At 39.7% G+C, this 576,716-nt stretch overlaps 1 protein-coding gene and 2 long non-coding RNA genes across 14 annotated transcripts; 1 reads left to right on the plus strand and 2 right to left on the minus strand.

Moving 5' to 3' along the window:
- Positions 1-2,659: 2,659 nt before the first annotated feature.
- Positions 2,660-350,498, minus strand: ZMIZ1 (zinc finger MIZ-type containing 1). Of its 11 annotated transcripts, XM_064662565.1 has the most exons (24): positions 350,254-350,498; positions 301,898-302,047; positions 230,451-230,533; positions 212,803-212,924; positions 160,480-160,589; positions 142,941-143,054; positions 130,119-130,224; positions 54,249-54,393; positions 39,541-39,655; positions 37,053-37,270; positions 35,418-35,616; positions 34,154-34,444; positions 31,756-31,938; positions 29,287-29,461; positions 27,826-28,012; positions 24,443-24,653; positions 23,144-23,249; positions 22,442-22,602; positions 22,086-22,153; positions 20,261-20,329; positions 19,487-19,734; positions 16,569-16,732; positions 10,782-11,030; positions 2,660-7,138 (listed from the first exon to the last, which is right to left on the minus strand). In XM_064662565.1, exons 5-24 carry the CDS (start codon positions 160,537-160,539, stop codon positions 7,031-7,033), a joined length of 3,177 nt encoding a protein of 1,058 aa, XP_064518635.1. In that variant the 5' UTR covers positions 160,540-160,589; positions 212,803-212,924; positions 230,451-230,533; positions 301,898-302,047; positions 350,254-350,498; the 3' UTR covers positions 2,660-7,030. The 11 variants fall into 11 exon arrangements, with proteins under 11 accessions (XP_064518635.1, XP_064518638.1, XP_064518634.1 ...); XM_064662568.1 differs by lacking the exon at positions 212,803-212,924 and having other exon boundaries at positions 34,154-34,426; XM_064662564.1 differs by lacking the exon at positions 212,803-212,924.
- Positions 10,976-14,532, plus strand: LOC135417917 (uncharacterized). The gene is made up of 2 exons (XR_010432265.1): positions 10,976-11,074; positions 14,144-14,532. It is a non-coding gene; the product is annotated as an uncharacterized LOC135417917 (long non-coding RNA).
- Positions 350,499-404,740: 54,242 nt separating the features above from the next.
- LOC135417918 (uncharacterized) lies at positions 404,741-412,070 on the minus strand. 2 transcript variants are annotated; one of them, XR_010432267.1, is made up of 6 exons: positions 411,946-412,070; positions 409,453-409,629; positions 407,308-407,471; positions 406,429-406,550; positions 406,143-406,313; positions 404,741-405,570 (listed from the first exon to the last, which is right to left on the minus strand). It is a non-coding gene; the product is annotated as an uncharacterized LOC135417918 (long non-coding RNA). The 2 variants fall into 2 exon arrangements; XR_010432266.1 differs by having other exon boundaries at positions 406,429-406,594.
- Between the last annotated feature and the right edge of the window lie 164,646 nt (positions 412,071-576,716).

Here is a 576,716-nt window from a genome sequence, read left to right on the forward strand (position 1 = left end):
GTATTTGGAAAGGTACTGGACAAACCAAGCAGACATATTCAACAAACAGGGGAAAGAGCTTGATCTCGTCTAGTCCGCAAAAGAAAAGTATTTTAACAGAAGGCTGGACTTAAATAGCAGAAAACCAATTATTATAATCTAGGCAAGGAGTTTCTAGAAATGCAGATGAACTACCCAGCAAACCAACCAGTCAGTCCACCTGTGCCCTGCCGTGTGCTAACGCCTGTAGCAGTCATGACCTAATTGCTGTCTGCTTGCTTTATAAATGGAATTGCAGAATTGATTAGGTTCCTTGTGGACTACTTTTATATTCCCCTGGAAAATTCTGTAGACTGATGGAGCCAAGACATCTCAGCAGAAGCTTTCAGTGGTCTGTCTGATACAAGAAAAATCCTGTGTTCTTTTTAGAGAGAACAAGTCTGAATAGTGTGTTGAGACAATGACAGACATTAGTAGTAATATCCTACATTGAGTCAGTGGGATTTCAGAAAGTGGAAACCTGTAATAAGGTGACATACTGGTAATAATTCAAAATGTAAGAAAGAAAGGTTCATGACTGGAAGTTCACAATACAGGAAGACTTGTACAGACTTGGAATTTAAGCAGATAAAAGAGAAGTAGGTTCTGGTTAAATATACATAGAAACATAAGACTAGGTACCCAAACATAAAAATACATTTCTTAAAAGCAAACAGAGAAGGATAACAAGTGAAAGAATTCCATATAGCATATCAGGTAAGAGTTGTACAGCTGTTTTATATGCTGTCTAGCTTACTTCTTTAAAGGAAAGCAAGTGGCTCTATGCACAGGACTCCCATCCCCACTGTCCAAGTGGAAAAGAAACAAGGGGGTCCCTCTTCCATGTTTCTAACTGGTTTCAGTCTCTTACTCCTGTAAAAAGCACAATGAAGTGTATGGCAACAGAATACAATGGGCACAAACAACACAATTCAGAGATCCATACTGATGAGGAAGAGTAGAGAAAAAATGTAGGGAAATAGGATTGTTCTGAAGTTGTTCAACAATTGATTAGCACATGGAAAAACACAGAAGTCAGACAGATACTTGTGTAGGTGGCTGTCTGGAAGCACATCCAGAGTTCACGACACACAGAGCACACTGCCAGGATGTGGGACAGGAGATGGAGGAACAACTGGATACACACACTGTACCTGTCCTGAGGTCCTCAGGTGACATCTGGGAGAAACCCCACTTTCAGAATTGTTGTAGCCTCCTCAGACTTCAGAGTAAGCTTGAAAAATGTACAGTGCTTAGGAGATCACTCGAGCTCTTTGTACTTTGCTCCATCTGTACAGTGCTGAAGTGAGTTTGCACTATTTCTTGCTGACACTTCTGGGGAGCATCGGGGAAAACAGAATACCAAACCCAAAATATTTATTAATTATTTTCTGGAATGGATAAATATTTTTTCTGTTTCACTACTGAGTACACTATTTTATTATATTATCCAAAAAGTCCATTGTAATGGGTAGTGCCAGCAAGGAAGGCACAAATTGAGAGTCAGGAACAAATGATTTTTCCCAATTTTGAGAAAATAAATCCCTAGTCCAGATTTTTATATATATATGTATATATATACACACATATATATATTTATATATTTGTGTGTATCTCAATCAACAACAGGTGTGGAATAATTGCTATACATGCTTGCATAGATACTCATATTTTAAAAAGGTTAGGTTGTTCCTAGGAATTTGAATGCATTTCAAAGCTGGATTCAGAAAATGCCATACAAAAATACTGAGATACTTAGTAAACCTCCTTAAAGCAAGTTCTCAGATGCAAAGTGACTGGTGTCCACTGGGACAGGACCTGTGCATGCCATGGCTGTTGTTGATATGACCCTGTGTGTATTCCTCCTGTCAAGATTTAGTCTGCTTACAGCTGAACAGGTAGATAAATTAAGCAGACTTTGTAACTCAAAAGCTGCATTTAGAAACCAAACGCTTCAATGTTAAGATGGAGATGCATTAAGAAAAAAATTGTCTCATTTTAGTCATCTTCCAAGGTCACTCATTCCACTTTAATGACAGCTTCCAACTGAAAGAAAAGTATCAAATTTGTGAGAATGTAAAACAAAGGTGTCGCATGTTTAACCCCTCCACACATGCCAACACCAAAGAGAAGCCCTCCTTTCCTCTTATTCATATCACATAAAGATTTCATTTCAAAGTAATTATTACTTGTTTAGGAGACAGGCAGTGCCCTGCATGCTGAACAGCAAGTCACCAATACCTTGCTCAGCAGGGACTTTCTGCTGCATGATCCCATGCTTCTCAGTAAATTTGCATTCATAATCTTTTCTGTTATTCTCTGTCTCTTCTAGGGTGGTTCACACCTTACCTTTTCTGCAGCAAGTCCAGCTCGCTGACAAAGGCACATCCTGCATAACTGACTTCACACATTAACACAAACCGGGGAGGGCAAAAGGGAAGTTTGTGGTTTCAAAAAGAAACTGAAAATTTACAAAGCAGCTGCCAATTAGCCAGACCTTAATTTTGCAAATTTATTTAGGAAAAAAAATTTAACATGAGCAAATGAGAATACTTCAGTGTTACAACAGAGTATATAAATGTCTAGCAATAGTCAAATAATTTGATCTTTAAATACAAAATAACCACATGAACACCTAATATACAGGTTTCATCTGAATACATATTTATTAGATAAATATTAGGTTGTCACATCATCTAACTACATACAGTTTTGCAAGACTAAAAATCACAATTATTTTTTCTGACCAGTTTAAAGTATGAAATGATTGCATTGTACTGTACATACAATGTACAAACAAAGACAATGGCCATTTTTGCATGTTACCTCAGATTGTACTTTTTTTTTTTTTTTAATTCTCCCTCTGATCGTGATATCAAAAATTGTACAAAGTATGAATTTGGTTACAATTTTTTTTTAATCCCCGTATTTTTCTTCATTATTTCTGTAGCACCCTAAAAATACACAGGTGATAGACTAGTACACGTAAGCTAAATATTACATGTAGATAAAACAAAACAAAACAAAGGATCAGAGTATATTACAGAAGTGAAAGTGAAACAAATGCTGAGACTCCACAAACGCTAACAAACAGGATTCATTTTCCACATAAGATGGAGCTTCAAGCTTTTTATTTTCCTGCGAAATAAAAACAATGCACATTCCAAGGAAAATGAATGCATTTCTGTTAACATGTCTCTATTTGTCATTTACATATGTACAGCTGTCCCTTGAGTCTCCGCTGCAGACACTGGCGTGTATCTGTCAGTCCTATTAGTAATGTCTTGGCAGCAGAACTGTAGATCTCTGTGGGTTCTTTCCCAGATGAACTTCCATAGGGAAACGATTAAAAAGTAAACAAACAAAAAAAGAAGAATAAAAATACTACTGGAATCTCATATAATAATTAAGCTTTAAAAGAAATGACTGTGATTACCCTATTTGCTAGGTTTTTTTCTCTAAACTTTAACATGGCAGTGAACAGATAAAAAAATAACTAAATTTTCATTTAGAAGCTTTTTCATACTGACTATACAGTACCTGATTTTAGCTGACAGACAAGTTTTAAAACTGTCTCAAATGTCCAACATTTGGGTGATGGGTAAAAATTGTATTTTCTCTCTTAAGTTCTGCTTAGAAACCAAATGTTTCTGTAAGTTAAAAATGTCAACTGTCCGCTTTAATTATCTATTACTGTACAAAGCAGATGCCAACGCTGCTCCAAACATATTGCTAATATCTATGGGGTTTTTTTTTCCCTTTACGCTTTCCAACAGGTACTTTTAAATGATACATTTTAAATACTACCAGTTAGCAAAAGATCAATCCTTAACATACCTGGTTTAAAATACTAATGTTGTGTTTAAGAGAAAATTCATTTCAGGTGACTAACTTAGCTGCTCAGGAATCAGTGGAGAATGGAACATTAAATAGAATCAATTAAAAAAATCTGAGCAACCAGTTCCAACTAATAGTGAGAAATCTTCTTTATTCCCAAACCTATGGCTTAAGAAACTTACCCCCCAAACAAAAAAACCCGAACTCTAAGGGCACAAAGTCAGTTTATCATTAGCCACCCCTGCAAATGACCTCAATACCTATATAAAAAATGCAGGAAAAAACAGGGGGAAACTACTACAGTAAAATGGCTACAAAACACATCTGTATCCGCAACTGAAGAACGATCTTTCCTAGGAATTGTGTGATAGCAGGACCACACCACAACCATATTACCATGTATTACACCAAGGTATCTTTAATATTCTGCAGAGATCCTCTACAGGTTGTCAAGCCTACATAAGAAAAAAGACACTTCTAAGCAGAATAAAATATACTATACTGTTTCCCTCCCCCACCCACCAACATCCCAAAGTGTTACTGTGCCCCAGTTTCAGAGACCAAAGAACCAGTACAGTGACATAAATATGGTACCTTACAGATGTGCTACTTGCCTTAGTGCATCTTTACCTGGTCAGACAGCTGGTCCAAGGTGTTTTGCTCACTTGGGCAAACAAACAAAATCTCTGCCATTACCAGCTCACGATCACCCACAGCCAATGAACACAGGTCAGTTAGTTGGGCTTTCTTTTTCCCAAGGCAATCACTTATTATTATGTTTCCACGACAGAGCTGGGCCCTGACTATCCAGGTACTGCCTGATGTATCAATTTGTTCACACATAAATGGATATGAAATTTGGGCTAACTTATCAAAAGAAAACAAGGGGGGCAAAAAAAAACCAAACAAAAACCCAACTCCCTTATTCTGTTAAAGAACCCTCAATTTTCTTTTTTAAAAAAGGACCCATATTTTTCTTCAGACAAGGTATTTAAAAACACCAGCAAAAGTATAACCAGATCATGAAAATGTTGAATATTATCAAAGACGATACTAAAATATTCACAAAGATATTTACAATAGCAATTCTTAAAATAATTGATTTTGCATAATGAACAGCGCTTTTCTTAAAAAAACTTGAAAGAGGAAAAATATAAGTGTGGGACCATCTCTACATAATACGTTTGACAGATTCAATACTCCTACTGGAAAATAAAAGAACTAAACCGCCATTTCCTTTAATATCTACAGCAAGGTGCTGCTGACTAGCATATATATATCACGACGCATGTACAGCAGTAGTGGGAGACGTTAACAAAAAGAGCAAAATAAAACAAAAACCACAAAGAATTTACAAATGTGACTTTGGTGAGGAAAGCAAATCCAGAGTCGTAAGCACAGAGCATGCCATTTACAGCGTTGCAAACTAAACACAGAGAGGGCTAGGAAGCTATCTAGTCAAACTGACAGGAACAAACAAAATTTTGCCTGGCACTTCAGTTTAAAACGTATTGTGGCGAGCAAACGAAAGGTGTTTGATTGGATTTGGGAAGAGGAAAAGGAGCAGGGTCAAATTTGCTTTAGTAACAAAAAGAAACAAAACCAATAACTGTACAGTGGGCAAAAGCTGAAATGTTGCACCACGAGGGCAAAGTTGGCACACATGCACTTCTTACACAGCTACTGTACATCATTTATAAGAGAGAGAAAGAGAGAGAGAGACAAAGAGCACAGAAATGGGCACAGAAGCAATATGAAGCTCATGCAGGAGCAGCAACCACACGAGAAGCACAGATCACAGGGGCAAGACAGTGATTGTGGCAGCAGGGTCTCTTGAGGGCAGTAGCAACCTACTGACAGTTACTTATTCTCCCCACTCCCGGTCCTTCAGGAGAAAGAGCTCATTCCAGCAGCCAAAGTTTAAAAAAAGAAACTGAAGGAGGAGAAAAGGAAAAGGCTGAAGTATCTGTAACAGTCACGAAAACAGAACACAAAGCAAAACAAAAATGAAGCTGCAAAATGTCTGTCCAATGTCAATGCCCCTTCTCGAGCTGATTATTAAAAATAATTATGCAGATAGTGATATTACTCTCCCTCCATCCTGCAATGATTTCCTCGCTGCCTTCAACCCAGCTTGTCTTACTATGCATTGTGCAGTACAGACAGTGACACAAACTCTCGGGGCACTGAAGGCTGTAGGTAATAATCAGGAACAGTTTGGTTTGCATCCCCCCTCCCTCTCTTTTCCATTACAGATGGCATACATGGCAAAAAGATCTGTTACAGCAATCTCTACAGCTGGATGTTAATGCAGCCAGAAACGGTACTGATTTGAAATCAAAACCACAAAAAAATCCCTACACATTGCAAACTCTTTTTTTTTTTTAATTTTTCCTGGGTGTTTCCAATCTGTGTGCTTGGCCAGAGGAATCCTCTGCAAAGAGGTGGTTAAGATCCCTGCGCTTGCAGAAATACCCACACCCACAGCTGCAGCCTGGAGATGCTCAGGACTCTGCTACTGAAGTTGCATTAACTAAACTGCTGACTCCCTCTAACAGGCCTGTATGTCTTCCCTATCTTTGCCACTTGACTGTAGGATTTGTGCTTTTTTGAGCTTTACATATGTTTTTTTTATTTTTTGTGTGTGGCCGGGACAATCACTCCAACGCAAACCTGTGGCTGGAGGGGGGCAGAGGAGAGGTGGGGTAGAAGGAGATACAGTTTCAAAAAAATGGAAGAACAAAGCATTGTAAGGACACTCTGAGACTGGTCAATTAAAGACAGTTCCATTTTGTTGCCTTTTCTTCCCTTGCCAAGATTCGGTTTTGCCAAGATACTTCACACTATGTTTATCACATAACTCTCTCTCTCAAGGATGAACACCAAATGGGGTTTCCAATAGCTGCACAACTGTCTATGCTTCTTTGTCACATGTAGCATGGCAGACTCGGAGATTACTGCATTTATTTAATTTTTGTATTATTTTCTCCCGTCACTTTCGCAGTCTTTGAAGCTAACAAAAGCAGTTCTGAGATGAAGAAAGCAGGGAGTGCACCATTGGATCAAGTTGTGAGTTTTTTTTTTTCTTCTCTTGTGGAAAAGGAGTGTTAAGATTCCTTGCTGTGCAGCCACACACGTGTGAACAAGTGAAAGGGATGGGAGAATACATATGGTTTCAGTTGTTCTCAAAGAGAGACAGAAGGTCATCATTGCTATTGCTTGGCAAATCAGGAGGATCCAGGTATGAAAGCAGCTCATCTGGATTTGTGAGTTCTGGAAGCAGCTATAAAATACAAAGATAAAAGGAAAATTACAGATAACAGAAATAAAACTGAGAAAAAAAAGGGATTAAACACCACACATTCCTGTAAACTGGTTTTCATAACAATATATCATAAAAAATAAATCAGAAGGCAGAGTCACAAACCTAACACCCTAAGATGATGCAGTATCCACTTGTTTGTGAAAGTCTGTATGGCTCGGTTTTCATCTGTGCATTACCTTATCAGCTCAATTAGGGTTTCTCAATCAATCTCCCCATCACAAAGTTCATCATTAAACAAAGTATATTTCCTGGCTAACAATGCTGACAAAAACTTCCAGATAGATGCTCGTTATGTATGTTTTATATAAAACAATATTGAAACAGGCAGTCTAAGTAATACATATTTGAACTTTAAGGTAGATCAGCAAAGACTGGTCTGACTTGCACACGTCAGAGTGATGACCACCCAAAGCCTGCATCTCTACAGAAGGAGGCAGCCCTGTCCTTTCCTCATCTCAGCCACCCTGGAACTCCTCAGTGCACTGACGTAAGCTCTGGGGCAGAGCTGCAGAAAGGAACTCACCCAGGGTTAAAACTAGTCCAGGAAAAAAACCCCCAACCAACCAACAAACCAAGGAGAGTGGTAAAAAAACAGCTGAGGAGGAGTATGGGGAGAGGAATGGCAAGGCAGCTGGGTGAGTCCTTTTCCTTTATGGCAGGGAGTTTACAGTGGTTGAAGTGCTTACCTGACTACAGCATTACATGCAATTCCAGACATTTTAAAGGGTCATAGGCATAACACTCCATCCAACAGAAGATGCACTAATGTACACAATGCTTTAAAGGATCAAAAGGTATAGTTGTGGGGCTTCAATTTTTATTTTTATTAATACTGTATTTCAAGTAGGAAATTTTGTTTCTCCAACCATCACGCAGATTCTTTTTGATCTGACAGATGACAAGCACATCGTAACTCCTGGTTGTGCATCAATGTTTTTTGCTTTATAATGCATCTTGTCATTTCCTAGTCAGAAGTAAAAGTGTCATATATAAAAAATGGCAGGGAAGAGTTTGCAATAAACCCCTTTTATATGCTGTTTTGTGTTGAAGGCAAAAGAATACGGACTGCTTTAACAAACTTAGTAATAAGTACGAGAAATTAATTTTAAATTGTTCTATGTTTTCAAATACTATAAAACTAAAAGCATGACTGCTTCACATTTAGCATATAAATATTGTATTTATATGCTTCTATTACTCTTGTGCATACTCTTGTGCAAATGCAACTTCATCTTCTAACATTATATGGATGAACATATTTTTCAATTAGCTAAACATGAAATGCAGAAAAAAGTTTACTGCTTTTTAAGCATTTTGAAAAAAATGCAATGTCAAATTTACATAATAGGGTCTCCCAGAAGGAATGTGTTTCTTAAAACACTGCCTCCTTTTATTCATGGTAAAAATGCTACTATCATTGTACTAGACTAAAGATGTAAGGCTTTCAAACGTACTTCACCTCCTATCATAATTTTTTATGAATACCTAGTAGAGAAGTCCAAAAGAAAACTACAGCCTTACCAAGTGGGGAGAAAGTAAAAAATTATTGAATTTGTCCTACAATTTTACAACTCAATTCTTAAAAATTTAACGTCTCTGAGACTCATTCCTGTATACAGGGTTTTTATTTTAAATATTTTTTTTCTAAGAAAGGTGACGGTTTTAAACAATATGCTCAGAATCTGTGAAGATGAAGTCTTTTTAAGTTTTGAGGATGACCTCAGCTTTCCTCAGTCAGAGGGGCCAGGTGGCACAGCCTGCCTCCTGCCCACCTGGTGTGAGAAACAGAGACCTCAGGAAGGACTTGCTGGGTGCTGAGGGTGCTGTGCTGCAGCAGGGATGAGAGACAGAGAGACACCAGAGGCTGTGAGGAGACAATGGGGGCAGAAGCTGCAGGAATCTGTTAGACTTAGGGGCAGAATTTGGAGAGGTGTACCCAGTGCTCCCGAAGTGCAAATTCAAGAGGTCTAACCGGTGATTTGAGTCTTAAGACTGCTGTCTGAAGTACAAGTGCAGACCTCCTGTATCTGTATCTACAGGAGGTAGATAGGTTAAATCTTAGACTGCATCACATTGAATTCCTACAAAATTAACACAACTGTGTCAGTAGGGAGTGGACCAAGTTGCCCATAGTACAGTCCCCTGTTTGCTTTGCTGCATAGGACTTTATTCAGCCTGGTTCCAAACACAGCCACTGAGGTTAAACCGTTAAAATAATCCATCTGATCATGACTGAGCTCACAGGAATTTCCAGTAACTATATTCCCCACACTGTACAGCACTTGCCTCCCTTAAGAAATCAGCAATCAGTGATAACCACAGTACTGTGATAACTGTACATGTTTTTGTGCTTTGCTTTGCAGAGAGGAATGGGTGCCTGACCCATAACAGCATACTTTATGCTTCTTAAATATTTGAAGGAAAAAAAGACAAGTTTTTATTTCACCTATTAGTATTGCTCATACAGGGTCCTTAAGGGTTCAGGACTCTTAACTGCCACATGAACTATTGTTCCCAAAAGATGTGCGTGTGACCATTTTGTGTGAAATAGCAGAAGTTACTTTACTGATCACTGTTCCTGTAGCATCCTGGAGCTTCTATCTGTCCCCTAACTCCTTCCCTCCTCTCTGTGAAGTTACTTGCCTGCCCAGTGCTCCTATGTGACTCAGAAGATGTAAGCATACAGCAACAGCAAATACAGATACAAATTCGAGCACAGAAGCAAACATTTCTCTAAGAAAATTCACTGTGCAGCAGCAGACTTCAGAACAGACAGAAGATACACAAACAGGAATGCATGACTCAAACGAAAATCCAATCCTAGATGCTAAGGAATTTATATTCTGGGAGGAAGATGGTTAACCAGAGAGATACCTCAGATAATTAATTTCCAACTCTACTGAACAGATGTTAAGAGACGGAAGACTACCTTTGGCCTTAAAACTAGGCTTATCTTTATTTAGTTGTGAGCTGCCTCCCATAGCAACTGAGGAGGCAGAAGACGCCCTTATTTACTTTCTTGTGTGGCCTACTGGGAGGAAGAACTTGTGCTGCTGAGCCACCTGCAGGGGCAGATATGGATGGCACAGACTGTTTTTGGCTGCAGGGAGCAGGGACAGCACCACAGGGTGGGCCAACAGAGATCCCCCTCCCGCTGGCCAGGGCACGCCGCAGGGCTCGGCACACAGCTCGCCTGGCACAGCAATGCCACAGTCAGAGCCACACACAGCTGTGTCCTTCCTCTTAGTCAGGCACCACGATGGCTTCAGGGTCTAGATGAGCACAGCCCAACCAGCGATGAGGGGGAAAGGACGATGTGGCTCAGCCCGGTGCTGAGCTGCCGCCTGAAGAGATGCCTGCCTTGGTGCTAGGAAGAGGCTCATGGCTTGCACACCATGCAGCTGCTCCAACCAGAACCGTTCTCCCAGCAAGCCAGGAGCGCCCTGTCACCTTGGCTGCAGCACCTGTGCCCATGTACCAAAGCATGAGAGCATGGCATGTGCTGTGGAAGCGGCTCCCCATCCCCACGCCCACCCCGCCCTCCCGCCGCGATGCGAAGCACACGCTATGGCAGGCAGATGAGAGTATGACACAGACTTACATCCAGCGAGGGCTCCGGCATGTCGGGTGCTCCCTGTCCACCAGCCTGACCCTCTAAGGCTGAGGAGGGATTAAAGGTCAGGTCACTGTGTGGATGGTTGCTAGAAGCGGCCGGGGGTGGCTGCCGGGACTGCTGGGTAGGAGGCCCGCTGTGATGTAATGGCTGCCCTGACTGGCTGCTGGGGTGAGGGACGTGCAAACCTTGCTGCATGGAAGTATGGGACTGATCAGTGCTGCCGGGATGAGGGATCTGCGGAGGAGGAAAAAAGCAGGAAAAGAAAGTGAGGCCACAAGGTACAGTGCTCGCGTGCCTGACTCTGTAACTGCATGTTATAAAAAGAAATGAATTAAAAAACAACATACACAACAAAAGAAACCAACAAAACCAACGAACCAAAAAAACCCCAAAAGAAATGAAAAAGCGCAATCGGAAAAGAAAACTCCATATCCCAACGCTGGAGGAAGTGTTTCAGCTTTTTGGAGGTTGTCTGCAAGGGGGAAAAAACACACTGGATTTGTGCTGTTGGTTTGCTTCCTTGTAATGCGGAAAACTGTGCTTGAAGATGCAAAACAATGAACTCCAAAGAGGAGGGAAGGAGGCTTATGGGTGCTGCTCAGCATTAGCAAGGCAGATGCTTTTGCCCTAAAATATTCTGTGAATGAATGGAGAATTTGTTGAATAATGATCCCTATGCCAGGAAACTCATTAACCAAGAAAACGGATAATTTCTGCTCAGCTCCCTTATTCTGTAGCTTCCTGACACCGCAGCCTATTCCTGTTTCAGCTCATTACAAACATCTTGCAAACACCGGCCCTTCCCCACTCCTCCCCTCCTTTTCTTTTCAGAATGCAACACCCCTTTTAAGGGCTGAAGGTTTTCCTTGCTGACATTCATGGGTTCTGATGGCTGACAAAACCAAGTCAGCTCAGGTAGCGCACTCCCCACCATCAGCCAAGCTGCTGTAGGTGGCTGCACACCTGCTGACTGCCAAGTACACTGCCTCGGCTTACACCGACCTAATGATCACACTGCTCTTTTGTATTCATGCCGTGGATGAGTCCTCCAGCAAAAGCTTAGCATTCTTTTTTGTTTCCTGTGGGGAATAAACTACCAAACCACATGCATCTTCCAAACCCCGTTATTGAAGAATGGGGGGCAAAGTCTTTCTCACATGACAGAGAAGCAATAAAAATGCACAAGCCCAATTTTTCCTTCTGCTGCATGTCATATTTAATGCCAGTGGATTCTCTGGGGCTTGACCTTGGTGCCGTGAGAAAGAAGTGTCTGAACACTTCAGAATCAGATCTCTCATGTTAATTGGGTATATGGAGAAACAAAAAATGTAGACATTTTTTGAGGAATGCTACATATTGCCACAAAGTGGAGCTGAAATAAAAGAACAAATACATACAACAACAGCATGAAAATCATCCAGCCAAGCCAACAGAAACCAGCAAAATGCTATGTCAGTATTCACCCTCTCATATCACAGTAAACTGCAAGGTTATCTTAACCTCAGTCTTCAGTTTTAGAAAGCAAAAGGGAGGTTATTACAAAACTTAATTAAAATGTTCCCACAAAAAAAATAGAGAGAAATAAGCATTTAAAAAAAGACATTTCACCACTCTTAGAAAAACTGAATTGTGAATATTGATCCCTTGGGATAGTCAGTACTCGGCAAAACAGGGGTCCTTTTCAATACTTTGGTATTACAAAGGTTTGTGGAAAGAGCAGGATTCTATTGGCAACACGGCATTTGGGTCTTAAGCACTGATACACATCTCTCCATTAGAGTTTGACTACTTGAAAAATATTCTACATCATCGTTGTTACCTTAGGGGTAAATCTGTACGAAATCTGCCCACAGACTATACTTTAATTTAAATGAATTTGCAGCCTAAAAACTATACAAAAGTCCAAGTGTAAGCAGATGTCTCTCCAAATAGTACTGTTTCCTTCCTCACTCACTGAGGATACGTGCAACAGAAAGTGTGGAAATTAAGAAAGTTTATAATAACGAAGAGTAAAAAACAATTTAAGACAGTCTCTTAAATCCCTGAATGCACAAAGGAAGAGTAATACTGGCACGTTTATATCAATAATTATTTAAACCAGGAGGCAGTAATATGTTCTCAGACAAATTTCAAAACAAATAAGGAGGTTAGAAATTCTAGTTTATACAGGCAATGATTTTATATATATATATACACACACACACAAATATTTAGTCGATGAGACAGTCACTTGGGTACTTGGATAACTGTTGTTCCTAGTATTAGGGCCACCATAATCTTTAAAGAGCCACTGCAGGTTCAGAATCCATCTGACTTTGGCCACCAACTACACCAGCCTACCTGGAAAAAGCAAAATGCTCAGGACCACAACATCTTTGCATTTGCATTCAGTAACTAATGATAAGTTTGCTGTGGTGCAAACACATTTTAAGCAACATATTTTGTGCATATTTAGCTTGCAGCTGCAACTCCCACAATTTTATTTTGAAAACACTAACCCACACTATGAATGCAGAGTCTAACAAAGTTGCCTTGGCTTACATAGGTTACAAGGTTAACTCCAGAGTTGTTTTTAGAGGCATAAACTTTGGCACTCTTAAAACATTTACAATCTATAAAAGAAAAGCTTATAGCAGACAACTACATCTTCAGCTTAACAGCACAGATCAACACAACTCTACAGCCCAACAGTGACCTCTAGGAGTGCTGAGATGTACAGCTCAGAGCAACAGGGCCTGCCAGCTGCACAACAATATTCTTTCTGTGTCTGGAGAAAATTGATAGTGGGGGAAAAAAAAATCACCAGCTTAAGTCGATGGTTTATATATCTCTCTCCATTACCAGGGTCATAGCTTTATCAACTTTTTTGCTGTGTTAGCCAGCAAAACCACTAAAAGATACCAACCTGCCTACCCTGATGTTCCCCATCCTGCCCCTGATTTAGTTTTCAATCACATCAGTATGTGGGTCCACATCACTTCATGGCTGCAGTAACACTCATGCTGGTGTGAAAGGAAGGAAAAGTGAAAATAGAAACAAGAGCGATGACTTTTTAGTGGCACCAGCTCACATCACCTCACTGTGTAAATGAAACTATGGTGTGATCATCCATTGCTCAGTCGTGTACCTTACACTGTCTGCAATGAGCACTAAAGTAGAGCTAACTTTGAATTCTCCTTTGTCTAAAACTTGTTTACAATTTCTAAAAACAAACACGGTACTATTGTGGCAGCTATTCTGTAGCAGTCTTGCACTGTTGCACTGTAGCATCTGTTCTATAGTTCTCACAATACTCTATATGCTGGTATTCCTTCTGCTCAGGTCTTGCTTTTTTCCTTCTTCCACAGGAGTGGAACAGCAGTGTTGAGAGAAGGAAGTTCTGACTGATTCAGCCAGGGTTACTTAGCCCAACCTACACTGAGCAAACATCTGCATTTCCTGGAGTGACCTATGGAGAATGGAGGGATCAACTTTCTCTGCCTACCATTATGTAGGGACCACCACATAAATCTTCATAACAGGAAAATTAGGAACTTTCTCAGCAGCATTCAGCTCCAGCAAGAGACACGTCAGGTCTAAAGGGACCAAACATCTGATCCTGACTCACCTTGTAAACATGTAATGGCCGAAGTGAATAGTATGTGCAAACTACTAAAACCTCCTAAATGTGCAAAAATGAAAGACAGAAAGCCAGTCAAGAGCACAGGTAACACCTTAAAACCTTGGTTCAATCACACAGCGTGTTCATAGTTATATTTGTATGAAGATGTGTGTCCAAAGACATTTAGGAATGCGTTAATGGCATGCATTTCTCTAAAAGCAGTGATTTTAAAGATGCCTTTCCTGACTGTCTACTACAGACAAACAGTTCATTTTTGTGAGAGAAGAACAAAAGCAAGAGAGTAAGAGAGAAAGAGGAAAGCAGAGATTTCATACACTGAAAAGGCTGTGTGGGAGCACTAAGAGGCCTCAAGCATGGACTAAAGGCTGCACAGCCACAGTGACAAGGTCAATCTAATTCTCCTGTGCTAAAAGGCTTGAAACCTGATCCTCGTTACAGAAAATCAGCCACTTCCATCATCTAGGTGGAATCTGCTTTAGCACTGCTTCCTCTTCCCAAATGGTATAGCTTGAGTATCATGACAGATGAGGGAGAAGTGAGGCAAAGGTTTTCTTTAATTGTCAGCTATCATAACCAAGCATCAGATTTGCTGCAGATTAGCCCACAGAACCATAAGTCTATTAACATTTGCCCAAATACACTCCCACAGCTCTGGAATATGCACAGCCTTGAGAAACTTCCACCTCTGCTATCATCTGTAAGCAGTCCCATTTTCAGAAAGCCACAAGTTCTTCACTTTCATATTCAACCACTTCAGGTAGGGGCAACTACTATAGCAGAGGTATAGCAGTTAACTGATGAAGTCAAGAGGTACAGGTGTTAGTTAATGGGAAGCAATGAATGATTCCACGTGGTTTTGATTCAAAGCAAAGCAGCTGTGAGTGGCTCAGGTTGGTAGTATTTCCTCTCACTACTATATTCTAATACTGGATGTTGGTTCTGATGTAGAGAATTCAGACCAGATAAGCTGGGTATGTGGAATTTGCCAGTGTGAAATTAAGTTGACAGCATGTTTGTTCTCCTTTATTATCCTGTGAAGTGGTAAAGTCATTACAGTTCCCGGACTCTTCCTTTGCAGATAGTCTTGATACTTGGGCTCTCTCCAAATTATACTAAGAACTCTCTTCTCCACTTTCTTCTATTTCTCACCATCCTCCTTGGAAAACCCACTGCCAGCTAGAGGAGACATTGACTGAGTAGGCTTTTGCTGAGCATCTGCTACCACATTTCCTCATTACATTCTGAAATTGTACTTTCCAGGATTCACTAAAGACACAGCACAGATGACTTGTCAAGTTAAACATCCTTCCTGTGCAGTAACAGCACACTTTAAAGCCCCTGCCCTGTAACTTAAATGAACATAAAAGGATGTATACACACCCCACACACAGAGTTAAAATAGATGACTAGCTATGCCTAAGAGCTAAATGCTGCTGGTAGCTTTTCTATCACCTAGCTACTGCAGTACTGCATTTTCTGGAGATATATAAAGTTCTGTACATCAGTGCTCTAAGCAAGCTGCTTTTCCAAGGCACAGTTCTGCCTCACCAACGGAGACCCGAGGAACCTCTATTTTTTAGTCTCTTATATTGATACTCTCAGACCAGAGGCAGCATCTCTCCCTGAAATCTACAGGCTCATCCTCTTCCCAACAGCATTAAGGTGCCTTTCATGCTACTTGAGGGGTAGAATTCCCTCTCAAAATGCTTTCATGCAAACTTTGCCCTCAGGGAAAAAGCCAGGGAAGATATTGTCCCTGCTTTGAAGTCAGCCAATGTCTTGCTTTAACAAGCTGTCTCCTGGAGATGGATATTCACAGACCTGCTGGCCTAGGGAAAGAAGTACAGGTTTTTTCATGTGTCAGCGCACAGCACAATGATTAATACAAACACACCAAGCCAGGTTCTTTCTTCCAGCTAAACAAGCTTAATTGACAATTCAAAAAGTGCAGAAATGCTTCTCCAAAAACTCAGAACAGCCGGAAACTAAAAAACAACATTTCCGGCATTTCTCAGGACTATTCTCCTTCACAAACTTCCAAAGTGAGGGATCCACAAAAGTAAAAGCAGTTCATAAGAGAAATCCATTAGGTGGATGAGAGCTCCTTATCCCCACAAAGGCAAATCTACGTGCACAGCACCATTACTTACAGATTCCTGCATGGGGTGACTGAGAGGCTTGTCGAGAGCTGCCATGCTGCTTGGCATGTCGGGGGGATGCGACAGCTGTGGCCCATGCATGAAGTCATTCATAGATGTGCCACCAGGATTCCCGTGTGGGAAGTCAAAATTGCCATGACCTTGGTAACTGTTGCCTGAAAGAGAAACAGATGTGATTTGTTTCCCAACATCGATCTCTCAGAGTATCCTCTAAAAGCTGTGTGGTGCGATGTTCTCCCTGCACAGCACAGGGCAACCGCGATGCTGAACGTGACCACGCTGTGCTCCCCACTGCCAAGAGAGCTGGGGGAACAGGGAGGAGAAAGGACACTCAGCTTTCAAATACTGGCTCCTACAATAACCCATGTATGTGTTGTAACTAACTGAAAACTGCTGACATTTTGAAAAACTACTGTCAAGTCACCATGTAAACTTAACCATGCCGAGAAGTAAAACAGGATATTAAATTCTATGGGATATTTGCATTTGGAAGCACCTCAGTGTAACTGAGACTGACTGCCCAAGTCCCAAATTAATTATAGGACACCTGTCTTATTTATGTCTATGCTTCTACACACTCAGTAAGATTGTAGCATTGCTTCAGTTTCTGATGAAAATAATTGACAGAAGTGAACCTGGAAGATGCCACAGTGGCAGTTCATAGTACAGCATCTATTTTACCTCTTCTTCTGTGGGATAAACAGGCAACTTCCATTAAGATAGCACATCTAATTGGAGTCTGTGATGTAATTCTCCTTGCTCCCACAAACCCCAATAAAATTCACATGACTGTCTGAATTTACACACACATAGCCCCATCTACCATCCTGAAACAAGCCACACCACCTCAGCCCAATGATCTTCATTTAAATTCTAAAGCAAGCATGTATCCCAATACAGGCATTTTACTCTCCATATTTTTTCTGTCAAGATCCCTCTCTTAACACTTCCAACTCAGATATCAGTGGCTTATTTGCTACGAACTGCAAAAAAATGAAGTAAAACCACTTTGCTATTTCATAAAAGCAACTGAACCGGATGATACTGAGCTCTGAAACAACAGAATAGCTTTGGAGCTTGCACAGAGAGCCTGCAGTTTGTCAGCTGAAGTACAGCAGTTTTAAATATTCAACTCCAGAAGGGAGTTTGACAAACTGAAGTAGCTGCATCATTTGCTCTTCAGTACAGCTTCACAAGCAGAAGTTTAATCTTGGAGGAATAGAAGTCATTAGCCATGTAAGAGTACTCCTCAAAGATATCAGGACTTTGATCTATCATGTAAATACTGCAGAGCCTTACTAATTCTCATTTTGTTAATCTGCAAACTGGATGAGTCTCACAGAATATAGCTGGTCTTGCCTTGCATCAGGAATAATTAATTAGCAGACAGCTGGAATGTGGTCTTTTATTACTGAGTATTTGTTATATTTGCAAATTAAGCTTCGGTATGCTTCCTGTCAAACTGAAATAAACAGACATAAAACCACAGTAGTAGTACTACTACTACATTGCTTTAAAGAACAGTTATCTATTTGCAATCACTAAAGTGCACATATTAGTGGAGAATGAAGATCTAAGGCAGCATGCTCTTCTCTGTGGTAAGAGTTGTGCCACATGCTGAGGGAGAGACCTGTAAGACATTTAGGATAACCTGGTGTGCTGCACTGATATGCCTGTTGCAGGGGAAATAGGAGAGCGTGGGTTTCACCTGCCATTGATGACTCAGGGCCCTGAGAAGCAATGACTGCCTCTGCTACAGGATCCACAGGGGAAGGCAGCAAAATAACAGCCTAGGCAGCAATCATTACACAAACCCTAAACCCCACACTGTACGTGACTACCCTGCCCGCTCCTGATTATGAGCCAGAAACTCAGTGAAGAAGAGATGGCTCTGTTCTCATGCTCTGACTGCACTTCACTCCTACCAAACAAGTGAAAAAATTGTGATTCTGTGCTCTTGGCTTTGTTATAGTAATCATTCATCTGTTTGAAAACCTTAGAAGTTTTATCATCTGTCACCAGTTTTGAGTCATTGGAGCAAATTAACCGTATTTTGCATGTAATCCATATTTTTCTTCAATGCCTGCAAAAAGCACATGTATCACCTTGTAATCAATTTGGGGATTCTGATGGTGTGAACAGTTGGTCTTTTCCCAGAGCTGAACTGAGTCATATTACTTGCAAAAGAAACAGTCTCTGGTTTCATATTTTCGGAATTGTCACTATAATTGAGTTATTCACAACATACCAGTAATTTGAAAACCTATCTCCACTGCCTGTGTTCAGTTCCCTGTTTCTCAATCTGGTAGCACATGGGTAGAGGAACTAAAAAGTAATTTTCTAATGCAAAGGTGTTTGCAAAGCAACTAAAAGGTCTTTGAAAGTCATCCATTTTCTGGGTTGCCTACTGGATGTCACCCACATGGCCATAAGTTAACCTTAGTGGCCCAAGTAGCTGGGTTAATGGGTCAGGTCTCTACTTTCTAACTTATGTAGTACTGGGAGTCTTCACTTCAGGGTGGAACAGAAGGAAAAAGCACAGAAAAAATGTGGAAATATGTATATTGTGGCAGGCCATGAATATATAAGGTAACATACAATGTTTATTGATTCAGGGAGGGCTACATGGCTATAAATATGACAAGCACCTAATACTTAAAATATAAAATAACTAAATACTACAATATATTACTAAAATACATTACTAAAACATACTACTTACTAAAGTATATTTTTCTTTAAACATATGAATTTTAACTGAAAAGACTAATGCAGAATTTCAGAAACGCAGCCGTATGTTTTTCCTCATGCATCTCTGAGAAGATGCACTGACATACCTGAATCACAAGGCTGACTGAGTGACTGATTTCTAGAGTGACCACCTGGGTGCATAAATCTGTAAAACTAACCTTGGTTACCATATTCAGTGGAGTTGTTGCCTCCTGGAGGAGGGGGTAAGGATGGATAAGGTGATGGGCCAGGACCCAAAGCTGCAATCATCTCCATTACATTTGGCATGATCATCTGGCTTGGACTCATGGTCTTAAATCTTTTTGAGGGAATGCCATCTGGGTCATCTTTGATGTGAATATCTGACTTTATAGGGACCGGCCTCCAACTGCAAGTTGGATCAATGGTAACTTCTTCAAACTCGGAGCTGTAAAATAACGTGAAAAATTTAGCATATGAATTGAATTTTTTGAAATCAATTCTGCTGAAGTTTCCATAAGAAACCGCATGGTCACCAATGTTCTGAAATGCTCTGGTAGAATACAACCTTAAGATCTTTTATTCCTCAAATGTGTGCCGAAAGCAAGTCATAAAAAAGGCAACTGTGAGAGCACATTTCTGTGTTTATCCACACAATGAAATCCAAACATATTGATGTGGTCTGCCACCTGTGAATCAGAGGGACTGCTTGTAAATACAAGAAAGCAGTAAATCTTCCATTCTTGCTCTTCCCTCTGCTTCATTGGTGAGGCTGCCATCAAGAGACAACCCGAACAAGACCTATGAAGTAGATGGAATCTGATTCACTGTATCACCAGCTCCACCAAAGAGCCATGCAATAGAACATCCAAGTTCAATCACCAAGATTTATTTTGGTGTGACTGTCTCAGTACTCATTAACATATCTCCTAGTTGCCTAGTCTGGGATATCAGAAATGAGTAGGATCACTTACTTTTGTATAGCGTTCAGAATACCCCACATATACTGGTCAACCTCCAAGCCCTCCAGAAGAGCAGTTTTACTAAAAACGAAAAAAAACCCCCAAACCTCAGGTTAGAATATCGCTAGGGATGAAAGAAGGATAGATTAGCGATGAAATTAGCAGGCTGATCATGTAATTTATCATCCAAGAATGATTTTGGGCAAACAATTTTAGTTCTGCACTTGCATTATCAGGATAATAGTATTTACATCAAACAGATGAGATAAGGAGACATCTACTTGTATGTGTTCACAAGCTGTTCACAGTCTGTAAGTAATTTTTGTTAGTGAAATACATTGCAAAGTTAAAGTCTTTTCAAACATAGCAGATCTCTCCTGTGAACATCAGTTAGCACTATTTTTTAAATTACATCTTTCTCTTTTTTTTGAGCTACACAGTACTATGGCTTCAAAGTAACTATGTATTATAGCTGTTTTACTTAAGATTGGCACAGAACAAAACAAAACCAGAAATGATTTATTTATGTAGGCACTTAGATCTGAATGCAGGTGCTCATGCTTAGAGAAACAGGACAAAAATTTAGCCTGGATGTATGAATACATGAATTAAGAAAGCAAGACATCCAATTCTTGTGATATTTTTAGCCAAACTTAGAAGACAGAAAAGGTTTGGGTAGTTCAGAGAAAGCACCTGTATGTTAGGATATGTATCAGTCATGGATAGCCATGGAAACAAGCTCATCTCCAGCCTGTCATGTCCACAGAACTGGAGACTGGTGGAGACCAAGTACAAGCTGTTACAGCTACAGCTGCTCGAGCTAAAGAGCCCTGGCTTCTCAGCTGAGGCTGGCACACACTCCTAACACTGAGGACTGGGCTCAGTAGGTCACAGACACTGAACTGGCCTCCAAACATCCCACAATTTTTTGTGCCCAGTTAAACATAAGGATGGACAGTCTGTAACCACTTCAAAGCTTTTTGTTCCATTTCCTCTGCGTATACCAGCTCTCTGGTCAAAACATAAGGTTGAAATTATGCCAAAGACATGCATCCTCTTTTCCTTTAAGCAACAATTCCAAACTTCTGTTCTTTGGAAATTTTTTTACCTTTTTTAAAATCAGCCTTATTCTGAATAGCATCCTTCCTGCTTTCTGCTCTCACTTTAATTTGCACTTGATGCTGATTTTTACCTTGGAGGATCCAAATTAATTTCCTACTTAACTACTACTGTTGCAGTCTCCAAAATTCCCCTTCTCCTTGAACACTGCTGTTTACTGCATATCTATATGACTCAAAGCTCAGTACCTGAGACAGTTATTTGGCATCCTTACTGAATGTTTAGCTGGATGCTGAACGCTATGTACATATTTGAAGTTCAGTAATTTGGGGATTACAAATTAAAATTATACAAAAATAACTCTAGAATAGACTATCCTTTCTTTTGCCATGGCATGTTGTTGTCTAGTAGTTGCTTATACTTCATAATCTAGGAGAAGACAAACTTGTAGTTCATTTGTTTATGTAGGTATCTGCCTTACCAATGTAAATATTTGAGCCTCTTTTGAACTCTACACAACCCACTGACAGCCTGTAATGAGAGCCTGCAGGTTACATATTTTGTGAGAAAATATTTCATTATCTCTTTTTAAATTTCTAATAATCAAGGGTGGTGAAATATTGCAAAAATTCTCACTGGATTTGATGCTCTTAAGTAAATGTGGCATATACACCTTATTTCCTAGCACTTCCTTTTTCTCCCCTTCTTGACTTCTAAAATTATCTGAATTTGGTCAAATTGTGTACAACTGCATTTCATGAAGTATGGTTGCACTTACTTGCATACTGGACACCTCCAAGTTCCTCTTTCACAGTTCAGTTGCAAGTAAGATTCCAGATCAAAGCACTAGGTAGCAGAAAGTAACAAGGAGAAAAACAAACAAAACAAAACAAAAGGAAATAAAGGGAGAATACTGTATTAAATGAATCAGTTAGACAAAAGCAAAACTGACATGAAAACTAAACCAGATAGCTTACTTTCTTCCTCTACACTAAACATATAAATACAGTTAATTATTTAGGCTGCCAAATATAAATGCCATTTCATCAGGCACTCTCACATGATAACCAAGCTAAAGGTACTGTAACAACATGTGTCTCAGGGAATACTGCCAGGCCACTGGCACCTACTCACTTGTACATGCTTGCAATCGTGACCCCTTGCTGGGAGCTGAATCCGCCGGAATGTGATCGGACACTTCAGAGACACTTTAATAGCAGTTTGCTCTACTCCATCTTCCCCATTTAGTGTTGCGTTGCCAGAGGAAGCTGCCACACTACTGAAGTTCCTCTTTACTGTTTAGGAAGAAGGGTATTTGTATGTGTGAGAAAGCACAAGCACACTGTAAATTCCAACATACAAATCTGAAAGACCAACATTTCAACATTGAAGGGACAATTTAATGAACAATTTATTGACAGGGCTGTCTTCTGTGTAATTCAGAACTTTCTCCTGAACAGACACATCATCACACACATGCATATCAGCTATAGCCTCAAATAAATAAAGTGCCACACAAGCACTAAAAGCAGCCCTAAAATAGAAAAAGAATAAATCTATCTTTTAGGTAGGTAAAAAACAAATATGGGGGAAAAGCAGAGATTCTCCTGGAATAGGAAGTAAGCTTGTGTTCTTGGAACTTTGCTACCCCCACCCAAATAGCCCTTAACATTTGAGGATACCAAGGATGTCATCTACCCACATCGTGTTTTGGAAATTCTAGACAATTACAGCTTAAGGTTATCAATAAACAAGTAAATCTTGCGTAGACATAGCTTATCACAACTGAACACAGACATTTTACAAAGTCATCACCCACACAAAATGCAAACTCACTCTTGGTGATACAATGTTCTGCTGGGAGGAGGCGTTTCTTTAGTAGACCTTGAAGTACGGAGCGAACTGATGGCCGGTGTACCAACTGCAACACGAACAAGTGTGACTGCAAGAGAACACATTCTGTTAGGAAAAGAAACAAACACACATGCTAAATACACTCCTGAACAGAGCTGCACTCTTCCCTTGGACACTTGGCTTTCATGAGAGCTTAAATATGAAAGCTGGTTCTGCTCCTCTGCGCACACGGGCTCCCTTATGGATACTCTGCACACTGTGCAGGATGTTGCCCCATGCTTAGGGTATACAAGGGCTTTAAAAAAGTAAAGATTTTCTGCATTTTCTCCCTCCGTAATATTCAGAGTACATAGGGCTGACATATTAATCTCTGACATCAGGGTTTATTTTAAAACCCTGGCTTGTTTGACACAGTCTAGCCTACCTGTCTGCCCTCAGACTACGCTGGAAGTTACGAAAACAATCTGCGACTGATGTGCCTGGAATCAACTGAATCTTCTTCCCCAACACAGAGCTCGTTGTGGATTCACAGGATGCTGCTCCTGCTCTCAGCCATCAGATAAATGATATTATGCAGGGAAACATCAGTGTGAAGTAAAGCAAAATGAGTGGATGGCTTTTTGTCGCTGCCTCACACAGTGACCTTGTGAGAGCTTGCAGCTTACTTTATTGTCAGTGACATGAGGACAGTCAAAGGCTCAGACTGGATGTGCAGAACAGTCTACATTAAAAATACAGTACTCATCCCCAAGGGTAACTAACCCATGGAAAAGGAGAAAGGGGAAAGCTGAATCGTCTAGAGAGTGCATCATAGAATATGAGTTTTTAATCTAAAAAGGTATTTGAAAAATCATCACCAACACCAACAATTATGATGTTGATCTTTTCATGACTAATCAAACACAGTTTAATACCTTAAGTTAATGAAATTAGTACCATCAACAGTCTTCATCCCAGTAACCTACTTCTACACTAATACACGTTAGCCACCTTGTTACATAGCACACAATAAATGGTAGGAGATCAAACTCCCTTCCTCCCCAAAACCATGAACATTGTCAGAGACACTGGAAGGACACCACTACATTCTCCAATAATTAAACAGCAAAAATTTTCATATTAGCACTCTGACTGTTTCAACATCATTAAATAGGAACCTTACCAGAAAAAGATATGGTAAAAAATGAGAGTAAGGCTCCTTCAGCTAAGGCAACATTTGCAAACTGTTCTAAATAGCAAACTCAGCATCAGCAGCTGCAGCCGTGAGCTCAGGGTACTTACGCAACAACATGCTGTGACTGTAATTTGAATCGTGTTTCTTCCTGGCTGGCAGACGTGCTTTAGGTGCAGAGGTTTATGAGATGTCTTGTTGTCACCACGTTCGATGGTAAGTGGGGTTGCATTAACGCTGACCTGGACTGAAGCTGGCCAGTTTGTGTTCATTTGTCTGTCTTCATGGTGATAGCACTTGAACTGCAACTCCAAGTCAGACCTGTACAACAACCAATAAATCTTCCTTTAACTTTGCTTTCACATTGCAGAGGGAGGTCGTTTTGATGCTGGGAACGTTCTTTCTTTCCCAATCAGATTATTTTTCTAGAACTATTGCCAATAAGGAGATAACATGCTTTCTTCATAAAAGCCCTTAACAGAAGCAAGTCATGATGAATTAATGATGGAAGCATGCCCCAAAGTTGTTCATATTTTACACTTATAAAGGACTTTCCAAAGAAACATCTCAAACCTCCTTGCAAACCTAGACCATGGAGTGATTCTGCAGAAAGAAGAATGTCAACATCATGTATGTCCTTTGTGTGTTAAGAAGAAGAAAACAGTATGCAGCAGTGGAGTGTGCTGGAAAACTGGATTCTTCACTACCAAAAGAGCATTTGAATGAACGCTTGACAGACAAAATACAAGTACAGCTAATCCTGACTTAAAGGTAAATCAACCAAGCTAAAATGACCCCTATATCTCACTCCCCACTGAAACTGCAGTTTCTGTGATTCCAAATTAACACAGCTGTGGATTAAATCTACCCAATTTAGACCTTATTTCAGGGCATGAATTCCTCCCACCTCTCCAATAATAATTTCCACACACTATTTAGCTCCTCAGAAATTAGTTCTGTAATGCCTCCAAAAAAGGAAGAGGCTGAGATTACGTTAATCACAAATTAAGTGGGTACAGACTATGACTTCAGTTTCATAAAAGGATGTTAACCTTGTGTTAGGAATGAGTAATTTAAATAAAAAATCTAAAAGAACATGGAAAACTGAACTAAAATGTCAGGATTCTGCGGTTCATGACAGCAAAAGACAGCTGAAAGTTTATCATTCACACTTGAAAATCTGTGTGCTTATTTCTTCATGTTTCCTGAAAGAAGATATCTTTGTAAGATCCAAGAGGAACAGATCATTCAGGAGATCATCACCTTAACTGCCATTTTCCTTACTAAGATTTCAATCTGACTCAACATAATCTTTCATGGATTTCAAAACATCAAGATTTAGCACTGGACACAAACATGTTTTTTTTTAAAAAGAAAATTAGGGAATACAAATTACCTGACCTTTCAACATAATCCATCCATATGAAGCCTTTTCAGGCTTTTTTTTCAATATTTTATTAACCATTTTTTGAAAGCTTTCTCTGCGAGTTCCACTCAGATTCTCACCTCACAAGAACACACCACAGTCATCCAAACTTGGAGGGAAGCAAGGTTTGGTACCTCTGACATCAAACCCAAGCCGACTGGGTGAGCAGGCCTGCTCAGTGTCACAGAGCAGTGACAGGGCTCGGGAGACCCTCGTGTTCTTAGCACGCAGTGTCTCCACCACGGGACGTTATTCATAAGCGAGCAGTGTGAAGGCTGAACCAGCTCCAAGGAGACATTTTCCCTGCCTTCAACCTTTCTGTTTCTCGTAACCATGAAAAGTTCCCAGTGGGGAGAGAAATAGTTGCATTGCTATTCATTATGTGTGTACATGTGAGAGGTTCTGCCGAATATTTTAACTGGCAGAAAAACATTGAGAATTGGCTCGATTCCACCATTCTCTATAAAAACCGAAATCCATCCACACATGTGACTAATTCATTTTTCTGGCATCCATCCAGCCCCCAGTTAAATGTGGAATGACTTCATTACAGGACCATCCGTTCTCCCCACTATTAACAAGCTTTTCAAAACAGCAGACCTGAGCACAGTTTACCTATGAGTCTTCATTAAAATAAGTTTAAATAAAGGCTATGTGTTTGGTGAGCGAAAGAAGAAAGAAAGAAGAGATATTAAGAAACAGCCTCATGCCTCAGTGCAGCACTATAAATCTACTGAATGAGCCAGCACAATCCCCAGTAGTGATTACTTATTAATAAGAACTGGCAAATAACTGCCAAAACTCCCTCTGCTGCGAGTACTCCACGATAATGAAATGCAAGCAAGCAATAACTGACCTTAAAGTTAGGTGTTAATTATTGGATGTGGTCTGCCTGCAATCTGCCTTCCTCCCAACCCCCAGGCTACCTCGGGGCAGAGGGGGCACCAAGGCACAAGGACTCCTGTACTCTACATCAAGCCTCAGAGCTTTAGAGCCAGAATCTGTCCCCAGGGCAGGGAAGTGAGTGCACCTCTCTGCCCACCTCTGCCCTCCACACCATGAGAACAGAAGTCTCAAGTGGATTCCAGTCAGTGGGAAGAAGATTCTCACAGGGAAATAACTTCCATGAAAGATCCCAAGCAACTAACCAGCCTCCACAGTGCACAGAGAAAGGCTCAAACAATGTAATCATCAGGCAGGATAAATACTGAGATACTTTCTGAGAAAAACAGAATGAGGAGACACAATTATTCTGTAGTATTTGTAAATATATAGATTAAAAAAAATTAAGGGTCTGATTGTCATTTGATCTAAGGCACTTCCATGAGCATGGAGGAACCAAAACATAACCTGGAATCACTTACACAGATCTACATTAAATGCAGGAAAGTACCACCAAGGAAAACTATTCTGCGCTGAAAATAAGAACTCACTAAGTGAAAACCAGAAGTCTTTGTATGTGGAAAGCTATGTTCTGATATTTCTGAGCTGTTTTTACTTGTGGAGTAAGAAAATAGGGGGAATTTAGGAAGTTAGTTTCTGAAGTTTGAAGAATTTAAATACTTGTCTTTCCAAATGATTTTACCAAGCCTCTAAATCAGGTCCTTCATTAGTGGGTTATTTTTCATTATCAGATAGTTTGCACCATTTAATTTAAGCATAAGCTGTAAGAGCCCTGCATAGCTACTCCTGCAATTAACATTTCAGAGGCCACAAAGCACCTTCAGAGACTCCGAAATGGAAGTTCATACTCGTGTGGGTCGGGTCACATAAATTGTGCTCCTGTTCCGCACAGATCAGAAAGGATGGAACAGCTGTAGTGATTTTTTTGGACACTGAATGCTATGTGCTACCAGCAAGGAGATACAGTATATATTATGAAGCATTTCAGAATGTGTTGTCTCTTGAAAATGACAGGTCAAAGTACCGGGGAGTCAAAAGGACATCCTCCCCATCCAATCTACAACTTTTGAAGCGAAATTCATGGCAAACCTCCATGGCCCTGAAATTCATGGCCACTCCTCCACCACGGGATGCAAGACTTCTTTGCAGCAAGGCTGAGCTTACCTCCACATCAGCGTCTGATGGACAGTCGGCCGTAAGTGAAAGACATGGTTACTGACTGCCAGGTTGTGTTCCAGCCGGAAGGGCTCCAGGACAACCCCATCTCTCACGGGAAACGTCAGACGCAGCTCATCGTTGTGGTTGGCTGGGATCGAAGAGGGAGAGAAAGCGTGAACTTTCCCTTTAGCATCTGCAGTGCAATAATAATGTGTATATTTATACAGAATAGTGACAATTTGCACAGTGATCTGCTACTGGGTCTAACTTAGCAGGCTTACACACACAAAAAAGAAAATCACAAGTGACTACGTCATCTAAGTGATGCAAGTGACAAGGCTCAAACTCATGACAATGGCAAAGCAGTCTTCTATTCTCCCATGCTTAACATTAGGACCTTAGCATTCCAGCCACAAACCAGGCACGGCAAGAATTCTTGGTTTTTATTACAGGATAGGTTCTGTGTCCAGGCTTACTCTGTTGGCAGAAGACTGACAACAAATCTCTTTATTATGTCAAACTGTGATAATGCTTGTTTTCCCTGCTTTGAACTGGGATCAACATTACCCAATTTGTTTCAACAGTTTCATCAGCTGAAAGTATCTGATGACCAAAGACACTGTATACAATTACTACCTGAGCCCATAAAGGAGGTTTTGTGGTAACTTACAGCTGATCTGTGAAGTCCAAATGGCTTTAAATGCTGTGTTCTTGCCCAAATAATACTGCAGGCCACCTTCTTCTACTTGATTTTTCAGCTATCCTGAACTCCAAACAGAGCTGCAAAGTGCTAATGCAGCAGCAGTTATTTTACAGAAAGCATAAAGGTTTTCACAGCTCCCTAGTAAATGATATCCCCTGTTGTTCATCAGTCACTTCAAAACCTCAAACATCTCGTGCTAGCATCTAGTCAGAGAGATCTTGTTATTCCTGCCCTGTACCCAGCCAAATGTAGCTGTGATGCTGAGTGGCTTTGAAAAGAACATATATCAATTTTTGGCATACTACTGAATATTCTTAAGAAGCCTGCACGGATTACAATAGAGACACCGCTATAAATATTCACATTTTACACTATTCTGCAGTGTTGTTCAATGAATAGCTTTGCCCTTGAACAAAACAGACCACAATGAAAGTTCATACAATAAACAAAGCACTCATAGCACAACCTGAAAACAACTGTTTTACCCTCAAGAAGTGTATCAAAGGAGTAGTTCAGGAGCAAAACCCTTACAAATTTGACCTAGAAGAACTTTTCTGATATTCTGTTTTAGGAGGGGATGGCAATCTTTCTCTTTTCTGTCCCCTGGCTCTAGTGAGCCTACACCGCACGTGCCACCTATTATAACTTACAACTTGAGCCTCTCCCAGAGCAGCAATCAGAGCTAGTTTCCAGACTTTGAAGGGTATGGGGCAGAGAACAGAGGAACAATAAATGACTGTGGGGGCATTCTGTTTGCTACTCACTTGGAGGCGGTGGTAAAGCATTGATATTTGGTTTAATATCAGGTGGGAATGGCGGTTTGACATCCTGGTTAGGTGACAGGTATGGAGGAATATTGCTCCCTGGTGTCATAGGTGGTGTGGGGTTTCCTGGAACAGGTGAATGAGGGTAATTTGCCACAGGTACAGGCCTTGATGGCTAGAAAATAAATAACATCACATTGTTATTGCAGTCTTAAAATAAGAACAATAAGCCTTGTGAGCAGCACTGTTATCAAACACCAAAGACTACAAACAAGGGAGGGAGGCCCCTCTGTTTCTGGACAAGAAACCACAGGATGTCCCATGAGGCCTTCAGGGAAGAGGCCCATTAGGAGAGCAAAGCAGGAACTGAAACCAGCAGACCAGCCAGCTTAACTCAGGCAATGACCAGATATAAGAAAGGCTGCCAAAAGCCTTTCTGCATTCATCTGAACACTCCCTTTCCAAAACCAACCAGCCATTCACTTCAATTTTTCCACACCACCACAGCCCACCCAGCCCTTTATATCTCTTTGCCTTCCTCCCAAAATAGCCTCAGGGCACAGAAGCCTACACAAAAAACAAAATCCAAAGACACACAATTAGACAGTCTGTGTCCCTTTTACTTCCATCTATCCTTTCTTCCACCCCTGTCCAAGTCATCTATTCAGAATTAAAGCTCTGGGGGTCAGGGGATGTTTTTTATTCTGTGTACCTACAATTTGATTCTGTCCCTAGTCTGTTGCTGGATAAGAGAAACTAATAGAAAAAGGATAATTAAATATAAATAGTAGCTACATATTAAAACACTGTTGGTTTTGTTTCTTGTAATTAAGGGGGTGGCTGCAGTTAACAGAATAAACCAATAACCCTGATGTGAAGGAAGCTGACATTAAACAAAACTGCAGCTGCATGGCACTCTCCTGTAATAGTTCATGTACCATAAGCAGAAACACATAAGAGTGTCAGAAGATGAAAACCTTTACAGACAGCCAAAGCATCCTGACTTCAAATATGACTCTGTAACTAAGTGCTGCTCTGCTAGACTAGGATACTTGAAAGTACCTAAGAAGAAAGGTGCCTTCTAAAATCTTAAGCATTTAAATTCCCAGCCATCTTTGTTTTTTTCCTTTAACACATACAGTTACTATCTCCACAATCACTACAATTTAAATGTTCAGGTTCTGTCTGTGGCAAACTGGAATTTTCCCCCACCCAGGATAATCTCCCTTATTAAAAAGAGCTCTTTTTCCCTAACTGTTTCCAGAGCAGTTGATATTTGAATACAAAATAGGAGATACACTGGAAAGACAACAGATTCTCTGTTAAAACTATCCTGTAAATCAAAAAACTTAAACCCATCTAATATAAACACAGATAAAATGTATTTAAAAATCTGCCACTTATAAACTTCAGAGATCTTCTGCTGTTATTTTAGTGTGACTGCACTGGAATTATAGTATAGAGGATCTGTCTCCTGCTTGTGTTCTTCCTGGTAGTGTGCTGCAAAAGCTTCCATGATGCAACAGGCATTCCTTTGGGTACCACAGTGGACAGTGTGGATGCACACAGAACAGATGCTCTCCGGAAAATGGTTTTGCTTTTTTTTTTTTCAATGGTGTTTTCTTTGTGAATCACACCAAACTATTCCAAATCAACACCAATCTGCAACTTAGATTCTTCCAGCCTACATTCAAAATCAGAATGTAGTACAAATACTTCAACAGCTAATGCTTTAAGCAGGTCAGAACATCAATGGTCCTCCCCATTTTATACTCACTGGAGTACCTGTGTGCAACAGGTCACTTTTGTGTGCATTTCAAAGGCAGCAAACCTCAGCAGGCCCTCAGTACAACCTTAGTTTGGAGAATACACAGTGCTCAAGATGTATCCACAAACCGGTTTTAGGCAACATTTTAAGAATTCTAGTTCTTGCCCAAAACAAGCAGCACAGAGGGAAAAGACTGAGGAAAAAAGGAGGAAGAGGTCGGAGAAAGTAACAGAAACTTCAAAGATGAAATCTACAACTGGAACAGCTTTTAAGTTTGGCCCGGCTTAATCCAACAGCGACCACTGTAGGTCCAAAACCAGAATGCTGCAATGTGGTACATGTTTATTACAAATTTTCAAAGCTGTATTCTTGCAGGGTACCACGAATAGGTAAAAATATTACACCTGAATCCCATTAGGTACTTTTTTTTAACAAGTTATTTTTGAAGTAAAACCAACGTTTTCTTGTAAAACCCTCTAATGAGCTGCAGCAACATTCAATTTTCTTTATGAACTGCTCTGAAGTCGCAATGCAACTTGGCTGATTGACTTGATTCTGTGATAGCCAAAACATTAGTAAAAACACTGTGGTTTTTTTCTCTTTCCTTTAATTGCGTAAAAGCGGTATCTATGAAGTCATTAATGTGACTTCATTCAACAAACATCCACCAGAACGCAACAAGATAATCTAAGAATTCTTACCTTGTAATACTGCCCCATGTTGACTGTTGGAGGAGGGTACTGCCCTGTGTTTTGCTGGTTTGGCATCCTCTGTCCAGGATAGTTGGGAGATGTAAGGGGTCTTGGAGGGTTGGGAGTGGGGTACTGACCAGGCTGGTTTGGAAACTGGCTATTTGGTCCATATTGCTGGTTTCCATAATTCGGCTATTTCATGACAGGGATAAAAGAAGACAAAAACATGTTTTATGCAAGCAGCTTTCTTGTACTGATGCCTACATTCATTAGTGGAATCAAAACAAACAAAAACCTCAATACTCCTCAAAAGCATAAAAACCTCACAAACCAAAGTGGGGTAAGAACAACCATGTACCTTAACACACACACACACACACACACACACACACACACACACACACACACTCTCAGCCTTGCAGTGTTGTCAAAGGGCACTGTGTTTGAAGAAACCAGAATTACAACCAGATGGAATGTTCACAAAATTTCTGTGTTTCTGCTACCACCCCCAAGCCTGGGACTCCTTTTCCAGATGTAGAATGGAAGCACAAAAATAAAAAGTAACAAAAAAAAAAAATTCTGAAACAGTCAAGAGAATAGAAGCTGTGTTGCCCATGTCTGTCTTTTCAACCCAACTGCTATGCTGGCGTCGTGCTAGAGTATTTAGCAATACCTTAACAACTAAAGAGAAGTTATTACTAGTCATAAACACTTTGCTAGTGCTAGCAAGGACTGTGCTGTGCTTTTGGAATCAAAGTCATGAAAACTGGAACTTTAAAGGTAATAAAATGTTAATTAGAAAAATTAACTTATTGATAAGAATTTTCCATAAATGAAGCTTTCAAAAACCGATAGGCAAATATCAACTGCAGAATTCCAGGCCAGCAAGTATGTAACATTTATGGATGGCATGGTTCAGAACTGACTCGTTGGAAACATGATCATATTCACTTACAACGAAAAACCTGCTTCTGAAGCAGCAAAAAGAGATTTAAAGTCATCCTTAAAGTATTAAATCTGAAGACAAAAATTATCAGAACAAGCCACATCCTGTGTTTTCTTAACTTAGTTGTGAATAAATGGCAGTATCTACAGAGTGAAAAGCCTTCCCAGAGTAGCAACTCCTGCAAAAGCACATCCCTTTTTTATTTCTGAATAAATTTTTAATTAGAAAATAGTAGTTTGCAGATCAGGAAAGAAATGTAGCTCAGTAAAAAATGTTTTCTATATTTTCGGTATGCCATGGTACTCTTTGTTGTTGTGTTTTCTATAAACTCTTACTACCATAATTATTGTCAGTGCAATATCACAATATTCAAAGCTCTACACCTGTTGCTGAAGTCTCAGTTGAATATAGAATTTCACAGGAAATGATCTCTAAAGTTACTAAGTGGTGGCTAGATTTATATAAACATGTAGGCGTACACAGATGCTGAGAGCTGCTGGGATTCTCAAAAACATCTACTGCCTGATGCACACTGATTTGAAGAGTAAAACACATTGGTGCTTTTTAATTTCAAAAGCTTGTTTGTCTACATATTTGGTTGTCTAAATTTCTTTAAAATTTTGACCCTGTTTTGCCCAAGGTCATATTGCAAGTCAATTATAATGTAATTTTGCCTACAAAGTTATTCAGATCTCCTGCAAGAGCACAGGAACTTACCACACTCCAAATAAACTTGCATTAGACAAATGCTGACAAACAGGGATTTGAGTTCAACATTATTTATATTCATCTCAGTGACCATGAAAATCAACACTCAAGAAGTTTAGAAAGCAATTGGTCTTTAAAATAAATGTTATTACTATTAATAAATAAATAAAACTTTCCTGAAGTTGCTAAGGTCTCAAACGTGTGGGAACTTGTAATATGAAAGAAAAAAAAAATAAGAATAAAAAATAAAAAAGAAAAGAAAAAAAAGAGTTCAAAGGCAGCCAGGCAAGGTAGAAAGGAAAAGATTGTGCTTATACAATGTCTGTCCTGTTATTTCTTTAGAAAAATAAAACCATCCAAGAAAACACAGATCACATGTTGGGCTCAAATGAAGTATTTCACCTTCAGTGTCCTTTTTAAGTTGTCATATTAAATGAATCCACTTTTGTGATGGAAGTCTGTTTAAGGTCTGCGAAGGCATCATGAGAACCTTATAGTGACATTTTGAGTGCTCAGCTGGTTTGGGGCCTTTCTTGAGTTGACTGTCACCTTGACTAACATAGCAAGGGCCAACCTGAATACTTTAGAAGCTAAAAAGGAAGAGCTGCTGCTGCTTATATTTCAATGGCTGCACTCCTACCAAGGCTGGAACAAAGATGCACCTATCTTAAAGGGATGTGTACCACACATCACCCACGTGTTGCAATTTCAGTCAAAATAACAGTGTACACAAAATACAATTTATTTTATTACCTCTCCTGGGTAGGGTCTCTTTATGCCCTGTATAGGCAAAGACTGGGGGCGAGGGCCTGGGTAGGCTTGCTGAGGCATCCTCTGCCCATGGGTGCTGAAGGGACTCATTCCAGGAGGCCGAGGCTGGTTCATGCCCATGGGTGGCCCGCTCATGCTGGAAGGTGTCATTCCAGCTCCCATGCTTGCTGGGTTCATGTTGCCTGGCATAGAAGCAGGACCACGAGGACCAGGCTGGTTCATAAACTGGTTGTTGTAAGCCTGAGTTGGACCCATCTGGAAAGAGGAACAAACCTTCAACGGAAGAAGAAGAAAAAAAAAAAAAGAATAAAATGCGACATGCATTTATAAAATGGGAAGAGGGAGCTGAACATGCTTTTTGGGGGAGGGAAGAAGGCAAGGATTTATGTCGCATTTTCTTTCAATGTTCTCCAGCATTTGATGGGCAGTGATGTTATTTATAATAAAAATTCAACTGGAATTGTAGAAGACAGACATAAGTCTAAAGTGAGAAATTAAATCTTTTCAATTGGTTTGTCTAGTACTGCAAGGTAACAGGTTAGGAAGTTGGCTGTGTAAATACAGCATAACACTACAGTTTCTAAGACACTGTGCTTCACATCACCTGGCACATGGACCCATATACTTCAGAACTCAGAGAGGTAAAAAAGCTAAGGAGGAAAAAACCTGAATTGATCAAACCTTTGTTTATTTTAAGAAAAAAATGGTTACATGACATGCTAGAAGTTATCACCAGAAACGCATGTCTTGCATAGCTGCTCTTACAGACAATATTATTATAAGCAAACCTCTCTTCTACTGTTGTTTTCTTGTTTGAAGGGAAAAAACCCCAATCAAACAACTGTAGTCAGCAAAATAAACAATTATCCAAGCATTACAAAACCTATTTCAAGATTCTTGAACATTTCACTAGGTTCTCAAATTTAGAGGGCTGGCAAAGGCAGCAATAATATATCATGTCAGATGCAGCTGTAATTTTGGGTAATCTTCAATTTTTTTTTAAGGGGCAACCCCTAAACTACAAAATACAGTTAGGCAAGATTGATCATGAAAAACACAGGACACTGACTCATACCTACATACACACATTCCAGCAGTTTCTCATAAGCATTTATAACCATGCTCATGCACAAAAAAATAAAAATAGAGTAGGCACCCTAACAAACACGACAGTAAGAAGGACAGCCCAATTCCCTGTAATGGTCCAGATCAGGCAGGTATGAAAACATAAGGGTTACTCTCTTACCGGTCCATACTGGTTCATGTCCTTATTCTGTGTTTCCTGAAGGGCTGCCACAGTGGCCGTGGCTGTAGCTGTTGCTGTAGCAGCTGCAGCTGCAACTGCAGCAGCGGCAGCAGCTGCAGCTGGCTGGGTGAAATCAGCTGGTGGCCTCGTGTGGGGGGGGATCCCCATTCCTGCAGGGGTATTTGGGCCTCCAGGGTAACTAACAGGGAAGAAAAGGAAAAAAAACGGAAAGAAAGAAAGACAGAATTAAGATGTGCCGGTGGATTTTGTTTTGAATGGTGGTGTGGTCCTCACCTGGAACTGTTCCAAAACCACCTATGAATGACTAATGAAAGCCAGTAGGAGAGGTAACTAGGTGAGTACAGGATACACAAGTGTTGTCCAGGTGCACCAGTCATAGGGGCTGCCACTGGAATTGCAAGGCACTGCCATCAGTTGTTTTGGGGGCAGTGAACTGCTTCACAGGTCCATAGCTTACTGCAAAGTAGAACTGAACTCCTGAAAGTTAATGCTCCATTTCCCAATAGTGTAGGGGCAGATTTCAGAGCAGCATGAACAGAGAGCTCCCTACACTACAGCACGTTCATCTGCCTCAGTGGTGAATTATGGCAAGTGTTCTCAATATAGCAAAAGCATTTCTCCCTGAACCTTAGCAGAAAGGCCAGGAGAGACCCAACGCAATCAACTCTGCTGGATCCCACACAATGTATTTCACAATTCCTACCCATCTCCTCTATTGATCATAAGATAAACTAAGCTAAACCATGCATTTCCCACTCCAAGATATCAAATATCTTTATAAATATGGGCCAGTATACTGTGCCCATTTTAGAGATGTTAATACAAAGCCAAAGAAACTTTCTGACTTGTTCAAGGTCACTCAACAGATTGGTGGCAGAGATGAAAGAAGAGGCAAGTTCCCTGAGTCCTGGGCTTATACTCTTCACACTAGACTGACTATACAAACAGCAGCAGTCTTTTCAGCAGGCTTTGTAGTGGGACCATAAACAGTGGTTTCAGTTAAGTGCCCTTATCACTTGTATTTACAAAGTACAGACACAGAAAGTCAAAATGTAACTAACCCCAGACTATTAGTTTTTGCTTATTTGACTAATGCAGCATTCATTTCCCAAAATAAATACACAGTACGACCATCTTTCTTAACAAACATCTTTGTTCCCAATTCTTTTCAAATTCCTCTTGTGGAGTAAGTCTTTGGGCAGAAATATTCTGTTGCATAGGAACCTCCTTTGCCCAATGCCCAAACTTAATCCTCCGTATGCACGAAGAAATTATACCATCAATACCTTTCACATCCTGGCCTTATTAAATGTTAATCATTCCTAAGCCTGTGGTCTGTTTAACAATCTCCCTTAATTAAAACTTTATTTTGGGGGTTTATTAGAGCTAATTGATTGACCTAAGCCATTTCCATTTACGGTGATGAATTTCTTTGCAGTTCAGGTAGCTGATTTCCAAAGCTGTAAAAACAGTATGTACTTCACTTAACCAGCATAAAATAGCTACTGAGACTTTATATAATTAAAATAAGCCCATGACGCTTCTGCCAGGTCACTAAAACAAGCTTCATCAACTACTTAAATCCATTTTCCGCCTCACACAAGTAAATCTTACCTGCCACCAAAGCCTCCACTCCCAGGATAATTGGGTCGCCCATACATGCCCTGCTGTATGTATGGCTGAGTGGAGCCTGCCTTGGCTGAAAACTGTTGCTGTTGTCCAGCAAACTGAGGGGAGTTGATTCCAGGGTTGCTGGTTGTCATCCCAGAAGCCATGGGATTTCCTGCTGGGTTCATAGGGTTGTTAGCATTTGCCATTGGATTTCCCAGCACCTGTGAGAAGAAAACATGAGAATAAGGGGCCGTATCTTGAATTACTTCAAGTAAATTAAGTTAATTTGCTGTGGTAGTTAAATTAAAACATTAACAACCCTGTACTCTGAACTCTTATCGGTATAAATCTCATTGATGCCTAGTGCACATACCTGGTGATTTCTCCTTTTCCCATTTCCAAACAAACCCAACTGGATGGAACCCTAACATGTTTATGAAAAGATCTGATGAAAAAGATCTGCCAGAACGATGATCTGACCATTCATTTGACTATGAGAAAGGACATGACTTTTCTTTTGTGGTATGGGTTTCTTCAGGGGTTTTTTGTTCGGGTTTTTTTCTCATGTATGGGTTTTGTTTGTTTGTTTGTTTGGGTTTTTGCTTTGTATTTGCTTGTTTGTCTGATGCAGGCCTTTGAAATACCTGGAAGTATTCAGTTCCACTACCATACTGCAAAGGCTACTACAGATGTGAAAACTGTGAAAGAATCTTGAATCTAAGTCTCACTAAAGTGTACAGAAGTCTACTGTTTGTTTTTATTGCTTCTTATAAAAGAGTCCTCTGTTCTGTTTTTTAAAAGGACTTGTTTTGCTTGCTTGAAGAATTTTTTTTCCCAAATTGCTATGATTTCCATTGAGATGTAAGCATGGTTGTTCATGGATCAACTGCACAGAAATGTGCCTCCTACTTGAAAAGAAACTTAGTGGTCACGGTTTTTACAGAAGACCAAGTCATCAGCTTCAGGCATTTGTGAAAAGAAATTGGTGAGCCCAGCTCATTCCTTTCCCTCGATGAGAAGGAAGACTTACAGGAAACCCTGACATTTATTTCAATCTGCTCTGAATAGCTACAACCAAGAGTCACATTCCAGAGTTTCACTGCTCCCTTGCAGTGACTCTGAAGAAGCATTTTCTTTCTTTGTGCCAAAACACTTTTTTCCTTCTATTGCACATTCCTCTGAAGTACCATGAAGAGTTCAAGTAATATTGCAGTTTTCTTATAATAGAACAAAACTCTGAGTAAATTTTTTTTATTCTTTCCTTTTGCCTTTTCAAGTGTGAAAGATTTCCACAAGAAACTACATTTTCATTTTCTGGCCAATATATGGACCAATGTGCTTACTCAAGTGTTTCTCTTCCAGATGGGATATCTTTCCTTTTAATGTATTAAAAGAAATCAACAATAATAAATCATGTTATAGGTCCTGTAACTGTTTCCTCTTGTTATTTTTTGGAAGAAAGATTATGCCACCACCAGTGCTTACATAACTGCCATGTGAGTATCTGTATGACTTGGCCTCTGAATAATTTCTTTTCCAAACAGCTCATTCCATAACCATTTTGTTTTCAAATTTCTTACCAAAATTAAAATAATAACAAAAAAAATCACTGGAAAATTTTGTATGGGATCTACTGTCACTTGGTTTGAAGAAAGCAGAAAAGACAGGTTAGAGTTATGTACAATTTGCACTCATTAAAGATGGTGTTCTGTTTTGAGCACTTCATCTATGGTGTAAGAAAAGGCCAGACTGTCTGAGAGCTTAATTTGTGCCACATCCCTCAGAGTGCACACTATCACAAATAATTGGCAACTTTTTCATAAAAGTTGCTTCTTTTTGTATGGTATAATTCAATATACAACACAGAACAAAAAGAGAGTTAAGAGCAGAGAGAACCAAGTGAACAACCAGGAAGTATGGCTCTCACCTGGAAGCCAGGAGCTCATGCTTCTGTTTCAATGTATATTGAAATATTTTTGCAAAGTCAGGCAGCCTTAACAGGGAGAGACTGCAAAGAACGCAGCCTAATGCTGGTAGTTAGCAACCCAGTGTGGGGGTAGACTTGGTACTAAATTTCACCAGCCCACAAGTACAATACACAGCACCATGTAAAATCAACAACTGTCATTTGGTGAATCTAGCTAATTTTTTTTTTAACATAACAATTCTTCACGTGCAATCTGAAATTCCCAAGAGCTTTGGGATTACCCCAAAACCATGCTTTTAGTGTTGAAATCACATAGAGCAAAATTCAAGCTAAACCCAAGCATGACATTTGCATGCAGCTAAAGGAGTAACTGATGCAAGCTCTCAGACACCTCCTTTCCGATGCCACCAAAGTGGACATGACTTGGAGAAAAATGCACCATGTACAACAAAGAAGACAGACACTGCTATTAATCCCAACAGGATTTTCCAAAAAGCTTTCCATTTTACAAATATTAGCAAAAACGTGTAGCTAGAGGGGAGGGAGCATATAGATGAAGCTTACCTGGCTTTGAGAGGTGTTAGTCACACCCCATACTGTGGTGACCACTGATAAAGAGCCTGGAGGCTGGTTGGTATTTTGTTGCCAGGGAACAGAATCATAAGGGAAAGACCCATCACTGCAAAAACAAACGTTCAGGAGGGTGAGATTTTGGAAGTTTAAACAGTGGCAAGCTGCTGGTGGGGACAAGGGGATTAACATCTGACATTACCTTACCTCTCCACTCCTCTTTCCATCATTAGCCTAGCACTCTCAGAGGCATGAAGTTTCTTTAAGAGCAACATGATCATATCAAACCACACAGAACTAATGAATTCCTTAACTATATCGAAGCATAGGGCTTTCACCATAAAAAAGGTCTGTTAGCAGTGGAAGTACAAATAAACTCGGGGCAGAGTTTCAAACAAGGACACTAAGTTACTCAGAAGCACGTATTTCTGCAATTCATCTCAAACTCTCCAACAATCACTGCTTCAGCTGCCTTATATCAATTCAATTAGATTTTGAGACCAGACTGCAGTTCCACTGTCTGCAGTGGGTCCCCAAATGACCAGAAAAGCCTTTAAAGCAATAGCAGTTCAACATCATTTTGAAAAGTAAATTGAAATTCAGATAGTGTTCTCCCACACGATGGATAAGCTGCATGCCAAAAACAGTATTAGCTAATCAGCATTCTAGAAAATCAACTGCAGATATACAACACATCTTTCAGATGAATATGTGGATGAGAGGATTGGGTTTTTCCATTAGCTTTGTCCACAGATACAAGCAAACATTTCTTACAGTTCTTTTCATTAAAAAAAACCAACGCATTGGTGGTTTCAAAATGAACACAGGATAAGGATGTATCTAGTGTAATTAATGAAGTATGTTAAAACCAGCGAAAATAACTATTAATCTTATAACCATAAAATATATGCCACTTGAAATCTGCTCATTCTCATACTATCAACTTGTAAATTAGATTTCTATTTGTGTATATGTACACATACACACAGGTGATCTTTCCTCATCTAGATATATATACACCATTTAATAGACACACATTGCTCTTTCATTTTCAAACACTATTAACTTGTATTTCATATCAAGAACTGCATTTTTGTCTGGACTACCAGCTATCACTGAAATTCTATCCAGGGCTATTTTGCCTGAAGAATCCATACAGGCTCTACATGTGCTTTATCAATGAGTTTCAAAGCCTGCTGACTCTCCCATGTCCCCAGACAGTACTCCAGGCTTGGACTGTTTCTCCTTCCTTCTATGCTGTGAGCCAAAATCAAGGACTATCTATGTGCTCATTCTTTAGCCTGTACGTAAAACATAGTGTAAATAATTTAAGAACAGGAAGTGCATTGCACAGAGAGTACACATGTATGTGACAAAACCTGCCTCTGTCCCAAGGAACAAATAACCTAACAATAAAAACAGCAACTGTGTAAGGCAAAATGAAACAAAGAATACATTTCACAAACAACTAGGAAATTGCAAACAAATTCCATAACACTGGGCCAGCACAACAGCACTGTATCAGAACATAACTGTGCATTTGAACTGACCTATTTGTTTCAAAATACCCTAATTCAATTAAGCAATAATATCACACAAAATATTGAATTAGGGATAACAATAATTTCCCCTAACAAATAATTAGAGAAAATTAATGGAAAACAGTAATTCTCTGTAAGATGCCTGACATCTAATGTTTACATTGACAGTATCCATATAAACCAGTGTGTGAATAAGGGGATATCGAACACCTTGCAACCACTAAGTCCTAGTAGCCCATGTTTCTTTAAAATATTTTCTCTTAGAAAGCTGAAAATCTTGCCCCTCTCATTCAGAGGCTCAGACAATGGCTTCAGTGACTAATATTTGCAAGTGACGCAATGCTTCAGCAAGTCCCCTCCACCAGCGTGGAGACAAACGATGACTAACCCAGAATTTGTGACTGCTATTAAGCCTTCCTCTTTTATCCTGCTCTGAATGATGCCTCCTACTTTACTTCCTTCTCTGACTGTTTCTGATGATGTCTGCTCTGTGATTTGTTTGGATATTTATGGCACAACTGAGTGTTCGTATACTTGAATGACTACAAAGAAGCTCTCTCCATGACATAAGCAGTGAAAGGACTCACTGCAGACACTCCTCTCTATTCCCCACTGATGTACTGTGGACAGGTAATAAAACCTGAGGAATAAGGCAAATATTTTGCAAGTGTATGAATAAATAAGAAGGGTAATGATAGACAGGAATCAAACCAGTGAGACAGTCAGTGAAGATTCTTCTAAATGCAAATATACAGTTTGTAAACATACTCAAACTTTGAGCTAGCCATGCTTCAGTCTGCTGTTAACAAGTCATAACTACTACTTCACTTTCTTTGCCTCCAAAGCATGTTTCTCTCCTTTACAGTACACAGAAGAAATTTCATATATCATTCATCCATAGCTTCCAGTGGTAGAGTCAGAGCATTTGTTCAATAGAAGGCTACACTGCTTTCTCAAAGACTATACAATCACTTCATCCTAATTATAAATACAGAATAAATCACTCAATTTTACTCTATTACAGTTAAAATGGGTGACACCTTGAGAAACCATATTGTTGATATATGACGAAAGCCTCCAGCACAACACATAAAAGCCAGAAAAAGAGACCAGGTACAGATTTGTTGAGAAATACTCACTGTGCACATTGAATAACATGACTCCCACATTATCCAACACAGGACTTAGCTTTAAATCACAGACACTACTAATATCAGAAATTATAGCAACACTGAAATAGTGATAGATGTGCCTTGCAGAACATGAATTTACATACCCTCATCAACACTTACTGCCCTAGACCTCATCCCTTAAACTTCACCTTAGCTGAGAAATACATGGCAATCTCATGGTTTGCATTCCCCAGGATGATACTCTGGCCCATCACCAATTACATGAGTGTCTCAGGATGACTTGTGCCATACTGAATACAATACCTACCCTCCCCTCCATCACGTGAAGGTTTCTTTGGTTTCAAGCAGTAGGAAGTGCTAAAACATGTGCCACTCAACTAGAGGATTACTTGTCCCTCCACTTCCCTCTTTCAACTTGTGTTTCTGTGCTTAAAACAACCCAAAGGAATACTCCCACCATCAAAGGAAAACCCGTGTAAGTACCGTAATGAAACGTGACCAATCCAATTCTCATTTGCAAACGAGCAGTGGCTTTCCACTGTTATTATACAGAGCTGTGAATTATCCTGAAATCCCTTTCTTTAAACTTGAAAATGGCAGCCAATGGAGAAAGAAGCTTCAACCTCTTCAGCCAAAGCGAAATGCTGCCCATGACATTGTTCCTGTTGAACGGTACAAGGGTAATTAAGTCTCTCACTGCACCCTGGAGGGCAGTGAGTCAGTTTAGGCTCAGCTGGAGTCCACTAAAAGAGTATTGACTAAATTTATAATAGTGCTAATGAACCTATACATACTACTGGTCAGCATTAAAGGCCAAACAACAGAGGAAGCCATAGACCAAAGAAGAAGAGATGGAGGGAAATTACTTCTCCAACTATGATGTAGCAATACTGCAATCAAGCAATGAGCAAAGATTTCTTAGCTACTGGCAAATGTACTGAAACCACCAGTAACACAACACTCATGCTGGAGAAGTACCTTGATAGTTAGGTCTAAACAGCTTCTCTTAAGCCCAGTACTAGGCAAACAGAACCATGCAGACACCCAGCCTCTTAGGAATACTTACAGACTTCATGTCAGACAGATTGACAGCTAATTCCAATAAAAGTTGCTTAACAACAAGTGACCTCCGTAAATTAATACTAGTGAATTACTGTAGTTTATACATAATTTGTGGCATTATTTGCTGTATTTTAAATACGTTTACGTTGTCATTAAAGCAATTTTACATGTATCTGATACTCTGTTTACATGTCCTCATTGCTTAGGAAGGAGATGGTTTAGTGAAGTACACATCCCTAGAGCATTGATACTTTACATGTTGTGGAGGAGGGTGAAAACTGGAATTATAATTTCCTGGTGATTTTCCACATCGCTTGTTGGGAAGGCCAGGTGTCTAAAACACTACCTTTATAAAGCACCTATCTCTGTTTTAAACATTAAAAATCTATCAACTACTGCAGAAAAGCACCAGATGTTGACTTTCTTAAAAAACCTTTTCACTCCAAGCACTGGTATCAAGTTTCCCACAACTGGGCTTTCAGTGGCTAGTTTCTGTTGCTTACCCTCAAGCCAGCTTTACAGTTTTGTCAGGGTCTTTAATGTTTCTGAAGCACAGTCATCCCACCTGATGGGTAGCTGACACACAGAGAGTTCACACAATCCCTTAAATCTCCTGACTCTATCATAACTTCCTCAGCTGACGCCAAGATGGGCAGGTAATTGCCAGTCTAACACTGACTGTCATTTCTGCCCTGTCTCCTTTTGTCACCCATGGACACCTAGACAGGACACCTCATGACAAGGAGCGAGGTGTCAAAGATCTATACAGGCCAAACACCCCTTTGCAATTACACATGGCCAAAAATCAGAACAGTCAAAATACAGCCCAAAACTGGAGCTCCTGATCTGTTCCTGCCCGACGGCATCTCTCTGTGTCTGCACCTTGCTCTGCCTCTGGGTGCATGTGTGCTCAGGGTGCTCAGCACCCCTTGGCTGTATTCTTGGTTGGAGCCTCTAGGTGACACTACTTTAATACAAACGAAACCATAACTGTTTGCAAACAAGGCTCCTTGCTCCCCTCTTTTCTCCCTAAAACCTCATGCATCTGTATAGCAGAAAAATATCACAAATCCCACAGTCAGAACGGGCAATAAAGCCCTGGGTAACTGCAGCACCAATACATGTATTTCAGACCCATACTGTCTCACAAGTTAGGCAGCTTTAGCTTCTTTCACTCAGGTTTAGTTTTTTTTTTTACTTGGACTCATTGTGTGAACACCACTCACATAACTCTAATTGCAAATATGGATTCAGTTTGCAATCCTTCTTGATTAGGCCACCATCATGAACCTAACACTAGAAACTGGAAAAAAAATGGGAAAAAAACTAGCTTAAGTCCTTTCTGGAGTATTGTAGTGTTTCACACCAAAAAGGCAGTTAAAATTCAGTATTTGCACTGCACCATACAAACCTAACAATTTGATAAGCTAGGAACCCCCACCAACATATTCATAAATAACAGATCAAATGGATTTTTTTTTCTTTTCTGTCAAAGGTCCACTGAAAATATCCTTGGCCTTGACTATTAATTTGAAAAAACCCCACTGTGACAACTGAAAATCAAAATTCATTTCTGCTTACTGGCAATCAAAAATATTTTGGAGATCTGCTTCTGTTTACTTTTTAAAAAAACCCAGAAATTTTAAGGGAAACAACCGACTTCTCATTTTTCATTGAGATTTTTTATTCAAGGGAGCAAAGCCAACACCTCCCCATCTGAGATCCATGCACCATCTTCATACACCTACAGTGTTTGACCAAAGCGTTTGAACTTGAACACCTAAAATAAGTTTTTAGTCTAGTTGACAGACTACTATTAAACACATTACTATTAAAAAAACACCTACAAAATTTGACCAAGTTGTCCCTTTTGTGCCATGTTTTCCATAGACTGTGTACACCGCTCTAAGCTATTAATTCTCTTCACATAGAGGAATATGGCAGAGCAAGGAGACCCCCTTGTAGAAAGGACATGAAGACCACTTACAGTCAGCAAGGAAACATGAGGATATATTGTAAAGGAAACAAACAATAAGTACCCCTGTACATCACACACTGACATGAAACAAACTAAAAGCCAATGTTGTGTACAGGTATCCTTAGCTGTTTACATTCAAGATGAGGAAAACAAGAAGGTGGTGTAGTCAGTCTGTATAGTAGTACTGACTTTGGATGGCTAGCAGGAATTCACTTTTGACTGATGCTATCTATGTGATTCATACCTTCCTGAAATATATTCCCCTACAGAGCATTATTATTTGAAGAAGTTTAAATTGTATTGGTAAAAATTAAGACTCCATCCCACATTTCACTAAAAAAACCCCTAAAACACAATCCCATCCAAATCACTGGGTGTTTTTGTGTAATGTTAAAGTGAAAAGCCAATTTGGAAGCATTCTGCAAGACTTTATTTCCCTCAGTTCTTAATGGCATGACTACAAATATTCAGATCTTTCAGAGAAAATACACAGTTCCAAAATATATCCCATCACAATTCTCAAGTCTGTTGCTTCCCTCCACTCTTCACAACTAGATGAATATGTTTCTCTAAACCTTTGGAAAGCTTTGATTCTCCCAACTCTAAATGCACAGAAGATCCACATCTACTCCTTACCTATCAAGAAAGAATTACCTCAAGTGCTGTTTCAGTACTGGATGCTGCCCGTATCATGAAGAGGAAGACTGAAAAGTGGTTAGAAATTTCATAATTCACTGTAAAAAGAAGGATGCTGTTTTATGACAAACTGTGTGAGAACAGAAGCATTCTGAAACCATCTAGGTGAGCAGATGCAGGTGAAGCAGTCAAAAGGTGAAAGCAGCTAGCCATTTATCAGCTCAGTAGTTTGGATGGCACCTGCAGCTAGCAGGTGGCTATCACCCCCTGCCTCTGCTCTTTTAAATATCCACACACACACATCTGTAATAACCATTCATGCAGCCACACACATATGCACAATACAGCCGCTTGCATGGACACTGAGACGCCAAAAACGAGCTGGCAGTTCAGCAGGTGATACAAAGTACCTCTGGAAGCTGAAAGCCCTTAACTTTTTCTTTATAGTTCTGACAAGGCCTGTGAGGCCTGGATGACTTATGACTGCACAAGGCGGGAACACTGCCTTCCATTTCACATTGGGTTGCTACAGATCAGTCTGTGACACACTTGCTGGTGTGCTTCTTGGCGCCCTTACTCTACAGACAGTGTCATCAGTTAGAGCCATGCCTGCAAGTATCACACTGCTCAGCAAGTGTTACTGCATCTGAATTAAACTCCTAAAATTAGAAAAATGCATCAGGCCAAATAATTAGATTAATTCATAAGTTTTTGAACCTGCAAACACCCACATCACCCCTGCATGCACACACAGTCCTGCTGCACTACGGATTTCATATATGTCCACGCACACGTGTGTGCGCACGCAAAGATACAGAGATAACACAACTTATTTCTGCACATGTGGAATAAATGATCACAGCTATGCAGGTAAGAAACACAAATGCTACTGAGACCCACTGCTGCCTCAGAAGAAGCAGAAGGGGTTACATTGTCTGACATGGGGACTACAGCATCCATCTGATCAAAGGAAAAAAGATTAAAGCATCACACCCAGTTCTATTGTCACACAAGTAGACCATGCAATGCATTACTACAGCCCAGATTACAGTTACAAAATCCACCGGTAACAGCCCTGTTATTAACATGCCACCTGTTACCTTTTTCAAAATGCTGAAATTATCTTATGATCGTTTTCAGCTTGACAAATGCAGTTTAATCTTTATTGCATCTCACAGCACAGACCTGCTTCATCCATGTCTTATTTATCTCACGTGTGTCGGAATGCAAACCCGAGCCCTTAGTCCCCCCCCTGCCACCAGGCATTCCTTCTGCTCTGCTTTATCAATGTACCTGGGTTTCCATATCCGACTGCTCCTTTACAATAAAAAACACACCCACCCAGTATTCTACCATTGCCCGTTGCCTTGGTAATCCAAATGCCTGGGTACTCGCTGATTATCGGCGAATGAGACTCGCATTGTTCACACCGCAGCGCGTCTGCTATGTTAATGTGAGATAATGGCAGCCAGAAGACTCCTTTTGTTCCCAGCTTTGCTGTTTATTCATAGTGCCTGGAGGTCAGCGACTGCTACAACAACCGGGGAAGGAACCGCTGAGAGCGTGAGCAGATTCCACTTCTGCTTTTGCCTCTGAGACAGGGGGAAACACGAGCAGCCCCGCACAGCGAGAAGGGCACCGGGAGCTCTGCAGTCTGACTCACGCAAGGTGTAGCAGGCGGCTCGGAGGAAGATGTGATGGACTTGCACTTCCGAGATTTTAGATGAAGCTGATTTACGCTCCCCGACAACAGAAAAAAAACCCGCTTTCTTCGAGAGGCACGGCGGGAAGGGAGGGAGAGAGGGAGGAGGGGGCAGCACAGCACCGCCGCAACTCACGGGAGCGAGCCGGGCTGGGGGCTGCGGGGCTGGCCGGGCACAGGGAGCGGGGACAGCCCTGCCGGGGCAGCGGCCGGGCCCAGGGCAGCGGCTCCCGCAGCGCCCGGCGGGCCGAGGGCGGCGGGCCGGGCCGGGCCGGGCCGGTGTCGGTGCCAGGGGGCGGCCGGGCAGCGCCGAGCCCACGGAGCGGGGCCGGGCCGGGCAGGGCAGGGCAGGGCAGGGACCCGGGCGGTGCGGGACTGCCGGCGCTCCGCACACACAGGGCAGGTCTGAGACACGTCTCCCCGAGCCGTCTCCGCACTCTGCCTGTCAGAGCGGTTTGGAAATGCTGTCGGTGACACAGTGACACGGGCAAACAGACCGTCACATCGCATCTCCCCTGACGCGGTAAGTGGGGACCGAGAGCACGAACAGGCTGTGGTACCTTCCGCGCATTCCCAGCTCGGTGGAGATGAGGACATTCAAGAAGGTGCACCGGCTGGTGCGCTGTTTCTAATCCCTGGAACAGCCCTTTCATGGGAAGAAACCACCGATTCCTGCTAAAGGCACTACCAGTATCTAATTAATGTCACCGACCCATCTGCCCAGGTTGCTGATGTGCTCTGTCTCTGGAGTAGGCTTTGTTGTCATCTGCAGCGAAAACCAGTCAGGAGTGTCTTAGCACGAATCGCTAACCCATTTTATTTTAGGGAAACCATTAGAAAAGCCCTCCATCACTGCAAATAGTAATAACTATTTCCTTTTCTTTCCATTGAGATTCTGAGGGACGTGAGAACCCAGATGCACGGGAACATCAGGAATATAAAAATTGACAAAATTGAGTATAGGGAATTCATGCCTTTTCTAATCTATTTACAGAGAAATCCTGTGGAGGGTGACATTTTTATCTAAGTGAATGAATAACATACACGTAAAGAAAAGGCATCAAGACAAATTACAGGTTTTAGACAAAATACACATCTATGTTCCTGTTGCCAAATTATCCAAAAAAATCAAAAACCTTTTAAAAAGACAAGGTATTTGCCATAATTTACGTCAATAACGATTTTTTTTTTCACTCCACTGAAAACGTTGCCAGACTGTAAACTCCCTCCCTGCTTAGAAGCCATGTCACCTCCTGGCAGGCAGGCTGGAGTGCAATGCTAACAGCGTGGGTACCCAGAAAACAGCTACTCACACTGAACTCACCCTGTGCTGAACCACGGGCTGTCCCCTCCCCCAGCCCTTCTGCGTGTGGAAAGGACTGCTAAACCTCACACGTGGACCTGATGCTGCAGAGGTTGAAGGGCACTGACCTAGTTCTGATGTTCCCTATCCAAAGGTATTCAATCCAGTTAAAAGACTCCCAATGATTTTAATGAGTTTTGCAACAAAGAGATAGGCAAAATATAGCTTTCAGTGTCACCATGCAGTTATCATGCTGACAGCCAAAACGGTAAAAAACCAGGGGTGCTGCCACAGCTGAATGATTTTTAACTCCAGTGCCACACAAATGAGTTGGTTTCCTTGAGAACAAGTGACAGAGGGAACCTTCCCAATACAGTCAAAGAGGATAATCATGTAGACTAAGCACAAATCATCATGTGCTTTTGAGAGCAGACCTCATGCAAAAGAGCATGATACTGTTGTGATTATTACTACACAGTAAATCACAATCAACCAGACATTTTCAGGAATTGGATGTTCAATATGGCCCAAACATGGAAACGATACCTGTCTGTTCAAAGCTGTTAGTTACCATATTTTAAAAACTAACATAAGCACCATGAAGCCTGAGAAGATCAGATTTTGCCTCAATCAGCAGACATACTTTAATAATATTTGCCTAGTTTTTGTCAGGATTTATAAAAATATCAGCTTACACTTTTTAATTAAAGTAAATCACAAACCAAAACCGTAAAACTTTGTCTAGTATATACAACATGCAGAGGAAAAAATTTCTTGTTTCTGAACTTTTCCTTTATTTTTTTCTGATGGTGAATTTTAACGTTGAAGGACAGAAAGGAAGACAGACAAAACAGTGAAGCTCCTCTTGCAGAAACAGAAGTAAAACAGGTTCCTTTACTGGGTATATTCTCTTATATTAGGATTTACCATCTGTTCAGTCCCTAATTATATTTAGTTCACAACTTCACAAACAGAAAGATGAAAAGGCTTTGAAACAATCCTATCTTTCACCTAAGGAGTTATGAATTCTTTTGCAAAGATTGTCCTTGTATGCCACAGCCACATGACATAATTTAGCAATCCCTATTCAAATCGATGTATAAAACATGCACACGATGCTTGTTTTCACATAAGTCTGTATATGCTCCACTCAACCTTTCACTTTAACCATTTTTCTCATCCAGACATTTTTAAAGTGACTATCACTGCTGGTCAAAACCACCTATGAGGGCAAAATGGAAAAGGCAGCAGCCTTTACAGAAATTCTGACACTGTTTCTACCGGTATGTTATAACCAGTTCACTTCTGGTTCTTAACAATGCAAGAGCCAGTCTCAACCACCCAGTAAAAATTCAGACAGAGAATTACCATTCTTTTTCAAGAGCTCCTACCAATGTTTGAAAGTTCAGCTCTTAGTAAAGTTTAAATTGGAAGAAAAAAGGGACAAAACACTAAAAACAAGCACCTTTGTGAAGCAGATCTAGCCAATAAAAGGTATTTATGACGATTGCCTGAACATGAAACAGTAATGATAATAAATAAAGCACCTACCATAATATTGAATTACTACTTAATTTGATCTACTGTTCAATTTTCTCTAAACCTCTGGCACTAAGTAATTTGTGATAAAAATAATTTTATCTTTGTATTTTTCATCAGTCTTGACTGCCCTATTACAGACATTACCACCCTTTGGTCACTAATTGCATGACAGCTGGCAATTAGTAGAGAAGACCGAAATTTGGAGGAAGAGTGAAGACAGTAAGAACCCTACAGATGCTCATGACAACATACCAAACTGCAAATAACAGCTGTCTCTTTCCAGGTGGTTTTGTTGACAAAGTAAGCTTTACTACAAGCTGTGCAAGGAACGAGAAGGCCCCTAGGGCTTGCCTGGGTCAGATGGACCTGAAAATGAACTAGGGTGCAATTCCCACTGGGATTGACTGAAACTGTCTTTCAACCAAGACTGAATTTGATCCACATGTAAAGGGCCACAACTTAATGCAATAAAGTGTTAAGTAGGAACTTCATCAAAGCAAAGGGAGGTGTGTAATGACAATAATTTGTACTTACATAACAACATTTGCCAAAGACCTTAAATTCATTGAAAAGTAAAAAATCATCCACCTTGAGTAGCATCTCTTATTACAGACATTATGTCAGATTGGAAAACTACAACAAACAGAAATTACATTACTCCCTGCAAGCTAGAAAGCATGAAATTTCAATCCTGTGCAGTAGGGCTAGCCCCAAGACTAATGGCTCTCCTTAAGTTCCCCATAAATTCATTAAGTAGGACTTTAATTAGAAGTTACACAAGATTAAGGAGATAGGTCTTACATGATCCTTCAATACAGGAGTGAAGTTCACCCATACAAATCAGTAAAAAAAGTCTAAAACTAAAGTAAATAAAAATCTCACATTCAAGTTTGAGCCAACTATTACACTGCACTGACTTTAAAAAACTCCTAAGATTGGGGGGGGTTCTTTTTGAGAATCCAGTGCTCATTCTGTTCATAAAACACAGGCGTTTGCAGTCCAATCAACTGCCCTACATAAAACAGCAGGTATTTAGCTGATTTTTTTTCCTATATGCAAGACTTGATCATTCTGTTAATGAAAAACTAAATTTAGAAAGAAATTAGCACAATACAGTCTCTACTCTGAAAGCATTTGTTGCATGTGTGCACATCCTTGTATGGTTTCTATTCTGCTCTCTGTAAGTGCATTTGACCATTAGTAACACTATCAAAGCACTCCCTAATCAGTCTATTTCAGATTTTTCTCATAACTCAATTAACTTTCTAAAAATCAAAGACTGTCCTTAAAAATAGGCCAGACCTGAATTCTCAATAGTTTAAGTGCCCATAGTTTATTAAATATGAATCCTCAGATTTAGATTCTTGTGATGCATTATTGAGTCAGAATTTATTTTAAATAGTCGAGCCCTGTTTCAACTTCAGGACTAAGCACTGTGTTTCTGTAGTGCCAGGTACATCAGGATTCTAGTCCCTGACTAGAATTCTGGGCAATTTTGTTGCTAGTAAAAGAGCAGAAAAATCTCTCTGTGAAGTACTCAACACTGTCTGATGACAGGGGAAGGATTTATTTGTGTTTAGTGATATTCAGCAGCTAACATATATCCTACACGGCCTCTGTTAAGTAACGTTCTTGAATATGCTCTTGATTGTTCTACTTTAATATCTAGTTCTTTTACAAAACTTGAAGTAGCTGGCTACATTAATTTTTTGTAGGAAATCCAAAGCATACTTTCTTTTGGTTTGAATTAACAGAAAAGCCTTGTGAATTAGAGATAAGATACTGTGAACTTTAATACTAAGCTTTTGACCGAAATGTAATCTAATGCAAATGCAAATGGTGCTTCATCAACAGCTTCATCACTGGGATTGTACTTAATGGCTTTTCATCTTTTGTTTAATTAAAACAAATAGAAAACTCAATTCTTCTTCAGTGCATACTTCACTTACTGTCTTTTAGACTGATTATAAAACATCCATGAAAATAAGCAGTTCCAGGAGGAAAAAGAAGTTGGAGAGTCACAGGATGTCTCATTCTAATGTACCACCTGAGAGATATGGCAGTCATGGTTATGGCTAAATTACAGACAAGACAACAGCACACACTAAAACAGTGATGCAGGTATTCCAAATCCCTAAGAGGCTGCTCAGCTATTGTAGATAAGAAGTTATGCCAAAGAAATTCTGTTTTTTAGAGGGGCATCTCATAAGTGAAGAGTAGTAATTTAGAAATTATTCCCAGTGCCTTCCCCAGTAAAGGATTTCAAGGTCAATACTCAAGAAAAACTTGCAGGAACTGCTTGATACTGGGCAGGATGTTCTACTACGAGGCAGAATATTGGGCAACCTAGTATTGCCGGGAATGCTGGTATTTAGGTTTAGCAGAAGAAAGTATTTATTTCTTGACATGTGACAGTTTCAGTGAAAAACTGCCATGAAGGAAGTGAGTTGTGTCTATCTTATCTAGTAATGTAGCAAACAGCCACTGTGAGATGGTCTTACTTTAGACTCTAGGGGAAGAGAGGCCAAATGAGAATCAGGCATCTAAAAACTACACCTAAGAGAACATATACACTGAACCACACTTTCTCTGCACACTGACCACTCATTTCACTTTGTCTTCTGACAAGCTTCTCCCAAGTGTAAAATTAGGTTATTTTAAAACGTCAAGTTTTCTGTTTGTTTCTGTTAAGTGTGTTTACAGTCGGTCATTTCATAAGCAACTGAAAAAAGAAGCAATCCAGGTACTCTGAAAAGTCAGTGATTTTATATTAATTATACTACAAAAAAAAGGAGTCTGTTCTCAAGGGCTAAAACAAAAGGCATAGTGATTGCATGGTTTTCCCATAAATGCAACAAAAATAATGAAAAAGAATCCCAACCCCAAAGCCAAAAGTGGTTTTCAGACAAATTCACACATGCAAGTGCACAGGTACAAATATGTCCCTAAGCTCCACTCTAACACAAAAGTTCAAGTTATTTATGCTACCATGGAATCTAGGTACAAGGAATTTAGCCTCATCCACTCTCTTGTCATCCTTTACTAACAAAAATACTCCACACTAAACCAAATTTATACTATTTCTGGTTTCTTTAATGTGATGCTGAGGCTTGGACAAAGGCTTGGACAAAACTCCCAGAAACATAAAGCATGAAATGAATGCTTATCCCTGTCTACGCTTAATCTCCAGCTTTTGCCCTGACCTAGGCTCTGCAGACAAGAAATACAAATAGTGCTCCTCCACCTAATTTGACAATCAAAGGTTTTGCATCTTCAGCTTCTTATAGTGTCTTTTAATGTTCACATTTTCTCTAAATCAATACAAGTGCTTTTTGATCCTCACCTGATATAAGATTATATAGGACATTCTCTGATCTATGGCTACACCCACTGTACACCTGCTTTGTATGCAATACATTTCCAATGATGATTAAAACACAAAACATCAGTGAAATGTCTTCAACAATCAAGAAAAGCCAGTTGTACATAAATAAACATCAAGCGTCTGATGAGAGACATGATATAGAAATTTATCTCTAGGGCACAACTTGAAGTTTGAAAGCCCACTTGAGCTAAGCCCAAATCTGGAGATGGACATGTTACTTCACTATGCACTGGGCAATAGCAAAGACAAAACCTGAGTTTATTTAGTACTTGCTGTAATTACAGATACCCTGTTGTCTGTAGTGCTGAGTAGTGCATGAAGCAGCGTAGCTACCTCTGTCAATGGTAACAAACATTTCAATTAACAGACCTGTCATGTGATGCATCTGTACAAACTGCTGTGGACTGGGCCCAGACTCACCTATGAGAGAGGGTGGGTTTCATGGAGCTCATAGAGTTCATGGGGGGTTGCATGGGTAGCTTCCCTGGAGGATCGTTCTGCCGGCTTTTCTGGTGGCGAAGCAGCAAGAGCCGTCCCAGCTCCTCACACCAGGATGAAAGCAGTGCTGTGCAAACAGAACAAACGACAGTGAGCACACATCTGAAGGACCTGCACAGCCGAGTGCAGGTGAGAGCCACTGAAACAGGAGTCACAGTCTGAACAGACAAACCCCAGGAGTGAAAAGCTTGTCCACGAACCACCTCGCACATTATTATCCTATCAAACTGAGTCTGTAATTGCCCTACACTACCATTACAAAGTTTTTACACAAGTTACAAACATTCTGCACAGCCCAGGAGACATGAGAGGACTTGTCTGAGCTGAGCAGCATAGACACGAAAACATGGGACGCAAGGACATGGGACTGCTGAAAAAAGATGCAGAAGAATTCATTTCACACTAATAGAAACATAACAAAAACATAGAGAAGACATCATTTACAGAGGGGAGAAAAGAACTCTTTTCTGTTTAGCTGTTTTTTTGCAAAAGATTAATTGGAGAGAAACTCATGTGCAGGAATTAATTTCCAAAACTGCTATGAGCTACCAGTCTTGAATAGATAAACAGGAGAATGATGCATGGATACAAAAGTTAGGCACTTAAATCTATATTTGACCCAGCACAACCCCTAAATGTGAATCTCCATTATGTGCCTAATCTTGTAGTCAATGAGGGTAATTCCGTGCTTATAGGAAAATCACGCTTATGAACTATGAAGATGCAGAGATTTCTCAGAGGGAAGCAAAGCTTGCAAGTCCTTCTGAAGACATGAAAGGGGTCATTATCCCTGAAAACGTGGCCTCTCCCGTATGCACCCACACTCAGAAAAGACCAGGTCCTGTCACAGAAACCACCTACTCTGCAAGTAAGCAGAGCCCCAGAAAGTGACTGTGGGTGAAACCTGGCTCCCATGAGTGCACCCAGCCAAGACACCCCACTGAAGCCTCCAGCAACACCTGACTGAGCCTCAAAGCTACCTATTTAATTCCAGCATCAGAAGTGGCACCAGTAAAAAGTCAGCCAGGTATGATGACACAGTCAGGAGTTCAACTGGAACAAAGTGCAGACTAATTGAAAAATCCTGCAGTTGAAGGAAATGTTCTCAAGTGGAAGTGCTTGGGGTTTTTTCTTCTTTAAAGGATCCTTTACAAAACCCTCAGAACAAGAAAATGCTTCATGTTTAATTTTTAACTAAGTGCCTTCCTGAGGTGTTATGAACCGAACACAAATCAACAGATTGCACAAGTAGGTGAGAACCAGAAGACTACTCAAAACCCAAGCTGCCACAGCGGTTTAGCGTGGAAGAGCTCTAGATGTAATTTTAGGCTTGCTTGTTTAAAAGAGAGAAGTGCAGAACTCTCTAAAATTGAGGCTTCTATTTTCATTTCTTAATTTTCTAATGGTTGTCTTTTCACTTAATAACATAAACATAAGCAGTAGCAAACTATCATTTCCAGGTACACCGCCTCCTTTTTCCAGTAGCTACTCACAGGTACTGTTCACACATACTTAGAACAAATTCCAAAGAGACTAATCATAAAGTCGTATTTGTAGGGGAGAAAAAGGAACCTGCTTTACAAAAAACACCCACAAATATGATTTTTCAGTACAAGAAAAAATTGGATTTTCTCAAGTTAAATGGCCACACAAGAAAAATACGTAGAGCCTGGACCATTCCTGTGAATTAATCACACATTTGGACAAAGAAGAGGTAGCAATTTTATTGCATTTATCAAGCGGAAGGTCAAGAGCGGTGTTCAGGGAGGCATTTTAGAGCTCTGCTGTGACAAAAAGGGGACACCATTTCTTTATGTAACTAAATATGGTCACTCGAAAATTGTCAGCCTCACATGTAGCCTACAAAAAGCATTCCCCGGAGCTCTGTGAAATGTTCCAGCAACGTGTGTCAGTCTAAGCTGCTTCTCTATTAGCCAAGGAATCTGTCAACAAGCATTTGATCAAATTATACTCACCTTTTATCCCTGGCATATCATTACTAATGTGCCGGTGACAAAGGCCCCCCTCCCCCTTTTCCAGCCGCCTGGAGATACAAATTCCTGCCTCACAGGGTTTCTTCCCCTGCACCACAGCCACTTGAGCTCAGAGAAATAGGAACAAAGTGTTCTGCCGAACACTTAAGGCAGCCGTCGCAGAGTAATAGTGGATGCTGAGCACTTTCACAGCCGAGTGTAATTACTACGAAATCATCCATCTTAGACGAGGCTATGATGGGAGAAGGGAGTTGCTCCTTCTGCACACCTATGTGCACTTGACAAGCAAGATAAAAAGCAACAACCCAATGGATCTGAGGGCATGAATCTGCAAACAAAAAGCCAAACCCTTCTGGAAAAAAAAGGAAAGTAACTCCCAGAAAAGAAATATGCCAATGAGATAGCATTGCTTTGTTGAGCTGGAGATAAGAAAACATCTCAATGAGTTATTATTACCAATATCCAGTAAGCACATTTATAAAGGTGAAACATAAACTGCCAAAGAACAAAGAGGTCCTCAAGATAAGCTGGACGGTTTCATTCTGTGAGTTAAGTGGAGAGGACTCATGTTTTTAGAAAGTAAGAGACTGCAGCTAAAAATCCTAGCAAATTTACTCATCCCTATCACAGCACTCATTATGGAGAGGTTCAACCTTTCCTCCCCCGGGACATTTCGACTCATGTACCATGTATAATCATCTCTCTCTTCCCTGCGTTGGTGTTTGTGCATGGAATGAAAACAAAGCTGTTTGTAGCCACCTTAGGAGTTACCAGTTCCCCTCTATCCTGTTCAGAAGAAGCAAGAACCCTCTAAAGGAGTCTGCTCTCCCCTGCTGGAAAATACGGGGTGGCCTCCCCTTCTCTCCTGCTTCATCCACCTCCACTGCTCTGCTCTCTGCTTGGTAAGATGAATATATACCCCGCCAACACACATCTGGTACAGCTGGCTTCTGGAGAACATCACTTCCTGGGCTATTCAAGCAAGATGAAACAAACTCAAAATGAATTTACAGATTACACTATTCATCTTTAGTGTACTTAGTTACTGCTTTTTATGCTGACAGTAATAGGCGTATCTCAACTCATTTACACTCAAAGCACGAGAAATTCAGTATCATACTATAATGAACAGATAAAGCAGGAAGCACAAAGGACAGCTACAGATGGTGCCAACAGTCAGTCTCACCCTCTCATAGCACAGCCAAGCAGCTGCTTTTTCTCCCCCTCCGCCCCTCCTCCTTGTACAACAGGAGCACAGATTTTGCAGATGGACCATCCACACCGTCTCTCGCAGCCTCTTGCTGCGGCAGTTTAATGATCAGATTTAAATCGTGTTCCTCTGCTGCATTGCTACAATGTCCCTTGCATACAGTGATGTGGCTTTCCTGCTTAAGTTGAACTCAACTGTTGCAATGAGGGTAAAGGAAGAACCTTTAAATGGGCAACCCCCCCCATGCAGCCCTTTATGCAGCCCAGGTGTAAAATACAACCTGGCTAATACATCGAAATTGACATTTTCAATCCCTGTTCAGTCACAGAGGGCTCTGCTAGCTCATGCCAAAAGATGCATAATAATGGCAATCAAATGACGTACTGACAGTTTAAGTGTATTCACACATTTATTTGGCTTAGAGGGATGCACTCTGGGATGATTGGTGCAATATTTGACCTACTTTTCTCCATTTGTAAAACCTGTATCATTCTTAATGGGATTGCATTTTACTTTTAGCATTGATCTATTTTCATAGGAATAAATCAATACTGATTTGCTAATGACGACTGCGTTAAGAAACCAACGTAGAAATGAGCAGCCTCGGCTTTCACGTTTGTGAAAAGGAAAAACACTGACTTAAAAATAAGAGAAATTTCAATTACAACTAGCCCAAGAGGTTTCCCTAAGGAAGCAAGACAAAAAAAAATCCACTCAGAGATATTCAGCTTGCTGCTATCCAGTCCCATTTTTGTTTCTCCATTCTCTGAAGAGGACTGGACATGGCAAGAGTGTCTCAGCACAGAATGTGACTGACCTCTTTTTAAAATACTCATAAATACTCCCACACACCCAGAGTTGGCCACACTTTATGTCCTGGATGCCTCCAATGGTTTTAAATGCTTTCACTGAAAAAATCATAAGACATCGCAATGTGTCCACACTGGGATCCTGGGGACAAGGAGGAGAAAGAAGGCTGGAAGGCAAAGATTTTTTTTTTTCCCTTCAGCCCGAGTCACATTTCAAGCATTTCTCTGAAACCACAGAGCTAAGTCTTGCTTGAAAGAGAAAGGAAGCAATTGTTATTTAATCCCCTGTCTCTAGGAGGCAAGTCTTTAAGAACATGCCAAATATCACAAGATTTGCGACACAATTATTAGGACCGGCCACATCCCCTGGTACTGTTCCTTTCCTGTAAGGGCCCTTTTGTGCTGAGAACCTGCCAGGCCGTACAGAAACAAAAGCCTCCACTGCCCACTCTGTGGCACCTTCCCATCCCTCATAGCCATGAGTGCCCATCGCCCAGCAGTAGCATCACAACTGCTTTGTAAACGCTGGGCCCTTCCATTAAGAAAACCAAGGAGCTCGAGCTGGGGGATATCATGGATCAAGCCCAGGCTGCCCACACCACTCACTACTTCTTGACAACAAATGATGCTGGCATATCTGCAAATATTACATGATGGATGCTGACAATGCAGCTCAAAGGACATTTTATAGCCATGGCATTGAACAGCCCGTTACAGCCCTTTTCTGGCCAGGGACCAGAATGGAGAAAGAAAATAGGGTGCGTGATCAATGCTACCCCATAGATTCACTAACGCATTTTATTAGCTGCATCCACAGCAGCTCTGAGAGCTGCAATCCCATAACTGACTGGTTTCACTCAGCACGGTGCAAAGTGCCACAGTAAGCACCTCCGAGTGCACGAGCCACTCGGCTCCCTAGAAAGCAAAATACAGAGAAGCATAGTGCTAATCTATTTACCTATTATGATACCCTAGTATTAGTTACAGCTTATCACCTCAGTAAATCGCTGCCTCTTGTTAGGGAACGTGCTTAAAGGTGCAGCAAACTGCTATTTACAGGCAGACACTATATTTACAGCCACAAAGACAGGTGAGGAGGGGATAGGACAACAGCTCAGTAATTTCAATGCCTTCTGCTTCCCGGGAGACTGCTGGAAGAGCACAATAGGATTACAGCTTCCTTGCTGCAGTTAAGCTGCAGTAGATAGTTCAATAGGCAGACTGGCAGACCCGTATTTCTTATTCGCTGCAATGAAAATATTAGGAAAAAAGGAGGAGTTTGATTTGGAGAACTATCTGTTCAGCACCATCTCGCCAGTTTGGTTTCATGCCTCATAAGGAAATGCATTTGGCTGAAAAGATATTTACAGCATAAGTAAGAAAATACATAATTTTTCATCAATCATATCCATTAATTTTATATTGCCTTTAGAAACAAAATCATATCTTTTACATGGAGAATTCTAGATAACCAGAATACAGAGCTACTTTCCTCTGTATAGAATGCAATCTAAATACAGTTTTCATAAAACATCCAGTGAGGTAATTTGGTGAGGAGGGAAGGAGCAGAGCAATGAGAAGCAAAGGAGAGAAGAGGAAATAACTATTGTCTTGGTTATTTAGGAGAGTTATTCTTTTTATACAGAAAAATGAAGACTATATCATGTTTGGAAAATACATTGAAAATGTTAACTACCTAATGCTCAATGTGCTAACAGTATTAGAAAAACAATGTCAGTTGCATTAAAAGGATGGAATCTCTGCTTACAATTTTGTGAAACTGAAAATTGGATGTTTTCCTTGTGTTTTAAAAACCATCTTGCTTTTAAAGAGCTAGGAAATGCAGAAAGAGGGAGAAACCAGCCACCCCAAATTATTTTGAGGATTGATTTTCCTGCAGCTCTCCTCCTCACCCACTCCAGCAGAGCCTGGCAATGGCTACCTAACCTGTGGGTCAGGGCAGGAAAGCAACGCCACAAAGGAAACAGGATGTAACTATCCATTAGAAGAGATTCAGAGTCCATGTGTTTGTCCCTCCTCTTCAGTCCTTTTGAGGTACCTCTACATGCCCTAACCTTGCAACTTCTGGGCCCCACCCCTGTCATTACACAAGCTTCTGCTCAGTGTCTGCCTCAACGCTGAGAGCGCAAAAGGAGTACATACAAAGCCAATTACAGAGCAGAAGTATTAATTTCTCACCAGTCTGGCTGTTCAACACGGACTGCCAGCAGTTCCCAGGGAGTCCACCCCTCCTCCCAGGCCTACATCTCTGGCTGCCAGCACTTGCCCACTTTGCACAGAGAAGCCCATGGCAGAGCCAGTGCTTATTCCCAGGTGTTTGCTTCCACCTCATCCTGGGAGGTTTACACCCCAGCTGGATGCTTTTTTGGAGCAGCTGAGGACTGTAATTGCTGTTCTCCATCAGGTGAAATCAGTGATGTTAGCTTAAACAGTCCAAGCAAATAAGTTGGATTAAACGGACTGATTTTATCCAAAAAGTACCAACACAAACCTGCTCCACTAGTAGAGTAGTGAGAAGTACCACCTCCAAACTCACAGAGATTTAAAAAGTGTTATGTTAGTCCCAGCAACCTCACAGCAAACTGCATGGAACTGAATTCCCCAGCAGAGCCAATGTGGCAGCTGGCTCAAACCCTGCTCTGGGAGGGTGCTGATCACTGAACTGCCCTGCTAATCACAACAGGAACACAAAGTCAACAGCCACGGCTCAACATTGTGAAACATGGTATAATACACATTTCTACCCCTAATATCCAAGTTATGTCCTTTATCTCTAATGCCTCCTTCATTACTATATCTACACCTGTGTCCTGCAGAAATTTCCAGCTTTGCTCCAGTAGGATCTATCATGCAGTTACGTATTATTAAAAAACAAAAAAAACACACAGGTTTGTAGGAAAATAGATAACACAGGGAATGCCTGAATGTTATATCACATAATTAACAAAGGTTTTATTCAATAAAACCCTTTCTGCAAACCTGAGAGTTATCTAGCATGTGCTTTCAAGACTGCTGCGTGAGAGTGGCACCATGTACCAAGTCTCGTCTTGAATATGGGTTCAGCCTGCCTTGGCATATTTTCAGCTCTTCACAAATATCTCTCAGGACACATATATATAGGCTTCCCCAAAAGCTCTTGCCAGCTACGTGTTGAAGACACGGATTTGAATACCCCGTGACTTCAGTGGAACTGGGATTCCCTAATTTCCTTCTACACTTACCAAAACTTGGCAGAGCATCTTACCAGATTCACTACATTAACTTTGAAGTAATACATTACAAAACATAGCAACAATGGCTCAATTTGGCAAGCACAAAACACTCTGCACAGATCCAGATAAAATACGTAAGCATCTCATTTAGGGTTAAGCTCTACCCAAGCTGCTGCATCTAAAAACATGGTCCATTACATAAAGAGAAGACAAAGCTGGTGAAAGGCCACGAGCAAGTGAATCTTGAATAAGGCTTTCCAAAGGAAATGCACTCCAATAGCATTAGACTGCCTGTTTTCCTACTCATCCAATTATTGGTTTCACTGCTTAGATTTCAAACAACAGTGTCTTTCATTACTGCTGTAAGCTTTTATTTTGTAATGTCAGTTCTAGTCATTAACAGATTTCACATATGACAGGCATCTGAAAAATGGAACTGACACACTTGAACCCATCGTTGGCTACAGTCAGACCAGTGACCTATAGGTGAGAGGCTCAGTTTCACTTAATCCATCCTTAGGCCTCCAATTACTACTGTAAACAACTCCTGAGCTAACACCACCACTAACATCCAAAAGTGCTAGGAAGAAACCCAACAGATGAATTTAACTAGAGTTTGAACACAGGGAAGCCATGCACACCCAGGATGACAATGGAAGTCTGGAAAAGGGAAAATCTAGTGTCTGTCATTAAAAAAAGAAAGGAATAAATGTAAAATTGGAGGTCCTATCATGGAAAAATAACCCAAATTATTCAAAAAGACCAAGAGGAAAGTAAAAAATGAGTAACAACCAAAATGGATTTGTCAGGAACAAATCACGCCACACTTCTGTACCTTCTTTACATTAGCAGACAATAGACCTTGAGCATAGGTTAGTTTGATTTTAGCGAGGCTTCAGAGCTGCTTTGTGTGACATTCTTACAAATGAACAAGGGAAATAAGGTCTAGCTGATTACAACACAAAATGGCTGGAAACTTAAGCTTACCAAACTATTAAACCAGCAGTCACTACGAGAAACAAGCTTTATCAGATGGGGTTTTGCAGGAGTTTGCCCCGGGTCTGAAACTACTGAACGATTCATTTTCAGATATTCATGTTGCAGATGGATAAAGGGTTAGAACATGTTCTGGGTCAATTTACAGATGGCACAAGCTGGAAAGAAGCATCAGTTCACTGCAGAAATCTGTTCCTTTCTTTCTACCCCACCACAATGTACAACCACAGAAGGCAGAGAAAAGTCATCAGAATGATTGGAAAAAAGACTGCATGAATTAGGGATTTTGGTGGGTCTAGTTTGAGCCTTTTTTGTTTTTTAGAAGAGGAAAGACTGACAGCAGTATTCTGATTTACTGAGTAACAAAGCGTTAACCACACCCACAGCAGAAACATCAATATATAAAGAGATAAAAAAACCATAGGTTAGATATTAGGAGCATCCTAATGCTCCTTAATACCCTAGGGTGTAAGTTGAGGAATTTCCATGAATGGAGATGCAGAGGAAAGGTCAGATAAAGATCCAGGGAGAACTGATTCTTCAGGCAAGGGGGCATGGCATAGATGAGTCCTTGAAGTCTTTTACGATCAAATGAAATCTATGATTGCGAACAGAGGAATTTCAAACAGTCTGCATTGGAAAAGTATTTAAATCTAGCTTGTATTCATAATTATTCCAAAAAGACATCTCAGCTACAGCGCGGGGAGCTCCTGCAGAGACTCCTGAAGTGGCCATCCAGCTACACAGCTTGCTGGCTGAGTTTTAAAGATGAAAGAAACTGAGAGCAGGTGATGTGCTGAAGGTCACTCCATTTGTGACAGAACAAGTCCCAGAACAGAGAGGATCATACACCTTCCTCTCTCTGCAAGGAAAAACCACAACCACCACATCAAGGGGTTACTGCTCTGTGCCCGCAGTCTCTGTGCCTGCCATGGAACATTTTCAAACAACAACTGTAAAACATCTGGAGAGGCTTTCAAGGAGGGAACAAAAAATTACAAAAACCACACAACCAAAATTTATAGCAGAAACGTGTTTCCAAAGTTAACATTGCACAGCCAGAACTCAGAAGGACCAAAAGCTATTTTAGGATCTTTTGCTTCTTGGTTCTGCATTCTTACTCTTTGCTTTAATTTTATATTATTTTATATTTTTATAGGAAAATAATGTTTTATCAGGTGTCCTCAATTTTTTTATTTTTATACGATTAGTGTAATACAAACTTTGCCAACTTCTTTAGAACTGCTGAAGGAAAAAAGTGTTAGTTTTCAAAGCTGGGGGTTCCAGGACTATTTTTCATACTATACAAACTTTGTACTTGAACAGAACTAAGCTGAAAGCACTCTAACCCTATCATTCCATCTCATTTTTCATTCTGAAAGAAAAATTACAACTACATAAAATAATCCCTATGTGCTGAAAATGAAAACAGTTAAGGACATCAGGAAAGAGAAGCTCAGCCTACAGCAGTTTTAAACTTAATCTGATTTCTGTTCAAACAATACAGGGCAGACAGCTGTGAGCACACACTGCAGTTTCAAGGCAGTGATGTTTCCCATCTCACTGCCCAGTTAATGAGTTAGTTTTTTAAAAGAGTCATTACTTCTTTTTCCCCTTTGTGTCCCACCAGCTCCACAAACCTTGTCATCTTCCTTTACTATCAACCTGCTCTGCTCCTCTGATACCAATCACCTTTTCTTGAGAACTGCCTAATTAATTAACATTCAATTAATATCCCAAAGTCAAATGCCAAATAATTGTTCCCAAGCTGCACTGGGAACTTGGTAACTAATCTGAGCAAGAGAAGGGCTTCTGTATCCTGAAAGTTCCATTTTTTCTAGCTGTGTCCATTGGGTTAATGGACGTTTCTCACCTCAAACACCGTTGTATTAAAGGAGCAGACTTTGTGAGCCATGGATGCTCCTGTTAAGGCATTCCAATACCCTCTAACACTCCACACGCACCATGTTTATTTTATTTATTACCAATAAAGCAAAAATGCAAATCATCTATGCTCTGTTACAATTAGGGCCACATAGAAAACGGAAGTTGGTGTAAACTAAGAAACATCTAAATAACCCTACCCTGATCTTCAGATTATTTTAGTTGTAGTTTCATGATACAAAATGTTCAGAAGCAATACTGCCTTCAGGTAGCCCTATCTTCTGCTGTCAGTGCCCGTGCCCTGATGTAGCCTGTATGCTCCCAGCTACGCTGAAGCATTTCTTTTTATGACTACCCTGTAAACCTGACTAGGTTTTTTCTTCTCTTTCTTCCTTTTTAATGTTTTGGGGGGTTTTGTTGTTTGGTGGGTTTTTTTTCTTTTCCTCTTTTTTTTTTTTTTTTTTTTAATTTGGTTTTCTGTTTCTCCCTCAGGTAGATGAAATCCTTGCTATGGCTCAGAGTCTTGCCCCAGCAGCAAGGCTGTGGCACTCTGCAGAGGTGGAAATCAGGCAGCTGTTCCTTTGCACAGGCAGTACCTGAAGACAGGGCTCCAGTGGACACGTACACACCTCAGTGCAGTCAGCTGAGCTACAAGAACACATACGGAGGTTTGGAACAAGAGACTTTTATTTAAAAACCTAACTATGAACATTAGTTTCAGACAGATTAGAAACTGCTGTTTCCTTGTCTTCAGGGGAATGTTTATCATTCTACATAGGTAGAAATAGGTTATCTATGGAATAGGGGAGAGGTATAAAAATGAACGTGGCTAATTGCTTTTTACAAGCACCTAGGGAAGAAGCCAGTAGTAATCACAGCCCAGACTGATTTTTCAATACCTTTCTTTTCTCTCTCTGAAAACAAAAAAGAACTGGGGAAGAGGGAAAGGATTGTTTGTGACTCCCTCATCTTATGGACGTTTGCAGAAGAGCAGCCTGACTAAATTCTCACAGAGGGCATCTGACCCCCTCTCCCTGCACACAAGTGCTATAATTTCAGGACTGGAGTGCTACAAGATAATGCCATCACTGCTCTTGCCATCTATAAATAACTACATTTGGATCTAGCCGAGTCACGTGGAAAAGCTGGCCAGCGACACGTACATGTGTGTGAGCATGCCTTTGGAAACCCAAATAATTCTAATAATCTTGCATGAAATAAGCTTTAGCTTTCCAAATTTAGCTCTAGTACATGCATTCACTGTGGCTCACAGAGGACTGCTATTATTTTTTTTTTTTCCAGTACTGTTCTTCCCTTGGAAGCTGCTGACTAGGGCATTAGTGGGGTATTGTGCAAAACCGTATCATGTGCTGCTGCGCAGACAGACTGCTCGGAGAGGCAGACAAGAATCAATTCCTCAGGCAGCTTCGCTAACCCTCCCGCCCCTCTCATTGACATCTTATCTCAGCCACTGAAAAGGCGAATGGGCCCGGGCGCGGCAGCCGAGGGAGCGGTGGGCGGGTGAGAACGCCAGCCAGACAGCACAGCGTGGATGCCACACGCTGGAACAGTTTCCCGATCTTGCGCCGAACTGCAGCATGAGTCTTCCCAGCCTCCTGTGAATAGATCGGGCGGAGGACTGGGACGACAGAGGAAGTAATACAGTCTTAATGACACGCGGAACCAGATTTTAGCACCAATTTTCTACAGCAAATCTGTCAGAGCAGTGCAAAAGGATGATTCAAAACCTAAAAAATATATATATATATATATAAATTTGGATGATTAAACAACCCCACAGCATTAGTAGCAAACACAAACAGGAAACCATTTCAAATGAGTTGTATGCAACTCCTCGGGGCATTTTCTGGGGAAATGACTAGAATACAACCCTACATGACCAACAGAGCCTACAGTTTATCCAAGACTGCAATACCCACAAAACATTATGAGGGGTAAGAACATAATTTTCAGAAGCTAAACCTGAAGGGATCATGTACTAAGGAGAAGAGAAAGGAAGAGGGAGGGCAGCAAGGGACCCAGAGGATTTCCCAAGGCTTCAAGGCCCCCGAGTGTTTCACAGGGGCAGGGATTCTGTTTCACTGCTTGTAGAAAAGCAGCAGTTTATAAAAAAGCACTGAGCAAACATCGTATCTAAATAGCAACCACATCTATTTCTTTCATGTTCCCAGAACATCTGGATAAGAAGAATCAAAATGGACATCAGAACATCAAATATTACAGTAAAACACACAGTAAGATGCTATCCAAGCAGATGGAAAATAAAATTCTCCGTTCTTGATCAGAACCATTTTGGATTAGCTCCTGTTCCTACTGAAGTTGGTGGAAAATACTATAAACAATTTTAGTGGTAGGGAGGCTCAATCTCTTACATTATATTTACACAACCTCTACCAATATGATCTTTTCTTTTTTAATACACCATTTTAAGTGTATGTTACAACTTCTCCTTTATACATTGATAAGTACTTTTATGTTAGTCTAGGGGTGTCAAAACCAAGAGAAATTAGAGCAAAAGATTAGATAATATGTTAAAGACAAGATTTCTGAAAGGTTACAGAAGTGCATTTATTGCATAGAGACTGTGCCTGGCTACTTACTGTCCGGGGACTATATAAATTTCCTTTCACAAACACATAAGAACTAGCTCCTTCCACAACTTGAAAGAAGTCCAATAAAAGTTCAATACCAAGACGGCATGGGCAAAAATTTCCCAGGGATACTAACCCAGGAATGTTTTCTGGAAGGAGCTGGTTACTTGAAGGGCTTGAAATAAAGAACAAGTTTGCAGTTAGGAAATTTTCTCTAAGGGGAATAGACTGTGGTAATTTTGAAAACATGAGGGAGGAGGAAGAGATGAGGAGAACCCTCAAGAGCAACAGAAACCCAGGGAACAGGGACAAAGGGAACAAGGAACGGACCTGAGGGTGCTGTGTGTTTAACGAGAAGGGAGAATGGGTAAACTACCTGGGCTCCAAGAAGGTGGGATTTTATCATGTACTCCCACCTCCCCCTCATACTTTTGGTCCTGTATTTTAGTCTGAGAACAAGTATCTACTACATTTTCCTCCTGATTAGAGCCTCTCCAAGTAAGAGAACCCCTCAAAAGCCAAAATGTCCAAATTTGGCCCAATTCAAATAATATCTTTATGCAGTACTCAATCTAGTCTTGTCTACTGCAATATAAAACAATCTGCATTAGCAACCCGCAGTTTGGTGCTATGAAAACTAGAAACTACAGCATTTCAGAATTTCATATGCAGTTGAGAATATCTCATTTGTTCTCTCTAGGATTTCATATTGACTGTTAAGATCAATTGAGGATACCAGCTCCAGTTTTACTGGCTGTCAAGAAGAAAAAAAACAAAACAAAACAACAAAAAAACAATAAAAGAAAGAAAAAAAAAAAAAGAAAAAGAAAAAAAGAGGCAGCTTGGCTGTGGTGTTGGCCAAAAGAAAATGGTAAAAAACCTGATTTTTTAACTTCCTACACAACACAGTCGCTCTCCCTCTGTCTTCTGAGTCATATCTGTTCATGTTACTAAGAAAGCCCCACAGAGCCAATATCGCTAGGGAAGAACAAGATGTATTTTCCACAAGACTGTCAGCTGATTCCAGCTGCTGCAAAACCTTTATTTTCAGAAATTATAGAAGATGCAGAAAAACACTGTGAATTTCAGGTTCCAGCTACTATAATTCATGAACCAGGGATATTTGGTGTGGAAAGGTAACAGCAGACATTGTCTGCCTGTCTCACACGATAACTCTTGAAGGATGGCATTGTGTTTCCCTCAGAGAATAAATTTATACAGTACTTACAGTCATTAGGCCAGAAATATTGTTGACATTTCCAGAATGACCACAAAAATCTTATGTGTCAACACTAATACAAAACATTTTAAAGATAGCAATAATAATTACAAAAGGAGAATAGGACAGAATATTTCCAAATTGCAAAATGCTTTTTAGAGGCAGGATTCACTTCTAAAAATACACACACCTTTGTAACTGTCTGTAACAATTCTATTGTAACATTATCCTAAATCAGATGTTTTTCTAATGCAGACTTGAACACTGCCAAGTGATCAAGACCATGCAGTCTAAAAGATATACATGTAAACAAAGCACTTCTTTTATCTGCAAGCCGCTGATAAACACTAGCTAATCCTCACCTAATCCTGTGAAGAGAACATCATCCTAGCTTCACAAAGAGGGAATCTAAGGTAGTGAACTAATCCTTTGGGGAAAACACTCAGGTTAGAATGCCAGAGAGACTAGTTATTGTCTAAAGTTACAGTGAAAATGCATTTAGTTGCTGCCAGGGTGAGGGACACTGAGGCTACTGACTGGTGGGTCTATGTGACAATTTCTGTCCCATCTGACACATTTTTGCTGCCAAGACTATCCCCACTCCCTGAGGGACTTTTCAGGATAAATGATGACAAAAAGACCGAGAAGGAGAGAATGGGTTTGGACATCAACTTAGAAACAGGATTTTCACATTCATAGACCAGGGTCTTGAAAGGAGAGAGGAACTGCTCTGGAGCAGGATAATGCCAGTCATTAAGGACATACATTCACAGTCATCCATGGCATCCTGAGGAGGAGAGGATCAATACACTCAGCATCAGATGTGGGATTAAAGGCTCTTTTCCTAGCCTGGATGCAGACCACTAGACCATGCTAATCTGACAGGAGGAGTTCCTGCAAGGCAGCTGAAAAAACCAGCAGAGATTCACGTAGCAGAAAATAAAACAGGGATTCTAAAAACTCATTGCAAATTCTTGCCCAAGCAAATGCACTACTGAGTGCTAGAGAATAAACAATAGCAAAGTGGCAAAGGCTAAAAATCTTCCTTTTTAAGTGGACTTCCATGCACATGGATGTGCTGAGAACATGCTCGACTGCAGCCAGTTTGACACCTGGAGCAATGACTGCAGCACCAGTCCAGCAACCTGGGCCAGATCATTAAATAGAGAAAAGAGGGTTCAAAGCTGAAACCTGCGATCAAGCAATCAAAGCTTTAAAGTGAAATAGTCTAGTTCACTGCAGTATTTATAAAAGGTAGTATCTCAAAGCCTTCATGGAGTACAGACTAAGCCCCTGCTATTACAGACTGGAATAAACTAATAGAGAAGGTACATTTGAGGAAGCCTTGTAAAGCAAAAATGTATTTCATCCTGTAGAAATCTAGGAATCAAAAAGGATAGCAGAACACAACATGGGTAAGCCAAAATGAACAGCTCTGTAAGATAAAAGGGACGCATTAAAAGAGGTATAAAGACTTCATAAGCAAAAACTGGAAGAATGTTACATGACTTACAGCAAACATTACTATATGTATCATGATGAAACAAATGACAACTTTCTATCAGACAGGTTCCTGACTAACAAGTTTCTGCACACAGATACTGATTTAAAAAAACAACCAGCAAAACCCACAACCTGGACCCCTGTGCATTAAGGTGAGGGAGAAAGAGTAGATAAAAGTACAGGCACTGTACTGATGAGAGGTGACAACAGGGCAATTAACAAAGACAGTTGTAATCTCTTGCAACTGATACTGCTGAGTTCCAGACATTCTATGACTAAAGTCATAAGGTCTTTACTAGAGATCTCTTTTAGTAAAGATGAGAAACTGCAGTGGATCTAACCAATGGTCTCCTGAGTTCACAGAGTATTTTCATCTATCCTAGGCAATGGAAAAAGCATTTCCAATGTGCTTATTTCATCAGATGCACCTTACAGGGGTCAGAAAAGCCCCTTCCAGTGTTCAGACAGGCAACATCAGCTCAGAAACTTAAGATCAAATAATAATCTTCCACACATGTAGAACTGAAACCACAGCAATCTCAATCCTAATGTATGCGCAGGCAAGTTAATGATATAATTATTTATATATAAAGTCATTAACTCCCAATTCTAAACAAAGCTTCAAAATACAGGAAACATTCCTTTTTTAGACAGGACCACCCAGCAGTGTCTCATTGGACACCGGAGTCTTTCAGTGTTTTTGTCCAATTTGATGATACACTGGAATTTTTTTTTTTTTAATTCTTTGGGAACTTGCATTTGATCCAGATAAAAACTGGCTATCTAATTATCACTACTATTATTACAGAGAAGCACAAGTGGCATAGATATCCATTAGATAAGTGTAACTGAAGTGCAAAAAAAGCAGCATTAAGTAGTAAGGTGAAAGAACTAAAGTATAAATCTGCTCCACTCTTTGGAGCAGAGACTGTCTCTTCAAAGATATTTGCACAGTGCTTAGCACAACGGGCATTCTGATTTAGATATGAGCACTAACCAAATAGTAATGGCTAATAACAGCAAATACCTTAACCTCAATAAAACAGCTCCTCTGTACCTGGCTTTAAAGTAATGGTGGAAAGAATGAGGATCATACACAAAGCTGCCTCATGAAATATTAAGAGGGATAGTGCCTAAATCTGGTGAAATCATATAGCATTCTAAATTACTATCAAAAATATTATGTTATCATGTGCTGGTTCACAATTTGCACCATGGGGACTCAGCAGTTCTGCATTTAGCTTATTCGATTTAAATCTCCATATTAAGGAATGCTTTGGCTAATAATAGTAAAGTACACTCAGAACAAGGCAGAAGAATCCAGTGACAATGGCTACAAGAAAAAGATTAGCTGCTTGATACCTTGCTTAAGACATGGCACATACATCTGGATAAACCAAGGACTTAATCAAAAAAATGTGCAAGAAATATAAGAGTAAACAGAAGAAAGGATGGATCAGTAAGTGAGGGCATGATTCCCATGCACGAAAAACCCAGACAGGAATGGACACAAAATGTAGGAGGGCACTCTTTAACTTGTGTTTGGAAACAGAACACAAGACGTACCAGACCTGCAGATTGGCTCGGGAGAGAAGAACAGAAAAGGGAAGGAAAAGTGGGTGAAAAATGGGTGTGAATGGGCAGTGGGAACTGAAACAGTCTTATATTTTATGACCTGTCCCATTATTCCCCTGCACACCTGCCATGTCCCAGTTTAAGAACCCCTTGTCTACCAAGGACCAGGAAGAAATGAGCTTCCAACAGGCCCTGGCACAGGAGGATGCTCAATTCCCAAACCTGCTAACTGCTGCAGCAGGCTGCAGGCTGAAGAAAGGCTTGGATCAACTCAGGAGGGAATGTAACAATTTGGAACATTAACTGCCCGACTCCTAGGATTTTATTTTAGTTAGACCATGGTATTTTTACATGTGTAGAAGTTACCTATGGTGATTTCTTCTGACAAAGAATAATTACATTGGGTTGTTTTGATGATTTACAATTAACCCAAATTTTCAGTTATAAACAAATTCAAATCTAACTGGTGATGACTGAACTTTAGAAGATTTATGTATAAAAACACAAAACCACTTTGGATACTTGGCCAAAAGCTGATGATACAAGCCTTCTTCTCCCCTTATTCTAAGCAGTTACTGTAGTTCAGAAAGCAAGTGGACCACATTTAGATTTAACTTACACTTCAGTAACTATAAGTCAAGCCAGAAGACAGACATACCACAGACATACCCGAGCTAACCCTTAGTGCCTGTGTAAGAATACCAGCCACAGCCTCTCTGTGTGCACACTTCTAACCACTTAGCTCAAGGAGAGAACAGGGAACTGATGGAATAAATGGCATCACAAATATTTAATCTTCAAAGGAAAAACCGAAATGTTGTTTCATGTTATTCAAGTAAATTCCAACATCTCTATTGCTTACAATATGGTTTCAGATATTACAGATTGCTTGTACTAGAAAAATTAACTATGAAGAACAAAAAAAAAAATAAATCCTATAACTGAACACTTAGGCTGTGTACTACTCCACTACTTATAAATTAGTATTCAATTTCACACAGTTACAGTAAAATATCACATCCTTTTGACAGCAGAACATGCAGATGTCCTGACAGGCACCAGAGGACAAGGGATCTGAAAGGGTAAATGCTGTGATTTTTCTGATAGATATAGTATGCATATGAAATCTAAAGCATTATGACTAGACACTGATAATATGACCAATTTCTGTTTTCAGTGTGAATTGTAATAGCTCCCAAAGAGCTCTGGTGCTGCCTGGGTATTGCCTGCTCAGCTGGTAAGTCGAGCCGGCGCCTGAACATGCTGGTTAGTAGTCAAAGCTGGGAGCAGTTCAAACATGGTCAGCCACGAGGAGGTCTTCTGAGATTTTCTCTTCTACAGCCGAGGAGATCCCTTGTGAGTACTTGCAAACCACAGTTATTCAGCTGTGTATCAACTCAGCCAACTCTGTGTAGGTTTTTTTTTTTAATGGCAAAAGAATCTTGATGACTTTGCTACTCAAAGGCCACCATCTTGCCAAATGGGAAACACTCTATCTAGAAGGAAAAGGTCAACAGATTTTTTTTTTTATAAACAGCCTAGCCTGCTCTCTGAAATATATATATAGTTTTATATAAATACATATACCCACAAATTACAACATATGGTAATATTGCCACCACTCCTCACCAGTATGCCAAAACCAGACTGATTTTATTCCCCATGGGCTTTTCCTGCCTAGTGCAATCACTTATTGACCAGCCTAGTTCACAGAAACCAGCAGGGTCAGAGATCTTGAGCATCTCCCCACCCACTGAAGCCCAGTGCCCTTAGCTGGGCACCAACAGTTCCTGGATGTTACAGCACATCCGGCTGAAAGTCATACATCCCGTCCCCTGCCAAGGGGAACAAGGTCAGTGTCTCATTTGAAAGGGGGTATCAAACTGTTGCCCCAAGTCAAGGGACATCTGACTATGAAGCTGTAGCACTGTTAGTCTGCTAGTGATCTTCCCTTAGTACTTGACAAGTAACCCAGAGAAGAGGTGGGACCATATTAAACATCCAAGTACAGATCCTAAACTTACAGCTGTTAAAACAAGAATGTAATTTCCCAAGTACTTTTAATAGCAGTGCTAGCTTACAACCTTTCAGTACACTCTGCTCCTCCCAGCACTTGCTCCCACATGCATGACCAGCATAACTGCAGAGACCCACTGACCAGAGATTTTCTTTTTTTCATCTGCCAGTGATGCCACCAAAGGATACTTTGTAAACCAAAGAGATAGTTCTTAAAGTCAAGCACAAGAGGGGTCTCTTAATTTTATTTTTTTTTTAAAGTTGCCTCAACTTGTTGAAATGCAATTTTCACTTTTAACAAGCTATTACAATTTTTCATGAGACATCTTTTCATTTTTACAGCTCTGAAAACCGGACTTTACAATGCAGATGTCTTGAGAAATGATCAGTAAAGCTTGTAACATTCATTTGTTTTAATAGCTATTAGAACACCCTGTAGTTAAAAACAGATTACATCAGAAGTCTTCTATAAAGGCCAGTAAATTCTGTCATCTCATTAGATTTTACTGCACATGTGTTCTTAAAGTCAAAAATAACGAATTCTCACAAAACCTGCAACAAAATTGGTTTATTCTCACATGAAAGTCAGGTTAAACCACAAAGACATCAATTCATATCTGGAATAAGTTGTAAGATGAAACAACCAAAGCCAAGCAAGATGACACCCTAAACTAGATCTCCACTGGCCTCAGAAGTTAAAGTTAACATATTTCAAATTGATTTTTCAAAACAGGTTCTGAGGTCGCAGAGGTCCATATACTCATAAGAGACAAGCATGTGTATTACATTAATGCTCTTAATTCAGGATGAAACTGTAAGTTCATAGCATTATTTACAAGGTGCAGTAAAAAGTAAATAATAACAGTCTGAAATCCGAATTTGATTCAGCTTCTGACTTTCTCTGCAAGCATGAGGCAATTCTCAGTGGAAAGATGAAAAGCTGGACCACAAAATTTCTGCTAGAAGAGAGACACTCCCTGCTTGAACAGCTCAATAGAGCCTTGCTGCCCAGAAAGATGATCTGCAATACAGTTACAGTCAAGGCTAACTGGACACTTCATGTTTGACTCAGATCACTTTCAGGCTACCTATCATTATATTTTTAAAATAATAAAAATAAATAGAATAAGTACAGAAAGTGTGCTTTGGAGAAAGGCCAGTTGTAGCAAAAGTTGCTTTGTCTGTGAGTCCAAAAGTACAGCCTCACTCACTCACAAGAGAAACTATTCATGGGCAGAAAGAACACTGCATAATTTGTAGGTCTTTGCAGGGTTCCCCCCTCTCAGCCCCAAGACTCCCTTTTCCTAGAAACAGCATGAGCCAGACAGAGCTTTTTGCCCCCCTACCAGTCTTGAATATTTTAGGTCTTGTATGAGTGAATCGTAAAGAGCTGTGACACAAAGTTCAGTTTAACCAACTGCCAAACAGGAAAGCACTCATTACTCGTTTAAAAGCATTCTTTGTGCAAATGACTACAGTACAGCATGATGAATTAAAAAAAAAAACCAAAAAAAACCCCACACAGGCAACATGACCGGAGTCCATCTATCCAGCACAGTGCAAACAGCAGGCAGACAATACTGTCTCCTTTATCTGCTTTCTCAAACTGACCTTGTTGATTATGATGCCCTGTACCATATTTATAAAAACAAAGCACAGGGGCAGACAGCTGACTTGCACTAGACTGTCAGCAAAAAACCCCTGCTTTTACTTTGCCTGCAAGGCTTTTATTGCTGACATGAAATTTGAGTCTTATGAACAAGATATTTGAAAAGCTTGTTCAAGGAGAGGTGCAGCAATTAGTATTTGTTAATATGGGCAGTTACAGCACCAGACCAGAGCTCCATGAGTTTCATTTACCATGTGCCTTACAACTACAGAGGATATGAATTACTTCCACTCTGCACTGGCAACAGAAACAAGTACTGTCCTTCTCTGCAGTGCCCAGAGTCTAGCTGGCCATTTAATCCCATTGCTCTCTTTAACAGTGAAACAACTGAGGTGTGCTGAGTCCCAGTTTAAAGGTTTTCAGATCAGTTAACCTTAAAACATGGAATTGAACATACGGGAGAGGTAAACCAGCACAGTTCTCCGAAGGTGTCAGTGAAGACAGGCCTGAAGTGAAGCTTGTTCATGTAACTCAATTGCCCTTTTGAAGAGCCTTGGACAAACCCTCTGGCAATAGACTATCAAGAAACTTGGTGATCATGGGATCTGCAACAAACTCTGCTGTCATCCCCTGGAAACTGCTGAATGTGAAGACAAACAGGATCAACGGTTCTGAATATGACAAATTATTAACATGCGAGGGGGGATCAAAATCACATCAAAAATTAAAGGCGTTTAATGCATTCATCCAGTCTCTGAAAAAAGAGTTTAAAAGCAGGATGACAGAATTTGCAGATGGCACATTTCTGGGTTAAAGAAAGATAAGACTGGGAACAAAAAAAAAAAAGTGTATGGACAAGTGGACACCACACTACATTTTGGTTTGGTGAAAATGACCACTTGTACAAGATTAAAACATGAGAGGGTTCTAAACCTGTACAACATTTCAGGATAAAGGCCTAGCACTGTAAAAACTGTATGAAATCATCAATATCTGATAATAAATAGAAAGATGCAACATAAGAAGGAAGTGGCAACAGTGCTTTAAGCATTGTTACTTAAGTCAAAGGCTCATTGTTCAATGAAATAATGGTATATAGTTTTGGTTTCTCTGCCTTAAAAAGCTAAGCAAATACTTAAAAGATTCAGAGATCTGCAAACACAACTGAAGAAACACAAAGATACCTGATTGAGTAAATGGTAAAAACTGTATTATTGATAAAACAAACACCAAGGTTCCTGAAAGTTACACTTGACAGAAAGGTTTCAGAATTATGGTACTAATATTCAGAAATGAATACATGGTTTTTACTACTGATAGTTTTCTCCTTCACACAGTCAAGTTCATTGAAACCCCTATTACAAAGTATTTATGGAACCAAGAACAAAGTGGAACTCAGAGTAAAATTAAGCATTTATATGTAAACATGCTTACTGACATTGGCAAATATAAATGACATAAATGGACAGTAAACATTACCTTATACTTAAAAGTATAGCACGTTTCATACATTTGTCACATGTGACATCTGAGATCAAAAGTGGAAGAAAAAAAGAGTAATCTTCTGAAATGTAGGATACTAACTTCAGAAAAGGCCCAGAAATTCTTCTTACCTAATGATTCTATTCAATGTTTACCTCCACAATGAAAGCAACACACATAAACTTCATTATTAGTCAAAAAGGAAACAGGCTTAGCTCAAAATATAAAAAGACAAGCTGGAAAATCAGGATTAGCAAAACTGAAGGCCAGAAAATAAGAACTGAATCATACAAGCCTGATGCCTATACAAAGCACTGGAGCAGAGCATTTTAAATCAATCTGTTCATCCTAGGCAACATGTGTATTGGGACAATTATTTGTTTTCTTTTCTCCAATGTTTAGTCACCATAAAAACCATCTACATGAAAACAGCTTGTGCTGTACAGTTCTAATGAAGCTCATAAAAAATTAATAGAATGTGAAGAAGGAAACCTGATGATGCACAGAGATTATATGGCCAAAAGACAAGAGGTATGTGCAGGTCTCGATAACATGCTTAGTTTATGTTTGCATCTGAGGCAGCATTTTAAACCTAAAGGATGAATTATAAAATTCATATCAGGAGTCATAAGCTATCATGTCAAAACTAAAACACATATGAATTGCAGAGAATTTATTCAATAGTTCCTCTTTGATGGAGAATGGAAGAAACAAGTACAAGACAATGAACTCCCCGGTGAAGTCCTGAGTGTGCTCAGAAGAATGGCAAAACTGACACCAACTACTGCAAGGATAGGATTTTATCTGTTAAAAATTCCAACTACTTTTCTAGGGCCATGGATGCTGACATTGCCCTCTCTATCACAAAAAACCCCTTTGGTTTCTGGGAAGAGTAAAAGTTACAGATCTCTCAGTCAGGCTTTCAGCCCCACTCTGCACTCCCAGTCCCACACACGTATGTTCCTATAATGGGCAACAGAACTTGGGGGGGGGGCAGTAAACCACTGCAGCTCATCAAGGAGGACATGCCAGTGCTTCATCCCAGAAAGCCAAGTGGGTTATAAAGGAGAGAATCCCATCATAAATTCGCTCCAGAGTATTCCCAGCTCACCTGGGATTTCCTTACCTTCCTCCAGCAAACTTACATAGGATTGTTCTTTCAAAACTGTGTTGAATTGGGCCAGTAGAACTATTTGCTGTCTTCCTAGGAACACATGCTACGGTTTGCTAAGGCTGAACTGGCTTCCAGTGTCTTATTTATGATACACTATTTCCTCCTAATACCTTAAGAAGTGTAAATACACAGGCAGCAGCAACAAATCAGGTTAGAATCTGTACTGGAGAACGTAGTTCAGAACTGCGTTTGATTCATAAATCCTTAGCTTATGTTATCCATGTGGGAATCAAACTCTGATAAGCAACTCTAAAAAAGGTTTTTTTAAGGTTCCTCATTTATCCTCCTTAATCTTAAGATTGCCTATTCTAAAACACATTATGAGAACAGGAAACTATTGTGAACTAATGCTCACTAACACCAAAGGCTGGGGAAGAAAGAAATCAGGTGCAGGTAACAAATAATGAGAATCCCATTCATGTTTAAGAACTGTGTTTGTTCATAACTAGATGTGGTAAATTGCTGACAAGGAAAAGGAAGAAGATGATCAGACATAATAGTAGGCACTGTTTTCAAAGATGCTCTTCTCTAAATGACCAATACCCTTCTAGACTTCAAAATTCAGGATAAAAATCAAAATCAAAGAACTCCTCCCTGACAGGAGAAACGACATCTCTCCACCGCATACACAAAGTGAAAAGTCCTACCCATTCCACTAATGTCCTACTGACACACTCCCAGTATCTTTTTGAACAAAATCTGTGTAACTCAACAACATATCATGTAACTGCTTTTGGATTTCTTGCTATAAAGTAGCTGTCTACATGATTACATTTCCAGATGCCGTTTCTCTGTAATTTAATGTTAATTCCTTCATGTTTATATTTGATGCTTTTAATACTATTGTTTTCTAAGGCATTTCAAAACAGTATTTACCTCAATGAGTCTGTATTGGTGAAATTAAATTAAACAAAACAAAAACAGTTGCATGAGCCTCTCTGCTGGTGAGACTGACTAGGCCATCAACAAAACTAATCTGCAACACTCCTGAAGCGTATTAGTAAGCAACAGACAAGTTGCTAAGCTCAAAAACGATGTAATTACAAACACTAATGAGTCATAAACTGACAGATAGAAACTAAAATTATAAGTTGATTAAAGATACCCTTCCATTGACAGGGACAGTGCAACAAATTGTACAGTACATACTAATTCAGTTCTACTATAAACTAGTTAAGACTACTTGTGTCAAGATCAATCATTTGAGTCTTGTTCCAAATCATTCCTCTGCTTAAGCCATTTTGCTATTCACATCTGTCCTAACTATTATACACCTATTTATTTAAAGAAAAAGAACATATGGCACTAGAGATACTGAGACAGCAAATGCAGACTAATGGGTACAGCTGTCACGCAGGAAAGTCAGGCAGGTACATTCACCCATCTGCCCGTGCACAAACAGTGACCATAACATTAGCCAGCCCCTTCCCTGAGCAAGAGAGAAATCTTGAAAACCTGTTCTTAAAACTGAGACAGAGTTTTGATATCACTTCATACATCAACTCTTCATAGGTTTTGTTAGCTGAACTTTCCAAAGTAAGTCATAAACACTCTTGTCAAGTATAAGCTTGCAAAGCAAAAAGTACATCTGAACTTCAATATTGTTATTGACACTTGATTTCCCCCTCACTCATACCTAGTATCTTCTTTAACTTAAGGAGTTCTTCCTCACCCTGACTGACATCAGATTCTGGTGTGTTGCCTACCATGGTTTGCGTATTGGATTTTGTTATTCCTGTGTTCAAGGACTTCTGCTATCCTGCTTGTTTTGGATGTTATAACTCTTTATTTAGCTGTCTGTATTCTGAAATTGGATTACTAACAGCACCTTTAGTTATGCAGCCCAAAGAGAGCCCATATCATCTTTCCTGCTGACATACAGAATCTTTCTGCAGAGGGAAAACTCACTATTTTTGGAGGGGGTGCATATGGAGAGTCATGTCAGCAGTGTGCAGGGATCAGGACAGCAGCACTGTTACTTGCACACAGCAGGTCCCAGACCTGAGTGCATTTCACCCAAGCTGAGCTTTTTGTAGGATTGCAGCTGTTACAGTTTTGCCTGAACTTACATTCTCCCACTTTTTTTGTTCCAATGAAAATAGAAACTTTTAATGATCATTAATAAAAATTATAGAATTCAGTTTGTGATAACCAGATGAATTCTACAATTACTAAAACCAAGTCAAATTACTGATTTGTTTTTACTGTACATTGTCATTTCAATTAACCAGCATGCAGATGAAAACACAATTCATTTTCAGATGGAAAAACTACCTACAGCAGTATAACCAAAGTCATTGTGGCCACCTGCCTGCACGCTTACAGTGCACAGAACAGGTCAGAACTGACATATGAGTTACACTTCTGAGTTCAGCACGAGCTTCCTCAGGTAGAGAAATGCACTGCTCTGCAAACAGGCTCCACATGGGGACCAATTTTAGCCCCACCTTGGGTAACAGGTTGGTTTCTCTTAACTGCTGCATCAACAGTCAATTACTGCTGGATTAACAAGATATTTAGAGAGGCTAAACATGATATCCCAGACAAGCAATTATCAAATGCTAGAAAGAATTATCACACTGAAATTGCCAGAATATAGAGAGATGTCTCATGTTATTGTCATTTGATCCAAATACTGGTTTATTTGTCAAAACCTAAAAGATAAGAGGGAAAAGAAGAAATGATCACATTTCTACAGAAGCAAATCAACACTGTAAAAAGAATTAGCGGAAATATTTATCTCTGAACAGATCTTTCAAACATAGTTAAAGACCATTTGGCTGGAAAAACTGGAGCAAGCACATCAATTTTGGTGTAAAAGGCATAACTGCATTTTAATTCATTTACAAAAAGCTTACAGATGTGGTTTAGACAGGAGTTGCTCAAGTTGCAAATATGCCTTGCTCTGGGAAGTCCCAATTTCTTTCCAAAGAGTAGGTCAGTGCATGGAAGGCCAAAATAAACACCCCAAAACAAGCAGCCTTGGGAATAAATGAAAAACACTTTTCACTCATTGCTAGAATTGAGTATTTTTATACTGAAACCAGGCTAAACTGCTTCTTGAGGAAATTATCACAGGAGAGACTGTTGAAAGAACAAGAGGGGTTGGGATGCATTTTGGTCAACACTTTTAGGCAACTGCAAATTCAGTGAACGTGGAAGATGTTGCTATCAGTAAAGTCAAACCCACTTAAATTGAGCTCATAATTTCTATTTGATAGTTCTTTGAACCTGAAACTCAAACTGAAACTCAGCATGGGATCAAGTTCTTCTGGACTGAAACCTAAGAATTACATACAGGTCTGCACCAGACCGATCCTAAAAAACCCTCTCAAGGAGTAAAGCCTTATTTATGTATTTCCATAATGCTGAGAAGACTCTCCTGAGTGAATGAACAACATTTTGATGTAGTTCACTGATTACCAGTATTTAGAAGCCACCCTTTTTTACTCCCTACAGAATTTGTAGACTAGGCAGGTTTACTGTTACTCAGGGATGATTCATGACAAAGAAAAATTATGCTTTGGGGAAGATGACTCTTTCAGAGAGATATATCAGAAGAACATCCAGGAGAGAGTCTTTGGAAATAAATTTGTTAGAACACACACCTTAACAAACCTTATAAGCTGTCAATACATTTTCATGCTAACTACACTGACTAACTAAACACACAATCCCAGTTTGAATGTGCAGTATGAGACAGCAACAGAGCATTATCCACGACACAGCACTTAGTGAAAAGGTTGGAAAGTTCAGATAACCACTGAGAGATTTAGTTACTTCCAGGAGTATGGTTATTGCCTCTCCTACTTCTTGCAACCATTTCAACAGATATTCTGCCAGCACAACCACCCTCAAAAGGTTTGATACGTGTGCCTATTGTAAATAGTTCATATCAGCAAAGTGATCTTGCTAGTTCATAGCCTATAGTGATTTCTTGAGCGAAACAAGCAGCATCAGCAAAACACCACTTTTATTGTATAACTATACCTATTCTAGCATTTTTGCCTATATTGAGAGTTGTAAATAAGCACAGTCTTGAACGACATTTCCAAGTTCACACAAGTTTTATGTGCAGATCTCACTCCAGGTGATCTCATCCTCACTCCAGAAAACTCCCTATCGTTGTAGCTCAGTGGCTTTCTTCCAGGTTTCAGAGAAATCTCTGAAATCAAGTAACTATCTCCCAAAAGACGCATGCCTTTCACATCATGCAAAAATGAAATTCAGTGGAGAGCAGATAAATTTTCAGAGCTCAGACTATAAAGGAAGCATATGCAGTTGTGTGGAAAAATGCACAGGAGTGATACAAGGTAGGCAGAAGTTACCAGTCCAGCGGCTAATTTATAGCAGTCAAAGTTTAACTTGAATTTAAAATGTTAAACTACCAAAGAATTGTTGGTGAGGTGACCTTTTCTTCCCCTCTCTCTTTTTCCTCTTTTCCCTGCTTATTTACAATATGTTAAAGCAGAACACAGGTCTATTCTATCCCCTACCCAGGTGGAGCTATGTTCCTGCTTTTAAGAGAGAAATTACAGCCACTGGAGGAAATCTGCTTATGGATTATTTCTCTGCTTGAGTCAATACTTGTACATGTAGATATTACTACTCATGCAGTATGTAACACAACCTTCAATCTCTAGTGTAATTAGGAAGAAAAGGGAGAGTTAAGGACAGACCAGAAATATCTTAATCATCAATGAAAACTGCAGGAGAAACTTCTGGAAAGAGCTACTTAAATGTTTTTTTTTTCCCGTAGGATCCCTTGATTCTTGCAAAACTGATCTCAAAACAGATTAGGAAAACAATGAAAATACATATGGGAAAACTCAACTGTAGACTCCAGTTTTAGAGGGTGACAACTGGTAACATTTCTTTAAAATGCCTCAGTCTGTTAACAATCCAAAGTCCTCTGTAGAAGACTTTGAAAAATTTGCCAAATTCTATGAGTGAAACAGTACAACAGCTTGAAATGGCATTAATTAGAAGGATGGTTCATGGTGGTTCCACTGATAGAAAACTGAAAGCCACAACAAGCCTTCAGTTTAAGGTAACAAGCACTATTTAAAGTGAGACTTTTTAAAAATTATCAGCTGTTTGACACGCTTTGTGAAGATCAACAAATACAGACACATTTCAGTGTAAAGACAATGAATAATAAATATTACTTTCACATTAAGACATGAACTTCCATATTGCAGTCAGACAGACATTTTGACAGTCAGAGTACTGCACAAAAACAGGCACAGAAGCAAAATGTTAGGGGAAATGCCATTATGTGTTAAACACAGAGTTGAAGGTAGGCAGAACTGAACTGCAGAGAGAATACTCAGGCTATTACTTAGGACTCCACTGAAACAGGAAATGTTTAACTCTCATACAGTATTATTTTATGATCAGCCTCTGCGTCATTCAAATAAATTCCCTCATTTCGATATGCTTTGGGTCACCCTGATCCCTTTTGCCATTTTCTACATCCTTAGAGCTGGAAAACCAAACGTATATTTCAACTAAAGTGTCTGTCACCCACTGTTTTGGATGACTTGGGGAAACTGAGTGGTCACATGAGCTAGGCACATGTCTCTGGCTACAGGAGATATTCAACTGAGAAGTAGGATACTCAAAGTAAACAAAATGGTAACAGAAACCATTGCAACTGGGAATCAAGACTGAGAATTAAATAACCTAAACAATGAAAGAGGTCCCAGTTCTCAGTGCATCAGTTTTGCTTGACTTGACACTAAGAAGAACACAGCAGAGAATCAAAACTGATGAACCTGGCCACTGTGGAAAGCTGCTTGTCTGACTGCATAAACCACTTTTTCCTTGCTGTTTACTAAAAACATATTAAAAAATAGATATCTGATGTCTTTTTGTCATCCAGCTAAATAAACAGTAAGTACTGAGAGGAGACATTCATTGCTCCTCATTTTTTTCACACCATTATCATGTCTTTGCCATGACAGTAGAAATAGCAGCAGTTAAGGTACTTCCTCTTAGAACACATAGCTATGCAATCTTTAAAATATCAATTTCCCAGGAGCCAGAAAGAATCCCAAATTTTCACCAACAGTCAGCTGCTGCCTGAGAAGGGTCCTTCTCCTCTCCCTCCACTAAGGAATTAATTCTAATCTACTTTGCACTCTTCCAAAATGCTGTGGACAATTTTATTCAAAAAGAAAATTGTCATTGACATGTCTGCCACTCATATCTCAAGACAAGCACAGAAAAAATATCTGTCTTGCTACCACAAGCTCATAATTTTTGCATCTGCTAGCAACAACTGAGGAGATCATTCACCAGACTGTCATAAAGTAAAAATATTAGCCATCAATACACTCAAGCTCTTGGATCAGAAGAGACAGCCCATCTCATGAGTCTGTCCAGGGCTGCCTGATGCCTGGCTTCATTCCTACATCTCCATTTCTTCTGCTTAGTGCAGTGGGGTCCTGAGAGGTTTTTTGAGATTTTTATACAAAAAAAAAAAAAAAAAAAAAAAGAGAGAGAGAAGTATACCTGTATCTGTAGGAGGGTCAAGATTTTGGAGCATTCCAGCTCAGGACTTAGTATGGAGAGTATGGAGTGCAATTACTCTAAAAAATGTAACGAGAGTTACTTTTTGTGGAGGATGGGTGTTTGTCTATCTGTCCTCCTTACTCAAGAGGCGAATCTATTCCAGCATCTATTCCAATTAATGTCACCTCAGACAACCTCAGACAAATTATTTTTTTTTTAAATAATTTTATTTATGGGACTAATGCCTATACACAGTTTAGCAGCAGGGACCACATTTTCTTTTACCTTGCTTGATTATGCTATATGAGAAGAATGAAGACCCAAAAAGAAAAAAATCTCTGTAATAAAAGGGCTTTTCCTTGCAAATGAAATGGCTGCTCTGTGTTTCCCTTTATCACTTATGTATGAAGTCTCATACAAGACATCATTTTATTTGCTTTACTTTGGAATAGCATTTTATTGGCTTTATTCTCTTTCCTCACCTTGTATCACCCAGTTGGTGCTAAGAAACTGAGTCAGCATGGCACTACTTCAGAAGCCAAAGTTGGCTCATCATTTAAAAAGGCTCACACACAACCACCTCACAAAGACAGGAAACTGCTCTGAAGTGGGACTCAGGAATCAGGCTCGGATAAGGTGACTTGCCAAACTTGGCTACAGGCTGCATGTGACACGCTCAAATTGCCTCCTCTACCGCACGTTTCAATTTCTATTGGATATGACACATGTAATAGCTCTGTGTTAATTAACTCACAGTGTTAATGACCACCAGTCACTGTCCTATAATCGCAGGGAGAACCACTAAGATGCTACGAAATTACTTCCAGCATTTCCCACAGTTAACTGAAAACTAACTAGCAAATAGTAAACCATCTCAAAATCTAGCACTGTCCTCTGCATAAAGGTGGTAAATATGAGTAACTGCACTGTTATTGTCCTTCCCACAGTCACTCTGCAGAGGACATTTGTTTCCATAGGTTCAGCACCTTCTGTGAGCACTTAGGTGAGTCTGACCAACCCAAATCAAGCCTTAAATTCCCTCCTGACTTGTATCAGCCCTCAGTGCACACTCACTGACTAATGCACACAACAAAGCATCCTTATTCCCTTACTTAATGGAACAAGTTCCCACAGAAATACCCGCAGACTTTAATCTACAAGTGCAAGAGAGCGAAAAAAAAAAAAAAGGAAAAAAAAAGATATCTGGGACAGAACTGAGGAGACTCCTCATAAAGATGCCAAAGAAACTAATTTTTTTCCTCCCCTCATCCTCCCCCAGTTTTAGAAGTATTAATAGAATGTAAAAACAAAACAGGCAAGTAAAAACACTTCAACCAGGTCAAATGGGTGTCCAAGTGGAGGTAAGAAACCACTTAAAGCTCTCACAGGATTATAAACCCCTCTGACAGGTCTGATAATTTTAAAGGCCTAATTCCATTACAGTATCTGGCAGCCTGCAAGGGCACATTTTACTAACCATAGGCCACCAGGTCATGATAGATGTTGACAGAAAACACTAAAGGTTAAGTAGATGTAAGACCATAAAACATTTCAAGCTGTACAGTGCCAACAATGTTAACTAGCGACCATGGAGCTGTTTGAGAGGAGAAAAAAATGGTTGTCTTGCCCCCAGCTGCAGTTCCAGGGAGCAGAATCAGGTGGTCAGGATGGCCAGCACCAGGCACGCTCGCATGACATGAAAGTCCTTTGGGCTGTATCAACCCCCAGAGTTCCTATCTTACCTAAAGCTCAGAGTGCAAGATCAGATTAATTAAGGTTAAGAAAACACACCACTGATTTCATCAGTCCTCTTCATCTGGGAAGCACGGTCAGCAGCTGCACGGCCGGCGGCAGCAGCGGTGCCACGGAGGAGCAGGGCCAGGGACATCCTGGTAGCTCAGGTCAGGCAACCTGCAAGTGCCTGTGTGTAACAGTGTAGCACTCTGACTTTGAAAAGTAGCACTCAAGTTCTCACCACAACGAAGATCCAAGCCAACAGTTAAAACAATTTAGTAAGACCCAGCAATTTTGCCTTAACCCCCCCCCAAACCTGTTCAAGCACACCAATGCACCACTCACTTCAACTCCACCTAAGAGTATTTATGCAACACATATATGCAGCTGAAACTCCAACATGTAATTTGGATTGCTTACTCCTGAAAGGTGTGTAGATAAAATGACAATCACAGAGTTCACCTTATTTCAGCCATTAAATATGAAACCTAATATTTGACATTCCAAACTAATGGAAAGGAAGGTATTCCATAGATTATTGCCTCTGTGCACAGAAAAGGCTTGAAAGCTGCTCTCTTCTGCATACTCTCTTTCTACAAGGCATTATGAGAATAGTCACAAATAAAGCTTCTGTTTTTTCTTTCTTCTATGTAAAAGAGCTCCTCTAAGTGACATCTATATGGATAATAAATTGGCAATACCACAAACAATTAAATTAAAAGCTGTTCAATATGTAAGGGGGTGGGAGCTGACTACTGACCAAATCTGACATACAAATAGCTTGCTAATTTGTCAGCAAGCCAAAATAAATGGAATGGGCTGGCTACAGGTGCAGGTAAATGCCTCAGAAATAGACATCAATAAATCATTTAGCTCTCTATAACATTTTAGATTACAGTCATTTAACAAGAAGGACATTTTTGCCTTTGCAACATGATTCATGAGTGCTTCAAGCAAGTCATTTAAAGTCAATACTTAAGATGGGATTTTAAAACTTCCTTCTTCTGATTTCTTAAAACCTACTCTTACACTTAGCAGAAATTATAAACTGTATCTTCTGTTCTGCTTATTGCAAAATACAAAATCCAAGATTTTGGGGTATTACACACTAATGATCAACTAACTCTCTAAAGTCCCAAACTCTCTCTATGAGAGAATAATCACCCCTGATATTTTTTGTAGATACAGAGACAAAGAGGAAGTTTGCTGAATGTCAGGCAAGCCAGACAGCCAGCATCCTAACCTTACTAGATGTGTCAACACAGAAAGATGGAAAGAGTGGGTCACCATGTATTAAATCTGTTCCTTAGAAGTAAAAATCATTTGGTCCTCATAATTCTCCATCTCATATACTTCTTTAAGAAGCCAGTCCATGACTAGCTGCTCTGTCAGCTCAAACACCATCTATGGGGCTGTATTTCTATGAAAATGATACAAGGTGTCACAAACAATGACAGAAGCTTAACTGCATGTTCAAAAGAAGGTCAGACATACTACAACCAGAAACACGAAATACACAAGGACCATCTATGCTTCTATTTTGCAAAGAGCTTGGAAGTATATTCACATGATGTAAAGTCATTTAGTAAAAAGATTAAAATCTTTTGTAACTAGTGGACTAAGAACATATATAAACTTACATGAATGTTTTTGTTTTTAACTTGATTCTAATGCAACTTCTGTCTAATGAAGCATACTCCTTGACAGCCACAAATTATTTCAAGGACCTTCCAGGTAAATCGGCCAATTAAGGAATTACAGTATTTCCACCCCAAGGAATAATTAGAAAACATATATAGCCATTTGGAAAGCTGACTGGAACAGGACAATTTAACAACACTTGTCTATGTGCAAGATGACAACATGGTTCATAAGTTTCTTCCAGACTAACCTCTCAATTGCCCTATTGCTAAAAAAAACAGTAGGGATGCATATGGATGCAGAGGTGTGTAAGAACATGAAGAACTGGTGGTTACTTCCAAAAATATGCAATTTTATTACACCTAGGATAGGAGGAGTTTTTACACACTTACAACCTAACATGACAGCCAGGCACACTGCCAAACACGCATCATAAATCAGAGCTAACAGTCAAATCAGGACAGAACCCCAGTTACAGCACCACAGTTCACTAAGGTGCCTCCAAACTTACCGAAAAACACAACGGGTGTGACACAACTCTATGGCATATCTGTCTGAGCAGGAACTTTGGAGTTAAAACTATTGACAGCAACAAAATGAAAATGCTGAGAAGTATCCATAGCAGACCCCGTTAACAGAACCAGGGAGACCTACAAGCTGCTCAAGGCAGTCAAATAACAGCCTGTGATCAATAGAAGCAAATAGTGCTGGCAGATCAAGCAGGATCAAGACTACATAAGCCACTGCAATCTGTATGAATAAGTAAATCATGACAGGCTCCTCTGAAAGCTGTGCTGTTAGGCTGATGCTTGAAAACCTCAACTTTCTAAAACAGTTGGATAGTGTCAGTAGATAAGACAGTAAAAGTACTGTTAACACCCTTCTTTGATGCCTGGCCTAGAATACGGATAAGTAAGTGGCACTAAGCAGCCAAAAAAAAAAAAAACAACAGTATTTTTGCTTTTCCTGCTACATACTAATGCAGCAAGAAGGTTGTTAATAAAATGTTAAATATATTAAACAGCAAAAGCAAACACTAGGTCAGTAAAACTGGTTAGCAGAACTAACTGAGAACTGAAGAGAGTCCTGTGGCAATCTCCTGTTAGCTCTCTCTGTTACCTTCTTGGGCTTGACTAAGAAAAGGTAGTCAAGGAGTGATTTTTATGAGCATCCCAGTTCTTCCCATCTGCCCTAGTTCTACTTCTGCTGAAGCTCTACTCAGTTCATTTGTAACTAAGTTAGGTCAGAATGATTTTGAAACTCCAGTACAAATAGTTTTAATGATAAGCACAGGAAAGAATGAACCTGTCCAGGTACTACAACATTATATTTAAATAGCATTCTAATGAGCTTGTATTAACCAACAATCGTGGGATTTTGTCTGCTTCCAGGATGTCAACACAGCTTGTCTACCTCCTGAAATTTAAGGGATTTAAGAGATACAAAGGGCACTGGGGAGGTACAAAGAATACCAAGTACTAACAACAAAATTCAGTTTGAGGATTAGAAGTTTATAAACAAACAATAACCGTTATTCATCAAACTGGTGAGAGTTGTACTTCAGTTATAATAAATAACAAAGAATTAGGAGCTTATCTGGGTGTCAGAACATTTTATTGGTGTTAATAAAAACAACTGAGAACAAAATTAACTTTTTTTTTTTCTGAAACAGGTAAAACTGTCATGGGTTGCACTGGATTACTGTCAATAGAATGAATATTGAATATTCTCACAGTGACTTGTAGAAAGAGAGTATGCAGAAGAGAGCAGCTTTCAACAAGCTAAGACTCAGGACTAGCAATGCACTCCAGGGAACGCAAGATTTTTGAGAATGATCCAAGTCAATAACTGGAGAAATGTATAGTATTTATTATAGGTAGGCTGAGTGGTAGCCTTCCACACTGCTGAAGTAATTACTGTCCTAATGTCAGTAATTTTATTTTATAACTATACCTTGTCTTGATTTTAAGGAGAAAATTCTTCAAGTAACTTCCAATTAAAAATAGAAATAAAAAACCTGTCTATGTTCATTCTGTGTTTCTCTTGTCTCCTTGCTGTATTCTCAGTGAAAGAGCTACATATGTGCCAGACTGGCTGGCTGCTTCCTCCCTGATGATGAATGGATGTGCACTCTACACCATGCCTTGAAAGCTATTACTGCTTTGCCTTATTTTGCATTGGTGTGCCTCTGATAATTACTGAAACATCCAATTCATTTGAAGGCTAGCTCATTCTTTCACATGCTGGTTTAAAAGGCTTTGTTCAGTAAAGTCAAATTGTTCTGATATTGAAGAAGTTGATTTTTAGTTACTTCTCGAACAACTGTTTTATATACCTAAACATCGTTTTGCTACAGAATACCCGGGGGTGTACCCGGGGGAATTTTGATTCTTATCTTGCTGTTAGAAGAGCCAAGTGATATTAATACATTCTTTCAAGTGTGTTAACTTTTAGCTATTATAAGGATTTGTTTGTTTTGGTTATTCCAAAGAAAACATCAATAATACCACACTACAGTGAAACAGATGCCATGTCTAGTGTTTTCTTGCAGAAATTTCTGGTTTTTTTCTGCAAAGGCAGTAGTACAAGGAAAACCGCCACAGCAAACTCTAGGAAATTTGGAGGACAGGCAGTGGGGTCATCTGCTACATTTAAAACCCTCAGGATACGCCTGTGCTGCACCACGTGCTGTATCCTGCAAGGTATCAGAGGCAGTAAACCATCCTCTCAGCCTGCACACCTAATCCACATGCTCAGCCAGGCTTCTGAGACTTCGACTGTATCACCCAGCTCTAGCTGGATAGCTCTGAACTACAATGCAGTAATAGCTAAATAATGCGGGGAGGAAGCCACTTTTCCCCACCTTTCATTTTTCCTTGAGCAAAAGCCTTGCTCTCCCAGCTGCTTACAAGCAGTTTCACGGCAGTCTGTTAAGAGCAGCTTCTTTTGCTTGTTCCACCCAAGAGAAAACAGAAGTTCCCCTTGCCAGAGCAGCCTCAGAGGAAGGTATTTCCTGTGGCAGTCTCTGTTCTCAAAAAGAGAGGAACAAAACCAGAGGGCATCTTCACTGAGATCTCTGGAACATCATTTTAACAATGTTCCACATGATAAGGTTTTGGGTTTGTTTTTCCTTGGTGAGCTCCTTCCCTGATTAGCTCTTCTGCTGTTTGTTAATATAATGTACAGTCTATTCTTTTGCTGTGAGAAGAAAAAAAAAAGTTACATTTGTAAAATCCCATGGAGTGACAGTTTCCTGTTGGCTGCATTCTAGTAAGATTTTTGGTTGCTGTTGGTCAGCAATATCCCTTTTGCTGGTGTAATGCTCATGAGAAAGCAGCCTCTCATTGTCACAGTCCCAGTGACAACTGAGGATAATGTGGGAACTTCTGTGTCCTCAGCTTACCTTGTGACACAGAAAAACACTCTTCTCCTGTCTTAGTTACACATCTTTTATTTGGGGGGGGTTGGGGGGGTTGGGGCATTGGATTCAGAGATTCTCTGAAAATAATTGCTATACTAACTCTTACAGCAACACAAGGCCTGTTTTGCCAGACTATTCTCTGTGAACTATCTCACCATAACTAATACAGTACCTGTTACAATAACAACAAATTGTTAATTGAGCCCAAAGTATCCTCTGTTATTCTCTCATTGTTCATTTACATGCTCTGCTTCTTTGCTTTGTAACCAACAGCTGTCCCCTGCCCACTGCACGGGGACAAGCTTTCTTGGGTGTTCCTGGAGCTTTCATCCAGCATAAGGGCCCAAGGACTGAATGCTGCTTTCAGCACAAGTAATATCAATGGAGTGCATGTGTTTCACTGAAATATGAAGAGAGCAACATTTCTGCCAGGATCACAGAGACATTGACACAGATTTGACACCTGCACCCAATTCTCCTGCGATCTACACAGGATTAAAGGCTTACGATTAAGTTTCAAACCTCTCTTATGACCAGTATTTTCAACTGCTAACATGAAACTCTACCTTGCCCATTCTGAAGAATTCTTTAGTAGTAAATTTTCACTGCATTTTCAGACATATTTCCCTATGGATCTTCTGATGGCTCCACCAGAAAGGGGTAAAAGTGGGATGGGTGGGAATCAAATGAACGTTAAGTATTTTTTTTAATCAAACTTTAACCATAAATTCGAAATTGAGCCTTTGGTAGCATTCTTCTGTTAACTTAAACTGAAGTGTTACTGAGTTCTTCTGAAATACATTTACATAAAACCAAACTTTTGTTCACAAGTCCTATTGCACTTTAGCTGCCATCTCAATTTCAGTGCTAAGCAAAAAGAGGAACAAAATCCTGCTAAGCAGATTGGTGACAGCATGGAGGAAACATGCTTTTGCTCAAGAGGAGCTTCTACTTTTATGCATGATTAGATGCTGATAATTACTTTCTTACCATTACACCCGTAATAAACTTCCAACTGGAGGAAAAAATACAGGAAATATTAGGTAACTTAGAGCAATTTTAGCTGAATTTTAATTTTATGTACTTCCATTTCCCTGTAGTGTTTCAGCCATGCTAATTGCTCCTCTTAGGTCACCCCAGCCTAATGACCTGATTAGCTTCAACTGACTGAGACACAACTTCTTGAAAGAAACTGTCTCCACAGTAAGTTTTCTGTCCAAAATCTACAGATTTGCACAACAAACATAATCTCCTGCCAAGTTAAGTTGTTGTCATAAATGTGGGTTCAAACTGAGCAGCTCACCCCCTGAGATGTCTACAGAGAGCAATTACTTTATCAAAAGTTGACAGATAGTAAGGGTTTTTCAACTGGATCTTATAACAGGCTCACCTGAACTCAGGGCAAGCAGTTTATATGACTGAAGTCAACACTTGTTTTGACAGTGGCTTCAGTGGACCTGGAATCACCCACGCCACTTTAGGCAAAGTCTATTTCACCTCACACAGCGATTTTACTGATTGAAGAGCTGTTATCTACAATAGCAAGTCTCTTCCCCCAACAGACTGTGCTGTCAGTGTCTGACTTGCAAACACTGAAGCTGTATAAATCCCTTGCATTTTGGTTTTGGTGTACGTTGATATACGCTATTTTATTCAGTTTTAAGACATTACTTGCATTAATGCAACTAACTAAACTAAATAATAAACCAACGTCTTGAGAAGTCTGACATCACTAGTTTGAAACTTCCTGAAAACTCCAGAAATCATATACAAATTATCTTTTTAGTTTTTATACAGGAAAAGAAATAAACAAGACACTTGTTACTGCTCAACACAAGGGGCAAAAAACTTATCAACTGGAATACCTGAGACTGCCATTGATACCAACACTTCTTTGAGATCTTCTTCGAAACCACTTGCCACAGATGTGAGTTCTGCATGGCAAGGTCTTTCCATAAAGACAGCAAAAATGAAATGGTGGCAGCAGTATTGTCACTGCTGTTTGCAGAACAGCTTGTCACGTTCTGACAGTGCCAGACAGGCTAAAGTTGCAGGAAAGGCCCCTGATAATTGCTGTTGCCTTTTGGTTTTATGACTGCGGATACAGTAAGCGAGATTCAAAGGGTTCAACCCCCCCCCGAAATGAGGACGCTTTGAGCCCAGCCCGGGTCTGGGGCGGGCGGCCGCGATGGCCCGGGCAGGGCGCAGCCCCGCTGCCATCGCTGACAGCGCCGCCGGCCGTACCCACAATGCACCCGCTGCAGCCGGCACACACACGGGCACACACAGCCGGGTACACACAGACGGGTACATACACACACACACACACACACACACGGGCACACATACACACACACACCCCCGGGCACACGCCGCGCTCGCCCCGGGGCGAACACACCCCAACACGCGTCCCCGCTCACACACGCACGGCCCCCGCCCCCCCCGAAACCAACTTACCCCCGAGTTACATCCCATTCACAAGCCCGGGCTTCCTCTGCCGCCCCTCCTCTGCGCGCCTGCCTCTCCTGCTGCAGAGAGGCCACATATGTCTGCAAACACTTCTAGGCAGAAACCAGCCAGTGCAGAACAAAGACAGCCGGGGTTGCCTTCATCTCAGCACAAGGCAGCCAGTAGCTATTTTCAAGCTTGTTCGCTCTCCCCCTCAGAGGGCACCCTGCTCTGTTTCTCCCTCTCTCTCTCCTCTCTTTGCCTGTCCAGCTACTGCACAACACACATCAATTATTCATTGCTTGTCTCCCGGTTTCCAGGCAAAACCAATCACAGATGGAGTCTTGCTAATGGGCTCATGCCGTACTTGCCAACAGGCTATTTGTGCTCAAGCTACAACCCTCTAGAGACAATAAAGAGAATCAGGTTAAGCTTTAAAACTTCACACGTACGCGAACAGACCTAAAACGGCGACAGACATGTAAGCATCCCTATGACATTGCTCAGAAGTACGTCTTCAGCATACAGCATGGCAGAAGGCTGCTTTAAATCTTCTGAAAGGGTTTTAAGAAAATCAAACACTCAGAAAAATCTCACCTCAGCTGCATGTTATTGATATTGATGGTTCTCTTTTCTGTCTCTAGTGATCCATGTCTTGCTTTCCCATTACACCTCTCCCTCCTTCTCTCATACTCGTGCACGCACACATACACACACACATACAGCCACAGCCACTTTGCCAGAAGGAAGAGAGAGAAAGAGAGAGGAGGAAAAAAAAAACCACCCAGGCAGCTCACATTTCAAACTTGCAAGGAGGGGTGGTGCTTAAAACGCTAGGACAAAGCCTCTGTCTCTGGCACCCAGCCAAAATACTAAAATAAATCCCCTCGATCAATTAATTGGAAGCAACACTTGTTCGAGCCCGCGTAACAAACCATTAAGGGCGCCGGGGCTGAAAAGTCTTGATATTTGGGAAATCTTACACCCTTGTTTCCCCCCTACCCTGTTTGCTGAATGCTGTTGACTAAATCCATCAAACTAGTCATGCTAATTAGCGTCCAGGGCAGCCTCGGCGGCGAAGCAGCGCCCGGGGCGGGCGGCCCTCGCGGTCCGGGAGTTTCCTTACGGACCGGCCGCCGCCCCGCCCGGGGCAGGAGGGACCTGCGGTCCCGGCGGCGGTGCCGAGGGTGCCCAGCGGCGGTGCCGAAAGTGCCCAGCGGCGGTGCCGAAGGTGCCCAGCGGCGGTGCCGAAGGTGCCCAGCGGCAGGCGCAGCGCTCCCGCTCGGCGGGGCCACAGCGCGTCCTTCCCTGCCCGGGGGAAACTGAGGCAGGAGGTACCAGCTGGAACAGCTGTCACCTGCGGGACAGCCTCGCTCGGGCTGTTTGCTCGGGGTGTCTTTAGGAGTTCAGGTCTTCACCTCTGCCGGCCGCCCACTGCTCCCAGCGCATCACCCGTTCCCACGCCACTGCCAGTTCAGCGCTGCCCATGAAAGAGTTTTAAACAACTTTCACATGTCCAGCTGTGCCACAACGCAGCCTGTGGTGGTCAGCGTTTCAGCTGATAGTGTCAAAGGAAAAAAAAAAGCACCAAAAACAAACCACCAAAAAAATCAGGAAGCTAATGTGACAATTCTTTGCTCCCTCTCAGAGGGAAAACTGGCAGTTTAAGTTGTGGCCAGCCGAGCACCAGCCTTTTCCTGCCAGCCTCCGCGGTGCAGAGCCACTTCCTTCCCCGCACAACCTGCACAAAGGCACCTCCACCTCTTAAAGGCGCACCCAGCACTCTCGCAGGGAAGGCAGCCGGCGGGCTCCAGCAAAAACCAAACAAAACACAAACAACAAAAAAGGAGGACTTGAAAAAATAATGGCTCTCCAGTAAAATTCTTTTCAGTGAAAAAATGGCCTCAGCTTCCCTTGCCATGCTTACAGTCGCTTAACTGTGCTTCGCAATCACCTTAGCAGAGAGAGTCGGCAACATGACAGATTGGAGCAGCTAACTATCACAGATATCAAAGAGCAGCTCTTCTCTGAAAAATGATTCCACAAAAAAGCATTGTCAGATTTCATGTTCGGGTTTTTTTCCCCAGGGAATCCACTACAAACAGGTAAGAGGTATGTGTGCTTTCACCTAACTTCACTCCTGGCGCAGGATCTCAAGGTCAGCCTGTCAGACAGGCTTTGCTTTCTCTCCACAGCCAACAGACCAAGCAGAACTGCAAATCAAACCCTCCACAATATTTTGTGCAATCTCAGAGCTGCACAAGCGTGACCAAAGGAGCACTAAACAATATGGCTGCTTCAGGTGGTTCAGGACTCAGCGCTGGGCCAGCGCCCGTAGCAGACAGTCCGTACAGCACAGGCGAGCCTTCAGCTGGGTCCTCAGAGATCCAGGTGGACCCACAGGGCTGCTGGAACAAACTCCTACACAAAATTTAGTTTCCACTGCAGTTGATCAGACTTGAGATTCAGTCACACAAAAGAAAAGTACAGAACCTCATACAATTGCCTTTCAGAGTGGACAGAAACTTTACAGAGGTGTAAATTGTACAGCTAGCCTGGCAGAATAGATAATAGCAAGTACAGGTTTTAGAGGACTGTCAAAGCAATTATAAGTATGTTGATAATCCAAAATAAGGACCAAATTCCCTACTAATGTAACTGCACCAAGTTTAGACTTGGTGGATGTGAATGAAATTTATAATTGATTATAATGCTACATGAACTCTAGATAGACACAGAATGAACGTTTCTGTGCTTGTTTCAGGTTTTACTGCATTTACAGAATTTTCAAACTGTTCATAAGCTATCATGGTATTATTTCATATTTTGAAAAAAAACCATAAAGCAGCAACAAGAACATATCAGGCAGTCGCGAGGTCCCAGATGTTGAGACTGGCTCCTTCCTCATACGAATTAATGAAATTAATTTCTCAATGAAATTATTTCTGAGGCGTAAAAAGTAATTTTATTGTTTCTGTATAGAAAACATATACCCCAGTATCCCGGGGTAGTAGTTTTTCTAACTACAATCATAAGTAGTACCTCTCTGCAATTAAATTGCTGTTTCTAGTGTAACAGTGTAAGTTTCTCTTTTAAGCTGCCTGTCTTTTCAGAGGAAGTGGTTTAGATTAGACAAATCACTTATCTAAAAATTATGTACTTACTTCTCCTTTGACAAATCTTCAGCAGGTTTCTAATCCCACCCTGCCACTTGAAATATCACTTTCTGTGATGACATTTGAGTCACAGTTGTCAGAAGCATCAGGCTCTGTAGTTAAATGGATTAAATCACACTTCATAGCATGCAGTATTTTGAAGAAGGAGTGGTTTATCATTTGTAGAAATTAATCATAACAGTTTTTTCTCTAGGGCAAATTCCCAATCATTTTTAAAGATTACTATGTTTAAGCCCCTCTGACAGCAGTATGTCAAATTACATCACAAGGAAGGTTATCTCAGGCAGTGATAACTATTAACAAGACTCACTGAAGACATCTACTACTGGGAAAAGCAGGTCCATACTGGGAGGTACCTTTTTTGTGCAGGAGTGGGAGAGCAGGCTCTTTGGCTGTGCTTTGTGTGGCTCTGTTGAGGCCTCAGGGATCCCCCTGTCTGGTGGCATTCCTGGCTACTCACATCCTGAGCAGCCACACTCCCGGGGCCATCGGGACACTCAGCCCACAGCGGAGGGGAGAGAGGGTGGGACATCACTGAGTTTTACAGGGAGGAAAAAGGAGACGCTTATTTGGACCACCTCTAGCTGAGTAAGGAGAAGAGTTGAAAGAATTTCAGAGAACTCCTGTTTACCTCAAAACAGGAGGTAACGTTTGTCTGTTTAACATACACTGTCAATGCAAAACAATATTACTGATGAGAAACTTCCTGAATCTCGATCCTGTCAGTCACCACTTAGCATAGAAACAAACCACATTCCTATGGTACTGCTCTTTGCTCTCCATGCCAAGACACTTCTTCCTGGAGTGTATTCTTAAAAAGTCAGAAGTCTGTCCATATTAAGTAGTGATGATGCAACAGACCTGCACATCCATGGAACACCAATTTTTTATGGTGAACAGATAATGATGTGAACAGATTCATATGTTCAGGTGCCTTTGATTGCTCAACATAAACAGCACGATGCTTATCTCCAACCAATTCAAGTGAGATAGCCTTTGGGTGTAATTATTGCTTCTCTCCCGCCTTGCCCCTCTTTGGTGATACTGCAAAAAAATGAATCAAATAGATCAACACCCATAATAAAAATGCATACCACCAACATGAAAAGAAGGAGAGGCTGAAGAGAAGTGGAGATCAAATCACCCATTTAGATGCTTCAGTATCAAGCAGGCTGTACAAGGGGGTACATCACCATGTTCTACTGTAATTTCATTATGAGAGGTGTGTAGAGAAAAGAGCAGACAAGTTGTTTAGAGAAAGAAAATATAAATGGGTAAAGAAATTCTCTTCAAATAGTGTAATACCAGTTATTGCCCACTGAGTCATGATATAATCCTTTAGCAATGCAAATTTTCTATGGCCAAAGATTTAAAGGTTTATCTTGGGGACCAATCTTTATTCATCGGAGTTTTGCTGCACTGCTGAACACAGCAGGGTAGTTCCTTACAACATTTGTTTAGAGCAGGTTATTTGCCCAAGAATTAGTTCCCTGGATAGGTATGTATTTTACTATTGATTCGAAGGATTCAAAAACCTCCTTAGAAGGTTTACAATTACATAGTTGAAATACACGGAATACATGGATCAGTGGCCTTGTCGATTTTTCCTAGTGTTTCACAGTAGGTTGAGTCAGTTGAAGCTTTTATAAATCCAAGGGCTGCATCCCAGTCAGAAACCAACCACTTACTTGGAAAAATGAAAATTAAAATCCTTTGACTCTGCATTAAATGTGTTTCATGCATAACCCATTTTCCACGAATCAAATCAACTCCATCCAGAAAGAGGTGTGAAAGGAAAACTCAGTATTTAAAAGCAAACTAAAAAAGAACCTTTCATGTGGTTTAGTCCTATCTTATTTAAGTCAAAGATTACTACATTGCAAAGAATTCTATTACTAAAGTGCATACCCTTTGGTCCCCTTCTGTGTCAGGCTTTATAAAATAAAGGTCGGAAAATTACAAAATGTAACAACACTGCATTTCCTTTTCTCCTGCTGCCCATAACGACTGTTTGCTTATGCCTAAATGTTTTGATTGACCCTCTGTTCTGAACTACACATCTGGAAACACCAAATGCTGTTTGAATGCACACAGCAATTGGACCAAAACACTCAGAACCTTCTGAAAGAGACTTATACCCTATTTAACTTTAAAGACCATGGAAATGCTCATGTTCTTGTTACCCCAATACAAAAAATTGTTCCTTCAAGCCTGTGCAGAAGCTCAGGACAGACCTTTGGGCACTGCAATGAAAAACACCTCTGTCAGTTGCCATAGTATTTGTCTTTACCACATGCAGAAAAACAAGATGACCTATAAGATTACAATCAAATATGGGGGAAAAAACCCACCTAGAAATACATAGCGAAGCCACATTCACTATGTTTATATCTTTGGTTCTCTTCACAGCTATACTTTTACAGAAAACTGATAAGCAAAAGTAACCAAAGCATGCAGAAATAAAGAACAAAGTACACTAAGGAAAAATCACATCCACATAATGTAGGATGACAGTCAGAAGAGAGGCTTCACAGAACTAAAATATTTCCAGCACTATTTCACCTCCAGCAGAGCTACTGCAGCTGCACCCTCACAGTCCAACACCCTGATAGATTTGTCCATCAGCAATTCCAAAGGCAGATGCAACATACCTCACCTGTGATGCTCTGCCCTTATTTGACTGTATCTGTTTTACTACAAATACTAATGAATGTTTTAAAACCTACTTTTCATGACATAGGAGCTTTATTGTTTTTCCAACTTTTAGACACTTCTATTCAAACTCCTTGGTAAACTGGAGTATGGCACAAATGGCACTTTCAGTTGCCTCTTTTGTCACCTGGGCTAGAGCTCATGACACCTTTTCTAGGAAATCAGAAAGCTATCAAAATTAACTGGAGACTTTTCTATACTGTATTCAATCTTTCAGCATGATCAAGTGGATTTCTAAAACATCCATATTTTTCAGTAACTTTTGATTAAATATTTTTATACCACATCTTGCAAACTGCCCAATTCTCCTTTATGTAGTTGAGACATTTTTAGCCTTCTACTACTTTGGGGGGATCTGATGAACTGTTCTTTAGATTTCAAACCAATCTTTCAGCATTCATATGTTCTGTAAAGGACTAAAAACATAGTTACACGTGAAGCAGGCTTTCAAATGCAATGAGGACTACTACCTCTCTTTCTAAGGAAGTTTTAGCATGCACTTTAATAAAACATATTCTGCTGCTTTTTGAGACACTTATTCTCAGTAAAAATATTTGTTTCTATTGAGCATATAGCCATTTGTAGCTGAAGCCCCACCTCTGGCAAGCTGTTGGTTAATTACAGCTAAGCTTTCTCTCTCTCTGATTAACTGTTCAAGGGGATAAGCAGTCAGCTCTGAAGATGGCAACCTAATCAGGTCTCTCACTGAAAGAAGACAGAAAACTAGCAGAACAGGAGCTTGTGAGGCTGTATAGGGCTAATACAATGCAAAAGAGTAAATGAAGCTGAAGTTTGGAAAGCAGAAGCCGTGTTAGGGCTTCTGGACTGTTCCTGGCATTGTAAATCCAGTCTGAGCTGTTTTGACTGTTCACAATATTTTCCAGAAATATAAACTGTATGAATATTCCTCATTAAGATCTCAAAAGAATAAGCCCTCCATGAAAATAGTCAATCCCAGTGACTGTTTTCCTTTGTGTTTTCCTCCTAGGTTATACATGCCTTCATATCCAGTTGACACTTCTCCCAGCCCCATCCAAGTGGTGCTGTGACCAGGGCTGCTCTGGGTTTCTGGCTCAATTTGAGTTGTCCTCCCCTCTGCATGGGGATTCCTCTTGGTCCTGTTCTAGTGAGCTGCCCCTAATCTAAAAATGGGTTGGAGAGGAAACCTAGGCTATTTGCTTATATCCTTTTTATTATTACCTTTTTAAAGCAATCCACTAAAATATGGAAGGTATCAGCTGTGAGAAGGAATATGTGATACAAACATCCTGAGTGGGACATAAATGAAACATGAAAAGATTTAAAGAGAATACATGTCCTTCATTACCCATGGTATACATTCTATACATAGGAAAGTTCATGATAGAGCCCTTTTTCTGTGCTGTGAGTGAGCTGTGAGAACATTCAAATGAGAAAGTTGAGAAAAAAAAAATAAATCTATAAAACCAACGCTGAATGTCGCTTTCTCCAAGTCAATTGTGGAGTGTAGAAGACCACTGAAAGTGCGTACAGATGTTTAATGATACCATATCAAACATATGAGAGGTTATATAAATAATCAAATAGATAAAAGTCCAATGTTACAAATTAAAAGAAAAGTTACAAATTGGTGGCTATGCATCACTGTCTTGGAAAGCTTCCATTCTGGAATACAAAGACATTCATCATTTGGAGGCCAGCTCATGCTTCTAGCTTTGTATTTAAACAAACCCATGTACCATCATCATACACTTTTTATATCAATCTGCCAGAAAGCCATACAGAGTTATTTTTAGCGGACTGTGAGATAAATTGCAGTTTAGCTTGCAAAGTAGCCTAATAAGGCAAAATGCTCTTGATGAAGACCAAATGCAGTCACTGTCATTCTTCCCTCCCCATACTCTAACCAATTTCTAAGAGCATCCCTTAATTTTTCCCACTCACTGTGGAAGATTACTGCATTAGCAACAACAGGATAGAACTAGAGGGATTCTTTATGGTTTTGTCTGTTTTAATAATCAAACATACAGTGATTGCAGAAAAAAGGAAATTATCTGAAAGGAAAGTGGTTTTGCCTAGATTCATTAAAGAAACCTTTTGGTAGACAATAATTTTGAGAGAAACAACAGCTTAATATCAGTTTTTGCTTTCAGAAACCGGCAAACTCTTGTCTCAGTCAACTCCAAATACTTCAAGGCCTCAAAGCTTTAAAGTGGATACAAAGGACTCTCAGAGGGTATTGGTATGCTTAAATATTAGCAAAGATCTTCTGAAAACTAAAGAAGTTCCCAAATCTACTAGATTACTTGCAATCTGAGAAAAAATACTCATTTTGAGATGTTGTTGCTGAGAGGAGGGGGGTGATTCTGTTACAATTTATTAGAACAAGATTAAAACCAGCAATTAACACAGGTTTCTATCTTCAGTAATTATTCATATACCTGTTCAGCTGATTATAAGTCATAGCTCCAGGCTGTCTGCCTGCATTGCTAGGACACAGACAGCAACCTTTGCTAAATTGACTCCAGTGGCTATGCTCACGCTGCAAGAGCTGTTTTCAAGGACAGATGTACAATGTTATATGGGGAAAGAGAGGAGCAAATTAAAGATGGGTGTTCTGTCAGGAAAAAGACTGAAGAACTTGTGTCAGCACTTCTCTACATTAATAGGACCTTAGATTTTTAACCCTTCACTACCTATTACTTAGATTTAAGAAGCACCTTCCTTATTATATAGATAGCATAACTGCATCTGCTCAAATAAAATCATGAAAGTACAACAGCTGAGAACAAAATACGAGGGTATGCACTATAGATAACCATATATCTATATATAGAGGGATTCATGAAGAGCTTTTAATCCTTCTTAAACTGTGATTCACTTTAAAGCATCATAGCTTGTGGGTTAAAGAAGCTGAGAACAGTAGAGCATGAAGTTACCAAAACATGTTATTGCCACACCCCACAGAAGAATCCTGCAATTTGAGATCATCAATAAATATCTGGCACATTCCTACCAAAAAACTACACTCACATTATTTATTTTTCTTTTGACTATCTTAATTCCATATATTTCTGTTTAAAGCATTCTATGGTGCTGAAAGGATGCTGAAAGTCTTTTAGACCTGAAAAATATTCAGTAGTACAACCATAGAAGAGAGCTGTACAGGCAGCTCCTACCAAGCACACAGTTCATACTGGCAAGAAGCTCTGTCTCATATTGCCTTTATTGGGCCCTCACTGAAATTTAATTTACAATTGAGGGTTTATGTGGCATCGCTAAAAGAGGGCTTCTGGCATGCATATAAACACATCCTATTTTAATAGAGGATTTCTAGTACAGATCTAGTCTACTTTGTGACTAACAGCAAGTCTACACCTTGCAATGTTCACATTTGCAGACTTTCTAATAACTACATCCCTCTGTTAAATAATTTACATTCTGATAGAATATGCAACAATAGTATAGCTATGAAAATATACATTTCCATAACCTGGAAAGTAGTCATCAGTATTTATCTCTATTTCTTACTTCTCTCCTGCAACATCACATGGAGAACTTCCACAAAAGTTGTTCTTTAATGATGTACAGGCACCAGAGCAGAATCTTGTCCCAAGAGATGCTTTGAAACAGCTTGATCAAGTCAGGAATCCTTGCACTGTGAGTGACAGGAACTATCCTGTTTTTAATCAATATGCATCAGATTAGTCTCTCTGTCCACTAATTCCTTGGTGGACTGATTGTCCACAGTCAAAAGACTGAATTTTGAGAATTAAATAGTTCAAGGCAGAAGCTTTAGAATGGGAAGTTTGACAGCCAACTATTTTTAATGAGGCTTTCAAAGTAAAACCAGGAAACTTTTGCATGTTCCCTTAGGCTGTAAATGGGGTTTTACTTTTTCTTTCATATTTAAATCCACTGTTAAGTAAACCTTAGAGCTGAACATATTCTTTGGAAGCTTAACTAGACAACTGTATTTTTAATCACTTAATTACTTTTAATTACTTTAAGTACTTAGAGAATACACACTGAAGTATCTCCTTTAACGCATAAAATGAAGTGAAAGTTCAGGTGTAGCGAGACTGACTTTAATGAGAGATTAAAATCTGGAGAAGACACTCAAATGGAAATTTTGGATACTTCAACTTCAGAAAGTGTAATTGGGTCTGATTTTCTAAAAATGCTAAACCTCCTTCTGGTAGAAGTTAAGCATCTTTAACATATTTTCAGCTGAGCATCCAAGAACTAAGAAACCACAGGTCATTACCACAGCTCTTAACTTTTGGCCAAACAGTCACTGTCAACTCTCCAAACTATTTACTGACTACTGCACCTTTATAATCAACATTTTGAATTGAAAAGCGCTGGCAGATTATTTAAGTGAAGCTTGACACACATTAGTGTTACTCTGTAGGCCACTTGTCTTGGCCTGGAGGACTGCTGCCTGGAAAACACTGTGCAGCTTTTAGAATGACTCACATTGAAAGTTTCCTTATAGGAGATGTAATATACTTTCATACCTGCCAAAAAAAATATTAATAGATTCAAAGCAAGTTGCTTTTACCAAAGTTAAAAGAAATAAAGTTACAAAATTTACATTTCTTTTTACTTTGGGAGAGGCAATAGTAGACATAGTTGCAGAAATCTATATCAATGGTAAAAAAGATTCTGCCTTATGCCTGAAGATAATTTCTGTGGTAAGGGATTAGAACAAACCTTCAAGAGGCAGGTACTTTCCAGAAAGAATGACAAAACTCCTACAGTGCCTTAGATCTCATCAAATCCATTTCTATTTTCTAATGTATAGGATGGATGTCCTCTCCAAATTGCCTTTCTCTTGCTTTGAATCGCCATTACCTCTTTGAGGACATTCTTCTGGGTGAAGGCTATAATTTTAATATTTATAGCCCCGACAAAATTAGGGTTTATATTCTAGTACTTACGTGCACTCTCACCTCCCATATCTTTCTGGGATTTAATGGTAGCTCTTATCTCTGCTGACAGAGCGAAGTTTAGTGAACTAAGTCTCCTCACTTCGATCAGATCAGAATGAGAGGGGTCTGCCATAAACTCCTATATCAAAATCAGAGAGGGGGAAATGGAAGCCAGCTTTACGAAACCAGAACAAAGAAGTTAATGAATACCCTTCAATACCACTCCTCAACAGCTTCATCTTTAAGTAGAGAGAAGTCTGAGTAGAGCAAGCTGAGTAGACTTATATGCCTTCTAATGCTCTTGGAAATCTTCTCATGAGTCTGGGACTATAGGGGAGAAAAATGAAGGGAAAGACAAAATCAGTTCCTCACTTTTTTTTACACTGGTGGAAAGGGGCAGATGGGAGAGGGATAATCCTAGTTTATCAAGAACTCTCAATATATCCCTTCTGTGCTCCTAGTGGTATGCCACTGACTGCAAACCATCTCCAGGTACACTATAAGCAAACTCTTTCACGTCTACAGCACAATTTTATTTTTCCACATGAGGAAACCAGACTTTTTCTTGGGTTCTCCATGAAAGCAACCAGGATTAATTTAATTTTTGGTAGTAATTCCTCTACAAGATTCCTCTAGAAAAGGTGTAGGAAGGATGGGTGTAGGTGGTTACTCTTGCTTCAGTTTTTCCATTGTCTTCCAGGGAATATCATATATGATAACACTTCTAACCCAATGCATGCCTGTTGACCTGGACTCACTCCATTGGCCTCAGGATGAAAAAAAACTACACATACACACACATTCTTGGTTTGTTTTTTTCTGTTGCATCTCAATTTATGCTACTGAATACATTTACCAAAATAAAGTAACAGAGCAATCAGGGAAAAAATACACGTCTTTAAATCTGGAGTTATTTAAAAGCAAAAGAAGCAAGCCCATGCAAGTAGTTTCTATACTCTGGGAATAAGCATGCAAATCCTGTCAATTTATGATGAGAAAAAAGAAAAACAAACCATTGATCAAATCAACATTTTGTTTTGTCCTAAGTATCACCAGTGCTACAGGGAGAGATTAACTAGACTGAAGATGTATGGGTTCAATGTAATTAATATTCTTATGACTAATCACTGGAGTTACACTATTGCCCAGAGACCCAAGGAGGATTAGAATATCATCATAATAGAAGTGATCAGTACTATTCGTTAACTTTTACCTTTAAAAATAAAACTAAATTCTTAAGACTTTGACATTGCCTCATGTAACAGCAAGAATGATTTATGGGCATTCAGCAACAAAAAAAAAAAGGCATGAATCCCTGCAGAATGCCACAGGAAAGCAAGTAATAACCCTAAACCTACTGAAATGTGTAACATAATTTACATGATTCTGATAAAATATTTATATTGCTTTCAGACAAAGTATTGACTGAGATATCTTATTTCATCAAAAACTTGAAAACATTCTCTAAATAATTACATCAGATTAAAGAGCTGATATTTAAGCAACAATGCTCTTTCAGGGTAGTCATCTTGCAAGCAGAGGAATGCAAAGGTAAGAAAAAAAGCTGTGGGAAAGCAACATGTACTGTGGTTAACATGACTGAAGATGACTGTCAATCAACTGCAAGATAGTAAGTAAGCTCAAACATGGACTGCGAATCTGAAGGAAAATCTGTACACTCTTTTAACTCTTGCATTAACTCCCAGAGCAGCAAGGGGTGCCCTTGGAAGGAGCAACTTAAAGGGAGCAGCCACCACTGTAGCTGCCTTCTGGGAGACAGCAGCATGGGGAAAGAAGAGCTTTCAAGACTGAGATGTTCTTTGGGGAGGCAGTCACACTGGGGATTCCTCCAAATCAGATGAAATTCTCCCAAGCATCCTAGCACACTTTCCATTCTGCGTTTGTAAATGAAAAAAAAAAAGAGACACAGAAAAGAAGGAACTTTTGCCCAGCAGCTTATGAAATAAAAGCAGTACCTAACCCTCAATACAACTGGTTATATTTACAAAGACAGTAAACAGAGAAGAGAAAAAAGAAAGAAGTCACTGTGTCACCACTTGAGCCTTGTTTGGGAAGGATTCAACATATTAATGGAATCGGTTATACTAGTGCTTAACAGCAAATCCACTACTTGCCTCCTATCCTCACTTAGGGAATAAATGAGTGACGAGGCTGTTGGTATTTCCCATAGGCAGGAGGTGAGGAGGTCACCATTCTCTAAGGGGCACAGTGTCAGGTACTGATACAGAACCTTCAGTCCCCTGTGGCAAGACTGGCTCCCTTCGGTCACTGCATTGCCCTGAACCAGTCTCATAAAAACATGATCATTACATTGACATGTTTGGTTAAACTGGGTTTCTGACTGCTTTCAGACAAGACCTCACTGTGGTAAACTGCAATTAGTCTAAAAGCTCTTGTAACTGAGTTAACACTGTCTATTTCCACAGGAGGCTCATCACTTTTAAGCACATGATGTCAAATCCAGGAGGAAGCCTCGTGACTGTAAACTCCATAAATTCTTTATCTTCTCTCTCAAAAATGGCAGTAGCAGAAAAATGATGGTGTGATGAAGGAACAAGACAGCAGTTCCCAGTTCTCTGACAGGGTTAGCTCAGTTCCCCCATCTCTTCCAGCCCTTGCCTTCCTTTGCTCTCTTTCCTGTCTATCTCAGTACAGAGTTATTCAAAGAAGGGACACTCAGACTGTATGCAGAGTTTCTTGGCACAAATGACCTTGATCTCATCTGAGGTCTTTCAGAGCACCAGTGAGTAACATCAACAATACAACCAACCAACGCTGCATCAGGGCACCAGGAAAACAATGGATTAGATCCTTTGAAAAGTTCTGCACTTTCTTCCTTGGTGACTGTGGCAGAAGATGTCTTCTTAGGACAGAGAGTACTTTGACTACAGCCAGTACTTGGTATAACATATATTTAGCTATCTAATAAATTGATTGGGGCAAAACTAAGGTTTTCAACAACTTGTTTAAAAAGGTGGTATTATACATCTAAGAAGGCCAGGAGTTATGTATTTCTTCCTTTTAAAAAGACGTATCATTATAATCAAGGATGGGACTATAACAACTGAATTTCAGAATTTGTTCACTTGGTTAAGTGGCCTTTTGCTATGGTTTCAGTTGTGATAAGGCCTGGGTTATCTTGTTACCATCAATAGCTGTTCAGCAGCATATACACAATGAGTACACCGGTCACAGTTCAGCTCACACGCCTCCATTGCTGAATTTGTCATCTTGAACTCAGAGAATTTCATGCTTAGGGATTCCGCTTTGAGAAATGTTACATGTTTTGAAAATGTTTCACTTTACATTTACCATCTAATGCTTAATCAGTAGGCTACATTCCTGAAACATTATCCCTTACCTGTTATTTGGAATTCTTTCCCCCCCACACACTAAAAATACTTAAAATAGCTACTAAGCAGCACTGATGCAGCAAAGTACATTATCCTTTCACCACCCGTTTGCACCTCTGAAGACTAAAATGTAACAAAAGAAATCACACACTACATAATGCTACTATCTAACACCACAACAACATACACACAAACTGCCCCCATACGTGTCCTAATTTTAACTTAAACTGATGAATTTCCATCAGGAAAGTTCTTTTTTGCTACTCATTGCTTTTTGTTGGTTTCTACCCCATGACATAAACCCAATATTATTCTCTGACATCTTCATAAAGTCATTTCTTTTAATCTTTTGTTACCTCTACCTAATGTCATCAATATTCAATATTCCACCTCTGTCAATTGATTAAAAAAAAATTTCTACTATTTTCTCCATTCCTCACCCAGATGTAGAACCATTATTATCATTTATTCACAGTCATTTTTGCTCTTGCATCTACCCAGCTGCCATTCCAGGCAAAGACCACTAGGCATTGAGTGTTCAAAGGATGAGACTGGCTACATTAATCCTCATTTGGTACAACAGCCATATTGCAGCAAGTTTTAAAAAGACAATAAAATAGAGGGGTTTTTCCATATTCCTCCAACTAAATAGCAAAGTCACCATATCAGCTCACATCACTGCTTTTTATCTAAAAAGACCCCAAATGGGCAGCAAATAACCCTTAGACAGTAGAGCAAGTGACATCCTTGAACAAGAAATGTCTAAAAGACTTACAGAGAAGATGCAGCACATTTTTAAATGCATACTTAAAACCAGCACTCAAGTCTCCCCCATGGAGTTCAATAAACAGAGCAATTTCTCACTGCCTGTGCATTAAAAGCCGAGGCAAGGGAAATGTTTCTGTCATACCTACTAACAAAAACTGTTTGTGCATACATTGGCCTTTTAGATGCATGTGGTCTTCCACTTCGTCACTTCAGAGCAGATGTTTAATTGGGAGGAAGCGATTTTAAACATCTGTAGCCAACATCTGAGAAGCTGGATGAAGACCACACAGAGCCCTGAGGAAATTAAAAGTCTATGCAATTATGTCACTTCCTAATATATGTATTTAGGATAATTTAAAAAATAAACAAGACCAGAAGTTTCAATAGAGAACTTTCAAACTCCTTCCTCTCCTCTCACTTGCCTGCCTCTGCCTTAGAAAATAATTGCTGCTTTAGGAGATATAAAGTCCATTCACTGAGTAACCAAGGTTTGACCAACAAAAGATACTACATTCCCTGAAGGGGAAAAAAGCATGTGTGGTGGTTTGAAAAACCTTTTCTCTGAGGTAGAAATGGTTTGCCCCACTGATAATACTGGACCAATCAATAGTCCACGTGCGCTCTACGGAAATTACATACTCACAGAAACGGAAGAGAAGGTGGTGAAGATAGTTTAGAAGGTGGGTAGCCATGATCTGAGCCACGAGGAAGCAGGGGGCCAGTGAGCCCCTCTGGGGGCCAAGGGCCCCCAGCCGAGGGGACTGGAGACCTGGTATAGTGTCAAAGCTGGACCAGGTCCCGTAATCAAGAGCTGGAAAAATTTCCTTAATGTCAGCAACAGCAGAAGACACTGAGCAGAGACAGCGATGGCTAAAAGCCAAAAGATAGCCAGTAGCAACGAGATAACGTGAAGCCAGCTGAAAGACCCAGAGATGTTCCTGCAGGAGGGAGAGCTGGCAACAAAACAGAGGAAAACTCAACAGAGCTGGTTTGGGGTAAGACTGTATTACGTTCCCAAACCCCAGAGACTCCTTGAAGAGGAGGGGTGGACTTCCAAACCCTTAGGGAGTCCTGAAATGCAGCAGCAGCTAGAGAGAGAGGGAGAAAGGAGCTGAAAACCCAGAGCTTTGGTAAGACTGAACTGAAAGCTGCCTTCAATGTTCTAATCCAAGAGGAGTGAAGATCTACAAGGAAATTTTCACAAAGTAAGAACAAAAATCCTGACTGCCACACTTAAATCTGCTGCCTTGGGAAAAATGAAGGATACTAGCCAGTGCCACAAAAAACTGAAATGAAGGAACTGTGGCCTGAAAAGTGACAGAAAGACTTTTCTCTTTTCTTCTTGGACTTTTATTGAAGAAGAAGAGAAATTTAATTTAATGTAAATATATGTGTGGGTGTAAATAAACCTTTGTAAATATTTTCCCCTTCCCCCAATAACGAATGGTTGTGTTTTATCTGAAAACTCTCCACATGAGGTGAAAAAGATATCAAGTCCATACCATCACTAAACTCTCTCACAGGGGCAAACTGTGGGAGGGGGGGCTTGAACTTAAAAATTAGATTCTTGGGTGTTTCAAACCACCACAGCATGGAATAAACCCCAATTGAGTATCAAGCCTTTAATCCCTTAGGGAAACAAAACAAACAGAGTAAATATTTAGAAGGTGAAACATTACTCAGTTTTAGCGGGTCTCAAGTGTACTGGCAATAACTCAGGTTTAGCAAATACACCTGCAGTGTATACAACAGCAAAAGTCTTTCACTGAGAAGACCCAGGGGACAGTCCCTCCAGAATCCAAGTCTCCAACTTGCAACAGCATTCCTAGTGGTACCCCTCAGACCTGAGCAACTGGATGCCTCCTGATTTCTAATTACATCATTTAGAAGCCAGGTTCACAGAAGAGCCTAGATGACAAAGAACATTCAGTTAAGGTTTTACTACTTGGGTAGATGACATAGTGGGAGAAAACGAGGTGGCCAAACAGATCAGTTCCCATGAATGTGAGTGGATATGGCTATGAGATTCAGTTTCAGCAGTCATTCAGCAAGACTTGCATTTTTCAAAACTGCTTTGGTGAAATGGAGCATCATCTACAGAAATCAGAGTTGCTAAATTTCTGAAATTCTAATTTAAAACTGCAAACCTCAACAAATCTAAGAACATGTTTAAATAAAAATACAAGTTCAGCTTGGTTTTGCTACCCTCTTTAGAAATCATTTATTACTGTACTGTACATAGGGTAGCATTCTATCTCAACTAGAATGTGAAAGTCAGGATTTTTTGCATTATCCAATATATAAAAATAAATGCTATTTTTCTAGGAAGATTATTGATGGAAAACTTTAAATTTAATTAGGATCAAGACAACAAAATGGTAATGGCTCAGCTCATGCACAGTTTAAACAACAAGAGGAAAATCCCAAGGTTTCACAAAAATTACGTGACCAATAAGTATTTCTCTAAGTCCACAAAATCAACCTCTCAAAATCTTCCTCAAGGGGATGCCAAACTTCTCTGAGAGCAGAGAACTTTTATGTAAAAATCTATGCTATGTAAAAATCATTGTAAGTAGCACTAGTAAACTGCTGGTTCTTAGGAATATCAAAAGAACTTGTCATAATTTTAAACCTATAAAACTGCCAGAGCAGCTCCATGGCAGAAGTGAAAGACCTGGAAAAGGCCAGTATGGCATGTTCTGCCATCTCACATTCACTCATACAGCTGACATGCTTTGGCTTGACAGTAAAAATCTTCCTTTGATTTAAGCTACAGATTTTGGTTTTACAGAAAAAAAGAAAAGGGAGCCCAAAAGAGGAAGATGCATTTCACAACATGCACTGGGGAGGATAAGACTCTGTAGTGTTTTCAGTTCCCCTGGTCTTAAGCCTTCAATGATCTGTTCCTCTGGAACAGCAGGGAAAGCACACTTGACAGTTTTATGAGAGTTTTTTGGACCACAAGATTGTCTGGAAATTTCTATGTACAAATCAATGTGTAAAGATCACCAAACCTGCACACCCTGAGCATCAAATACACACACCACTTCAAAGCACTGCAGTGTCTTTATTCCACAAGTACTAGAACTGGAACATGGTCTTCCTCTCCATGGAACAAACCTTAACACAAGTAGCAACATTTCCAAGGAAAAAATATTGTTAAATCTCCATGGAAAACTTACCTCAGTTCATAGCACATATTTTTTAATTAAAAAAAAGTTAAATTAATAATTGCTATTAGTGAGCGGCCAAAGACAGAAACAAGTATGCTCTCTCATCTCAGATGAGTTATGAGGGCCCACTCAAATCTGACTCAGGAACTAATGTAGTTGTTTCAAGAAACAAAATAGCAAAAGATTCAATTTTTGGCAGCTTTTAAACCATCTGTTCAACACTATTTTAATCACTTCTGCTCAGTACAGAGATTATGGGTTTCAGTTCGTTTGTAATGGAAAAACAAAGAATGCTGCATTTTTTGAGCATGTGGGGGGAAATTCAGAATCCTCCCAACTACTCTGAAACTGGGGTATATGAAGAAAGCAAAAGGCTTACTGCTTGTACGCTTGAGCATGATAAAACAACCCTCCCCCTCCAAGAGGGATTCCTCCTGTGCTTTGAAGCAAACAAAAATTGGAATGTGCCACAGTGACCCGAAAAAAAGGGGGATGTGGGGAAGGATCTCCTATTAGCCACTTTATTACGGCAAAACAATTAGTATCATTCTTTCCAATGGAAGAACCCAAAAGTTCCCATTGCTATTTGTTGTGGGAAATTGCTTATTAATGTGAAGAATGCGTTTCTTCAGCTCAAAAGTTATAGACTTACAATGACTTCCTTGTAATACTAAAAGATCAGTAGAGCAGAAGCAGTAGGTGGGTTTGAAGGGATGAGACCATCTTCTCTGTAACACAGTCATTTCTTGTCCCTTCTCTCCATCCCCAAAAGAAGAGAAAACAGTTCTCCAAGATGACAAGCAAACACAAAAGTTTGGTCCCATAGTTAACTTGAATAGATCTTCACCTAAAAGTGTCCTCCCTGCAGGTGACTGGTGGATAACACAAGCACTTGTGTTTACCTACTTGAGCTACAGGAATGACTATTCCCCTATACCATTTGCATTTTCCCCAAGGGACTATATTGTTACAGTTTCTGCTTCCACTGTGTCCTCTTACCAGTTCAAAGTGGATCTGACACAGCTCTTTGTGCTGCAGTTGAAATGGTGTCACAGTCCTTTCCCAGGGCACTGAAGGGAAATAAGTCTCCCCCAACATCAATCAAAAGCTAATGTGGTCTTCTTGAAAATACTGAAAGACTTACCTAGACATTAACTGATTTAGTCTGTGATTTGAATAAGATGTAGGTAGCCAAACAGATGCAGTAAGAGGGAACTTGAACTCCATCTAACCATGTCAGCTTGCCCAAGCTGAATGTCCCACTGAAAGAGTTCTGTTGTAAAGATTAATTCTTAGTATATCCATGATCAGTAACTCCCATATGTTACCATTTAATACTGATATTAAATGAGCAACTCAACTACATGAAGGTCAGAATGAATTTGGCTAAACAGGATTGGTACATTTGTTTGCATGGCCTTGAATAACTGACAGTGTTTGTTGGAAAATAAAACACATTATCTAATTTTTTATTTTCCTTACCATTTTTCAATCAATTTGCTGTAAATTCACATTTAGTACCTTTTACAGTCATCAAAATTAGCAGGAAATCGAATGCATTCATAAAAATGCCTGATTTCCACATATGAGACAAAGCATGCCCAAAAATAAAAATATAATCAACAGTTCACCCTAGAGTGTAAAAGACACACAAAGGTTTTATTATGCTTCAGAATACACCCATATGTTTGTAAGACCATTATAACTCTTAACTTTGAAAATCAAGGAGATAGAAAAGATCCCCTGGTTTACACAGATTTGTGCAGCCACTTTCCATTGCTGAAGGATCCACTAAGTGGATTAATCATCTCTGATCTCAGCAGACTCAGATTATGCTGTAGGTTTCCACGGGAAACATTTTCTGTACTACAGCAAATGAAAACACAGTGAAGTACTTTCCTTCCTCTTTTTTCACCCCATTTTCCCAGTTTGGAGACTTTAGCATTCCATCTGGCATATCCAGCTACTAAAAACCTGTAAAAATTGAGATCTGAGTGAGTATCATACACCCATAGAGGGTGCCGGTCTGAACCAGAAAGGGATTGTAGTGATCTATTTTTAGGACAGAAATGTCACAGTCAATAGTGAGGCACATATCCTGCTTCACTCTGCCCTGGAGGTAACAGCTTTAAAGGTCAGAAAGCAATGCTTTCTGCAGATACTCCACTTCAGCCTCTCGAACAAGAACATGCGATTAGCCTTTTGAATGAGAAAGTTATCTACTGATAGTGGTAAGACTTCAAACTGCACACACCCTGCATGTATGTGCACGTTGGACAGTTGTTTGCCACTTATGACAGGAGACTTGCATTGTTTCTTAGAGTCCACAGGATGCCTCATGCTCTTGCTCTCTGCAGTGTGAGTATGAAAGACAGATTGTACCACTTGCTCTTAACTGTCCCCTAACAGCTGCCCCAGGAAAAGAAAGACAATATAAGGAATGAAGCAGGGAAATGCTCCTCAAAGAACTCTCTCTAGTGGCTAGCAAATGACTGTTTTCTCTTTTCAAATGATTGTTTTTATACAATCTCAAATATTGATATTTGAGATGCTTCCAAACAAAGATTTCAAAGCCCTCATGTAAACAAGAGATTGCATGATGTCTGTAACAGCCAGCTGGTATCCCTCTGAAGCACCTAAGGTAACTGAAAATGGAAATCCAGATGGATGGCTGTGAAGAAGGGAGACAAATCTTTAGTGAAGCCCCAGTTGAAACTCAAGACTTCCAGTAACACGATCTAATCATAACTAAATCTGCCCACTTAGGTGATTTTATGACATGTTCTACTGTAACTTGTTATCCATTTAGACAAGTTCTATGTATAAAATGACTGTGTCCCCACTTTGATCCTTCTGTTATCATGATACAGTTTCAGATACAGTTTGAGACTTTAATCCTGCTTGGTATGCAAAGTATGGAGATATGGGGGAAAAAAACTAAGAAAATTGGTAAAGGAATATCTTGGTTTAAATTAATTAAATCTTCATCCTAGGAATACACATGGGATGCAGTCAAGGAGCACTCTACATAAAAGGCAGTCCAAAAAATCTACCATTCAGGCTTGAGCTTTCCTTCTATGCTGGCTGAGATGATGTCCCACAATAAAGACAATTTATACTACATTAATGAGAAGGCTGCTTGCCTAATAGGCTGCTTCCTTCCTCTAACTCCATGCTCACAACTTCAGCAGCTGCAGTAGCTGAAGAGGTTATACTCTTGAGCTGGGGGAAAGAGAAGGATAATGTGGGAGGTACCCAACTGAAAGCTGATGCTTTGTCACTGACAGTAGCCCAGCTTCATCATTAAGAACAGTCTCTCATTCACTGTTCAAACAGCTACTCCCCCTCTCCTTACTTTCCCTCACCAAGCAAAGGGAACTAAGCAAAACTGAAGCTCTGACTTGACTTAAGCCACCTGTTAGCCCATGCTACCTTAGATTGTGAATATAGCTGCTAACTGGCATGAAATAAATTACATAATAAAGACAAATATTGACTAAAACGTCACCTATTCTCCATCAAGGCTACCTGCACAGTTTCCAAAATTTTTAATTTTTTTTTTTTAAACCACGAAGATATCAATACACAAATGAATACATGTAATTTTCTGGTATCTAAATGAAGATGATTAAATTTAAGCTTTACACTCATGCAATTACCAGGTAATAGTGATTAGCAGATAATGTACATATGAACACAATGTAGAATACCTTTTAAAACACAAGTCTAGATTTATTTAGCTCTCTTACCTGCTTTTCTTTTTTGAACTTATTCCTGTTGATAACTTTATTAGCTTCCTTTGCAGACCCTAAGTCCCCATGGCGTGAGTTTTACCAAGTGGAAGAAATCTGATCTTTTGCAGTGCACCTTCCTGATTAATCCCTTGCTAGTACATCAGGGTAACTCTACTGTGTTACTTCGGCAGGGAGCATAGGTAAAAGATCATAACCAGCCTCAGCTCATTTACAAAATGTGGCTGAAATTCCCATGTGTGTTTCTGTCTAAGAAATATAATGTTGTCCTTCATATTCCTACTGGGGAAAACTCTTATTAGGCCCTTAATGATTCAAGGCAAACAAATAACAGGTTATTTATTTATGACATCATAAATTAAAATAACACATGAAGTTAAAGGAATCAAAGCTGCTTTTGTATGACAGGCACTCTTCATTTAACACTTTTGTCTACATGCTTCCTTCATTTCTGGTTTTGTTATGAAAATGAGTTACTAATTTGTCTTTCAGAGACTGGACAAAGGGATTCATTTCATACAAGTGGCGTCAGAAAAAACAAAGCTGAAAAGATTACTATGCTGGGCATAGTCCTGCCATACTGCACAGTATACTGCATGGAGGATGCAGTATAAAAAATACCAGAGATCCAACTGTCACGTTTGAAGTATTGTTAGCAAACGCTCTAAGAAACTTTAACATATTGACACGAGTCTTTACCACTGGGACTCAGATAAAATGCCAGCAGGCAGACCTCAAAAGAACTGATGGAGTAAAGGGGGAGTTTAAACTCTTTCCCATCCACAAAAATCATGCTTTGGACCAGCAACGCTGTCCTATTATTCGTTGGCTCAAAAATACTGATTCAGCAAAGAATTTAGGCATGTGCCTAAATTTAAGCAGTTTAATTGACTTTGACGTCAGTGAGCCTACTTCTGTGCTTATAATTAGATATGTGCTTGCTGAAGCAGAGCCCATCTGAATAGAATCTCGTTGATTTTAATTTGGCCCTTTGTCTTTGCCCCTCATTTATTCTTTATAGTGACTGAAGGATTAGTGCTAAGGTTCTGGTTCAGGAATGCACTTAACTCATCTTCACTCCCAACATGCAAAAAGAAGCTAAATGTGTCTCAAAAAATAAGCATAGACCTAAGTGCTTCCCTGAATCATGACAGTTTCATGACCAAAGAACACATGGTGGTCCACTTTTTCTTTTTGTAAGTCAGATTTTTTTTACAAGATAGAAAATTTTTTCCATTTATATAAATAAAGAGCTAAAAGTTGTGTTCCACATGCTATAAATGAAAGTTTACAAGTAAGTAGCTACTTCTTAGAGAAATTAAACATATAGAAATCCTTTCTCAATGTTGTTAGTTCTTGCAGTGTGAAGGAGCCTGCTGTAAAAGTCTTATTTGTTCATTTGAATGATGGCTTCTAGGTCCCAATATCTGGGATATTTTAACATCACGTAAAAACAAGCAGGAAATAATAAAGGATTAAATTATTTTACAAAAACTCAAACCAAACAAAAGAAGTCCCCACACCACATCAAGCAAACAAAGCCAACAACCAAAACTGCATAAAGAATGCAGAGAAATGAACAACACTCATCAACAGAAATAATGGTTCAAGCCCCAGAGGCCAGAACACAGCTAGATGTCTCCACAGCACACACACCAGAGCAAAACAGCAAGATCAAAGCTCCAACTCCTGCCTTGCTACTCTGCTAAACACCTCTAGAGGAAAATCTGATGTCTTTTAACATGCCCATGAATTGTATTCAGCACACAGATAGCATCTTGAACAAGCCTTTTAACTCAGATACTTCAGCCCATTCTTCTGTGTTTATGGCCTTTTAAAACCTGGAATACATGACAGCCATTATTAACTGGAAGCATTCTACAATTAAAGGTGGATTTAGAAGGATGCAGCAGTGGAGGGGGAAGAGGAAAACACTAGGAAAACCAAGAAGTGAGTTCACTATGAAGAACACTGCAGAAAGAGTTATTCAAACAAGGAACCTTGAAGAGTACTTCTTTTGAAGACACTCTACCATCTATCACAATCCTTCTTCAAAGCTCACTGCAGGGTTCCCTGAGCCTCTGTCCCATAACACTGGGTGGGATGACTGAGCTGCACTGGGATGCACCAACAACAGGACCCCTGTCAGGTGCTGAACAACTGGAACAGCAAAAGATTTTTTTATGCAGTTTGCATAACTGGTATAGTCCTTCATTTACTCAAAAACTGTTGGCACATACCTAATATTCTGCTGTAAAAAGAGCACTGGAAGAAAGTTTAAAGAGGTCCAGCCTCAAATTACACTGAAGAGAAAGCTGATGATATAAAGAAATCGACTATCCATCTACTTCATGAGGTATTTGGAGACACGAGAATAGAATAAGAACATACCAGTTGGATTATTAAAGCAATATGCTCTAAGTGACAACTATTAGTTCTTTTAAAATCTACTACCAATTCTTTTAAAGCCATTTAGTTTGTTAAGATAGGTTGACATAATGGGGTTGAAGTAAATGTAGGAAAAAACCCATCTAGCTAGTAATTTTAGTTTTGGGGGTATTATTTGCTTATTAACTTGTACATGTCATAAAGAGAACCACATTATTACCTGCAGATATCATAAAATTTCATTATCCCATTCCCACTACTTTGGATTTCGCATTACCATATGATTGGGTTTCCCTGGATACCTCAAGATTTTTTCATCCTAAAATTTCTATTTTTATCATAAGATTCAGCCTCTCCCACAGTAACTCATTTGTCTACAGTTTGCCAGCTTTGCAGGCAGAACAGGCATTCACTGTCCATTTCCTCTAATCCCATACCGTGATCTCTCCCTTCTTTGCTCTGTATCTTTTTGCTGCATCAGTAAAAGGAGTAAAACTATTTCAACTCCGTCATCTCTACTCTTCTACTGCTTTAAAAACATACAAACTTAGCTGCCAAAAGAATGGTCACTGTTTAAAGTGCAGGACAGATGATGTTTGGTCTGGGCCCACTGAAAACACAGAATATGCAGTTGCTCGTCATTCTGTGCAGACAGAAATCAAGGCTTTCTCTCCAGGAAAGGGGAGGCTTAAGAGTTCATCGCTAACAAATAATGTTTCTAAACAAGGAACCTTAAAAAGTTATTCTAACACTGCAATGGAAGACAGCTATTTCTGCATACATGAGCTCTCTCAGGCATAATTCTGTTTTTTTCAATCTCTTTGTGACCTTTATAGCTTTACTGACCTCATGATAAGTAGAGTTTTGGACTAGAGATGAAAGGCAGATAAAAATATCACCTATGCAAATAAATACAACAATAGAACAATGATCCTGTATAGACTCTTTTTTCACCTTTGTAGACTAAATGGCACCTGCAGAATAAAGTTTCCTTTCATGGGGAAAGGTATATAATTAATATCTGACTATTCCAAGATTCCAGTATGTTTTCAAACCAAATATATTTACTTCACAATAGATGCACTGTATGTTCACATTCCTTCCAGATCCTCAGTTTAGTTTTTTTTTCTTCTCTACAAAATTCCCCTTCAGAATGATTTGTATCACTCAGAGACTGTCAGCTATGTATGTGCTATCTGTTTGAAGACAATCCTTAAAGGTCATCATCGTTCTACAAGTTTAACCCACTGATTAGTTTAAGATTTAATGGAATGTGGGGCAAACAGACTTCCTTCCTCCCTCGATTTGAAAACATAACCCTCCCCAGAGTTGGAGATTGTGGCTCTTCCCCTCTGTCTCAATGAAAGCATACATTTGTCACTGATGCCTGAAGATGTGAATTCTAGCAGATCAAGAAAATAGGAAGAACATAAGACACTTTCAACTGCAGAAGTCTGGCAGTCTGGCTGACTGAACCAAAGGGACTGTGCCAAGTCAGACATGGTAGTTAGGATTTCCCCTCTGTTTTTCTAACATTACTTTCAAAGTTTGCTACACAACACATTACAATCAAAGAAAAAGGGAAAAACGTCTCTGTATACTTAGCTGTTCTTAAAGAGATGCTGAAAACCACTCTGCTCTCCTTCGTAAGGACAGAGGTCTCTTTGAAGCCTAACTCCTACTAAGGATTTTACAGGAAGACTGGCTGCTGAACTCTGCTCAGCTGACTTCTTAGCCCTGACACATGGTTTGGGTTCTCACAGTAGCAATAAATTCACTAACTGTTTGAATTTTGGCATGTGTCACATATATCCTCACAGTATCTTTGGTAATCTATTACCAAAGGATCCCATTGAGCCTCCAACAGTGATTTGATGGTCCACCAGCTTGAGGACTTAGCTCTCAGACATTACTCTTGTTTCCTGTCACAGCTTTCTGTCTCTTTAGAGGCACTGATTGATTCTGCATGGGGGCCAATCCTGCTTACACAAAACAAGCAACACAACACTTCGTTCCACCCTTCTATCAAGATTCTCTAATCATTCCCCAGATCCCACTCCAAGCACACAGCTTCACACCACTGAGTTCATGTAACTGAGTGGTTCAGAGACAGGAACTCCTGGAGTGACAACTACCATATTCTACTGCCACTGCCCTGGCTGAGGAGCCTTCTTTCTCTACCACTGCAACTTGGGAGCAATAATTGGCTGCAAAGAATCAAATGAACACAGAATTTGCCCCAACCAAAGACTCTGTGTTTACCTATTAACTTTTCCACACACTGAAAGAAGGAAAAAGTCTCTCTCTCTTTTGGAACAACATTTTTTTTCTTTCCTACATTCTTACAGTTGCTAGCCCTCCTCCAGCTTACAATGATACTCATCCTAGGTATTGAACGTATATTTAGCTAAACTGAGTAAAATTTAAAATCTGACTTTTAAAACAATTTGCTGTCCTGTAAGACATGCTAGATGTTAGAACAGAGAAAGGAGGTTTACGCAATTTTGGCTCTAACAAAAACCTACCTGAAGTCTTTGCTTCTGCTCTCAAGATAGCTCAGTGTTGACACAACTCCAGTACCTTGTTGCTTTTGCTTTGGTCAAGACACAGTTATTGTAGGTACTGCTAATTATTTCAAACATATTTGGCTGTAATACTAGAAGACCTCCAAAGCAAAATCCCCTTACTGCTTGCAATGGTATCTGGCTTTTTGAGGACCACTAGGTCCACTCCAACAGTCCTACTGGGAGACAGCAACTGTCCATAAATTTCCAACAATTAACATCTCCCATCTCAGTTTAGACCAGTAGTGTGTAATTTTTCACACTGAGACCTTAGAGGTCTCTCTTGTTCTTTGCCTTAATTGAAATTGTATCTGTAGTAAATACTCTAAGTAATTTAATTTTTTTTTTTTTTTTTTTATCATGGAAAGACAGTATCTTCCAGAGTGAGCAAGATTAATGTCTTTTGGGTCTGACCAGGCAATCATAGGGGAAAGTATCACACACAAAACAAATACCCTGCTTTGTACGCAGATGTTTAGTGTTCAGTTTATCTCCTCAGGAGCAGCCGCTCTTCAGCCTTCTATTATTGAGTTAAAAGCCAAGTCACTAATACTTGCCTTTAAAACTGCTTAAATTCATGTTTCCTGTGACTACTTTCTTTACAAGACGTACATTTTAAACTAGTGTGTCAACCTGAAACTAGGGATCAGTGTTTGTGTCTACAGGTTTGAATCTACAGAGGCCTAAGCAGGACTTTGGGAAACAACAGCACAGGCAGGCAGGATTTAAAAATCTGTAATTTTTTTCTATTCACTAAAATTAGTTGCTCCAGCACACTTTAAGTGCAAGCATTTCTCAAAGAAATAAGGAATATCTTGGAGGGGGTTGAATTAATCATTAGTTTGATCACATATTTCACAGAAGCTACCTTTCTGCACGAAATGCTACTACTTTAAGTTTTGCTGAGAGTGAATCTCTAAAGTTGAGTAGACACTCAGTTCATACAAAACACAAAGAAACACTGATTCTTTGTAACAGTGCATGTAAGAAATACGTATTCATAGCAACAAAATAGAGGTACAACCAAGATACCTACTAGACAGACAGGTAAGAATCAAAGAGATTTGCTTAGGACTGTGCAATATCCAAGCATCTCAATGCTTGATAATTTTTTTCCTTCCAGAACATTAGGAAATCCTATCTGTGAACCTCAGCCCCAGCAACAACTGCACCTATGGAGACATCTTACAGGAGCAGACACACTCACCAACATAGGTCTGTTTCTTGGACTTGACATCCAGACTTTCCTAAAAGCCTGTTTTAAGTCATAGAAATGAAATCCAAACCCACTTAAGTTTCTAGTTAGATTCACACCTTTTGGAGTTTATTACTGTTAAGCTACTAAACTTCATTACTTCCTTTTATTGTTGTTGTATGAGTGAAATCTTATTTCTTCCATTTATTCCTCAAGTCAGGTGTTACTGATAACTGTTACAAAGCATGATTCTATGATATATAGAAGTGTAAGGAATAAATAAAGTCTGGATTTATTAGGCTATTCATAGAAGTGTCTCACAATGAGACAGAAATATTGTTGCAGTTTTCATCAGACTACCAAAAAATACAAAGGGAGTTGGCATCCAGAAAACCTGCAGAAGAAAGCAAATTTGATGCTTTTCTTTATATGTGTTATTGAAACTGAAGTAAACTGAGACAAAAACAATCCATAAAATGGAAACAATCCAGAAGCCTTATCAAACACAAATATACTAACTTCTACTGAAGTTCATGGAAAAACAGTATACGTTATAAGGAACAATACTGCATTTGTTTTGGGAACTTAATACTTAATAGCTCTCTTCAAATCCATTTACTTTTATTCTGTGGTCTTTCTTCTTGAATCCCCTTTTATGAAAGGCATACACTAATACAAAGTAGAACTATCTACAATGATGAAACCTTATGATTCTTTGATTATTCTCTAACTCATATTTAAATGAATGTATTGCACCACACAGCACTTATGTAAATACCTTTCTCTCAGCACACTTTTAACAGGTGTACTTTAACACAAGCATTAGAAAAGATGAAACACAAATTTCTCTTTAAAAAGAGAGACACTACCTATAACATCTTGTCCACTAAGCAGTGTGTTTCACAGGGTGTTGTGTCTAGAGTATCCGGAGCAAGAACTTTTCTTAACAGGCTGACTCCATGCTGCAGACAAGCCTGCAGGAATTAGGAACGCATCTGAAATTTTAAGCAGTGGAATCTCAACTGTATTTAGGAAGTGAACCTGCTGTCCTGGAGCTTGATCTGATCTGTTCATACAGTTTATGCTTTCGTTGTTCAGCCCTCCAGCAAAAAAGCTACCAAACCCCATGGAAGTTGCTATGTTACTGTTCTCATAGCTGGACTCCTAGTGAACTTCTCTGAATGCCTCCAAGACACACAGGCTGCTAAGAGAGCACTGGCAGTGAGGTACATTTGGATGCACTGCAGCTCAAAAGGGAATAGGTTCAGGACTGATCGCTGTAAGCTGAGAAAAGGTAACTTGTAAAGGGCAAATGCCATTCTAAGAGTTTGCTTTCTTCTCTCCCATGAATATATGTATGCTTACACAGCTGCCTCTCCTCTTACTCTTCATTTGTGACTTACCTCATGTCCAGAGGGACAGGTAATTTACTCAAAATAACAACAGAAAATATCATAATTCACACAGAGACCAAGCTTTAAGCTGTCTTTATCACCAAATCTCCTGTTGCTCTCAACACATATGGGATCCCTGAAGCAGAAGACAGGAAACACTGACAGAGATCAACAGAAATCTCTGCAGAATGCCAGTTCCAGTCCAAGTGAAAGTGTGTTGTGCACTTTTAGGAAAAGATTCTTCCCAGGAATTGCATGATGAGTTAATGCACAATACATTCAAATCTGCAGCAAAGAGAGCATCCAAGTAAGTACCAGCCTCACAAAAATCCAAGGTACAAACTAAGAAAACAGCAGAATAGGCTTGTTGCTATAGTTCAGTGTCTGCAATTTTCGTAAGTGCTCCAGTAAAGACATTAGTGCAGAAATGTTCCAACCTGGCAACAGTTTTACTGCGACATCTCTCAAAGTCAGAACTGGTACCATGGTAACAAGGACCCAGTCAAATGTCAAAAAGAACAGGCCAGATACACCACCTGGTATTTTGACCAGACAGAATGAAGAAGCAGCTCAGCCACGCAACATCCCTTGCAAACATAGGTGTTCAATGTACAGCAGAACAGTGAATGCCAAAAAGGAAGGGAATTTCCATTCCAGCAAAATAATACCCATCTACATCAATATGTCATGAACTCCTCAAACTCATAATAAAGATGAAGAGGAATTGCAAAGCCAAGAATAATGGAAATCTAACACAAGTATGATCATGTTTCCCATGAGTAGAAGACAGACCAAATGCATCAGGAGCAAACATCTGGGAGGGCACAGGAACAGCTCGAACAAGTAAGGTCTAGTGGGGAAAAGCATCTGCTTTTGCAGGCTCTTCAGGTGCTCCATCCCAAGATGTTTGAGAGCTGACTACAGACAAGTCTGCCATATGCCAAGCCAACCTAAGAGGCTCAAGATACAGGATACCATTTTCCAAACCGCAGGTTTTTAGAGTTTTGTTCTGAGTAAACTCATGGGCAAGAAAAATGGGCAAAGCCTACTATGCCTTTTCTGCAGACAATATAAATGTGGCTGTCACAGAGTACAGACATGAATTAACGCTGCTTGCCACTAAACAGCAGTACTGACTGTGCTTCCCTTTGGTCAAGGGAAGTTGCCAACTTCATTAACAGAAACTAACGAAACTAACCTCATAATCTAAATGAATTATGAATTAATTACTCATTCATTTGTAGTATCCACACTATAAATCTTTAGGAAAGATTTAGTTGCAAAAAATGTGTATCCTGCCAGTATATGTTCCAGAACAGAATTATTTTATCTGTACAACAACAAAGATAAGTACCCAGCTGAAACCATGGCTCCACTGCACTGAAGATCTACCTACAGGGGAAGAGGTAGTTTCTGTACTGCAGGATACTGAATTTAATTAAACCGCATAAATAAAAGTGAGATGGAAGGTGTATTATTATCCTTGCTTCAAAAATATAAAACTATAAAACAGAGAGCAAAGCAGACAAGGGCACACAGTGAGAATCTGTGCTAACAGCTGGGAAGTGAACCTAGAGATCACCTGAAATGCACTCAGTCTTCAGCATCAAAAGCTGTTTCAGAAGGTAACAGCTAAAAGAAAATAATGCCTTTATTTTAATGAGGAGTGTCAAGTGGACAGTTTCAGGATATCAACTCTATGTACCAATGAATCAGACATCTGCATGGATCTGTAGTGAGAATTTAGGACTACACAGACAAAAGGTTCTTAACCAGTTTCCAGCTACATCAAGAACCACATTACACAATTTCATACACTGAGTTTTATCTTTAAAAAGGCAGTTTGACTTTTCCATTTGCCTTTACTCTGCTCCATCCCTCTCCAGTGTCATTCTAACTGAAAACATTTTTCCAATGCCACTGCCCTAACAATTCTGAATTCCCCTCTTATTTATTTTATTCAATTTACACCTATATGTTTTGTGCCAACACCGTACTTCAGTAGCTTCACAGCTCTTCTTGTTCCTAAGTTATTTGTTAGTATTTACATACATTTCATAACTCTGCTCAGCTTTCATTTCATGACCAACCCAAGCCAGCATTTTCTACTCTGCTCTCATTCTTATCAGCCACCTTCCCAAGTACAGATACAGCATTTGTATTTCTTCTCCAGTCATATAAGACCATTTTGACTTCACTGATTTGCTGAAAATCTTTGGTGTGAGGCACGAGACTGACAGTTCATATGCTATTTCTTTCCAAACGCAGGCACGTCCATCATTTGGTCCCTTCAAGTTGGAGGAATCCCTTCAGCCCTGGCTGGAGTAATTTCCATTGAATACTGGTAATCCTTTTAGCTGACTCTTTTGCCTTGTCTCCACAGATAATGTGAGCATTATTAATGGAAACTTAGGCAAAGTGTTAATCTAGCCTTGTGGTCCCCTATAATCTAGAGGTTATCCTTACTTTCTACCTGTTCCTCATTCACATTGCAGAGTAATTTCTTTTCTCATTTTATACAGTTTCTTGAAGTTTGATTTGATAATACACCCAAATACTCTTTGCCCAATCTGTACTATTGCTTTGAAGATTTATCCTGATCAGGACATACCTTAGGTCTCAGTATCTTGTCCAGTAATGTTCTAACACCACCATTTGCAAGTGCTCTCACCACATATACCTTTGTTAGCCCGGGGTCCAATTTATTCACAGCTTTGGTATCATACTCTCTAAGAAGAGTCCTATTATATTAGAATTAGAGTACAATGATTAAAGCTAAAGAAATAAACAAAACAATGTAAAATCCTCAAACACCATGAAGCTTTAGTTTATGCTTCATATTAAGTACATTTTTATGCTTCAAGGTTATTCAGTAATACTGCTCTTGAAAAGTAAAACCAGAAGCACACCAAGCAGAGACTAAGGGGCTGAAAACAAAGCAATATCAAAAAGGGTTGCTATTTCTGCTATTGAACAGCCAACACTTAGCTGCCCATCCAAGCTATCACAGCGTTTGTTTGCTGTAGATTCTCAGTGATCGCTGAAGTACCTTTTCTGCACAGTTCTGCCCTCAGGCTCCTGCCTCCCTGTCTCTCTTTACAGAGATACTGAACACTGTCCTTTTCTGACAAAGCTCCCTGTATGATCTCATCCTGTCGTCCCCTTGTCTGGCCTCAGCTTGGCCTCCTGACAAAAGCAAAAGTAGAAAAGTAGCTACAAGAGCAATGAACTTCAGTAGCTCGATAAAGTATTTTTTCAAAAAAGTATTTCAGAGCAGAAAATTGTTCCCTTTCTCTCTTCCTTCGCTGCCCCTCCCTTTTTTTTTTTTTTTTTAATAAACACTTTAATCAGTGAACTCTATTTTTGTGAATAGGAGACCTTAAAATAAAGCTACCAAATGACTTAAAATCTTCTACAGGAAGGACAAAAGCAGGATATATGCTCAGAAAAGGTCCAAGCAAGCACTATTCAGAAAGAAAGTCTTCGGGTTTAAGGAAGAAAAAATGGAATACACAAAGAGCCATGCACTCACATACTAAGAGCAACTCAGGTTACTGCGGTATGAAAGCAAATGAGCAGGCAGGCAGCCAACCTGCTGGGCCATCCCCTATAGGTGTCACAACAAGGCAAAGGAATTTGCAGTGGAAGGTCTGGGGAGCAGCTGTCACCGAAAGAGACACATATATTTTAAAGGCTTTGTCATTTGTCTTCAGGGTGGGAAATGCTGTATTTGACCTCCTGCTGAGGCAGCAGCCCAGTTGCAGCAGCATGGGCCAGGAGAATAAAAGGCAGCAGCTATTATTTCAGGTACAAACACCAGAAAGCAGAGACAAAAGGCACAGTCATTAAATCATCATTTCTATTTAAAAACACACACGACAACTTTTTAATACTTTTCATACTGCATGAGCCTCCCCTCCAGGCATTCTCCAAAACAATTTGTATCAGCTAATTATTAACCATCTCAATGGCCAAGTAAAACAGGACTAAAAAGCACAACATCAAACACTGCCTTGGCAACACCAAATGGTCCCAGTCCCGGATGGGAGAAGCTGAGGAACTGACAGCTCTTGGTCTGTTCCCCTGAGTTCCCCCAGCTGAGGCTGTGCCACCTGAAAAGGTTGCTGCCCCACCTGGCTCCAGCCTCTCATCTCTCTCTGCTTCCCCCATGTTTGCCTGTACTCTGATCTGCCATCTGCACCTCCTGTAACCACTCCCCAACCTCTTCAGCGTAGCAGGGAGAGGGAGCTACCACCAAATCGGCTTAAACCAGCAGAGATGAAACATCGTGGGGCCGTTTGCATGAACCAGGGGTGTGGATTTCCCATAGAGCTGAGCCAATTTGGCAGCTGGCTGTTCTGCCCTCTAGCCTCAGGCTACAGCCCTCTTCCATTAGGGATAAGAGATCCTCAGGCACTGCCACGGGGACTCTCACTCTCCTATGGCCCTGCAGAGGAACAGCTCAGGGAGCCAGTCAAACAGAACAGAAGCCATACCAGCAAAACCTCTTCTGCCAGTACAGGTCCCTGAGCAAGCTTAGGGTGGGAATTGCTGGAGAACAGGAGCAAGACTACTGACTGCACTGGTTCAGCTGTTTCTGCAAACCAGGAGACTTGACAGACATCAGGCTGGGGTGGTCTACCTGCTCCACACAGCAGAGCTGCAAAACCTGCCAGCCACCACTGCCAGGCCACTCTAGGCTCCCAGCCTGCAGGACATCAGTCAACAAGCCTTGTCCTAGGCTATAAAGAGGTAGTAATAGTGGATGGCCCTTGAAAGGATTTGGGGCAATTATTTTCCCCAGTGTTCACCTACTCAAATGTGTTTTAATTAGAAAACGTTTTTTTCTCCTCACATTTCAGAATGTCAGACACTAAACAACATGGATTAAAAATGTTTCCAGAGTGATCCCGGTGGCAGCATTAAATTCATACTTGGTGGAATGAATTCAAACCGTTGTAAATTCCCCTTAAGCCTAGAGGAAGGGAAAAACAAATGCTTATTCATTAAAATTAATGCCATTTGATATCTACATCAGGGGACTTCTGTAGGAAAGTGACTGGAAGAACTGTTGAAGGTGTCTTTCAACAGATGTAACAGCAAACAGAATGAGTTACTCAAAACAACCTGCAAGCATCCCTGACAACAACTTCAGCAAATCACAAAAGGCAGCTTTCAGTGATCCACACTGTTTGCAAAAAAAACAAAGGACAATCTCAACATTTTTACAAAAATTTAATGAGAGAGCAGAGCCACTGCTACATTAGAAATCAGAAAATGTTAATGCACTCAGATGTGGAAATTAACTCTTTAAAGAAGTCCATGCGTTCTGAAACTACCTCACATTTGTAACCCTTGTCTGTCCCTCTTTCAAGCTGCCCATTCAGTGATGTAGCTCTCATAGATTGCATGTGAATGTGACATCCTTAGAGTAGGAGATATATGTGGCATTTCACAAAATATGTTATGGTATGCCCCAAAATATTAGTATTTAACACAGACAACAAGAGCACGAAAACCATGGTGTAGATGGGCATGATAAAATCCCTGCAATAACTGGTGAAACAACTGTATACACAGTAAAACTTAAGTACTTATGAAACCAAATATTTAAGATCATTGAAAATAAATTATTGTATATGCAAATAGGAAATAGGAAGAAAAGCACAGGACTGAGAAGGATTTTAGAATATACTGAGAGAAGAGCACATGATTTACCAGCTTTCCCAGTATCGTATCAATTAACAATGGAAAGACTGCACCCTGTACAGACTGCTAGGGTAATGAGTTGAAAAAAAAAGCATATATTCCCAAAAAAGCAATTATTGGCAGAAATCAAACACTGACACTGGGCTTTTGTAGGACATGACTGACCAGCACTTTTCAAGATTACCCCCTCATGCAAGCCCTAAAGGAAAAGGACTACAACATGAAAAGATACAGAGACTCACAACCTCACCTTCACCAACATACTGATAAAAAGACATGTCAGGAAGAATTAGTAAGATGGGAGGAATAGCTATATTTTTAAAAAAAATTTGAAAAGTTTTAATATATCACACAATGCACTTATAGATGGAGAGTCTCACTTGACAAGCATTTTTTGAAAAACAAACAAACAAACAAACAACAACAGATGTGATAGCTAGCTAATGGATAAACTTAATAGAAATTCAGAAGAAAGGGAGACTGTGCCTGGTCAACAGAATGTTTTATCCTCCACACAGTTTTTCCGGATGAAAATCAGACAGTTTATTCAACATTTAGTAAGATTAATGATCCCTTCCCATACAAGAAAATAAAACAGTAAGTCCAATGAACATGCTTTGATGTGAAAGCCACTTTTGCACGAGGAACTGCTTAGAACACTTAGAACAAAAGGCAGCCATGAGTAAAGATAAAAGGAACATGAAAAGAAATGTTAACACCCAACCAGTTGGCTACAAATCACTGTTTTGGAAGAAGGTAACCTTTCCTGATGTTCTAAAATGGGGACTGCATACCACTTTAGTACTAAGCAGAAAAGTTATCCATGTTCAGTCTGGAATGGAACAATTATCTTCCTGTTTTCCAAGCCAGTGCACATTATGTTGACATTCATCAGCTAAGAAAAGGAGAACCAGAATTAAATGCTCCAGTTAAATTGAACATGTGAGCAACAGAAAGACCCTCAAGTGCGTTTTCTGCTTTTACTATATAGAGAAACAATGGCCATACATCATGATCAAATACTGCTACTTGATCAGAACCCTGTAACAGGTTATTGCTGTAAAATACTGGAAAAATGGCTACTTAATACTACACCAATAGCATTGCTAACTACTCTTGGCTCAAAATCCTACAGCTAATGACTAGATGTACGAGAAACCATGGTATTTATTTGCACAGACATATAAAGTCAAGGAACTACTTGCAATAGATATATCAGAAGTGCAGAATGAATGTGAAAGATTTAGAGGTTGACACATGACAGAAAATCAATGGTTTACCAAGATGGAGGGGTCTGAGTGTGTTCATTCCCACCACAAAATTACTGAACATCCGTGCTTCTGGAAGCAACATTTCATCCATAAGATCAAACAGGGCAGTGAACAGCACCAGTTGGGGAAAACATAAATTTCCAAAGTCATGTCTCCTCAGAAGAGCATGTCAACAAAATGCTAAAAGCAACAGCACTATTACCACCAAATACGTGTTTGCTTTTGGTTTTGCTTTTTTTTGAAGAACGCAAGAGAGTTGCAGGTGGCACTTATTCAGAATATGACCATCCAAGACTCAATAATACACCAAAAAAAGGCTTTTCCTACCAGCTGATTTTGGAGTGAATTTGTCCCTGTTGGCTGCACATACTGCCAGTAGCCTGTATCCAAGGTCCAAGTCAAATCCTTGCTGAGCTGCCACTCGACTAACCACCTGCAGAGGGAAAGAGAGAAAGCTTCATTAGGGGTTACTTGAGTTCTTTGCAAGGTTACATCAACCTGCTTATCAGCACTAATGTTAGACAACAGAATCTGCTGCAAGAGCCACAGTACAAACATGGTATGAGGCACTGCTGTCCAGTAGTTTCCAAAGCAAGCACAGCAAACTGAACACAGGAGTATTCTGATGATCCAGTTATTTGACCACTCACCAGAAGAAAGGCCTGGTACTTCTGTGAAAGTTGGAGAGTCAAAGCCAGAAGAAATAATGCAAGAGCAATGTATGTAAAGATTGTACAGAATACATTTTACTGTACTTGAGACCTGAGGATGAGAAATCCCTTGGTCTCTGTCTGTGTTTTACAGTTCCTGGCCCTGTTCTCAAAGGCAGTGCCCAGGTCCTTTAGGTCAAAATGCCCTCTCTGCACTGATGGATAGTGTTCTCCCACACCCTGATCAGTGCCACAGTTGCTGCATTTCAACAATACCATATTGGGAAGAACATTTACTACAGTTTTAGAATAAATAGGCCCGTGAAAGAAGCATTTGCCAAACACATTAAATTAGGGAAAGACGATTTTGTTGTTGTTGTTGTTGACTGATCTAGAAGAACTGGCAAAACTAGGCAAATCAAAGACTGGAGTTAAGGATGAAAAGCAGTCAACTATTTCTCCAAGCCAGCAACTCAGCTATCGGCCAAGAACGTATCCTCATGAAAATCTGCACAGTACAAACACAATACCACAGTCCTTCTGCCAAATGATGCTGAAGTTACACACAGCAGAGCTTTTCTATTGCCTTCCTGTGGCACAGGATGACTTCAGACTCAGAGGCACAGATAAAACAGATTATTCTTAACACTGCCATTATTTCTTTGCATTGAAAAAGTGGTCAAGGAACTGCGCAAGAAACAGAACACCATTTCCTTGTGTGAAGCAAAAGAACAGTTTACAATACAAGAAAATACCCTTTTGCCACCCCATCTTCATCTGAAAGCCTCTTTCTTAATTAATGACACTGCAACTATCTGTGTCCAGGACTGGATCCCAGCAAAAAGCCACAGTATAGCATAGAGTGAAGAATTAACATATGTGATAATCTACAAACATTATTCTGAACTTCTTCCAATATGTACTTCTCTAATTTACAATTAAGAACCAAATATTTCTTAAAAAAGGATTAGCATGAAATGAAGTTCCAAGGTAGATTTTTTTGTTGTTTCTCTTGCTCCTATTACTTTAGAAATTATACATTTACAAGACTCTACCAGGTGGGAGTGTCCCCTCCCTAAATTTAACCCTCTCAACCTTAAAACTGAGTAGAGAGCTTCAGGGAAAAGAAATGAGAATTGAGGATAATCAGTAAAATAATACAAAACCCTAGAACACACCTATTGTTTTATCTCATTTCTTTACAATTACAACTTCATATTTCAGCTAGAAAAAATAAAAAAAAGGTAGAAGAAATAATGCAATTATTTTTGAAAAACAAAAAAATAGTTCCAACTTGGCAGATCAGCCTTTAATCCTTTACACCCGAAAGTCTGGCTGTTGTTAATATCATGGCGAAGACTGTGGGTCCAAACTTGCAAAAATAAGATTAAAAACAACCCAAAACAACAAGTGTTCACAAGAAAAAAAAAAGAGAGCAGAACAAGATATCTCATGTTTCATGCTAAATTAGCAACAGGAGTGAAGACTGGTGGGCTGCCATAAAATCTGGAAGACACTTACATAACTTGGAAATGTAACTGTTCCCCTTTCCTATTTCCAATATCACTGTATTTCAGCTACCAACAAGTAGATATTATGGGAGGCATGAGCAGACAGCAGATAAAAAGCTCTTCTAAAAAACCATCTTGTAAAAGGCTCCTGAGAACAATGTCTCATTAGTGTGCAAACATTAATTAAACTCCTTTAGCCATCATCTATTGTACCATCACAGAGGAACAAGTTTCAGAGTGCCAATCAGGTCTGTAAAACAACAGAGAAAAGGTCCTCACATTTTCTGTTTTTAAAAAGCACATAATCACTAAACTATTTCTTTTGAAACTGGACAGGAATGAGGGCAGATACACCTGACAATCAGTGAGCACACAGTAACTTAGGAAATGCATTGCCTGTTTATATGCTTGATTCATTTTAAAACATGAAGCTACAAATACAAGCTACAAATACTGAGACCCTCCTGGCCAGAGGCCAAATCACCACTTTCAACTGACATCTTGCTAATTATGGAAAAAATTCTACTAGGTAACTCAGGAACTACAGAGAACTGTAGAAACCACAAAAGCCAATATCTGCTTGCGATGTCTTCACTGAATAGGCTGCAAAGCCTTGGTCAGTCTGAGTCCTAAGCACAGGCTGAGGCCTTTTACACTCCACTTCTCATGAGTTTCCTTAATTTCCTGCACCTGAGGAAGCAGTGCTGTGTGACTCAGCGTGGCAGAAAGCAGAGCTTTTGAGTGCCAGGGTGCACAGCCCAGGGCTGAGTGCACTGATGGCCATGGCATGGCCTGTGAACACCCACCTCGGAGAGGGTGCAGCTGGACCCCAGCAAGCATTGCAGAAGACTAAGCATGAAAAGGTGGAATCTGAATTTGTGAGTATACAGAAGTCACCCAGTCAAACTACTGTTCTACTTTTTCAAGCAAAGTGCGAGGCAAAACAAATTGCAAATTCATTTTAGTCAAAAAAAAGGTAAAAAAAAAATCTAAATTTGAAAGAACGTGCTTCCACTGACAAACTGCAAAAACACTCCTTCTTCCTCTCAAAAGAACAACAAAACCCACAGATACTTAATGGAAAGCAGACATTTCTAATAAAATTTCCATTTTGCCAAGAGTCATTTTCCACCTAAATTTTTCTTCTATGCACTCTGCGGAAAGGCTCTATAAAATGAACTGGTGGAACCGTGCTCAAGAGGGCTTTCTCTGGTCCCTTCTCCCTCAGCTCTTGGCTTTTGCACACCATTCCTCAGCGATCTCCTTGGTCAACATGAATAGGGCAGTATACGTTTATTTCCAGTTTCTTTACAAGCTTACAAATTCTTGCATTAACCATAATGAAAGTTTAAAGCTTTTCTTTCAATTGTGACAGCTAAAGACTTCCTTTTATTTCAACATTAAAGTTAATGGAATAGATCATATATCCCTCCAAGGATCCTGTTCCAGGTTGTCCACCACTGAAGTCAGACACTGCTCACTTGGTACTTTACTTGTAAGGCTTTCCTCCAGTGAACCTTTATGCAAGGGACCTCCTGGCCTTTTAAATAAACACTGAGAATTCTCAGAAACAAGACGACAAATGCGTCATAGGTGCATGATCCAGAAAACACAAAGAACTAGCTACAAGACATTTGGTAAGTTTAATATATTCAGGTCAGCAGACCCTGATGAAATTTACCTTAGAGGGCCTCAAAGGAGCTAGCCTGGGCAAACTTTGTAACTGCTAATGATTAGCTTCAGAAATTCATTCAAGACAGAGACCTTGAGGGCACATCACATCTCTGGTTTTAAGACAGTAAAAGGTGATTTCAGAAAGTACAGGTATCCAAACAGATAAAAACGATATTATTAAACAAATATTAGGTGAGTAATACCGAACATCATCATGAATCTATCCACACTGTAAAGTTTCCTTCTTTGACAAGTTAACATATCTTAACTCTAATATGCCTTTTGACATTGCCCTATATAACACTGCTGTAACAAAGGAACATAGCCCAGATGACAGCAGTACAAATTTTATTCAGATTATTAATTAATAGTCCTCAGTCAATTCATAACTTGTCCTGGTTACAGGTAAGTTCTATGTATTCAGTCCTGACTTGGACAATGAAGCAGAGTAAACTGCAAAACCTCTAAATGGTTTTTCAGGCAGAAAAGTATGCAAACACTTAAGAGGACAGGGTAAGAATTCAAAATAATACTTATAAACTGGAAAAATGTTCCAAAAACCAGACCAAAGACATATATGAAATACTATATATAGGAAAGAAAAATCAAATGTCCAAACAGAAAATCAGGAGCAGATATTCATCTGGTCAGTGTACATGTGACTTAGGATAAACACTGGGAAAATGCTCGAGGCATTAAGGATCATCAAGCACCAGAATGAGCTACCTATCAATCCCTGGATTTTGGAAGGTAAGGGGATTTACAGCAGACCAGACAGTAACTATATTGCATTCCAGCTTGGAGAAAAAGAGTAGACAGGCTCCCTTAGGTCCATCCCAAGCCAAACCTGACACCTGCTGCTGACGGGAGCCATGCAGCTCAGTCTGAATCCTGTCCCAGGAATCCCACCACGTTTGAAACCTCCTGTGATTTTGATCTTACTCAGGTAATGGTGCTGATCAGATGGAATCAAGGCAACACAGTTTCAATAATCCATTAAACGTAACAGCTAAGTGATGTGGTACCACTTGCAAACATATTAAGTCCTTCTCTAACTGCAAATTCAAATTGAGCACACCAGCAAAAATTCAGACAAAATGCAGCTGGCACCACGTGTTCAACCATGACTTCATTCTGCAATGCTGTAAGCATGTATCTTTGTCGACCTAAGCATACCTAACATAAAATTCCATTGAAAAGTAGTGCATTAAAAAAAAAAAAAAACAGACATAGTTGCCAGTACCACAATCATAAACTGAGATCATCATTCTTTATCATGACTGAGAGAGGTGCTTGGCCAGCCCAAGGTTCAACACTTAATATTTCTCTATGCTATATTACAATAACATTTCAGACAGTTAGATCTTAGAAAAGCTAGCCTATTCCCTAAACACACTTGTAACACCTAGCTTTTATTTAAACTTAGATATGGCACTGGTAACTATTTATTTCAACCTATGTCTTTAAAGGAACATATACCTTATTTGCAAACAAACATTATTATAACACCAACTGCCAATAAGAAAAACAGATCACCCCAGACCTCTGAAATCTTTAATCTGAATAATTCAGATAAACAGCATTTATAAAGGAGACATTCCATTCACCGCCTGTGACACAGCTCTGCTGAGTTCCAGATGTCTGAACTCTCAAGGTCATTGACAGCGAGAAGAAAATCATGAGAGTGAGGTTTTAATTGCACAAAAAGCAAATAAATTCAGCTACCAACATATTTTTTTTCTGCTGAATTTACCTGCAATATTTCTCCCTTCTCTTTTTTCGCCATGGTAAGCTCCATTCCTGGCCCTGCTTGTCATCACACTACAAAGTACTAGAACAATGTACCTCTCAACCTAACAGGCCTGTTAATCAAGAGAGCTATATGACTGCTTATTTCTAAACTCCCTTCCATTATGTTGCACTTTCAATGAATCTCTTAACTAGCAGCAGTCAAGAGCACCCCCCCCTGCTGGCATCAGAATGAATTTTACGAATTCAATTTGCTGGTTGCTCAAAACTAAAAATGCCAGCTGATTGCTAGTTCAGACAGCTCCTTGTTCAGCCACTTGTGCACACTTGAAATTATCTGAATGCAGTTTGAAGACTACAGCAGAAATTTTGTAATTAGAATTCTGCAATGTAGATGGTAATTTTTCCCCCTCAGTAACACACAAAGATCAGATAAACAGGAGGCAAATTGAGGAATTTTGCAACATGAAGAGCGATCTGCCTCAAACAGGAAAAAAAAAAAGGGGTGGGAAAAGGAGGAAGAAATCTGTGATCTGAAGTCCTGATCTGATGAGACTCTTACACTCCAGTTGCAGAAGGGCTGCCTCAACAATACAGACAGTCAAAGCAAGTCAGGGAAGTTATATATCATTAAGTAGTTTCTTGCCTTTGATGCTTGAAAACAGACATTAAGTAGATTCTGAAAATGTAAGAGACTTTACGGAGGCCTTGTATTCAAACTATGGTTTTCTTAAAATCTATTTTCCACCCCATTAGGTGGATAAGAATCATATTTTCAAAATAAAATAAACCAGTATGCCTGCCATGTACTTCTTGACACTTCCTGCAACAGTGACATAAATCATGCAGAATAGGGGTATCTCCTCCTCCTTTACATCCTCTTCCCCTCCTCTGCATGTCTCTAGCAACCATAAACATCAAAGAGAAGGTCACTATATGCAACCCACTCCATCTGAAATTTTTCCCAGAGGAAAAGAGGGAGGGATTGCGCTTTAATTAAGCCAGCTGATCACTGGGTCACTGCAATACTGTTGCCACCTGAGTCCTGGCACACTTTGAACAATGATTTGCATGAAGCATACAGTGGCCACAGGAAGAAAATGATAAGGGAATTCCAAAAGCATTTTACTTTGGATAGCAGCACATCTCAAAGAAATATTTTAAGGCTGTAAAATAATCCATTGCTTGACTAACAAAATTAAGGTAAAAGGGCTTTAGACCACCATGAGGTCATAGGACAATGAACAATACTGAGTGAGCTATTTGGTAGCACTATGAGCTGCTCTGAAGAAGCAGAGTGTTCTGTGCCCGCTGGTTGTACTCTGATGGTACAGCACGTACACAGCCCTGGCGTGCTGTGATGCACTGCAAACACAAAGCTGTGTGCTTGACAGATGCATGGAGAGGATGACGGAAACAGAATTTCTTCCACGTGAACTTTGTGCTCTGGAAGCCTTGGATACAAAGACTAAATGCAATATTTCCAGGGCTCTCGTGGGCACTGCAGCCTCCCATTTTCTGGGTAGAGAGATGCTGAACCAACTCTTCCATCTGTAATTACACACGTTCAGATCTCAATCTGATTTGAAATCTGATTTTTTGAATGTCACATGTTGATTTTTCATTACATACTTTTCTGCATTAAACAGAATGAACCCAGGCAAGTGTGAAGTCAATGCAGCAGCAGATACCTTGTGAACATATTAGCATTAGCTCAACTTGTTGCTTTTGCAGTCTGAGGCATCCTGTTGTGGAAACTTTACATTTCTCGAAGATGCCATTCTTGTATTTTTTTTTACTTTTTTTAGTATTTATGTATTTTTAAAATCAATTATCTTTTCCACAACATATCAGACAAGCTAAAATAGATTTCTGTATCATGAAAACTGAACAAATAGCTTTTTTCCCTTAAAATGATCTAAAAAAATCTCAAGTCTCAATTCTAGGATTTCCTAAAGAGAAATGCAATTCAAAAGATTATTGTACCAGGTACCAGTATCACTAAAACATGAAATTATAGCAGTTTATCACTGATGATTGTTATTTCAGCAACTCTCATCAGCAGTACAGAGATCTAGTAAGAAGTACAAGCAGCACAACAAATTTAAGTGTAATCCATAACCCTTAAACAGAGTACAGCTAGGACTACAGCTTTGTGTGTTATTTTTTTAATTTAAAAAGAAATATTTCTCTCACAAACACAGGTGGAGTTTCACACATTTGATGACTGACGTAGACTTAACATCTGGAGAGGAAAATCTAGAACATTTAAGATGGGGGGGGAGGCTTTTTTAATAACTATTTCAGCATAGTTTTTTGTGGACAAACTGGGGTAGGAAGTGCCATCTTTTGGACGCAAAGAGAGACACAGATCCTAACCACAGTGGTCAGAGACCACAACTTTCAGTAGAGAAACTCTGTTACATGCAGTGCTTTGAGCAGGAGTCAGCTCAGGTAAGCACACCCCGCATACCTGAATTCCTCCCACTGTCCAAAACTGTTGTAGTGTTGGATTTTAATTTCTTAGACTAAGCCCCTAGGTACAGTTACAGAGGAACTGCACACAGCTCTGCTTCTCTCACCCTTTTATTTCTTTGTTGGACACACTGAAGAGCCCTAAAGAACAATAAACTCGGTGTCTTGTAACGCTGAAGCACAGGAAGAGAACAAGGCAGTGCCTTTACTGTCGTTCACTGAAGACAAGTCTGTAAATCTGTCCATTTTGCTCTCAGCTGTCCCCTCATTTCCATTTCTGCTGCAGCACCAACACAAATGTTAGCCAATGCCTCCAGGAAGATCATTTACATGTTAAACTGCTTCGCAAGAGCAGACCCATGGGACGAGACTAGAGTGGACCTGAGAAGAGGCAGAAACAGATGAAACAACCTTGTCCAACCAAAATAGGTTTATTTTTTTTCAACTGCTGTGTATAACTGAACCTGTTTCTTTCAGGAGACCATAAGGTAATGCCATATACAGTACATTTTTAGAGAATGATAGCCTTAAATTTATCAAGACTGTCAGCCTTGCCATAATGTAATCTAGTGCTAGAATCAGAAATTGTTAATAAAAACACAGCTATATCTGGTTTGTGGAAAGTGGAGGCTGTTTTAATTAGCTCCCCATAACACTATGCAAGAAGTAATATTACATACCAAAGAGCACCATATCCATTGCAGTTTCAATAATTTATAGAATCAATGATTTCAATTATAATTTAGTTTCTGGCCTACAGACTGTTGTATTTGATTTGAAGATAACTACTGTCAGAAAATAACACCTAGCTTTTCTTGGCCAGTCAGAAGAGCTTTTATTGTCTCTGAGAAAGATCATAATTCATTTGCATGACTTCAGTAACAGCTGTTTAAGGGAACCTTTCTGTAGCTTGTAGCTTGCAAGGAACAAAACAGATTCAAAGCTTACCACTCTCTCCTTGACTTTTTATTTATCTGTTGAAATGTGTTTTCTTTATAAACTTTTATTACCCACTCACTTTGGTGATTTCCTGTAATGGGTAAGTACAAAAAGTTAAGCTCTAGAATTGGTGTCTGCTAGAACTGTTTGAACATAATGACAATGCATATGCAGTTACAGACGTTTTGGCCAGAAGTGGGCTCTGCTTTTAGAGCTCAGTTCATGGAAAAATATTTTCCTTTTATAGCACAAGCCATTGGCTCACCTGTGTACCCTAAACCTTTTCTCTTTGACTGTTTGCACTGCAAATTACTGAGAATTACTCCAGTTTTATTTGTAGGCCTTGACAGCATTAGCCTAATTTCCTTACCATAAACAGAAATTATTTCACCTCTAAAACAGCAATCATTTAAAGGATCCTATATAACAAACACAAAGTATTTAACTAGTTAAATGAAGTTTACATACCTTAGCTGCTGTAACAAATCCTGAGTTTGTTCTTGAGATAAGAAAAATCACTCCTGTTATGCTGCATACAACATCACTGGAGCCCCATAGTAGCAAGTGTAGCTCCAGTAATATAAAGCTATCTACTGCTAATAGCCAGTATGTTTACTATGCACATATTATTCTAAAAGAGAAAAAAATGACCAAGGAAAACCAAACACTAGAGACATATTGTTGTTCAACACTTGCTGTTTGGCTCATGCATGAAACTTTCAAGTCATCGAGATTTCCCTAAGTGCTGGCATTTAAGAAAACCTTCTATAACAGCCTATATATATATGTGTGTGTGTGTGTGTGTGTGTGTGTGTGTGTGTGTGTGTGTGTGTGTGTGTGTGTGTGTGTGTGTGTGTGTGTGTGTATTATCAAACCCAGCAATTCCATAAATGAAGCTGGAAGCTTTTCTGCTAATGCCCAGGCAGAATATTCCTAAGATCAAACTTCTGCATCTATCCAGGGTGTGTAAGATGCAGGCAACAGGAATAAAAACATACAGGTGTTATTAAGTGAACCAGACATTACTTACAGTCCCGACACCAAGATGGGACTTGGTTGGTTCTGTTGGGTAAACAGAACAACTTTCTAGGAACCAGCTCTTAAAGCATAATTTCAAGACTGTGAGCATATTTTTCTTTTATTAATAGGATTAAATCTAATTGGTTAATTTTTTGCAAAAGACTACAGATAAGACTTAAATGATGCAAAGAATTGTTATACCAGAGGTACCATTTAATTGGCTATTTGTAACAAAACAGATCAGTTTTGATGCTCTGTCATTACACCTGATGCATTTGAACTTTCCAGTGTGTGAATGGATAGCCTGAACATTCCTGAGAGAGCTTGTCCTTCTGCAGTCATGACATATTAATATGTTTCAATTTGGATTAGTATATATTGTGTTATCCACTCATAGGACATGATGATTTCATATCCCTTGATGGTTCCAGAGCAGTTTAGCATACCACTTTTTCCCTGGTCAGAGAGTTAACAGAACAGAATGTCATAAAAAATAAAAAAAAATATTCTGAATACTACAGAAGGGAAGCCTTATAAGCAAGCAAGAATTTTTAGTATTTGTAGAATTCCAAATAAAATGCCTTTTGGAACCACCCAGCTCAAATGTTGTAGTGATGGGAAAGATTACTTGCTTTAAAAAGTATATCCAAATATATGGAATTGTTAAGGGAATTTGGTTTTGAAGCCCATTTCAAAGACTGGCAAAATAAAACAATAATCCTGTTTCAGTGGTTGAACACACTTTCATACTGATTTTTCATTTTTCTTTTAGCATAATCCTCACAAAGAAGGACACTGATAAACCTATTCAGCATTAAAGAAAACTTGTACCTGGTAGTATAGAACAGGCATCTAAGCAAGCTGATGTTAAAGTTACTCATGATATTCCAGTATTTCAGCTGTCTTTTACTTATTTGCAACTTTCTTAATAATTTCTCTGGAAACAGGCTGGAGTTCTATCATGTTTGCTAAATAAAATACATAAACTCATTTTCCTGTAAGAGAACAACAAGCCTGAAAATATACCTTTCAGAAAGAAATTACATACATGCAAACTCAGATAGAAAGAATTCTTGTTAGGAGTAAAATGAAAATAAAATAAAACAAAGGAGATTTTGCCCACTGCACTGCTATTGGATTAAGAAGATACAGGAAGTACCAACTTGGGGTACAATCACACAGTTAAGCCTGTTTGAAGGGAAGCAGGAAGAGGGATGTCCATAGTGAGAAATTAAAGAATATCTTCCCTAGAGGAATTTTAAAATTAAGAACAAGAAACATGCTCATCACAGTTTATATGCATTCTGCAAATCCCATGTATTTATCTAAAACAGAACAAGCCACCTAGTTAAGTTCCTGTGTTATTTCCTCGTCAGGAATATAATGAGATTACAAAATGTGATAAAGATGCTGCTGCCAGTCAGTCCTACACTGCAGATAGTTCTCTCCCACAACAAGCTTGGGAAAGGGGGACAGGCCACCCTGTTCATATTTCAGGGAGAACTATGAAGCAAAGCAATACATGAGGTTCAAATATTAACAGTATTTAGATAGTAAGATTTTTTTTCTTTCCTTTTTGTTAGAAGAAAGATAGTATTTTCATTTCAATACACTGAAAACAAGGTATTGTGTGTTTTACCTCACTAGTTTTTATGGAGCTTTTCCTGCTCACTTTCTGTACACTCCGTGAACAGAGTGAATCACTGGCAGTCAGACCTTATTTTGACCCTGCATTTGGGCAGGGCTGCAGATCTGCTTACGTAGAAAGAAAAGGTTGAAACAGCAAGGAAGTCGCAGGTCAGATTTACACTGTTCTAGCAGGGGGCTGCAGAAAAATACTGTGCACAGGCTGCCTAATTATACTTGAGGTGAATGTCTTCTTTCCCAAATACTACCCTGAAAAATGCTAGCAAAGTTTTAAAAAAGCATAAATAAAATATAGGTATGGTCATATCGGATATTATGATCTTTTCCTCATAATTGATGTTACGGATAACTTTTACTTCAAACAGAATTGTTAAATATCTTATCTTTGGAAAATATTAACATTTTAACTTCCTTTATTTCATTCATTCTCTGACTGGCAGAATGATATGCACCTACTTATATCACTGCATTTATTCTGAATTTTTTGACATAGAAATCTGAGGGATGCTATACACCGGAGCACATTAAGATGGAGCCATTCCTTAACATTTGGATTTCTGGCAACTAAGTCTCAGTCTTAGTGTCTGCTTTACATATATCAGCTATGTAGTGCATGAAAATAATCCACACACTTCTTCCCTCCAAAAAATACGATGATGGTTGCTTCATTAATCATTTTAGAATTTTGCTTTCCTTTGTGGCTATTTATTTATATCAACTTGTTTGGCAAATTGCAGTGAGGCTTTTGAACACTCTCGCTCCAGTCACAATTTAATTCTTCTAAAGTCTTGACTCCATGTAACAATTTTGGACTGCTGCTGCTAGGTGTGCGGGAAATAAAATTTTCAAAACAAAAAATGCTGTTGTGCGCACACAAATACGTATTTTAATGCATTATAACGAAGTTGCTTTAGGAACTACAGTGGTCTTAATAAAAATTGAATGGAAAGAAAAGCACTGAAATCAATAAAACTGTTGGAATTAGTATGTCAGGATTAGACCTGCAGTCAATATATGTAACAAAGTAAGCTGAACAGGCATGTCAGTAACGCTGTTTAGCTGAAAGCACAGCTTACTTAGAATAGAAGACAAGTTCTTCAGTCCTACCAAAAATGTCAAAGGAAAATAAATACCTGAAAAGTCCATTACCTTCATAAGAACATGGCTCACTTAGCAATTTCAAACTATGAAATAAATGTTGTATGTGCATAACAAGTAACCTAGCCTGTGCATTTGTAAGTAATCTAACTAAAAAGGTTTATCCCTTCTATGCTTTAGCTTCTTGTTACTGCATCTTGCTTCCTGTTAAGCAATGGAGTCAAATAAACTGTTGTTAGGGTCTGGCTTCATTTGTTTAGGGTAAAATGAAAAAAAATCCCACAAAACACAGATTCTGAAAATCAAGTTCCCTTGGCCACGACAGACTGCACACAGTATAAACCACAACCAGAACGGGAACCACCGTCACAGTGGAGTGGACATACCGTCAAACAACCCATCAGGCTCTGCTCAAACGGCCTCTGGAAGGCTCTGGGGTCTCCACACCAGTCCAGGAGCTCTGTTGCTGCATTATGGAAGTTTGCCGGGTTCTGTAAGTGCTGGAAAGGGAAGACAAAGCAACACAGTAAATAACACACACAAGGGCTCCCATGTTCCTTTCTACATCACATTATTGCAAAGCTTGGAAAATAGGAACACCGTGTAATTTGAAAGCAAGACTTTAAATTGCACTGTGAATGCAGAAAATCCTACTTCATTCTTGTTAACACAGTCTTCTGACATGAACTCATTAATTAGAGGCAAGCTGTAGCTGAAATACCAGAGCTCCCCAAATTCTTTCCTCCATAGCACCACCTCTCCCACCTGCAAATCATAAGGGATTCTACTTGGAAATCAAAACTGTCTGAGCCCAAACTGAGCAAAATTTCAGTCTTATGATCAGTATCTTTGCTGTGGGCTAACGCCCCACTGTGGGAAAATGCCAGCACAGTCATACCTTCCAATAATCAGCATTTCAATCTTTGCTGCCAGTCGATGAGGCAAATATGACAGTGACAGGGAAAAGCACATTTACTATACTGATCCCTTCTAGGAGCTTTGGTTTCAGTTCCTCATAACATATCATCATGAGCAATTTGGCTGATCAACTTCAGGATGATGAAAAATGGAGGATTATTTCTTAACTAAAGTGTGGTGGGATACTGCCAAGACAAGTGTTTTCACATGCACAGAAGGCACACAGAAATTTCAGAGTGGAACCCTACCCCTCCTGAAGAGGGTGGCAGGATTTTGAGAGAGGAAAAAAAAAATCTAGTTTTGTTCTAAAATTTGAGTGGGCAAAGGAATTTTTTTAACTGTCACATTAATCTCTGCCTTTGTACTGAACAACCTGTAGTCCTGGTTTTAGAGGCATTTAGTAAACTTACCTGATACCATTATTCCCACTGTTATCCCTCACTGTCTACATTACCAAAGTATTCCAACATTTTAGCAGGAGCAGAGGGAGGGCACAGGAAAGAAGGAATTCAATTTACATCAGTTATATTGCTACTAAATTCTCCAGTTCTGGTGATGCTAGACATTTCAGTGAAAACTCCAGAAACAAGAAGAAAAGAGAATATTTATGAATTGTTGGTATCTTTTTAAATAGTAGTTTTATAATTCTTGGAATTGCTGAGAAAAACATGAAAATGATATGAGCGTTTTATCCAGAAGGCACAAATCCCAAAGGCATAATTTTTAAAATATATCATTATTTTTGAATCAGTTGCATAATTTGGGAAAACATGACTACTCATTCCTAAGCATTTGGATAAACTATAACGTTCACAACCTATTTTTTCCTCCCCTAATCCGCTCATGCCTGAGAAGCTGCATATATTAACTTCAAGACAAATGAAAGAAAAAAATAATTCCTCCCATGCCACGTTTTGAGAAGTTCCCGGTTTGTGAGCTTTTGGATCACATTACGTTGAATAATTCTTATTCAATGAAGGCTCTTGGTCAGAGGCCTTGTTTTAACAAGAGATGACTGACATGTGGGGCATGGATTTTTAAAACAATAGCAGAATTTGAAAAAGCATACAGGCATTGTGCAATGCAGTTTCCATCCTCTGCTCTACCAACATGGACTACAGCTCACACTACCATCCAGTGACAGCTTTAGCTGGGCTGCATTTCAGAATGACATTTCTTTGCCAGCTGATCATCTAATTGTTGGAGGAGTCAACCTGTTGTGCATACAAATTAAAGAGAAGAATCCAAGTAAATAAATTTAAGAAGTCATATTTTAAGGCTCCTTGAAAAAAAAAAAAAAGGTCCCATGAAGAGCCAGCAGTTTGGGTTATGAATCGTACAAGTAAAAGGTAAAAGGATGCCTTTCTGAAGGCTTCATTTAAACCTCTTGCCTGACACCAAATCTCTCAGTGAATGCTGCTCCTTCTACTTGCCTGTGCCAAAGCAGGGGTGACCTCAATGACTTGGTGTAACTGTTTGTTCTGTAACCCTCCATAAAGTTATTTCACTGCATCACAACTGAGCCCTGAGGCACAGTATCACAACCCACTTAAATACAGAGGGGATACTGAAATCCTGACTTCTTAAATGCAACTACCCAACTGAAACTCATTTAGAAACTCATTGGGCAAGATAAGCAATTCTGTTAGTTCCATTATAGGCTAAAAAACCCTCAAATAAAGCATAAGAAAAAGTTGTCAGAATACCAGTGGATTGTGCCTCTGTGGAGTGGATTTGAGTAGGTTATGGGATGAGAGAAAAGCCAGTCCTGCAGGGACACTTCTTGCAATGTCTCATGAAGCCCTGTCTGGGATATATTTCTCAGATTTAATGATTTTAAATTAAGGTTCTTCTCCAGCTTTTCTTTTTCACGTTACAGAGGGCAAGGTTATTTTTGTGGAAAACAAGGAGAAGATCCAGCATGAATCAAAGCATGAAGGCAGGTACAATTCCTTCGCTAAGTTTTGCAAGAAGACATTCCAAATGCCTACTGTGATTTTTATTTATTGACAACTTAAACACCGTACCTGTGGCAAAAAAGCTCCAACGTCATTCATATCCTCACAACAAAAAGCCTGCCTGAGAAGTATATTACATCTACTATATTCATTGAACAGGAAATTAAAGAGATTTTCTCAGCTCTCGATCCAAGAACAGAAGCACAAAACAAAGCTTATGCCAGATCCATCCATCAGCTTTGTTGTGAAGCATTTCCCATGCACAGCTCTATCCTCTTCAATTGAAATTATTGGCAGCATTTTGACAGAAGCAAGGCATGTGCCTGAAGAGTCTAGTCTGAAACTGTGCTTCATGTAAACAAGGGGGAAAAAAATCACCTCATTAGTAGATGGTTTAGAAAAAAGTGACAATGAACCGGATCTGGCTATGACACATCTTGGTTTATCTTCAAAGCTACTAGTGAAGGGCCACCTAACACCACCATGCTTACAAGCAGTCATGTTTTCAATAAGTGGAAAGAATTTGTATGAATAAAATCTGAAGCAGAGATGAACAAAGCCAATGAACTGAACAAAGGAGTTATTTACCAGATTGCTTTCAGTATCATCTGCTTTTTAGAAGGCTATTAGTGAAATATAACAATTTCTATAATGGAAAAAATTTAGAAGATTTTCAGTCTAATAATTTATAACACCCCAAACCTAATACTCCCTTAGCCTGAATGGAAATCACAGAAGTACTTGATGCATGTGAGTGTATCATTATTGCAGGGATCACAAGGGACCCCCTCTGAAGGGACAGTCTCTCAGAGTCATTTATTTTAGATGTAAGAAATCTTGTGTTCTTTGTAGCTCTTCAATGAACGGTCTGGTTTGCGGAATAGAGAAAACAGCAGAAGATTTTTGTCAGGGTTGACCCTGGCCAGATACCAGGTACCCACTAAAGCTGCTCACTCACTCTCTCTCTGCAACTGGAGGAGAGAGAAAGAAAAAAAAAAACCAGCTAGGATTTCATGAGTAGAGATAAGGGCTGGGAGAGGTCAGTGACTGATTACCTTCATGGGCAAAACAAGACTCAAAGGGGGGATAGTACTTATATTTATTACTAAGAGGATAAGAGCCAAAGAGTGAGAAAGAAAACAGTCTTAAAAAACACCTTCCCCCCCATCCCTCCTTCCTTCCACATTTTCCCTCCTCCCCCCCAGCAGTGCAGGGGGATGGGGAATGGGGGTTGTGGTCACTTGTTGTTTCTGCTGCTGCTCAGAGAGAGGAGTCCTTCCCCTGCTCCTGTGGGGTCCCTCCCACGGGAGACAGTCCTTAATGGACCTCTCCAGCGTGAGTCCATCCCTCGGGCAGCAGCTCTTCCCAAACTGCTGTCCCATGAGTCACTCCTCCATGGGGTGCAGTCCTTCATGGATGAGCTGTACTGATGTGGGTCCCTGACAGGGGCCACAAGTCCTACCCAGGAGAAACCTGCTCCAGCGTGGGCTTCCCTCTCCACGGGCAGCAGGTCTCCGGCAGGATCCCGTTCCATCCTGGGCCTCCCACGGGGTCACAGCCTCCTTTGGATATCCATCTGCTCCAGCACGGGCTCCTCCATGGGCTGCAGGAGGGTCTCTGCACCCCGATGGTCCTCCATGGGCTGCAGGGGCACAGCTGCTCCACCATGGTCTGCACCAGGGGCTGCAGGGGCCTCAGCTCCAGTGCCTGGAGCACCTCCTGCCCCTCCTTCGGCACTGGCCTTGGTGTCTACATTGTTATTCCCATGTTCTCACTCCGCTCTTCCCTCACTGGAATTTCTTCTGCGCAACAATCTTCTTTTCTTAAACATGTTATCACAGAGGTGTTACTATTGCTCTTAATTGGCTCGGCCTTGGCCAGCAGCAGGAAGTCCATCCTGGAGCTGGCTGGCATTGGCTCCAGGGGACAGGGGAAGCTTCTGGCAGCTTCTAACAGAAGCCACCCCTGTAGCCCTCCTCGCTACCAAACCCAGCCACAGAAACCCACTACACTCTCCATTTTACTATGTCCAAGAAGAGCAAACTGTACCACCAAACCCCTCTTCTGAGGACTGGGCTGACATTTGGCGGTGGGGGGGGATTCCAGGGAAGATGGGAACATCTACTGCTGCTTGTGACCACCTCTGTTCTTTATTTACATAAAGAACAGACTATCTTTGTAAATTTGTGAGGACATAAAAATTTGTGAGGCAGAGGATGCAGGTACATTAGGTCACAAATTCATCAGATTTTGCAGCAACTGCCTGTGCGCCTGTTCCATGGCTTACTGCCCTGTAGTTGCCTGGAGTGAGGACAACAACAACACTCACATTGAGAGTTACACACAACAGCTGACACGTGGCAATTTTGGTCCAAACACTTCAAAGTACAGCCACCACTTGAAATTGTTACTCCCTTCCCATCAAACAGTGATCAAAAAGTCTTAACATGCAATAAAAACTCTGCAATGGGCCCAAAAATATAACCTTCATTCCACATATGAATTCAGACTGCTATGAGTTAAACAAGCATATATAATAAAGATCTTATTTTTTTAGAAGGATACTAAAGCACAATTGAGTACTATCAGTCATCACACCCACACCAAAGTGGGTGCAAACCACTTCCTGCAACCAAAGACTCAATATGATTTTAGAGACAGAAACCAATTATCCACATTGAAACATGGCAAGGACAACAGCCTTATCTCCTCTAAATATAGAAGACTGCAACCCACATGTACACTTGTGTATCTTAGAGCAGTCTAGTAAGTAATGGAAGAATATTAGTCAAAATTAAGAGCAATTACAGAGGCTTAACATTATCTCACACACATCAAGAAATGCTAACATGACAGCAATGGTACGGAAAGTGAATCATTTAAACACGAAATCCATATGTTCCAGTTTGTTACTATAGAAAACAAATGTAGAATTTCAATTTACAAATGACATCTCTGAAGGATTTTTTTCCTCTTTTCTGTGGAATACATTAGACTGAAGGCACAGACCTAATTTGCCACAACTTAACCTATTCAGAATGAGATGTCATGCAAATAAGTTTTTGAGCAGCAAACTGCTTAACTATGCTAAACAAGTTACTGCATTTATTTACGTGATGTCGCAGCAAATTATGAAGGCTGACTCAAGTTGTCTGTTTGTTTTGCCGAGTTACGTCTGCTCTGTGTCTCACTCCTTGATTTAATTGAACTGCTGAAGATAATATAACTTATCACACAGACACTGTGCCATGTTGCTAGATTCTAGGTTAATTAACAGTAGCCTACAGTCACTGAATTTCTCACATGGTTAGCTACTTGGACCCTGTCTACTGTCTAGCTTCACTAATCAGCGAGTCTGGGAATTCTGCATTAGCGACAGAAAACACTGGCAACACAGGGAGCTTTTCAGTGCACAGAAAAAGAAAACACACAGAGATGGTAGGTAGCCTTTTCTTTGCTCTGGAATTAACCCGTTCCTGCACACCATGTGGCAAGGCTGCACGCTTGGCAAGCGTTCTGGTACACCAATTGGGGAAACTAAATCCAGGAGGCAGCTGCTCTCCTGCAGGACAGAAAGCTTGGGCTGCTGTTCCTCAAGCACTGCCAGCTAATGCGAGCAGTGGTGGCTGCCAGCCCTGACAGGCTCCTGTCTCCCACGGCTCTGCCTTCTCCTCCTGCTCTCCTGCACAGCACAAGAGGACACATGGCTGCATGGTGAACTAGCCCCATCCTACATAACAATTTGAGCTGCACTGGCTTCCCAAAAAGGCATGCAGCGTAGGTCCTTGAACCCGAGCACTAGTGGGGGATACAGCAGCAGTGTGAGCTGCTCCAGCAGCAGGCCATTCAGGTGCCCATAGGAATGGGCACAGGTTACAGCACATAATTTTTTCATACCAGTGCTACACTGAAGTTGACCTAAAACTAAGGATACATTTCCTTGATAATGCTTAGCCTTATGGCAAGCTGCCATGAGAGATTCTTTGCCAAACCACGTACTTCCACCACTTTCAGTGCCTCAGACCACACTTACTGTTCTGACCATGAACTAACCCCCCAAATGCTGACTTTCAGTCATCACTTACAGTGAGGCTCCCCACAATCATGTGACCACACAATCATTAGACCTGACTCAAAGGAGGTGGCAGCAAACAAAAGGTAGGGCTTGGAAGCTACCAGGACCCTGCTCTCAGCAGCCGCTTTGGATTAAACGCATCATGAAACTTCTCCCAAAGGTGGAGCTATACCATCAATTTAAGAGGAAGACACAGTTAATACAGCATAAATACTCCTGCCTCAAAACATCCTCCTTTTTTTAAAAATAATGGTACTTTCAGTTATTTAAACCTAGAGAAATATTTTTGTTTTTAATATTCCTCATTATTCTCCATAAAATACAGTGCATAAAAAGAAAGGTGCCGAAAGGAAAAACTGACTTTTATTGTTCTGATATTGTACATATTTACTCTTGGGTTAATCCTCAGCCAAGTTTAGACAACAAGTTAATCTATGTGTTCTCAAAACTTTGCAACAGGTCCAGAATTTCAAGTGATATAAAACTCAGTACCAAGCCCATCTTTTCCAAATGATAAGCCAGATATTCAGATGACGTAAACTTTGCATAGAGCTCATGACATTTGAAATCCACATGTATACAACTCTGAAGTTCACAGGATCTGCTTGCCATTTTCAGCTGCGAGGATGCAGGTTTTCAAGCCTTTCTCCACAACAATGGAAATTAAAATTCTCATATGGTTGTAAAATCTAGGAATTTAATAACAAAACAAACCATGCTGTAGCTATAGAAATTTTTATATAAAAATAAGGATGCTCAAAACTGTAAATGCAGTAACCATAGTTCCTTTGGAAAAAAACCAATTGGTAATGGCTAATGAAGGAGCAGACCCATGCCTACACGACTTTTCTAACTCTGGTGTATATCTGACTCTGATCCTTGAGACAGGATTTTGTGACTAGGTGCTTTGGTAGATTCAGACTATTTTTTGTTTATCTTAATATTCATCCATGCATCCATCCATTCATCTTAATATACATGCCTGCAATCACATGTAATGAAAATACACTGTTGTACTGAAGGGGGGTGAAGAGGGGAGTAGGAAAGAAAGGGACCTGGAAAGAGAAAGGGCGGAGAGAACAGAAAGAGATTACATGCCCTTCAACTGAAATAACCCAGAAGCAGAATTATGGTGGTCCTGCATGTTGGGCAAAGGGGTTCAGCTCCCAGACAAAAACTAATCACCTTTCTTAAGAATGCAAACAGGATCCCGTCAGATGCCCTTGATACAGCATAACCGAGGGGAGACAAGGCTGGTCTCTGTGTATTACTCAGTGCACAAGTATGTTCCCACTAGACTTAAATTTGATAGCTCATTCAGCACCATAAGACCTGCAAATCAGCCAAGGCCATTTGCTTTAAGACATTAATAGAGCCTTTAGTACTTTAAAATCTGAGCAAGCTCTGTGAGTGAGCCCAACCACAGGCCTGTCTCCTCCTCCTATGCACAGGTCTCTACTCCAGATCCCCATCCATCAAGAACTCTCTCTCTCCCTGGCATGCCCTCCACTGGCTGCCACAGAGTTTGGGGGAGTTACAGAAATACAGGACACTAACCAAGGATATGCTTTAAACACTGAAAATTATGTAACCTGAAATAGGTGGTTTCTCTATTTTAATTTTTTTTACAGTCAATTGTGATTACACACACTTTGCCTTATCCACAAGCAGCTATACTCACTATATTAAAAACTCATCTTCAATGAATATTCAAAACAAATGGTCTTTTTCTTTTATAAGAGCATAGAGGGGAGTATTGAGCTATTTTCTGCCTTCTGGGAGTGTGATTTTTGTTTATCTGGATATGGTTACAGATAGTTCAATTCTCTACAGTCCCTTTCAGTATCAAAGATTCTTTTATTTATCAAAAAATTAAAAGGCTCAAGCTGTGCATTTTGTATTCAGATAATCCCCCCCTCCCAATTTAATGTTTGTGAGATTGAGAGATCTCTAATTAATAGAATTATCTTGCACTTACATGGCTCATTCCATCAGAGGCTTTATAAATATTTTATTAAGCTCGCATTTTGAGAGGCACTAGATACACTGAGAGAGAGATTAAAACCATGTTAGCCATGCCTACTTATGAAAAACAGAACAAAAGGGAGTCACCTTTGCCCCCTTTGTCCATTGCAGCTTCTTTTTCAAAACAGTAAATACTGAGCAAAGACCAGCAGACTCTTAACATGAAGAAACACTGGGCAAGATCACATGCTAAACACATGAGAAAAAGAACAAATAAAAAATACCAGCATCACTGAACTGCAAAAAACCCAAGCTGTCCTGTTATGAGCTATAAGGGAACAAAATGTGAACTAATACAGATTTCCATTGATGCTTCTCTCACACACTTTTAGTATAAAGTGTGTATAAATCAGTACTGGTTTCAGAAAAAGTAAATGCCTGGTAATTGAATAGCCTTGTTCTGCTGCCTGACTCTCCTATACAAGCTCTGTGAGGAAGATTGCACATCTATGTGAATATGCTGGAGCAAAGGAAAGATATTGCAACCTTGGCTTGTCTGTTAGTTTTACAAAAGTGTTAGAGATAGATTAAACATCCTGATCCTCAAGCACTATACACAGAAGCTAGAAGAGCTAAAATAAGAATCACTCCCTAGATCTGCTGATCAGAATTACATCTTCCTGCTCTGTACTTATCATATCTACATAACTGCAGTACATAGATTTATGATACACGTAGATAAAACTTTATGTTAAATAAGGGAACATGCAGAAAATTAAACTTCTTTTGTCAGAAACTGCTGTTCCACTCCACCCTCACCTGCCCAAGAGAAAACTGTGACTTAGAGGTGTAAAGGCTGTGGTCCAGATCTGACTGAAGATGGAAATGGGGCATGCTAGTGGCAGTACAGTAACCTATCGATTGTTTGTCCAGTCTTCATACTTCTTTTACCACCAGCACCTGGACTGCTACTCTGTCAGCTGAGAGCATTGGGAATGGTGTGGTTTATAAAGACTGAAAGTAAAAAGAGGGGTCTGAATTATTTTTCCTCAACCACTCACAAACAGTGATTTTACAGGCTAAAAGCCAGAGGACAAAGATACAGCTGTTTGCTCTTTCTCCAAGGCCATGCTCAGTCATGCAAGGCTCCAACCTATCTTTAAATTTGCAAATACAGCTCAACCGAATTACGAAATTGGTTTGCCTAACCAGTTCACTTGCTCTTCTTGGCAAGTGAAACGAGCCATTTTCCATTAGTATCTCCCTATCATATCATCCTAGCATGAGATGTCTCTGTATGTGACTACAGCAACAATGTTGAGGCTTCTTTAACTTTATCATTCCAACAGGCATTGCAACGATACCAGAGCTTTCTCCTCTAATGCCCTTGTGATTTTCAGTCAGTAGTTTCAGTCCTAAATATGTTGACAAATCAAGGAGTTAATTTTCTTCTCAAAGCAGTGGCCATACTCTTTGTTAGAATACTATTGCACTATTAGAATAATAATATTTAATTATTAGAATAATACTTGAATTTTTAATGGTTTTTATTGATGAAAATAGGCTTATTTGTTCTAGACTTGCTTAACAGTCACCCTTAAAAAAAATCTGCTTTCACAATGTCTTTCAGTAGAAGATTAAGTGAAGGATTCAGGCAAAGTGGGGTGTCTACATAAATAATTCTGTGTTATGGACCATTTCATAATTTGAGGTACATATGAGAAGTTGGGGTTGGTGCTTTCCTTTCATGCAGTTCCTACCTTATCAAGGTGTTTTAAAGACATTAATGAAGTATTACATCATCCCCTTTACTGGAAGATTATTGTCAATAGCGCATTCTTTAAAGAGAAATAACACCACCCAAGAGTATAAAGTGAGCTGATGGCAAGGGAGGGGGGGAAGCACCAATTCCTCCAACTTAGGTACTGTATAAACTTTTAAAATTTATTTTAAAGAAATACACTTATTCATTTTCTAAATTTCAGGAGAATAAATTCACTGATTTTGAAAAATAACTAAGTCTTCAGTATACCCAATCAAACAGCAGCACATTTGCTGGACATATTTTGTTTCCCAGTTAATTTTTTTTACTCATTTGAGTAATTTACTTTCTTGTATTGTGCTTTTTATAGCACTTTTTAATCAACTGACTTAGTCTTTATTATTTTAATCTCTTAATCTTTGCAGAGCTAAAATCTCAAGGTGACTACTTAAAATGGCCACTACACAAACTGATAACCACTGTGGAAGATGCAAAATTCATGTAACCTATTCTCACAGGTCCTACCAGCCAGCTAGACATTACTGAGATATTTCAAAGTCAAAAGGAAAGATGCTTCCCCATCTGTCTTTTTCATTTGCATGTGCTTACAAAACCGCCCACAGCACCTGTGGCACCTCTGTGACCCACCCCTGTACAACATTTAGGGCTCTTCTTGTGTAAGCTACAGAAGCAATACAGAGTGAACACCACCAAGGAGGAGATATCTCCTTCAAGAGACAGTGGTAGAAATCTGCATAGCTGAAGGTCTTACTATTAGCAGTACTATCACCACTGCAAACAAGTTTTTTGAAAATACCTCCTGCTTTTACGAACAGGTCCTTTTGTGCAAACGCTGTGTAAGTCATCCCACTATGGATTTGCTGTTGCACCAATGCACACAAGAGCAGGAACTCGAGTAGAAAGTGCACACGTATGAAGGAAGAGCCAGAAATGGCATGACAGAAGCTAGACATGTGTCACATGTTCACTGCACAGTTTGATCCAGCTGCTGACAAAAACGACTCCTTATGCTCAGCTGACACCAAGGTGACACCATGGATTCAACTTACAGATTTCTAGAATTTTCACATATTCATTCTTATTTACCAAAAGACAGTTTTAAACAACAGGCCAGATTAGTTAGCTGCACAGAAAAGAAAAAAATTATACCAAATATTGTGGATACTAGAGGTCTTCAGTGTAAGTTTAAGATGTGTATCTTCCATTTTCAAATGGAAATACTAAGAATAGTAACAAAACTAATATTAAGAATACTAATACCCCAGGGCCCTTGAGGACAGGTGCTGCAGTAAAGCAAGCAACGGAACTGGGGATGGGAAAAGTGAGCCCACCACAACTTTATCACTCTACCTCACAATATGATGGCTTATATTCCTCCCACTGGAATCTTGTCAGATAAACAAACCAGCCAAATACTGCAAACAACAAGAAGGTGCTTTCTTCCCCCACCCCCCTAGAAGTGCTTCTAGCAAATCTCCTCTTTGCTCTTTCCCTTGTGGCTTCCCTACAAGGATGCAGGATCTAATAGGGCAGGAATGTTGACTGACAAGTCTCTAAATGGACTAGAGGAGCCAGGAAAGCTGGTCTGCTGTCAGTTTTTCCTACACATACTTCACTCTAGCAGAGGGATATCCCAACAGACTGAGCACAAAAGAATTTGTGGCTATAGGTCTCAGAAAAAAAACTCCAAAAAAATACAGCTACTAACACGGCACTGATGGACCATTCAACCAAAGAACTGTAAGACTTGAGGCCCATCATATGTCTTTTTATGGAAAAGGTCTTTTTCACCATTAGCCTTATTGTTATATGTTATTTCATATTTAGCTGCTAAAAACCCCTGTAACATTTTAGACTACAACCAAAAAATGTGTATTCTAAATAAACGTGCTCTTCATAAGAATACTTCTCATTTTCGAAGTTCTTCAAGAGTGAAATTTTCATGAAGTTTTATTAAAATCTTTTCAGCTGTAATTTCACAGCAGCCCTTGTTAACCAGTCCAGAGTATACTAAAAATGACATGTTTAGGACTGCTGAGCATTTACATGAGTCTGCAACAATAACACTGAAGAGCAGAAGAATTAGTTCAAACATTTCAGCACGTAAAAACAGTTATGCAAATATACAAAGAATTCTATTTTCCTCTGAATTGCAAGCGACCAAAAACCCAGTTGCTGAATGATGAAAGAAACAGGCCTGCTTGCTTCCAATTTGAGCAAGAAAATATCAACAAAAAACCACACAGCAATTACAACTTCTAGCATATCTCTCTGAACGGCTGGGTAGGCATTATAAAGCCTTGCAACTGCAGCAATTCAGCAAGCTTTCTGGAAGGAAAGAGGGGAGAAATGCTAATCTGTTTCTAGAAATCAGCTGTGTGACGTGTGCCTCCAATTAAGTGGGGTTGCCTGAGTGATCCAGCATCATTTGATGATATTTCTCAATGTGTCCTGATGTACTGTGACACAAGCAGAAGAAACAACTTCCCCTGTTTCCACCACAACCTAATACTTTTGACACCAGAGAGCCTTTTCATACTTCCCCTTAAACTGTTACTAAAATTTCAGCACAGCTTTAGTACAGGGTCTGATAACTGTGCTCAGCGTGGCAGGAAGGTATCACACAATCATTCAGAAAAGGGGCAGTTTCCTTGTAATTTAAATATAGAAAGATTTTTTCCTTCTTCCTCTTTTCAAGAATTTCAGAAGAGAGATAAGGAAACCTTACAAACTGACAGGAAACAGAAACACAAAAGGTAGAAGTCCCTAGATTTAAAACAGCTATAAGTTTTTCAAGTGGTAAGAATAGAGAGACGTAACCCAACTCAGTGATTTTGCCTGGTATTTGCTTACAAAATACCTTACAAAAACACCTTACAAAAACAATGGACAGTGTTTGGTTAAAGCCACACCTGTGGTCTGTTATGAAGAATGGTTTAAGAAACCCAGTCCCTTCTTTTTGGGATTTTCTATGCTCCTTCAGAAGGCTGTGCCTGGGTCCTGGGCAGCAAGGAAGCTCTCAAAATCAGCTCTGTGCCCATCTGAGCCAGCTCCTACTGCCCTGAAGCTCCATGGTGGACACCGTACCAGAACTACCCGAGCCACAGATACTCAGAACATAAACAGATTATTATTGCAGCCTCAAACAGGGCACTTCTCAAGGGCTATCAGACCTTCACTGTGCACAAAAATCATTCTGTGTTTTTGTTTGTATGGACAGAGTTAAAGAAAAAAGCCTGCACCCTGAAGATCCAGCTTCCTTCAACATACCCTGAAGAGTCTCCTGTGCCATGAGAAACTAATTGCATGTATTAGGAAAGCCTGTAACTTTGGCTTTTTCCACTGTACATCAAAAAAGCTATGTTTGATTTTAAAGCACATACACTTACAAATACTGAGGGAATAAGCTACAAACAGACCACACAAGCTGTTCCAGCCTTCCACAGAAGTCTGGGGTTTTTTTAAGCATAAATACACAGCCACCTCTTCGGTTTGCCCTTTCATCTATTCTGGAACACTTCTTAACACACACTTCATTTCCTAACTAGCTGATCATATACAAGTTTTGGGTTTGTAGCTTTAAAGCACTAAAAAAGATGAAGGTAAAACACAACCTTGATCCTGGAACAGAAGTCAGCAAGGATATTGTGGGTGTCTCACAAGTCACAGAGCTGGGAAGAAAGAAGCCTGTCCTGACCCTGTGTTGAAACCTGATCTAGTTAAAGAGGCACATGGATTACCATTTATAGCATTTCTCTGGGGCTGGAGTGAGGGGTAAGAAGGGCAGCAGACAGCTCTCAGTCTGGTTGCATGAGCCACTGGCTGCCAACCAGGTTATAAAACATGCAGATGCTGGGCACCAAGGAAGGATGGCTTTCCTCCCCAAAACAGTGTACCCTCTACACCACTGCTGTGTTAACCATTCCAAAAGTGTACGTGCCTTCAGGAGAACAGCTGTACTGTTTGTTCACAGGCTGGGAAAAACGGATAAAAGATGAGACCAGGAAGAAAAGGCAGACAGATTTTTGTCTAACCCTTCAGTTAAATCCCAGAATTGGTGAAGATACATTTACATGGCCATGCAAGGTACTGCTTTGCTCCCAAAACCAACATGTACATAACAGTATGCAGTCCAGTTCTCAGTGGGTGAATTCATTGAAATTATTCTTTCTATTACCACGTTAACTTTGCCAGCTAATGACCTGTCTCAAAGAACAAGGTAAATGTCTCCAAGCTGCAAATTTATGACCCTGTGACAGACAGGTGAATGTCCTCAAAAAAATCTAGTCAAAGTAAGTTTGTCTCTTTCTCCACTATGGCAAAGGTAACAGCACCAGATTTTAGAACTATGAAAAAGCAAATAGCAGTTTTGATGCTACCTTCGTCAACAAAACAAAATATTAAAAAAATAAAATGAGTCATTCCTCTCCAACAAAACTACAGATATTGCCACTTTCACAAAAAAAGCTTTCTGTGACATATTTTTGGTGTTCAGCCACTGTCTTGGTTAACTACACTTTGTCATGAGCTGAAAACAAGAGTATCCCTCTCCTCTTACTGGGCCTAAACAGAATGGAGGAACCATGCATTCACAAGCAGTCCCAAGCAGGATACCTCCTCATCAGGCATCCTTTGCACTCTGACAGAACAGAGCAGCTTACACAATCATGCCCCTGGGTCCACTAGAAAATCCTGAGCTTTCTTCCAGACAGATCAAACAAAACAGAGAATGCTACACAAATGCTAGGCAGTCTGACCTTCCTCCCTCCCCCTTGGCCTTCATAACTGAAGAAATATCCTAAGCTGCACATGTAAACCAGCACTTTGTATAAATGAAGCTAGTGGTTTAACAGACAGAGTACCCCTTATATAGGCAGAAATATCTCTTTAAAACTGTAAGAAGTGTAATATGATATTCTCTTATCTAATTAAAATAATATAAATTGTGTACAGAAACCAACAGCTCTAGAAAAAGGAACAGAATGGCATCCTCCATTTGTCTCCACATGATGTAAAGGTCTGTTCTTAGAGCTAGAAGGTTAAATTGGTCTGCAATTTAACATTTATTCTTCATTCTATGGGCTAGGATGGCCAAAAAGGACACCAATTTGTGCCAGTCAAGGGCACTTTTTCCTGAACCAGATAGCTGTTCATAAGAAACTGGTATGAAATCCCCAAATTCGTATTTCCCCCAGGCCTCTAAAGGGCCATTAGATGCATTAACTTTCATCATAGAGGGGTGAAAGAGGGAGAGACACCACAGATCAAGGCTGGACTATGACCAGCAATTCTGCAGGAACAGATTCCTATTTCTGCTCTTTGACTTATGAACTGCCTTCGTTTGATTTATTCTGAAATCCTCTCATATAAAGGAAATATATATAGAAAAATTAGCTGGGTTAGGTGTGAGCTATATTTTTTTTATATTACCCAAAGTATCTGCATGGCCAAACTTGTAAAAACCCCATACATTTCTGCATCACCACACATTCTAGAAAATATAAACTTCCACTAATATCTAGGCAAAGCTGGCAAAACATAAGGATGGAGACTGATGAAGCTAAGAGAAGAGAAACATACAATCACAGAATCAAAGAATACCTGAACTTGGAAGGGACCCACAAGTATCAATAAGTCCACCTCTCTGCTCATCAAAGAACTAAATCATATGACTAAGAGCATCATCTGGATGCTCCTTGAACTCTGACAGCCTTGGTTGTGACCACTTCTCTAGGTGGCCTGTTCCAGTGATTGACCACCTTCTCAGTGAAGAACCTCTTCCTAATGTCCAGTCTGAACTTTCCCTGATACAGCCTCATTCCATTTTCCTGTGTCCTATCACTGCTCACCCTTTCCAAGGGGAAATTAGCACCTTCCCCTTCACTGCCCCTCTGGAAGAAGTCGTAGATAAAAGAAAAAAAATAAGTATAAAAATCTAGACTGATACAGTACCATTCCCACGTTTATAATTTATCAATTCCTTTGATTTAGGGTGCTTGTGTCTACAACACAAATCTATGAACAGAGAAATGCTGTACTCCCTCAAGAAGCAATATGCACCTGTCCCAGAGCACAAGTAGGCAGGTAGTTTTTTAACTTAGTTAATACAAATGAAAAACTAAAACAGCAGGACTCTGCCTCTAAACATGTTGTGACCTGAACTGACAGAGAAAACTCCTCAGACAACAGGGAAAAACTATTTGGGAACATTATTGCATGGAATAACATATTTCTGTTTTTCCAAGTAATTCAGAAAATTTCAGCCAGTCTGAAGAGATGAACTTTGGAGTTCATCTCCTGGATCCAGCTGGGATCTTCAAAATACCTATGTGCAATTTGCATGCATGAATGCTGCATGCATGCATTGGTTTAGGGATAAACACATGAACTATCAACACGAGAAATCATTCTCTTGCTCACCTCCTCTACAAAGGACCACTGCTATGAAAGTTCTGTTAGGATTCTTGTACGTGGGTAAGAACATATGTAGGGGGGAGGATACACACTGCCTGCAACCCCAGAGAGGAAAGCTTACTGAGAAGGGTAAAGCAGGGAAAGATGGCCTCTCCCTGTTCCATCCTTGCCTTTGTAGATTCACTACGTTATAAAAGCATTTGCAAGCACAGTTACACTGAGGAAATCTGTAAGTGAGACTTAGATCTCATTGCCTTGCAGTGAATTATAAGGGCCCTTCAGAAACAGATGCTTCTGAAAATTTCACCTTGCAAACACAAGTTTTTACAATCTCCATGCAAACTGATTAGGCAGCACTCTGAGCACTTGGAGCCATGCCAACCGTCCAGGTTCTGAGTCTCCAGGCAGTGCAGGTCTCAGGTCAGCTACTGGATTAAAATCAAAACTGGCCCATCAAAATTGTGGATTCCTGTGCTCAGAGCACTTGTGTGATGGCTGCCTGCTGTGACCCCTTCAGGATAGAGCTGGCAGGACTAGCAACACTCTGCTTCCAGCTGAGACAGATTTGTTGACTCTCCAGGCTGAAGATTTCTTAGAAAGGTGAAAGGCAAAGTTTGGCTTTTGAGGTTTATACACCAGCTCTCGCAGCAGATGTTCCTGTCTTCCATGAGACTTAATGTCCCATTCCTACTGCTCTCCTCCCCTCTAAAGGGCAAGGATGTTCATTAAGCAGTAGGTAACAGTAATGCACAACACCCTGCCATGCAATACCCAACACTCATCTGCAGCAATGACCTCCACCTTCAGCTTACCTGTTTTATGCACTGCAGCCGGTCATTGGTCTGCTGTATGTGCCTGTCCATAGAATTCATTTTGATTGTCTCCACTTTCTTCTACCTGAAAGCCATTAAAATCCCTCGATCTGCAAGACAAAAAGGACAGTAAAGATCACTGAGCATAGTCCATACACACACTTCTACCACCTTAACAGTTGAACCGAGCCGCTTGCAAAAAACCCCTGAGCACACTGGGAGATAAAATAATAGTAATCCAAATAACAATGACAGCCTGGCCTTTGCAAGGACAAGGGCATGGGGATTCTTCCTAATCTTCCTCTAAGAGAAAATACCTCCCATAAATATTAAATGAATCAGATATGGCAGAGTATTACATAGCCAAAAATAGCACAAAATGTGTGTCGTGAAGAATCTGGATTTCCGTATTGAAAATAAAAGCAATGGGTACACTTTGGACTCTCCTCCAACTAGCAGATCTATTTCATGAGCCCTTGAAATGGCTGAGATGACAGTGCAGGAAGGACTGGGATTCACAACTCAGCCCAGACTTTCAAAATGACTAATGGCCAGATGCACAAGCCAGTATATATGGAAGAGGCCTGACGTTCAAACCAAAGGGATGAGCGGTTCCTGCCTTCTAGAAAAATTGTGTTCTTTAAGGTAACTATAGCCAAACAAACTACTTGTTACTTCTGGAAAAACATGTCCTGCAGTCTTTAGGTCCATTTCTAAAAAACCTCTGTAAAAAGGCAAATTAAAGCTTTCCTGTGACTTTAAAAAAAGAATCTAGAAAATGGAAATGAAGGCTCGGAGTGGTGTTTGGAGTTTTAATTCATGTTGCTACAGCTGTATGAAATCATCAAATGAAAACTGGCAGCAAGTTATAATGATCTAAAGAGCAAACTCGCAGTCCTCTGGGTCCACCACTGATGCTCCTCATGCCGAGCAATGTTTGTGGACACAGCTTGGTACACACCAGTGCCATTGAGATGGGCCCTGCTCCACATACTCATTAAATCGTTTTCAGAGCCATGCTTTACATCACACTCCACGATCACACCTAAGTGGCTCTTTGTCAAGATAACAGTGTGTGTCTGGAATCTAGAACCAGGCCTGCGAGATGAGGAAGCGATAGGCGCTAACTCAGCACACACACATCCTGCCAAATTCGCCATTTCCCTCTCTCTTATCCCTTCCTTCAGATTAAGGTAAAGGGTTGGCCACGGCACAAACAGCTCTACTGATCTCAAAGGCAGGGATGGCCAGAATGCCCCTCAAACTTGGACCAAGAACAAGACACTGAAAGTTCAAGTAAGTGTAAGCAAGGCTCTCAGTGTGGGCATGGTTTGCATTTCCCCCCTCTTGCCTTACCCTGTGATTTTCCTTTAGTGGCAGAACAGCAGATCATAAAGACACCATAAACCAACAACTACTCAACTGTTTCGATCCATAATTCATATTACTGAATGGTTTGTAATGTGACTTCTACTTATGTATGTCTTGAGTAGAACTGCATGGGACTCTTGACTCTACCTAATAAGCTGACCAGATTCAAGTGTTTTTTTTCTAGAATTCACTTCTCCAGGGCACAGAGATGTTTCACACATATATATGTATACTCTGCTGTTTCAGTCACTTTCATGGCATCTAAAATGCGAATTAGAATGTACATACTGTACATTTGAAACTTGAAAAAAAATGCCTAAAAATTCCCATATCCTTTTACTGGACAGACTGGTACAGTCTAAGAAGTTGTATCCTTACTTTAATGAACAGTGAGCGGACACAGATTCAGAAATATATACCCAAATGCCCTATTTATATAGAAGTCTATACCAGCACAAGCAAGGTCCCAGACTCACACAGAAACCTCTATCTCATGAATCTCTTCAGGGGCACTGAGCGGTTTGTTATTCAGAGCGCTGTTCATGACAAAACTATTTTCCACTCCCCCCATACACATAAGAGACAGCAAATTTTTCAGATAGTTGTTCGATTAGAGAAGCTGGCTGCTCACCACTCCTGTTACACAACTCAACATCTCTTCAGTTAAACAATTCCAGGACTACTCAACCCCCTGGAGGAAAAGAGTGTTCCCCATGGTGGGAACCCTGACTGCATGACTCTCACAACAAGACAAACTCCAGACCACAGCATCCGTGTGCATCCCAGACACCCAAGCCGCCTGAGATTTCTGTACCTAGCTGATAATGTTCTTCCATGGCTTCTGCTGGATTAGTCTCAGGGAAAGAAATCTTTTCTGCTAGACAGGTCTTATAACAGCAGCTCAAGCTCCTCACCTCCACACTCTAGACACAAGAGGGTTCAATAAAGCACTCCTGTCAATAAATTATAATACTTATGAAACAGAAGAGCCAGTTTCACATACAAGTATTATCTTTTGATTATGCCACTGCCACCTTCTCAATAGCAAATGCCATCCGAAGGTCCTTCAGCAAATATAAATTGATACATTTTATTAAAAGCCAGTAACACAGTCTTATCTGCCTGTAAGACCCCCAAACAGACCCCAGTAGTCATGAAGTTTAATCTCTCAGTGGACAGCAGAGGTATTTATCAGGAGATAAAGCTAGCCTAGACATGACACCACTTCAGCAGTGATCCATCTTACAAGCCAGGACACATTATCTGCATTTTAATTGAACATCAGGACAGATGGAGAAGGGCATGCTGAAAACAAATATATATACATGCACATAGATTTCTCTTGAAATATTTGGAGAGATACAAACTGAGATACTTTTTTTTTTTCTTAAAGAAAGTAATGGATTTTTTAATTGTACATGTAATGCCATCCCAACTGCCTGCCCTCCAGTTAACCATAAACAAAATCTAAGGTTGCTATCAGCTACCTGAACCACAGCTATTGTATTGCTGTACTTGTCCAAATTGTCATTTCTCCCACACAGCATAGCTTCTCAAAGCCCATCTGGAAAACCAGAGGGCAGACTGCACAAAAGTAACTCACTTAACTGAGCAGGAACCCGACAGGGCTCTTGGAGGCAGGACTGAGAACACAATCCCCTGCTCTCCCACACAGACAGGCCATAAATTTCTGTAATAAGCTGATCTAATTTAGTCTCCAAAATAGTTTTGCTTTTAAAACCCAATGGCTCCCATTGAAAGGTGCTCTCTGACTCTCACCCTTCCCCTAGTAGCTAGAAGTATTTTCACTTCCATACTCAATTCCACTTGTTCTCACATCACTAGCACTCTACAGCTCTATCCTTGCCCTGCCAGGCTCCCTCTGCCTCTTCCCCCACACAGCATGGATGGACGGACACCCAGCAGCCCTTTACTGCTGACAGTTTGCTACTTTCACAGCCCAATCTCATTTATTCTCTTCTGGTCAGGAGAAGCCCCTCAGTCCACTAACTCCCCTGGACAGTAAACATTTGATGCATGAACCAAACAGCCAAAATTGTACATGTGAAGCCTCACCACACACAATGACATAACACGTGGTATTTGAAATTCCCCGCCTCACCGCCGCAAGACTCATCATCTTTATCTTTCTCTCAGACCCATCATAAGAGCATCAAATAGAGTAATTTTTTTTTCAGTGAGCATACTGGCTCTAAGTAATTTCTGCTATAAAAAACGCTGAGCCTATTAGTGGAAAACCATTATTATCTGGAAATTACTCTTTCATGGGCCTCAGCAAGAATTAAAAGATTAAATGTGGAAAGTGAAAATTATCATATGGATCTGAAATTTCACCAAGGCAGAATAAGCATTTTGACACCAGACCATTTTGGCTGGAAGAAAAATAACAGCAGAATTAAATTTCCAGTAACTATACCTACTACATGGGGATTGCTGTACTCTGGCCCGGTTCCCCACATGCACATCCACCTGCTGAAATTTAAAAAAAATGCCCTTTCTGTCGATCTCATGCTATTTTAAAAGTAGCAGCAAGATCACCTTACTTGAAAATAATGGTACTTAAGATACAGAAAGGCCGGCAGGGCCAAGTAAGAGCAGACTTCCATTCGGTTAAGTGCTGTGCACTTATCAGGTCACAAGTGAAAACGACTTTGCAGGGTCTCTCGCTGGCCTGTGGTGTCCCTGCATTAGAACCCACGCTAAGATTCAGCCGCTGTGAGCAGCTCGAAAGACAGCAGGGGATGTTGCTGATCAGGATTAAGGGTACTGGCAGAGCGGGATAGAGAAGGGAATTTTACCCACTGCTTTGTAACAAATCCCCTCTGTTTGGTGCACACATTAGCTGGGAAGGTTGTACGCTACTGCTTTACATGCTAAATGCATCCAGTAGGATAAACAAAAAAAGAAGTGTTCCCACCACCTTCTGGTTAATTCAGTAATAAAAAGCCCCACTCTTCTACTATCTTTTCTGAGGCAAAGACCCAATCTCCCTCTCTTATTAAAAAAAATATAAAAATTTATATATGAATTATTCTTTGACTTCCTTCTTCCCTCCCCTCTAGCATTGCGAGTTTATAGCCCTAGGCAGTAATTAAAGAGGCCTCATTTACATATTTATGATGTCTCAAAAATGGAGAATGCTTTTTTTTTTAAAGGAACAGATGTATCGACCTGTTAGCCTTTTTTTTAACCCCAAACATACTGATTTTTTTTTTCTTAAACCATTACAACAAAACCCTCTTCCATATTGAAAATAGAATTAAATCATGCAGTGGCTCTATGAAGCAGAATTTCACAAGCTTCTGCTACACTCTGTGTTGGTTGAAAGTTCAGGTTAGAAGACTGCAATTATTGTATCAGAAACTGAACTTCCAACTAACACAATTAAGAAGAACAATTTAGTAAAACATGTTCCCCACCAGTTCCTAAGGCAGCATGAAGAGCCTTCTAGGGGAAAAAAAAAGTAAATAAAAAAAAGCCCAACATTTCAGCACTGCTTCAGAACATGTCTAAAAATGCAGTTTGAAAGTTAGTGTGGATTCAGTTCTGCTCTGCGATGACCTCTCCTCATGGCCAGAGCTGCCATCCACAGCGAGAGCTCTTTCACACTAGGACCAATGGACCACAGAAATCTGCTCACCTGCAGCCAAGAGAGACCTGAATCACCACTGAAACAGGCCCAACCTTCTCCCTGACTTTAGAGACTATTCATGAAGTGCTTTCAGTGAGTGCCCTCAACATCTGGGCAGAGGTGGAGCTGAAGTGGAACTCACTGGAAACATGTCAGCTGCTGCCCAGCCCTAAGCACTGCCACCCACTCCCTTGCCTCAGCAACACCATGCCATTCCTTCAGAAATCAAGTTTCTAGCAAATAACCTTCCCACCAGAAATCCATTTTGAGGGCAGAGGAGGAAAGGCAGCCCTTGCCAGGAAGCAGGGTAGGCTGCTGTGAGCAGTTCTCAAGGTCAGCAGCACAGCATTACTCAGGTCTCCATTTCCACAGGGGACCAGCACACTCCCAGCCACTTTGCGGCTGCTGGACCAGACAAGATCTAATTTGGAGCCACTTCGGACCACTCAGTGGGAGAAGGACGTGAAAAAAAAGACACAGGAAATACCATTATCGGTTAAGAAATTCTTTTTTTAACAGCAGGTGAGAAGGGGAAATGAAGAGAAACCATTCCTTAAGCAGGGATTCAGCATAGCAGCTCTAATCACCCGCATCCCCTCCCACCACAGCGCACAAGTCGGTTAATGCTATTTATTCAATCAGCTGAAAACTAACAATTTCCTGCATGTCTCCAGCATGCTGGGGGGTCCTAGGAGAAGGCAGACAATCTGTATCTTCTAAGTGACTTTGATCAAGCCAGAAGCCAGGCGGGAGCGGGGCCGGGAACCGGGAACCGCCGACCTCCCGCCCCCGCGCCGCGCCGCCAGGGGGCGCCGCAGGGCCGCGCCACCGCCCGCGCGGGGCCGGGGGAGCCCGGAGGGAGCCCGGGGCTGAGGGGACACAGGGAGAGGAGAGCGGGGATGAGGGGACACGGGGAGAGGAGAGCGGGGCTCAGCCTGCCCGGGGCTGAGGGGACACGGGGAGAGGAGAGCGGGACTGAGCCTGCCCGGGGCGGAGGGGACGCGGGGAGAGGAGAGCGGGGCTCAGCCTGCCCGGGGCGGAGGGGACGCGGGGCGAGCAGAGCGGGGCTCAGCGCTGCCCGGGGCGGTGGTCGCCGCCGGCCCCTCTCCTGCCTCTGCGGAGGCTGCCGCGTCCTGTCGCCTGAAAGCATGGAAACCTCAAGGAGCCGGGTCCGAACCAGCCCAGCAGCTCCTGGGAGCCTGTCGCCTCCAGTGATGGATTTAAGAAACATCATTTCCCTCAGCGCCCCGTCCTGGTGGTAAAATGTGGCTGTCCAGAGACGAAAACCCATCTAAATCCCACTTGACATTGTTCTTATCATTAAACGTATTCGTTGTTTTCTTGAGCTATCGGAACATATCTCCGGGTGTACACACAGGTTTAATGCTATTAATTGCATATAATTGCATCAATTCTCCTCCCCAGCCTCCGCCGGTGCCCTCCCGCGGCACAGCCCCGACAGCCCGGGCACAATGCAGCTCGGCACGTCTGCACTCGCAGGCACAGGCACACGGCTCACACAGCACCGAAAGGGCTCTAAGCCCGCTTTTCAGTGCGAGAATTCTCAAAGATGCTCTCAGAGATCATCTGCTGAGAAAAGTTTAGTATCTATCCACGACAACTAATTTATTTCCCCTACTAGTTATGAAACAAAAACAAAAAAAAAAGAGGTATAAAATGTCAGGTGAAAGGCTGTTTTCATCATTAAATACTTGAAAAAGGAAGCTGTTTTAATAAAGCTTTATTTACCATTAGCTGCTAAATAGCTACAGCCTTTGGCTTTCAGCTATTAAAAAGGGCCAGATGTGAGACAAAGCAGTGTTTGTTATGCTGGGTGAGGAAGAATAGATATTTGTGCTGTGCTGCTTTCCATTGTTGCTCTACAAATGTGCAGTAATCCCCAGAAGACTTTCTATCATCTTTGATTGTGAGAGGGGGGAAAGCGAGCGAGCGTGTGTGCGTGCGCACACCGCCCGGCAGGCACAGCTCCGCCGAGGTGGGAGCAGGTTCTTGTAATTTATGGTGGCTTGAGCTGCAAGGGCTGGCAGTTTTCTCGGGTTTAAGGAAGCTGTTTCCACAGCCGTGTGCTTGGGAACGTTTTCATATACAGAGCCTATTATATGCAGGCATGAACAGCCAGCCGGATACACACAAAAGCAAACCCACACATGCTTTTGAAAAAAAAGACAGCATGACAGCTTGCATAAGCAAGCCTGCTGGACTCCTCTGGGAGGAGGAGCGGCGGTGCACACAAGTTGTTCAATCATGAAGCACATCTGCACCCTGATTACAAAAGCAAAGGTGGTCCGGGGCTAGCTGGAAGCAAGCACATACACAGCATTGGGATATGACCTATACTTAAAGTATAGACATAAAAATATTTAAAAAAACCCTCACTGTATAAGAATGGTGTTGCAGAAACATAAAAATATCACACCTCTAGCTAAGGAGAGTGCTCCTTTGAGCCTGGACAAGTTGGTCTCTAGCCAGCACTAACCATTAAGCACATGAACTGCCTCCTGCACCAGCAGCCCTCACCTCAGCCTGCTGGCTCAAATGAGTGGTTTCCTCAGACCGAGAGCAGCATCTGCAGATCACAGTTTCAGGTAATTGCCCTGCTGCATGCTTATATTACAAGGTTGGTTTCCCTGCATTCCAACTAGCTCCTAGTGTCATCAGCTCTGTCAGCTTGTTACCTTTAGGGAGAGCAAGGAAAAGGGACACTGCAGTTTAAAACAGCAAGAGGTAATAACACAAAATTAAAGGCAAAAGTGTGTAGAAGTGTGCTACTGGGGAGCCAGGGCTGACAGACCTGTTATAGTGCTCTCAGAGGCTTTGCACACTCCAATATAGACAGATCTGCTAGAACAAACATTGACAGTTCCACAGCAGAACCCACTGATCCAGTGGTTTATTATATGTACTGTAGCTTGCAGGTAAGAAATACTAATCCTCATTGGGACAGCTGCAAGTAAATGAGCCATCCCTAAAAGCTTGCAGGGTTGCACTCAAATCATTTCATAACCAGTGTCCCTGATCACTCATACAACAATGCTTTAAAAAATCCCTCCCTGATAAACTGCCGATCTCTAAACCAAAGCAGAATCAAGCACCTCTTCCCACTTTCAGGGCTCAGTGGCAGCATTGCAGAATAAGTCAAGTGAGCCTAAGAACTGAAAAGGATTTGCATTCTAGCATGTGATGCTTGCTTATTTACCTAATGAAAGCCTGTTTCTTTCAAAGGTTCTGTGGAAAGATGTGAAGTATTTGCTGAAAATTGTTTGTGTTTGCCTACCAAATATTGCAACAGGCCTGTGGTGTTGCTAACATTACCTGGCTTACACACCCTTCTAGGGGCTGAGTTTATAGAGCTGCAACAAAGAATGTGTATGAACTGTCAACTTTTTCCTGCTCTTGCTAGACTTTATCAGCTACTAAAGACAGCCAGCCGGTTTGGACATATGTTATTTGCTTAAAACCTGAAAGATGAGCTACAGAAGACAACCTAATATAAGCATTTCCTAAAGGCTTAGAGGAAACAGGAATGACCCAACCAAACCGTACAAAGATGGTCTCAGAAGGAGGAGAAAAGAAGGACAGAGATGGCACTAGCAGCATATATTTTAAACAATTTAACAATAATCTATCAAAAACTGAAGATGCTATTTTGTATTTGCTATGCTCTGATAACATCTCTCTTGAACCAGACAGCCTGCTATATAACAAACAGAGGTCAAAACCTCTTGGGCCAGCCCAAAGAAATGCTCCTAGCAAGAAACATCTCAAGCCCACTGTGAATTAGAAATGAGAAGGATTTACATTCTGACACTGAATGCCCTCTTACTTATCTGATGAAACCAGGCATGTTTTGGAAGTTGAACTGTAGCATTTGAAGGAAATTGCTGATTTCTTCTAGTGATATTGTGCCATCACAACTTCTATTCCTCATTACTGGGTGGCAACAAAAAAAACATAACAATCCCCCATCCCCAAACTATATTGCACCAAATAAAGGAATGAGCACAGATTTGGACTCCTTTTTTTCAGTAAGTTTAGCCTTGTAAAAAAGGCATATAGTCCAAGTGGATGGTAATTTCTCTTTATAGTCTATAAACATAAGATTTATTCACCTTTGCTTTCATTCTGTGAGAATTAAGAAACTCCTCCCAAGACCAAGGATTTCTGATAAGCCACAAGGGAAAGAATCATTCCTCTGGAGAAAATCACTCAGGGAGAGGGAAGGAGTGAAAAAAGAAAAGCAGCATTACCTCAATCAACAAATTCTCTGGAGAACAGAGCAACTGAATAGCTGCCTTGGGAGACAGGCTCTAATAACTTTTACTTCAGCCATTATTCTGGTCATTTTGAGAAAATTTAAATATTTACCACACTTCCTCAAACAGAAGCAAAATAAATTCCAGGAAGACCAGCAAAACTTGTAAAGACTAAATACAGATGAAGTAAGGTTGGATGGCTGTGAATTTTTGTGGCCAGTGAAACAGCAATCACTGGCAGCCAATTATATTGTTAGCACTGCTTTCAGTGGCCACCCAAATGTGTCTTCTCACAAACTCTCCAATTCCTTTGAATTATGACAATTTGGTGCTAGGGGGTGCCATTTCTTTAATGTAATTTTAACTAAAGATACTGGGCATCTAGACAAAACAAAACTACAGTTTTGTTAAGGTCTATAATCAATTTTATTGTCTTCATTTTAAGGCAAATTCACCCATATTAATATTTCTGGACCTGTGGAATACATATCAAACAACAAGGTATTTGGTTTTATGGAACTGTCCTGCAGACAAATGTCCAGTATTTCAAGTCACCACCAAATCCTAAGGTATAAGAAACCTTGTTGACAGTCCGAGTAAAACAATACCAGATTGAACAAGCAAATCAAGTGGTTGTGTGTCCCTCAAGGAATACTCTCCTGTACATATGCAATGAAGCATTGTGTGAATACAATATATTGGGAGACTTGAAATGTGACTGCTATTAATATTACTCTCAACAGCTAATATTCAAGTACCTGAAACACAACCAAAGGGTCAGATTCATTGCTACTGAAACTTTATCAAGGAGCCCAGAAATATTTTTGACACCCTAGAGTTGATTTTGAAAACAACGTAATTTAAAAACCAGTTGCAACTGCAGCGCCTTCATTCCAGTACAAAGCTGCACACATCCCTAGTGTTTGACCATCTGTAATACAGTCATGCTTTTCATGCTAAGTGCCCATAATTCCACTAAGGCAGAAATTCTTCTACACACCTAGAAGACGAAACACTGCAGGAGCTTTATACAACAAAGCCTGCTGCCTTCAAGAAAGATTTAAACTGAAATATCCATGATCCTCTGCACTGCCCCATTCTGTTTTCTCACTATCTTATCATTTGAGAGGACCTTTATATCTAGAAACTGGCCTCTGAGAATTGCCAGTGTCCCGAACCTACTTTACAGGCAAATAAAGAGAATTTTACCTTTACCATGAAATAAGTTTCTCTTTTACTAAGAATCTTAAGAGACAACTTAGTTTTCCAAGGTTTGATGAATTCTATGATTAAAGATCTTGCTCAATTCACAAACAAACCTCTTGGGATAGTCAGGAACAGGTTTCAGTAGCATTTCTTCTGAGAGCACAGATCTCTGTTAGCTGTACCTCCACCGTCACCCTCAGGTGATAGCACGAGCAAAGCTGAAATGGCATTTGGCAGAACACAACACAGATCTGGAGCAGATTTTTTAAAATCCTCTCAAGTATTTGAAAGCAGCAACTATACAAATGCTAAACTGGGCCTGAACAAAAGCTACTTCAACCGCAAAGACTAGGAAGCAGTGTGGCATCCATCCCCTCTTAAGAAGAGGAGGCACAGTTCCCATCATCCCCACTGCTGTTTTGACTGGAACAGGCCAGGAGCGAGCCTGACAACTTGTGAGCGACAACTGTCTTACAAACTGAAGCAAGCAGACTTCCCGTTTATATTACAGACAATGTAAACAGAAACACTATTGCTAATGAATTATTTATAGTGCAGTCCATAAATTAAGACACTTAGACCGTCTTGCATTTTTCATACCACCGTCATTATTACAAAGTATGTGCCCAGAAGCTTTTTCCCATAACTGCAGGACAAAGCTGGCCCTGTGAATAGAGACCTGAGCTCTTCTCCACCACCAAAGCTTCCTTTCTTCAGCTCCTCTGGCTTTCCAATTACATGGAGAGCTCCTCGGGGTAGATGCTATCTCCACCAAATACACATAAAGTGCCTAATGCAAATCACAATTCAGACTGGGGCTACTACAAGCTAGTTTAATAAGAACAATGAAAAGTGATGGAGTAAAATCTTTAATGTATGTATTACTATAATTTAAGGATAAAACATCTATTACCCTTCCTGAAATTCAAGACAACATTTCCAACATTCAGCCAGACTTCAAAATACAGAAATAACATGATAAACTTAGACTGTACATCCAGGCGACATCTGGATAAAAGCAGTTTAAGTCCAGATGGTGTTTTCTTCTACTCACATCCTTCCTTTCTTATTTTTTTTGTTTAAATGGTTATTATGACACAGTGGAACAGACCTCAGAAAGCTCCACACTTCTCTTCTTTGCTCCCAACGGCAACACTACAGACTCCAGAGGTCAGCTTTATAGCCTTCAAGTTTTTCTGAAGCCCTGCCTGATTAGATGTACTCTAGAGTGACTTTCATTATGATCAAACATGATGTGCTGGCGACACGCATACAAAGATGGCAGAGCAGCCACAATGCAAAGCCTTCAGCAGGCAGAAGTCCGTGTGGCGTCTCATTTGAAACAACACTCAGCTCCCCTGAAAACGAAACAAGTATCTCCTTTAAAAAGGTTCTGATGAACTCGAGAGACATGTTGTTGTGACAGTTTCAAACCTTGCAGAGAATAAAACTCTTCTATCCAACATCTCCTTGTCTTTTACTCTTGATTTTTGTCATCCTTGAGCAGCTACATTTTCGCACCTTTCTCCCCCCCCCCCCCCCCCCCCGAGCAACTGGGGTTCATTAGACCTGAAATTTGGAAGGATATCTTTTGAAAGATGGTTCATGTTTTATAAAGCCTAGCTGCTCAGTATGCCACATTACAGGATTAAAAAGGTTCCTTCTTATCGCACAGCTGATCCAGGCAGGGATATAAAAGGACAGGATTGCAAGAAACAAGCCATGTTGCAGGAGGAGCCCATTTGCTCCCTTCCTATCTGGGACAAGGGAAACAATTCAGACAGTACCAGATGTGAGAGTGTAAATTTTTTTTTGGTTTTGCTTCACTTGACATACCCCAAGCCATGAAGAATTATACAGTAAAGAGCAGCTCTTCCTTCCCAACCAAAAAGCCATGTCACTAACTTGCACTACTTCAAATTAAGGACTTCTTTGAGCCATCCTTTCCTACCTTTCCCATAGGTCATAAGTTGAACCTGGCTCTGCTGTCCTTTACAATACATTTAGACACTCACCTGTCCTGAGTAAGGAAACTTCTACTCTCTTAACCAGCTGACAGACAGCATAGGTAAGACCTAGGTACTCACAGTTTTTCCTCCTAAGGTGATGGTGGTATTCAAAACGGCAGACAGTAAACTACTAAATAATGCAGTGCTCTGTCTTTTATCTCTACACTTCCCAGCTTGTAATTTCACCGTTCTGACAGTACAAAGCATAAGAAGCAAGCAAACACCCATGTAAATGTCTTCCTCCAACAGCTGACTTCTTGGCTATTGGGAAACGGCAAAGCAGCAACAATTAAACAAGTCCTTAAGTCAGATGCGGGAAATAATAATAATTTTAAAAGAAAAGTCTAAGAGAACAAAACTCACCAACCTTTTTACAGGTTTGCACAAATGCTGGAGAGGTAGAGGTAAATGGGATAGCCATAATACAAGACAGGACAAAATACTTCTATGAAATATCACAGGAGAAAGTATGATTTCTCAGTTCTTTGTAACAACTACTTCTCTTCTTTAGAAGAATAAGAATTATTTGACACCTTTCTCTTAACAGCTCAAATACAGATATATTATATACTAGGTATTATGACTAACTGTATGGCAGGACAAAATCAGGGCATGCACAAGATTTTGTTTAGAAAGGAAGCTGTAAGCACAAACAAGAAGAAAGCCATACCATGTATAGACAGAACCCTAATCTGAAGAATTGGAGACCCGGGCCTGCTCAGAAAGACACAAAAAATATGTGGATTGAATGTCATTTGGGAAAAAAAAAAAAAAAGACCCTGCTACAAAGTTTGTAGAGTGTAAATTAAGCAACATTAATCACTTTCCTTTGCAATCATTAATGCACTATAATTATCTTTGTATGATTTTCAATAAAAAGATCAGTATTTATTAAGCATCTTCATGAATTCAATCGTAAGTTCATTAAGAACAAAACAAAGAAACAAATAAATGGAAACTCTAAAATGCCAGTTCTCTAACTGTAAAAGTATTATGCGTTAGCTCCTTGTAAGATCAATTCAGTCCCTGAATACATCCCCCGATAACAGTCAAAAGACAGTAGACCTTGGTTCCCCAGAATGATGATGTTCTACCACCTACAAGTGTCACAAATCCATTGAACATGCTGCCTATTTTCAAGCTTCTTTCCATTTTACTTCTCATGAGAAGGGACCTAGTTTGCACATAAATTTCTTTTTTTACTGGCTTCGATAGGCCTGAAAAAATTTAGGGGGATGTGTATGACATTATATAGCAACATTCTGACTTACTTCCACTGCTGAGCAACAAAATCATATACTTTTCAAAAATGGTAAAGGGAAAGCTATTTCAGTCAAAGGTCAACCTTATTCTAGGGACCCAAACTAGCTCCCTACTACAGCAGAGATACACTGCAGGAGCCTAGCTGCATGTTCTCTAGGTGACTTGTCCAAGGTGACAACATAGGCAATTTTGAACCTTTCACATAAGCCCCAGACAGTGTCCTAACACCTAAGTCTTTCCTTCCTTGTCTATTACAAGAAGCACATGATGTTAAAAAATACTGTAGATTGTCCTATTCTACTTCTAGGTGATATTAGGAATACAGATTCATTCTCTAAAATGGTTTTAAACCAATTTAGAGATCTGCTTCCTGGGATGACTCTCATTTATTCAAGTCTCTCAAGTACATCTAAGGTTGTAAATTAGTTTTTTGCTGCCACCCATTCAGACTCAGTCTATCAGAGCTGCCGTCTTTTCTTCCCCCCCTTGTTTTAGACTCTGCTTTGGACTTTTTTAAAACTCTAGGAAGGACTGGTTTACATTACTTTCAAATCAAGTTTCTTTAAACCTCACTATCATAATGCAAGTGCTTTTAATACATCACACCTGCTATAAAGTCAAGAATTCCTAATGGACTGCATAGCACCTGCAGTGCTATTATACAGCTTTGGGAAGAAAATCTCTGAGGGGTCCTAGCAGCAAAGTTCCCAAGAGCTTTCTGTCTGGCCCGTGAAAAACAATTCACCAGCATAAAAAATTTTAATAAGCCTCTTTCCTTCTGAAAGCCAAGTGATCTGCTCTTTATAATGCTTTGATTAAATCAACACATACAAATACATACATAAGCACACATTCACCACATGTAACAGAATGAAATGCTAGGGGAGAAAGAAGTTCTGTTACAAACTCATGTAAATGCTTTCTTGCAAGATCAAAAAACAAATCCCAAGTGTTATGGAACACAGGAGAAAAGTTGACATAAGTGATACTTAGCAGATTTGTTCCAAAAACAGGGATTTTATTCTGCAGTTTAATTCATCTATGATGCAGAACATGCCTAAGCTTTGACCTAGGTTTTTATGAATCATCCCATGAACTAAATTATAAGGGGAAAATACAGGGAAATATGATACATTTTGTTTGATACATCATATTGCCACGTCTCTACCTGCAAGAAATTGAATTTCTAAATTGGTTTAAAACATTCATTTAACAAAACATGTCCAAGAATTGAACAAGCAATTTAACACTCAACACAATAAAGCAGCATTTAGCACTGACAGTGACCCAGTGGGCCCCCTCACAGGTTCAGTGGAGCACGGGCTGCCTTGTCAGTCTCCAAGAACGAAGCGGGGCCGATATGTAAAAGGGAGTCATTTAGGACACACACTGGCAAGGAAAATATCAGAGTTGGAAGGTCATATAAATTGCTAGACATGGAGACAAGATCTGTCAAAAAGACAAACTACCTAACAATTTTAACCTATTGGCTAGGGCTGTCCATGTCAGCATAATGTTAACATATATTATAACCTCATCGCAAAAACATCCACATGGATGGAAGAAGACTGCAGCAAAACTCCCTCCCTTATCTTCTGTTTAGGCAGGAGCTCATTCTAACAGAGGCTTAAGGATGTATTTTCTCTGTTTTTTTCATTTGGCTTATAATATATATTACAAGTGAAAAAAAAATGGTTAGTATGTTAAAAACATAGCTGTCAATTCCTCTACAGAGTTTATCAAAGCATCCGTCACAATTTCTGCACAATGGGAGAGGTTTTAAATTATTATTACTTTTAAATAAAAGCTTTTCTGAATAGTCGCTGAAATATTTAAACTAGAAAAGTGAGCATTTGCTAGACAGGAGATTAACTTTTTTATGTTTTAAATCATCTGCATTTCTCCCAACTGTTACAACTAACTCAATCATAATTAGGAGCTGTGATTGTTCCATCTAGTAGAGACGTTGATGATTCTCCATTTTTAATGTAAAATCAATTCATGATATTGCTTCTGTTCAGACCACTGCAACTTTTCTATGCCACGTGATTTTTACTTGCCACCTCAAAGCTCCACTGCTTTGCAATATATTGCCTGTGTCATCTCTCCCCTGGCCTTATTTGGACTGGCATTACAGAGAAGGCCTTTGGGAAGGCCTGGAAGTATTCATCAAGTTAGTAGGTGGGACACTTCCCTGGGAGAGAGTATTAAGTTAAACCTCCAGGAATACTTTCAGGGAATCCTGATATTGTTAATCCCCCAGGGTTTATGCATGAAATGTGACATTTGAGATTAGTTCAGAAGCATCTGTTCATAATGCCTAGAACTGAACCTCTAAGAACGTACCACACATCCTTTTCAAAAAAAGACACCTCCCTAAAGCTTCATTTCCCTTTTGAGCCACTAAAGCAAAAATCCAATGATTATAAAACTGACCTGTTTCTCACATTATGACCCATCAAGTGACACACGAAACTCAAAGGACAAACCTCCCTCCAAGTTCCATTAGGTGAGACTCCACTTATGGTGCATACCCTACTTCCAATAATTTTTCTTATTCTTGAAGAGTAACTCAGGATGCTAATTCTTACATTTTGATTTTCATAGCAGTTAGTTTGTTGAGCAAGCTGATCAATGAAGAAAAACGTAGTCAGCAAACAGAAACCAAAGAATTCTTGGTTTCTGATTTTTTGTATGTTTGTTTTTCTGGCTGGTTTTTCAGTTTGTTTTTGTGTGTGTGTGTGTGTGTGTGTGTGGTGTTGTTTGTTTTGTGGGCTTTTCTTTTTCCTAAACACAGTACCAGCAGAAGCCAATTCTGAAGGATTTGTAGGGGCAATGTATATTCCCTCCCAGCTATTCAAGCAGGCAGTAGGTATTCATGAGTACTGAGAGATGCACATAATTATGCCTGAATGATTATTTATCCAGAATGAAGAGTAACTGTGAAGCATCTATCACTCTTTGTTCCAGGTCAGAAGTTTCAGCTAGCCATTTAAAAAGAAAAAAATAGCATCATGTGGATGAAGCAACCAACAATATACTGAGCACCATGAATACTGAATACACAAATCAAAGCGTTTCAGAAGCAGAGGCTCTGAAGTTAGAGCTGTTTGTCATGTATTGCTGAACACGAAAAATTAGTTTGGTTCGCAAAAGAGACATTAACAAAACTTATTAATTCCTTTAAAAGATGCATTATGTGCTTAGGGTAGCCATTTCCTACTGATTGTGACATATATCCTGTTTAATTTCTTTTAACCAAACACTAAGCAGGATATATCCAATAGTAGATCAAGTCAACCAAGCAGCCTACACCGAAGCACTGAGCACATGCAACAGCATCCGATACACTGGCAGGGTCTGGTTCCTGTATTGCATCACCTTCAAATGGTCAGAAAGGTGTTGAAGACCTCTAACACTTAGTTTCCCATGGCCTCAGGGTACAGAGCTCTCCAAAATGTGTTCACTTCTACTTGAAAAAAACCCAAACCTTTGGCACACTATGTTTGGTACCATTTTAAATGGTCCTTTCCATCGAACAAGCACAGTCTGAACCAGGGCAGAACAGCCACACCTACACTGGGGATTTTACTTCCCTGCCATTGTCAACATAATTTCACATGGAGATAGACAGAAAGGAAAAGGATATGGGAAAGGACAGGTCTCCAGCTAATACTTTGGAAACCTGCAGCAGGACAGGCAATTTTACTGATGTGCCACTCCAGATGCCTTTGGCAGCGCATGATCAGTTTGCACGAGGGCCTTCAGCCTTAGCACCACTGGGGGGGTACCACCAACTGTGGGCAGTTGCTGCAAAAAATATTTGTTTGAAGTAACTGAACTTAAGCCTTGCCTCATTCTTCCTTGGTTCTGATAGCACAGCACAAATCCTCATCTTCCTTAAAAAACACAAATTAAAAATATAAATCAGCAGAACAAAGGATGGAGTTGGTCTGACTAACTTTGTTTCACTGACTTGATGTGAAGAAAAAAGATCATGGCAGGAAGCTGGAATTAATTCAAACTAAAAAGCTGTTGGTTTCACGCTACCCTTCTATGCACCAGGACAAGAAAGGAATACTAACCAAATCCTAATCTCAACCAGAATAGTTTAAAGCTAAACCACTGCTAATTTTTAAATATGTCATCTAAGAAAACAATGAATAAGTTAGGCTTTAAATTTGTTCTTTCTTCAGGGAAAAGAAATAGCAAAGGTATTTAAAATTAAACAGGACATTCACAATTAATCTGCTTTTTAATTAACTTACTTTGCTGCTGTAAGTGATTCTGCATTTACCCTCATTCTTTTGAAAATTCCAAAGTGCTACTTCTGACCTGTGATTTACTGTTGCCGTACATCTTTATAAGCAGTACTTTAGTTTAAGTGGCAGTTGCATATTAATTACAAAGTTAATTATGTGCTATGTAATCATGCTGTAATTCATTAGTTTACTCCACAGTGTGAAAGGATAATGCTAAATGGAAGACCTGATGCAGAGTATTTTAGTAATTTACATTTTTGCATCAAATATTCAAAATATTACCCAGAAAACATTGTCTGCACTTAAAAGAAGCCTATAAAAATGCTCATGGTGATTCTACCAGCAACTGTGCTAGAACTTTTTCTCCTTAAAACAGTTGCAGAAATTTTAGCAGGGTAAAGTATCTTGTCTATAACCAAGTACACATCTAACTGCTGCTCAGACCAGGGCAAAAAATCAGAAATACTGAACAAGTTCAAGTATCCAAATTTTTTACCATGACTCATCCTCAAAAGACAGGTGCTCTCTGCTTTCTCAAATCAGTGTTTTTAAGATGTTTCAGCTTGAAAACCTAAACACTGATACATCCAGTAGTCTAAACCACAGTCGAAGACACAGGCCACAGGCTTTTATGATTCTTAATTAATGAGCTTTGCATGAAGTACATATAGCCAGATAATTTACTACTGGTTTCTGTCCAAAATCTGCAGGGAAATGCAATTCTTGTTTGCTTGGGTCTCAAAATAACTCAGTTACTACAGATCTATGTTCCCCAACAGAAGTATTGAACATAGGTGTAAATATTTATTTTTAATATAATGATTTTTGGTGAAAAATGAACTAGGAACAATACCATAAAGCTGCCTCTCTGTCCCAGGTTTAATTATCCCTAGAACTATCCAGCTTACTCTGATCAATAGAAATACAAAATCTAATTTTTACAAAGATGCTCTCAGTCATGAAGAATTCCTCTTCTGCTTTCAAGGGCATCTCCTCGCCACCCCCCCCCCCCCCTCACCCCCAGTATTCCAGCATTTACTATTCTCCATCAACCAACATTGTTTTTTCAACACCAATTCTTCACAAGTTGTAATCTTTTTTCCTTCCACTAGCTATCCCTGTGATGCAAATGATGCTCTTCATCTGATATTTAAAAGTCAGAGGTAGGGGTATCTCCTCCTAAAACTAACACCAGAAAACGCACGATAAAAGAGAACTATAAAATCCATGATGAAAAGCAGTTCTGGCACTTAAAATTTGAGAAAGACAAATTACTAGGCAAAGGGCCTATGTTTTTCAGCACATACTTCATCTCTACACTGCAGCTGTATTCACTTACAAAAACAACAGCAAGACTTCTTTAACTATTGATACCTCTGCAGAAAATCGAGACATGTACCATGAACAGAGTAGTTACCTTCTGTGTGGTGTTTTTGATTGCACAACCTTTATTATCAGGCTGATTGCATCAACAAAAAAAAAAAAAAAAGCCCTAACTCTCCAAACAATCATCAAGAGATTACCAAATCCATGACTGACTTTCCAGCACCTCCAAAATTCTGTCTCATGGGCTGGGCAAGTTTTCCTTTGAAGTCATTTGGGAAAAATAAGGAATCCATATTTTTACAGGTGAATTATGACAGTCAAACTACTAAAAGCTTTTCATTCCTTAAAATTCTAAAACCTTTGTTTATAAAAAATCATAGGAACCTCAAAATATAAATAAAATGCACATGGAGTAACTGAAGTTCCAGTGGAAAAAAACCTGAAATAATGGTATGGTTCTACTGAAAAATTAAATACAGCAAAAGAGCATATTGTTTTATGTTACTACAATTTGAGTACTACATAGATAATTATGTAAGGTTTGAGCTGGTTACCTAAACTTTTTTAAACAGTAATCAAGGTATTTGATTACTGCACATGTGCCAGTAGCTTTAAAAAAAATAAACCTGAATCTATGTAAAAACCTTTATGTGCTTTGTAGTCTCAGAAATAGTTCTCTTTCTCTGAGCAGTATGACCATGGATTGTGCACTGAGAAATGGAGTTAAAAAAATTAATTTCAAGCATTACTAGAAAATGCAAACAATAAATACTCTGTCCAATACAAAAGGAAGAAAAACTAATCAGTAGCAAAAGTACTTTTACTTTCACATTTACACACAAATACCACAACAGCTAAAAAATCCTAAAAGCTACCCTTCAGAAGCAACCACAGGACATCTAACTTGGTCTGTAAAGCTAGTACTTGCTGAGCTGTGTAATTAATTTAGTTCTGTAGGGACTGGGTTACAGAACACACAGATCTACCATCATCTCTGGCTTCTATTTTGGAACAGGCATCTAACACGTGTTGTTAAAATGTGTATGATATGGATATGGATAGATCCCTGCATTTTGTGTTCTATAGAATCAAAAAACATTTTTTTTTTTTTGTAATGTATGATGACACATCCAAAATCCAACAAAAATTAAAAAAACTAAACAAACGCAGCTCAAATTCTCAACATTTTAGCCCATGGTAGCCTTCCATTTCCATATGGTGGTGTAAAAAAAGCTTTTAAGAGCAAGTAAAGCTTTCAAAAATATTAAAAAAATTTATTTAATTTAATTAGAATATAGCTATATGGTTGACTCATCCTTTTAGGTTCCTTGGAGATTTCATCACAGAGAACAAGCAAATAAACAAACAAACACCTAAAAAAAAGAAAAAGAAAAAAAAAGGAGAGAAAAGAAACTTCTAGTTTGGTTAGTGATTTTTCTCCTACTTCAGCAAAAGGACCATCGACTTTGGTCTTGATTCTTAGTATTAGCCATATCCTAGAGAGGCTTTAGCCTAAGCTAATTATCCAGGTTCCATCAACAGTCAACACTGAGCAGTACTTTCAGAAGGCAATTTGTCCTATGCTAAGACAAATGCCAAAAATGAGTGGCACAAATGGCTCTCTGAAAATACCTATTTCTGTCCATTGATTATAGAGCAAGTCTAGATAATTTCTTAAGAAGCCAGTCTTCATTAACTTGGAGGATGATGCAGACTCTTTAGTCCCAGCCTCATTTTTGAAAATGAAACTTTATTTCCTTGACATTTCTGAAATTGTGGGCTAATGTTAAAAAACGCATTTACTTTAATTTGGGCAGAATTAAAAGGATCTGAAATGAGAGTCCTTAATTCTTACATGATCCTTGGCTTCTCACTACAAAAATATGATAAGTGTTTCCTAAATAATTAATAAGACCTATATTTAATTGTAAATTGTATGTAAATATGGCACTGCACATTCTACTTGCCCATTAGTAAAATGTAAGAACACTCTTCCAAAAATCGTTAAAAATAAATATGAAGAGACCTTTCCACAGGCTTGAGTTTTGTAGAACATGGATAATTTATGTAATATATTCAGAAATTTATATAAGCCTCATTCTCTACACTAACATGTGCAAATGCACACATGTTTCATACATAATAAAATGGGAGAATTTTTTCCATTATCTGGAGCTCTACACAAGGGATTTGGGAAGGTGCATTCAACTTCCCAGTCACTCCTCCCATGGAAGCCTGGGAAAGTCATAGGTTCTTCTATGCACTTGTGTAACAGCAATGGAATAAAATACACTTTCCCAGGGTGTTATGTTATGAACTACTCAATTAGACCAATCACACAGGTAACGTAAAAGTATCTACATGAAGTATATTGTAATACAAGTGTTTTCTTTAAGTTAAATACATCTCTCTCAGCCATGCATGAAGCCAAATTACAAAAGCTCACTAAGATGAATACCCAGAAAGAATACAAGCCTACAGACCAGTATAATGTATTACCAACTTTAATTATTAAAAAAAAAAATTACGAAACTCTGAGATTACTCAGGCTCTTTGTCTTTATCAGAGATTTTATTCTAAAACAAATTTTTAAACAGAGCACAAAACCCATGACATTTTGAGCAAGACTATTAGCACGTTCTTGTTTACCCTGGTATGGCCTTAATGGAGGAGAGTGATAGTGATTTACAACTTTGAAAGTAAACAGAATTGCAAATCTCTTGCACACACCTTCCTTATCACCCTTCCCGGGACATGCAGGCATGTCATGAATTCCCAGGAACAACATGAGCCACCACCTCGTCTCACCTTTGCTACCATAAGGCTTGCAGTTCTCTTTTGCTGGGGGCTGCCTGGTCAGCTGTCCTTGTGCATCTCTGCTCTTCAGATGGCTCGGGGCTCCTGCACAGGCAGCCTGCAGCAGAGAACTGCTGCTCACAAAGCACTCCTCAGCTTTGCACTGATCACCAACCACTGGGCAATCAAGGTGATACAGTTTTACCTCATCACTGACATCTGGATGAACTGCATTATTAAACCAGAAAAAAAAAAAAAAGGCTCCATTGTTTATCAGTTCCTAGTGAGTCTGAAAGCTCAAAATTTGTTTCCAAAAAAATTAGTATCTCCGCTAATGGCACTCTAAACCTCCTGTTTTCCCTTAGTCATGATTTAAGATGAGCTACAAAATCGGATCTGTTCCCTCCAGAATTTAGCAACTTGGTCTCATTCTTCCATGAATTTCTGTCCACTAAGACCAAGTTTTGGTTACTCCCGTTATGAATTCAACTGTAATAATTATTAACAAAGTAAGAAGGCTGAGTCCTTGCTCAGTGCAAACATAACAGTTCAGACAGCATGCTCAGTGTGAGAAATCATAAAAAATTCCCTTATCTGTTATACGCATCTCTATCACAAATATAGCTAGTAATTCCAGATCTCAAATTGTTTTTTGGAAAAAAAAAAGGATCACAAAATAACATATCCAAATCCTCCAGCTCGAGATGTCTCCATACATTTACACTTACAATCTTTTAAGGCTCAGTTCTCTTTTTCCTATGAAAGCAACACCCAAGACCTCCTTGTTTGTGAGACAATTTTCTTTCAATGGTTTATCAGTCTCAGTGGTGGAGTCTCCAAAGCCACTCAAGTAGCTTGCCCCAGTACCAGCAAAGAAAATGAAGTCGTTAGGAGAATTTTTTAATGCTAAAACCGGGAGTGCCCTCTAGTGAGATTCCACAGGGAGCATGTCAGGCTAACATTTGTGAGCGAGCGCTTCGTCTTCATAGGTGGTCTGATCTGCTGGGAGTATAATTACTGCAACATTCTTACCATAATGCAACATCAAGTGTGGGACAGCATGAGCAGACTGCGTGTGTTTATGCAATGCCGAGGGGCCAGAGAACCGGCACTGAGTGGCTGGTCAGGGAAACCCCAGAACTCCCACAAAGCCCCATCAGGTACCCACTGAAGCGCTACAGGAGGGGTGTTTGCTCAGCAGGGGAGAACACCTAGGCTCAGACACAGCGTTAGTTAACATGAGCAAGAGTTTAATAAACAGACATCAAACAAAAACTCATCTAACAATATTTGCCCTCTTATTATACGCTTTGAAATGCTCGCCTCTCATCTTACAACCTGCTCTATTCTGTTTTTCACATTCAGAAGATTAAAATTACTAAACTGGAAATGATACCTAAATGAAGAGACCCAGACACCACCTAAGCAGACGAAGTGAAGTACACATGATCAAGCAGGCAGTCTGAGAAACTCTGCATCCTCTTGTTTCATACTATAAAACTGATCCATCAGCAACTCAAAGCAACTGTGAATCTTCAAGTGTGCCTGGTAGCAGTGCTTGCAGTGTAAGCCTCAGGGTAATTTCCAACTCATTACAGACCTTTTTTAGTCACCTCATGATGGCAGTTCTTTGTAGGGATAAAAAAACTTGCATATCCATCTTTGCTACATCTAAAGAGAAATATATCCATACTTCAGAAGTCATGTATTAGTAGCAACACTAGTTTCCACTTCCCCCGAACCTTTTTGACTGAGGTTTTCAAGAAAAAAGTGGAAAACCATAATCCTTTGGCCTTCAAAAAATACACAGTTTTTCAAATAAAGAGAAAAGGGACAGAGAAAAAATTATATATTAGAGGCCACAGAAAGTAGTGGCAAAGTACTGAATATTGATAGTTACACACACACACATTAAACTTGAAGAGATCAATAGGTATAAGTCCACCAAAGAAAAAGTCATGTGCTGTAGGTGTGCATGTCAGAGAGTGCATAACAAGAGAATCACAGGTGTCACTTATTAAGAGGAAAAACCATCTCTCAGAAAAACTGCTTACTAAATCTGTGAGCAAAAATGACAGCAACAATATGAAGAGCACAAAAGAGAGAAAGAGAGAGAAGGGGAAAGATTGTATTTTACAACAGAAAAAAAAAAAGAATTGTTCCTGAGATGGGATCTTGGAGTGTGGTTTTTTTGATAGTTAATTTTTACTAACATGATACTCTTTAAACAAGAGGCTGCTAACATGAAGAGTTGACAGAGTTAACTATAACATAAAATAATAGAAGAAGGAACAGATAGAGGAGAAATGTCTTCCTGTCCTTCACATATCTGTGAGGTGTTTGACTTCACACACATCCTAGAGCTACATATCAAAACTAAAACTAAATTTGATGGTTCATATGCCTAATAAGATACAGTGGCCTTCACCTTTAGGTCAAGAGTTCAAATGCAAGCCCAATCAGTGGTGACCAAATGTTGTTACCATCTGCCTGTTTAGTGGCCTAGATGAGAAGAGAAAGATTGTTCAGCTCAGTCCCATTGTTAATGGGCAGGTGTCTCCATCACAGGAACAACCATCATGAGTGTTACTAACTGGAAGTTGAGTCAGAGAGGTCAAGAACTGAATGGACATAAAAACTAAATTAACAGATTAAAGAGTCTGTCTAGATAATGTCTGGATAAAGAGCATTTCAGTCTTCAGGGCTTGCAGTCACATGCCTATCACTGAACCAAATTATTTTTTAAATGGAAACAGAATTGAATGAAATTATTTATAATTTGATTTAAATTTAGCTATTAGACTGCTTCCCATTTTCTTTAGCATCAGCTGGAGCTATACAGAAGCATATGCACATCTTGGGCTTATGCAACTGCACTGCTAAATATCAGTATCCTAAATGCTGAAAAGATTTCAGGTCCTCCAGCTGGACAGGTAGCAGACGTGGCTACAGCCACACCAGGATATTTCACACAGTGCTAGTGTGTGTCATGCAATAGGCTTGAAAAGTCATTTGGGCTCTAAAGCATTGAGATTAGTAGTAACAGCCCTGCAAAGGTGCACTGGGTTTTACTGATATTATCATAAACAAAAAGGAATCGGCATTTTTTTCTCTTCTTGCAGAATTTGATATTTGCAAATAAATAGTGTTAGTAGAGCAATCTTAACTATACTATTTATACTCATAAGAAATTCTTCTTAGTTTTTATTCTGCTGTTGAAATTCCTTCATGTACAATTGTATTTCTTAGCTCAAAATGCTTTTCTTCCCAGTACAAATACATATACTGTTTACTTCCGCTTAGGTCCACTGAAATCCAATGATAATTACCTTGTTTTGATTCTCACACTAAGTGTTGTGCTGGAGTCAACAATGAAGCAGGAATATGTCAGATGCACAGAGAAGATAGCTTGAAGCATCAGCTTTGAAAAATTCTGTACAGATAGTAACTCATTTCTCCCTGCCAGAGAGATAATCTGGGCTCCATGCAATTTAAAGCATGTACGTGCATATGTATCTTTGGGAACATTAACAGGAGCATGAGGTTTGTCCAAGGAGGAGGAGCTAACTCTGGCTTGCCCAACAATTCCCATATTACAATTGTCACAAATCAGATATTTTCCAAAATCAGATATTTCTCCTTGTCATCGTACACAACAACACCTTTCAACATCACTTTGGGAAACACAAGAGTGCTCTTTTCTACCCTGCAACTCCCACTGTTTCTCACTGCTATCTTATTTGGAGCATGCCTTTGGATGCTTTCCATAATTCACAAATATGAATATTATTAAACATGAATACTTAAAACAAAAAACAAAGCAAAAATTCTTATTCACAAAGTTGTTTGAAAAAGAAAAAAACTAACAAAACAACAGGAGAAGGACACAGGAACTTGTTGTTAGTCTCTTTACAAAGTCACAATAAATTGCAGCTTATGTAATTCTCACCCTGCACTGATACACACCCAAGTAAACTATATTTGCTTAAGGTAGAAAGAAAACAATTCCTACTCCAATTATTTTCTTTCATCAGACTTGAAGGCTGTAGTGCAATTGATGGGAAATAACTGTCCTTCATAAATTGTACCTCGGTTTTGCATAAATACATCGGGGGGGTAAAGGTATGAGTCAATATACTAAGTTAGAAGAGGTCTCAGTAAATAAGAAATTTTTTTTAAGTGTTTATCCCCAAATACTATTTACATTCCAAAGAAGACTGAGAAATAGCAGCAATGGGCAACATCTTCATTCTGATAGTGTCAAACAGTCTCCAGGATGAAATGGGCCATTTCAAGGAAATGGACAATTCCTGTATTCCTTGCTTGTTCAGACAACCACTAATTCAACAACAGCATATGTTCATTTATGCCTAGGCCACACCTACCACGTGGCCAACATGCAATATTGCTTTCCTTACAGAAATCTTCCTTTCCATTCGAAAGGCATTCCCATCCCCTTACCCTCATCTTGTCTCATACAATCCACATGTCTAGTAGCTTCTTAACAAATAATTGTCTCCAAATTATTCTCATTCACCATGATGGAATTGATATGTTATGCTTCTAGCTTCATCTCCAGGCTACAATATAGTCTTAGAAAAAAACACTCTTTCTATACACTGGTTATTCAGACTGCCCCTCTGGGACAAGAACAACCCAGTATTTCAAGGCTATCAGATGCAACCCGGTCACAAAATTTTATGCTCTAAACAGAAAATTTATCCTAAAGTTCTCTACTAATTGTTGTATTAGAAGATAAATTCTGTTTCTGCAGAAGGTTAGTTACAATGATCCAGATTATCTCTTCCTATTACAAGGTTCCCGGGGACTGGACACAGCAGTCTGTTTTGAAGAGTTAGGAGCAACTTTCTTCCATTTCAACTACAGTTTGATGATGATGCTTTAGCAGGGCCCCCCTCTTCTTCAGAAAGGGCTTCTCTCTGCACACTCCTCCTAAGTGCCCACAGGATTGAGTGCACTGCAACATGGAAACCACTGAACCCTACAGAAGCAGCAAGGCAACCAAATGAGAATGTCACTGCAATAAGGACATAAAAGTGATCTCACTGCCATGGTTTGGATTGTTTTGCTTGCTATGCCTTTTGAAACATACTCTGCAAGCTTTGCTAAAAAGAATCATTGACTTCATTCTCCAGGTCATATTTAGCAAAAGAAGAAAAAACTTCTAACAGTCATAACTGCTCTAAGTATTCCTTTTTAATATTCTTGCTGCTCATTACCTAAAGCATTAAAACATTCTAAACTTTCTAAAATCTGGTACCTAATTCCCTGTTAAAAACTGAAAAAAGGAGAGTACACAAATGCTGCCCAGAACTATTTTATCTAGTCAAGTAATTTTTCAGTGAAGCTACTGAATTACAAGCTCCACATCTAAGATGCCTCACAGGAAAATGAAATATCTGTCTAATGACTACTTCCAAGGCACACATCCATCATCTTACCCAAGTGCTCAACCTATTACACTACTTCTTTGCACTCTGCCTTTGTATTAGATGCTGCTTAATCTCCCTGAGGTACTAACACCAGAAAACACAAGTAAAAAGCATGAACTGCTGAGGACACAGAACCACATGCTGAACCCTGGTAAGCATGCATACAGAAGGCAGAGGAAAGCTTTGGAAAAGGAAGGCTCTAACTGTGCTGTATAAGCACCATTGCTGAGGTACCTTAAATGTTTCCAGTTTCCAAGCTCACATCACGAGCAATGGTGTGGTCTAGAACAGAGGACAGCCAGCCCATGGATTTCACTTATCTTCCGTGACTACATGTGTAACTTCTCCCAGGATGTGCAAATGATGATGAAAGATATGAGGTATGCTGGTTCTTGGGACAGCTTTGTGACAGGACCAACACTTTGTATGAGAGGTGTGGAGACGAGCCCCAAACAAACCCTGCAGTTATGCTGAAATATCTGAAAGCTGTAACCCTGGTCTAGTAATCACAACTGACTGAACCACAATTCCACATGCACCAACTTACACATCTTGCCTCTAGAACCTGTTAGGTAAAACTTACGTTAGAAGTTAACTTAGGTTAAAAACCAACTCTTAAAATCACTGTTAATTCCCTGAAAGTAGAAGAGAAACACATCATTAATCACAGCCTAGGATAAACATACAAATGTTTGCTGATAAACACATCAAATCCATTCAAACTTCTCATAAAATATAAGTGGAAATATATGTCTGAACTGCCCATTGCCAGTCCCCCAAAAGTCTCATGAGGCCCAGTGCTCACTAGACTGCTAATTGATAACACTGTAAAACAGGGCAAGTCCTAGTCTGTCTACAAAGCTGCACAGATAGCTGTGGATCACTGTGACATTAGATAGAAGGGGATCCAAAGCCTTAGAACACACTGTGCTTTCACAGAATAATAATAGTAACATCAACAAGAAAACAAACCCCTTCATTTATGTGTGCCTCTTGGCAACTTCCATAAACAAAATCAGAAAGAAAGGTCTTGCAGCATTGTATCTTCAGAGCAATCAGAGCCACACCTATTGAAGGTTACAGCTGACAATCCACTAATAGCCTTCCATTACAGAAGTGAGAAACTTTTGCTATCTAGATTTTAGACACAACTTCATTATGTTTAGTGTTTTGCTAAAAAGGAGAAAAATCTAATAGAACTAATGTGGAAACTTAAATTGGTGTGTGTATATAAAACAAAGACTTACACACATACACAAATAAAATTAATTGCTACTTTCTGAGTCTGCCTACCATCTTGGCCTTGCAAAGACAGCATTTTCTATATTGTTCATCACTTGAGTTAGATGTGTTTGTCTTTTGCCTTTCAGTTTCAGCAAATCCATCTTTGTTCTTATGCTATGAAGAGAGACCAAAAGATGTATTGACCTCCATACTATTCCCTACTTCATATTCTCCCCTCCCTCCCATTTAGTTGTCTTCTACACTCTATATGTTGATCTTTAATTTTTCTTCCTCCTTCTGACTAATACTTTTGTTGCCAGGATTTAAATCTTGTCTATTCTCTCTACTCACAACCAGACAGAAAAAGCTTTTATTCAAGGTGAGGTGACCTGTGTTTTATCTTCTAGTGTTTCAGCATTATCCTCCAATATTTCCTCGGTCCAAACTCATGTAACTTCTACGTGAAACACCCTTGTACTTTAAGTACTTTTCCCCATTCTGAGAATAAAAAAAACAAATACCACAACACCACCTAAATTCATTGTATTACCAGAAACTTTACTAGTTAGATATTCACCTTGTGACACCGTTCCCATTTTGTAAGAGTGATTAACACGGGAATATGCCTTTGTGAACAACGTGAAAATACACTATATTGTCAGTGATACGTATTGCCAGTATTACACCACTGTTTAAACGTCTCCTTGACATTTGCAACTGATCACTAATTACTATAACCCTTCCTTCACAGACACAGGGTAGTGTAAACAGGTGAAGTCTGACAGACTCCATCTTCAAGACCAGCTTCCCACGATAACAATTTTCCTATTATTAGCGAAGGGTTTGCTCTCTCTCTCACAAGGGCACCGTGGCTCCAACTCCCCAGCTGGCACAGCACACAGTTTACATTATCACACCACTAATGTGCCGAGACAGTAGCAAGTTGTGGGTCTTATGTTGTAACTAAGTTGCAACTTGCTTTTTCTTTTTTTTTTTTTTTTTTTTTTTTTTTTTTTGAGCTACCTAACATACAAAAACAAATACACAGAAGAATTTTCTCCAGGACCTCCCAGAGAGGGACTCAGCAATCCAGCTTGAGCCTCCAAACCAGAGTGCTCATGTAGGTAAAAGCACAGCCTCCCATAAGCAATCCCACTCCTGAACCTGCTCCTGCCCTTTCCCTCCCGTTGCTGTGTGGACTGTTTGGCACACAGCCTCTGCACATGACATTCATTGTCAAATCCAGTGCAGGGGCCAGGAGAGAGCTTTCCATCGCCCCACCGCTCTCAAGACACCTTTATGCCCACTGCCAACACAATAAGCAACCTGCACGTGCTCATTTTCTTGCCTCTGCCTCTTTGTGTCTCTACACGTTAGACAACACTGAGATCAGAAACAGCACTTTAGTCATAAAATTATTACTTAAATTTTTGTGTAGGACTAAGGAGAAGGAGAATACAATTACACATACCAGACAAACTCACACACACACGCCTCATCTCTAATTCAAGGCAAACATTTTACAGTCAGTTTCTTGGCATTTTATGTGAATATATATTAAGTCTAACCGGGTTTTATGTTGAATATGTCAACCATGTCATACATAAAGCTGCCTATCACAGTCTTTCAGGAGCAACAAAATGGTGAAACAAACATATCAGGGCTCCTGACTACCTTCAGGCGCTGCTGAATCATCTGTGAAGGCTCATGACAGAAGTCATTTAGCTCTTTGATAGCGGCCTCGGACACACAAGACACTGCGTCCCCCCTTGGCATGAGCTGCCACAGCAGAGCATTTCTCCTGAGTGGGAACATGGCCACCTTTGCCACGGGCACTCCGGCCAGACCTGCCCTGCCCTACCCGACCTGTCCTTCAGGAGCTTGTTGCCCAACTGCTGGTGCTGCAAACACTCCACACATAAACTCCTAAGACTGACACTGCTATCCCAGGTTGTGGGCAGCCTGGGGTTTGCCTCTTCAGCTCTAATTTTTTTATTTTTTTTTTTTTTTTTTTTACCTTAAGAATCATCTTTCACGCTATACTACCAGGCAGGAAAGTTTAAGATTATGATAATTTGCTGTTATTCTTCTCTGGCCATGTCTGATACTTTCTTATCTGCATTTCTTTTGCTAAAGACATTTGCTGATCTTAAACCTGGCTTGAATGAATAGCAATTGTTCCCTTCTGGTTTTGAAGGTACTTTGTTTGTCTACCCCATTCACTGGCCTGAAATCAGCAAGGCCTCAGATGGCTGTTGCTATGGCAACTCTGTTCATTCAACACTGGCATATAATGAAGACAATGTGTTTTCCATTTAGATGAGTTTTAGAGCAAAAAAGAGAAGACTCCTGCTTAACAGTCCCTGAGAATGCCAGGGTAATATAATCAGGGTTTCTGTAGTACCAGTAAAACCACCATGTGCGACTAAAAGAGGGAAAGAAAGAAAGTTACGTTGATATTTCACAATAATTACAGCACTGGGCTAATTAATCAACAGTGTAACTGCATTTCTTTACTCTTTAAGACCTTCTCCACCGAGAATAATTTAGAAATAAATGTCTTGCTCATACTTTTTCCTAGCAGAGTGGCAATTTGGACACTACTGCCCTGCTAATAAGACACTGAAAAGCTTCTCTCTCTCCCTTGACTTCCTTAACCAAAGGGGCACTTTGAAAGCACAAATAAGATGTGTGGGTATGTGCTTGTTTTTAAAACAAGTTTTCGTGAACATTGACAGGCAGAATTACTAATGCAACAACTTTCTCTACCTCCTCTCATATGCCAGGTCCTGGCCATGCAGGCTACAGTGATGCTGTGGATCCACGCTACTCACTAAAAAAAGGAACACAATTACTAAAGAAAGAGTTCTCTGAATACAGATATGAGTCATCACATCTATGTCCCAAGTTTTTTTTATCTACCTCAGTTACGTTAAAAACAAGTGTAACTAAGCGTGTGTTTGGAGCGAGGAAGAAGAAAGGGCTCTTGGTCACTGGAAGAAGGCACATAGGGAAGGGCTGCTCCTCTCACCCACGGGGGCTCACCGTGCAATTACATGTGTAGTTACTGAAGGCAACTACTGAAGAGGGTGTTTCAAAGAGATTCTTAAACACACAAACATTTCCAAGAGACATATAGCACAGAAATGTGTTTACTCCTTTGATTCATGAAGTCCAAACATTTCCTCTCTCTCCCTCTTCTCATTCTTTTTCTTTCCCCACAAGCCTTTTTTTAACTTTTTATCTGGTCACCTTGTGGGCTTCACTTGGGAAAAGAAAATAGGGATTCTTGAGATCCCCAGCAATAACAACAGAAAGGAAAATGGAAACTAGTTCTTTTTCTGTTTACAGTGGAAACGTTGACTTGAAAAGATTTCTCTTTTCCACTGTTTTTGCAGAGCAGCAGGGAGGGAGCAAACGCTTCCTGAAGGGAAAGCCAGTTTTCCATACTTAAATGAAGTCCAATGTTTTAAAGTTCTTCAAGTAGGAAACATCACGTTTTCAACTGACATGTCCTTCATCTAATCAGGTTATCTCCTCCTTATTTCACCCTAAGGAGATAAGTGGGTTGGAACTAAGTTCTCTTCTTTTCTTTTAGGAATCCCACTTGTGTAATTTTTTTTTAAATGGCAAAGTGAGAAAGACTAATATCAAGCTGGAGTAAAGATACAGGACCTACACTTATCTACCTTCAAGGTGGTGGAGTTTTTTACCATTGCTGAAGTTAAGATTTCCAGGAGTAAGGAAATGGCTTGTTTTAATACACAGGAGACCCTCTTCACACATGGAAGGGTCATGGAATCAAAGTCAAGAAATCCTGGGTGTTACTGGTGATTTCAGCCTTTGCATAACAGCAGTTTGCAAAATCGTGCACATTCACTGCAACATGCAAACCACCCCAGAATTTCAAGTAGCTGTGCCACCAGCTTACTTAAAATTTCTGACAACAAAACATAACATTCTCCACTTAGACAGCCACACTAAGTTTTCTGATATTTCTAATTATCTCCCAAATAAAAGGTTTACACAGTTGGAGCCAACTAATATTTCTCTGTTATCCAACTGAGCTGGGCTTTGATGGGTTATAAAACTTGGTGATTACTCATATATTTTGTAACTATCTATGGAGATCTGTGTTTGTTCCTTTGCACTTCTACAGCTGAAGAAAGCAGTCATGTTTATGTCTGTCAGATCTTTTCTGGTTTTTCACTTGTGCTGACAGCCTACAGCCTTGCTTCAGTTCCTACAAAGCTCAAAACCTGCAGCTGCACTAGCTGGCATGCCTTTTCTCGTTCCTCCCCTCCACCCCTTATCTCCCACCCTTCATATCCCCATCTGTATTTGTAACTTTTTTTTTTTTTCTAGATCAAAAGCACATAGTCACCAAACCTGACTGGGCTCCATGGGGAGATTGAATTTTAAGGCATGACAAAAATACATTGTATATGCACTCATGCTTTCCTCTTCTAATTTCGAACAGTCAACCCCCCTTCTGAAGACTGGCTCTTGGACTGATCTCACTTATTGCCAGAACACCAAGAAAACAGCCATCATTTATGCAAGGAAGACAGCAATATAAATCAAGACAAGCCTAGGATACTTGAATGTAGATTCATTGTCACTTCAGACCTTGAGACACAGCTCTTTGGCTCCTGTCAGCTAAGTCAAGATTCAAGGTTATGATTCCCCAGATAAAAGAGACAAACCCATTTTGTAGTGTCAGCCCAAACAAAGGGTAGTTTTGTTTAAATCCTGTAACACCATGTTTCTTAAAAACATTGTAAGAAATAACATCAGTTTTTACAGAAATCTCTGTATCACCTACGAGATACAAAACCACAACCAGCTTTTTAACTGCCACAAAGTCTGCATGAAGACCTGTACTGCAGGGTAACCTACTGGCAAATGAAGTTATGTTGAAGCTTTTGAAGCATTAGAGTTAATCATCACAGTAACATTCAGGTCAAATTTTTCACTAAACAATTAATCTGTTTTCTTTCCTCATCTCTCCTCTGGAGACTGTAGAAACAGTGGAGAGCTGGGCAGAGCTGTAAAAACTCAAGACACAAACCAAAAGAGCAGACTGTGCAACAGCAGAGGGTACAAAAGGGAAAATTTGCTGTTTTTCCTAGATCTAAATTTCCTGGTTAACCCACACAGACAAGACAGCGTCAGTAAGCACTACTCCCTCAGAAACAAAGGCAATTTCAACAAGATTCAGCAATGAATCTGCACTGTACTTCAGCGTATCGCTTGTCAGTGTTTGTACCATGCTGGCCTCTCAAGGCTCTCAGCACAGACCAGCACAGAGGCACAGGAGGTGCTGCAGGGGCCTGACTGTAAATGTGAATAATCCCACAAGCATCGAGGGATTATTCTCCACGGTTCAGCCATCTCAGTCTTTGCACGCAAGGTGGGGGAGAGGATAAAGTGGCTCTGCAGCCTGTAACGCAACGTGTACACATCCAGCCTCCAGCTAGGACCACATTCCCTAGTGTGGTTAGTTTAGGTGCAAGCAAGCCTAACCGAATGCAGAGCCTAACCTTGTGCACAGAGCACCCCCTCCCAGGCAGCTGAGGACCCTGTGGTGTGCAGCACAGCTGCTGAGCCAAAGTTTGCAGGGCAGGTTCTGTGCCAGCGAGAGCTCCCCGTGCCACGCTGTCAGCAGATGAGCAAAAGGGAAACAAATGCCAGTAACATCTTCTGGGCTCATTAGCTTACGACCTACACAGGAAGGGGAATCACTGGAAGATGGGGCACAGTAGGGTTGCTGCTCTCTGAGATATTCCAGATTCCTAACTCTTTTCACCTCTCCTAATTCATAAGTTTGTGCCTTGCTCAGCAGTGAACCTGCTTCTGCAAAAGGTGCAGCACGGGTGCATCCCCTGTGCCGAAGGAGGAGGGAGGGGAAGCCCCTGGTACCAGGCTGGCAGTGGGAGATGGAGACAGAAACATGATCTGAATAAACAGAAGCCCCTTGCAGAAGAGGCCAGCACAGAGCAAAACATGCAAACATGGAGAGCTGCTTAGAAGGAAAAGTGTCAGTGAACCACTCAAACATACACTAGGAATTCCTGGTGTAGAAGACACTAAAACAGAAAAAAATCTTACTTGTACAAACAAAAGGAAGTAATTTATTAGCTCATCTTTACTACTTTCATTCCATCTACTTCTATGACACTGTGATTCATATATATCGGTTTAGGATCTGTCTCAAAGTAGTAGGTTTTCAATCTGCACTGAAACACTGCAGGTTCTTGAAAGAAAAAGTATTTTCTTTATATTTTAAAAAGTATTTTTCCTTTTACCATCTAGGTATGCACAGCACTTTGCAAACTGCAGTCAGATCATAGGGGAGGTGCCTCCTGGTAATACCATAAAGAAATGAAAGAATTGTTTCAGCAAAACCAGTATGAACAGTGAAAATAAATTTGTTCTAATTTGCACTAATAAATGGCAACAACAACAAGAACAGAAGCAGCAGCAGACATTTGATGATTCAATATTTACAAAACTACACTGTTTGTAAAAACTGCCAGGGAAGGTTTAAATTCAGACAAGAATAAATGTTTTAATTTAAAAAATTTCAACTGTCTATAACCAAACTGCTCAGCCCCTAAATGACTGGGCTCACCCTGTGCTGGTTTTGTTAGAATGAACTGCTGCATACAGAACACTGTCAGACTGAACATCCACTCAGAATATGACATGTTCAAGGAAAATTAATTAGAAGCACTTTTTCTTTCCATCATATTCACAAACACAGATGTCATTTTCACAACACAAATTCTTCCTCATCTCAGGAACAATTAGTGAGCAAATTGAAAGCTGAGATTTTCAACCAAACAAGAATTTTCATTTAAATTATACAGATACATACAAAAGTCAACAGGATCTAAGTGTTCATTAGGTAATTAAGTAATCTAAAAATTAAGCACAAATTTATCAATATTCTACATTCTTGCTAAACATAACATGCGAGTCACCACTATAATGAGAATTTTGAGCAGAAGATAATTTTTTTGTAGGGAACAGGATTTACTTGGGTAGACGTAGTTCTGTGTTATTCTTTCTGTGCTACAATACAGTGCACTGGCTCACGAGTGCTGTCTAATAAAGATATTACAACACTAGCAAACATCATGGCTAAACTAAATCCTAATGTAAACTCCTGTTAGAGGGGTATTACACTGTTTTCATTTGCTCTGTGAGTTGCAAACTTTAGGATAATAATATTGTTCGGTAATAGCAATAGCTTAATTTCATGTTGTAACACCCTAATGACTTTATTGTTTCACTCCCATTCCAATTCCAATAGCTATTACCATTTAAACACCTGTATTATCAAAGTGCTGTGGTTGAGTACCTTCTGGATAATTTACTTATGTTACAAAAGACTAATTCAAAGGAAGGCTGTATGTTTCTCTAACTCTTGCACCATTTATCTTTGGAGCATTGGCAGAATCCACCAGGAAAGTATGTGTTGATTAAAACCACCAGCCTACAGTTATACTTTGTGTGCAGGATATATCTCTTTCAACACGATGATGAGGGGGAGAGGGTAAAAAAATCTTTATTGGAGGAAGAATGTCTAAAAAATTTCCAGCACAGAAAATTCTTATTACACACAACTAAGAAATTAAATTTTCTCAGACAGAGTTGTCCATGCACTACATGTAGATCAATGGCTTACCCACATAAGGATTAACTGCTTCCTCCATGGAGACAGGCAACAATATACAAACCTTAATTTCATGAGTGACTGTTAAAAGTTAAATTCTTCTACACCCAGTAATTTGAACACAAAAAGATTAGGATAAGTTGTTAAGAGTAGTACACAACTTATCAGATAAAATATACCATTATCAGTCTTCAACAACATTAGATGACCAGACCTGCTCTAGAAATTTTACTCTACTTGCCATTGACAAATATATTCAGTTAAAATGTCTTATCTCCAACCTTTTTCTAAAAAGGTTTTTCAACTTTTTTGTTCTGTGGTTTGTTTTTTTTCTACTTCACCTTAGTCAACAAATATAGTATCTTGAAGAAATGGTAAATCAGTACTAAAAAAATCGCCAATGCTTAAAAAGCGTTTTCAAAATCAACTATTTTCCAAACTACTAATTCATTGAAATTGCTTTCATCACAAACTATGTAATATGGAATGTCTCATGGGAGCAATGTGGCAGTTTAAAATATTTGCACATCAGTGACTTCTAAAAACCAGCTGGTTTGAACTCTTTAACGCTGTGACCCCCATGCAGGTGAACATCCAATACCTACATAGCAATATATACTATTTAGCCTTGTTGAAACACCATGAAAGCTCTACTGTACTGACCACATTATCTTCTGACCTCTTAAAAATTTGGGGATTAAGATTTTTAACCTGTGTTAAGTTGGTTTCCTGTAGTGGTCATGTTTGAAAAAATAAGCTTACCATAACCCTTTCTACTCGATTTTGTAGTTCTTGGTCTTGCTTCAGGACCAAATATTTGACTGTTATCCATATAAATGAACAACCTGCAATTGCTTTCTTTGCACATTACATAAAAATATTGTTCAAGACCTGCAAGGTACCACAAGAAAGCTTTACACTGAGATCTAACAGTAAAAGAAAAAAAGAAAAAAAAATCTCTTTTCCAATACAAAATATTTCAGGCAAGTCTGATAAAATACTGCTCTCTGCTACTTTTCTGAATTTTTTTTCCATTCTGATATTTACCAAGAAATACATACTAAAGCTCTGTGAACTTACTCTGTAAATTGTTACTTATATGCAGTACTTAAACTTTGATATTAATTAGTCAATCAATAGTAATTTCTCTGATATATATTATTATTGCTATAGTATAAAGTATAGTCATTATTTCCACAGTCCAATACCGAGACTTATTCTTAAAACAGAAAAATATTTACATAACATTTTTGAAGGGAAAAAAATTATTTCAGCCTCTTCTAATTAATAGTCTTGAACAAATCATGATGGTTCATTTGTTCTCCTACACAGAAAGCAACTGGCCTCTTGTTAAAAAAAATAAAGTTATATTAGCTTTTAATTTCCATTTCCAAAGGTATGTTTATGAAATATTTAACTTCGTAATAATTTTTCCTAGCACACACAATGACTACTGTGTGTTCTCTCTTGTGCTCCCCATTTGCCTACTCCAACTACTCTCCATCCTGAACCTGCATTACAATTAAAAATATAAATTTACCTTATAATTTAGGTACCTCTGTGAGTGTCCATGTATAATAAATGTAATCACTAACTTACCACAGAGGGAAAAAAAACCACTGAATTTCTCTGCTTGTTCTAAGAAATGCATGATCTTGGTTTGGACCATATGAAAAGACCAGGATGTTGGATGCAGCCCAAAGCTCAAACTGGACAAATGGCTTTTAAAAATACTATTTATACTATTTTAGTAGAAAGACTAACACTGCATTTTTAGAAAGATAACTTGTTTAATAAGGATTTTGTATTTCATTAGAACATTACAAAGGTTCTTAAAGAAATTCATATGCACAGAATTCATTACTTGAAGTGACCAGCACTTAAGCAGGAAACTTCCTAAGGATGCAACAGCAAAGTATACTACCATGTTTAGTGTGCCATGGAGTTAGGCACAAGCTCAGTCTCAAGAATTATTATTCCCTGTGCTGAAATAATTCACATCTTCATGATACATTTCCAAAGGGGGGAAGGGAAGAAGCTCTTGGACACAACACCTAAGCAATTTGGCACCTGAAACCCAGCTGGGATTCAAAAACTGCAAGTCCAAACAAACATCTTCATTATGATATAAATCTAATTGTGAGACTAAGACAGCAACATAAAAAACTAACCCTGATTTGTAAAATTACTTGATGAAAGCACACATGGTATTTTCCACTTCCTGATCTTCAGAATAAACAGCAATACTATAGCACACACCTCCAAAGGAATACAGCCAGACCAAAACCTTTGGGGTTTGTCATTCTCACACACACTCTTACAGCACTTCAGCTCTTGCAAGGTTTTCTTCCCAGCTAGAGCCAGCTATTGCTGGAAAGGAGCCGACAGCTTTTCGTGCCTCAAAAAGCAAAGCAAGTTACCTGAGCTCTCATTAGTAACCAGTCTGATAAAGGCAGCACCGAGGAAACCATGTTCCTCTCTAAAGTAGCAAGGTAGAAAATTTACCTCATGTATACCAGCCAGGGAAGATTTTTGAATACATATTAGCAACACCCAAAGAACAGTTTACTATAGGGTTCAGCGAAGTCTGAGACGACAAGACACTTAAGAGCGCAATTAGTGAATACGAGCAATAGAGCCCAGCATGACATCTGCAGATGGACAGGCCAGTAACCACATGGCAGCTTACCTTGCAGCAAAACAATGCTGTCAGTGAGCTGAGTAACTTTGGGCTCCCAGACTAACTGCACCCTGGGGTGAGGGAGTGCCCAGGAACTCCCTCATCACTGCCCAGAGCAGCCTGGGCAAGGAGCCCTGACCAGGCAGCACATCCTTATCTCCTACTAACAGAAACCTTGTTTGGGGGCCACCAGGCATAACAGAGCTCAAATCTCACTCATGAAGTATTCCATGGTTTCTCACAGAGAATAATAACAGTATTTAGGAGATTCATTTCCCCCTTGATGTCCCAGACTGTCACACAGATTAGTACCTTCAGTGAAATGTTGCAGTTAAACACTTTTCAGTCCAGCTGTTTGTTCCAATCCAATTCTCTAAAAATCACGTGGAGAGTTTTCAGCTGTAAGCACCATTTCTTGCACTCTGTTATTTAATTACTGTAAAGGATCTGGTCACAGACCTGATAAAGTACTGCAGTCCCTAATTCTCAACTCATATCTGGCCTTCCAAGTGAAAAGCTAAATAGAGGAATCATACTTGGTGGTAATTTCCATGATGTTAACAGTTTTGCACAACTTAAGGAATAAAGTCATGATTTTGCAAAACTATGCAACAACATGCAGTCAGCAACAGCATTCACTCCCTACTTATGTATCCTCAGGTTGATTTTACCAATGTAACAATAAAAAAGTCTAAGACCTCTATTTGGCTAAGACTCAAACTAAGATCCACTAGTTTACTTAATTAAATTATAAGAATTTCTTTATTGCTGTTAGATAAAGAGGGCTTTTTTACCAGGAATCACAAAACTAAACAAAAAAGCATTGAACTACTTTAATACTGAAAGTTTTCACTTAACCCTGTGGGAGAAAAGTAACTTAATTTCTCACTGCCTGGTAGTATTTCCGCAGGATATTCAATCTTAACTTCACACTTAGCTCAAAATCTTTATTAATATTGCCAGAAATCAGAGAGGTAGGGGGAGATTGACTTTTTCTTATTTATTTCTCATTCCCAAAGAAAAAAAGGTGGTGACAAAATGCATACCTGTTAAAACAACATGATTTAAAATTTTACAACAGAATGAAGCTCCTGTTGTACCACCTGGTTAATAAGCTGTCAGTTCATTTATTAAGAACTATAGAGACCTGATGGAATTTGGGCAAGCAGCTGACAGCCCATTATATTCCTAATTCTAAGGTACATCCTGTCGTTCAGTAAAGTTTGAATAAAACAATTCCACATGCCAGGTTTGCAAGTGAGCTATACAAAGAACAAAGGCAGTTGGGAGGAATCTTGTAAAGACCTAAAGCTTTGTAGAGTATCTAGAGAAATGTATCTATAATGAGACACTGAATCAGAGTCATTTCCACTGCTACACTCCCCAGTGCATTTTCTCCCATCCCTCCTCCATCCCACACAACATTCCTCACCACAAGGAGGTTTTGAAGCAGGCTTACAAAAGGTAATCACTGTTGGAGGGAGGAAAGGTGGGAGGTTTTTCATTTCCAAGGCTAAACGGATGAGGCTGACCTTAATGGATACCATCTACAACTGTTCTCAGGGTGAGGAGGGGGTTTGGGTGAGCTGAAGAACAAAAACAAGTCTCAGCTTAAGCCTAAGAAAAAATGGTGGGGACAAAGGGAAAAAAAAAAAAAATCTTTAAGAGTTGTGATTCTTAGCTATCCAAAACACCCTTTCCTACCTTACAGGAACTGAAAGTGACAAAAACATAACTTTAGTACCCTTATTGGATGTTTTACTACATCCTCGCCAGGATCTTCATTAAAATCCTACTTAAGATTAAGTCAGTGGCTGGTTGCAATGGTAAAGTGGCACCCCTGGGATGTTGCCCAATGTGATTAAAAAGCACACAGAACTGTGCCACACATTGTAGCGTTTTCAACGTGGATATCCCTGTGGTTTTGTTTGCATTTTTAAGTAGACTTCAACAAACCTTTTGATTAAAAATATACCAATGGCTAGGAAACATCTGCTAGAAAAGGTGTGCAGCATTAGCCTGTGGGACCAGCACTTGCACAAACAGCTCTTCTGCTGTGACAAAACTGCATCAGAACCAACAACATGACAGGTGGAATCAGGGGAACCAGTTCTGTTTCTGACTGTTTCAAGTGCAACTGCAACATTTTTTGAAATACAAGAAAAGCGTAACAGAGTCTTCCTCGTATCACAGCAATGCTGGAAGACCACATGTGAGTAATGTTCAGACATATTTAAAAGACCCAAGTCCATCTGCTGCTGAAATCTTTACAGGCCTCAGCTTTATTTTCAAGATTGTCAACTGGTAGGAGAGAAGTAGTTTTACCTCTTGTTTGTAGTCTTGCCTCTTGTTGGTAGGACAAACAGTAAGTCACAGAAAGTTCCAGTGACTTCCCAAAAACCACATAGGAGAGTCTGATAGAGCCAGAACTGAACATACATATCCTGGCCAGAATCAATCACAAAAATACCTACTTCTGACTCCTGTCACAAAAGACAGTTTTGCCAAGATCCTTTGATTTACAAGCCATTAAAACCTGGAGTTGTAAAGATGGATTAATCTCCATGTCATGACTAGTCCTTTTTTAGTTACTTGATTGACATTACAGCTCTGAGTCAGGACTGCACTACCATATGTAATTAGGTTCACACTAAGTACTCCACAAAATAACATCAGACTTAAGTTAAACACACATTCATGTGCTTTTCTAAGCTCTATTCTTAACAGTGACACATAAATAAATATTTTTATAGCTCAGAAATCTCAAACCCTTTACCAGCTCTTTTAATCCCCACTGTTTTAGGCACTATTATTTAAAGGCATCAAATCTAGTTATTTTATATAAAAACAGAGCATACTGATTTCCTTGTTATCATAAAGATATGAGTATGTTTCCATTTTCATGACTGTAGGCAATGCACCAGGGATCAGAACTTGCAGACATTTTATCACTAAGCATTATACAACAGCACTTTCCAAAATTGCAGTTTATTCCTTCCCTTAAAACCAGAACAAATGCTGATAGAACAAAAGGGAAGATACACCTGCTCTCCTTGAGCTGTTAAGTTTTGGGGGATGGACAGTTTTCAGATGCAAGCTCCATTGAAGAACAAGCTAATTTGCAGAAACATACTACCTCTCAATGGTTTGAGCTTAAATATAAACAAACAAAAAGTGACTGTAAATCCCAGCATAACAGTTAGAACATTTCTTTTGGTAAGTCACTAGCAAAACTTTTCTAAAGAAATGCTCATCAATTGCAAATTTTCCCAAAACAAACAAGCTTGCCAAACAATCTTTAAAACCACTCAGAGGAAAAGGGTGGTAAGAGATGACATTCTTGGGAGTTCCTGTTTTCCTTCTACCTGCTGGGATCTGCAGGATTCCTGCATGGATAGCCCTTCCAAAACAAGGTCAGGTCACACAAAACTGATGTTTCCAGAATGGTTAAAACGGGCCCATGGGACCCTAAACTAAATGGCTTTAGCTTTAACTTTCTGAAGATACTTTTGACAAACTCATCAGAGGTACTGAACCTTCATGAAAATTCCATACAGGCAGGTTCCTGCTTGCATGCAGCTCCTTGTTGGATCAGGACCCAGGCTTAATGATTTGTACTGGCTTTCATGATGAAATAAAAATTCCCTCAGAAAACACTCCTTAAATACGAAATATTTTTAAATACTATGGCTCCCTGCCTTAAATACTGAAAGCTTCAGAGGTCCAATAATTATTGATATCAAGACTTGTTCTTGAGTCAGTGACAAATTTGGAAGACGTGGAATTTCCAGTTCATGTGAGACAGAAACTCAGACTGCCCAAAAAATCCTATTTCTCATACATTTCTCAATTACAAAATAAAGAATTTCCAAGGTCTTAAACTTGTTCTGTTAGGATGACAACATACGTAAGAATAATCAAAACACACTTTAAACATGTTATCATCTCTTACGATATTGAAGTGCTAATGGAGTTAAATGTTAAAATAAATACTTCTTCAAATAAGAGAGGAGAATAGTCTTCAGAATCTTATGCTTAATATGTCTGCTATTCACATGAAAGTGTGTCACCCAGTCTTCTCTTCTTAAATCACTTCCATCACTTCAGTGTTGCAGATTTATTGGAAAATATAAATGGTGTGGGGGAGGAAGACATGGTAGAATAAACCAAAAAAATCATTCTTCAATTCTCAAAATGCTTTAAAATACATTATATTTTATCTATCTCAGCAAGTTTTCCTTTTTCAAAACCCAAAGTGTGCATCTTTTTCGGGGCATCACTGACTGCCACTAGCACTGTGCAAACCTCCAAACTTCCAGAGGTTTGGGCCAGCTTCCAGAAGCTGACATATTTACCAGCATCTCTTTGGTCAAGAAATCTTGGGAGAGTTTCAATTCATCCCAGTTTCCAAATGGTCACAAATATTTCAAGAATAGCCTTTTCTGTGGTATTTCTCTTTCCTCTTCCAAACAAACCCAGCAGGACAGAGGTATGTGAAAAATGATTTAAAAATGCCTCTTGTACCTCCCTTAACCACCTAAAAATGATCAGTGTTTTTGGATAAAGGTTTGCTTTTTGAAGCAGGATACACAACAGTAACCCATGACAAGTATTATGAATGCTCTTTGCAAAAGTTCACCTCCTGTTACAGCCCAAATGGGAGCATCTAAATCTCATCTTCCTGGGGTCACAAAATCTTGTTTGCACTTGCAACTCTTACAGCAAAGGCCAGAATCTACCAGAGGCACACACTATGTTATCTCATTTACAAAAAAAGATATATATTTTTCCATATTTCCCTCACAGAAGTCATTGGAGCCAATAGGTGATTTGTACCTTCAACCTTTTGATAACCTTGCAACAATGCCACTGCCCTGCAAGCAACTGGGCCTTGCTCTCCATCGATTTCAGCAAGCAGCAGGTTTTGCACCAGGATGCATTATCTTCCCAAGACTGAAAAAGATTTATATAATGAAACTTTGATAAAAATCAGCTCTTGAGAGCAGTTACAGGATAAACTCAAAGGTCTAAAAAACCCCAAGTGAGGCAACAAATAGGTTTAAAATTATGTTTGATACAATACCTACCAAGGCCAAAAAATTTCACTGTATCATGACTAATTTCAGTGGATTTATGTTCTTATGCTTGGCCTTCACTACAGACCCCTTGTATTTGAGAAATTAGCAGATAACCTAAACTTTTTCTGACCTCCTAAAAAATCAGCAAGAACCTTACAGAGATGAAATTTGAACAAAAAAAAAAAAAAGCTGCTTAAAAAAACCCCACAAATGCAGAGGCTTTTGCTGCCAGTGGCTCACAACATTATTTTTTTTCTGAGCTGTCCACAAAAAATTCACGTCAGACTGTAATTGTTTTATCCTTTGCTGAAACATGTTCCCACTGAAAACCATCACTGCATCATCATCCTTCTGTAGCAGTTTCAGCTCAAGGCTTAATATATGAGTTATCACAGACAGACCACTACCACAAAGTCTATTCTGTCAGCAGCCCTGCTTTTGGTCTACCTTCATATGTCAAGCTGTCATTCATAGCAGGTCAGCAGCTGCTTGGTGAGCAGCTCTGCCAACCCCACTGCAACAGAGCAGGCTTCTGAGAAAGGGACCAGACAGCTTGAGGTGAAACCAGCTCAGCAGTCCCAAGACAAGCCCTGCTTCCTCATGAATCACAGCCATTAGTCACGCTTACACAACACAAACACCAGTATTTGAACAGCAGCCTGCCTTGCTGGGGACAGCTGCATGCTAACTTTTACAAAGGTGCTCATTAAAGCCCCCCTTTCCTTTTGTCTTTCAGATCTCGTAGTGCTCCCGTGCTCCCCTGCTTCTGAAAATTACACTTATTGCTGCCATGAAAGCTTTGGTTTTTGGAAGAATAAGGTGTGTTGTCTAAGCAACATTTGGGGCCTTTCTGAACAGCTGATGATGCTGAAAGTCAGTGTAGCTGCAATATGGCACAGCCACACTAATACAGACAACCCACAATGGTTTTGTTCCATGATGACAAACATGTTCTAAACCTGCCTGTATTCCAGTAACACTGTGATCCAATGACCAACCTTTTATTTATAAATATACCAAAACCACCCCCACCTATGCTTAAATTCTAGAAAGACAAGAAACAAAGGTATTGCTTCTCTTTTAAACAGAGGGACTGAATGGCTTCCCTGAGGTCTCATAGCTGTTGAAGAAGTATTCTGCTTGTGCCTTAAGCACAAAGACCCCATCCCCAGTGCGATACCACAGGAATCCTGCTTTGCTGGTTTCGGCAACTGGATCGGCGGTCCCTGCTGTCGAAGAACTGCTGCACCAAGTGCTCTCATCTACTTGTTCTGGGAAAATAAAAAATCCCAGGACTGTTCCTAAGCCAATTAGCATCTTGCTAGCACCACCTTCATATTTAATTATATTTAGGAAGTAATTATCAGCAAAGACCTTAGTCAATACCCTCGCTTCTATTAGCAAAGTCACGCCCAAGGAACAAACAGGAACTGCATAGGAATAATATCCAAAGCAATTTGGACCACATGCACACTACATTGTATTCATGTCAGGTATGTTCTCTTTCTACTGTCTTCATTTTTCACTTTTTAAATTACTACATCACATGACATCTTTTAAAGGCTTCAACAAATTAAAGAGCTTGACAGAAATATTACTGGAAAGGAGACTCTTGGCTGTATGCAGGAGCATAGATTAGAATTACATATTTATCCTTTCTGACATTACAAAACAATTAAAAAGCAGTCTTTCTTATGCTATTTTGAATTAAAGTGTTATTTTGTAATTAAAGAGTCAAGTCCTAGAATTAAGTGACTATCACCTGGAAATCTTAATCTCTCTCTGTTTTAAAAATTTGGTAGTGTGTTGGTAGCAAAAACTTGAAAAATGTAATTTCAGTGTCCTGAACGGCATAAAAGAAAACCAAATAAAACACCTCAAAACCCCCAACAACCCAAGAGCAAAACCAATCAAAAATACTCAAAAACTCCTTAAACAGAAAAAAAAGCGCTCTCCTGTATTTGCACGCCTTTCTAGAAAAAAATCTGACAGAGTTCCAACCAGAAGCATGTCAGGTTTTCCTCCCACCGACATGAAAATCCATGAAATTTCTACTACTGAACCCTACAAAAGACAGAGCTGAATTCCCACAAATCAACCAGACTGCTCATCAAACTTATTGTAGGGAAAGAGCTCAGTCTGTGGCCAACCACCCCGGCACAGCCGCCGTGACACGCGGTGTTACACAACGAGCTCTCCTTCCACACAGACCAGCAGCTTCTCCGCACGGCAGCATCTGCAAGTGGCTTGGATGCAAGTCAGTGAACTGGAAGGGAGAGTCTCCCACGTGAACCTCCTTTCCAGCGTCAACGCAAGCATGAAGGATATCAGCTCAAAACAAGAGGTGAACTGGAACGGGAGTTTCATCACATGGAATAAGCCAGTCACTGTCCCAGAGCAGTGTGAGCTGTGCTTGTTAGCATGTTCATGGGTTAACAGTTATCACACTGACTGGCCATTTCTGAATGACAAGTCTTTCCCCAAGGAAACAGATATTGTGAACCACAATTAAAATACACAATTTATACAACAATGCCACAGAAAGGTATTTAGTTTAATCAAAGACAAAATACTGCAAATATTCATGTACTGGGGTTTTTTACATTTTAGAATGCATTTGCAAAACCTTCCAAGGACTACACAGTCACTCAACAACATTATTTAGCTGAATATATACCAAATTTCAGTTTAGGGTTTGGGGTTTTTTGCTGCTAGGAAGACAACAGAGTGAAGGAACCTTTTTGCAGCTGAGTGGGCACCAGAGCAAGGTTAAATAGAAATGCCTATCTCCACCAAAGGCTAGTGTTCCAAAAAAAACCCCCTTTTATCCTTATTTCTATTATTTGTTTTACAATAATATCTAAAAGACTCTTTGCCAGATACAAAAGCAAACTGCGACAAGCATTCTCCCAGCAGAGATTTATAATCTAATAACAGGATATGGCATAGGTGAAGAGACTTGTCCAAGGTCACATAGTAGATACATGCCACAAATAAGAATGTCAATACTTCCTGACACTCTCTCTAGTCCCTTGCCATCTAATTCACATTGCCTCCCTACACCTTTGATGACAAACAAGCAAAGAACCTATTTAGGGTGGCAGGAGGGGGATGTGTGTGATTCTTCAGATGACTGTGAGTCCATTTTGCTGATTAAATAAAAGGTTTCCATTTATCCTTAAATGGAATAGTTGCAGGTACAGTATTTATTTGCTATTACCACAAAATCAGTACAAGTTAAATCAATAAATTCAATTTCTCAACAGACATATGTAAAAATCCTTTTATTTAAAGATTGATTCTTAAAAATAGAAAAATCTACACCAATCTTCCTTCTGTGATATTTGTTGCTGCTAATTTTCAACAGATACTTTTTGAGGAGATCTAAAGCATTAAAAACATAAGCTTAGCTATCTTCCTTCCCTGCCTGCCTTTATTTACCATGTAAATTGCCACCCACACACTTTCCCATATAGAACACAGTGGGGTACTATTCACCAACACAGAGTTTCAGCAAATGCAGCTCCTGTCCCCAGCAGGAATAAGGTTGTGCTGAAGTTCACTCTAAGTCACATAAATTTATCTGGGGGTAACAGGAAAAAGAGGTCTGGTAAGAGTCATCGAGCTAATCCAACTTACTCCTAATGGACTTGAGGGTGGGGGAATGGAGGGAGACACAGAACAGAAAACATATAGAAAATAGATAATTTCAGGAAAAGCAATTTTAACCCCGTGAATTTACATTTTACTGGGGTTCCTTCATGACACACACAACCTACATGCTGTACTACACATCCAAAAAGGTGTCAAAATCAAGAAACCAAAAAAAAGCCCAAGAACTCAGAACTGTGCAGGTTTAAACTCTTCAAAACAACAAAAAAAATGTTGACAAATATGGAGGGATCTTGTCTTTTAGAATATTATTTTCTTCCTTTCAAGAGCCTTAACAAATGCTATGCAATCTCAAAATCCATTTATGAAGTGCTGTCCTACCACTGTTCGCTCAGTGAAGGCACACAATGTTTCTTAGATAAGTATCAACATTTGTATTTTTATGCACTCAACGCCCATCTGCATGTCTGCAAACCAGAGGTTTGTCACAGGGGAAAGGAGCTCCAAGGAGCAGCTCACTGCTCTCCACTTCCTGCAGGAGCTGCAGGAGGGAGAGGAGGTAGGGAAACCTTCACATGCCTCAGTCTTTTCCTTTGGGTAAAGTATTATTAGCCTCTAGAGAATAGAAACTGTGAAATCTCTACATTGCTGTGTACCACAGACTATGGGAGAAAAAACAGAAACACACACACGTGCGAGCTTTGCACAGGGAAAAATATTTTATTCCGAGACCTCAATGCAAGGTTACTGCAGGGGAAGGCAGGTTCTAAACCCAGCAAAAAAAAACAAGGAAAGAGGAGAGAAACAGAAACAAAATATTCTAGCATTCCCATCTGCCTTTTATCTCCTTTTAGAGGTCCACATAGACACATATGCACAATCAAAACCTCTCCTTTCCATGAGAAGACAAGAAAATGCATGTTTTGTACAAACACACATAGCACTACACGTGCACTTTTATTAAAATTATGTTCTTACATTTACAGAGCAAGAAAAAAACAAGCAACCTTGCCATAAAACACACAAAAACTTAATGCAAAGTGTATGCTCGAGGATTTTCAAGTATCACTACTCCAGTTACATCAGTAATAACTTTTGTAATTTTGAATTTCCATGATGGGGGTATCCCTTGCAGGTTTCAATTAGTAGCCTTTACTGTCTGAAAGTCTTTACTTTAATCTAATTTTTTTCTTCCCTCCAGTGAAATGTTTTGCCATTAAGCAAAATGGAGGATTAGGAATAATCACAATTAATGGAGTAAATGTTTGTATAATGAAATCATGCTTGTATCAGCAGGCAAAACGAGAGACTCAGAATAGCCTTTCTCCACTCATGATTTTAGCCTCAGATATTATAGGAAAACAATTTAGAGCAAAAGATTATCCTCTGGCTCCTAATATGGCATTACTAAGGACAAACAAAAGCAATGCTATCCCAAATGATGTGTTAGGCAAGCTCAGAACTTATATTTTGTTTTCCTTCCCTTAAAAAGGTTTTGGGGAATATGGGGTTTTAAGAGGTCTGACTACCAAGGAGTTTTGTGGCTAAGGAATTAAGAAATTAAGTTTCTCACTGTTTAGATACCATATTCTTTCAGGGAGATTGCAGTATGCTTTTAGGTCCCCTTTCTGAAACGTCTTTTAAAAGCTATTTCTGATTGTTCTTGTCTCAAAATGTTTTATTCTAAGCACCAGAATGGATCTACAGATTGGATTATGAGCCTGCCACCCATAGCCAAAGTTTCATAGACAGGATACAGCAGTAATGGCCACTTTCTCACTTTGATGTAGAGAGTTACATAGGAAATACCCAGTGAGACTGCAACTGCTGAAAAATTTTAGTGCTCCCTCCAAACCACTCTTCAATTACTCCCAGGTTAGCTTTGCCCCCAAAGTGCCATCCCCTGCATACAATGTCAAAGCAGGAAGCTGCAGAAACTGCTCAAATCCCCACAGGGGCAGAAGTAAGGAAAGGTTGGTTCTCACTGAGACTTTAAAGCTGTTCTTTTCATTAAGAATCAGTCCTCACAGAATGGATGGAAAACAGCCCGTGCTGTAAGTATCAGTATCTAGTAAGGGCTTTTTTTGTAGTGCCAAGATAACCATCTCTGTATGAAAGAAGCTGTGCTTGGGAGTTTGACTGTTAAAATAAAGATATTAATTTTGAAGGGAAGGAAAAGTCAATAAAAAGCAAATTCAATCATCTTCAAAAGAATTCAGTGCATAGCTCAGAAAGCACTGGCAGAAGATAGATGCCTTTAGTGCAAGAGGAAGACAAATCAAAATACATATTGGAAAGGGCAACAGGCTTTCTTAGAAACTTTAGTGAGAGTCCTTCAGGCTTTTGTTGCCACTTAGTCAGAAGCTGACAAGCTTCAATCCAGCTTGCTACCACTTGAGTTTTAAAACATATTCCAGCGGTCTTTCTTTAAAGGTTAAACACAAATGGTTTTCAATAGTTAATTTCTGCTACTTTGACAGACTAGTAATACGCAATATTGTAAAGTGTGTCTAAAAATAGTATTTTCAAGAGTTCTGCTGGTTTTTACTTGTGAAGAGCCTCTGTCATTTCATTTCTATCCTCTCCCTGCAAGTGAGCAGGTAGCCAACCCAAAACACTGAAATCCAAGGAGACAAACTGTGTGCACTTTGCTATATTTTACTTCTCCGGCCAATGAAGTGAGACCACTGAACACTGCATTTATATAAATATTTGAGCACACTACATTTATTTTAAAAAAATATAACCAGGATGGACTTAAGAGCAAAAAAAACTCCTCTTCCATTCTCTTACTTCCCAAGTGCCTGAAAAACGGGTCACTATGTAATTTCTTCTTGCTGTATTTTCCCAGGAGCTCAAAGGCATGGTATACACTTGGGTCTGTATTTTTCACATGCTAAAAAACTCCAACAAATTTAAGACAGTATGTGTACACATATGCATGCAGTATGCTTTTTTCATTCCTTAAACTATTTTAAATTGTTTTTCTTTCAAGTCCCAAAGACACATCTAGTTTAGTTTACTTCTGCCAACATGTCTGTACAATGTGTTTATTCAAAGCAGTATGTATTGTGAGATTAGGGTTTGCTTATGCTTTTACTTAAGACTGCTAACAGAAATCAAGACTGGTAATTCTGGGGATGGGTACTAGGTTACCCTGCACCTTTACTGACAGAGTTAGGGTGTCCACAAAGGTAAGGTCTCTCCCAAATCCTGACAAATTCGCAGCTGAAGCTTTGGTTTGGACCCATTATATTCTAACTGGTAGCAAAAAAATCCAGCTTGCACACTAGTACACTCACAGATGTTCAGCAGAAGGGTTAAAACATGGACACGTTGACAAAATGAGATCTGTGATTGCTCCACATGTGGGTTGACTCTGGAGCACATGCGGGAAGGTACCAGCCTGCAACTGACCCCCCCACAAAGAGCCCTCACACCCAGCCCTGAGCAGGCAGGCCAACAGGGCAGCTGCCTCCTCTGAGCCCCTCACCCGAGTGAAACCAACTGAGGAAAGCAGGTAGCCAGCTGCCACGAGCTTTTCTACCAGCAAGGAAGCCCATCTCATGGTCCCCATAACAACTTGGCACACAAAGGTTTCTGTTCTATCTTTCATTCACTAGGGTTCTCATGCAACTTCCACAACAAAGGACTTTGGAGCATTTAAAGAAAAATGAAGAGGGCAACAGGGTCTCTAGGGACACCAACTACAAAACTGACTTGTGATAAAATTAATTCTCTCAGCTATACACACAACAGCCTTTCTTTAGCCAACAATGTGGGCCACAACAACATGAATTATTTTTATGGATGAATATTGTTTTATAGTTCGAGTCTTCTGAACAACCCATTGAGTCAAACTATGCAGTGGAAACAAGTTCTTTCACAAATTCTGGCCATATTATGTCTGGTTCTTCTTGAATGGTCCAACTAAAAGATTCATCATTCATAAACACACACTAAAGAGGTTACAAATCCATTCCCAATGGAAGTCTGGGGGCTGTTTACTTTTTCTATGTGCCATTTCCTTACTTAAGGTGTGTGACTGGACACAAAACAAGCTGTTTCTATTGCTACTCCAACTTCATTGCCAGCAGAGAAAGAACAGTAACTACACTGCTTATTCTTCAATTCCCCTTCTCTCTAAGAAAAATCTCAAAACCAAAAACGTGTTTCAACATACAATTTCAGGAAAGCCTCTTAGGCTCAAATCTGCGGGACTCCCTCAGTCCACTGACACTATAACAAAGAAGCCCTGCTCATCCATGTACTTCAGAAAGTATCGTGACCCTAAGCATAATTTTATACTCTAATTTAGTCAAAATTTTTGCATTACTCAACAGCTTTTACCAAGCTAGAGCATATTCTCGAGCACACATACATAACAATGTGTTGTTAATTACTCTGTTGGTGGGAAAGTCTGTCAGGTTTCTTACCTTTTATTTTTAGCCACTTCCAAGTACTTTTTATCCAAGTCTGAACGGGGGAGCAGGGAGCATATATTTCTATTAATCAATCAACGATGGCAGTGGTGGTGCACTCTAGTTTTTCATTCTGACTGCAAAGCAAAATTAAAAGCTATATTTTGCAAATTTACGCATTATAGATTGTAGCGGCAGCTGGTGGACTGCTGCTGAGACAGACCGTCTTTTCCCTTCCAGTCCCCTGTGACCGAGATGGAAGAATTACAGGACAGCACTAGCAGCTGCTGCTGCTGCCCCAGAAGCAGCAAGCCAAGGTCTCTGGAAAAATAATTGGGGAGGCGGGGGAAGGGAAGAAGGGGGACAAAGAAGTTGGGGAGGGGAAGGCATTGCCAAGGCTGGCTGCACAAACAACACACAGCACCTTGCCCTCAAAAGAAACAATTGAGCTGGTTGGGGCTTCCTTCAGTAGACACAAGACTCTTAAACTATTATGAGACTTGAAAACACTAACAATTTTTGATAAGGATTTCTAGAGAATTAAGGAATAGTAAGAAAAGGCAATATTCCTTCTAGTTCGATGATTACAGCAGTTTGCTTTTGAATCCTCCAAAAATAAAGTGTAGCACAATGAACAACACCCTTCCTTGCAGCTTTTGAAAAGCTTTAAGACAGAGTCATTCTGTAGAGCACTCTACCATAGCACAGGCACAGTCTACAAGTCAATTTATGCCCTATCTGTCTCCTATAAAACAGGGGTAATCAAATCCTTTCTCACACACATAGCCATGCAGATAAATAATTAATGACTCTAAGACATCATGTGCAAACACTAAAGATCACTTATTTTTAGATAGATTTTAAAGTGGAACTAGTGGGAATTATGTCCATTTGTGAAAAAACTGCTGAGTGCAAAAATCAACTTGTTCCTGTGTTTGGTCACCTAAGCAGTGGCTCAGTGCAGGCAAGCAATGCTCATCTATGTTATGCAGCATTTAAATATAAAGCTCATCTCAACAGGGTTGAAATGCACTCAGTGACTAAACAACATCTGCCCACACCTGAAAACCTAAAGTTCACCCCAAAGCTTTCACACTTCCTAGCAGATCCCCTGGGTTCAGGCTGACCTCTGGGGCCCTGGTGCCCCACTGGGAGGGACAGCAACATGCCTCCCTCCCTGTGAATGAAGAGAACCCCTTCCAACAGTGACTTCCAGTTTAAACAGAAGAAACCTACAAATGCTCATTTTCAAGAAAGACAGTCTGTTATACACAAACCCTGTAAGGGTCAGGCATGTGTGTCTTGCTCTTCATTGCAACAACAGACTTCAGTGCAAGACACTGGTTGGTCCAGTGAATGCTGCTTCATTTTCACAGCAGTGGCAAAGACTGCCAGATTAGCCACAAAATAGATTACTTGAAGAAACACTGAGCTACTTCAAAAGAAAAAAAACCCAAACACTACTGCCACCACAACAGATGAACCTTTCTATGCCCTCTTCAGAAAGACTAATTAGAAAGACATACAATCACAGTTTTACTCCTGTACGAGAGAATATGCTTCATCTTAAATATATAGCTTATCTTTTAATTGGATGATCTGTTTTCATCCAGTATATTTGGTCATTAAAAAAAAGGGGGGAAAACAAAAGAAAATACTGAATCATCTTTAAATTGATCTCATACACATAAAACAAGAAATGTGCACAGTCAGAAGAAAGTACTGCTGGCTGAAAAAGTTTTCATTGGTTTTGTTGTGTGTCAGAACCCCTTTCAAGATAATCCCAGAACTCTGCATACAAACCCAGCACCATTATAAGCAGACACAGCCTTCTCTCCACGTTAGAATTCCACATTCATTTTGCGAAGCTAAGTCAGTGATTGCTAGCTGAAGAAACAGCTTTTGATATATCATCAATTTCCTGAAGAACACATCAGTTTATTGAGTGGGGGTTTTCAGACTCTTATCTCATTCGATAGCATTATGCCTTACATTTTTTAAAAATTTTTTAAAATTATGGTTAAAGTATTGAGACGCCTGCAAAAGACACTTACGTCCTCAAAAACTAACTAGATACTAACTGATACTAGAGGTATCAGCTGCTTTTGAAAAAAATTAAATAAATCCTTCCTCCTTGGCATATTAGGTCCTACATTGTTTCTAAATCCAGAGAGTATCTAGTCAAAGTACTTGTACATGTGTCTGGGATTAAATCCACCACTACTTTGATTTTTAATGCATTTAGGAAAGAACTCTCAGCAACATTAAACCCTTTCTGCTGCTATAAACACTTCATAACTTATCACCCAATCCCCACTCTTCAGGCCACACCACCTACAAAGCTACCTTATCTTGCAGCAACAACACTGGCCTTACAATGCTCACTATGCAATTTCCCTCAGATTTCATTCTGTGGTCATCTTTGAAATTATGAAGGTCCAAGTTCACTGAAAGCCATACCTACCTAACAGAAAAATCAGTTGTTTACCTCCGTCTGAGTCCTGCTGCATGAGAAACCACCTCACTGAAAACATGTCCAGAGCGACAGAACAGCAGAACGGGTGATGTTTGTGCCCACTGCCTCTTGTCCTGTCACTGGGCAACACTAAACAGAGCCTGGCTCCCTATTCTTTGCACCTTCCCTTCGTGTATTTTTATACATGTATGAGATCCTACCTGAGCCTCCGCTTATCCAAGCTTCAGCTCTCAGCCCTTCCTCTTATGTGACATGCTTCAGTCCCTTCAGCATCTTTGTGGCCCTTTGGTGGTCCCTCTTCAGTATATCCATGTCTTACTAAGAAGCCCAGCACTGGAGACAGCACTCCAAGCATGACCTCACTGGTGCTGAGCAGAGGGGAAAGATCACAACCTGCTGACAATGCTGTGCCCGATGCAGTCTGGGATATCACTGGCCTTCTTTGCAGCAAGGGCACAGTGTCAACTCATGTTTAACTTGGGTTCCACCAGAACACCCAAATCCTTTTCTGCAAAGCTGCTTTCCCAACAAATACTCATCTCTGGGGCTCTTCCTCTCCCCAGGTGAAAAACTTTGTGAGGTTCCTGTCAGCCCATTTCTCTAGAGTGTCCAGGTCATTCCAGATGGCAGCACGACCCTTTGGTGTTAACAGCCATTCCTCCACGTAAGCCTGCTGAGGGTACACTGTGCTCCATCACACAGGTCACTAATGGAGATGCTGAACAGCTTGAAGACAGGGAGGCCCTGAAGAGAGACCTTGACAAATGAGAGGACTGGACAATCACCAACCAGATGAAGTTCAACAAGACGAAGTGCTGGATTCTGCACCTGGGATGGGGCAACCCTGGATGTATGGACAGACTGGGGAATGAGATGCTGGAAAGCAGTGCCACAGAAATAGACTTGGGGGTCCTGGTCAATGGCAAGTTGAACGTGTGTCAGCAGTGCCCTGGCAGCCAGGGGGCCAACTCTGTCCTAGGGGGCATCAGGCAAAGCATCACCAGCCAGTCAAGGGAGGGGATTGTCCCGCTCTGCTCTGCACTGGGGCGGCCTCTCCTTGAATATTGTGGCAGTTTTGGGCACCACAAATATAAGAAAGATATTAAGCTCTTAGAGAGCGTCCAAAGGAGGGCAACGAAGATGGTGAAGGACCTTGAGAAAAAGTCGTATGAGGAGCAGCTGAGGGCACTTGGTCTGTTCAGCCTGGAGAAGAGGAGACTGAGGGGAGACCTCATTGCAGTTACAACTTCCTTGGGAGGGGAAGAGGAGGGGCAGGCACTGATCTCTTCTCTGTGGTGACCAGTGACAGGACCCGAGGGAATGGCCTGAAGTTGTGTCAGGGGAGGTTTAGGTTGGATATTAGAAGAAGGTTCTTCACCTGGAGAGAGGCTGGTTGCTGGAACGGGCTTCCCAGGGAAGTGGTCACAGCACCAAGCCTGACAGAGTTCAAGAAGGTTTTGGATGATACTCTCAGGCACATTATGTGACTCTTGGGGATGGTCCTGTGCAGGGCCAGTAGTTGGACTCAATGATCCTTGTGGGTCCCTTCCAATTCAGCATATTCTGTAACTGTGATTAAAACCAGTTTTGAGCCCTGGGGTACACTGCCAGTTACTGGCCTCCAAATAGACTTGGTGCTACTGAACTGGCATTCTTTCTGGCAAGCAGAGCTGAGGGACGCAAAAATAATGGTCTAGAAATCAAATTACTCTTTTACTCCCACTAGAGGCTCTGCAGATCAGAGTTGAACAGTGTAATAGTAAGGTACAGCTGGAACTAGACGTTTCCTAGCTGGTCAGGTTCTACCAAAGAAAAAAATACAAATCCTTACATAACATCTAGTCCTAAAAGCTGCCACATTGACATTTATCTCTAAGACAAGCATTTCTTACAAGTTACCCAGGTTCTTACTCAGCTTTTATTCCTAGGGCAAGAAAATTGGTAAGGTTCAAAGAGTGTAAATATTCACAGTAATATGAGATAGCAATATTTTCAAACCAAAAGTTTCAGTTTCTCTTAGAAAAAGGTGTTTTGACTTCAGTTTTCTGTAGTTTGACTTGAAAACTCTTGTATCCTTACATTACAAAAAAAAGTTCAGTCATGATACAGTGATGATAAGGACTAGAGCATACATTCAACATTCATGTCAATTTAGAGCTGTGTAAGTGAGGGCACAGCTGAGGACAAGAATAAGGGTTAAATTACACAAGAGCCTTCACTGTCCTCCTAAAAGTCTAGCACAGGTTTTTTTCTCCATAATTCATGAAGAAGGATTTATAGAATGGCTTGGCGGATTGCCACAAGACAACCAAGGCATGTGGCCTCACAAGTCCCAGCATCACACACACAGAAAAGAAGAATCAATAGAAACCAGTAAATAGGGTATAATGACAACCTGCACCCGGAGCAGCACATTTCTGGTAGTGCTATCATGTGTTTCTGTACTGAAAATATAAGCTAAGGCAGGTCTCTTCCTAAGCAGCAGTTCTCTCTATGACATCACAGACACTCAAACGTTATCTGAAGTTACTCATCTCAGTAACTATACTGTCTCTCTCTCCTCCCTCCTTTTTGACCTAGAGCTATTTTTGAACTCGACCTTCTTTCAGTCTCTCCAGTAAGAATGAAGCCTTTGATTTTTCTAGCATTTGGGATTGTGATGGAGAGGTAGGCACCATCCACTGTTCTTTGTGTATGAACACTTTTTGCTCTCCTTATATTATCTCTTTGTCACACATATTTATTCACCCATAATTCACTTGTTTAACTTATTTAAAAGATACCTGTATGTTTCTTCCCCTCTTGGCTAGGAGGTCTCACAACACAGAAACGTAAAAGAACCACTTACTTCATGAAAATTAATTCAGCAGATGTTTCTCCTTTGCAGTAAGTTACCTTCGTGAAAGTGCTTTTACACCTACTAAATATAAACACATATGGAGGTATTTAAGGTATTCTGTCATTCACACTACTTTTAAAGACTGAGAAGTCTAAAGTTCAAGAACATGAAAAGTTTGTTTTGAAGACAGCATGGACTTACCACACACACTTTTTCATAAGACACTGGAAATCACAGGCTGTGCCTGTCCTTCACGTTTCATAAACATACACACAGCTTCTACACTTGAGCCATTACTTCACATTTCATACGAAGGGCATTATATGTATGACACTTGGGCTCACACATTTAGCCTGAAGTTTCAGTCAGGTAAGCTTTGTGTGTGTATGTGTGCACACACGTTGCCCAAAAAAGAACCCATTGCAAGCTTCCAAAAGTAAGAAAGCAGCCATACTGCAAAGTACAGGATCTCCATCAGAGAGCAGCATCACATCTACAAATATTCTGGTGGCTTGCACCCAAAATATTGAAGAACCAGGTAGTTAATTGTTACTCAAAGTCTTTAATAAGATATTATTTGAAACTAACATCTACAATCCTGCACCACACTGTGGATGAAGGGAATAAGCATGGAAATGAAACTCCACTACAAACCCTATTTCTAAATTACCTTCAATTCATCATTAGGATTCATTCTGAGCAAAGGATTTTCATTCTACAAAGGACTGGAAAGCGAACCTGGTATCAGTTCAACTTTAAATAAACACTGCTAATACTTAAAAATACTTTGACAATGACTTAAAAGAAAAGTTCTATTTTTGCCAGACCTATTACTGAGGTTCCCTACTGAGGAGCATAATAATTTGCTGGATGATTACTTTATTGTGTAATTATTCAGAGCTTATTATATACACATCATCTCATGAAATAATGTGGTTTGCCCTACAATCTTCCTATTTTCCTGACCAGTCCCTATAGGAAGCTAGAGGTCCAGGTTGGTAAGTTTCTGGATCAAAACCATAGCTGGCAATGCTTTAAACTGATAGCAATCAAAGGAAGTCACAACAGATGGAATGGCCAAGGACAGTGAAGACTGTACTCCAGATGTCTGCCTTCAGTGAGCTGGAAGGAAAACAGGCTTTAGCAGTGTACTACCAGTGAGAGCAGCACAATTATTTCAGTTGAGAAAAGCAGACGCTGAATTATCTAAAACTTGGTGCAAAAAGTGTTGCAGCATCAGCAAATACACTGAAAAGGCAGTACAAGTGGTGTAGTAACACAAGTGTCAGGCCACTGTATATTGCTAGTATGCATAAACTATAGTGAATACCTGGTACATTTGATATACAAAGATCTCTCTCATCCTAAACTTCACGGTACTGCTCAAGGCTGCACCATGATAACAAGCACATATCCCTTATTTAGGAAAAATTCCAATGTTACTTTGTTCAACAAAATAGCTGGAATAAAGCTCTCTTCACAAGCTCATAGCTTTATGGGTTCATACATACTTCCTCAAGAACAAAACTATTACTTGTTGTGCCACATTAGGAGGGAAAATGTGACTGTAATCTATTTTTATCAACAAGCTTCTGGAGAGCTAGTATACAGATGTACATTTCTTGTACTTACATATGTAATCAATATTTTACATTTTCTATTTTTACTGTAAAATGACAGCTCATAGGAGTAATTGCTAACTGCACAGATCAGAAGAGACATGCTCTGGAGAGTTCTTTGTCTATGGACATTTTTCAGGAAAGCCCACTGCCTTTAGCTTGAAAAAACACCCAGTAGAAATGGTGGGACAGAACTGGCTTCCTGCTGTACATTTTAAAACAAATCTGGAGACAACCAAAGCAATGTCAAGATCAGGAGAGAACAGTCCTCAAAATCTAAACAGAAACTTTATCCTCAGTGAAAGTAAGCTATATATATGAAAATAAAGGTTTAGTCTTTTCTCAGTTTAGCCTTCTCTCATGTAAAAAAAAGAAAGAAGCGGAGTGAGGAGTATTGAAGTAACTTAAAATACAGTGTGAATAATGTTTGAAGTATTGTTATATATGTGAAAGCAACAGAAACAGAAGACATGCTATACTGGGTTAATCCAGTCATCCATCTAACTCAGTATCTGAGCAGAAGATATGATGCAGGCAGGGTACATGAGCCCAGCTATTATCTATAGTTTATTGCCTTTACTCCTCAGCAGCCACAGTCAGATGTCAGTAGGAATATAAGCTTCCCTTCATGTTTGTTTATGAACCTGTTGTCCATAGCCATATTTTACCTGCAGATCTGCCCCAAAGCCTCCTACAGCAGCAGGTCTGCCAAGTAAGGCAAATCTCCCATTCCCAACGCTTCTCTACAAATATAAGTCTTGCACCATTCCCTAGTAAGATGTTAAGGCTACTTTTGGAAAGACCTGTAAAGATAATTTCCGGTATCCTCAGCACACCTTGCAAGCACTGCTATGCAGCAGCAAGCACACCTCTTGCCCCCGAGACTTTTCTAATATTTCCCATCACATGGAGTGCAGCAAGAAGAAAATGGGTATTACCCTGTGACAAATTGGTCCATATTCTAGACTAGAGGAAAACAAACTCTTCAAATATGCAGACTGTTCTTGGGGGTCCCTCCCTTGACCACTTTTGAGCACAGAAAGATCACAACCATGTGTCCTGTTTTCATGATGGCCACTTTGTTGGTTGAAAAGTTAATCAACCCCTGACCAACTACCATGTCACCATCGCCATTCCCATCCCCTGAAGTTAGACATCATTTAAATTCCACTTGCCTCCAGTGATCCGTTTTTATTTTCAACAAATGTTTGCATCAACCCAAAGACAAGGGAAAGACTCTCATGGTGAAATTTGCTGCCTACCAGCCAGCTAGGCTACTTCTGTGATAATTATATGTTTCTTGCAGAAAGAACGATCTAAAGCTATTTACATGTTTAAACTAACCCAGCTCAGTTTGTCTCTAATGGTGCACAGAATAATCATGTGAACTATCTAGCTAGCAGATTTGAATGGCAGCAACTTCTGCCAGAGGCAGCAATGAGCTGCTGAGAACACATGCTTTTCACAGCCTAATCTCTCTCTCTAAATTCAACCAGAGCTGTCTGAACGATGAGTACATTTGAAAAGAGGTATCAAAATCATTATGATGGGCCACACATATGAATTTAGAAGGAATTTCTAAGGCACAAAAGGGAGAGAGACATCCATTTGCCTTGGTACATTCAATTGCAAGAGTGCCCCTGCTTCTTCATAAGGTTAGTGTTAGGGATCTGCTCTGGAAAACACTCATCTTGGGACTCATCATTTTTCATCATTCTGGACGCCCACTGACACCTGCCACAAAAGCCAAATACTTTGGTTTATGCTTATCTATCAATTGCTCTGAATCACAGAGAAAAAAAAAACAACACAACCCTCAGTACACTGCTTTCTCCACTTACATCACCTGCTATTTGAGCCATCTATATCTATTGCTCCCCTTCCCTTCCTCTCTGTTTGTTGACTGTGCAAGTGGTTCACAGGTGATACAGTGGGCAGAGAAGGAACACTGGTGAAGCAGGTGTAATTTATTTTTTTTAAACCCTTAATCTACATATTTGGAGAGGCAAAGAAACAGAGATTATATGATTCACCCTTGACATTCTGCCAGATAACTTCAATCCTGTAAAATGCCCCCTAATGACCTGAATATAATACCTTGGTGTTACAGTGTCATTTAAATACTGCGGGGTTCTTCCTCTGGTAGTGCAGTCTGCAGACTTAATATGTAATGTACAGGATTATACTGCCACTAAAATATTACTTAGTGCTGCTGAAATTTCAAATTAATTCTGGGAGCTAAATCATTATTCAGCTCTGTCTTTGCAGAGATACATTCCCCTGGTTGTTTTAATAACAGTGATTTTAGAACTAGAAGGTTGTTACTGTCTCTTTGAGGCTTGCTCAAAAGGAGAAGTGGCCTCTAACCTGTCAAGCAAGTTAATGCAGCGATGCATGGATGTTTGTGACTAAAAAAATAATTTGAGGAAAATGGGCTCAAATATTAAGAGAGCTCATAGTGATGTGGCTGATTAATCCTTTTCTTATTTCACAATAAATGGACTAACCCAGTTTTCTCTATATTTATATAATACACATTCATATGTTCCCATCCACCACCACCCTCCTCCACAGACAGAAGATTTCTTAATAATTGAGGGGATGAATTTTGCTGAAGTAAATAACACAACTGCTGGTAACTGATGAAACTGATCTATGCCAGTTGAGGATGTGGCTTTCAAGTAATTCCGAGCTCTAGTTTTTCAAACCTAAATAAACAAACTTGAACTTTTTACAGCTCTGGGTTTCTTCTTCCTGTATAATTCCTGTTACTAGTGAGTATCCAGTACCTTTAGGAAACTACAAAATTTCAACACTAAGGTGGGCCAGTCCTTGACACTTTATTATAGTTAATGGACAAACTAACTTATTAACAGATGAAGTAAGGGAAGACAAAAAACAGTGCATGGGCTAATCATAAAAGCAAGTTTCTCTCCTCTGAAATTTTGCCCATATTTGCTGTTAACATTGTGTTTCCCAGTTAAAATACCAGGCTGCTCACTTCTACAATGAAGTTTCTTAAATCCAGGAAACGTTCCCAAGGCATACTGTAACAAGAAAAAAAACAACACTGCAAAACCAGTGGTAAATGAGGAACAAGACAGGGTCAAACACAGGGGCTGAAAACAACTTGGGGCTATGAGTCTAAATTTGGAATAATCAAACCTTCTCCTTATTAAAACTGTTACCTACTTCCTCGTTCATTAATATTGTCCTTGTTTATGTTTGCAGCCAGGCCAAAGATTTTCCCCTCCCTCCAAATATAATTTCCTGCTATTGACAGACACGTTCAAGTGCTGGATGTGTGTATGTCTACATGGCACACTGCAGGCAGAGGCGAGCCTTCCTGGCCACCATCCAAGCCAGCTGTAAATGAGCCAGCTCCAAACTGGAAGCTGTGTAAGCACAATTAGCACAGCAGTAAGCCTGATCTAACACATCCTGCCAAGAGACCGAGCTTATTAGCTCGAGCTCAACACAATGCTAACGATGGATATGGGGCTTCTGGTTTGGCTCCACACAGAACGTGGGCAGCTGAAGATGAGCAGCTCAAGCTCGTATCTGCCCACGAGACTTGGTGTAAGCACACCTTCTCTTGGGGTATATCCCTCTACTGCAAGCACTATTAATTTCCCTCTACCTGAACTTCCAAAATGCTCTGACTGCAAACCAACATAACCTGAGCATTCTGAGCAGATGGAGGGAAAGGGAAGGTCTCCAGGTGACAACTTCAGAGGCAGTATAAGAAAAAAGACACCAGACAGATCTTAGGCACCAGAAAGGCAAAATGTGTGAGGGAAAGGCAAAGAGTCTAAGACTCTACAAACTGATAAAGAGCATTCCATCTCTAGCTTCTCAGCTTCTATCAGGTCCAGGGCAATAATGACCAAAACACTCCCATTACCATACTGTAGATGTTAAACAGACACTCTGCACAGGGAGGCATCCATCCCACCAACCAAGAATCCGCTCTGTTTGGTGGACATTTGAACAGTACAAAAGAGGAATGTGCTCAGAGAAGGAAACCTGTTATCAAATTGGGACCTGAGAAAACAATGCTCTTCTGATGCCATAGTTTGCATTAAAGGAGCAGTGATGGTTTGGTGGTTGGCAATAGTATGTAAGAGAAAATTACAGATTCAGAGCAAAATGAGACAAAAATCAAAGGGTAGCAGTGAAAATCACCAGGGGAAAAAGAAACCATGTTGTAAGAAGAGCGCCTGAAGAAACTGAGAATGTTTACATTTAAAAGGACAGTAATAAAATGGTCATTGCTAGACTACATTTAGCAGCAACCAACCCACAGAAGTTAGTGAGCTTCTGCCCACCCAATAAAAGAGCAAATGGGTAAGACAAAATTCTATTAAAGGGCCCCATTCTAAGGCAACAAAAGAAAACACCTTAACCAACACATAATTATTTTGCTGAGTTCTCTGTCAACAGACTGTTGCTGTGGCAAACACTTAGCGTCTTTGAAAGGTGGTGTTCATGCCTGTGTTCTCTTTTCTCCCACTCCACTGTAAAGGAGTATTTTTAGTTTTCAGTTATTTGAGCTTTCTGCTGTATGGGACAGGTAAAAGCAAAAGAGAGAAGGAACCCCACAAGGTGTGGTAGACACACTCCACATACTCAGATTCTGCAGATTAATTAGGTTTATTTTGACTTCTCAGATTTTTAGATTACATTACATATACATGGATGTTTTCCATTATTTGTTAGCTTAAAATCTTGTCTTTGAAAAGCCTTAGTTTGATCTGTGGAGTAGATATATATCCTATACATTCTTAGCAGAGTACAAGTAGTTTAAATACTTGCACGTGACCATCAGTTTGGGCTATACACCTGCTGGCATTTCACACTGGTAACACAGATCTCAGTTGTACATATCTTTGTGATTCAAGGCAGCATTTCAATCACTGATACTTGCTTCAAAGGAATGTTTTTTCTCTTTTTTCCCTATCCTTTCAGAAATTTCTAAAAACATGACCAATTAATCATACCAGGTTAAGAGATACAGACAAAAGAAAAACTGAGAGCTGAGATTACACTTGCACTGTTCTTTTGTCTGGAGAAGGAAACAACCTTCTCTTTTCCTACTTGAAGGCCTGAAAAAGAAAGCTGTGCTGTCAGAAATATCAAGGCCTAACAAAATGTGTGAAAAAACAGTTATACCTTGAACTTACTAACTTCAATAAGATTAAATAGAGGAATTCAGTTAAACACTATTTAGTAGGAAACATGTCTTAAAATCCTCAACACTGTTATTATTGCAGGTTAATGTAACCTTATTTAAAATTTGTCAGTCATTTAAAAATACATATACAATTGTCAACCGTTGACAGACTATTCTGAAACAGGATCTCAATTTACACACACATCTAATATATCCAAAATATACAATATACATATGTGCAAGCTGTGTAAGTCAAATAACCATTCAGTCCTTTTCCTTACACATGCTTTCAGTGAAAAGATACAAATTCTTGGCTTGTAAAGCAGCTGATCTAAAATACCCTAGAAGAACATATTTCTAATAGTCAGAAGAAAACACTGAGGAGTTAAACAAGATTAAGGAAAAAAGGGAGGGTAGAGAAGTAAAATATTTGCCAGTTAGCTATGAATACTTCTGTATTGAACAAAAATAAATATTCAATTTGCGTATTATTTCTTTTGGAAATACTTCTTTGCAGAGAGGAATGCAAAACAGCATCCTTTATAAGGCCATAAAAATCCTGTCCATATCATCATAAAGTAAGTCTAGTATAGGATACAGCAATCTTCCATGAAGTCACATGATAAACAGAATACTTGAATATGGATTTTATTTGGTCTCTCTTCAAAGCAACACTTACTTTAAAAAAAAATAAAAAAATCAGAAGCCATCTGCCAAAGGAAGTACCTCAGACTGAAAGGCCTGTTTACACTCAGTATGTGTACACTGCTTTTTGTTTAGACAAAATAAAACCAGGATAGTCTGCAATGTGTCTGCAGAAGGACCTTCTATTTTTGACCAATACTGTCCTGCCAGTATCAATTCATCCAGACAGAGAAGCCTTCATCAAAAATATAATTTATTTGGGTTGCTTTTCACTATGCTGAAGTGACATCTTTCCCAGCCACTGTCAAAGGCCATTAGGAACACAGAGCTTTGAGAGCAAGTTTCAACCATGATTCCTGTTGGTCTGCCTAAGCAAGTTTCCTTATAAAACCTTGGGAACCCTTAGATGGCAAGGGGCAAAGCCAAATAGTATGAAAAGTATTATTCAGATATACATATTATCATTACAAAATTATAAAGTCTTTGCACTGTCTCATAAAGACATTTTACTAAAAAGTACAACACTATAGACAACTCAAGCAAGAAGTTACTAAGATTTTACTCAGTTATACACATCTGTGTGCTCACCTGGAAAAAACTTCCCACATACACAAGCAGATAATGCTCAGCTTAAAACACAGTTTACCTTTGGGTCATGGCTTACTTTTACAAAAGATAACTTAAAAAAATTGCAGGGCCTTTATATTTAAGCTGATCTTTGAAACTGTGTTTTTCTATTGGACATACTATAGTCCAATAGTTTCAGGACAACTTCTCAACTTCATCCCATTCCCTCTCAATCAACTGCTCTAGCTACAGGCCAGTAGGTACCACTACTCTAGGCCAGACCAATGCAAAAGACTGACCAGTGATCATAGAATGTCATTTATGTCACAGGATCCAAGAGTTTTCTAACAATAATCACCAGGTGAGCAGTGGGGAATAAATGAAGTTTCCATGCCCCATTCCCCTGCCCCCCAGTACTGACATGAATGAAGCAGAGCATCCAGAAAACAGTGGGAATGCTACCAGTTCAGCTGGCTACCTTCATATTCCAAGTGTGTCTGAGCTCAGCTTTACAGATCTGAAATTGCAGAAATGCAAACAGAAGTGACCCAAGCATCAGTGGCCTAGATGGCAATTGCTGTACCTGTCTGCCCCTACAGCATGGAAGCACTTCCAAAATTATCACTACAACCACCTCAACCAGTTCTTCCCATCTTCTTTTAGACTGTAAGATGTCCATATTTTCTTATATCTATTTTTGTCAGCAAAACAGAGGGACAACTTCCCTTCCTCAAACCTCCACCCTTTCTTCCTACCATGCCTTTGTTGTACTCTTCCTACCCTAAACACCTCGACAGCTATTCAATTGAATGATTTTGCTCCTCTTCCTTCTTTCCCTTCTTCTATTATCCAACATTTGTGTTGCTGTGTCCACACAGGTATGCGGGGAACCCACAGAAGTCAGACAATATAACAACTGTGGCAATCAGATATTACATAATTGATTGTAACAAAACATAGACCTTTATTAAAATAAATGATTCTACACTTCATACGCTTCCACACTAGGAGAATATCATTAAATAACTAGTCACACCTAAAGATAGCATTCAAAATGTTTGGAAGTGGACAGGAAGGATAAGCAAAGAAGACCTGACAATAATGCAGAACCCAAGCCCTTGCTCAATTCCAGATCTACGAAGGCTCCAACTCAGTGTGCCCATTCAGAGCCTGAGCGTGGGAAGGGGGGAACGGGGAGGGGGAAATCTACTGTTTCATACTAAAAGGAAAGCTCTAAGACAAGCTGTGCTGCCTTCTTGTAACTTCTGATGCAATAAACAGTCTGACTCAGCAACAAGCCCATTTTGAGATGGTTATTTACCTCCCACTGACCCTGTCCTGAGCAGCCTCATGGAATACGCAGCCACATTGCTGGGGTGATTTCTCACAGAGGCAATCTGGAACAAGCAGTTCCTATCTCTGGCCACTTGTTACCAGCTCCTGTTGCTCTGCCCTCTCCCTATCCCCCCAGTAGTGCTAGGACAGCTTTATGGTACTGTGTAGAGAATGGAGTTGGTTAACCTAAAAATATTCCATTCGTCCTCCCCCTCCCTCCCCATTTTTGCCAGGTTATTTTTAAAACAGATCAGTTCTCTGCCCTTGCTCAACAGGCAGCTAGGCTGAAAGGGGAAGGGAGAAGGATAAGATGCATCTCTGGCAGCCCAGGGTGTAAAAGGGACTGGAGGGTCCCTTCAGCCCACCTTGCCACTAAGATATAACATATCCATGGCATTACAGGCACACCGAGGTCCTCATAATCCCAGTTTGAGCTGGTGTTTGCAAAGCCTAAAAAGGAGCACATGCTATTCCTACAGCTAGAAAGAAGAGGTTTGCATAATCTTAACCCTCATATCCCCAGGAGCCATAACTAATTCTGTGCTTTTCTGATTTGACTTCGGGATTCTACGACACCACAGCAGGACTTAGGAAATGGCTCTTCACTGTGACCTCCTCTGAGTGCCCATCTTCTGTTTGCATTACTCTAGCGTGCAAGATGACAGCTATCAAGTCAGATTCCTGAATGCCACTAACAATGACACATGCCAAAAGTAAACCATGAAGACCATCTAAACAACAGAGTTAGGCTTAGTATGTAGGTTGCCAGGTGTTACATTTAGTAAGAACTAATTCTAGACAAAATCAGCAATTAAAAAGTTGTTGAATATCATTTAACTTTGTTCTTTAAGAAACAGATTAATTATTAAAATTCACTGGACTGATCAAATAAAAACTCTTCTGAACTCCTAAAAAAACCCCACTTTTAAAGTGCAATGAACTCAGCCTGCAAAAAAAAAAGGGGGGGAAGAATATAATAATTTTTTTTAAAATCCTCCTAACTTCCACTGTTCTTTCTGTGTGTTTATGAAGCCTCCGGAAATACCATGGCAAACATTCCAGCTCTACAGCAGTGAGGCCACATGACCCAAAGGCACAGCAAGGGACTTCTTTCCCAAGTTTCCTCACAGATCAAAAAGGTGATTTTTATTTTATTTTTGAAAACCAGGATTCAAGTCTTGGGAAATGTCCAGGAAATTTTCAAGAACACAGTTTTAAAAACAGTGTATTTCTTGATGTGGTGGGGTTTGGTGCTGAGTTTTCTTTTTGATAATTATTTGCTGCATTTCTATGCCCGCACATATTATTTTCTTATTATCTAAGAGCAGCACAATAGACCTATATTCAGGGGACATAAATACCGTATACTTTCTAAGGCATCTCTAAAAACTATTTGCAATGTCCTATAAATCTACTATTAGAGTTAAAATCAGTGTTGCAGTATTTCTTAATATAATCAAGATTTTATATATAAAATTATGGAACTTAAAACCTCTCTTTCTTTTAGTCTTCCAGGATTATTTCAGTTAGAATTATTAATGAAAGGATTTATGCAAATAAGCTCTGTTAAACATTATGAAAAAATAAAATACTCAAAATGCGAACTAGAATCACAACCTCGTATTTTTACAAACAATCATGTGTAAGTACTTGGAAGTGATTGTTTAAAATGTAAGAGCATGGATGAATCATAATGTAATACGAGAGTATCAGATGAAATTTGTGATTGTCTGAAAACAAAATAAAAGAAAGCATCACCATACAGTCCTGCAGTACAAATGCACAGCAAACGGCAGGCACACACCACTAACTTGCTTTGCAGCCATGTCAGAAATGCTTCTAATTATCAGAGGTAAAAGAGGGATGGCATTTCTGCTGGAAGCAAGTTTTACACTTTAGTCTTTCCTCTCCCATCTCTTTCAGCCTATAAATATTAGTCTTACACATTTTTCTCCCATACAGCTCTTGAAAAGGTTGAGTTTTTCAAGGCTGAGAGCAGACAGAAATGTTCATCAAGAAATGCCTGGAGGTCAACTGTCTGTAACTCATCAAAGTGCAGCACTGAAAATATGGATGAGGAGACTTATACGAGCATGGTAAAGCAGATTTAAAAAAAAATAAAAATCTATGTTCTGATGATCATTAATTTTTTTCATTTCGGAAATGGGTTCAGTTATCGTCCATGCACCCTCAGTGCTGATGGTCACAGGGTACAGACACCCTGCCTTACTCCAGCTGCATTCAAAACAACTACTGATACACCAAAGTGTCTTTAATGCTACTTCCCAATATAAGGAAATGCCACGGGGATGTGACAAGGAGTGAAAGCAGAGATGACCCACATAGCAGTTTAAGGAGAGGCAGCTGGTCCACAAGAAAATTCGATGTAGGCCAAATTCTTGAGAAGCAATGAACTTCACTGGAAATAAGGCAAAGATGAGCTTACCTATGGCTTTATAAAATACTTAAAATATTAAAAATAAAAACCTAAAAGCAAAGGAAAAGCAGCAACAGAACAAGTCTGCAAAGATTATTTTTCTTAATGAGGGAGGAAACAGAAATCCTAGAGTGGCCACTCTGCTTTTTTTTAAATTCTGTACAACAGCTGGACATAAGATATTGAATGCATTATTGAAACTACTGTTCATTTCTACTCAGAGATTTCTGCTTTGTTTATTATAAATACACATTTATTGGCAGCAAGTAGAACATATTACTGCTCTGTTTTATAGCTCGAATGGCTCATGCAAGGAGTAATTTGTTTGTATTCTGTATCAGGATCAATACTGTACCAGGGATAGCCCAAGGAATGTTTATGCTGAGGGCTTTGCTTGCAGCGTTTTGTTGTTGCAATCAATTGACCAAACAGGGCTTCTTCTTAAAACAACAAATAAACTCTGATAGTGACCAGATCAGCCATTCAAGCATAAAACACGACATAGCATCTGTAAAAAGACTGAAGCCCCACAAGTGTTTTCACCCCCCTGATGGTACACACAGCTTTCCTACCTGAATATTTCCTACTGGCCTTTCTTCCTCTCGGTAGCTGGGGACTGTTTCCTCAACGCCCTCACATAACAAGATCCATTTTCCTGCAATAAAAATACAGACACATCATGCTTTTGTTCTCCTGCATAACATGGCAACATTTGAAGTAGCTCAGTGAACAGACCTGAAATGAATGAAGAGCATTTAGGAGTCCCAGGACCAAGCCTGGAAGACCAGATCTAAGGCTGGGTTGGAGTTCCAGCCCAGCTCTGCCACCCCCAAGCTTTTGAGATTTGGTCCAGGAGTTTAAGTATTACAGGTTTTCATGCCTGTAACAATGAAATGAGAAAAAGATAATAAGAATTCTGTTGAGGTTTATAACAAAATTTCCTGGGCCAAATGCTAAATTTTGTTTCAGTTAAAGGTCATGCTGAAGTCTCTTTTATCCTCTTTATAAAGGGTACTCTCCGACTCTTGTGAGCTAAGTGCCATTAAAAAAAATAAACCAACCCCCAAACTTTGCTTAAGAAAATACACCAAAATACCTCAAAACCACCGTCCTGTCTGTAGCAAAACAAAGCAAGTTTATGGATTACACTGGCACAGCACTGTGACTTCTAGGAAATGCTTTTTAATTATAAAGAAAGACTGCAAAGGGAGACAGGGGAATGTTTACAGGCAGTATATATTTTGTTACATGCTGTTTCAGCAGGCAGACAAGGTGTCCTTACAGGCTTATACTAACCAGGCTCCAAAACTCAGCAAATATTGATAAAAGTAACACAATGACTACATTTTGCCTCTCTTTTGACTAACTTCCAAATAACCTCCATGCGAAAGAATTTTCCATTAAACATGAAAAAGCAAGCCCTACTTTGGAAAAAAAAAAAAGGCACACAATTTGCAGCCAGTTCAGGTTCCTCCCCAAGGACCACCTACAGGAGCAGACACTTTCATAACAACACATATGATGCAGAAGTCACAGGTGACTTTAAAAAGTGCAGAAGAAAAACCTCAAGTTATTACAAATAACTTGTTAGTCATATTCAGTGTGTGTTCTGCAGTCATATTTATTTTGTTCAATGATAATTCACAAAGAATAAAAACATGACTGAAAACCCTAAGTTAGAAACAGCCATCCCACCCCATCACATACAGTGTCACCAAGGGACTGTCTGCTTCAGACAGGAACTCTGCTGGTTTTCTTGTCTCACAACAAAAGGCAATTTTACAGAAGTTACATATTGACAGGCACCCTGGGTGAATGATTCGCTTTTAAGGCCTCATTGAACTGTGAATGTTTTTGCCCAGAACGTGGATTTATTCTCATCTACAAGTTTTCCCCAGTGCTTTTGTTCTGCTTATACGAGCCAGGAAAAACATGTTAATTGATTCAGATTTAGTATGTGTTAACATGACTTTCTCAGCTAATGCAGACTGGTCTTTAATGAAGTTGGAATTAGTTATTTTAGTTTGTTCCTCCAAAGGATAAACTTTTGTTGTGCCTGCCTCAAGAGCTGGGTACTATTCCAGGTGTAACTGGATGGGGCTTTGGCAAACCGGTCTATAGCTTTTACTTGGATGCTTAAAACTTTACTTCTCACTCCTCTCTCCTGGACTCTTGCTTCCAACACTGCATTTGTGCAGCTGCATGGTTAGCTGGACTAGGGGAACTAATTTCCTTCAGCATGTTGTCTCATAAACAGCTGTGCCAACACAACACAGGGAGCAGGCACAGGGCAGGAGTGATCAGCCATGATGGCAGAGGGGAGGAACAGAGGCTGCTTAAACCAGCTTAAACTGCACTGCTGCAGCACACGAAGCCAAAGCTTTGCCCCCCTCCTCTGTGCTTTATTCTGCCCATCTGTAAAACTGGCACCACAATTCCTACTTTGTTTTATAAAGCATCTCTTAAAATGAAAGGGTTATCCATTAACATTTCTGTGAATTCACATCACAGACCACCCACCCCCTTCACAAATCAGGTCCAAGCTGATTCTAAGGACACTGGCACTGTCCCCACCAGCATCTGTTCCCTGGTTTCCCCACACAACCTGCTCAGGGGCTGTAGCATGTCCCCCCCACCACTCCAGCCTGCTCCTGTGCCCCCATGCCAGCCACAGCTCTGCCAGCACACTCCACAGGGTCCTCCTGGGAACTGCAATCAGCTTCTAAAAATAAAAGTAGCTTCTTATTAAAGCCCAATCCCTTCTCTCATCCTATTTCTAGGAAGATCCCCAAAACAGTCTCACTGGCGAAGTTTGTGGGTAACAAGCTACACCTGAAAACGAGAATAGATGGGCAGGGAAGAAGCATCAACTGGAAAGCCCTTACAGCTGGCTGGCCTCAGCCACCTTTCCAGGTCTGAAACCATGGCCTTACTGTGGCACAACTGCTTTTTATGTCGCACAATTTCCACCCCTGTCCACATTCACCCCTGGTACACGGCCCGTTGTGCAGCTGCACCAGCAGACTCTGGGAATCACTGAGCCCTTTCCCCAAGCACCGACCGATGACCAGACTGGGAGCTGTGGGGTGGGAATGGGGGAAGGAGGAGAGCCAGTGGCGCTCCAGCTGGGAGGGTTTCCTGCTCTTCCAGATCCAGCAGAGGGAGCACAAAATCGCAGGTTTTTGGCCAAATGCTTTTTTGGCTACGAACCGCTCGATGCTCGCAATCCCGGGCACTCGGCATTAGGCTATTTCTATAGTAATGCATATGTGCTGCATTACAAGTGCATAACAGACAAAACTCGTGCTCAGTGCAGATTACACTGTAAAAATCAATACGGTGAAGGAGACGACCAACACAGGCCAGGAGGGCTGCAGGAGCCGAGGGGAGGAAGGAGAGGCTACATAGCAGGGCTGCCAACTCCAGTGATTTTATCGTGTCCCCTGCAGCAGTAGGAATTTTTCCTAAAGCCAGCTCTCCAAAGTCTCATCATCACATAAAAATTCCAGCTTTCAGCTCTTTGCGTGTTTGTTTTAAAGGATATATTTTGTCTCTAGGCTTCCAAAGTTCAAAAGCAAAGCTGTAAAGGTAAACCCCAAAGACTCAAATAGGAAAAAAAATACAAGAAACCCCAAAATCTGTTCTCTCTACATCGTGGGCAAAACAATCTCAACTCATGGAATTTCACTTAATTTTACTGTATTTAGTGCCAGTTAGCACACTGCTAGTTAGTGTTTCTGAAGCTGAAGGGGAAAAAAAAAGGAGACTAAGCAGTTCAGCAAAGACTGAGGGGAACTCTCTTCCTTCACCTTCCCAAGGCTCAACTTGACTCCAACACCTTTTCTCCCCCTGCTTTATTAGCCTACCTTCCCTTGTTTCTGCCATGCCTGACCCAGCCCAACGCCTTTGGCGAGGCGACAGGCAGCACAGGAGGCCTCAGGTTGTGTGTGCAATGGTTTCTGTCGTTGCTTCTCATTCATCCTTCAGCTGCTCCTTGCTGCTTCACTTCATTTCTCCTGTCCCAGCCTGGACTCCTCCTTCCCTGGTCCCATTCCCTCAAGGAGACCCTCTCTTTGGCCTGGGGTGGCTGGAGTCCCCCAAGGGTGCCCTCATTGCAGTCTGGGGCACTCCTGAAGGGCAGCCCAGACTATGTCCCCCACCCCTGCAGTCTCTGCTACCAAACTCACAAATTTTGGCCCAGTATAGTTGCAGCATTTTTTTCTTTTAACGTGGTGCTCTATTTTTTAGTGATTTTGCCAAGATGAATCAATGGAAAAGGTCAATATACATAAGGGAAACACCCAGGGCAAACTGTGCACTACAACAAGTCTTAAAATCAAAGCATATAAGAAATACTGTAAGGGGGAACTGGAAGACATCCAATAGGGAAGTAACACAACAGTTCATCTTTAAACCTCCTAAGTCTCAGCTGTATCACTGCAACAGACTTGGGTCAAGCACAAAGAACTTTCCCTGCTTTCTCATCACATCCGGGCCCCAGCTGGTGGCTGCCAGATTTGAGAGACAAGTTATTATACATCTTTTTGGGCTATCATAGATCTTCCTGGAGCCCTGTTTCTCTTCCTCAGCCTTACCCTCTGAGAAAAGCAGAAGAGACCCCAGGGTATCTCACTGTCTACACCTCAGCACTCAGCCTGTGCTGGACTTAAATAACTGTAAATAAATCAATTTCTAAGGGTAACCAAGAACAAAACATTCAGTTTCCATACACAAAATATCACTTGGCCTCTATGTACAGACAAAAAAGAAGAGATAGCAAATAGGAAACACCCACACAGAAATTCCTGGAAAACAAAAATACTGCAAAGATAGACATTTAAAGTATGTTGTACAATCTTCCTATGGAAATATATAAGGCAGGTGCACTTCAGGGTATCTTCCTACTTTGACAAATCATTTTCAAGTTCCAGCATTACTCTCCTTGAACTGCAGAATATGTTCTAACTCAAAATTCCTGTAAAACCACAGCATGTCAGCAATCCCAACTTCTCATTTATCCAGGGCTGTAACTGGGTCATAAGTGAAGAACACGAAGTGCTGCTCTTCCTAAATAAGCTTACTGGTCAGCAAGCGTACTTCTGCTATGCAAAAACATTAACAAACTTCTACAGAGTGCTTAAGTATTATATGCAGTCCTTATTAGGTATCGTAGCTCTCTATCAACTCAGGAGTTTTTAGAAACCTGGGCCTTTTTGAAATTCTGAAGCAACACAAAATCAACACTGAGTGTATGACTGACGAGCATCAGACACCATTCTCACTGACTAAGGGATAGCCTGCTAGTTTTATAAGAGAGACACAGAAAATGTTGTTGAAGTAAGCAATGCAAAATAGGTGACGATTTTGGACACGAAAAAAGAGAGGCAGAGAGAGACTAATGTCAATGCAGGTTTGTGTGCTCCTTCCCTGAGCAGAGATGGGATAAGGGAGGGAAGTAAAGCTGGGAAGATCGGGGGGGAAGGAAGCAGAACTGCAGCTTCTGGCTGACAAGTTCCAGTTTTGGCGACACCTAGACTTGGTCCTCAATAAACCTTATTAAAACAAGAACTAAAAAGCACACAAACACATCACACCAAAATGCAGCAGTCACATAGCTGTAAAACATAGACATTCATCTGATGGAACAGACAGGATGAACACTCCTTCCAAACACAAGCAGAAGAAAGTCACAGGAAGCATCCAAGCTGCACTGAAACTCATCATGTGCCTCACCTGGCACTACATAACACATCCTCCTCCCTGCCCCAGCAAGCCCCAGTGCCAGCCTCCTGCTTGCATCCTATTGGGGCTTCCCTATGGTCCCACAAAGTCCCAGGCAAACCCTTGGCCAGCACTCCTGCACTATCCCATTTCTTCATGATACAGTTTGTTCCCAAAACAGAAGCAGGTTCCCATCGGGGGCTGCGATGGAGAAACTTGCCCACACTGAACAGCACAGACACTTAGTCTAACCTGTGGCTCCTGTATCACCCACTTACTGCAACCAGTCCTCCTGGGAGATTTCTCAGGCTCACTCTGCTAGATAGAATGCTATCAGGGTAAAGCAAAGTAAGAGAATCACAGTAATTAGTATTTCCATTTTGCTTGTGTTTTTCCCCCCTTCTTTTTCACTGGAGTAGAAGCAAAAGTTTTGCTTGTTGTCACCATTTTCTCAATTAGTTTTCCCAATTCAAAAAAAAGTTACCTTTAGTTTTTTCTCTGCATAAACAGAAATGAAATCCTTCTCACACTTGTATTTCACATTATTTAAAAAAACCCAAACATAACTGGAGTACACCTTTTCTCATCTGTAGAAAGCTATGAATTTGCAATTTCCTTATTTTGAGATGGAAGGGAACATCTGGGTTGTGTCATACCCTACCTATGTAAGGCCTAACAGCAGCAGTTCACAGTATCATGATCTCCACAACAATATCTTTGCTGTCCTCCTGAGCTGTTCCACAAAAATCTAATTACTGAAAGAACCACTTTTCCAATCCTGCTCTCTTTTTCAGGCTGTATCTGAATTTAAGATGGGTCCAGTCAGTGCACGTAAAAACACCACTCCAAGATTGCTATTATCCATGTCTCTTGCCACAGCCCTGGAAACCCTCAAGTCCCTGGGGCAGTGCTGCACCCCACCCTCCCTCCCACACCTCAGATTTAAGGGGTTGCATGAGAGTCAGCAGGCTGGATCAGGGATCTAAGCAGGAACAGGGAAACATGACTAGGAGAACAAGCACTTCAGCACATCTTTGTGAAACTATAACCCGACGCAGGTGGCTTTGGCCCGAGCTGAAATAAGAAAGATTTGCTGTGCTGGCCGTGTGCAAGGGAGTCAGTCCAGGCGCAGCTCCGAGCCCCCCACCAGGCTGCTCCTCCTCCAGCGCCTGCTCCAGCCTAACAGTGCCCAGCCAGAGATAGGAAAAAATCAGCCTGGGGCAGGTGAATCCAAAACAACTAAAGTTTGCGATTCCTTGTCATTTCACGAGTGCCCATCATAGTCCCGGCTCCTCCCCTGCCCGCAGCAGGCAGCAGCACATCAGACTGCATCCCTTTAGAGCAGAGGACTGAGTTGCCAACTCACAGGCATAGGATAACAAGCACTATTAATCTTGGCTTAAACTGAACCATTGTTCTGGAGATTGGACATCTCTTGTAAAATCCCATTATTAGAGACCATTTGCCATCTACTTCCGTAGCAACTTTTTTAGTTTGTTTTGTTCTATTTTAGAAAAATTTTCCCCTTCCCTTTTCTTTAAGTCCTATTGTACGTACAGAGCCTTAAACAATAATCCACTCAAGCACAACCATGGAAGTGGCTTGAAGGAACAAAGGCTGCTTCTGGCGCAGCCAGTGCATCTGACTCTCCCTGCGTACAGCTGCCTTTATATCCTCTGCAGATTTGCAGAGCACCAGAAGCTACAGATTTCTCTCTGCTTCTCCTGTGTGTTGGATGCAAAATAAACCGTAGGCAGGAGGAACATACTAAAATTATACTTGAAGCATTGGCTAAGGGTGCAGGTAAGTCACAAGCAAGTTCTGCAGCTAATCTTGCTAAACGAATAGGGAGAAGACTGACCTGAAAAGAAAGCAGTAGGCATGAGTAAGATGAATAAATAATAATAATAAAAAAAATCTAACTAGAGGGAGGTGAAGCAGTGGAAGCAAAGCGTCTCAGGCTCTGCTAAAGAAGATTATTGCCACATCTAGCAGTTAGCACCCACCCAAGTAGTGTGCCATCAACTTAATTCTCAAACGAGACTAGCAGAACAGCAAGACAGGATTAGACATGCCTGTTTTTAACCATTCTTTGCTCTCTCTGGTGGAATACTATCAGCGCTGCATTGGCATCAAAATTACCACCCTTCAAAATGCACAGAACACATTTTTAATTTTACATGTCGCAGTCATGTCATATGAGGTTATTTATTTTTTAATTTAACGTGGTAAAACATATTTAATCTGTTTTGAGAAAAGAACAAATTGATTTAGCAAGCAGTTCAGGGCTCTCCCTGGAGACACTCAACCACATTCAGCAATCTGGATATAAGTTGAGACTTCACTAAAGTAATTTTAATTGTAGGTCATAAGAAATGTCAAGATATAAACCACCAAGGAATACTAAAAATTAAGCCATCATCTCCAAGAATAATAAATGTCATATATTTGGCAGCAGAATATTTTTTAAATCTTTACAGCATTACTACTTAAGGACAGTAGCAGAGCAATGGGCTTAGAACTACACATAATATGTGTGCATTATTTTTGCTGGGGGGCAGGGGAGGGGAGTGGAACCAAAAACCTACATTAAGCCCAAAAGTACTGGGGTGAAGGAAACTTAAACCACTACATTTGTATTGGTGGTGGTGTATTTTTTCACTTTGTTTCACTACACTAAACATCTTTTGTTAATAAACAAGTTTTGCTTTGTCTTGGTCTGAAAGTGTTCCTCCCTAGTGCAGTATGGAACAGGGTTGTGTATACAGCACTGCACACGTGCAAAAAGGGAGCACAAAAGTGAGGAAAGCTGTTTTTTAAAGAAAACGTTAAAACCAAACAAACATAAACCCACAAAGCCTTAGAACACTTTCAGGGTCTTTTGCCCAGGTTTTACAAGGAAAAACTCTTCATTTTTTCTTAGCAAAAAAGTACTTTTAAAACAGGTTTTTTTCATGTAAAAGATACACCCCAACTTGTGCATTTTTGAGCTGGATGCCCCATTTACTAAAACCCTTTTGCAGAGCTTAGCTGAAATCCCCAAAATTTTCTTTTGCACACTTGCCTCAAGTAACAATGATAAAAGAGAGCTCTGACCTTAGCAGATCAAAGTGAAAACCCCTCCAGTTTGACTTCTTAAAACAGAGGAAGTTAAAAATTAAGTGCAATCATTTTCAAAACCAAGGAACAATACCTGAGAGCTCTCACTAAAGTATCTAAAGAAAACATATAAACCACCTCCTTCTCCCACATTCTCTGATCTGAAATAAAGCTAAAAGGTCAGCAATGTAAAATCAGGAGCAGATTTTTTTTACCATCTCTGCCTAATAACCTCTTAAACTTGATAAACATACAAATTTCCATTCCTACCTTTAACTTTCACTCATGGGAGTGGAGATGAGAAAGGCATTTCCCTGCTTTTAGTTAAATCAGAATGTAACTCACCAGTAAACAGGTATTTGAACAGAAAGCAGTTCAAGTGATGTGCTGAAGACCCATATTAAAGAAAACAAGTTCACGAGTGGGGACGGAAAAAAAAAAGTAATTTAACATCCTATATTGCTGCCAGTCAACTCATCGATTAAAAATTACAAACATCAATTTTGTTGGTTTTAGCCACTGCCCCCAGCAGGTGTGCCAAAACCTAGGGGTGAAATTCTGTTTCTCTAAATGTGAGGCTCGGCATTTCACACAAGATCAAATCTATCCTCCACCACGCCCGTTTTCTTTACTGCCTTCACATCAGCTCCCTGAATGCTACTATACCCTAACCACTCTCTTCTGTAATATTAAACACCACATACATGCAAACCCCTGTTTGCACGTGGTGTGTGGGGGGGTGGGCATTGCCTGCTTTGCCTGTGTCAGTGGTGCTGTGGTGGCAGGGAAGTGAATGGCAGGAAAGCTGCAAAACCGTGACCCACGTAAGATGCAGGCAAACAATTTCAGAGATCCAGGCCTTTAATGCAAATTAACATCACAGAAATAAAAGCTCTGAAAGGAATAATTGCACAGATGTCTCAGAGAAAGAGTCTTATCTTGGGATTTAATAGCTAGAAGCAGTCTTCCCCCCAGCTTCTCTTTAGGTCATTTGGTCGCAGCAGACAGTGCTCCTTGCTGTCTATCACACAAGCCATTACACAAGTACTGTCAAACTGGTAGCCCTGGATCCTGGTTTTCTGGTGCCCTGGAGGGCTGCAGGGGCCTTCCCTGATGCCAAGCCCTGCCAGGCTGCCCACACTAAACTCGAGGTCATCGGCAGTTCGGAGAGGCAGCGTTACACAATTCATGTTCTGCGTGGACATCTGAGCTGGAAAGACAGTCATTTCAAAATAAGCTGAAGTTTGCCTCAAGATCTTCTAAGTTTTACTGCAGGCTGTTCTTAAACTCTTCCACTGATAGCATTTGTAAAACTCGAATTAATTTTCTGTGACACTGAAAGAGGGAGGGAGAGACTCTAAACAAAACCCCAGTCCTGCCTCACTGACTTCACTCCTTATATCTGCACAAATATTCACTTGCTTCTCTGTTGTCCTCAAAAGCCCTTTCTCTCCAACACACCAAAAGCCATATGAAAGCCACTATCATCCAGCCCTAGCTCCAAACAGGCACTGCCAGGGCAAAGCCACTACTCCATAAGAGGTGAGCCCTGGAAAAGCTCAGACACTTGGAGATGTGGCTGCCACGGACCATCTGCTGTGTCCCTCCAACAGAGACGAGGCTCCCTGCAGCAGGGCTGGCCAGGGGCTCTTATCCACACCTCTGCTTTACACACACACGGGGTGCTTCGGTCAAGGAAAGTGTATTTTTTACAAGGAAGTGGACAGTTTCAACAACTGAGGCAGAGGCAAACATTGCCTTCTGGCAGCTCCTCTCCGGGGGTGGGATGGACATCCGAGGAGGGGTGAATTAGAGGGAGAACAGCTGTTTGCTCAGTGAATGAGTCACAGGACTCAGTTATTAATTCTTCCTCTCAAGAGAATATGCCCCCATGCCAGCCCACCCACCATCCTATAAAACAAACAAATATATAATGGAGGTCAGGGAGGGGGAGCTCAGTAAGAGGAAAGGAAAAAAAAAAAAGAGAAAAAAACAGCCAAGCATTTAGTATTTACATAAGAATGAAATGTTTCATTAATTACATACAGAATCAATTTGCAGCTATTTTCCTTAAATTTCTCAGTCAAACCCACAGATTTGAAGCACTTTGAACTGTGCTGTGCCAGTAATTGTGGATGAATATTTTAGATCAGTCTTGAATCACTGTACTGCACACACCAAATGAACTAATAAGCTACTCATGTGCAGACTACTAATGTATTTTCTTTCTTTGCTAGACAGATGGAGTGCAGTTTAAAATCAGTTGAATTGGCTACTGGGAAGCTTCAGAAAGGCTTAGAAAAATCTTTAGTTCTACTGTTTTATTAAAAATACCACTCAATAGCCTGCATGCATTTAAAAGGAGCCGGGAAGATGCAGAAAAACCCAAACAAGTTTACAAAGATACGAAGGAAGAGTCTGCCATTTCATGCAACTATAGCAAGCTTCAGAGAATGACAGTGCATTGTGAAATGTTATTAAAGAACTACTGAAAAGATGGACACCCTTGCCATCTATATGATATTTATCACAATACAACCGTTTATGGGCAGTCATTTTAAATCACATATAGCAGCATATCAGTTCTGTAATCTGACAGATGTGTTCTAGTTTACAGAAGCATCTGTTGAGTCATCAGGACATCAGAATAGTTAATTGCACTTTGGGGATGCTTTCAGAGATTAAAAGTTGCTTTACTTCAAGCAAATTTTAAGTGTCCTTATAGATTAAACTCCTTTTTCATATACAAAATTAACATATGTACCCACACTCCAGAGAAATTAATGTATGAAATGTAAAGCATAACTTCCCTTAGAGATCATCTGTTTTCTTCCGCCTCCTGTGCATTGCCTCACACTGTGCTCAGCAATATGGAACAGAAAACAAAAATACAACTTGAATCATGCATGATTCTCAAATATAAACTAAGACATGGCCTACACTGTCTGGGCAAAGACTACAGAGCCTGCTTCAGGTCAAGAACTTTTAAAAAACATCTAACAGCTATAAACTACTGGATGATGTCTGCTTCTCTTTTTGGCAAAATGCTTATAATTATATTTCATAAGCTTTTATTACTGTTTATTCTAAAAGGAACACTGTACAGGCTGTATCTTTCACCACCACAAGAAAATGAGACAAGCCAGGAGAACCACCCACAAGATTAAACATGGGCTGAAAGACATGGAGACATCCCCCAGCTGAAGATGCACCAATTGCATCTTATACCCAGCTAAGGACTAGAAGCAAACTCCATTCATACACCTACTTATCCAAATATTTGAATTAAAAATACTAAAACACTTGTGGAAAACTCCTATGAGTTTTTCTCAAAATATGTGAGCAGATGAGATCTTTCCCATGCTTCCAACCTGAATTTCCTTGCAGCCTTCCTGGCCTCCACAGCGGTAGGAGGATTAAGAGGATTATTTCTTAGGAAGAAAGATCTAACATATAAATTTTGATTTAAACAATTTAGCAGTGGAATTTTTGTTTGGTTGGTGTTTTACCAAAAAACCCCAACAAAACAAAATGAATTAGTCAAAAAAAGGTATAATTGGCTGTTTCTCAGACATGATTGAATCCATCTGGTCTGTAGCTCACGAACCACAGGGATCCCACGATTAATTCAATGAACTATTTGATTTCACTCAAGGAGCAATCATAAAGCTCAAGTGCATAACCAAGAGCACCATACAAGAATACAGACACCAGCACTGCATCTGGGCTTTGCTTCCTATAAATCCTGAAGCGACAGCACACCTCAACCTAACTACACTGTTATTCTTTAGTGCAGAGGAAATCAAACTTGAAGTGAGAGTGTAAAACTTGAAACAAGCACTGCAATCATGACCATGCTTTAAAAAGGTCCCATACTTTGGAAGTTATAGCATATTCCCTTGCTGCTAAACCAAACTGAGATTGCTGTCTCAGTGGCATTAAATTATTAGCTAATTAGCCCTGAGTAAGGACAACAGTATGTTGATGCTGGCAAGCTGTGAAAAGAACACTTCAGCAAAGAAGATCAATAGCATTTTTGTCTGGCTTACAATAAGAAAACTGCTGGCCCAGGTTATGAGTTTAAGCCATTTTTCATTTGGCAGACAAGACAGCACTAGTGACAGATCAATACAGTAACTTTATGATAGGCTGCTGCTCCTGCAGATGGCAGGACCATAAACAGGCATCATTTTTAAAGCCTGGAGTAATCCATTACTTGGACAGAAACCACCTGACCTTTCATAATATTTAGACATTTCTACACAAAAAGGAAAATCAGAAAACAAAACACAGGGAAAATCAGGAGAATTAGCTGTCCTGTAAGACAGAAGGGAATATCAGTTGTCTGAAATTCAGTATTTAAAGTAGCAAGCTTTGTGGTATTTGGGAGATCACAGGTTGGCACGAGGTAACTACTCATCTCTTCAAAGAGAAACTGTTACTGGAGATCAATCTAATGATGCAATTTTCTTATCTCTAGGTAATGTGGGACAGGAGAAGAGCCTATTTATAATCTTTGAGGAAAAAAAAAAACACAAACCAATCAACCACTTTATGTGTCCTTAAAACACTAAATGAGTCACTTTTAACACCTGCAATTAGCATTCATTTGAGAGAACACAGCTACAAATGGATGGTTATTTTTCCCATTTTGCAATATACACACTGTAGCAATTGGTTCTGTACCACTATTAGGATTGCCTATAGTGTTCCACTGTTTCAACAAAAGCAAAGTAAAATCAGAGGAAGGTTTTAAAATTCTAATGCTTTTATGGCAAGACCTCCCATTGAAGAGAATGTAAAGGACAGCACCTTAATAAATTATTCAGGCCACATCTTCAGCTGAGGACACAGGTGGAGCATCTGGCCCTACAGTTACAGTCTTCTCTTTACTATAAACATGAAATAACCACAGAACATGGTGAATCAATCATACAACCAGCTTGCCTCTGCCTCCCTGTCTGAGGCTGGTTTGTGTCAATTACTACAGAAATATCTGCTTAAGCAGGAAACTAATTTTACAAAAGCACATTGGGTTCATGGGCTTTCATCAATACTTTTTGGCTGCTGCAAGTAACTAATTAACATTAATGTCAACATAAAGGATAGAAGAAGGAGGAAAATATTAACGAGCATAGTATAAAAACTGAGCTGGCAGCTTCTTCCCCATACAGTACTGCCATGCAACCAGCTCCCAGTCCATGCCTGAAAAATGAGTTGTTATTATTAATTTGGTCGCTAATTTTACTTTGCATGATGTAAGCAAACAGCACTACATTTTCTCCTTAACTAATGCCAATTATACACAGCATTAGTTTAAAATACAACAGAATAGCACACAAACCAGAAGTCTTTTGACTGGGCTCCACTCGTGCTAAGAATAACTTGGCACACACGTACACGATGCTAAATCTGCCAATGATCTGCTTTGCTCCAAAACTCCCCCCTCTGCATCTTCTTCAAGATCCTATATACGTCAAGCTGTGTTAAAGCAAGAAAACTAAGTATTGAACCTATTTTTAAAACAAATTGAATTTCTTTAAACTCAAATGCAAAGGACAGTTTCAACAGTTTCACATCTATAATCTCCTCCGTTTCCAGCATGCACAAGGGCTCTTTATTCCCAGCCGTGCATAGACATGCTGTCCGCCACATCTGCCAGCCAACAACGCTTGGTTTCAACCCAGAGACTGTCAGCCTTCTGCAAAATCACTGGTGCAAACACACAAAGCAGCAGCCCACAATTCTGATTCGCAGGACACAAAATATCCTTAGAGATAACGCTCCCGTGACCGAGCTAAAAAGACACTCAATAAACTCAGTGCCTTGGATTTTGTCATTTCGTTTTGTTTTGCATTGTGGCTTTGTTTATGAGGGGGTTAGTGTTTTTGTTTTTTTTAAAGCAGCATACTAGGTTTCCGGTTGCAACGCCTCCCCAGCCCCCCGGATTCATAAAAAAGTAAAAATTGCAACACTCAGAAATAAATACTGATGCTTCTTTTACAGTGTCTCAATGAGACTCTTTCAATTTTAAGCTAATCCAAAGCATTTCATTCATGTCATGGTGCATGGATGCAGGTAGCAACCTCAGGTTGGCTGTTCCAGAATACCCATTCCAACTGACTGCCACCTTTGGGAAGGAGGGAAGGGGACTGGGTCTTGTGGAGTTTAGCTGCAAGGACACTAGCTAAAAGCAATGTTAGATGGAGTGATCACATAACATGGCATTGGACTACTCCAGGAGTGCTTTCCAAGGGAGGTAAGGGCACATGCTCAGAGTAAAGGGGAAGAGAGCCCCCCGCCCTCAAGCAGCAAAAGGCTATGCTCCTCCTGTACCCTGTGGGGTTATTACTTGCTTTTTGGTCCAATGACTCCTACTCCTTCACTGATTATGCTCCTGTATTTCCATTTCTTATGCTTTTTTCTTCTTTTCCCTACCTTCTATTGCATTTGAGTTTCAGTACTCTAATTCCTGCTCTGCAAGGTCCTCACAACAATGTTGGCCTTTTGTTATTTTTCCTCTATCACCGTTAAGACGTAAACCCTTCAATCCCAGACAGATTCCTGTTCCGTCCCTTCTTCAGTCAAATTCCCTGGACTTTCTGCACTGAGAGAGCTTTAGTCAATAATGCCATTAACTCTCCTTATTCCTATTGTACTATTAAAATGGTGTGACTCTTGTTGGAAGATAGCACCACGTGATCAGCTTTACAGACTTTAGCATCAATGAGACCCCATTAAGGACCTCCACAATTTCTTGTTGAAGAAAGTGTACGGAAGTGACAAATCCACAAACCACCATGGAGCAACTCTGCTACTGTTCATGAGGTTAATTAAGTTGAAGGGAAAGAAAACCAGGCTTCCAATATCATACCAAACTTCCTCGTCATAATGGTTCCAGACTCTACATTAGCTACAAAAACCATAAACAACATCTTATTATCTATTTTTCCTGCCTAGAAAAACCTTGCTTGAGAAGTTATAACTTAACACTTGCTTTACATCCATTCAGGAAAGAAAAAAAAAAAATCAGCTTTGTGTTTTGGAGATTGAATTCATGTGAGATATACCTATTTCAGTATTTCCTACTGTAATAGAAACATAAACTGTAAGTTGGATAGTAAAGCATTTGTGAAAGGCATCAACTCTTCATTATGTATAGTGCCACAATCATATTTAACTCCATGATGGTGACCACAAGGCAAGATCATAATGCATATAATAACAACACAAATAAGGAGACTTAAAATAGTGCATTCACATTACGCATTGTTCATACCACCATCCACCAGAGCCAATCCTTTCGAGCGTAATAAAGCGAAGGTATTATAATTAGAGAGTTCATAATGCCATTTAATCAAGTGTGGAGCTGGAGCACAGTGGATTGTATACCAAAGACAAAACCACATGAAGCAGTACAATGCCAAGTGCAAGAAAGGGCACACACATTCTTCAGGGAAAATAACAAGTTGCTACAAAGCCATGTTTGTTTTCGAGTACTCAATCAAGAGTTTGCATACTAGGTAATTTCACATTATGAAAATAAGTTGTTTCATAAACTGAAAATGAAATAAGACCACAGAAATGCCTTTTGATTCTCACAGACAGAAAACCCCAGTTTCAAGTTCTCAGTCTGTGAATTAATTCTTCTTAGTTTTACTGGAAGAATTAATTATATTTCAACAATATTATAATGATTTTTGTACTACAGTTTATTATTTACAAAGTGGTTTATAATAACTAACCTGTTTCCGTGACACCTCTAGAAGTCTCCATGTAGTGAGGTTGAGAAAGGAGTACCCTGAGCTATTAGCAGCGGAACAGCAAGGGCCAAGTGAAATCAGGAGTAAAACAGAAGACTTTTAATAATATAATAATCAGGCCATTTTTAAAAAAAATCACAATCAGGCCACTTTCTCTGGGGTCACAGTATCCTTGCCACACGTAGCCATGAGAGGCTTCTTACAGTCCAGAAAATGATACAAATGCTCCTTCCCGTGTCTCAAAAGTGGACTGGGAGCTACCCTGATCCTCTCCCATGAAACAAAAAAATGCCTGCTTAAAAAAAAAAAAAAAAAAAAAGGTAGTCAGAACTCAGGAAATCCCCCCCTTGCAAATGAGAGGGATCAGCCACTGACTTGCATGCTTTAGATCAGCCTCCTGACCAACCCAAAAGATCCTGCACATCTGCCTGCCCAGGACTCCTGTCCCTGAAGGCAGGAGGGAACACACCACACCAGGAAGGACCCTCATGACAATGGTTGAAGCTACTATTTACTTCCCTCCTGATACATCAAAGATGTCCAATGCTATTCTTTACAGAAACAGAGTAAAGAGTACTCCTGTCCTAAGCAGCCCTTATTTTAATCACACCATAACATTTTTAGGAAAACATGAAAAATATTTTCCGTTTACTGTACTGAGAAACTTACTTGACAAACACAGTAAGTCAGGAACACAACCAGCAAATGTTCCAGAAAAACATGTGGGATTTGGGACACAAAGTGCTACAGGCCTTAGCTTGATCTTGATTTGGGGCCTTCAGAGCCCAAATGTAATTTTTCATTATAATACATATATAACAATAAATATACTTAATGTACCCAACATACCAGGTATGTGTAACAACACACAAGTAAAATCAGAAAAATTAAAGCAGAAAAATTACTTAGCAGCACAGAACTTCCAAAATTACTTGTGGGCAAGCAAGTCTTCAGACTGAAGCGTTATTTAAAGATTTATTTCATATATAACAGCGCATTATCAAATGACCTCAGATCAAGAAATGAAAAGGTCTGAACTAAAATGGGGTCTGATTTAAGAGCCATTAAGGATGCAAAAAAGATTTCCATTGACTTCAGACAGCACTGGGTTGTAGTCCAGTCACACTACTATGCAACTCTCCTGCTCCTTTCAGCTTAATTGTATGACAGTCACACTGTCAAGCAATCCCAAAATAGCAAGATTCGACCTTTCGTCTGCCTGGATATTCTTTACAGACAACAGCACGACATTCCTAATAGCTAAGAAAGGACTTGCCAAACTAGGAGCCAATTTTACCATACACTGTAGAGTCCCACACAACCTTTGCCATCTCTGTTGAGAAGCATTGGATCAGGAGCCATTTATCTTACCATATTTTCAAAGTTTTACAGACCAGTGTCTTCCTTCCCTGCCCATCATACTCAAGTCCTTTTTCATAACTGCGTGTTCAAAGAAAGGAAGTCATGGAGATCACAGGCTTTTATCACTTATTCCCGAATAGCTCATTAATTTAAGAACTTGTATTGATTTGTTGGGTCATTAACACATTTAAAATACTTAGGTGCTTAAATTCTGTAGGAATGAGCATTCCAAAATGTCTCCTGTTATCATGGAGAGGAATTGAGATGTTTGGTTTTTTTCTTCTTTGAAAGCATTAATTTATGTAAGATATAGGAAAACTTTCCCCTCACCTGCACTCTAAAAAGTATTCCTTTAAATATGGGAGAATGCTTAATATACAAAACAAAAATACAATTTTAAGTACCCCCCCAAAAAAAAGGCAGAACAAATATTTTAATCCTTGCTTAACAGATATATACCATAATTCACAGCACTGAAATGGATGAAATAAAAATCTACTCTTTATTAGTGGAGATAAATGTTTGTCACCCTTATCTCCAATATGCCATTCTTCTATAACTATGTGGTATATTCCCATTTAGTCTGAGGGAGATTCAGGCAGATGATGTTAACCCTAGCACAAAACTTGAGGAATGTGAATCACATCAAAGTGTTGCAGAACACTTTAGCCACAAGCAGTAACTCCTATCAAACAGGACACAGTCAAGATAAAAATCATGCTGTTCTAATATCCTTAGGGCTTCATCCTGCCAGCACTAACTGATAGTTTTGCTTATGAGAGATACTGGCAGAACAGAGCAACAGTAAGGACAAAAAATGTACCTCAAATCCTCTGTTGAAGGAGGTAAGTTAAATGAATGCTTCATCTGTACTGCTTTTGACTGAAACTGTGCCATGATACTAACATGTTTAGACTCCCACTGTTTCACTCTGCTTACATGTGCAGTGTTGATTCCATAAACATCCTAAAAGGCCATTTACACCAAAGAGTACTGATTACAGACTTCAAGTGCCATTAATGTATGTCTTTCAGAAAGTCTGGAGCACCTTGGCTTGAAAGTCAAGCTTTCTACAAAATGCAAACTGGCAAACTCAAATATCAGCACCCAAATCCAAACCTGAAGGTTCCTATTTTATGTATGTTCAATAGAAAAATTTCATTTTATTATTTTCTCTTGCTGTATTAATTCATACCTAAAATATTGCCCCTTATTTGCACCATAGGTTCTTGTTAGTGCTTCAAAGTGAAAACCAAACACAATTGTTTGATATGGACTAAAACTATTTGCCATGCATTTCAAACCAATGAGCATTCCACACCTAAATGCATTGCATCACAGCTCTTAATTTTTTTTTATTCCAGACATTCTCATTTTCCCTAAGGCAAGACACTAAAATAATCACTTTATTGTTACAATTACTGACAATGACCCTCAGAAGGTGATAACATTTTGATCCCATTTGATTACATTACTCTTAATAGATCCTAATGGAAACACAAATAAATCTTCTTTGTTATCACTCATTGTCATTAACTTCAGCAGTCACTATAACTTAACTGCTCAAAGGGCATTAAAGCACACACACAGTACAAATGATAGAACTTGCACTGCCTTTCACATACACCTTTTATCTTGTTCACAGAACAAATTTAGGTAACTGTAAAAACAGAGACCCAGGATAGAGTTGTCACAGTGCCACTGGGGGTTAACACTGTACAACAATGACAACACAGCAGCAGCCCATGGGAGACAAGACCCAGGAAGGCATCCCCCCAAGAGCCCACATTCTAAGCAAAATCAAACAAACAGGATGCTCCTGGAAGCCCATAAAAGAAAATAAATATGACTATTATTATTGACTTCTTGCTGACACTGCATTGAGTTGTTAGGTGGAATTTGAACAGAGCAAGCAGGGAAAGGGACTTACAGGGAAGCGTGTCCCATTTGCAGGAGGTGATGCCAGCAAAGGTGTAAAGACTGTCACAGGAGAAGCAGGTGGCCAGCGCATCAAGCCTCACACTACTGTAAGAACAGCCTTCTGGCAAAGATGGTCACCTACAGGTGCTCACATCCACAGTGCCCAAAATCACTCTGGCAAGAGAAAGAGAAGTGCACAGCTCCAGTGGGTAGCTGTCATTTGTATTTCCCTACCTGATGTCACCTTTAGAAAACAGAGGTCCTGACGTGAGAAATCAGAGTAGCCCACAAATGAGCCAACTGTGCTGAAATCTGGTTTGACTGCAGAGGTCAGGACAGCTCATCAGACAGCTGCTCTGCTATGTAAGTGTGACAAGACACTCGCAGCTTGCTGCCCCTCCAGTGTAATTGCACATCTTGTTCTTTGTAATCATGCTTACCACTTCTATGCTGCTGCAGAGACACAACTAATCCTCCCGGATCCCACTGAGAGGCAGGCAGAAAAGTATTAACGTCCCCATTTTGCAAATGGAGAGAAATATATATTACCTACAGGAGTCAGTTAATGACTGGAATAACCTGATGCACTTCCACAGGCCTGGGAGGATTCGGTCTTTTGCACACCAGTGGCCAAGTTGGCCAGCAGAGGTCAAGACACTTGTCAAAAGCCATACGGTTTTTCAATGAGATACAGGATGAAAACTTAGGGCGCTAAAGCCCAGCTTTTTTCTCAGGCCACTGTACAAACCACACCTAGTAAATACCTGTGGTGGGTTGGATTGGGACTTTTTTGGAGGAGGTTGGTGGGGTGGAGGTTTTCTTGTTGTTGTTTTGAGGTTTGTTTGTTATTAAACCAACCCACAAGGTATTCCTATTAAAAATAAGCCCAAATAAAACTAAAGGTTTTGCTACAGTTTTTCAAGTGGTAGGAAAGAAATTCCCCATAGTTTTATTAATTCTGAAAATAATTACAATAATTATTTCTTTTCTGCAGCATCCAGAAAATACCATGGTAGCTGCTGCCAGAAGAGAGACAGTTACTTATAAATGAAATGCATAATATGTGAAAAACAGAGGGAAGCAAAATACAAATGATGTGATGTATATACAGTAAATAATAAAATGAGGAAGCAGCATGATATATTTTTCTGGCTGTTATTACTACACTCTACACTACAAATGCCCTGGAAGATGGGGGAAAAAATTCAATTGCCTTTTTTTTTTTTTTTTATTTTTAAGCTCTCAGAGTTAAAACCAAGAATGTAATTAGCTATTTCTGTGTTTAAATCCAAACATGATCAATAATAATCAACCAACCATCCAAACTTCCATGGCAATCATGAAATGACATTATTTGTTCTTTATACTCTTCTGAAATACTTGATTTACATTTCAAATCTCTTACATATTTAGCATTGCTAGGAACTTTAGGAACAGAAAAACCTATCATCTTGGTTTAAATCATCATCATCTCACTCTAAAAAGCAAAGTTTTAAATACAATTATCAACACAAGGCCAGGAGCTAGGTTGGGAAATTGACCCTGCCATTATTTTCAGATCCACTGCTATTGCTCAGTCCTTTTCAATGTACAGTGTCCATCAAAACAGGAGTTATATACCTTACAACCCTGCACTGAAGCTGCTTCTCATTAGCAGAAAACATTCACAAAGCCATTTTAAAACACAGACTGATGTTTTAGTCAGGTCCACAGACAGAAACATCAATACAGTGGCTAACTAGATAAACTTTCCCCCCACACTGTCTTTATGCTGTTGAGAATTTTCCCATCCGTTGATAACATTCATTTTTTTAAATCTCTGCTTTAACAAAAAGTGGCAATGTTATTTTTCATTGTCCTAAAAGGAATCCTCTCCAACCATTTTAGGCCTGGCTAAGAGGTGAAAGGAGAGGATTTACCTCAAGAACTAAGCTGAGCAGCCAGGAACAAACCAGGAACAAACCAGAACAGCACATTTCCCTTTCTCAGCAATGAATAAACAGTTCAATACCTGCTCATCTCATGTATCTGTTTTTTTTTTAAAAAAAAAGAAAAAAAAGAAAAGGCATGATGCTTGCTTGTTGGTGTCTTATTTCCAGGACCTCTGCTGAAGGACACACTTAGGTTTCGTGGAAGGCACCATACTGAGGCTTATTTTCTGTTTGAGGATGCCAACAGGATTCATTACTGTAAAGTTTGCTCTGCCTATATTTAACAAAAATATATTTTTCCTTGCCTTTGGACGTGGACATAGGGTTGAATACACCTTACACAACTGAACTTAGAAGACCTGAAGGTGAATTATGTGATGCTATATAACCGAAATCCAACATTAGCGTAAAAAATAACTTTCAGATAATCAATCAAATTGTTTACTAAACTACCTGGCTAACTGCCAAAAGACAGTGATTCCAAGGGGTTTTTATAGATTCACTCAGAAAAACAAAAATCCATTTCTAGAATAGGACTCACAATTCACCAACTCCTTAAGACAAAATAAATGCATCGGAAATGTGCCTTTTTTCAACATTCAGTTACATAGCTTTAAAGTCAAAATACACATCTCAGGATAAACCAACTTGCCTGTTTACATTACCTTTCATGTTTCCACATGCACGATTTGCCTACCAGTTTTTAGGGATTATGTAAATAGTTATTAACGTCATGTGGTTTTAACTACTAGGAGAAAATCCCAGATAAAATTGCTCACCAAATGACCTTTATAGCTTTCCTTTAGCACGCAAAATTAAGCAAGAAAGTCCTGTAATAATTACATGTGCTTTTTAAGTAACATTATTTCAAAAGGAATTTCTTCTTTTTAAAGAAACAAAGCTGAGTTAGCACAAGCCACAAACGCACTCAACAGACAGATCAGAGGACATGCTCAAAAAATCTATTATCAAAGTGCATAAACATAAAATACCTCCACACACTTTAAGGTCCCCCCAAAATTGTAATAGCAGTCTTCTAAATTGATCTCTCCACTCCCACTAACAATCATTCACTACTGCATGAATCTCTGAGCCATAGTGCAGTTGGGTCATTCTTGGATTATATAGCACATAACACATTTTATAAGCTTGTTACAGATATAAGTATATGTATACTACAGGTAATTAGAAGTCTACTAAGATGAAGTCAGAAAATATCTTTTTTTTTTTTTTTTTTTCCAGCAAGCAGAACTATTTTTGGCCAAAAACTGATGGGCGGGGGAGAGGGAAGGGGAAAAGGAAGAAAAGCAAGAAGGCAACCCAAACTCTCACGGAGACCTTGAGACAGCTGATACACATTTTCCAGCTGCAGCTACCATGTAATACCACTGGAAGTTTCATGCTAACAGGATGTCAGACCCGGCAGTATGGCAGGAAAGGGCCAAACTTGTATCTCATCAGGTAAGGTGGCTGTGATGTGAGCCCAAGCAGGCAGCAAGGCAGAGCAAAGCCTGCGAGCTGGCACCCAGCCACAGCCACGCAGGAGAACGGGACACACAAGCCTTCTGCCTCAGTTTCTCCACCTGAAGCAACAACATTTACCCACCTCACACCAGAGCACTGAAAAGGTTAACTCATGTGTGCAAAGTGCCTTTAGAATGAAAACACGCTTTATTTCTCTCCTTTCAGCAGTGGCAGTCAACCTCGCAGAAATCTGAGTAGCCGGGAGCTTCCTATTCAGCCAGTTATAAAAGTCACGGTTCTCTTGATAGCTCTGCGTGACCCAGTTCTCCACCTCGAGCCTGCCGCAGTACTATTTAAATGTCGAGGAGTTTATCAGTATATAACTGAAATGTTAAGGGGGAAAGCGTATTAGTGGGGACAGGAAAAGGCGAAATTTATGACACATAAAAGGCACTGCTTATTCAGATGAAATTTATTATCGTCCGTTTGAGTTAAAATATCACATATGCATGAGACCTTAATGAAACTGTAATCCAGACAGGAGCGCAGCGAGGACCGAGCGAGCTGCGCGCTTGTGCAGAAAGAATTTGCTCCTGGAGCCTGGCAGGCAGAGGCGTAACCAGCTGCCTGTCTGCCTGTGTGTTCAGGGCCAGCAGCAGCAACGTAAAAACAAAGATCCCTACGGCCCTGGAAATTAATGGGAGGAAGTGAATTGTGGAAACAAACCAAAGGAAGACATATCAAAGGTTTCAAATCTATTCAATATTAGACATTGTGGGGTAAAGGCACAATGAATCACAGCTGATTAGTGCTAAGCCTGGCTCTTATTGCCTGCATGCACAGCAAGTAGCAAGACAGAAACCTAAACCCTCTGGGATGCTTCAGGCATTTCTAAGACAAAAATGTGAAAACAACCATTTCCATAGAAAGGGCTCTTCCACAGATTGGTTAAACAAAGTGAGTTTAGTCTATTCCATCCCTTACACAGTGCAGTAATGGAGGCTTTCACTTACCCTTCCTGTAACTGAGGCACGGATACCTTGCTGCTTATTTGCAAGTGAAGGAGCAGGAGGACAGCAACCAGATTCCTGTTTAGTCCCATTAAACATGTAGTGGTATAAGCAGAGTGCAAGCAGTCTGGCCACTGCCCTTTCCACTGAAGCTGCCAGTGACTCACTAGCCAAGACGCATGTACACATACACAGCTCTGTAAAAGATGCACTAGAACTGGACTTCTGTGTCTCCTCTTCAGAGATTTCTTCACACGCTGCTGCCCCACTCCCTCTTGTCCATCTCTGACCAGCACGGGACTGTACAAGGTTACATACATACAAGGTGCATTTACAGCCTGCTGCTGGCATCAGTTACAGAAGTAAAAGCAGCAACATCCAAAGACATCAGCCTAGCTCATTTTAAAAATTTCAAATTCCTGCAATACCATCTTTCCCCCTTAGTTCATTTTGCAAATACAACATATGCTGCACACATCTTTGGTTCAGTGCGTACTGCTACTGCAAGAAGAGTATCAGATACTGAATTAAGGAAGTCGTGTTTCAAGGTGCCTATTATCAGTTGACTTATGTCATCAAGAAATATCATTACTGAATATTTACTTGCTAGATTAAATCATGATTAAATATTTCTGGAAAGCAAGATAACTGTCTTAAGCACCAGTTAACTAGGAAGCCTGAAAGCAGCATGGCAACAGATGTAGAAGCCGCTATTTTGTGAACTGTTCATGCACGATGCTACAGACAACTGAAGCTCAGAGACCAGCAAAGGCAATTGTCGTGGTGATGACCCCATCAACTGCTGTCCTGGTAAGGCTTCTCCTAGAACTCACTGGCATGCTCTACCTCAACTCTTAAAAAAAAAAAGAAATCTTCCTCTATTTCTCAACTTTATTGAGACAATAATTAAACCACAGAGAGCTAGGACATAAATAAAACAGGACATACATTCCTGCAGAACACAAGACAGATGGTCAAGGATAGACAAACTTAACTCTTATTTCCCTCATTTTGAACAAGTGAAAGACTTTCAGAAAATCCATATGAGGAGAAGTATTAAATAAATACACTGCATATGTTTGTCTTAAGTCCTTTTATGAGCCTCATACTTTGTTAAAATTGTAAGCTGATACTAAGTGTTACTGTTAAATCGAGTAAATATATGCATTATTCTTCAAACAGTAAACATGTAGCAAAGTGAATTAAGAAATATATTGTATTTCTAAATCGCATAAAAAATGCCGGAGACATATTTCTGGGCATCCAACATGAACTCTCAGTTCAGAAAGACTCATTTCTCCATACATACACAGATATGTGATTGTAGGTATGGTTAGAGCTCTGTCTAACACACAGGACAGCATTAGTAACAATGGGAGGAATTTAGCAATTGAAATAAATGTGTCATACAAAGACTAGAATGTTGACAGCCAAAGCAGATAACAAGCCTTCTTAAAATCCAAGTTAACAACAGCTAAATTGTATTAATGCTTTACATTATTATTTTCTGAAATATAACATATGCCCCCTGTACTGAAAACATAAACTTTTTGGAAAAAAATTAAAATTCAGCCCAGTGTCAGTGAGTATAACCCAAGAACAAGAAAAAAGATGTCTTGGCATGGGAAAATATTAGAAAAATCCACCAAAACATAACAAAAAGAAACCCAACACCAACCAGCATTAGGCTGTTTTTATCTTTAAGTTCATTAATTCATAATACTTGGTTATAATTGCTTTGAATTGTAATTCCAAATGTACGATGTCATCATGAGCTTCGTTGTAAGCAATGCTTACACCTCCTGGAGTTTGGTGGTTATCTGAGAAGTGCTCCTTTCACTCTCCATTGGTTTTAAGGCACATTTTTACCCTTTCTAGTCACAGACATTGTGTTAAAATGTAACAGCCAGTAGACAGAGTATTTTCCTCTAGATATCTTTCTTGAATTAGCTTGACCTGCTATATACAAACATCTTACATGGTGATACTATTTGGTAAGCAATGCTGCCTCTCCTCTAGTCAAGCACTAAGGTACCATTTCAAAATGCCTACGAAGAGGCCAGGTGTCTGATTCCTGGCCAGACAGGGGCTTGGTGGCCCTACCTTGCGCTCTGCAGTAAAATGAGCAGCTCACTACTGGACTTCAAATTTTCAGCATCCCTTTTAAACTCACTCAAATAAGGAAGTGCCCCCAGATAAGCAAAGGAGCACACGCAGACTCGCAAAAAGTAGACGCTGTGATTTGTGCTAACGAGACAGAAATAGCAGCATGACCGAGACCCAAGTACACGATATGACACGTGCAGCTGTCTAAATAGCTCTGCTGCCAGTGTCACTGCGTGCTAATGGCATTCCCTTCTGCTTGGCCTCGTCTCTCCACTTTACACAAGGGCTTAAAAATTCAGGCACTTCTAGCTCCACCTAGACTGAACTACTTATTCACTTAAGCAAATAGGAAAAATAGCCACACAACTAGTTAAGATTTCACTCACTTTGGAAAAGATTCAATAAAGTTTGGATCACGTGGCAAGAACTCATAGAATTATCTTTTATTTCTGGAGTATTACAAAAATTGTAGCAAATTTTTGTGGGTTTTCCATCCTTATGAAGGTCTTTTCCAAAAGAAAAGTAGTAGGAAATAAAAAAGCATTTACATCTCCTTTATATCAATAATCAAAGCAATATTGTGAAAATATCAGAAGAAGAATCTCTGTTTATCTGCCACTTCCTTAAGATGTTTTACTGGAGAAACAACTTTCTGGTGAGGTACTGCCATGCATTTTGTGCGCTTCTTTCATGTCTGAAATGTCTTAGAACAATTTCAAGCACATGAACACGAGTCAGAAATATCCACAGCAGATGTATGTCATGGTGGTGTATTGTCTCCTAATTTTAAAACCTTAATTTCAAGGAATTTCAAGGGAAGAAAAACACACTTTCTTTATTTTGATATTTATAATCTAATCTAACTCTAAGAGCATTGTAATCCCAGCATAATGTGTTGGATCCAGCACCTCTGCCCCTTCAGTTCCTACTTCATAGAACCCATGCAACCAATAAGATATCAAGAGCTAAAAATACCAGCCAGGAGACCTTTCTTCTCTAAGTGATTATGACAGACATTACTAATTGCCACCAAAATCCAGATCAAATAATTTTGGGAGATTTTAGGAGCATATGTTATTTTGTAAATTCTGGATGCCATCATATGAACTTGGACCTAAGACTTCAGTTTAAGATTCTACACCAGAACAAAATTTTAGATAGACCAAGACAAGAAAAAAAAAGAGAAGCTTATTTGTGATTGGATTGTGGCACCAGAGTATTACAAACTAGCTAAATACAGTAAAATACACACCTCTTCTTTACTAACCAACAAGAAAGGAGCTATAACAGAAAAGTGTTAATCTACCTTGCTAGCGTAAGACGTCTTTAGTGAAAAACAAGTCTTGTCTGGGTCTGTCATCTGCCAAATGGACTCTGCTGGGCACAATAAACAGAAGAGCTCACACCACAGGCATCAGTGATCAGACACTCAGAGCAATCAGTCACCAGGCACTGCTGTGCCTTCTCCTAAAATGTCTACACAGCCAACAGAAAGCATCTTCTCACAACCAATATCATTTTGGGCGTAGGGAGCACTGACTCCAGTCCTCCAGTGAGCTTTTGTAGATGTGAAAGAAAATAAAGATGGTCATCCCTGTACACCAGTGCTTTTGACTAGCTTTAAACTCTCTTCAGAAAATATCATTGTTTCAAAGGAAATAAAACCTAGACATCGAAGTAATGCAGAAAATCACTTACCAAAAGCAAGCACCTCTTTGCCAACATTTTGATAAAGCATTAAATGCATTCAGAGACCACAGAAATCTAGAAGGTTGAAGGTTTAAAGACTCTTTTTAAAAAACAAAACAAAACAAACTACCTTATACATGGCTTAAAAGGGGACTACATATATAGGTATGCCATCAAAGACTGAGACATTCTATGTCAGGCAATTAGGAAAAAAAGGTCATCTTGATGCCTGCCTGCCTGCCTGCCTAATACAGAGCTGAGATTCCTGCTTGGCCTCAGCTGCAGGAAGAGTTTATTTGCCATGCAAGGAGATCCCAGTCACCTGGTCACTGCCCCGTTTGGGCTGCTGGCAGTGCCACTCACCTGGGCAGGAAGGCCAGGGGAGAGTGGAGAAAGACAAGTTTGATGGAAACATTCAACATCTGTACAAATTAATGAGTTCAACTTAATTATCTCCCAACAAAAAGATTAAATAGGGTGCAACTAGTGATATGAAATCATCCTAATGGGTTCCACTGCTTGAATCCACCACTCATCAAGTTGAATTGATTTTTAAACAGTGGAAATTCAAACAACTCCCATGAGAAAGTAACACAATTCCCATCTCAATCAAATACATTGTAATAGTTACATATAAAATGTGATTTTTCAAGAGGGAGAGTCGATTATTTCTTCGCCTTTCTTTTCTATAGGAGACCTGTGAATTGATGGTATTGTCAGACAATGCTGCAATAGCAGCACAAAATGCAGATGGGAAGTGTACAAGCACACTATGAATAGTATTTTGTAAATAACTCAAAAGAGCACTTTTTAATAAAAGCTGTAGCCAGGAATCATGAGTACTTGTATTTCAAGCAGGACAGGTAGCATATTGGTAAGGTCTTTATAATCCCAACCTTCCAGAAATAAATTTGCAAGTATGCAAATGCCCCTAAAGTAGTTTAAGATAGTAGTTAATTTATATTTAATAGTATGTTCCCAATGCAAATATTCCAAATTTCGCTGCTAATTTTGAGTATTCAGATGAGCTACTTCAAGTGTACCTGAATTCAGAATGTGTCACAAATCCTTTACAAAATTTCTACTTGGGCATGAACAATTTTTGAGCAAAAATCACTACTGAATCCAAGGAAGTCATGATTCCAGAAAAAAAAAAAAGACTGTATTTTATTTAGAAGACCTCCACTGTTGTACAAAACTTTTCACATGCATATGAGAAGATTTCTACATAAATACACAAAATATCATACAACTTTTTGAAGAAGCTTTTTTGCCATGACCTCTGAAAACAGACTCAACTTCAACTATTTACACCTAATTTCATCAGAAAAAGAAAAAAAAAAAGATATATCTAGAGTTGAAAATAACATATCTAAAACTGAGATGCTGCCTAACAAGTCCTATCTCAGAAGCGATTAACGTGCTGACAATTTGCCAAAAAAGGGTCCCATTTATCCTCTCAGTGGGCAAGCAAACATTTGTGAGAACAATTGGTATCTATGCAAGGCAGCCACAGACTGAGTGGTCATCAGGTGTTAAGCAGCAACTGACATTTTAAATGAAATCCAAGGGCATCAAAGGTTCACTGAACTGGAGCAACTGAAAGAAAGGCAAAGGGAAGGGGGCAAATGAAATAGCTGGATGTCTTCTCAGTGGCAGTTCTGTCTATTTAATTTTATTGTTGCTAATCAATACCATAACAATAAAGCATTTCCAATATTGGTTTTCTGTAGTAATTCTTCATTAAATCATACTTGCATGAGAGGAAATCAAACCTGCCCAGCTTTAGAGTGAGGGTCTATTCCAGGTGACATCCAAGACTAAAACAGGAGGAGGGGGAAAAAAAAAAAAAAGAAAAGAAGAAAAAAACCGCCCTGCACAATGTTAAATACCTAACAGGAGATGACAAATCAAATGGGAATTACTGTGGTAAAAACATAATTAAAAACTTGATTGAAGTTAAACAGAATTTACATAACACTGCAAATTAACTTTATGCTGAAAGTATTCACTGGGAAAGCAATAAAAAGGCATTTCATTAGTAATCTATATTTAAGCAATATGTACAATAGAGTTGTTCTAATGAGAAATGTAGGGGTTTTAATAACAGTAGTTTCCAATGGCTGCCAAGAGACACTGCTATCATGGAGATTTCTGCACATAAACAATCTTTGGCAACACCATGTGTGGATTGTAGCCCTGAAATGCAGCACAAGTTGGTGCCCCTACAGCTTCTTATTATAAATCAACTGCCTTAAAAAACACTGGTACATCGCCCTGGGCTGTCCATTTATATTGGGCCTCCTCACTTTGTGTGAAGGCACAGCCCAATTCCAGCAGAACTAGGATTTATGTTTTTAAGTTTTCCTTCTTAAAAACGTTTTCAGAAATACACATCTGTTGCTATGACATTTCATTCCCATTTCTTTAGGGACACAAACTATTTGTGATAGCAATGAAGAATCACATTGCCATAATTAACTAAGTCACATAACACTGAATTGCTGGTAAAATAATAATTATGAAAACAGTAATAAAAGCACATTTAAATATAAACTACCCAAAGGTGTAATATTCAGCTACAAATGCTAATGACAAAACACATACATAAGAAATGAACTACTAAAATCCCCAGATGGGAAATTCCTACAATGCATGATGGAGAACATAAATACAGTTTATCCAGATTTCAGAAGGAATCCAGAAAGATCCCATTCCCTTAACCATTTCTCACTTCTTCCTTATATCAAAGATGTTTGGGTCTTTTTCAAGCCTAAGATTCTTCAAAAATTCTGTTGAAAGTTTAAAAGGCTTGTGGCAACAACCCTGTTTGGTCATCTTCTATAAATAATCCTGTTGTCTCTTCAGGTCACCCAACCACAACCTTAAACACATCATAAAACCAATGGGGTAGTTCACATCAGTACTGCTTCCAAATTTTTAGTTTTCAAACTAAGTGGCAAAGTCTATAGTTTAAAAAAAGGATTAAGCTGCCTTCAGGTGCAGGTAGTCACTCATTGTAATTTCTGACTAGAACTGGAGTTCTGACACTTAGATGGCACCTTGTTGCCTTTCTCTACTGAAAACACTTCAGAAAGTCCAGCCCAGGCAACAGTGACTCAAAGAAAAATAATCAACCAAGAGAAGAAAATTAATCAAAATCTTTGTCAACAAGAATGAAACATAAAAGCTTCTTCTGGCATACTTTTTGACCCCACACAACTATTTTTATACCTTTCCTGTAAATATCTGCTGTGTGTTCTGATACTATAAAGTAGTATCTAGTAAAACAAAGTAAAACCTACAAAAGCAAGATTTGTTCTGTGTCTTCGCATGATAAACATCAGAGAGCTGCACATGAAAAGGGGGACTGGATACTATGAAACTATGATGCTGAAATCAATGCTACCTTTGAATGCACTCCAGAATATTCAGAGTAAAAGATTTGATTTCTTTGACATGTTTCCACCTTATAGGGAACTTAAAGGAAATGGCTGTAAGCCAAGTGATTTATTTCCCAAAGTGCCCCAAACACAAGCCCCATAAGCAGGAATCAAGGGAGATGCTCTGCAGTCTAACCTGGAGCCTTTAGAACAAGGAGCTCTTCTGAGACATGGGAATTGGGCTGCAGGCTTTCTGATTACTGCAGGACTACTGCGTTCACTGAGAGACTGTCTACACACACACCCCCCAGGCTTGTGGATCTGTGTTTTAGGAATCAATATTTTTATTTTTCTATGCCATTAAAAAGAAAAAAATCATTAAACAATATAAGCGCCTAAGACATGTTTCCTTATGAAATTGAGTTTGTTTTGGTTCTTATGTCAGTGAAAAAAAAAAAAAAAAAATCAAACAAGCAAATGGTGTTCCATCCTGTTTTGGCTGCTGAACTGCATTAAAAAAGATACACACAGAGATTAATTTCCTCACATTTGTAGAAAGTTTCATACATAACGTTTGCTGAACACTTGAACATCATGCCAGTTTTACTTTTCCTGTCCAAACCTCGCCCAAGTTTTAGAATTATTTCTTTCTCCAAAACATGTACTTTTTTTTTTTTTTTTAAAAAAAAAGAGCAAAAAGCAAAACAAACCAGACCACTCAATCTTGCCTAAGGATATGAATACCAGTGTCAGCTCCACAAATGGTTTTTTCTGGAGTAGAAAGGAGACAACCAGCTTACAAAGCTGATGACACTTGCTAACCCATGCTAACTATGATGAAAGGCAACCTCAAATAAAATACCATAAAGATAAAAGAACTAGCTAGAAGAGAACACCATGTTTAGCCTAGCAGTCACTGGGAAAAAGTATGCATGACATTAGCCCAACAACTGCACAAGTGACTTGAACTGTCAGGTTATGTGTTGCTCCTCTGCTGAAGGTCACACACAACTTCCACATTTAAAATATTTCATGTAAATAGTTGCATTCAAAAAATATCTGACATTATGCATTTAATATGTACATATCCCATAGGTTTTCCATGGCATTGAACAAATTAAGGTCATCCTCCTTCTCATGTCCTGAGACCTACACTCATTCTGCTGCTACATCAAATAGCAGAAATTGTCACAAATTAAATTCCTTTAAAGGTGAGAGGGAGTGGAACACAAATCTCTCAAAGTAGATGGCAAGTCAGGAAAGACGCACAGCGAGTAACATGACAAACCTCACCAGAACCTCTCTCCTGGTGGAACAGATCCTCCCCAGCTTTTTGTGCCAGGGCTGGATTTCTCCAAGTGGTAGAGAAGGGTGGGAGGAGGCACATTGTCCTCGGGCTCACCCAGGAGCAGTGAGCTCAGGAGAAAGGAATTGCCCCATCAGTTCCGAGAAGAGCATCGACACAGTAGAAAGCAGGCTGCACTCAGTGCTTTTCCTTTTTTAACATAGTGTATTTATACTCAGGAGAATGCAGCTCGCATGCAGTATCGACCCAGGATGGAGAGACTGCACTTTCACCGCAGAGGACATAGAGAAGGCACATGTTTCTAAAAGCGTTTTCTATGCCAGTCTTATTTTGTACCCCACGGACAATATGCAGTCTACAGGGGATGCTGGATTTTGGGGCAGAATGACTTAACTAGAGCTTGCAGTGGGGAAAAAAAATATTTAAAAAATTAGTTACAGTAAAAACTACAGGTCCAGCCAATTCCAATGTATTTTACACTGTGCAAACACATGAACATGAAATGGTATTTCAAAAGGCTTGTAATTCAGTGAATAAAGAGAGAAGAAAAATAGTATTTTTTAAGGCTACTTATAAAAATATGAATGCCCAGAAATATACCAGCAGATGGGTTTTGGTAAAGTTGTTGCAAGTTTTATATTTTTCTTTAGATAAGAACTATCAAATTAATTATTCTTACCCGCTCTTTGAAACTGAGGAAGGCTGTGACTTTACGTACTTATGTTAGGAAAAGGGATATTGGAGGAACACAGGCCAATGATGAGTGGAAAACTGGATCTTCAAATACACTCTTAGGATTACTGATTATAAATAACTGACAAGGCAGAAAAAGCTTCCCAAAACCTTTAATGCCTGTACCACCCCAATGTCCACAAAGCAAGTCCATTCTGTTCTCCCCAATTCCAAGGGTGTGCCACGCTGGCCAGCAGGTAACTGCAGTAAAGCCAATAGCTCAGAGCTGAAAACAGGACAGCTGTGGTGTACAGCACCACTAACCACTAGCTCAGGTTTGAAGAGCACCAAGGCAGCTGTGTCTGTATCATGGTACCTTTCATTTCTAAAGCTGGATTTGTTCACACCAAATCAGCTCAGCTGCATCTGCAAAGGCATTCTAAAAACCATAAGCAAGCACTGTTTCCCGTACATCGACAGTCAAGACAGTCCTATTGTAAAATTTTTGCTTCCAAATTTGAGCAATCAACACTAAGCAGTTGGTACGTAAATCTACACCAAGTGAAATTGATGAAGAAGTGGGTAATAACGATAAAATTGCTTGCTGAATGAAGCAAATAAACAAGAGGACATGATGGGCTACGTCTTACAACTCCCACCCCCTTTGAGGTGACATTACTCAAGGTAATTGAGTGATGTTAATTCAGTTTCAAATTCCATTGGAAGATCTCTTTCCCAGACCAGACCAACAAACCCAAATGATTAACAGAAGCCAAGTGTGCCCCAAACTTCCTACTGGCAAAATTTATGACTTCTGAGAAGATTCTTAGCATATGCTTTTTTTTCCTCTCCTGAAGTTGTCTTGTCTGAAATGGGGACAGGGATAGCAGCACAACTTCTTCAGAAGATTCCAGTGCAGCTAGACCTGCTGCACACAGCAATAGCCACTACTGCAAATTCTTAAATAGAGAAGATAACAGAACAGATAAAAGGTAATATGAATGAATGGCTCATCCAGCAAATTGGGAAGGACCCAAAATACAAGTCCTCTGCTCTTCCTGAGCTTGAGCACTGCTGCTGTCCTCATATTCAGTTCAGCTCAAAATAGTGAGCATCTCCAGCCACGTGCCAAGTCCTCTTGGCATCAACTGACTTCCAGAGGACCTCAGAGGAACTGCTCAGGTCTCTGCAGTGCCCAGCCTGTAGCAGTATCAGTGCTCATCCATTCCTGCTTTACCTTGCCCATGGCTCAGTTCACACGACCACTTCTTGTCACTGCAGGGAGCTCTTTTTGCAGTCAAAGTTCTCTGCAGACAGTAGCTGGCAACTAACTCTACACGTGCACTGGTGACAAGGCTAGGACCAGCTTTCACCCAGATATAGCTGTCTTTACAAGCTAACTGAAGTCAAAGGTAAGCTTTCCAAAAGTGTAGAAGAAGTGGAAGTCTAGACAAAAGGTGCTCCTGAACTGGTCCCTGACTGAGACAGGACTGAGAGGGACTCTCTCCTGAAACATGGCCAGGCTCAGCATGGCATCCTGGAATGTAACGCAAGAGCTCAGCAATACTGCTTCAACCCAGCAGCCATGGCAGCCACAGACACAATTTCGGTGAAAAACCAGAACGTACATAAAGAGCAAACCAAGCAATTTTGCATTTTTTTCACATGAGGAGGAAGAAGGCTTTAGCTTTCAGACACGCAGCATTTAGAAATACACTACTTGGTTTAGAGTCACTTGCTGGATGCTGTTGGCAAAACAAGCAAGCTGAGGGCAAACCAATCTTGTACAGTAAATTTGTATTAAAAAATTTTATAAAAAACCCCTCAAGTTATGGTTTGGAAGTAGTTACCCAAAACCTGTTCCTTCAGAAGTCACAATCTTTCTGTGGAGACAATCTATACCCTCATTTGATGACGTGTTGCACAGATAAGATTTTTTTGCAGGAAAACTCACTTGCCAGATTTTATATAAGAAAACCTAACAGGAATCTGTCATCTTTGAAGCTGCTAGTCATTTTAAGAGAGAGAGGCCAGTTTTTTCAGCTGAGAACAATGCTTTTGCTGTCTCTCTCCCCAGCCCAGCCCTGAAATCATCTCGTGCCTACAGTCACCTCCAAAACTGTACCATGACCTGCCATTAAGTTCTTTACTGGTTACGAATTAGCTATGAAACTTTTTTTACTCATACTCTTTGTGCATCTATGCAGTGCATGCATATTGTGTGGATTTATTTTACACAACACCTTCAAATAAAAATATGTGTTAATGATGAGGTAGAAACATCTCGTAAATGCCCTCTTCCCACTTCCAGCAAGCTTTCTGGAAATAAAAGCAACTCAGCAGTCCTTGGCAAGTGAAAGTATGAGTTAGTACATGTTAACTAATTCAAAAGGTCTTCTACAAATCTAATAATTATACTTAATTTTGTATACAAATGTCAGCATTAAATTCTATACCGTTTTCTATTTCAACAGATTAAAACTTCAGTAATAATTTACTTAATATAAGGAATAATACTACAACATTAATTACCTGCAAACAACAGCACTGCACAGATTTAGCACTGGAAGCTATACAGTATTTTAGCTAGTCCACACACACTTCAGCCATTTTTAGACCATGTCATTAAAATGAGAAAAAACTCAACCCCCAAATTCTAAACCTAACAATTTCTTTCGGTACTCTAAGTCAAAATAAACACGATCTAGTTGAAAAGCTGAATAATTTCCAGTTGTGAGAGAAGAGGAAATGAGAACTGTAACTGAGGTTGCAGCCAGCTTAGAGCAACAACACAACAGGCAGTCTGCATAAAAACTAAGGCTCAGTCAAAGAATTCCTATGACACATTACTACACAATTATATCTCAACAGTGCACTGCCATGATGTAGTAAGAGGTCCTCAAGTTTAAGTATGGGTGTGACAGAAGAAGGGGCTATTTATCCCCTAATGATCCTGGTTTCCCCACCTCTAATCTGCAGGCCAGGCTGACAAACCAGAACTGACAGAAACGCCACACGAGATGAAGCAGATTGGGTGACTACAGACCACAAAATGCTGGCTTCCTTATGAAAAGGGGGGAATAAAACCCCAAACCTCAACTCAATGTGTTAGCATCATTGCTAAGACAAAAAAAAAAAAAAAAAAAAAAAAAAAAAAAAAAAAAAAAAAAAGTGCCTGTGCCATTACATGTAAGGTATAAAAGAATACCTAGACACCCAAGAATGCAAGATTAATTTAAAGCAAAACCAGGAAAAAACAATTGCCTCTCAGTCTCAAGTCCAAGTGTTTCAAACTTTGACCCTCTGAGCTCACAAAGTCATACCCAGATCCATTCGTTTCTGTGTTTTCATTGACAGGTTGAAAACAAATACATCCCTTCCCTCCCATTGATCTGAAAAATGCATCCAACATGAACAAAATCACTCAACTTTGATCCTAACCTTCTGGAAATGGAGGAGAAAGTCCCCTAGCTGACATACAAACAACAACCTGAAAGAGTATACCCCTGGCACAATGCTGCCATATCTCTGTTCTCCCTTATGAAGCTGTCGTAGAACTGAATTTTAAAAACCCCATCATATACCAAGCAATTGCTAGCAATGGTTTGATTTTCATGTAGGACAATAATAACTAAAAAAAAAATAATCCTGATTTCACCTTTCCCAGTTGCACAGCAGCTAGACAGAAGGAAGTCTCAACCCCAGCAATGGAGGGTGCAGAAGGTGCACATGGGCTGAGGGTGAGCGGACGGGGCAAGGTGGGATGACAGGGGACATTCAGGAATGGGGAGAAGAACTTGGCTTTCACCAGCCAGATGGGTTTACCACACTGAGATCAGGTCTGGACAGCACAGCTGCGATTTATAAATGTTGAGGCAGGCCAAGGCGAGTGGCATTCCCTCCAGGCTGCCAAATTCCAGGCAACTAGAGCCACCGGCGCCCTCGGCTCCCTGGTGGGTGCCCAGACAGAAGCACAGCATCCAGGAAGAGCCTGTCACGGAGGAAGAGAGAGGAGGAGTGCTGCTTTATGGCAGCATGGTAAATCAATTGCATTTTTTATATCCACTGCTGAATATTACTATGCTCTCTTCATGGTTTTTATGAATGTTTGCCTTACACCATAATCTATTTGCCAGAAATCAATAGTCTCTTGTCCTTGCAAACTAGTAACCAATGTCACCATCTTTCCAGCTTGCAGATCAACTAGCGCTGCCCACTGCATCCAGAACAGGAAAACTGGTTTCCTAATTGTAACATTTCATCCAAATCTTCAGCTAGGAAAACAGAGAAATACACCTATTACAAGGCAGCTGCCGACAGCTTTTAAATCAAAGCCTGTGTCTTAAAATACGCTTTTCCATTGAGCAACTATGGAGGTACCATTACAGACCCTCATTAAAGAAACAGCTCATACCAGGAATACAAGCATTTTGAATAGCCTCATCAGGATGTGCTAGGGATGGTTTACTCTCAAGAGAATTGGAAGGAAGGGAAAGATGCTCTTATACAACTGAAAGGACAGCAGTAAAAGTTACTATTCTGACTGTAAGTAAGATATAGAGGACCAATTGTGAAAGGTGTTGCACACTTACGTAACAGTTTTAAATACAACGATTTTTTAACTCACATGAGGGGAAAGAAAAAAGCAGAAGAGACCCTATACCTGTAATTAAGACATTAAGAAAAAGACATGATACTCTACACATCTCATAGCTATCTATACAAACTCCCTTTCTTCCTCTATCAGTCCTCTGCTGAATCATCCAAATTCCAGTCTCCAGCCTTTGCTCCAAAGTTCAACACAAGTTCCCTAGAAATTATTGTTCTGATTTAAAAAAAAAAAAAAGAAAAGCAAAAAAAAAAAAGCTTGTAATTGTCTTTGGTACAGAACCTCCCAAAGCAGGAGTAACCTTTTCAGGTAACATCTACATATCCCCTTACTCTCCATATTCTTCTCATTTTGCTTGGTTTAAAAATGTTCTCTGCTGTAAAGGGGTTAACAGCTGTCTTTTCACCTTCTCTAACTTATCTCCATTTACTGTTTATCCTCCTATTCTCTATCTCCCAGCAGGCAGCTGACCCCCTCCTGACTCATCTGCAGCTGTGGGGGTTGTATGGAGGAGCTCCACTGTGGCTGGCTTTCAGAGCTTCAGACTGCTCCCTCTGACCAATATTGAAATAAAAATTTATTGTCCAGGTGATGGGCCTCAGGGTCTGCCAGAAGAGCTTTAGCAACAAGGGCTCGCTCATCATGCAGAGTAGAAGGGTATCTCCTGTGGAAAATGGCAGCCTTTACTGGTATGTATGAAACTGTAAGAGGTCCCCTACTCTATGCATGCCAGTAAATCCCTTTTTCTTCCCACTGACACGGACTATACTTTAGTACAAGTTCCTATGACTAACATCAACAGTGCTAAAAAAACTCCAAAACTTAAAATAGCCAAGAAGTCCACACGTAGTGCAGTAGAAACTTCTTTCCTCTCTGTAGCACTGAAGAAACAAACCAAGTGTGGATTTTACATACAACTTCACCTAGGTAGTGCAGCTACTGCAGTTTAATCAGAGATGAGCTACAGCTCCTGCATGCATGGCTGCTGTACCCCCAGCTGCCTCGCTCAAGAACATCTGCCACAAACCCAGTATGGAGGTGACGGTACCCACCAAGCACTGCCATGCTCACTGCCCCCCTTGAATCCCCTCCTGAGGACATCACTCAGCTAGAGCACAAAGGATCACCTTGTGCTCTTGCCCAGCTCTGCAGCAGGTTAGAAATCCATCTGTTTACAGGAATGCCTTTTCCTGTGACCCATCTCTGAACACAAAGTGCAAAATGCAACCTTGCTACTGCACCAGGCAAACATGGGAGGGGATGTCCCGCTTGCTGCTCTTGTGAGCAGCCCCCACTCTTTCTCCTAAAGGGACTCTCTGTTGCTGTCTAATACTCTTCTGCAAACGGGCAACTGCCAATTTCCACTCTGTCAGGACTAGTAAATTTTATGTTTGTAATTCCTGGTTGGTGAAAAGAAAATAATAGGCTTGTTCGTGAAAAGCCCAGGGTTGGTCGTGCAAAACAGCAAACCAGGAAGCTGCTTAGAGCAGCGCTGGATTCATCAGGCTGGGCTCAGATTTTACCTCTGCAAAGGCATAAAACAGCTTCTGTGGAGGAGAGCCATCATTCAAACAACAGCCTGAGATAAACCACAATCTGATGACTGTCACAGTCCCTTTGACACCAACACTTACCATCTCCTAGTGTTTACAGACTAATCAGTTTAGCCTTCCCAACTGGCTGCATATAAGGCAGCTGCTCATCATGACTTGCATTTTCTTAAAGCCTCCCAGAACAGACACCCAGGGCTGTAATTTCCTCCACTCTTTCGTCTCAGACTGCCCGAAAGGAGAAAGAAGAAAGATACATTAATCTGTACAATTCTTGTGTCATTCTCACTTCTATGGAATGCTCAGGATTTGATTAGCTATTTTTTAAAGAACAGCTGTTCATATAAACCCAAAAGTTAACAGCTACTACAGTAACACTTAGTTAATTTAAAATAAATAATTACAGAAAGTATTTTAAAAATACTTACAGTACTAAATTTTAGAAAGGTTTTCTCAGACACTGAAGTTGATATACTTGTAATATATACAGTCTTGCTTAATGTCTAACTTTTTTTTAATAAATAAATTACATAAATAGGCTTCTTTTGATTGCTCAGAGCATCCATCATTAAGTACTGGGGCATAGCTTTAGGCATAATTGTACAACTGAATTCATCAGCTGCCTAATCATCATTCATTTTGCATCTATTTCTGCTAATTAATAAGAGAAAAACTCCTAACAACTTTCCCATAACTACTGTATTTGTTCTTTACAAAGACACAAGGCTAATTTACGAGTGATTACCTGATTATCTAATTTTACAGCTGTCACACTGCAAAGACCAACACCCAGAGCCACCAGGAAAGGCCAAGCGAAGTCTGTCGCCCCTTACCTGCTGTCACTCGCGCCTGTCTGAGACGAGCAGCAAGGGTGACAGCCCTGGCCATGGGCTGCACATGTGGGCTCTGCTGGCCCCACAGATGTGGGGGGTAAAGGACAGGTCCTCGATGGAAAACCTCTCAGCTTCTGTGAGCTCTCAGCCATGTACTAAATGGTGGGAGAGCAGAAACGTGCTGGCCACAAAAAGTATGTCAAGGGCGCTGCACAGAGCGAGAGCTCAGGGTGGTTGTGCAGCCTTGCAAGACTCTCTGCTGCAAGTTGGAAATTAACTTCAGTGTGTTCCCTCTGCCCTCATCCTTTCACCTGAAGTCCAGTATAATGCAGACTGCAGCAGCATCCCCTCTGCTTAAATCCCTGCTAACACCAAAATCTTTCGCTTTCAAAGAACAGCTGTCAGCATTTAAAGATCTGTGATTTTCTGAGAGGGAAACCCCACCAGCTCTCAGAAACAGAGGAAGAACTGCCTCGGGTACCACCTAATTCCTCTAGGCACACGTGCCATGCTGAGAGCAGAACCCAACCGAAAGAACATCCCCATCAGCTACCCAGACCCCAGGGTGAACTGCAGTGCTCAAGAGGTGATGCAGAACAGCCCTACAAGGAGCAGCTTTTTTTTTTTCCTCCTAATCCAATTATGCTTATTTGAGAAATCAAATAACTTGATAAATAGAACTTTAACCTGTGCAAGTTTCAGGAATTTTCACCAATTTCCATGCATAGCTATCGCCAACCTTGTCCTGGTTCCAGAAGTACATACAGTACAAGCAGCTGTTAAAGCAAGAATGAGCAAGGGTAACACCGCCAACATGAATTTTGTAGGCAAGTGCTGTTTAGCCCTCCATAAATTTTCTATTAGAGCATTAATTAGAGACATTACCACTCCCAAACCCTCCACTCCCTGCAGGTGACAGCAGGATAGGCAAATTATTTCCACAGGCAGGGACAGGCATTCAAGATCATTCTGGCACCTTGGATTTTTGTCACTACGTACTTCAGAAGCAGAAGAGGAAAAACCAGCATAGTCATGTTCACCTCTGATAACAGATGAGAAACCAGTTTTAAATAATCCTTGATTGACCAAACTTAGTAACAGCATCAAGTAGGAGAGGAGGTAAGAAGGAGATGTGTTTCAGCTTTGGAGAGACATGAAGTCATCTGCTTTTTTAATAAACTGGACAGAAAGAGACAACTAGGTATTATTTCATGAGGTGAAAGAGACACTCATTTCACTATCAGCCTGATTCCTGGACTGAAAACTACACTCTGTACACAGAAAAATATGTTGTAGCATGTATGCCAAATCTATAGCCATTTCTGAAAACCTTCTTCCTTCCCTAGTTATATTGCTCTTTTTTTTGAGAAACTCTAGGGCGAGCATCCAGACTTGACCTACCCGAAGAATTGATTCAGCTTTCACGACTACTTCTTGTCTTCCTTCCTGCAACAGAGACTGTGCCACCCCACGCACAAATTATTTTGGACCTCTGCTTTTCTCTTCCGAAGCTCCAAAACATCTCTTGCCGTGACTGAGAGCAATTCCCATCCCTGGGACTCAGCACATAAGCACCATGCCTGAGGCATGGGTATAAGGCTATGACCAGATACATTTACTGTGTGATAGTGAACCAAAACACATTATGGTCAAACAATAACCCTAATGTGTTTCCTGACCAGTACTGACTCAAAACATGTCATCCTATACTACTTTTGAAGGCATTACAGAGTCTGTCCCAATTGCAATTTTCATTATAATCCACTAAATTACCCACTTAGGCATATAACAGAGACAAAACAAATAATTTACCTTGGTAGACTTCTTCGGAAGTGGGTAACCAAGCTGAGGGGATGATGTTATTTGAGGAGTGGGAAAACCATTTATCCTAAGAAGAGAATCCTATGAAGAACTGCATGTATACACAACTCTAACTTGATGCACCAGAAAAGGTGCAACTCGGCGTAACTCTCTGAGGAGGATCTGCCAAACAGTGCATAAAGCTAAGCATAAGCATGACTGCACCCTTAGTGGACTACAGAGGAAACACTATTTACAGCAGCAATTTATTGTTCCCTAGTTAATACAGTTGGTGAAAACAGTTTCACCCTAATAGGGAACAAAACCAACTGACACCCCTTCTATACACAAATACCAGGAGCACTGAAAAGCAGAGCACTAATTCTGAACTTCATTAAAACATGGAATAAAGTGGCATGCTATTCATAAAAGCCAACTTCTTTGCCTCCACTTGACACAGAAAGCACTTCAATGCAAATTTAAATATGCAATATTAACTGAAAGTAAAAGATTTTGGCAGCCACCATTTATTTAACACCCCACTGAAATGTGTTCAAAAAGACAAAATGTAGAAAAAGTAAGTACAGGTTTTCATCAATATTTACTGAAAAGACATGCTACAAACATTTCAGACAATATGTATCTACAAAACATGGCACATTGAGCTGACTGTCTAGCCCAACTAAGGATAGATCATAATCTTACTTTAAAACTTCAATAAAAAATAATATCTTAGATATTAACTGAAGGAAACAGAAACAGTCCCGGTAAGTTTATGGCTGAAGGAATAATGACTAAATTCTCATCAAATGAGAGCAGATTGCTTATAGATTTCAAATTAGATTTTCTCCACACAATTTGTTCTATGAATATCCAGTGCATTTTTGAAACTTTAATCTAGAGACATAAAACAACAACTGATACGTAACTTCATACGCTATAGCCATGCACTGCATTTTAAAGATACTGATGTATCTGATGAATGGGATATATACATTTTTGCTCAAGTAGTTCATGATGATTTGTAGGTTGCAGAGCCCTGTAGAAGTGCTCGGCTGAAACAGAGGAAGAATAGTTTTGGTCCATGGATCAATGGAACTGAAATTATCAGGGTCAGAGATGTTTTTCTAAATTTTAAAGCTAAGTCAATGAATGGTCTGGATGCAGGAAATGGGGATGTCAGACTCTAGCTCTGCTATACATTATTACATAAATTACAGCACATTTTTGCACCCACAGCATTCATCCACAAAAAAGCAATTGAATCATTGGATATTCTTTCCCAACTTATTCTGACAGTGAACACTGCAGGCAAAGGCCGCCTGTTCCTGGGTACTACTATGGTTCCTCGAATGACAGAAATCTTGAAGCTGCTGGAATATAAACCACAGTGTTAACCTAAGATTGTTTACATCAAAAATGTAAATCTGAGAGATTGGCTTTATTGCCTCTGGATTAGCTAAAGTGTGTATTTCTAACTGGAAGCAATTTGAGAAGGTGTGAAGCAAATATATTTTACTTAATATAATAATATACTTAATATATAAATTAGACATCAATTCAGACCTGAATTTCAAATCACAGTATTAAACACTGTGTTAATGACCTGAACCTGAATAATACAAATTCTTAAATTTTTGCTGTTCCTCTTTATCACAAATGTTGTAATAATGGCTACTTAAAAAAAAAGTTGTCAGTAAAAAGATACATGCTTATTGATGATGTTAAAATTATATTTTAGAATTATGTAAGATATCTGCATATACACATAGTTGATCAAAAGTAATAATATTCATGAATATTTTATTATGTTATTCCTTAGTGGAAATAATTTCTATTTAATACCATTGTACAATTACAAATTGCATAACAGTGTTGTTAGATATTATAACGGACTGAAAAGAACAATTTAGACTTCAAGAATTTTTGCTGTAACACTTCATGTCACAGCATATTTCTTAATATTCTCATTTTACTACAACTATAATGTTAAAACTCTAGGATTCCCCAACAGTCATGTAGAAAAAAAAGAAAAAAGGAAAAAAAAATCTGAAAACTGTGAAAGAAATAAAACACACACTGAATTTAGATAAAGTTTTCTTCTCTTTGCTATAGAAAAGTGAAACGTACACAACTGGAGTATCTACTTCATCTCACTTATTAAGCAATGTTTTACACCTCTCCCGTCAACTCAGAGGGACTGCCTGGATCTTCTTTTGGATGTTACATTTGTTAGTGAAATCACTGATGGACTGAAGCCAGTGGCAAAATTCCTACAGCAACTTAATGGGGCCAGAAATGTGATTCTTAACATTCATAATCTCCTCTCTTAACTTTCTAAGTGGCAAAGTCATTCCCAAATATGAACTTCTTTTCGAAAGTGGTTGACATCCTCCCACCCCAGCAGCAATAGAGCTTACCACATGCAATCACATATGGTGCTCAAACCTCCCTGCCATCTGAAATCCAACAATTAATAGTCACAAAGGAACTGGAAGGGTTTCTGACAAGGAAACATTGTTGAAATGCATTATTGACTCAGATTTTCATAATCCTTTGAAATGCATGTTTGAATTGCGAAAGAGAGCCACCACAAATGCATACATTTTTCATGTCTTGAAAAACTGTACCACACTGTATATTTCAAATTCTTTACATTTAGCAGGAGAAAGCAATTAAAGAGATGTGGGGAGTAACAAGGATTAACATGTATGCTCTTTATTTAAACAGACTGAATCCCTGTGAGGGTTTTTTGCAGCAATTAGTTCCAGCCTATGAAAGGCTAAGACACCGATACCACATTTTCATGTTCTCATTGCCAAACCAGATACCATATTCCAAGTTCTTCATTTCTAAATCGAGTTCACTTCCAAATATGTCCCGTCATGCACACACACAGAAGACACACACTTGTAGTCCTTTACCACTGATTAGCTCCATTCCTGTGCCAGAGAAGGGTAGCTGCTGGTCTGGGACCTGGCTGCACATGAACACTTCCAGTGATGGGGGCTCATTCCCAAATGCAGCCTGTGAAGAGCACAGACTCATAACAGATGGACAGAAAAGGTCCCTGCATGGGGTGGCTTTTCATTCTGCCTGCTGGCCTCAGCAAGAAGCCGCTCAGTGCTCCTTCCAAGCTGACAACACAAAGTCGTGCAAGGCCAGAATAACCCACTCCCGCAGATTCCCACGTCCACCTTTTCTTACAGACACCACCACCACATTGCAGGAGAGCCCTGTGGCAGCTGTGAACGTGCAGGGAGGTTTCCCTCACACTGTGAGGAGGCGTTACATCGGACTGCATGTGACTTGGCTTCTCTGTTGAACTGCACGAGGGGGAAACTGGAAAAGCCCTCAGATACATTTGGACTGGGTAATCCTGCTCCTGGAGGCCTCTCCATGCCTCAGGCAGATGGCAAAACCAGTTTCCAGTCTGCAGGTGCAGGAGCAGCAAGCCAGAACTCTCCAGACACACAGCAGACATCTAACATCCCTGAGTGGACTTTGTGCTCCGACTGACTGCATGTACCAATAACCCTGTGTGTGCCTCCCCCAGGGCTCCCACTGCCACCCTGCTGGTGCTCAGCTCAGCTGGCTGGAGATGCTGCTGCCCCCAGTTAGTACAAGTCATCAGCTGGAGATCAGCAAACACTCACCCCCACTCTTCTGTGGGAAGAGAAAATGCAAGTACTGAGGCAGACATGCAAAATCAGACAAATTAGCTGAACTCCACTACCAGCTTAAAATAACTTGACTGCCTCTGGAAGAGATTTGGGAGCATTCACAGGACTCCTGCCACATGCAGGCTGTGGGGAAGGTGATATGCAGGAAGAAGAGTGCTGCGCAAAGTAAGTTCCTTCATGTCATCTGTGTTTCACTCTCCTGCAATCTTTGTGCCATGGCCAACCATGCTTCTGAGGACCATAACGCACATATGGGGAAATATGGAGAATGCATACTGTGAAGCTCCTGTTCTTAACACTGCATGCAAAATGAAGCTGAAAGAGTGAGGCTTTTGCAAATGAGACAATCGAATGGCTCACTGCTGTCCTAAAAGCTGGTTCCACTCCTGGCCATGCTCTTCCGCTGCCAACCCTGCGTTGGCTCTGGCACTCGACAGACTACAGACACCTATTTACTTTAACTCAACAAAGACTTAGAAGAGTGGCTGGTTTTGGACAGTTTAGTGAGCTGATTCAGCTGAATACCTGCTCAGAAAGATTTAAGGGTGGGTAGCTAAATACTTGCCCAACTAAGAGAGCTGAACCCGCTCAAGGGACACAGTGCAAACACAGGGGCGGGAGTTCAAGCTTTGTCTTAGTTGGTGGCTTCAGTTATCTCACAAAACTTCACTCCTACGTGCTAGATCACCACCATCTCACAACTCTTTCCTTTACCCTGAGCTGAGGTACTTCCACTACTGAAAATATAAATAAGAATTGAAATTTACATAGGTTTGCTGCCCTTCCCTGGTTCATCCTACACCTCTGCTCAAAGCAGAGACCTGTATTAGAACATCAGCTAAGGTATTTATCTATGTTCTTGCACAACAGTACCCTATTTTTAGTCACATAAAATGACTGACAATAAAGCAGAAAATATTTTCCCATCATTAATATGATATTTTGCAATTATTTTAACCTCTCAAGTCTTCTCCTGTAGACCAAAACACTTAGAAAAGCCACAGCCTTTCTGTACCTGATATTTCCTAACTTGCAGCTCTTAAACTCTGTCAAATTTTGCCCATCTCCTCTGCTGAAGTGGTTGACATCTCAGCTTTTATCTGCAACACCTTTTTTTTTTCCCAAGTAACAGTCTAACCAAACTAGTCAGAAACTTGCTTTTTACATGTCTTATAGATCACCACACAGTCTTCTGAGTATGCAGATTGATAAGAGGGACTGAAAAAAGTCTCCTGCCAGATCCTCATGTTAATTCTTATGAGATTCTGATTTCTCTGGGCACACTGAAGCTCCTAACTCTTGGGAACACCATGCAGACACTGAGGGCAGGGGAAAAAAAGAAATTAACAAAAGTCAGATAAAAATTCACATTTTCTGTAAACTTCTCTATGTCTTTATGTTCTTTCATTTGAACTTTATGGTGAGCAAAATCAGAAAAAACATTTTCCTCCTTGTTCTTTCAACCCTTCACACTTAATCTCAGCAGAAAAACAATTATTGCACAATCCAATACTTGAAACACTAAAAGGTGGCATTCTAACAGATAGTCCAGTGATTTTTAAAATTCTATGGTATTTCAACAAATATTTAGTTGAGAACAACTACCGATTTCAACGGTCCACTATTAATCTTCCCGTGCTGCCACAATTATAGCTTCCCCTTGTACAACATACAATATTGCATGTATTATTGCCAGTGACAGATTGTCTGTACCTTTCCAGTAAGGGTACACCAGGCTTCGAAAATACTGTCACGCTCAGAAAATCTAGCACATAAAAAACTCAGAGCATATAAAAGTTTGACATATGTGGGTAATCGATAGTAGACAGCAAGCAGTGGCCAAAAGCAGGCCAGGCTGCTGCCAGAAGGCACACGGCTGCCCCACTGCTGCTGCAGCAACTCTCCACATTGGCTAAACAAGAATAGTAGTATCAAAGGGAATGGCAGGCGAGGTGGGAAGTTTTCCAGAAGGAGATTTACAATCCAGCTATTTAAATACACCTTGCATAAGAGTAGATGAAAAGGGGTCAGTGCAGGGACAATACTCTGCCAGAATCAGAATGTAAAAATAAAGCAGACAGCTTGAACATGAAGTACAATTTACACACCACTATGGAGGGAATTCTTACTTTTCCAGAACCGTGGGGTTTTTTGTTTTTTCTAAAAACCCTTAGTTCGTTTCCAACCTTCTGCCCCTGGAAAGAGTTATAAAAATCCATAGCAGAGGAGGAAGAAGGAAAAAAAAAAAAAGGAAAAAAGGAAAAAAAAAAGGCAATCTGATGCACCAATTATTCTGACTGCATTTACAGAAGCGAAGTGGTGGGATTAGGCTGTGAGCAGGGCATCAGACAGCCCTGCTTTCTCACCCACCAGCCCTGCCACCCAGAGCAAGGATCTCTGGCAGTTTTGGCAATGATCATGCCCTGGCTAATGGGGCACCACTGACCCCAGCAAGATTATTCTCTCCATCACCATGAGTGCTGCTCTTTCTGTTTTCTCTCATAGGTTACCACCAAATTTCCAGGCTTCTCTTAACTAAAGGACAGGCTTAATGGAAAAGGTTTAGAGAAGCCAGAAAGGAAGGTGGGGAATAGCTACAGCTACTCTCACCAGTCACAAAATTAGTGTCTCCTGAGTCTCTCCCAGCATTATTCATCAACTGTGGGTTTGTTTTTTTTTTTTTCCACAGGGCTGTGAAAAATCAATGAGATTTGTGCTGCAAACTGATCATTATGACAGGGAAAGCTCTGCAATGGAATTGATTTGTGTAACCCTAACACCACTGCTTACACTCCTGCACAACTTTAGGGGGCAGATGCTCAAGAACTAAGACAAAAAGGTATGAGGGCTAAACCTCCTTGCTATGCCGAGTCTTCTTAATTAAACGAAACTGGCTTCCAATCAGTTCAAATGAAGGTAAAACAGCAGAGATGTAGAGTGCAACACAGTTCAGTAAATGAATGAAACCAGATTGATACATTTTATAAATTACATGCAGCAGCAAAGACTAAAGATTCTGATCTGTCCCCTGTGTTTTGTCCTCATTTCACCTCCTCACAAGTGTAGCACTTGACTAGCAATATTTCCATAAAATCTCAAACACTAAATATGGAAAGAGTCTAACATGAATATGGAAAAGAGAAAACCATAATGAGAAACAAAAAAGCTGGCTGTCAGTTTAACCCCCAACTAATAGTTCAGTAGCTCATCCCAAAAGAAATCCACCCTGGAGTAAGAGCCTTGGTGGGTTCACCAGACAGTAGACAGCACTGAAGCAGGAATGGAGAGCTGTTTTCTGTCCTTGACACTTCACTTTTCAGCATGACTTGTGACAAATCACGTCTCCTGCGAGTGTCTGGGTCTCCTTTCACAGCTGTTGATTCAACCAATCAAGTTTTGGGGCACAGATCACCTGCTGCTTTGAATGAGCAGAGTGGGGGTCTACCCACAGGTGAAGATTAATCACTGTTGTAATACCACAAGTAATGAGGGTCTTGTCATCTTGCTTGTCATCTAAAGCACTCAGAGCTGTGACCTATCCTTCATACAAGAAAGTACTCAGGTCCCAGCTCTTTGAGGGAAACAATACATAGGTACCAGAACTCCATGGCTTTTAATATCTGTATTTGTAGTGACATCAAAGAGCAGACATCAGGTAAGACCACAGACACATACCAGCATTTGGAAGCAGGACAGTACAAACACAGAAGTGTTGCACCTGATTAACACATACAGTGTGTATCTGAATGGCATCTACCTATCTGACTTACAGCAACAAACAAGTCCAGACACATGTGCAATTATAGGTACAAAAATCCTCAAAACATCACACAAGAATCACACATTCATTTTACTCTCTTCCACTAACACTATTACTAAATCTCTGCAAATCCTCACCTGAAGCAGTAGAAACTTTACTACTAAACTAAGATACTGTGTAACAGTTAAATAATAAAAGTAATTAGTTATACAAGTTTTTTTAAAAGACCAAAACAAAATCCATCCAGTTTTGAGGTTAAATGACCTTATCAGATAAGCTTTCCCCCCACTACCATTAATTAAGGAGATTCAGAGCACATTTCAGGAACAAAGTGACCAAGCCCACCATAATGGTTTGCTTTGCTCCCAGTCTGTTTATCTGTCCTTCATTCTGGATCAATTTGCACTCATTCCTAGAGAGAAGCACAAAACAGAACCAGAAGAGTAGATATTATCACATGGCATGAATGTCTTTACTATAATTTTTTTTCCTCCTATTACCATACTAGTAGAGCTCAAAGATCGCGCCCACCACTCCTCAAACATCAGGAATGTATTGTGCAAATGTCATCAAGTGAAGAAAAGAGTTCGATTTCCCCAAGAGATACTTCCACAAGAGAAAATGATAGACTTCATAACAAGTTTGCAATGCAAATAAGCAAGTTAAAAGCTTTAATGGTATGACTCAACACCATTTTAAGTGGGCAAAAGTGTTCTGTTGCGTCCCATTGCTAATTTCTTTTTAAACATTAATTATATTCTAGTGAGAGGATTTCTGTATTTGCAAGCAGGTATCAGTGGCCTGTTGAAATAATCAAACTGTGGTACATTTCTTCATAAAACCAGAGGAATTCCTGTTCTCTGAGACCATATTCACTAGTACAAGCACATAATGTATAAATGTATTAATAAATATACAAAATGTATCATATAGACTTTTTGGTCACAAAATTCAGGAACAAAAGAAACTACAGACATGCATGATAGTATTTAATTTCTGCGTTACACATTACATTTCTTTCAGAAATGACTGGATTAGTGAACTCCTATGAAAGAAGACGATTCATTTCCATGGAGAGCTTTTAAGCATATTTATGAAAGTGAGGGTTTAAATACTGCATTTGCAGCAGGTAAAAGTTATAGCAAGCAGCTTAGTGCCTACAGCTCAAGAACAGACTATAATGAGGAACAGAGTGCAAACACAACTGAGCCTCAGAGGCAACGTAAGGAGTTTCTCAGGGACAGACAGGACTGCACAGAGTTTTAGGCAACTCAGAAATTCACTGCGTTGGATAAAATCTGCTCTCAATTTAAGACCCACCTTCAGAAACAGCAGAAAACAGCAAGTTGCTCATAAACTTTTATTTCCACTTTTCTTACCTAGACTGCTTTGCATTTTTTCTATTTGAAAAATCAATTATTCTGTTACTTGCTAAAATTAAATCTTGCTTTCAGAAATTAAAAGCTTTTATGCGGGTTTTGTTTTGTTTGTTTGGGTTTTTTTGAGGAGTTCACTATAAGAAAAGATCTAGGTAAACCACACTCAAAGCTCTGGGTCCTCTTGGTTCCCTTTCAAAAAGATAACATATATAGCAATCTAGCTTGGTCCTAGAACCAAATTCCCAAAGGCACAGTGGCTGAAAAATTTTTGCGCGGTATACTAACCACATGTGTGTATAACAAGGCCAAAATATTAACTCAAATGCTTAAGATCATGACCTTATCTTTATTTCAGAAGCTAAATCATTATCAGACTGGATTTTGCAGTATAAAGGAAATGAAAAATCCTGAGCAGTATCTCTGACCAGGAGAGAGGTAGGTGATAAACACTATGGGATTTCACAACTGAAACCAACAGTTCAGTATGACCAGATTCCAAAGGCTCAGGACAAAGGCACCACATCTTGCTTTCGTTCAATATACCATTCTCAAAACACATGAACGAAGAGTAAGCTGCCCAGCCTCGTGAGATCTACATGAGATGCCGTTAGGGCAATGTGTTTACTCATGCTATGAGAGCTGAAGCACTAACACCAAACACCGGCAAAAGCCAAGTTCTCCTCCTGTAGACCTCAAGTATATGGCTACACTGCTCTGACATGCCTGTGGTATTCCCAGGACAATACAAATATTTCTGCAAAAGGTTGTGCTATGTGAATGTACCAGAGGAGGGTAGTATTTGCTTGGGCATCTCTCTATGGCACTTCATTGTGTTCTTAGGAATGCCCTAAAATAGCAGATCAACCGCTGAACAATATCGTTTATCTACATGTCAGCAATTTACCCAATCTGAGAAGTGTCTTGGTCCCATGCAAGTCTGGCACCATTTTTTTATCTCCAGATGACACTGGAAGAGTATATTGGGCAGTGAACCTTCTTCAGTTCCCTCAACCCCAAAACTTCTGATGGAAAGCTGATTTTAACATACAGCAGAGTATCTGGTCTTTCACAGTAATCTCAGGATATTGAAAGGTATTTTTGACATAGTAATTTCTCTCAATTGTCCCCCCTTACATCCTTGAAAGTCTGTCACCTCTCACTAAAAGATTAGGAACAAATCTTCTTGTGCTACTGTGGAACTCCCCTTTTCCTTCCTATGAAAGGACACTACCATTTCTTATTCTCCTGTTTCCTCATTAACAAGAAATTTAGGGTTTTTTGAAATCTCAGCACTTATAAAAGTAATTAAAATTTACAATCAAAATAAGATAAAAACTGGTTAAACTATTTTACCACACTATTTTCCTCGAACAGGCAAAAGCCAGCAGCATGCTGAAATACAGCATTCTCATCACAGCAGCAAGTGTTCTCTGCTTTATGCTGCTCTAGCAGCTGCAGCCCATCTATTTGTTTTATTTGGCCTTTTGAACATCTGCATAACTTGCATTCTTCAGATACTAGGTTACTTCTTTCTCTGGATGTGGGGGTGGAGAAAAGGGAAGGGTGACAGAGTCCTACAGTTTACCTGGTTTTGAAATCCACCATACCTGAAGTCAGACACACAGATTTACACGCTTTACATATTTTGTATTCAGAGGAAAAATGAGTGATAAAAATTTTAAAAAAGTAAAGCTTTTAACTATTCACTTGTAAGTATGCATGACAAAATTATTGGTAAGAAAAACAGCACAACAACAATGCATTCACAGGTCCAAAAATATTAATTCAGCCAATTCCTATGGCTTAAGGGAAGTTATACTCTGTGAATAGCTAGAAGAATAATTAACAGATCGCCTCTGACCTAAAGTCTGCTAATTATTACAACTAAGTCCCTTAGCACAGTGATAGCGCTGCAAATGGGCATAAAACATGCAGGTCTTGCCATGGATACTGTTTAGGACTCCAAGCGTGGGTCAACCACCACCACCACCTAGAATTACTCATCTTTTTTTTTTTTTTTTCCAGCCAGTACTCCATACCGGCTTCAGTGCTTGCTCAAATGGTTTGTGAGAAGCACAGGAAATGAGAGAATGAGAATTACTGACACCGGTGACAGAGGAGGCCAGGCACTGAGAAGTTTGCAAGAGTGTTTGCTACTGTTATTTGCCTTGGTGCATGAACTAATACTACACCAAATTGTACTAGATCCTACCTACAGTCATTACAAAAACCAACAAAAAGGTGCTCTAACCTGAAAGTCAGTACAACCTACTGAAGGAAAGTTCAAATGGATAAACTACAGATCGAATTCAGAGCCACTATAAACAAAGTTACAGCTGATTCACATCAATTTATATAATTTGTCTTATGAGTCCAAATAATGGTAGTTTACCAAGCCCCTACCACAGACCAGTAAAGAGACCAGGAGAAAACCCTGAAGATAGCGTAGGCAGTGCCACCTCTCCAGGAAAGGACAGGCATAATATAGAAAGGAAGAAACAGAGCTACAGCAACAGTCATCAATTTCAGAAGCAGCCAAGATTAAATAATACATCAAATCAAAACACGTGTAAAAACATGTTATATTTCCCACTACAATGCAAACTCATTCATTTAATAAAAAATAGACTTTTACAATAGGCTTCAACTTCTTTCAAAGTTGCACCTCCTTCCTAGTCACAAAGATCAGATTACAAACTCTTTGGTCTTTTTACACGTTGCAAAACTCATTAAGAACCAATGACTCCTGACCTTGGATTAAGAAATCTAACTGAGGCAGGGTAGATTGTCAGCCTGAAATGAATGACACTTAATTGCTCCATCAAAATATTAAATGTATCTCTGAAGAAATGTTCACATCCACAAAAGTTTATTTTTCTAACTAAACAGATGACCTGATTAAAAACCCTCTACCTAAAAACCTTGTCCTGACAATTAAACAGCAATCTCTCTGCTTATTCCTTTTTACACTAAGTACTAGCTTTAAATTTCTAAATCAGAGAAATATCAAATCCAAATTGTTTCTTAAGGCGCTTTATTTCTCATTTTTGCTAATGTTACTTTAATGAACAAATATAGTCCTCTAAAGAAGGCAGTGACTGGATGGAAGCATTACAACAGCTCCTGTCTCTTTTCATCTGGCAAGAAGGCAATGCTTCAAACATCTTTAATTTCATATAGCCACAGGGGACTTTAAAGGAATTCAAGAGAAACTTGTATACACTACCGAAGATCATCAATAATTGCAGCAGTCTTCTGATTTCATCCGTATTTACCATTCGCATCCTCTGTCACATAAAGAAAAGTGGTTGTGTATGACATCAGACATTTCAACAACCATTTCACATAACTACCTCTTCCCTCCAAATAGCTTGTCTCCATGCATGTGAGAATTGGATAAAGATGGAGGAGCTCTTAAGCAAGAAGATTTCGCTAGGGAACCGGCCTAGTAAAATAATTTACAACTGACTGAAAAATGACTAATCTCAGGTAAACTGCTTGAAATTTCCCACATTTATAATTAAAGAATTCTCTATCTGGAAGATGTTTTTAGGAGAAGGAAAGAGAAATGCAAGAGAAAACATGAATATCTGACTACAGAAGCAACTGATTTGGACCACTTAAAGAACAAATCCAAAACCCACAAGTGGGCTTCTGCCTTCATAATGGAAGTGCCAGTCAAGTTTAGCTGTTCTTGTCCACAAAAAAAACCAGCATCAACATACAACCAAAGTGCGTGTCAGTATTAATAATCACACTTTTGCAATGTGTGATTATATACAATATAACATATTATATACAATACAATATATTAGACTTTCCTCTCTCTGAAGAAGCTATTTTTCTTAATCAACTACAATCTAATCTAGTTGCAATGTCTTGGTACATGAAAGGCATGAAGGATTTTGATTCCATCAGTTTTATTTGCTACCTCTTTTAGGCTGTTTGATTCTGTGTAAAATACTAACAAACTCCTTTAACCAGTCCCAGGCCACTCCACTGAGGAACGTATTATCTACGCTTCTGTTAGCGCAGGCACAAAGCAGTTGATGAGCACAGAGTGCTACAGCCACTGAGGTTATAAATGTTGTTTTATTATCGTGGCAGTAAGTCACACTACGAATTGCAATAAAATCCCTTAACATTTTATTAATATTCACGGTCATATTAGGTCAAGTGCTTGTGAATAAACTCTAGAGGACGGAGGTCTGGCTCTAAGACCGTTGTACATTTTAGTAGATTTATTATCCAGCTCCAATTGTAGAGCTGTGACTTGATTTCATCAGGGACAAAATGTTTGTAAGCTAAGTTTGAAAAGAGCAAGAAGAAGAAAAATAAATATGCGTCTACATAAGTACTCTTAGAGTCACCCACACACATTAGACGAGGAGGATGTTCTGGTAACTGCAACGCCACACTCTAGACATGCCTTAATTACTCCATTAATAACCACCTATTTCCATACAAAATGCAGACCAGTGTTACTGATATAAGCATTTACAGTCTTCAAATAACCAAAAGCAGACACATTTGCTCCAGCTAAAAGTCTTGTAAATACCATTTTTAGTCAACAATGTGGTACAAACACAGCATCTGTATTTCTTGGATACTGAATTTGAAAAGATTGTCAGCTCCTCACAAGATAACCAATATCCTGTTTTTCTGATCCTAATGCTAGCCAGTTTGCTGAAAGTATTATTTAATCTAATTATGGAATATGTCTCACAGCATAAATATTCCAAGCTCTACAGCAGGATTCCATTTGTAACTCAGAGCAGTGTAAAAACAAGAGTTAATTGCCTGTACAAATATTTCAGGGTAGCGTTTACGTAATCTACAGTACATTAAGTACCAGAGTTGTGCTCTACTGATAGGTGAAAGAACAACTTTGAAAGGCAACTGCGTTGCCAATTAGCTTTCAACAAATATGTACACAAGCTGTGCTTGCAGGCTTGTGCTCGGCTTCCTCATTCTCCCCAGATTGCCTGCTTTTATAATGGTGAACTCCTTTCTACTCTTATACCCAGCTAACTTCACACTGCTGGAACACAGGAATATGGCATACTTTATTCAGCTGGAGTTGTAACCCATCCAAATTTAAGATCGTGATCTGTGACCAAAGCCACACTCCAGTGACAAGGATTGAACACAAATTCCTTAGTTAGGTCTGAGCAGGGGGGAAACATAAGGAAATTGAAAAATCTTCTACTGTTAGTCCAAAGGATGAGGCTTTGTCTGTATCACCCAAACACATATAAACATCCCGTAAGTCCCAGTTCCTGTGTGTCAGTCCTCCTCAAGGAGGCTGAGCCAAGAACACGTACACCCACGTGCATACTCTCTGCAGCAACACCATGTTTTTGCCTAACAGAGTTGTACGCAAATTAAGAAATAAACCCAAGTTCATAAAACCACATGAAGAAGTTAATGTTTGCAGTCTGCATGGTGCTCCACCCAGAAGACAGACGTTTTAACTCGGGAGAGCTGCTTACCTTGGGCTGAGTCCTGGTCCTAGGACACTGTGCTGCTTTGCCTTGGGTACCCAGATTCTGTCACCAGACAGTGGTTTGGGTGTCACTGAACAACAATGTGCAAATACTTCGTTTTCTCTTCATAATTTGCTTTGTAGATTACTGCTACAAGCATTATAATAGACTGAGTCTAAAAGAAGTATTTCACAATTAGCTTTCTGAAAAATGTTAAAACACAGCTTTCTGCAATGCTTCCAAGTTCCAGCCCTTTTCACAAAATATTTTAAACATTCCTCCTCCCCGCCCCCCCCCCCCAAAAAAAAGTTATCATTGCAGTTACTAAAATGGAAACATTCTGCAGAAAAAGGAGAGTTAAACCAATTCTGGAATTCTCCTTCATAAATTCCTTTGGCTCACATGATTTATGTTATATAAATTGTAATTTTGATAATAAGGCAGCTGAAAATAAGTCTAGTCTTGTAAGTTGTGTGGGTGTATGGTTATGCTTATATAAAATTTAGTTATCCACATTACTTCATAAACGTGTTTAAGTATGCTTTCATGGATATCTATGCTCTCTGTGGGCATGTTTTGTTTCATTATTCAGGAAAAATACCACTATCACATATAGCGTAAAGCTTGTGAAATCATTTTGTTAGGTAAAAGTGAACAAAACCAGTTCCTTCTGCTAGTACCCTTATGTTATTAAACTGGCTGAAGAGCGATGAAGAAGACACTGTAAGACATGAAAGTACAGCAGAGATCTGTGTGACCTTGCTACTGCTGAGTTAGAAAAGTAACTTCTCTTACATTTTCTACAAAGTGGTTCATATCTGCACTCTGTTAGAACAGGAAGGATTGCCTGATGATCAGTTTTGGACAGCCTAAAGATATCAAAGCATAAACAACTGTTCCTTTGATTCATTCATGTGTAATGGACAGTTTAACATATGGACAATATGTGGTCCTTTGTTTGCTAATACAGTGAATGGCACAAATAAGTCCCCTTACTTCCTTTTCCCTTTTTAATTCCTCTTTTGGAAATGCACTGGTCTCAAATACAGTATGTTACCAAGATGAGATGTTTGTTTTCTGGAGTGGCTTATCTGCCCATAACATTTGCCTTTCTCCAAACAGGCATTTGAACTTCTAAGAGGACATGACATGCATTTCAACAAAACAGTAAGGTAAGCTTCACCTTACCTTCAAGTGCAGCAATAATGAAAAATAACTCAGACCAGCTTGTATAGCTTAACCTGAGCAAAGCAACGCCTCCCTGCTCCTGGGTGTGACAGGCCACTGCCTCCCATTAGGGAGGATGAGCAACAGCAGCCCCGGTGCCGCTGAGCTGGCACAGTGCAAGGGCTTTCAGCACCCCCTCACTTGAGAGGAGAGCAAGCTGAATATGGTGACATTTCCTTCAACAAAACCACATCTGTTCAAGTGCCTTTACGGGGTCTTTAACAAAGGGCTCAAAAGCCCAAGTTCAACTGTAAATAAGGAAGGGGACTTGAAAACTCATTTCTGATGCACCTCTTCCAGATTACAGAGGCCTTGGTATCAGTAATATACCCATACACATGGTGGGTTAAAGAAAAAAAGATAAATACTGCTGAGTATATAAAATTACTTGGAAGACATTGTAGAGAATCAGAATAAAAAACTGAAAATACATATGGTGACTGGACTAAATTACTTATTAAAGGCGGGCCATAGGAGAAAAATTTGCAGGAATAATACAAGCCTTATAAGAAGCTATCTTATCTTTACATATTTTTTTAAGTTTCAAATTGTGTGTGTATATACATATAAACATACAGCTTCACATATCATACTGCAGTCTCTCTGAAGTAGTCGGATTTTTTTTATTATCTCCAATTACTCACACAGTAACATATGTTGCTCTGTTTTAGCTTTCATTTAGATGTATATAATCATTATTCTCCATGATAGCACTTCAAAACTTCCCTGTCCTCCACACACTACACACATTAGACCCTTCCAATTATATCAACTGCAGCTTTATTCCTATATAATGATGGCACAACTTGTAAATGATTTATATAGAACTAGCTATGCACCAAATTGTATTTCCTCCTCCTAGAAAAAGGTCTGAAGATGAACAAAAGATTTATGCTGCTGCTTTAAATAAAACATAGTTGTATCCTTCAGTTTGTATTTAGAATTACAAGTACTTGTTATCTTTAAGAAACAAATGCTTTCAAACTATTTTTTTTAAACTTAATTTCCCCTTCCGTTTGTGTACCTGTCATGTTTGTGATCTTTATTGTAGAGGGCAAAATAAGAAGGGGAAAAAACTCCAGACTTCGGAACTATGAACATCTCCAGTTCTCCGTCATTCCCTCTAATCCTTTAGAGTAATATAACTTCTGGTTAAGACCAAATATCTAGTGATATCCTTGAAGGCAGTACTTAGCCCTATCCGTGTATCTTGACATTAAGTGTAGCCAAATTTCTTTTCTTGCTATCACAGCTTAAGAAAATGAATCCAACGACAAGAGGAAAATGTCAGAAAACTTGATTGCATACTAAGGATGTTCACACATGAGGATCTCTAAACTCCTCAGAGTTATATCAAATTTTATAGGCAACACAGTAACCACCCAAATCCTAAACAGCCAGAAATGGTGCCAGTCGAAGTAAGCAAGGTTTTTTTTCTTCACAGTTCATTAGCTGCCCAACAGCTCATCAACAGAAGAGCCCCTTGGAACCCCACACCACTTTCTACCCTCACAGAGCCGTGGCCAACTCTTCAGGCAGCATCCTGGGCATTCTGCTGCTTCCACACTGATGACAAGGTGAATATGGCAGCATGGCCTCAAAGTATCACTTGAAAAAACAAAAGCACCCAAAACAACCCAACTATGAGACCCACCATTTTGACAGCCTGCTGCAGGACAGAAATCATCATAAATTTAAACACATGTAAGGTGGCTGCTTGCAGATAAAAGACAGGCTTACTTTGATTTGTCTTCCTGCTTCACCACTCCTCCCCTGTGAAAGATGGAATTACTTCACTGTAAAAATTCTGGCAAGGGAAAGCTTGCACCAAACCAGGGAAATTTGTAACAAAACAGAGGCTGCCCAGGCACACGATGATCCCTCTCTGATGTCAATGTGCATGTAGAATATGTGGCATGTTTTCCACTTCCAAACCGAGTTCCCCATCGACCCTGCACTAGGAGTATCCAAAGACAACCTTCTGTGGGGACACACAGCCAGGCCCTGAAATGAGTCCTCAGCCCCATGCCCAGCAGCTGTGCTCTGCTGCTGCAGCATGTGCTCAAGGCTGGGGATTCAAGGCAGGAGCCAGAGCTGAACAGGGGACCTCAGGGCTCTCTGCCCCTGGTGGGGTGACCCCAGTGGCTTCTTTGTCAGGATGCAGAGGGCAAAAACCAAGGAAAGGAGAGCTAATGACAAGAACTGCAAATGTTGGTCACGAATATTTCATGTTCTTTCCATATGCAATTAGTTCATAGACGGAATAAGCTGATTTTAGCACTCTCATCTTCCATGTTTAGTTGCATTCCTTTTCTGCTATTAAACTCCTCCCATCTTAAAAACAAACAAACAAAGAAAAGAACACAGTAAAAAATATCTGCCCAAATATCTGCCTTTTTTTCTAAATCAGGAATACTGCTTTGCTTCAATAACTTCAGGACCCAAAGTTGCACTGTGCTGAATTTTACCTTAATTTCTGATGCATCACATCAGTTTTAGACTGTTAACATCTCTCGATAACACTGATCTCTAGTTGCGCTAATTTTAGAAAAATCTGAGTCAATTCTGAAAACAGAACAAAACTATTGAAGCACCATAGATAAAGCTCAGTTAAAATCCTGTGCTGGCTTTTCTTAACTGATATTTGAAACTATACAACTCATCGATATTATGGATTAATATTGACTTTTACTCTTCAGCTCACAGTATTTCTCCAGCTGTATTTAATGGCTATTACTACAATTATCTGCATTTTAATTTTTCGGCATTCAGATTTTTCTACTACTCTCCCAACAGATTTTTTTATTTTTTTTTTGGCCCACTGCCCTTCCTTACAGTGTCCACAATCCGTGGAGAAGAGATTGCTGATGGCGTTATCACAGGCAAACAGAATGAAGCTAATGGTAACAGGCACTCCTTGCTAGGTAATTATTATAGGAGAAGGAATGCAAATGAGCCCTAATCTGTCTCACACAATGGCAGAGGTCTCGGATTTGCATTAAACCTTTTGCAGCTCTCCCAGATCGGGGACTCTGCAGATAACAATGCATCTGCAGCCCAGGCTGCTCGGGTGGTTATTACATTGTGCCCCCAGCAGGTACAGTGTCCCTGAATGACTCTCCCCTCCCCCTTTTTATCTCCTGTCCCCTCCTCCTTCCCTCCTTCCCCCCAGCTTTGCTGGAAAAAAAAAAAAAAAAGCTAATTGTGCATGCCATTTGGCTTGATTCATGTTTACAATGAGGAAGAAAGCAGTGCTGCTTGGTAATTATAAGAGGGAAATGGACATCAGGAAATCTCCGTTCTATTCCCAGCTATGTCATTCACTTGCCAGAGAACTGCAGGAAAATAACTTTGTTTTTCTGTGCATCCATGTGTTCAGTTAGAAATACAGGGCTGGCATTTGAAGTGGCCCAACAGTCTCATTTTACAGTGGCACCTGCTGAACACTTTCAGGAAGAAAATGCTAGACTTCACTTGAATCTAGGCTGAGCTCATGATAAGCCGCAGTCCTTCAGAAGAACCAATGCCTGGATGTCAATTCCCCTTCTGGTAATAGGTTGTTAAGAATGATATTCTTTTCCAGCACTGTGTCCTGCTATAAAAACACCTAAACCAACACCTGCCAGCTGGGGCCATGCTCAGTGCTCAAAGGTGTCTGCACAATAGCAGATCTTAACAGAAGAAGGTGTAGGAAATATGTTTGAGGTGCTCTGGTCACAAGTCACACAGCACCAGGATAAGATTCCATTTCCCTAAAGCTCATCTTCTCTAGCTTCTTCCTCATGGCTTGTTTGGATCAGGAGCAAGGAAATCAAATGTACTGAACCCTTCCTTCCCGAGAGGAGTCCCAGTTTGAGGTCAAACCTCCTTACCAGGATGTCAGGTGGAGCAGACTTTTTCCAACACTAGTGCCTTCCTTCCTGAACACTCATTTTCTCCTGAGACATTTTTTGTCAAACGGGATAAAATACAGTAATAAATTATTTTCAGAATTGATCTTCAGGAATCAAAGAATCTGCCACAAAAAACACAGACTAGAAAATGGAGACTACCAAACAATAAGTGTGCATGTAAAGTAACTTCTCAGCATACACACGCACAAAAAAAAACAAGACCAAAAGCATACACATTTTATGTAAGGAATGGTTTCAAAAATCAATAAGAATCACCAAATTTATACATCATCACAACTATGTTAGTAGCACTTGTTTAGTTTTTATCTGAAATGCCATATGCAAAGACTTACGTCTTGTAAATCCGTTATTAGGCAGGTATCACACTAACTCAAATTAAAATAATTTCACAAATAATTAAAAGATACTTGCTACTAAATTATTGACATAAGGTATAAAGTAGCTACATTTAATTAAGGTGCACTAAGCACACGGGTACCAGTGATGTCTGAAAAAACCCCAGTTTTCAGATTCCTTATATCAAGGGGGTGGAGAGGAGAAAAATAATCATAACTGGATTTTGCAAGCACCATGTGCAACTCTTTTAATTTATTTTCAATTTAAGACTGTATCAAACAACTTAAATTTGAGTCCTAACCACAGATGCACAGTCCTCTATGCCAGGCCTAGACTGAAATGCTGAGGGAACCCCAAGAGCCAAAAAAATTGGAGCAGTCACCAAAAAATAGCACAGTGTCACATGACTAAATACCATCACTCTCAATTACACTATTCAGAGACGTTAATCATCCACTGTATTTGCTCTGGAGACAGCTACACGCTTTGTTCTTTCTTCCATGAGGTTTTTTTCTTTCTTTCTCAATCTACCACTGCCAATACTGGCAAGCAGTTCCTTTGGAAATCAGCTGTGGGTATTTTTAAAGCCTCTCTAGCTGTCTAGATTGGGTAAATACTGTAAATATAGCCCCTATTAAACTATGGCCAGAAATGAACATTTTTTTTTCTACAGCAACAATAGTTAAAAAAAAGTGACAGAAAGTGTTTTTTTAACACCATGTAACAAGGTTATTTTTCAATAATCAAAGGTTTGCTCATTTCCATCTCACAGAGCAGTAGGTGGGGCAGTGCTACTTCTTTACACAGGTAGTGGAGTACACTATGCTTGTCTCTGAGATTGTCTCAGACTGCTGGTATCCTCAAGCAACATTCATTACACCCAAACAATCAGTAGTTAGTTTAAAAACATACTTATTTTTAAACAATGCTGTGGCTTGTTAGGATACTGAGGTTCTAGGGAAAGAACCTTCTCCCATTTGCACTGACATTTAAGGTCCTTGCCACTTGGAAGGGCTGACATGGTACAATGTTATGAATGAACAATCTTTATATCAGAAAAGCAAAAGCTGTCTTGCACTGACTCGTTCCCATAAAACAAAGAAGAAGATTTTCAGTTATCTGGTTCATAAAGCTGCAAACATTTTCCTATGTAATCTTTGTGCTAACTTTCTAACACTAAAAAGCACTCATTCAGAACACAAGATGGGGGTATTTTTAAATTATCAAGGCATGACAGGTATCAGAATCTACAGTTTACAATTCTAACGTGCTCAGGTTCAGACTTGAGCACTGGTCTTTAGGCTGCTCCTTCCCAGTGACCAGTTACTGTCAACTGGCTACTGGTGCCATTTTTACACGTGCATAAAAACCTTACTCCAAATCCAGATGCAGTTGTGGAGAGCCTGAGAGGCTCACCCTCACGTCACTGCCAGATCAGCAAAAGCACCAGGGCAGAGAGAGTCAGGCAGGACAGCCCAACCAATTTCACTGCCACCTGAACACACCAGACTGACTCTGTCCACGGTGGACGCAGCTATCTCACCCCTCCTGCCTGCAGAGGGTGGTGGTGGGGTGGTGGTCACCCCAGAAGACAGGGAACAGGGAGAACAGCCGTCTTCATGGGCAACCACTGCTCACCCTGTGACCCTTGGCCCATCACCGAAGCTGTGCACTTCAGGACCACTCTCACATTAAGCATTAACTCAGCCAGTTCAGCTGTGTTGCCGAGTAGCCAGTCAAATATTTACAAGGTTTTTAGAAGGTGTGAGATTAACCTCATCCTTTCAGTGTAAAACCCAATGTCCACGATTTCATATGCTGTTTTGCATACCCAGAAGTTACAATTCTGAAGCTTTGAGACTCCCAACACAAAGTCGCTAGAAAGAATAATCCAAACAGGAAAACTAAGAGGGACTCAATGCACACTGTAGACAAAATATTGGCACCACACACAGTGCTGGCAAGAAGAGCAGCATGCTGTGTTCCTAAGGCGGAGAGCAAGTAAAATCCAGCTCATAGAGCTGGTGATTGCAACTTCACCTGAACAGCAGCTTTCCCTTTGTCGAGTTCGTCTCTAGGTCACTTTATGGTAAAGGCAAAAATTGCCACTGCGCTTTCAAGGATCTCAACAGCTTTTCAGCCACCGTCCCCACCACCCCCCCCTTCTCACCAGCCTTTTGAGAGTTTCCCTCTATAGCAGCATTCTGCGTTTCAGGGATTCAACCTTTCAACTGAAGCATGCGAGATCACTTATACTCTTGAACCGGTGGAGCTGCCAGCCTCCCCTTTGTTGCACAGGGATTTACACTTGAATGGCGCTGGGAAGCAAAGTCTTTTAAGGAAAGGCTGGTGGGGGGAAGACAATTTACTTGCCAGGATCCTGTTCTCAAATCACGTCCATCTACCAGCTCCACTTCTCCAGTTAACGTAACTACAGGAACCGTATCGAATCGCCAGTTTGTAAGGAGTTTGCTGTGAGGTGACTTGTATGAAAAAAATTGCTAATTTGAGTTTATTTCAACAAGGATATGCATAGTCATAAGTGAAATTCATTTCAAGCCTATATGTGGGCATTTAGATTAATTTAATTTAGCCCAATTTAACAGACGTCATTCTCTTAATCTGAGACTCATTTATATACTTCCTATTATAGCCCTGCCTTGCCATGCACATCGTACCCCATCTGATGGCTTCTACAGCTTTTCAGGAGAGACACTGGGGAACACTACTACAGCACAGATGCATTGCAGATCATTTGAACAAGAGCAAGCAAGCCTGCTCCAGTTTAACAGAGAATGACACACACTGGCTTCGGCCCTTCACCTAAGTATATACACCACCTTGGTGCATTTCTGTTCCTAAGTTGCAAGTGGGTAGATAACTACTGATTGGTTTCAGGCTATGTTTGCAGTTAACAGGCAGTATCCTATTGCTGCCTTTTCAAACAGCAGTAAGTACTCTCTTGTAAAGCCACACAGTTTTTGTTTGTTTGCTTGCTTGCTTGGAAGCATAAAGCCTGCTATCCCCAAAGAAAAATAACAACATCCGAAGTATGGAAGTTGGCAAATGCTAACCTGGCATAGAGAAAGATCTGTAAGGAACATTTCATCTGTTTTTAAAATGTTATACCTGCTTCTGGTTTGATTCTATATTCTGAATTGGCCATGTGCCAATGTGAAACTCTGTGAAACACACACAGAGCACTGCCTGCAGAGTGAAGCAAGAAGGCCAGCACGCTCCAGAGCTGGTGGCAAACCACAGTCCCCATGAAAACCACATGTGCCAGAGACCAAATATTTTGCATTTTGCTTACTGCTAATAAAGCTGCTTCACTTCATTAAAAGCAGCTTATCATTTTATCTACTCACTCTGATTAATTAGCCCCTAGTTAAAATGAATAAGCACTTGATTCGAGGATTCTATTAATATGTGACACCGGTGAACCACCACTTGCATACTTCTTCCATCCTTTTCCTTTTACTCTCCTCTCCCTATACCAAGTGTCTTATTAGGCTGTTCAGATTGACACCCCCAGCGTCACCTTCGAGGATACCACAAACATTCGGTGAGTAAGGAAATACCCCAAAGTCCCAAACTCATCCAAGGCTCAGTTTCCCTGCTGATTATATCCATACAGATGGATATAATCTACTTCTCACTGTAATTATGATCACAAGCTTGGAAAGAAACAGCATGCAAAGAAGAAAGAGCCAGGGAAACACATTGCGTTGCTGGGAACAGGGGAAAAACAACAGTACCATTGAAACATACAACTCATTTGTCTTTCCAGAATAAAATAATTTTAAGTATGAAGCACAAACAGGAGTCAGTTCCATCAAAAACCTGACTTTCTTAGAGAGCAAAGAACTTTCTCCCAAGCCAAATACCATGTGCTGTATATGCATAAAGACAGCTTCTGCTACAGTATATGCCTACAGATTTCACAGTTGCATATGATCGCCAAAATCTCAATTTCTAGTAGCAAAAAACGTATGTTACCATTATTTAGCCAAGCATCTGAAGACTGAAATATATCATAGCTGCTCATTTTGCTGGCAAACAGTGCTTTGCTTCGTATACCTAATTTTCTCCTCGAGTCAACTGATTTTATGAATGTCACAAATACCCAAAGGTGTATGGGAAGCTTAAAAGAAACGAAACCAAACCAAACCCCAGACTTACACACCTTCCCTTTTTCTTCCTCTACCTTCCTTGAAATGTTAAGCATCCACTCTTCAGCAACAATGCCCACAGGGGACAGAATGATCATGAGCCCTAAAACTGCAACAAATTCGTATTTTGAGGGAGGAGTGGAAGACAGGAAGGTGAGGAGAAGGGAAAATAAAAGTTCCTGGGTCATTCTAACATTTAGGTCTAATTTCCTTTTAATTATAGGTAGAATAATAAGGAAGTGAGTGGAAACTTTGCATTTATGCTACAAGCAATTTAAGAGGTCTCTTTCAAGAGAATAGCTTGTTTAGGTTATGAATCACAGACTATAAGCACAAGCCTGAAATTCACAGTCCAGCCAGGCAAGGCTGTATGTGAGAAGGCACCAAAGGAAGATCTGGTTTACATCACACAGCAGGGCACTAAGTGACCATGAGTCACTGACGCACTTCATCTGGCTTTTAAGGACATCAGCACCAGATAAAAATGTTTCAGGACACATTTTACAAAGAACTTCCCAGTATAAATTTACCTGGCCCATTCAAATCTGCACAGAATTTTCTAGACAAAATTCTTTCATGACAAAGCTTCTAGGATCAAGTATCTTCTGTCCTGCAGTTGGAAAATTATTAGTGCAGCTCTCTACTGTAGTTCCAGGGGTAACTGGAGTCTTCCCATGGGCTAAGCCCAAAAGAGATGAGACAGGATGAATGACCCCCACCACCACCACCTGGGCTGTAAGTAGCACCCAGTCCTCACAACACCCCAGGCAGCTCCACATTAAACCATTTGTATGCCAACACAGTAGAAGGGATAGACAAAACTGGAAAACATAATTTTGAAGTATCAACTCATGATTTTAGGTTCATGCTTTAAAATACTTGGTTTATGGATGAAAAATTCTGCTGGTTTGGATTCGTTCTTTTTTTATGAATGGCCAAATTATTGAAACATATAAGGAATTCACAGGCATCTTTGTGTAGCTGAAGGATGGGGCAGTGTGCACTGAGATGGGTCGTTCCCTAGCAGAAGAGGACAGTCATAACTTGCCAGGAAATAAGGCATTGCTACCTTCAACACGGACCTTATGGCTGATTTGGGCCTTCTGGTTTTCTTTCAGAGGGACTGACAGGTAATGCAAATAAAAGCAAAATACCAAAACCTTCCACCTAGGCTAATATCTATGTGTTATACTTTGCTCCTCTCATTATGGATTAGCACCACAGGCTCTTGCAAAAACCCCTTCCTGTAGACGGGCTGTTTGTACTCCCAGGGCTCTTCAGCAGTCACTGCAAGCCACTCAAGCCAGAGAGTTCCTCCTAGAAGCCCTGCAAAGCTCCAGAGAACACAGGAAGCCACCTCAGTGCTCAGCACAACTACTTACACACCAGGGGTGATGGTGAGCAGATATCTGGCCTCCAGAAGCATCCCCTTCAACCCCTGGGAGTGGACGAAAAGAGGAGTCAACCAATGACCCAACTGCAGTTCATCAGGGTGGTAGGACAGGGAAAGATAGGAGGACTCAGCACAAGAGAACATGCTAGTCCATGTAGGACTTACTCTGAAATAAGTACACCCAGTTCTATATTCAGAAGTACGTCTAACATGTCTCAAACACAATGACTGTGAGGAGTAGCAAGAACTCCACTGCATTATGGACAGCTAAGGCAGACCATAACTTCTGAAACTAGAGGAAAGCCAAGCAACCCAGAGTTAGCTCTGCAAACACTAAGAACTGAAGAGTTTTAACCAGAGACAACAAATGGTCATTGGCATAGCTACACTAGAGGGTGGGGGGCACACACCACGAGGCAGCACCTTCTAGACCTCCATACAGATACAGACACCCCAAGACAAGCCCTTGCAGTGTTCTCACCACCTCTCCCCAAAACCCTATTCACTTATATCTGTGGACTTGTAAAGTCTGCCCTCGGAAAAGGACTGACTCAGACAACTGAGTAGAAAATTGAAAATCATGGTTCTTACTACCATTTTAACCTATCTTCCTGTGCCTAGATATGCTAAATTTTCACTCTGCCTCTTAATATTTTTTACATCTTGTATATGAAAGAAGTGATTTACAAGCAAGTTAATTTCAGCTCTGAACTCTCCACTTTCTCTACACTTAAAACCGTGAAAGATGTTTAAAACCATCTTTTTGGAGGCAGAAAATAAGCATTTTGCTTTCTGAAATCTACATGGTAAATGGATTCTAAACATATAAATTACCTAAAAAATGCACTGCTGGCTGGGATGAAAATTATTTTTCCTTCTCCAATAAATTTGAGATTTAAGTCTTCTCCAATCAGAATAAAAAATTAATACCTGTAAAGTTCATAAAATGAAAATCTGAAAAAAATCAAGGATTTTACTAAAAAACGAGAGAGGGCTAGGCTCATTGTTAACATAGAGTTAATTAAGTACTTAAAGACCTTGAGCAGTTGCAAAGTCCTGATTGAAAGCGGCAGACAGTTAAAGCTTTGCAAACTGAAAACTCTGGAAGAACCTGTCATCCTCTCATAAGGTGCAATATAGCTTTGACAGACGCTTCATTTTACTGGATACAGTTACTGAATGAGAAATCCTGACCCCAAACATCTCAAAGGATTTAAGGGAGAAAAAAATCGAAGACTTGAAACAAACACATTGTTGAAATGCTCTACAAATGCTCAAGAGCTACGAACTTGATTTATATATGAAAAGAGAAATACAAACAATCAGGGTAAGCTTCCCACTGACAGGTAAGTTATTATAGGCATGCTGTTTAACACACACTGCGTCACCCACCCAAAATGTTAGCTAGCAGCAGTGTCACCTTTCCTTTGGAGATGGTTCAGGTTGATACAAATAAGAGAGGAAAACAGGGAAATAATGAGGGAAATAAAAGTTCTTTCAAAAGTCAAGGCAAAATAGTCATACTAGATGCACTGATACAAAACATAACTCCTGAAAAAATCTGAACAAGAGGTATGGTTGCTCTGTCAAGGAACAAAAAAATTTAAAATTATCTTTGCCCAGATTTAGCTAGGAGGAACTGGGGGAGAAAAGCACAGCATTAAAGGCAAAAAACAAAACACAGCAAACTGTGGTCCACTTGCCAGCCTGATCTTTTGTTGCCTTGTCCCTGCCCTGCCTCCCCCTCTCCTTTCTGACCCCTCTTCAACACTTCCAAACTGGGAAGGGGTCTATGCTTCCACCCTCCCTCCACCTCTCCTGAACCTGCTCTACTCCAACACACAGGCAAGAATTTCCTCTTGGTTTGGTTCTCAAATTTCACTGTCACATCCAGTCTCTCCTCCCAAAGCTTTTCACCCCGAGGACTACAGTCTGCATGAATGCGTTTGATAATACAGACTCTGCTGCTTAAATGCCGTACATTTGCAGACAGTTAAAGCATGTTTTACAAAGGTATTGAAAAGGGGTTTAGCAACATACACTTCCTGAGCATGTAAGTCACTGCAGCAGCTGGAAAGGGACCCTGTTCAACATGGGACATTTTCCCTCTCCTCACCAGGATGAAAAGGGGCATACAGAGAGAAGGCATTTGTGCTGGAGCCGTTCCCAAGCCCTGGCTTCAGAGGGACAATTCGTCTGATGTGTTATAACTCAGGAAGCATATGCAGGAAAAGGATGAGGGGAGCAGCAAGCAGGGATTCCCCTCCACATTTCCAATGCCATGCAAGAGGGACAAACAGATGTATCCAGCCAAAGAGAAACAGCAGTGGGCTGTGCACAACCTCTCAGCTGACCCTATGAATTAAGAAGCAGTGGCCCTTGTCTCCACTGCACATCACTGCATAAGACATGTACTGGGAGGGAGACAATAACAAGAAGTGATGCCCACAATCCTGCAAAATAGCTTTGAAAGCTTGTGCTTCCCTCAGCCCCCAACCCAGGGAGTTTGAAGGCATTCAGAAACGGTACAAAAACTCGGCTGGAGCTACGAATCTTAATAGCAGCTTTCCTTCACACCTGCGGCTCAGCCAAGCCTCCCACATCTCAGTGTGCCCCAAAATTTCCCGTTTCAAAGGAATTTTACAGAGCCTTCTCTTGTTTGGAAGAAAACAGGTTCAGAGGCCACAAGGCAGCTTCTGCAGGCTCCTCTCAGCATGCCACAGCATCAGTGGCGGAGGCAATGCCTGCCTGCAACAGCACAGGCAGCTGCATTCTTTAGTCTGGCACCAATGAGGAAAGCTATCATCCATTTTTAAGTTAGATTCAAGGAACCAGCTGGGGACCAGCGATTGCCATTTTTGAAGTGCAGCATGAGGAGTGTAACCAGCCTTTCCATAGTAACGAAGATTAGCGGCCTTGAGTCTGACACTCCTCCTGCATTAAAAGATAGGAGACAAAGAGAGAGACAGGTAATTACATAGAAGGAGCCTTGGGGAAATTGCAAACTCCTTGAGAACTCTTTAGCTGGTCTGTGTGTTTCTTCTTGTCTCTGCCTTGGTTGAAGGTCTCCAAGAAACATTTGCCCATTAGATCATTAGCTTTATTGCAGAAGGTAGCCAGACAGCTGGTACTGGCTGTTCAATAAAGACTTAGCTTTCCTCTGCACCATCAAGAATGAGATGCAGAATGAGAAAGAGAACATCCCAAGGCACATAACCTGTCTGGAGCTTATCCTCGATAAGTTAGTGTAGTTAGTCAGTCTGAGGGGTCTGACAAATGAACTCTGACAAATCTCACTGGGGCAATTTAAGACGTTATTGCATCGCACTGTCATTCCAAACCTTTCACAAACGTTAGCACCACTGAGCAATCTGGCAGAAAAAGTTATATCTGGCATCTCCAATTCAGAACCTAGGAAGTAATCACAAACCACTTCTCAGCACTGGTTCAAGTTAAGACATCAACTGTTAACCAGAACGGCTGAGGTCTAGAGAGAAGATATTGCCTCCACTACAAGGAGCATTAATATCTATCACAAAGATGGAATAGGAAATGACATCTCAAAGCGCTGCAGCTCCTAAGCAAATATGAATCTAAACATTGAGTTTTGATACTAAAATACCTATGCAGTTTGTCTAACAAAGACTTGAGTCTACTCATGCAGCTCAGGATGCTCTGTGGATCAGCACTAATTTTTTGTACTTTACATATCCCTGACACATAAACTGAATTGCTTCAAGTGGAAGGGCAGACATGGATTACATGTGGTTCACATCACCAGATAACTACAAAATTAAATTCCTCTCACTCACCGCATTTTGCACTTTCCCCCAAAACTAAAAAAAGTCTGGAGAGGTGAAGAATTGCCATGTGTTTCCAACTCTTCACAAAAGCACACCATTCAGAGCTAGAGTTGGGGTTCCAGCTAGTTCCTATCTTATCTGTCAGCAGTACAACCAGCCACAAAACCATGACAGACCCCAGAGAAGATGCCAGGTTTAAAACACAAATCAAAACAACTTCACAAGCAAAACAATCTATATTTATCTGGCTAGATGTACATGTATGGTAATAATAAAAGAAGCACTTTGAGACATTTCTTCAACTTGTCTTCTCCAGACCTAACTCACTGTCTTTCCATCTAAGTTGACATTCACGCAAAGATTTAGTCAATCAGTCTGCAATACAACAGTTTTACTTTTTTTTCTCTGCAAGCATTTAAAATGTATCTCATCATCCAGTTTTTCTTAAGGGACTGTATCCTACATTTAGAAGTAAAGCGGGAAGCCCACAAAGCTTCTGTTTGCACTGCGGTGTTAGAAAGGCAATCCACATGAACCAGAAATTTGTCTAAACTCCATGTAGACAAGCTTCTTCTACCATTCCCTTCCTATCCAGAAGGAGCAGAGCAGGCAAGACACCTTGAAAAGCAGATAACAATTACCTCTTACCTTTCTGAAGAGGCCGCCGCCAATTAGCACATTCCTGGAGCTTCTAATTCAGGCAAGAAGAAAGGAGGGGAGGGAAGAGGGGGAAAAAAAAAAAAAGAAAAAAAAAAAAAGAAGAGGGAGTTGTTTTCTTCCTCAGCACAACAGTATTTCCTAAGGGGTTGAAAAAAAAGAAGAAAAACGGAAATAAGTATTAGCATTTATGTTTTTCGAAGTGGCTACAGATTACAACACTTGTCTGGCAGAGCTACTGTGCCCCTCCTTCTGCAGTTCCAAAATCCCAACTTAGGGTGTCCTGTATTTTCTCCATCATCACCTTATCAAAACACGGAATATGAAGGTCAAGTCAGCTACTAGTAAGAAAAGCAAAGTTAGATTCCTGGCAGAATGGGAAAAAGTCCTGTACTAGTTAAAGTCCGATTTGAAAATATTCTTGAGCACTTATTCTATAAAGTAAATATGCTTCAGCCAAGCTCACACCCACTTGTGTAAAAATTCAAATGAGCCACATTTACTATCAAAATAGTTGGCAAAAGGCAAATTCCAACATGCATACTGAACATACAGGTATATACTGACATTCGAGTGCTTATGCACTCTTCTCTGAAAGGATCATACCTGCAATTATGAGGTATTTGCAACTAATCAAAAGTTCTCTTCCTTTTTATGACAAGTACTCTTCTTCTTAAGGCAATCTATTTTCTTATTTTCTTAAAACAACCTATCCCGCTATACTGAATCTTTCAGTAACAGCAAGACAAAAATAATATTTTCTATCAGAATGAAGGAAAAGGGAACCAAAAAAACCCTTTTTGTGACTAAAGATACCATTTAGAAATCCAGCTTCACTCCCATAAAACCATAATTCCTCACCTCAGACCATCTCTAACTCTCTGCCCTACTCCTAACACAACTTTAAAGAGACTTACAGACACTCATATTTAATGGGCCCCTCCCTACCTCCAGTACCTGCCTCTGATGAAAGGCAGGAAAATCAAGTGGAAAATTATTTTAAAGGGTGCATGCAAGACATTAACATATTTGAGGAAATGGCAATCAAGGTTTTCCGTGGGGAATGAGCAAAGGGAAACACGTCCAGTCTGTTCTCCATCACATTTTGTTGGCTTATATTCATACAGAAAACTACCCTTTTCTGTCCCATGGAAAATCTGAACGCAGGTTCTCAAAATAAGGAAAAAAGTCTCTGCTACCTTACATTTCCCCACACACTTCTACATCCCTCAAAAAGATAATTAACCCATTTGCTAACAGCATACGGATTCTAGCCTCCCAGAAGAGATTTGAAATAAGGGGCCCCAACAGAGAGGAAAAAACATAAAAGGCAGCACTCCCATCACAGCATCTCCCTTAAAGCCACCACGTCTGTCCAATTTTAAATGGCCACAGTTCCTGCATTTCTCTAGGGGACAAAAGCTCTCTTTTTCTCTCCTCCTGTCAGCAAGACTTAAAGCTGCAAGAGTAATTCTGTCCAGATTCCCCTCTAGATAGGCAATGATTTAAAGAATTCATGAAGTAACAGTGGCAGTGTAAATAAACAATGAAAAACTAAATAAAGATCACAGAAGACGACACACAGAAAATGTGCACTAAGGAGAGAAAGAACGAGATCAGTGATTCAAAACCTCTTCTGCCTTGTTACATGCACCCATAAATAGGCCAAGCAATAACCTGACAATGCGAAAGAATGGATCCTGACACAAAAATGTAACCACTCAAAAACCTGCCTCCTCAACCTCCTCCCTTATAGGCAAACCTTCCCACAGTGTTTAATTCCACTTTCTCAATGTCTTATACCCCTCAGTTGCACTTCTGCTTTCTGTCAGCTTTCAGTCCTCTTGTACTAGCTGGTGCAAAGAAACCTAAGCCAAAACCTGGAGAACTCAAAATCATTACACTTTTCTAAAAAGAGGGAAACAGTGCTACAGCCCTCATGGTGGAGAAGGAGAAGAAATGACCCTTAGTGAATTGGTCCTGACATGTGTACATCCTGAGGCTATGTGCAAATCAATACTTACTGAGCAGCTCAGCACAGATCAGGTTGCAAAATGCAAGGGAAAAAAAATAAATTGTATCGCCCCCTCAACCACATGCCAGTTTTGTATCCCTAAATCAAATGCATAATTTGCTTTTCTTTTTCATTATCAAATCGAAAGGATGCTTTTGACAGTATTTTTCTCCCTGCTAAGAGAAATCCCTCAAAATCGTCAGATAAAGTCTGTTAAGAACTGAAATACTGGTTACATTTCACGTGCTTAAAAATTTCATGCTTCCATCCTCTTACTAGTAGGAAAAATAATTTAAAGTAGACATACAAGATTTGAAGGAAGCATATTTTTAAAACAAACATAAAAACAAGAGGTGGAAAAAAAGAAGGTTGAGTGCAAACTCCAAGGTTTTTAACAACATTCTCAGGGAGACAGAAATCTGCCTTAAGTACCACTTAGGGACGTAGGTTTGACTCAACAGAACTTGCCCCGAAGAAGGTGAGATTGCTCTGTTCTCAAATTGTCGGGCAAGGAAAAAAAAAAATGAAGTGAAATAATGCATTACCCAAAAGTCAAATTCTAAGCGGACAAACCCAGTGAAATTACTTACTTACAATACCAAAAGACTTGACTAAATTTCTGGCGTGGCCAGAGATAATTCATATGAAAAAAAAAATGTCAAAATGTTTTGAGTATACAGCCACTACAGTAAGAAAACAAACAGAAAACTGGGAAACACTGTATCAAAACCCAACAAATTGTTGACATTAACATTAGATAAATGAAGAGGCATATGTTGAGACAAACACCCTCAGATGGTGTGTGAGTCAACTTTTGCAATGAATTTAGCAGAGCTGCTTTCCTATATCAAGCTTAATAAAAATAATCCTCATTTCCACCAACTAGGTCTGGGTTTTCATTAGATCTTGCATGACGTGAGCAATTCTGGACAGTACCCGAGCTGAAGATTGAATCCTGTACCAGGGATTCTGGAATATGATCTTGACTGGGAATTAACCTTTCTTTCTGAATGATGATGCCAGATTTATTCCTCCTGCTGCACAATGAAAACACAGTGTTTTTTCCAGGCATTACCCAAATCTAGCCCACTTCCTACAGTTCAACGCAAACATCCTACATGACATTTGCCAGGATCTAGGTCTTAACTGATCCAGAGGCTTTTTACATTGAGGAAATAAAATTTTGGGAAAGTAATGCCCCTCACTTTCAGTCTGCAACACACAACTGGCAAAGAACTTGCTCACCTTCTCTCTTCTGATCCCTACAAGGGGCCTCCATCAGCTCTTTGGGGAACTACTGTGTCAACGCGAGCGCCCCTGTATACACAACCAACCTGGAAGATTTTCTAGTTTATTGGATTTTCTAGCTCTATGATGTCTACTAATTCCATTACACCAGGGAATTAGAGCATTGCTGTATGTAACAAAACCCTCCCCAAAACATGTCCATAACATAAGGGTTTAAACGGAGGTTTTTACAGAGAAACCAAAAAGGTGTTTTCAAGGTTTCTTCAATCTACATATAACAAATGGCTACTTTTCTTCAGGTGAATTATATGCACACTCAGTGTGCACTAATAGAAATAGGTCAAGTTTTTATCATAGTAAAAAATTTTTTCCCTTTTTTTCCCCTGTTTAATTTTCAACCTCTTGATCTAGGAGAGGTAATAAAACAACTATTTCATTAAGAGGGAAGTAGCAATCTCCATTTGTCATTGTAAAAACTAAACAAGTAAGTTAAGAAAAAGAGTATTAAAATACTTATCCCTAAATATCATGATGAAACTGAGGGGGGAAAAAAAGGAATACCTTTTCCCATATACCTTATACAACCTGTAGTTAACATGTTTCTCAGAACAGTACCAAAAGTATCTCTCACATTAATAAAATATATTAGTCTGTAGTCTAACTGCCAACAAATGGCAGTGGCACCTCCCAAGTTACTCAGAGCACCCTTCCTTAACTCTCAGGGCAGGACTCTTAACCTTGGCTTTTGAAGCCAGGAACTTCACCTGCCCCTGCCTCAGGTTCTTTCTCCAATCTATTTTCTAGCATCTACAGAATCAGGATGAAATGAAACTTACATGTTTAATTTCATGTACCTTTTCATTTCACGTAACATTTCATTTTGTGTAACATTTCACATAAGCACAATATGGTGTTTACCTACAGCAACATGAAGAGAACAAGCTAGAAATTAGCAAATTCTCATTTAATGTAGTATGAATTAAAAGCGGTTTTATCTATGCATATGTATATTTATCAGTCTTCAACATGGAACAGGTTAATCCTTCTGCCACAAACACCTGTACCGGAGATATTTTTCAAGAATATATACTATTTTTCCAGAACTGTATCTGCACAAAGACAGGAAGCTCTTCTCAAGTATCTATTACAAAGGGCCAAGAAAAGGTAACCAAAATATTGTTGCAGAAGCACAGACAAAGCATAAAAACATTGTAAGAGTCAACGAAGACACAGATCTCATAAATAAATTCTCCAGGTCTTAGTGAACTCATGGCATCCACCATCAAGAGATGTCTAAATAAAAGACTAGGCTTTACTTACATAAAGTATATTTCCTAAATAAGCAGCATAATTTTTGTTAATTTAAACCACCTTTAATTCAAATGCTAAATGTATTGTAGTTCTATATCTTTATGCAGAGGTGTTTACACAATTGTTTTCTACAGCTTTAATGTTATACCTATCTGTACTTTCTCACCTGCTTTCCTTGGATCCTAAAAAAAGCTCTTCCCAAAACAATATTTGTCCATGTGAAAAATCTAAGTTTACAGAAGCACCATTCATATGGATGCATTTAGGTAACACGCTTATTAAAGCATACCAACTTCTGAATGACATTTACCTACCAGTCTAACTGCAATGAGCCCATCAATAATGAAAAAAAGGTTTCCTTTTCTCTTGATCACCTAAAAGGTACATACCCTGTATTTTATATGCAAAGCCTTGAAGAACAAATCCAGTACACCCAAGTACAATGAAAAAGATAATCATCACTTGAAAAATTTGATCCCTTCTAAAGAAACAGGGGGGAAATAATTTTTTCAAACGTTTACCTCTCCCTTTTAAGCTCCATGTAGAAGAAAGCAATTCTTTCTCTAAAAGAAACGCTCATTCCTCAACCTTTCCCAAGTGCCTTAGGTGACACAATGCTGATAAAACAGCTAAAATAACAGTGATGGAGTGGGACTCAGGATCTAGGACATAGCGGACAGGGAAGTCAGGTGCATGACCACATCTGGGAAAGCAGCATCTTCCCAGGGCTCCCTGCTGGGGTGGCAGTGTGGACCCCTGGGTGCCATTCAGTGGGCTACCTGCTGACTTGACAACAGCCCAAAGCAGGCACGCAGAAACATTTGTTTCTCAACAACTACCTCTCTCTTACAAACCTGATTTCATACTTTTCTATCTTATTCTTTTTCTTAATTAAAAAGAGGATACACTTCATGTCGGAAATCTGTATTTTTTGAAGCTTGAAATCATTTAGCCTATTAAACCCGAGCTGTAATATGGGTGTTATTTCTTAAAAACATACAGTAAATGCATTAAATTATTGATAGTCATTAAACAGGAAAAAAATTTAAACAGCTCTCAGCTTTTATCAATCATTAATGCAGTTTCCACTTGCACATCTCACTGGGTTGCTATCATATAGCACAGAGCAAAGAGTACAAATCCTGAAGGCATGAATTCATTTTCTCTTGACGCAGAGTAAAAATATTCTTGGCAGCAGGAGAGAGGCTAAAACATGAAGCAGAACAGTTGAAAGGAGGCTTCTGTCTTTTGCAGTAAACAGGTAGCAATAGGAGGGAGCAGCAATTTTAGGCACCAAAGCCCATCCACTTCTCATCTCCTGTAAGGGCCAGTAACAACATCATCCATCACCTCCAACACCTGGCAGCAGCTACAGCCAGCCCGATAGTGTTTACAAATTTGATCCCAATTTGAAATATATGTTAATTCAGTGGCATATAGGGAAAACAAGGAGCATTGGGGTGAATAGAAAAGCATCCAGGCTCTAGAGCAAGATGAAGATTTCACCCCAAGCTGCTCACCAGCCAGTGAGCCAGTGAAACCAATAATGTGCAGAAAACATCAACTGTCAAATCGACAACCTCAGCTCAGAAAAATGACAGAGACTGGGATAGTCTCTTGAAGCTATTATGGACCTTTAGTGGGGCAAGTTATGACTAGACCAAATGTTTTTATGAGGTCTGAATGACTCATGTCAATATGGGGAATCTGGAGATAGAAGCCAATTGGTGACACCTTGCCTGGCTGCAATCTGCCAGCTAACAGTGAAGTAACATCCCAATTTTTTGTCCATTTTATGCACAACTGCTCTCTCAACTTTCATCCCCAGCAATTTTATTGAAATTCACGAGTTTAAAATGCAACAAAGAGAGAACACAATCCACAGGGCCAAGCCAGGTATGACGGCAGTATGCAAGGACCTACCTGGCCTACCTCTACAGCAGCAACTGTAGGCAAGCCATAGCCATTAAAAATATCAACACAAAACACACAGAAACACCAGCTCTGGCTAAATATTCAGACAGTGAAACCTTAGCCCTGCAGCAGCCCTGCTACTGGAACCCAAATTAATTTGTTTTAAACTACCTTGTGTCTGTTTAAATGAACTGTAATAATAGCTCTGGAGCGCAGTGCAGACACATCCAAAAGCTAAACACAATGCTGAGGACTGCTCGAGACACACGTGCCCACACCCAGAGCCCGCTTGGAAACTATTACCACAAAAAACTCATCATAACCAACTTGTTTCACTCCCAACAATGGCTTCAATTCCTTAAAAAAAAAACAAAAACAAAAACAAAAAACCCCACATGTTCACCCAGAAAAAAAATGGATGTTAAAGATTAGGAAAAAAGTACAGAAAAAAAATCATTGTTTGCTCCCAAAATCTAAGTCCTATGAAGGTTAGTATTTTTTCCTGAAAATGATTCAAGAATGCACTGAGTCGAGCAACTAGATAATTCCAAATGTTGATATGAAAGTAGCCAGGAAAAGCTGCTGTCACTGGAAAACATTTTCTAGCCTGACTGTTTACAGGCAACTACGTTATAAAATACAAAAATATTTATTTCCAACACTCACTAGTGCAAATCCACATCATGTTTAAAAAAAAATAAAAAATTAACTGGGTCCCAAAGAAGGTAACACATTATTTGAAGTAATAATACAAATGCTATTACACCACTGAATTAATTTCATGATATATAAACAAACTAAGTAATTCACAATCAATTTAAGTGTAGTATTAATCCTTACCTAAATAAAGAACTGTAAGAGTAATAGTCTATGTTATTAATGTAACACACAACCACCACCAGCCTTCACACTAGTCCAGGAACCACCAGCAAGCTCAGAGAAAAGATGCTCGCCTGTCCTTCAGGCCATAAGCAGTGCACCACCCCACTGCCTGATGAGGAGAATGGAAATCAGGGCATAGACATCAGGAGCCTGGGCCAGCTCCACAGCTGCCTGCACAAAGCCACTGCTGCAGCTGAATGAACCACAGGCTGAGCAGCCAGCTCTGCCAGGGCTGGCATCCCCTGTCCACTGCCATCGGCCTCTGAGGCGAGACAGAGAAAAGGGTCTGCTTTGGGTGGTGTGGGTGTGTGTATGTGTGTGTGGGTGTGTGTGCAAAAGTATTCATTACTTGTAATGCATCCTTCTTGCCAAACCTTTTCTTTTTTCAAAAGCACTTAATCGTTTTTCTGTTTTTTTTTTTTCTCTTAGACCACTCAAGTTCCCATCTCTTCCCCACATCCCACCAAGAATGTTCACTTCAAGCAGCTACAACTGCTATTAAATTTTGCCTGGCCTGTAAAGCACATTAGCTTTCCAATAAAGCATCTGAAATTTTTGTTTTGACACCACAATCTGGATCTCTAGCTAAGAGATGTGCTGGGAGCATACAAGTCCCTAGCATTTCCCCTTCCCAACCGATGCAAGGCTTGTATATGACAACATAAGCAAAGGCTACAAAATAAACTCAGATCCCCAAATACAAGTCTCATGACAACTGCAGCTAAGTCTAATGAAAGGCAACTCTGAACTAACAGTTAAAGCCTTTCAAATTCTCCTTCATGTTTGTAAGGCACATGTTATCAGAGAAGAGAGCTACATCTTCTATAAGAGAATGGCATGTTTAACTGAACCATCAAGATCCACACTTGAGGATTAACTATTTTGACTTCCGTTAGTTTCAGAGACAGGACCTTTCTGTATTAGATATTTGGGTCTTACATGACAGTATCTGTGCATACACATCTCTTTATTTTTATAAACTGATTCCATGATAAAAGTCGTTTAAAATAACAAAGCCAAACAACTGTCAAACTGCCACTAATATGAGCCTTCAAACAGGTTTCCATTTCATAAATCACTTTGGTGATCTAGTTTCACACCACCCCAGGGAAAGTTACATGCACAACAGAGAAAATTCACTATCAATATGCAGAGATCATTTGGCAACAACATCGCTACTAGTAAAGACCTGTATGTGATTTCAATGCCTTGCACATGCAGGACAGAAGAGCTGTTTAAACCCAATGAATTAGCTCTAGGTTTGCAAAATCATCAAAAGACAACCGGTTCTGCTTTAGGTGTTTGGTCATCTACTCCTCCCTGAACTAGCACACAGCGGGCATAAAGAAGAAACCAGAGCATTGAGCAGTGGGTACCAACTTCCTGCCTCTGCTAGGAAAGTAATTTCAGTCATTTTCAGAAGATTTGCTAATGATCCCAAGGGTTTAGTAAGTTCAGAGACCTCAAAAATGGAAGACATTCCTCTATCATTAAGTGTTTATGTCTCCTGTTCAAAGACAGTGTTAGGAACATCATTATTATTTTGTACACTACGCATATGTTTTCAAGTATTTATTACATTAATGCTTCAATATTATTTTGTAATAATAACCTACATTATGGTGCTATCATTGGTCAACGATTGAGACTGAATATTAGTTTCTCAGAGGAGAAAAAAGAAAAATAAATCAGTGAACCATAATCCAGGTATGCATAGTTAGCTGTATTTTCCACCTCTAGCACATTTCCTTGTCCTGAAGCTCAGATGGTCACAAATAGCTCCTAATTGATACTTTTCTTCTGGAAATCCATCCAAAAGCTAAATTCTCGTTACAGGAAATTCAGCCTAAGGAATTTAATCAGCAACCAAACCAGAGGGCAAACCAACTGTCTCCAAAGAGACCCTTTACAAGAACCATCTCCTGAATAAAACTTTTATTACCGACAATTCTGATATTCCTAAAACAAAAGTATAGCTGCAGTATAGCCTGATAAAATATGATACAATTCATAACAGAGTATATATATGCTCCTTGTGCTCTAAGATCAGAGGCTTTTCCACAGCTCCTATCTCCCATGTGAATTATTTCCTCCTCTAATCAAATAATTTGAAATACTTTCAAATAGGAATAAGTTGCAAGAGAAGTATTTAGTAACTGGTTATCTGAAGTTTCATAACAATTTCAGCTATACATAATGTGAAATGCAGAGCTAGAATTCCAGTCAGAAGGCTTCAGTTGAGCTTCTGTGAACAAACAAGAATCCAGCAGTCAAGAGAGGAAATTCAGCATCAAGGAGAGAAACTTAGGTAACTAACAGTCAGACCCCAAAATGCGTAAAGTAACCAATAGACCTTTCAGCCAGAGGCTCCAAGTCTGCAAACTGCACCACATCAGGAATCACTTGACTTCCCTGGGCTTTGTACAAGCCAGTTAGCAAAAGCAAGGCTTACATGGCTGACCCTGCATCTCCCATTTGGTCCATCCTTACTTTCACATGTCGGCAGTAATGTCTTACAAATATCAGCTGCAGTTTATATTCTAAGAATTCCAATTAACACAGACCAGAACCACTGCATTTCCCTAAAACCTGAACACAAAATCCCCAGCTGTTTTCTACGGTATCACCTGCTCCCTGTGCCCCCAGCCAGCATCCCCACGTACCTGCCACACAGCATCCCACACTACTGCAAAGGTCTTGGTCAGGTGGGACAGGGACAGCTGATGGGCTTGTCACCAACGTCTTGGAGACCGATTTAGAACACAAAACTTAAAAGCTGCATTAGCTACAGGTGCTCTGTTTATGCTGTGTGTCAGGAGCTGAGTCAGTGACAGAGCTTTCAGACAGAAAGATGTGGGGAAATTTTCCAACACTTCTGGCCTTTTGTTGTTATAGTATTGAATGTAACTACAAACTATAGCCCTAAAGTTATGCACAAATATCACTTGTCAATAGTGTGTTAGGAAGAAAAAAGGTGCAATTTTTACCAGTCTGACTGTTGAGAGAATTTCCCATCACGCTGTGGCACGTATGCAAAGCTTCTCAGCAGCTTGTCCCACGACAGTGGATTTGCAAAGCAAGAACTGAGGGGATTATTTGATTCAGCATCTAGTCAAGTGGCCAACTCCTTTAGCAATCAATACTAAGCAACAAGCTAAAGCCTTGTAAGAAAAATCAGACAGATTTTGAATCCTTCCTGCTGCAGCAAGCTGCGCTCTGAGGCCTTATGGTCCAACACAGACACCTCAGATGCTACAATTTTGGAATATGAATTTTGTCTGGGATTTAAAATACACCCCATGCTTCTCTCCAAATGTCAAAACACAAAGCTCATTCAGATAAGAAAAATACATACATGCAACTTGGGTCTAATATCCGTTTATTACTTTGCATTCCAACTGTGCAGAAAAGACCTTAAAATGAGCACAGGGGACAAGGAATAAGAGAAATACATTTTAGAGAAAAACACAGACCATCCTTACACATAAAATTTCTGCACTACTAAAATCAGGAATTTTACGTTTTCCTATTCTTCTTAGGTTTCAGGAGGAATTCGTAAGAGATATGAATTACACAGCTATGACAGTATACACGGGGGAAGTGGAGTGTCAAAACTTTAATAGGAACTTAGGGAAAAAGCCAGCACCCTTTGGGGTCCTTAGGAGAACAAAACAAATAAACAAAAACCAAACACAAAATACCCCACCCAAACAAAAAACCCATACAAAAGGGATTAATGTTAGATTTTCAAATGCCCCTTCTGTTGCAGTTAAAGCCCAGTTTCATGCACTTCTATTTCCTTTGATATTGTATTAAAACAGAAACCTTCAGATCATCAAGCAGACCAGAGGGCCTTCGGCATCTGTTAAGGCCCAGCATTCGAGCTGTATTTTAATAATACGGTCGCTCCAAATCCCATTGCAATTACTAAGTAATTCTTGGCATAGCTGTGCAAGAATGACCAAACCCACATTCAAAGAGAATAAATTGGCAGGCAAGCTGTGTTGACTAGGTGGAGGGGGAGAGCTGGGAACACAGTGTTTCCAGGAGTGCCACACACTTCGACGATAGGGCAGAAACGGGACGATGCAACGATCCAGTAGAACAGAATGGTTTGTCTGTGCTTATCAGGGGACAGCTTGCTTGGATAACAGGAAGCATAATGACTTCAGGCTGTATGAATAGCCAGATTCAGAAGGAAAAGTACTAGGGTTTGGGATTCCTAGAAAATAGCTGCAGAAAAAGGTTGGACTGTAGCGTTGGACTGTTCTGCAGCAGTAAATCTGGCAATGAAGAACAGTTGGGCAAATCTGAAACAAAAATACCAGCTCTCACAGAAATTCACCTTCAGATCCAGCAAAGTTTGACACGCTGACAAAACCAGGATTTTTGTATTTTAAGTAAAGCTCTGAGAACAATTCAGAGATATATTTAAGTTACTGTGAAAAATATATGACCAGACGTTAAATGCTCTGTGTTAAACCATGCTAATCTGCTAATACCCCCAATGCTCAGTTCCATGGCCTACGCTTCATCCACTAAAACATAGAGAAATCATTCCCAGCAGACAGATTCCTTCCACAATCCCTTTAAGACTGCAGACAAGTAAATATAAATGTGTATATGTTACAGATATATTCATGTTTTTAAAAGTTTAATATATAGCTATACTTTGTACCTATTTACATGCACTTTCCATGTACATTCATACTTGTTTATGCAGAACAAAAGCTCAACATTTTAGAAATGACCAAGTTACAGTTTTTGCACTAGGCAATGATGATTAAAACCTGAATATTTCATACTGGTGAATCACACTGCCAAGTCTCTAGGGAACAGAGCAATTTGAATTGGCATAAACGGATGTTTCCCAGTCTTCTGCTGATTCTGTAATGACTTATCTTCCAGCCCTGCCAATCATTTCTCAGAAGGCAGATCCACTCTCCAGCTCTTTAGCTATATTCACCACTTACAACTGCTGGGAAGACTACTTGCTTCCACATGTGCAACTGCTGCTGTCTCAAGAGCAGCTCATCTACACTTTGGACCTTTCAAAGCCATTCATGCACCTCCTCAGCACTTTCCTGACCCATGTCTGCACGGAGCCTATTCTCCCATCACCTTTTATCTTCCCAAATCACCAAATAAAATAACTTCTAGATCAGCGAAGATGGAAAAAGAATGCAAACAAAGCGGTTTCAATCCCTGTACCCACATTTAAACCAGCTGCCCTCTAGACCCAGATCGTGAGCCTTTTCATGCCAGCAGCTCTGCCAACCAAGTCTCTGGAAGCCTGATCTCAAATGTTAACACATTCCCCTGCTGATACAAGTTTAACCTCAAGAGAAGAGAGGAAACGAGCTGCTACACATAGATTAGAGCCAATGAACAGCAGGTAATGACTGGATCTGTGTCAAATTGGGGTTACAACAACTTTTTTTTTGAAGGTACATAAAGGTTCATACACTCAAGTTTCCTTTTGAGCTTACTGTGCAAATACCTGAACTTCAACCAAAACTCTGCCAAAAAAACACTTGTAGGAACCTGTCTGAATGGCATAAGAACCTTCTGGCAAATGCAGGCATAGTTTTGCTTGGGGGGTTCAAACAAGTACACTTGCAGACAACTGAGTAGGAATTTAAACTGTAGACTACCAAACTCAGACAATTTTTTGTCAAAAACTGACATGACATAGCCAATCTACTCTACAGCAATATACTGATTCTACAGTTAATGAAGTTAAAAAGTTTTGTTTCTACATGAACACAGTCAAGACAAATTTTGTCGATTCCTAGGCTTGAACTTTTTTTTTTCTAAATCTCCCACAGGTCCTCAGCCTCCAGTTCTAGCAGAACATTTTACTTTTACCTTAAGTGATCTTATTTAGAAAAATATTCAAATTGCTGACAAGAGACACACTACTTGAAGTTGGCATCCTCTCTCTCTGGCCATCACTGGCTTTTTAGTATCAGAGTGCTGTTATTTTTTCATGTTTTAGCTTTGTATTTGGCCGTTTCTTAAGGACTTTGAGCACAAAATCCAAGGTTCAAAGACTATAGGCCAAAGAACCCACACAGTGACGAAAAGCACAGAAACGTATTAATTTAGTAAGATGTAACAGGTGTCATCACATCATGAAACAGTGATCCCAACTGTATACACATTCCAGTATGTTGGATCCAATGGCTGAAATTAAAAAAAAAAAAAAAAAGAACAACAATAACAAAAAAGGTCTTATCACTCATTCTACCACCACCAATGTCAGCCTGTAAAAATCACTGTATCAAGTAAGAGTTATCAGCAATTGAAGTTTTTGGTCTGGAACAGAGAAAAAAGTGAAAGGGGAACTTGCAATGGAAATTACTAAAGTAATAACCTAGTAATAGATGTAATAGTAACTTATAGAAATAACAGTAATTTATGCCAGCTTCCAGCACCCCAAACGCTAACAGCTGTTCATTAATCCATCAGTCTTGAGGCCTCACAGGCTACCTCTACTCCCTGGGACTCCAGCTGTGCAGAGAGGAAGCACAGTATCTTTCTGAAGGATCACACTGCTAGAATTGCTTTCAACCCCCTAGGAGCAGTGGTCTTGCTCCACCCTTTTTATTACTAATATTATTTTCAAGTCAGTCACAAGATGGACTATTTCCTTGATTGAATTTTCAGAAGCTGAAACTTCAGCAACACTCTGGGAGAAAGCTCAAAACGCCTAAATAAATCAAAACCACACAGAACATGTATCCAACAGAGTTCTGTTGTCCATTTCCTGACAGTTTCTATCTATCCAACAAATTACAACCAATTAAGTCTTTTGCAAGGAAAGTTTTTGTTTACAGTAATGCCGAAGGGGGGGGTGGGGGAAGGGGAAGAGCTAAAAGGCATTACTCCAAATGTATTAAAATAATTAATTCATCCACAAACACCACTGGAAATTGCCTTGGGTTTCTCCAAAGGACTTCAGTTTTGTTATTGCATGTAATTACAGTAATGAAGAGTTCCTAACCAGGTTCTGCAAACATTAGGTCAGTTAAAATAGAGAAGACAGAGAAGATTTAAGGAACTGGATTCTTTCTTACAACTACTAGATCCTTCCCTTTCATTAAAAGAAAAAAAAATATTGACAAGTAGATGAGTTGTTTACTCTAAGATGTTTCCAATCTAAAAGCCTCACATATGACTAAGAAAAGCCAAGCTCAACTCTTATTAGCACCTTACTGCAAGAATGCTAAAAACAAAGCTCAACTTCTCCATTGCTACACATCCAAAAAGGTGAGGAAAGTAAGTTAGAAGGTAACTGGACTAGCAACCCCAAGACACTACTTTCTGAATTTATAATTTTGTAAATAGTACTCAAAATCTTTATAATGCTTTCCCTATTGTAGTATTTCCTCACTGTTAATCTATAGCATTTTGCTTTTCATATGATAAAAACTTTATGTTCCTGAGAAAAACTTTTACTAAAAACACAGTTTAATACTTGGTGATGCAAATGAGCTTTATTTTCCATCTAAGAAAACTCTGGTGACGTTGTTGAATACACAGACACTTAAACCTTCATCTAATGGTCAAATCAGAAAACATTTGCTGAAAAGTTTCATCATGATCACAGGTGAGTTACCATTGATGAAAGCAGGTTACATCATCATTTTATAAAGGCCTTAATTCACAGTATTCCATAACCTATCAAGTTCCATAACGTATCAACTGCATCTTTCTTGAAGAGATTTCAACCTTTTGAAAGAGAGGCACAGCAGAGAAGCAGAGACCAAATCATGACAACTTGCAAGCCGCACCAGAAGTCAGTGACAGAACCAAGCACATCCCTTATTGTCCTGCTTACATTGCTTCCCTTCCCATTGCACTCACCTGTGCAGTGTTAATGGCATTATACATATTAATGGCTCTGTCAGAATCCAGTGCCACATTTTATACTCTCCCACACAGAATGCAATAATCTCTTCAATGTGCATTTGATGCACATAACCCAATGACTCAAGTAACTTCCACTGCTTTTCAGGCTTTCCTGAGAGCAGATCCTCAAAAACCCATAACTGAATCAGGTCTAAGGAGAAAGGCAGAAAACAGTAGCAGCACATCTTGCAGAACAAAGAAGGGTGCTCCAGAATAAACTTCCTTTTCCATCATCTGTGTGTTCCCTGCACTCCATTTAATATGGGCATTTGTCCCTAGCCTACATTAAAGAGAGCACTGCAATATATTGAAGAATATACTTTTCAAAACACTTTTTAAGCTCTCACAGGAAACTTCTACGAATCTTACAGCACTTAAGCACCTGTAAGTAGCCTGTGGGTCCCAAAACAAGGCTAGCTTTTTTAAACAGGATGACCATATACAATTTCAGACAACTCTGGATAAAGAATCCAGAAGAATGTTTTGCTACAATGGTATACCCTGAAATGAAGAGACAGCTGCAGAATTAAGCATTCACTGAAATGCTTTGCGGCGTAGAACAATAGCTAAAAAATTATATATATTAAATTAACAAACAGACAAAAACTAACAAAAACCCAAAGAAACAAACAAAAAAACCCCAACCCATACTGCCAATCTTTTTCATTATAAGTATCATCTGTAAGTAGACCACCAGACTTCAGCTCTTGACTTTCTGACAGATAGCTCTTGCAGTATGTTTCTCCCCTGAAAAATCCTCTGAAGGTTAAAACAAGCTTAACAATAATAGTCAGATGGCATTTGTCTGCACAACAAACTCAGTTACAAACCATCAATATTTATTAGGTATAAATCTCAAGCCCTCTTGCAAGTTACAACAAGTTATATAAATTAATCTTGCTGAAGATACTCATCAAGTTATTTTCCAACTTTAACATCATTAAAACAACATACACTAAGTACCCCTTATCATAGTCAGCATCTGTTTGCACTTAGCTTTCTGCACCTTAATTTTATATTTGGCTAAGCTAGTGAAATTATTATTCTAGCTGCCTTTCTCTTCTACCACTTGAGCTCCAAAGTAAAACTGTGTCAAGTTAAAAATATAAATAATAATTTATTACTAACGTGTAGAACTTGCAAAGATCAGAGGAAAATAAACCATTTGCTGTGTAAAATGCACTGGATATTTTAAAAAATGTAACAAAAATTGAAAGAACTTTCAATTACAGTTTAAACCCTTGGTTCTTCCAAAATATTTGAGAAATACTATAGGAAGTGGTACATCTAGAAAGATATTCTAGAACTTCAATATTGAGTTCTACAGTGCTATGGTATTTTCACCAGCCATTAAGTCACTACATGAAGAATGTAGAATTGCAGACCAAATTCACTGGCTTCCCTCAAACACAAAATGAGACAGCATGATATACTTACAAATTTCTGCTCTACTCCTAAAATTCTTATGCCAAAGATATTCCTATACCCACCTCCTGTTAGGAGATATAGAGGCTGCAATAAAAGCAGCCAGCAGAACACCTGAGGGTTTTCAGAGTTTAACGCAGCAGCTGATGATATTTAAGCATATGGACAATGTAAGCAGTTTTCTGAATAAGGAAAAAATTATCATGTGCTTGACTGAACTTGACCTCAAACAGACTTAAAATTTGACTCAAAACTGGGTGAATTTGTAGTCACACAAACCAGACCCAAATATACTCTGGCTTTTTCTACATACTTAGTTTTTAAAGTAAGCAAAACACTGTCCTGTCTTCTTAGAGGATACCATCAACATTCACCAATTGCCCCAACCAATTTAATGCAAAAATGTTTTTGAAGAACACACTCCCCCAAAGACCTGATATTGAGGATTACTTTGCTCTTCCCAACACAAAAACTGCAACTTGTGAGAAGAAGAAACAAATCCAAATCAACCAACTAAATTATTCTAAGCAGTTTTAGGGTAAGTTAGGTAAGTTTTACTGGTTTAGTATCACAATAAACCTGATTAAAGACATAAATCATTAACTTTTGCTCAGTATATCTTCTGAAGCCTGTAACTGAAACACCCTGAATGCACTCCTGAAAGACTTCTGAAAATAGAGTATGTACACACACACAGTGTATGGGAGCACACAGTGGCTGGAGGGCAACAGCGTAATTTGTGCAGTGCCAGTAAGCTCAGAGAAACAATTTAGACAAGTAAGTGTTATCTTCTGCTCATCAACAATGATAACATAACAGTGTTGCTCATTCCTGAAACACCTAGAGAAAACCAAAGCTAAGTTCCAAGAACAATGATTATATGATGCATTTTGAAAACAGAAACTAGACAAAGACAACTTCATCTTCATCCAGCCATTTATCTTCTTGGAGAAATGTGAACTTCTAAAAGCTTTATCTCTTTGCTTGTTACCATTTTGTCTTTCCATCTCAAAAAAGATATGAAAATCGGTTGTAATTCAAAGCTAATTCAGTCTCTAATTAGTTGGGAATCTTAATGGCCCTGATCCTATGTGTTAAAACTAATTTTTATCATGTCTGATACTTCACGGATGTGGCATATTCTTGCTAATCTGGATCAGCACTTTCGGCAAAATTTTATTATGAGTAGAGTAGTACAGAGAAATTTCAAATATCAGATCATCTTGTGACAATGCACCAGAGAGCAAGCAGATGAAAATAAAGCAGCTCAGCTTATTCAAGTGGTGGAAGTCTTCTTCCCAAAAGGGAATTTGGGAAGACAACCCCCAGTCCTTTCAGAATTCTACCTATGCCTTAAAAAGCATGGAAACATCCACTTCAAGTATGGAACAGGTCAGAGATTTAGATGACAGATTTTAGCCGAAATTATCGTGCCATGCTGAGGCATAACTTCACATGCTCTGGGTGTACACCTCTGGACCAGACTGCATACGATGACTTTCTGAATATCTTCTAACCTACCCACTAATTTTAGAAGAGTAGTTCCGCAAGCTCCTACAAAAGGAGAGCAAGAGGACAACCACATACATTCAGTCTAAGCTGAATTTGTTACTATGAACTGGACTTGAAGCTTTCTTTCATGTAAAACTCAGCCAACTGTATGGTTTTATAAGGTGCCGGAGGAATGTATTTCCTGTTATCTGAAACACATCACTTCTAGAGCACATGAACGACAGTTTGTGTTGAGTTTCTACAATAAACTAAAAGGGCTGTCAAGTCTGATGGCATATTAGTTTGTCACTTGTAACAGGCAAAGCTGTGTGAGCAGATTAGACAATGCTACATAATTTAATAATTTTATCATCTATTCTACTTGACATTACCAGCTATTCCTCATGATTTCATCTACCTATGAGACTATGTGCCAGATGCAGAGCCTTTTTGCTAAAATGAGTATTGTCTATCCATACACAAACAACACTGTTTAACCCATAAAAGGCAAGCCTGGCTTTCAGCGCCAAATAAAACCCTTCAACTTTAAGTCCTGGAAACTCACATGTACAAGTTCAGAGCAGCTCTTCTAAAGAGCTAATGTAGAATGAGATCTATTCAGGTAATTTTACTCATGTTAAAATATATAACATGTACTTACAGATGTCTAATCAAATTCACAGAGGCAAAGCCTTAAATGCTGACCCTCTGCAGGGGATAAAGTGTAAAGAAAAACTGAAAGGTTAGAGAGAAAGAAAGAGAGGAAAAAAATATTTAAAATCATACCATACCAAAAAGCCTCTGACAGCATCATTTAGACAAAGTCAAATACGTAATATATAGAATAACATATAATATATAGAATAAAAATATATAGAAGTACTATACAAACACATGCAAACCCCTCTGTATATGCATACAGTTATCATGAATTAAGGAAAGAGATACTTATCAATGAGTAGAACAAGGGGAGGTACCTACATGTAAACAGAAATGGTGTTTAAAAAACATAGCAGTTAATCAGCCACATGCACATGTCTGTAAGAAAAGCTTGGGCTTGCATTGTAGCTTTCTTTCTAAACACAGCTTCCAGTTCAAAGGCTCCAAGGAAAGTGGGAACAGACAAGAGGTGAACAGATAAGTTTAGGACTAAAGGAGGAGTTAAAGACACATTGAGTGAAGTACTTAAAATGGGAATTAAAATCTTTCCTGGAAATACTGTTTCCAACATATTTTACTCAGCATATTACTCACTTCAAACTTTAGAAGGGATAAAAATCAAAATATTTTGCTCCAATTCTTGTTAACTTGGCACTTCTCTGTCGGTGTTCAGTAAGAAAAACTGCTTTTGTACAGATGCAAGAAATCCCAAGGGAGCAAAATGGGCCAAAAACTTCTGCTTGAACTTTTGTTAGTTGACTACAACTCAAAGAAACATTGTAGCTAAAATGGCAGCAAATACAGGAGTATGGATAAGGCATTAGCCAAATATAAACTACTGAAAAAGCACTGGGTTGTACTGAAAAAAATTCCTCTGATATCAGAGAACGAGCCTATCAATTTTTTAGAGAGTGTTTCTTTTAACTAAACTCCTGTAATACATTTTATGCAGGATTACTTTACTAAAAATTTCCATGGGATTTCATACAGGAAAAGTACCAGTTACATCCTCACTGGAAGAATCTGTGGAGGTAGGACAAGGGAGAAATCATCATCCTTTCAAGGTTTATGTATAAAGCATCGGCACACTCACTTTTTTTCATGTCAAAAATCCAAACAAGAAAACCATTTTACCCCAAAATTTGCTGAGATGAGAAACTAACGACTCTGTACAAGAGGGCATATGCCCTCCCCTGCAAAAGCACAGCTCAAAGCACACACCCTGGTCCTATGTTGCTTGCAAGGAGCTACAACTGGGAAACTATCTCAGCCAACTTTGGCCCAGAGCCACCCAAAACTACTGCTAATGAGATGCAAAGTCACAAACTTATCCTTATAATGGGCAAAGGCTTGTTTTGTGTTTCTAGAAACCTCATTCTGTTTAAAGAGCGTGAAGAGAGAAAAACGCACATCCCAACTTGGTGAACATGTACATCTGTGTAGCCTGTAATGAAAACTTGTGTTCCTCACAACGCAGAAGTGGATAGTACTCAAATTCAAAAGACCTTATCAGTATTTACTCTTAGCAAACTAGTTGGTTTATTTTTCCTTTATGTTGCAGATATTTGTGTCACTTTCCTGCTGTTTATGTAATTCTGATCTAAATCAGGGTTGACAGGGATTTGCAACACCCCCATGTGATTTTTTCAAGTAACTGCCCTGGGAAGTCTTTCAAATAAGTTAATCTAAAGATATAGATAAATCCTGATTTACTAAGCAGTTTAAAACAAAAATATGAAAAAAAAAAAAAAAAACCAAACAAAAAAAAAAAAAAACAGTCAGAAGGACTGCAAAAGCCCCTCAGCTGGTTCTTCTGATGCCTCCTCAGTATAAGTAGTTAATATACTGAACAACTGCCTTGCTATTGTATTTGTGCAAGTTCCTTGATGACGAGTTCTGCTTCCAGTTTCCATTATCATGATTAATAAATCCCTAACAGTACAACAGCTGATCACGGCATTACATTTCTGATGTGATGCCACCAGATACAGAACAATGTATTTAGAAGTGAACTTGGCTCTTCTTTTAACCTCTATCTCTATTACTAAACATTGAAAAGGTGCAGCTATCATTTCAGTCACCATCAGAAACTGCAAGGAAGACCACATATGTAGTGAACATAAGAGACAGAAGTGACAGAAATTGATAAAAACTTCATCACATGGCTGACACCCCATATATCAAAGCCCTAAATCTCATTCTCTGCTTGCCTCCAATTTCCATCAAAGCCTGCCAGCTGCACATTTATTGAGAAGTTTGTGATCTGACAGCCACTGTATTACCAACATTAATGATGCATCAGTCTCCAGAATTACTAGGGAAACAGTCCAATTGATTTTATTATTATACAGAGTTCCTCACATTTCATTTCAGGCAGCTTCCTACCACAAGTTTTAGCAATAACTAAAAATGCTACAGAGCTGATGCAGAAAATGCTAGGGCAAAAGATGGTTACCACAGCTTCATGCCACTCCATTCTCCCTCCAGGAGAGCTCCAAATCACTCAGACACCACTGTGTAACCCATGAGTTATTGGTCCATAACTAAAAGGGCTTACACATTATGGAGCAATAAACAGTGCAGCACTAATATTCACTGTTTTGGCCAAGAAAGCTACAGACAGACACACAATGACATCAGCTCCCCCCACTTCCCCCCAAAAAAGCAGTTTTCTCATAGTCTTCTAAATCCCTGCTATTGACACTAGATAAATATCACCCCAGGGCAGTGGCTGGTGGTGGGGAGCAGAGATAACTTAAAATATATTTCCATATAGACTTAAATTGTTTCTACAGGTACCATAAAAAGTACATATTTTCTTTGCAGCAGATAGCCCACATTAGGTCTGTTCTTTTCATGCTAGAAAGCTTTCTTCACTTAAACAAACAAATAATTATCACAAATATTAAAATGATGCAATACAACAAATCAAGCTTGTAGGGGCTTTTTTGAATCGTAACCAAATATTTTAAATACATATATAATTTGAAATTTCCAATATCAGTTGGGAAAGGATCTCCATGAAATATGCAGCATCTGCTTCCAGAAATTCCCAAAGTTACTGTGGGTTTTTTTGGTTTTTTGTTTGGTTGGTTGGTTTTTTGTTTGTTTGTTTTTTCTTTTAGCAAGCCTGGCTACGACACATAACAGAGAATGCTTCTAGTCACTTCTTAGGTTTGAAAGAGAACACATAAATGCTGTCATAGTTTCAGGGTTCCATAGCTCTCTCTCCCTCCTCCCCTGCCCCCAAAACCCCCAAACCAACCAAACAAAAACCAACAACAAAAACAAACAAACAAACAACCATGAAACTCCAAGAGAGAAATACAGTTCTCCTCCTCTATTTTCAGTCTCTTAACTGCAACTTTTCCAAAGGTCATGAACAAAATATTTTCAAGCACTTGTATTAACAGTGGTTTATTCATTTGGATAGACAAGGTCTGCAGCATAGTGACAACAGATGGAACAAATAAGAACTGCTGAAGAAGTAAGATCCTTTCCCATTTACCTTTTTTAACTTGACAACAGCAATTTAGTGATTGTGAGTTTTGTAAGAAATGATTTTGAGTTATTAGAGGTGGTAGATTTTCAAACCGATCAATATGAGTGCTTTAAAAAACCTGCTACAGAAGATTGTATCTGCTTCTATAGAAACTCCTCTCTATAGCAAGATCTCAAATTACAAGCACTACAGAAAAAAAAGCTAATCACTAGCAAATGCACAGAGTAACAAGCTGCTGCCAGATGTGTAACGCGGCCCAGAGCTCACACAAATAAGTGGTAGGAAATGCTGCTCCATTTTTCTTCTTTCTTGTTTTCTTGCAGTTCCCTCTCTCAGAGGCATACAGCATATTCATTCTTGAGGAACATGCCTGAAGTCAGCCTGCATCCTACTCCCAGGCTCTGCTCCCCAGGCAAAGAGCAAACACATCTGGACACAAGTGTTACCTGTATTAATTACAGTACCACCTAAAATGGATCCCAGTCTTAACTATGCTTGGTTTCACAAGTTCAGAGATGGAGCCGTGCTCCACCTGCCCACCTGACACATGCCAGAGGGACAGTTTGGCTGCAATTAACACCTGAAAACGTGAAGGGCAAACCAAACGGGTCCTAGTTCTCTTCAGTACAGCAAACACTTCAGCAGCTCCCAAACAGGAGCAGAAATGTCGGAGGAAGGGGCAGAGCAGACCAGCCCTTCTGAGCAGGAAATCGAACAGACAAGCCCGAAGCAGGAGGTTGAGTGTGGGTTGCGTTTTTTGTTGTTGTGGTTTTGGGTTTTCTTAAGGGCTATCTAATAATCCACTTAATTATGTATAAAAGTTTCATGCCATCTGGCATCAAATATAGCAGATACTTCATTAGCATTACCTTTTGGGATATCCAAAAGAACGAGCAAACCACTCAGGAAAATACAACTGGTTTGAGGAAGCAGAACTTTCCAAGTATCCTCCTGACAGCAATGAGCATAAGTTTAAGCACTTCAGAGGACAGTCACAACCAAAGCTTTTTACTAACTGGCACAGCTTATATTTAAAAACAAAAGAAAAAAACCCCCCACAATCATCATTTTGCAATACGTGTAACAAACTGAATGCAGGAAACTAATAGCAAATTCATTAACTTGGGAACAAACAGTTCCTATAATTAGTTACTAGAAAATATTCAACATGCATTTACAGGTTTATTCTTGAATCACTAAGTACAACTTTAGGCAGTAAGGTTGAATACTTTTGGAGGGAAGTGAACAAAAACCCCGAAGTATTTAAACTACCATCAGTTACTCCATCATTTTCTAGATCAAGAACCAAGCCACATTTATGCATTTATTTGTGCATACAGTCGGTCCTGTTTGTTAGAAAACTCTTTTTCACCATGCAAATTGACTTCTCCTGTAGGTTGAACACTAGCATGAGCAAGCTGATAAAAATCACGTTAAACTGGGACTTTTATCTCTCTTATACAGCTGGTGTAAATGCAGGCAGTCATACTGCTATTAATGTTTCAGATTATTAAAAAGACTGCTTAAGTGGAAAGTACTTAATATTCATGAAGTCTCTTTACCATCTGATTAGGTTCTTCCCTTTCCTCTGCCTTGTGCTTCATTTATTACATTTTTTACCTGGGCCAAAATATGCAGCTATAAAACCTTTCTTTTGCTTTTAGCAGACGCTGAACATTGTTAAATATAAAGGGGTTTCTGTCCTTTAGGAATTTGGAAAGGAACATTTACTCAGCAGAGAAACATACCCAGCTTTCAACTTAAACCAACAAATGCTTTTAACGTACACTGACTTATGGTAAAAGCAAGTCACACTAACGTAATCTGTTCTGATAAGCCATTATTACATATTATTATATTAATAATTAGGCTCCTGGGAACGGGCAGGAAGTACACAGTAATGGAAGATGGGCCCTGGGAGACTGCACCGACCAACGGCAGCCCCAGACCCCGCGTCCTCAAAGCAAGGGTTCATGACTACCGCACACAGATTACGTGATGCCAAATAAATCATACCTCACGCCAAATAAATCCCCAGGGAAGAATGACGACAGGAAAAACCCATGCCTAACAATGAAGGCCATGATTTGACCAGCATGTAACAGCACGGCAAATTTTATTATCATAGTTCATGCGGCTTTCTTTCCTAGAGCTTAGTAAGTGCATAAATGCCTTTCAAGTATTAATTTTATTTCCTAAAACAATCTTGTTCTATCAAAACTGTGGCTGCAGCAGGCCTCTGTATGAAAATGGACTTGTTTGTGAGAGCCACAAACGTGAGCTGCATCCCGTCAGAGGCCCCCTCAGCCACCCCTTGCCGAAGCTCACAGGCTTCATAGAATAATGGAACGGTTTGGGTCAGAAGGGACCTTTCTGCTTTTCCACTTCATAAGGGGAATACAGGGCTGCTCTCACCCACCCAGCTCCCCACAGCCGCCGTGCCCGGCCGCCAGGGCACGGGGAGAGCGGCTCAGCCGCCCGCCCCTCAGGAGCACACCGCGTTCCTTCTGATCCTTCCACATGACTTTTTTTAATTACTTCCACTGCTTTCATTCCAGAGGTGCTGCGGGGAGCCTCACACCCTCACCACAGGGCTCTGAGGGAGGGACATGGGGTGCCCTGGGGCACCAGCAGCCTCGCCACAGCCCCCGGTGCCCACAAGAGACGGCTCATCCTCCTCACCCCTCTGTTAAAAAAAATAAGCAAACTTTAAGTTCTTTTTAAAAAAAAAATAAATTAAAAAACGTGTCTCAATTTTAAGAGTTAACCAAAAAAAAAAAAGGAGGTGAAGTAGCTAAAGTTCATCTCCTCAGCGGTAATAAATAAGGCCTAAGTGTGGAGGCAAAGTTAACCACAATCCTGGGACTCAATCCAAGTCTCCCATGACAATAGGAAAACATTAGAACTCTAACATTCAAAATATTATTTAACTTTTAAAGCCTTAGCACAGTTCAAAGTCTCCTTTGTGGAACAGTGCTTTTGAAAATGTCGGTTGCCTTCCAAAGACCATTTCCTCCTAATCAGGCCCGGCGTTATTTAAATAGTGAGGAATACCAGCAAGAATAGGAATCGCTTGGCTGAGCCAGGGAGGGAGAAAGTCCTTAAAATGACTGCAGAATTCTTAAAAGCTGGTAAAAGGCCTAATCCTATATAATGATTTACAAAGTGCCAAGGAAAATAGGTTTACTGTGACAGTTTGAAAGGAGACCAACATAAATAAAATTACTGTTCATGTGGTGGCAGCCTCCCTGCTGTCCCTTCAGTGGCCACAGCACCCATAACAGGAGCGCACCACTGCCTGGGCCTCCCTCACAGCCAACACCACTGAAAAAAAACCCGACCAAACTTAAAAGCAAATTGCTCACTCCAAAGTCAGAAATTCTTTCCAAAGCATCCTCTTACCATTCCCAGTGCAGAAGTTCACATGTAACACCCCTTTGAATGGTTACTGCAGATTAAAAAAAGAACAACTCATTATCCCTCTGTCCTCCCAAAAAACAACACCACAAAACTTAGACCTAAGAGTTTTGAGCTTTGGTTTTATTCATTGAGCTTATGACTGCAGCACCACAGCTGCAATATTCAGGGGCAGAACATGAAACCAAGTGGAGACCAAGCACGCTCAACATTTCTCTGGCCAGCAAGTGCAATGTGTGGGTCAGGAAGGCCTGGTACCATTTATTTATGGCTTTTTTGATATACAGATGTACAGCCGTGCTTAACCGTTTCTCTGCTGAAGGGCAGGTGAGGCAGTAGCAGGGCTGCTGGCCCATGTGCCCTCCTCACCCCATCAGTCCCCTGTTGCTGTGCAGTGATCTGCACTGTGTGGTTACATGGGTGCTGAGGTGCAAGTTTTCCTCTGCTGAAGTCAAGCCATTCAGCTTCCACCTGCCTGGCAAAAAGCACCCAAGTGTGCTGGTGAGGGATGAGCTGCTCTTCCCTGCCTCCATAGCACCAGGCAGCTGGGCTGTTGCTGCCACCACTGCTGCACACAGACCCATCCCAAAATAGCCCACACCATGGCCTTTCCCCGACCCCCAGCTTCTGCATCCTGTTTTCTGCATTCTGGATTCTTCTACATCTCTACTGAGAGGGGAACTCCCTCTGAAATGGGGGCACCCTCTTCCTTCTCTTAGATGCGAGGTCCCTTTATGCTGCTTCACTTGCTGCCTCCTCACAGCCAGTGTTGAGCATCTCCTTCTGTAACATGAAATTACTGAATAAATATGACAAATGCCCCCTCCCCGGCAGAGCTGTGCCAAAGACTGTAAGCAGGTCACTAACTGCCAAGGTCATCTTGTTTGTGAAAAAGAAAGGAAAACATTACCATTAAGACTCTAATACGGTAAAACAGCAATGACAGCAACAAGGAAACATAAGCTTAATGTTTCCTTTAACCCGCACTTAAAAACACATTTGAAGTCATCTGATTCAGTCACATGACTCTGCAAATTACCATTCATTGAGCAGGTTTGGGGTAGACTCAGCCCAATTTCACACTTGTACCGCATACGTACATTTTGTGCAGGACCTTATCTCTAAGCAGAAAGCAATGAATTAATCTGGCATTTTGCAATCTGTCATCGGGAGGGGGACCGACCCCCTCACGCCCATCAGCTTTAGGACACGTTACTGAATCTTTGAATGGCCATGTGGGACTTGCCTGGGTGCAGCAGCAACACCCCTGCAATCCCCAGCAGACTCCCCAGCCCCCCCCTTTCCTGCAGGGAGCATATAAATTTTTCTCCATCTGAGTCTTAACTACTGTTTGTCTGCAGACTTGTAAAATACACTAAGAAATGCCTAATGAGACACTGATCTGGCATCCAAATGTTCTCCCCCATCCATTTCCCCAGCGGGCCGTTGCCTGAGCAGCACACACGTTGAGGCTGTAATTTGTTTGCCAGCTCTCCAAGGAAGGAAGGAAGGAAAGTGGGCGGGTGGATGAGAGCTGGAGTCAGTGCAACATCAGCACATGGCTGGCTTGCACATGTTTTCAGTCACTTACTACTAAGAAAATATATACGTATACACACACACACACAGAAAATATGCTGAAAGCCCAAATGAAGACAGCAGGTTGCTAGGATAACATCACTTCCTTCACACCAGGAGCTAATAAAATAAGTAAAAACCACAGCTCTCAAGACAAAGACTGATACACGCTGAGCTTTTGAGAGCCTACAAAAATGAAATCCTTCCCAATTCCAGGTAGCAGAATCTCTGTACTTCCAGGGACCTCACAAATTATTTATCTTAAAATAACACTGTAAAACTAACTTCTGCACACCAACTAGGGAAGTCCAGGCAAGAGATGGAAGATTGCATAATTAACCCTGTTTTATTACTGGGACACACAGGCACTCCGAGTCTAAGCAATCTGTTCAAAGTTACTTGAGAAGTCTGGAAGGGAAGAATTAGCTGAATCAGACAACCGCAGCCTGGAGTTCAGTGACCCAAAGCCAAGCCTCCTGCCCTCTAACTGAACACTTAACTCTTGCCAGAGAGAGTCCGAAGATGTAGACAAAAGTCTCCCGCAGGTCGATGAGCCAGCTGTTACCTTGCCTGCTGCTGCAGGAAGGAGTTACCATGCAGCTGGACTTGCATTCGCTGAACAAAATTTTGTTGTGGAATGAGGTCTTGCAGCATTTTAAAAAAATAAAATATTTTAGAAAGGACTTTAAATATTTTAGAAACCTGAAATAGGTTCCAGACTGCAAATATTTACACAGATTCTTAATTTTGTGCAAGGAGTTTGACTAAGTTTAAAAGACCATTTTTATGTCTAACCTAACTATCTATATAAATATTTACAGGATTGTGACTTTGATTTTCCTCCTTTGTGCTCAGTATATCACCTAGTTCTTGAGTGGCTGGGGTCAAGGAAACGAGCTGCTTTCTCAGTTTCATGCATTATCCCCATCCTGCAATGCCTGGCTTGCTAACAGAGGAAGAGCAACAAAGAAATCCAAAACCTAAAACCAAAGCTGCTTTTAAGTGGTTTGTGTTCTGCAAAAACACTGTCAAAGAACTACACTGAAACTTGAATATTCAACTATACATATTTTGAACACTCATGCAGATTAATTTGAGCAGGGTACTAAATGGATGCTGTAAACCCATTTTGCTCTCTCCCTACAAAAAATTATACAGGAGTTAGTAACGAGGCAGCTCATATGCTTCAGTGGTGTGCTCACAGATCTCTACAAGTAGGGGGTTTTAAATAAAGTTCTAGGATTAAAAACAAAAAACCAAACTGAAACTTTCTACTAGTCTAATCCAGGTTTTATTAACAATTATTAACATTTGGAAAGATACAAAAAGCTTTTTAAGTGTGAACACCACCAGTTCCTTCTTGGATCTCCAGTATAGGGCACACCACTCGGCTCCTGGGAAGCAGGGCTTAGCCTCCCTTCAGCTTCCCCACAAACTCGAAGGATACAGACAAGAAAAGGCAAAAAAAACCCCAAACAAACAAAAACCCACAAAACACCTCAACTTCCAGTAAACAGCATAGTCGCCTCTTTCTTCTTTGGCATCAGCCACAAGAAACATTTAAAAAACATACGTTGATGATGTTAAAATGAACGTTACTTTTAGAGGTTGTTTATGTGTTTGATAGCACTTGTGCTTCACTGCTTTTAACTATTTCCTCCCATAGACCAACTCATCTGCCTGTTTCCTCTGTTCATGTAGAGCCTTTGATAGTGAAATGGGACAGAAAAAAATTTAAATGCTTTAAAGTGTGTGCATTCTCGCTTTAAAACCACAAAGCCCAGTAGAGTGATTCACTAACAGTCAAAATCCCTCAAACAATTTCCTCTCTAAAAGAAAATCCAGTATTTATTTTGTGCTTCAATATAAATAACATCTTCAATAACTTTTTATTAATTTGTAATACACTGAAGTCTCACCAATAATTTCTGAAATCCGTACAGTTCTTGCAGCTACCAGAATACAGCATTCCAACAAATTTGAGTCCAAACTTCCCTAACATGACATTAATGGATGCAAAAAGTCTCTTGATTTGGATAAGGTTAGAGAAGTAAAATCAAATGCCTGTATACAAACTGATTTCAATATTATGCTATGAGAGTTTAATATATTAATGAAAAGGATTTTAAACAATACAATTTCTCTAAATTCAATCAGTGCTGCTCAACAGATACCATTATGAAATATCACAATGAATATTAATGGAAGAGGCTTATGCTGTGTTACTCTTAATATCTTGACACACAGAAAGATTTCAGTATGGTAATTTGTTTGGAATATAATTAAAAGAACCTATCGCAAAATGAAAACGCAAAACCCCTGCAGAAATGAATCTGTGCCCTTGATTTTTAGAAATAGTCTATAAACTTGAAAAACTTCAAAGAATTTGGAGATGTTTGGAAATCTCATCTCATATTATTTGAAAACATAAAATTTTCAGAAATAGCATGCAGTGGAATAGAGGCCTGTTCAAGGCATTTTCAAGAATCAGTTGCTTTATGAAAAAACATCGTTTTTCAAGAACTCAATTTTTAATAAAAACAAAATTTGGAGAGAAAAATAAGGCAAGGCACGTATTGACAGTTTCTGTTTTCAACAAAAATTTGTATTATTTTTTGCTGAGGTCTGAGAAAAATTTTGATTTTTAAAAATTAATCAAAAATTAATTGGAGCTATTAAAAGCTAGTTTACAATAAAGGTTGGCAGTACAGAATATCTGTGTATGAAGCTATCAGTTGTACTCCGATTTGAACGTGATTTTCTTCGTCAAAATCTTTATGCTGTATGGCCCCCTAAACAGCAAGATCTGTTCACAACATCAGGACAAAGTCTAGAACCAGTTCACCTGTATATGTATGTACTTGTTACCTTGAGGTATTACGAATGTTTCGGTAGAATACTTCACTGAGATGGCTTAGACTGTCCACACTTAAATGCACACAAATACTATCCAGTTTAAGGTTCTCACTTGGTTTCCCAAAACCTGAAGATGGTTTATGCATTTCTGTTCAACAGGGCTCTGGCACCTCATTCACATAAGGCACAAAGAGAGATGACATTCTTTAATAACTTACATGAGCAAAATAAACAGGGAGAACATTTAATTCCATAGGACCACAAGGCACCCCACAGATGTAACTCATCTACACCCACGAGCCAGCCAGAGACTTATTCTACTCTCCCAAGGGGATACGGCCACTCGCAGGCTGTTCTGTTCGTTCCAGCCCCCGCGCTCAGAGTAACATAACACCACTAAAAATACAGATCCAAGAAACACGGCACGCCACAGTCCTTAAGAAACATAACAAAAAATACTTTAAAATCACGACTAGCAGTTAGACAACACGCTTAGTTTGATGATAAGGGTTATATTTGTTATCATGGTGCCCAGGAGCCCCAGCCATCAACCAGGGCTACCATCGCACCAGAACTGTACAACATGCAAAAGGCACCCTTTTGGCACCGCTTCTTCTGCGGTGCTTCAGCCCCCAAACAAGGCTCCAAAGCTGTAAAAATTGAGCAGGGAGCAGGAGAGGCACAGAGCCAGGGGCTGCTGCCAGCTGGCCAAGGTGGAGGCCATGGCTCCCGGAAAGAATCCGCCTGCGCTGGACCGCCTGCCCTGTGCGGGCACCAACGAGAGGTCGCCCACCAGCCACTGGCTTCCCTACAGGAAGGGTGGGAAGAACAGATGCTAGCAGGAATACTTCAATTCTGCAAACTGGAGCCTGGCTCCCCCTTCCAGGTTTTAGTTTTGGATCTTACTGCACACTTCGTGACAATACACTGCCGCTTCTTCCTCCAGCAATAGGTGTGCTAGAGGTATCCTTTAGCCATACCAGCCACAGGGGAGGATGGGCTTCCAGCCCAGTGCTACCTCCTGCTTGACTGTTCAGCGTAAAGTTCCCATGACCTGGTTTGACAGAAAAGGAAGTAATCCATTTCAGTCGAAACAGTTTGTCCCAAAGAAAAAAAAGTGTGTCTTCTAAGATCCACGGTAGGGTTTCCAGTCTGTGGAAACCAGAGTCACCTTCTGCAAACACTTCTAAGAGCCTCAAAAGGGGGAGAGAAAATTTGTCCAAAATGGAAGAACTAACCAGCAGGATTTAGCACAGCTGGTTCCAGTGCCAGTTCATGCACTACCTCCCACCTTGCAGGACGTACCAGGGAGCTTTAAAAGGCTCAGGTTCTCCAGCAATCCCAAACTAGCCATCCCAAACCTACAATACCACCAGGTGGCATAGGGAGGAACAAGGTTGCTGGGGGGCTACTTTCTGTGGTGGTTAGCCCTGGCGCTGCCATGCTTCCCTAGTGCCCTCAACCACAGACCAGCAATACAGCTGGAGACTGAGCCCTTCCAGCATCACTTCGCTTCTTCAGGTCATATTGTTGGAGATGGCAGAGGCCTCCAGCCTCCTAAGATAATACAGCTGATGAAGGGTTTTAGGCAGGAGCCAGCTGGAGTAATGCATGAGCACAGCCCTGCAGAGCTAAGCTCCCTTTGTTTGGTTCTTGTTTTCAGGACTCCTGACCAGTTCCAGGGGCTGTACTAACAGACAATGTAGGGAATTTAGGTTTTAATTTACTGAGAATCTACCCGCCCCCAGCAATAGATGCCCTGGTACTAATACAAAAACAAGTTTATGCAAATCAAAATATTGTGGTTTTAATCACTTGATCCAATCTATTTACGAGCTGGGTTTATTATTTTCTGCTAATTGTGAGGCTGTGGATCCATCTGACTTTCCTAGGCAGAACTGCCAGTTAAAGCACTCTTTCCTGCCTCCACCTGCCTGCCACACAGCTCTGAGTCCTCTGCTGCTGCCCATGTGGTGCTCACACGGTGACTGGCGCAGCCACACAGGGAAGCAGACTAGGGAACTGATCCAAGAGTCGGGGAGGAGAAGGAAGAATCTACACAGAAAAGGGGTTTTTGTTTTCGTCTTCATCAGTTCACCATCTGATTCACTGTGCACCTGCACAAATATTTATGCTGCCACAGCATAAGGGTGGGAGTAACACGAAGCAGGGAACAGAGAGGCTTAAGTAGTCCTGACAGCATAAAACCACAGGATGGAAACAGGGATTGTCCATCTTTCTCACACACCAGAATGTTCATACTGGGCATTATGGTACAGCTCACTCAGTATTAATGGGATTGTGTATTCCTGACCTGGAGAAGTGAATGAGGAAAACCATAAAAGATCCTGCCCCATACTAGAGACAGCCACCACAGTGCAGTGAAGGCCCTTTGCTTCCATGTCACCCTACCTTTCCTGATGCCCATCAATCCTGGGTTAGTGGCATGGTCAGCACCACCTCCAGGACACGAGTTCTCTCTTCCTTAGGAAGACAGTGAGAAGTGGCACAGATGGGATGCAGCGTACCTACACATCTTCCCCTCTGTGGTTTCTGCTGGCACTGGGGATGGGGCAAGGCACCACAGTCAAAGCCTTGTATTGCTGGCACCAAAGCTTCCACAGTTCCACATACTCCAGCTTATTTTCTAAAAATCATGGCACCAGCCCATGGCACAACGGCCGATACCACACGTCAGCAAGTTCAGTATTAAATCAAGTGAGGTTGGTAAGGGGTATTCAGTTCAACTGGACTTAGACAAAAAAATGCACAGGAACATGTGTCTGAACACATTATCTATGTTACATAAATATAAAAACTCAGAAAAATAACTTCTCGTATACACTTGTCAACATCAGAAGAATATTCTATAGAAGGAAAAGTGTTCCTGGAAAACCAGGCTGGTGCACTGTTCTGAGGTGTATGAAAATGCTCTTTGTCCTTTGGGGAAACTGGAAGGTGCCTGGAGACCCTGAGAAAAGTGTCACAGAGTGATGCTGGCTGAGCTGAGCCCAAAGGCAGGTCCTGGCCCTCCCACACAGCCTCCCAGTGCTCCTTTCATTGATGTAGAGACCAAGCAGTCATGGACAGTGGTATCAACTGTAACTAAAATCAGCTGAAAATGAACCTTAACAAGAAAACAAACAAACAAACAAACAAAACCAGCCACACAATAGAAAACTAAAAACATCCCCAAAAAAACAAAAGCTTTTTCTCAATGCAGTGATCAAATCCTGCTGCCCAGTGGGGAAAGAGGGGGTAGGGTGTAAATTGGGATACAATTACCTCATATTTAAATTATTCTATTTAAAGCACCATTTTTTTTGAACGCTTTATTTGTATGATTTATGTAAATAGTTTAATGCACCAGAAGAAGATAACTGCATTCTAACCATAAGCATAGCATAGCAAAACTGTAAGCATCATCTCAATTCCTTGCAGATACTCAAGTACAGCTTTCACAGTGGGGACAGGACACCACTGCCAGGCACACTTCACTGCAATGACACCTGCAGCAGTACAAGTGGCAGTGCTTGCTGGCTCCTGGTAGATCCAAGCCTGCTGCATTCTGAAGCTGGGTGCTCCCCAAGGCAGGTGCAGCCTCACACCTCGGCCAGACACCACGGCTTGAGCTGGAGCTGCCCTGCCCACTCTGCAGCCCCAACCACCTCACATGTGCTGGCAACTTTTCTCCCATCACTGACAACAAACTGAGAGCTTATGAATTCAAACAGGTAGTCTTCCAAGACTGCATATTAAAACTATCAATGTCTGCCAACTGCAGTGCCTTTCTAGAGTGGGGCATTGGTGTCACATTCACTTGTCTAAGAAAAGTGGCAGTAACTTCTAGTCGTCAAAACTTCTAAGCCCTTAATTTATCAAGATTAAAGTCTATTACCAAAAACCCAAGAGATTAAGGTTGAATTATATATAAAAAGAGACTTCAACATTTTAAAACATATTCTGACATGTTATGCTTTTAGCAATAATTACATTATAAGACGTGTTTGACACTTATTTTTTAGCGTTCAAAAATATTTCAGTTGCTAGCTCTTTGCCATCTGTTTTCCATCATTATTTCATTAAAATAGTTTTCATGTCTCTTAGAGTAGAAGTGCAAGATTGCTTTCTGGGTGACTAGATTATCATCTCCCTTACTTAAACAGCATCATTCCAGCCTTTTTTTTTTCCTCATTTATCTTTTAAAAGAGGCATATGCACCTCCTCCCAACTCCACCCAGCAAGGGCTAACAAAGCAAGCTAGTTAAAATCAGCCAAATACATCCCCTTCTCTCCACCTGTCAAGAACACTTCTCCAAAGTCTCTGAGGAAACTAAATCAAGTATCTCATAAGCTGCAAAAAGCATGGGGAATTTTCCTCCCTGAAAGAGAAAACTCACACTTGAAACACCTTGGATGAAAACCAAGGTCCGGTGTACAATATGTAGCTTACACCACACAAAACACCATTCCCAGGCAAAATACCAGAGCTTGACATCTTACACTGCTGTGAGCACCCGTGCAGGGGTGAAGTCGCCCACATACAAGGAAGAGGTGGTTTCTGAGCAGTTATCAGGAGCGAGTGCAATAATTCTTACCTGGAAAATGCTGTTTGCAGCTGCTCACCGATTTGTCAGCGCACACGCTGCTCTCGCCTCATGATTTATGATGCTCTTTCCAGCACTGAGACTTCTATTACTGTCCTCATTTATTGCCTGCAGCTGTCATTCTCACCAACAATTCTACAGTTGTTTGTAGGTGAGGTATCAAAGGTATTTAGTGTGCACCTAGAGACGTAATTTTAATCAAACCTACTCACAGGCAGTATTTAAATGTTAGAACAACTGCACAGAGTGCAGCAATTAATGTGAACTTGACCAACCAAAATTATGACAGCCAGAAACATTTACTCATAAATGCCTCAAAAGGATGGATGTCCAACAGGCCTGTGAACACCTGCTGATTTGTAAATGAAGATAAAAATAGTACCCATAGATCACAAAGCCTTCAAACAGGTATTTGAATGCATAATAAATATTAAAACAAATTCAGTGATTTCATTTTCTATGGCCAAAATGTTGATAATGCAGTAAATGCAGCTACATCTTTCTCACCACATATTTTTCACAGCCAGCTATTTTCCCCTTAGACTAGTCAGGTTTTCCAGCATCTCCTCAAAAGCTGCTCAGTCTGCCCAGTTTAGAATTACCACAGTGGAAGGGGAAGCAGACTTTACACCCAAAAATTCCACTTTTAAAGATCTCAGCATGTTTTCTGACATTAAAGTTTTGCACATCAGAAGTTCTGACCCACTGAAGCCCTTACTTAACATTTTTGGGGAGCCACAAGTTTCTCAACGATCTGAAAAGGCAGCAAGCAGTGTTAGTAAGTGTGACTACCACTCTGCTTTGAGAAAGGGTGGCAAACAGCCTCCACAGGTGAATTGGACCTACCACCACCTAACATGGTGTGAAAGTACAACAGAAAGTAAAGTTAGTCCTGGAGCTAAGCCTAATAGTACTTTCATGTGTACTCTAAAGCTCCAGCTCCATAAGTGAACCAATTATAACAGTATCTCTTTTCATTTAGTGAGTTCCTAGCACTCGAGATCCAGGATGAACACTAAACAAGGTCCAAAAGACAGATTTTGCAGAGTGCCAGTTTATTATTATTTAAAATTATTCTGTAGGCCTGGATTCTGGTGGCTGAATATTTTAAGGCTGGCAATCTTAAATTAGTCTCATCAGTACTCTAAGCACCAAAATACACTTTCTGTATTGGAAGCTCTTTTATTCAAGACTATCCACACTGCACAGCTTGAAAATGGCACTCAAGGCAAAAACAACAATTGTGAATTTACAACCACGAGGTAGCCTGAAGGTCATCACTTTCACAGTCAAGCCTGATTTATAGCTGAACAGATAGCGTCAAAATATAAACTACAAATTAAACACAAAACTCTGCAAGTGGAAAAAATGCCGATTTTACTCTGTTGTGATAAAATACCAAAGAACCTCGAGTGTTTGTAAGTTGTTAATACTTGCAATATATACAGATATTGATTGATCCTTTCAGCTCTCCATGTTCCAGTCCCTTCAGCAGAGATGATGGAGTCACATTGAGAGAAGTGTGCAGTCACTAACTGTGAGTGCACATCAGACCATTAGCTGGTGTGCAACAGCCTGCTTTCAGGCTAAGAAACAAGATCTCCTTTTAAATAAAACACTAACTGGAACACATTTCAGAGTTTAGGAATAAATGACCTTGAAACTATTCTGAAAATTCATTTTAGTTATTTAAATCCACAATATACCATTTGTCTTCCCATAACATTTATTAGGAAAATAGGTCTGAGTTGTCATATATACTTGCATCCACCATGCAAAAGCTGACCTCATCTATATTTTTAAACTTTTCACTTTTTTATTTCAGCTTTTACTCTACTCCTTGACCCCCTTCCTATATTTAATTGCAGAATGTGTGTATTTGGGTGGACATAACATATGTATAGAGAGTACATGCAGTATATGCATTACATATGTTAAAGCTGATCACTGAGAAAGCATTTTAAATTTAACTAAGTCACTCCAGTCCTCTGCTGTGAAAGGTCCACCCAAATGGAAAAATTGCATCCACCTACCTGCCACTCACCTGATGTAACTGCAATGAATAGCTGTCTCTGAAAGTCAGAGTCAGAGGACCCTTACTGTTAAAAGCATCCCTGGGGTTCCTCATTCCAGTTACTCAGAAATTGGGCAAACAATAACAAACAAAAGACCCCAAACAAAACCAAACAAATCATCCCTCACAATCACCACACACAAAACCCCCCATACAACCAAAAACTAAATTTAAACTTCCTCCATGAATCATTATCCCCATTTTCTTAATACTGGACAAGTTTTACTGGCAATGGGGAAGAGAGGAAGTGGAAGTTGGTTTTTTCCCCCCAAACTTAACACAGCTGACAAGTCTTTTAAACTGTAATTGTTCTTAGATTCAAACACAGATACACATCCTACCCTTAGATCATGTCTTTAGGATCTGATCACTCAAGCATCTATGTATGGCTCTTCATCGACAAACCACCTGACTCCTCTACTTGTGCAACTTGCATTACTCACAAGAAATCCTTGGCAGAGGCAGACCAACATATGTTAATTACTGGGTTACATTATAATAGGTCTGACATCTTGTTTCTCATCCAGGGTTTTAAAATAAATGGAAACAACAGTCTCTTTGGACATAAAAGTACGTATTTTTGCATCTCTGGCTAAAAATACTCTATGTTAAAAACACAAATAGATCAACTGCCAGAGAATTCCTGCCTCTTCAATGTTCCTTTTGGGGGTTTTGGTCTTATTAAACAATGAAGACAGGCAAAGAGAGGTTGGTGTATGTGCATTCACCTTTCACTTCCTACCAACTGCACTGGGTGGAACAGTGAAAATGGAAGCTTGACTCCCCAATCTTTTGTTTCTTCTATAAACAGTTTTTCAGGTAAAGTTGGCTGCCAGATTCACAACAATATAAAGTATAAATTCATGAACACTGAGGGGCATGACTAGAAGAAATATATACTTGAAAATATATTTTTATTTTTCATGTGATGGGAGATATGTACCGTTTCTTCATTTTATGATTTAATATGCTGAGATATTGCTAGGACAAGATGCTGGCAACATTACAAGTATTTTTTATTTACATTTCTCTTTACTGAGAAAGAGGCACTGGGGGCAATAGCTGCAATTTCAGAAAAAGGACTAAGACTCCACACTGACATGCTGTTTCCTTTTGGATGACCAAATTCAAATGTTTTAAATCTGAATTTCAAATCACATGATGCCATAAAACTGCTAGAAACATTTGAAGTTCTGTTGAAATTTTCAAAACGCTAATATTCTAAAATTAGGCACTGGTACAAGACTTTCTTTCACCAAAGGTTTTCCAAAAAGTTCATGCATTGAATAAATAATTTATACATGCATTTAGGATGCAAAAGCTTTTAGAATACACCGAAAATGCTGTCTCAGAGGTTTTGGTGGGTTTTTTTAAGTGATTAAACAAATCTATCACGCACCTGTGACCAGAAACCTACTGGGCATCAATCCTTTGCTCTTTTCTTACCCAAGTCTCACTGCACTGGGTGCTGCACGGAGGCGGCGCTGGTCCCTGCTCCAAAGGCAGAGTGCCAGCCAAGAAGCTCCAGCCAGGAGTAGACAGATGGTGACCAATAAGGAAACTATCACACTGTCTTAGTCACCATGGCAGAGCCTGGGTGCCGCACAATAGCAGCCCAACTACCATCTACTTTATTCCTCTTTTCAGCTTGTTAATATGTTTACCTGCATATGCCTAGTGCTCTCAACTATGGGCAAACAGACCAGAGCTGTATTTGGTGTACCAGTGCAGTGTCCCATAGGCCTCGCAAGGGCCCATCACAACCAAGAGCAGAGCTGAAGGCAGGTATCCAAAGGTTACTAAATACTGCCTTAAACGCAGCATATCAACCACCATGCTGTGGGAGCAGCTATTCTCTAGGTTAGCTAAGAGGAAACATGCCAAACTCTTAAAAACAGACGTTCAAAGTACCACTTAGTTAACAAAAGAAACTTCAACAGATGAATCCTAAATGTAACTTATTTTTTTGTATTTATTTAGACACAAAACAACCTTGCGTAAGGATAAGACAAGTAGCACAGTCCTGAATTTAAGGTGCCTATCTGCTTCCCCTCAACCAGTTCTTCAAAGATGGGCTTTGAATCCTCCAGCAGCAGCTGCCACCTCCTCCTCCTCCTCTTCCCTGCAGATCCTACACCTCTCAGGTGCTTCTCAATGGACTACTTTACACAGAACAATCTGCCATGAATACAGGTAGAATAAAAATGATTGCAAGTATTTTCAGAACCCATCTTAATCAAAAAGGCTCTGAACCACTAACCATCCACAGCACTGCCCTCTGCAAAGCCTCTGCAGAAAGAACCACTGCTTTGCCCAAGCCTGTGCAGCACAAAGCACCATCTGTGCCTCAGGGGGCCTTTCCACTCTCCCAACCTGCACAGCTCCAGCCAGTGCCACTGGTAGTGGAGTCCAGCAGCTCTGCACTCCCTGATGCACAGACTTCGAGGACAGGGCAATTTCATGTGAGTTTTAAAATGTTTATCTTATGTCCTGTTACTCATTCCTTCTGAAGTACAATCTCTGAATGGCCATCCCTTTATGTGCAATTTGTACCCGAGGATCACTAGGAATGCAATGACTGGTCTCCAAAGCAAGCGTTTATAATGCTTTGACAAGCCTAAGTATGGCATCTTTCATGTCTAAACTGTACCTTTGCTAAAAACTAGGATTAAGTACTTGTTATTAACTAACATTTCAAAGGTTCCCCGGATTCATTTTGCATTCTGTCTCTTGCTGGTCACCAACAGCTGCTGTTTCACTTGTCCTTTGGTAAAGAATAACAAGGCCAACTGAAACAGTGACTCCCGAGTTACACATAAACAAGGAGGTGCCCGCTGCAAAGGTGGGACTTTGTTTAGTGGAGTTTGTTTGAAGTCCTTCTGGGTGTCCACCTTCCCACACAGCTCCTGTCCCCCTGCTACTTCAGAGCCCAGAGCAGCAGGATCACAGAGCCTCCCCAGTTTCTCCTTCCTTCCAGTCCCTCAAAGCAGCTAAGGTTGGGGAGTGAAAGCCAGTGCTGAGCAAGCCCTTCCTCTCCGAGGGCTCCCCACAGCCACATGAATTGCTGTGGCAGAAGTAGGTTCAGAGCCAGTGACACAGCCTGAGTAAAGCTGAGGGCAGATGACTGGGAAAGGACACACCACCCACACACTTATATGCCCAGAAATCTGCAGGAAGAGGATGTGAGCCCAAGTGTTTCAGCTTGCAAGGCTAATTTAACCAAGTCTGAGATGGCTCCGCTAGTGACCCAAAATAACTTCTCCTTACATAATACTGTTATGATTTTAATGTGCGAGATGTCAGAGTTTTACAGTGCCAAAAGCCAAAGCTATGCATCCATCTGGAAAGCTATTGGGCTTCCATCTCTAATGGTATCAAACTCCAGCTGGACTGCAATGGAATACGTTTTAAAACAGTGATGTAAATTTTTGGATTAATATCACACTTGTGAGGACAAGGAAAGACTCAAGTACAGTTCCTGAAACAAACTTCTTTTAGAAGGACTGATAGTTGCTCTAAGTCTCACCCAGTGAGACATATCAGAGTGGGTATCTCAAAAGCAAGAAAGAAGGAACTTGTGAACAGGGTGAAGTTGAACACTAGTTTGCAGAAAAACAGCCTTGATAATGCAACACACATTGAGTTCACCTTTTCAGTCACAGAACTGCTATCTACATTCACCCATATGTGCCCACTGCAACTCAGCATCTTGATGTTCTGTGGAACAGAAAAGTAAGGTTTCATGGTTTTGTAAAACACCTAAAGGAAAGCAAAGCGAGCATGCAGATAGTCAGGATCCCAAGAGCATGTACAGGGTGACAGTTCACTGGCCTAGAGTCCTTTCAGAACAAGCATTCCAGTTTTAAAAATGTTTAATCAAATGTAAAGAGCATCAACCTGTGCTAAGTGGCAAAGAGAAGAAAAGCTTTATTTGAGAAGGCTTAGGGAAAGCCTTGGGTTCCTGTAAGGGAGACCAACATAAGCTGTATACCAGCTGTAAACAAGTTAACTTCTGTGATCCTACTGCTGGGAAAAGGGTTATAAGCATTAAACAAACAAAGAATTTACAAGGACACCAAGAGAATGGAAACTGCCTGACAACCACATCGTTCTTCTTTCCCCCTGCAAACCTGCAGCATAATAAACCCTTCTCTCTTTCGTGTATGGATAGATATATAAACAAACTGGTCTTCTGAGAATACAGTGTCAACAAAGACTCTAACATTGGATTTTAGAACTTTTTTCCTGTCTTTTTTTTTTTTTTTGGAGGGGGTGAGGTAGCAGGACAGGGGGAAATAATCAAATTGGTTTTCCATTCACCTATGAATATATTACAGTTTAAAATTAAAAAGTGACAGAGCTTGTTGTCAAAATACTCTAGCTGTAGGAACATGTATTTTGAGCAAAAGCATTGTATAAGAAATTTTCATGACTGTAAGGGTTTTTTTGTCGTGTACAATAGCCAAAATCTTAGAGAGATGTGCAATACTAAGGAAAACTAAGGTTTATGTGAAAGTAATAACATGTAAGGTATTTCTGATTTCCACACCATCTATGGGGGGATCCCACCAGCTAGCTGCATGAACAGAAGTGCTGCTCAAAGTGGGCACAGAGGCAGCAGGACAGCAAGTCTCTCTCATTTTCTCAAGAAAGTGGCTGTAGCTGCAGAGGCAGGGGTCCTGCAACTGAAAGCTCGAGCCTTTCCTCCCTATGTCTCAAGTCTCTTGTGGTGAGATTTTTCCCCCATGTGTCACTCTTACACCTCTAAAATCACCAAAAGCAGATTGTAACCTTAAAGCTAGAAGATGCCATCTACCAGGTGGCTGTTGGACAATCATGCCAACAGGGGAAGGGTCCGAATTTCAGTGATACACAAAAGCAAAGTTATAAAAGCACTGTACAAGGTTATGATGATTTGTGCCTTTGGTGAGGAGGAAATCCCCCTTGTCAGCGTCAGACCAATTTCCAGTGAAGTCCAATTTCAAACCTTTTCAAGCACCAGCTACCCAGCAGTGTCAGCCTCGGTACTGCCCTGCACTTCCCCACCCCACCCCACCCCCCCCGAACCCACAGTGCCCTTATTTACACAGTAAGTCTGTATTCAATTAGTTCAACTGTTTTTGGAATGGGTGTTCAAAAACAAGAGGGGAAGAGAAACCTGCACTGCAGAATTTACTGATGGAGATACAGAGGTGTATATTTCACAGCAGCCTAAAGGACTCCACTGTTCTCAGAGGAATGTAGCCGAGGAACAAGCAGATACTCATCAAGGGAACTGTTTTTGCTACTAAATGGCCAATTGAAGCCCCTACTATTCTGTCATATATCTATGTCACTGCAGTCCCAATAAATAATGCCTTCTGATTAGTTATGAGACTATCTAGAAATCTCTGAGAGACAGATACCATTCACTTTGCCAGCCAGTCAGTCATTGGAGCCCTGAAGTCTCAAAGGAACAGAAAACTAGATAAATCCAAAAGATAACACAAACTTGTTGTCAAGGTATTGCTTTTTCTCTTACTCCTCAAACATATGTTTTTACCTAATCAGCAAAGATGGCAAATGGTATTTCACAGCGCAAAGAGCTGCAAACAAGGCAGAGTTTCCCCACATTTGTGCATTAGATCAACCAGTCAGTATTCACTAGTTAATGCTATCCAGACCAAGCTGACTACTAAACTAAGTCACTACTGAGAGTTGGGAACATGAGAAAAAGTAAGATTTGAAGAAAACCAAATAAAGACAACAAACAATTTCCATACTGGTTTCGTATGATGTTATCAGATGCACCAATTCTGTGGCTTTCATTCTCATGCTATCTTTGACAACACATATGTATTATCTCTGTGTTAGAGTTGTTCCCCTTTCCGAAGTCAGACCCACAGCACTGCTGCTTTTGCCCAGAAAAAAAAAAAAAAAAAAAAAAAAGGCTTCAGCAAACACAGTCCCTCTGTGCTTGCAGCCAATACTGACTACCAAGAAACCAGAATATGACTCTATAGGGAGAGGATAACACAACTGGCTATGGATCGGGCAGCCGGAGGATCTCCTAGGTAAGTTTCACAGGACTGAAGAAGGATATGTTAGCATGAAGACATGAGTTTTATAAATCAGGTCTCCAGCATCCACTGACATATAAATATTAAGCCAAGAAAAACAAACAATGAATAAGAAACTTCATATAGCCAAACAATGAGCAGTAGAGGTAATACAAATCCACACTTTTATGAAATTTCCACAGGTTTGTAGCACTGTGCATATTAATGGATTTTAAGCAATTTCATTTCCTCCCTCCCCCTGTCCAGTGTTGAGCCAAGAGCCTTCCCGCTTCACTTAGGGAATCAAGTCAAAGCTGGTCTGTAGAGTCAAAACAAACTGGATTACCAACTAAGGGATCTGCTTCCCACATTTATCTTAATGGAATGTTAATATGATAGCTTGTATGTGACTACCTCAATATTAATACACTAGACAAAATACAAACCAGCTTGATCTATTGAATTATCTGTCCAAAGGACAATAGACACTTCTCAAGCTTAGATTTTTCAGTAGATCCTAAACTTTATTTTAAAAAGCATCAACCATCACCTGCTGGAAGGATTGTTTGGCTGTTCCAGGATTCAATACAGGAGTACAAATTACTTCCTATGTCTTCTGCTACAGATCTAAAAAGTATAAGCAACTGAAGGAAATTATAGATAACCCAGAACAAGTGATCATCTATGCGAGCCTTCAGAAGGGCAAGTTCTTTTAAGAATGAGTCATCCCCTGTGGAGTAACTTAATTTCTATTGACACTTACAGGCAAAATTAGATTGAAAGTGATTTTGTCTGTCTAACAATTTTGTTTTTTCTACTAGATACCTAGTACCCATAGAAATCTGTCCTGCTCCACTAAAGGGAAGGACAGAGGCACTGTACCGAAGCCAGCAAATATCATCTTTGCAGCCAATGTAGACCTCAGTGCATCTTAAACTATTAGAACCAAAAATAACATGTAACAAGTGTAAGACCATCTACTACTCTCATAATACACTACTGCCTCCAGCAGTCTAGCTGTGAAGATCCTTTACAGCCATTACCTGGACATTTCACTTGCAGCCTATATTCCCTTTAAAATATTCTAACATTAGCCAAGCTGAATGCTAATAATCATATGAAACCCAATGGAAATAAGGAAATTGAAAATTGCTACATTAGAATTTTCTGTTTCTACAATAAGAAGGAGGAAGGGGAAAAAACAATATGGCAAAACAACCTCTTGTTTTTAAGCCAAAGACACCATTTTAAAGCAGAAATTACTTCTAATACCACTGACAGCCTCAACTTGGCTGACAGCAGGAAAACTTACATACATTTTGAGTGAAGACATGAACTGAGTGAAAGAAAGTGTACAGTATCTGAGCAGGAGGTATATCTGTCGTGGTCTGTATTGATGTGTTGTTTACTGTGCTCTTCCATAAAACAGACCTAACTGGATAAAGAGGGCTTGTGCTTCTTGTCCCACAACAAGCAGTTGACGAGAACAAGCACAACCCAACTCTACACTCTTCAGCAATATTCTCACCGCTTTGCTGTAATACAGGATAGGATTTCACAAAAATTGGTCTAACTAGGAGTGAACAAATCAGCCAATTGCATAGTGGTCAAATTTGTTACCACAGGCATTAACTGCAGTCCTACTTATTTATGAGAAACAGGCTTCCCAGGTAAAGCCCTAACAATCCAAGCTCACTCCTCCTGCAGCATTCGATCACCCACGTTGTTAGAGCAGCAAGGCAGACACCATGAGTTCCTGTCCAGCCACCACCTCCATTTCTCATAATCATATTATCTTCTGTGTGACACTGGAAAAAGGCTGTATTCTGAAACCTATCAACAACATCGTGGAAGGCAAAAGGAATTCCAGCTCCTTTTCCTTTCTCAGATCTACTTTTCTTCCTTTTCAGGAGAGAAACCAGGCTTTCCAAGCTGCTAGTACACACATCAAGTTGCTAAAAACCAGCCAACACTCTCACCAACTATAGTGATCAGTGATGTAACTGCCATCCATGACGGTCTGGGGTGTTGTTTTTGGTTGGTTTGTTTGTTTTTTTTCCTCCAACAGAAAACCTTTGGAGCCCATAAAAGTAGAAGAGATGTAGGGCAAAGGCCAAGCAACTTCCAAGAAAAGTTATGAATGGAACTATGCTACAAAGCCTCCTTTCCTTTCCACTCCTTGTACCTGCTGGTGATCAGGAAAAAATCTTTCAAATGTTGTAGAAACTGATCCATTATCTTTTGTGGGTTTCTTAAAATATTCTAAAACCAGAACTGAATGCCATACTAAGATTGCAGTTTTATTTCATCTCAGAGAGCACAAAACACTCTCTGTACATATACACAGCAACTCACTTCTTTCCTGAAACAAAGTTTTCATTGATCCTTTGCCACAGACTCAATTATTGTTTCTAATCATGATCAACGTTTATTTAAGGTATTGTGGACTGTAAACAATGTAAACAATAAAAGCATCTGTCCATGTTGACATGAATGTCATTGGCAGGTTAGATACCTACACCAACTGCTCCCAAGAGGTTCTTTTTAAATTCGGAAAGCCCAAAGTAAATTTAAATTACAATTTACAGAATAATCTTTAAATCAGCCACCTTTTGAGGTAGTGTTATCTTGAATAGATAAAAATCAGAATCTGTCAATTCAATCCCAGGAAATTCTTCATCGTTTTAAAACATAATCCTAAAGACACTTTTTTTTTTAAAAGTTTCTTTCTTTTTTTAATGCAGTGGATTCGGTAAAATTCCTGGTCCTGCTTGCATCCATGGGAAAAAATAATCCTCCTCTTGTAATGTGGCAGTTATAGATACATACGTAAAAAGAGCAGAAATCAAGACATTTTAAGACAACATTTAAAAAGATAAAAAGAAAAAAGGCCCTTGACTATGGGATACTTAGAGGATTTCAAGTCATGTTTTCCATAGCCTCACTGTAAAAATAAGCGACCTTTTCTTTCTCCTCCTCCCCACCCCAAACTACGAGGAAAACAGTCACCAAATGCACTCAGCTAGCCTCAAAGTCACACGTGCTCCATTGCAGATCTTGCTTTCAATGTCTCTTTTGTTTGATGGCTGGTGTTTCAACATCCTCAACTTGGAACAGAAAAAGGTCAGAGCAAGTCTTCTGGCATTCACAGACCTGCACCAGGCCCCGCCAAGAGAAGATTGATGCCATAGTACATTTCCCCCAGTCAAGAGAAGCGGAGCTCTGAATCTGAGACCAACTATGTTTGTCAGAGGGATCCTTCTCCCAAAGGTGTTTAGCTTTGCTGTATTCCTCTGTGAAACTTTTCTGCTGGTGCTGGTAACACTTTTGAGTTACCCCTGTGCCACGTTACTGCTTCAGTATCACAACCTGAACAGGTTACCACCAGTAAGATGTTTTATCTCTATTCCAGTACAGAACTTTTGTTTTTTTCTTCCCCTCCTGTTCTTGCTTCACCTCTTGGTTACCCCCGGTGCCCTCACGCCTGACTGCTGCCCTGGCTCCCCTGCCTGGGGAGGAGAGGCTGCACCATTAACCTTCCAATGTGCAAGGCCAAGGTCCGTTCCACAGATAGAGAAGCTGTTGCTAAAGATTCCTTAAAACCTCTGGCACTTCAAGGCAATTGGAACTACTCAACCAGACCTGGGAGCCAAAGCTTCACCACAGCATTAATGGGCTTTTGCCCTTTTAAATTTTATAAGCCTGTCTCCTTTCTGATGCGCACAGTTTTATTCAGAGCCCTAAATGGCCATTTCATATTTAAAAGAAAGCTTGCATAGGTAGCACCCTAAAACTACCCCAGGTCATTCATCTCCCCAGCACTCCTACTGTCTCTTAGGAAACCTTTGATAGAGCATTTGTTCAGGCTGCCAAGTTAAATCCTCTTCTCTCGTGTCAATGCATTGAAAAAAGCAGCCAGAACACCAGCTTCACTCAGGCCTGCTGAAGTAAATGGAGAAAACCAATTCCTCTGGCACTACAGAGCCATTAAGCCGTTTGCAGATTATTAACTGAAGCACAAAAACACACACGGCGCACGATCGGACGACAGCGCATAGCTGTGCCTTAAGTTCGCTTCGGTCTCGATAAACTGACGATACGGCCGCGATTTGCACCAGCCCGTGCAGCTGCCGGGGCTGGTGAGCGGGACCCCGGCGATCCCAGACAAAAGCGGCTTGGCCGCGGTGCGGGGTCACGCTGCCACCGCCGGGCAGGTTCCACCTTTAGCACAGACAGGGGCTGCACTTGGAGGGGCACCCCCGAGGCGCCGCCCCGTGTCCCTCATCGCAGCCTCCGAGGCGGCACCGAAATTAAACTTTACACGTGCAAAACAAAGTTTACAGTCTAAAACCCCGATTATAGTAACAACTTCCTCCCCCCGTCTCAGGCTGCCGTACTCCTTCCCCGCTACCGCGCCAGCCCAGAGTGCTATCCTGAGCGGCGGGGCGGGGGGGGGGGCAAGAGCGTGGCTGGATGGCTCCTATTTTTATGTTTACATTCCTGAAGTGTCTTTTAACTGGCTGCCATTCCCCCTCTCCCCGCGAGCAGCTCCGCCGGCCGCCCCTGGAAGCGGCTCCCCCGCTCCCCTCGCACAAAGGCGGGCGAGAGGCGGCCGGGTCGGGTCGGGTCGGGCCGGGCACCCCCAGCCCTCTGCCCCCGCGCCCCCTCCCCTCCGCCCGGCAGCTTCCTGGACAGATGCACCGGGGGGAGGGAGGGAGGGAGACAGAGAGAGCGAGAGGGAGGGGGGCTGCTCCTTCCTCCTGCCTGGTGAGAGAGGCCCCGGTCCCAACTGGCTCTCAAAACCCAGACACAAGGAATTTGCACCCAGGCAAGCTTCCCGGAGCCCGGAGAACAGACGAAAGCCTCCCCACGCGTCTCCCCAGCCCCGCACGGGCGGCCGGGCACGCACACACAGCCGGCCGGGCGCGCACGCCCCGAGCCGCAGCCCCGGCCCCGCCGCGGGGCTCCAGCCCGCCCCGACGGCGCTCGCCCCGGCCGGGGGCAGCCGCCGCCCCGGCCCCCGCAGCCCCCTTTGTGCTTGCGGCGGCTCCGACGCCCGCCCGCCTCACGCCGCGGCCGCTCCAAGTTCGCTCCGGGCCGGGTCCCCCCGCGACCCCGCGGCCGGCCCGGGAAGGGCACTGCCCGGGTAGAGCCGCTTCCCCGCCGCCGGGCCCGGCTCCGCGGCTCCCCGCCCGCCCTCGCCCCGCGCCCTCGGTGGGGACAGCCTGCCCCTTTAAGAAGTCTCCGCACATTTTCTCCCCTTGCAGAATAAATATGTATTATTTTTTTTTCCCTCCCTGTACACCTATTTCCCCAGCGTGGCCGCTCCATTGTTTCTGCTCCGCCGAGACGCAACCCCTGCCCGGCCGCGAACGGGGAGGTGCGAGCAGGGAGCGCAAATAGACGCGAAACTTACCTACGGATTGCAAGGCAGCCTTGCAGCAGCAAAATAATAAGGAAGAAGGCAGGCAAAATCCTCTCTCCCCAACTGATTTGCAGCTCTACTTGGGTATTTTTAAATATATAATTTTGTTTATTCCCTTCCTTTCTTCCTTCTCCCCCCGCTTTCTTTTTTCTTCCTTCCCCCCCCCTTTTTTTTTCCCCTTGCCCACAGACAGTGAAAAGGAGCTCAATGTTAGTGGGTGAGTAAGTGAATCAACTAGCAGAGAGCACAGCAAGTTGAAGTGTCAAATTACATTGGCTATTCTATTACCAAAGGGCCATGCTTTGTGGCTGCTGGCAAAATCTGTCCCAGATTCCTATCTGAAAGGGAGCTGCCTCCTACAGGGATGTTCTTCCCTTCGCCCTCTCCCTTTCCGTCTCCCCCCGCATCACACACACACACACACACTCCCCAAATCACACAAAGTTAAAAATCTTAGATGCGAGTTAAAATACAAATATTGTCTTACAGTGTATTTTAAGGCGGGGATTCTCGTTTTAGTCTTCCTGAATACCAGGCACTTGGAAACCCTTCCACTCTGGAAACTGAAAGCTGGAGAGTATCTACACTCCCTTCGGTGTTTTTGTATTGTTAAATAGGGGAAAACCACCTTGGACCCAACTCACACTCTCTCAAGCATGAGGTGCCTCTGTCTCTGTCGTCTTCACGAGAGAATTTTTACGGGCATGGAAGGAACTACCGGGCGGGCAGGGGGATTACACGGGAACGCCGAAAGATCCCGCTGCTCCGTCTACTGCGCTGTAGACATCCCACCACCACCCCCTCCATTTATTGCCACCACCACCGCCACCCTCAGGGCCGCTGTTATTTTCAGAGCCCGGAGCTCCCGCCACCCAGGTAGGAGCGGGGTTCTCCCGGGGGTCCCCGCTCCGCCGGGGAAGCCGGGTAGGCGGCGGTGCCTGGCGGGGCGGGCCGGGGAGGCGGCCCCGCCGGACGGGGGGCGGTCAGGGGCCGGGGCCCCCCCGCCGCCCGGAGCGCGGCCCCCGGCGCTAACAATAGGGCGTGTTTTTCTGCTGTTTTTTCTTCTCCTGTGCTCCTCAGGAAATCCAGCCCGATTTCCAGGGAGAAAATAAGAAGGAACCGTCCCTGTCTGACAAGCACCAATCTGCTAAAAAACATCTCCCTCGACTTCTCTTCCCCTTGATAAAACACTTCCAGGACAATCAATATTTTATGATGAGTTGTTAATAAGCCTAATATATTCATCCGTGCTCCAACGGGGCTTGTTAGATTATGCAATTAAGATAAGCAATTTAAACAGCACTGTGTAGCTCCTCGCTGGTCACATTCGTCTTGTTGTTGGAGGAGGAGAACGATCGGGACTGTAAAGGGATGTCGGATCGCCTGGGGAGGGGGGAGGATTGCCTTTTTTTTTTCCTCCTCTTTTTTTTTTTTTTTTTTTTCGTGCAGCCGGAACCGAGCGCTACCGGGGCTCTCCCCGCCCGTAACCCCGCGGGGCTACCCCGCTCCGCCGCCCATGGACGCGCTGCTTTGCGCGGGGCCGGCGGCTGCGGGGCTGCACCGCCCGCCCACCCTCCGAGGGCAGTGCCCCCGGGGTGGCCCCCGCCCCGCTCATTTACGCCTCCCTGGCTTCCCCAGAAGAAAAAAGAAACCCTCTTCCTGCCGCTCTCCCTGTGCCTCCAGCCGCCCCCCGCTCGCCTCGGGGCGCCGGGGGGGCCGTGCGGACGCTGCGCGGAGGCAGAGCGGCGGCCGCCCCTCCCCGGCCCCGCCGCGGCTGCGGGTGGGGGAAGCTCCGGGCGGGCGGCGCGGCCCCCTCCCGGCCCCGGGCAGCCGGCGGCGCGGCACGTCCCGCCGCTCCGGCGCGGCTCCGGCTCCGCGTTTTGCGAGCGGCCGCGGTGTCAGCCGGGGAGCGCCGAATAACAAAGGCAAGTTTGAGAGCAGCCGCCGCCGCACAGGCTGCGGTGACGTCAGGGAACAATGCCGCTGCCAACCCTCCCGCCCGCCTCCCCTTAAAGGCGCACCGGGCGCTGCCGGGGGCCCCGCCGCCGGACAAGGGGATAGAGACAGGGGAGGGGGCGCCTGTGCTGGGCCCGCACCCGCCCGCGGGTCCCTCTGGCACTGCCCGCCCGCACGGGGAGCGGAGCCGATGCTCCGCGTCACGGCTCCTTCCCTCCCGCGGCCTCCGCCGCCCTGATCGCTGCCCTCAGCTGCCCGGAAGACGCGGCGGCCGCTCGGGCGGGAGCGCTCGGGCCGGGCCGGGCCCCCCGTCCCCGCGGCTGTGCGGGGCAGGGCGGGCCGGCGGCGCGGCCTAAGAGCCCGCTCCCCTGTCCGCACGGCGAGCCCTGTTATCCGTCAAAGGAGTGTTTTGCCAAAGGTCCGGGCCCTAAGAGGCCCAGGGGGCCAGGACCTGAGCGCTTCCAACGCGTTCGGCCCCTGCTCCAGCGGTGACCCCTCGCCTCTCCCTTGCGCCCTCCTGCCAGAGCCACACCAACCCCCGTGATTGCAACCTGCAGTCCACTGACTTCAACAGCACATCCTGTCTAGTCAGTGAAGCCCATTTCACTCCTGCACAGCATTTGATGTCCATTATTAAAAGAGGCACAGAATAAAACCAGCCTTTTAGGTAACCAACAATGGCACTGTAGCAATATACTCATCTCCTGATAATCATACAGGTGTCAGAGTATCATACCTTAATAGTAAATTAATTTGCAATTAATATATTTTTAAGGCATCACCTTGGTAAGGTGTCAAAACTTTTGTCTTGGACACAGGCAAAGTCAAACAGTAGGTTTGATTGCTAGAACCTTCTTGCAGAAATAGAGGAATAAAAAATTAAACCTATCTTTGCGCAGAACAGCAGTTACAAAGTCATAGCCTGTCCACTGTATTTAAGCATAATTTCCACTGATACCATCCAGGCAGAAAGCAGATTGGTAAAAACACATTTACTTTTTCAAAATTTTTGTAGGTTTTTTGCAGACTACATTCCACATCTGCACATCATGCAGGATTTACCAGCTACATCACCCTGCCTTCTTTCAGAAACCGAGTCACCTGATCCGTACAGTACATGGCTAGGAAAATAAAGGTCTTGCAGGAAATAAGTGTGGTGATTTAGCAGATGCCATTGTGCCCTCTGAACCTGCCTCTTCTAAATCGGGGTTTGCCACACACTGTTCAGAGGCACCCAAGGGGTTGGAGGTGATACCAGTTCACAGGGGATGCGCAAATGCAGCCTTTGGCACTTGCAGCCATTCAAGCTCAGACAGCATTGCAGTGACAGCATGTGTTAACTGGTGTCATGGCCAGATCCCAACTGCTACACCTGCCCACACAGAGCACTTCACCTTCTCAGTCCCTGGAGACATTCCCCATTTCCTGCATTAGTCACCCACAAGGTTTTGGCCCAAAAGTGGTTGCAGCAGTCAGTTTATCTAGTGTATTTACCAGTTTGTTTGTAAATTAAGTTCCCTGAAGATTAGGAGGGCCTTAGTTTTCTCTGATCTGTGCTGATATGATTCAGGAATTTAGAAAGGTGCCACTAATGCATGTTGATGTACTTTTTTTCAGCCAAAGGCTGGACTAATTCACTACAAAGAACTTTTATAGCTGCTCTAATTCACTGCCAATTGCCTGCTGTGGCATAAAGGGTGGACTGGCCACTTGGACTGAAAAAAAGAGCTAGGAGTTTACATGTATGGCAGGACTGGCTTAGGGTATTCAATTTTGTCCCAAGAACAACCTTCCAAACAAAGCCCTCAATTAGGCCGATCAGCCTAATTTTCCAACGCCATTGCAATGTCAGAGCAAAGTAAAAACAGTATTTACAAAACGACCAAGGATTGGGCCCTTTTTGTTTGTTCTAAGAGACCAGGCTGCTCTTTGTGCTCTTGACAATTCTGAGATGAAGAGTTCTTGGAACAGCTTTACAACAGAGGCTGCACAAGGTTCAGTGCCTGATCTCGAATCCTGGCTTAACAGTGTTCTGCTGCTGCAGTAGCAAAGCTGTCAGCAAGCAGGCAGACAGACAGTTATCCACATTATTCCACGCTCTGTGGTGGGCCTGTCCACAAGGGATTAGACCAAATCTGCTAACCTCATTTCTGTTATATAACCTAAGACAGATCTGAACTCTTTTCTCCAGAGGATTGTATGTTAAACCAGAATATCACCTCCCCCTAACCCTCTTCAGCTGTAGCTCAAATTAGGTTTTGCTGCTATCATAACTCATACTGTACCATAATGAAAATGGAATTGATTGAGATGGCATGTAGACATTGTGTCTAGACATACCCAGGTTACTTCTACACTAGCTTTATCAGGTAACTGCTATCAGTGCAGCTTTTGCAGCGTAGGATTTAGTGCAGACCATGGAGGCCAAAGGGAGGGAGCAAGTGCTTAGATCGCAAGTCCACACTGAGCTGTTGGGTTCTACAGCCATTAGTAACTAAGCTGCCTAGTTTAAGGGCTAATTCAAGTAAACCCAATATGGTCTGCAGATGTACAATATGCACAAAAGATTGCCTGTGATCACTGCTGACTTCATAGCGGGGTCTGACATCAGTATTGCTTTCTGGTAGCTGTTTGCTGCAGTCACACCCGTGGCGCCACACCACCTGATGCTCCCCAGGTACACACATTTAAGAATCTTTTGAGCCCTCATGGAACTATTCATCCATCAACACAAATCTCTGATGTGCCCTTCTGTCATAACTCACAGGCTTAGCTCAAGCAAATGCTTACTCAGATCAATAGCTGTGCTGAAGTTTAGCTAATACTACCTCAAAATAGGGGAGAACAAGTCTTTTTCTGACATAACAACAGCGAAGGATGCCAGGAATAATACTACTGGATACACTTAAATTACACCTGTGTGAAAATGAGATTAAGTTTCAGTGAGGCAGCAGCCAGGCTATATATATATTACATTGCACACAGTGACAAATTGATACAGTTTATTGAGGACTATGTCCGTTTTTATCCTTTCCTTAATAGTATGGGAAAGAAAACAAGGTTTATTTGGATTCTTAAAGTAAGAATGAAATTGCTATGCAAAGACATTAAGGAAATTTGCAGTTATGCAACTGGAGTCCTAGAGGAAAAAATAAACAATTTTACTGAGAAAAACAAATGGAAAACAATTACAAGACATGAAGAGGGAAGTAGCTGGAGGTTTGGGCTTTTTCTTTTTTCTCTCCCCTTTTCCTTTTGAGGTCTGAAAACATCTGCATGTTGTCTTAAACTTCATGCTTCTTTGGTCCTCCTCAACCTATACTGCCTGAGTCACATAGTCATTTGTGACTAAAATGAGGGACTGGATTCCTCCAAAGGAGCTTCCATGTGACAGACGAGACAAGGAGCATCATCGAGACATTCTTTAGTCACTAAGGATACACATCTTGTCTTTTCTGGGAATTTACAGTGACAAATCCTTTTTACAGTGATTCTTTCTGAACCAAGCTGCTACTTCTGCAAATTGTTTTCTGTACTCAAAAGTCCAAAACTCTTCTTTGGGGTGCCACAGTAAGGCTACATAGACACTCAACAAGCCTCTAGTCTTGCAAACACAAGACCCAAGTAACTCTGAATGTTGAGTAACTTTGCACCCATGCCTCAGTTGTGCATGGGGTATCTGCTGAGAAGGATCAAAGCTATAGCTTACAGCATTGTCCTCAGCTTTCACGTGCACACTATCCTGGATTAAACAAGGTGATTTGAGTACTTTGACAAAGAGAATAAAACCTTTTAAACTTATGTAAGAAGATATCACTGAAATCCAGGATGTATGCCTTCAAGAGTCAAGGATACAGCTTAAAAACCAAAAATGAGCTGAAAGGATAGGAAGAGAAAGCATGCCACGTATAAACGTAACTATGCAAGCTGAGGAAACGCAACATTGTAAACATGCTATTTATATAGCTCCAAAAGGATACTTTGATGGGGGCATAAACATTAGGTACTGCAGAGTGCAGAATCTTGTCTTTTAATATAAAGACTGCCCTGTTAGAGACAAATTCAAGTCCAAATTCAAGAACCGAGCACATCTCAGCTTTGAGAAATCTCAGATCCAAATTTGGTCTGGGATGATGTCACTTGACTCATGCAAACCTTGCCCATAAAGCAAATAATTTCTAGGCATTGCAACTGAGATTGGTAAATAGGGACTGCAGTCACTTCTGTTGTTATTAAATGCTATTCAAGCTACACTGTTACAATTTCAGGAGGAAAAGTGAAAAAGAAAACAAAACTTTATCCAAGTTTAAACTCAGGGAACATATTGAGGCAGACTATAATTAGCAAAGCTGGAAGATGGTCGGAGTGAAAGGTGCAACACCATCCTCTTACAAAAAAAAAATACCCAAGGATTTTGAGTGACCACAGACATCAGGACCTCATTTTTAATCCAGTCCAAATAATGCAATTGAATAACCTTATGTAAAGTAAGCCCCTCCCCACCACAGACATGCCTATAGCTACCTTGAGAGCGCTTCACTTGGTATGTCAACGGGTGTTCGTGGTGTGGATTCCCATTTCATACATGGCAGAGCAAATACTACTCTGTTTTTCTATCATTTGACTACCTGCTGCCACATTTTGTCAGTAAACAGATCTACTTTTAGCCTCACTGAATTTTAATGGCAAAAGGCAGTGAGATTTAAAGAACAACAACTGTAACCATGTGTAGAGCATGAATGCTGCAGTCTAAGTCCTATTTCTGTTTCTCCCCTTGTCTTCAGTTTTTATCTGATGCAGCCAGGAGATGGAAATGACAAATGACACTAGGACCAAGTGGAAAACTCTTAGGTTGAACTCTGGTCTGAGTTTATGTGAGAGGTTTTAGTCTAAACTAGCCAGCCTGGCAATGTGAAAGGAGAGCAAAAAAACAGTAAAATGTTATTCTCAGGACAGTGAGGACTGCTTCATATCAGACAGAGCTTGCCAGGACACTACAACGCTAACACAGCTAATCACAGTAAATAAAATGTAGCCTTAAACACACTTAGGACTAGATTCTCAATGGGTCCTCCCATTTAGCATGCAGCGTAATTTATTTTTTTCCTAACCAACTGTATTTAGTACCACAAGGGATGGTTAATACAATTTTGAAAAAAGGAAAAATAAATTCATAAAATATGAATAAATAGCCATAAGTTGCTTACACAAATAAACATTCTGGGGCATGGGATTTTATTCAGTAATTGCCATATTGGTCATAAAACATGCCTGAGAGCCCAAAGTATTACTTTATTGCATTTAGCAGCAACAATTAGCCTCTCCATTTTTCACTGCTCTAACAAACAGTATGGTTTTCTACTCTCTGTGAAGAGGTAAAAAAAAAACAACAAACAAAACCAAACCGAAACCCAGTCTCTTCTGTGTGACTATACTCTCCAGAGGCATATGTGCAAGTGGCACAAAAGACCATCAAGGCTTGATCTGTGAGCCATGAAGTGTAGGAAACAAAACCAAGAAAAAGAAAAAAAAGGCAGCAGATTATTTTCCTTGCTATTCCAGGGGACTACATAGGGCAGGAGGAGTAGTGAAGAATTTCATAATAAGGCTCTCTTGCAAAAGTACCACAGGCAACAAATTCCTTACAGCTGAATTGGAGAATAAGGGCAAAACTGAAGACAACGGGAAGAGGTGTGGTCCCTAATGCATCATTTGCTGTATTTTATTGTACGTGAGCCAAGAGAAGTACAAGGCCACTGAAATTCCTAGAGTACAGAAAAGCCCAGAGAACTATGAAATTAGCAGGCTTCCTAATGCTTGGGATATTTATGTTAAATACTTTCCGAAATAAAGGAAGCATATGTTTTGCAAGAAAAAGCTTAAACTCCCCTCATCTTAATTCAAAGATTAATTAAGATAAATAATATAATTAAGTAATTTGGAAACACTTTTTTTCCCCAGTAGTAGACATTCAACTTGACATGGCAGCCAAGGGGCGTGTCATGAGGACTCCAATCATGCTGACACTTGTAACTGGAGGAAGAGTGCAGATGTGATAGAAATTTGGAAATTCTATTCAGGTGAACTACAGATGTGGTAGAGCATATATGAGATCGAGAATGTAAATACTGATGCAGCACAGCTACCTCACAATTTGGATAATTAACCCATAGGTAATCAAAAATTGTCAGCATTGTGCTAATTGCAGAAGCTCTGGCATCCTGGAAACATTGCTGGAAGTATGTCTTGTATTTTCATTTCGCTAGAACTCTAATTTGGACAGCTTATTGACCTACTTTCTGTATGTCACTGCTTTCAGCATGTTAACCCCCCCCCCCCCCCCCTTACCCAAACACTCACGGCTATTTCAAATAAGTGCAAGAAAAAGAAAGACGATAGTGCAGATGTTGTTTGTGCATACAATCAGTGCATCCTCCCCCACTAAAGTTTAATAAGGATTGTTAGTACATCATTGTAGCTGGTAATTGTGTAGGTACACATGGTAATTGCATGTATTTGCACTAATTATGTAAATGCACAATAATTAAAGCTCCAGGGTTTTCATGGTAAATTTTTAAGACACTCATGGATTTGTCATGGCAAAAGTGTCAGTCATGTAACCTAGTGGGAAAGGAGAAGAGGAGAAAGCTCAGGAGAACATGCTTCTTAGGTAAAATAAAGATATTTGTATATAAATAAGTGGATAGAGGACACTACTTTATCATCAAACACAGCTGTCATGGCCAGGCACAGTTTCTTTCAGAGTCTTTTATCGACTTGAAAAAAAATCCAGAAAAAAACCAAAACACGTGGAGATTTTCGTAGTAGGTTAAAACTAAAGATCAAGTACTACCCCACTTTCTCCACATAATGTCCCAGCTTTTCCCATTTAGCCAGTAAAAGGGCAGGAGAAGTGAATTTGTGCTCTCTTTTTACTATTGTGATCACTTGCTGATATTAACAGTTTGCTCCATCTCCCAGAGGCCTTATCACACTCCACTGAACACGTCAGTGAAAATATCCTGACACTGCTTGGATTCGGATCGATCTCCCAGCACGGTGTGCTGCCTTAGTGCAGGAGTCACACACTGGACATTCAAGTTGCTTTTGTTTTGAGGTTTTCCCACTTTTCTACCCTCTCCTAAGACTCCAGCCATTCCCCTCACCCTCAAGTCTTCAGATGCAAACTTGCAGGTTTCCTCTGAGAAACACTGCAATCGCTTTGCTGGCGCACTAGGAAGGAGATGCCCATCCCTACCCACCACCCTATCCTGCAGCTCCTGGCTGAGCATGCCACAGTGCAGCTGCTCACCAGAGCCTTTGCTACCATGCCCCATGGACCTTTAGGGTCTAGGAAAATTAACTACACCATTAACAACTTCAGGCACATGAAGGAAATGCAGCTTTGGAAACACACAATATATATCTCCTCCCAAACCAACAAACAGGGACATGCATAGTCCAGCTGTTTAGCTGTTTTTAATCACCTCTGACAGCAAACCCGTGCAGCTCCCTAGAACAATCCCATTATCCTTATGCCAGGACCACAAGGGGTTGTTCAAGAAGCACGGCAAGGTAACATAAGGTGCTATGAATTCAGAGCACTACTAAGCATTCCACACTAAAAAGCCTTCCCTTTCAAACCACAGTGTTTGAAATTTTAATCACTTAAGCCAAGTGACTAATTTTTTTAGCCATTAAAAGGTGTCTGCATTCATAAGACTTAGACCACTTAGAAAGCATCAATCTGATTCCACTTAATGCAGAAATACTCTGTACATCATTCCCCCCTTTGATTTTGAGTGTGCTTGTTTGTTCCCACAGCACAGCAGCAGTCTTACTGGGTCATACACAGCTGCCCATTGTCATGGACATCTCAGCAGAGAATCAACACAAGTCTTAAGCTACCAAGACCTAATAGTTTAAGCCAAGACACAAAAGAGAGCTTCCTCAGGATCTGCAACAAAACTTTGAGATTTATAGGACTCTCTTTTTGCTACTTATTTAAATCTAACACATATACATGGGTCAAAAATTCTATGTTCATAGCTCCTTACCTCTACTGTACCCTAGCACAACACAAGCTACACTCCTTACCTGTAGGACTGAGGACAGGCCACCGGGGTAACAGAAGATTCAGATCCATCTCCTACAACCTTGAGACTCCTGTAGAGCTGCACTACAAACCTCCAAACCTTCCCCTAAGGCTCCCTGGGGTGTACCCAGCTGCTAATTTCAGGCGGGTTTTTAGTACAGCTGTTTCAAATTGGCTCCTAGGCCACAGCTGAGGGCAATAATGAGTTCTCTCTTTAATACTTCCTGGTCTGGAGGAGTTGTCAGGAACCCAGTTGTTTTTTTAAAATCTTATTTTTGAATGTGCAATCTGCCAATTGTTCTCTGTCTTAGAAACAAAACAAAAGACAACCTAAGGCAAACAACCCCTTCTCCCTGCAAATGTCCTAATCCCTACTTCTAAGAATAGGACTAATAAATATTTCAGCACTTACTCAAAACATAACAGAAACATAACAGAAAGAAATTACTAGAACTACACTTGAACCAAAAAGCATATTTTTCCCAATACTCTAAACAAGTTTCATGTGATTCAGGTGCTTTTTTTTTTTTAATGTGGTTTTGAAGATACTCTTTTAAAGCTAAAATTAAAGCATAAATATAGCTATGTGATAAAAAATTGATCAAATCCAATAAAAATTATTTTAAAAAGAGATTTTACTTGGTGGGGTTTAATTCCAAAAGGGAAGACATTAGGGACAAAGTATTTTCAACTTTGATTCTAACAATAGACATTTTAAAGGTTTTTATTTCCTATATTAATAAAAATTCCTATACTTGTTAGGGATTAAAGAAGGTAAGGTGTCATTTTAAAATTTTCAATTTGCATTTTTTTTAATTACTCTGTAGGAGTACAGAGATTTAACACAAATGCAATCTTCCTGAGAAAAGAGAAGCATTGCTAAAACAGTGATCTGTTGTATTAATTTCCCTTAATTTTTCAGTAAATTCAACTCTTCTTCAGATAATGGATAGTAGATGTCTAAAACCATGGAATATGGGGTTTGAGGGCATGAATGGAAAGCAGATGAGGTGGGTTACAGCTGGAGCACATTTCCTGTTTGTCTGTAGGGAATTTATTTCAGCTTGTCTTTGTTGTACAGCAGCACTGGGAGGCTAAGTTAGAGCTTTAACTTGTGCTAATGCAGGACCAAAGGTCTTTCGGATGTTTATGTCTAGTGGCAACTTGTATGATAAACACTTGCTTCCAGCAAAAGGACTACCCAAGCTGAGTGAGCCTGCAATCCAGTAAGGTCCCCCTTGGACCTGATGCTGCCCAAATACATTTGCATAGACAGGAAAAACCTAATACCTCTGTTTGAGGAAGATTTACATGTCACAAGGAGACAAATTAATTTTCCTGGGCCCTAGGGATTTTTTTAAAGACCTAGTGAATTGAAGGCATTTATGATATCTGCTAATATTATCCATAATATCCTTTTATATATCTCATACTTCAGTCGTGAGCCGCAGCATTAGTGATGCCAGGCCTGGTGCAAACCCAGAGCTCTTCTCTTCACATTGCCTACATATCACTATTGCTTTCCCACTGTGTTTCAAAGATCTTTTTGCCAGTGAGATCAGTACCAGCATCAGAATTTCACAGGTGGGAAAACCGTATAATCAAAAAGCGAAATGACTCAAAAGATGAAATGGCCACAGTCACTTAAAGACTAACAGAAGAAGGCAATGTAGATATTTTAGTGCTAGTCCCGCTCAACCTTTACTGCTCCAGTGCAAGCACCTTCTTTTGTGAAGTATCTCTTTGGTCAGTGCCAGATTTATGAAAACAGTTTTAGTTAATCAGAATAGCAAAAGCAGTTTGTTGGTACAGCTGGCATTCACATTCCTTAGCAAGAAGACTTGCACTCAACTTGTCTGAAAATCATGTCCACAGTTTCTTGAATTGATGGCTTGGACACAAAAATATATGTGGTTAGCAAAAACATATATTTTGAAACTATACATCTGTGCAATTCTTTTAGCCTGCATGAAAAATATGAATAAACGTTGTTAAATACAAGTAGATCTACTAAATACCCATAAATATATGCATATCAACATACATCACAGGTGGTGGTTGTGAAATGAACTTGTTGCTCTGAGATCCTCACACAAGAAATGCTGACACAGCAGGTTATTCAGCAGGGACTGTTGGAATATACAATAGAAACCATGGCTATTTCAAACCTGTCCACTGTGAAAATGTCCTTTCCTGGACATTTGCAACCCAAACATCCCACAACAGAGGATATTCTTGCATGATGATTTACTCAAAAATTGGTGGTAGAAGCTTGACCAGAACCTCTACCTCAACCTGTTTCTGACAGGGAAACTGCATTGTCAAGTGCCTTGTTCCAACAAGTTGGCAACAGCATCTGCATATTTTAAATCCCTGTGTTGAGTCATCATCATTTAAATGGAACTTAAAGCACCTGAGCGTGTCATCCTTACTAACCTCCTACAAACTCTCTGTGGAGTTTTCCCTTTGCAGGGCAGGTACAGCCCCATAAATTCATCCCTGGCGTGAGCCAAAGCTGGGCAGTTATTTCCTAGTTGCTGTACCACAATATATGGCTACAAAGGGAAGTGAAATACCAGTAGTTTGTTTGCTGTTCTTGTTCTTTTAAAGAAGAATAATAACGCTATCGTTCCAAGCGAAATTACACTTGTTCCACTTTCCCTTGCCCTTGAAAATTTGAAAGCAGAAAAGTAATCATTTAAGCCATTTCTTTAGCTGTGGGGTTTTATTTTATTTAATCTCTCTATATACACATTTTTCCAGTATACACGCTGGAACAGCAGCCATTTGATTTCCTGTTATTGCTAATGATTCTACATTTTTTGTGTGTGTTTTGTTTTAAACAATGGCTCATGCAGCAAGTTTGACTTGAATTAATGGCTTTCTGACTTTTGATGAAATTCTTTTTGTGAATGCTACTTTTTTATATTTCTTTTCTGGAGTTTTTTTTTTCTTCTCTTTTGGGAACTGGCATGCAGCCCCTATCTGCTGAGTAAGGGCCAAAATAGTCCCAAGATGTGGAAGTGACTTGAAGACCACTTCTTACTACATAGACTTCACCTTAAAAATCCTGAAAAGTTCCCAAACCCACCTGGAAGCACACATAGCATAGGTTGTATGGCTGCTCTTATTGGGTTTTGTTTAACTACTGAATAAAACTTGTGGATGGAAGCTAGGAACAAAAGTTACTTTGATTCAGACTCCATAAGCTCATGTGATGGGTATTGCAGAGGTTACCAGTGACACCTTTAACATTATGTTCTACAATGGCTTAGTAGGACTTGAAGATTAGATCAGATCAGTGGAGTACAAGGTACCCTCATCAAAGTCCAGAAATCAAAAGGCATCTTTGCTAAAAGAAATCTTAGTGAGAAGAAAATATGAACTCTTATGCTGCCTGTACTGCTCCATCATTTCCACAGATGAGAGGAATCCCAGGTATGGGCAATCCTTGCTGATGCAGCCCATCTTATCTTCAGTGTTGCCTTCTTGTATGATATTTTAGAATCAGTCCTTGGGGACTGAAAGGAGACTTTGGCCCTACTGAGTGGGTAGGAGACAAGCAGAACAACCATCCACCTCTGTCAAAAATGATGGAGATGGAAAAATGCAAAAAAAAGTGATAAAACAATCCCTTATCCTGATATGGAACATCCATCCTCTCTTGTTTTAAATTGATCTGGAGGAAAGGGTAAAGAGAAGTGACTGATCTTTTCAAATATATGAACAATCTTTTTGCTATTTTATAGGTATGTGGAAGACACATCTTGCCAGAGCTGAATTCATGTAATTCATGTAATATTTAGACACCTGTAGTGAGATTATTTTTCCTGTTTTAATTTGAAGAACCTGTACTTCTCAATCTTTTTTGCTGTTGAGACTACCAAAGAATGTAGCTATTTCTCTGGGGAAAATGTATGCCAGAAAACATTGGGCAGTCTGGCCCAACAGTACTTAAATTTGAAGTATTATAAAACATACATAACAAGACGGCTGTTGCTTTCTTTTCAGGGAAGCTGAACAATGAATCCCACAGGGCATCAATGGGAGCAGAGTCAAACTTCTCTCCATTTCAGTGTTTTCATTCTGCTTTTGTGACATGAAGTTAAGGCCCAAGTTATACAAAATACTCAACAGGGAAACTCATGCAGCCCAATGCCTTCTCTGAGGCACCATTTGCATACAATTTGTTGCAAGATTAGGATCAGAGGCTCTTTTCTCTCTGTCCGTCTCCCTCCTTCTGTCTTATTTTTCTGTTATGTTTTTCTTGGTAGATTTTAAATCAGTGTCTACTCTGTTAGTTGTTGGGCTGCTGAAGATCAGCCATGGAGAGTTTAACTTCAAAGCAAGATTCAGGCTTATAGAAAAAGTGGCAATATTTTACTAGATATGTAAGAACCCATTTCTGCAAGACTGAATTAATCCCTGAATGAGCTAAGAATACAGCAAAGCCATGAGACATTCACAGTGAAAATGTGGTATCCAACTTCATCTGTCCTCCTTCTGCAGGGTAAGATCTACCCCTTTTAAATGGTCTTCTACCATCCACAAGTGGTGCTTGATAGCACAGAGGACGTATTTCTGCTCTCCTGGAACAATGCTGCAAGCGAAAGCTGCCTCTCTGAAGTCAGTGGAGCTGCTTAGAGTCTGTCTACCAAATGGTATATGTCTAGTCTAGCTATACATTTTAGTTTGATGGTAAGATTTCTAGTGCAGAATTTGTTTTCATTCAGAGCAAAAAGAAAAAACAGTTGGCACATTGAAGATTTCTTATGAATATTTGAAAAATCATGCTTGTCATCAAAATATTCAACAGTAATATCAATATTGAAATACTTAGTATATCATAACATTGGAATCAAAAGATTTTGAAATGAGTCAGCATAAAATGTCTTCCTTTTAGCAAAATAAACTATTGAAATAATGCATTTCTGCTCTCTGCCTTTGAAAATGTCATTGAAATAAACATATTCTCACAAAATATTTGGATTTCCCTTTTCAACTGAGAAGTGTATGGTGTATGCTGTCCATCAGGTGAGATGGCTGAAAGAGGTAGAAGGGAAGAAAAAATTGGGCCCTCTGGATTTACACGGGATTAAAAGAGAGCAGCAAGTGCTACATGGTATGTGCTAATAGGTGTTAATTCACATGTATCTGCTTAGATCCATGGGCAGCTCTGAACATTGTGATGTGTCCAATTTCTTTCTGTATGAATAAAGAAGAATATGAATACTTGAAAAGCCAAAGCCTGCTCTGGAGTAGAAAAGCCAGCCCTACTACAAAGAAATTCTTGTGCCTCTTTAATTACCCTTCCTCACCTATAGGTGGAATTTCCACTCCAACAGCTTTCGTAAGGAGCCTGTCAGCCTGGGAGGAGATTTCTGTTTGTCTTTGTACAGCAAACACTGGCTGTGTTGTGCAGCGCCAGTTTCTGATTCTAATGATTTCCTGAATTCATTCTCGTTTGTACCTCAGGGAAGGAAGAAGTGATCCTCTTGAAAATTCAGATAATTGCTTTTATTTGATTTTTATTAAACCTCATTCAAGAATAATATGATGGCTTTTTTTTTTTATTACGTTGTTCATCACTGTGGCATTTTTAAATTTGCTTTGCTAAAAGAAAAGTTTACCAAGTCAAAGATTTAATTCTAGGACTTTTGCTGAGAGAAAACTGGGAGTGCTTTTTGAGGTTTGTTTTGATTTCAAAGGCTTTCCTAATATTGATATCTACCTACTACTATCTTTACTTTCTCTCTTTAATAGCCCAGGCTCCTTCCCCAGCCCCAGCAGCCAGCCCATGCTGTGGTTTGTTGTGTGTGTGTTTGGAGCTGGCAGGGCTGGCATTCCCCTGGCTGTGCCGGGCTGCTGCTGAGGGGAGGAGGAGCAAGGGATGCTCTTTCGCCCCCGCTCTGGCTATCGCATCTCCCAGGCAAAGCTGATACTGGCAGTGGGGAAACAACAGGCTTATCTCCATCGGGAGATAAGTGCAGGGTCAGGCCACAGAGCTGCCGTGGGGGTTATCCCTCCACAAAGCAGGGGGAAAGCCTCCCCCTGTGGTTTTGGCTGAGTCACGGGCTCTGGGATCACCACTTGGTGTTTCTGCCAGAGATCAGGAATGTGTGGCAAGGCTCTGATCCATCCATCCACCCATCCTCATAAATCTCTTCTGTAGCTGATATTAGAGGTATTATTCCCATTGTACACATGGTGTGACTGATGTGGAGAAGTAAATGTTTTGCACTTATGAGAAGTAAAAGTAGCCAAGCAATTAAAATTCAGGACTGACAACTTCATGTTGCTAACAAACACTAAAGAATATGGGTTTGAGAAATTTAATCTATTTACCTCTTTGCTGCTAGTGTGACATCATCCACGATCCATTAACAAGTCACACACAGAACTACTTGATGTGAGGTTTTATGAGAGCTATTATTTTAAGAGTTGGTCAGTTAAAGATAAGTGTTTAGGAACATGAGATTTTCATATACTTTTAGAGCTAGTTTTCCCCCTTTTTCCATTTTATCATAGGAAATAACATCTGAAAACACTGCAAAGACTTTGTAAAAGGCTCTTTTTAATCTCAAAGTTTTTAACAAGAATCCAGTCATCTTAGTTAATCCCTTTAAACCATGTCAATATTTACTTTTAAGTGGAGTTTCAAATACTCGATCAGCTACACTCTCAGTTTAATCAGGACAATTCCCATTGACTGGGAATTACAGCTGAATACTGCTGGGGTTTACCTTGAGTCCTCATAGTTACAACTTGTGATGGCAGTAAGGATGATGGGATGTCTGTTGTTAGCATATGCATCTGTCCATGAATGAATGGGTTCCCCCAGGACTACTTTTAGTCAGCTGCTGGGCTCCTGTCGCATCTGTGATGTTCTGTACCCCCCACAAGGTTTCCAGAAGGGCCCATGGTCATTAAAATAATCAGTGTGGGATTTAAAAAACAGCACGTTCACCCTTGTCTGTTCATCCATATCTTTTGGAAGAAATGTGGCAATTTGGCAGCAGCTTGACCCCTGCTCAGAAGGGTGAGAGAGAGGACCAGTCACAAACCCCATCACCCCGCAGAGGGTTACGTGCCCTGAATGAGAAGCTGGTCCCCATCCAGGGCACAGTTTTGTTACAGAAAGTCTGTAAATACAGACAGGACTTGAACAGCTCTTAGATGATAATGGGCAACTACAGTTGGTTGAGCATAGGTATCTTTGACAGATCTAAAGTTTCTTACTAAGCACTACAGCCACTTCCTGTGGTTATCTGCAACCTATAATTTGTGACAGAAACATATTTTTAATGCTACTGGTACCTAGACCTTTGTTTTCTAATTTTGATGGAGTAACGGCAATAGAGTTTGCACTGCAGGACAGAAGGCAGGCACCATTTCATTATATAGTTACCCTATTGCACCTTCCCTTCCTTGAGGCAAGGGACAGGTTATTTCATACCATGTGGAATAGCTTGCTTTTGCTCTTCTCTCGTAGCAGACGTATTTGGATCAGAGGAGAAGTTGCTTGGTCCAAGATGTGGCTGACATTACATTCCTTAAGTTTTCTGGTCAACGTGTCCTAATTACATCTTCAGAATTAAACTGATCACTGGTTTTGTGGGCAATAAGATATTTTTCTTCCATTTAAAGCTGGCTTTTCCTTTGCTCTTTCTGTAACATGGAACACAGTTGCTCTCACAATTGCTGGGAAGTTTAATTCAGTAAGTCCTCTGTTACTGCAGTGACATATGGTATTCATGGTACCTCTGATTCTCTTCTTGTCTGTCTGTGATACATATTTTTTTTTTAACTATAGCTCTTATTTCTCCTGGGAAACACGAGGAAGCATTCCCTTGGTTGAAGATGGAGAGTCATCATTCTGAGGAACCTTCTGTCATGGGATATCTCTGACACCATTGCAGGGATCACTTTGGATGACTTGGGTGTCCCTTTCCAGTCCCACATCCCCAGATAAGGGAGATGTTTCCTGTCTGGTAATATGGTAATAGAGAAAGACCTTGCCTCACTCTCATGGTCTTCAGTGTGGGGCACCAGAGGGATATAGAGAAGGTGACTGAAATAGTTCAAATCTTCCTGGGCTCCCCAGGATAACTTCTGGCCTAGGACACCGTGTTCCTTGTCATTTTCCTGACTGTCTTACTTGGTCTCACACTGTTTGCACTTAATGTCAGTGAGGCGAACTGAAAATTATAAAGCTATGGCAAAGATCAGAAGGCAGAAAAAAGTGAGTAAATATAAACAATGAAGTGAAAGAATGTGACTGGAGAGCAGCGAGTGCTAAATGCTGTATTTCACAAGAATTTGAGCATGTGCTTCCCTAGGAACCACACACGTCTCTGAAACACAGCTCTAAAGTCTGCAGCTAGTCACCTTTTTCCTTCCAGACTAATGCTCATTTTAGAACACTCAGCTTTTGGCTACTACTGGCTCTAAGCTATTTATTTTCTGAGACACTTTCACATCATGTAATAAATTGCTGGGATATATGGTGCATGCAGAGAACTGCTGGGTACATTTCAACTGAAAAACCAGATTGGATCAATCTCCCTGCATAGATATATTTCTTTTTCGGGGGGGGGGAAGGAAAAAAAGCTATAGATGATTTTGTTGGGGAGTTTTCCCCATAGAGAGGAAAAACAAAGTGCTAAAACTCTCTCTTTGCTTTTTGTTTCCTTTCTGGTAGATTTTTGCTTAAATGAAATCTTTTCAGAATTATTTTATGCTGAAATAATTTTAAAGTAGAGCTGGAATTTAATTAAATCAGAAAAGAAAGAAACCTTTTCTCATTGCTTCCTCATGATGCTCGAGATTTTTCATATTATGGTGATGCAGTGTTTTGAGTAGTTGAGTCACCCCATAGAGTGACTCTGGAACCCCCATCCACTGTCACAGTTGTGGCAGTTTCTTCCATATTGAGAACTTTTCTATGTTCTAGCTGCTTTGCAGTATAAATGGGCAATGGCACTGCTTCTTTGCTTGGTCTCTCTGGAATCACTCAAAAATAAACCAGCACATATCAGATAAACCCTACATGTTTTGTCTCTCAGACTCTTTCCCATCTGGAACAGTTTCCTTAGGGCTCAAGAGTTTTTTCCTGAAGATCGCCCCCCCCCATGCTGCTAAAGCATGCTTGTCTCTTCCTCTCTCCTCCCCAAAAACTTCCTTTTGAACATTATGAGTCAGTTACTCATTTCCTTATTATTGTCTGGTCTCATTGTTGGTCAGAAAACAGTCCCATGTTAAGGTCTGTTGCCCTTTAATAGCCCTTGAATAGATGACAATCCATTTCAGTGTACAGTGGATCCCCAGCCATGTTAACATGCAGTAGAGCAGAGCAGCTTTGCTGCAAATCTCTCCATCATTCCCATTTATCCTCTGCCGGTTTGATTTGCTGTTTTGGTGCACATGAATCGTACTTCTTGTGAAGGAAAGTAAACCAGAACTTCTACTTCAGGTGCACATCAGTGGTGCTTCAATCCTTTCAGGGACAAAAGAGATCTGCAGCATACATTTAAACCCCATGGATTTGGGATGTCCAGTCCAGTATATCAAACTAAATGTAACCCGAAGTAAAATACTGAATCGCATGCACTCTAAATGTAGAGCCCTCACCGGCAGCTGCACTGTCCTGCTGATCTGCTCTTACTGTGCCTAATGGCTCACTAATGTAGACAAAGTCAGAGGCACATAAAAGGTACAGCAGCTTTATATCATCAGCTTCCTAAAATCAATGGGTTCATAAGTTTCTGAGATCATTTAAGCTCCTGACTTATGTCTTTAGGCAGCTAGCAATATACAGATAGTATAGTCTACACTACCTGCAGAGCTGAACTCGTTAGATGGTGTTACAATAATTAATGGATTTGTATGTGATAGAAAGATGGGGTGAGCAGAGAGATCATCTATCAATATTTCACCTATTGGGAGCTATGATTAAGTCCTCGAAGCTTTGAGATGTGGTCAGGCTGTAGAGCAGCTTAGGATAACAAGTGAAGACTGCTATCAGGGCCAATTACTCTCAAAAGGAAATTAAGAGAGGCAGAATATAATTACTTGAACTGGAATGTAGCCAGGGTGTTGGGGTGATCATTTGCTGTATGATCATTAATGACTGTGGTAGAAAACTGTGGATTTAATGCCATGAGGTAAATATTCACTCTCATCAAGGAGTCTGCTCGTTAAGAATAATATGGATGCAGTCATAAAAGAATGTTAATTGAATCCTGTGTATGGGTGAGCATTCATCTTCTAAAACCAAGTATCAGCACTAACCACTCAAAATACATAGAAATGTTGTTTAACATCTGTTGGGGATAGGGAATTGAAAGGACTCTATCCTTTTTTTTGGTTCTGGTGATAAGGGATAAGATGAAATTTCCATAGTTAGCACAGACTGGCCTCTTTAGGATACGTTTGCAAACGTATAGGGATGCAAGCAAAAGTGCTAAACAGAATGGTTTTAAGGAATGGCTTATCAGAAACTCTAGATATAAAAAGAAGATTTTGAGGTTGCATGGAAGCCAGTGTTTAACAAATGATATACTGCTGTGCCTTTTGTCCTTCTTCTGTTCTGAAAGTAATAGCAAGATTTTGTATGTCAGTAGTGTTTCATGCATTTAGATTACCTTTCAATTGAGCTTCATAGTACTCCAAAACAGAAGGATAAACACTATATGATAATTGCTTTACCTTTTACTGCAATGCAGCAGATATATAACCACATTATCAATAGAGGTGTGGAAAAAAATCATGCTTCAGGAATCTGAGAAGGTAAGAACCCAGTTTATACTTTTAACATTCGAGAAGAAAAGCTTTAGTTCTATGCCTATTTCTGTGCAATACTTAAGTCATCAGCTACCAAGATGGTTATACATATCTTTTGTACCCAACCTAGCAGTTCATACTCAATTTCCGTTAGGATGCTGAGCACTACAGCAGTTACCAGATTTTGAGGACTTTTAAAATACTTCGCTAGTGAGAGAGAGTTTGCTTAATTAGTGCCCACAGTGGCCAGTGGCTCTGCTTCACAGCTCACCTGAAGGGCATATTTAGCTGCTCTATGTCTCCACATAACACACAGGATCAGTCAGAAAGATCCCTCTGCTGAAATAGGAGAGCTGAATCCACAGATGCTCCTACAATAAATAGCTTAGCTTACAAGGGGCATCTCTGAGTCTTTACCAGCTAAAGGAGCCCTTTGTAATGAAATAACTATTGAGGAAGATCCTAAAATTATGTAATTCAGGTTGAAACTAAAACCTAACCTCCACTAATGTGGTTTATCACAGGTTTCTTCAGTAGAACTGATGTTCCTGAAGAGGCTCCTGTGCTTGCCAATGTTTTGCAAGGAAGTCTTTATGACTATGAAAAACATTAAATACAGCTTGTGAAGCTTGTTGGTAAAGAACTAGCCACTCAAAAATGCATGACACTTGATCCAAAACTCACTGAATTCCATGGGATAGTCTTTTTCATATAGCAGGTGAGGCTTTTATTGAAACCTATGAGCTTGCAGGAAGGTTCATGCAAACCCACGGAAAATGGTAAAGACATTTGTGAATGAGATCAGGGGAGAGAGAGAAATAGCAGTCTCTCCTCTTACTGCTTTCCTGAAAGTCCCACAAGCCTTTTTGTGCTTGTGGAAGAGCCAGAGGTAAGAAACCTGTTTGATTTCAATCAAAAGAATCTTGTTAAAAATATTCAAGCCTCTGAGAGAGCTGCTTATATTAGCATGATTATTTAGTCTGGAAAAAGGACTTCGTTGCAGTCGTCTCTGGGAGGCCCAGAGTGCCAGCTGCAACTCCTGAAAAAGGAAATTCCAGCCAGCACAGAGAGTGCTCCTGTTCCCATTGCCCAGAGTAGCCTGCGAATGGCCAAGGCTTCTGGAGGCTTCAAGACCTCCTCACTTACTGCTTTTCTACAGAGTCAGAAGGCAACTATCATAAACACATGTCCTTTCTGAAAGAAAGGACCAGACCTGCCTTCTGAGGTACCACTGACAACTTTAATCACTTCTCTGGCAGAGGCCAAACAGAGACTGGTTCTGGAACTGTCAAAGAGACCTCAAGGTCAGCCCTGTTTCAGCACATTGCATTTTGTAATGGAACATGAAAAATAAATCCCATCATGTCTTTAATAATTAAATAGTTTACATGCTGGGAGAGGAGAAAGCCTGTAGTGTACTGCATCAAGTTTTATGCCATTCTCTTACTTCTGAGCCTGTAAAGGCAGCTCACAGCACTTAACCTAACACTGCTGCTATTGATAAACAGGAAAACATTCATTAAACTGCATAACCCTGAGAAGAAAACCCTTAATTCATCAAACCATGTACATCAAAGGGGGATCCTTTATAACATCATTACACAAAGGGTATGTTTTTTTCCTTTTTAACTGAAACTACGACAGGTCAGTCCCTCAGGCACCTTGTAATGGTGGTGGCCATCCCACAAGTTGTGAAGAATTTTATTGACCGCTAGCATTTCATACCACTGCCTGGAATGAAGAGGAACTTTATTCTAGCAGAAATATACAGGATATGGTGAGCAAACATGGGAGCTGGAACATGCTGCCTTGTGCAGAAAAAAACCCTCCTGTGTATCCACTACAGTAAGGTAACTGCTCCATGGACCACATTTTGTGGTGTTGGATGCTGTGCATGGGCAGCTGACATGCAGACATGTGCCCCAGTATTTGAAGAATACTGAGTTTATGAGAAGTAGATGATGAAGTAAGACTTGGGCAGGTGGGTTGGCTAGAGGGGAAAATTTCAACTGTCATTGTAGTTACCAAATTTCCTGGTCAGAGCAGCTGAGATGATTAAGCAGAGAGAGGGAGGCATCTGACTTCATTTACAGTATAAGCTTATAGAAAATTGCTTCTTCCACATAATTCTCTGAGCTTCCAAAGGTGCTCTGTTTTATTTCTACTCTATTGCAGCTGAGTACCCATCCTGAGCAAAGCCATGGTCTAGTCTTTATTCCTAGAATCACAGTATAGATCCACAGGTAAGGTAAACCCCCTCATGGCAGATTAATCTTAAAAATGCCTCAGCATGAATAAACTTTTATAGCAAAACTACAGCCCTTTCCTTGCAACTCAAATGAAGCTCATCTGATTTACTAGTGTCATTATGGACCGCAGTGAGAGTGACCAGGTTTCCCCATTTCCTAGCACATAAAACAACCAATGCACAAGAGAGAGTCAGAAGCAGTTCAGTGGCAGTGGCCCTGGTAGTACACTGGCCAAGGCCCTCCCTGCACAGGCAAACTCTGCAGCTGCCTGGGCAAGGCACAGTCACGGCCGCTTGGGGTTTCTCTGCCACCTGTCAAAGCCTGTGGCAAAACAAAGGAAAAATCAAATAGGAAGTAACATTTAAGTTTGGTTTAAAATTAAGATGCAAATCTGCTACACAAATATCCTACAGCAGGCAAGTCCAAAGGGAGCGTGTTTCATTTTGGATCAGCTTAAATTTCTTAAACTAACTTCACTGACATTTGTCTTGTGCCGGTTAATTTACTTATGTCTGCTTTACATGCTCGCACTAAGCATAGATAAAGTTCTCCACACAAAGGTTTTCGCCGGCATGACAAATCTTACGCTGTAACAGAAATGTTTTTGTATTACACTTGCCCTTGTGCCTCAGAACAGCCACCAGAACAGCGCATGGTTATTTGCTCTTGGCGGAACATTTGCTGTGTCACAGGCAGGCTGTGAGGAAAACGGGAATAAGCCTTTTGCCAAGGAAGAGGCAGAGTGGATTTGAACAGCTGAAAAGAGGAATGGAGGCAGTTAGCGCCTTACAGGTAATTTTTAGCTGACCTTGGCTATCTGCTTTTTTCCATAAGATACTAATTTAAAATATTTCATTAATATGAGTATTAAAAATATAGAGGGATTTCAATCACCTGTGAAACTCTTCGTGATTTTAGGAGTAAAAGGATAAAATTACAGTAGAAAATTAATCTAAGAAGTTGTGGATTTTTTTTTTCCCCAAGATTATCCTATTCTAATCAGTTTTAATTCTCTCTTTCTTTATAAAGCTGGAGGATGAATGGGTTTTGTAGAGTATTTTGTAAAAGGTATCAGTTCTCAGTCTTTCTTTCCCAATCCTCCACACCCCAAACAATGCCTTTACTTTGAGAGTTATAGAGTTCACTTATTAAAAAAAAGAAGTTAGAGAGTGTCCATTTCTGATGCACCCTTTAATCCATAGTATCACAGTTCCTATCACTTCTTATGACTGTTTCTGCCTTCCACAACAGATAATAGATAAAAATCAACATGCTCTTCTAGCTCTGCTTTCTAAACCAATAGAAGTACACATAAACAGAACAATACCATCAATAGCTCAGCAATTTTTTCATTCCACTGTCATGATCCAGAGCCTGAGGGAAGCAGCAGTCACCAGCTCCCCATGTCAGTGACTGAGTGGGGTCTGTAAGGGAGGACAAGGGTCAGTCTCCCATCTTTGGGGGCAGAGGAGTAGAAATGCAGAAAAAAGCTCCTGCTGGCTTATGGGCAGGAAGGAGGGCAATTTGTTCTGTTCCAAAGCTGACTGCAATATCAGGTTTTCTCTCAATACCTTTCAAGTGCATCTGCTGTAAAGCCTTTGGAGCTGTTGCTATTTACAAAGTAGAAAGTGCAACCAATGCAGACTATAAGAGCTCTTTTCTAGGAAGAAAGCAAGAGTTATGCACTCTTCTAGCATCTCAAATGCTGGGGTTAAAATTATGGTGATTGCACTTGTAGGCAGGCAAATAGTCATTTAGCATGCTATTTCACCTGTACAGTCATGGTGCCTGCAATGATTAATGGGTAGGTTAATTTTCTATATTTCATTTTGAAGCTTTGGGACTGTAGGGCTCTTTTGAATGTCTCAAAGTTTAAACATTTGCAGCTACCCAGCTGGCAGTGGAGCCTCTTTTATATAAATAAATAAATAAATAGCTTTTCTGGTTAGTCCTCTGCATATTACACTATATATAAAGCCATCCTCATATATACTGTCCCCAGGCACTACACCATGTTAGTTTTCCAACTAACTTTACTCCAATCTTGACCAAATGCATAATTTTTTCCTCTCTAGTTGTGTCCCCAATGTTTTCATTGCCATTACTTTGCCTTTCAGCTGCTGAGCCAATAAGCTGCTGGCACTGTTCAGAATTACTTCCTCTCTCAGTTTTCTTCCTGCAGGCACAATATTAAGTTTTCTGAAAATATTTACTATCAGAATCCTTAATTTTTAGTATTTCAATGCATTTGGGCCAAATTCAGAAAGGAAACAAATAGGTATGGATCTAACTTAATGATTATAATTTAACCTCAAATAATACCTGAATAAGCTGCATATATATATATGAACTATGAAACCAGAGAGTTAATCTGCTGTGCTCTCTAAGTCCACTATAACCATGATTTATTTTAATTGACTTTGGGTAGGGTCACCTTCTTTTAGCACGGCACTATACATGACCATTTGTGCATGCAGAAGTTGATGATATCTGAAAGAGCTGTGGGTGCAGGCATGAACCTGTTGGATTCTCCTAAGGTGCACCTTTAGATTGTCTTCACACCAAGGTTAGTACCAACATGAAATGGAGGCTGTATAAGAAAAGCCTCCAGAATAAAGCAGGAAAACTGGCAAAAACTTCATGTTCACTGTGATCTGGTACTTCCCCAATACAACAAAGAAATCTGGTTGTCCCTATCCCTATTGCTCAGGATGTTCTGCCATGCAAGATCGTGTATTTCACCTGTAACCTTTTTACAATGGTTTACTCAGCTGTGTTCTGTCATTGCAGAAGGATTAGAGGATTGCTGACTTCTGACATGTCCCTTCCTCTAGAGTGCAGACTACTTTAAATGACTAATCAACTTGGAGTTAGACACCAAAAGCATTTATTTCCTTAAACAGTACCAGGCATTGAAGTCTCTCCAGTTACCTTTGTAATTTTGGCCTAACTCTGCACTTGTCACTCAGAAGATCTACAGTTGTGGAAACTGTCAGCAGTACAGTGATATAAAACTCAGGCTCTGTGTGGTGGTGCCTGATAAGTTATTTTGTGATTTCAAGATAGTTTGTCTCCTCTGACAGCTTTCATGTCATTGTTAAGGAGTTCTTGCACAGAATTTGTCTGCATTTTTAGGAAACAAATGTAATTTAGGAAACAGTTTACCCGATATTTTTAATATAATAAAACTAACAATACTGATTTTTAAATGAAATTAGGATTCCCAAGTAAAATATACTTAATATTCAAATATGTGCATTTTACTACTGCATTTCATCAGGTTTCACTCTATTTCATTGAAAAATATTTCATCAGAGAAGGAAAAATTAGATGATACAGCTTTCACAGAAGGACTGTTATTTTTTAATTTTTTGAAATATTGAGAAATGTTAGTGAGGAAGAATATTTTTAAAATTTTAGGTTGTCTTCTTGGAGATCTAGTGTCTTTGGCATGGTGCAGAAAAAAGTAAAATCCCCAAAATAAGACTTTCATTCTGCAGTTTCTTTCTGTCTGGACATAATTTCCTGCTTGGGAAAAGGCTGTACCTTCTCTTTAACAGAGATGGCCCTGATCTCATTTTCTTTATTTTCTGTTTATTTTGGACTAGCATATCTAAGACTCCCATAGAGTGTTACAATCATGAGACCCCAGTACACGCAGTACCTGCCGCAGGCAGTGCCCCTCGGTTTTACCGGTGTCTTTTCTGGGATCAGAAGTTTCCTCTAAGCAAGGTGAGTGCAGTATGACCTTGTAATTCCCTGTAAGACACATTTGCAGAAGAAATCTCGGTTCATACTGTGGTAGTTTGCATTCTTCAATGTATTCTTCAGCATTCAGTCATGCATGAGGTCTCCTGGGTGTCTGTGTCATGAAGTGGAGCCTCCCCGAGCTTTACTAAACTGTGTTCTGGAGCACTCACCGTGTGTGCTGCCCTCTCTGTTCAGACAGCAGTGGTGGTCTCTGCTCTGCAGGGTTCTGCTTTTAAAAAATAGATCTCACTAGGATTAGGGGTGCAATGTGCAAGTAAGGATGTGAGGAGATGTTTGGCCTTGTTCTGATGAAATATTAATAATATCAATTGGAAATCGATGTCAGTTTTACTGCTTGTGTCAGTGCTAGATTTAAGCTAATCTAGAACACTTCTGAAATGCTCAAAAAGTAAAAGCTTTACCTGGTTGCAAGGGAGAACCTCACAGAACAAATGAATTGCCCACACAAACCTATTGCTGAGGTCTGTACGCTCTCTGACAACAGCATCCACTACCACAGTCTAATTCTTATCCTGCTTTATGATCACTCCTAGCAGTTCCTTTCCTCCTACTGCCTGTACAACTGCAGCATAGAATTTTCCCCCACATCCATGCTAGCTTTCCACCATTCCAGTAACCATGCAAATAGGCATGTTAAAAGGCCTGTATTTCAGCATTATCCCACGGGACACAGATAGGACCACCCAGAGCTAATGCCAGCCCTAAGGCAGCAGCACTGCTTGGACCACGCTGCATGTAAGAGCTGGGATAGGTCCTTCCCTGCTGCTGAAGTCCTGGCTGTCAGGCAGAGATGGAGGTGTGCTATAGCTTTGAAGTCCTCCTGAAAATTATGGTTAAAAAGATTAAGAAATTTTCTGTAAGTCATGTCCCTTTCCAATTTTTCTCTGTTAAAGAGAAGACTTCTCTGGGTGTTTTTTTTTCTGAACAGGACACAGCATTCTCTGTCCAGTGGTATATTTTGGAAAGTAGGTTTACAAACTTTTGCTGGCAGCTTAGAAAAATATAACAGTACATTTACATTTCCTCAGTATGGATCCTAACTTGGCTCTTGGGCAGGCAAGTTTTGGAAATTTCGGACAAAAGTATGGAGGGCTGCTGGAATCCATTTTAACAGCTACTATGCTGAACTTCTAAGTAAGTGAGATTGTGTCAGTATATCTTTTCAAAAGATTGAACTATTTTTTATTACATTGAAGATTTGTTCTTTATCAGAATGAAGAACTGAAGAGGTTTAATAAATGCTCTTCTCCCCAGAGTCCTTTTCCTTTGAAATTTTTACCTGCACTGACATCTAAGGGTCCAATTCAGAGACCATGGACTTGGTGACAATGTTCTTGTTTAATATAAGGAGAGGTCTGACCCAGGCCCCTGGGAGAAGACCCAAAGCCATCATTACATGCAATGCTCATCAGCCTTAAGTACCACACAGCAGACCATTTGAACAGGTTTTGTGCGTGAGGTTTTTGTCTTCGGTGTTTCTGTGGTGTGTGACCGAATTGAACTTTTTAAATATCAAATAGGCCTGTGGTCAGACTGCTGTGGCTGCAGCATGTACAAGGGAAAAAGAGAAAGGAGTTCTTTGAAACTTATAATTTTCCTCACTTTGTTTTCTGTGTATTGTACTTTTAACATTTAAATATCCGTGTCTATATTTAGAGGCACCTGCCAGTCTCTGGCTGCAGCACTTCAGAGATCACAGCCATAGTGTGCTGCCTCCACTGCAACTGGTTTTGTCCTCTGGTTTCTTTTGCCTCAGGTAACTTTTGCATGTAAATGTATTTTGCTTCCTTTTCTGTAGAACTGAAGAATGACGGACTAGTCAAAATGGGGAAAATAACCTGCCAATAATAAGTAGATCTTCCAGAAACATGATTTAAGAAGTCTTGACTGGAAATCAATTAAAGTCCATCACGGAGTATTTGAACTTCAAGACATTTTAGTATGAAGCTGAGGCAGGGGAAAACATCATGAGGGTCCTTTATAATGGAAAGATCCAGTGTTTTTATAAAGAGATAAAAGCAGACTTTCCAAGGACGGAATGCACTCCCTCAGACTTTTGCACAGGATTTAGACTAAACAACCTGAATTGAATCGAGATTTTTTTTTTCTCTTTTCACTAAAACCAGCAGTCATGCTGTGCAGATCTTTTGCTGCAAACAGCAAAGTCAAGGTGTTTTCTTGCATTTCTAATAATAGTTTTAACCTCTATTCTGTGTATGTCCTGAGACTGGGGGCATCAGCAGTACTGTAATCTGCTTGTTCCATCTAAGTTATCTTTCCATACGCAATTGTGCTTTTGGTTTTTGATCAAAAATTCAGTCTGTTCATTACTCAAAAAGGTTTATGTTAAAGAACTAGTCATGTCAAGCACATTTGTGGCCTCCTGGCTCATCCTTATCCCACCCTTCACAGTATAAGGCTGTTCTGGCAGTCCAGCCCACTGGACATTCTAGTACAGTCATCAAGTGCAGTTTGTGATCATAATTAAAAGAAAGAGGATTTGCATATGACTGTACAATGGTTATTTTAAGTCATTTATTGTGTAATTGCTTGAAACTCTTGGAGATTATTAAAGCATTTCAGAGGTTTTTTAAGGGAATTCCCTTAAAAATTAGTGGTTAGAAATTAATAAATGCAATGATTTAGGGACCTTTTCCCCATTTTATTAACAAAAACCTAGAGCAATTAATTTTAGCATTTAATCACTGTCTTTTTTTTTTTTTTTTTTTTTTTTTTTAAGAAAGGCCATAATATATTTTATATGGATGCTGAAACACAGTGCCTATGTCAGACTTTCTGCTGTTACCTGCACATGGACAGATATAGTGGAAAATAAATCTTCCATTCTAGGGCTCTCTCTTCCATCCTATATGGACAAATATCTTTTCCCATGGCTTAATATCCTAACTGACTTAATGTGTACTCATGCTCAAGGTCCAAATCCTGGACCTTGTGGTTTGTAGCTTTGGTTTGTGGACCAAACTGGTTTGTAGGATATTGTTCAGTGATAATATAGAATATAGGGGACAATGTATCACATCCACTGACAAAGAGTACAAAACATACACAGGAATACTAGAGTTTGCAAAAGTGATACCAGGTTGCAATACAAAGCAAGAAGCAACATATACAGTTTTATAATGAAACTCTAAATTATCAACACTTATAGTACAGATTAAAAAAAAAAAATAAGGCCAGTTGGGGAACCAAATGTCTGGTAGAGGAAAAGTGCAAGAATGGGAAAGACAGTTCTCTAGGAGGTATCAGATTGCACCTGGAAAAGAGAGTGGCTAAATTTAACCAGAAAAGAGAAATTTGCAACAATACAGTTTGACACTGTGGTTAAGCAATGTAAAAATACTGAATTCAGCCAGAGATTCTGATATTTTACTTCTCATATCCCAGGAGCTGACTCAACAATAGCACAGTAATATTTCAACATACATTTTATGACATTTCCCTTGCCAATGTGCTTAGGCCAATCTATAATTAGATATAATAATTAGGAGGCAGGTAATATATTATTTGAGTTGAGTGTCTTGCAGTAAAGACATACTTTTCTTGCTTGTTGAATTTTCTTTAAGCAATCTGTGTATTTCTTAGAGATTCCCAGTTCACCTGCTTTGATTACTGCTTTTTCAGTTTTCTTGAATTGCCATGGTTCCTGTTTGTCTGGACTAATCTGAGCTACCTACACTTCTGCTGGAGCTAAACCATAGATAAAATAGAAGTTGAGAGTTTGAAATTTTGGTTTTGGTAGTCCCACTTTGTCATAATTATTACACGTGGGGTGTTTTTGAGGTTACAGCTGTAAGAAAGTGAGGTCAGATCTTCCTGTCAGGGCTATCATATAAGTCAGCAGAAACTGTTCTCTTGGCATGTTTAATAGAGGCTACATCACCTTCAGATTTGTTATCTTCTGCTGGCCTCACCGTGATCACGAACAGAGGAACTGCACGTGGATAGATGCAGCCCCATGCTGCCTCTGAGCTCCTTTTCAGATGCATCTGTGAAGCCCTTGGGAGGCATGATGGCAGGGATCTGCCTGTGTTTAGCAAAAGGTGGCCAGTACAATCAGCCATTTTAATCTAGAGTTTTGGCCACCATGCTTAGGACTTCCAGGTTTTCCAAGCTGCCATGGAAACACATATGAATATTTACCAGGAAAAAAAAAAAGGACAGAAATCTAGTAAAGGCAATAGTGTTCAGGGGACAAAGTTTAATCCTCATTGTGGTGTAATGCTGAACACAATTTGCTGTACTGCAGCTTTGTTAGTCAGCTAACAGCTTGATTTTACAACTGTGCTCACATACAGTTAACATTTTTATTTAAGAAATCCCAATAAAGGTAATATGCCTTGTGCTGTAGCTATGGCTTGAAAAATAACTGAGTTAAAGCTGAGTTTCTTTATATGGCATTTAAACTTTAATAGTGGGGTTTTTTTCTTTTATTGATCTTCTGAACACTTCATTTGATATAAAAAATAGAAGCAAGTTGAATCACCCATTCCAAAGCCTTAGGGCAGGACTGGACAGTCCAAAGTCTGAACTGAAATCTGAATATTGAAAGATCACCTTTCACCTATGATGCACTAAAACAAAACCTCCATTTCCTCCTCATCTTTCTGAACTTTGGAGTGGTTGGGTCTTGTCAGCCTGTGTAGAGCCTGTGGAAGAGAACACCTGAATTACAATGCCAACCTTGGCTACAAATTGCTGCCTCTTCTAGATAAGAACATTTTCTTCTGTACTGTGAAATAATTAAAATGATGCAGTAGAATTCAAATAGCACAAATACCCTGTTATTGCCTCAATGCCTGCACCAGCCATGGCTCTGATGGCAGTGGCACTGTCCTGTTGGGGGAACATTTGCTGTACGTGCAGCTGTTCTGCCAGGATGGGCTTCTGATTTCTCACCCTGGCTACGCTATGCAATGCTATTAAATTAGATCTCTTACATTGTTCACTGACTTCTGGTAAATTGCACCTTTGATTTCTGGTCCAATGAAAAGGTGCTAATTATCTTTTTAAGTGCTCATTTAGTGTTCTGCAGTGACATAAAGCATGAGTGCAGCCGCCTGCATGCCCAAACCTTCCAGAGGTTTCTCCCTGGCTGCTCACTCTCATCAGCCTTTTTCATTTTTTCTCTGCTCCTTCCCTCTGTCCCTCCAAGGCCTGCTGTGTGCTAGTTCTTCTGCAGCTGAATAAATCTACAGTGTTGTTTGCTGCAACTGACTCCATTTTAACCCATTAAAAAAAGAAAATCGACATCCTGTCTGGGTCTTATTGCCCAGCTTGCACTGCGATTTTTCTCTTAGATGGAGCTTAGCAGATCTCACTTTGCAAGTCACTGCCCCTACTCTTCCCTTGAGAAAAAGGTTTATCTGGGGAAGCATTTCACCCAGGCCTAAAGCAGCCTGGGCCTATTCATTCTGTAAATAGTTTATAAACTCAACTGTTGACTGTGCTTGCATGATTAGCAGCACTTAGAGGCCAAGGTGCCCAAACCCACCGACCAGGACCTGCACACACACCCATCACTGGGGAGCTGCTGATGCCAGGGGCTGTTATCCCCTGGCAAGCAGCACACAGCCTGGGCTCCACATCTCCAAAGTGGTGAGACTCTGGTGCAGCCCATGGATGTCCCTAGCTCTTGGATGGCTGGGCTAGAGTCCTGCCCTCAAGCTTCTCACTTGAATCCATGTCCCTAGATCTTGACACTGGTAACTCTCACCTCAGCATCTCAGCTGAGTTGTGTCAAAGTTGTGGCTGCTCCCCAGCCTCGCACCGGTTCGGATGGGGACACTGGAGCAGCCCTGAAGAGGGATTTTCACGGCTGCTCTGTGGCAGTTCCACCTCCCCTCCCCAGGGAGCAGCTCATCCCCGCTGGTGGGTCAAGTCACCTTCTGTGCTGGTGCAAAGTTCAAGTTTTTGAAGGTGTCCTATTGCAACGAAAGCAGAGGCTTAACATCCAGTTGTCACTTTAGTGTGTGTAACTACATTCTGTAAAAAACCTGCCAGATTCTAACTGCTTGTATTTAGATAGGGGGCAAACCCAAAACACTGCTTTTCCTTTGCTAACTGCCATCCCTGCTGGTTCTCCCTGGGCATTCTCCCACAGCTGTGCAGGGTTACCCTATCCCTGGTTGGTCCCAGGCTTGTGCCAAGCTGACAGCCAAAAACGTTTCAGTTTTCTTTAGTCCTATAAATGGTGAAAATCCGGCACGGAAAGAGGGTGGCACAAACGGCATCCAGTGCCCTGCCTGTGTGGGACACACCTCATGATGAACCCACACTTCCATTACTGAGGCTATTTTACGGGAGACTTTTCCCTTCCCAGTTTGAGTACCGTTAAGCCTTTTCCATGTTAGCTCTGCTGCAACCTGTCGGCTGCGGCTCGGCAGGGGCTCTGCTCACAACTAACAGGCACAGCCGTGCTCCCAGCCACTCTCCCAGGACAAAATGCATTCACAGAGCACAGCAGTGGCCAGGATCAGCAGGGCTGGCCAGTGTGTGCTCATCTACTTCTATTAGATTTCTCTTTAAAAGCACACTGGCTTATTTTTCCTTGTTAGTTCCAAAGAAGATTAAATATGCCCTAGTTTGAACTTGAAGAATTATTTTGCTTTCACTCAAACATTCAGCTATGCTTTATGAAACCCAGGCTTGTGAGGATGCTGCATGAGAACTGGGTTGGCCCCACCTCCCTCCTGCAGAATCCTGCTGCCAGAGGTTTTATTCCCTAATCATTACCAAGACAAATATTCCCAGGTACTGTAGTGAAGCTCAGCTATTAAAAGAATAAAAAAAAAAAAAGAAAAAAGCCACAAATCAGACTTCAAACAGCAGTTAACTTGCTTTACCTTCACCTGCTTGCTGGGTGCCAGGGGTCCTGTAGATATTTGTGGGAGGCAGCCCACCACAGTGAAGCTACTCCCTCTGACTGAGTGTGGATCTGGGCCATGTACCTGCTTGACTCTGTTTTGTTCCTAGATCTGGTTTCTCCAGTCCCCCCCACCATGACACACCATTTACTACTGCACTCCTTCGTGGAGATGAAGCCCATACAGAGTGGACAGCTTCATTTCCAGGCACCACACCAGAGACAAAAGAGCTTGGATTATGTCAAAGCTTGTTCTCTACCCTGAGGCGGGACAAACAGTACCTCAGTGGACCTTGTGCCCTCAAGTGCCTCTAGAGCTCCTCATTCTGCACAACACTCCTCCACAGAAGCAGGCTGCATTTGTGCCATGCTGGGGGCTGCCAGTGCATCTTCCCATCACTGTGAGAACTTTGAACCCAAACATCTCTTTTACTTGTGTGTGGTGAAGGCATTGATGGTGTCAGTGGACAGACCAGCGAGGCCCACAGTTATGTATTTTGACATGGCCAGTCCATTCCAAAGGACTGAAGTCCAGAGCACTGTGGATATGATTCAGCACAATCCAGTTGACCTGTGGTCCTGGCTTCCCCTCTGTTGTGACCCCTTGGGATGGGGCAGCATGAGAGCATTTTTCTGCTCATTGTGATCAATGTTTCCAACTTATAACTCCATAAGCCCTTTCCTGCACTCAGCCCTTGCACGCTGAAATAGTGTTTCCAGGCATATTCTAATGAGGCCAGGAGGATGTAAGGACATCCAAGGACCAAAGTAAGAATATTTTTTTCTAGAGAAGCACTTCTCCTTTCCAATCTCTTTTAATATGAGTCTGCATTGAACACTAACCAGTGTTGACCTAACCACAGTAGTCTTCGGAATTTAGTCTCTACCAAAACTTTATGCAGTCCTTTATAGCTTGTGTATCTCTTCACAGCTCTCAGATATGCAGAACTGAGAATAAATAAGATTATGTCAAGTGGAGGGATCTACCCAGACAGTAAGAAATGTTATTTTATACAGAGAACTACAGAAAAGACTGATTTCTTTATTTAAATATAAAATGGGGAGAGTTGGCAGGTAGCAGTGATGTTTATGAGCTATTTACGGCCAACTTATCAGGTGAATTGTTGTTTGTTGTTTCCTTTTAAAGAAGGGATACCTCAATGCATAAAAATATAGAAGTGTAGTTCAACTTGTTGGAAGCATAATTGTTCTTGCTTAAAATATGTTCTTACATTTCAATTAATGCAATTTGGTTTAAAGGAATACTGAGAACGTAAGTCATTCTTTCAGAGTAGTAATTATTTTTGTCCTGAGAAGCTGTGAGGTTAAATTGTTAATGCAATATTTTTGACATATGTGTGTGATATATGAATGACCCAATCTGTTCCCCCAAGGAGCCATTTGGTTTTTAGCTTTTTAACTACTTTTTTTTATTTATATTGAGGAAACAATCAAACTCTCATCTGGGACTTTTTTCATTGACATCAGTACGATTGCTTTGGGCTTTTATAAAGGAGAATTAATTAAGGGCCCTGATTCATGATTGAATTGGGTTCAACTTTGGTGGCTTAGGAGGTTGCTGCTGAGGTGATAACCTTAGCTCTTCTAAACCCGACAGGAGTCATGAACCAGAAATCCCTCCTGCTGCAGCTCACAGTGCAGCATGTTAACATAAATTGAAATCAATGGCTATTGAAATTAATACACCGTGCTGTGAACTGGGATGGCCCAAGAGCAGGGAAACTATCCCTTCTGCCACCCCTGCTCCAGTAAGTTCTGCCAGAAGGGTGGGATGGCCATCAGGAAGTGATAGATTTTTCCATGATGCAGAGCCTGCAAATCCCCTTCTGTGTCTTACCATCTAGCTACAGCATGAAAAGCTGAATATTAAATACCATATCGAGCTGGGTTTTTGTTAGACTCCTGCATCCACTTGGCTTGGCTAGCACAACTAGTCTGGTTGATTTCAGAAGGAGTTTTGTGAAGGTTTATGGCTCTGCAAAACAATAAGCTAAATTCTGTATAATTTTACTTTGAAATAAGCCAGACAAAAGATATTCTTTCTAGTTCACATCACCATTCCCTGCACAGTAAGTATTTTACACATGATTTTAACTCAAAAGTGGGAAGAGAGCCAAGAGTGAGTTCTCAAGGTATACAAAACCTTACTAAATTGGAGTGTAATACTATGAAAAAAGTCCACATGCAGATGTGAATTGAACTGATCTTCAAGGGGACCACATTTGCTTTTGCAATCCTATTCCCATTTCTACAGCTGCTGGTGATTAAAGCCTAGACCATTGTAGCTACTGCCAGTAAAAGAAAAGCTTAAATGTAAGTGGTGTCTCCAAGTGAGGAAAAATTGAAAACAAGGTGCTAGTGTCTGGCTGTTAACACCTTAGACAAAGACCAGAAATACATCTGGAGAATTTTTTCAACTGAAGAAGACACTTTCATCACAGAGGAACATTAAAAAGCACAGTTCCATGTCAGCCAAAGTTAATTGTGATTTTGTGTGAAGTTCAGTGAAGTAGGTTCTGCAGATTTTCTTGGAAGAAAACAACATGTGATTACATTCTTCAAATGCTTCTATTTTTGTCTAAAACTTGAGTTAAATGTCTTAATAATGAAGCAGGGATAAGACATCACAAGTAAACTGGATGATTTAGGTACTTTTGGAAGACAGCAGACAGAGATAGGGACCTTTTTTCAACTGCTTTTGTTTTTAGACCCATGACTTATATGCATATAAAGTACCAAATTTCTGCAAGCTGTGCCCCTTTGCCATTCATCTCAATTTCTGACAGCTTTATATGTTAATACATAGCTATTTATCTTAACTGAATTTGGCCCAGAAACTTCTATAGATTTCACCTGATATCTGCAGACTGCATTTGAGCTCATGCCTGCCAAGTAGTCATTTCAGTAAGAATAGGTGTGATGGCAAAAATGTACAACATTCTTACAATTAGACATCACAAAACATTTGTAACCACTACTGAGTTGTAACTTAGGAACTATATTGAAAAGAAGTGAAAGACTCACCCAGAAGAGCATCCTCTGTTGTTCTTCTTAGCTCGGGCCAGTTTCTGTCAGGGATTTGGGTCAGGTGTGGGACTGGCTTGTCATTATTTTATTACTACGTGCAGGCCTCCCTCTGCTCACTTTCACTGGGAAGGGTGAGGTGGATGAGACACAATCTAGTCCTAACTGATGAATGACCAAACCACCACAAGCCTGTCTGGTTTTGCCAGCCTTCTCAAGACTGCAGTTAAGAACCATTCCCTGGGTAGTCTGGTATGAATCACCAAACTTAGTACCACTAAAGCCATGGGATTAACTTAATTTAAGAAATCCTTAAAGTTCTACTGTTTACAGAGGACTACCACACATAGTGATCATGTTTACCTCTGCAATGAGCAATGATGCAATTCTTACTGCTTTCCTGGCAGATGGGGAGCAGTATAAGGAGTGGCACTTCATTTCTTATTTTGGTTATGAGTCATCAGCTCTCACCTTAAATACTAAGGCGAGGTCTCCCCATCGAAATAAAAACTGCTCTAATCATGAAAGAAAAGTGGCCAAGCCATGAGAAATGGCTTAAACTCATAGTTGTGAGCAGTTTAAGTAACCCCCATGATAGTGAAGCCAAAACCCCTATAGCAGATGACACTTTGCTAAAAAAAGCAGAGATTCTATTGTCTCAGAAAAGCCATTGGAACCTGTGAGTGTGTGGCATCTCACAGGATCAGAAAACTACTAGTTTTAAGCTGTATTCTTTCTGAAAAATTAAGCCTTCTGTTTATCTGCCCCATCACCTAACTTGCAGATAATTATAGCAGTACTGGAGTTGCTAATTCTCAGGCTTCTGGAAATAAACTACCACTATTCTGAAGCAAAGATCTGGTGCTTGTGCAGAGCTGCAGACCACAGCCCCTGACCTAGCTCCTCCATGGTGCAAACCCATGCTGAGCTGTGAAGAAGGCAGGAAGGAACGCTGATTTATACCATCTGAAGAGCTGCCCCAGAAGCTGGAGTAAATGGGCTTGATCTAGCAATTCCCAACATCCTCACACTCCAGCAGTATTAACGATCAATTAGGAGGCACTTTGTTTCCATACCGCAGCAGCAATAGCTTTAGCCCTCCCTTGAAAGGGCACGAAAGGGCAGAGGGCAATAGTAGAGCAGAGAGATGACAAAATAAAGTGGGGAGAAACCAGGGACTCTTAGGAACCTAACTGCAAATCTTGTAACAAAATGCAATTGGACAGGAGGGACTTGGTTTCAGATGTAAAGTAAGCTAAATAGGTGAAAGAGTTCTCTTTAAACTGTCATCATTAATTTAAGCCAAACTTAATTAAAAAAATAAACTGAAACAGCTGGGTGTAGGAAGTGGCTGGCTGACCTCAGTGCTGGGGCCGTTTTCCTTTCTCCTTTTAAACCATTGTTTGTCAGCTTCCACTTAAGGCAAACCAGAACAGTCAGACTAACCACAATCAAAACCATAGGGCTTGCTTGCATCTAATATTTCTCTCTGTGTCATGACATCCAATAAAAGAAAGTAAGGAGTATCTTTGGAAAATCCCTTTTGCACATTTGTGTGTTGCCATGCTATGTTACCTGAATGGGGAGACCAGTGAAATATTTAAAGCTTCAAAAGAATAGAAGACCTTTAAATCTGCTTACGTGTTTATAACATTTGAAAAACCTGATTTCTACTTCTCATTCTATGTAAACTTCTGAATAAAAGCAAAACCACTGCTTTATCCCTGCCTCCAACCCTAGCCATTCTTTGTCAGGTTGAGATAAATAGTCAGCTCTTTGGGGTAGGTACCATCTTATGGTGTGTTTTTCCATAGCGTTTCCTACTACATTTCTATCTGGCTTATCCATGCAGAAATGCAGTACAAGTACATTCTAATGGCTGAAAGGCAGCCTACTTCAGCTCCAGGTGGAAAACAGTATATTGCTCCTCTGGAGAGTAATTAAAGAGCATCATACAAAGCATCTAATTTACCTGATTCCCAAATGGTGGGAATATGATAAACCTGCCAAGAAAACTTTCTAGTCTTGATGTCACTGTACTAGTCCAGCCCAATGGAGAGTTCATTCCTGTACAACTACCACAGTGGAGCCCTCTCAGAGGGAAGGTCTACTTATGGCTCACCTACTATTGATTTCCTGTTGTGGGATGTCCAACAGAACACGTATTTAAAAATACTACAGTGTAATTGAAACTCATCAATTCTGCAGTAGGAGGAGATTACTAACATACAGCATGCTCTTGTACACTTCAAATACAGATCAAGTTATAGTTTATCAGAGAAGTTATTCCACAAGTAATCAATTACCCTTGTGAAGGAAACAAGGTCTCTCAGCTTTTTTTCTTAGCTGATAGTCATCAGTGCCCTAAAGCACATCCTTTTTACTCCAACAGGACTTACTAATGTGTCTGAAGTTAATAATATGCTTAAGACCCATATTTCAAGAATCTGAAAGACTTATAGAATGTAAATAATCATCCTACCTTTGAAGGGCTTGTTTTAGCTTAGTTGGAACAGGTATCAGAAAGTCATTTAGGAGCAGTTATGTTTTACCACACAGAGAACAGAACTTAAAAAAATGTATAACACTGCACACAAAATGCCAGGATACAGTAATGTAAATTTTTGTAGTAGTAAGAAACCTTAAACTCATTCATCATGGTAACAAAATGGTGGTTACATCACAGCTCCTGCTGCAGAGGGTAACATTGGTGCATGGTGCCATGTACAGACAACAGATTACAATATTTTTCAGTCTTTCAGTACCATATTGTCACACTTTGGAATTTCTAAAGGCAATTCAAGCCAAATATCCCAATTTGCAAAACTTTGATTTTTAAGACTTTTTTTTTTTTTGGTTAGTTATCATGTCTAGATTCCCAGTGCCACTGTAGCAAAGCAGGAGTTTCTGGTGGTTTTGTGTGAGTTCTCAATCCCTTTTAAATTAGTCTAGTTAATGCATTTTTATCTCAGTGACGCTTGTCCTCCCAGCCCACAGTCTTGATCTACCAGAGTTGTCTAATGGCTTTGATAAACCTACTGTCATCTTTGGATCATTTCACACATTTTAAAGGACCTCCTATCAATCCAACTCAAACCCATGATGGTTCTGTCTGTGGAAAGGAAATAGTGATCTGTCCATCCACAGGATTAAAGTTGCCTCGTTTCTTTCTGTTCTGGTTAACTCCTAAAAATCAGCTGTGATCATTGTGGATGCACTCAGAAATGTGCAAAACATAGCAGGACCTCATGCTGTAAAGGGCAAAGTGTTCCTCGCTTTTGTGTTTGGGCACATCCCACTGTGGGTTGAGGGAGCTCTTACCTGGGGCAGCTGCTGGGCTGGGTCACTGCTGAGCAAATCCCAGAGCGTCTGTCCCCCCAGTGATGGGGGCAGAAGCTGGGATTTAGGCACCTGAAAATGTTGGTTTTGCCTGGCCCTTGCTGCAAGAACCTTGAGATGAGTGGCATGAGCTGCCTTCCCAGGGCCTGCAGCACCTAGCAGTGTTGGAACAGTGGCACAAAAAAACAACCAAGGGATTTTTCCCTGAGAAGCTTTGAAATTAATATTCCTCTAAATCATCAGATTCTGAAGAATAAACAGGTTGTCTCAGGAAGAAGCAATTAATTTGTTTTACTCTTTGACCTGCTAAAATGCAAAAATTGCTGTGGAATTTACTCTGGGGTGACATGTTCTAGCAACAGAGCAGTCTCCATTAGTGCTAGTGTTTTTCTAATTACAGCTATAAATAAAAGCTAACCTCCATCCTGATTCAAAATGGATTCCATGGACTGCCAGGTGCATAGGTGATGCAATGCAGAGAGATGAATGCAGGAGCATTTGCATCATCATATTGACTTACAGCTTGAGGGTTAATTATTGCATTCTTTTGCCATGTACTCAGGCAGCCATTTTTAGTCATTTCTGAAATGCTAAAAAGAAACCTGACAGCTTTTCATTAGATTAGAATAGACAAGGTGCTTGAATCAACAGTGAAATTTTATTAGAGATGCTCAAGTATAAAAACAAGAGCTTTTCATTTTGATATTGTATACTTTATGCTGTATTGATTTGTTTTTATTGATTTTTAATAAAAAAGTGTAAGTGTTTCTCCAAATGGTGTAAATTAATTGTTATGGTGCCACGGAAAACAGAAGACCGCACCACAGTAATTAACATTTCCTGGCAAGGAACCTAAGCAAGCTTGCTGCTGAAATGGGCTTTAAAGCATATTTTGACAGTATCACAAATGCTAGCATATGCCTGTGAGGTGGTGATGTGGCAGGCATGGCAATCACTTCAACGACTCAGATGGGAGCAGATGCCCTTGCAGATACACAAGGCCCCGTGTCCCTGAGCTCAGCTGGGAGATGAACAGGCTACCAGCCCTCTGATGCTCTTCACACAACAGTCTGAGGGCAGCTGTGTGGATGAAAGATAGAGTGTACCACTCACATAGGTATTTTGGAGACTTCTCATCAAACTACAGAGGTACAGCTATGATACCTTTCTGATACCTTCAGTTTTTGGCATCCGCACATTATATTTTGTCATATCTAAGATGCCCTCTTTAGCCACAGGGGGCTTCCAGGATGTTTGGAACACAGAGAGGCCCTCAGGCCCAGCCAGAGCTGCCAGGCACTGTAATGGACTGAGGAGCTTGGTCCTGCCAAACAACAGGAGATGAAAAACCACATAGAGCAGGTATCTCCAGCACCAGCGGAAACACGGAAACTGAAGATAAATGCCTCTTCTCCTCCTTGAGGCATCTTTAGAGGACTTGAACAAACTTCAGTACAATGAAGTCAATACACCCAACTCCTAAAAGATTACAGTTTAACTAAGAAGGAAAAAAAAGCACCTTCTTTCCACGTGATCAGTAAAACAGATAGCTGAACAGATTAATTAGCAGCTGGGAGATGAATACTATTGTGTTAGCTACTGTTACTTAAACCAACTCAATCCCTTCTTTTGAGACCATCTACATTACAGAGTAATTATAACCTATGTGCTACAAGAGAGGAAGCTCTTCTTAAATAAGTTAAAGCACATCAAGTGACACTGATAAATCAGTTAATAAAAAGGAAAGCTCTATATACCTTTTTCAAACAACCAAGTTTTCTTCTTTTATACTAAGTTAAAAGAAAATTTTGATCATGGAAATAACATTTTATCTCAGCAAAATGGCTCCAAACCAACACATCAGCAAAAACCAGGAGCTGGTCTGCATGTACCCTCAGACAGAACGTAAAAACTGCTGGTGAAGGTTAACCCCAAAGCTGGGAGTAGGAGGGCACATCTTTATGTAAAGGAAACTCAATATGAATAAAGAACCTTTGCAGGAAGGGAGAGCCCAGAACCACCCAGCACCAGTGTGGTCCAACTATCTGGAGCAGAATTTAGTTCTAGAGTGTGCAAGAGGCTTCTTTGTGAAGTTTCTATGAAATATGTTTCAATAATTTTGGACATTTGAACTAGATACTGCATCAAAATAAAACGCCCTGGCAAGGTAGCATCTTGCTATATACTCTTCCTATTGTCAAATGTTGATTTTTGCATATAAAAGTCAGTTACTGGTGTACACATATTCCCAAGTAGTTCAGACATCCTGCTTCTTGATTGTTTACGGATGGTCCTAAATCAAAGCCTTAGATTCCCAAACCTTGATATTTCAGATAGATTTAGAAATAAAAGAAAACTTTATTCCATCAAAGTGGTCATTTTACTCATGAATTAGTATAATATAAAATTTATTCTTCAGGAGTATCCTTTTCTGTTGTCAGTCAGTTTTCCAAAAGCCCTGATACTGGATGAATAACTCAGAAATCTTTAGACCTGACAAACATGGTGTATATGTGCAGATGGTACAAGTTAAGGAGGTTGTGCTATATTACATCAGCTGAGAATCTGATGGTCAATTTTTTGTCTCTGTTTTCATATAGCTATATTTGATATTAAGTATTAGCAAGCATATGAGCAAGATGAGACCTGTAAGGCAAGGGCACTGCCCACAAGAAATGAGTGGTGCTAATTCCTTTTGGTACAGTGCTGTATGATCAGAACTTGCTTTAAATTTTAGGAAATTTTATCCCAATGGGCTGGTACAAAGTATATCTATACTGTTAGGTGGATCAAGACATTATGTTGTTAGTCATGCTGATAAGGTTTTCTTACCCTTATGGTGATCTGTAGGAGAAAGAATGTTTTCCTGCAGAGGAGATAAGACAGTAAAAGTGCTCTGCTCTTGTACTCCTGTGATTCGGCGGTCAGGAGCTATTTCCACTACTGAAAAGTTCAGGTCCAACAAATGTCGTCTGGCAGTCTCAGCTAGTGACTTCACGATGGCTTCAGATAAAGCTTTTCACTTGAGATAGGATATGAATTGAAACAATCTGGTGAAGAAAAACACTGAGTCTGTATTCAATAGAAGTGCAAATTTAAAAGTCTCCCCCCATCAGCCATATTTTAATGAATGCATAGTTACAGGGTAACTATGTTATCTCACTTTTCTTGTGTCATTAACTGAAAAGAGAGTTTAAAAAAGTGTCCCCACAGAAATCTTATTCATATGTTTTATTATATACTCCAGCACGGGCACCACTTTAGTTTAATGGTATGTTGGATGATGGTACAAATTTATAGCCAAAGGTTTACATCACAGACAGCTGGAATGAATAACAATAAATTAATTTAAAGTGCTACAAAAGTGCTCCCCATAGTATGCAGTGCTTATGTGCTCAAGACTAATAATTTATAAACGCATGTCTTTTATAATACTGATCTAAAGTCCTGAAAGCAGCTAGTTAAAAAGTAGTCACATGACATAAATTATTTTTATTAATATTTCAAATGCATGATTAGGGTGGGCACCATGGTCATTAGCATTAGATAGCTTTCATTTATGACCAAGTGCAATGAAGCAATAGCCAGACACAGAAACCAGCTAAGCAATGGCAAACAACCATTGGGAGACTGGGAGTGGTCATATGCTGCTGCTTCTTCCATGGGCTTTTTATGTGCTAGTAGTCATCACAACTATGGCAGTTTCCTTTCCTCTTGCTGGTCTATTGTGTTTATCACATTAGCTACTCACAAGGCCTGAAGAATAAAAATACGAGTTACTGAGTGCAGTCAGAAGTAGCTGTGAAAGAGTATATTCACTATTACTAGGGTGGGTAAAGGAGAAACCAGCTCAAATAAGTTGTATAATGTTGCATCTTTTTCCCCAGTGCAGGTCTCTGGAATACCTCACTGCAGGGATGTCACTTGCATTAATACCACCCTTACTTTCTCCAGGCAAATTGGCTGCCTCTCCCTTCTCTTGGTGAAAATCATTTACTTCTTAAATGCAGAGTCATTAATCTGAGGTTATAGAAGGAGTAGTTCATGCTCAAAGAAGGATCGTGAATAATTTCTGTGTCTCTTGTTCTGGAACAATTCAAAATATATTAGACTACATATTTGAGTCTTGGTAGATTGAAAAAATATACACCACAACCAACCCCATTCACTTTGGTGGTTCTTCTGGCAAAGGAGATGGAGTGAGACACAAAGGGGGCAGAAGTATCATCATCTGGTCTCTCCACTCCCTCTTTAAAGAAAAAAAGCTGTTTGTGCTACACAGAATTCAAGCTTCTAAGTAACAATTCCTGATTAATTTCTTTTTAGTATCAAAAACCTCTGCAAACTCATACTCTCCTGTTCCTTTCTGGCTTTCTTTGAAAGTACTTTGTAATGTAACACATTTTTCCAGAAGTCAATGGGGACACATTTGCATTTTGATACACTTCAAATTTTTGCCTGCAGCATGCCACTCAAATGCTCTGTGCTAATCAGAATCCAGTAATGATCTCCTACATACTTCAAGCAGGTGACTGGGTATATAAAAGCACCTCAAAATGCAAAATTTGTGAGAGAGCAATACACAGTAAAGATAAATAAACACGAAAAAGGGACGATGCTGGCAAAAGCAGTTTGGATTTGTGAGCTGAGGGTTCTGCCTGAAATAAGCAGCTAATATGTTTATGTGCACCAGTGAAGTGATAAGGGGATTCTGGGGACTCCTGCATCATCTGGCTGCACTGATGGACTGCAGGTCTCTCTGAGCAGATCACTTGTACGTCAATATACCCAGATGATGTATAGGCATTTCTGAGGGCTTTTTATATCATCAGTGATGCTCCGTGTTCTGAACAACCCAAATCCAAGATTAGGCAGGATTGACAAAAATGGGGCAGCCCCAAAGCATGGGTTTAATCTGTGTGGAGGTCTTTTATTTTTAGCACTAATGATAGATTTACACTGAAATTTGCCTGCCCCAAGTAAGTGTGTGTGTGTGTGTGAAGCTGTATAGGAGAGAAAAAACCCCTATAACTCAAGAGACTATTTAATTTTAATTTTTTTTTTTAAACATGAATATCTTTGACAGACAGAGTTGCAAGAAAACATGAGCTCTCCTTCAGTAACTAGCGCATCAGGAGAAAAACTCCTGATAAGCAGATGTTGCTTAGGCAGCAATCAGCCAGGCAGTGTGTGAGTGTAGGGAGAGAGGGATGGAGATAGAGCCAGGCAGGCAGGTATTAAGGCACTGTGGTGAGTGTGTGTGCGGCTGCAAGGGATGGCAAATGTCAGTGTGAGAAAATGACACATGAGCAAAACCGAGCTGCTCCACTGAGTATTTTGCATGTATTTTTAAGAGAAGACAACAAGAAGAAGCCAGAGAAGAGAGACGGAAAAGTCAAGGCAGGAGTGACCAGGCGATTGCGTGTCTGGGCTAACAGCAGCGCAAGGCAAGAAATCCAGGAATCAGGGAAATAATTTAAAGCCATATTGATTCACTTTGGAGGTGAGAAAAAGCAGATGCACTTAGCTACTACGAAATGGCTCTGGCAGCAGTTACAGCTGCTTGATTTTACTTATTTTTTTAATGAGTTTCATTCACAGAAAGCTGGCATTGTAAACCCAATCCAGCCTGTACCCCTTACTGCATCGCCTCTTCACCCAGCAACCAGAGCTGCCATCAAAGCCTGACCCAGCCAGGCAGCGCCTTCAGCCATCCCAGTGAGCCCTCAGGCAATGCCAGAATGGAAGAGGGAGAACGAGAGGGACAGAGGAAAGGCAGGGGATCAGTGACTGAAATGCAGCAGCTCTGCGCATTTCCAGTGAGCCGGGAGCATTTGGAGGCAGAGCAGGCTCAGAGCCCATCCATCGCAGTGATAGACAGCAGCCCTTCCTCGGGAACGCTGCCCAGCCTCTGTCCTCGGCAGCACACAAAGCAAGGCTACAGAGGAGAGAAGGAGCCAGTGTTGTGTGGCGTTGGTCCTTGCATCTAGAAAATAAGAGGTAAATTGCACATGACATGCATGAAAAAGAGTAGAATTTTTTTATTGCAAATGAAAACTGTTTTAGTGAAAAAATAATCAAACATAGTCCTAACTGGCACTAATTCATATTTTATATTTGTTACACTGATGAGTGTAAATACAGAGTAACTCCCTTGTCCTAAGTTACTTTGACTTTTCTTGTTGCAAACAGGATTGGAATCTTAGTCTGTTTGGTTGGCTCTTGTGATGAATATCTTTGCCTTCTAGGTACATACATACAGAAAAAAAACAAACAAAAACCCTGAAACAACTCAAACCAAGAGACTTACTGGATTCTGGGTCAGGACTGTTGTGAATAGTTCCAATATGCTGTGGATTTGGTTTCAGTACTGCTGGTTGGAACACGTCAAAATGTGTGAATTTATAATTAAAAGTAAGATCATACAGCCAAGTATTTAAAGTACTTTACAACTGTATTTTTATCAGCTATAATTTGAAAATGATCAGTGTTACTCAGAGCTCAATTTTAAAGGGCAGGTACATCTTCCAGTAAATTAAACATATCATAAAATACCTGTAGATCTGATGACAGAGGAGTTTAACAGCATTTTACGATACTGAATCATCTTCATAAGTCTTTAGATTTGTTTGTAGACCAACACATTTTCTCTTTCACTTGCTAAAAAAAGTAACCCTTTGCTTTAGATAAAGAAACAAAAGTTGCAATGAGATAGGGTGAGCATCTTGCCTTCCGAAAGCCACAAACCGTTCCCACAGAAGCCAAAGGCAAAGTCTTCATATTACCAGAAGTGCTTTAGGAACTGGATTATGAGTCAGTGGTAGTTCCACGGATTCAAGTGGAGAAATTAGTCATTAATATGCAAATGCTACTTTTTGTTTTTAATTCAGCTGGTTTGCAGCAGGCCAGATCATTTCGTCTAGAAGTATCCATTGAAGTGATCATGAGTGTTGCACTGCTTTGGAGTGACAGGTATCAACTTGAGCGGGAACTCTTGTAATTGGCTTTAAATGCTTTTCCAAAGGAGTGCCAATTTTTTAGATCCAATAAATAACTAATTTGGGGTAATTCTGTTTTCCAAGTCAAATAAATAAAGTAAAGAAAATAGGATGAGGGCAAATTCATCCTCGGTGTAAACTCACTGACTTCAGTGGTATTGCACTAGAAATACTTGCAGAGTAGGGTTTCTTATGCAAAAACTGGCGTGAATTGTGTTAAATAAGAAGGTACCTTAAATCATGCCTTGGGCAAAATAGCTCAGTTAATCCCAAAATGTTGTTGCAAGAAAATTCCTTCCCTTCCACAGTGTTCTAGGGGAGCTACAAGGCATGTTACATAGCCAGGCTTTTCCAAGGAATTTAAATAATTTCCTTTCTTGATTCAGATCAGCACACTATTTTTGTGAAGCATTTTATTGGTCAATTTTTATCTCTTCCCCCCTCCTAACCACAAAACCAAATAGATTTATAGGGTTACTTACTGCAAAACTTCATAGGTTTTTTCAGTCAACTCTTGCATATGTTACAGAAAATGCCAATTCTGCTTCCTTGTGTATAAGCCCCTAAAACAACATGGTCCCCATTTTACATCTGCTTGTATGAAGTCAGGGACATTTTCCTAGAGTTACCTGAGCATTAGATAACACAATTGCCCAGAAATAATTTTTTTTTTTAAATTTCAACATATAATAAAACCAAACAAAAATGAAGTGAAAATGCCCAGTGCAATGAAATGTTGGCTCTCAGTCAGAGATCAGGTGCTGAGTTTTACTTTCACTCTTCTACTCTACACTTTCTAAACTACTATGAGAGAAAATAAACAAACCCCAAAACATTTCAGAAAAATATGCTGTGATTTTTTTCCCTGCAATTGACATACACACTGGTAAATTTTTTTTGACAAAATAATGTCTACAGGTAAAAAGGATTCTGTCAAATAATTTTCAACCAACTTCCAAAAGCAATACTGCTGTGGAAAAAAGTATTATTTTATCCTGCCCAATGTGTCTGTGTGGTGTGACTGTGCCCATTCATGACTAACCCTGGAGTCCAATAGTTTCGGTTTTGCCCCGGTGTGTATTGCTCACTCTCTTTCCTAATGACTGCTTTCACTTCTGAAAATGGCAGCTTTCACATGAGCAGAGCAACCTGCTTCCTATTCCCTTCACAGCACTTCCATGTAAAAAACAGCAACCACAAAAATCCACTCTGCTTTGCTGATGAGGTACCACACATCAGACCCACTTGCAATGCTGGCAGTCTGAAATATTGCTGAGTAGGGGCAGCAGGGGCTGGATCTTAATGATTTGCCCCCTCCCAATCATTTGGGTTCATTGATTTCTCTAATTAAATATGCATTCCACTTCACCATTATTCCCAATGATAGCATTTAATCTCAATGACAGGGCCAGAGACACGAGGGCCTTTGTTTACAAACTGCTTTTGCAAGCCCTGATATTCTGTAGGGGCTGCTGGATACCTCCAAGTATTAGTCCAGTGCTATTTGGCTACACTCTCCTTTCATCATTGACCTGTGTCCCCCTATCTATTCAGGTCTCTCTTCCTTCTTCCTTTCAATTGAGCCTTCTAGCTTACCTTGGGAGTGCTGGAGCTGCAGTTCTGTCTGACAGTCGTGTATGTAAAGCTGATTTATTTGGCTGGCGTGGCACTGTGCCAGGGAAGAGGCCATCTGAATGGTGAAGCTGTTAAGAAACTAATTGCATGACGAACTGCAGCTACAGGAGAGTCTTTACTGTTTGCTTCATCTAATCTCATTTGCTACCAAGGATTTTTCTTGTTTGCCCCTTTTCCATTGTTTGAATTGGAAGAATACCAGGTTTACACTGGGGATGGGCTTGGCTGATTGGTTCCCCAGCCTTTATCACTAGCTTGTAGGTCTCTTCATTTGTTAGAAGACTCAAATACTGTCACTGCTGCGAGTGTTCCCTTGCTTTCTCATCTCAGATTGGGAGGCTTTGAACTTGCCAAGCTCTAAGTTCAGCACCCTATGTTTGTTCTTGTGCTCATGAAGTCACTAATCCCTAAATGAAGGGCAGGGAGCTGTTTGGGTTAGCAATTTCATCACCTTCAACAGATAAAACAGAAACCCTTGCAATACAGGTGAGTTAACAAGAAAAGGATTTCCCTCTGCCTTGCTTTCAAATGTTTTACTGAACAATGGGTCTGAACTGAAACCTTAGGTTGCAAAATACCAGCCTGTGGGAAGAGCAAAATTATGGAAGACCTTCGTGCCACCAGATCACTTTTACCTGGGCCACGGTCCATTCCTTTGCAAGTAAACCCACCTTGTTAGACACTTACCTAACAGAAAAACAGCCATACTGTTGCTTGTCTTTGCTGTTTCTGCCCACGGAAGGAGTGTTGGTACAGTGTGGACCTAATGACAATTGAAATAACTCCCATTCTAAAACCACAGCTCCCTTGGGGCCAGTGTCAGCCACTCATCCCCAACTGGCACCCAATAGCACCAGAAGGATCAACTCAGATAGTTCATCTCTGCTTGTATTGCAGCATTGATGTTGTTTGCATGTGGTTGGTGATCACATTTTTCGTTTGAGAGGTTTATCTTCAGCTTCCTTATAGAGATCAGGTTGAAGTCAACATTGACTCATTCCAAACCAGAGAAACTCGAGGTGAAGTTTCCCCTGATTCCAGTGCAAAGCTTTCTCCACAGTCACTGCCTGCCTCCAAGGAGATGTGTGCTGAAGCCTGAGCCCAGGCCACATGCTGGCATGGGGGAATGCCTGCAAATGGCATTGTGGATATTTTGCAGACCCCTTATAAGAAATAGTTCAAGAGCCCAGTCTTATTTAGGTCACTTTCAGGTAACCTTTACCTCTTACAAGTACATTTCAAATCGGACATGTAACATTCAGCTTTTGATTCTTAGCTGGTTTTACTCTACCTTTTCCCTTGCATAAAAGAGAATTACTCTGTTCATGTTGGTCCTTATGCCCTGTTCCTTACCTTTTGAGGCCAATAGAAAGTCTCCCAATAACTTCACCGAGCAGTGAACCAGAGCTGCTAAATTTCAACTGTCAGGGCAATTCCCTCCCCTCCTTCCTGGTCTCATTCAACAAAGGCATATGGAAAGGTGTGTACTTGCAGCAGTCTACCTGAACATGATGAGGTGCTCTGTCTCAAAAGCCAAGAGCTTCAAATGGGAGCCTGCATCCAGCAGTACCATACAGCAGGCAAAGGAAAATGACAGCTGGAGCTTAATATAAGAAGTCAGTCTGACACCCTCCCAAAGAACTCGGAGCAAAACTTTTGTCAGTTGAAATCTTTACAGCCTCTGGTGCTTTTTCTGCAAAGATAGAGTAATTCCTAAAACAAGACAGACTGCTGTTTTCTCCATCTCCTAAGGTAGCCACTAGTAAGAGCCCTGCAAACTAAGCAATCTCAGGTTGTTGCAAATTTCTATTTAGTTTCCTCTGTCGTGGATTTCAGCCCAAGCTTGGAGAAGTTCAGCATACACATCCTCTTACGTGTTCCCCATACAATTTCTCACGCAGGAAGCTGGCAAACTTTGCCAAACCCCAGGCAGTTACCCTTCCTCTGCAGGGCTGCACTCTTCTCAGCAATGAGGTGCAGGATGACTTGGCCAACAGAAATACTTCAAAAATGAGATACCATTCCAGATAGTTTTCAGAACTTGGACTTCTGAGTAGGAAAGGTTTGGGGAGCTAGGATTTCTGGGGAAAGTGGAAGAACCAAAATAATTAAACCAGGATGATGAGTAGAGGTTTAGCTCGATATACCAAATCATGAATTATAGTGGAGAAGCAGAGTTTGTTTGTCCTCGTGACATTGCACATCAACGAGCCAGAACTGCTCTGTGATATTCTGCACAAACTAGACCTTGTGTGTCTCTCCTTGCCCTAACCATGAATTTTTCAACTCAAAGAGAGACTTCAGATTTGGTAGGTAGGAAAATTATAAGAAAAAGCTAGATCAGGAAGGAAACACATATGCTGCCTGGTGGAATCATGGTATTAGTAGATGTAGACTTTGTGGAGCCTGAGGACATTCAGAGCATTGTAGAAACACTGCAGAAAAGGGCCAGTGGTCATGCCCCTGCACTGGTGGCAGCTTTGAAGAAATCAGATCAGTGCAGTAGATTTCTTCTACACAGTGAGTACCAGCAGTACAGAATGTGTGGACATACAGAACCCCTTTTCTGTCACTGGTTGTTTGTATCTCCCCCTCCAAGCCCTCGCATAGTTTGAACTGCACGTCCCCCTCACATACCACACTCCCCCAAAAGATTAGCAGCTCTTATCTTGTGCGTGCTGGGCGGGCATGGGCAGGGAGTTACTGTGCAGCCTCCAGTCATTTTTCTGGGTCCTCCTTAAAAGCAATTAGCAGCTTCCCCCTTTAACTTCAGAGAACAAATTCAATGGTAGAATAACTTTCCTGCAATCAGTACAATTAGCAGGAATGCGTTTGACCCCGGGTTCACCTCTGAAATGCAGTTCCTGGTACAAAGTGTTGCAGTGCTCTTGAGAGTGACATGTTATGAGTAACTGGATGTCAGGATCATTGTGTGAAAACAAACAAATCCCCAAATAGCTGGAAAGTCTTGAACCAGCAACTGGCATAAAAAAGGTAGCAATAATTCTTATCTTCACATTTTACTTCTCCTTTCTCATGATACAAAAACAGTGCAGTGCACCACAGCACTCACCTCAAACATGTTCCATTGCCTATAATGTCTTACAAAAGCACAGCCAAAGTCGGGGTTTAGTGGCTGCTGCAATGTGGAAATGTGAATTTCTATCTTCACAGAGAATGCCTGAAACACTTCTCACAGGTATCATGAGGAAAGTGAAAACCTTTTGTTTCATATATATTTTTCCTATGAAACAGGATATTTTTAATTTTTTTTTTTTCTAAGGAAACAGCAACAACAAAAATCTGCCTAGGCTTGCTCTGCTTCTCTATGCATATGTAGATAAGAACCATCTATCTTAGAGCTAGGATGCTGGGATTCCTAACCAAGAAGGAAAGTGCTGCATGCCCAGCAGACTAGCAGTGCTTGCATGCGGCACCCAGTCTCATCTGTGGTTTACTTTGGGAACAATATCCTTATGTCTTGAGAAGGATATGGTGATTTGTGAGGCACTTTTCTTTAAAGGGATAAGGAAAAAAAAAATCTAAGAGGGAGCCAACTTCTTGTCTGAAGGGCGGTTGAGTTCAAGATCACAAAGTATTTCTGTGAGATATCATCATTCAATTATTGCTCAAAGTATGTGTATTCCTTTAAACTAATGAGTGGCACTGCACTCTGTTTTGTCTGAAAAATGTAGGTGCTTGGTTGTAAAATGAGCAAGTACTTCTTGACTTAGGAGTACAGCCATTTCTTCCTTTACTTATTTTTGCTCATAAGAAACCTTGTCTTCCAGCCACATTCACAAAATTATAGTCCTCCTCTCTTTTTAATTTTCACTCTGACTTTTAAAGAATCCTTCCCAGCCTGTGCCACAGCACCCTGCTCCTTCTGTGGTGTCTGTACAATGACCTCGCTTCTCTGTGTCATACACGGTTTAATCCTTTTCCTTGAGCATCGTTTGCACAGTAATCCTCTTCCTTCTGTGACACAAGCACAAAACTCCCTTTCCTCCACTGTCACTTGCAGAACAATCCCTTACTTTTAGTGGCACACAGGAAGAAACCCTTTATGTTCTGTGCCAAACACAAAATGATCACCCTCTAGCTTTTCTCCAGTATAAGCTTGACAATGCAATCCTTATGTTAATTCTATGAAGAATACACCACCGTCCTTCTATTCCCAATTTATCCAAACACTAACATTCATCTGACCAGTGAGCAGTATGAAATATCACAGAGAAAAATGCAAAGCATACAGCCTAAATCTTTTTCTCTGTTTTAAAAAACATCAACTTTTTCAAATGTTTAAAGAAAGAGACAAAATCAAAAATATGGCTATTCTAACATTTTTGCCATTATTTTTTCCCCTTTTGCTCCCCTCTTTTTCAATGACATGAGGAAATAATATCATGGGGTGAGGAACAGGAGGAAGGAATAGAAATCTGGAGGTGTCTCAGAACTTGAACTCAAACTTAATCTTTTAAATAGCTCTGGCTTGGGTACTTTACAGATGAAAGATCTCTTTTTTTAAAGTTAAAAAATGTTTTGGCTTAACAAACATACTCCCACCTCACCTGCATCAGACCAGTTAGCACAGCAAGTCAGAGTGAGAAGGCAAGAGACTGGTGACCAGGACTGCCAAGTGCCATCAACTGAACAAGTCATTTAGCCTGCTTTGCTTTAAGCCCTATCCAAACTCAAACAGATACCTGTTTAACCAGGGCTTTACAGGAGAGTCCTGTCTGTAGTTCATCCCCTGGGAAGCTGCAGCAAGACAGGAAGCTGATGGGGGTTGGCAATGATCACCTTAATTTGATATTCCCTGTACACAGCAGCGTTGCATTTAGTGATGATTTGGGCTTAAAGTGATCCTGTTTGATGCTTTGGGATGTCTATTTCCTCTCTGTTGCACAGGGTGCTTTCAAAACAGAGCTAAATTAAATTAATGCTAAGTTTGACCCTTTGCAAAAACCCCACATTTAGACCCATTGACTCTAAAAGGGTTTTGCCTGCTATTGGAGCGACATATGCCTGCCAGGATTGGTTTGGCACTGTATCTTTGCTTAGCTGCACACAAATTCCTTGTACCAGGACTGGCTGATACCTATCTTTGCTTAGCTGCACACAAATTCCTTGTACCAGGACTGGCTGATACCTGCTCCTGTATTTGTAATATGCTTTGACATCCTGTGTGGCTGGTGCATTTGAAGCATGAGATTTACTGTGTTTGCTCCTGGAATAGCTGCAGTCTGTGCCATTACCTCCTGATTGGTACCAGCCACAATGGCTGCTTGAATGAAATTCAGGGTGGAAAACCACCGCTGCATTTTTTGAACAAAATAGTAATTATGGTAATTGTATCACTTTAGCATACTTCTTGCCTGTGTTTATGAACAAATTATGTGAGCCAACGAGAACAGCAGCTTCTTCCTTTCAAATTAATTCGTGCTTTGGAATAGCAGGATAGATATGATAAGACTTCCAGTTTGGTATGTTTTCTTCTGCATCTTTTCAGTGGTGCATTACACATTCACCACAATTCTTCACCTCGACTGTCACTTTTATGGCAGTGTTTTCCTTTTCCTCCTCTTCAGTCATGAGCATGCTAATCTTTTGTGTCACAAGCAGCACAACCCCTCCTTTTTACGGGCCCCCTCCTGCCTGTGCACGGCCCTGGATTATACAGTTAAAAGAAAAAATCATTTCACCTGCAGAAGGTAAAACAATGTAATTTTTGCTGTTGCTGTTTTTATTTAGATTAGCCACTAAAACCATCTTCGAGTGAATAATTAAGCAGCTATTTGTGTCATGGGTTTCAATGCTGAATGTAACCCATTAACCCCACAGGAGCAAGGTCCTTGAATTCTGAATAATTCTGGGAGTAAACTGTGATGAATCAAGGCTGAGATAAGAGCCAGGCATCTTTAAAAAAATCTGGAGCATGTTCTTGGCACTCAAGGTTTGTTCTGTGTTGCAAGCAGTTTCTACTCTTCCTTTTTTTTTGTCTTCTCTCATTCAACTGACTCCCATGGGAAATGCAAAACGACTTTACTTAGAAAGAGTATTTGCTATAATTCATTCTATTATTTTCTGATTTTATTCCTTCTTCACTCCCCTCCCCCCCAAAAAATATTTGTATGTAAAGAGGACCTTACCATTCTTTGAGGCTCATCTGTTCATACTGCTTATTCTGTGCTTGAAATTGTCATAAATCTCACTCTGGTCTCATTTTTTCCCTCAGATAGAGGCTTATTAGCTGTAACTGGTCTTGCACATGCTCCTCTGACATGGATGCTGCTGACATAACATGGTTTGGTAAGCACAATCAGCAGCAATATTCCTGGCACCAATCTGAGTGTGCTGGCCTGTCTTTACCTAGCAAGCTGTGTGGCCAAACTGGTCTGTAAACTAAGGATGAGCAGCTCTCTCCTACTACATCAGCTGCAGCTGGGAGCAAAGCAATGAATGCTTTTTTACACAAAACAATGCATTTTAAGGTCTCTTCCAGAAGAGGTACTTGGGAGGCAGAATGACAGCTCCACTTGTAGATGCATAGCTCTGCAAAATAACAATTAGAAAAAGAGTTAGTTTCCATTTACGGTCTCCCATCTATGCCTCTGGGCATACATACCACCCTCTCAGGTAAAAATTTATAAAATCATAGAATACTTGGAAGAGACCCTCAGGGGTCATCAAAGCCCAACACCTGGCCCTGCACAGGACACCCCAAGAGTCACAGCACGTGCCTGAGAGTGTCATCCAGATGTTTCTTGAACTCTGTCAGGCTTGGTGCTGTGACCACCTCCCTTGGGAGCCTGTTCCAGTACCAAACCACCCTCTGGGTAAAGAACCTTTTCCTAATACCCAAGCTAACCCTCCCCCCCCAACACAACTTCAGGGCTTCTTACATGAGTAATGGTGGTGAGAGCAAGCCCTGCATTGGGCCTGTTGATTCAGGAAATGCAGACTGTCAGGTTCAGAGGAAGGGCTCTGCCTGGGATTGCTGCTGGTCAGGGCTAACACCACTTCATCTAGCGCTCTGCTATGCTGGAAACTTTCGTTCTTGCTGATACACCTTCCCTTTCTCTGCTTGAGACCACAAACTGCTTCTCAGATTTAAAACTGCTTACCTACTCTGGTTGGAGAGAAGATGAAAAAATAAGTTGCTTATAATTCTTAACATGAAATTGATGAGCATGCCAGGGAAATCTGGAAGTGAAGTTTAGACATCTTTGAAATATCCAGAAGTATCCTTTTCCCTTTGTCTTTCTCTCTCTTCTCCAATATCTCATTTTCCCTCCCTGAGGAAGAAACAATAATTTAATTCTGATTAACATACAGAAAGTCTCCTATGACCAAGATGGTCAACTCACAATAAGACATTTTATGAGCCACAGCTTTGCCTTGACTAAATACCTTCTGTGCAGTTCTGGCTTTGCTTTATGGACCTCTAAGAACATGCTTAGGGTCTTACCATTTAAGCAGGAGCTGTAGTTGATGCTGGAGAGTGAAGGGGAGTCCTGAAGTAAGCCAGTGACCTGTGGAAGAGCACTGGTTTGGGAAAACTGCCCTGGCGTGAAACCTAGAAGAAAACATATCCACAGCAGACACCAGCTTGCACACCTGTAAACTGCCTTCTGCTCCTCATAAAAAAGGGCTGTAACCCCATTGCCAAAGACTGAAAGAGCCCACGAACAATTGTCTAAAAAAAGGCTACTATAAGCAGACCTGTTGTTTTTCTTGTTCAGGAAACCTTGTTTCCATCTTCTCCACAGAAACAGCAGGATGCCAACAGGCTCTGTCCCTGCCATCCCAGCCCACCCATTTGGTAGGGAGGCTTTCAGTGGACTTCAGCCACCCACAGTGTGGAAACACAGATTAACAGAATCAAAATTCTACCAAAATAAACCACTGGTGTACTCAACCCAAGTTGCTAAGGGTCAGTGGCTGAGATGGCCAAATTTCATGTACCTGTACACAGCTTGCAGGTTGGGTCAGTCTCTTTTGCCCCATTAAGAGCCAGCTCGTTCCCTGAAGTCGTGGAAGCATGTGCTGCTGGCCAGGAAGGACCTTGCCTCAACCTTGGGCCATGATGGCAGGTGTCACACTTCCACCTCTGGTGCTGCCACAGACATTGTGCCCACTGGTGACAGTGGGTGTTTTTACCAAGCAGGGATGTTGTGGACGTTACTTGGAATGGAGAGGCAATAAGCTGTGCCTTCACATATGAAAACAAAATATATGTTTTTGAAGGGCTGGAGACTACTAATGAGATCCCCTGTATTTGTAGATTACCTGCTGTAGTGACAGGTTCTTATCTGGCCAGGCATATGTGTGCTTCTCAAGGAGTAAGTAACAGTCTGGGGAGGCACTCTGTGGGCTCGGCATGTATGGGAATCAGCAAACAGAAGAAGGCTGCGGTGTTGGAGAGGAATGATGGCACAGTTGCACAAGTCAGCCTAGTGTCAGAATATTAGAGAATAAACTGCACTACCCCCAACTTTCAGAACTGCAGATAATACGCAGCAATGAAGTTTTATCTGTGCTCAAGTACATATTTTTTATGCAGCTAAAGCTATGTCACAGATGTTCTTCACTAGAATAGATTTTGACTTTGCTAATCCTGTATTAATCTGCTGGTAAAGCTATAGCTGTGTGATTACCACTGGGCTCCTCACAGAGAGGAGCTCCTGATTACTGAGGGCACAGTTCCTCCATATCTCCCTTGGCTCAGCTGCAGCTGAGGTTCAGGCTTCTTGTGCCGGGGGAGCACCCCGTGCAGCCCCCGTTTCTGTTCCCGGTTCGGTGCTCTGCCAGGAGAGGGAGCTAGGACTCTGGGATTCAGGGGCCTTTGATGTTTGTTCACAAATCATGAAGGTGTTACAGCTGTCCAACACTAACCTAGGCTTTGCTGTGTGGCTGGGTGGATATTCAGGGAGCTCATGATTTTCTATGGAGGCCACCTACTGCAGAGGGTTCAGTTCCTGCCGGAACACGGAGGATTCTCATGCTCTAAACTGTGTTTTGAAGCTCTCAAGTCACTTTTTCTGACTGCTTTCCCGGGCGAACTCCAATGGGATATCGGACTTGGTGAAAATGAAACAAAGCCTACAGATTCTGGAATCATGCTGTAGGTTCAAAGCCACTGCTGGAGTGGAGAAGGCAACCAATGGGTGCATAGCAAGGCAACAGCTGGGAGGAGGGAAAATTTTTGGTTAAGACTACCATGTGGCAAACAGATGTCAGACAACATTTCTTTTAATACATCACCCTTCTTCCTCCTACAGTATATGTGTTTCATTTTGAACAAGTAACTGGCAGCTGGAGAAGGTTATTAGAAAATTCTCCGTCTATGTTCCAGCACTTGCAATAGCAGCAGAATTACCTGTTTCCTATTCTGCCCAAGCTTTATGTCTCCTTTCATAGATATTGTTGGCCTCAAGCCAAGTTTTGCTTAAGTTATGTATCAGAAGGGGAATAAGTGGAGCTTCAAGCTTGTTTTAAGTGTAGGAAAGGGAGTTTAAACAAAGCTGGCAGAGATACTGACACAAGTATTATCTAGGTTCTGGATGTGGTTGGGCCTGCTGGGTAAGAAAACAGGAAATAAGTGGGAAAACAACTCTTAAAAATTCGAAAACCAGCCAATTCTACAGGGCTTCACTCTGTGTTCATGAGTCTGTAAGTGCTGATAAAAGAGCACGCATGATATGAAAGTGTTGTGTCATTATCACAGGCCCTTTCACTCTTACTGCTGTTTCAGTTTTCTTTGAGTGATCGAGTCTGGCAAGGGAAGGAGAGTAATCCTGTTTCTTCTTTGACTAATGACATGTGGTCACTGACCAATCTGCCCTCTTTTCCCTGAAGGCAGTGAATAGGGAGTTGTGCTTCCCTCATGCTTCCTACCTGATTTGAAAGTAAGAACAGATTAATTTGTTTGTGACAATTTTGGAGGTTAGAAGAAGAGCTTCTCCAACAGAGCTGGGCTCTGTGAGCCAGGAAGGGGCCAAGCTAGAGAAAATATTGTTGAATACTAACACAGTGTGAGCAGCCACTGGAAATAGTAAATAGTGAGGGAGGCTCCTTCCTAAGAAATGCGTTTTATTGGCTCTGTATGAGTCAGAAAAATCCCGTGATCTGTTGCCCTCATCATAAGTTACCCTGTGGTCCAAGGGGTTGGCTTTGCTTGTTGGCTACTGGGAGGCACCAGCAGGCACTGCAGAGCACAGGGAAAGAAGCTGCTCCCAGAAGCATGGCAAGTGGCCATCGGGGGGCCAGGAGGTGTTTGGTAGCCAGGTCCTCAAGTTTGTGGTTCTTATCATTCCTATCTTTGCAAAGGGCTCTGACTGATAAGGATGAATGGTGTGGAGTTTCGAATGCAGGAGCTGTGGTTGTGACTTCCTATCCCTGCACTGGCCAACAAGTTATTATAAAAATAAATACCTCAGTGGCAGCAGCAGCATCCCCAAGGGCCTATTTACTTCCACTGGCACGAACTAATTCCTGCAGAGGAGCTCAAGCCAAATCCTGCAGAGACCAGCGGGAATCTCTCCAGGCTCTTGCAAAGGCATTTTGCACACTGGAGAAAATGTTAGAGCTTGGACATATTTATTGCCATGTCTGTTAAAACATGTTGTCAGTTAACACCTTTTCTAACACAACATATATTTCGTAAAGCTGAAGGAAAGTGAGCTTTTTTACCTCCTTTTATTTTTCAAGTAGTTATTCTGATTTATTTCTGAAGTTGCACAACACACTAAATGCTGGTTCATGAAGTGGCCAGGGATCAATTATTACCTTTTCATGCGCAAACTGATCTTAAGGCATCTATCAATCTCTTATAGTCCTATCTACAGAAGATATGCCCAATTTCAGAAAACTGAAAACATATAAAGGAAGCTAAGGCAGGGCAATGTTCACTTCCGTTGGCTTGCTCTCTAGATGTTTGACAAGTGAGTTTATTATCCAGAGGAAGAATGAACAAGCCAATACACCTTTTTCAAGGTTTGTAGGTGCCTTAACGTAACTTGCTCATTTAATTTGGATCTATGTACCTCATGAGAAGGACAGAAGATTTTCATTTTCAAGGCCTTATTTAGCCATAAAACATGTATCACATTAGCTAAGAGCAGGTCTATGAATTTCATTTTATTTGGTGACAGGAGAAATAGCGATGTATATATCACCCTTTCAGTAGCTGGTTTTAAAAGGTGCATGTTTCATGGAGAAACAATGTATTCCATGTCATAACATCTTTCATGAAATAAAAGTCAGGGCATTTGTGGCATACGTATATGAAAAGTACCAGTTCACACTTATTTTAAGAGTATGAGGGCAATATAAGCCCCTCTTGTGATTGGAGCTGGTCACACCTGAAAAATTAGGATGGATTTTGCTGCTCCAATGAAGTCAGTAGGAGATTTTCTATGGCCTCAATGGGGCCAAAAATTCTCCTAGATTTCATACTTTTATAGGTACTGTACAATTTAGCCACCAAGGTCATTAAAATGCTATAATCCCTTGTGTGATACATGACGGGGTAAAAGCACTTACAAAGGTATTGCTTTCTAAACTGGTGTAATTATGGTAGTAATTCCCAAAGAAGAAGTATTGCAAATGCATTTCTAGTTCCAATTTCTCAATTTTTTTGTCAGTATTCATTACAGTAGTGATATGCTTGTGTCTAAATCTTGTTGATGTCCTTCCAGAGGGCACTAAAAACCCTAAAGTAAGTAAAGAAAAATTTAGTTGGTGATTCTGACTGGCTGCTGAATTGCTGCCTTTTGAGCCATGTCCCTCAGCTCATAATCTATAATGTTTGCTCTTATATTACACAGACTACTTGCTCTTTGTTTATATTAACCCACTTATAGTTTGTCTCCCTTAAAGAGAATTAGGTAAAAAAAGGAAACTGCACCGAATGTGGATTCTTTGGGGCTAACAAGCCTGGGACAGCTGTCAACACTGAGTTGTATTTTCAGTCCTTGGGAAATCTGCATCTGAGGCAAACCTGCCCTGTGGGGCAGTGGGGCGCTGCTTTTGGTGGGGCTCTGGTGACAGTGCCTAGGGCTCAGGCACCAAAACTCAGGGCAGAGGGTCAACCCCTCCTGGCAGAGGGCAGGGGACAGGGTCCTGACAGCTTCTTAAGGTACCAAAGAAACATACTGAGTCATGAGCCCCCCTTTTCCAGTTTTAAGAAGGGATTGGACATACAGGTCTCTGAATTATGGCAACAGAGAATTCAAGCTGTCATAAACACCATAGTTCTTGCAAGGATTGAGAAGAAGGCTTGACTGTTTCCTGATGGTGATCCTGTCAACAGTGATGAGGTAAATAAAATAATGTTCTTTTTAGTACAAACGAGAAACCTCATCTTAGGGTCAACTTATTTTTAACCTTGAAGTTGCACCATATTCCTCGACAGCCAGGGATGGGGCACAGAGGTGCTCGAGGCTCTGGTATTTTGTTTTTCCCAGGACTTGAAATTAGCCTCCTGTGCTCTATACATGTGTATACATGCATTTCCATCTTGTCTGAAGATGTCTAGCACCTGCACTTCTCTTTGATACATAAAGCCACCTTCTTTCCACTGCTTAACTAAGATCTCAGATGTTATTTGAACAAAGAAGTGCTGTTATTTAGGCAAGAAAACCAGGAAAAAGCCCAGAGTATTTATTCTTTTCCTTTGAGTGTGTCAGTTCTTTGACTAATGATGACAGGATTTCTGTTCCTATTGAGTTGCTAGCTCCTTCACAGGTGCTACCGAATAAATACATCAGTTTGGGAGACGATTTCTTACAACTGCCTGGCAAATTACAGTGACACAGTCAAATCATTTCTCATATGTTTTATCAGATAGATACCAGAGTAAAGACTAAATCAAAAATAGCTACTTTGATCAGATACAAGATTAAAGATCAAATGAACAGTACTTACTTGGGTTAGATTCGAAATGGTCACTTGGGTTCACTGTGATTTTATATCTCCCTTTAGCCCCTGGAACTACCCAGTCACCAATACAACACATTACAACAAGGGTGGTGTCTTCTCAGCTAGAAGGAAACCTGCAAATAATAACATTTTGATTAAATACATCCCCTGAAAGCTGGTGGTGTCTCAGATTACTAGTTTGGGTTTTCAGAAACCATGCAAATCAGCATTTCTTAAATATGAAAAACATACAACATTTACATCCCATGATTTCATACACTCTTTTCTAGTAAATAAACCCAGAAGTTTGTATTTTTTTAACAGAATTTTGTTGATGTATTCTATATGTGTATAGTACACAAACAGTGTAGTATAACCATGTTTACAGCTGTGTTGAAAGTCAACAGTTAACTATTGGAGAGTGGATATAATATTGAGCTGAGATCCAAAGAGCTGTCATCATGCTCTAGAATAGATAACAATAATCTGTCTGTGACAGATCCAGTTCCTCCACGGTTTTTGGATTTATTTATAGATTTATTTTTTTTTTTTTCTTTTTGACTTGTGGTCTTTTGTCTAGTACTGCCAAGAAGCCACCACGTTCTAGAGGCCAAGATCTCCAATATTTATGCAGGTGATGTTGCAGCCCCTTGGTAAATGTGGCAGTTTGTACCAAGGTATAGGAGGCAACTCTGAGGGCCTGGCCACACAACAAAAGTTTAGCAGCTAATGATAGCCATGTGGGTGAAGAGTGCATAAGTCAAGCCCTTTAACTAAGACTTTATGGAACAGAGGACTGCAGTGTGTTTTACTGGTATGAAAGGGCTCAAATCTCACAACTGGTGGCTTTGGTTGCTATAATAACAATTATACTAAAATTACTGCCTAATACATTAAATCATTTTTTCATGATAAATAACCTGACCAGGTCTATGAGAAGGACATAAAACTTGATAGAACAATATGATCTACTGGGACAGCAAAAAGTCTCTGTGATTACTCATGTATCTAAATGGGAAACAAGAAAGTAAGAAAATGTAGTACTTCAAGCATATTCTAAAAGAATCATTGTGCAAAAACATTCTCTCAGTACAGAAATCAAAAGGTTTATAACAGGAGAGGCAGTGCCTACTCTGCAGTGACAGCTTCGTGTTTATTTATTCTAGAAAAAAAATAAAAAAGGAGATACTGAAGTAAAGACAAGATAATTTTATTCCCAGATCAAATAAAGGAACAGAGAGTGTGTTCTCAACAAAGTGATTACTTTAGGGGGAACTAATACAATGAATGTTATTAAATTAAACAACTTTTTAATAGGATTTTAGTGTAAGTAATATTTCTGTCAGGAAAAGTGATGCAAGAAAAAAACATTTTTTATATAGGTATTCCTTAATAAACATATTCTTGTAAAAACGTCTTCTGTCTAGTATACTTCCTCTGCAGCAAATTATCACTTTGCTTAACAGCTCTGAGAAACATGAATGTCAGGAGCAAAGATGACTATTGTCCTTTCACTAACTGACTGAGATGTTTCCTTTTAAATTAGCTTTTAGCTGGTAGTATACATAGAGCTAAGGGAAATGGCTGCTCAGTGCAGACAGCTGGGACAAATCTCCAGCTGGATAGGAGCTGTCTTCAGCGCAGATCTCAACAACTTGCACGTCTCCCTACCATCGTGTGGGAAGCTTTAGGATTAAACCCTTGCAGAGGTGGGCACAAGCTGCAGCTAAGTTAAATTTTTAAAGAAACCATACTTTCTCAGCACATTCACACATATTAGCACTGGCAATCAGGGCTAAGAAATGTTGACATACGGCATCTTTTCCTATTCTGAAATGGACATCCGTATATCAGCACAGTTGAAGACCTACTGCTACGTTTTATTATCTGAGCATCTGAGAGGTCTCAAGGGGTAATTACGTATAAAATGACTAAAATATCTTGCCTCAGGTGCAGGGTTCTGGAAAGCTGTGCCTTCTCTAAGGGTCATGAGAGTGAGATGAAAAAGCCCGACTGCATCATCTTGTATTGTTCCCTCCAGTGCCTTTGCTGGTAATTTATCAAATCTGTATTTATCTTAGCATTTATATATGGCTCCCATTGCACCACTTTGCAATATTCAATGCCTTTATTCTCACAAGGGCCCTATCTGGTATATTCTGCATCACATGTGATGCAGTCTTGAAGAGAAGGATCACAGCAACAGAAAATGACAGGAATGTAGTCCCTTTTACTTATTTGCTACTTCAGTCTCTAAATTGTTTAATACTCACTTGTAGGGCTTCCATTTCTCATATGGGAAATATGAAATGAGTAGGAGAGAAGGAGGAAACAGTTGGCTTGGAGACATGAGGGGCTCAGAGTTGTCCTCTATTTTCTGCTACTTTCTTTCAAAACATTCAGGATTTTCCAGGACCTAGAGAATTTACAGAACATGTCACTGCAATTATTTGGTCAAGATCTATACCTTTTATTGTTCAGGAGGTTTGACTGCAAAATGAACATGTGCTTTTTGTGCTGAATTATAATTTTCTTTTCTTAAGGCATTTGCTGAAGTAAGACCTGCATGTTCTAACCCTAATTTTTTAAAAAATTATTTTAATTTCTGAATAAAAATCGAAAAAAAACCTCCAACAATATCCCACCAGAAAGAAAACAAATGAAAAACCACAACAGAAAACCCTAAACAAGCAAACAGAAAATCCATCCCCTAACCCCTTTATTTGTTTTTGTATTGTGCAATTTTTAAATCTTTTAATCCTTGCTATGACCAAACATTACTAACCCCAAGTGCTGGAATGCCATCTTCAGTGGCCATATGTAAAGGTACTAGGGGTCTCTTTTCCAACTCAACTCTTCTCTGGGACAAGTGATTTTGAATCTCTGTGTTTTCTGAAATACAGGATAACCCCAGAGAGAGGCTATTTGGGTTGGGTGCAGAATCAAGAGCAAATTGTTGGGCAAGCCAGTGTCCACCTGTTTTCTTTATAACTCTTCCCAGGAGGGAAGCACAGCACATTCTGATGGCTATTGATGCTCATTCTGAATTTGCAGAATCATGGATGGACAGAGCTGAGTGTCACATTGAAAAAGAGGGCTCTAGAACTCTACTGCTCTAGGAGACTCTTAATGGTAAAAGCACTATCCAAGAATAATGGAGGATATATTTGGTACAGAAAATATATTTCTGATGGGCCTAGGCTCACTTAATTATTAACCTTAGAATTGCCCAGGTTTTTGTTACCAAAGCACACTGTCTTCAGTTGCAGCAGGTACAGGAAATGGCAGAACCTACTGTCAGAAACCACCAGCTCTGACTTGAGTGGCTTATCAGTCACTTGTACAAGCTATCAGCCATGTACAGTGGGATAATAAAACAGATTATGAGAAAGTCTGCTAGGACTCTTTCAAAAACTTAGAAAGTTACCTACAAATATGGAAAAGGAGGTGCAGGAACTGGCACTTTCATGTCTAACCCTCAAACAGCCATTCTTTCTCTGTTGATCTGATAGTAATACAAGTTTTGAACAATACATTGAAAAGACAGTGATCTTGAGGACTTGTTACAGACATTTTCTCAACAGTCCTAATGCAGGCTGGAGGCTGGAGGCTTTGGCTACAGGCTAATTGTTGATTCTTGTTTACCCTCTGGGCACTTTTCACAGTTCTGGCAGTAGAAAATAGCCTTGAAGTGTTTGTAAAATATGGAATACATTTGCATTGTAGCAAATGAGAAATGAGCCCCAAAGTCTTTAATACTGACGTTGGTATGAATGTAAATTTAATAGACCTGCAGTTTTTCCTTAACAGCCTCCATACTTTCTCTTTGTGAGTCACAAGAGAAAACAATCATTGGATAGAAAACATTTTTACCTTAGAACCATGCAAAAAAGTATTATCATTCTATGGGAAGAAAAAGCATAAATTCAGTGTTATTTTCCATTTAGTTTTTGTTTTACTTTTTACACATAACAGTGTAAGCCTTCCCCTTACTCCTGTTATTAACATACAGAAATGTTCAACAACGAAATTGGCTCCAGTGATGAGTGTCTCTGACTTGTTCTAAACCAAGGATGTTAATGCCAAGACTCCCAAGGTCTATCGTTCTTTCACTTATGAATGCATAATGAAAATTTCTGGGAATACTGAACTGCCTCTGACTACATATTTTGAGATGAGATGAGGAGGACAAGTGCTGATCTGACTTAAACGGTCCCCTTTGCAGCCTTTGTATTAAGGGGTTTGCAATGCACATAAATGCTTTTATTACCAATAAATGCACCAAAATGTATTGAAAAAATCTCTAATACCACATATCCATTTCACATCTTGCATCTTATTTGAACTCGAATTTAATCATGGCAAGTGAAACTGGATAAAACACTTCTCACTAGCTTTGTAGTTTCAGATAGATTATATAATTGACTTTGCTGGAATTTTCTCACAGACAAACTTGAAGGAAATAAACCTGCTAAAACACATAGATTGCCAAATAGTCAGTGAAAGTTTCTTCATGCTAGGTAAAGAATGAACCCAAAGACTTTATTATTGGTCTTAAGGGCAGGTCTTTTCCAGTCTCATTTTCAAAGTCCATTCCTCAATCTAGACAAACAATCATAAAAATAAATAAAAAATTGTATTTAAAGTTTGTAAAATTCCTGTTTTTAAAACATGCAAGTAGTTTAGCCTTGTCACTACTTCAAGATGCTTGAAAGCTGAGCTATAAAGGAAACTAGGCACCCAATCTGCAATGGAAATATATAAGATGATGAAATGGATTTAATTGCTTCCAGTAAATCATAACATTAATGCTCATGCGTGATACTTCACCTTAGCACCAGATTAAATAAAACCCATCTAAAGTTGAAAAACATGTGCTCTAAACCCTCCAAGTTTGAAAATAGAGCTGTGCAAGCCATTTACTGTGAGATCTGTAAGCATACTAAGCACATTTGACATTTGGTTTCAGTACAGATGAAATATGGATGAAATATTCTTAAAAATTTTAGTCTTTAGAATTTAATATAGTATTCGCAGGACTAATGGACCTTTATAGATTAGCATGTTTGCTGCAGTTTTGAAAAGGCATTGAAGAGAACGTCTATTTTCTGGGATGAAGAAACATAACCAATTTCACAAAACCCTTTTATCACAACATCAATCCAGCAGAAAACACAAATATCACACAGAGAAATAATTAAAAAGCATATGAGCTGTGAATACTACCAACTTAAAAAAATTGCAAAGACTCAGTAACTTTATTAGATACATCTATTTTGTCTGAATTTTCTACCTGGAACTCCTATTTTTCCTTTGAAATCACCTATCATGAAAACAAACTAAAATGATAAAACAGGTCCTCATTTGTTTAAAACCCTTTGCAGGTTCTTCAGGAAGTTTTTTCTTCTGTTCTGCTTTTTTTTTTTTTCGAGCATGAATACAAGTTAATTATCCAAAATTTTGGATGCAATAGAAGCTTCTGTCACATGGAATGGAAAGGAAAAAAAACTTTAACCTGGAGTGTCTGTGTTACTTAATGTTTGGTCAGGATATTGTTCCTAAAGTTCATCAGCATGAAAATGAAACCACCTTTTTGGGAACTTCAAAGTGTGAGCATTAAAGGAGTTTCATACAATTTTCCAATTGCCTTTTGAAGGACAAGAAAAGAGTGTTCACTTATTTCTGACATTGACTGTCCCTTCAAAAGCACAGAAGACATTTTTTCAAGCAAGCGTTGCATATATAACTCTGAAAAAGACAATTAAATTGTCAACCTAAGAATGTGGCAAAGAAAGAGATATTAAAATATATGTTTAACTATAACAAGCCATAGAAAGGTTGCAGAAGTGCAGGCACTATTACATAACATGCAAGGTCAGGAGAAAGATAATCCAGAATTCCCAGTTGTACTAAATCTAAATTCCCAGTTGCACTAAATCTACAGACTCAAATGAGAGAACAAAGTAAAAAGCAAAGTCTCCAGAACCAGACTGGAGTGAAACAGAAAATTTCATCACTCCTAAGCTTGTGTTTGGAAGGGCCAGGCACGTGTACTGGTGCCTCCGAGCTCCTCTGGAGCACGCTCAAAGAGCAGTTATGTTTGGGCACAGAGAAGGTAACTCCAGCCTCTAACCATGTAGGCTCTGGCAGTGTTTCTGGTTTGTGGACTCTCCCGGGAGCCACACATCCATTCCTCTCCTCGCTGCAAACCTTAGTGAGTTATTAACAGTCATGTTAAGATTTATTCTCTTCCCCCTTATTATTGGTGTGTGATTACACACTACCAAACACAGAGAGAGAAACAAAGATCACACAAACCTCATGGAGGAGGTTTTCAGCTACAATGAAAGAACCAAAGCCCGTGGAGAGTCTTAGAACATAGGTGTGCACGTGCACATGTTGATTATGAGGAAACACTCAACTGACAGCCGTGTTCTTCGACGAAGCAGGCATCTTTTGGGTTTGCACTTCCTCCAAGGGACACTGAATACCTGGGTCCCCTATAGTGGGACTGACTTCCTGAAACAGCCTCTTTCCAAAGTTTTGAATGATTGGATGTGGCCAAGACAGCATTGCTATTTAGTAAACTTTGCTAAAGGAGGTTGTTAAATAGCCACAGAAAAAAGAGTTTAAGAATTGTTTCTAATTTTCACTAGAAATAGAGAAGTTTCTTTACAATATTTCAGAAAAGGGGAATCTTCTCCAGCAGAAAGGGAATGGGAAATGGGCAGCAAGGACAGAATCACAACAGCTGACTGTCTATGAAATTTATGGCATGATTTTTCAGAGAGAAGTGCCCCATCTGTGCAGACTAAAGAAGCTGCCAGCAGTAGAAACAGGCAAGGGTTTTTTATATACTTGGAGGTGCTGGTGACATTTCCCACTTGAGGCTAGGACAGATATGTGGGGTGCAAAAGGAGTGGTAGAAGTATTCCCTGACCTGATAGTTTTAACAAAACTAGGACCAGGGTCACCTAGGCCATCTATGTTTTTACTGCAACCGGGCATTTGTTTTTAGCATGTTCTGCTGGTCCATACTGCGAATTTCCATACATGCTTCCCCCTATGCAAATGCCAGCCTATTTTTCAACTGTCAATACATATGAGTGGGGAATTTGCACTCTGACTTGTGTGTAGGAGACATACCAGAAAGTGGATGAGTTTTGTCTTTGGTAATGCAGCAGAGCTTTTAACGTGTGGTTCACTTACTAGCCTGACACCAGCTGTTGTTATCCTTTATCCTAAAAATATGATATATTTTCCTACTGTCTTGCTGGGTATGACAGAAAAGGAAATTACTGAGATTTTGCCTTCAACATCTCAATAGTTCAAAGGAGTAAATGGAAAATAATTACATGAAACAAAAGGAAAATCCATAGCAAACCCTATAATTATTTACTCCCACCCAAATAGCATTATTGGCATTTGGAATTTTCTCCTATCATCAGGAGAGCACCTGGATTTTCCTTTCCATAGTAAAATTTAATCATCTATAGTTTTTGCACACCCGGAGCAGAAATAACTGCCTCTATTCCCTTGCAAATACTCTGTAGTAATTAGAAATGACCAGACAACACAGTAACATGATGGCAGTTTCCCAGTGAAATCAAAGATGGGAATTGCTGGGAGGGTTCAGGGTGGGGACCCAGCTTGTGAATGCTGTGACCACACTGGGTTGACAGGACCCACAGAGCATCAATTGTGGGATGAGACAGAGCGAGAGGGAAAGGTGGCTCTGAGCTGGGTCAGAGGTGGGAGCTGGGGTCCTTCTGTACGTGTGTGACAGATACTGCACTCAGCCAAAGTCATGATACTGGAAATGAAAGGGATGTTGGCCATATAACTTCTTTTTTGTGTACCAGCAGCCACAGAGTCAAACCAAGAAAATCCACGCGGCTGGATAAGCTTTGGGCAAGTCAGAATGGTTATCGTGCCAACAGATCATATTGTGGCAGTGACCTTGTTTTAGGAAGACAGTGGTTTCCGTCTGAGTCGCTCAAACACTGAAATATGTGCTTGACTTTAAGCGTGGGACTAAAACCCACTAAAACAGTTTGGGACACAGAATAGTTATCGTGAGCAGTCCTACTTAAAGCCAGAGTAAACTTAGAGCAAAAATATTCACAGCTTTTCATAAATGCAAGTAATGAGACCCCACAGAACTGCAGGAATTGTGTCTGGCCAGATGTGTTTGTGCAGTCACATTATAAGAAAGGTCTAAATTTAGACAAGAGCAAACATAAACATAAACAATATGTAGCAAGTTTATAGCTAGCTCATTTATATATGCCATGCTTTTGTCTCAGCATCCTGATCCCATAAAATCATAGAACTGTTTAGTTTGTATCCCAAAATGTCAATCTGGGTACTGCTGTTTTTTTGTTCTCTACAGGAAGCACTTCATTTTCAGGAGGTGCTGAAAGAGATCTATTCAAATTTATCTTCTGCTGGGCATCCGTAAAATAGGGGACTTCAGCTATGGAAAGGGTGAGTCTATTCTTATAACTTCATTGCACAGACCAGTTCAAATACATATCAGAAGTGAGGAGTTCTGTGATCAGGAGGTATATGTGCATGCCAGCATCATGCATGTAGAAATCCAGATTTAGTCTTCCAGAATTATAAACCCGGCTTCAAGAAAACCTGGCTTTAAGAAACACATATTATCTTCTTTGAGAAACAGATATTTGCCTTGACTATAACAACCCATATAGAAACTGAGATCTTAGTAAGAGAGGGAATGCTGCATAGGTACAAAGAAAGAAAAAACCAAGGCCCAGTTAAAACTATCTTGATACCTGAAAAATGAAAGGAAGAACTGAAAAAAACAGCACTATCTATATTGTAAATATTCTGGATTTTTACTGGAAGAGAAAAAAAAAAAAGAAGAGGGTAAAAAGGCTCTTCTGTAGATATATGTAAGAAGTTGAAGCTTTTGATTTGATCAGTTACTGGCATGATGCCACAAGTGACAAGATTCTTCAATAAGTTAGATTATCCACCACTAAAATCCTGATATATAGGGTTATTTAGATCCAGAGTCTTGCTGAAACCAAAGGAATTTAGGAACCAATCCTTAATTCAGTTTAGATTTACAACGTAGGACTCTCTGTAGAGTTGAGAATAAATCCTGCAGACAGGTAGTTCTGGCACTGTTCCAGCTCTTATAAAAGCTGTGATATCTTTTCTGAGAGGTCCAGAAACCTGGGCAGTTTCTGAAAGTTCATTGTTTTGAAGATACCTACTGCAGCCACAAATGCCCCTGCTTCTCAAACCCCACTGAAAGAACAGCACCTCTTAAAAACAGTCTGCTGATAAAAAACCCTCATCTTAAATGGGGATTTAACTCTAAAGTACAGAAACGGTTTGAACATTCACAGCTTTTACTGTCTCCTTCTACATGCCCAGTACATACAGTTCCATGATATACCTTTTCTTACATGTACAACAAATGGTGTACCCTGTTGCTTAAAACTCACTGTCTGTGTGCTTGCCTTCGTTATGAAATTTTATTGTGTTTGGACTTGGCATAATGATGACCATAACTGACCTGTCAGTGTAGATCAGAACAAATCGTATTCAGCATGGCAGGTAATTGTGATTAAACCTTGGCCCTATTTCATAATAAGAACAAGCATCTCAAGACCTGGCTTGGAAGGGTCCTAATGATCAGACCTCCATTTTCAAAGGCACAGAAATTTTGTCGATATAAGACAGTGAAAAGGAGACAAGAATTTTAAAAATCAAAGGGATTAACATGATGTATATGCTGCAGACTGCAGTTTCATATTTGAGAAATACAGCAACCTGCAGCATTTTTACAGAGGCGTACAGGAGATTTTTAAGGTAATCAACGGGAAAGGCTGGTATAACTTCCTTTCAGAACATAATCCCGTACCTTTAAAATCACTGTTGGAACAAGCCAGTGTTTTCAAGCTGCTCTCTGCTAAAATGCCAAGTGTGTCCTATTATCTGAAAGAGTGTGTGCTGCTCTTTCACAAATCAAAGCAGGTATTTAAAACCAGACACATATGAGTGAAAATTAGAATGGAGCAGGATCTGAATATGGCTCAGAATCATTTTAAGATCAGAGTATTTTATTCTTTTGGAAGGTGTTTGTTGGTGCTTGTTTTCTGTGCAACATGATATTCTCAGGTATGGCTCAGGAGAGAGCATCGTCACATATAGGGACAAATGGATCCATGGGTCAGTTCACTAGATATGGATCATCTCTCCTGGGAATATGCAAGGAAAGAAAAGAAGGATTTTTCCCTTTTAAATCTGTGTTAGGAATTATGCAGTCCTCTGGTAGAGTCCCTAGCTGGCTGTATGTGCTGCTTTGTTTCCTGGAGGGAGAGGGATATAAAAAGTGGAGATAACGAAACCTAACTAGAAGGGTAGGCCTCTTGAAAGTATTCATTGTCTGGGGAAAGAGGGAGGAAGGAACTCACCTGACCTTGACCACCCAAGCTTTTAACACTCAAAAAGACTTTCAAAGCTTTCTGAGGGAGATTTATAGCTGTGAAAGAATGCTGGAATTACACTGCGGCAGGAGGAATATAATTCGCCTTGACTTACTCCCCTCCCCCTGAAATCACCCAAGTCACTTCTGCATTTTTAGGAATTTGAATACATCATTTTAGAAACTGATTGGCAGAATCAAAGGAATTCCTGGCTCAACACCCTCACACAGTCTCTTCCTCTAAATTTATAGCACTTCTCCTGCTTTGGCTTCCTTTGCTGTGAGAATCAGCCTCCACCTCCCATCTATCTGTGCCCTCTGTGACAAAATGAACCCATCACCCAGGATCTGGGACTGCTGCAAGTAACACATTACAGCCATAGTAAGTTCCTAAAAGCACTTTTCTTGCTGATAAAGGTAGCTCTTGTGGGCAGGCCACAGTTCTCAGCCTTCTGGGCTCTTGTTACCAATAGCAGTCCAGTTGGCTCCTTACCAAACTATTGCAATACTATTGCTGACTGTATCTCCAGAAAGTCCAGATAGGGTTGGAGAGCGACTGTGCTGCACACTCAAAATTCATACTGTCTAAATTTTGCATGATATTATTATTGTGCTAATATGTCCATACAGCAATAACCAACAATATCTGCTTCCAGAAGCAGCGAGAGAATGACTCCAGTTTAACCCCCTGTTCAGACGTCCAAGAGAAACTGTTTTTGTCAAAGATTTTTTGAATAGTGGGGAACATAAAAACAAAGATCCTTGAATTCTCAGGATCTAAGGATCCTGTTTCTGTTTTAACTTAACGCAAACACAGGATTGTTCTGGTGGCAAAAAGCGGGTGCTTTTTTATTCATATTATATTTGAACACTTCCAGGGTCTTTGGGCTTTTAGTGCCTAAGTGTACTAAAGTGATTCAGTGCCTCGGAGAATGTATCTCTAATAGTTTCTTCCAGTTAGAGAAGTGGCAAAACCAGAAGAAAGTATTCTTTTTTTACACTTCTTTTCATGCATCAAGAAAATGATTAGAGATTGGGGCAGCTTCTGGGCAGGTGCAACTCCCAAAGGGGTCCTGTACTACTTATCTCTGTGGCAGACGATGTGTCAGATACCACACTCAACTCCCCCACAGAGTCCCAGCCTGTCTTACTGTGCTCCTGCCCAAAGAGATGTTTTGGAGTGCTGGGATCTCTGAATCTGCTTTCAAGTTCTTTACTGAAAGTACAAATAATCATGACAAGCTACAAGGATGTGATCTCTTCCCTTCTCTCTTTTCTCTCTGCTACAATGTATTTTAATGAACCTTCTGGAGCAGATGAGTAGAAAAACCCTGAATATAAGCCTGTATGAAATGCAGGAACTGGGATCTGAACTTTGTAGCTGACCTCTACATTTAAAATATCAAAATCACAGGTATGACTGTGTTCCCTGATTTTTGGAAAAAACGGAACAAATTTGTTTGCAAACTTTACCTCTAGGATCTTCCTGAATTATTTTATTCATTATGTTTCTTCTTTACAGTCAGTATTCATTTCATAAGTCAATAACATATGGGATGTATCAATACACTCAAGTAAAGATGACACATTCATAACTCACACAGCTGTTTTTTCACACCTGAGAAGGAATACAATGCTCCATATCATGCTCATCCACAGCTGTACCACATAAATAAAAAAAGTAGATTGTACAGGAAAAACAAACAATGCCTTAAAAGAAAATTCAGCTGTCTAACTGCACATTGCTGTACTCTTAGGAAAGCTGAGTCTAAGCACAGTTGTGAGAAGTTGTTCTTTTGAGATTAACTCTTTCTCAGGGAGTGCTGCACTGCTGACTGTAAGCTGTGTGATTTGAAATGAAATGTGTAAGATGATGTGTGTGAAAGCACCAGGAGGAGAAATTGCTGTGCCCTGGGCAGGGAATGCCCTGGGACCTGTGCTATGTCCCCTGGCCTCAGAGATTTTTAGACTAGGAGGAAAGGGCTGCAGACTTTGCTGCATAGATTTTGCACTTTACTAAGACTCATTTGTGTCTTCAAGACCCAGTTGCAGCTCTCTAGGGGAACTCAAAGAGCTGAGACCCATCCTCCCATAGCCTCTGTTCCCAGAGCAAAGCAAAACTGCCCTTTTACCATCAGCCACTTCTGACTGACACCAAAGCCTTGCCATCTCTCCCCTCCCTCCAGCATCTCTTCCTCATCAGGCAATGCTCAGAGGCAGGAGCCTTTGCTCACCTGACAGCACCCATCCTTGCTGTGTCCATGGTTGGCACAGCCACGTGCCCGAGCATCCCTGGGGTGGCAGCAGCTCTGCTGCAAGCAGGTGGGCACAGAGGGGACGGTGGCCCTGGATCTCAGCCCCTGCCCAGCTCCAGATTTTCAAAAAGGCTCAGACAGTCTCCCCTTAATATCATCATCTGGTTCATATTTTACTCCATCTTCCTCATGCTGTGTATTTGTGAGGGCAGTAGCCACAGAGCAAATTCTAAGTATTTTGTTCAAAATACTCGAACATGTCAAGATTTTTTAAAATGGTTTCCACTTGTTTCATTTTTTTGCCAGCACTATTTGACTTAAAAAAGATCAACTGTAGAAAGAAAGAAAGAAAAAAGAAAAAAAAAATCTGTCTTTTAAAATGTCTGCCAATTCTGGGACTTTGGAAGAGAAAGAAATAGCCACTGTTTCTATTAAATCTAGCCAGGGCCAAAGCTGTATGTTCCTGCAGCAATTATGTTAATAAATGCCCCAATCCCAGAGAAGCACTGGCCTTTGTTGACCATGTTTGTAAGCAAATAAAGTAGCAAACAAAGCACAGTAATGATCACAGTCCCACAGGAACAGCCAGAAGGGAATAGGTATTTGCCAAATAGATTGAGAGGCAGCTGAAATTCACTTTTTTCCAAACTTTTTTTGGGTCTAACATAATAACGGAGGCAAAAAACACTACTAGTAAAATTCATCTACTTGAGGGAAAAGAAAATGTTTATGAAACTCCTTCCTGTTTCTTGTTCCCTGCTGTCTGTTACAATCTATTGCAGGACTGTGACAGCATTTAGGAGTTTAATGCCCATGGAATAGAGAGTTGTCACAGGTTGATGGGCTCCTGCTGCTAGATAGTGTCCACATCATTAATCATGGACACTTATCTCCTTCGCCTCACAGGAGAGCCAAAGTGACACTTGCTCACTGTACAGAGGAGGACACCAAAAACTATAATCTATGAGCAGTAAATTTACCATGAGATTGTGACAAGGATCATAGACAAATATAGGCTGCCTTGCAGCTCAGGAGCACATTTATCACCCAGTGAGGATGACTCCAGCTGACCTCTGGCCTTTCCTACACATCCCTGCTCACAGGGTTCAGCGTCGTCCCCTGATTGTCCATGTACCAGCATCTCAGTTTGCAGTTTGATCTAATGTACCAGCAAAAACAACAACTAAGTTTACTTCTGAACAGAAGGGAACTTTTTTCTTTGCATCAAAAAAACAAAATCTCCTTTGCTTTCATTTGACACAAAAGAATTTTGTGAGAAATGAATGATTTGCTTTATTTTCTTAAAGACACTCCTGATGTAATTAATTCAAACAAAAATTAAAGACTAAGTTTCCACTGCAATCCTAAGACAGAAGTGGAATGAAGGGTTCTGATTCTTCTTAGAGTCGGTACCTCAAGTATGTAAAGTAAGAAATGAGCCAAAAGATGCTGGAAACCCAGATTAGCTGAAGTTCTAAACAGGACTTGAGTTTACAAGTCCATTTTAAGAAGACTATTGTAACTAATGGACTATAAAATCTTCTAACTGCTGTTAGCATTTTCTCTTCAAGCTGTCCAACACTGTAGGGAGATAGGGAACACTACAGGGTCCAGCACTAGACAGACTCTTGATGAAGAGTCAAGTCACTTTGAGATTTGAGAGATGTGCATAAAAACCAGAGTAAATATTTGAATCATTCTATCAAGCTACCAAGAAAAGATGTCAGCACACACACACACACACACACTATAAAATATTCTGGTTATTTAACACTAGTTGGAACAGAGACTGGAACCCAGGGGAGAAGCTGACACCATTATCATCCCTCCCCTCTCTGTTTTTTGGTGCTAATACACAGAAGTTTTTTAAAGGCCAAATTTTTCTGGCAAGTACGGTTCTCCAAATGGGATGAGTTATCCTGAAATCATAGTTTCAGCAAAAATAATACAGTTAAGAAGAAAAAAACAACCCACTTCTATGACTTATTGAAGAGAAGGTAGACGGCACTGTATGCTGTTACTTGAGGTATCTAAATCTAACTGCTTTTACACAAAACAAACCCATAAATTTAAAGCAAGTAGAATTGAGTTTGTGGGGAGAATTTTGCCACAGGAGGCTAACTATCACCACTCATTTTTTTTTTTTTTGTCATCTAAATAAGAGTTTTTTTGCAGGTTATACTTTTCTGCAGGTAGCTGATAATTTACCTTTGGCACTTCCCATTACATGAACCAGGATTTCCTTAAGAGTTGGAAAAGTGCTAATGAAAGATGACATGATTATAAGCAAATAGTTCTCTTGATATTTGCAGCTCGTATAAAGTGCTGGTCAGTGTTTCCTTTAGTGTCTTTGGAGCAGATTTTTCATTCAATAGTAAGAAACTGGACATCTTGAGTACCAAAGCACATCACAACTGATTACGTAGTCTCAAAGGGATATTTTTGTTCTTCATTATTTTCCTTTCTATTACTTTTACCTGTTTGTATGATCTGTACTGTGTCCCATAAATAGAAAAACCAAGCCAATTCTTATTGCTTTTTAAAACTAAAAAGAGACATTTTCTGTTAAAATAAATAAAAAAATTGTTATCAATAACGATAAATAAATAACACATAATTAATTAATTAAATAAAACGTGTTAGATGTTAATTGTGATGTTAGATGACTGTTCAAACAAATGAAAAGAAGAATACATTGATGAGGATGAAGTACCTTGAAATGATTTTGCTTAGAAGTTGGCATTACAAATACCATAGGTGGGATTTTCATCCCACTGTGGCTTAAAATTGATGTAATTTTGCCGAGTTAATTTGGTTATATTGAGACATAACTGAGGTCAGAATTACATCTTGAAGCTGCTGTGAGTGAATAAAGGATGAATCAATATTAAGTTTGTTCTCTTCACGTTTGTGGTTTTTTGATGGCCTGTAACAATAAGACACCAGTGTGCCAGTATTATCCTTCATAATAAGAACTTGGCTTGGACTTCGCATTTCAGGACTTCCTTTTGATATTTTCAGATAGTTTCTCTGCAAAGATACACATACCAATGATATGCTGAAGGGGAACAACAAGATACTGTTCTAGTTGAGATGCTGACAAAGCTAGCCCATACAATTTATTTTTTTCTCAGTTTTGCCTTCGTGAAATTCACAGTGTTTGATATTATTTTGAAAATGAAGTAAACTCAGTGATACCAGACCACAGAAATAAAAGATCCTTTTCATTCTCTCCATAAACCACTTAACTATTTGATGTATGACATAAAAGAAAAACATGCAATCCACACAGAAAAGAAAAAAGATGAAAAGAAGGTGTATATTCTTGGGTGATTCTGACCTAATCAGTTATGATCACTTAGATACAGCATGTATCTTAATATTTTGTGCCATTGGATATCCACACTACTGTATTACATAACTAGAAACAAAATGAGTGACCAAAGAGAAGTCATTACAGCAAAAATGCAAATATTTAAGCAGAAGATAATCATCAACCTTTTTAAAAATTTTGAACTTATGATTGTGAACACATTTTGAGGTCACTAGGAGAATTCCAGGCATTTCCATATTTTCATGATTTTTTCACTAATTGTAAGCTTTTGGATATATTGGTCTGCTGCAGGTATGCTTCTAAAGAATAGACCTGATGCTTTCTTTCTAATATTTTACTTGAGGTATTTTATTTACTTTTAGTTGTTTTTAGTGCCTTTAAAGTGTGGGATATCAATAAATTGGTACCATAATTTAGGACATTTTTTTTTTACTTTCTTCTCTGACACTCCTTTACTCATGTTTAAGGCAGCTGGTGAAAGGCAGAAAAGCTACATCCCTGAAGAAGGAAGAAATGCAAATCTCTATTTCTCCTGCTCCCCTTCAGCATTTCAAGCTCTGTATATCATTAGGAATATCCTCCCTGCACTGAGTGCTTTCGCTTGGGACCATGGGGGTAGGAAGTTAGTTCAGTTACTGTCTATTTGATTGTAAAACATATAATTGTGTCTGTTTATCATGGCTTCTGCTGAGACATGATCTTATGATCCTATAATTTTTTCATAGCCCGATACTAACTAATATTATGTGAAGCACAACATTCAGTGCAGAGAGATAAAAATTTCATTCAATAGGGTACAATCAGATATTTTTATTTTGAAAGTTCAGCTGCAGCATCCCAGGCAACAGCATTTCTTGTACTTAGCACCAGACTTTCAGGCAATCAGAATCCCAGAGAATTTAGTGTATCTCACAATACTCACTTGATTTCAAAGTTTAAAAATTTACTGTTTAAGAAATCACTACCCTGTATCTGGGCTGTGATAACAAATCACATGAATGTTCCAGGTTCATCTCAGCACAAGATTACTTAAATTACCTTTTCACAATGGGTGAAAATAGAATCACTTTTTAAACAGTTACAGCTATTTTGGGGTAAATATGTGAATAAAGCCATAGCATTTTAGTTTGGAGAAGACACCTGAGACAATTTAGCATCTCAGTTTTATGTCAGTTCTACAGGCCTTGAAAAATGCAGTCATGTATGCTGAAAACTTATCCTATATCCTTCTAGATACTCACAGCAACAGGAAGAGTTTGTATTTTATACAACTCTTTGATGATCCCACTAGTGATAAGTCTGAGGAAGTGTCTTACAGAGAAACCATATCATATTGGATGCATGCAGCCCTCCTTAACATCAGTGTTACATGTTCACAAATGGAAATTTTATGACATCTGTTGTCTTCCAGGGAGACCAAGCTCATTTAAAGTACTTTAATAAGTGTTTAGTTTATCTCAAGGAATATTTTTCCTTAAGGAATAAAAATTAATATGAAGCACCAATAATCTGAAGGTTATTTGTGAAGCCCAGTCACATTTGCATTTTTTCCTCTGTCATTTGATACAGGGATGTTATGTAGCATTTTAAGTTTGCAGATAATTGAAGGGAAATAACCACAATAATGAAATCACTGCTGGATTACATTCAGATAGGTGACAAATCAACTAATTTATGATGCTTCCTTTGTCATACTGAGCCATTTTACTGTGCAGAGGAAACCTCTCCAATTAATAAAACTGTTAAATCCATAAAGTCCTATGTACCAGATAGCACATCATAGAAAAAGTATCAATCATTAAAAGAATAAAACTGATAAATTCTAGTGGGAGATCATTTGGGAAAAGAATCTTGCTTTTGAAAGGATAATGCTATAACAGTAACAAAACACACCACAGTATATATATATATATATATATATGTGCTTACAACATCAGCATGTATACCTCTCTAGATATACACACATGTAGCTATGTAGACACACTGATGCTGTGGGTATCTATTATCTGTTTTGTATTTGATTAGTCCTGCTAGCAGGTACCAAATGGCACCTGCTACAGAGAAAAGCCACAGTGAGTTCCTAAGAGTTGCGTCACAATGTTATTTAATAATGTTTTTGTGGTGCTTTTGATTTTTAAATGAAATATGATTTAATACCAAGAAATAAAGCTGTTATTAGGCTCTTCCTAACATGATTTAGCTCAAATGGGATTTTGTAAAATTGCTAAACTTGCGTAAAAAGGAAAGAGATTAGAGAGACTTAAAATTATATAATAATGTATTAATTCACCCCCCTCCCACCACAGCCTGTGTACATTTGCAAAAGACTCATTCACGTGGCATGATATACTTTAAGAGGTCATAATGCAACTGTGACACCAACCACCTTCAAAGACACTGCACAGATGTCCCTGGGAAATGCAGAATACAAAAAGCTCTATGACACTGACCTTCATATCCATCGTCACTCTTTAGTCAGTTATTTGGTAACAGCAGAAGAACTCTTTGATTTCTTTTTTTTTAAAGACAGTGCAAAGCAACATTGCACAGTGCAGGCTAGGCTGAAAAGCTTAGAGAATTGACATATCCTGAGGAAGCAGAACTTTGAACTGCCAGAAAACTGAAACTGCCTAGCCAATGGGTCAAGACTAACTTTTAATTAACTATTTAATGCATGTTGATGTTTTCGTAGTTTGAAGCCTTCCAAAGTCCACAAGGCAATAATGCTGGTTAATATGTTTCAAAGAACAACAACAAACAACCAAAAAAAATAATAAAAAAAAGCTTTTAGTTCTTTAATTCCAGATTCTAGATTTTCAAATTTTCCAACACTGTATGGAGGGATTTCAGTTTTCCACTTCTTTTTTAAGAAAGTAGTGAATGAGTGGACAGGCAAAATGAGGCTAAGAATCCCAAAGTCCACTCTCAATCCTGACTACACTTCACAGTTCAACAAATGATTAAAGCTGTTAAAACTTGCTCAGCTTCTGAAAATTGAGAAAGTAATGTCTTGGTAAATCTTCATAGCTAATTTCTCTGTTTTTCAGGTGTCCCTGCCTAGATTATTTGCTTAATAAATCACCTGAGCACCAGACTCACCAGCAGTATGAATCCTGCTCGTCCATCTCGCACATCGACTCAAAGGAAGAAGCACGGTGTGAGGAAAGGCCCAGCCACAGCCAGCTCGCCTGCCTGCCTTCTCTTTGAAACCTCAGTAAAGGGTGCCTAGAGTAGTCAAAAAAGGAGGAGAGCCTGTGCTTGCAGCACCCGAATCTCCTCTGAGGTTGAAGGAGTTCCTCACTAAAGCAATACAGGGTCTACTGGACCCTCACCTATGAGATTTTCAACAGAGGTGGGATTTATCCTGTTAGTTGCTTTCCAGCTTGTTTGCAAACCCCTATCATGCAGAGACAGAAATCTGGATGGCAGGGATTCGTACACTTGTTAAAGGCTTTTCATGATCCCTCTTAGATCAGGCATTCTTATGTTACTTGTCACGTCACAGGTTTACCTTTTAAGTACTCTTTGAAACTCATGTCCTATTTGACACTGATGTATCCCCGAGTCGATGTGCATAAGATGAGATAGCAAGAGCAGTATTTTTTATCATATGCATAAAAATTTCCAGAACTGGCAAAAAGAGAAAAGACAATACATGTATTACTACCCTGAATAGGACATTGATTCCCCCCCCCCCCCAACTGGAAACACTTGCTAGAGAATCAGTAGCTTCACAGTAAGTAAACAACCTATAGTTTCACAGTGATCAAATGGTTACAGTAGCTGTTCAGCAGCCCCAAAAGAAGTCTTTTAGTACATTCTGGGCCAGCAAGACCAAATCTTAATCAGACTACATGTTCACTAAATAATGGAACAGCGGAAAAATGAGACATTTCTACAATAATTTTTTTTATTAAATTGATGCTCTGTGAATATGTTTAATGAGTTGCCAAAAGAATCTCAGCCTATCTTAAAAACAGAAGAGGAAAATGTAAACTGTCCTGTGGCACATCTGTTGGTGCTGCTGGTACAGGAGGCTTGGCTCACTGGAATTCCAGGTACCAATGCCAGCCTCCATTTGCACAGACATAACCTTGTCTGTTCAGTTTTAAAACAGCAGAAACATATATAATTCACAGTGAAATATATTTCTGTTTCCGAGTGGCACCAAAACAATGGAAGTGTCTTTATTTAGGTCTTTTTTAAAAATTATTTTTATTTTAAATGGAAGGATATTTTTTTTTCCCATGTGTTTACTCCTAATGAGGCAGTAATGGAAAATGATCTGAATTACTGGCATCTATAGGCACATCTTTTATAAATTCTTCTTGCAAAAGCAGTGAATTAAAAGAATTAAGAGCAGGGAGGTTTTACCTGCATCACTTGTGGCAGCGATCTGATGGGAGGTGACAAATAGGCATATAATGAGACACATGGCTTTATACCTGACAATCTCAAACATAAAAAGAGTGTCAAGTGTATTTGACAGGATGAAATGAAATGAAAATGTTAGCATTAATTGCTACTCAGTGCTGTATTTACCAGCCCCACAATCCAAATCAATTATGAACATGTGTATCAGTTGTGAGACCAAAAAGGTTTTGGAAGCCTGTCAACTCTAGGGTGTCATTACCTAATGTTGATATGACTGCTCTGGGTTCTGCTCACAACAGGGAGAGTCACAACCACCCACTTCCGGGACTGCAACCAAAATGGTACAATTGGAGTGTTTTAAAGGAAAGTTGACAGGTGTATGGTTAAACATCACAGGTTTGAACAAAAAGATGTACTTCCCACACAGAAACCTCAGATTGCTTAGGGGAGTACCCCCCATCCTGCTCCACTTAAGTTAAATGAGAATTAGTTCTGTGCGCTGGTTCAACAGCCATCACATTTCTCTGCTTATCAAAATTAAAACACTGATACACTAAAAAAATATACATCTATTCTTTCTTAATAGTAGATATATTTGGGTACATTAAAGAAACAGTTGTGCAAGAACTTATTTAAGTTTGCTGCCTTGGTGAATTAGTCAAGGGAGTAACTCCTCAGTGGTGACAGCAGAGACGATAAAACCTTACAGCACAGTCCTGTTACATGAACTTCAAGCTCATTTTGTCACTGAGAAAAAAAAATTCCATCTTAAGAGCCACGGCATGGAACTTTTGTTACTTCATTCCATCAGTGAGATCAAATAGATGGTGATTTAGGTAACAAGAAGAATGTTTATGTTAAGGAACAGTAGATGTGGCCCTTTCCATGGGCTGTTCCACTGTGCACACAGAAATATGAAGAGGACTACACTCAAAGGATTCCTATTCAAAACGAAAAGCTTCTTCCATTTTCAAGGGAATAAATTGCTCTCCCTTTACAAGTGCAAAGTGCACAAGGCTATCTAGGAAGTGTTGGCTCGGCCATCATGATGGGCAGCATTTAATCTCTGTGCACAGTTTATTGAACTGCTCTGCATCCCTGGTGTTGTGTTTCATTTGAGAGAAGTCTCTTGTATATATTGAGGAGAAAATATTAAGTAGAGCAAAATATTTCTGCAAAACAAATCTACAGAATGGAAGAAAGACAAAAGTAGAGTTACTCCAAGGCCCAGCTGCCTCTCACTCTCAGGGTTTTTTTTTCTGACTGAGCTGACCTGTGATGGAACAGCAGCAAGGACAGTTGTCACTTTTCACTGGTTATTGGCCTAATGCATCAAATATCATCTAGTTTGAAACTGCAGCTTACTGCACAGTGTTAAATGCAAATAACTAGTTAAATCACACAATCTCTGCATCCTACTAAGAATAACACACCTGCATCCACAGGAGAGGGAAAAGGAGAAGAACTTGTCAGTGAAGCATGACTTCCTGAGTTCCAATGGGTTTTGCTTCTTGTTTTTCTTTTTTTTTTCTTTATTGCAGATTGAAGTGTCTGAGCCTAAATATGTCCTATCTTGTGAACACATTTAAACTATCCCTATCTGTCCCTTCTACATAAAAAAGAAAAAAGAAGTGCCAAAGGAGTAAAGTCTACCGTAGACTGAAAATATCCATTAGAGAAGGATTATAATTACAGAAATAAGTAGCTTAAGGAAAAGAATGTTTAGCTTTTCTTCGAAGTCATCAAAGCATATATTATTCTTCAATGAAAAAATGACAACTACTTTGTTATCCTGTACTTAGAGTTTACCCAGGGTTTACCAAATAGGGATGGTGTTTGGATGGTGCTGGAAATGAAAGCATTAATGTCAAAGCTGAATGAAGCACTGTTTTACCATATTTGATTCTTGCTACAGGAAACAGGCCCTTGATTTGCAGCTTGGGACTGGCTCCTCAGGACTTGTCCCACCCATCAATTATCAGCTTGGAATATTTTACAGATGTTGACACTGTATGCTGGAAGACATCAACAGTTCAGGAAAGATCTCTGAGAGAAGGAACAGTATCTTTCATGTTCCTTAGCACAGAAGTCCACTGTTTGCTTCGTCGCCCTTCACCAGTGTATATAACTGAGGTCAAGAAGATTTAGTACTTTAGGGTATTTTAGTCAGCCAAAAAGACATTAGAAAAGTGAGAGAGAAAATGAAATCAAGAGACATATAACTTATGCTTGGACCATGTTCAGTGGAAAAAAGGACATGAATCCATGACATGGAAAAGCTAGGTTAATGTTTATGCATTTTCAGTGGTTTTCCCTCCATGTGTAGGCAGTATAAAGACTAGTCACATAACAGTTGATTTTTGCCTCTCAAAGCCTTTAAACAGACTAGTAGTACAGAATATTGGTTGTGGAGTCCCTGTGACATCTGGGCTCTGGGTCTCCTACAAACCTTGAGCCTTACTGAAAATTGTGTTTTATTGAGCTTCATCAAACCTGGTTTCAGCAAAGTTTTCTAGTTCTCCTGACTCCTTTTCTTCTGAACTGCAAAATCACCATTAGGAAAATGGAGACAGTTTAAATAGGATAAGTATGGTAAAACTAATAATAAAAAGCAATAGAGAAAAGGAGTAATTGCCTTTTCAATAGCATGAAAATAAGACAGAAATGTGTAAAAGTGGAAGACTTACAATTAGGTCTTCCAAACTGTATGCTACAAAGTGTATTAGAGACCAAGTGTGAAACCCTGACCTTATTAATGCCAGTAGTCAGGGACATAAAATTATGTACTAACTAAAAAGACTTCTGAATTTACAAAATCTTCATAACATCTGTTTTCACTTATATTTCAGAATACTATTAGTAAGATGATCAATGCTAGCTGGTACTGGTTACCTTTGAAATTTGCCTAATGATCAAGACATCAACATGTTTTACATGTGCTAAACTGCACAACACAACTGGTTTTCTGGTACAATTACCTACCTACTCCCTGCTCCCCCATTCCCCCATCCCCAAATTATAATCACCTTTCTGGCATAAATATAAAAAGTTAGTAGTGTTCCTGAGAAAGAGTTTAAATTGTTATCATGTAATTTTTTTGATTATATCTTATTTTGCATGCTTTCAGAGAATATTACAAGGTTCTTAAAAAGAGAATCTAATAGGAAGGCTAAAACCATGTGTCCCACTAACTTTCGTGTGATTATGGGGTATTTTGCTAATCAAGAACACATTCATTCAGAAGTAGTATCTTGTTATAGATTTCCTAAAAAAAGCTCATTATACACAGTTAATTCTTCAGCTAATAAGAGACTGTTCTGGTTTCTTCTGTAATTCCTGAAGTCCTTGGGGCTTCTCTTTGATTACATCTTTGAGTTAAAACTAAAACAAACAAAGCAAGTGCACAGAAGTAGAGTCACTTGGATTTGGTTACTTCTGCCTGCACTACAAGAGCAGGCAGGTAGAACTACCTCAAAGTTTATGGCTTCTTAAGGATAAATTGTGCATCTTAAGGAGTGAAATTCAGAAATGCACTCAGTTCTGAGGAAATGAGCATCACAACAGTGTAAAACAATAGATTCTCAGAAGGATGAATAAGAATCTTTGTTCTGAACTTTAGTAACTAGTCACAAAGGCCTAGTAAAGTGTTGCCAGCAGAGCAACTACAGTTACCTTTTCCATTAAAGCATTTGAGACCTGTGCATCCAAGAATTCCTATTCTTCCTTGACATCTGCTTGAAAACAGCACTGGTTACTGGTGTTAATATCAATACCATTGATAGACAGCATACATATGTGTAAAAAATAAGATTTTTACCTTCATTCACATAGAGCACTACCAAATCCTTTACTGCAATTTTTGATTTTGTAATTTGAGATTGTGACTCATGGTTAATTCACAGGCTCACAGTAATCTACATAAGTGTTTTCCATTGTACTTCTGGGCATCATTTGCACACAGCAGGTGACAAAACTCAGTGCAAGCCTATTGCAGGGAGACCAAGTGCACTGAGGAATCTCTGTGCTGGGATCCCAGTCCAAACCTGGGCAGTGCTGGGACCTGTCCTACAGAGGGACGTGCCAAGGGGTACCTGCAGCAGTGCCCGCTGCTCTCTCCTGGAGCACTGCTCTGCCCTGTCACTGCCTCAGATCACCAGCAGGCATTCCATTCCTTCAAGCTACTGGCTGCTTAAGATATATTACCTCTGAATTTCATGTCTTGTTTGAAAAGATTACTCAAAATCAATGAGGAAGACAGGCTAGGAAAGCAAGTGTAGCCAAGTAATTTCTTAAGCACGGTTATCTTTACGCTGAAAGGAGCACTAGGGAGTTACTAATCTTTACAAAACAAAAAGGATCCCTGAGACGTGCTGCTGCTCTCCACAGCCCTTCAGCTGATATATGAGCCCAAAGCCTCGTCAACACTTAAATCCAGACAGACTCCCTCTTGAATTCTCTGCTCTGGCTTGCTGTTTTTCTGGCAAGTTGCAGTAGGTCTGTATTCAACCCAGACAGCTCTTGCCTTAAATGCATTTTTAATCCTGTTTTGCCACATATTCAGCCTGCATAATTTGAATCCTGAGCCTGGGAAGGCAACTCAATAGAGTAATTACTGAGTCTTTCCTAAGCAATGTGTCAGGCCAGGCTGTTACAGTAAAATCAATGTTTAGCATCAGCTCCCAGTCTCCGCCCTTCCTTCCCCCAGCCTCCAAATCTAGCTAGTTTTTCAATACAAAGAGGCCCAAATAGCTTTTCATAGACAACAGAATTCAGGATTAGACAACAGAATTTACAAACCAAACCTGGGATCCAGTTTGGTACAACAGAAAATGACTAGAACATACAAGCTTTGCTCAGCGTACGCACAGACTGCTCCAAGTCATTAAAAGCATCAGTTCCCAGAAGTAATGCCTTTCCTAATCTGCCATATTTCAGTGCAGCTCATGAAATTCTCCCTTCCAAATCTGTCTGTTTTTATTTCAGTGGGTTACAGTATTTATTTACTTTAGGAAGGAAAATTCCTGCACAAATTGACTGTTGCATTGTATATCAACAGCATTTCCATTTGATTCCGGGGGGAAAAATAGTTACAAAGAAATTCTCTTTGTTCCAGAGTCTTTATACTCTTTAGAAAGAGAAATACTGAACTAAATAATTTCCATTAAAATGGCAGTTGCAAAGAGTTTAAGCATAATACAGGCAGATTCAAGATAAGTTTACCTTTAGGTCAACTAGGTAACAAAATGTACTGAAAAGGTTTTAGTGATGACACCAAAAATGGGCTGAAGAATGGAACATGTTGATGTACAATTTATTCAGCAATCTTATCCTATTAATTTTGAGATAATGTGTTTGTGAATAAATGGGATTTTACCACTTTAGACAATATTTCTTTGTGGATTAAAGTACCTACTGTGTGGGCTATAATTTGAGGTACTGTTCAAATACAGGCAACAACACAATCGCCATCACAAAGGGCCTACAAATAAACTTTTTCCTTCTTTTTTTTTTCCTCCCAAGTGAACCTACTGATTTTTCATCATTTCTATTCTCAGTATTTAACCAGTTCTTGGTTGAATTCTTTGGCAATTCCCATATATAAGAGGAAAAAGGTGAAATTCAAGATTGCTTCCTTATCTCTACTGCTGCTTTTAACATCTTTCTATGTTTCAGAACAGTGGTGGTTAGAATAAGCACAGAACACAGTATTATTTTAACTCAACTCACTAATTATATGCTTCAAAGAAATTAGATATTTCACTTTCTTGTAACAACGGCACGTCTAGTATAAATGATGTAGTAACAAAAAATAGCTTCTAGATTATCATCATAAAATGAAGTTTAAAATCCATTGGAAAATGCAAATAATTTAAAGACCCTTTTGAAAAACAAGAGCTACTCTGGGCAGATCAGCATTGTATTTATTATTGTAACCATGGAAACAATATAAATTCCCATCTGTTAAGGTATTCGTTTGCTGCCTGCAAATGATGAGTATACTGTCCTCAATAGGTGAATGAAATAGTTATAATTTCAATAAGTAGCCAGATATGTGATTTTTCTTCTCTGTAAAACACAGAAGACAGCTCCTGCGTGTGGTTTAAAGCTCTATGAAATGTTTGGAATGAAAGCACAAACCCTGGTTCCAAAGCTTTATGACAAACTAGAAACTTGGATTGTGGGAGGTGAAAAAAAAAGCAAAAGAACAAAAAAGGAGAGGGGAGGGAAGCAATAACTTTTGTGACATCACAAGGTATGTTCAGTCAATCTGGTCTGCTTGATTGAGTCCTGCTTCAAGGTTTGGGCTCATGCAGTGTGTGACTACAGCAGAAGTGTCTGCTCCAAACTCTTTGAACTTTCCACGTGCTGAGAGCCAGCCAGAGTTTGGGATTTGAACTCCACAGCTCGATCTCTCTGTAAAGGGCTGAAATGAAACAGTTAAACTCAGCACTACAGAAGCACATTTGATTGTGGAATTCAGGCCTATTTCTGGCTCAAAATTGCAGTCAGAAATTCAGCTATGCACTTTTTATTGCTCTTTTGTGGGAGCACTTTGAAATATGAGGCACCTTCTAGATATTCAAAAAGGTATAGACTTTGTCTATCTGACAAAGATAGACTGTGTTCATCTGACTCTTTTGTTCTAAGGGAGCCAGAAACTAAAAGATGAGGAAGCTGACAGAAATAAAGAAAAGGAGAGAAAAAAAGTTTATGAAAGTTACCAAATCCTATGTAAGTCAAAATGTTTCTTTGAGAGAGATTCCTGGCAACCTTTGGGATTTTGCAAATAAATTTCATATTATAATACAGGTGCAATATGGGAAAAAAGGAGAAATTCATAAAAGAAGTCCAGAATTTTTGCATAATAATCTGACTCTGTGTACATACTTATTTTTTGTAGTATGAAATAGTGATATAGGACAGAGGTTTTTACTGGGCAGGATTTTTATCTTGAATGTTTGAAAAGGTTGCTATCGAAGTGATCAACAGCCTGAGCTTTGACATGAAGTGCTTGTTACTTCAGGGGGAAATCAATGCTGCCAGCAATGACTCTGCAATAGTCAGAAGATGAAAATGTTGAGAATGTCTGAAGAACGTATTGACCAACAACTTTTTTACTTTTCACAATACCAGCAATTAGATTTAGTATTAAAAAACTACATTAAATATACTGTGTGATGTTATGCACTATCATCTTACAGATTATTTTTAGTTAAGAAAAATACGTGGAATGTCAAAGAAGGTGAAATTGAAAAATTGTTGAAAAGTAACAATGCAAAAATTATAAATCTCTTACATGTAAAGTCTCTTTCTTGGTGTTTTTTCAATCAAATACTCTGAGAGTGATGTCTTAGGATGATAACAGGTAGTTCCATGTAAAAATCACAAGTCTAGACTTGCAAACTGGAATCCACTCTGCTTTTTACATCAAAGGAGTTATCAATGGAGGTTGGAAGTGATAAATATTTTTGGTAAAAATTTCCAATGCAGAAAGAAAATGGAATGGTGTTCAGATACTTTGTGGAGCCTGCACAGCCAGAATCTATGGAAAGAAACATAATAATTGGAGTTTGGAATAGTGTGCGGGTTCTGACAAGCCAATGGAATATAAGCATACATTAAAAATGTAAGGGTTATTAATTTAATTTACTAATTTAAGGGTTGTTTGAAAAATCTTTCTGCTTGATCTTACTGTGTACTGTGTGTCCCTGTATATATACAGATCTTGAGAATCTAAAAATAATAGAAGGAGAAGGGATTAAAAAAAACAAAACCTCGGTAGTGCTGAAATCCACACCCATATTTAGAGTGAGATTTAAATTTAGAGGGTCTTCTCTGAGCAGGTAACTTTGAGAATCATCTGCATCATAACAAGCCAGAAAGTGCACTCAGATCCTCTTGGATTTGGTCACACACATATGCTATTAGGTTAGAAAACATTTGCCTTAAGTAACTGTCAAACTTTTCACAGAATATCTTTTCAAAATTTGTTGAGCATCTATTTGTACATTCTCTGTGAATGCAAATGGGTATTCAGATGCATTAATGTGCAATTTAATGTAGAAAGATGCATTTGGGGAGCAGCAGCAGGTTTTGTGAGCATATTTAAGAATGTTAATTTGAAAATGTGTGCTATAAACTTTGATAATTTCGGAACAGACCCTAGAGAATTCTCAAGTGGCAAACATACAACATTTATTAAAAAAGAAAGAAAAATAAAGAGCACATCCACTCCATTATAGGCAAGGAGGCTGAGCAGAATGGGAAAATTACAGGGAACAATTTTACTGAATACCAGAATGCCTTGAAAGCCAACACCAACCTACCAGACATGACTGATTTATTGTCTGTGGAAGGACATGCTTAACTAATATAGACAGAGGATTTCTTTACATTCCTAACTGCTACAGTAAACATGGGCCAGATACACTGTACATTTTGACTTTCAAGAAACATTTGCTATTCAGTTCCGGATCAGAGATGGCTGGCTTTGGTATGGAGGTATTAGGTAAGGTACAAAACTGCCTGTTGGGTATTTAGCAGCATCTTTCTTGGCAGAAATTCAAAGAGTAACAAAGGATTTAAGAATGGTTCCCTTCTCTTTGGAATAAATACTAATGATTCAGTCAAAGAATGACGCTATGAGCTACGAACTCTGAGCTAATTACAATTTTAATGTTATAAACAAAAGAATATATATCCCAGAACAATATCCTCATGGTGCTACTTATACTAGGAGGGGTAACATAGAGAACTCAATATGTTATGTACTCCCTGCATTGAAAAGTACTTATGCATTTTAAAACACGGACAAGCACGAAACTTTTTCAGTTGTAGAAATTGAAACAAACAGACCAAGTAAATAACAAAGGTAGAATTAAAATACATAGAGGCTTTCTGAGTAATCCTACCTATTCTTCTTAGAAATAATATACCATTACCATTTCTGTCCGACTGCAAATTGGACACCAGATCCAGGTTCATTTATCACAACAGCTGTATAGACTTGGTAGAACTTCCAAACTGAATCCAAGACCTCCAAACCCATTATTCCACCATCTATTTAGAAATCTTAAAGTATATGACTGTTAGGTATAAATAGACATCTTTTTTCAAAGTAACCAGAGAGAGGAAAATAACTTCTCAGACTGTGGAAGAAGGGATTATAGTAAGTTAAAGGCTTTTGTCTTGGCTGCTTTGATCACATGTTCTATAAATTTTTTAAATTTTGTTCAATACAGCAATTTTGTCTTAAATATTTTTTACCAGTAGAATAAATTACTTAATTTTAAAGTAGAAAATGTGGCTAAAAATAATGCCTGCCTTAACCCCAAATATCTCAAATATCTATAAAATATCTCTCTCAGCTGCTTCATAACTTGTAGGACTTCTCCCAGGGATTCTTGCTCTCAGAGTAATTTTTCTGTGCATAGCTAGATCACTGTCTTAGTAAGCTGTTACCTCCTTTTTTGCTCCATCAGGTATTACAAGCTATTCGCTGTCTTTCAGGGTATTCTGAATAAATATAGTTTATGAAATCAGAGATTTTTTCTATTTCATTAGCATTACAATAATTTAATTTATCTTTTGGTTTTTTTTCTTTCAGAAAGTCAGATTTGATTTTTTTCTCTTCCAAAACCCAGAAAAGAAGGGAAAGGACAAGATCTTACACTGCAATACAGAAGTTTCTTAGTGCCTCTAGAAGCCTCTCATTTTTGCATTCTAATTTAAAAATCAAGTCCTCTCTCAAATCTAAGTCTCAGGCACAAAGACCCTAAGCCGACTACAAGGAAAGCAAAACAAAAATTTACTGGGGTTCTCCACAACCTGAGGTCAGGAGCACTGGCAGAGCCTCTGCTGACTGATGGTATTTTTCTGCTGAGCTTGTCTCTGTGATAAAGGTGATGGGTAGATAGTCTCCTTTCAGCCTTCCTAAAGGTCTATTGCATGTTCTCTTTACCTCATCAATTGGCAGAGAAATTAGAAGTTTTTGGTGACCCTGAGTTAGAGTGTGTGTGCAACCTCTGTTCCTCTTGGACAAAATAAAGATATGTGCAGGCTAACATACCTCCACAGCACAATACAGTACTGCAAAAGCCCCAAAATATTACCCAGATGTCCTGACAGCCAATGTGTTCCTTTGAATTGCTAAAGAAGAAATAGGACAAGTCTGGACAAACAGACACACAATTAACTATGAAGGCCAGAAAATAGGAGAAATATAGCTTCTGGAAGGAGGGAAACTCCACAGTCTGATAGGCTCAAATCAAGAGATTTACCCGCCACGATCTCGTGCTTAAATACTCATGTCCCCAGTGGATAACCACTCACAACTTCATTAGCCTGACATGCCAATCCACCTTGAAAATTCTTATGTGTGAAAAAGAATCACTACAGGAAGAAAACTGGAGAGATCTAATACTAGGCAGCAAACCAGACTTGGGTTGTGATCACAAACCCAGAAAACGGTTTCAGGTATCTTCTAACCTGTGAATTACACTACTCTTCTTCTATTCCAGTTGTGAGATATTGATGATGTTAGACAGAGGTGCCACTGAGACTGATGTCTGTACTGTGTATTTGTTTATCAGTGTAGAGTCAAAGAAAAAATACTTGTCAACTTCTTCATTTTTCATCAAAAAAACACCCCAATTCCCAGAAACATAGTAGTTTTTACTCATACCAAGGTTCTGGTATAATTAATCCAGCAACTTAACCAAGTGCCCCAACACCAGCTATGACATCATTTAAAAAAATAGTGTGCAATGCTAACTTGCTGCCCTGGAGCCCTAGTCTGGACAGTAGTGGGAAGCAGGAGACCAACAGAGACAAGCAACAAATACTGTATTGTCCTTCATGACTACTGGCAGAAAAGACTATCAGACCTTTCAGAAAAGACTAGGACAGTATCAAGTTGTGACAGAGAAGCCTGGGGGCTTATACAACACCTCCTGCAACAGGTGCATCTAGCCATGCAAGGGCAGTACACTGACTTATTATTCTTGTGTTCCTGAGAGAATCATACCCAGAATTTTGAAGGTATTACAAAGCAGTAAGGTAGAAGGTAAAGATGTTCAGCTAAAGGACCTAAATGTCCATACAATGGGGACTCTTTTCCTTTAAAGAAGGCCTGAGTACGTGCACATTATCTGTGCAACCTCTCATAGTTCATTATAACTGCCCAGCCAGACATGCATGTAGTTCCTCCTTTTTGGGAGCCACACTTATGGGATCATTGCTTGTCACTAACATGGATAATTCCTACCCCTATAGGGGTAGATCCTGACACAGCACTCTAAAATGATGTCACCTTTCCGACACAAGATAGAAGGAATGAACTAATAATTACTTGGTGCTAGAAATTACTAAAAGTAGTTTCTAGCAACAGCTTCCTCTTGGTACATTTCAAAGCACTGTAGTTGTCTGTTGCTCAGCAATATCATCAATAATTATAATGTACCTTCCTTTGAGAGAAAACAAAACATGACTTCATGTTATTTCTAAAGTAAGATTGTTTTTTTTTGTGTGTGTGTTTCATGGTGAAAATCCATGGTATTACTCCCACGCTGTAAACAATACTTGTACTCTTGTATCGTGCAATAGTTTTGTATCACTGTGAATAGCAATAATTTTATATAACTAAAAGAGGGAGTAATATTGCTCACGTTCTTACGTTCCTAGAAAACACATTCTTTTTAGTAGCTCAAATTTTTAAATGGAGGTAGGGTAAACACAGGTGATTAACATATAATATATAGAAAAATATGTGGTCAAATTCCCGGTAGTTGCAAACTTATGCATCTCCCTCTATACTTCTGCAGTTAGATACTGAAGAAGGATCTACTGCAGTTTGCTTATGCTGTTTTGTTCTGTTAATACAGACAAGATTTACCAATACTATGAGAAATAAGGTCCATTCTCTGCTTCAGGCCAGAGATATTCAGAGGACAGGGTAATTGCTTCATATACAGTATTTAACTGTAATATTAAATATCATATACAGTATTTAAAAAGTCTGTTCTAATAAATCACAAATTGTTGGAAATACTGTGGAGTTTAAGGGCTCCACATCCATTTCATTTAGGTGCTCCTCAAATCTTACTTGTTTTTCTGAGAAATGTTCCATATGAAGAACAGATTAATTTCTTGATTGTACATGAAATTTTTAGCATAAAAGATGATTATTCAGATTATTTAGCCACTCTGTCTCCATGGTGGTGTAATTTCATAACTAAAAAAGAGAGCTATGGCTTTCTTCTTTTTAGGAATATTATATTAATTATGAAAAAAGTGTTAAGATTGCAATAGTGATGCTTATTTGAACCAAGAAATTGAAAATTCTGTGGCCTATCAAAGTTAGACAGAAAGACACTACTGTATTGCAAGAAGCCTCCTGGTATGATGAAAGCTGGTGATGATTTTCAGTAAGAACAAAAATGCAGACAGGGTAGTTCATATAACTTTAGAGTCTCTCAGGGAAAGCTTTGTACATAGCAGAAGTTACAGAAAGATTTTTTTCCCCAATTTACACAGTATCCTGGAATTCAAACATGAAAATTTTTTTATTAGAAAATTAATATTAATTATTAAAATATCGTAGGGTTTTTTTTAATTGGACACATTCAAGCATCATAACTTATATTGATAACTTTTCTAGATGTGTTTGTGACTTTTTAAGACCCTTCTTGGTAAATAAGACTATGGAGACACGAGAAAAAAAAATCACTTAAAGAAAGAAAAACTCACTTTCAGTTGATATCCTTTGAGCATTCCCTATTTCTGTATGCTTTATGCTATGTGGGTGCTACTAAGTCTGTTGAACAAATTGTGAGGTACAACTAATTTCAGTTTCAGTCTTTTAAATTTCCTCAAATTAAATTTATCATCAATAGCTTCAAGCTATTGCCCTATTAATGCCTTATTCATCCAATATTAATCTAATTTTAAGTCTGTGTTTACTTCTTATTGGCCCACAGAAGGCATTTAGCAAGGTTTGGTAGCATGAAGAAAAGGTGTATTAGCAATATAATTTATTACCAACTTTTCTCAAGAACAATTTCATAGACCACTTATCTTGGTCTCCAAGTTGTTTTTGAGGGTAACTCTATCTGTGGAATTGAAAATATATTTCTTAGACTGAAACAACAAGACTGCTGATTCTCTGAAATGGAACTTCTGATTCTGTTCATTTATCCAAACCAGCCCATTACAAAAACCCTCACACGCTAAGTCTCATTGTACAATATTACTTATTTCGTTGGTCTAATCCAGTTTGAAGGATGTTTAAGAGGCTCATGGACTACATTTTGTTAACAAAAGAGATTTAATTCAATAACATTTCAGGAAGATCTTCTGGATGCTTTTTTCTTTCTTTACATCAAATGCCCTAGGATTACATCAGAATGTTCTAAAATTAATGAGAAAGTAGACTGAGCTCTGTATTTCTAGCACAGCAAGTAGAACATTTAAAGTGATGATTATTTATTTTTCCAAATCTGAATTCAATGCATAAACTGGGAATTGCATAAACCAGGAATTCCAGCGTAATTCCAAAATTAACCAAGACTGAAAATTAAGAATTTAAACAGAGTAAATCTGTACCTCTTCAGCAGAGATCTTAATGGATGCCTTGTACTTCGCTTACTAGACCTTCTCCAGGAGTTTGAGCACTATTACACTGGTCCAGGGTAGGTTTTTCTGTATCCCTTTTTTTTCCCCTCCACTTCTTGGAATTCCTGAGCATGAAAGCAAAGAGACGTCTTGCTTTCCCCAGTGCTTTTGACTTTGGCTTTGATGACTAGGTTAACTAGAGAAGAATTTGTATTTGAAACAGATGTACAATATCTACGACTTTGTGAGATCTGAATTCCTTAGGAATAAGGTCCACAGCAGTGGTTTACATCACTGGTGAAGTTCCTGAATTCTTTTGACCACCTTTGCTCAGTCCTTACTTTTGATTTTGTCAGGGGCTAACAGAAGACTCCTAAAGTACTTGCTAAAGCCTCTTTTCATACAATTACCCAGTTCCTTCCCCCTGCCCCCACAGGACCACCTCCATCTCAGTTGCTATATCCCCATTCTCCACTGCTATCTTCCGATCTCATGACCAGGAAGCAATAACAAAATGGATACAGCTGACGGAGTATTTCTCTTTCACTTCCCCCATCTCATGATGACTTTTCCTGAATAACACTGACTGGCAAAGACACAACCACACTAACCCTTGCACTGGGAAATGAACAGCAAGTGCTGCTACAGATGGCCTTGGAGTGGTTACCTCCTTAGCAATAGTTGGTGCACGTGCTGACAAGTGTTATGATTAATTTCTGAGTGCATGGTTAAGGCAGGTCACTTATTGACAGGGGACAGAAAAAGCAATCTCTTGACATCCTATCTCATGGAAACAGTAAAGAATTAAACAAGAAAGGCAACCATATTTCTCTACCAAAAATTCTGAACAAAAACATGCAGATTATCCTTTGCAAAGGGTCAAGGAAGGCTACTGAAGTGATATATTTCCTAAGTGGATGGTTCATTTAAAACAGTCTAATTTCTGTTAGCAAATCCTCTTACATAAGCTATATATTCTTAAAAAGTGCTTGAGGATTTGGGTATTCCTCAGTTTCAGGGTTCCCATTTTAGCAAGCTTTTGAAGAAACTGATTTTTCAGAAGAACAATTTTTTTTCAGCACTTTCTGTTATAAAATAGGTCACTGGCTTTCTGTCAGTCTGAGAGTACCAAAACAGAGCTTAAAACTCCCTACACCGAGCAGTTGTGCAACTGATGTCATTTGAGGCAGTGGTTTCCAATGAACAGGCTGTGATCCCATCACAAATATTTGGGTATATTACAGGAGGGGTGTGGAGCTCCCAGACCTCCCATCCAGAGCGAGGAGATGACAAACTTGGGGCTGACAAGGATTAGAGCTACGGATGGGGTCAAAGCCATGGTGTATGGGTGGGGAGGAGGACTGAACCTGACTGGTAACTATGTAGAACTACTTGTCTTATCCAGAAAGTTAGGAATGACTGGCAGAGACTCACACCTTCTCTCCTTGAAGCTGTTGAAAGTTTTTCATAAGAGGAGCTAGATCTGTAGTCCAGTAATTTAACTTGGAATGTGTAGTATCATTTCTTTCACCCTGCAGGAAAAAGAATTAGCTCCACTATTACATTTTACCATTTGACAGCACTCTGGTAAACAGTGCTCAAAAGTGAAAATAGGAACACTTTTAACTAAAATGATGATTTACAACTCTAGAGTGATAAGTAGCCTAATGCAACTAAAAATCAAATCCTACATATTGCCTTTTTTTCCCCCCTCAAAATTAACAATCTCCATAGCTGTAAGCAAGAGAAATTAATTACGCCTGGCCTTACATCATGCTCAATGTGTACTGATGCAAATGCACCCTATTTTAATTCCTCTGAATGTTAATAATAGAGTAAATGAGCACTAGATTATGTTATACAAAAGCAATGGAAGTAATTAAACTTCATTTAATGAAATCATCAGGGATACAGAAGCATTAATGACTTACACTCCTCCTCTGCAGGGAGTGGAAGACATGTTGGTGCACAGGAGCCTGAGAACCATTGAGATGAGAGCAATGTAAATACATAAACAGCAATGCTAAGGTAAGTAGTGTATCATATGTGAAAAGTCTTAGAGTGAAAGCCCCAGGCTACAATAAATTATTTACTTTAAAGCACCAGGAAATAGTACCATCTCAGGCAAATGACAGCAAAAAAAAATATCTTCCATCCTCTGAGAAGCAAAGCATCAGCACTGAATTACTTTATAAGTGGAAGGCTGGTTAAATGTTGTACTAACAGCATTAGAGAAAAAAAATGCTTGAAGTGTGAATGGTTGTTCACTTTGTACAGCCTTCTGTCCATCTCTAAATTTATATTCACAAAGAGTATTGTATTTGTACAACTCGTCTGGAATTGCTGTTAGCTCTGTGAATGCTCTCACTTGGCCACAAAACCATATATTCATTCTTTATGACCATGGACACTGGCTGGTCACCGTTTCTTCCTCACTTTCACCTATCTTCAGACATCATTTTTCTGTCAGAAAAAATGCAACAACCGTTTCCTCATCAGGAAGGGGGAAAAGTACCACATAACTTAGTTGATCAATGGTGTGCCACAATTGATAAGCTACAAAAACTGCTTATCAGCAAAATAATTTAAAATCAAAAGGAACCAAATTTAAAAGAAAATAAAAGAAAAAAGTCTACCTTAACAAGAAGTACTATTTTTCTTCATTGCAAATGGAATGGAATCCACTTCTTTGCCACAACAGCATTCCCACAAAGCTTCCTATGAATATTAAACTTCCAATGACTGTAAGAATCTGCAGAAAGCAGATTTAAGTAATAATAAATATTTATTTTTCTCTGGATTGTATGGTTTTATTATAAGTGTCTTGACTGCCTACAAAGGATTAATGACAACTGATGGTAGTAATGGTCCTATTTCTGTAGCTTTTGTATAGAGAAAAATCTTTGTATAAGTATGAATCATTCATGGGAGAAAAAAGCCTAATTGGACAGCAGACATTAACAAAGTGCTTCAGATTTTTAAAGGTTCTACATAAGTCTGGTAGCAAATTTTACAATTCCTTTCAAGCCTTTTTCAGAAAGCATACTCACAGTCTAATTAACACAGTGGCACTTAGTTGTGGTGGCATTTCACCAAGAGCTGCGCCTCCTAATTTTTTGTAAATAAGACAGCCACTAGTGACTTGTAATAGAACTCACATTTTTTATTCAAATTCTAGAGAAAATAGCTTCTAGTATTTTGTACAACATCATCTGTCTTTAGACCATTATATTAATTGATAAGGTTTTCTCAAGTCTCTCCTCTATCTCCCCAGTCTTTTCTATTTTTAAATGCACAAACTTTTTAATGTTTATCTCAGCTCAAGTTTAATCCACATTTTCACCTTAGGTATATTATGCAACCCAAACAAAGACTTATCAGCAGGGCTGAAGGAATTTGTCCTGACTTTAGCTATGTCCATATCTGGCACTTTCTAAAAAGAGTTGAAGTGACGCAAAATGAGCATAAAATATCTGTTGCACAGTAAGTGATAGCTGTGTTATGTGATGAGGCTTTCTGGGATTTTCCTTAAAAAAAAAAAGCTTTTATGAAAATTAAATGTTGGTATTAGTGCTCATAAAGTGTTGCAGAAATATAAATACATTCGTCATGGATATGAACATTAAGAAAATGTATTGAGATACATTTGACATACATCAAATGTTTTGCGTTATAAGCATCAATAATAAACAATAATAAATTTTCACTCCTGCCAAATGACTCAGGACTCTCTGCAGCACTGGTGTATTAGAAATACTACTTCTCATTTGTCAAGAAATAAAAGCTTGGAGGCCAGCAGCTGGAGTCTGACTCCAGTTTCACAGACCAATGTTTGGGGCAATGCCTTCAGCTCCCAAGGAGTTACTTTTGGTTTGCATCACTGTGTCTGAAATCAATATCTGCTCCCACAAGTTCAGCAAAGGTGATTTTCCATCACTTGACGTGCAAAGAAAGAGGGGTCATGCTAGGAACACTGTTCTCTTGAGGAAAGACAACAGCAGAAAAAAGTAACAGCAGGGAAATGTTCAATCAATCCCATAGCATTAAGGTGGCACATCAATTTGTGCAGCACTAGTTGTCACTGGGTGGAAGCTGGCATTGGTGCCATTGCTTATCCAAACAGATTTGACTTATTTTGTGAGCAACAAAAACTCTCACATCACCTAAGACCCCCTTCTCCACTATGAGAAAGCTGTATTATCATTTCTATGACAAGAGAAATCTATTTCAAGCTTAAGGCAGGCTGGATAAAAGCAAGTAGCTCAATCAATAACAGGATCCCTTTCCCACTTATATTAAAGGATGATTGAGGAGGAGTTAAAACCAGATTGGTAGACAATTTCAGCAGTATCGCTGAACTGCTGAGACACAAAGCCTGGCTCTTTTACCTCCCTCTGACCAGGAATTAAATGTCTTCTATTTTGTCAAATATGCAGTGCGGGAAACAAGACTGTGGAGGTGTCCTCAGATTTACATCAGTGTGATTGTGATCTGTACTATTATCAGGATAGTGTTTTTATATCCCTGGGCTTCTGCAAATCCAACAAGACATCTGTTTGACTAGGTACAGTAAACAGTAACTGTTTCGAGAAGATCTTTACATTTTCTACTTGAAATATTGATGACTGTTTTAAGCTGTTATAATAGCATATTATATTTCATGAAAGTATTGCAAAACTACTCTTGCAGAAAACTACCTAAAGTGATATTCAAGGTAAAGACTGCAGAGGCTTTCAAGCATAGCAAGAAATTGCAAGAGTTGGTGCCATTGGTATGACTCATTTCAGAGCCTCCTTGCTGAAGGTTCCCTCCAACACACACAGTGTCCTTGACTCTGCCCTGGTGGTGCAACACATCTGGAGCATGAAGCACCCACTGCCTGGAGAACTCTTCCAGTTCAGCCCAACAGAGAGACAAAGGGTGCAATGCTGGAACAAAGGAACACATATTTACTCTGAGCACATAATTCTGTGTTTTTGTAGGTTTGACACTAACATCCATTCTTCTACCTAATTTCTAACTTGTGATGCTACATGTACTACTGTATATTTCAGACATATTGAAATGGTGGGTGGTTTTGCAGACCATATGTGCTGTAATCTCTAGACACATCGCAGCATGTTAAAGATGGAGAATCAGATGCAGTCCTCAGATTGAGGTTTTGGTTCCATTGTTTTGTGCATTTTTAACAGACTCTCTATAAAGTTAATTGAATTCTGCTTTCATATGGCTTAGTGCAGACGTGTAAGCAAGAATTTTTCGTGGAATTCATTGTGATTTGAAGAAAAAGGTGAGATAGGCAGCAAAGAATTTTTCATAATCCAACCAGAGTCAGTATTAATCAAGTGAGTAGTTCTAAATTCACTTTGGAAGTTTCAAAGTCACCATCCTCTTTCATGTTGTGTAACATCAGAGTACAGGACACTTAGTAGATACTATTAATTTCTAGTTTTGTGCACTCTGGCATGCATGATTGACTCATGAAGTAATGACTGTTTTAGACTATGATGTAGAAAGAAATGAGTATTATACTGTGAAGCCTTAGCCAATTTTAGAAGTAATCTGTAGCCAAATCTTCCTTGAATTTTTTTTGTGAGAATCTCAGCTTGATTTTAAAACATTAGCAACGTTAAGAACTTCACATATATTTTAGAGAACTAGCTGAAGTGTACAGAATTCTCTGCATGGATCTCAGCTCATTTATTTTCATATTTGGCTGCATGTAATCATAGAGGGTGGTCTTTTTAATATTTTCCTTTTTTTTACAGTGCTTATTAATAAAAAAAGAGATATTTGACAATAAGTCAAATAATTTTAGATACCTTTTAGTTATCTCCACAGATTTCAAGATAATATCTCTGTAGATTTAAAAAGACCCATGCAGAAACTCTCCTGTGGAAACAGAAGTTCATCTAGAACAATTTCACAAGGCTATTCCCCATCACTATTTTATTGTATTTATTATGTTTATTATATTTTATTATATTAAACATGTCAATGTCATGCAGATATAGCTTGATTCTCTGCCCCAGACTGTTGTTAGTGATCTGTTTTTGTTTTATCAGTCCATTTTGATAGTCTTTACTCAATCTAAGTGGTTCTTTTCTTCCTTTCCAAAGAACTGTTTCCAGAAGAACACCTCCAGTGTGGTTAAACAGGTCTCAGAAGAACATATTTAACATTTAATTTAACTAAGGACTATAAATATTGAAAGAAAGTCAATTTCAGATGAAGGTACAGAAAGCTTCGAAGATATTATCATAAAATTACAACCTGGGCAGATTACAGAAACCAGATGGTTCTCATCTAAATGAATGTTTGGAAGTGTGGTCACTACCTGTTTGTACCAGACCATAACCACCAATGGTCTGAAACAAAAGCCAAACAATTTCAGTTAAGACAAACTAAGCCAGAAAAAATGCAAGCACAGCTTTAAAAGCTGCATGTTGAATATTGTTCATTTAATGTTTTATGTCCAATATAGTGTTGAAAGTTCAATGACTTGACTGGGTTGGGGTGTCTCCCCCTCCCTAAACCTTCTCTTATACTTGTCTCTTGATGAAATTATAAATGGCACATCTTCGTTAGGCTAGCAGCCAGTCAAATTATTGAGACTATTTAAATGATTACCAGTGCAGTGGTTTGAATGAGGAAATTACACCATGAGGATGTAACAAATCTGGGGTTCCTGACGTATGGAAGATGACTGAAATGTATGTTTGAACAAGACTGACAGCAAGCACGCAATTCTCTATAGAAGATTAGGTTTTAGTTTCAAGAGCTTTCATACCCCACATCCCAAAATATCTACGCTGTAAAGCAGAAGATATTATTGGTATACTGGTGAGACATGACATGCTATCATGTATCACATATTATACATCAAATGTAGTTTATTAAACATGACCTCTGCTAAGAATTCATGTGCAGTGTTTGTGTAGTTATTAAAAAACCAAACCCAACTAACCAAAACCCCAAACCACCCACATCTTCATGATCATTACCATTCCCTTCATTAATTGCCCTGGACATACATAAACATAGTAAAAAAATTAAAGTGTGTAGCAGATCTACTCAATGTTACACAGCCACCCCTGTAACACCATCAATGGTATATTGATAGGTGTGTTGGGAGTAGGAACTTAACTTGGATCCTTTAATTAAGATATTAGAGTGCTGTCAGCTGAACTGCTGTTGTATACCAACTAGATCACCTATTTCCTGCCAGATGACAACCACATGCAGGTATTCATAGGCAGAGATTTGATGCTGCTGTACCAGTCTCCAAAAAGTGCTACTAAACAAAGCCCTTAAGCAGTTTTTACCAGTAAAGACTCTGTGTTCTGATGCTCCAACCCACCAAAACATTCATACTTAAAGACAGCACCCACCTAGTTCTTACTGAGCACTGTGGTAAGGGGTACAAAAATGATGATCAAATCTGATATGTGAGGCAGTGATGCAGCCAGTGCCATTTCTATCTAGCTGAAGTATTTATAAGGCATCTATCAACTTAGTGCACAAGCAGTGCTTAGAGATTTGTGAGCCAGTGAGATGTTTGTGGACCAGTGATATTTACAGAAGCTATGGGAGCATTTTTGCTGAATGCATACATTTGGTCAAGACACTTCATAGATATTCTGTATATGAGATAATTTTCCTGACCATGCAAGAGCACTTACAGGAAAATGCCCATTTATATATCCAGCCAAGTGAACAGCTCCCTCCCCCACAGCACACCCCAAGAGATGTGGGAAGCGTTATAACCAGAGAGGAACATCCCTGCCCCCAAATTCCATGACCATTCATATTTGGAAGTTACAGGGTGTCTGCCAGCTTTAAATGGGCTTAAATTAGCTAAACTTAATCTGATATATTGCTATTGTCCCCCTGTCCTGCCCCCCAGCTTACCTGCCCCAAACACATCTCCCTCATACTGTTATAGTATTGTAACAATACAAACTAAAAAGTATAGCCCGATAAGGTGATGGTCTCGGCTTTTAATGTAATTTCATTTTAATATATGACAACTTCAGGGTAAAACTAGTTCCTCTTACTTTTTTCCCCCCCTTTATTAGACAGGGTCTTAAACTAGATGCTAGATCTTTAATTAGTACAACTTGCTTCTCTAGAAAACTACATTTAGTGAGTAAAACTACATTCTGAAACCAGGAGAGTTAAATCAGCAAACCCCTATATGGACACTTTTATTTTAAGCCAAATACCTTAGGAACTGTTTTTGGCTAAGGTAAAATATGCTACTCTTACAGTACAATCTAGGGGATTTACATCTGCTGAAACAATTCCACAGAAAAACATAAAATGCAGCCGATGAAGCAGCAGACGAGTCCTTAGTGCAATTATTTTCATGACTCCCAGTGTTGTTCAGGTGGTTTCTCACAGTGTAACTCTTGTCCCAGAGTACAAAAGCATATAGAAGCTTTTTTTCTGGTGATGGGAAACCAAAGGAAATAAGCCAGCTAAAGAAGATTCATAAAGAAAGAAAAGAATTTCAGGAAAAAAACCTAGGCTAAAGATTAAGTTCTGTGGCTGCCCCTAATACACTTAAACATATGTCTGTCATCTGGGAACTTGGGAACAAGGAAGTTTTAGGTAGAGCATGAAAAGAAATAAAAATCGTAATTGTAAACTGCACCCATTGTAAAGGAGGCCCACTCATTACACTTGTAATCATTAATTCATGAGTGCTCCAGCAGCACATTCAGAAAATTAGCAGGAAAAAAGATCATTCCCTACAGACTTGTGTCTCATGGCTCAGCTGTGTGCTTCTGAGCCCCACAGATCTGATACTTTGACAGAAACAGCTGTGGGTGGGTTTGAGGACTCGCCCTTGCCAACTGGTGCTGGAACTCAGAAATCACACGTCAAAGATCTGGTTTGAAAAACTGGGGAAAAAGGAGAAAGAACAAGGAAAATGCTACCAATACCCTGTACTTCTTGCTTGCACATACAGCACAGTAATTATATTAAATGCAGTAAATTAAGAAAAGTACATATAAATACATAATATGTTTATGGAAAGCAATATATTTAGTCTAAGTTGAAGATACAATATTTTAGAAGAGCCTGGAAGCCCACAGTCAGGAAAGCACTATAGCCTTTAAGTTTAAATATGTGTTTATAATAATCAATATTTAGCAAAGCTGCTGTAACACACGGGAAGTCCCACTGGTGTTAACGTAGACTTTGTAAGTTGCTTCTCATCTAAGCATGTGTTTAGCTGACCTGCATGTAGCTTGCAAACAGGCTCAGGGAACATATCTATTAATGGTTTAGCATGAAAGAACACAGAGATGGAATTAAATTTTTGTTCAGTTTAATATTCTTCACCATAAACCTAAATGCAAGTTATGTCTGTATTAACCAAAAGCAAAACCCAAAAAGCAACATGAATTTGAATTAGAACGTTTCCTTCAGACTTCCCTCCTTAGGGGTAGGTTCTTTGCTGGTGCAAATTTCCATAATTTAAACGAGTTACAACTGCTTACACCAGCTAGACTCAGTCCCATCTATCACCTCTATTATCTAGATAATGTGGAAAATAATCTGTTCAGAGCTTTCATTTTGAAAACAATGTCATGTTATAATTCTCAGCAGAGTCAAAAGGCTCCCCAAAGCCATGCATGAAGAATAAACTGTAACCTTTTAAGATTTCCAAGCCATATGATAAATAATACTGAACTAATAATAACTCAGAGAGAAAGAGAAGCACTGTTTATCTTATTTTTCTGCTTTAGGGGAAAGAATCTAGGTAGCAGATTTTGTCATGATTTTATTGCTCATTTTCAGTTCTGCAGGTTTCTTTCTTTGTGCTCATAGATTGTAATGACTTTTGCAAGAGAAATAAATTGTATTTCCATGGGAGCCAGGGCGTTAGGCAAATTGCAAAAGATGATGATGAAATTTGGACTAAGCTCACAAAACGCTCTAGGTCTTGATGATTTAAAAACATTCCTTTAGCAATAAAAATCAAGTCCTTAAGTGCAATCCTAGCAGCCTGCATGAAAACAAAAACACACGCAGGATTATTCTGGTTTGATTTATAGTTCTTTTGGCTATTGGAAAACTTAGTGCAAGAAGCTTGCCAAGGTCAGTGCTTCTGCTTTCAGATTTCTTTATGAAAAAGGAGAAAGCAAGCTGCATTTTCAATTTTTTTACAGACTCTGGCACAACGCCAGCCACTAGGCATTCAAGAGGTGTTCTGTAATCCATTCAACTGTAACATAAAGTTTTGTAAAAGGTATGCTAGCATACTCTGCACTGGCTGTGCTAATCAGTAATGTTCCATTAAATTGGCCACTGTCATATTAAAGAAAGATCTACACAGTTTGTGCCCTCTTGTAACAATAATATTTGACAATAATTATAGCGATACCAAGGTGTAGGTGGTCCAGTTGGCAAGAACAGCACAATATTTCTCTTTAATAGTGACTTGATCAAACATGTATGGGTGCTTTGTTGAGGCTTGAAGAGGATTATAATAGCTGAAATAAGCTGAGATAATTTGCTGACAAAGTTTTTTCTTCTTCAGGAGAACACATCCTTCTGTGTGAGAGTGTGTGTGTACACGTACGTACCCACACACAACCACCTCCCAGAGAAAATAACCCTTACGCAGCTGTGTGCTGAGAATGCTGCTGGGGTGGAGTGCTGTGCCAGAGGGAAAAGGGAAAGCGTGCCAGGCTTTGTCTGTTCGGGAAGAGGCTTTAACAAACAAGGGCATGGCACTGAGGTTGCTGCCCTCAGCTGAAGAAATGATGGCTGTGACATGGCAGATATTGTTCAAGGACACATTTTGTTTAATACCACAGGGCCACCTCTCCCACCTCTGGACAGTCACGTTTGCCATGCGCCACAATTTGCAATACATTGCTTACACCAGCACAATAAATAATACAAGCCAGAGCACTAAAATGATGACCATTTAAGAAGACAACAAACCTCTATTTCCTCACTGCCCACAGAAAACAGGAGGTATCCACCAGGAGCGAGAGCTCCCAAGCTGGGATGTCCTCCCAAGCACCCAGATTGACCCCTCTCATGCTGAGCTCACAGGCACAGGGCCAGACAGCTGTAACTGGGCCAGACAGTTCTGCAGTATAGCCACACCAGGAGCTTGAGGACAATTCTTACTAACAGCTTAGCTCAGAGTTCCTAATGGTGCTCTTGACAGACCACTGTGTGACAAGACCCTTCTGCATCCTTAGCCTGGCACGGATGGTGAGGGCAGTGAAAAATGGCAAAATGAAAGACTGCTGCTGGAATAAGCAGCATTGAGGAAATGCCAAGTGATGGGAGCTGGAGTTGTGACTTAGTTGTCACATGAAGGTGTGCGTGTGTGCAAAATCTCTGAGAGAGACCTCAGCTTTGGAAATAGATCTTCAAGATGACACAATGGTCATGATGACACAGGAGCACAGAATGGTTGGGGTTGGTAGGAACCTCAGAAGATCATCTAGGCCAATCCTCTTGCTCAAGCAGGCCATCTAGAACTGCCAGTACACTGTTGTCAGGTTTTGAATATCTCCACAACTGGATTCCTCACAAATTTTCTGTTCAGCTTATTCTAGCGTTTAACCACCTTCACAGTAAATAAATGCTCTTTTGTGTTCAGGTGGAGTATCACGTGTCAGTTTGTCCCCATTACCTCTGTCCTGGATCATGCAATCCAAGCCATATGAGTGCTCTGTCGATCCACACTGTGAGTTCTGGTTTCATGGAGGTGTGCACAGACATAGCAATCAGCCTAATGAAGAAACCTGTGCAGTTACAATGTGTCTGAGGGGAAATGTGTTTTCTCCTTCATTGCTCTCTATTCCTTTCCAATATGTCCCCTGTTCAGTTTGTCAGGAAAGCCTAGTATGGACATCTGCAAAGATGACATCTTGAATATATTGAAGTGCATGGAAGAATTGAACTGGGGGTATGGGATGGGGAATATGGATGTGGGATGGGGTAGCTATTCATTGGTACAGCATGGTAGGGATGCTGCCTGGGGTATCTGTGGATGTCAGCATTTCTTCAGCTGCACGTGAAAGGTGATTGTAACCAATCCTTCAGACTTTAACTTGCTTAGCCAGTTCACAGTCTAGAATTGAATTTATACCAGGATGATTTAAATAATTTGGTAATTTCTTTTTGCATTGGAAGAAAAAAATTTAGCATTCTGGCCATTTCCAGATGTTCTATCCTCTTCTTAAAACAGTACCATAGCTAAAACTGACTGCCCTATTTCAATGAAGCCCTGTGTTCAATGGCTGGTAGTGTGTACCCACTGCCTCCAGCCTTTTGCTATGCAAAACAGTCGTTAGCAATCAGAAAAGAAGCCATAGCCTGGACTAGTATTTCCCATTGCACTTATTGGCACTCGCAGCACCTTATGAGGTAATTAAGAGATAGCACACAAGTTCCCTGCCGCTTCCCCTCCTTTTCCTCAGTGTGTCACATGTACCCTTTGTGGTATTCAGAGGTCTGAGTGCACACAAATCCACAAATGTTCACATAACATGAAAGCTGCACCACACACACAGAGTAATACATTGTGACATTGATTCAACACAGATGCAGAGAAAGACAACTGCTGTGTGCTCCAGCGTGCCCACCAGCCTCCGGGCGGTCGCTGGAGCTCCAAGTCCAGCTACTGATCTCCCCGTATGCGAGACCTCACAAGATCACAGCCTGAGGTAATACAGCCACAGGCATGTTTGCTGTGATTGTTCTGTTTCTCACCTCCACCTTCATTTCATGCTGTGAATACTTTCCTTTGGGACAGTGACACAAACCGACAGACCCCGGAAATCACCTGTTGCAGTTTCTGCTCTGACTTTTCCCAGGGAGGACAAGACATCCCTTATGGGGTACAGCTCATTGCTCTGCCCTCCTATCCCCACAGATCTGGAAGACTTCCCTGGATAACTTCCAACAACCCTCCCATATGTCAGAATAGGCTTTTCTCTCTTTGTCCTAGAATATATTGAAATGAGGTGACAATAGCAAATAAACTAATAAAGGAAAGAGAAACTAAAGATAGACAGCAGTTGCTAGTGAAGGAGACTGCAGGCTGGTCACTGGTTAAAACAAACAGACCAAGTTTTAGTTAGCCTTCAAAGATTTAAAAGAAGCACATTACAATACTAATACTATATAGTCAGTAAAATGACTTCTGGAAATTTCTAGATAAATTGGAGACAAAAATTATTATCCCTTCCTTGATTTGTTAATTCTTAATAACCAGGAGGTGTGAACAGGACTGTTATTAAAGCCGTCTGAAAGCACGTAGCTGAATTTTAATAAGAGTATTTTACAATTGTGTTCTAATTCTGACAAATGGTTTGGTGACCTGTTTTTGAAACAACCATAGAAAAAGAAACATTTTGGATCTCTCAAGTTTAGTGTTTTGATAAAGTTTGTCAGCTCAGTAACTCCAACCCATGTTTCTGCTCTGTATATCATCTAGAGAAGACCGTTAAAAAAATAAATGAACAATCATTTCCATAGTTATAACCATAAAATTGTGTGAGAGAGATTTTAGTCACATTAAATAATTTGCGCTTTTTCAAGATAAAACACGTCAACAAAACAGTCCAGTACTTGTAATTTGGAAGAAGTTTTGGAGAGGAACCTGATTAAGAACAAAAAGCAGTTCTAAATTATTTCTTCACTAAAGTTCATACCTGCTTTAGTAGACTAATTTTAAACACATCTGAGATGCTATTCAAAGTAATGAGATCAGAGTTAAAGGATTCATCACCTATCATGAAAATCTCGTTTTTTCTATTCTTAATGGGTGTATGAAAATAAAAAAAAATCTGGATTTTTGTCATCCAAAGAGGAACTAACAGTGAACATAAAAGAATAACCAGTTTTCACAAAGCAGCAGGTAGTCTGATTTGGCCTATCTGACTGCTCAAGACATGAGACATCAGCTAACGGATGCTCTAGCCTCCACTCTTCACAACACTGGATATCTTCTTTGCATAGGTGGTTAAGTTTCATGTGAGGGCTTAACAGTCAGCAGCCAAGGCACCCAGCAGGTGTGAGGCCTCAGCACAAGCAGGGGATCACCCTTCATGTGCCAGCAGAACCAGCCTTTTGCTGGAAAGTGAGAGCAGCTCAGCAAGTGTAAGGCAAAGCTGCTTGGGAAGTTTACACTGGTTATCTCAAAAAGAGCCAGCTGGCCACCATCACTGGAAGCCGAAGCCAACACGTGATTTAAATCAGACCACAGGTAGAGATTTATCTGTGCTCCATCTGTAATATGGGGATGACACAGGACTGTACAGCTTTGTGTTTGAGAAGTACCTTGAGACTGGGTGGAAGGCCAAAAGGGAGTGCCAAAGATTCTGTTATTATGAAAAGCCATTCAAAGATAAGCAAATGTTGATGTTAGCAAAAGCATCAACTTCCAAAGCCTTTTTAAATTCTTCTATGAAGTAAATTAATTTACATATGAAATACACCAAATGTATTTTCTTTGGTAACGGCAAATTATCTTACTACCAAGTAAGTACAGATTGCAGAACCCTAATTGGAATTTAACAACTTGTGAAAAATTATGGATGTTATATTTTATACATGTAAATGTTTGATTTTGTTTAAAAAACAGTTCCCTACCAAAGAAAAAAATCAATACATTTTATGTAAAAGAAGCTAAACATAAATGGCCCTATTGTACCCTCAATTTGTTGTGTAACTTCCATCGGCAGAAATGGATGCTGTGTACATATCCAACTGAGAGACGTATTGTGTTTGCAAGGATCTCACAATTATAGACAATTACCTTGGTTTTTTTGCACCTGGTGCTTACAAGCATTGTTTGTTAGTTGGATTTCTTGAGGAAGGAAAGATTTTCTGTATGTAAATCTCTAATCTCTCCTGAAGTAAAAAACAACAAACAACAAACCAACAATAACAACAACAAAACCCAAACTAGCAGAACTATGAGAAACCACAAAACTCTTAAAACGTCACCATGACAAAAAATGGTGGTGTTCCAAATTTCATAAAAGTGAACAAGTTCTAGGTATACACACCTTCTCTGCTCAGAAAGAAAAAAAAAAAAGGAATACCAAAATAAATATCAGTGTTCTGAGTCTTTGGGTTTATACAAACGTGTACTGCAGGGACCTTGGTTCAAGAAATCTTCCTCCACTCACTTCTCTGCACATGTGCCCCCTGCAGCAGTTTACAACAAGTCAAGTTTGAGTGCTCAGGTAACACAGGAATTACCCTGGTTCTTCAGGGCATGAAAGAGAAAGGTCTGTCAAGAGCCAGTGACCCTTATTCCCTACATACTGTTACACTGGAAATGGCAGCAGTCTCAACATCCAGGTTGAATAATAATTTCTGTTGTCAAAGAAACTCATGGTATTTTTTGAAAGGCTGCAACACTTCCTCCATGTAAGGCAAAATGCTAAAAGTTGACAGTGACAAAATATTTATGATTAGAGAGACATGCTCTTTGCTCAGCCTATATATTCCTCGTCCAGTTTGGATAAGTTATAGACTTCCGAACTTTTCCACTTGCTTTAAACATCTGCTGTATTCTAGCAATTTTGGGTATTCAGCCAAACCCCTAACAAACATTGTAATGTTATGCTCATGCCTCTGCCAAAATAGCAGCAGTGCCACATGCTAAACTGGGAACACACGGACACTGATGCAACAGGGAGAGATAGAGTGAAAAATATAAAATGTCCTCCCACTCCCAAAGCTTCTGCTAACCTCAGTCCACTCTGACACAGCTCCTCCTGTGGGCTGTACTCCTGCTATGATGTAGTTCTCTCTCTCTCTCTCTCTCTCTCTCTGTCTCCCCTTACAAAATGAGAAATTTCTTTTGGATTTCTCAGTGAGCATCCCACATTAGACACCCAAGCCCAGAAACTAGTGGGCCTCTTCACAATCAGTTTCTTCTACCGCTAACCAGTTTAACTGAACTAATTGCAAGTCAACAGAAATCTTTTTCTTTAGAAGAGTATAAAACTACATACACAAAATTATATTTAAAATAACCTTTCTAAAGTAAGTTTAGATACTTGAAATGTACAAAGTGGCACATCAGTCTGGCACTTGACCTCAACTCAGCCCTCTTGCATGTACAGGGTATGATGCAGTCTTTAATTATATGGTTACATAATTATATTTCCACAGAAACCCAGATTTCTTCAGTGGAGTGGGATATAGAATGAAAGCATATGGCTTTAAAAATGTATTTATGGTAATTTAAAGAGATTAAAAAACAACCAGTACTGAAAAGATCATTTATCTCAGCAGTAGCAGATGGGGCTCCTGCTGAGATCAGGACTTCATTGTGCTCTGCTCCGTACATGCACATTAGATCAGACAGCAGTTGTTCCAAAGACTTTGCAGTCTAAGTAGGGCAGTCAGGCAAAACTACAGGAAAAGGAATTATTTCCTTCATGTTACTAACGAGGAACTGGACATACTGAAACACAAATAAGTTAAAGCAAGGTCAAGAAACTAAATTTATTTTTGCTAAGGTGAAACCCATTTTAACCCATTACCACTGGCCTCCTGATCTTAAACTAGTTAGAGCTGCTGGTCTATAAGAGGACGTGTTATTACCCTGAGCTAGGCCAGTCTTAGTAGTTTCCCATTGTCCCAGATGTATACAAGTATCTGAAGGAAGGGTGCCAAGAGGATGGAGCCAATCTCTTCTTGGTATTGCCAAGAGACAGGACAAGAGGCAATGGGCAGGAATTTCCACCTGAATTTGAGGAAGAGCTTCTTTACTGTGCATATGACCGCACACTGGAACAGATCACCCAGAGATGGTGGGGAGTCTCCCTCACTGGACATTCAATAACTGTCTGGACACAATCCCCTGCAATGTTTTTCTAGGATGACCCTGCCCGAGAAGGGAGGTTGAACCAGATGACCCCATTGTGATCCTTTCCAACCTGACCCATTCTGTGATAGGTTGCTGAACTTGTGTATCAGTGTTACAACTGTAATAGCTTTGTTTTTCTCTCTGTGGCCAAGTCAAGCCAAGCTGCTCGTTACAATTACCCTAGTAGATATTTTTGTTATATAAAATTAAAAATTACCAACTAATATTTCTTCTTAGGAGACAAAAATTCAGAAATGGCTTCACAAACCAGAATAACTTCAGCAGTCTTCAAATTAGTAACTTGCCTGGTAAGCATGTTACACAAGTATGACATGTTTTAATTGAATTAACACGTTCTTTGTGCAGGAGAGGCAAAGCACTGCTAACAAACAGAGTGCTGCAGGTCAGGGCTGATCTGCCTCTGTTAGAATCAATCATGCCTAATAAAAGCCACGAAGTGGTCTAGATCTAATACATCAGATTCAAGAATTTCAGGATCTGAAAGAAATTTGATGAGAAATGATCACTGAAGTTTTGCTTATCCAGGAAAAAATTTGTCAAAGAACAGGCATTTCTACTAAAACCCTTCAGTTAACAACTTCTAGACAGTCTGCCAAAAGATTTCTTAGTTATCCTTTGTCTGCTTTCTCTCTCTTGAATAGGCTGAGGAACAGTTAGTTAAAGGGAGCTTTTTGGAAAGGTGTGTGCAGGTTAGAGGAGATTCTGAACAGAAAATCAGTTACTAATGTAATGTTACTGCAAAAGAATTAGTCATTATGCTTGGTTGCTTAGGTGGTTGGTCATGTGACCTGCAAAATCCAGTGTATTTCTCCTGCTTTGGGGAAGCTGGAGCAAGTGTATTTTTACTAAAAGTGTATGTGTATACGTTCCAGGTAGAATAATAAGATAAAACACATTATTCAATTTAATTAGTATAGTAAAAAATAAATTGTAATACATATCTTGTGTTTCCCTTACAGATATGAATTTCCAAACAAAATTTTCATCTATAAACCAGTATAATCTATATAGGTAATATAGAGAATACAGCTACACTCATTTGTTCAAGCAGAAAAATCAGTCTCTTACATTCTGCATGCTTTTGACCATCTGTGTGACGTGCCTGAAGAAATCTTGCCATTGTAATATTTTGAAATTTGTAAACAATACTATATATTTCAAAAGAGAAAATCTGATTCAGTTCATAAGGAAAGCCTTTAGTCAAAATGGATTTATTCAGACATTTTCTAATCATCTCTATCAGACCTTGACTCAGAAAGAGCATTCCTAATGTGAATATCTTAATGAAATTGTTAGAAGATCTAGGGTCAGTCCTTTGAATCTACAAGGGAATCTTGAAGCTCAGCTCTGCTTCTTTCTCATAGCTCTTTGTTATAATTGATAGAAGTGGCAATTTTCTTTTACACTTACCCTGCACAGCTCTGAAAATGAGACTAGCTAGTTTAAACAGAATAGGAAAGGGTTTGGGGAATGGAGAAATTCATGATGTTGGCAAGATCCCAGCATTTATAGGATGGACGTATAAAATTGTTACTTCTGGTGTAAAGTGTTGCAATCAAAAGCAGATTTGAAGAGATATGAAAGTGACAAAATGTCTGATGACTTGTAGTTGATACACAAAGTAAGATTGATATAGAAGAACCAGAAAAGGCAGAGACATTTATGATGCCCAGTATTTCAAAGGACTCCCAAACCCAAGTCCTCTTCAAGCAGCATTAAAACAAACAACACCCCCCCCCCCCCCCCCAAATTAAGTCCCTTATCTGTCTTTTTTTTATGTTTAAAAAAAAAAAGAGCCTGGAACTCTTGTAACAACAGGCCTTCTGTTGCTACAACAAAAATTGTAAGTTTTATTTCTCTGTAGAATTTCAAGACTGGAAATGTCTATAAAATATCAGAAAAGACTGTTCAATTGCTAAAAGTTGCAGAGCGTTACAGCATAGTAATTTTATGCACAATGAAATTATGTTCTACAAGATATTCCTGAACAAGAGTATTTGAGTCTGTCCCTCAAAACTAAGCTAAGCTTGAGTCCTCAGTGCAAGCTTGAACAATTTAGCAAGAAAAACACAAAGAGAAAACAGTCTCCACAAGTTAATCACACTATTTTACACAGACACTTAACCTCCCATCATATAAACAGAAAAGATAAGACATTCTACTTGGAGATCAGCACAGTCACTCTCTTCAAGTAATTTGGAACTAAATTCAGTTACATGTAGAGTATTTACTTATCACAGTGAAACCAATATCATGGTACTAGTTTGGTTTTTACTCTGAAACTTCTGCTGATTAAAAAAATTGAAAGACTGTATTTGTTTTCTCAGAAGCTTCTGTCTTTCAGATTAAAAAAAACAAAATAAAATCTGCTTATTGTTCATATGTGTTTGATTTGCAACTGTGTGACTCCTTAGCAGGTAATTAGATGTAAAACAATAAAGGCTGCTCATCTGGCTGAAGTCAGGAAAATATTACCCTGAAAAAAAAAAGAATTATGACCTCCTTGAATAGCAATACAGGACATGAGCAGAGAAATTTAGCTTTGCCAAATGAAGCAGAGACACAATATCATTATAATGTATAGTTAAATCTTTAACGTAAAGAAATAAACTGGTATCTAATACAGAATCTATTAGGCTGAATATGGTTTAAAAAAAATGTTCTCTTTTATCCTCAGTATAACTTCTGCATTAGATAACCCCCAGCACAGAGATTCTCCTTTACAGTATATTTACTCCATATCTGTACTCTAAATCCACATTGCTTTGATCAGACCCTCTACTAGCCAAATGTTTCAGATGATTTTAAAAGGAACACATCTGCTCAGGAGACCAAGTCACATCTTGTGCTCTCACGAGGACAGTGGTGTTGTCAGAGCCTGATAAGCAAGTGGCAACCCACAAGTGCTGCCAGCAACTCTCCTTTGGGGTGGTCACACCAACTCTCTGAACCTGAGAAGATCAACAGATTTGTTTTTTGTTTGTTTTGAGGACAGCGGGAATTTGTGGGCTGACTCAGTAAACTGGAGAGAAGATGATGGGTATTCATTTCTGATGCCTCAATCCACATTAACTATGCCAACAGCATAAAGCTAGATGGAGTGAGCCTTTCTTTTAGGGTATCTTTGGTCAGTTTTACATCCTGGTCCATTTGTACTATGGGATTTTATTCAGTCAGTAGTGTTTTGATAGTTATTCTAGTTTATATAATTGCTGCCCTTGCCTGCTCGTTTCTGCTCCTGTGTCACCCCTCTCTCATGCCAGCACAATAATTTCTGCAGCTGATTTTCTCAGTTCACTTTACTGTGCAATCTGGCTTGAAGTTAGCAAGAGAAAGTGTGGGGTTTTTGATGAACCAGTTTCCTGAACTTGTTCACTCTGCATATGTGAAGAAGGAAAATGCTACTGAATACCTAAATTCTTTCTGACTGCAAATAGAAAGAAAAGCCTTTCTAGTATTAACCCACATGAAATATTCCATATTCAAAGTAATAGCCAGCTTGCAGTCACTGACTCCTGAAGCACTATTGCCTTCAAAAGACACCCAAAACTTTCCCCAGAGCAGGCCCATCTAAAGGGGTAGTGGTTATCACACCAGCTACAAGCTGATCAAAAACAGTCCCCACACTGTGGAGAAGACCAGAGCCGCCTCAGCAGAGTTGTTGGTGCCATGTCACACAGAACCTAATGGGATAACTCATTTTGTACCAGTTCTGAATCTGAGTCCTTATAAGGGAAGGGAAAGATTTATTCCAGATTGGCTCTAACTTTTTCTGTCTACATGAGATTTCTCAAGTCTGAGAGGAGCCTGCTAAGAAGTGAAACATGACAAAATGCCTAATTCCAATTGCTAACCCACTAGGAGAGCACCAGCTAAAGCAATCTGCTGTAGTTAGCTATGTAGTCATCATCATATTTGAAAGAGAGGGGTGCAGGGGGACTTCAACAGTGGAATAAGCCCTTTCTGCTCTTTGCCTGTGTTTCATCCCCTGCCTCAACTCTAAAGATCTAATTTCGCCCACTAATATAGCTTAAAAACATCACTGTAATAGGGCAGTGTTTTCCTTCAACTAACATTCACTTTAAAAACAATTCTCTGTATGTAAAGTCTAGCTAGATTTATTTTTCTATTGAAAATTAAAGTTTACTCTTGGCAGATGATGAGGGAGAAATGGGTTAGTGGAAAACAAAGACGTGTTCTTCCCTTGACTTCTTTTGTCTGGTCATCTTTCCCCCACTTGCCAGAAATTACAAAGCAATTGAGTTCAAAGGCACCCACATTGTGAGTCAGAGACTGGATTTCTAGTGTGTTTAGGTTGGATGTAACTGGTTGCAGCATGTGCTGTGGTCCCACACCAGAGACAGACATGCCTGCACTTCCCTAGCAACCTTCCAGCACCTGATGAAACAGAAATTCCTTGCTGGGTGGGACTCCCTTAAACCATGAGTATTTGGAAGAAAACACTTTCATAACAGATTCCTCATAAGTATTATTTGTTGTTAAAACAAAGGCTTGGGGCCAGACTCTGGGCTGTCCAAATCATGAGCCATCTCAGACCGCGGTGCAGCACAGTTGGTGCAAGTGGGTAATGAGCCGCAGTGCTCCTGCCTGTCATTCCTGCCCTATCCATGCTGGGAGAGACTGACACTGCACAGCTTCAGCACTGCTGCTGCCATGGCCTGGGGTAGTGGTGTGGCAGCATAGTGTGCCAGCATGCAATTAAGCCAGACTGACAGTGAGCCTCACCCTACTCCACACCCCTGGCATGTATTTCTGTCGTTGTGGCTTGAGCCAAACCTTGCGCTTCCCTAACCCCACAGTGAACCTGCTCAGAGCACTACAGGGGCAAAAAACTCACCCTACCAAATGAACAAAAAAACTTGACTAGATTTCTGCCAGATTTTGTCCCTCCACTCCTTCAGCCCAGTGCTGGTGCTGCACTACAACGTACTAATGATTAGCTCAGTCCCATTTTGATAGCAGTCATCACTGAATCATCTTGGTTAAAGTGTCAAACTGCATCCTGACAAGACATGGACAGGCTTCATAGCCTGCTGTAGCCTTAACAAGTGGATGGACAAACACAGCCTTGATCAACATTGAGTGGTGCTTTGACCAAGACTTCCAACAGAAAAAGCTGTCCTGACAACATTTGAACATATAGAGGATGTTAAAGCTGGCGGATGAGCTCTGTACACCCTTTCTAAGAAAGAGGGAAAACCAAGATCTTTTAATAACTAAGAGAGCTAGAAATAGGAGAGATGCTCATACAAGACAACAGATGCTACATCAGGGCCATTTTGAAAAGCTTTCAAATTTTGAATTTTTACAATTATGTTTGTACCCCCATGGATACTTGAGAGAAACAAGAAAAAACACAGATGTAAAGAAAGCAAGAGTCAGAAGTGTGACCCCAGGGAAGGGCAGTGAGAGAGAGCTCTGCAGCATGAAAGTGGCTGAGAAAGTGAACATGGAAGCTGAGAGCACAGGAGTAGCCATTTGGGACACAAGACACTGTCTTTAGTTTTGGTCAATAAACAGAGCCACATGAGAGAGACATGTGTGCACACAGACTGCTTCCCTTCTCCATTTAACAGGTATACTTAGGTCAGGAGCTCTCTCTGGGCTAATTGCTTGAGCCTGAAATGGCACTGCTGGTGTCTGGGAAACTGTTCCTATTTATTATAGCCCTGTACCTTCCCCAGGCTGCAACCAGCACAGGCCCCTTAAGCAGAATCCGACCTTTAAGGAAGGGGATGTTACACTGCAACAGAGGACAACCAAAGTAGCTGCTTCCTTTCTTTACCATCCAAGGAAAATTAAGGCTCTTGTTTCAGTTTTTCTTATTCAAGCTGCCTGTGCTATCCAGCTGCCACTATTTCAAATGGAAAATGTGATTGGTAGGACTGATTTGTAACAGTTTGTTCTGTTTCTGGCTGGTGTCATGTTATCAGTGCTAATGCCTGCAAATGATGTGGACATAAATACAACTTATGCCAAAAGACTGTATTAATCTTTGAATTTTTGCATGGTAGCAGTACTAAAAATGAAAGCTTCTATTTCTCTCCATAAAAGAAAGAAGGAAAAAGAAAATCGGTGTGTGGCAAAATCCCCCACCTGTAAGGTCTTTCTTTTCTACCTCGACAAATTTTGTGTGTGTGAACTACAGGAGCTTTTTGTATTCTTGAAAACTGGCCACTGCTAACTGATGAGCTCACTGCTGTTTGCATCCTAAAGAGACATTAGGGCAGAAATTCAGCAACAGCAAATCAGTGTTGCTTCACCGAAGGAAAGTGAGCGGTGGTGATTTATGCCACCTAAGAGTCTAGATTCATCCTGTTTAAAGACACTTCTTATTCCAGTAAGGAACCTCACTCAGCTTACAGGGAAGGAATGAAGCAGTACTTAACCAGGTCACAGGGTGAGTGAAGAACCACAGATATTTCCAAATGTACAGGGGAAAAAAACCCCAATCACTGGACTTGAAAGATATGTTGTAAAGAAGTCACTGGTTACATCAGTGCATTAATCCTATGAATTTTTCAGGAGAAGAGTCACACAGGCCAGGACAGCATTTGATTCCTTCATGGTGGGAGTGTGAAAATGCATGCCCAGGAGCAGCAGTAAAAGCATAGCTCCTCACACAGCAAAATGCTTTCTGGAGCTCACTGGTACTGGTAGAGTGAGCAGTTCAGGGTGGAGTGACTGCAGATTTCTACATCTACTGAAGAGATGCAGTGCATTTTCCCCTGTGGCAGAAAGGGATTATGTGGAAGTAGACCCTACTCTCATCAGCTGTCTGCTGCCCCTTCCCTTTGGAATTCACAACCTTGTTATCAACTCCATCTCCCCCCCTTCCCAAAATGCATATGCTGCAGTTTGTACAGACACCATGTGGCACATGGCATAACATCTTGTGGAAACAATATACTCACTTCTGTTGTTAACTATATTAACTGATATTAACTATGTGTGCTCATTGCACTCTAAGAATCCTTTCCTGGATCAATGATGCCATTACTACAAACATCACTAGAACTATAACATCCTCTATCATTCTTACCTGCATTAAATTTCATCTTATATCTGTTGGTGCAACTTTTTCCAGAAGGCCACAGTTAGTTCCCATTATTTTATTCAGTACAGTTACACTGGTATTTTTGTTTCAGGACAGAAAAAACTTGTTTGTCTTTATTTCCCTCCCTCTTGCTTATAGATGCAGTCACTGGTTTAAACGTGCTACAGCTCGCAGTTGACAGCTGTGTAGGTTTCTTTTCCAGTATTCTAGAAATTACAGTTTGCCTTTCACAACTCCTACTACATGCCACTCCTACTGCTCAGTTGTTAGGCAGCAAAGCACATTAAAAAAATAAAAGAAATAGAAGTCTCAACTCAGTTAAAAAAAAAAAAATACGCCACTGAAAAGCCACATCACTGGTTCAGAAAAGGTCATATTCATACCTGGCCAACCGAGCGTTTAGTATTTCAAGGACTTTGTGGACCTACACCGCAAGGTAACGTTCCCCTGCCATGTTGTTGTGGGGAAATGCAGTGACACACTGTCAGGCAGTCACAGTAAATGCAACTCTTTGAAAAGTTAGCTTGCCACCAAGTAGTATTCTATTTACCTGGACTATAAAAATCTGTTTTGGTTAGTTTGTTTAGTTAGTAGGGCTCGTTGAAATATTCTGTAGCAGAAAGAGTTAACTATGTGGTACTACTCTTTAACTGAAATGTAAAGATTTTTTCTCAGGGACAGTAAATATTTACTGAAAATGGGGGGGTGGCAATGAAAAAAAATAAAATCAAAGAATTTTTCATTTTCCTGCACATCCTAGAAAGGTTTTGCCTTGATTCATTTTATTTGACAGTCATTTAGTCTTTGAAAGACACAGCTTATTTCAAATTAGAACAAAACCACAACAATTAAAAAAAAGAGAGAGTTCTCAGAGTAACAGTTTTGCCTCCTGACTGATAATTTGCTTTTAAGACCTCTGCATTTTTTGACTTCACAAATGATCTGCTGAATGGCCTTGTACAAGTTACTTATCCTCTTTATGCCTCAGAGCAGATACAGCTGAGAGAGATATACACGAGCTATAACCATGTGCCATTATGCCTGTGCAATGCAGTGTGTCAGCCTGAGCATCATCTTATTTTACCTACATGGGGTGCATCCATGCACATTTTGCTTACCTAGACAAGTCTCCCATTTGCGATTTCTAATAAGAAGGGTAAGGAACATATATTGTAACTGGTCAAAGTTTAGAGGAATAACCCCTCACTCTTTGCACCAAACAACAATCACCATCTTTCCCTCCATCTCCTGTGATTCAGATTCTTGGAAGTAGAGCTGCAGACCTGCTGATAAGGCAACGGGTAGTTGTTTTCAAATATCTGAGGTACTGCTTTCAGCTGCATAAGATCTCCTGTTTCATGACAGCAAGAAAATTCAATACCTGTTTTGATGCAATAGCAGACAGATGTGATTGAAATGGCAAATACGCTCTAAAAAGAACGGCCACATCCTAGGAGGGCAGGGGGCACAAGTATGTGGGCAGCTGCCCTGGGGATGTGGGTCTAAGTGGCAAGACCTTGTAAATAACACTTTCAGATGCTTTATTTCCAGCTGCCTCTGAGACTGTGAAGTTGCTACACCTCTAGTTGTTGCAGTCAAAAGGCACCTTCTAGTTATGATGCATCCCTTCTGAGGAAGCTGGAGGTTTAGGTGAGCTTTCCTGCTTGAGTGAAGACCTTTCCTGCTAACTACAGATCTATATACATGTTATCCATCGTGCCACCCTGGAAGCACTTAATCTATTAACTGCAGAATGCTAGAGGATATTACTGTACACAAATGCAAAGTCAGAAAGATTATATTAAGCACATGTTAGGATACCTGACATTAACTGCAGCATGTTTACACAGTATATCTTCCCACAGCTTGTCTGCTACAAATGCCTTTGCTGAAGTGGCAGGTTTCCTTTTCACAGTTACCTGATAGAGATGTGAGCAGGAAAAGACTCTCGAAGCTGCAACTCTGTGCTAGCCATATGTTACTTGCAGATGCAGAAGACTTACCTATTAAAATTCAGAGCAGCTGTGTTCAATGATAAAATGATAACTAGTATCAGCTCTTTCTCCGGGGAGCTGAGCCACCATCATCTGTATAAGGGAAAAACAGTGAACTGAATGGAAAGTCATAGACAGTCAGAGGAAGGACACAGAATCCCAGGAACTGATTTTGTTTGCAACATTTATTCAATCAGCTCACTAGGTGAGGAATCCTTAAAGGACCTGCACACTCCACAAAATCTGGCTGATTCTAGTACATCCTCAGCACTTTCTTCACTCTGTGTACATGGAAATCTCCCTTTTGAAGTTGCCATTCCTATTAGAAGCACTTTTATAATCTTATCCCTTCCAGTTTCAGATTCTGTTCATCACCCACTATTTAACCAGCAGCTGATCCTCTGTAGTTGTAAGGGCAGCCAACAAAGGTCTTCCTGCTTTTCTTCTGCTACTCTTTATTACAACTGGAGCTGAAAACTGAGATGACACATCAAAAAGTTCTGGTCTGGATTTCAAATCTCACAGTATTCAGGCGATTGTTGATTCCCTGGTTTTGGATTCAGACCTCTTAAAGTTAGTCACCAATAGTTCATTTGACCTCTGGATATCAAGTTCCCTCACAGTATCTTTGGCTACACAATGCTTAGCCATTTTTCTCCAAATCAGCTCTTACATGCTGCCCCTCACCCTGGTGACAGGTCTCTGGTAGCATTTGACAAGGACTTCCAGTACTTGCCCTTGTTTTGCTCTCACAGTTGCAGTCATCCTTTCCACCATGGCAACAAGAGGGTGTTACATGGGCCAGCTGACTGCTCTATGCTGGGCTGCATATGCTCCACTTCTGATCCATCTTCTCTTGAGTGATATTGTTTTCATTAAGGAATCAAATCCATTAGTGGAAGGAAGCTAAGGACATAATGCATCTTCAGTGTTTCTTTTTGTGAACGTTTATTTTCTTCCTCTCTTGTAATTCTTCAATTTACTTTAATTGAGCTCTGAAATAAAAATCACTCAGGCTTACTTGGCAAGTGTGACTGGTGTTCTCAAGATGAATCCTCTCACCAGTAAAGCTACAAGCATCCACCCTAGTGGGCTCATGTGTCAGCCTTCGGCCACTGAAGGATGCAGCCTGGCATGGGCTGTCAGGGTTGGATGAGTAAGCAACAAACTTTTTTTTCATGCCACTGTGCACAGATATACTCCTCTCTGAGAATTCTGGTGATTTTCTTATTTCTTCTCCTCTTGGGCAGCAAGTACAAAGTGTGGTGGCAAGAAGGCAGAATGAGCCCTCATAGTTTCTCCCTGCTTTGGGCACAGCAGTCTACACAATCCCAACACGTAGAGCATCTCCATCTAGTTTTCTCCAAGATCTCCTCTCTCCTGCTGTGGGAGGTCTCTGCTGCTTGCATTTCACTGTGAGCTCCAGATCCAAAGATGCCCTCGATCAATGCCTGGAGAACATTAAGTCGTGATCAACATGCTTTTGATCAGTGTTTAATCAACTGCAAATCTGAAGTCTCAGAAATGATTTTCCCCACATGCTGTGTTTTTGCAGTTCCTAACATAAATGTGAAAGGCTTCAAGAAACACAGCTAGGGATGAATGGCTGCAGTATTCACAAGTCTCTTGTTCTTTGTAATTCTCTTCTCATGTCAGGACAGGAGACTCACAAGCCTTTCTTCATTTTAATATGTGTTGTTGCCATCATATTTCTAAATGACAACCTCGGCCTTTCCCTATTGATATTACCACTCGGATCAAAATGTGTAGGTGACATGCCATCCTCTGCATCTCTCTGTAAAATGATATTTTCATTCTTCAGTTTTAGATGAAAGCTGGTGTGGTCAGGAACTGTGCTTCACTTGTCAGTCAGTGCCTACCAGTAACTGAGTAGTAATTTGTGACTGGGAGTAATGACAGTTTTTCTCAGGAATGTAGACATCAACTGACTCATTGGAATTGCATCATGACAGTGGCCAGCAGAGATGTATCAGAACAAATCACAGCCATCACAAGTAGGCATATGGCAGAAACCCTACCAGAGCACCCAACACTATTGGAACCATAAACTCTTAACAATTCTTATATTTGAAGGCAGTTCAAGCATTCTATGCCAGTTTTGTGCTTAGAGTTTACTAATATGTTGTGGCTGTAATTATGAAGATCAACAACCTTCCCTTCATACAAGTATATACCCTTAAGCTATTCTCTTCTCTTACTATCCTTACTTTCCTCAAGACCTATGTGTCAGTTATACTTCCTTTTATTTACCCTAGTTTTCATTCCTGTAACTGCTCTCTACATTTGCTCAGTCCCCCCAGATGCTTCCAATTGACATACTATTTCACTTAACTCCCTCTCCTCCCTCATAAATCAGACATTTTTGGAAGCCTGTCTTTCTTGTATGGTCGTGTGCTAATACACAACCTGACAATGAAAATCCATGGCTTTTTGGTTTTCACAGCAAGCTTTATCACTTGACTCTGCCCTTACCAAACAAATAAACAAGGCAAGAAAACCTTCATTTGTGCCTTCTGAGCCAAGGTTCAGTATTGTCTGTACAATGAGACACTATCTATTCAGAGAAGCCATAAAAAAAAATGAGCAAGACAGAAGAAACCATAATGTGCATTTAAAACCAGGGGAACAACGAAAAGCCCAGCAGAATGAATAGTTAGGACTAGTCAGTACAGAGCCTGACCAACTTTTCTATTCAACATGCATTTCATGTATTCTCAAAAAAAAAAGTATAAATTTCTAGTGGTCTGAGAAAACTCCACTAGCTGTTAAATACTATGTTCACAAGGTCTTTTGCCTTGTAGCCTTCTAAAACCTGAGAAATATTAGATTTTTGCATGCTACTGAATCAATTCAGAGACACAAGCACAATGCATTTTGCTTCTGAACAGAGTTGTAACAAGTAGAACAAACTGAACAGAATTTAAATCTAACGTGCAAGAGCAGGGCATTTTTATTACAGTAAATGTATGAGAACTGTTGGTTGATGTGTTGGGGGGTTGGTTTTGTTTGTTTGTTTATGAGTTTTTCTGGTTTTGTTGATTTTAAAGCAGATTCCATGTAGGAGAATTCCTGTTTTCTTTTGAGACACAGCTAATTCAAAAGTTAAACTTAAAGACCACAGCATGGCAGTGAATAGGAGACACCAACCTTGTTCACAGACCACAGCTACACAGAAGGAAGAAAAGATAGATAAAAGGGAAACTCACTGATTATTTCTATTTTTTTTCTCTTTCTCATAGACAACCATAGCAGACAATGCTGGAGATGGATACATTTGAAAAACTATAAGTGTAAGGTGCAATGAAGCAGCAATCTCATAGGTGCAGAACATAATCACACAAAATAAGGAAATTATAAACATAACATAAATTGCTATGCAACCAGTGAAGATTGAAAAGATTAAAACTGTAAATGCGACAAAGAGTGAAAGAACATGGATTACTAAAACATTAAAGTGCAGAAAACCTGTAGTTTTTCACATCAGTTAAAATGGAAGTTGAATTTCTCCAGCTGTCATTCTGGGTGTTTTTGTGTAAATTGATTAGCAGTAACAATGGCTGCTTTTAAAAAAAACCAAACCAACCCCCCTCAAAAGATAAAAGCAACCCAAAAAACCCATACTAAAGCAAATCTCAACAACCAAAAAAATCTCAAAAAACCTGTTTTAGCATGATTCTGTAAAACAGAGTCAAGTTTTATAATTAGAAATACAGACCTTACTTTTGATTACTGCTTCTTTTCTCTTTTATAAAGTGCATAGAAGACACTTAAAGTCATAGGGGAAGAGAGGAAAAGAAAGAATCAATTGTTTTGTTGATCAGATTGCTCTGAACATAGTCAAAAGATCTTGCAGTTCAAACAGAGAAGAGTTTGGATGCTAATGTTTTATTTGCTCCCGGAGATAGTCTGGGTTGCTCAGGAGAAGAAATTTATTACTGGCAGAGCCAGGATGCAGCTGATTTTCCATTATCTGCTATTACTGGGCAGTGGAAGAGCCATGAGCAAATAAAAGCATCCAGGTCTGCCTGCTCTCAGGCGAGTTAACCCCAACCTGAGCATGCAGAACCGCAAGTTCCTGAAAAAGATCAACAGCCCCGTGGCCTCCCCCAGCCCTGCACCTCCACCTCCTTGCTTTTGTGACAAGGGCAGTAATAAAGCAAGGCTTCATTATCACGTAGGGTGAGGAGTGGAGGCTGGGGCTCGGCTACAGAGCAGGAAGGGAGACCCGTATTATGAAACTGGGAAGCCACACACAGTGTGTACAGGATGCAGCATGACTGACTTTGTTTTTCTTTTAAGATGGAACCAAATTACTTCGTAAGGAACATTTGCATCAGACAACAGTAATAAACTCACAGGCTTTGATGTGTCACTGACACTGCCCTTACTCCCTTAAACAGCAAGGCACACTGCAGACCCTCAGATGAAAGCCGAACGGATTTGGAGAAAGGCACAGCAGCCAATAACAGGTTTCAGTGTAGTAGTCAGACTCCCAAATCTCAGCCAAATCACGTACACCTGGTTTTTCGGACCTCACTCAGCCAGAATATTCCCTTCTTCTAGACTTCTAGTAAAATAAAACTCCTGAGGACTTAAAGTGAAAGACTAAAAGGATTTTATGTCACCAAACTTTCGCACAGAAAGGAAAAAAAGGAGAAAAATAAAGTGGGAAGGAAACCCCTGACAAACAGGTGATCTGTAGCAAACCGCATGTTAAGAGGCAAACTAGGTCCCAGTCCTGGCCAGCCATCCTGTGAAGAGGGCAGAGGAGTTGGTAAACCCACAGGAGGTGACCTACCCACCCTCACAGCCCAGCCAGCACATGCCAGTTAGTCCTTGTGCTGCTCACAGAGACCATGTTAACTTTTTCTTTGACTGCTTAGGATAGGAAAACATTATGTCTTACATAGATTTTCAGCATGTAATCAAATTATTTTTCCGGAGCTTTATGCAATCAGAGACATTATGGTCAGTATTTTGGGAGAAGTACCTTACATTTTAGTGTCTCTATTACTGGTAGTTGACCTCAGCCCATGCACAGCCATGAACAGTAGCCTACATTTGCATTAATTGTGGCTGTCAGTTATGTTTAGATTGTCCTATGGCTCTCTTTGTACAAATTGCAGAGCATATAGCCAACTTTTCATCTATCTGACTATGCAGATAGGTGCTGTCAGTCATTGAGGAAGTTTTCCTCAGAGCTGATTCCAGAATGGAGGTATTAGTCCATATCACAGAGCCTACACACAGAGCAACAGATACTAAGGCAACTCACAACAGTCCAGGCAGCACAGAAAGCACAGAGAGCTCTGTCCCCTAAATAGACAGCTCTAAGTTACAGGTCTGATTTTTCATAGTTTCCAACCTGTAAGAACACAAATTGCTAAACACACTACCTTTACCAGTCTAGAAAGAAGAATCTTAGTTATAAGGAAGTAAACAGACACTAACATAATTGAAATCCAAAGGCATACAACATTAATATTAGTCTTGTATGTAACACCCAAATCTCTGTAAATTACAGTTTGCACAAGTGAAATCCACCTCGTATCAGAGCAGAGCTGTTTGAACTGACTGGCATTGATACCAGGCTAACAGAAACACTGATGTGCACAGATGCAGCAGAGCTGTTCCATGAGCACTGCAGGCTCATATCTGCAAACAGTGAGAACAATAGGGAGTTTTCCAGCTCTGGGAAAGGGCTTTATATCTGAATCATAGCAGTTGTAAGGCTAAAGATCAACAGAAGATGCAGTAGCAGTAATACACTGCTTGTTTTGTGTGTTCTGGACTCTCCTATGCACCATCACCCCTCATGGCTCAAGGCCTGGACAGCTGTTCCATCCTGGTGCCCACTCTTGCAGACATACCCCGAAGAAGTGACCCAAGATTAGCTACCCATCAGGATTTGTACCATATGACTCAGTCATATACCAGTACTTTTACTGATATCTACATTTCACCTTATTATTATTAAAGGCATGAGATCACCAATAAAATAGAAGTTTAATTTATTTTTTTTAGTGGTTTAGCCAGTTTCAGCTAAATCTACAGTCAACATGTTTTTCTTCACCCCCTGGCATTATCACTCACTTTACGTATCCTATACTGCTAAAGCACATCATGCCTCTGCTGATGTCAGTAACAATCAAAACAAAAATGTATGCAACAAAAATCTACACATCAGGCCCTCACCTCTAGCAGAAAAAGCCTGCATCTATTCCCACTGAAATTCATCCACCTCTCAGGGGCCAAACAGCAACAGCTCAAGAAGCAAGGGTTCACAGCTAAGCAATAGTTTAAGATGAGATTTGTAGAGACTTTGACTTTCTACCACCTTCCAGTTTACTCAGCTTGATTTCTCTCATGTTTCAAATAAAAAAAGACATATGACAGCTCAAAGTATTCACAATAAGTTTCACAGCCAAATATATGACTGATCCTATTGAAAGGACACCAAATAAAACAACTGATACAAACAGTTTGATGCAATAGATAAAAATTGGATTACTTACAGCCCTAGCAGTCTTCCATCATCTTCTACAGCAGAGTGGTTTCCAATTAAAGTTACATATTTTAGTAAAGCTTGTTGTTCGTGTTAAGAAAGAGCACAGTAAAAAAAAAAGTGGGAAGCACAGATATCTGTTTAGGATTAACCCCTACCTTTGTAGTAACAAAAGTATTCCAACTCCCTGCCTCACACTACAGGGCTCTGAAGAGCAAATGAGCTGTGTCATCTCTCTCGCATGCAGGGCAAACTCACAACATCTGGCTAAGCAATAAGATACTCTCCCACCAGAAACTCATCATGCAAAGCTCTTGCAATTAAGCCAATCTGTTTTACCTCACTACTGCTGTAGCTCAGCCCCACTGTTATAACTCTTTCTTGTTTGTATCCTTTGTGGGGCTCTTATTTATACAACATAAATATACATTGTATAGTCAATGAGTACAGCTATTTTTGAAAACGGACTGAATCAGTTTCATAGAGTAACAGAAGTGTAAAATAACAGCAGAGGCTGAAAAATTGAAATTACATATCAAGGCATACCTTAGAAGAGCATCCTTAAAGTTCTAAAGCCAAGTACTTAAAAAAGTTACAAAATATTAAAATTAGATTTGTTTATGAAACTTCTTTGAGGGTCTTCTTGTGGATATATGGTATGATAAAGTCCTTAATTACATGATCACATACAATTGATTCTTCTGGACCCAGTTCCTTTCACTGCATGAAATAGACAATGTTCACTTAACAAGAAATTATTCAATTTTTTGGCTTTTTTTTTTCTATATTGCTCAATATCTGGCCCATAATTTAGACACAGTATAATAGTGTATTACTGCTATAAGGAGAGATTTATTAATTTTTTTACTCACTTATTTTATCCTGCATATTACACTGACATTCAGCTCTCCAACTGGCAAAGATAATTTTAACATGCCCCCGGTATGAGAATAGAATGAGCCAGAATGCAAATGCAAAAGTGGGACAAGAATTGATAAAGTACAAAATAACCTATACTTTCTGGTTTCTGGTACAAGATGTGTATATTCTGATTTTTTTCATTCCCTTCTCTCAATGACTCTTTACAAATGTTAAAACAGAAGGTGATAAGCACAGAAGTCTATTTAACCATCTGAACACTGAAAGTGAAGTTTCAAACAAGTTAAATTTTACTGTCTCATCACTCTTATTTTGCACACAGAGAAAGCAAGTTTAAATTCCAACCTAGGTAAACTAGTGCAAAGTCCTATGTGGACACCACAACAATGGTAAAGTACCCTTCAGTATTTTTATTACCTCTATAACATTCTTTGGCATTCACACTTCAGTTTTTACTTCAGACCTCTGTAAGAAAAGTTCAAATTTCTGTAAGGACTTCCATAACCAAAACACATTTTGAAAAATATTGCATAATTGAGCTAGATTGATGTGACTTTGTGTACACCCTGCAAGATGGTTTACTTTCAGAACTCTCCACTTAGATCAGTTGCTAGATTCTCATGAAATACTCAAAGTTTTGGTCATTCTACTTTTGGTCATTCCTGCCTTACTCAAATCTATGGGAACCTGTAATTTCTTCATTCTTTTCTTAAAGCCAGTTTTAATATGAGACTGTAACTAATATATTGATCACAGGCTTCCTGTTTTGAGTTCTTTTGGAATAGATGTCATTGGAAGCTCCAGTCTCATGTGATCAAAAGCTCAGGTCAGCACTGCATTATACACCTTCAGACTAAACCACTACAGTTCAGCCAAACTATTAAAGACTTGTGTTTGACAGAGCCCTTGATAAATGGGCCACTGCCAGAAACTGCACAGTGAAAATGAGAACACCAGCTGAACACAAAAATTGCTGGTAAGATAGAAGATTGTAGAGGTTTCTGGGGATATTTTCCAAATGAAATATTTTCATGCCCTCTATGAACCTGGCTCACCTCCCTATCACTGAACATGACGACTGGCTGTAGTCATCAGTGACTTATGTGATTTTATATTGATCCAAAGTCGGTGGCCTGGAGCTCTTCCTTAAAGATCATTTAACTACCACAACTGAGTTTTCATCTCTACCTTCAGTCTTGGCTCATCTCAGACAGACAGTAACAGCTTTTAGGAAAATGTCTTTTGGGTAAGGGGGAAATGACAAAATAACCTCTGTTATCAAGGATAGAATTACAGAACCATAGAAACATTTATATTGGAAAAGACCTTTAAGATCACCATTAACCCAGCACTGCCAAGCCCACCACTAAACCATGTCTCTAAGTGCCACATCTACAGATTTTTTAAATGCCTCCAGGGACAGTGCCTCAACCATTTCTCTCGGCAACCTATCCCAATATGTGATAACCTTGATTCTAAATGTTCATTTCAAAGTTGACTGATGCTGGACTTTGATACAGCTGAAAATTTGTTGTATCCAGCACTTGGAGAGTAAACTGCATTTAGGCAATGTATACTCAGGGATCCCTCTATGTAATTACAGTAATTACAGGTGATCTTAATTTGTTTATCTTAAAATCAATGAGCTATGTGCATAAAATGTGAAGTTGAACAATTTCCAGTGCACTGGTTTATGAACAAAGGCAAACAAGTCAAAGTCCAATAAATGTCATAACAGCTTATTGTTTTAAATATCAAGTGACAACATCTGCATCCATCATGAATTCCATGTCTGTGTTCAAGCACTCATATGGTAGTAAGATAAAGGTTTTGCATAGGATTTTAAGAAAAACATTTTAAGCTTTCAGACTATGGGAGGTAAAGCAGCAAAGAAAATTCACAGCCTCTCAGCACAACTTGCTATACAATTAATTTGATCTAGGAAGAGAGTATTTACAGGGTAATTTGCAATATGTAAACTGTTAAGCACAAAATGGCACTCTTTAAGTCATTAAACACAATTCACCTTCATTACAGGCACAGTTGGGATCCAGGGATTTCTTTTTTTGTGAGTATGAGCAGAAAAAAAGGTTGTTGTCAGGAGGATGAATTCTGTAGAATTTAATCAGGTCGAATACCAAGTATAAGTGATCAAAATTATGTTTGATCAACACAACTCACTAAATATTTCTTCTCAACAAGACTCTGATATTAAACTTATTAATGCACTCAGGAATTCACCTTTAAAGTGTAACTCTAGGAGCACAAACCAGTTAATGTGATCACAGTCAAATAGCAATTAGGTTTCATCAAGACTGATATAATGGTATTTTTCTTCATGCTAGATAAACTGTTAGTTAAGGGACTATATCATCATTTCACATGCTCTCTGGTTTTAATAAGCATACAGACTTGAAAAAGCCCAATAGCGGCTGCTTTTTAGCATGTTTTAATCATCCCAAGTAGTAATTTCTAAACTGAAGTCTAGGACAACGTACAGATTTAACTGTTTCACTGCATGGTTTTAAAGATTCAAATTCAGTTTTTCTTGCTCTGATTTATACATCTCTAAGAGCAAACAACATTTGCCTAAGGATCTTGGACCTAATTAAGTATAAATTGTCTTTCCTCATGTGAAATCCATGCTGATTTCTACCAGCAGAAAGTCTAGATGCAAGTACCAAACACTACAGTCTTGTCTATAATTTCGAAAAGATAGATGGGCCGATGGGCAGGTTCATTTGTATGCGCAGTTTCCAGGAGAGCTCTCCCAAACTACATAATTGAAGCCTATGCATGTGATTTCCCATCTGTGCTCACAATCTAAAGACTAAATTCAATGTCCTTATGACACTGTTGTTTTGCACAAACAGAAATAACTCCACTGTCAGTACTTATCTAGAAGGCAGTGGGGCTGAGTCTTATTCATATGGATGTCAAGCACAAACAAGAAAAGTGTTTCTGACCACAGGAAACCCTCAAAAAACAGGTCAAGTCAGCCTCCTTTAAGGACTCAGGAGACTTTCACTCTAAAGTGTAAAAGGTGCAATGAGAAAATAGAATTTTCTTTTCCTGATAGATGTGAAGATGGAATCACGACTGCCTTACCTTCTTATTTGGAGCAGATATGGTCTAGTGAACCTACGGCACACAACTCAGACTCAAAAAACATTATTAGACAAAACATTACTTGTAAGAAGAGAACTGACAACTGCCAGTGATTTTGATTAAGTAAAGAGAAAGAAATAGCCTATTATTTCCCAGCATCCAACTGAAATACAATTCCTAGCACCTGGACTTTAAGAAATAATGGGAGGTATTCTGAATCTTTCTTTGATTATTTTTTAATTTTAATTGAACTATATAGTGTATCTTGAAAATGCTATTTCTTGGACTACATGGTTATGGCAAGGCAGTTTTTAAAAAGTTTCTGTATCTTAGCTTATGGAGTTATTGACATCTCTAACAGTTTCATTGATGTAAAGAAATTAATAGAATGACGCAAATTTTTTTAGAATTCCAGATAAATTAAAATCACGGAAACATAGGACAGAAGGGATCTCAAGAGAGCACTTAGTTGAACTCCCTGCAAGAAGGAAGAATTAAGAATATTTAAATCATCCTTACCATATTTAAACTGTTCTTAAAACTGCTGATTAAGGAGTTTACCAGAATGCTGCTGTGTAAACCACTGCAATTTCTGAACACACAGAATTCAGAAGTTAAGCAGATTTATTTTTTATATCATTGCAGGCCGCTGATCATAATTATTCACAACTTAAAAATATCTGGATAATATATTAAAGACCTGTATTTCTTGCAAGTCTTCTACTTTGTGGGATAATTAAGCAGTGTTTTTTCAAACTTTCCTCAGATGCTACATTTCATGGACCTCTTATCATTGTTGCAGCTTCCCTTACAAATTTTTCTATATGTATACATCTTCTGTAGAGTGTGGTGTTCAGAATTATTTACCATTTAAAGCTTCAGCCATGCTTATCAGAGCAATACAGATACCTCTTATTTCTAATGTGACATTTCTGTTAGTACACCCCAAAACAAGACCTGCCTTTTTTTTTTGCAACACTATCACACTCCTTGCTTACAACTTAAGACTGTAATCCATTATAACTCCTAGCATGTATTCTGAACTTTCTAACTGCTCTGTTTCTGGCTGCACCTACTGATTTTAGTCTTGTTGACACCAAGCCATTTCTTCAATTTATCAACATGTCTTTGAATTACAGTTTTGCCTTTCAAAGTGCTTGCAGCCAAACCCTTGTATTTTAGTGTCACCCACAAGTGATGTAACTGTATTCTATATTTCATTGTACAAGATACTAGTGAAAATAATAAAAGAGCTGAGTGTAGAACTGGTCCCTATAGATATTGACTTGAAATTCCCTAGTGCTTGAATCTTTTAGCAAGATGTGCATTCCCATTACAGTCATCGTATGAGGACTACCCTTTCCAAATCCCTTTAGGAAAGTAATGCTAGATAATACCAGATTCTTTATGAAAGATATATCCCATCTACAATTTTGTGCTGAACCACTTATTATTATCTTCCATGAAGAAACTAGTTCCTTTTAAATAGATAACTTTAGAATATTTGTGGGGATTGAACAGTCTATAATTACTCATATCCTCATTTTCCTTTTTTTTTTTTTAATTTTTGAAAGGAAGATTTCATGTTCACTCTTCACAAGTTCGCAAAATTACTCAGAAATTATTTTGAATAATTTTATACCTACCTACCTATAAGGTAGGTTTCCTTGAGTACTCTAAAATGAACACTACTCTAAAATGAACACCCTCTGCTGACTTAAACCTTACCTAAATATTCTTTAAAGTGCTTGCTCTCTTTTCTGTTTCTTGTGTTAAAATGATTTTGTTAAAAATCTGGTCAGAGAAGATGAAAAAGGTGACATTCATGGTTTTTATTTGCCTATTCTATTAGCTATTTACTTTCCTGTTCTGTTAAAGATCTATCTTTCTTTTTTATTATTTCTTTCTCTTTATTACCTAATACTTTTTATGCTGCTTTCCTTTTACCTTTTAGATCTTTCAAAATTTACATCCATGACAAGAAGTTAATTAAAAACAAAGGCAGTTCTTCATAAATAGTGTCTGCTATCTTCGGAGTTCGTTGGCAAACTTCTCTTAATGTTAATCTCACTTTACCCTTGTCTGATTTAGAACAATATAGAATGATGCAGTTTCCATCAAGGCATTTTATAAGACCTCAGTTTCTGGTGACATGGTTTCACTAACTAAACTGAGGAAGGCTGGCTGATGTTCCCACTGTTCCACAGCTCAGTGACTCCCTGTTCTCAGCATCCTGCACTTGCAGTACTATAAGCACTGGCAGTTTTACACACACACTGGCACAAAGCATTTGGCTTGAAGCCATATCCTGTGCAAGCTAGTGAGTGTGAGAACTTCTTTTTGTTTTCAATTTTAACACACATCTTGTCCTCTCTGGTCCTGTAGAGAATCACAGTGTAAATAAATACGAAATGCCAAATTGTTCAATACCTATATAATTATATATATTTACACTAATGACTTGTGTGACATGATGTAGGAACTCATGGAAGAAAATTACTCTTCAATCCCTACTGTAGCAATAGAACACCACTTGTCTGGGGGTGAGAGATGGTTAAAAGAAGGGCAAACTAGAAGTTAGGATGACAGACAGTGTAGAACAAAAAATTGTAGATTGTTCCTGCTTTAGCACTGCAGCAAGACTGCGATGAAAATTTTAAAACATTACTAGTTTTAAGTCCAGTTAATTATTTACTAGTAATAAAAATAATTTCAGCTGATACATCTGCCCTAGAATTCCTTGATATGTTTTTGTACTGCAACCATATTTTTCTTCTTTATTTAAAACTAATTTTGTCCTTGATGTTCCCCTTCTCCCCACCTTGAACCACTGGGAGTATACTCACTCACTTAACATGGAGAAAAAAAAAAAAAAAAGGGAAAATTTGTCATGAAGCAATTGTAAGGAATCTCTTTTTCAACAGCAAACTAGAAAATTCACTAAAGGCTGGAAGAGCAGGGTTTCTGGTTCCAGTCCCACTTGCAAAAATTCCTATGGAAATCTCTGGACTTTTAGATAAATGGAAATTGTTTCAATTCCTTGCCCTTTTTCTCATGGAAATATACCCTTGATGACTGAAAGTTTGGTCTGAATGTTAAAGTATTTCTAACTGTTACGATGTCCCTTTATTAAAAGACAATCAAATTCCCAGAATTTCTTTGCCCAATGAGTAGAGTACAAGTGTGCATAGGTAAGGAGTGAACTGTTTTGTACAAAAAGATTTCTAGATAGTAGAGGGGAAGCAAGAGGAAAAGCAGGGATGATAAGATAGACTGACTCTGCATTATGCAGAATGAAAAGAAAGAAAACTGCCCCATCCTTCTTCTCAAAACCAACCCAAACTCAGCACAGAGACAAGAAACACTGCCAGAAGTGTTTACTAGCAGTTTTTCAGTACTTTTTCCAAAAATTATCTGTTCACTTTTTACATATTTGATTCAACAGTCTATCCCTATACAGTAAACAACATATGTTTAAATTTAGGCCCATATGTAAAGCCTAGCAATAGCAATAAGCTTATACTTCATGCAGAATTGCAGTCATACTACATAGACAATAAATTAGGGATGCTTTTTCAAAGTAACCAGAAACTGTTAGCATTTTGCATTTGTTGTTAGCGTTTTCCTCAGCCATAAATACAGAAAGTTTAAAAGTCTAATTCCTCATCTGCTCATATCATAATTCCAGTCATGTAATATCTTGTTGTCCTAGCCCAAATGAAGTCTGTGTAAGTATAAAGTGTGTCTGGTCACATATTCCCTGAAGTTATGAATAGCATGTCACTGGTTCCAGTCCTGAACTCCTGTGTGATTTGACATAAAATGGCAAGTTCTACAGACTAGAAGTGGCTATATTTCAGAGACAAAAATGTTATACAAATATAACTCTGCAAGGAAAGTTGGAATCTTGGGAGTACAGAAAGAGGTATCAACGTTAGGTATTATTTCAAGGGCCAAATTCACAGCATCACAAATATTGTCGACGCTGCAGACTTCATAAATTATTATAACTTCAAAAACCTCTAAATATTTCATGAACTAAATTGTATAATCTGGCCAACATTTACTGCAAACCAAATAAGTAACTAAGCTGCCCATTAATTCAGAGAGCAGAGTGTGATAATAAAACTGCTCTTAAAAATGGGAGTTGTTGTGAATGGCTGTTTTTAACATTTTAATAAGCATCATTAACTTCATATGAAAGGTTTATAAACATTTACTTTGCAAACCTTCTCTATTAGCAATAGGATAGATTTCCTTGCTTGTTCTTACAGAGTTTCCCTTCTTAAATTGTGAACTGAAAGTAGGCAGTGTGTAGCCCAAACTTCACTGCAAACCTTCAGACTGTAATAAATACAAACCTTGTCCCTTTCCTGAGATCTAGTTCCAACACATGCCATAAGATGGTCACTTATATTCCACAGAGCTCACTTTGGATATTTTCCTTCTTTGTCTGTTGCTCATCAGGCAAAACCTTCCTTCTCCTTCTATTTAATGGAATAAACCTATTAGCAGTCAATCGTTAACTCCTAGGGGCTCAATTCAGTGAAGAAAAAATTACCTCCACGTTCGTCTGCTGTGAGATTTCCTGATGGCTCTGCAGATGAAGAGTCTGATCAAAACAGCTTGTGTGGAAATAATAAAAGGGATACATTGCAGTTACATGGAACTTTCTTACTTTAGGATCTTCAAGTATTAAATAATGAAACTTCACCCCACCCATGTGCAATAGGTAAAAACTATGAACGCTGCACGGAAGGATAACTGAGGTGTGCTGAGTTGAAAGGTGCTTCCAAGAGAAAACTGTAAATTGTTGCCAGACTGGGGATTAAAGTTGCTCAGGAAGTCATTTGGTCTACACAGTTTATCACACAGCACTTCGATTCTGCAGTTAAAAGTTTTAACCGTGCACAATTCTCCTTTATTTTTCCTGTGTGAGGGACCCCAGTTCTTCACTATTCTTTCCTATGCTCCTTTCTTGCCCATGTCCACCTCAGGGTGGGGTGCATTGCCCCTGATGAGCAGAGGAATGTCACTAAGTACAGAAGTCTATATATCATATACCCAGCATTTCCTGACAAGTGTTATGGAAACGGGAAATTTCAAGGAACACTGAGTGCTTTGTGTGCTGGACTGGACTGGAAATAACACAGCTGAGTTTACTGTCACAGAATTTCTAATGAAGTCGTTGCTCTCATTTGTTCTTACAGCATGATCTGTTGCTGCTGGGGAGGCATTTTATCTGTTAATCAAAATTAGGCCAGGAGTGCATTTTTGTCGGTAGCGAGGACATGATCCTTTAAGAGATTTAAGAAATACTGGCAAAAGACTTACTGCAGACAAACAAGTATCAAATTAAAGGTACTTTTTGTTGGCATTGCTTGTTTTGCTCACAAACCTCTGTATCAATTATACTGTCAAACCTACTTTTTTTTAGCCTGGTTTCTAAGGAAAGGAATAATGTAATCATGCTGCCAGCCTGTCTGTCAGTCCTGACCCTAATGATCTTGAACCTGCCAGCCAATTTCAACCACATCTGACAATGCCTTCGGGATACAGGTCTCAAAAATCTTCCTCTCCTAGGAGTTTAATGAAAATCAGGAGTTGGTAGATGAGAGAAAATGACCATATTAATCCTTTCTCTGAGGAAAAGACATGGAGAAAAGAGGCTTTCTTTATTCAGTTGGCAGCGGCTAGTTGGGCAGTCGCATGTGTGTGTGGACTGCCTGATCAGCACAGCTTGCCAGTCAGCACAAATACACGTTTGCAGAGCAGAAAGCCAAAATGTGTATAAAGGGAGGGCAGAGAGAGGGTGGGAGGGGGCACAGAACTGTGAGGAGCATAGGAAAAGTGTGTGACATTGCAATACTGGGTGATTTGAGGAACATGAGATGGGGATGGGGTATGGACAGGGATACAGGAAATGGGAAGGGGGGAAGATTGTAAGCATCTTTGGGAGAGAAGGATGAAATGGGGCACTGGGTTTGTGGAGGAGACCTGCAGATATTGTAGGCAGCGCTGTCATGGGCTGGCTTACTGAGTGGAGGAGATGTAGGTTAATTAAACCTGCTGCTTCTGGAATCATTTATTATATTACCTGCAGCTTCTCCACTATAAAGGTTGGCTGCTATATGCCTGGATAGCATAGTGTAGGACAGGCTTTACACAGGAGTGGCTTTAAAATACAAGAGGGGCATTAAAAGGACCATGCTTTTTGCTTTTTTCATGGTGGGCAAATAGGTAATGAGTCAGTTCAGCTAAGGAGAATGATTTAGTGATTGATCTAAGTGTCAGGTTTGAAATCACTGCTGTAGACTCCTTGAAGTTACAAGGTCACCTCAGTCCTTCATTGTTCCAAGGAAGAAAAATTAAGTGCCGTGCAGTTACCACATCTGGTCCTGGCCTTTAAAAATGAAGGCCTATTTGTTCTACATGGATTAGAAAAAATCTGAGGAACCTGCTCATGTTTTCACACCCCCTAGCACTATGTAGCAACCTGTACAACATAGATTTGTTTGTTTAGCTGCATCCAGCTGATAAAATATATTACAAATAGATAAAATATGTATAGACATATATTACAGAGAGATCTGTAATATAGGTTACAATATGAATGAGCATACGATCTATACTGAAAAATGAGAGAACACTGTTAATGCCAGTGCTAAACATTAGTTCTCTACACTGTGTGTGAACAGATTTTCAGACTGCTGATAATTCACCCCTGCCCTGACACACACATGAAATCCTCTCTTCACTTACTTTACTAGTAGTCAGAGTAACAGTGTAATGTTCAAGTCAAATATCAATATAGATTAATTTACGTCAATCTCTGTGCCACAATGGTCACCACAAAGATTCAGTTGAAGCTAACATGATCACACGGAGTTTTATCTGAATTCCATCCAAATCCACATATTTGGGTTTTCATGAACTGCCACATTCAGAGAGAATAACTTTACTGAAAACACCCAAACAGCATTGTTCATCAGGTCTGCTATGACACTGTGTGTCAGCGTGAGCTGCACACTGGCCAAACATGGAGTCTAAACAAATCTCTTATTACCAAAGGTTATCTTGCCACTGTCTATTCTTGCTTCTTGCTGATACAGTACCCAGGGAACAATGGGGTACTCGTCCATGACTGAGACTACAATGTACTGCAGAAACTGTACCTGTACCACAGTACTAATAATAAACATTGGACTCTGGAACTGTCAGTGCCTACCATGCTAGCACTATGTTCACTCTTGTCAGATTCCTGTTTTTAGAGAAAGAAGTCAGATTCAACCACTTCACACTGAACACTAATGAAAAAGAAATAAACCAAAGTGGAAAAACTAATTTCATACCACTTTTAAAATAAACTTAACAGAAGAGAGAGTAAACCAAGTAATAGCTACTAGCGTTTCCTGTAAGCTACTTTGATAAGAAATCAAAGCAAATCAGGGAAGCATGTTTCTCCAATATAGGGAATGTAGCTATAATAACTGTTACATTAACCAAAGCAAATTGAGAAAGCCTCCAAATCTGTGACTTGTCTCCACACGTCAAAAGGAGCATCTGGTCCTATGATTTGCTGAGAATGAGATACTCAGCTTAACGTAGGGGAGGGCTGTAAGTGAATTGTGAACAAAGGACAGAGCTATCTGAGTGCTGAAGGTGTCTGTTTTAAGTTCAGTGTAATCTTTGCTCTTGCGCCTTCTTTGTTTGAATGCATACCTTCAGATGGGGGACACAGAAAAAGGTCTAAAAGAAAGGAACATCAGGTACTGTTGAAACTCATTTAAATTGCAATCTGCAATGGGTATGAACTTAGGTTGCTGACATGGTTATAGCATCCAAAGCGTCCATTGAGAGGGGCCTTAGCAAAAATCTGTGTGCTTCCAATCACAGATAAGGCTTGACTTTTTTTCTTACATGGTCTATATTCTGTATGAAGGCATTGCTCCTGAAAGAGATAAACTAGTAACAGGGAGCTGGGCAAGGCACAGAGCAGATGAAGAATGGGCAAATTCCACACGCACAGCCCTACAGGAAAACCTGCACTGCTCCTGCTCTCTTCTAATCCAAAGGCTTACTGAGCGCGCCAGAGCTTCCCAGCTGTCCCTCTAAGGGGATGGGTAAGAAATACCCTATGAGAACTTTCACACAGAGTTTTGCTCTTGAATAGCTAATGTACTTCAAGGTACTGCCAGTTTATCCACAGTTTACATTTTGTCTCTGGATTTCCAAAACTCATCTTGAACTATCTCTACATATCCTTCCCAGTTTTCTATTACTTCAATTAATATTAACCTGTTAATATTGACCTGTAATTTCTTTGCCTTTATAGGACTCCCATGGATAATGGTTACTGTTTGCTCTCATCCTGTTTTTTACACTTATCTGCAAAACACCTTCTCACCTTCCTATTCCAGAGCATTGAGCTAGTTCTCATGTAAAACTTTCCTCTTTGATTCAGCCAAGGACTGACCATATTTATCTTTCCTTTCCCTTTCCTTTAGCTTGCAAAAATCCTGCTTGCTTGCATTTTTTGCCTTTTGAAAACTTAGTTTTCTTTCCTTGTCCTTGACTCCAGTATTCTTTTAAGATGTTTCTCTACTTGTGCAAAGTTGAGCTAGGACATGGCCAGGTCTGCAGAAGTGGTTTTATTCACTCATTTATTTTATGATGAAATAAGAAATCTCTGTCCCTTACAAAGTGGGTAGGATAAAATGCAAAAAGCAAGGGAAATGAAGAAACACCCTGTATGTAATACAAAGGAGGAATACACCTTGCAGGGAAAAGGAATCTGGAGAATCTCTGCCAAGAAATCAGAACATGCGCAAAGGGCTAAAAAGATTGATGCAGTTGATTTCTTCAATAAAGGACACCTTAGTTTTTACAACCATGGACTCTAAAAATGAGATAATGCACGTATTTTCAATATCCTCTTAACACACAGCTATCTTAAACCACAAAGCTCCCTATCCCCGCATTTTCCAGCATATCCAGTCTCTTCTACTTTCATGTGTTTTTAACCCCAAACTAAACTCCAAATAAAATAAAGGTACATATTCCATCCTCATCTGGCTATCTCCCTTTTCAGAGGCTCTTAGAGGTCAAACACCAAGACTTCTAAACTTAGCTGTATCAGCTTGTGATATGCACTTCTTCCCTGCAGCAGATGCAAGGGCTAACACTGAAATGCTTTTAGAGTGAGAGACTTGGAAGAGGCTAGAAACCCTTCAGTGATCTGTATGTATTGTTTCATTCAACTTTGCTCCCAGTATCACAGTCTTAAACATGCAACTTTTTTTATTAAAAGTGCTTCTCTATTGTTTATCCCTATTGTAATTCATACTGATTTCAAGCAAGAGACTATCCAAAAAAGGGGAGAGAAAGGAAGACACATCAGATCTTTAACAGTTGTAAATAGTTATTGGTTTATCGAAGCTTTACTGAAGCTGACAAAGCCAGGCTAGATCTAGACCAAAGCCATGCTGGGTGTTCTCAGCCTGAATGGCACTGAAGTCCAGGTGTTTCTCAATGTGCCTTGATATGGACAGGAAAATATTTTATGTGCAGTGAAGACACCATGACTTGAGCAAAAAGCACACATAATACTTTTGGAGTTTAGATGTGAAAACACTTTGTGGTCTCATTCAGTTAGATTTATTTCACTGCTGACTCCCTAATATTCAGTCTAATACTATAAAAATTATCCATCCTGTCTTATCAAAAGAGCTGATGTCCTCCAGAAATACCTGAAAGGAAATGCAATTAAAGAGGTCTCCCCTCCTCCTAAAGCAAAATAGAGCCTATTTTTAAAAAAATATTTTTCTGGTGGTTTTACTGATTGTTTTTATAGCATCCTGTGTGAATAGCAAGTTTTATAACAACAGAGGGTCATTAGCCCGTGTCTAAGGACAAAAGATAGTGCAATCTAACCCTCAGTAAGTCAGTAAACAATTCTATGCAGAGAAATAAGACAATTGATGGTAGAAAAATTCAATGGAGTGATGCTTCTTGGTGCATTTTAGATATGTATTACTTTGTCTATACACTGATTGCCTTGAAACAGGGCATGAACAAGGCATGTGTAAGGCACTATGAATAGCTGATATTCTTACATGAGCATTTTATTAAGATGATGTAATTTACCAAAAGGTTATCTTTTTGGGATAGTCACTTCTTTTTGATACTGCCTGAACAAGGAGCCTCTCACCCAAAGAAGTGACCTTTGAAAAAGCAGTGTCACCTCTCTGACAAAATGTGCAATAAGCCACGTTCTTCCACGATGCCATAGGATCGTGCACTATAGGTGCTCTGCAAAGTGCTCTTCTGACTGGGGACAACTGGTCAGAGAATGGGAGTCCAGATAAACAAAAGCCTGAAATAAAGCATTAGTCCTCACCTCAGCTACTTCAGCCCTGTGTTCATCGCCACAATTAAGCACAGAGGTAAGGTGAGGGTAAAATGAAGGTGAAATGTCTCTCATCTTGAAGCCAATGTTAGTTTTGCCAATTTCTTGAGTAAGGACAATGTTTCATCTCAAAGTATACTTAAAGTGTAGTAGATACTGCAATATTTTGCTGATCCCTTGTCTTTTTAGGCTTTTTAGATATTTTTATTTTTTTTTTCTTCCCAATAAGAAATCTATTTCTGCAGCCTCAGTCATGATACTGCTTTTCTCATTTTCTGGAGAGTTCACATTTATCTGGAAAGTAGCTAGGACTAAGACTAATGAAAAACATCTGAGAAATGCTTTTTCTTATCACAGTGGAGCCAAAAAACTGTTAAACAAAACAAACTAGCTCCTTTTTTGGGTATGAAGCGTCCTCTTGTATAGCAACTGTTTTGCATTTTATGTGTTGAATGGAGCCAATCAGAAAATCCAAACAGATAATTTTCCACTTTTCTATATATCTATTATTTGCAATTTGTGAAACATTCAGTTAACTGTTGGTTTACTTGAGATGATCTTTGGAAACCTACCAAAATTCATTCTAAGTAAGTAATTGTTCAAAAAGTGGTCCTAAAAATGGCTTAAGAGCTACTTCATCTTTCCTTAAGCAGTAACACCATGTTTAAAATGTTTGAGTGATCAAATCAGGAGCTATAAACAGAAACCTGTTTGATTTATAAGACCAAAAAAAAAAGAAAAAATTATAAAGAACTCATATCTAGAAATAAGTTTTATGACCTGCTTAATAAATATGGAGAGAGCTAGGTTAATATAAAAATTTATTTGTAATACATGGTTCAAACAAAATGCAAAGAATGCCTACAGCAAATATTTTTCTTCCTTAAACTATTTGATAATTTGACAGAGAGTTAGTAACAACTCTTTAAATATGCAAGTAAAGAGCAAATAGATTTTATACAAGTACTCACTGTCGCTATCACTTTGCCAGAGCAAGAGGATCAATTAGATGTCTAAAATTATGATGGTTAAACAACATAGGAAAAACATTATTTCAAATATTTCCACTTTACTATTTCCAGGCCACATCTTCCTGTTACCTCAGATCAATTCCTATATCCTTTAATTTGAATGAAGAACATCAGGTGTTCCCATACTATTAAGCTGCTTAAATTATTCTTTTAAAACTGAAGTTCCATTAGAGCACATGTTAAAATAACCTCCTTAACCAAGAGTGACCCCACATGATCTTGCATGCTTGGGTAGATTCCAGAGGATGGCCAGATCTGCACAGCTTTGCCATACATTTTGAAATGCCTTAGATGGAGCTGGGACACCCCAATGCAGCAGTAGAACCCTCTTTCTCTGCACACCGTGTCCTTTCCAGCCTACAAAACTTCTCTGAGGTTTGCCAGTTGTCTTTACAATATAGCTAAGAAGAAAGACTGCTCTTTGAAAAAGTCTTAGCTTTAAAAATGTCCAAGGTTTTGAAATAATTCATAGTTTTCTTACACTTATTATTAAATCTTCATATTTATAGAACCCAACCTTTTCACACCACCCCAGGTTCAAACTGCTCTATCCTGCACTGTACCCATATACTAGCCTAAAAACTCCCTCCTGAGCACAGTCAGAGGCCATTGCTGTCCATACAGTTGAATGAAGTCAATCACAGGTTGTATGATTCCCATTTTTTTTCAGCAACTGTATCTAATTTATGTGAAAAACAACAAAGATTTTAATTTTATATCTTCTGGTCTCTGCTGCCATAGATTTGTCAGTAGAATGGAATGAAAAACACTATCGAGCTCTGGCAGCTGAACTGCAGTGGTGATGAAAGGTTGCCCTGCTTTTACTCTTTATTACACCACTTACTACCTTTTCAATGATGATTTGTTTGCATTATTGTTTTTAATATCTTTGGTGCAAAACACAAGAATACTGTTCTCAGGTCATAGTTAGGACAGAGGAAAAAAGTATTCCTTTTTTTTCCATCAAAGAGTTTCCATATTAAAAATAGCTGAGCAGAAAAATCCTTCCAATTTAATTTCTATGGAATCTCCTGTCTGGCTATACAGCACTTAAACTATAAATGATAGCTAAGGTTACAGATAAATTAAGCAAGCTGAAAGCAGGAGACAGAAGGGGGGAAAAAGGCCACTCTTCACTGTGTTTTTATCAAGATGTTATATGCATAAATATTGTGACTATCCCTTAAAACTTAATCAATTTTCAATTAAAAAAAAGCTCACATATCCTGAAATGCTCAATCTATGGGTGTTTTTCATACAACAGTAGCAAGAGAAAGAGTTGGGAATCATTCATAGTTGTTGCAAGTAGTCCATGTCCATAGGGATCTGTAATAGTCTCACTGCCTGGAGCTTGAGCCAAAGTTGTTCTTTATTTCAGTCTGTATCTCCTTCAAATCAGTCTCTCTTACTAAGCAATTGAGGAATGTAACAAAGACATAGGTTTTGGATTGATTTGTAGCCTAAAATTGCCTCCAACCCTGAAAAGGTCTTTATTTTTTATTATATCTGTGGAATTTTGGAGAGTGGGCAGGAACATTGTACTCAGTATGAGGAGGAAAGTTGGAAAAAGTGCACCACATGGAGGTACTAACAAAGCTCTCTGGCTCTATGGGTCTGTTGTCTGGGTATTTACTGATGCTGTGACAAAAATATAGACATATGGGTTTAAGGTCCACTAGGCTAACATAGATAAAGTACTCAATCTTGTCAGGACGAGCTCACTGAAAATTTTACTCAGGAGTGCAATCCCAGTGAATGCAATGGACCTGCCCAGAGGAGTAAAGCTACCACAACACTGTTGCTTGGATCAAACCCATGCATGCAACAGGATTCCCATGTAAAATAGCTGATAGGATGGGGGGGGGACACGTGCTGAGCAACAACTGATAGTGTTTAATGAAGACCATGTGTATTAGTGGGCCTGAGCACAGGAAATGGGAGGTTTCCCCCTGCTCTTCTAATGATGTCTAAGAGCAAGTTCTGTGCAAAGAAATATTTCTTTAGGAAATAGCTGACTGACTGGAATCCTTAAGAAAAAAAGAGAGAGATTTCCATTACTTTTTTTTTCTTGGATTAGAGTTAGTCTTGGTTTCTGCTGCCTTTACAGATTTCTTAAAATTGTTTTCCAGACATTCCCACGGTTCTAATGTCAGGCCAATATCTAATAACTTTTTCCTGAACGGCTGATATTCTAACACAATATATTTCAGTTCAAAGAGAATAAACCAATTATGTAATCCTCCCAGCCAACACTCAGGACACACAGAAAAGGCTTCCTGCTTCTGATTAGTAGCAGATACACGTCTTATAATGGATTGAGACAAAAGTTTCCAAGTGCTAACAAGTTTTCGTGATGCACTACTGGTGTATATGTTTAAGCTACAGAGTCTAATCCATGCAATTATGTTATAATGTAAATTCTTGAGCAGTCCAGGTTTAGTAGTACAGAAAATTACATTTGTTGCTATTCATAGTTAATTATTGAACAGAAGCTGGAATGTTTATTCTTATACAACTGCCTATTGTCACAAGTAAAACTTCAAGTGCAGTCATAATTTTTTTACCGTTATTATTTTATTGCTCTATCAACATAACTTGATTTTCTTGAGATGTGTCATTGCACTACCACGAATTAGATATAATTATATAAGGAAAAACCCACAAGTTGTTCCCAATAGCTTGTTTATTAGACAACACATCAAATTTCACTAGCAAATAAGACAACTTATTTTGGTTAAGCAAGGCTGTGCACAATATTTATAACCCCACTACACATGCAATTTTAGCATACCTGCTAATAAAGAGATCTTGAGGGAATCCAAAAGCCTGTGTAGCACATTCTCACATATAAAGTGCCATCTATCTTGAAATACTATTATCTGCATTAAGATAAAGTCTGATATTTGTTGTCTGCCTTTCATACCAGATTAACCAAGCTTTGCCTCAGAATATTTCTAAGAGGTCCAAGCATTTTATATACGATCCTAGCCTAAATGAGGAGTAATGTGGCTTTGCTCTTCAGACTGTTTTTATGGCTCTTTATACTTTAAATGTTTAATATATTGCTAATTGCAATATATTATGCTATTGCATGAGAATTTCTGTGAAAAATGCTATCTTATCATTTGACTCTTCATAGAACTCATATTGTAAACCCAACTGCTCCTTAAAGAAGATGATTTATGTTATCTTCAGAAGTTAGAATAGATATAAAATGTATTTAACAAAAACGATGGAATGCAGTTTTTTTTAAAATCTGTTAAAAAGCTAACAACTGTCAAAAGGAAAGCTACAACACACGTGGTGATACTCAATTTTCTGTTTCCAGCCTTTAGAAAAGCACTTTTGATGCTACTCCATTCAGGTATTTGGCCCTGCCAGCTTCAGTCTATATTGCTATCTACCCAAACTGGGAATGTTAATGTTTAAATAAAAAAACCCAAATCCTTATGCTGCAATTAAAAAAAAAAAAAAAGGAATTACTTCTTTTTGCTTATGAGAGCTAGAATGAAAGATCCACTGCAGTTTTTCATATGCTTTTGCCAAATATGATCCTATGGCATAGAATAGGTAAGATGGTCTGAACACAAAGACTCAAAGTATGTGGAGAAATGGGAAAAATACATGAGTTATGTGTCTGAATTTCTACCAGTGGTCACAGTGCATCCTCATTTCATATAAATTATTTAATCTCTGTTTGAAAAGGGCACTGAAGGTCTTAAATGGAGATTGCAAGAGAGAAGAAAAGCCGATTTCCTAATGGGTATTTCCCTATAGTATTTTGCTCTACCCACACCTTCTTAAACTGTAATTTCCCTTTATACTGAATGTTGCTAGCTGCAACATTAAAGTGCCTAAGTTTTTAAAGTATCTAAGTTTAAATCTTCTGAACAGTCTCTCAGATTCAATTTTCTAACAAGTTATTTATAACCATTGCATTTGCATTCTGATCTCTTAAAAAGGTTTTATGAGGTTCAGATAGTTTTATGTGACCCTTATTTCTTATTGCTCCTGCTTCTGGGTTTATCTTTTGGAGCATCCTGGTCTGTAACTGAACAAGCAACTGCAGATCCAAATCTGATCACACAGCCCTGTCACTGGTCCAGACTGCAGTGGCTGGTGCTCACAGTGTGTGGTCCAGCTGGCCTAAGGTCATGCAGAAAGAACCACTAAAGTTACCTCAGTGTAGATGTGACACATTTTCTTAAAATTTTTGAGGTGCCAGTGATGTGTGTGTGATAGACAGAATGAGATAGCAGCAGCCCAGAAGTTGAGTCTATGTTGTTTCATTTGCTCTTACTCCAGCTCTGGTGACCTGGGCTGTTGATCAAATCCATCGGTGACTGGAAGGTCAGCCTGGAGAGACAGATTTCCCCCTTGGATTCAATACATGGAAGCAGCAGCAGAGAGGTGCACCTCCTTCCACGTGTAGACCTCACTCCCCTCTGTGAGAGGGAGCCCTCAGAGAGAGCTCCTCAGAGTACGAGGCTGTCCCCCTCCAAACCCCTTCATCTCTTAGTCATTTTACTGCAAGAAAACCCAAATAATCTTGAAAATTATGGCAGGTAATTCTTAACTCACGGCCTCACCTAAAGTACTGATTTGCAGTCAGCAAAGGAAACTTATGGGCACTTATCGCTTTCTAAATGAAAAAATACAGAGTATGCCAAAATATTCAGCGAAGTTGAAATCAATTTGTACTTTTGCAGTGTAAGTGAAAAAAAGCAATCCTCAGATCACCTTCTACACAGGCAATAGAGCTCACGCAAAGCCTGGGACAGACAAATCCAGCAGTAGTATGGAAGCAGCAAGGAAGGGCCTCAGGACACTAGGTGCCAGGGAGAATGATTTTCACATTTAGATTTCAAGAAATCATCCCCTCTTTTTCAGATGGATGACACTGTCCAGCCTGAACAATTAAGAAATATGTCATTCACTGGAATAAAGGTAATGGCATATAAAACCAGAGAAACTAATGTGAAATAATGAATATGAACCATACTACATGTTTGACACGGAACCACTGGGATAATCCCTTAAAATTGTAGGCAACAGCTCTTTCCTACCACCAAGCGTTTTACTGTAGCAAAAAGGAGGAGAAAAAGGCTGACAGATGAGACAGGAATCTAGCCCCTATGAATCCCCTGGCATAGGGCAATTTTGGTGCTGGCCTTTGGGATCTGCCTCCCACAGTCTACACCCACTTCCAATAGACTGACTAGCTGAAGGAGAGACACGCTGCTTTACACTTCTGAAAAAAACCTGAAGGAACAGAACTGAGTGGAAAACATTTGGATGCTTCACCCTGTGCAGAAGTTTCTCCTGAATTGCCAACCAGCTGGGCTGGCTTCAGATGCCAGCAGGGGGAGTGGCAGAGGACCCCCTGCACCTGGCTCCAGTTGTTTGAAATGGTTCAAAATGCTCAGTGCATTTTCATGGCATTTTCCAGGCATGGCTGCAACAGGAGAAAAGAAAGCAGAACATGTGCCTGCACATATGCCACTGCAAAGCTCAGCAGCTCAGCATTAGCCTACCTCAAGCCAGCATTTTCAGCTGAGGCCCTGAACTTCCTACTAAGGAGATAAAATACAAGCATTAAGTTCCTTCTGCTGAAAGTAAAGGGAAGTATAAGACAGAGGCAGACTATGAAACTGGGGTCAACAGACCTTAAAGCTCATTGGCAAAATCTCTGAAAGCGTATTGCTAGAGGTAAGGCTAGTCAGACAACAAGCCATGCAGCTACATAAAACTCACCTCTAGCATGTTATTTGTACAGACTCCATTAATTAAAAAGACAACATGTAATGCTTGGAATTAAACCAGGAATGTGTATGATGGTATTTTACCTTCCACTTTGTTATGGTTCTAAACTAATTAATTAGGCCTCTTACCCCCCCAAAATTGTATTTTCCATGATATTGCAAACTAAAATGGCCTGTTGTTTGCAAGTGAGCCCAAAAAACAACTTGACTTTATTTCTTCTGACAGTAGCTATTAAATGTAATAAGCAGCATCCTAGAAACTTGCCTCTAAGTGACTCTGCCTGTACAGCTGAATGGAAAGTATTATTTGTTCTAACTGCTGCTTGCAGATGCTTTCTTTGTGGTTTCACAGCTTGGTCTTAAGGCAAACCTTTTTAATTTTTATTTTTACAGCTGTTTAACTGGGACAGTCCCACTCTGGTATTTATTTGTGATGTTTATTTGCACAGAAGGCTTTTAGGTTTGCAAAGGCTGAGTTTAGCTGGTTGGAAGGGCCAGGTAGAGTGTTTGTGCAGCTGGACACCAGGTAACCCTCCAAAACACTGCTGGAGACCACTGGAATAAAGCATGAGGATCAGAAATAGTGATCTCCCCAGGACTGTTTGCATTGCAGCACAAGCTCCAATGTTTGCTCAATTTTGTTTGATGTCAGGCAGAACCATAATTCTACTTTGAAAAGAAAAAAAAAACTGCGAAGTGGCAATTAACTGTCTTTACTAAGAACATTTTAAGCAGATGAAAATTAACAGTTTTATTGCTGAGTGTGGCTGGGGAAATCCAGTATGGTTTATTAATAAAATTTCAACATATGGTTGGAGCCATACAGTAAAAAAACCCAACTCAGACACCAAATATCAAGATGCTTAGAAAAGAAAAATAAAAAATTCACATTGTTTCTCAAATAGCGAATTTGAAACTTTTTCTTTGCTGTGATTTTAGGGAATTTAAGCTTAAATTACAGCATGTTTTTGAGTTTTTTCTCTCTCTGCTCGAGGCAGTTAAGAACATAGGCTTGATTCTCAGCGCTAAATTTGCCTCCTGTCCCCAGGATTAGACACAATGTGTGTAATTAGCAGCCAGCCCTGTCTGAAAAGTGAGGTCCTACTGTAAGTAAGGCCTGTGGGTGCTGGCAGGGCCAAGAGCTGGAGAAGCCCATGTGGAGGGCATGGTTCTACGCCAAGCACCACTACCTGTTGATAAAGGTCTCTAAAATTGGCAGTTAACCTACATAAAGCACTAACAAGAAAACACTTGGGTGTAAACATCAAAGGTTACAAAGTATTCAGTAAAAAACCAAACCAATTACTGAAGACATTTGAACACCTTGAGCACAGTTTAATCTGGTTATGACTTCACAGCTCTGGACATTCGTGGCTCTGGACCATAGCAAAATTCATAAGGCAAACCCAGTTCCGTAAAATTCAACTCTCCCTTTCCCACTACCTTCATTAGGCACTTTCTGTGAATATTTGCTTTAATTCCAGTCGGTATTTAAGTTACTTCGAAAGCTCAAAGAGCAGGTTTTTTTGGAAGGACAAGTTCCACCAGCCCTGCTTTTAAAATTTACCAAATATAAGTTAACACCTAATTTCAGAAGCAAAGTTGCAAATCAGCTGAGGCTGCCTCTAAAAGTTAATCAATCAAAAAGTTAGCATTTCTTCTGAGAATTTGAGATGAAACAATGTTTAATGAAAGACAAAGATCAACGAGATGTGAGTACTTGGAGACAGAGAGATACATAATGCAAACAAATACATATTCCACACTGCTGATACGGGAAAACAACTACTGTTTAAAATGTACCCATGAGCATCAGAGAGTACTTACACTACACGTAGTGTACCTGTAACAGGGTTCTGCAGTTTAATTTAAATTACATGCTAAAATGAATATTATGTCTTAAAAGTAGGGTTATTACAAGAGCTGTGTTGTCAGTGATTCCCCAACATCTGATTTCTACTAATGCTTGTCCTAAGTACTTTTCATGGTATGTTTTAGATCACTGATTGAGGAAGAAAATCAACAAGTTAGTGCAGGACCAGGGGCGGTGTTAGGATGATGCTGTGGGAGAACAGTCATAGAGTTTTTTCCATACTAGTTGCTCAATTTTGTGAAGTTTTGGGATGTTTGCTTGTTTTAAAGGCAAAAGAATCCACAATAAGGGGCACTTAATCAGAAATTTAAAAAGAACAAATACATACATTCACGAGTGCCTTAAAAGTAATCTACAATGTAAACATAAAATTCTATTTCTTTGCTCCCTCCTTTGAATCTCTTAGAAGACATTTGCTCCCAGAATTACTTGGGTGGAGTGTGTGCTCTTAAGTAAAAATTGTTGAGATTTTCAGGTAGTCACATGCTTTCAAAAGCTGCAAATTTAAAAGAACATCTCTCACCCTGATCACCTCTAAGTATTGGTTAAGCAGCAGGTTTATTTGGAACCATAGGAAAAAAAATAAATGTAAATAATATTTTCTTTTGTAATTTATAACAATGAAGAAATACCAAGACAGTACAATGCATATTATCAGGCCTCTTGTTTTTAATTTTAGTATGATTCTGCATTTCATTGTGCTTGACATGTTTACATTTTGTACTTCATCTGCAGTATTTCTAGTCATCCCTCCCTGAAAACTGAATTGTCATAATTACACTGCAATTCTGCACTGAGTGCAAGATAGCCATTCTGCACATGGACTTAGAACAGAACTTATTTATTGAACATGTCTATGAGCATATGTGAGACAAGACAGCAGAAAGACCCTGTCCTTAAGGAATACACCAGTCATACTCCTCACCCTGAATAACCTAGTTGGTGAATGTTATTTGGCCTAAATTTCTATTTTCTTTTACCTGGATCAATCACTGTGAGCCTTTTTAACTTTTATCTTACAGTCACTTTCTGTGTTTTCATCAGACAGCTTCAAATAATGGTTTCCACCAGGGATTTTTTCCTTTCTCCTTTTCAACATAGAGAAAGAAGTTAAATGAGGAAAAAAGGCTCTGAGCAAATCAATGGAGCTGAGGTTAGTGGATTCTGAAAACAAAGCCCCCTATAGTACTGATACTAGTGGGTAATGGTAACTTATCAATTTGTTTCCATTCCCATGGTAACTAGTCTAAGTACCATGGTAACAAACCTAAACAAACATAAATATTATCTTTCCTTCTGGTCTCAAAATTTTCACTTTTAATGCTCTCCTAATAAATAGCTATAATAGCAGTTCCTCATCTATTGCTCACAAAGACAACACTACAACAAATAGATTCTCAGTGTGCCTACCAGAATATGCAAGCAGCTGCTGCAGTGCTTAATAAATAATATGTGATTATACATACAGAATTGGTTTTATTTAGCAATATAGGTACATGTAACAGTAAGTAGGCATATGTCAATGAAACAGCATTTTAAGTAAGACAGGTTTCATGAACTTACTGGCATGACTTATCAGTTTGTTTGACAGTCTGAAAAACTAAAGCTATTTTCCACATTTGTAAAACCTGTCATAAATATATTATGTGATTAACTTATGATCCTAAGGAAAATAGATGCATTTTAAAACTATTTTCCTAGAGGAAATCCATCTCAGAGCTCGTGTAGGCACTTGGCTCTCTTCTCAATCTGTTTCACAATGTTATATACTTTATTATTTACTCATAGTTCAATTTTTGTTTGGTAGCTTGATCATGTAAAACCTTAACTTTCTAATATAAATACACACACTCCCCCCCCACTCTTTGCTAAGTGAACTTTCCAGCACATACACCACCTCACCTGGGTGTGCTGCACTGCCCTTCTCTAAGGACTTGGACCAGCACTGCCAATTTCACATAGTTGTCAGCTCCCTGTAGACACAGCTCATCTCACATGTATGTTTTGCACAGGATTCTGATCAGACAACTTGTGTTTTAAATAAAGAGGAAGACACTCCAAAATAGCGACTCTTTAGAATAGCAGTTGAAATGCCATATTTATCTCGTCTTTCCCTTAGAAATTCAGTGAGTCTGACTGTGTTCAAGAAGACAGGGATACACCCTGTTTTATGAGGGTCCTGGAATTCCTCCATCATAAAGTAGTAAAATTGTGTCCAGAGCCAGGGGGCTTTTGCCTCTCACTCTGCCGTCACACAGGGTTGCTCAGCACCTCAAAGCAAGCACAGACCAGACCTTAATGCACAACCTTGTTGATAAGTGATGTCTTCCCATACAGATCTGTTTTCCAATGTAAGAGCTTGTTTATTCTTTAAATTGATTTGGTTTCAGGGATAGCCATCAACTCAATGGTATGAGTTTTCTGTCTCTGGCTGTTAGTACTTCATCTCAAAGGTAAAAACAGAGAATGAAGAGCTGATCTGATTAAAACAGGGATCTGATTAAAACAGAGACCTCATAGGCTCAGACAGATTTGCATTCCCTGAGGAAAATAGTTCCTAATCTGCACAAAGGTAAAGGGCAGAAAACACTAGCTAAAGTACATAAGTGCAGGCTCACTTCTGCAATATTTCCAACAGGATAGCTGAAACTACACAAAGCACATCAGTCCTTGACCCTAGACTTGTTTGGGTTGGAGGTCTAATGCAAAGTCTGTTCTCAGCTCTAGTCAGCTGTTCCTTGGCTTTGGGCATGACCACAGCTTTGCATGACTTCATTTTATCTGGAAAACACTTTGAGTTCTACACAAATACAGTTAGTCTTGAAATGACAGATTTTCTGCTTTAGATTTATATATTTTTTGCAATGTCTGGTTCGCCAAATGTCAGCAGGGAAAACTGATCAGCATGAAAACTGATCTTGTTGCCTGTTTTTCTTGAGCCAGTTCATAGCTGGAGTTGGAGTTGCAAATAGAAATAAATTTCCAGTGAGGCAAACTATTATTTTTGTATAATATTAGCTGGTAGTCAACGACTGATAGTCAATAGTTGGTGGTGCTCACAGACAGGAGAAGAGGCAATGGGCACAAAGTGAAATATATGAACTTTCATCCCAATAAAAAAACCAAAACCACAAGTATAGAGTGAGTATAGAGCAGGTTGTCTAGAGAGGTTACAGAGTCTTCATTCTTGGAGATACTCAAAACCTGACTGGTCACAGTCACAGGGCAGTCTGCTGTAACCAGGTGACCCTGCTTGAACAGGGGGGTTGGACCAAGGATCTCAGAAGGTCCTTGCCAGCCTCAACCACTTTCTCTGTTTCTATGCCAGACACTGTGCAGAGGTAAAAACAGGAAAGGAGACACCAACTCTCAGAGAGACCTCATCTCATCAACTTTCTGCAGTCAAAAGTGATGTGAGTCACAGTATAGCACTTCTGAATCCTATTCTTAATTTGCTGACAGAGAAGTCAAAATCCACTGGGATTTCCAAAACAGATGTTTGTACTGAAAAGCATATTAGCATTCCAAGACAATTATTTTCTTTCAGAACTTCCTAAGTTCTCTGCCTGGCAAGACAGGTATAGTCACCTGAAGACATCCTTTCCTTGCAGATATTTTCAGACTTAGAACCAGAAGTATGTATGGAATGTAAAAATTTCTCAACAGTGGATTCCATCCCAGAGGGATACAACTGGAAGCTCTGTTTGCTTTTCTTTGAAGCCTGAAGCTGAGTTACTTCATCAATACAACTTAGATTAAATTTGTGAAGCTTTCCCTTAGTTTGCCACCTTTTGGTTTTATTATCATTTGTCTTTGTTCCTCTTTGTCAGCTAACACCTCAAGAAAGTTTCAATATCCCAACACAAAATTATAGCCAGTTAATAGGTACAAAGATAAAATCCTAGGTAGACAAAATGATAGTTGATGATAAATGCATATAAGGCATTAGAATAACTTTAACCCTTTTTCCCCTTTAGTTTGGAAATGTAAAAACACATTTTTAAGTTCCCTAGCTAATGTCTCCAGATATTAGAAAAATGCATATGTTTGATTTGTCTCTAATGCAAGCAGTCCTGTTTTTCTGGATTCTAGACTGTACATGCATAAGAGTGTGCTCTGAGGAGCACAAAGACAGGAAGTGAAGTATTTACTTAATAAAAATCTTTAAAATAAACCAGGAAATCTGGCATACATGTGTATAAGTTTGTTCTCCAAGTGTATCGTTCAGTCTCCTAAAGAATAAAATTATCACTACAAAGGTGTGTGGTCACTATCTGCAGTTTGAAAAAGAATGTTTTTATGGAGTGGGACACTGCAAAGTATTAAGAGTATTTGATTTATTTTTTATGTTAGAAGTAGTCCATATTTTATGCAACTTAGCCATAAAGAATTAATTTTTATTCGATTCTGATGTACTGTCACATTAGTTAAGTGCAGTTTATTCAGATAATTTCACTGTGACTAAGTTGCTACTAAAATTATGACACCAAAAACCTAATCTGAAAAACTTCCCTTCTGCTGATGAGAGCAGACAGTACTAATTACAACAGTTACTGTTTAATTTTACAAAGCCTTGACCAAATTCACATTCTTTTGAGCTAGCAAGTGGTAGAAGGTGCAGTTCCACTGAGGTTGTGTGTGATGAATAGAAAGCAGCCACACTGTTCTAAAGCCCTGCAATGTGATAACAGTGCTAACACCAACCCTGTAACTCCCAGACAATGCCTCAAATTCCCTTATTTTTCTTAATAGCCTGGTGAGCATATTAGAGACAGCTCTGAGCAATGTACACCACCATTTGCTACCTTTATACTACCTTTTGCTCTTTGTAGGTCTATTAGCCATTAATATTTTTACCTGAACCCCGTGATATCTGAAAAATCAATAACCATCCTCAATAATAATAATAAATGTGAAACAGAGAAAAAATTAGCAAACCGTACTTTATACAAAGCCTGAGCATTAAAGAATTAAGGTATTTTGAACAAAGAGAACTTGAGAGTAAGTAAACTGAGAAATGTTAGAAATAGAAAATTTGAGACCAGTGTTGTAGATGTCTGACAGACTTACAGGGAAGTTAAGGCACTTGTCACAACCAGAATTCCTAGGACAGGAATTTACTTGAAACAGGAAATTTTTATGATTGTGTTTCAAGATGTACTCTTTCATTCTTGAAATTCCTAGCTCTGATATTTTTATTTTCAGTCTCCTGGTTACTAAAGTTCAATTAAAGAGGGTAACTTTTCCTGTGCACCATTATTGCCGTAAGTGTGGATTTCTAATTTACTAAGAAATCTGAACCCTGGAAGAACCAAACCTGGACCCTAGAGGAAGAGAGGAAACCTGTGCTCTGGCAGCAGGATCCTGCCCCATAGCACTGGGTGTTCTGTTCTTTCATTCCTCTATTGTGGAATCTCTTACTGCGTAGTTTCTTTCTGTTACTAGAGTGGAAATGAATAACACTGACAATAAACACTTATTTATTATTAATTTATCCATTTGTCCCTTTTGGCATCTACATAATATGATTTTTGTTTAAAAGGTTTTATTGAGGGTTTAGTGACACAAAGATGCAATGCGTTGTTTTGAATGATGGTTTGTATTTTATGTACAAATATTACCAGAAGACACTTTCTCTTTGTGCCCACCATACCACTGAGAACAAAAAGGACTGTACTCTCAAGAATCTGATGTATAAAAAGAACTCTGTTAGTGGGAGAAGGTTGCACTGAAGCATGTTTCTGCTGACAAGGTACAAGGTATTACACCCTGACCCCTCATAGGAACACATTTCCACAGCAAATACACAAACTGTTTACAATGGCAGTGATAAAGCATTTCACGCTTGTCCCCCGCCTTCCTGCTTAGACCAGAAACCAAGAGAAAAGCTGAGGTTCCTGGATATTGTGACAATCTGGAAAAAAAATGACCAGAGGTCCACTTTACTAAACTGAGTCAAAGGCTGTGCTGGACACTTGTACTTGTCAAGCTTGTACTTCTTTATAGTTCAGGAATTTGGGTTATTCCAGTAAGTATTTATTCCTGGTGATTACTGCAGTCACTCTAATTGGTGCTGCTGGGGGGGGTCGGAAAGTGTCACCTACTTGAGCACTGGTTTCATTGCAGGAGGCACGATGACAGACACAGAGCAAGAGCAAGCTCTGCCTTGGACATCCAGCCAGACACGTCTGGGGATGAGAAAGCTGAAGCACAGACAGAGTCAGTGATTTGCCTAAGGTGAGCCAAACACAGAGCCTTGCAAATAGTAAATAAGAAAATGGATAATGTAAACCCTGGTAGCAGCTCTCTCTGCTGCTCAGGCAGCGGCCACAGGTCTACATTTACCTGTTCATTACTTGAATGAAGGCAAAGGAAAAAGCAGTTTTCAGAATTATGAGGCAAACTCTCCCAACTCAGCTAGCTGCCTCCTCTTATCCTGACATGGTTCCCCAACTTATCACATCCATAAATACAAAAGAAATTGAACAGTAGATGTAGCTGAACATGTTCATATATATTGGTATATTGGAAATTTTCAGCTTTTTTTTTTCTTTTATTATTTTACACTGCTGCAACAACCCACATCCCTGCTGGGCTTTGATTACAGCTTGAGTTAATTATATTAGTTGAGATATTTTGTCATACAGCGAATCACATCCTCAGCTGATGTAAACTTCACTGGTGTTAGTGCAGATTTGCCTGTTCTTACCAATTATTAATTTTCTCCCCAGAAATGAAAATGCAAACTGCCATAATCTAAAATACAGTTTTTAAACCAAAGGGGTATGTCTTTAGTATCTCTTTTGAATTTATTTCCTAGAACATGTTGAGAACTCTGTACTCTAGAAAGCATCAAAAGAGCATGTTGGCTAACAAAGAGGAAAATAACTATGTCTTTGGTACATTCTCTAGATGTATCTTCACATAGAAATAAAACTTTAAGTTTAGTGTCATATCCAAATCTATTACATATATCCAAGCACCCAACAAGCTTGGAAGTCTACTAGATGACTATTTTTATTTAGAGGATAAGAGAAACCAGAATAGGGAAGATTGCCTCAGTTATCCTCCTGACATGGATTGTCATATAGGAACAACCACAAAATTATTATTTTATACCAGTTCTATTTGGTCTGAAAACGGTTGTACATTCTGGCATGTCAAAAGCCTTACAAACCTAAGGAATAAATCCAGCTAGAAGCACACTAGCTTTGAAAGGCTCCAGTGTTCTGCAGCTATTGGTGTTTGGGGCACTGGATTTGCTTTTTCAAATGGTGTGGCATGAGATAAAAGCAGATGACTTTCCTCAACCAGCTACATTTTTTTTCAGTCTTTTTGGACAGATGACTGTACACATTCTTTAGCTATCAGGACCTAAACACTGAAATTCTTTCTGGCAATGTGAACTCAGGTTAAATTTCAGCTGTCATTCTTCCTTGTCCCTGATACCTAGAGATACATCTTTACAGACTCACTCATTTTCCATAGCCTTAACCCTTCTGAAAAAAAAAAACCCCAAACCAAAAACCAACCAAACAAAAAAGGCAGTCTAACAGAGGTTTATTTCTGCTTTGGCATCTAGCTTAAACTTCATATATCAGATATTTAATGACTTGTTTTCCGCAGCATTGCTGGCAGCAGCTGTGCTGCTGCCGCCTGTGTGTTTGTGCAGAGCTTCATGGCTGCTTTGTAGCTGGCAAAGTTGCAGGAGGTGGCACATGAATCTTGCAGAGGGAACGCAACTCCCGCCCCGCACGGAGCCCAAGCTGGGCCCGCCCTTGGCACGAACACAAGCTCAGCGTGTGTGTTCTCCCGCTGGGAGCACAGAAAGAGCTTGGAGAGATGCTGCGGCTTTTCCAGCTGTGGCACTGACACTACACTCTGCTCCTCTGTGCTGCTGCAACTTCTTAAGGAAGTTCTTGGCCCTTGCCTTCCTTGGAGGCACAGCCTTCTCAGCAGCCCAGGCTCCTCACCCAGCATGGGCTGCAGGAGCCCTGGGAGTAGGGGCCTTCTCTCCATCACAGGGGCCTTAGAAATTAGAGGGAGAGGAAGCTGCACCTGCTGATCAGCTCCTGCTTCATTAGCACAGAATATTATCAAATGGCGGGGAATTAATCGTTCTGCCTGTTGTGGATCTGGCACTTGCTAGATACAAATAAAAAACTTGCTCATTATGCAGGTGAATAGCGCAATTTTTCCCCCCCTTCCTTTCAATTTTGTCAATCCTACTGTTCAAAGCTTTCCTCAGGCATAACAAAAAAATTATTGACAATCCATAATAATCATCTATACCTTTTCAATTTCTCAAGGGAAAGCATTAAAACAAATCCTTCCTGCTATATGTAAACTGAGAAAATGTTTTCCTCTGTTCTTTCCTCTGACATTCTTACACTCTTAACCCCCGCTGAGAAAGACTACATTTATGAGACCTCTATTTTTTTAATGGCAATTTTCCTGACTTTTCCATCATAACTGCAGATGACTTTAAACAGTGCAGTGTTCAATTGCCTGATTGTGAAACTCTAATGTTAATAAGATTATTCATGCAAGCACTCTTCATATTATGCAACAATTGCATAATCACTGCCTGAATATTGCCTTAGGTTCCAGCTCCAGATTCTCCAAAATCTCATCCTCCCACCCTGTTACAAGTTTTCATGCTTCATGCAGCTATGAGAAAGATTCCCTTGAATAAGTACCAAAGATAAAGCACTTACATTTGGATTCTTTTAGCTTTCTAATGCACTTCTTAGCTCTACAGCTCTAGAGAGGGCTTGATGGGATTTGGGGTGTTTTCTTATTTGATTGTGTGGCTGGTTTTTTTTGTTTGTTTGTTTGTGCTTTTTTGTTGGTTTTTTTTTGGTCTTTCATTGTTGTTGTTTGCTGAAAGGAACAGAAATGGCAAAGACAAAACAAAGTTTCTTCCTACAAGTGAAACAGTTTTGTTTTATAGCAAACACAAATGGAAGAGCAGCTGTTCAAAATGAATTTCTAGACTGCCATTCTGAAAGAGAAAAGCGAGGTGATCATTGCTGCCTTTTCTTTGCTACTCCCACTCAGACTTCCCTTTTAGCCACTGCTCTAATCATTTTACTACTCTTCTAATAATTACATTGTTTCTATGTGGTCAAAAGGTGGATAAAAACGTTCAGTGTCTAGAAGGTGCATTGCTCTGTAGGGACCAAGGCTCATCATCTATACTAGAAACAGTGGTAAAATTAGAGACCATCTGGCCTGTTTACCTGCTGATGGAGAAGCCACAGTCCCCAGGCCAGCTGGAGCTGCATTTGCCAACGTTTTGGAACTCCCCAAAGCTGAAATTAATGACCAGATGTTAGCAGAAGCTCGGCAACACCACCTCCACTTTACTCATCCTACACCTTTCAGTCACAGAGTCAGTTGCCTTTGGGTGCAGAGAGCATGGAAAAGCTGGCCTTAGGTACTCTTTAAGCACTGTTTTGAGGTTTTGAGTAAGCTGATTCTGCACAAGGGTCAGGAAGGGATGGAGCGTGTCCATTTGTCCTGGTTTTGGCTGGGATAGAATTTTCTTCCCAGTAGCTGGTACAATGCTGTGTTTTGGATTCAGTATGAGAATAATGTTGATAACACACTGATTTTTTTTTTTTTTTGATTGTCATTGACTGGTGCTGACCTTAAGTCAAGGACTTTTCAGTTTCCCCTGCTTTGCCACTGAGAAGATGCCCAAGAAGCTGGGAGGGAGCACAACCAGGACAGCTGACCTGAACAGGCTGAAGGGATATTCCATACTACAAAGCATCATGACCAGTATACAAACTGGGGCATTTGGCTGAGAGGTGCCAACTGCTGCTTGGAATGGGTCGAGCACTGGTCAGCAGGTCGTGAGCAACTGCATTGTGCATCTCTTGCCTTTCTTGGGTTTCATTTCTTTCTCTCCTTTTGCTGCCTCCCTATTTCATTGCAATTGTTTTATTTCTATTATTAATATTTTTTTATCTCAACCCGTTGGTTTTACCTTTTTTCTTATTCTCCTCCCCATCCCACTGGGGTGTGTGTGTGTATGAGTAAGCAGCTGAGTGATCCTTTGTTGCCAGCTGGGGTTAAACTGTAACACCATGAAACTATGTCTGTGACAGTAAATCCAGTTTGAACCTCATAAATATGCTTGCTACTTTGAGAGCTGCATGTATGAAAAGCTGATCAAAATATGGAACTTGAAAGATGCTGGGGCCAAACGCCTCAAATCTGCTGGTCTTTGGGTAATAGGATGGCAATTGTTGCCTGATATATCAGAAGGCTGCAACTACCACACGTACAATTATGGATAATGTCCATGGCACAGGAAGAACTGGAAGCTGCATGGCATTGTCTTCATCCAGTCAAACTCTTCTGCCACCCCACATCCAGGTAAAGGTTGAAGAAAATGTGACTATTAATAGGTACTGCAGACAATAACAGGGACTGTAGTTTGACATTACAGAAGTTTTCCATATTATTTTCTGAACTAATGGTAGATTTCAAATATCCAGTAATGTTAATTTGACCTCTTTGCAGATTTTTTTTCCCCCTTGTCCTTATTAGAGTCAGGATAAAAGACATCCACTTCTCTCCTAGTCCACAGAAGCATTTATTTCATCGTATTATGTAGGCTATCAGATTGTTCAGTCACAGTTTCCTCTGGTCAATCTATTCTAGCTGTTCCCAACCATCATCTTGTGCTAGATGGAACTGAAGATGGAAAGTACAAAATGGTATACTGGTGACTAGTTACAGCCCACACAGATTCCTGAAGACTGTACATAATTATTACAATGACAAGGGTAAAGACGACAAACGCAAGACATGAAATCACAAGTATGACAATTAATGTCCATTATCTTCCCCCAGCATACTCAAATCCCAGGAAACTGTCAGTATGAATGTCTTTTTTCTATATGTAGTGTAATACAGATGCTCATATATTTCCTATAGCAACCACTGTTTGTTAGAGTAATACATACCCAATTTCAGAAATTCCACCCTAATATAAACCAGACCATATCAGTCAATGCCAATAGAAACCCTGCCTTCTTTCCAGTTCAATTACTACCAAATGTGCATGGTTTATCCATGGTTTATCTGAAGGGACATGGGGCATCTCTGCATCTCCCCATTTGTGTAGCGCTCATGCAAGAAAAACGTGAAATGCTGGCAGCGGCATCATTTTAATAGGAAAAACACATTAGTAACTCCAAAGCAGCTTGTCTGTGTTTAGGCCTTGACTTCACTCCTTTCTTGATGTTTACAGCTTCCTTTGCTCAGGCACACTCCCTGTTACATTAAGCATGAGAGATTTCAGAAGCTGCCAGCAACTCAATAAATTGGAAAGTATTCTATGCATGAAGTCACATTGCCCCTTTTTCTTCATAACCAACCTGGGACATCCTTAAAAATATTAAAGCCAGTAGTTGTGCTTACCTAAGGACTGATCTAAACTTCTTGGGAATCAATGGCAAAGATTCCATCAACAGGCATTGGACTAAACTCCTCCTGTGCAAGTGGTGACTTCTGTGCACCACAGGATTTAGAAATACCTCAATTGTGTATTAAAAAAACACATGCAAAACCCTCAGCTGGCTGAAACAGAGATGTCTCATGTGGGAATCAAATCTATAACAGGGTAGGTAAGCGACTTTTTTGCCATTTTCTGATCCCTAACTCCAGAAAAAAGAAAATTCTCAAAAAGGAAATGTGGGGTTTATTCTCTGTATTTTAAGAAGCTCTTAAAGGTATTTTCCTCTCTTACTGGTTTTGTATCTCCTAGAACTATTCCCCTCTATACTTGGTCAAAGATGACTCTGTTCTAAAGAGACTTCAGTTCTGGGGAAAAAAATAACCTGCTGAGCTGGAAAAGTGAAGGAGGACAGCAAAAATTATACAGGAAAAAAAGAGTCATGATTATAGCTCTAAGGGAAACTAGTCAAAAAGAAGTTTCCTATTCCCAGGAAATACGCCTGTTCTAGAGGTTGGGTTTGGGCAAATTTGAGTTGACAGCAAGATATTGTCAAACCCACGTTTTTTCCACAGAAAATAAGTTCTCAGGACCCTGCAGCTGCACTGACTGACTCACTTTCTCTAAGCCTAACAATTCTCAGAACTGAATGGATTCTAGACAGACCTGTGGGGAGTTCAGCCCCGAAGTCACAGGCACTGGACAATTATTCCCATGTTTTCACCCTAGTCTTTACCTTCGGTTTGCAGCAGGAAGCTGCAGAGTGGCAGAGCTGGGCTCCAGCTCCGTGTGCCAGCCACCAGCCACTGTGCTACAGGGTAGAACCTGCTGGGGCTGCTGTGGGGCTCCTTACTCAGGGCAGAGCTTGGAGTTTCTGCCACAACAACCGCAGAGATGAATGTTACAGGCCTATGCCCAGCTTTGGGGTAACTTGCCTAGACTCCAGAGACTTCACTTTTGGGCCAAAATCTCGGGATGGCCAGGTTTCCCAAGGTAAGTATCAAGTCCTTTCAAGGTAACGTGGATAGGATGCCTCAGCTTTTGTGGTCCCTAGTTTGGAAAGATTTCATTAGACTTAAAATCAAGAAGGCAACCTTTGTGAACATGAGTATTTTAGTTTCCATAACTGTCTTTCAGCATATACATGTATAAGAAAACTCCTTTGCCTGAAAGACCTCTAGCTTTATTTCTTCCTTTCCTTCATGAATGAAGTACTAACAAGCTAAAGCTTTACCTATCATCCTTGTCTGTTGATGGATCACAAACAAAAACTATCTGCAACTGATTTAAGATCTATTCAATCAGTTCTAGTACAATTGTTTAGTCTTTTACATATGTATTGTACTGAATTTATATTAAATTCATTTAATATCATGAAATTAATTAATGAGACACCTACTGCTCCCAAGATTTAATTAAGACCTCATCAGATAGCAGGTTGTACCTTCTGCACAAATATAACTACTGTCCAGCAACCTAATTTATGAATATAAATGCCCCTTTCTACCAAAATGTGTTCTAAAAATTCTTGGAAAGCCAGTTAATAAATATGCCACTAGATGTTATCTCCACTTTACACACACGAGCATGTGACAGCACTCTTGTGTATTAGTAGCAAAACCATAAAAGCAGAACATCAGAAAATTTATACATGTATGAAAACAGGAAGAGATGAGCAAACAGAGTGAGAAGGAAAGTTTACACTAATAAGAAAACACTTGAGGAAAAAAAAATTATCACGTGGAATGTTTAATTATTTCTTCTGAAAGCTGTGCAAAATGTGGTATGTATTGTAAATAATAATTTGAAAGTGTAGAAATTTGTTCAGTTTCTAAAAATTTAATCTCTGCTTGTTCCTTATTTTTAGGAACAATAATATCCTTTATTTTCACACCAAAAACCATTATGAATTTTACAATGGGTGAAACCTTAAGTTCTATCTCATTTTAATATTCCATTCTGAAACCAAATCCAAGCATAAAACCTCTATATGCTATAACAACTTTAATTAAGCTATTGTAGCATAAGTGTACTTGTTTCACTTGACATACACAGAGATTATTCTTTAACTAAACAAAGCTGAAAACATGGATAAAAAGTACTACAAACCTGGAAAGCAGCACTGGTTTACTGAAGTGACCAGAGCACCACACTACTGCAGAACTATTTTCTGAAGTACCCTGCAAACAACTTCAGTGATACTATAGATACTATTGTGGCTACAAGCTCCCCTTGTCACTCAAAAAGCTCAAGTTTGTCTCAAGATTCTTAGTTTATTTTAAAAATAAATGGGTTTAGTTCTTTTGAAAGTTAAAATACCACAGAAGAAACCTATTCCTCCCAATTTATTTGCAAACAAATAATTTCTGTTCATTACTGGTTTTTTTTTTCAAACTGCATTAACCAAAACCCATGTAGTCACAGCTACTTCTCTTAGTCTCTGCAAGTGGGTGGAGAGCACAGAGAAGAAACATGAAATACTCCAGCACTGTGGCTGATTGCACATCCCACCTATAAGTAGTTTACAAACTGCTTTAACAGCACTGATTGAAGATACTGCCTGCCTCCTGACAGTATACAGCTGAGAAATAGTTTACAGCAATGGATATCGCAGATAAGATTAAACCTATTTTTTTTTTTTTAGTATAAAGGAGATAGGGAATCTGATCCATTGTCTTTCCATTGCAAAAATAAATTTAATTGATAGGTACTCTGCCATTCCTAAACACTCATGCTTTTACACTTTAATTTGTAATTTCGACTAGATATTTTTAGTATTCCCTTGTTATTACTGATTTGAAACCTCTAGGAGGTGTATATAGTAGTTCCAGCTCTGCTTTTCTTCAACTATCAAACTATCTGAACCATCAACTAGCAGTGCAAATTAATAGTCTGATAGATTTCCAGAGCGTACAGAGTTACACAGAAAAATTGATTAAAATTCAGCTTTGTCACATAGGACTATCTTGCACTCATCAGTTTCTATATAATTGCGGAAAAAAAAAAGTCAGAGAAGAGCTTAAATATGAAAAGTTCTGGTGTACTTTGGCTTGACAATGTACACTTGTATCCAACAGGTAACATTGGTCCTAGCACATGAAAGCATTGGCTTATTCTGATATATATGTACTATCTTAAAAGATGGCCAGCCTGGATAAAAAAGGTCTGTTCATTTCTTTAAGTGAATAAATAGAAAAACAGTGGATTGACTTCAGAGCAACAGAGCCATAATACACTGTCATCTACAGAAAGTTTGTGCACCTGGTAAATGTTTGGTCACTTAGAGGATGGACATTAAAAATTGAACCATATGGACAAAATGAAATAAAAAAGCTTTTACTTTTAATGGAATACCCTTTTACCAATTATATAAGCAAGGTCAGCATGTAATGGGATAAAATTCTAGATACACAGGAAAGAATAAAATTTTTTACCATCATGATAACAGTTACATACTTCAATTTAACAAAATGGAATGAATGTTTAAAGTCTAATTCTGACCTTCTTGGGGTGTAGCCACTATTGACTTCAGCCCACAGTATTTGGCTTGTAAAAGGCTTTTTCCTTTATACACACCTGGTTTTGCTCTGTGAGATTGCAGTGACATACTGCAGGTGCTACTACAGCATTAGGCGTGGATTATGGAACTGCACTGGGATCCCCATCCAGAATTTTTTCTCACGCATATGCCAGGCATTTTCTTCTAGTCATGCAGTGATTGATATTCAGCTCAATTACTTGAATCAATGGTAAAACTTAGTAAGTCTCATTAAAAAAAAATAAATCTGGATATCCTCCAGAAAATACATTATCCTCACTTTTGTTCATCAAGATCTTATTCCCCACCAGCACTATTACAATTCATTGTACAATTCATTGTACTGTTTAGCATCTCTGAAAGCAGTGTCTAACCCTTTCTGTTTATACAATCACAGGAAAAAAACCATTTTTTTTCCAGTTTGTGAAGTTGGAATGAATTGGTTTGAGGTTGAAACGTTTTATATCCATTGTCACTCAGATTTTCTTGACCTTAAACAAAAAAAAAAGCCCTGTTTCATCTAGATCACTTCAAAGAGTGAAAGACAAACCTCATCAAGTTTACAAAGCTTAACCTCCTTGCTTTAAAAAATCGTGGAGTAGTTTCTTGGGATTTGTTACAAGTACTTTGCACAAAGGCGTGTTAATTATCTGATCTAAGTTTACATTTATCTTCCTTTTGTGCAGACTGTAGCATATTCATTTCATTCTTAAAAATGGTTATTAGAGCAGCAATTGATGTTCCAGTCAATTCAACTTCACGCTGGACGTGTGCCTCAATAGCACAGCACTGTCCACTACACTCATATGAAAGAAAGAGGAACCCAGTGACAAAGAAGGAGAAAGAAAACAACTCATCCAATGTTGGAGATTTCTTTTAGTACAATTGCTAATACGTGTCTGCAGTAATTGTCCAAGGAGAGAATTTTCTACTGAGCACAAATCTTGTTGATTTGCAGTAAGACCTATGTGTATAGCTCCCTGAGGTACTTTGGAAATTATTCATTTCATTGCCAGTAAAAAATCTTTGTACATTTTCTGTTAGCCTAAATAGCAAGCTATGAGCTTGTTTAAAGGGGTACTGGGCTTAGTGGAAATTTGCAGAGATCATACTTATACTCCCAGTGTCCAGACATTACAGTATCACAGAAGGCAAGTGGCCTTGTCAGCAGGTTTTCGGGTATTAGTCTACCTCTGAGAAAAATTATTGCATTGCAGGACACTAGAGACAGCTGTGAATGTTTTCCTTCATATGAGGTAAGGACAACTGAGGGAAATGGATGAGATTTTTCTTCATTTCTGTCAAATTCCATACACAAAGAAAACATTTCATTTCTGAACAGGGTATGAAGCAACCTGTCTAAAATAAACAAGTCTGGCTTTAAAAAAAAAAATCAGGTATGAGATGGCAAGGACTGCTGCCAGCATCTATAAGAAATGATTCCATAGAGTGGGGTAAGGTACATTTGAAATGACAGGACAAGATAAATATAGCTGTGTGTTACCAACTTCCACTGACTCACAGAATATCAAATCTAAGTGTAATGCTTTTTTTCTGCTGCAGTTGGTCTAAAACAAGCCCTCCTATGACCAAATATTTAGAGGAAAGGGCTGGGAAAAGGTATAATTCTACTTGTGAATAACTCGCTTGTTGTTCAGCCTTGGTGATCTCAATTAAAATTCCTGCCTCATGAATGAGTTAATTGTTTTAACTTACATGACCAAAAAAACCCAAACCTGTGCCTTAAGATTTCTATGGCAAGGAACCCTTACTTCAGTATTAATGGAAAATACACACAAAAATAAGTTCCCCTTGCACATCAGGAGGACAGCAGATTCCTTCTAGGAATACTTGGTGTGCTGTTGCATATATGTGCTTCCTCATGAAACCAGTGTTTTTGTTGTAGCTGGCCTTCCTGTTCTGACAGTGGCAGACATTTTGTACATTTTCAACTGCGGTGCACATCCAAATGTCAACAGCTATGACCTGGAACTTTGCATCTCAAAAGTAGTCCTCAAGCACAAAATCTACCTGTAGGGTAGTGAAGCACTCAGGCTAAAAGCTCACTGGTGAAATTCATGTCCTATCTGCCTATACCACATTCACGTGTAAAGAACTTATGAAGAGGAACAAGCCTGATAATTAGTTACAGAAGCATTTAATTAGTTAAAGAAGTATTATTAATTGTCTTTTAACAATTGTATTGTCTATTTTATGGACCATACCAGAGATTGCTGTGAAAATGACCTGAAGTTTCAGCTCTGAAGGAGTTTTTAAGCAGATGTTCCACAGCTCTTGGAGTTCCAGGTTTAGGCAGAGAGCTCAGAAAACTGAAAATGTGGCTTAAACTGATGTAAGTACCTACACAAATGAAAGTCTCTCTGAGGCAACAAACAAAACCACAATAAAATCCACTGCAAAATGTCATGGAGAAAGAGCCTCATTTGTGGTGAAATAGCACATATTTCCCACAAAGGTGGCAAAAATACAGGGTACTGAAAGAGATCACAGAATGGGTAAGGTTGGGAAGGGACCAACCAATCTGCTCAAGCAGAGTCATCCTACAGCACACTGGATAGGCTTTCCTCCAGATAGTTCTGGAACATCTCCAGTGAAGGAAACTCCACAGCCTCTCTGGGCAACCTGTTCCAGTGCTTGGTCACCTGCACAGTAAAGAAGTTCTTCCTCATATTCAGGTGAATCTTCCTGTGCATCAGTTTCTGCCTGTCATGAGAAGACTCTTAGCAAACAGCACCACACTAGCTTCAGATTAACAACAACTAAATTGAAAGGAATGCTACAATTTAAGGCCATTTTCTAACTTGCAACTTAAGAAACAGTTAAATCCATATTTATTCCAAACTAGAGGATGACTGGTTTTGTACAAGAGTTGCTTTGAAGTCTGTGGAGTGTGGGAACAGCTTGTTTGAAATAGCACAATGATCAGAAGGGACAGCTCACATCTGGGGAAGAAATTACAAAGAATCTGCAGAGAAGTTGTTCTGTGAGCTGTGGAGCTAACTATGTGTGGTTTCCACTGGACTATTATCTTCTAGTTAGTTGACTTTTAACTGAATATGTGTGAGGTCACTCTAATTAAATATCCAGTAGGTATTAGATGGAAAAAAAGAACTTTTTCTATTGCTCCTTGTTTGAAATTCAGTAATTCATGCAGGAAAGAAGCTTTAGTTGAGGAGGGGATTCTCTAACATCTGAAACAGCAACAATTCCAAAAGCTGCCTTTTTTTTTTTTTCCAAGCAGCTAAGCATTCATAATGTACTACTCTGTGTAGGTTTTTATGCTTTAGTAAGAATTTAAATGATGCTTATTTTTCACTCCCTCCAGTGGACATTCCGATAAGATATTTGCTTTCCAGGAGGTTTTTTTTTTTATAACTTATTAGGATTTTAACATGATTAAGAACTCCATTCACAAACATGTCTGGTTCAAAAAGGGAAGACAAGTAAAGATGCTTTCATAAACCTTATTTCCTTAGGAAATAAAGTTTCAAATAAGTCAGATACACAGAGAGGTAGAAACAACCTGAGGGAATGGGTAAACTTGGAATTCACAGTGGTTTCCCAGTTGGTTTGTGAATCATATTTCAACATTCCTCCTGGTAGAAGAACAAATTTCCTGGGAAAATACAAGTACTTCTGTGATTACCAGACCACCATCTACTCCTTAAGGAGTCTGTGATCCATGTGAATGAAGAAAGGAGGAAATATTATCGCTATTTTACAAACAGACAAATCTGACATTATTGCCATTCATGATATTGATTTCTCTGCATGTTTGGGGACATGTGGCCTAAACTCCAAGTTCAGATTTCTGGACTGCCATGCTAATGCCTTAAGCACAGAACTGCATATGCTCCTGGACATACTCAGGGATACTTGAACTCTTCCATGTGAGTAATCTTAGCAGGGAAAGGTGATACATCTGTACAGTGGAACACAGTACCTGGCAGACTGCCAGCAAACCCAGCACTGGGGATTCTGGATGTGATTTATAAAAGAGAATTTTCCAGATTTTTCTCATTGTCGACTGTAACAAGATAGAGAGACTAAGCAAAGACACTGCTATGGTGAAATCAGGAACTTCAGGTGACAGATAAAGGCAAAGACACTCTTTGCATGCTTGAAACAGTGCTCCACTACATTGATAATGACAGTGAAAAACTACTGGGAGGAAAAATTTGCTATATTCACTTTTTAATTTAAGGAACTGTCAACAGAATAAACTTAAGGTTTTATTATGGGCTTATTCAGAAGAGTACCAACCTGCTTTTTTTTTTATATGTGTGACAACTATCGGGATTTATTTTAGAGAATTATTTGGCTTTGAGATAAATTGAGAGTGTGACTTCTAACTGCTGTCACTTTCTTCAAGCAAAAGCCCTTCTTAGCATACATTCCTGGCCATATATAATTTCCATGATACTTGGGTTTGGTTTTTTTGCCCAGTTCACAAGTGGTTTTTTTTCTTTTGAAGTGAGTAGAAGTGATTAATCTACTATGAAACTACAAAGCATCCTGAAAGACTTCCATTGATTTCACAGGGATCCAAATCAGACCCTGTTTGGCTACCAGGCAAAGCATACTTTACTATTTACACCAGAGAATGCAAATTAAGAATTACTAACTAGCAGAAAAGAATGAAAGATTTCCTGTCCTGCCTTTAATACAGTCAGAGAATTTGCAAACAGAAGAGAAAAATGAAGGTGTTACCTCATTCGGAAATGAATTAAATCAGGATGTCTCTGCTAATTATCTGCTTCAAAAGGAGTGGGAATTGTGTAGCCCTAGGAACTTTCCAAGGTATGAGCTCTAGAAAAAGCAGTAGTTCATTAGCCAGCCCCATAAGCTGAAACCAACAATCGGTTAGTGGAGACTCTAAACTGAAGGTTAATGATTGATTTTGTTGCTTCTGGTTTTTTATCACTTAACTGCATTAACATGTTTGTAAGTAAACATCTCCTAAAAAATCTCATCTTGTGGCTTAAATGGCTTCTAAAAGCTCTACTGAAACACAAACCATCCCGACACCAACAGGCAGCTGGGGACAGAGTAGCTCCACCCTTACATCCTGCCTCAAGGCACAGGGAAGCAGAAAAGTAACTCAGTAATTCTCTTCAATGCCTCACAGGCACCTTTGGAGATTAGAGACAGCACTGGATCCTAGCTTGGAACTACTCATTGGGTGATGATGAGGATACTTCCCAGTAATCACAAGTACAATCCAAATGGCATGAAAACACTGCAGTATCCTCATCTTCACCCAGGGGGGGAATAAGCTACCTCCCAAGGTACTGAGCAAGAGCAAAAGCAGTCCTCTGTTTCCCAGCTGTGCTGTTGTGATTAGAAATAGGAAACTTCTTATTACAAAGTAATATCAGTTATATAGAGCACATGCAGAGATTCAAGAATGACAGCTCTAAATGGCATCAGGAACAAGGAGCACACAAGGAAGTCACACTTACTGCTAGCTCTGATTATAGTGTAATTTCTATTCACTTTTTCCTCATGTGAGAAATAGTTTCCTTAGTTCCAGTTCTAAGCACTATGAGACAATTTTTGTAAAAAAAAATTAAGAATTATATGAAGACAACACATATTCAAATGCTACCTCCTGGTCCTTAAATCCATTACTTTGCAATGGGGAAAAGTGAAATCAGACAACTGGCCATATTAGGACCACCAGTGAAGATTTCAGACCAAAAATAAAGGAAATCCTTTATCTGCTTTTTCCATTTCTGAAGCTGCAATCTTCTGGCCATCTTCCATCACATTAAATAACAGCAAAAAGTGATGTCATTTTGCACTGCCTCCACCCTTCTATATCCCACTCATCAGGAAGGATGTCCTGCTACTTGGAATTCAGATGAGTTTTAGAAACCTGCCATCTCCAAGAACTGAACCCCACAATTTTCTATTTTTATCTCTTTTGTGTCTAGAAGAAGAGAAAGATTCAGATGCCCTCAGTATTTAAAGATGTTTTTTCCATGCAGTCTGTCAAAACTCCTCTCAGGATCCACTTCTCCCTGACACAAATAGCTTCCATAGGTCCAGAAGGAAGTTGATGCACATTTTCTGTCTGTTCCACACAATCATTGCAGCAGCTGCTGCTTTTCAGTGGAAACAAAAAAGTATTAGGTATCTCTAAGCAAAATTGACAGGGAAATCCCAGAGCCCATCTTTAACAAGATACATTATACACAGCTAATCAAGTTCTCTGAAAGCCATATAAACAAGTAAATATATGTAAAACAACAGGCTGAGCATTTAATCCTCATTCCATACATCTACTTTTACACATTTTAGGGAAAACTCTAGAAAATATCTATGTGAGTCACAGTCTTGAATCCTTTCTAAATTTGTATGACAGAATATTTGTTTTCAATCTGGTTTTACTCAGTTTTAGGGGATCCTAAAAGGAATCACAGTTACGTGGTGCCACTGTGCAATATGGAGACAACACAGCAGCACTCCGCCCAGGCATGAGCATATCAAGTGACTTGGCAAACTCATTTACATCCTCTCATGCAAGTTCTGTCTTTGCAACCACACCTAGAACACGTTATTTCTATCAGTGATATGTTCTGGGGCCGAGTTTTACATGAAGACATCCATTTTTAGGTCCACCTGAAACAGCTGGCTGCCCTTTTAAAATAGGATCATCTCATTCCTGCCTCAGGATGTCTACTGACGGCAAGAACTACTTCTATTTACTTAGTTAAATTCATCAAGAATTCCAACTTGAGTTCCTGTTATTTCAAGCATCTTTGCTTCAAATCCAAATGGTGAACATAGGCCTCAAAGATAAAGAAGCATTTCAAAAATCTGGAATGGCACATGCCAGATTTCCTTTAAAACCCATCTGTCTGTGATGCTGATGACTGATGAATTCCCTAACAGCACTATCAACAGTCACTCAACCAACCTTTCCTGAGAAAAAACAAGCAAGCTCAACAAAAATATTCACTTTTTATAGATAATCAAGTACTTAATTCAAAAGGCGAATCGGAAAGAAAAGAAATCAAATGAGCCAAAAATCTGCCATGTCTAAACCTGGACAAAGACAATAAATCTCTATAAAAAGGAGACTGAGTATTACAGGAATAATAAAAATACCACTGCATTGTAAAAAGTCAGTTGCATGGCTTCATCCAAAAATCTGCTGGAAAAGATTTACTATCAATTACACCTCTGCTCTACATACAAGCTTCATAAATGAAGTATAGGATTTTAAGAGATATTTTCTCTTTCTTTTGTCATGTCTGGAGTCATTAAACAGAGATTAGCTGGATAAATAGAGGAAGTGATTTTTAAACTGTTTGCAAACTTAATGTGAAGAGCCCAGCCTTGCAAATTATCACATCTAATCAGAGATGCACGCTTCACTGCTCCAGTAATTGTACTAGTATTAGTCAAATTCTTGTTGTCTCCTCATTAGCCGTGAAAAGGAGACTCAAGATGTACTTCATTAGAGTATCCTGAATATAAATTGTTAGTGTAAGGAGAAAGAGATGTATCACATAGTGTACTGCATATAGAAAGAAAAAATATTAAGAACATAAAACATATTGAATTATTCTGGTGTTACTCTGAATATATGACTCCAACAACCAAACCCCTCTTTTCTCTTTTCATTTTTACTATCTTGATCTCTTCTTTTATTTGCAGTGAGGTCATAGTACTTGAGAATGTAATTTACAGTCAGTGTCACAAAAGAAAAATTAAGAAAGGAATGTGCTGTAATATGCAGCCCCCTTCCTGTTTCCACAGCCAGAAGAACATAGCTTAATCAAGAACTGTGCCTTTAATAGAGACATCTGGTAAATTCTTGACTACTGGGTAGGTGATCTAACTTACATTAAATGTAGATCAAATCAAAAGGTTTGTTCCTTTGATCAGCAAAGCATTTAAGTACATGCTCATGCCCTTCTTTATTCAGCAATGCCCTTAAGTACATAACTAAATCAGGAGAATTTAAACACATGTCTAACATATGAAGCATGTGCTTAAGGGAATTGGGGTTTGAAAAATCCAGCTTGAATAGGATTTCCAAACAGGTCTATTAGAAGGCTAAAAGTAAAAACATTTCCAAGAATTTCAGTAGAAGGAGAGGCAAAGCAAATTTTCACATTTGTTTTTTCACAGCTATTTTTGTTGGTGTGAATCCGAGTCTGAAATATTTGTATTACTCAACAACAGTTAAGGGAAGCTGGAAATGAACTAGGCAGGTCACCAAAATGCTACCAACAGATGTAGCATCTACCTCTCTACTTTAAGACAAATTAAAAAGAACCAAAAAAGCAAACAACAGACAAAACTGTACCCTTTCACACCTTCAACTACAACACTAGATCATCAGGAAATCAGATGTGTGGAAACTAAAATCTGAGCCAAGGCTGGTCCAGCATTCATTTGTGTGGAAGACTAGGAATGAGGACAGTAAGCAATTGAAAAGGGGAGTTAAGTCCGTAATGTATTGTCCAGCAACTCTGTGTACTGCAAGCAAGTGAACTGGATTTCTAGGTCTGAGATTTGCTCCCTATTCAGTTGTGTTTTCTCAGAACACAGCAACACCCTCACCCAACTTCAGCTCTATCCCTCAACAAAATACTAGAATCTTCAGTTTATTATTATTTACTATAATTATATAGCATGCAGAAGCTTATCACGGAAAGGACTCCATCTTGCTTGGTCAAGGTACCCTGGACAAAAAAATAATAATTTCAAAATATTTCCTCGTGCCTCTTCAAAAAAAGTATTAAAACACTTCAGTAACCTTTCATACAGAATTAATTAACATAAAAAACAACCTCCACAATGCAGCAGAACCCTAAAGTGGTTTGTGGAATTTAATTAGGCTAACCTTCTTTTCTCTACATTGGTACCACTTATAAGAAGGGCAAATCATTATTAATTACTTTGGTGTTCACTGTAATAACATTAATCATGATGAACTCTTTTGGTAGTTAAGTGTATGCAATATGTATTTCCATAATAATTTAGCATTAACTTGAAATTAATTTATAAAATATACTATTTGTCACCACACACCGAAGACTAATAAAATTCCTCCTCACCATTAGTATTAAGATGAGATAATTTTGAAGGTCCCCTCCAACCCAAAATATTGTATGATTCTATGAATATTTTGGTAATATATAATTTTGGGAAGAGTTGTGAAGAGCATGTCAGCACAGCAAACAGAAAACTAAAGCAAGGTCAAGTCCAGTCACAGTGATTCTGGGTATTGGACTCCCAAAAGAACTACAATACTGAAGTTTCTTTGATCTAGCAGTAATTGCAAAACCTGAAGTAAAAAGAAATTACGATTTATTTGGTTTCTCTGGAATTTTAAATAAATCCAAAACTTCTGTATTGTTTGTAAAGAAACAATTTGCTGCCAGAAAACATCACCTGCTCATCATACAGCACAGAACTTGGGGAAAAAACAAGAAAGGAAGAGGAAGATACAAAATACAAGTGCTTGTCAAGTGACATATCTTGTTGCTACAAATGGCAAAGTGATTAACTTTAAGATGCTATCAGACACTGAACACACACAAACATCCTCAGCTAATGATATGAATGGAAAAACAGTTTTGTCTTCCTACAGATGATTTGTTTTCATCACTGGACAATGCAAAATCTTTGTATTAAAAATTCACAAAGGATGCATTTGGAATCCTTTTATCTGTCTGTCTAAAGTATTTCTAAGGTGCCAATCACTATATTATCTAAACGCATTAACAGAGCATCTGGGTTTTACTAAGTATGAAAAGAGATTCCAAAAGAATTCGAGATGAAAACACCTCATCCAGCTACAGAAAGCCCTTCTTGGTACTAGGAAAGGCTTCTCAAAACAGCTCCAAGGAGCTCTCTAGGGCAGAGTCCAGACACGAGTGACACTCGCACTCCGTTTGCAGGGCCCGGGAGCTGATAAGGACACATTTACTCACATGCCCACAGCTCTGCCCATGTACTGAAATTATGTACATTATAGTTTTTGGACTATGTTACAGCTGACAAACTGCATGCCATAGTGAAGCAATAGCACATGTAAGCATATGCCGCGAGTGGGAATGAATTTAAGCATGTGTTTATATACTTGGCTGAATTAGGCCCTCACCACTTGGGCAGATCTTTGGTGTGTTTTATATCACCATTACCTCAGCAGAGTTGTCTCTCCCTTAAATTGGTACAAGTGACACACAAGAATTATGTCCCATAAATTTAAGGTGTATTGACAGGTATTTCCTACCTTAAGTGAAAAACACTGAGCATGTCTTTTATTCTATATAATTACTTTCCCACAATATTCCCACTGTATTTGTGAAAAACAGTTCTTTAAACAATTTCTTGCAGCCTTATATTTAAAATTCTATTTTGCTTTTAAAAAATTATTAACTTACATCACACAAAAGAAGACAATGCTCTGGAAAAAGTCAAGGATCTTTTCCTCATCTATTTCCTGCAATGATTTAATGATGGATAAAATTGACAAGAAGGATCAGACCTCCTAGTATATATAGTTAGCTGCAGACCTTGCATCATAAATACCATCCTCTTTTATGTTATTGATAATGTTAATTACAGGAGACTCTCTAAAGAAGAATCAGCCATAATCCTGTGGTTCAGCCTTCACTAAGCTCTGTATTTAAAATGTACATTCAACTATTTAGTTACTTACAAGGAATTCAGTTCATTTCTCCCCAAATCATAAGATTTATTTTTTAAATGCAAAAAAAATTAATAATATATATTCATACCCAGTGAAATGACTCACATTTAAGAAGTCTCCTCAGACCTGCTGTTTAAAGTTGGAACTTGATTGAATTCCATTCATGTTCAGTGTCAGCGATAATTCAGTGATAATTCACTGTGTGCTGGAAACAAAGAAAAAACAGTTTGGAAAAATTACATTCTTCTCCTTGTATATTTGATATTTAAATGTGTTCCTAGTCATGCTGGAGAGCTCTTTCTCATTCTGCATTTCTCTCTGTGTTTTCCTCATCAGTACAGGAGTTTAACCATCAGAATTGGAGAGGGACAAATATCAATTAGTCTGACCCTCACTACAAGAGCTATCAGGGTTCTTTTGTGAATTGCCACAGCCCAGCACTGGCATAATTCCAGCACTCTTTCTAATGCTTTTTCTCTTGCTCGTTCTGTTCTTTTTCTTAATCTCACTCTCCATTTTTTGATGGGCTGTTTTCTGCATTACTTTCCCTTTTGCAATTTCCATCATTTTTATATCCTCCCTCTATCCTCTTTCCATCTTGATGCAGTATTTAGCCTTCAAAATTCGAACAGCTCCCCTTTTATTTTTCTTTTCTCTTCAAGTTTTCCCCTTTGATGAAGACTCTTCTGCATTTTAAAAAAGAAACCCCAGCAAATTTCCTCTCTGTACAAGCTGAGACTTTCTTTAAAGAAACCATTTTTATTGCAACTCAAAATATGGCCCCACTAATACTGCAACTTCTCTCAACTCAAGGTCATAAAATGTAGCTTATATATTTTACCAGCCTAGTGATTTTTAGTGTTTATTCTCAACAGATGTGAGCCCAAATTAAAATTTCCAGCACATGCCAGAAATCACAGGTATTGCTCCCAACAAATTACTACTCAAATGACTTCATGACACTGTCATTCCAGGAAAAGGGTATTTCTAGATATTCTATCAAAGTCTCAGTCAAGCAACATTTGAAAACCTTGTCATAATGCTTATGCACTCTATAAAGTACCTTTCATCCCCAAGTGTTCTTTTTTTTTTTTTCATGAACTATCCCTGTGTAGATGCCTTTGGGCTGGATTTGTTGAACAAAAGTATCCCAAGAAGAAATTTTAGTCAAATATACAGGGTTAGATTCTTCTAGAACAAATTATGTAGGATCACTGACGTTTCTGCAATAAATAGAAAGCTTGCATCTTGAAGGCTCAGTAGAAAAATACCATATTACTTGCTTAAAATTTTACAATTGTATAATGTGGAAATAAAACAGAAGTATTCAGGATTTTTTCTTTTCATAAAACATGGACGTGTTCTCAACAACTGTGATTTAAAGCATCCTTTTGTGTGCGGAATTGCATGCAGAGAAAAAAGCTAAGTCAATTAATTACACACAAAAATTGGGCCAGGTAACATTTATGCCACAGTCTCTTTACATAATGCAGAACTCTCGTGAACATGAAAGAAACAGGAAGCTTCCCAAAATTATTATATCAAATTCTTGGCTGGAGTAAATGAGCACAGCTCCTTTGTGTATTGAAAGTGGAAGGAATTTATATGGCTAAACTGTTATTTAATCCCTGATTAATAAAAAGAATCAAGTCTCAATATCAGATATTATACTCCTGTCTAATTTGCCCCTGCAGTTTATAGCTCTGCCTTCAAAGCAGAGGCTGGCCAGCCATTTTCTACAGTTTCCACTTCTCATCCATGCTCAGAAGCTGCACCTAAGTTATTGTAGCTGAGGCCATTTATTTCACTGGAAAAAAGTACTTAAATATCTCCTACATCAATGAAACATTCATAGAAGATCCTTTCCTCCATTTCCCTATTGCACAGCACAGGGGCAACTAGGCTCTGTATTTCCTGTATTCAGGCACCAGTTCCTCTTCTCTGAGGTCAAGGGGGCACTTGCAAGACTAAGCACATATGTAACACAGTGGCTTAGATCTACAGAGCATAGTCCTTCAGGAAATTATGTCTTACTGCTATTTGTGCCCAGAAGATACTTCCCACAGGAGGAGTGGGCCCCACACCTGCACTGCTACGTGAGCTTCCCTGGCAAACTGCAGTTTTACTCCTGGCAAGGTAAATACTCCTGCCAGTAAGCCTGCATGGTGTGACTTCATAAGCACAGATTGCTCCTTGCTCTTAACCAACCTGTGGATTTTCTTTTACAGAACTGATTGTCTGCCTAAGCTTTTTTGAGCATTACATATACTAATTCATTAGCAGCATTTTCAGGTAATCCCTATCTATTTATACATTCTCGGCTACACCGAAAAGAAACTTGGCAGATTGTTAGCTAAAAATCTCCTATAAAAGGTAAATGGGTTGCTCTCAGTGGCAGGAAGATGAGGGAGGAGAGATTAGTAGGAGTTTGTCCCGGTCTTGGCTCATCTTTTAATAATAAGCCAAATCAGATAGTGAACATACCGAGATTAACAATGAAGCTGGAGTACCATGTGCATAACAAAGATTAATGTAAGTCAGGTTGATGCTGTCAATTCACATCTTTTATAGACCCATGATGGAAGTAAGGGCTTAGAGCCACTTGAAGTTCACTCATCCAAAACAAATAGAAAACCTTGTGGTTTCCTTGTGGTGGATCTTGTAGGTGGGAATCACAAACTGAAAGACAAGCTTCACCTCCATTCTAGTGAACCATCACCCACATTTCCTGCAAAGTTCACAGCAAGTGTACTCTGCCACTATAACACAATGAAAAGAACATTAGTCTCTTCCATCAGAAAAACCTTGTTATAAAGCCCAGGGTTGATTCACTGAATCTAGTATTGTCTTGCTGGAGAGAAGGCTGGTTATGTCCCTCTGTTAGTTTTGTCTGTTGCATCAAAGGACATTAAATCACCATCTTATCTGACTTTCTCAGCCTGCTTTTGAGGGGGAAGCTAACAGTTTACTGCATTTTTCAAGATCATTTGGTGAAGTGAATATTGAAGTGAATTTGGTGAATTGAGTAGATTCAAGGAAATTGTCTTGATAGGAGGACATTTTACTCAGCAATTTGGGCTCAAAGGAGTTTACAGGATCTTGATATACTTGTGCAAACTAAGCCAAAGTTCAAATATACTTCCCAGATCCTCACCTGCCCAGCAAATCCCAGCTCCCCTTCTCGTTTCTGCTATAGAGAAGCTGCACACTTCTCACACAAACATGCAACCAGTTTGCCATCAGTACTGAATCTGATAGGGGAAAAAATGCTGGGTGCAAACTGACATTTCTTAGATATATAGAAATAGGTCAGACAGAAACTGCCAGAGTAGTTTCTACCAACACACCACCTGACACAGCCTTTAATGAAAAATCACCATTTTTGCTCCCATCAAAGCTTCTTTTCTTCTCCAAAACATTAGAGTTTATTTTCCATCCAAAATTTCTTGGTTATTGATATTTGTTGATGCTCTACCTACATCCATGGCTCATGACTCTTGGAACACGTTAAACTACAGCAACCATGTGTGATTACTCCTATTTCCAGTCATGAAAGGAGGGAGCTACGCAAACCAAAAAAGTACAAGGGCTTACTAAGGAAAGCAAGTAACAATTGGAAGTCAGTGCAAGCCAATGGCTTGGAAAAAAAAATACAAAAAACGTTTAGAGTTTTATCCCATATTAAAAAAAAAAAAAAACAAACCAAAGATTTAGAGAGAACTTTTCAAGAGCCCCTACTTACCTGAATTCTGAAGAAAACTGTGAAGAGCTTGTTTACCCTTTTCACTGCTTTTATAACCTCTTGTATCTGCTCAGCACAGGTGTTGTGTGTTCCCTTTTCAGCACAGGTGTGCTGAATACTTACATGCTGAATACTTACAGGTGTGAATATTTACATGAGGCTCAAAGAAGGAGCTTGTGTGAGGGAAGATTTCTTATCTCCAAGAGAGTCCTAGATTTCTTTCTGGAGACAGTCTTTCTTTGCATTTCAGCAGTCTAAATGTATCTGAGAAAACCTGATTCAGCAGGCAAGTTGTTCAGACTAGAACTCCAGCTCTGAATGCCTGACACAAATGATTTAGAAGAAATGAAAAGAAACTTCATTGGGTCACAGAAGTCCCCAAAAGACTGACAGATTCTTTCTTATTTTTTCAGACAGGGAATACAAAACTATTTCCTCCTACAGGAACAGTTCTTGCTTTGCAGCCACTATTATGTATTTTCAGGATAACAGCATTGCAAAGGTTGAGCTGGATGTCAGAGAAAGGACTAAAGCAAACGCCTCAGTGAAACTCATTTCAGTCCCTCTTTGTTTCTTTCAAGTTTTACCTTCCTAATCCCTTCTCACTGCTGCTGAGGATTTCCCAGCCCCTTGGTCTGTTGATTCTTTTTCCCCTCTGCTATTCCCTGTGCTACCTGTCTTGGTGGCAGCTGTCACACAGCCCCACCTGCCATGCTGCTCTTCCTTTCTAAAGCTGCATGTTTTTCTCTCCACTCTGCAGCAAGCCTGAGCAGCACTGTAGGAACAAACTGCAGTATACAACAAATAATTTAATCTAGTGGGTGAAAAAAAATCATCTTAAAATCATTAAACCCTCATCTTAGTTTTTTTATATTAGATATTTTTAAACAGGGAAGAGGGGACAAAGGAAAATGTTTCCTTAATTTTGTTGCAGGTTTTTTTCTTCCACTACAATGCTTTAGACAAATTATTTCCCACAGTGAGACCACCACCCCTCCAAACAGCATAGCCACCCCACAGTAAAATTGCAGGGAGTGCCTTTCTTTTTAATCAGATAAATTATCACCAGCTGACTGATGAATCCACTCTGGGCAACATGACACAGTTTACAACCTTAAGGATTACAGTAGTCCAGATGCTATCATCTTAATTGGAAAAACACAGAATTGCCAACTGTCCATGTCAGAAAATAGGAGGTTGTATTATTATTACTTTTTCTTTTGCCTCCCCCCCTTTCTTTTCCTCGAAATAGCCAAGAACTACTAGATCCTTTGTATGGTTTTCCTTATTGAAATCTTTTTATCAGCTCATAAAGACAGCCCTTTTGAGACAGCATGAGTCCCACTGCACGAGAGATCAGCATTTCCATTCCCAACACTCATTTTCCTATCAAAGAGGAGTAGATAGAGGAAAGCCTTTTCAAACATCAAGTTCACCCTCAGAAAGTGCCTGAGCTTAAGCCTCTATGTCAATAAAGCAGTAATTCCATCATATGTGATCATATGGTAATCATCTACGAATCAGGAACTTCCTAGTCTGACTTCTCTTGTTCTCCTCTTATCTATGTGCCCAGAACAACAGTCTAGAGCACTTCAAAACTTTTTATGCAATTACTTCATACTAATTTAAAAATATATAATTATCTATGTAAAGCACACAGGGCATGTGACAAGGCACTGAGTTAAACTGGCAAGGCTCAAGCTAATGCTCTAGCCGTTGTTCCTTTTTTCTATCCTTGGGTGAACTACCTAAATCACACTGTATCCCAATTTCCCATCTGCCAAAAACCCTCTTAGACTGTAGACTACGTCTCACCAGGGTTGATTCTTTTGTGGGGAAGGTACAGTCACAATGCTTCATTACATAATGTAAAATAATTCCAGTTGCTTTTATGCACGTGAAGCAGCTGGTGAAAACTTTCCTTAGTTCTGTCCTTCCTCAAAGTATCCAGCAATATTCTCTCGTGACTTGGGTAGTTTGGGGAGGAATGGGGAGGAGGAAGAGGGAGTCTTGAGCCAGTCTAGATGCAGACAGTGATTTAAGGGAGTCTGTTCACATGCAGTTCAAATGCAGTTCTCTCCTGCACAATTGCTGAACAGAACAACACATTCCTGCTGCTGGGGTGGGCTTATACTCCTGCTACAGAGGGCCAGCAGCTAGGACAAGGTTTGAGGATGGGAGTTTCAGAAGCATCTAAGGGAATTAAGGACAAACTTCTTTGATGTCTTGCTGGGATTTCTGTTCCTAAATTCCCTAGATACCGTGAAAAAAATTTTTGCTTTACATTTTTGACTGCTTTTAGAATATGTGGAAGAAAGGTTGCTTCTAGTACATCTTCTGTGAGATCAGAATTATCTCACAGTACTTCTTAAAGGCAGATCTGTCAGTTGTAACTGCCTAATTCCAGCCAATTGAATTGCACAGGTTTCTTTATAGAGAAGCCAGTTAGACTAGAGACAAGACTAGATGCTTTGGGGGTCGGGGGCCTTTATGGGATGGTGGGATATTTTCTACTTCTGATAGGAAAAAAAGGACACAAAGCTCTCAGTGCTGGAGGAACTTTGGAGCTCTGCCTGTGGGGTAATATGAGCTCAAAATATACATGAAAATAATAAAAAACTGTACTAGAGCAATTAAAATGAGATATGAGCTATTAGAGGTTAGAAAAAGGCTTAGTTTAAACAGCATAAAATTACACAAATATCACAGCATGAAAAAACAAATTAACAAGTCCAAGATGTAACAGTCTGTGGGTTTATTCTAGAAGTTATAACACCAGATTACTCATCCCTACTGTAACCTTCATGCCTGATTTTGTATTATGGTTGTTATAGTTTGTATGTGTTATGACTCTGGATATAAAAAAAATCTCGAAGTCACTCTTCCTTACCTTTCAGATTCTCAGGTCCTTATCTCAAAATCAGCAACAGAGTAGAACTGAAAAAGAGGGAAAGATTGTTTAAGGGATCCAAGGGTTTTCATAAATGTAATGACTACAGCTCTTCACCTGGAAGAAAGACAGCTGACTGGGTGTATGATAGAGATATTTAGAACACGAGTGGAATGAAGACAGTAGATAGAGAATCAATATTCATTGTTTTCCCCAAAACAGTGCATCAAATGAAGCTATCAGGTAGAAGGTTTAGAAGAAAAGATACTGCTTTGCCATGCGACAGAGTTGTGGAAGCCATAACAGGGCACTATAGGTGCTAAAATTTACATTTGCTCAGCAAATGATAAACTCATAGAAGAAGAATCCATAAAGAGCTATTGAACAGGAAAGCAATACATTTAATCCCAGAAAGACTGAACTGCAAATTACTGAAGGCTGTGAGAGTATGTGGACAGTATGCTTGTTCTGTTCTTATGAACTTCTGTGGGTGCTAGCGGTGTCATGGGTGACAACTGTAGCTTCTACCTAGTTCTGGTTAGTATTCTTTCTCAGCATGGCTTTTCTGAGGTCTCAGTTTCTGAGGTTTCAGCCTATGCAGTTATTTGACCACCCTAAATTCAGGGTTGATGGATCATATTTGTTGCTGACTTGAGGAAGCTTTTGGCACCGGTGCAGAGTCCGTCCCTCAGTGGCAGTTCAGTTCTGTGGCCCATCCTTCCTGTGGTCTCTGTCCCACTTGTCAGGTGGGACACTTGGTGTCAGGTTGCTGAGCTACACCTAGCTCATGAACCCTTGAGGGCAGATATGCTACAAATGGTCTGGCAAATGCCCTGAGACATCCATGTAGCACCAGAGAAACACAAGACCAGGGAAATATGAAACTGAAACAGAGGCTCTGAGATTTGACAGAAATGCTGTTCCTGTGCAGAGGTGGGGTTTGGGTCAGAAGGGTGAGCAGTGAAACTGCAGACTCAAGTGTCTATATAGAAAACATTTTCTAAAATTAATAAAAAAGATGAGCATAATAGATGATGATGCTCTATTCATCTTCATATTGAGGGACTTAGAAGTGAGTAAACTCTATTATTCCCTAATATTTCCATATATGTGGAAATGCAGCTAATGTTATTTAAGCTTTCATGGTTCTTTTTCCTTTAATTCTCCACACCCCTCCAATATGTGGTAAAAAGAAATATTGTGTGTTTTCCAATTAACATTTTGCTTAATCACTAAAGATATGTTATAAAATTTCACTACTGTTGGCACCACAGCCTTGGACAGAAAGATCACTGGGTGACAATGCTGAAAACAGGGAAGCAGTGTGAAATGGAATGGGGGGGAAAGGGAGAAAAAGGAACTAGTGATAACACAATCAGTTCAGTGTGACTGTTTGGCTAGGAGGTACAGTCAAATCAACTGTCTATCCTACAGCCAAACAATTTTCCCTTTTTTTGATGCACTGTGTTGCCAAGTGTATCATACTACAGCATGTTGGTTCTCTTCACAAGATGTCTGACATCTGTGGATGCATTTAAGATGCCAGCTTGGTTTTCTGTGAATATGAAAAGCCACAATAAATCCAACACTTCACACCTTTGCTAGATGAATCCTGTATAACTACATGGATTTCCTTCACTATATTTTAAAATACCGTAAGTAAAACTAGAAAAGAAAAAGAGCAGAGCCTCCTTGCACAGATCTAAAATAAACCCCACAACTTTAATTCGAGATAGGTAGATGATTATGAAGACCAATCAGAGGTCATATATTCATTTTGTCATGAGCTGGAATGGGAAATATTGTAATTAAAACTTGTAGAAGAAAGCTTTTTGCAAGTTTTCAAAGTTCAGCAGGCTTGGGATATTATGAAGTGCTCAATAACGAAAAATTCTATGGAGAATTTTAAGTCAAGGAAGAAGAAACATGCCATTTCTTAATTAGTCTGTAGCCTGTTTCCCCACTGGGCAACCCCGCCTCTCAAAGCACTTTAAGTAAAGCAATCTGCAAGCAGCTGCTTCTTCTACAGAAACGTCTTTGCATATTCACTGGATGTGTCTTTGATTTGGCATTTCAAAACCAGTCAGATTCAAAAGACAAGGAGGAAGAAATCACCCATCACCATTAAACTGTAGAGAATATCCAGCAGATATTTTCATTTTATTACAGCCAGCAAACTCAACCAGTAGGCTTGTACTCATCTTCAGTGTTTGATTAAGACCTTCTCCACTTACTGAGAGATGAATATAAGCTCTTACTATTGATTTCAAAGTGGAGCTGTACAAACCTCTTGACCTGGAGAAACATACCTCAGAGAAAATATAGATCCTATCTATTTACCTTCAAAGACAAAGTGAGAGATATGCAAACCATGAAAAAAAAAGTGGCAAAATGGAAACTGAAAAAATCAAGACAGAAAAAAAGATGCATTTAGGGAATAGGAAAGACATAATTCTAGAAAGACAAATGATAAGGAAATGTCTTCAATGTTATTTTTTTGAAGCATCTGTGTTTCCCAACTTTCCAACCACCTAAATAAGTTGCCGTACTTGTATTTTCTGTTTTCTTGTGTGATCTATTCCACCCATCATCCTTTGATCAGAATGGACTGCAAAAGGCAATCAAAACAGATCTGGTTTTGTTAAGGCTTATTAAGGCCAATTCAGATGAAACCTCCACCACTTTTCATAACCAAAGTGAGATCTCTAAATCCTCATGATCTCAGTATCATTTATCTTTCAGCCTTTTATTTCACCATTTCTTTTTTCTCATTGTCTAACTTTTTTTCTCCTTGCTTTTCTTCCTTCATGTTCACACTGCAAATATAAAGTAAAAATGGCAAAAACATGATCTGGAGAAATCATTATTAAAAGGGACTATAAAGGTATTAACTAATTTACTGGCAATGGGACCAACAGAACGCAACCATGGCAGACATTAAGAAACAACAGGAGACCTGAGCCACTGTGATGTCTCTCTGTTACTGATGGCAGTCCAGTCAGGATTTTTCCATCCAATGGCTGTGTCCAGAGGATCATGGAATCATAGAATCAGACAATGGTTTGAGTTGGAACAGACTTCCAAATCCCCACCAGGGGCAGGAACACCTTTCACTAGACCAGATTGCTCAAAGCTCCATCCAAGCTGGCCTTGAACACTTCCAGGAACAGGACAGCCAAAACTTCTCTGGGCAACCTGTTCCAGTGCCTCACCACCCTCACAGTAAAGAATTTCTTCCTGATACCTAATCTAAACATATACTCTTTCAGTTTGAAATCATTAACCTTCGTCCTGCTGCTTTGTCAAAGTCCCTTTCAAGCTTTTCTATAGGTTCCCTTTAGGTACTGGAAGGTGTTAGAAGGTCTCCCAGAGCCTTCTCTTCTCCAGGCTGAACAACCCAAACTCTCTCAGCCTGTCTCCACAGGAAAGGATAAATAAAAACTTTAATATATAAAGAGCTAAGAGCTTAGAGCCTTTTAACTTTTCTCACACCTAAGACCAGGGTCTCCAACTGCTGTAAATTGGCTGCTTTAGTGAACTCCATACAGTGTTCAGGAGGTGCATGGGGTAAGCAATCTGTGGTACATGGACACATGAAACCCTATTCCTTCTACAAGAAACAGGAATGATGAGGTATATTCTTCAATGCCATCTGCTGGCACTTTATTTAATAGTGAATTTTTCACAAATATCTACATTTACCATTCCTATACAAACAAGTGTTTGAAGTTTCATATTGTTTAGCTTTCAATGGCTGGACATAGAGAAACATGAGTCTGGATTGCTCGTGACCACTGCTCCAATTCTCCCTGTTATCTTATAAGCTATCTGAGGGATGTCACGGATGTTTTTCAGTGGCAGGGATGACTGAGCTATTTAAAGGGCCTATTGCATCTCAGACAATCTAACATTTTTCATGTTATTTACAAACCTTTAAGTCTATTAACCATTTCATACACTGACTGTACAGTAATAATATTTCTTTAACTGCTGAGGAAGGTGTCTGAGATACTCAAATTTATAGAGGATTTCCTATATCTGTAGATATATATATAATCTATATCTATGTGTAAAAATAATGAGAGTACTAATAATTACAATTAATGTGCTTTCAGTCACCGTTTCACACATGGCCATTAACTAATGTTTTTCCTTGCTCTTTCCTGAGTCTGTAAGCACAGTGCACCCAGCAAACACTGTGACGTTACAAAGCAGAGATATATTTGCAACAAGACCAGCTGAAAAATCAGAAGACTTATAAGAAGCTTAATGTGCAAAAGAGCTTGATGCTAGGGGTGAAAGTGAGGGCACTGGGACAACTAGTGCTTCTGATCTCTCCCTAGTCTCCTTTTAACATAATGACAAATGGTCCTCAATGATTTCTATATTATGGATTCCCGAATACACTTGAATTATTTTGAAAGCTTAGATTTATGTAAAATTTACACTTTCTCATGATTTCTAGAATAAGGCTGTCTGGTACTGCCATGGAGCACTGCAAATGAGCTTTTGTGGTACTCAGGGTTAGTCTTGAATGGTCCATATCCTTTAAGAAATTTGTCAAGAAGTTATGCAGCTAAGATTGTTTTTATACTTCTTCCATTTGAGAGGAGCAGCAAGGAGATTCCTTAATTTTATTGGCCCTTATTGTATTAACCCTTTTGTGTATTATTTTAATTAATCCAGGACAGACATAATTCAGAAGAACTTCAAAGTAATTTGACTATAAATCAATGCAAATTATTAACCTATTAATATTTTAAATTTTACTGAAACACTTCAAACACAATATATCAAATTCTACATTCACTTACTGTCCTAACAGAGCTAATCCAGGAGGAAGATGTGGCCTCACGTCACAAGGGACACAGCCAGACTGAAATTGCTTAAATAGCACAAGAAGATTGGAATAGTTTGTGACATGTGGCATGTCATTCCCCATTGTCTTGCACCTTTTGTAGTCATTTATATCAATACATTTATACCAATGTCTGCAAATGGCAGCCACATACATGATTGTATTCCCATGAAACCCTATGATACCAGACGCTGTTTTTATAGATATTGCACAAAGAAATGGACTACACTTTATACCCTGTTATTCATCTATGAAAGACTAATCTGAGATTCAGATTTACACAATATTCATATCCTTTTAAATTATATGAAAGCTGGCCCTTTTTAATAATAGTGCCTCTTGCCCATATTAATACAGAAAAAAATTACTTGCATTTTGAAAATTCTATTTTGTCTTTCTCTACAACAGCTTCCTTAATTTTTGAAGATGGATTGACTCTTTAATTTCAGGTCAAAATTCAGTATGAAACTAATGCATAAATCTTTTCAGGAAATAGGCAGGTTGAGAAGCCATAAATGTTCTGTAAGCCAAATTGTAGAGGCAATAATTTAGCTCTGGAAGAAAAAAAAAAAAAGAGTAAATGTGAAGATAAAGTCAAATGCTTTTTTGTCAGCCTACCAATGAGCCCATCCTTACTATGTTTTACAAGCTCAATTCCTCCAACTAAAATACAACCCCCAACAAACCCCCTATATTTTATGAACGTATTGAATATATTTTCTGTGCTCTCACCAGTGAGACCTGCAGAAGCTCAGTTACTGAGTTTCAGAGGAAAGAGCACAGGCACGTGTTGTTTGCAAATACTGAAATTTGTACACACAGATTTGTATCATGGAGAAAACTGTCAGGCTTTTTACGGTGTTCAATGGTACTAGTCAGATTTTTTTCAAGCTGGACCTGACTCAAGCTGTGGTATAGCTATTAATTAAAAAATGAGGACTGAACAACCCTTGATCTGGCTATCTAATAAGCTCAAAACAAAAATCAATCAAAGTTCAAGCTATTGGAAAATTAACTCGTATTTAGTAGCCTCTAATTTAAAACCTTTTTGCAACTATTATCAGGCATGAAGCTTTCAAGAGGGAGTTGGAAAGGATGTATCCTGCCCTAAAGATAATAATAGAAAATGAACCAGAGCCGATGAGTCTCCCAACAGAACCACCAAAGGAAAGTACCAGATGTGGCCACTGATAGAAACAGTGTATGATCTGGCACAGTACTGTATCATCAAAAATTTGGCACAGCTTTGTTTTGTTCTGTCAAACACTCCTTGTGATGGCAAGTGAATTGTTTCACTAGAATTTAGAGCATGTAAAATAAAGAGGGAAGAGAGGAAATACGAAGAGCTCCTCATGAATAAAGTGATAAACTGATCTACTCTACAAACATAGAGACTGAAATCTGCCCTTAGTATAAATCCACAGGATTTAATTCAAAGATGAATTCAGAGTTAACATGGCTACCTAGCCTCAAATTACAATGCACAACAACCTCATTTCCTTTCATGAAGCTACAGAGATTTACATGCACCTATCATTTGCTCCTTCTCTTGATTAGAAACTATTTAACTTTTTTGTGTCATTCCAAACTCATTAAGGCTTTGCAGTTCAGGAGATCAGCTAAAATGTGTGCATTGGTTTTTATGCAAAGATGAAAAAATAAAAAATAGGAATGAAAAAACAGAGAAAGCATCAGGGAAAGTAAAACTAATTTAGTAAAATGTAAAAAGTAGGCAAAGGCATTAGGATAGGAGAAAGAGCATGCCTTCCTTCTGGGTCAGGCTTCACTATCCCAAGAGCCCGAGTCCCTCATAAATGTGTACTTCCTTTTTTAATTTTTCTTTTTTTTTTTTTTTTTTCCTCTACCAGTGCAGTTGTACTGAAAATCTAAAGTTCATGAAATGAACAGCTGGAATTAATGGCAGCTGGAGTCACTAACTTAAATATGCTGCTGTAAAATGCATCTTTCATAAAAAGCTTGTTAATCCTTTGGTTTTGATGCAAATTATCAGTATTTTTATCAGGCTACTAAAGTATTTTAACCTTTCCCATTCTCTCTGTTGACAAATAAAAGAAATATGAAATTACAAGCAGATGAGGGAAAAATGAAGGTTTTTCCCTGAGAAAAACCTCAGAGAATTCCTTGAACTAAATGACAAGGAATACCTGCCCAGAGGGATTATTCTGTTGTAGGACAATGGCACCAGATTCCATAAGGAAAAGCACTTCTGCTCTGCAATAAGGAAAGTGATAGGGACTATTTCCAAAAGTGCCCATGTGGATGAAGTCTTTTCTCATTAACATCAGTCAAAATGTCCAGTAGGATTAAGTTTTTGAGCCTTCTAAAATGGAAACTGTAATACTGGACTTAAAAAAAAAAAATAAAAGAGAAAAGAAAAAGAAATCAACCCTGAGGGAGGACACTTGGAGAACCTCAGTACGAACCCTAAGATTACTAACTGGATTTTCAAAATCTCCATTAATTTGTTCTAACAACACAAAAAGTGACAAAACTTCACACAGGTGGGTTAGAAATAATACCTTAATATTGTGATATTGCAAAAAAAATTACTATCCTAGAATGAACCACTGCATCTCTACAGCATCACAGAATTGCAATAGGAAAATAATTTTCAATGTTTTCAAATTACTGAAGCTATTGTTTGGGTTCATGAATATTAGGAAAAAAAACCCTCCCAAAAGCAGGATTTACTAACCTACATGACAATCCCTTAATAGAAGTGAAGGAATGATTTATTAATTTAGGAAGGATAGGACAAAGTGCTGGAAAATGTCCTGTAGTGAGCAATATTGTATTGCCAGTGAGTTGCACAAGATGACCTTATATGTCTTTTGCATAAGCCTGTGATTTAGCCAGATGCTCATAATTAAAAATATTCATCTGAGGGTGACTGATTACTAAGTAGAGCTGCAAGTCTTTGGGAAAATCTCTCTCAAGAACAGTCCCACTTTTAAAAAGAGAAGTAGAGCCCAGTGAGTGGACCACAACAAAAAGTCAAATTAAAGTCACTGGAGATATTATTAGCCAGGCAAAAAAGGCAAAAAAATTAGAAAAATCAGTTGTTAGAAGATGCATTTTTTCCTTTTCTTGAAAATGCTTCAAGTTTATTTCCAGTGTCCCATTTAAGGGAAGGCTTTGGGATCCCTTCTTGCTCCTGTGTTGTCTGCTTGATGTTACACTTGAAAACTAGTTGGAAATTATTGTCCAGAGCAGATAAAAACTCTTCTTCATGAATTTTAGAGGGGGTTTAGTACAATTAAACAGAACTATATATAAGTTGAAACATAGTGGCTACCTCAGTGCCCATATATATCACAAAGTCCTGTTGCTGATGTATGAATATCTCTCTTACAGATTATATATAGGATCCTTTAGTAATAGTAGTCACTGCTCCTTGTGTCACAGGTACCCAAACTTTTATGTGGTGTGCTACTGCGTTGACACACAGTTTTTAGCAGAAATGTATATGGTTCCTCAAAGCAATACAGCTTGGAGGTGACATGCAATCTTTTCTCAGTGTACTGTTTCACAGCCTGAAATAATTCTTTATACTGTTGTTAAATCTGAAATGCAAAAGTTGGCTTGCTCAAAGCAGATGTTTTCAGTCATTTCACATTGCTGTGAGAAGATAGCAGAGGGTTTGGGTGAAGTCGTGTATTTCAAGCAAAGGCCAGAGGTGCCTTTAAATTGATTTGTCTTTATAATTTTCTATTGTTTAATTACATGGGGCTACTTCCAGAGACTACCTGCAGGTACATTTTCCACACAGCAAACAGTGTATATAGAGAGAAATTGCAACAGACATAGTGTTGTGGTTTGACCCCAGCCAGAAACTCAGCTCCAGGCAACTGCTTGCTCACTCCTCCCCAGTGGGAGGGAGAGAATCAGAAAGGCAAAAGTGAGAAAATTTGTGCATTGAAATAAAGACAGTTTAATAGGGAAAGCAGAAGCTGTACATGCAAGCAAAACAGAACAAGGAATTCATTTGCTGCTTCCCATGGGCAGGCAGGTGTTCAGCCAACCCCAGGAGAGCAGGGCTCCCTCACGCATAACGGTGACTCGGGAAGAAAAATGCCATCACTCTGAGCCTTCCCCCTTCCTCCTTCTCCCCACAGCTTTATATGTTGAGCATGATGCCATATGGTACAGTGTATCTCTTGGGTCAGTTGGGGTTAGCTTTCCTGGCTGTGTCCCCCCCAAATCCTTGTGCACCCCAACCTTTCCACTAGCGGGGTGGGGCGAGAAGAAGAAAAGGCCTTGACTGTTTAATGCTGCTCAGCAGCAAGGAAAATATCCCTGAATTATCAGCACAGTTTCAAGCACAAATCCAAAACAAAGCCCATACTTGCTACTATGAAGAACATTACTCTACCCCAGCCCAAACCAGCACACACAACCATATGACACCACGCTGCAGGGGCATGGCTGGCACCGGGTGTGTGCAGGTGCAGTGTGCTGTCCTGGCACCTCACGGACACAGACAAGGGTGATGGGTGCTTCTGAACCAGCCAAGCCTGCTAACTGGGCCCAACTGAGAGGAAAAGGCTGTGGTTTTCAGAGCATGATTTTCAGCAAGACAAGTGTAGAATTCTTCGAGAGAGATATCACTAGAAATAATTTGATGGAATTGATAAAGGGGACATTTCAGTCTAATATTGTGACTCTCTCATCAGTGTCACCAGGACTGGTGAGACTTGTTCAACTGTGTAATAATCATCCAGGAAAACAGATGAAGTTTTGTCACAAGAAAAATGGAAGCATGATTTGACACATCATTCAGATGTATACTTTCTGAAAGTGTTCTGTACCAGTAGGTGGATAGGACAAACCAGATCTTTTCTAGGTCTGGGACCAGCTTCTTATCAATATCTCTTCTCTGAAATTAGGAGAGCAATCCTAACTTACATCTGACAACTTGACATTGAATTTCTGTGAGGCTTAATGTCTACCTGCAAAGCACCTCCACTGAAGTCTCATAGTGATTTTTACTCTGCAATAGTGTGACATGAAAATTTCCAAACTGGTAATGGAAAACTCAAACACACTGTCGTAATAATAGATTATTTCTTACTAAAATATCTCTATGACAGTGCAAGAGACCTGATACCTGTGACAACTCCATGTCAGTAGCAGAAGGCAGAATACAGTCTAGTCCTTTATGGAGAAGGGATGTATAAAATAATGTTGAAACATTGCTTTTCTTAAGTGCAAAGCATATTAAAAAAAAAAAAAAAAAGTTGTTTCTCATTTCAAAGTATTTTACCTGTGAGCTGAACTATTTTCTCTTTAAGAGAATAGACAGCTCTATGCAAGAGGAGTTGATATTAGGATACTCATTACAGGGCAATTACAGTCTACAGCAAAGGCAGTTCTGGAACTTCCATAAAGATCTTCTGCCACTTTTCCACTGGTCATAGATCACATTTTCCAGGCTCAGACATCAGAAACCTGATAAGTGAGTAATCCTTAAAGAGTTTGCCTTCATCTTTTGCAACCTGCAGGGAAAGGGCTTCTCTGAGATCCGAAAGCTCACTGATGGTAAATGGTTCAGGTGAGACCATTTTCTCCAGCAGTTTTATCCTCACTGAAGTTAAACCCACTGAACTGAGTACTCAGTTGCTGTTTGAAGAGGAAGGGAAGAAAGAATAAAGAATAAACTCCAATCTTTTTCCAGCTCAACCAAATGCCTTTTCTGTAGACCTTGGAAACTGATTGCAATTTCAGTCAAAAGGGCTTATCTGGTGGGGGCTACCTTTTGCTCAGAAAGCACCCTGGCCAAGGAATTGAATATAAAATGCACCCCAGGAGGATAAAATCCAAGTGGGAGGGTCACTTCTCTCTGTCAGTTGGTTTGCTCCAGCATGGGAGAGAGTAATATCTTATCAGCAAGGGCAGGATCCACCATCTTAAACTCTTGCTTCATCTGGACTGCGAGAAGTGAGAAATGAGGCTGGAACACTCACCATTTCCCTGCTTAGGCACATGCTTAACAGCTCAGCCAAGTGTTTCACCCATGGAATTTCATCAAAGCCTCCACATTCCCCACAACTCCAAACACCTGCACACAAGCACCCAGAGAGTTTAGGAAATAACAGCAGTGTGCTGACGAACGTTCATTGTGAAGGGTACTGTCAGAGCAGCAAAGGCCTGCCCAAATCCACACAAATTTTTTTTCGTTAGTGAGATCTATGATGTTTATTTATAGGAGGCAAAATTGACACTTAAGAAAGCCAAAGTAAAAAGAGGAGGTCATGATTAAACAATGGGATATGGTGGAAGGAGAATGGGATCACCTTCTAGTTGGGGATAACAATATATTTATGTATTTGGTTGAATTGTTTTTGCATCGCTACGTTTTCACTTAACTATGGAAGAAAGGAGATAGGCGACTGTCAGTCTTTGCATTATACTTTTCTAACAGCAGGACTTGTGGAATAAGATATGTTTATTTTACTTGCCACTCATTTATCACCTCAACTAGAAATATTCCTAAATATAGTCCTTGTATTGTAGCAGTTGATTAAAGATTTTCCTCAGAAGATCTGCATGAATCTTGACTTTCCCCCAGCACCGAGCTCTGTAGAGCAGCTATCAGTCAGGAGCTGTGCATGGCACACCTGCATGGAAGGGAGGAACACCTTAATCAGAGCCACGGGAGGCCTTTTCATCCTGCTGAATATCGGGGAGTCAGGATGGGGGGCTGGGACACTTGTCATGACTGAAGGATCAAATGCAAGAATTTCAAATGCTTCTTTTCCAAGAGCCCTTCAGACAGATCTTAAAGGACAGCTTGGGATAGAATTAAACAGCTCTTCCATAAATTCAGCCAAAATAGGAAGAAAAAAAGGCAAGGCTGGTTCTTTCAGGATACAGGACACTCCTCTGGCTAGACAGTGGGTCTGAGACTGTGTGGTTATTCCTTTTCAATGTATGTCCTGACAGGTATTAAAATGTATGCCCTCTAACAGCTAGGGAAGACAGTCTCTTGATTTTTGTTTCATTGTAAACAAACCAAATAACATTTTTTGTCATGCATTAACTCTCTAATATTTTCTTAATTTAGTCTCTTCTCCTTTCAATTATGAAAGCCTTTGAGATTTGAGTTGTTAGTCAGGCATGGGGGTGCTTCGTTTAAGGGCTTTTTGCAATGGTTTAATTAGCAATCAGAGGCTTAGCTGCTTTTCTCAGAGACACTGTCAGAAGAAAAAGTGATCCTTTGATATTAAGTTTGGAGAAACAGATTTCTACCGATGTTTGATGAACTGAGATAGTTCTGATTTTTTATTCTTTATTCTCAACACCACCATCATAAATATCTCAATTTTCTAGTTGTCCTACAGACAGGTATTCCTTCTCCCTAACCTTGGACAACCAGAACTTGAAATTTTCCTCACTTAAACAACAAAATTCACACATTCTTGAGGTCAGAGATCATGTAATTTGATCATGTAATACAATGCTGTAGGAGACATTCACAGTCCAGTCTGTATATAAAAAATATGTTGCAAACTTACATTGCAATAACCAGAGACATATTTTATAGCCTCATCACACCAGAACGTGCAGTTGGCTGCTTAGATGCTTATGATCAACTGCACATGCCAATTAACTGCACATGCATTTTTTCTGCCTAGATTTCCAAACAGATTTTGAAAGACTTATGTACCTGATACACTTTAAAGCACCTTTTTCTTGGTTGTAGAAAACAATTTTCATTATGTAAAAATCTTTATATTTCGAATCCTTAATTTTAACACATAAAGCCCTTTCCCTGTGGGAGGATAGGCATCAAAGCTCACAGTATATCCACAGACTGGATGAAGTTGATTTGTTTCAATGCATATAGTGCTATTGTGGAAGAGATGGCAGTATAGCTATCAGCTCAATACCGTAGTTTTTAATAGAGGCTACATGTATATTTTGAATTTTAAACAAGGCTGTGTACACTATCAAAATGTAAGTCATCAAGCTAGTTAATGAATGCTTAGAGATAGCTGAAAAATAAATGCTAACTTACTTCCGCAGTAATGTTGGCATTCAGAATAATTTTCTTTAGTGGGCTTTTTAGTGCAAAGGACTAAGAATTAAGAAATATTTTTTAAAAATTCCAGAAACCTCTTAATGAGAAGTTTTGAATTACCTCATTTTTAGTTTCTGTAATTTTGTCAGAAATATAATTGACTTTTTCTTAAGAAAACTTTCTTTTAGGGAATCCTTATTTGCTGCTGGGAAAAATGCTTAAAATATTTTAAACTGGGATACTTCTGATTATTTAAAGTTTAGATGTGCTACAAATGCTAAGAAATATCATATATGGAGCAGATAAAAATGTATAATCCACATTATATGGCTTTAAGGCCTTTTTTCTCTGTACTACTAAAGCTGTTAAAAACTGCTTTATTTCACTGAAAGTGAAGCCTCTGGGATAGCATAGTATTCTGTGCCTAAGTGGCCCAGAGGGAATTGTCACTAGGATTTCAGATGGAGGTAAGATAGCTTAAGGCCATTACAGGTCACTTTTCTAGACAGGCCAGGATGCTTTCAGTGTCACAAGCACCATGTGGTACCAGGTACTGAACTAACCCTTCCCTTGGCTGTTTTGGGCAGGTGACTGAAGAAGGGATGAGGGGATAATGAGGTGCTGCACTGGAGCTCTTCCTTACACCTTGTAACCAGGGAAGAGACACTAGCTGGTATGTCAGTTATTTTCCTAAGGACAGCTTGCTGAAGAGGCAGGTACAAGATGGGCAGATATGTGGCTGCAGGACATTAGTATGATCTCACCAAAATCTGAATTACTCTGCATGATAGAAGCTAAGCATCTGCGGTCTTTTGGTCTGGTCAGCTTAAGGAAGCTAGATTGATGGATTTAAAGCACATTATCAGAGCAAGAGTAGGAGACAGTGGTAGTGATTAAAACCACAATGGCCCATATTGTGCCTTTTATATTTTAAATAGGGTGAGCTAGGTCATAAAATTTAAGAACACTTGGTCTATAAAACAGTAAAAGGTTTTAAGGCAACACCACAGAATTCCACAGGAGAGACCCTGTCATACCTAGGAGAAATACAAGTAACCTAAAAGGCATGATTATATACATTACTGCAATTGAGTCTTTGGGCTCCCTGCTAGGACTGCTTGAAAGAGTGGCAGTGATGGTCAGTTGCTGATTTATATACTAGAAGCATGCTGTCAGGGACAAAAAAAAGGTGTATTCTGTCCATTGTGTAAGGTCTCAGCACTACATTAAAGTATTTTTTAACACAAACGATGCTGACAGGATTGCGGAAGAGGTTAATATGAAGAGTTCCTCTAATGGAGGTAAAGTAAATATCTGGGAATCTGATCTAGATTATGGATGGCTACTGTGTGTGCATGTGTGAATGTGCATGTGTGTGACTAAAATGACCAGTTTCCCCTGCAGAATGCACCACTGAGGATAGAATCATACAGGGAATGGCTTATGGTCTGTGTGTCTGATGGTAAAAATCAATGACTTGCCTTATTGAAAGGTGCCCTCAGGGGCAAAAAGCAGTGAATAGCTTATTAGTTTGTGTGTGCATGCTGGCAGATGATAAAGCAGCATTCAAATCAGTCATAGACCATAATAAAATACCCATCCCCATCTTAAAGCCAGTGTGTACTTCTGTCTCAGGGGAGTATGCCTCCATTAACCCAAACTGTGCAATAACTCATCTTTAACCACAGAACAAATACGCAGTAGAAGAGGAACCAATAATGATTTGTTATGGTTAGTGACGCAAAAAGTTTAGCGGATAAATTACTGATGTGTAGGGCAAAATTCTTTTTGGTGTGATATTCCAAAATTATATTTTATTGCTATTTGGAATGGTGTGGATAGAGCTCCACTAAGTAACTGGCCTGATACCAGAAATATTTTACTCATTTCCAAAATAAAATAGGAAAACATAGAGTGATGTAACAAAGAAAAGATGCAAGAGGCAGAATGTTCTGATCTTTTTATCCAGTCAGTGAACTCTGTTTCGGAGTATATTCAAATCATCCATTCAGATACATAAAACCCACATACAACTGTGTTGTCACTGAAGTATTTATTGACCTTAAGCTGTTGTCATGCTAGGCATTATGTGCATTTGTTGGCATACATCTGATTAATGTCAATAATGCCTTCGGCAAACATAAGAGTTATTTAATGTGAAGCTTTCCTTTAAGAACACTAGGGTAGATCTGGCCTAAGAAGTAGAGGTGACGAATTCCCTTGGTTGTAAAGTGAAAATACCAACTTCAGTAAGTATTTTCATATTTTAATTATTTCCTAAGAGATGCTGATGACATCTGGGCTTGCATCCATGGATAACGAAAGCTAGTACAAAGTGTGCCTTTTTTAAGGACTTGACACTTCAAATATGCAGTATTTTGCCTTGAAATATGTCATAGTGATGTCCACGTGGGGCAGAATAATTCCTTTAGCTGGAGTAACTTGTGTGTAGCATTTATTAAATAGATGGATGGATGTGTACACTCACACACAGATCTGCTAACATTATGTTAGTTGTGGCACCCCCCAAAGGACATGCCTCTGGAAACCACAGGCAGAAATCCTGTCATCATATCTTCATGTAGAAAGGTGCTAATGATTTCCACAATGGAGCTTCTAATAAAATGTGATAGAGAAAGAGTTAAGCATAAAGTACAGCAGTTGCATCCAGAAAGTCAGTAGGACTCTCTCACCACTTAAACATGTGTTCTTGTCTTAGAAATTTCTGAACTTCCCACAGCAGTGGTTGCTGAAGGAAGAGCAACAGGGGTATCTTTGCAACCCTGCTTGTCCCAGAGGAGCTTGGCAGCAGGGAGTTTCCCATGTGTAAAGTCAGGGGAAGCAAGAGGGTAAGTCTGACTAAGCAGGTGGATTCGACTGAGATTTCTGCTCTGGAAAGAAGTGGTGGAAGTATTGGTGGGTAGGATAGAGGTACTCATGTTGAGAAATCTATAGCTAGAACTTGTCCTCTCTTCTTAAGGAAGCAGTCTTTATCAGGTACAAAATGTATGCCTCTTATATTTAGAATAATTCTTCACGCCTCATTACAGTGTAAAAGACTATTCCTTTTCTACTCTTGCAGATGTGCAGGGCTTTACTGACTCTACAGAGAAAATCAAAAGCAAGACAAGAAACAGAAACAAAAATCCCCATCAAAATCACAATTGAAAAACTTGTGAAAAATAAATGGTGATCTCTCCCTATTAGCTACTCACAAATTTGAATTTAAGAGAAGACAACTCATCATGAAGTAACCTGAAAAACTTTTGCATAATAAAGCAGCAGCTGTGAAAGAAAAGCAATACATCAGTTGGAAGTCAGTGGCTGAAAATTTTTGTTCTGTTCCGTAGAATAGCGATTGTACAACCTAATATAAATTTTATCTTTTGATTTGTTCCACAGATACACATGTACCAGGCTGCAAAAACACTGCTAAAGAAATAGAGCACTTCTGCTTTTCTCTCACTTTGTCTTCTTCAAGAAGAAGCTACATATGATATTAAGGTGTAAACATTTTCAGTTATTCATTACTTCATTCCACCATATAGCGCACTATTTTGAGGGTGGTCTACATGTGTGAACTTGGACAAGCCAGTCCTTGACATTTTCCTACCAACTACGTAGGGGTAAAAACATTTACAGCAGTAGCGTGTTGTGAGAACTGACTGTGAAGAAAGATTGTGAGATGACAATATCTTTGGTAATATGGAGCACATATGTATCTAAGGCAGATTAGTAATGGCAGGCTTTATGTGATATACTACATAAAACATGTTTGAAATTTGTCAACATTGGACTGCTCCATTATGGATCAATCTTTTCCTTATCACTGCATTTTGAGCTTTCAACACAATCATGAAAGGATTTCAAATAACACTAAGAGAATACACATGTCAACAGAAATGAAGGAATGGGAATTGCACTTGGAAAAGGAAGTGGTCTTTCTGTAAAGAAGACTGCCTTTTATCTCCTCACAGCCCATATGCTGAGGAGAGCAGGCTATTCCCCAGCTAAAAGTGCAGCAGGGAGAAGCAGATAGAAAAGCAGAAATGAATCCATTATTGCTGCTATTTCCTTTTAGAAAGGAAACCCAACCTTCCTAATACAGGATTCCTCTAGTTCTTCAGTAAATACAGAGGGATTTTGCATTTGTTGTGTCACACATAGAGAGACAGAGAATCAAAATGACTGTGTTGCCAGCGTGGACAATTTCCAAGAAGGCTTCTCTCAAACAGGAGTAACTTGCCACCAAGGTTGGTCACTTACACTTGATTATAATTCTTCCTCCACAAAAAGTTCACACCAGTAACCACATCTGCTTGGAGCCTCAGTCTCTCCTAACTCTGGCAGTCTCATCTGAGGACTGATCCAAAGTCGATGTCTACATTTATGTTAGCATTTCGGATGAGCTAAGGCTAGTCCTTCTAGAACAAATCTTCCAGTTTTGCCTATTTACTTTGCTTTGGTTTGCTCTTGGAGAGCACTGGATTCCTTTTAAATGAAACTAAATAAATGGGAAATGCATTCCAGGAGCATACATCTATGCATGCCAGTTCATGATAGGGGATTAGGAAGCCAGTCTATGAAACTAGACTAGAACTAACCCAAACCTCTCCTTTCCCAAACATACACTGTAGGTACCGGGTCCTTAGTGGCCACTGTTTCAAGCTGCAGATAAGCATCTGTTATGCTGCCCCCCTTGTGAATAAAGATGTAGCCAAAGAGATTCCCCTCTGGACAGCTGACCTAGGCACAGTCTGACAAAATTGAAGAGAACCCTACACAAAAGGGGAAAATTGGGTAGCATTTTGAGTCACAACACAAGTTACCAGCTAAAATGGGAAAAAATATTTTGTTTTTCTCTAATTGGGCCTTTCTTCACAGAAAAGAAAATAAATGCAAAAATTACTGACTTACTGTGGACAGTACCGTTTGTTTTTTTTTCTAGAAACCTTATAATAAGACTACCCTCATTCCCTAAGGAGGTAAATTTGATATTTTTCCAGTGTAAATCCAGACCCCTTCTGGATATTAATCCACTTCACAAAGTCATTACGAATAATTTAGCATAAAGCAGCCTTTTTTCCTCACAAGACAAAGCGCTGAGACTGAAGCATTTTTAGAGCAGTGTGAAAAACATACTGTAAATGCCTTGGCTCCATTTGGATGGAGTATAAATAAGGAATTTTGGCTGCAAATCCTGTCAGTCTCATAGTCTTATTTAGGACAAATATTCAGGAAAAACAATGATAATATCATTTGGCTTTTTTTTCCCCTTTTTTTTTTCCCCATAGTGCTAAGTCAATGCATAATTACTGGAAAGCATTTCTGACTGAATTTTAGATGAGCATTATGACAAAATATAATATTGGAAACAATCTTTATCAAACATTCATGTGTAGTGTGAGAGATAAAAACAGGAATCCATAATTCATACAGCAGAGTGTATTACCAAGTGTGAATAAGAGGCTGAATTTAAATGAGGGGGTCTGAACAATATTTTCTGTGAGGCATCTGCTTTAATCATTTACATTATTCACTAGGTTTTCCAGAACTGTAAATCTTAAATATATATTTGTGTTAGTAAGAATATGTATGTAAATACACACATATATGCACCCATACACAAAGCATTATACACATCCACACATTAGCACATATTCACACAGATACAGAAATGTGTTTGTATACAGAGACACAACAGCTTAGGGCCTGATTCTGAAATCATTCTACATGAATGGGAAGACTCCTATTGACAGTGATGGATTTGGGGATCAAGACCTTGGTTTTTCACCTCTTACCCTGACTTTGCAGCAATAGGAATCACGTTACGGTAAAAGGAAAGACAAGTCTTTATTTATGCTAAAAAAAATTGAAACATTTACTTAGTTGACATGCATTATAGGAAAGAGAAAAACTGCCCCTACACCGAGATGAAATCCTTAAGACCTTTCTGTCACGTGTTGTATCCGACTGACATTCTCACCAAGTTTTCAAGACTGGCTCCCTGTGCTTCAGGGTGCAATGACAAGAAAGACTTTGAGCCAGCAGCTGTGCAGGGTTTGGTTGCAGCCTGAATGGGGCCCCATTCAGATCGGACGCTTCCCTTACCCCACCAACCTGCCTTAACTCAGATGGAAGGAATTTTAATCCTCCTCCCTGTGGTTGTCCCTGCCTTGTTTGACTCTGGCAATGCCCTTAGATGTTAACTCTTGCCAATGTAGCAGAACGAGTCACCAATTGATTGCTGGGTGTTTCACTAGCTCTAGAGAGGTTTTTGGTCCTTCATGATTAAGCAGGTGCTCTTCTCATTGTGCTTTCAGATCTCCAAATTTCTTTTTTTGTTTGTTTATTTGTTTGGGGTTTTTATAACATAATAATCCCTAGATTTCACATAAACTTATCTATTTGCTAATAATACTTAACACTTTCATACAGGTAAAATTTATGCATATAGCAGCAACTGGATTATTTTTTAATTGTATGAAGGCAAGTGAGGCTGATAATGATTTTGAGAGCTTGCTGTTCCCCACCCCTATTTCGGAAGGACATCAAGATAACCTTTCTTTTCCTGGTTGTGGTTACTGTGTACAGTTGAGCCCTCTTACTGAGAATCCCTTTTCAGTGACTTCCTTAGGACTGTAGTATCAAAGGAAGATTCACGATTGCAAATAACAAAAGACAAAGGGCAGCAGAAACCCAGGCTCAGAGTCTGATGCTCACATATTGATTCTGACATTATATTCCACATACGGAGCATCCGCTGTGCCAGCTTCTGTGTAACTATGTCATCTGCATAACTAATCCTTTTATTTCCATGTCCCAGTTTAGTGCCTGGTAAAGCAATGTCACAAAGCAGTGGCTGTCATTTGTTTCAGAAGGGCAGAGGACTAGAAATAGCTGAGTTCTACTGCAGGGACAAGATCCACCTCTTCTGATGGGGCTCAGGGATTGCCTGTTTAAAGAAATCTGTCTCTGCTCCTTCCACTACTGTTCATTTGTTAAAAACAACACAAACAACACTTTTTTTTTTTTTTTTTTGAGGGGGGTTAGTGTATGTTTCAGTAGAACTCTATGTGTTGCTTTTTTATGCTTTCCACTTCTCACTCCCTTTCTGTTTCATAATATTGTGTTTCTTGATTCTAGAAGATCTGTTTGCCAGGTCAGAACAGCTTGTATTGCTGCACAGCAGGTTGTCTTACTCTGGCATCTATGTGTGTATTTCAATAATTGTTACTTTCTTGGAGAGTAACAGTGAACAAATGATAGAAGAAAAATACTCAAACAGTGCAAATCTTTTTCAATACAGCATTCACTGAGCTATATAGGGCATATAAAAAAAAAAATCACAGTTTTTAATTATGTACAGCAGACAAGTCGATGAGGAATCATGCATGAAATCCATGCACTCTGAAGACCAATGAAAAGAAATTTCACCTCTTTTTATGAAGCTGAGACCAAGTGATTAAAATGATTTTGCCCTATCATTTTAATTCTCTCTCCTCTAAGCATTCTTTAATGGTGCCCTCTTCCATGCTTAAGCGAAATGATGAATTAATCCAGTTTCTCCCCTGTGGGGCAGAAGAAAAGCAAGATTCAACACATCCCATTCTGCCTATATTTCATTCGCAAGGCACATTACATTTACCCATTTTTTCCCTCCTCGATTGTTTTATATCGTTATCCTGAGGAATAGGCACAGATCATAGAATTAGCGACTGTGAGACATTCTGATAAGACAAGAAATCAGATGCAGTGCAAAGTAATTTGGAACAAAGCACTGCTGAGAGGATGGGGATGAGGGACAGGCACATATTTGCTAGAAGAGAAAAAGTGGCTGGCCTGTCCAGGTTGTATGTTCTTGAAGGAGTTACGTAGCCCTGACAGACTTGTGACCTTTAGCTAGTCACTTGGGAGTACTGACACTGCCCTTCTCCTAAGCTGGGAACCCAGGCTCTGGCTGTGCTCCAGCTGCTCCCGTGGAACACTTGTGATGGTGACCTCCAGGCCAAATGCCCATACCATACCTAGTCTCTGGAATGCTCTTCAGGAGTATTGTATGCTTCCTAGCTGGAGATCCAGGAAATGTAACTCAAGGCCTTTAAACAATTCTCCAGGTTTTGGATGAACCATATCCCACAGTGTTCCTGGTGGGGGTTGCCTAAATGCACCAGTCTGTGTCTCACAGGGTACTATGACATAACCCTCACCACTAGGCCTTCCCAAAATACCCTGCCACTCTAAAGCACACAGTGTCTTCTCGATGGCTCTATGGCACAGGCAGAACATGCATCCTTTTCACACACCTGATCAACATATCTAGATCCACTGTCAGCTTCTTGTCCAAGGGATGGGGATGGGAGCCAGTTTTGAAGTGAAAGGTAAGTACTTCTCTTCAACAAGGTGTATTATTCCCGAGAACAAAAATTTGGAAAGTTTTTCTGAAACAGCACTTTCATTCACAGACTAACTTGATTTAGAATGTTGGGTGAAAATCAGTTTTGTATTAGAGTTATAAACAGAGAAAAATTGAAAATAAGACTGTGAATAGTCACTCCTACTTAAATTTGGATATAGGATTGAGCAATCACTCTAGATACTTATCAGGGAAGTTGCTGAGATACATGATTCCAAAAGAGGAGGACAGGTATCCTGTGTTTTGACTCTAATATTTCCAGGGAAGAGAATACTGAAACATCTGGTTTACTGATGTGGTTATGTGCCTTCTCCAGCCAAAGAAAGTTTAGGATAGCCTGGCCCATGCCCAGTTTATGCAGTCTCTGTGGTACCTCTATCATCCCAGGGCTGACCATAGACCTCTGTCCATTAAGAATTGCTATTTAGTGCTATGTATTTGGCCAATATCAGTCAATTTGTGCTCCATTTAATGACCATGACTCCTTTGGGTAGAAATAGGTCGTGTTCTATAGAAAGCATGCCAACTCCTTCTTGAGTGACAGCTGTAACTTGGAAGTCTTGATTAAGACTCTTTTAGCATATCTTCTCTGAATAATATTTTCCTAGTGGAAAACCCCTTCCACCTTCTTGGAAAAAGCTTAGTAACAAATAAGAAGTAATGCAGGATCCCAGTGAAATTTCTGGATTATTCTGCTTTCAGAAAGGGAAAGATTAGAAATGGGATTTGGCATTGAACCAAATCTTTGTTACAGGAATGTGGGTAGGGCAAGAGACCTCTGTGTTTGGGTCCAAACTGCACGATCATCCATTATCCAGATTTTTGGCACGGGGCAAAATATTTCCACTTAATGCAGCTTTTGTCATGGTAATTGATTACTATATTGTCACATCTTTTCAGTTAATCACATCTTTTCAGAAACTGCCAAGGTCTGGGTTGACTGCAGCAGGGTCATGGAAGTTATCATGCAGGGAGAGAATAGACTGTGACAGTAGCACAGGGCACCCACATGTTCCTGAAAAATATCTGTTTGAGTGCCCTTTTTGGGATGCTAAAACAGTGTAGAAAAAAGAAGGGTAGAAATGGGCAGGGACTTTTATACGTCACAAAGCATGTACTAGGCAGATCAGTGAAATAAAGGTGAATACCAGAAGGGCCTTGCTGAGGGAGCTTAAAGATCTTAGCCTCTGAAAGGTTTCCTGGTTTGTTTACCCATGTGATATGTAGATGGAATTCACTTTGGGTAAGTAGCTGTCTTAAAAATTTGAAGGGTGAATCTGCAAGAGTGCTGCAGCTCAGGGAACAATCACTGGTAGAGAGCCCCAGTCAGTGTCAGCAAAACCATTAGGACTAAATGATTACCCAAAAACTTGAGATAGCCAGTGGACCTCTTTCATTGACCTGCCACTTTTACCTTGGAGATGAGAGGTTGTTTGATGGCAGTAAGGAAATCCTCCTTTTGTGCTGCAAGACTCAGCTAGGCAACATGGGAAGAAAGTGAACAATGCCTCCATATGTCGACCAACAAAACAAAGAAGACACCCTTAAATATATTTCCTAGCCTTAACAGTAGCACCTTAAAAGGAAGCAATTTTAATGTTTAGAGCAATTGAAAAATGACCCAGCACAACTAAATCTATAACAGTAAAGATTAATGAAGTGCTACCTTTTTTGTATGGCCAACTTCTCCTTAAGGAAGATAATTTAAGCCTATATATACATTCATGAAAGAATGGATTTTGATGAAATATTCTGCTTCAACTTGAACAGAAGCAGTGTTAAAAGGTAGTTTTCTAATAAAGATTCCATCCACATAAATAATGGCTTACTGCAGCCTAATAAACCTACCCCTCCTACATAATTATGTAGGAAGTGTAATGCTGTGTTGCCTGCCCTGGTCCAACATTCTCCTCCCCATCACACACACACACAGATTCCATTTGTAATTAACAGGAAAATTCTCTGTATTAGTTTTCTTTGCACTTTACAGAATAACAGAGAGATTAATTAAGAGGTCTGTATTTCTATTTCAAGGTTCAAGTACTTTCATTGAGCACATTGTGCTTTCAAAATCTGTAGTGTCAGCAGAATTCCTTACTTCAAAACACAGACATTTCTCTTCCTTAAGTTTTACTTTTATATATGCAATTACTAAATGATTGTGAGTAGTTAGGAGGCCCAGACCACATTGTGACCCATTATAAATCAAAGGCCAGAGTCTGCTGTGCTATGGATGTTTGCGAGTGAGGCTGCATAAACATTATAAGAGCAGGTGATGCTGACTAAAGAAGCCCTTAGATTTTAGCTGTCACCCTCTGAGCTGCCCTGGAAAATCTGAGCTTGGCAAAATCAACTATATCTTCACTGAAACCAGTGGAACATCCCTACACCAGCTCTGTGTTCCCATAGACAGTACAGCCTTCAGGGGCACTACTACAATTCAGTCATGTGCTGTATCAGAGACATAACCCCCTCTGTAGCCCTTGATGTTAATCATCTTCACATCCTGCACTTTTAGACACAGACTTGGACAAGGTAATGAAGCCTCCTGCTCTAACATAAAACCTGACACCTTTGCATTTATATTTTTTAAATTTAAAATAATTGTTCTAGGTAATATTGAGGGTCATCTGCACATCTAAAATATTATCAGATTTTGCTCTAATGACTCAAATAAATTATTTCATTAATTTTAGAAACTGCTTGAAAACACTCGTATACACACAGTTAAAACTTGCTTGGTGCACATACACACACATACACACACACACACACACACACAGAGAAATCTTTGAGTTTTGCTGACTAAGTTTACATCCTTCCTTAAAGACAAAGAGAGATTTAAGTGACCACCCTGAAGAGGAGCCTTGGTGTCTGCAAATGAATATACAAAAACCAGGAAACAGCAAAATTATACTCTCTTCCACTTGTGCCCAGAAAAATATTTCTCTGCTGCTGTGCCATAACTCTAGCTCTGTGAACTGGGAAATGATCCCTCTGGAATGAGAGAAATGTTATCTCGTGACAGAACTGGATGGAGACCATGGGCCTGACTTCTCCTTGTTTAGTTCCTAAGCAGCTGAGTATTTTCACTAACTTCCATGGAGATCTGTAGGCATCAAGTACACTCACTCACTAATATAAGCACTGGCTATCTGGCGTTAAGAGGCAATACTTTTCTATGGACTCCTGTAACCAAGAATTTAAACTTAAGGTCAGAGTTAAAACAAAGAAAGGAAGGGAACAATTTTCCAACAAGGCAGGGTGAAGGAGTTGCACTCTGAAACTGAAGCAATTCTTTCATGAAGACTTTATTGCTGACACCATCAACACACGGAGTTCTCGTGACTGAGAAAAACACTATCATTAAAACAAGAGGAGTGCCAGAGGCAATGGATCATTCTAGGATGTGCTTGCAAGGGCACTGTTTTTGTCCATCAAGGTTATCTAAGGCTTACTTTATATGACCTTGTATAATGTTTAATATACAGTTATTACGAAGAAAAGACTAAGGAGCATATAACAATTGAGAGACCTAGACCCAACCATTTACTTTCTAATGTGTCACCAAAAAGTTACTGGGAAATAAGGTATGTTTGTATTTTTAAAATACATTGCAGTGAAGTATAATAAAGTCAGTATATACTGTGAAGAGAGTTGTAGCTAATATGCAGCATATCAAAACATCTGGGACCGGACTCTGAGATGAGTACAATACCTACCCACCTTTGTTTCATGGCCATATATGGCATTGCTTAAAAACTAAGAAAAGGAATGTGGTTGACATGTATTAGCAAATATGTTCTAAAAATGTTTTAAAGGCCTAAGGCAGCTGAGTGTATGATAAAATATTCACTGACTCCTCCACATTAGGTAGTGTGAATATATTGGAATACACTGATTAACATATCATAATACCACAGCTTTAGACAAAGCCTGGATGGTAAAGACAACCCAACAGCCTAGCTCTTATTCAGAAAATGCAGCAAATGTTATTTCCCAATAGTTTGGGAAGCAGCTAAAAAAATTTTGGGCATTTTTAAAAAAAAATTGAAAAGACAAGCACTAAATAAAAGCAAATTTCTGAGTCACAGAAATGAGGCATTACAGAAGAAAATTCTTGCTTCTGTGACAGAAGCAGTCACAATCCTGACAGGTTCCCTCCTTGCTCAGCCCCTGTGCTGCACTACCATTGTTGGTCTCCAGCAGGCTTGAGCATTCATAGGTGATACACTTCAGTCAGAGAATCCAACCCAGAGAGGAGAATAGCAAAACGAGGTAACAAAGACAGAAATATCAAAATAGATTTAATGGAAGGATGGATAGATTTTTGTGTGAAATAAGACTTTTTTTTCTCCTGGAACATTTACTTAAATATTTTGCAATGCAAAATAATGTTTGAAAAAAAATCATTTTTTTCTGATATGCATTGGAAAAGTGTGGTTATTGTGCCAAGAAGTATTCTGCTTGAAGTTTACTTGCACTGCCTGAGAGAGATCCCAATGAGATAATGTTCTGCAGGCCTTTTTCCAATTTCCAGTTTTCTTCTCAAAAATCAGGGAGCCACTTGGCAGTGCTTGCCCTCATTATTGAGAGAGGGAGTGGAAAAGCATTGCTATAAAAACTTTCTTTTTAAATTAGTAATAAACATTCCCATTGTTCATGTCGATATAGTTTAGATAAATGTATTCAAATAAGATTGTATGCCTACATCAAAGAACTGTTATAACATATATAATTGACGGACAATTATTCATGATAATTTAATTAGCTCTTTGTTTCCCCTTGATTCACCATTGAACTGTGAGACATTTTGTCACGAATCTGTAGAGAATGAAAAAAGTCAGAGATGTAGTGAAGCATGTATTTTGGAAAGTAATGAAAATTTTACACTTTCTAAGTAGTCTTTAACAGCCTGTCATCCAAGGGAAAATCCCCACGGGTCTTCTAATCCCAAACAATATTTTTGGAAAATCCTGTCATCTCTTCTCACTACAGCCTTCTGTAATTGAGACTGAGAACCGGATTCAGTTAATCTTCGGGTCCACCTAAGTGTTTATCACCCTTCAAGCCTGCCTCTCAAGGTGCCTATGTAAAGCTCACTCTTCTTTGAAGAGTAGACTGTTAAATCATGCTGTGCTGAAGACTTTTTTATGCAAACAAAGTCTGTCTTTAAAAGGGAAAATAAAACAGAAACCAGAACTATTTATTCCAAGAAAGGGAAACTCCAGCTGCCTTTAATCAGTACATGGACAACAAAGAGGCAGTGTAGGTTTTCAGACATACTTTTGCACAGATGTGTAAACCAGAGATTGGGGGTGTGTAAGGCACAGGTACACACCTACCCCTGTGCATAAATTTATTCTCATGCACTTCATAAACGACACACACATGTAGAATTCTCTTTCCTCACCACTTTATGTTCACAGGTTTGCATGGCCCTTAGAATTTTTTTTTTGTTTAAGCCAGAATTATTCTGGGATTTCTCATTAAAAAAAATCATTGTTTCCTGTTATTTTTTAGGATGACTGAGAGAAAAAATTATCTTTTAAAAAGCCGTTGACAGTGACAATAGTTATGAGGTTAACCTATTATTAACGTGACCTTAAACTGAGAAAGGTTTTCATCGCCAGCTCAGATGGTAGCAAACCAAAATCATTATATATTGGATGGTTGCTCAGAAATCAAAGAGAACATGAGTGAAATACCTCAATTCATTTCTTAGTGGATAAATATGGATTCACATCATGCAAATGGTTCTCATGCTGTCAAAAATCACTAAATTAGCTGTGATCAAGGGTTGATTAGAAATCATAAAAGATATTCATCTTCTTTCCCCATCTAAAAAGCCGCTCTCTACAGAGCAGGGCATCAGTTAAAGGATGATGCTAGCTTTTATATGTTCACAGAGTTCAACAAAATATGGGCCTGAACCTAACGCTGTTGTATCTTGCATCTTTCTCAAAATTACATTTGTACTTTACTAAAACTTTGTAAATTAATATGTTTTAACCATAGCTGGTTAGAGCTTATATTTAACCAAAACTTATTCCTGAATCACATTTAATATAAAAGAAAACTTTTTGTTTCCTGGAGTTGTATCATCACTCAGACTTACCAGGCCCATTCTATCTGTCCATAATTACCTGGCAGGGTAATGAAACATGTACCAGTCAAGCAATCTCCTGCACTGATTTCTCCACTCCTTCTCCCTCTATCCCCTTTCTCTTGGCCCTCGTGCACTCTCAGTTCCTTCAGGAACACACCTGATTTGCTCTTTGTCTCTAGAAGCATTTAATTACAGGACTAACCTATAACAACATGAATCTTACCCCATTCCACAGAATTTCCCACATGTCGGCACTGGTTTATTTTCAAACTGTGTGCACTAGATATTATATTCAGATGTTATAACAATAGATGTAATATTCAGATGTTATAACACTAGATGTTATATTCAGCACATTTTTTCGATGGGGAGTGAGGAACAAGAGAGCAGTGGTGTTAAAATGTTTTTCTTTACATTTATTTTAAAACTTTGGTGTTCCAGGGGGCAGAAAAATAGGGTTATTCGTTGGTTTGGGTTTTTTTTGTGGGAGTAATGGGAAGGGGGACAGATCACTCCTCAGCTATCTTGGGGACTGTGCCTAGAGTTGCTATAAATTGCTTAGTTAACATACTTCATGTTTCAGGAGGTATAAAGTTGCACCTCATGAGATGCATGACCCTAATAAGCCCAGTGGGATGTGGCCAAACCTATCACATTTTTGAGTTTTCAGAAAACAGTGCTAAATTCATTGCTTTTTTTTTCTGTAAACCTGATTTAAACTCAAGTCTCAAACTGGGAGGCTGGTGAATTAACCTAATGGGCCCACTTGACTCTCTCCTAAGTATCATGATAGATTTCTTTTAATCTGCTGCAGAAAATAAATTGCTGAAGAAAAAAAAAATAAAGATTTGTACTCTTTAAAGACTAATCACTTTCAGGCACTGTATGGCAAACAGCAAGATTCAGAATGAATCCTTTTACTGCATTACTCATGACAGCTTACAACTCAAACTATTAAACATTCATCAATAAAAATTTAACATCCCATCTTCCCTTTGATATCCTCAACTGCTCCCTTCATAAGACAATAAGAAGGCTTTCCACAGCTCAGTGTGATGGCAGGACATCAAAGCAGCCTCCACAGCTAGCCTGCTTCGAACAGTGTCTTGTATTTAGAAAGTGGAGTTGTCACAGGGGAGGGGAAAAAGTAATGCAGGAGATTCTCTCTGGTTTGAATATATATAATCCCTCCCAAGGGGTGCACTATGGCCATGTTGTGGCTGAACAGCAAGTTGCAATTCACTTTTCTTTGGATAAGTGTATAACAGACCACACAGAAGCAAGAAAGAAGAGCTGGATAATTTCCTTTGTTAAACAATGAGCACTGCGTGCCAGGACTTTAACTGCTGGAAAAAAAGGAAAGGCTTTTGTTTTATAATAATAAGATTTTATTATATCCTGGATCAACAAATTTGTTGTAGCTACTGTTTGCTGGGGAAGTGAAGTTTGTAAACAAATAAATCTATTTGTTTTCCTGCCCACTAAAGAAGGTTCATGCTCGACACTGAAAAGCCAAGCAGGAAATTCTCAGTGGGCAAGTTCAGTTCAGATCAGCAACTTCCATTTTCAGCTGTATAACAGAAAAGACCTGGAAAATCAGACCTTGAAAGTATCCTCTCCCAACAACTGCTGGGCCTCAGTTGTACTTATTGTCCTGAACCTGACTCAAATCCCCTTGTAATTCGAAGAGTTCTGTGGTGCAGGTGGATTTTGGATCAGATGCTAAACTAAAAGGGCCTTAGTGTCAAGGAGTTCTCAGTCTTGTTCTATCTGCCTTTCTCCAGATCATACATCCTGACACTGGCCATTTTGACTGCTGCCTACCTGTGATGGCCTGGAGTTTCAGGAATGCTCCTGTCCAACTCCTGACTGTTCCAGAAGAACAAAGCTAGAAAAAAGATCCCACAGCGTGTGTCTTATCAAACAGCTATCATGTTCTCTGTCACAGATGTACTTGGAGGAGGGAGGCAACAGGGTAAATAGGAAGAAAGTAAAAGAAAGCAAGCATTTCCTTTTTTTTTTTGTTTTAATTCTCATTTTCAAACTCTTTTTTAAAAAAAAACCAGGTGATTGATCACTTCTCAAAGCTCAGCACAGATTTTGATATGTTTTGTTACAGTATCAGCTGGCTAAATACACTGAATTTAAGTTAACAAAGGGCATGGAAAGAAGAGGAAGTATTGTCCACAATTACAGTAACTAACCTGGTTTTGCTCAGTCTTTAGTGCCTGGTTAGGGAGCAGAGTGCTGTTAGGAAGCTCAGAAAGGACATGTTCCCTGCTGGCCTCTCTGTCCTCCTGTGTTACTATCAGAGAACCAAAGTTGTTCAGACTCCACACAAACTGCAATCACACCTCCTACAAGTATTTTCTGTGGCCTTTTACTTTGTCTATGGCTTTAGTTTGTCTCACACCAAACCCTTGGTGCTATGCTCAATTATAGCACTAAAATATTTGCAAGACATCAACTAAGTTTAAAAAAATTCAATAGAGGCAATACATGCATTTTTTTCTGTGCTTGGGCTTAAAATCAATTCCCAGTATTTTAAAATTTTCTCTAGCAATAGCAGCAGCAAACAATATCTTTTACTGAGGTGAAAAAGTGTCTGTCATAAAGTCACAAGTATGTTATAAAACAGTTAGTGGTCTAAAAAAATAATGGAAGTTGATACATTTTCCTGTTTTGTTTCCTGCCTTTAAGAAACAGCTTTTGTTGTTGTTTAGTTTGGGTTTCTTTTCAGTTTGGATCAGCTACCCTGGATCAGTCTGTAATCCACTTAAGGGCTTTCTATTGACTTTCAGGCACTAGCAGTGAAATAAAATGGGGTGAGGGAATGAAATGATCTGGGTGGGACAAGAGATTTCATTTGATTTTGAGAGTCAAGAAGGACTAGCGCAGGAAGATCACACCTCTTTAAGTTGCTTCAGAGGTGTAAAACAGGTTAATGCTATTACAGTAGGCAGAGTGCCGAAATCTTATAACTGGTAGTGCAATCAGTAGTGCAACCAGTGACAGAGTTGCAGCTTTGAAAATAGCACAATGCCTTATATGTCTCATACTACACTATAATTTTTGTTTCAATGCCAGTTCATCCTATGCTAGGCTTGCCTATGCAATGAACAAATATCATAGAATCAATCATGGAATCTTAGAATGACTTGGGTTGGAAGGGACCTTAAACACCCTTTCATTCCAACACCACTTGCCATGGGCAGAGACACCTTTTACTGGACCAGGCTGCCCAAAGCCCCATTCAGTCTGGCCTTGAACACTTTCAGGGATGGAGCATTCACAACTTCTCTGGGCCCTGTTCCACTGCTCACCACCCTCATGGTGATGAATTTTTTCCAAATGTATAATCTAAATGTATTTTCTCTCAGTCTGAAGCCATTCCCCCTTGTCCTGTCACTACATGCTCTTGTAAATAGTCTCTCTCCATCTTTCTTGTAGGCTTCCTTCGTGTACTGGAAGGCCACAATTAGGTCATCTGGAAGCCTTCTCTTTTCCAGGAAGAACAATCCCAACCCTCTGAGCTTTTACTCACAGAAGAGGTGCTCCACCCCTCTAATTAACTTGGTGCCCTCCTTTGGACTCACTCCAACAGACCCATGTGCTTCCTGTGCTGGGGACCCCAGAGCTGGATGCAGCACTTCAGGTGGGGTCTCACCAGAACAGAGCAGACGAGAGGGGCAGAATCCCCTCCCTTGGCCTAGTGGTCATGCTGCTTTGGATACAGCTCAGGATACGACTGGCTTTGTAGGCTGCAAGTGAATATTGCCAGGTCATGTCCAGTTTCTCATCCACCAGCACTCCCAAGCCCTTCTCATGAGGGCTACTCCTGCTCTCCATCTGGAGAGCTCCTGTTCATCCCCCAGCCTGGATTGATACCTGGGAGTTGCTTTGACCTTGGTGCAGCACCTTGCACTCAGTCTTGTTAAACCTCATGAGATTCCCAAGGGCCCATTTCTCAAGCCTGTCCAGGGCTCTCTGGATGGCATCCCGTCAGGGTGTCAACTGCACCACTCAGCTTGGTGTCATCCACAAATTTGCTGAGGGTGCACTCAATCCCTTTGTCTATGTCATTAATGAAGATATTAAATAACACTGGTCTCAATACAGATCTCTGAAGGACACCACTCATATCTGACCAAAGATTATTCAGAATGAAAGTTACTTATTTTCTGGAAATTTTGGACATTTCCTAGTGTCTGTCTTGTTTTCATAAAAGTGATATCACTAAGTGATATCCCTCCTGAGACCTGTTTCAAGAGAAATTTAAACAGTAAGACACAATCACACAACTTGCAGTTATGTCAGGATAGTGAGAATAGCACCTTCCCTTTCTCTGAAATTCCATGGGAATTTTAAACAACATCCTTTGAAGCAGTATCTCTCTCTTGCTCTTTCACCCAGTTTCCATTACATTCCTGAGCAAACAAAGCAAATACTCATCAGAATTTCTGGTTCTTCGAATATGCTAATACTTGCTGCTTAAGGGGGTGTGGTATGTGGATTCAAGTCATGTGGATTTGATTAGTGAAACTTAATCGACTGAAAATTGTATGATAAACATTCCTGTTAATAATGACTTTTATTTCTTCACTACTAAAACTGGTGCAGCAGGCATTTCTAATTTTAAACAGGATATATTCCCAATATAAAAATCACATGATATGCAGAATAAGGCTTTGCTGCAGGGCAGAGCTGCATCTGTTATCTGAAATATGTAAGCTGTGACTATCATTTTAAAAGTAAAATTATCTCGATTTACAATTTTCCTTCTCTTGAAGCAGATTCCAGACAACTGTCTGTCCTAGCTGCAAAGGAATTTGAGCAAATTCTCAGCACTTTGGTCAAAATTCACACCTGTGCAGAAAGACTGCGCAGACCATCTTGTCATTCAAGTCCCACTCACTTTCAGTGAATCTTGTTTCTACTCAGTATCTAAAAGATGGTGAAAGGAGAAAGTGCTCAGCATGCTAGAAAAGCAGGCACTTTTTTTTAATGGTGAGTGTTCATTGTTTTCAAGTGGCTAAGGTAGGTGTTTTGCACAGCAGTGAAAGAGTTCTCTCATTTAAAATCATGTCTAGTTAGTTAGTTATAATTCTACCTAGAAGCAATTTTAGCACTAAATTTGTTGGATGTTCTCAAATTCATTTTATCTTTTCAAATTTGCACCTAGATACAAATATCAGTGGAAGTATATTTTACTAGTACCATTAGTAATTTTAAGCTTAAGTGGTGTGGGTGAGGGTATAGCAATATAATAACAGTGAAATTGTAAGCTGCTAGTATAAATGCACAAGTTGGTCAAAACTGACTTTGACATTTGTGTAGTAGAAGTAGAATATAAAAATAACTCATGACAGTAGTATAAAAACCTGACATTAACACAATGACATTAACACAACTGGTAGATATCCTCACATTGCAACAGTTCTGTAGGCAATGGAGGGGGGAAAGCGTGTCAGTACATAGGAGTTCATTTCCCTGCTAGTGAAAGAAATTCAGTATTATGCAGTCTCTCAAACATCAGCCATCTATCTACACCTGGTCGCAATGCTTTGGTGAAAAACTCCTGTGCATAGAACAAATATTCTTGTAAACTTCTGTACTCTTGCATATTAAAAATCTGAACTAAAAAGAAAATGCAAAGAGTTAAGTATAACATTTTCCCACTCAACCACTTTGTTCCAACAGCTGACAATCAAAAACATATTAGCTGCTGTCAGTCATCATCACATTTTTATAATGTTGAATCTGTATAGCAGGAATTTAATCAACATATCAAACTCATTTCACGTATGTAAACACACAGAAGCTGTTTCAGTCATGATAACCCTATACTAGAGATTTTCTAATAACTCAGTTTTTACTCCTCCAGCTTCCACTGAAATATGTAATGAATGAGAGAATTAAAAATAACTGAAATAGCATCCTCAGTCTATAGGTAGTGAAGTAAAAACAATCTATGGGATTAAACAAGTATCACACTGAGAAAACCACTAATGTCTAATTTACAGTGCCTGCCCCAGCAGGAAAGGACTCCAGATAGTTCAGAGCTGACACCCAAACCAGTGCATCTCAGACAAGTCAGCTGATCGGCAGCACTGATGAAATGCAGTTCCCGCAAAGAATGCCTCCCTCAGATAATTCTGGAGTTAAAACCACTGACACACACTGCTCACAAGATAACAGAGGTTTTGTTTAATTACTGCAGTGGTCCCACAAGGCTGTGTTTGAAGGCATAGTTGGCTTGAAACTGGTCTGCCTGGGAGTGATCACTGGAGTGGTAAAACAACCCATAACTTATCCTGAATTACTATTAACCAGCACTGTATTACCAACAGCAACAGTGCAAAGTCCTGAGCAAACTCTGCATTCCTTAAAGTCTGAATATTTCTGTGTGTTCATTTCAGTCTGAGACAAACCAGTGGATATTCAAATATCTCTGTTAAGGAGTTGCAACACAGTTGCTTAACCTCGTATTTGAGCTCATTCGTTCATTCACAAGCTCCTCCTCCCAGGATGAATTGGGCACACAACCTGCTGGTTTGGGGGTTTCTCATTGCTCCCACTGCTCACGTGCACACATTTCACTCTAAAGCACTTGGCCAGTGTTGAGCTCTAGACTGCCATGAGTACCACTGCACTTGCTGGGCAATAAGGGAGAAATTCTAAAAGCAGAAATGGAGAGAGAGTAGGCATTTAACACAAAATATCTGACCATCTCTGCTTATATATAATGAGCTGGCAGCAACAAAAGTAAAAGTGGGCAATAGTTGAACAGTTCATTTTAGTGAACTTCAGTTGTTTTGAAGAAACTGGTCATTAACCACTGTTCTAACATTTTACAGATATAACCAAGGGCTTGTAACAAAACCATAAAGCCTCCTGCTGTGAATATTGTCCATTATTTGTTGAAGCATCACTCCCCATATAGCTAGAACAGGGGAAGACAGAAAGCACACAAATAATTACATTAAGGCACAAAATCACAAAGAAAGAGTGACACCTCTATATCTAGGGTGGCATGTTGATCTTAAAGACACACTGTCAACATAAGACACTCCACAGGCTAGAGCTTAAATTCAGAACCTGGAGTTTAAGTTAGTCACACTTCATGTTAAAAATCCATTTGAATGGTTTAGAAAGGGTTAATATGTGGTTAATAGATTCTTTTAGCGCATATTGCAAGCTCTTATAGTTTTTGAGGTGATTATGGATGGTTGCAGATGGTTTCATGCACATCAGTAGAAAGTGATAAAGATGGTTAGGAGTCACATTTGACCCTCCTATAAACAACCCATAATTATTTATCAGAACATCCACTAATCATTTATTAACTTTTCACACACTATAAATGGTTTGTGATTCCAGTGCAGACTTTCTGTCATTTCTCAGAACATTCAACTTCTATAATTATGAAAAAAATAAAATAAAATAAAATTGTAAGTTATGGACTTATGAAAATACCAGCTAAAGCTGAGGTTCTGTGGCATTGGGTTACACGAGTTAGCTTGAGCTACCTGGTCCAGTCACTGACATGATTCCTTATACCCTTATAAAAATTCTACATATTTATTTGTCACAGAAGAATTCCATGATACTTAGTTTTTGTGAAATAAATTCACAATCCTGATTAAAGGTTCACTGTCATATATAGCACAAAGTATCCACACAACACTCAGTACCAATCCAGAAATATGAGTGATTATCTCTCCTTTATGTATACAGAACTGAGACGTGCAAAGATAAAGGACCATGTTTTCCCGAGAGATCATTGTCTTCACCTGCAGAGCATCCTGTGCATACCGTGTGGGAAAAGCCTGGCTTGATTTTTAAAATATGGAAAGCAGAATAAAATCCAGTGCTCCAGTTTCCCAGTACTATGGGACATAGTTGTGCTTTTAAAAGCAGAATCATCCTGTCACTCCTTGTGAATATCAGAGATATATTTAGATAAAGTCATCAACCATTCAGGGCTGAGGACATCTGGGACATATGTAATTCCATCTTTGTAGATTTCTCTTCCTAGTTCTGCCAATTCCAGCTAATAATTAAATAATAAAAATATGAGCCAGGCCTCAAAACTGCGAGGGTTTTTTTCAGTTGCTATTTTTGAACTATCTTAAAAACCTATTGGTTTTTATCAATGGGTAATCTCATTTTTCAAGCTTTCCAAACACATCTTCCAAGTGTAGGAGTTAGAACTTTGCTTTGCAAGTTTTTAAATGAAAGCTAAATTACTTCTGAAAAAAGGAGAAACTTCCTCAAGGCTTGCTTGAAAATCAAAGAAGGTGGAAACACCTCTCTGAACATACAATTTTCCTCCCAATCAAGTCAGACATGCTGTCTAGCAGATAAGTCTGAATCATACCCAACTCTAAGGGAATCCAGGGACCACACATTCCAGACTTTCTTGAGTCAAAGAAAATTAATGCAATTTCTAGAGATTCCTGTATGCCAGCAGGAATCAAGATCCATCCTAGCACTTTCATCACTTTATTTCTTGTTCTAAGATCCAAGAAGAACATACAAAAAAGGAAGAGAAAAGAAAATAAGCTTAAGTACCTTTAACTCAGAAAGGTTTGTCTGAATTTGAGTGAAGGACTGGGCGAAGTCACAGTGGTAAAGTGTGTATTTTATAGAATCCAGACTGCTTTGCCCTTTCCTTCACATAATGCTAATAAGTAACAGAGCAACTTGAAAATCTGAGCACTGAGGTGTGCTTGCATTTGGGTTAGTCTATTCCAGTCTTAAAAAGGATTATGGATTCGGAACTACAGCTCTACTGAGGTGTGGAGCTGCATTAATGGTTTTATATGTAATACTAAATCACTAGACCTGTTCCTGTGACTCTTAAGTATTAGACTACATTTTATTCCCCTCTCAAACAATTAGACCAAGCATCTACAATTCAGCAGAACAGAAAAGAGCAAAGGGGAGTTATCAAGTGTTAAGCAAGAAAATGCTTGTTTGTTCTATCTACACTGTGCAAACAACTTGAATTTTTCAAACTGCCCAAGGAGGAAATCAATGCTGAGTACATTCTCAGTACTCCTTATGAGGAAAACTATAATTTTATCTCTTGGTTTCTGAGGAAACTGGCTAACAAAATTTTTCTGGAATAATTTTCATGGAGATGCTATATTAAAAATTTATAATATTCTGGAGTAACCCTTCAAAGATGACAGTGATTTCAACTTTGGGATAGGAAGGTTGCATAGTTAACTTTTCCAGAGCAGTTATTCTGAAGTAGCTAAACTGGCATGTTTCCTCATGTAAACATGGATTCTTCTCAGATGATTAAATCTTACTTATACTTCCTTTATCCAAGGAAATTGTGTCATTCTCAACTAAAACTGGTCCAAGTCCATGCTTCTGTCAAAAGGAATGGTTCCTTCTTGTCCTTCAGTTGCATATGCCTGCTTCTTTTCTCCTGTAAACAGTTGTGGTTTTATGATTGCCCAGGGTTTGAAAAGAAAGAATGAAAATTAATCCAAGACTGAAAAGGGATAGTTTTCATCAGGATCAATACCTGATCCTTCTGTCCACACGGCTCTGTAAGATTTGTGTTGACAGAAGAGAAGATATTACACATGCAATAAAAGTGGAGCTACCCCATTTGGTATCCCTGTGAATTTATATTAGTTGAAAGTAATAATGAAAGTGCACCCTGGCATAATTTCCCTTTCCTTCTTTCCTTGAGATACATCTTTCCTTTAAAATTATAACATAAAGCCTGGGGCACTCATGATTATAAAACAAGAAAGTTACATAGAAGCACAGAATTTAGATGACCTTTTCTTTTTTCTTTCCACCGTGGTTAGAAACCTTTTGCTACCGAGATGAATTCTTATAAAAACCAAAAAGTTTGATTTATGCATTGGTTCCAAAATACTGATTATTTAATGTTGTTGGCAAGATGAAAGATAACAGCTGGGTTACATAGGGCTAACACTTTACTAGTGGGCACCCAGTGAGTGACTCGCTGTTGTCAGGGCTTCTTAGTCTGTTAGCTAAATACAACTTGAGGTGGCATTTGTGTAAAATTGTGATAGACAGAGAGCATTCATAGCACTTTACTTTAGGCTCCTAACTCAGGTGATTAAGTGAGAAATTACTTTCGTAATATGTGTAATCTTACACATACAGTAGAGGGAGAGAAGCTTCTTTGGAGTTCAAGTCAAAGCAGGTTCTTGATGAAGGTACTGTAAATGACCAGAGCAATCTCTCATTTTTGCTTGTGACTCTACAGAGAAAGACTTGACTTCAAGGAAAAAAAAAATCTTGACTTTTTCATGTTAATAAAACAAATGACTGATGTAACTTAGACTTTATTGGAATGAGTTGTATAGTTTCAGGTTTCACACTTGATTTGTTTGAAAAGACTGGGTGGAAATGCAATAAGAGAGAGAGAGTGATACTCATAAACCACAGGAATTAAGGATAAGGAGGAGAAGCTTTGCTTTCCAATGCAACAAGCTCTATGACGGAAAATTGAATTACCAGAAATCCAAGCCCAAATCACCTTTGAATAAAGTAATCATTTTATTGAGAAAGATTCTTCTCTAGTCTTCGACCCGTGACTCTCTATTGAAAGGAAACCGCTAAGTGCGTCAAAACAGCATTTTCTGATTTCTTGAATATTGGTCTAAATCATCAAGAATCTTGAGGTTACAATCTTGAAAGTCGTCCAATACTTGTTTAGGCTTTGCACCTTTCATTTTTTTTATTTTTTTTTTTTGTCTTGTGGTTTTTAATAGCTGAGAGATGGACAAGACTTTTATCCTTTGATTATAGACTGTGAAAGTGTGTTGTATGTACATATGTCTCAATGATTCTACAACATCTATACCCGGAAGACGTCAGGCAAAGGTTTAAATACTCTTGACACAATCTCATAAATATACTCCAATATTGAATTCTAAACTACTATTAAGACCAGCTCATTGGTTTCCTCACAGTCTGATTTGCATTGTTTTAGAAAATGTTAATTTTGCTGTTATGAACAGTAGCCTAGCACTTGTGATGTCATTTTCTTAGTGCTAATTTTTATAATACTTTTAATAAGAAGTTTGGGGGTTTTTCCATCAACAGTGTGTTTCAAGGATCTTGGGATCTTTCAGACTCTAGCTAGATATAAACAGGTTGACCTGAAAGCCATGAGCAAGCATGGACTCACCCAGAATAAACATCCATTCTGATATTCTGGCTATATCTTCACAAAAGTCCTTGTAGCTAATGTTTAAGCATGACAAACAGGAATTTAAATTCAGACTTGTTTTCCTGCTCTGCAGAAAAGGTGCATAAACTTTCTTTTCTCTTTCATTACACTGGCCTCAGACTAAGTGCTACCACAAATACAGCAGACACAAATATACATTTAACTTCCATGTAGCTAAAGAGGGAAAGTCATGGGTGCTAGCAGCATTTGTATTTTACGTACAGCCAGTTGCCTCAGGCCACTAGAGGCTACTGCAGGCTAGTAGTAATACTCATTTTCCAGACTATTCTGCCATTTATTGTTTAAAAAGAGAGTCCATGGAAACAGAAGTTAACACACTTGATATACTGAGGTAACTTGAAAAAAAATAAAATTAAGCACATGTCTATAAAGAGCATCTTTGTCCACTCCAAAAGATTTCTGCGAAGAGTCTGAACAGTGACATTAATTAAAAACATAAACTGCTTTTTACAAAATAGATTAATCAGACTTTGAATCACTTCACACTCAAGGTCTTAGAGCAAAACTTAGAGTTTCTCTTTCCTAACTCTCAAAACCTCACAAACCATCTTGTTTTATTCTCAATTTCCTAAACAAACACAGTAGAAACAACTCACTGTTGCCATGGGCTTTGATGAATCCTTTAAACCAAGGTAAATGATATTAGACTCGGATCGAAACCCCTCACATCTGTTTTATATTGTCTCTCATTTTCATAAACATCATAGAGATTCAGACCTATATTTTTATATGGTTTATAATTTTCTAGCTTTGTTTTATCTCACATGTTTCTGTCATAACATACCTTTTTACTCACAAAGAAAAAGAGCACCTACATGTATCCAGACCTAAGGAAGTTATGTACATTTCTATACATCCTTTGGCATCAACACTCATTTCTGAGAACTGAGCAGCTGTTTATAACAAAAAAGAAACAAGAAAATATATCTCACACTTTGTACAGTTGATATTCTTACCCAGGCTATGATTTCAGGCTTTTTACAAGTTAACAGTAGGAATGATATAGAAGTATTCATTAGCAGCAACATGTAGAATTTTTTATGAATCTATTTAACGTTAGTTCCTAAAGAAGACTTTTGAGATGAGAGATGAGCTGCTGCAAAGGGAATTTAAAGGGCACATGGCAAAAAAAGGATTAGGAAATCTAAAGATAAAGAATTAAGATGAAATTGTTGCTAAAAATTTACTAGTTACATGATTCTTCAAGAATTTGTACAGATCACTTACTAGAAGAGTTCTAGGAAGTTAACTATACTGTATATATTTTAAATGCTGATGTTGGTGGTCACTCCAAAACAAAATCTTCTCTCTACACTGTGTTTGTACAGTAGCAAGCAGAATAGAGACACACTCATGGTCTGGGCTTTTGAACACTAACACCAAGCAAGTGAATAATTCAGGGAAGATGATAGTGCAAGTGCACTAGTGAATGGAAAACTGAGTCAGATTTTGCAAACTTTTAGGTCATTGGTCCAAGTGACAGCAATTATTTACAATGGATTTTATTTTCAATATTTTTAAAAGCTACCTTTTCTCAGTGAGATAGTTAGCCACTGTTTCAGAGGTTTCCAATTACACTCTCTGAAGCAAGTGTTTTCTCTCCAAGGTGGATTTATCTCATCTTGTTTAAACACTTGTTTTCCAAATGGGCTGTGTAGATACCACTGGCAAAATAATCATGATAGTATACTTTAATGTATGGAGGTTATCAACATCATAATATAGATCAGAAGAGAAACTGGACCACAACTCGCACAGGGATTTGTCACCAGATGGGTCTGTTAGTAATGATGACTTCAGGGGAGCCACATCTCCCTCCTGGCAAACTCCTGCTAGTGTAGGGCACTGCAAAGTTCAGCCTGGCCTGTGGCCCATGCCCTGCTCTGCTCTAGCAGGCGCTGCCTTGGTGCTGTGCCCGCGTTGGGCTGCGGCAGCAGACAGGTGCGGGGAGGTGGACACCGCGTGCTACTGGCAGCCTTAGTCTGGAGAAGGTCCAGAGACAGCTGATGGCTGAGCTGTTCAGAATCCAAATGGAAAAATCCTACTGAACAGAACAGATGTTAGTGTTGTGGGAGGTTCTAAACAAAGGCCATGGCTGAATCTAAGTCAAGTTTTGAGTTACACATGCTCTGATTAGGACAATAATGAGTCGTCAGTCCCCAGGGCAGAAAAGTAATCCTGGATTTTTGGATAAAGAAACTGTTTTTGAGTTATCCGTGAACTGTCATTTTAGCAAGCTTCAAGAACATCGTGGACCATAATCTCTGTCGCTATGAATAAAAAATCACCAAAGAAAAAGGAGCTGCATGACATTTAACTAATAATAAGTTTGGCTTTAAAACATCAGTAATTAACATAAATTGCTGACACAAGTTTCATAAGGGTTTTCTAAGTCTTGACACTACCTCAGAGCAAAGAAATGAACATAATGTTGATGTGCCTCATTCTCAGAGTATAATATTAGTAGTTTGTGACTCTATTGGGCTCCCACTCCTGAATCTTTTGGTGAGCTGGGCGGGGCTGGGCTGGCCAGACAGTACCTTACTGCCAGTGCAATGTACTCTTAGAAGTGTATTACAGAGTAGGCCGTCATTATACTACACTTGTGTCTTCTGGAGTAGGTAGAAAAGGGGACTAGTACAATTGGTAGCTTGTTTTCTTTTAAACTAAGTTCATGAAAAAAAAAAAGACAATGAAACAATGAGACAGAATGACACGGGCAGCAAATCTGTAAATAGAGACAGGGACAGAACCTGAACTACTGATACATCTGTCCTGTGCCCCAAACAAGGCATGCTGATGGAAGAAACATTTTGAAATTTTCATTTTCCTTGTTTTGAGTTAGCAAAATTATCCATGAAAGTTACTGTTATGCAGTAACATTTAGCCATAGACTAGAGAAGAATGGATTTTTCTGTCTGCATTTGTGATCAAGTTTGAAGTTTGCATTTTTTTTGTCATCTCAAGTTATACTGAGTTCCCTTCTGCTCTGTGAAGATTTTAGTAGGCCAGTCATTACAATTAACATGTGAAAAAAGGGCATATACAATTATATGCATTTTCTTATGTGTTTCAAATAAAGAAACTTATCAGTAAAAATTGTATTTTTAATGCAAATGTATTCTTGTACCACTCTATTACAGCGGAGATGAGACATTCCTCCACAAGGAGAAGAGGAGCTTGCTCAGTAGGTAAAAAGAAAAAGACATTATCTTAAAATAAGAAAAGTAAGTAAAGTATCTGGAAGGATTAAATCATTCAGAGAAACTCTTCAGTAAAACAAAGTTGTCCTTTTGTAAGTTATTTTGTTAAATTTAAAAACTGAGCTTCTGTTGTCTCAATTATTCTTATTGCCATTGTTTTAAATATCATCTTCAAAGAGCATTAAATATAAAGTACATCTTTTGATTTCAGTTACTGAACATAAACTGCACATGGAAATTAGCAAGAAGATTGGGCTGAAGTGAAATGTAATATAAAGATATAGTGTAGTCTGTTTTGTTCATATGGGTTACAGAGAATAGGATTCTATTCTGTGGCTTCCTTTTCCTTTATGCAAAACTCGCACAGTTTTCAATCCAAGAGAATGACAGAGGAATTTCATTCTACTCATTTACCTCAGACCACCTCAGACCGAGGTACACCAGCACAAACATCACTTTCAAATGTAGCCATTAGCACACAGCTAATACCTCATTGTCCTCACCGAGCCCTAGGCATGTGCTGAAACACTTTGCTGAAGATGAACAAACTTAAGCATGTGCCTAACCAATTATTCAAGCTGGGATAGATCCAAATATAATCTGTTATAGCTCCCCAAAGGCTAATTTGTGGTAAATTTCAGAGATAACATTCATATTACAAATAGAAAACAGATCTAACTTAAAATTTCAGTGACAGTTTAATCTTTGGGATATTGTGTCAAAATAGGGTAATTAGAAAGAACTAGAAAACTGCTGATGAAATTAATTTTTATTTCTCCTTGAACTTTAATCTCAGAGTATGATACCCTAGTTCTTGTTAGAATATATGCCTGTGGTAAGAAAATTGCCAGTGTTGGCACTGGAGGCTTCATTAGAAGATCACATAAAAGATGATAGTAATAATTCTGATTTCAAACATCTTAATAACTGAATCTCATAGTCTGTTATAATGATTCATTCTAGGGTCTCAATAAGGA

Source organism: Pseudopipra pipra, chromosome 8 (assembly GCF_036250125.1).
Source record: "Pseudopipra pipra isolate bDixPip1 chromosome 8, bDixPip1.hap1, whole genome shotgun sequence".
Taxonomy (NCBI): Eukaryota; Metazoa; Chordata; class Aves; order Passeriformes; family Pipridae; genus Pseudopipra; species Pseudopipra pipra.

Bases quoted from the DNA above. Each gene is read 5' to 3' on its own strand.
- ZMIZ1 (XM_064662567.1), bottom strand. From the start codon at position 160,539: ATGAATTCTATGGACAGGCACATACAGCAGACCAATGACCGGCTGCAG. The intron at 143,055-160,479 runs GTAAGCTGAAGG...TTCCCTTTCCAG, and splicing joins GGCTGCAGTGCATAAAACAG to CACTTACAGAACCCGGCAAA. The intron at 34,445-35,417 runs GTAAGAGAGTAA...CTTCCGTTGAAG, and splicing joins ACATGAACCAGTATGGACCG to GTTTGTTCCTCTTTCCAGAT.